This window comes from Oncorhynchus tshawytscha, linkage group LG14 (assembly GCF_018296145.1).
Source record: "Oncorhynchus tshawytscha isolate Ot180627B linkage group LG14, Otsh_v2.0, whole genome shotgun sequence".
Taxonomy (NCBI): Eukaryota; Metazoa; Chordata; class Actinopteri; order Salmoniformes; family Salmonidae; genus Oncorhynchus; species Oncorhynchus tshawytscha.
Window position 1 is genome coordinate 15,250,639 of NC_056442.1, and position 576,716 is coordinate 15,827,354.

Consider the following 576,716-nt stretch of genomic DNA (forward strand, 5'->3'; position numbering starts at 1 on the left):
CCGGAGGTTATCTTAAGAGCGGGTGAGGTGGCAATGATGGGACTGGAATCCACTCTCACATCACCAAAACAGCTGATATAGCCTAGAGGATTTAGGGAGAAGGGGGCAAGGGATGAAGTGAAGAAGAGAGACTGTTGTTGTATGTGTGTGGTCTCACCTGGTGTCCACACTAAGTGGCTACAGAGTACTTTATGCTGAAAAACAGACACTTGAGGACAAACAATAGAAGATAACGTCAATAGAAGATACTGTACGTGACGCAGACACCTATCGAAGTGTACCTGAAACATTTACATATAGAGGGCTATGTGTCTCATCACTTGATTATTGCAAGGCTAACCCCCAGGGAAATCATGCAACAGATAGTGTAACGGGTCCTGTGTGTTGCTGGTGAGAGAGTCAGGCGCAGGACAGCAGATACGAGTAAAAACAAAAGTGCTTTACTCAAAAAAGACAAATATACAAAGTAACATCTTGAGCACACACAGACGGACCGAAATTACAATAAACAATCACTCACAAAAACCATGTGGGGGACAGAAGGTTAAATATTGAACAAGTGATTGTGGGATTGACAACAGGTGTGTGAAACAAAGACAAAACAAATGGAAAATGAAAAGTGGATCGGCAGTAGCTAGAAAGCCGACCGCCGAATGCCGGACAAACAAGGAGAGGGACCGACTTCGGCGGATGTCGTGACAGATAGTCCAGTTAAAATTGTTGTGCTTATTTTTTTATATTTTTTATTTGACCTATATTTAACTTGGCAAGTCACTTCACTAAGAACAAATTGTTATTTTCAATGACGGCCTAGGAACAGTGGGTTAACTGCTTTGTTCAGGGGCAGAGTGACAGTTTTTTACCTAGTCAGCTCGGAGATTCGATCTTGCAACTGTTATTTGGTGTAAATCAGAAAATTAGCAGCTGACATCTTAAGGTTTTTTAAATTAATGCATGTGAGACAGGTTCGATGTACAACAAGACAGGTAGAGATGGAGAAAAATAACACAGAACAGTTTAATTACCTCTGGTTCTAGACACTTTTGACAGCAATAAAGCTTCTACGACCTGTTCCTAGGACAGTGAACATACATCTGGCATTATCTACATTTTTGTCCCCTTGATCAGCTCGCACTCAGAAAATAAAGAAATTAGCTTATTTTTTTGGAGATAAGAAAACAATAACTGAGATATGACCGTTCAATCTAAAGCAGCAGAAATCATTTTCAGGATACATCAATACAGCACAGAAAGCAATCTTAGAAGGTTTGATGAGAAAGATGTCAAGGGTGTTTATATAGAAAGTAACTCCTCACAAGATGTTACAATATGCATAATAAAAGTAATACTTTTTTTCATTCTACTATATCAATACAGTGGCTTGAGAAAGTATTCACTCCCTTGGCATTTCCCCTATTTTGTTGCCTTACAACCTGGAATTAATATAGATTTTTTTTTTGGGGGGTTATCATTTGATTTACACAACATGCCTACCACTTTGAAGATAGACACTATTTTTTCAACAAATAAGACAAAAAAACAGAACTTGAGCGTGCATAACTATACACCTCCCCAAAGTCAATACTTTGTAGAGCCACCTTTTGCAGCAATTACAGCTGCAAGTCTCTTGTCTTTATAAGCTTGGCACATCTAGCCACTGGGATTTTTGCCCATTCTTCAAGGCAAAGCTGCTCCAGCTCCTTCAAGTTGGATGGGTTCCGCTGGTGTACAGCAATCTTTACATCATTCCACAGATTCTCAATTGGATTGAGGTCTGGGCTTTGACTAGGCCATTCCAAGACATTTAAATGTTTCCCCTTAAACCACTCGAGTGTTGCTTCAGCAGTATGTCCTGCTTGAAGGTGAACCTTTTTATTTATTTATTTTTATTTTACCTTTATTTAACCAGGTAGGCAAGTTGAGAACAAGTTCTCATTTACAATTGCGACCTGGCCAAGATAAAGCAAAGCAGTTCGACAGATACAACGACACAGAGTTACACATGGAGTAAAACAAACATACAGTCAATAATACAGTATAAACAAGTCTATATACAATGTGAGCAAATGAGGTGAGAAGGGAGGTAAAGGCAAAAAAGGCCATGGTGGCAAAGTAAATACAATATAGCAAGTAAAACACTGGAATGGTAGTTTTGCAATGGAAGAATGTGCAAAGTAGAAATAAAAATAATGGGGTGCAAAGGAGCAAAATAAATAAATTAATTAAAATGAAATACAGTTGGGAAAGAGGTAGTTGTTTGGGCTAAATTATAGGTGGGCTATGTACAGGTGCAGTAATCTGTGAGCTGCTCTGACAGTTGGTGCTTAAAGCTAGTGAGGGAGATAAGTGTCTCCAGTTTCAGAGATTTTTGTAGTTCGTTCCAGTCATTGGCAGCAGAGAACTGGAAGGAGAGGCGGCCAAAGAAAGAATTGGTTTTGGGGGTGACTAGAGAGATATACCTGCTGGAGCGTGTGCTACAGGTGGGAGATGCTATGGTGACCAGCGAGCTGAGATAAGGGGGGACTTTACCTAGCAGGGTCTTGTAGAAGACATGGAGCCAGTGGGTTTGGCGACGAGTATGAAGCGAGGGCCAGCCAACGAGAGCGTACAGGTCGCAATGGTGGGTAGTATATGGGGCTTTGGTGACAAAACGGATTGCACTGTGATAGACTGCATCCAATTTGTTGAGTAGGGTATTGGCTATTTTGTAAATGACATCGCCAAAGTCGAGGATTGGTAGGATGGTCAGTTTTACAAGGGTATGTTTGGCAGCATGAGTGAAGGATGCTTTGTTGCGAAATACGAAGCCAATTCTAGATTTAATTTTGGATTGGAGATGTTTGATATGGGTCTGGAAGGAGAGTTTACAGTCTAACCAGACACCTAAGTATTTGTAGTTGTCCACGTATTCTAAGTCAGAGCCGTCCAGAGTAGTGATGTTGGACAGGCGGGTAGGTGCAGGTAGCGATCGGTTGAAGAGCATGCATTTAGTTTTACTTGTATTTAAGAGCAATTGGAGGCCACGGAAGGAGAGTTGTATGGCATTGAAGCTTGCCTGGAGGGTTGTTAACACAGTGTCCAAAGAAGGGCTGGAAGTATACAGAATGGTGTCGTCTGCGTAGAGGTGGATCAGAGACTCACCAGCAGCAAGACCGACCTCATTGATGTATACAGAGAAGAGAGTCGGTCCAAGAATTGAACCCTGTGGCACCCCCATAGAGACTGCCAGAGGTCCGGACAGCAGACCCTCCGATTTGACACACTGAACTCTATCAGAGAAGTAGTTGGTGAACCAGGCGAGGCAATCATTTGAGAAACCAAGGCTGTCGAGTCTGCCGATGAGGATGTGGTGATTGACAGAGTCGAAAGCCTTGGCCAGATCAATGAATACGGCTGCACAGTAATGTTTCTTATCTATGGCGGTTAAGATATCGTTTAGGACCTTGAGCGTGGCTGAGGTGCACCCATGACCAGCTCTGAAACCAGATTGCATAGCAGAGAAGGTATGGTGAGATTCGAAATGGTTGGTAATCTGTTTGTTGACTTGGCTTTCGAAGACCTTAGAAAGGCACGGTAGGATAGATATAGGTCTGTAGCAGTTTGGGTCAAGAGTGTCCCCCCCTTTGAAGAGGGGGATGACCGCAGCTGCTTTCCAATCTTTGGGAATCTCAGACGACACGAAAGAGAATTTGTCCAATTCTCAAATCTCTGGAAGACTGAAACAGGTTTCCTTCAAGAATTTCCCTGTATTTTTTTGCCATCCATCATTCCTTCAATTCTGACCAGTTTCCCAGTCCCTGGAGATGAAAAACATCCCCACAGCATGATGCTGCCACCACCATGCTTCCCTGTGGGGATGGTGTTCTCATCTGAGATTGCTGGTGTTGTCAAGGACAGCACTGTGACCGGGGTCAACATCCCACAGCTGTTTGGACTGGAGGATGGTACAGTGCTGGTGGAAAGCTATGGTTGGCAACAAGACCTGACTCCATACTTCAGGCCACAGCCACAGATCAAGCAGTACCAGCACTTTAGGGGAATATCATTTTCATTGCATTGAATGAGGTTATTCTTCTTATCTAATCTTGGGAGGTGAATTGATGTTGTGCAAGGTTGTAAAGTTTTCAATTTGTTTTGGTTATTTCCTGTTTTACAGCTTTGATGCTCTGGAGCCTGGTGTTGTTGTCGCCAAGGACCGTTCGGACTCAGTCGGTTTCAGCTGCTGCGCAACGCTGACATCCTTCCTCCCGTAGATGGTTTGTCTGTACAAGCACCACCTGGATTGGACACAGCTAGACAAACTTATCTTTTTGAGAAGATCAGGGAGTTTTGCGACGAAGAGGTTATGCACATCACATGCCCTGCACCAAAGTCAAGGACAGGACAGAAACAGGCTCTCTGAATACGGACCAGTCATCAGCACTATCTGCAGTGCCACTATTCACATTACTCTCTCCCAACAGAGAGAGTTGGGAGAGAGTTGCTGCTACCTTTTTTTATCCCGCTGCCTTTACCCCTGATTGTATGCATATAACTACCTCATATATCACTGATATTGTTACTGATATTGTTCTTGTAAAAACTGTATATTATTTTATTTATATTGACAACTATTCCTGATATTGCTACTATGGCTGTACTGTTTACCACTTCTGTAGAGACTCATCCAATTAGCAAAATGTGGCTAGCTTCTTATGGCTGCAGGGGCCGTATTGATGGTCACGCACATTTCACATGATGGAGATCTGCGTTCCATGGCTTTTCTATAGACAATTCTCCGGTTGGAACGTTATTGAAGATTTATGATAACAACATCCTAAAGATTGATTCTATACTTAGTTTTAAATGTTTCTAAGACCTGTAATATAACTTTTTGAAGTTTTCGTCCGACGTTCAGCTGGACCTGCATGAGCGTTTGGATTTGTGTACTAAACTCCCTAACAAAAGTCACTACTTGGACATAAATAATGAACATTATCGAACAAATCAAACATTTATTGTGGAACTAGGATTCCTGGGAATGCATTAGGATGAAGATCATCAAAGGTAAGGGAATATTTATAAGGTTATTTCGGATTTAAAAAAAAAATTTGAGCACCGTCTCAGATTATTGCACGGTTTGCTTTTTCCGTAAAGTTTTTTTGAAATCTGACACAGCGGTTGCATTAAGGAGAGGTATATTTATATTTCCATGTCTAACAATTGTATTTTCATCTACATTTATAATGAGTATTTCTGTAAAATGATGTGGCTCTCTGCAATATCACTGGATGTTTTTGGAACTAGTGAACGTAATGCGCCAATGTATACTGCGATTTTTTTAATATAAATTTGAACTTTATCAAACAAAACATACATGTATTGTGTAACAATGAAGTCTTATGAGTGTCATCTGATTAAGATCATCAAAGGTTAGTGATTAATTTTATCTCTATTTGTGCTTTTTGTGACTCCTCTCTTTGGCTGGAAAAATGGCTGGGTTTTTCTGTGAGTTGGTGGTGACCTAACATAATCGTTTGTGGTGCTTTCGCTGTAAAGCCTATTTGAAATCGGACACTGTGGTGGGATTAACAACAAGATTCTTTTTAAAACGGTATAAGATGTATGTTTGAGGAATTTTAATTATGAGATTTCTGTTGTTTTGAATTTGGCGCCCTGCACTTTCACTGGCTGTTGTCATATCGATCCCATTAACGGGATTGCAGCCCTAAGAAGCTAGCCTTTCACATGACCCATCAATTTACACAAGTGTGTTTTGGTAAGCATCATCTAATATTTATAAAATATTTTTTATCTGGACGCTGTCACGAGTCCGACCGAGGGTGGTTCCCCTTCCCGGGCGGGTGGCGATCGGCGGTCGTCGTCACCGGCCTATTAGCTGCCACTGATTGTCTTTCCTCCCCCTCCTTGTATGTTTATTGGTTGTTTATTGGTTGCCTGTTTATGTTTAATTAGTTTGTCTTTATTAGACACCCGGCCCGCCTGGTTGTTGTGCGGGATTATTTCAGTGTAACCTTCGGCTCTGTTGTAGAGGTACGTGTTAGTGCCTGGTCGTGATTTTTTCCGTTGTACATTTTGATTCCCTGTGTTTGGGAACGTAACTATTGTGAGCACCCTGTGGTACGTTGGTGCTATTAAAGACGCACAGCATTTCACTCTCTGTCTCCTGCATTTGACTCCACGCCCACGACACCCGGAGCATTACAGACGCACTGTTTACCTGTAATTTTTCCTAATTATAGGCTACTACTTTTACTACTTTTAGTTGAAATCTTTACTACACTACTCACTGTTTAGCACATGACCTCACATGTGCATCCTTAAAGAGAGGGGGGTTGGCTTGTGAACAGTGCTAAATGGGTGTAGACAAAGGAGAGCTCTCTCCTAGTAGTATCAAAACATTCAAATGCCATTTTCTCAAAATTGAGGTTACAAGTTTATCAACTTTGAAAGCAGAATTACTTTCCCATTGTTCCTCAAATGCAGTGAATGATATACAATTGTGTAGCTCTGTGTCTCTGCTTTTATCCAATGTAAAAAAAACACAATATCACATGTGCTGTTATATTCGGTAATGTCAGATGCAAATGAATCATTGTGTGATCTTGCGAGACATTGATTCAGCTTTGATCTAACTTTACAAAACGAGCACCATTTGTGAGAAGTGATAATCTTCTATTCGTAATAATAATACTAAGTGATGAGTAGGACTATTATGCGCAGGCAACAGACATACAGATCTTGATGTGGGTTATTTTAAGCGATTTGAGCACCCTTTGAATCAGGGTGGACAGCACTGTTTATTCTTAAATTGTAAAAGTGAGGGAGCGCCACTCCCCCGCACTATGGCAGCACAACATCCCTGATCCCTGGGCAAGAAAAGGTGGAAGACCCCTGGTCTAGCGAGTTATCTAAACTTGCAGTAATCATGGCCGATTACCACCCGGGCATGCAGGGCACGTGCCCAGGGGCCCTAACTTTCAGCTGGCCCCCATTGATGTTTTTTTCACTCAGATTTTATTAACATGGCATTCATTGCAGAAAATGTGTTATAAAATTGCTAACATGTCTCTCTGCCTCTAATGTGTAGAATGTGTAGAACTGCAGAACTTGCTTTAAAAAGGCAAACATTTCTTTACACCCTGCCAACCATGGCAAAATGTGTAGATTTGCAGGAAATACATTCAAATATATATATATATATATATTTCTCCGCTGTTTTCCACATGGTGGGGGGGCCCCCAACCAAATCTCGCGTAGGGCTCCCAAAAGGCTGGAGCCGGCCCTGAAAGTAGCAGACTAAAAAGTAATTTACTTCCTTCAGAAATTACTTTTAGAGTACAGCCTACAGAGAGTAACTTGAAAAGAAGGCCTACTAGTTCCTCCAAAAATTCAAAGGTTAGCGGCTGTAACCGCTGGAACACACAGGCACTAAGGCAACCATTCATTTATTCTGCCTATTACTTGCCTTGAAGATAGTATTGTAACGTATACGCTAGGAAGCAGGTGCAGAACATGAGTTTAATAATGAGAATAAGCAGATTAACAAAACAGGGAAAGCATACTGAAGTGAACAAAACCAATTCTGCCTGAAGACTGAGGCTACTGAGGGCTAAATAAAGGGGAAGTAATCAAGGTAATGATGAAATCCCGGTGTGCATAATGATGGGGGGCAGGTGTGCGTAATGTGGGTTGCCAAGACCAGTGGAAAGTAGACCAGCAACGTTAAGCACCGGAGAGAGGGAACGTAAGTAGGCGTGACAATAATAAAACGATTGATGAAAAAAAAAGATTTTCCCTCATGAAAAATACATCTACCCCTAAAAATGTCAATTTATTATAATCCACATAATACTTCACATACACATAGCCTACATAGGCTACTTAGGAACTGACGTCTAGTGGACCTGCAGTCTAAGTGATTGTACAGCATACAAACACCGCTTCCAGTGGCCCTCTAGCAGCGATTCTAAATATAAGTCATTCAAATCCTCCTGCTGCAGGATTATTTTCCTCCTAATATGGTCAAATTAAGATCCAACATCTGTATCTGTGCTTGGAGTTCAAAACAGTTAATCGAAAGTAAGCTAGCAGAGTTTTAAAAAATCCCAGTGACAGTTTAAGAATATTAAACCCGAGGGTCGAATGTGAATTAATTGCTAATGACATGAAATAAATAACAATCTTCATAAATGACTGTCAAAGCAACACAGAACTCGGGCTTTACAATGAGCATGAAAACTTGGGTAAATTATGGAGTTAAGTGAGTTCAAATCTTCCTAGAAGTCAAACAAACATGATGTGGGACATGCCAAAATTGGGATTTTCAGAGAAAACAACTAATTAATTAATTTGAATGAAAACGCACTACAAGAGTGTTAGAGTGTAGATGTAAGTGATCCAACTGTGTTACATGATGTGTTTTATCAAATGTCTAATTAAAAAGAATCGGCTGACTCAAACCCAGAGAAAATTATTTAGTGTAGAGGTGCTAACTAACAGAGAATAAAATGTAAGCTACTGTATAAAAACAAAGAGAGTCGCACACTCCATATGTATAACCTAGTAATTTAATGTCACAAGGACATAAAAGGCCCTATTCAGGGAACAAGCCAATAGCTCTCTCCAACAAACAGCTCTTGACTAGTTCACGTCTATTCAATAAGCTTTCTAAAACAATTAAGAGAATGTTTCTTAACCATTCAGAGCAAAGATTATGGCATGGCTATTATCACAAGAAGCCCCGTAGCCTACCTGCAATTCCACAAAATGTGGTAAGAGGTTCACACAACCACTCATTGTATTATTATTATGGTTTCAAATCTCTTTCTTCTTTGTTCAACACGGTCCTGGCCATGGGTATTTTCAAAGTTCTTGTAATTCAACTTTTTTCTTTGTTACGAGCAGTTCTCAAGTATATGCTGCATGTGGTGTGTGTGTGTGTGTGTGTGTGTGTGTGTGCATTCACAGAATCCTGATCATTCAGTGGGGCCTAAAACCAATAACAGCTAACTTGATTTCGCTGTCTGTTGAGTGGTCTATTCTGTTCCCATCACACCCCAAGGTGACCGTAGCGCCATAATACACTCTGATGTGGAGAGAGAGAAAGAGAGAGAGAGAAAGAGGGACAATGAATAGAGAGTGAACTGAGAGAGTGGGGGAAGAAGATGAGGTAGAGGAGAGGGGGACTGTACAGAGGGTAAGTCCTGACTGTGTCTTCTCGGTCTTCTGTTCACACACTATAGTGCTCTCCCCACAATGTGCTATTAGGCCCCCTTTAATCATATTTATCCAGTAGGGGCCAAGCTGAGGGCTCCTATCTGGACTAACTTAATATAGTTTTGGGGTGAGCTGCCCGAGACCCCGTTGGAGCGCCATGCCGAAATAACAGTGATCAATTCTGACAGGAGCGTTTGAGTGGAGACCACTCTCATTTGGCACAGCGCTCAAATGTTATTTCACCATCAGGGGTCCGCTAAAGGTGACATAACTCATCTCTTTGGTAAGGGACAGGATGGCCGCTGGCCAAAGAACACATGCTGTGCTGGCGAAGGCTGTAGTGGGAATAGACGAGGCAAAGGCAGTGGAAAGTGGAGAGGACACATGCATTTCTAAACAGATGAGGCAATACAAAAGGAAGCTTGTGACTGATCAGAGTAATCCCGTATTACCAGCATATTCAACAGCGTTTAAGAAGTATATTACCTTCAACAGTGTTATCTTGTCATCAAGCCATCAATGTTTTGTGATTGTTGGTGTGTTAGCTGACGGGTTAGCAATTAGCATGTTTGGCATTTCAGTGGAAATACTACTGCTATCAGCTTTTTTATTAGCAGTTAAGCAAAAAACGTACATACGCAAAAAACTTACATATTACTACTATAGTTGGCTAGACAGCACAAACTGATATGGGACCAGGCTAACCTGGCATTGGTGCTGCTACTGATCTGTAACCCCTCGGTGGTCCTGAGAGGAAAGTGGACGGACTTCGGTATCAGAAGCGATTGACCCATGGGAGACCCTGTGGTAAGGATTAGCCAAGAGCATTCCGGTGATATTCCCCAGGCCCCTCATCCCTATGCCCATTTCCCCATCCCATCCCAGACACAGGCCTCCTCCCTGTCGTCCCAAACGCCATGGGTGCATCCTAAGTGGCACCCTATTCTCTACATAGTGCACTATTTTTGACCAGAACCCATTGGGCCCAGGGTCAAAAGAAGTGCACTACCTAAGGAATAGGGTGCCATTTGAGATGCAGCCCTAGCCTAACAGGATTGCCACTCCCCTCACTCTGTGTTAAGTCCTTATCAATGTGGGTTTAACACTGTTGAGATGCCGGGTACTAATCCACTTACTGGGACTCTATTGGGATGAAACCGAACCATGTTTTCATTTTCGACAGGAGACCCAGGGCTTTGGTTGGATTGGATGTTGACCCAGCATGCCATGATCTCATTGGTTCTGGCCTCAGGAAGAACTCCAGTGATTGGTAAATTGGGGTGACTCTGCATGGTGGGCATGGTGATGGCTTCCTTGATAGTTACCCCATACATTAAGACATATCATAGCATTTCTTCTTATTCTAAGATAAATTGATACATATTCCCATGTTTAACCTCAAAATGATTCATTCTCCATACCAAGATGGTGATTGACGCTGTAGACTAGACGAAAACCAATAAGAAAAGGGACACAATATCCCGAAATATAGGATGAATAAAGATCGATTCTATTCAATATCAATCATCATTTAGGGAACGTCATTTGTGGACATTGCATTAATGTCCCTTATTTGATGGGAGCTCAACCATTCAGGCTAAGGACAGAGAAATTGAAGGACAATCCTCTTTGTGGTCCCTTATCCATCAAGTGATGAATCCCATTGACACATCATTATCTCAATCCATAACTTTCTGACTCAGTATCCTTCTGTGGCTGTACCCTTAGCCAATTGGTAGAAAACCTGTTGGTCATTTTTTATCCAATATCCAATTAGTGTGACCTTTACCACTGTGACAATTAATATGAGGGAGATTCTGTGTAGTCACATGCTCTTTGTTGTGGAACCAATTAATGTTTAATTAGTTTGACCTATATAAACCTACAAAAGCACACATTATTGTATCAACATGATTGAAATTGTACCTGTGCCTGGATAAATGCATGTGCAAACAAATTCCTACAGGCCAACACTACAATCAGACACTCAACATAACACCTTTGGATCTATCTATCTATCTATCTATCTATCTATCTATCTATCTATCTATCTATCTATCTATCTATCTATCTATCTATCTATCTATCTATCTATCTATCTATCTTATCTATCTTATCTATCTTATCTATCTTATCTATCTTATCTATCTTATCTATCTATCCTGACTGAAGGTGCCTATTCCCTTTATAGTGCACTGCTTTTGACCTGGCCATATATAGGGAATATGCTGCCATTTGGGATGCAGCATGAGTGTTCAACTTTTGGGTGTCAGAGAAAATGTATGAGGAAAAGGGTATATTATTTTATTTAAGAATGTAGAGAAGTAAAAGTAAAAGTTGTCAAAAATATAAATAGTAAAGTACAGATAGCACAAAAAACGACTTAAGTATTTTTACTCTGTACAGTATATTCAATACCCATGTCAGTTACAGCATGGACAGTTACAAGCAGTAAAAAAATGACATGTCTATTTTCTGTGGGGGACCAATGTTTATTTTATTTTAGACTTTTTTATTTGGGGGTTACAGATACAATGGTAACAAATATTCGTACAATATTCAAACAAGAACACAAAAAAGAAGTGGGCCTCCACCCCCAACCTCCCATTCCATTTCCCAAACCCCACCCAAGTCAACATGTCTTCATCCAACCACTCACCTCCCCACCCCCTCTCCCTAACACACGGTATAGCAACGTTATAGCAAGAGTAGGAACTACGCTGTGTAGTGGACTCAGATGTGTTCATCTTCCCTGTTTTCAGTTGTGTTTGATGAGCTCATGCATATTAATTTGGTGTGAATTTGCTAATGTCTTATCCACAATAAGGTTATTATCCATAAATGACAGCCTGTAATGAATTAATCCTGTCTCCTCTCTCTCCCTGGATCATTAGAAAAGCTGAGCCTGGCTTATTGTCTTCACGTTCCAATTCCAAATATTATGGCTGTATTTCGGCTCTTTTGGCAGACTTCACCGGACTTCATTAATAGTTTGGTACTGAGTCGCCAGAGCGCCAGCTCGCTCCTCACTCACGCAGTGTCTTGTGATTTTGGGTTTAAAACGCAGCCTCGACCCCCAAAACGCTACCATGTTGTGGTGCCGAAGTGGCATTGTCGCCGGTAATGACAGGACACAAGCACTGTGCTCACCGTCCCTGAGTCCTCGCAGAGTCAAACAAATGCATTCATAGATGGGCAGTCAAGTTGACTCTCGCTCGAACTGGAATCACCTTCAACACTAATTACAATCCAATAAGACAATTAGGCGGGTAATTGTGTGGTGTTTAGGAAATAGATTTTTTTAAAGCTACCCCAGAGGCACTTCTATTACTGTTGGTTTGCATTTTAATAAAAATCCAATATGAATTTGCACAAGCCGAGAGTGGAGAAGCTTGGGCACATTCTACTAATGGAAGTGAATTCCACTGTCCATAACAATGAAGTCTAATGGTTTAATGTTATCCCCCTCTCACTCAGTTGGCTGCTCATCAAGATATATATTGAGTTACAAGTGATTCAAGGGACTCACTGCTATAACAATTGTCATAGGATTTAAAGGGGGAATCTGGGATTGGTACCTCCATTTTTTTAACATTTGAAATTCATGAAAGATAGCCATTTATTAATTTTAACATGGTTGTTGTTTGAATCCCAGATTGCCCCTTTAATCATTGGAAGCAGTTACACTTACAAAAAGTATGCTAAATATGTCATAGCTTTTTAATGGTTTGTTGACTTCACATCCAGTCCCATCCCAATCTGTGGAATAGGATAAGCGAATTAAAACTATGCTAATATTATACTATTTAAATGTAAAAGAAACAAGGTATCTAATAATATATTTTCTACTTGTAAAGTATGTCAATGAAATGTAGTAAAAATAACATAATCAAGAGGACATTTCTAAAATATAGAGGGCTGTAATAACGTTAGCTCGAACATCAGTCTAGATTACTTGATTCTGTGACTGAGAAAATATTAACAGTCTGAACAAATCCATCAGCAAGTTTTTGGATACTTTATGCATGGCAATACTCATTTCCGCAGGCATTGACAATAACCAATTTAAATGCTGTGAGTGGGTGGCCTGACCCCGTTCTGAGCTAAAACAAATCTAAAAGAGAGAGCGGGAGAGAGTAAAGGGGGAAAAACTCAGCACATTCAGTACTGAAGCTGTCCTTCCCCTGAGATATTGTAGCATGTTGAAGATGGCACACTTCTAAGATGTAATGCCTCGGCTGTGAGAAAGTCTAAAGAAATAATGGGACAAGTGAAAGCTTTCACATACACACAAGATGTTTCCATAGTGTGCTCACTTCCTATACATAAGTAAGTAACTAGGGGGGCTTGGCAATCCCAGGGTGCGATGCATGCATGCCACATTGGACAGACTCACAGGCTCATACATGTATTAGCTTTGTACATTGTTGTGCCTTTGGCTTTGCCGGATTAAGTGATATGACATGCTATCCTATAAAATCCTTTCTCTGTAATTAATATTACCTGAATGAGCTAATCATGTAAATGTAATTAACTAGAAGGTCGGGGAACCACAAAATAATATTTATAGAACGGGGAGAAGGGTGTGTTTCATAGTTTATAACCCATGTTTCTTCACAGGGACCTAACCTTATGAAACCTCAAATCTCTAATTTGGAAGCTAAAATGGCATTTAATCTTTTCACAAATAATTGTACATTTAAACATTTGAATTGCACAACAATTCCATGTGAATCTGATAACTATAATGTGTAGACTTTCCCAGATACAGTTTAGGTCATCCTGTCGTCAGTCATAATGTCTCAGATGACAACCGAACTCATATTCGTTAAGTACCAATGTATATTTTCAACTGGTTCTATTACCGAAATATGGTTCATTTCCCTCCACTTGTTTGATGTTCCCAGACTCTCTATGTTTAACTTCTTTTGGATAGGGGGCAGCATTTTCACTTTTGGATGAATAGCATGCCCAGAGTGAACTGCCTCCTACTCAGTCCCAGATGCTAATATATGCATATTATTATTAGTATTGGAAAACACTCTGAAGTTTCTAAAACTGTTTGAATGATGTCTGTGAGTATAACAGAACTCATATAGCAGGCAAAAACCTGAGAAAAAAATCCAAACAGGAAGACTTAGTTTGACAAGTTTCTTCGACCTGTAATATAACTTTTTGAAATTTTCGTCCGACTGGACCTGAACGTGCTTTTGGATTTGTTTACCAAACGCCAAACAAAAGAAGCTATTTGGACATAAATGGACATAAATGATGGACATTATCGAACAAAACAAGCATTTATTGTGGAACTGCGATTCCTGGAGGGCATTCTGATGAAGATCATCAAAGGTAAGTGAATATTTATAATGCTATTTATGACTAATGTTGACTGCGCAATATGGCGGATATTTCTTTTGGCTGGCTTGGGCTCTGAGCGCCGTTCTCAGATTATGCTTTTTCCGTAAAGTTTTTTAAAAATCTGACACAGCAGTTGCATTAAGGAAAAGTGTATCTAAAGTTCCATGCATAAGACTTGAATTTTCATCAACATTTATAATGAGTATAAATTAATGTGGCTCTATGCAATATCACTACATGTTTTGGAACTACTGAACATAACACGCCAATGTAAAATATGATTTTTGGATATAAATATGAACTTTACCGAACAAAACATACATGTATTGTGTAACATGAAGTCCTATGAGTGTAATCTGATGAAGATCATCAAAGGTTAGTGATTATTTTGATCTCTATTTGTGCTTTTGTGACTCCTCTCTTTGGCTGGAAAAATGGCTGGGTTTTTCTGTGAGTTGGTCATGACCTAACATAATAATTTGTGGAGCTTTCACTGTAAAGCATTTTTGAAATCAGACACTGTGGCTGGAATAACGAGAATTGTATCTTTAAAATGGTGCCTAATACTTGTTTGTTTGAGAAATTAGATTTATGAGATTTCTGTTGATTTGTATTTGGCGCCCTGCAATTTCATTGGCTGTTTGCGAGGGGTTCCGCTAGCCAGTCCTAGACAGGTTAACAAAGGCTATTCAAAAGTCCCTCTGTAGAGTCAAGAGAGAGGGAAGGGAGAAAGGTATTTATGGGGGGGGGGTCATAAACCTTACCCACAGGCCAACGTCATGACTGCCCCCCCCCCATGGTGGGTTCAATCTTGTTATTAACCTGCATGTTGAAAACCATAAAAATGACCGTGGGTTGTCCTGGTTGTGGAACATCGTTGTGGTCCCCATCTGGTGGTTGACCCGGGTAGTGTTTATGTGAATGAAGTCCGCGCCAAGGCTGGGCAGCATATGTCCAGTTGGTAATCGCTGTTGCAGTCCCCCCTCTGTTGGTCGACCAAGTTAGGGTGTCTGCAAATGAAGAAGTCCGCCCCAAGGCTGGGCAGCAGATGTCCAGTTGGTGATCGCTGTTGCAGTCCCCCCTCTGGTGGTCGACCCGGGTAGGATGTCTGCAAATGAAGAAGTCCGCTCCAAGGCTGGGCAGCGAATGTCCGGATATAGTTATGCCACCTTAATCATCTAATTGGACTGTATTCTGTATACGTCCATGGTCTTGGCAAAATGACTCTATCATGGCATTGTCTAATGCCATTTCTAGGGCTTTCCTAATTTGAGGGGTGTTCGTTAGGGTACTATCCTAAGTTGATAACTATATGATAGGTCTACAGCTGTAAGGCACTAGTTTTGGGCAGTCTACAGGGATGACCAATGGACTTCTGAGAAGACAACTGGTGAGTGAGCTGTAGAGTTAAAGGCCTCAAAATAAATGTTCAACTTTACTAAGGCTTAAGTGATCCTAGCATAAATCCTAATTGGATGTTCCGTGCATGTGCGTTTATGCTTATGCAAGCGCACATGTCAAGGGAAGGAAACCAAGTATCCTGGCAGATTACAACTTGTTAGAATGAGTTGGACGTAGTCAGGTCATTTTCAGGTCAATGCCTGGAGGTCAGTCAGAATTGGTGTCGAGGGAGTCTGTACTGATTTTACTACCAGTCACTGTCTTCCACTATTTTAGTGGCAGTAGAAGAAGACTAAGAAGTCTACTTCATAGCTATGTTATCCACGGAGGGGCTAACCTCATGACGGAAGTTCTCTAAGTATTGCACACCAGTCATACGTGGTGTGATCATGGTTCATGACTTCCTTTTTTTTTTTTTTTTACCTTTATTTTACTAGGCAAGTCAGTTAAGAACAAATTCTTATTTTCAATGACAGCCTAGGAACAGTGGGTTAACTGCCTGTTCAGGGGCAGAACGACAGATTTGTACCTTGTCAGCTCTGGGATTTTGAACTTGCAACCTTCCGGTTACTAGTCCAACGCTCTAACTACTAGGCTACTCTGCCGCCTTTCTCCTGAACGGAGGGTTCTATTTATTAGTAGCGTGTTTTAACCATTGGTAGAGTGCAATGGATATTCCCTGCCCCGCGTTGCACTCCGAGTGACTCCTATGACGCTATTATCAATTGCAATTTAACTTCTGAAGCTACTAATACTTTTACTGAGTGTTGCTGGACTGACTGTGGTATTGGTACTGAAGGGGACCAGTTGTCCTACTGATTTATTCTGAAATGTTATCCTACAGGAATACATGATTAGATAATTTTACTAGTTGTCTTGTAGTGGCTACTTCACATGACAAGGAATGATTATTGTTGCCATTTGTTTTGGAGGTGGACACATCCACTGGACTTCCTTTACGACCAGTGTGGTACACCTCAGTACTATCTTAGATGTGTTCTAAGATAATCCCCGTCTAGGGGCCTGTCTGCTCCTCACTGTTCTCATAGGGGAGTTTATAACTAGATTTGATTTATGCTCTGGTGGCCTCGTACGGTGTTGTCCATAGTCTCGACCCCCCCACCGGCCTCGATAAGGCTCATCATGGGTCTGGGCTACTATTCCCCCCCTTTGTGTCTTGGGACAGGATGCTTTTTTGCCTCAAAAGCTGTGCTTGCAAGCTCTCTGTTGTAAGATAGGCAAGCCATCGTGGGCTGCAGGGACCAAGTAGGTAATGAAGGTGGGATACATGTTTGACAAAAAACATTTCTTTAAATGGTAACAGGTATTCCATTCCTGTTTCAGTAAGTAGGCCAAAGTAAGCTAAACGAAGCCTTTGATAGTAAGCTTGTGGGGGTTCATTCCGAGCTTGTTTGACCGTGTTAGCCAGTGAGCTATCGTGTTTGCGAGTCGCAGAACCACTGAATTCTACTTTCAAAGCTGTTACAAGTTTAGCATAGTCATTTAGCACTTGTTGCTGTTGTAGACGAATGAACCTTGTCACGTGTCTATTCGACGTTCGCTTCAACAGGTAAACCCTGTCAGAACCCGTAGCCTTCGGGTGGCCACCCAACGCATCCTCTATGTCAGCTAGGAACATCTCAATATCGTTTGGCTGACCTGGAACGGGGTCAAAGGTGGGGAAATTCTTGACGAGTCTGTCAAGGTATTCCGCGTCAAGCGGGCGGAGAGGGTTGGCTTCATCCCGTGGGGAAGTTGGGTCCGAAAGGCCAAGAGACTCCATATTACTCAGTGCCGAATGGCCAAGAGGAGAAGACTGAGGGACACATGATGGAGGCAAAGTCTGAAACCTATCGTCTTCACTCCTTTGAGTACCGGACTCCGGATTCTTGGATGGATAGTCATGCTGTAGAGCGTGACCATTCTGGACTTCCTCCAGATGGTCCCTAAGGGTGGTTATCTGCTGCATTGCAGAGTCCACTTGAGCGCTTAGAGTACTGATTTTGAACACGTGAGTGTCCTACTTGCTCCTTTTGGTCTCAAACTTATCTGTCATGGTTTCCAGATAGAGGTCTTGAGTACGGAGCGAGAGATTCAGTGATGAGATTTCCTCCGCCTGTTTAGAAATCAATATTTCCATCTTCATCACCTGAGTTCTCTCATCATTCATTTGGTCAGCGACTTCAATGAGTTCTGCTGATTTGTCATCCAACTTTGTCATTGTGTTCATTAACTGATCGTCTTTATTCTGCAGCATTTTGAGTAGAACCATGTTACTTTGAGTAACGTTCAACAAAACTGCCTGCATGTTATCAAATTGCGTGCTCCTGTTTGTAGATAACTCAACAGATTTATCTAGTTTGGAGTGGACTGCATCGTATTTAGTTTTGGCTAAATCGAGTTGTTCCTGGAGACAACGATTTTGTTGAAGAGTTTGTGCTCGTTCATAGTCATAAGTATTTGCCTAGCAGAGTAGTCTTCGACTAGCAGAATGTTTTCATTTCTTGCTCTGTTCTCTCCACCTGTGTCCTCATGTTAGCCATGTCTTGCACGTGCTTCAGCTGTGCACTGTGGTATTGGACCGATGCTAACCTTTGATGGCGATACATGAGTGCTAAAGTGGAGAGAACCGTCACAAAGCCTGTGTTTGATGGTTGATTTTGGAGAGCATTCGCAATTTCAGCTGTTTTTTTGCTAATGGCATAATTAGGGTTGGTATCAGAGATCAATCCTTTTATGGGTGGGGGTTCACTAATTAGCAGAGGAGGGGTGACCACCTCCTTTGATAGCTTGCACATTATTAGAACAATTTAGAGGAAAAATGTTCCTAACATTTTTTTTCAAAGTTTGGGTTTGGAATTCGTTGGACGCTGCAAAGAAAAGTTTCATCTATTTATCGATGTTGACGAACCAACAGTACCGTACCAGTAATGTGGAAGTTGGACGTGAATGAATTTGCAAAAGCAAATTTGAATTAATTCATCAATGCCAATGATTAATCATACCTGGGTAAGCTATCTAGGTATCAAACTTTAATTAACCTGAGAGGTTGCTTCATCCAGGTTAATATGAGAAGTTTAAAAGTGTCTCATTTGATTGGAAGAACATTAAGGTATGTTCAACAATTTAACTTATTAAATTGAATGAGACGATAATCCATGCAATCTCCATTGATTGGATATCATAAGTGTAAACAGTAGATCAAATGTTGGGAACATTCACCACTATGGTACACTTATGGATTACTGAATTTTACTGATTGATCAATTTAATGATAAATCAAACCTGTATAGGCTATTTGGGAAATAAACTTGCTTCAACTAGGTTAGTTTGGAAAAAGTTTACAATGTCTTATTTAGAAAACTCATCCATTTGGATATTATTTAAAAGATCCATTTGATAATGTAAATCTGGCAATTTCTCTTATTAGTTCAATTGAATAAGACATTGACATCCGTCTGGATATCATAAGTAATGACTTGAGTGTGACCTGAATAATTCTTGAAGGAATGTACAGTCACACACTTCAGCCGTCACTGATTGCACACGCTGAAATCAAACGGAAGTACCCGGGCGGGACTTCCGTTTTGCAAGGCGGAGGAATTACAATGTGGCACAAGAAAACAAAATGGCTATTTTCCCTTTGTTAGCTTAGCATCTTGTGCAAGCTAATCCTACTTTATGCATGAAAAATGCACAATATAGGATTCTCTTGGCAAGGGAAAGGTTTTACTCATAACATATTATGTTCAAACCCTTTTCGCCGTTATTTGACAATGTTTTAACTGGAACTCGCGGCAAACAACGAAATGCACCGTGGTCTACTAGCGTGTAAACGCGAGAGAGACAGAGAGATAATTATCGCTGGTCAAGCTAATGTCTCCTGAATTTCAATCGGCTGGCTCTTTGTCCTCGCTCAAGAAATTAATAATGACCAAGCCTACACGCGTCTGAAATGCGCGAGGCAGAAATAGCCCTTCGTTTGGCCAAACGATTGAGCTAATCATGTAAATGTAATTAACTAGAAAGTTGGGGCACCACAAAATAATATTTATAGAGCTGTTATCTTCCGAATAAACACTTAAAGACCTAGTAATATTTTACATCAATAGCAGTCAATATCTCATCTGAAAGTTGTAAAATCTTGGTTAACTTCACGAACCCTGGCTAACAAGTTGAATCAGCAATACAAAATTGGGTTTCATTATTTATTTACTAAATACCTAACTAATCACACAAAATTACATATACACAGAATTAATCATACATTGATTACAAATTATGTCATAAAGGAAAACCTCCCAAGTGGACAGATATGGTTACACAAAGAACGGGGGTTGGGCTTGAGTGAAAGAGCGGGAAGACTTGAGGAACAAAGGGAGAAGCCATACTATTGTAAATACAGTATCTTATGCATTCTAAATGACCACCCATTTGGAAAAGGAAAATGCAATAAATATTTACTCTGAGCTGCGCTTCAATAAGTTGGTGGTAGATGGAAGGCCGTGTTGCCCAACAGAGTCCTTTGTCCTTTGACGAGTGTTTCTGGGATACGGGATACGTTGTAGTGTCATCGTTGTGTGGTAGATGGGATACTCTGTCCGTCCTTTCCTAGCCCACGTTTACAGTGGCCGCTGCTAACTCAACTGCTAGGAGGTATCACTTCTGTAGTGAATAAGAGTTCAAAGTTCATACCATTCGCAACCAAAGCTCACGCTGAGGTTGGCTTAGTTCTGTAGTTGACATGCTAGTCCTTTTCAATGTATGGACCGTCATCCTATCGTCCTCGGAACATTTTCATCAAGGGCTTATATAGCGGAGGGAGAAAGCTATTTATTGGGGGGTCATAAACCTTACCCACAGGCCAACGTCATGACAACATGCTTCAAATTATGTTATGACATCAAAAACAGTCTACTCAAACAGTGCAATGTTAACACCTCTTCTTATAGAGTTAGGGAATAATACTGAATAATCACACACATAGGAACTCTGGATCCAAGTTCCACCAACATGTCTTTGACAGATAAACAGATTTGCTTTTGTTTGTCACTTTTTATTTTATTTTCCCTCGTAGGATTACCATGCTCTAAAATTAAAAGTGCTTGTGTCTCACTGAGGGCCCAAATAAAGGCAGGGCTTCGGCTGCAGTCAAGATGGTCTCCCCGGTGCTACACTCCTGCAGCCGGGCACGCCTGCAGCCAGGCGTGAGCTGCAAGATGCAGCCAGAGGAACGGAACATACCTCCCCCTCTATAATTAGGAAGTGGTTATCTGCACGTGTCCCTCCAGGGCCACTGACCTCCCCCTCCTCCTTCTCTCCCTCCTCTCCCGTTATCAGAGGTAATGCGAGCCTCAGGATAACCCCCGCAGCATTGTGGGAGATTCTGAAATCATGGAGATTAAGGAGGGGAGCACCTGCCAACAGGCTTACAGGATTTGCTCATGTGGCGTAGAGTTTGGGGAGGCCTCTCCACACTTCAGGAATTTCTGACTTTGTTGTGTGTGTGTGCGTTTGTGAACCTGTGTGTGTAAGTGTGTGTCTACGTGTACATGCTTGGTTGTGTATTTGTAACTGTGTATGCCTGCGTGTGTGTGTGGGGTAAGTCTATGCAACAGTGACATTAACTATTCCCTTGCAAACTTCCCAGAGTTCTCTCATTGTGCGGATTAAAGTGCTGTCAGCATCATGGGAGATTCTGGAAACAGGGAGATTAGGGGGAAATGTACCTGGCTGAAAGCTCGCCGAGACATCTGTTCATGCAGAGGAGGACATGAGACAGAGGAAGCGGGCGTGTGTGTGTGTGAAAGATAGAGAGAGTGGGGGGGGGTGGAGAGAAAAGAGAGAGTCTGTGTATATTATTGTGTTCACTTATGACATGCATAAAACAGCAGTTTTTCCTTTATAGCCTAGCCATAGGTACCGTGTCATGCACTCGGAACACAGAGACCTTCCTCGCTGTCGTTGGCCCAACTGAACACACCCAGTAATTGACATATGGTCATAGAGCACAACTCCCTGCAGCCCCAAGACCATCTGCTGTCTTTCATTGCTTCCCAATGGCATAGCCATTATTCTTTATCAGGGCCCTGCACTTTGTAGGGAATAGGGTGTCATTTGGGAATCAACCTATCACTCACTCACCTACTCACTCACTCACACAAAGAGTACACTGAGCATACCAAAGAATTGGATCACCTTCCTAAAATTGAATTGCACCCTCTACCGACAATCTACAAGGTGTAGAAAGCGTTCCCACAGGGATGCTGGCTCATACTGGCTCATGTGATTGGGAGTCCCATAGGGCGGCACAAAATTGGCCCAGCGTCATCCCGGTTTGGCCGTCATTGTAACTAAGAACTTGTTCTTAACCTCTTGCGACGAGCAAACCCGTATCCGGGAGCATATTCATAGCCTCAAACGCATTAGCATAACGCAACTTTTCCTATTCATGATAATCGCAAATTAAATGAAATAAATATATTCAAAAACAAGCTTAGCCTTTTGTTAACTTCTTGGATATAGGGGGCGCTATTTTAATTTTTGGATGAAAAACGTCATCTCAGATTTTCAAAATATACGTTACAGCCAACGCTAGACAAGCATTTATGTAAGTTTATCATGGCATAATGCTCTGCTAGGCTCTGCTGGCAGCAGGCAACATTTTCACGAAAATAAGAAAAGCAACCAAATTAAATAATTTACCTTTGAAGAACTTCAGATGCTTTCACTCAGGAGACTCCCAGTTAGATAGCAAATGTTCCTTTTTTCCAAAAATATTATTTTTGTAGGCGAAATAGCTCCCGTTTCTTCATCATGCTTGGCTGAGAAATCGACCGACAAATGCTACAACTATAACGGCAAACTTTTTTCAAAATTTGCTCCATAATATCGACAGAAACACGGCAAACGTTGTTTAGGATCCATCCTCAAGGTGTTTTTAACATATATATTCGATAATATATCCGTTGAGGCAATTGGTTTCTCATAAGAAGCGATTGGAAAAATGGCTACCTCAGTATTTTACGCAAGATTTTCTCCGGGAGACACCATTGTGACCACTCGCTAAATATGGTCCCTTACAGCTATTCTCCAATGGAAATGCCTAAAAAGACATCACAATGCTGTAGACACCTTGGGGAATGCGTGGAAAACGTAAGCCCATTCGTAGCTCATTCACAGCCATATAAGGAGTCATTGGCATGAGGCGGTTTCAAAAAATGCGGCATTTCCTGATTGGATTTTTTATCTGGTTTTCGCCTGTAACATCAGTTCTGTGGCACTCACAGACAATATCTTTGCAGTTTTGGAAACGTCGGGGTGTTTTCTTTCAAAAAGAATTAATAGCGCCCCCTAATGCATAACTGGTTAACCTGTTGAATCTAGGGGGCATTTTTTATTTTTTTTTAAATAACATTCCCAAAGTAAACAGGCTATTTTTCAGGACCAGAAAATAGAATATGAATATAATTGACAGCTTAGGTTTGAAAACACTCCAAAGTTTCCAAAACTGTAAAGATATTGTCTGTGAGTATAACAGAACTGATATTGCAGGCAAAAGAATGAGAAAAATCCAATCAGGAACGCAGCGGTTTCTAAATAAGAGTCCCTTCCTATGCTTCCCTATTGAGCAGTGAATAGGATATCAACGAGATTCCTTTTTCTATGGCTTCCTTAATGTGTCTAGTATCACAAGACATAGTTTCAGGCTTTTATTTTGAAAAATGAGCCTGAGCGACAACATTGCGTCAGTGTCCACCTGATGGCTCTTTGTGTATTTCTCGCGCAAAAGACAGAGGTAGCCATTTTTCCACCCGGTCTTACTGTCCCGGTTGATATATTATCGAATAGATATTTGAAAAACACCTTGAGGGTTGATTATAAACGTTTGCCATGTTTCTGACGATATTATGGAGCTAATTTGGAATATTTTTCGGCATTGTCGTGACTGTAATTTCCGGTCGTTTTGTCAGCCAAACGTGAAGAACTAAAACGGCTATTTTTGGCTACAAAAATTATTTTTCTGGAAAAAAGGAACATTTGCTATCTAACTGGGAGTCTCATGAGTGAAAACATCCAAAGCTCATCAAAGGTAAACAATTTAATTTGATTGATTTTCTGATTTTCGTGACCAGTTTGACTGCTGCTAGCTAGGTATAATGCTATGCTAGGCTATCAATAAACTTACATAAATGCTTGTCTTGCTTTGGCTGTATTTTCAAAATCTGAGATGACAGGGTGATTAATAAAAGGCTAAGCTGTGTTTGAATATATTTCACTTGTAATTTCATGAATATGAATATTTTATAGTAAGATTTTTTTGTCAGTTGCGTTATGCTACTTTTAGTGTCAGTTGATGACAATTCTCCCGGATCCGGGATGGGTAGTTACAAGAATGAACCTCTAGTGTCGAGCAATCCCGTATCCGGGAGCGTAATTATAGCCTCAAGCTCATTACCATAACGCAACGTTAACTATTCATGAAAATCGCAAATGAAATGAAAGAAATACATTCACTCACAAGCTTAAGCCTTTTGTTAACAACACTGTCATCTCAGATTTTCAAAATATGCTTTTCAACCATAGCTACACAAGCATTTGTGTAAGAGTATTGATAGCTAGCATAGCATTAAGCCTAGCATTCAGCAGGCAACATTTTCACAAAAACAAGAAAAGCATTCAAATAAAATCATTTACCATTGAAGAACTTCGGATGTTTTCAATGAGGAGACTCTCAGTTAGATAGCAAATGTTAATTTTTTCCAAAATGATGATTTGTGTAGGAGAAATCGCTCTGTTTTGTTCATCACGTTTGACTAAGAAAAAAATCTGAAAATGCAGTCTCTACAACGCCGAACTTTTTACCAAATTAACTCCATAATATCGACAGAAACATGGCAAACGTTGTTTAGAATCAATTCTCAAGGTGTTTTTCACATATGTATTCGATGATAAATCATTCGTGGCAGCTGTGTTTCTCCTCGAAGCAAACGAAAAATACACGCAGCTGGAGATTATGCAATAATTGCAACGGAGGACACCAAGCGGCCACCTGGTAGATGTAGTCTCTTAAGGTCACTCTTCCAATGATTTGCCTACAAATACGTCACAATGCTGTCGACACCTTGGGGAAATGACAGAAAGTCTAAGCTCATTCGTGACCCATACACAGCCATATAAGGAGACATTGGAACACAGCGCATTCAAAATCTGGGGCACTTCCTGTATGAAATTTCATCTTGGTTTCGCCTGTAGCATTAGTTCTGTGGCACTCACAGACAATATCTTTGCAGTTTTGGAAACGTCAGAGTGTTTTCTTTCCAAAGCTGTCAATTATATGCATAGTCGAGCATCTTTTCGTGACAAAATATCTTGTTTAAAACGGGAACGGTTTTTTATCCATAAATTAAAAGACCGCCCCCTATATCCAAGAAGCTAACTGACTTGCCTAGTTAAATAAAAAAATAAAAAATTGCAGTTCTTGACACAAATCGGTGCGCCTGGCACCTACTACAATAAGCCATTCAAAGGTACTTAAATCTTTTGTCTTGCCCATTCACCTTCTGAATGGCACACATACTGTAACGAGGGAGAAGGTGAGGACCAAGGTGCAGCATGGTAAGTGTTCATCATTTTAATGGTAAAACTGAACACTATCAAACAAGCAACAAAAGAACAACCGAAACAGCTGCGTCAGGTGCAAAACACACTAAACAGAAAATAACTACCCACAAAACCCATGTGGGCAAGAGCTACCTTTGTATGGTTCTCAATCAGAAACAATAGACAGCTGCCTCTGATTGGGAAGAATACCAGGCCAAACACAGAAATACAAAACATAGAACAAAACATAGAATACCCCCCAACTCACGCCCTGGCCAAACCAAATTAGAGATATAAAAAAGGAACTAAGGTCAGGACGTGAGAGTACCCCCCCTCCCCAAAAGGTGCGGGCTCCGGCTACAAAACCTGAACCTATAGGGGAGGATCTGGGTGGACATTTCACCGCGGTGGTGGCTCTGGTGCAGGACGTGGACCCCACTCCACCTTAGTCTTGGTCCACTTAGGTGGCGCCTCTGGAGTGGCGACCCTCGCCGCCGACCCTGAACTGGGGACCCTTACAGCCGGCCCCGAATAGGAAGGAGACTCTGGCGGTGCCAGACAGGTGGGAGACTCTGGCGGCTCCGGAGTAATGGGTGGCTCTGGCTGCTCCGGACAGATGGGCGGCTCTGGCGGCCGTCTTTTCCAACAGTTTGAATTGAATTGATGAATTCAGTAATTCACATAGAAGTAGCCCATTTCACTGTTGCGGACAATTTGTGTTTGAGGCTTTACTGAGCCGGACAAACTTCTCTCTATGAGAGCCCAAGCACTTCCCCAGTGTTTCTGCAGATCAAGTATGCGGACATTTGCGCAATCAAGCACAAACTTTCGTTCTATTGGCCAATGTGCAATCATTGGAGGAAAAAGAACGATGACCGCCGATCAAGATTATCCTACCAACAGGAAAATAAACTGTAATATCTTATGTTTCACCAAGGCGTGGCTGAACAACAACATGGATAATATAGAGCTAGCGGGATTTTCCATGCACCGGCAGGACAGAGAAGCTAAGTCTGGTAAGACGAGGGGTGGGGATGTGTCTATTTGTCAATGACAGCTGGTGCACGATATCTAATATTATAGAAGTCTCGAGGTATTGCTCGCCTGAGGTAGAGTTCCTATTCCTCACTAATTGCTGTTTTGATGTCCAGAAGTTCACTCAACGTCAACAAAACAAAGGGATTGTGGACTTCAGGAAACAGCAGAGGGAGCACGCCCCTATCCACATCAATGGGACAGCAGTGGAGAAGGGATACGTTTTAAGTTCCTCGGCGTACACATCACGGACAAACTGAAATGGTCCACCTACACAGACAGTGTTGTTAAAAAGGCGCAACGGCGCCTCTTCAACCTCAGGAGGTTGAGGAAATTTTGCTTGTCACCTAAAACCCTCAAATTTTTACAGATGCACAATTGAGAGAATCCTGTCGGGCTGTATCACCGCCTGGTACAACAACTGCACCGCCCACAACCGCAGGGCTCTCCAGAGGGTGGCGCGGTCTGCACAACACATCACTGGGGGCAAACTACCTACCCACCAGAACACCTACAGCACCCGATTGTCACAGGAAGGCCAAAAAGATTATGAAGGACAACAACCACCCAAGCCACTGCCTGTTCACCTCGCTACCATCCAGAAGGCAAGGTTAGTACAGGTGCATCAAAGCTGGGACCGAGAAACTGAAAAACAGCTTTGATCTCAAGGCCATCAGACTGTTAAAACCTGTTGACGGGATAGGGTTCCCTTTTGGGAACGACCCCTCCCACGTTCAGCTGGAACGGTGGCGCACGGAATGCAAAAATATTCTTAGAAATATTTAACCTCCACACATTAACAAGTCCAATAGCTCAAATGAAAGATAAACACCTTGTTCATCTAGCCAGCAAGTCAGATTTCTAAAATGTTTTACGACGAAAACATAGCACATATTTATGTCAAACCACCACCAAAGACACAGATAATTTGAATAGCCAAGTTGAACAAAATATGCAATCAACAACCGCAGGATTAAAAGAAAAATAATTCACTAACCTTTTGAAAATCTTCATCAGATGACAGTAATAGGACATGTTACACAGTACATTTGTTTTTTTTCAATAATATGCAATTTATATCCATAAATCTCTGTTTACAATGACGCCATGTTCAGAAATTGTCATTATTTCTCCTCTATCTCGGAGTCCACAGAAACCCATAACTAACACATAAATATTCCCTTACCTTTGATGTTCTTCGATCAGAAGACGTGGAAGGAGTTATACTTACCAAAAACTGCGTTTGGTTTTCAAGTCTGTGTCTTTAGGTTATCAAACACGACAAATTCCGGTTGAAATGCAGCCAAAATTCTAGTGGATGCGCATCTAAACTTCAAAATTACATATTATATGTCGACTAAACTGGTCAAACTAAGTGCAGAATCAAACTTTAGCATGTTCTAAACGTGCAAAACAATCCTTAGCTCGAACAGACAAACCTACATTGTTTGGTGAATCTTGGAACAAAGGGAGCTCAAGACCCGACGCGCGCATGAAAGTACATGTATTTTCGCGTGACCCGGAGGTTTCAGCCCGCCAAAACTCGAGGGAGCACACGATTCTCACAATGAGAGGCCCCACTGAAAGGGGACATCGCGCTAAAGAGATAGGAACTGTTCCCAGATCCGTAGCTGGATGGGAAGGGTGGGGGCGATGATGTCAAAGTTGGGCCAACTTTCATGATGGAAAGAGAGAGTTTGGGAGAATGGCTGCCCTGAGAGTTCTGCTTTACATACAGACATAATTTGAACGGTTTTAGAAGCTTTAGAGTGTTTTCTATTCAATAATAATTATTATATGCATATATTAGCAATTTTTGACAGATTTTTTTTCTGTTTACTATGGGCACGTAATTCCTCCAAAGGGGGCAGTAGTCAGCCCTATCTTTAACAGTTAAACAGCCATCACTTACACTGAGAGGCTGCTGCCTACATGCAGACTTGAAATCATTGGCCACTTCCATAAATGGATCACTAGTCACTTTAATAATGCCACTTTAATAATGTTTACATATCTTGCATTACTCATCCCATATGTATATTTTGTATTTTATATAATCTATTACATCTGGCCCTTGCCGCTCGCTCTTGCTCATCCATACATTTATATGTATATATTCTTATTCTTTTTATTTAACCATTATTTAACTAGGCAAGTCAGTTTAGAACACATTCTTATTTATAATGACGGCCTGTGTTAACTGCCTTGTTCATGGGCAGAATGACAGATTTTTACCATGTCAGCTTGGGGATTCGAGGCTACCTGCAATCACTTTACTTAGATTTGTGGGTATTAGGTAGTTATTGTGGAATTGTTAGATTACTTGTTAGATATTGCTGCACTATCAGAACTAGAAGCACAAGCATTTCGCTACGTTCGCAATAACATCTGCTAACAATGTGTATGTGAACAATAAAATTTGATTTGACCTTATGAAAAGCTGTAGACCACACTATCTACCAAGAGAGTTCTCCTCTATATTACTCGTAGCCGTCTATTTACCACTACAAAACGAAACTGGCACTAAGACGGCACTCAACCAACTCTATAAGGCCATAAACAAACAGGAAAATGCTAATCTAGAAGCAGTGCTCCTAGTGGCCGTGGACGTTAATGCAGGCAAACTTAAAATCCATTTGACCTAATTTCTACCAGCATGACACATGTGCAACAAGAGGAAAAAAAACTCTAGACCACTTTTGCTCCACACGCAGAGATGCATACAAAACTCTCCCCCACCCTCCATTTGGCAAATCTGACCATGATTCTATCCTCCTGGTGCCTGCTTACAAGCAAAATCTAAAGCAGGAAGTACCAGTGACTCGCTCAATACAGAAGTGGTCAGATGACGCGGTTGCTATGCTACAGGATGCGGTTGCTACGCTACAGGACTGTTTTGCTAACACAGACTGGAATATGTTCCGGGATTCATCCAATGGCATTGAGGATTATACCACCTCAGTCATCGGCTTCATCAATAAGTGCATCGACGACATCGTCCCCACAGTGAACGTTCGTACATATCCCAACCAGAAACCATGGATTACAGGGAACATCCGCATCGAGGTAAAGGCTAGAGCTACCACTTTCAAGGAGTGGGAAAATAATCCAGACACTTATTAGTCCCACTATAACCTCAGACGAACCACCAAACAAGCAAAGCATCAATACAGGATTAAGATAGAATCCTATTACACTGGCTCTGACGCTCGTCGGATGTGGTAGGGCATGAAAACTATTACGGACTACAAAGGGAAACCCAGATGCGAGCAACCCAGTGACGCAAGCCTACCAGATGACCTTTTATGCTCGCTTCGAGGCAAGCAACACTGAAGCATGCATGAGAGAATCATCTGTTCTGTGTGATAACTCTCTCGGTAGCCGAAGTGAGCAAGACCTTTAAACAGGTCAACATTCACAAGGCTGCGGGGCCAGACAGATTACCAGGACATGTACTCAAAGTATGCGCAGACCAACTGGCAAGTGTATTCACTGACATTTTCAACCTCTCCCTGACCGAGTCTGTAATACCTACATGTTTCAAGCAGACCACCATGGTCCCTGTGCGTAGCACTCACACCGGTAGCCATGAAGTGCTTTGAAAGGCTGGTCATGGCTCACATCAACAGCATGCTCCCGGATACCCTATACCCACTCCAAATCGCACATCACCCCAACAGATCCACAGATGACACAAGCTCAATCGCTCTCCACACTGCCCTTTCCCACCTGGACAAAGGGAACACCTATGTGAAAATGCTGTTCATTGACTAAAGCTCATCGTTCAACATCATAGTGCCCACGAAGCTCATCACTAAGCTAAGGACCCTGGGACTAAACACCTCCCTCTGCAACTGGATCCTGGACTTCCTGACAGGCTGCCCCTAGGTGGTAAGGGTAGGCAACTACACATCTTTCACGCTTATCCTCAACATGTGCCCTCAGGGGTGTGTACTTTGTCCCCTCTGGTACTCCCTGGAGGCGGGCCGAACATGCCCCCATTAACATCGACAGGGCTGGAGTGGAGCGGATCGAGAGTTTTATATTCCTTGGTCTCCACATCACCAACGAACTATCATGGTTCAAACACATCAAGATTTGGCATGGGTCCCCAGATCTTCAAGAAGTTCTACAGCTGCACCATTGAGAGCATCCTGATGGGTTGCATCACCGCCTGGTATGGCAACTGCTCGGCATGTGACCGGAAGGTGCTACATAAGGTAGTGCGTACAGCCCAGTACATACCGTGGCCAACCTCACTGCCATCCAGGACCTATATACTAGGCAGTGTCAGAGGTAATCCCAAAAAACTGTCAGAGACCCCAGCCACCCAAGTCATACACTGTTTTCTCTGCTCCTGCACGGCTAAGTCTAGGACCAAAAGGCTCCTTAACAGCTTCTACCCCCAAGCCATAAGACTGCTGAACAATTAATTAAATGGCCACCGGACTACTTTACATTGACTCCCCCCAATTTGTTTTGTACACTGCTGCTACTCACTGTTTATTATCTATGCATAGTCACTTCACCCCTACCTACATGTACAAATTATCTCGACAAACCTTTACCCCCGCCCATTGACTCGGTACCGGTACCCCCTGTATATAGCCTGGTTGTTGTTATTTTATTGTGTTATTTTTTTTAAACTTTAGTTTATTTGGTAAATATTTTCTTAACTCTTTCTTGAACAGCACCGTTAGTTAAGGAATAACAGTAAGTAAGCATTTCAAGATAAGGTCTACAATTGTTGTATTCGGCGCATGGGACAAATAAAGATTGATTTGATTTACAATAGGCCAGCATAGACTAAATATTGATCAACATGAACACTCAAGAATAATAAAGGTACAAAATAATGGTGAGACATCATTTGACATAAAAAAAATAATTCGAACCATAAGCCTAATATAGCCTGTAATGTTTTTGAAAAGGGAAATGTTTGTTAAATGGTTAGTGAATTTGATTTCCTTTAATTTACTGTTCAGTTATGACCCTATCAATATGTTGATGTAGTGATCGACTCATTCTATGAATTAATAACTATGACATACAGTATGTTGGGTCTGTCTTCACACGCTTCACAGCATTCAATCTGTGGTGGTTGCCTGGGAAGCTGTGCTGTGACGACCCTCCCACTCTGTCTCTTTGCTCTTGTTTTCCTTAATAGGATGTCGGCAGGCGGAGCCGGGAGGGTCGTCAGCGAAATGGGACACACCTGGGCTCTGGTGTGTCCCAGGATAAATACACCTCTTCCCCATTCATTGGGGAGACTCTATCCATACAGACACACTTGCAGATTTTCGTTGTGGCATTTTTGTGGCCAGTTGTTTACTTTGGCACCTTTTCACAGCCCTCATTATCACATTTATGCATGCAAACACTCACACTACTGATTACTGACTACACACACCATTGTTAATTGTATTTAGTTTACTTCAGTTAATAAATATATTTTGTTATTCCTTATTTCCAAGTTGTCTCCTTTTTGTTATGTGCAGACAGAGTAGATGTTGAATTTTCTAAAATGTCTATCATTACAGTTTGGTGATAGTGGAAGGACAAAACGAGATGGCAAAATATGATTTTCAGAGGTAATTTACAAATACTATACACACCGCAACTCCTTTTGGGGACTACATTCCTTCATGCCAGCTGTGTGCTGGCAGTTCTAAGACTCAATGTAGGGACTTAGGGATGGAAGAACAAAAACTATATAGTGACTATCAGGTACAGTGAGGGAAAAAAGTATTTGATCCCCTGCTGATTTTGTACGTTTGCCCACTGACAAAGAAATGATCAGTCTATAATTTTAATGGTAGGTTTATTTGAACAGTGAGAGACAGAATAACAACAAAAAAATCCAGAAAAACACATGTCAAGAATGTTATAAATTGATTTGCATTTTAATGAGGGAAATAGGTATTTGACCCCTTCTCAATCAGAAAGATTTCTGGCTCCCAGGTGTCTTTTATACAGGTGACTTACTGAGATTAGGAGCACTCCCTTTAAGAGTGTGCTCCTAATCTCAGCTCGTTACCTGTATAAAATACATCTGTCCACAGAAGCAATCAATCAATCAGATTCCAAACTCTCCACCATGGCCAAGACAAAAGAGCTCTCCAAGGATGTCAGGGACAAGATTGTAGACCTACACAAGGCTGGAATGGGCTACAAGACCAGCGCCAAGCAGCTTGGTGAGAAGGTGACAACAGTTGGTGCGATTATTCGCAAATGGAAGAAACACAAAAGAACTGTCAATCTCCCTCGGCCTGGGGCTCCATGCAAGATCTCACCTCGTGGAGTTGCAATGATCATGAGAATGGTGAGGAATCAGCCCAGAACTACATGGGAGGATCTTGTCAATGATCTCAAGGCAGCTGGGACCATAGTCACCAAGAAAACAATTGGTAACACTACGCCGTGAAGGACTGAAATCCTTCAGCGCCCGCAAGGTCCCCCTGCTCAAGAAAGCACATATACATGCATGTCTGAAGTTCGCCAATGAACATCTGAATGATTCAGAGGACAACTGGGTGAAAGTGTTGTGGTCAGATGAGACCAAAATGGAGCTCTTTGGCATCAACACAACTCGCCATGTTTGGAGGAGGATGAATGTTGCCTATGACCCCAAGAACACCATCCCCACTGTCAAACATGGTGGAAACATTATGCTTTGGGGGTGTTTTTCTGCTAAGGGGACAGGACAACTTCACCGCACCAAAAATGGACGATGGACGGGCCATGTACTGTCAAATCTTGGGTGAGAACCTCCTTCCCTCAGCCAGGGCATTGAAAATGGGTCGTGGATGGGTATTCCAGCATGACAATGACCCAAAACACACGGCCAAGGCAACAAAGGAGTGGCTCAAGAAGAAGCACATTAAGGCCCTGGAGTGGCCTAGCCAGTCTCCGGACCTTAATCCCATAGAAAATCTGTGGAGGGAGCTGAAGGTTCGAGTTGCCAAACGCCAGCCCCGAAACCTTAATGACTTGGAGAAGATCTGCAAAGAGGAGTGGGACAAAATCCCTCCTGAGATGTGTGCAAACCTGGTGCCCAACTACAAGAAACATCTGACCTCTGTGATTGCCAACAAGGGTTTTACCACCAAGTACTAAGTCATGTTTTGCAGAGGGGTCAAATACTTATTTCCCTCATTAAAATGCAAATCAATTTATAACATTTTTGACATGCGTTTTTCCTGATTTTTTGTTGTTGTTATTCTGTCTCTCACTGTTCAAATAAACCTATATTAAAAATATAGACTGATCATTTCTTTGTCAGTGGGCAAACGTACAAAATCAGCAGGGGATCAAATACTTTTTTCCCTCACTGTATGTTACAGAAAATACACCGTTCACAAGTCAAAGCATCTACAGCCACAGTTGCATTATCTAACTTTTAATGTTGGCTAACATGTCAGACTCCTCAAACGCTGATACTTACATTATGGTCAGCGCTTGCGAGATCCACTGCCAATAATGGTACAGCATCAGTCTTCAGGATTAGCTTCCTGGCAAGACCTATCGTATGTTCTCTCCAACTGATAAAGAATTTCACTCAAAATGTACACTGCACATGCCTGACCACATCGTAATTTTCTGTGCAGCCTTTCCACCCAAAATGCAAAGCAGCCACTGATTTCGGGATGTCTTCATTCTTCGGGAAATAGTGTAAGGTTATTTTTACACTACGGCATCCAGTCACAACACAGTGTGCTTTTTTCCGGCATGCTGGTAAGTATCTTTCTAGCTAAGTCAAACCCCAGATGAAACGTTACCAGTATCTTTGGTAGTACGTTCTGCTTGAGATTTACGGTTTAAAAACGAGGCCAAAGCAAGGTAAAGGTGCACAAATGATAACGGTACATATTTAAATTATTTAAGATGATAAGAGGCTACTATTGGTGTATAACGTTTCTGTCTTTATTGCATAAAGCCGGAAGTAAATCCATGTTAATGCCTGCCTCCTGAATCCAATTGTTTGACACAGGGGGAGGGGAGCAGTAACCTTCTGATCAAACTTGATCAATGTACCAGTTAGTCATTTTTCATATTTGGGTCACCCTACTTTGAACTGGTTTCAGACAAATACCATCCAATTTGGTGAAAAGTCCATTGACATCGAGCAATAACAGAGAGAAGCCCTCAAAGCCAAATCAAACCATCAGTGAACAGTGCCCTCTCATAGTGAAAACAGAGCAGCGAGCAGTGCGAGTACATGTTATCTATAAACTTCAAATGAGGTTTGAAGAGGGGGCAACTTAGTTAGAAAACACTTCAGTTCTCGTTGTCTCTCATTTTGAACCAATTGGAGCCCTTTGAGCAGAGCTCTAAGTTTTTTTTGTGTAAAATATCATTAATAAAGCACTTTGTCTCTTGAAATAGAATCGAGTTTAATATCCGAGGCTGACTGATATGGTTTGGAAGCAACCTTGGTGCGATTGAGATTTATTTACAAATATGCACTTACGTGCTTTGCTTAAAGTGGAAAAGCATGCTGATAAATGGTGTCTTTGGAATATTCTCAGTTAAAGTACTATTTATTGTATTTCAATTACTTTCACATACATTTCGAAGTGAGTATTTGAAGATTTTCTCTTTGAAAATACAAGTAGTTGAATAATGGAATGTATCTGGAAATACACTTGTAAAATATTGGCATGTATTTGAAAATACTCCAATACAAAGAAAATAAATATTTAAAATACAAATGCTTAAATACAAATGTATTTGAACCCAGGTCTGACATTGAATCAATTCCCATTCAAGTTTTGTGTTGCACCACTACACCCGGTGCCCTGTATGAGGATATCTATGTCCCAAATGACACCCTATTCCCTATATAGTGCACTTCAGTATACCATTGGGGACATCCCCAGTTATTATTTTTTTCTCCTCACGTGGGTCACCAAATGTAGTAAAACCAAAACCAAGATAAAAGACAAGATAAATCCTCCTGAATGGCCGACTCCCACATACATCATCTTTTACCAGGACATGTTTATTTACAGATGATAAAATGACAGGAGGTTTGTTACAGGGTGTTCAACAGGTTACGGCCACGTCGACAGTTTCCACTACCTGCGTAAGCACACTCAGTCCAGAAGGGGACAAGAGGGGGGGGGGACACAATCCACGAAGCTAGAAACACACCAGTACTGTCTATGGAGACAGAGACGGAGTCCGAGGGGGAGAGATTTGGGAGGAGGGAATGGGGAAAAAGACTCATATTCAGATATAAAATAACATGTACAAATCTCATGGCCATCAGGCACTGTGCTCCCTATTTACAGTTGTCTTAACAGGCTACAGAGAAACTCCAAGATTGCAGGTACAGTTTACACATCGTGCTTTGGGGGAGAAAACAAAGTCAGTTCTATAGGGTAAAACCAATGGAGCAAAAAGGGGTAGAGGGGATTCTCAGACACACATGCAGAGCGCTCCACCCAGAGAATTGATGACAGCGATATACATGATAATCCGTTTTTTAATTCAGTGTAAGACACACACAGCACACGCACACAGCACATATGGACTTATACTTACATGTACAGGCACGCACACACACATTTCAGTGCTCAAATACTATATGCTGCCTGTGCTAAAACCCTAGTTACCCTAGCAGAGCTAACTGTCAGAGTCCACCTAGCTCTCAAGCAGTGGCGAATACTACATTCCCCAGCATTCACAGCACCACTGTATAATTAACGACAGGGTAATTACAAACTAATGGGCAGCACGTCGGTATCCGTCACGTCGACTCTGCAAGGAACAGTCCAGTCTCCAAAGATCATGTGCGCCGCTCCCTCGGCTAATGGCAAACAAGCCTATTAAATTTTTATTTAATGGTTTACACTGTTGCCACTGCAGCAAGGGACCAGGGGGACAATGGGCCGTGGGAAAACCAAGGCATGCTATTATCTTTATTACAGCCTCCATTGAAATGATGTGAAATGGCCTAAGGGCCCACTGTGTGTGTGGTTTCTTGAGGGTAAAGTGATGAATAGTAAAGACCACTGTCACGTCGTCACTGAACTGTCGGACCAGAACTAAAATAAGTGTTTTTTTTCAGCTGTAGAGCGTTCACACAAGAAAGCCTGTTTTTGCTTTTGAAAAAAGACTAATATTTTCTGGGTCTATTTACACGAGCTTTGTAAAATATCTTTTTTTTCTTTACCTATTTACATGACAACATCAGATACAGGAAATGAACAGAAAAAAGTTATTGGTTTTTGATCATTAATATTGGCATGAAACTAAAATCAGCTATAATGTAAGTGTGTCTAAATAGCATGACTGAAATACTTTATGCCCGTGTGTTGGAGTCTAGTCTTTAGCAGTTGAGAACAGAACAATTCGACATTCATTGGTTTTTGCCTTTAGCCAATAGAATGGTGGCACAACTTTCAAATGAAACAAACAATATCGGGCATGACCGTCTTTTCCTTTTTATAGACTCATTTTTTCCCAATAACTACTCACAGAACTGCATGACAACCACATTATTTTCACATTTCAATTTCATGTCAACATCAATTGTTTTTTTTTCTTGTCTTTGAGAAAAAAATGGCAAAAAAAATGTTTTACTGCAAAAAATGAATTAAAATAACATTCAATGTAAAGCAGAGTAACCATGAAATAACACAAAATGGTCTCTGTTGTTTATTGTTGTGTGAGATAACAAGCGCTGTAGCCTGGTTACGGATACACCATGAAGACGGTTAACATATACACAGGAAACATTACCTATAACTCTAAGGGCTCGGTACAGATGAATTTTCTGCCAAAAAACAGCAGTACTCTGTTTTTGACATTATTGGTCATGGCATCACATCAAAACCAGTGCTAAAACACAGCCTTGCACAATCCCCTACAATGAAGCCAGCTCATTGGTCAACAGTGGCAGGTGTAACGATGTTCATATTCTGTTCAAAATATTTAAAATTTCCTGGCTTACTTCCTGACCACACAGACCATGTGTACTGACCATGTAGTCCTCCCAGATGTAACCACCTAGAACCATAATGGATCTTGGGGGATTCTTTCCGACTGGCTATATAGCTGTTATCATCAGAGATTTTTTTTCCTGTCATACTGTCACCTTATGGAAATACATGGTACACTAGTAAAATAATGGAGACAGACGGTCTGCATAGTTAACGCAAACGATTTTGATCAAATATGCTGAATATATTTACACAAAAATAGCTCTCACACTTATAACAGCAGACACACGCTTCAGCGGAAGCTCTCATTCAGACACACCAAGACGAATATCACTACAATGTGCAAAGGTACCTTTACAGTACCTGTCTATTTTTTCATCTTCTTTTAAAAGAAAAACAAAACAAAATGGTGGCATAACCGATGAGCAAGCTCAACTTTCTCTGAGCCGGAAGCTCAAAGAGGAGTGGGCATACTCAGGCATACAGGGGCGAATGTAGCGTAGTACACAGGCATTAGACAGGACAGCCCAGACATCACATCTTAGACCGCAATAGAATACAGACGAGACTGCTGCAGTGAGGGTAGGGTAGCTTACTCTGTAAATGCTACTGTTGGAGATCTTTTTACCAGGCACAGCAGACTTGAGTGGGAGTTGATAGTGGCGGTACTTATCCGTGTGACAGAGAGCTTTGGTGTGTATTGTGTGTATGTGTTTATGCATGTGTTTAGGAGCGGGTGTTTTCGCAAATGGGGATTGAATAAGAGGGGGAAGGAAAATAAATAAAAGCAACGGATAAGCAACGGCAAAGGCGTAAAAAACAACAACAAAACCAGAGTCAGAGGAAAAAAAAGAAACAATATTACAATCACTGATCAACACAAACTGTCCTTGACTGGAGCCATCTTGGATAGAAACAATATAATTGATTAGTCACATATAAACGCTTGTTGTTGGGGTCTTCCTCTCTCTTTCTCTCTGGCTTGCTCTCTCTTATTTGTATTTACACACACTTTTCTTTTTCTCTGGGCCCTTATGGACATATATTTTTTTATGTGTTGTGTTATTTTCTGTATTTTGATCTCAAGATGCTCCGAAATGTTCTCGTTTGCAGCGAGGGGCAAAAGGGCACACACGTTTTATGCTTTACTGTCGTCCCGCTTTGTGTGGATGCTGTTGTCGCTGTGCACTTTGATCTCGATCATGTCGGGCTTGAGCGTCTCCTTCCCGTTCTCCTCCTTCAGCGGTAGCTTCCTGTGGGAGAGAGACAAAGGAGACAGACATGTCTGAGTGAGAGACCTCAGATGAAAGGGTTCATTATAACTACATATTTCACTCAACCCAAGTCTCACTCATGACCATGAGTTCATTGTTAATTACGGTAACAGTTCAGAGAAGACACTCATAAACAATCAATACGTAGAAATGTGGAATGTGAAAGGACTTTATCACCCTGTGAAATGTATACATTTTGATATGACATTTAGCTAAATAATTTACATACACACATACAGAGCATGCATGCTTATTGGCAAACTATAAGAGGTGGGATGAGTGGTAGTTTCCATGGCAGCATAGAGTGAGCACGATGGAGAATGATGCATCCATAACATAAGTAGTGGTACCTTACTGCTACTCAATGCATGTAATACATTCAAAGTTATCACTGTCCAATTAATACATTTACTTGATCAATATATTAACATGGTGGTTTATAATGTCAACAGTTTCAACAGCCCTCAAATTAATTACTGAACCTACACTACCATTCAAAAGCTTTTGGTCAGTTAGAAATGCCCTTGTTTTTCAAAGAAAAGCTAATTTTTTTGTCCATTAAAATAACATCAAATCGATTAGAAATAAAGTGTAGATATTGTTAATGTTGTAAATGACTATTGTAGCTGGAAACGGCTGATATTTAATGGGATATCTACGTAGGTGTACAAAGGCCCATTATCAGCAACTATCACTGTTGTGTTCCAAAGGCACATTGTGTTAGGTAATCTAAGTTTATCATTTTAAAAGGCTAATTGATCATTAGAAAACCCTTTTGCAATAATGTTAGCACAACTGAAAACTGTTGTTTCTGTGTTATTTTGCCCATCTTAATCTTCTATTTTTATTGGCCAGTCTGAGATATGGCTTTTTCTTTGCAACTCTGCCTAGAAGGCCAGCATCCGTAGTCGCCTCTTCACTGTTGCCGTTGAGACTGGTGTTTTGCGGGGCGTTTGTTTCTCAAACTAGACACTCTAATGTACTTGTCCTCTTGCTCAGTTGTGCACCGGGGCCTCCCACTCCTCTTTCTATTCTGGTTAGTCAGCTTGCACTGTTTGTGAAGGGAATAATACACAGCATTGTACGAGATCTTCAGTTTCTTGGCAATTTCTCAATGGAAATTCTCAGAACAAGAGTAGACTGACAAGTATCAGAAGAAAGTTATTTGATTCTTGCCATTTTGAGCCTGTAATCGAACCCACAAATGCTGATGCTCCAGATAATCAACTAGTCTGATGAAGGCCAGTTGTATTGCTTCTTTAATTAGAACAACAGTTTTCAGCTGTGCTAACAAAATTGAAAAATTGGTTTCTAATGATCAATTAGCCTTTTAAAATTATAAACTTGGATTAGCTAACACAACATGCCATTGGAAGACAGGAGTGATGGTTGCTGATAATGGGCCTCTGTACCACTATGTAGATATTCCTTAAAAATCTGCCGTTTCTAGTACTCATACAAGCTCAGTCGATTAAAGACAACACTACAACTATCAAATCCAGTAGCGTTCAATGATCCCATCGGCAAGGTACACCCTTGTGTTGAAGAGGCCTGTTATAAGATGGAATAAACCTTGACTTTGGCCCCTGGCTGTTGAACCATATATTATAGAAGGCTCTTCACTGACAGGACACGGTTGTGGCCTGAATTGACCATACTCTTTCATACTAAAGCACATTTCCACCACTATATGTCTAGTCCACTACTACAACCTATAACCATGTCCATAAATTATATCAGTTAAGTGAGTGCAAGGGCAACACCATTAGCCAAGACCTAGAAAACACACTAAAACACCAACTTGCTTCTTGTCAACTTCAACTAAAGTGCCCTTTTCTACTAATATGGCTGCATATTTGGGTTAGGGTGGGGTTACATTATGCTGCATTTAGACGAGGAACGCAAAAAACATCATACCAGTAAGCATAGCCGGACATGAACTCAAGTAAGAGGGGGATGGCAAAAGCAAGCCAGCACGCTCGTATGCGTTGCTATAGGGATTTCAGTAAACAATCACTGTAAATCAACATCCGGTAGAAAACAACGCTACGGTAAAAGTTTAAATATTTGAACTGGGGGCAAGTCCCTTCTACAGTCGCAACTGACGGCATTCACCGCCTGCCTCAATGGCATTTACCGTCGTGCTGTCATTGAAAACAATGACATCCGGATTGTCGTCTACCTCGTACCATCTAAATACAGCATTAGGGTGGACAGGGCCTTAGAATCCTAGTGGTTCTGGTTCCTTACTCTGGCTCTGTGAGAGGTGTAGTCTCGTTGGGTTCGTGCACTGGGCTCCCATCGTGGTTAGTTATTCTCTCCTCTTCCGTTCTCATCTCAACGATAGGATCCTTGGACCCATCGCCCCTACGCACAAACACACACACACACACAGGCATGAGCATGCACATGCGTGCACACACAGTTACACACAAACTTCAGCAAATCCATTTGTTACACAAAGCAGACAGAAGCAGCGCTTTCCTGTTCTCATCTCTCCTCTTCTATGATATCTCCAGCGGCCATGTCTCCATGCAACCTTGTATACTTAACCCTCACACAGAATGCTGAGGCAATATCTCAGTGTGCCTGCCTATAATCTAACAGAGCCTCCAAGTGACACCAAAGCACAGTGGGGAAGCCTCTCTCGTTCCCTCGCTTGCTCTTTCCTACGACAATGTTAATCGCGCCAATAAGGCTATCCACACCAGTGCTTTGGGGCTTGCTGACAATCCAAAGGGATTGAATTGGGTTGAGTCGGGGGAACCTGAGTCGGGGGAACCTGGTTGGCCCTGGGTTCAACCACTTCCTATCTCAGAGGTTTTCGATGTTAAGCTCCACAGTATGTCAGTAGTGACTCTGAGGGGGCCGATGTCCTATAATAAGCCCGAAAAATCCATAATGCCGGGCATACACTGCTCAATATTCTGCCACAAATTCGCCACGTTTTTGCCGTCCCAGACAAATTTCCATGATCGGGGTGAAATCCTATGAATTAGGGCTAGGATTAGTATGTTGGGACTCACGAAGTTTGAGCGTGTCAAGGACACACCGATGATGGCTGTTCCGTTCTCCAGACCCCTGTCGGTTGTCTGAGAATTTTCTGACATTTTGGTCGTACATCTTGTAGTATGTGCAGTACTACGATGCAATTGGGCAAGGACTGCTGACAATAGCCAATGAGTACTCAGCATGTGAGACCAACAATGATGGCGAAGAAGAAAGCAACAGCAACACACACATGGATAGAGATAGATAGAGACCAAGATAGATTGGTGGAGCTGTGGAGAGAACGCAATGCCTTTCAATGGCAAGTTCATTTTACATGGCCTGGTGACCCGGATGAGCGGAGTTTGCTCATTTTAGACCATTCCATTGGTTCTTAAGTGAAATCTCCACCCACCAGGGGCACCAATATTACATCTGCATCCTACCGTGTTAGAAACCAAAAAGATAATTTCATATTATAATTTTTATTTCATATTAAATCCATAATCTGCTCCTCTGTCTCTTTTTTAAAATGTTTCTGCACATAATAATGTGCACACTAATAAACCAGCTTACTGTTTATGTGTCAGAATTGTTTTCCTATGACAACCGAGAAACTCAGGGCAAGATCAACTAGGGAATCATTGTGTAATGTGAGCAACCTGGGGTTGAGGAGGGACAGAATGTAATATTTGGGACAAGGAAATTGGCGCACGTCCAAGTTGTTAAGATTTTAGAAGTGTGTAGTGTATGCCTAGTATAAGCTTCATTCCTCAAGCAGTCTGAGAAGGCAGAATATAAACATCTAAAGACAATTGACAAGTACCATCCACATTAAAGCAGCTTGCCTTTGGCCCCACTTGTAGTTTGAGACCCCTGCTTTAAATACAAGGGAAAATGAGTCTAAGTCCTCTAAACAGCATGTAGGAAGCACATATAAACCATACTTTTTACGAAGCAAAAGTGCAGTGCTCAAGTCCCACCAGACCTTACATATCCAATTATAACCTAAAAACATAAGACAACACTCCTAAACCAAAGATGACTCAATTACTATTTCCTCCAAGATGCAGAACTAGTCTTACAAACCTAAAAAAAACCTGGTCAGTTACTTTGCCACTATATTTCCCACTTAGTGAAAAGTGTACAGTGCTTTAAATGCTAAACAATAATTAAGTATAGGAGATTACTTCTACATTTGTCTCTGTAGAAGACATAAATGGGTTAATCAATCATGTTGAGTGTTCATAGTTATTCATAGTAGTATTAGGTCCCTAAATGCATTTCTCTCTATTTTAACATGTGTTCATTTGTTTTTATAACGCTGTGCTTGTTTATTTAGTTTTTTAAGCACTTTGAGATTATTTCTTTGTACTGAAAAGCACTATACAGTATAAGCTAAATAAATTATTCTAATTATGACTTATCTCTGTTTGTATAGAAACACAATGTGAATATATTAAAAAGGACAAACTGTTTATTACCACCTTTTCCACATAAGCACGTCCTTGCTCAATACAATATTAATTATGTCAGGCAAAAACACATCAAATATGCAACTAAATAATTATACATTGCTAATTTACATTTGTATGCATAGTCACCTAAAAATGCTGAAAGCATGCATTCCTGAAATCAATGAATAGTTAATTAGCCAGTGAATTAAAGTTATTTTAATTTAATCAAATTGTTTAGTGATAATGTGATTCTTTGGGAAAAATAAAGTGGGCCGCTATTGTGCGGGAAGGAGAGGGTAATAATGTCCCTTTCCCTCTGCCCTTGTTCAACCATCCTGCAGATCTGAGACAATTGAGTTGGTGTAAGCAGTAGCTCTAGCTATTTTCTTCTATTTTGCTTATACTGATATTAATCAGATCTAGCGAGGCTGCAAAAAAGGGAACAACTTTTTGGAATGAGATGTTGCCCAAAGCAAACTGGTAAAACACGCTGTATGCTTCCCGTCATAGACATGACCAGCACAACCATACACGAATTACGAATCACAACCCTACCCAAGTCAACTCCATAAGAATCTAATGTTACTATACATACGGTATCATCTCTTTCCATTCACCACTTACTGTCATGAGTAGGTGGACCATTTACATGTAAGTGTCTTACATAACTTATACAATCCTACAAAACATTCAACACATCTCTAAGACTTAGAATCCCATCTTAGCACCACTTAAGCACCGTGGTGGATCTGAATTAGCATCTTAAACTTAAAGCATCTCCTACTTTCCATTAATCCAAATCCCTCAGATGTGTTGAAAGGCGTAAGTCAGAGGCAGTCTGCAGTCTCAGCAGGAAGATATAGTGGCTTGCAAAAGTATCCCTCCCCCCTTGGCATTTGTCCTATTTTGTTGCCTTTACAACCTGGAATTAAAATAGATTTTTGGGGGATTTGTATCATTTGAGTTACACAACATGCCTAACACTTTGAAGATGCAAAATATTTTTTCTTGTGAAACAAAGCATGCATAACTATTCACCCCCTCAAAGTCAATACTTTGTAGAGTCACCTTCTGCAGCAATTACTGCTGCAAGTTTCTTGGGGTATGTATCTATAAGCTTGGCACATCTAGCCACTGGGATTTTCATCCATTATTCAAGGCAAAACTGCTCTGCTGGTGTACAGCAATCTCTAAATCATACCACAGATTCTAAATTGTATTGATGAATGGACTTTGACTAGGCCATTCCAAGACATTTAAATGTCTCCCCTTAAACCACTCAAGTGTTGCTTTAGCAGTATGCTTAGGGTCATTGTCCTCCAGTCTCAAATCTCTGAAAGACTGAAACAAGTTTCCCTTAAGAATTTCTCTATGTTTAGCGCCATCCATCATTCCTTCAATTATGACCAGTTTCCCAGTCCCTGCCGATGAAAAACATCTGCACCGCATGATGCTGCCACTACAATGCTTCCCTGTGGGGATGGTGTTCTTGGGGTGATGAAAGGTATTTTTCCTTGATGGCCAAAAAGCTCAATTTTAGCCTCATCAGTGCAGAGTACCTTCTTCCAAATGTTTGGGGAGTCTCCCACATGCCTTTTGGCAAACACCAAACGTGTATGCTTATTTTTGTCTTGAAGCAATGGTTTCTTTCTGGCCACTCTTCCGTAACGTCCAGCTCTGTGGAGTGTACAGCTTAAAGTGGTCCTATGGACAGATACTCCAATTTCCACTGTGGAGCTTTGCACCTCCTTCAGGGTTATCTTTGGTCTCTTTGTTGCCTCTCTGATTAATGCCCACCTTGGCTCTTACAGGTTTGCTGGGGTGCCATATTCTTTCCATTTAAAAAAATAATAATTACCCCCCTTTTTCGTGGTATACCAATTGTTAGTAGTTACTATCTTGTCTCATCGCTACAACTCCCGTACGGGCTCGGGAGAGACGAAGATTGAAAGCCATGCGTTCTCCGAAAAACAACCCAACCAAGCCAAGCGCACTGCTTCTTCACACAGCGCGCATCCAACCCGGAATCCAACCGCACCAATATCGGAGGAAACACAGTGCAGCTGGCGACCTGGTTAGCATGCACTGCTCCTGGACTGCCACAGGAGTCGCTAGTGCGCGATGAGACAAGGATAACACTACCGGCCAAACCCTCCCTAACTCAGACGACGCTAGGCCAATTGTGCGTCGCCCCATGCTGCGACAGAGCCTGGGCTCGAACCCAGAGTCTCTGGTGGCACAGCTAGCACTGCGATGCAGTGCCTTAGACCACTGCACCACCCAGGAGGCACCATTCTTTCCATTTTTTAATAAAGGATTTAATGGTGCTCTGTGGGATGTTCAAAGTTTTGGATATTTTTTTATAACCCAACCCTAATCTGTACTTCTTCACAACTTTGTCCCTGACATGTTTGGAGAGCTCCTTGGTCTTCATGGTGCCACTTGTTTGATGGTGCCCCTTGCTTAGTGGTGTTGCAGACTCTGGGGCTTCTCTATCCAATTGAGAATTTGTGGTATGACTTAAAGGTTGCTGTACACCAGCGGAACCCATCCAACTTGAAGGAGCTGGAGCAGTTTTGCCTTGAAGAATAGGCAAAGATCCCATTGGCTAGATCTGCCAAGCTTATAGAAACATACCCCAAGAACTTGCAGCTGTAATTGCTGCAAAAGGTGACTCTACAAAGTATGGACTTTGGGGGGTAAATAGTTATGCACGCTCAAGTTTACAGTTTTTTTGTCTTATTTCTTGTTTGTTTCACATGAAAAAGTACTTTGCATCTTCAAAGTGGTAGGCATTTTGTGTAAATCAAATGATACAAACCCCCACAAAATATATTTTAATTCCAGGTTGTAAGGCAACAAAATAGGAAAAATGCAAGGGGGAGAATACTTTCGCAAGTCACTGTATATACTGAGATCATGTGACACTTAGTTTGCACACAGGTGGACTTTATTTAACTAATTAAGTGAATTCTGACGGTAGTTGGTTGATCCAGGTCTTATTTAGAGGCTTCATTGCAAAGGGGGTGAATACAAATGTACCCACCAGTTATCCGTTTTACATTTTTATTTATTTTTTAAACAAGTTATTTTTTTCATTTCACTTCACCAATTTGGACTATTTTGTGTATGTCCATTACATGAAATCACCAAAAAAATCCATTTAAATTACAGGTTGTAATACAACAAAATAGGCAAAACGCCAAGGGGGATGAATCCTTTTTTTCTTTTTTTTCTCCCCAATTTCGTGGTATCCAATTGTTAGTAGCTACTATCTTGTCTCATCGCTACAACTCCCGTACGGGCTCGGGAGAGACGAAGGTCGAAAGTCATGCGTCCTCCGATAAACAGCCCAACCAAGCCGCACTGCTTCTTAACACAGCGCGCATCCAACCCGGAAGCCAGCCGCACCAATGTGTCAGAGGAAACACCGTGCACCTGGCGACCTTGGTTAGTGTGCACTGCGCCCGGCCCGCCACAGGAGTCGCTGGTGCGCGATGAGACAAGGATATCCCTACCGGCCAAGCCCTCCCTAACCCGGACGATGCTAGGCCAATTGTGCGTCGCCCCACGGACCTCCCGGTCGCAGCCTGGGCTCGAACCCAGAGTCTCTGGTGGCACAGCTGACACTGCAGTGCAGCGCGAGGATGAATACTTTGAAAAGTTCTGTATCACCTACCCACCCACACGCAAGCACACACACACACAAAAACACTGTAGACTCCATTACACCTCCTTGTAAATCAGCACAATGTTAGTTTAGCTACACGCTGTCTTGTTAGCATCTTTGCTTCCTTTGCCTTGGCTGAGAGACAGCACGTACGCACACTGACAACTCTCCCACTCTATCCATCTTTCTCCCTCTGTTCCTCTCTCCTCTTTCACTCTCTTTATCTCTTGCTCTCCCTAACCTCTCTCTCTCTTTCCATCTTTCCCAAGCTCTATCACTCTTTCCATCCATTCTGCTGTGCTAGAGTCAGTCCTATCTTGCATTTATTAATTATTCATGCTGTTTCAATTTAAACTCCAGTTCCATGGAATGAGAGTGGAGGTAAATAGTAATAGCTGTGGTTTTGTAATGGCATGCTCAGTGAATCCTGAACACAGATAAGCATACACTGTAACCTAGATTTAGACACCCCGAACAAACACATAGCCTTGTATTTCCCCTCTTTCACATATACAGATTTTTTCACGTACACATGTATGTGCACACACGCCACAAACGTTGCTTTACAAGCAAGCTTACAAGCAAAAATTATAGCAGGAAGCACCAGTGACTAGATCAATAACAAAGTGGTCAGATGAAGCAGATGCTAAGCTACAGGACTATTTTGCTAGCACAGACTGGAATATGTTCCAGGATTCCTCCGATGGCATTGAGGAGTAACCCACATCAGTCATTGGCTTCATCATTACGTGCATCGGTGACGTCATCCCCACAGTAACTGTACGTATATACCCCAACCAGAAGGATTGGAATACAGGCAGCATCCGCACTGAGCTAAAGGCTAGAGCTGCCGCTTTCAAGGACCGGGACTCTAACCCGGAAGCTTATAAGAAATCCCGCTATGCCATCCGACGAACAATGAAACAGGCAAAGAGTCAATACAGGAGTAAGATTGAATTGTACTACACCGGCTCTGACGCTCGTCGGATGTGGCAGGGCTTGCAAACCATTACAGACTAGGAAAGAAGTACAGCCGAGAGCTGCCCAGTGACACAAACCTACCAGACAAGCTAAACTACTTCTATGCTCGCCATGAGGCAAATAACACTGAAACATGCATGAGAGCACCAGCTATTCCAGTAAACAGTGTGATCACGCTCTCCGCAGCAAATGTGAGTAAGACCTTTAGACAGGTCAACATTCACAAGGCCGCAGGGCCAGACAGATTACCAGGACATGTACTGCGAGCATGCACTGACCAACTGGCAAGTGTCTTCATTGTCAACCTCTCCTTGTCCGAGTCTGTAATATCAACATGTTTTAAGCAGACCACCATCGTGCCTGTGCCCCAAAACACTAAGGTAACCTGCCTAAATGACTACCGACCTGTATCACTCATGTCTGTAGCCATGAAGTGCTTTGAAAGGCTGGTCATGGCTCGCATCAACACCATTATCCCAGAAACCTTAGACCCACTCCAATTTGCATACCGCAACAGATCCACAGATGATGCAATCTCTATTGCTCTATTGCTCTCTCACTGCCCTTTCCCACCTGGACAAAAGGATCACTTAGTATGTGAGAATACTAGTCATTGACTACAGCTCAGAGGTCAATGTCATAGCGCCCACAAAGCTCATCAATAAGCTAAGGACCCTGGGACTAAACACCTCCCTCTGCAACCGGATCCTGGACTTCCTGACGGGCCGCCCCCAGGTGGTAAGGGTAGGTAATAACTCATCTGTTACGCTGATCCTCAACATAGGGGCCCCTCAGGGGTGTTCGCTCAGTCCCCTCTTGTGTCCTCCCTGTTCACTCATGACTGCACGACCAGGCATGACTCCAACACCATCATTAAATTTGACGATAACACAACAGTGGTAGGCCAGATCACCAACATGGACGAGACAGCTTATAGGGAGGAGGTCAGAGACCTGGCCGTGTGGTGCCAGGACAACAACCTCTCCCTCAATGTGATCAAGACAAAGGAGATGATTGTGGACTACAGAAAAAAGAGGACCGAGCACACCCCCATTCTCATCGACGGGGCTGCAGTGGAGCAGGTTGAGAGCTTCAAGTTCCTTGGTGTCCACATCACCAACAAACTAACATGATCCAAGCACACCAGGACAGCCGTGAAGAGGGCACGACAAAACGCAATCCCTCTCAGGAGACTGAAATGATTTGGCATGGGTCCTCAGATCCTCAAAAGGTTCTACAGATGCACAATTGAGAGTATCCTGAATTGTTGCATCACTGCCTGGTATGGCGACTGCTTGGCCTCTGACCGCAAGGCACTACAGATGGTAGTGTGAACGGTCCAGTACATCACTGGGGCCAAGCTTCCTGCCATCCAGGACCTCTATACCAGGTGGTGTCAGAGGACAGCCCTTAAAATTGTCAAAGACTCCAGCCACCCTAGTCATAGACTGTTCTCTCTGCTACTGCACGGCAAGCGGTACCGGAGCGCCAAGTCTAGGTCCAAGAGAATTCTTAACAGCTTCTACTCCCAAGCCATAAGACTCATGAACATCTAGTCAAGTGGCTACCCAGACTATTTACATTGCTCCCCCCCTTCTTTACACACCTGCTACTCTCTGGTTGTCATCTATGTATAGTCACTTTAATAACTATCTACATGTACATACTACCTCAACTAACCTGTGCCTCCGCATGTTGACTCTGTATCAGTACTCCCCTGTATATAGTCTCACTGTTGTTATTTTACTGCTGCTCTTTAATTACTTGTTACTTTTATGTCTTATTGTTATCCGTATATTTTTTTAACTACATTGTTGGTTAGGTATGTGAGCATTTCACTGTAAGGTCAACCAATACCTGTTGTATTCGGCGCATGTGACTAATACAATTGGATTTGATTTGACACACATGCACGAACGTGCAAACACCAACACGAGCGTGCATACACACCAAACATACCACATACAAGTTCATATGAAAAAACAAACTGTGCCAAGTATATTTCTGCGTAATGAAGAGTGAGCATTAAATGATTGAATGAGTGATTTACATATTTTGACAGTGGGGAGTGTCCGGGTGAGATATAAACTGCCTTTGTGTGTGTCTAAATAGTCTAAATTGGCTTACTTTCCATCATCTGCAATTATATGTAAAGTTTGGACAGGTGAAAATAAATACAGTGCCTTGCGAAAGTATTCGGCCCCCTTGAACTTTGCGACCTTTTGCCACATTTCAGGCTTCAAACATAAAGATATAAAACTGTATTTTTTTTGTGAAGAATCAACAACAAGTGGGACACAATCATGAAGTGGAACGACATTTATTGGATATTTCAAACTTTTTTAACAAATCAAAAACTGAAAAATTGGGCGTGCAAAATTATTCAGCCCCCTTAATTTAATACTTTGTAGCGCCACCTTTTGCTGCGATTACAGCTGTAAGTCGCTTGGGGTATGTCTCTATCAGTTTTGCACATCGAGAGACTGACAATTTTTCCCATTCCTCCTTGCAAAACAGCTCGAGCTCAGTGAGGTTGGATGGAGAGCATTTGTGAACAGCAGTTTTCAGTTCTTTCCACAGATTCTCGATTGGATTCAGGTCTGGACTTTGACTTGGCCATTCTAACACCTGGATATGTTTATTTTTGAACCATTCCATTGTAGATTTTGCTTTATGTTTTGGATCATTGTCTTGTTGGAAGACAAATCTCCGTCCCAGTGTCAGGTCTTTTGCAGACTCCATCAGGTTTTCTTCCAGAATGGTCCTGTATTTGGCTCCATCCATCTTCCCATCAATTTTAACCATCTTCCCTGTCCCTGCTGAAGAAAAGCAGGCCCAAACCATGATGCTGCCACCACCATGTTTGACAGTGAGGATGGTGTGTTCAGGGTGATGAAGAATGGCTTTCTTCTTGCCACTCTTCCATAAAGGCCAGATTTGTGCAATATACGACTGATTGTTGTCCTATGGACAGAGTCTCCCACCTCAGCTGTAGATCTCTGCAGTTCATCCAGAGTGATCATGGGCCTCTTGGCTGCATCTCTGATCAGTCTTCTCCTTGTATGAGCTGAAAGTTTAGAGGGACGGCCAGGTCTTGGTAGATTTGCAGTGGTCTGATACTCCTTCCATTTCAATATTGTCGCTTGCACAGTGCTCCTTGGGATGTTTAAAGCTTGGGAAATCTTTTTGTATCCAAATCCGGCTTTAAACTTCTTCACAACAGTATCTCGGACCTGCCTGGTGTGTTCCTTGTTCTTCATGATGCTCTCTGCGCTTTTAACGGACCTCTGAGACTATCACAGTGCAGGTGCATTTATACGGAGACTTGATTACACACAGGTGGATTGTATTTATCATCATTAGTCATTTAGGTCAACATTGGATCATTCAGAGATCCTCACTGAACTTCTGGAGAGTTTGCTGCAACTGAAAGTAAAGGGGCTGAATAATTTTGCACGCCCAATTTTTCAGTTTTTGATTTGTTAAAAAAGTTTGAAATATCCAATAAATGTCGTTCCACTTCATGATTGTGTCCCACTTGTTGTTGATTCTTCACAAAAAAATACAGTTTTATATCTTTATGTTTGAAACCTGAAATGTGGCAAAAGGTCGCAAAGTTCAAGGGGGCCGAATACTTTCGCAAGGCACTATATGTCAGAAACAAAATGGAGGATTAACTTTCACCTATCCAATTCTTCCAGATCAGAAGGGTAATGAGGGAAAAGGGAGTAGAAAGAATTGAGATACACTCTGAGTGAGTGAGGGAGCGAGGGAGTGAGTGAGTAAGCAAATGACTGAGTGAGCAGGTGAACAATCACTTGCGAATAACTGCCTGACTGACTGACAATGTCACATCACACATACTATGACAAAAGGTCAGTCTTCACAATTCAAAGGTCCACTCACAGGTAGGCGGCCTTGCCCTCCTCCATCTCCTTGCTCTTGCCGCTGGTGGTCGTCTTCTTGCTGCAGAGCTTGCGAGTGATACACATGAGCAGGCCACACTGGCGCAGGAAGTAGCAGCTGACGTCCACCACTACGAGGACCAGGAGGAAGCCGACCAGGCCCAGGCCCACCACAGGCCCCAACCCTAGGCCGCTGAACAGGGAGTCTGCTGGATGGAGGCCGGACAGAGAGAGAGAGTACTGTCACTCAATGAGTTACAGAGAAAGAGTAAGTGACACACATCTTATTAACATAACCCTGGCCACCCACAGGCCTGAGTCCAAGGCCCCTGAACAGGGAGTCTGCTGGATGGAGGCCAGACAGGGAGAGTATTGTCACTCAACAAGTTATATACCGAGTCACCACTGCCCCCAGGCCCAAGCTGCGGAACAGCGAGTCTGCTTAGATGGGAGAAACAGAGAGAGCCCTGTGGGAAGCTGCTATAGACCACCAAGTGCTAACAGTCAGTATGTGACATCAACAGTGGTATATTTTCTGGATGATTTAAATATTGACTGGTTTTCATCAAGCTGCCAACTCAAGAAAAAGCTTCAAACTGTAACCAATGCCTGCAACCTGGTTCAGGTTATCAGTCAAACGGTAGTTACAAACAGCACAGTAATTATATAATCAACATGTATTGATCACACCTTTACAGATGCTGCAGAATTGTGCTTTAAAGCAGTATACAAATCCATCAGATGTGGTGATCACAATACAGTAGCCATATCTAGGAAAACCAAAGTTCCAAAGGTTGGGCCTAATAGAGTGTGTGATAGGTAATACAATACGTTTTGTATTGATTCCTATGTTGTTGATGTAAAAAATATTTGTTGGTCTGTGATGTGTAATTAGGAGCAACCAGACACCTCACGTGACACCTTTACGAAATTGCTTATTCCAGGTACAAATACTCATGCAGCTATTAAGAAAATCACTGTAAAAAATGTTAACCTTTTCGTACGTGAGTTCCAAATATCTCTAACAGTCGCGCCAGCGTGAGTTGTTTTATGCACTTGACGTCAGAATGCACTCACTGTTCCAAATGTATTTACAGTTTTGTTCACGTTTTAAAGTACTGGTGACAAATAATGCATTCTGGTTATTGCATAGATTGTAATGGACACCTATTATGTATGTAAAATACTTTTTAGAAGGTTGCACTGATTATGATGAGCTAAGCTAATTCCAGCTATGTGTGGAGCTATGTTTGTTGACATACAATGCATTTTGAGTTTCACATAATCGTCTGTCGGACCAAAAATGTTATAACAAACCGAGGTGAGTAAGGGTTACTTCAGGAAGTGAATGGTGGGATGTGAACGATGGTAGATGACACACCCCCTTCAACATGGATACTATAAACAGATCAAACTCATCTTGTCTCGTCTTATTATCTTTGGTTTATGCGGGGAAAAAAACATGGCGGGGCGCACAAACTACCTATCATCGGATTACTTTTGATAAATGGTGAGCTCACCTGTGATGTAATTAATCATACATAGTAATTGCTATTAGCTAATTCATATTGTAGTTTATGTCAGCCAAGAGTTAGAAAAGATGACTGCTTGTGTTATGTCAATCTTTACTCAGTTAGTGCTAGGACAAATGTAGCCTACATTTTTCCGGTTTGGATGATTGTGTTATGCTGTAGCTACTTCTGTGAATGTCTGAACATTGCATCCAAAAATAAACTTCTCACATTCTGGACATAACTTTGTAAGGACTGTGTTTGTGTAAATAGTTTCTGAAAAAAGTGTGGCGTCATTCGAAACTGGCCTGTTCTAAATAAGCATTCTAAATAAGAGATTATGAATATGAATATGTTAACAAAGAGGTGCAGCTGGTTTCGGAAAAAGCATTGTATTTGGGACAAATCATTCACTAAACCATGAACCTCAACTAAATTTGGTAATGAATAATGTGTAAATTGAGCAAGTTGAGGTGACTAAACTGCTTGGAGTAACCCTGGATTGTAAACTGACATGGTCAAAACATGTTGACATAAAGCGCTGCTCTGCCTTCTTAACAACATTATCAACAAGGCAGTCCTACAGGCCCTTGTTTTGTCAGTAGTCCAGGTGTGGTCAGGTGCCACAAAGAAGGACTTTACAATTGGCTCAGAACAGGGCAGTATGGCTGGCCCTTTAATGTACATGGGGGGCTAACATTAATAGTATGCATGTCAATCTCTCATGGCTCAAAGTGAAGAGATTGACTTCATCACTACTTGTTTTTTAAAGAAGTGTTGACAAGATGAATGCACCGAGCTGTCTGTTTAAACTACTAGCACACAGCTCGGACACCCCTGCATACCCCACAAGACTTGCCACCAGAGGTCTCTTCACAATTCCCAAGTCCAGAACAGACTATGGCAGGCACACAGTACTACATAGAGCCATGACTACATGGAACTCTATTCCACATCAGGTAACTGATGCAAGATGTAGAATCAGATAAATACATCAGATAAAAAGACACCTTATGGTGTGGACTGTGAAGAGACACACACAGGTACACACACACATATACACACACAAACGCTAGCACTCTACACACACATCATTTGAAATAACGTTGGATGATGGTATTATACATTTTTTGTATTGTAAGATACAGTGCATTCTGAAAGTATTCAGACCCCTTGACCTTTTCCCCCAAAAATGTACGTTACAACCTTATTCTAAAATTGAATTTTTTTTCCCCCTCATTAATCAACACACAATACCCCATAACGACAAAGCAAAAATGGATTCTTAGAAATGTTTGCAAATGTATAAAAAAAATATCCCCGGAAATAACATATATACCTAAGTATTCAGACGCTTTACTCAGTACTTTGTTGAAGCACCTTTGGCACCGATTACAGCCATGAGTCTTCTTGGGTATGACACTAGCTCGACACACCTGTATTCAGGGAGTTTCTCCCATTCTTCTCTGCAGATCCTCTCAAGCTCTGTCAGGTTGGATGGGGAGTGTCGCCTCTTTCAGGTCTCTCCAGAGATGTTTGATCGGCTTCAATTCCGGGCTCTAGCTGGGCTACTCAAGGATATTCAGAAACTTGTCCTAAAGCCACTCCTGTGTTGTCTTGGCTGTGTGCTTAGGGTTGTTGTCCTGTTGGAAGGTGAACCTTTGCCCCAGTCTGAGGTCCTGAGCACTCTGGAGCAGGTTTTCATCAAGGATCTCTCTGTACTTTGCTCTGTTAATCTTTTCCTCGATCCTAACTAGTCTCCCAGTCCCTGCCACTGAAAAACATCCCCACAGCATGATGCTGCCATCACCATGCTTTACAATAGGGATGGTGCCAGGTTTCCTCCAGACGTGACGCTTGGCATTCAGGCCCAAGTGTTTAATCTTGGTTTCATCAGACCAGAAAATCTTGTTTCTCATGATCTGAGAATCATTTAGGTGCCGTTTGGCAAACTCCAAGCAGGCTGTCATGTGCCTTTTACTGAGGAGTGGCTTCCGCCTGGCCACTCGACAATAAAGGCCTGATTTGTGGAGTGCTGCAGAGATTGTTGTCCTCCTGGAAGGTTCTCCCATCTCCACAGAGGATCTCTGGACCTCCCTGACCAAGGCCCTTCTCCCGATTGCTCAATTTTTGGCCAGGCGGCCAGCTCAAGGAAGAGTCTTGGTGGTTTCAAACTTCTTCCATTTAAGAATGATGGTGTTCATTGTGTTCTTGGGGATCTTCAATGCTACAGTTAACCCACTGTTTCGAGGCCGTCATTGTAAATAAGAATTTGTTCTTAACTGACTTGCCTAGTTAAATAAAGGTTAAATAAATAAAAAATATTTTAAAAAAATAAAAAAATGTTCCGGGTAGCCTCAGAGAATAATATCAATTTATACGCTGATTCGGTGAGTGAGTTTATAAGGAACTGCATAGGAGATGATGATGTGAATATCATTAATGTGTTGACTGTTATTTTATCAAATCAATGAACTATGTTTAATTATTACGTGATTAAATTAATCATGTAACAATTAACTCATTAGCAATGTTGGGGCACTACAGGAAAAGTTATTTAACAAGTTACTATCTCCCAACTTAAACTCTAAAGATACAAATCTCTTACATCAATCACAGTCAATTATTAATCATTACCTCATCAGTCTCATTCTGAACGTCGCACAATTCTTGGATATCTGCACGAACCCTAACCTAACGTATAAATCAGCAATACACAAAATGGCTTAATTATGTATTTACATACTCACTAAATAATCACACAGAAATACATAAACACACAGTATAGGCTGAATTGATTATTAACATAATGAAATGAAAAGTCCCTAGTGGACTAACCCGATATGGCGTATAGTTACACAATGGAGAGGGGGTGGGGACAGATAAAGGTTGGGAAAGACAGAAGGGGACCCATTATACATACAGTTGAAAAACTATGATCATGGGAATGTGAATACTTCGCACAAGAATGACCACTCATTCGAAAAGAAATGCAATGTACACTACCGTTCAAAAGTTTGGGGTCACTTAGAAATGTCCTTGTTTTTGAAAGAAAAGCTATTTTTTGTCCTTTAAATAACATAAAATGGTCAGAAATACAGTGTAGACATTGTTAATATTGTAAATGACTACTGTAACTGGAAATGGCAGATATTTTATGGAATATCTACATATGAGTACAGAGGCCCAATATAAAAAAAACTATCGGCCTATATCGAATCTCCCATTCCTCTCAAAGATTTTTAGAAAAAGCTGTCACTGCCTTCCTGAAGACAAACAATGTATACGAAACGCTTCAGTCTGGTTTTAGACCCCCTCATAGCACTGAGACTGCACTTGTGTAGGTGGTAAATGACCTTTTAATGGCATCTGTCCTCATGCTCCTACACCTTAGTGCTGTTTTGATACCATCTATCACTATATTCTTTTGGAGAGATTGGAAATCCAAATTGGTCTACACGGACAAGTTCTGGCCTGGTTTAGATCTTATCTGTCGGAAAGATATCAGTTTGTCTCTGTGGATGGTTTGTCAAATCAACTGTAAATTTCGGTGTTCCTCAAGGTTCTGTTTTGGGACCACTATTGTTTTCACTATATATTTTACCTCTTGGTGATGTCATTCGGAAACATAATGTTAACTTTCACTGCTATGCGGATGACACACAGCTGTACATTTCAATGAAACATGGTGAAGCCCCAAAATTGCCCTCGCTGGAAGCCTGTGTTTCAGACTTAAGGAAGTGAATGGCTGCAAACGTTCTACTTTTAAACTCAAACAAAACAGAGATGCTTGTTCTAGGTCCCAAGAAACAAAGATATCTTCTGTTGAATCTGACAATTAATCTTAATGGTTGTACCGTTGTCTCAAATGAAACTGTGAAGGACCTCGGCATTACTCTGGACCCTGATCTCTCTTTTGACTAACATATCAAGACCATTTCAAGGACAGCTTTTTTCCATCTACGTAACATTGCAAAAATCAGAAACTTTCTGTCACTTCTAGGTTAGACTACTGCAATGCTCTACTTTCCGGCTACCCGGATAAATCACTACATAAATTTCAGTTAGTGCTAAACACAGCTGCTAGAATCCTGACTAGAACCAAAAAATGTGATCATATTACTCCAGTGCTAGCCTCTCAACAGTAGCTTCCTGTTAAGGCAAGGGCTGATTTCAAGGTTTTACTGCTAACCTACAAAGCATTACATGGGCTTGCTCCTACCTATCTTTCCGATTTGGTCCTGCAGTACAGACCTACACGTACACTACGTTCACAAGATGCAGGCCTCCTTATTGTCCCTAGAATACCTAAGCAAACAGCTGGAGGCAGGGTTCTCTCCTATAGAGCTCCATTTTTATGGAATGGTCTGCCTACCCATGTGAGAGACGCAGACTCGGACTCAACCTTTAAGTCTTTATTGAAGATCTATTCAGTAGGTCCTATGATTGAGTGTAGTCTGACCCAGGAGTGGGAAGGTGAATGGAAAGGCACTGGAACAATGAATCGCCCTTGCTGTCTCTGATAGGATACCTGTCTCTGATAAGATAGGTAGGAGCAAGCCCATGTAATGCTTTGTAGGTTAGCTGTAAACCCTCTCTCCACTGGGATTCTCTGCCTCTAACCCTATTATGGGGGCTGAGTCACTGGCTTACTGGTGCTCTTCCATGCCGTCCCTAGGAGGGGTGCATCACTTGAGTGGGTTGAGTCACAACCCCCTTGGGTTGTGCGGTGGCGGAGAACTTTGTGGGCTATACTCGGCCTTGTCTCAGGATGGTAAAGTTGGTGGTTGAAGATAGTGGTGTGGGGGCTGTGCTTTGGCAAAGTGGGTGGGGTTATATCCTGCCTGTTTGGCCCTGTCCGAGGGCCTCGTCGGATGGGGCCACAGTGTCTCCTAAGCCCTCCCGTCTCAGCCTCCAGAATTTATGCTGCAGTAGTTTATGTGTCGGGGGGCTAGGGTCAGTCTGTTATATCTGGAGTATTTCTCTCTCTCTCTAAGGACCTGAGACCTAGGACCATGCCTCAGGACTACATGGCCTGATGACTCCTTGCTGTCCCCAGTCCACCTGGCCGTGCTGCTGCTCCAGTTTCAACTGTTCTGCCTGTGGCTATGGAACCTTGACCTGTTCACCGGACGTGCTACCTGTCCCAGACCTGCTGTTTTCAACTCTCTAGAGACTGCAGTAGAGATACTCAGAATGTGATCGGCTACGAAAAGCCAACTGACCTTTACTCCTGAGGTGCTGACCTGTTGCACCCTCGACAACCACTGTGATTATTATTATTTGACCCTGTTGGTTATCTATGAACCTTTGAACATCTTGGCCATGTTCTGTTATAATCACCACCAGGCACAGCCAGAAGAGGACTGGCCACCCATCATAGCCTGGTTCCTCTCTAGGTTTCTTCCTTGGTTCTGGCCTTTCTAGGGAATTTTTCTTAGCCACTGTGCTTCTACACCTGCATTGCTTGCTGTTTGGGGTTTTAGGCTGGGTTTATATACAGCACTTTGAGATATCAGCTGATGTAAGAAGAATTTTTGATTGGATTATAAGCAACCATCACTCCTTTGGCACGTTGAGTTAGCTAATCCAAGTTAATCATTTTAAAAGGCTAATTGATCATTACAAAACCATTTAGCAAAGCTGAAAACCGTTTTCCTAATTAAAGAAGAAATAAAACTGGCCTTCTATAGACTAGTTGAGTATCTGGAGCATCAGAATTTGTGGGTTCGTTTACAGGCTCTAAGTGGCCAGAAACAAAGACTTTCTTCTGAAGCTCATTAGTCTATTCTGTTTCTGAGAAATTAAGGCTATTTCATGTGATAAATTGCCAAGAAACTGAAGATCTTGTACAACTATGTATACTACTCCCTTCACAGAACAGCACAAACTGTCTCTAACCAGAATAGAAATAGGAGTGGGAGGCCCCGGTGCACAACTGAGCAAGAGGACAAGTACATTAGAGTGTCTAGTTTGAGAAACAGATGCCCCACAAGTCCTCAACTGGCAGGTTCATTAAATAGTACCCGCAAAACACCAGTCTCAATGGCGAAGAGGCGACTCCGAGATGCTGGCCTTCTAGGCAGAGTTAAAAAGAATAAGCCACATCCCAGACTGGCCAGTAAAAATGTAAGATTAAGATGGGCAAAAGAACACAGACACAAGACAGAGGAAGATTGGAAAAAAATGTTATGGACAGATGAATCTAGGTGCTCACAAAGGTGCTCACAAAGAAGAACATTCGTGATACGCACAAAAAATAAAAAGATGCTGGAGGATTGCTTGACGCCATCTGTCAAGCATGGTGGAGGCAATGTGATGGTCTGGGGGTGCTCTGGTGGTGGTAAAGTGGGAGATTTGTACAGGGTAAAAGGGATCTTGAAGAAGGAAGGCTGTCACTCCTTTTTGCAAAGCCATGCCATACCCTGTGGACGGCACTTAATTGGAGACAATTTCCTCCTACAACAGGACAATGACCCAAAGCACAGCTCTAAACTATGCAATAACTATTTAGGGAAGAAGCAGTCAGCTGCTATTCTGTCTATAATGGAGTGGCCAGCACAGTCACCGGATCTCAACCTTATTGAGCTGTTGCTCCAGTTTCAACTGACCTGAGCCCTAGGACCATGCCCCAGGACTACCTGACATGATGACTCCTTGCTGTCCCCAGTCCACCTGGCCGTGCTGCTGCTCCAGTTTCAACTGTTCTGCCTTATTATTATTTGACCTTGCTGGTCATTTATGAACATTTGAACATCTTGGCCATGTTCTGTTATAATCTCCACCTGGCACAGCCAGAAGAGGACTGGCCACCCCACATAGCCTGGTTCCTCTCTAGGTTTCTTCCTAGGTTTTGGCCTTTCTAGGGAGTTTTTCCTAGACACAGTGCTTCTACACCTGCATTGCTTGCTGTTTGGGGTTTTAGGCTGGGTTTCTGTACAGCACTTTGAAATATCAGCTGATGTACGAAGGGCTATATAAATACATTTCATTTGATTTGTGGGAGCAGCTAGACCGTATGTCACGTAAGAAGTGCCCATCAAGCCAATCCAACTTGTGGGAGGTGGTTCAGGAAGCATGGGGTGAAATCTCTTCAGATTACCTCAACAAATTGACAACTAGAGTGCCAAATTTCTGCAAGGCTGTAATTGCTGCAAATTGAGGATTTTTGAAGTTTGAAGGACAATTATTATTTCAATTAAAAATCATTATTTACGTCTTGACTATATTTCCTATTCATTTTGCAACTAATTTCATGTATCTTTTCATGGAAAACAAGGACATTTCTGAGTGACGCCAAACTTTTGAAAGGTAGTGAATATATTTACGCTTGTATGTCTTTGTCGTCTCTGTCTGTTGAAACCACTCGATCCGTCAATGGTGAGTTCGATGCAAGTCTCTGGTTGTCCACCAGAAGTCACAATATCCTTACAAGTTGTAGTAAGCTTCTTTGTCTCTGAGTGTTCGTTAGACTGGTTCCTTCAGCAGTACCCACGCGATTGTCCTCGGTCAAGTTTACAAGGCTACCGGTAATTTAAACAGTTGCAGACGGAATATTGCGATATAGTCCCTATCCTCTTCGCTTGAGAGTTCCAGAGGGTCACACTATTTTCTGGTTTTGTAGTGTTAAACCATTTTTTATGTATTCAGCTCGCGCTGCACGTAGACTGGTCTCAATGGTTGATTATTCGGGTTAGAACTAGGACCACTTTACATACCGGCAGCAACCCGGCATGTTTTGGTCTGATATGTTAATTCTTCAGCGAGTCATTTTAAGCACTCACCTTGGAGGGCGGTTTCATCACGTTGCCACAATTTCGGCGCTCACGTGGGCGTGGTTACTGACTTGGCAAAAGATTATATGAAAAACAATTATATCAGTTAGATGGCTAAAATCACATTTCATCTTCACAAAAATATTCTCAATCACATAAGTTTTACAACATTTGGATGCAACCCTGGTAAGTCGTACGTGTCTACTTTCAGAGTACATTTATCTTGTTATACTGTCCTTAACCACTTGGTGATTGGGGGGCAGTATTGAGTAGCTTGCATGAATATTCAATTTTACAATAAATCTGTAAGATAACAAAATGTGGAAAAAGTCAAGGGGTCTGAATACTTCCTGAATGCACTGTATGTAGTGGTGTAATAATGTTATAGCATGTACTGTTTTATCTTGTGTTTTATGTGTAATGTAAGTGCATTAATGTGTTCGGACCCCAGGAAGAAAGGAAAGGGAAAGGGGGATATCTAGTCAGATGTTCAACTGAATGCCTTCATCTGAAATGTGTCTTCCTCTTTTAACCCAACCCCTCTGAGAAGCTGCTGCCAATAACCCGGACAGGCATAGTACAAATCATACAGTAAAACACCCCAGTTCCACAACAGAGACTGTTAAGGCAGGATAAGAGGGACAGAGAGAACACTGTCACTCACGAAGCCAGATATGCATAGTCTGAGATGCTTCACGCCCAGGATCCTGCACAGCGAGCCAATAACCAACCCAGACAGACACACACTTCATAGTCATATACCCCAGGCACAGGCTGTTGGAGATAAATGCAGGCCCAGGTAGGACAAGAGGACATAGAGAGCACCATCACTAAGCTAGACAGACATACAAACAGACAGACACACACACACTGTGAGCCATAACCTACGCCGGTAACCTGGACAAAGGTGGTCATAACCAAACTCATACGATACCCCTCACTGAAAGCTACCCCAGCTATTTCCACATAGATTTTTTTTTTTTTTACCCCAGCAAAAATATCTATTTCATACATATTATGCGAATACACACTCAAGCATTTAGCTCAGATTCCTCTCCTCTCCTCATCTGGGCTGTGTCCCACTACTGTAGTGCTATTCGGGACACACCCCTGCTGTTTTCTAATTGTGAGCACTGGTAAGCACCGGTAACCTTGTTGTTGATCAAATAGAGCCTGTGGTATAGGGTCAGATCCGAACACCTACAGACACACCTGAACGAGAACGAACGACGCTGGCGGCGAGAGCAATCAGTGGCAAGCACCGTTAGAGCTAACGAGCAGCTTAGCGCAAGGAAGAGAGGGAATAGAGACAGAAGGAGAGAGGAAGATTGAGTGAATGAGAGAAAGAGAGAGGGAAAGCCTTGTAAGCTAGGAATTTAAATTAAAGTAGTGGGTTTTTAGTGTTGCATCATGGGACGTGAGGCAGCGGCAAACCTCTTTGATTGGATCAATATTTCTCCTCCGCAACGGGGCTCGCTCTGTCGGCAAAATGTATCTGAATTAATTTGAAGGTAGATGAGCCAAAGCTTAGTAGGTGGTAACTACTTTCCTGTCTCCCATTAAGAATGTTAGCTTGCATCCCAAATGGCACCCTATTCCCTTTATCGCGCACTACTTTTGACCAGGTAAGCGGTAGTGCAGTATATAGAGAATTGGGTGCCATTTGAAATGCCTGCTTTGCAAGTAATCCTCAAGGGTAAACAGAACAATGATAAAACATGTTTACCTTATTGACATTTTCTCATCAAAACTGCGCAATGTCGTATTGAACTATTTTGCTCTCAGAGTGCATTAAATCTCAGTTCAATTGTCTGTTTAAATATTTTGATGCAACACTCGTTTGTGTATAAAATCATATGTGTTCAGATTACTGATAACTGCTCCGAGTGTGAATCTTAAGGTTGGTCAGGGCAAATCTTTGTGAAAGATTCAATAGATTTAGACAATAGTAATAATAATAATAGACAGCCTAATGTGGAGCTGTTTTCCTTTGGCGGTAGAGGTGAGGCCTTGAAGACCTTGTCAATGAATGCAATCAATTCAGCATTGGTTAACAGTTAAACAAACAGGATGAATTTAACTAAATCAATTAAAATCAATTGAATAAAATAATCACACAAAAGCCATTGTGTTATGAAAAGAGAAAACTATGGAATACGCATACAAAAACAAAACAGAACAATAATGGATGATTGCTAAAAAAACATCCTGAACAAAGGATATGGAGAAAATAATAATTTAAGGACATAGAAGAGACACAATTGACTTTGATTTACTCCAAGTTACCGTCTAAATAGCACATTATGAGAATTTGGTCATAGCCATAGAAGGGTATTATACTGTTGTGCTGAGTCACATTCTGCACACATCCTGGTTCCTGTCCAATCCACTCCTTTGGTTTGGAGGCTGGTGGCTCTGGCCCTCTACGGCTTTAAACTTCTTGTATTCATAGTAATAAAACTTTCCTATTCAATTATAGACTCTTGAAGGACAGGGCAGATCCTTGTCGATCAAGACAATTACAGGAAGAAAAAGAGAGACAAAAGATAGTGTAATTGCATCACTTTAATGTCGTAGAGTTTGGGGGTTATAATTAAGGACACTTTTACCTGGTTTTAATCTGACATCTCTATGCTATGCTTTATCTTGGCCAGGTCGCAGCTGCAAATGAGAACTTGTTCTCAACTAGCCTACCTGGTTAAATAAAGGTGAAATAAAAATCAAATCAAATCAAATATAACTAGAAACCAGTTTACAAAATTTGCCGACTGGTTATGATGGTTCACTGACCTCGGTTCAAATAGTGGAAAGGACATTGTCAAAGCATATATTGTAAATTGGAAATGGTTAGTGATTGAAAATGGGGCATTACAAGGGAGAGAACCCATTAACAGTGTCTTTTTCCTTACAGTGGCACATACTCATTAAACCGTATCAATCTTTCCTGAGCTACTAGCTCAGCAGTCGTTTGCCTTGCATTCCATTGCGAGCCTGGTTTGATCTCTTTATTATTGGAGGGAATCAATGGACGTGAAGCAACACATTTCAAATAAGCGGGACCAAGGAAGGAAGGAAGCCAGGGGGAAATACATAACACTTTTTTACTTTTCGCACCTCCGATTTCCAATTTGCTGAGCAATAAGGTGAAATGAAAAAGAATCCTCGCCAAGTGAATGTAATTCAAATCTTGACAGAGACAAATGTCTATTAGGTGCCTTGCAATGTTCAAACGATGACAGCTGGGGTGTCTCAAGGTCTCGTGGTAGCTAGATCTCTCGACTGAAGACAATGAAAATAAAGAAAAAAGGAGGGAAAACGGAAAAGGGGAACAAGGAAAAGTCTTGTTCTGCTGTCAAGTGCCTCTGGGGTTAGCTGCTCTAGCTGCCTACCTTGTGTGTGTTCGAAATTCATTCCAATCTATTCCGCCAAATATATTACCTGGGTTCGGCTTCAAAACACAACTCCTACTATTACTTCCTTTCGGAGTGCTGAATTATGTCTGAGGTCGTTGAAAATAACAGCGACCACATCAGTTTCAGAGCCCCAGTGAGAGGATAGAACTCTAAACCTTATAGCTTTTGATCTTACCCTCATAATCCAAGCAGTGACAAATCAGCTCATAGTAGCTGAAAAGACCGGAAATGACAAAGTTTGTTAAAATTCGCTAATTGTGCTTCTTTCTGGTCTTCTACTCTATATCCTATCAAACCGATGGCGATGTATATCAATTTCCCTGTCTGCTTATTCCATGTGATTAATCTTGAAAGCACGTCCTATTGGCTCTTGATTTATTAGCCCATTAGCGGCTCAATTTGATAGTCTGTTAATGCTAGTCATCCTGCATCTCTCTCAGAGTGGGAGCCATCCGTATACAGCTACGTCTCTGACATCAACTCATTAGGCCCGAGCACTCATTGAGTTGGACTTGATTAGATCTGAGAGGTAGTCGGTCAATTAACGATGACAAAACGGGAGCCATTGATTGGGCGGAAACTTGCGGGTGCTAGTGGTTTTTAGGGATAAACATCACTGTGAGTGGGTGTGTGTGTGACGCCATCATAGCTAGACTTGAGCGTCCAATTTGTGCTCTATGCCATGGGGAAGTATTGCTACTCCATTAGAGAAAGCCTTGGAAGAGAATCAGCACACCCACACCAGATCCTCTTATTTAAGAGATAAGAGGAATGATGAGTCTCCACCATTACTAAGGCTGAATTAAAGAGCCTTAACATAGCTGAAGTACACTTCAATAATCAGGAAATGGAAAAACCATCAAAGACTATTATAATGTTGTTTAAAACTAGAGTGTTGTCCGGAGCAACATAGACTATGTTGTAAATCATTCTTCTCATGCCATTTCAAGCAAACTAAGAAGTGTATAACTTTGCACTTTAATGCTTGAATTGCATGTAATATTATAATATCTACTCTATAATGTCATTTTAAAACATTCTCCATGCAGTTACGAGACATAATTGCCTTGACCAAAAGTTCACACTTTATCCCAGTGCATTTACAATGTTCCGTTTATACGGTATACTACATCTCTTCCACATCCAAGACCAAAGGTCACAGAAACATTAGACACAGACGTTCAGGCACTTTCTCTCCTTAATTAACCACTCTCCAACAATTCGTCAAGAATGATGACTCATGAAAAGGCCCTAGATCTAGCCTGCACGCAACTCCAAAATGGCGAGCCCAAAGAAGCGTTACCGCCGAACACACTTTTAAAGAGCAAAGTACCCTCATTGCCGCTAGGGTTGTGGAACGAAATGGGGCCGGTTAGTTGGGCTCGATGGTGTGGTGATTGCTGTAAAGCACAGACAAAAGTGTTCCTGGGAAGGGAGAGTGATAGGGCCTAGAATCAGCCACTTGTTAAATCACAAAGCTCAAATGGCTCAAAATGGCCGCCTAAATGGGACGCCTGACAACCAAACGACTGTAATCATAGTGACTTGACATGGTCTGTCCTTTCGGAGAGTTTCTGTCATATTCAGAGGCTCCAGCAGGGATTATTGCCTAGAAATGTTAGAGAAAGTATGGAGCCCCTTGGGGGTCATGGCGGAGAAGAAATTAAACAGCCAGGTTAATCTGTTCCCTCTTTCTTTTTTATCTGTTCCCTTTGATTTTGTATTTGTCCCCTCTTCTATTTATGTAGGCTATCATGACGGTCCCACGTGGCCAACAACATATTGCAGCCTAAATGCTTCAAATGGTGGTGATCAATGACCATTCAATAGCTTATTTTCATTTGCCTCCAAATCATAAGGGCATATAAGTAAACGGGCATTTAAAACAACTCAAGGTGCAAATATGGTACAATGATGCACTCTCATCCCTAGGCAGGAATTCTGTCTGGCTCTGCTTTATGACCTTAGCTGTTCTATATCTATATTCTATATTATGTTCTTTCACAACCTACTCTAGCCTGGCAATTAGCTCATTTCCAGGTGAATGTATTGTCATTGCATCAAAGCAAATAGCCTACAGTTTTAGTTATGAACAAAGAGTTTGATGCAAAATAAATTTGCATGCCTTTCCTTTCTGCCTTCAGATGAGTCATATGCACAATTGTAAACAACATAAACACATCCAGGTGCTTGGATGCACCATGTTTTACTGGACTTATATATGGCCCTAACTTTATGCATGAGGGGTAAGCACACAAAATTGACAACTGTTCATGTTGTCCAAGTTGCATAAATACGAGTTTGCACAAAGTGTAAACATACAGTACCAGTCAAAAGTTTGGACACAACCACTAATTCAGGTCAGATTTTCTACATCGTAGAATAATAGTGAAGGCATCAAAACTATGAAGAAACAAATATGGAATCATGTAGTAACCAACATTTTTTAAACAAATCAAAATATGTTTTATATTTCAGATTCTTCAAAGTAGCCACCCTTTGCCTTGATGACAGCTTTGCACACTCTTGGCATTCTCTCAACCAGCTTCACCTGGAATGCTTTTCCAACAGTCTTGAAGGAGTTCCCACATATGCTGAGCACTTGTTGACTGCTTTTCCTTCACTCTGCTGTCCAACTCATCCCAAACCATCTCAATTGGGTTGAGGTCGGATGATTGTGGAGGCCAGGTCATCTGATGCAGCACTCCATCACCCTCCTTCTTGGTCAAATAGCCCTTACACAGCCTGGAGGTGTGTTGGGTCATTGTCCTGTTGAAAAACAAATGATAGCCCCACTAAGCACAAACCAGATGGGATTGCGTATCGCTGCAGAATGCTGTGGTAGCCATGCTGGTTAAGTGTGCCTTGAATTTTTTATTAATCACAGACACCAGTAAGGCACCCCCACATCACACCTCCTCTTCCATGCTTCACTGTGGGAATCACACATGCAGAGATCATCTGTTCACCTACTCTGCTTGTCACAAAGACACAGCGGTTAGAACCAAAAATCTCAAAGTTGGAATCAACCTGACCAAAGGACAGATTTGCACGGGTCTTATGTCCATTGCTCGTATTTCTTGGCCCAAGCAAGTATCTTCTTCTTATTGGTGTCCTTTAGCAGTGGTTTCTTTGTAACAATTCGACCATGAAGGCCTGAAGTCTCCACAGAACAGTTGATGTTGAGATGTGTCTGTTACTTGAATTCTGTGAAGCATTTATTTGGGCTGTAATATCTGAGGCTGCCAACTCTAATAACTTATCCTCTGCAGTAGAGGTAACTCTGGGTCTTACTTTCCTGTGGTGGTCCTCATGAGAGCCAGTTTCATTATAGTGCTTGATGGTTTTTGCACTTGAAGAAGCGCTCAAAGTTCTTGAAATTGACTTACTTTCATGTCTTAATTAAAGTAATGATGAACTGTCTTTTCTATTTGCTTATTTGAGCTGTTCTTGTCATAATATGAACTTGGTCTGTTACCAAATAGGGCTATCTTCTGTATGCCACCCCATACCTTGTCACAACACAAGTGATTGGCTGAAACGCATTAAGAAGGAAAGAAATTCCACTACTGAACTTTTAAAAAGGCACACCTGTTAATTGAAATGCATTCCAGGTGACTACCTCATGAAGCTGGTTGAGAGAATGCCAAGTGTGCAATGCTGTCATCAGGGCAAAGAGTGACTACTTTGAAGAATCTCATATATATATATATATTTACACTTTCTTGGCTACTACATGATACCATATGTGCTATTTCATAGTTTTGATGTCTTCACTATGATCCTACAATGTAGAAAATAGTAAAAATAAAGAAAAACCCTTGAATGAGAAGGTGTGTCCAAACTTTTGACTGGTACTGTCCATCATTCAGTTATGACTGAAATTACTTTGGTTAATTGAGGGGGTTTTCACACCCGTTACCTATTATTTGCCCTTATGATTTGGAGGCATATGAAATCACTGAAACTGGAAATAAGCTATTAAATGTTAAGTAATCATCACCATTTGAAACATGTAATTTACTAAATATAATGATATATATGTATATATGCTATATATATATATATATATATATATATATATATGCTGCCATATGTTTTCGGCAAGTAGGAACAACATATTAGTCGACACAAGGAGAACATGGAACAAATAAAACATCTGAGGGAATGGATAAAAAAAAACTAGGGAACGGATTTGCCTGCCAGTCTTTTTTTTCTCCACCATGATCCCTAAGTGGCTCCGTAAGAAAGTAAACATTTTCACAGCATTTCTAGGCTGCTTCCCCATCATAGTTAATTTCCAAACTGAAATTACTCTTGATGAAAAAATGTATTGCAACAGTGTTGAGTGTTTTGTATGTACATGCTTGTGAGTTTTTTTGGGGTGGGGGGGGGGGGGCGTGTTCAAGATAATTGGCTGTACATCACCTTGTCTTGTTTTCCCCTGAAAAAAGAAACAGAATTCATGAGAGCTGCAGTTGCATTAACGGGCATCATTATTATTTTGATAGCAACAGTAGTGTTGTACTACAATAGTTTAAGCATGCATATGTTGTATTCTTCCAAAATCAAGGGGAATATTTTAGAAGTTTACATTACCAGTGAAGAGTGGTTCAACTTACAACTTTAATGATCCTTTAAAGGTGTTATAAGGAGCACATAGTTTGCGGGCATTTCTGTTATATTATTTCCATTGTATTTAAACCAGCACCACTGGTGTGTGTTAGAAGTGAGTACTATATGATATTGTACAGGAGCTTTAAACATATCATTCAACATACAAAATGTTCCGTTCCATTCACATCCATCAGGTCATATGGTAAACACATATGAAGGCATAAAACCAAGATGGATGCCAAAAATCCTACAGAAGGTAGATCATTCAAAAAGAAACAGCTGGGAAGAGACAGGATTTAGGAGGGAAATAGGGAAGACTCTATAGTGATTCAGGAGGTCTAAAGTGAGTGGTGCTATGATTTAAGAAGGATAGAGGGAAAGGAACCAAGGGTAGAGTGGCAATCAATGACATTTTTCAAAGGGGAGTTCATGGATGGAAAAAAAGTACGGGAGAGGGGAGGTGTAGTGGCAGTTCATTGCAAGACAATCTAGGAGAGAGAAAGAAAGGGAGGGGCGGAAAAAAGAAAAGCAACCATTTCAGACCCAGGGAATGCATAATGCATAAAGAGGGAGAATTGAATAGAGATTGTTTAGAAAATAAACACAGAGAGGCATATAGTAGATCCTTGGAGGTTATACAGCATATCAGATACACTGCAGGTAGGCATCTTCATGGTGTCACTACCATATCAAAAGTTAAACAATTTGGATGTGTTCAGTGGAGGGAACTAATTCAGAAGGTTGCAGTAATAAATATAATGAATAGAGCTGTCACGAATCCCTATTCAACAGACAACCATATCTATTCTACATAATACATTTATCTTATTTTTCTTTAACATTTCAACCTCCTGAATAGACCCCACAGATGGCGATTAATGACGAATACTGACAGGTGACAGGACTCCATTGTCATTGGTCAATTTTGGCCACTCCTTTCCCTCTCATTGGACCATTCAACAGGAAATAAACTGGGATTAAAAGAAAACTATTTGTTATTGTTTTTTTGCCCCCGGTCTCTCTCACCCTCTGTTTGCTATCGAGAGGGGACAGCCAATCGAAGTGACTCGGCTTAAGCACTGTGTTCGCAGCCTTGTTTTCCATTTAAGGAGCACACACACACACACACACACACACAGCCAGTTTAGCCACTCCAGTAATGAGAGAGGCAAACATTCGCTCCTTCATGAGCAGCAGCAGAAATGACCTAAACAACAAAAAGAATCAGGCTCCACAGGGGGGCATATATATGGAAGTGGTGATTCACTGTAAACTGTTCCCTTTGTGATGGTTTGTGTATGTGTGTGTGGTCTTACATAAAACTCTGGGGACTGTTTGATAATGATAAGCATCCTACAGTCGGCCTCTTCTCTCCCAGGAACATTGAGAGGCCCAGACAGATATGCTTATCAAACAGCATGGCCTAATCAAACCAACGCTCTCTGCGTTTGATCCTGCTCCCTTTGCCCACACATAACCCCAATAGAAGGTGATTTGAGTGTGTGCTCATAACTCTACAGTGGGTTTACCTGGGTGACTAGGTGCAGTACAGTGCCTTCAGAAAGTATTCGGACCCCTTTTCCACATTTTGTTGCGTTATAGCCTTATTCTACAATTGATTCAGTATTTTTTCCCCTCCTCAGTCTACACACAATACCCCATAATGATAAAGCAAAAACAGGTTTTAGAATGTTTTTCCCATTTATAAAAAATGAAAAACTGATATCACATTTACATAGGTATTCAGACCCTTTTCTCAGTACTTTGTTGAAGCACCTTTGGCAGCGATTACAGCATTGAGTCTGTCAGGTTTGATGGGGAGTGTTGCTGCGCATCTATTTTGAGGTCTCTCCAGAGATGTTCGATCGAGTTCAAGTCCGGGATCTGGCTAGAGAGGACATTAAGAGACCTTTCCTGAAGCCACTCCTGCGTTGTCTTGGCTGTGTCATTAGGGTCATTATCCTGTTGGAAGGTGAAACTTCGCCCCAGTCTGAGGTCCTGAGCGCTCTGGAGCAGGTTTTCATCAAGGATCTCTCTGTACTTTGCTCTGTTCATATTTGCCTCGATCCTGACTAGTCTCAGAGTCCCTACAGCTGAAAAACATCCCCACAGCATGAGTCATTGAGCTGACCAACCAGTGCTCCCGCACATTGGCTAACCGGGCTATCTGCATTGTGTCCCGCCACCCACCAACCGGTAACCCCTCTTTTACGCTACTGCTACTATCTGTTCATCATATATGCATAGTTACTTTAACCATATCTACATGTACATACTACCTCAATCAGCCTGACTAACCGGTGTCTGTATGTAGCCTTGCTACTTTTATAGCCTAGCGACTGTATATAGCCTGTCTTTTTACTGTTGTTTTATTTCTTTACTTACCTATTGTTCACCTAATACATTTTTTTGCACTATTGGTTAGAGCCTGTAAGTAAGCATTTCACTGTAAGGTCTACAACTTTGATTTGCTGCCACCACCATGCTTCACCAATGGGATGGTGCCAGGTTTCCTCCAGACGTGACGCTTGGCATTCTGGCCAAAGAGTTTAATCTTAGTTTCATCAGACCAGAGAATCTTGTTTCTCATGGTCTGAGATTCTTAGTTGCTGTTTGGCAAACTCCAAGCAGGCTGTCATGTGCCTTTTACTGAGCAGTGGCTTCTGTCTGGCCACTCTACCATAAAGGCCTGATTGGTGGAGTGCTGCAGAGATGGTGGTCCTCCTGGAAGGTTCTCCCATCTCCACAGAGGAGCTCTAGATCTCTGACAGAGTGACCACCAGGTTCTTGGTCACCTCCCTGACCAAGGCCCTTCTCCGCCAATTGCTATGTACAGTGTGTGCAAATGTAGAAGAGTAGAGAGATAGGCAATAAATAAGCCATAGAGGCAATTGCTCAGTTTGGCTGGGCGGCCAGTATTAGGAAGAGTCTTGGTGGTTCCAAACATCTTCCATTTAAGAATGAACTGTGTTCATGGGGACCTTCAATGCTTCAATTAATTTTTTTGGTACCCTTGCCCTGATCTGTGCCTCGACACAATCCTGTCTTGGAGCTCTACGGACAATTCCTTTGACCTCATGGCTTGGTAGTTGCTCTGACATGCAATGTCAAATGTGGGACCTTATATAGACAGGTTTGTACCTTTCCAAATCATGATCAATCAATTGAATTTACCACAGGTGTACTCTAATCAACTTGTAGAAACATCTCAAGGATAGGATGATTAATGGAAACAGGAGGCACCTTGGCCCAATTGCGGGTCTCATAGCAAAGGAGCTGAATACTTATGTAAACAAGGTATTTCTGTTTTTATTTTTAATACATTTGCAAACATTTCTAAAAACCTGTTTTCGCATTCTCATTATGGGGTATTGTGTGTAGTTTGCTGAGAATTGTTAAAATATATTTTTAATCCATTTTAGAATAAGGCTGTAACATACTTTTTTTTTTTAAGTCAAGGGGTCTGAATACTTTCCGAAGGCACTGTATGTGTTTGTGCCCAGCAGTGTGTGTCACAGGAGGCTGGTAAGGGGAGGACAGCTCATAATAATGAATGGAATGGAGTAAATGGAATGGTATTAAACACATGGAAACCAGCTGTGTAATGTGTTTGAGACCATTCCATTAATTCCATTCCAGACATTACTATGAGCCCATCCTGCCCATTTAAAGTGTCACCAGCCACCACTAGTATGTGTGTGTGTGTGCGTGCGGGCATCTGTGAGTGTCAGTGAATATAAACACAACTTTGTGTCTGTCTGTGTGCAGAATTGTCTTTGTGTTTGTCTAAGGATTTTTGTCAGTATGTGTGCACATGATGGTCTGTGTATGCATGCTTGAACATGCAGGTCTCACAACTGTGTGTACCTATGATGTCGGGTTTCTGGGGCATGAAGAACTGGTAGAAGGTGGGCTCCGAAAGGCCCTTGACGTTGCGAGCTGTGATCTCCACCTCGTAGCGCATGTTCCACTGCAGCGGCTGCAGCAGGGCAAAGTCATGCTGCCCCGACACCAGCTTCGTCATCCACTGCTCCTCCTTGTCCTATGGAGAAGGGGAGGAGGGTGGACAGAGCAGAGGGAGAGAAGCAAAGAGAGAGAAAGGGGGAGGAGAATATGGAAGGGAGAGAGATAGAGGGTTAGATGGGGAACGGGGTATTGAGGGAGGGAGGGGGAAAGAAGAAAGGATGAGAGAGAGAGAGAGAGTTAAAGACAGTATGAGAACAAGTATGCTCAATAAGTTACAGCCTTTGTATACACTTCATCTTTATGTTCAAATTCAAATCAAATATAGATCAAAGTACACTACATGGCCAAAAGTAGCTGCACACCCCTTAAAATGTGTGGATTCAGCTATTTCAGCTACAACCGTTGCTGACAGGTATTTTAAACTTGAGCATGCGATCTCCATAGACAAACACTGACAGTAGAATGGCCTTACTGTGACTTTCAACGTTGCACCGTCATAGGATGCCACCTTTCCAACAAGTCAGTTTGTCAAAGTTCTGCCCTGGTCAACTGTAAGTGCTGTTATTGTGAAGTGGAAACATCTAGGAGCAACAACGGCTCAGCCGCGAAGTGGTAGGCCACACAAGCTCATCACTACCAAGTTCCAAACTGCCTCTGTAAGCAACGTCAGCACAATAACTGTTTGTCGGGTGCTTCATGAAATTATTTTCCATGGCTGAGTAGCCGCACACAAGACATCGGCCGGAGTGGTGTAAAACTTGCCGCCTTTGGACTCTGGAGCAGTGGAAACACGTTCCCTGGAGTGATGAATCACACTTCACCATCTAGCAGTCCAACAGACACAACTGGGTTTTGCAGATGCCAAGAGATTGCTGCATAGCGCCAAATGTAAAGTTTGGTGGAAGGAGAATAATGGTCTGGGGCTCTTTCTCATTGTTCGGGCTAATCCCCTTAGTTCCAGTGAAGGGAAATCTTAACGCTACAGCATACAATTACATTCCAAACAATTCTGTGCTTACAACTTTATGGCAACAGTTAGGGGGAAGGCCCTTTCCTATATCTGCATGACAATGCCCCCGTGCAAAAAGTGAGGTCCATACAGAAATGGTTGGTTGAGATCAGTGTGGAAGAACTTGACTGACCTGCACAGAGCCCTGGACTGAACCCCATGAAACACCTTTTGGCTGAATTGGTACACCGACTGCGAGCCTCACTAATGCTCTTGTGGCTGAATGGAAGCAAGTCCCCTCAGCAATGTTCCAGCATCTAGTGGAAAGCCATTCCAGAAGAGTGGAGGCTGGCAAAGGGGGGACCAACTCCATATTAATGCCCATGATTTTGGAATGAGATGTTCGACGAGCAGATGTCCACATACTTTTGGCCATGGCCATAACGTAATTACATTGTGAGTGTTCCTAACCTTTATGTTTGTCTGAAAAATCGGAGAAAATATTATTTGGAACCAGAGTCAAGAACATCGTTGTAATAGATCCAAATCAAATCCAAATCAAATCCAGTTTTATTTGTCACATGCTTAATAAACAACAGGTTTAGACTAACAGTGGTATGCTTTGTTTCTTACTTCCGAGCAAAGCAGAGAGAAAAATGTGTGAGGAGCATGTGTGATGAGTCAAAAGAGTTAGTGCAAGAAGTGTCAATGCTAGTCCAGGTAGCAATTTGGTTAACTATTTAGCAGTCTTATGGCTTGGGGGTAGAAGCTGTTCAGAGTCGTGTTGGTTCCAAACTTAGTGCATCAATGCCACTTCCTATGCGGTAGCACAGTCTATGACTTCGGTGGCTGGAGTCTTTGACAATTTTTAGGGCCTTCCTCTGATACCGCATAGTATAGAGTTCCTGCATGGCAGGAAGCTCGGCCCCAGTGATGTACTGGGCCGTAATTACTAGCCTCTGTAGAGCCTTGCAGTCGGATGCCAAGTAGTTTCCATACCAACTGGTGATGCAGCCAGTCAAAATGCTCTCATTGGTGCAGTTGTAGATCTGAGGGCCCATGCCAAATCTTTTCAGCCTCCTGAGGGTGGGGAAGAGGCATTGTAGTGCCTTCTTCACAATGTGTTGGTGTGTGTGGACCATGATAGATCCTTAGTGATGTGGACACCGAGGAACATGAAGCTCTCGACCCGCTTCACTACAGCCCCATCAATTTGAATGGGGGTGTGCTCATCCCTCCGTTTCCTGTAGTCCACAATCAGCTCCTTTGTCTTGCTGACATTGAGAGAGAGCTTGTTGTCATGGCACCACAATGCCAGGTCTCTGACCTCCTCCCTATAGGCTGTCTTATTGTCGTCGGGGATCAGGCCTACCACCGTCATGTCATCTACAAACTTAATGATGGTGTTGGAGTCGTGCGCAGCCACGCAGTCGTGGATGAATAGGCAGTACAAGAGCGGGTAAATGGATACAAAGAGTGGAATCATGCCATATTTGGACTAAATGCTCAACAAGGTTGGAAAGTTGTTATATCATTTCAACAAAAGACAATAATTTGTCAATTGGACAAATAAAAGTAAACATCTGCTAATTGCACTGTGGATATATTAGACTTCAGAATTGCCTGGGGGGCATACCTATATTTCACTGTACAGCCTTACCTATGGATCAATGAAATAGATTATCAGTCTACTTAGCGACACCCACAGATCACAACTGTGAAGAGTTTACATAAATATTAGTGTCACAGCTCTTATAGAGGGAATTTGACGACCCTATTTCATTGATCCACAATCCAAAGGTAAGGCTGTACAATGCAATATGAATGTCCAATAGGATACACATAGTAGGTTGACTGATAAGCTTACTATGGCTCATTTCACAGTGGTTTCAGAGTCCTGCAATATGAGATACAACGCTAAAAGTTGTGTTCTGTGGGTGTCACTGAGTAGACCGCACATGAGCTTGGCAAATGGGGGCATGATTTGTTGACATGTTTTGAAAGGGATTAGTTGGCTTATAGGGCCAGTTGATCTTGAATTTTTTTATTTTATTTTTTTAAAGAAGATCTTTTCCTTTTTTCAGCACAACATGAAGGAATGCACAGGAAATGGCTTAGTGATGCCCTACTAAGAATGCAGGTAAAAACACATTTGCAATTCTCATAGCAACCTGAGGGCCCAGGAAAAATATTTTCAGCCTCCTGAGGGGGGAAAAGCCATTGTCGTGCCTTCTTCAAGACTGTTTTGGTGTTTGTGGACCATGTTAACTCCTTAGTGATGTGGACACCAAGGAACCTGAAGCTCTCGACCCACTCCTCTACAGCTCTGTCAATGAGGATGGGGGCATACTTGGCCCTACATGTCTTGTAGTCCACGATCAGCCCTTTCGTCTTGCTGACATTGAGGGAGAGGTTGTTGTTCTGGAAACACACTGCCAGGTCACTGACCTCTTCCCTATAGGCTGTCTCATCGTCTTAAGTGATCAGGCCTACACCCGTCATGTCGTCAGCAAACTTAATGATGGTGTTGGAGTCGTGCACGGCCATGCAGTCGTGGGTGAAGAGGGATTACAGGAGGAGACTAAGCACGGACCCCTGAGGGGCCCCCGTGTATGAGGATCAGCGTGGCAGATGTGTTTTTGCCTACCCTCATCGCCTGGGAGCAGCCCGTCAGGAAGTCCAGGATCCAGTTGCAGAAGGAGGTGTTCGGTCCCTGGATCATGAGCTTAGTGATGAGCTTAGAGGGCACTATTGTGTTGAACACTGAGCTATAATCAATGAACAGCATTCTTACATAAGTGTTCCTCTTGTCCAGGTGGGAGAGGGCAGCGTGAAGTGCAATAGCAATTGCGCCATCTGTGAATCTGTTGGGGCAGTATGCATATAGAGTGGGTCTAGGGTTTCTGGGATGGTGGTGTTGATGTGAGCCATGACCAGCCTTTCAAAGCACTTCATGGCTACAGATGGGTGTTACGGGTCAGTAGTCATTTAGGCAGGTTATCTTAGGGTTCTTGGGCACAGGCACTATGGTGGTCTACTTAAAACATGTTGGTATTACAGACTCGGACAGGGAGAGACTGAAAATGTCAGTGAAAACACTTGCCAGTTGATCAGCGCATGCTCGCAGTACACGTCCTGGTAATCTGTCTGGCCCTGCGGCTTTGTGAATGTTGACCTGGGGTAGGTCTTACTCACATCGGCTGCGAAGAGCGCAATGACACAGTCTTCCAGAACATCTAGTGCTCTCATTCAGTGTTATTTGCCTCATGGCGAGCATATAAGTAGTTTAGCTCGTCTAGTAGGCTTGTGTCACTGGGCAGCTCTCGGCTGTGCTTCCCTTTGTAGTCTGTAATGGTTGCAAGCTCTGCCACATCCGATGAGCATCAGAGCCGGTGTAGTACAATTCAATCTTAGTCCTGTATTGACGCTTTGCCTGTTTGATGGTTCGTCGGTGGGCATAGCGGGATTTCTTATAAGCTTCCGGGTTAGAGTCCCGGTCCTTGAAAGCGGCAGCTCTAGCATTTAGCTCAGTGCGGATGCTGCCTGTAATCCATGGCTTCTGGTTGGGGTATGTACGTACGGTCACTGTGGGGACGACATCATGAATGCACTTATTGGTGAAGCCAATGACTGTACTCCTCAATGCCATCGGAGGAATCCCATAACATATTCCAGTCTGTGCTAGAAAAACAGGCATGTAGCTTAGCATCTGCTTCCTCTGACAACTTTTTTATTGATCTAGTCACTAGTGCTTCCTGCATTAATTTTTGCTTGTAAACAGGAATCAGGAGGATAGAATTATGGTCAGATTTGAAAAATGGAGGGCAAGGGAGAGCTTTGCATGTGTCTCTGTTTGTGGAGTTTAGGTGGTACGGGGTTCTTTGTCCTCTGGTTGCACATTGCACATGCTGATAAAAATTTGGTAAAACGGATGTAAGTTTCCCTGCATTAAAGTCCCTGGCTACTAGGAGCGCCACCTCTGGGTGAGCGTTTTCTTGTTTGCTTATGGTGGAATACAGCTCATTCAGTGCTGTCTTAGTGCCAGCCTCTGACTGTGGTGGTATGTAAACAGCTATGAAGAATACAAATGAAAACTCTCTCAATAGGTAGTGTGGTCTCCAGCTTATCATGAGATATTCTACCTCAGGCGAGCAATAGCTTGAGACTTCCTTAGATATCATGCACCAGCTGTTATTTACAAAAATACACAGTCCACTGCCCCTTATCTTAACAGATGCCGCTGTTCTATCCTGCCGGTACATCGTATAATCAGCCAGCTGTATGTTGATATTGTCGTCGTTCAGCCACGACTCTGTGAAGCATAAGATGTTACCTGTTTTTAATGTCCTGTTGGTAGTTTAATCCTCCTCGTAACTCGTCGATTTTATTCTCCAAGGACTACACGTTTGCTAGCAGAATGGAGGAAAGTGGGGGTTTATTGAAGTGCCTACAAATTCTCAGAAGGAAGCCCACCCTTTGGCCCCTCTTTCTCCACCTTTTCTTCACGCAGATCCCCGGGATCGGAGCCTGTTCCTGAGGAAGCAGTATATCCTTTGCGTCGGGCTCGTCAGAGTTGTGAAAGGAAAAAAGGAATTCTGCTAGTCCATGGAGAGTAATTGCAGTCCTGATGTCTCCAAGTTATTTTCGATCATAAGACACGGTAGCGGCAACATTATGTACAAAGTAAGTAAAAAAACAAGTTACAAACAATGCAAATAAACAAACAAAAAAACACAATTGGCTCGGGGTACGTAAAACGTATGTCTTCTTCTCTGGCGCCATAAGCCCACAATCTGGTTTGACCTATCTCTGTCCCATGAGGTGTTCCACCATTCATGTGGATCTCTCTTCTCCTGTAGCTCCAAGGCATAGTGATTGGTCTCCTCCATTATGTTTCGCACCAGCTCCTCTGTAAGAAACAGCTTGAAGCACTCCGCCTCGGAGGGAGAGGGCAAGCCGGCTTTGCACTCCAGACTGGGACATATCAAAGCCAACTGCAGGGCCAGGAGGGGTGAAATGGCTGGCGGCCTTCCAATTACCACAGAGTTCCAGCACCACCAGCATCAGAGGGGGGGCCTTGGACTTCGTCAGTGGGCAAGGAGTCCTCAGATTCAGGGTTCAACAACCAGAAGGTTGGGGGGCGGGCAGCTCCTCACTGTCACTGTCAGAGTATGATTCCTCACTTTCATACACAGACTCATTGTAAGAATTCACCAAAATCTCCAGAACTTCTGCATTTGTGAGTTGGCTCCTTTTGAAGGACATTGCTAATGCCACAGCTTAGCCTACTAGCTACATACATAAACAACAACACTGAATGGCTCTAAGTGCGTGTCAGTGGTGATGTGATTGGCTGTCGGTGTGGTGATACTGATGATTTGTCTCCACAGATAGTTTGTTTACAAAGTAGGTCAGGTGAATTAGCATGGCAGGTTAGGGCAGGGGTGAGCAACTCCAGTCCTCAAGGGCCTGATTGGTGTCACACTTTTTCTCCATCCCTAGCAAACACAGCTGATTAAATCAAATTGCATTCTAATCTGAAGATCATGATTAGGTGAGCATTGGAGTCAGGTGTGTTAGCTGGAGCTGGGGCAAAACTGACACCAATCAGGCCCTTGAGGACTGGAATTTCCCACCCCTGGGTTAGGGGAACTAACGCATCAGGTTAGGTGAATTTAAGTAGGAGTATAAGAGAATAATGTTAAGGTTAACGAAAAAGGTTAGGCTTAGGCTTAGTTACAATGCTAACTGTTGTCCCCGATGTGACCACTAGATTGAGCTGCTGTAGGCCTAGCTACTCCATCTAGTCGCAACTGTAGAAATGCAAGCAAACCATCTGTGACGACAAATCATCAGTATCATAACACCGGCAAGCCCAACTTCGTTTGTGGAAAATTGGTTGTCTGGCGATAATTCAGTAATTTTTATTCACACATTTTCAAGTACTGGTGACAAATCATGCATTCCGATTCTTGCATAGATTGAAATGGACACATACAGTGCATTCGGAAAGTATTCAAGCCCCTTGACATTTTCCTTTTGTTTTTTGTTTTTACAATACAGCCTTATTCTAAAATTGATTTTTTTAAAGTTATCAATCTACACACAATACCCCATAATGACAGAGTAAAAACAGGTTTTTAGATTTTTTGGCAAATATATAAAAATAAAAACTGAAAAAACGTATTTACATAAGTATACAGACCCTTTGCTATGAGACTTGAAATTGATCTCAGGTGCATCCTGTTTCCATTGATTATCCTTGAGATGTTTCTGCAACTTGATTGGAGTCCACCTGTAGTAAATTCAATTGATTGGACATGATTTGGAAAGGCACACACATGTCTATATAAGGTCCCACAGTTGACATTGCATGTCAGAGAAGAAACCAAGGCCTGAGGTTAAAGGAATTGTCTGTAGAGCTTGGAGACAGGATTGTGTCGAGGCACAGAACTGGGGAAGGGTACCAAAACATTTCTGCAGCATTGAAGGTCCCCAAGACCACTTTGGCTTGCATCATTCTTAAAGGGAAGAAATTTGGAACCACTAAGACTCTTCCTAGAGCTGGCTGGTTGGCCAAACTGTAAATGAGAATTTGTTCTCAACTGGCCTACCTGGTATAAAAATCAGGGGTGAAGGGCTTTGTTCAGGATTGTGACCAAGAACCCAATGGTCACTGACAGAGCTCCAGAGTTCCTCTGTGGAGATTGGATAACTTTCCAGAAGGACAAACATCTCTGCAGCACTCCACCAATTAATGTTTTTATTTATTTAACTAGGAAAGTCAGTTAAGAAAACATTTATAATTTACAATGATGGCCTACCCTGGCCAACGCTGGGCCAATTGTGCACACCCCTATGGGACTCCCAAACACATCTGGATGTGATGCAGTCTGGATTTGAACCAGGTACTAGAGTGATGCCTCTTGCACTGGATTGCAGTATCTTAGTCCACTGCACCACTCAAGGAGCCTAATCTGGCATTTATGGTAGAGTGGCCAGACCGAAGCCACTCCTCAGTAAAAGGCACATTACAGCCTGCTTGGAGTTTTCCAAATGGCACCTAAAGGACTCTCAGACCATGAGAAACAAGATACTCTGGTTTGATGAAACTAAGATTGAGTTCTCTGGCAAGAATGCAAAGTGTCACATCTGGAGGAAACCTGGCACCATTCCTAAGGTGAAGCATAGTGGTAGCAGCATCATGCTGTGGGGATGTTTTTCAGTGGCAGGTACTGGGAGACTAGTCAGGATCGAGGGAAAGATAAACGAAGCAAAGAACAGAGAGATCTTTGATGAAAACCTGCTCCAGAGCGCTCAGGACCTCAGACTGGGGTGAAGATTCACCTTCCAACAGGACAATGACACTAAGCACACAGCCAAGACAATGCAGGAGTAGCTTCGGGACAAGTCTCTGAATGTCCCTGAGTGCCCCAGCCAGAGTCCGGATTTGAACCAGATTGAAAATCGAGAGAGAGAGACATGAAAATAACTGTGCAGCAAAAAAATAGTTTTTTCTTTGTCATTATAGGGTATTTTGTGTAGATTGATGAGGAGAAAATACAATTGAATCCATTTTAGAGTAAGGCTGAAACAACAAAATGTGAATAGTTTCCGAATGCACTGTACGATGTGTGTAAAATACTTTTTTAGAAAGTTGTACTGATTATGATGAGCTAATGCTATGTTATTTTTTGTTGTCACCATCCAATGCATTCTGGGTGTCACGTAAATGTTTGTCAGACCAAAGATGTTAGCGCAAAATGAAGTGAAGGGATGGTTCACTCGTCATTTGAGTAAACACCCGGAAGTAGTATTATGCATACTGGATGGACTGGTTACCATATTCTATGCTCCAAACTTTCTATCCATGAGTCTGGGAGAGAACATATGCAATGCTGTTGGTTCATTGATTGTGCAGGGCGGCTTAAATGAAGTCCCTGGATCATTAGCCTTCAAATATAGTGATTTTATATTTGATTTTGAATAGCCTAGTAGAAGGGCATTTTTTTATATTTTCATAATTAAAAGGTTGACATGATCTTTAGCTACAGAATGTCTCACCACCGTGTGTTTCATCTCCTCTGTCTCCTTCATTCCTTTCTTGAGCTTGTAGAGAGAGGGGTGGTCGACAGTTTGATAAAATACGTTTTGTTGTGAAAACGTTACTTTCGATTTTTTTCACTTGGTTTCCAAATTAAGCACGGGATAGCTGCAGGAACAGGGTTGGAGAGAAAATAGCTTTCAGAGTTTGGGTGGAATATCACCTGTCGCGCAGGAAAGGCTACATGCTCCTCAAACATTGGTTGATGAGTGGAGTGAAATAAGTGTTCTTATCAACCCAGACATTTCTATATGCAAACCGTTGTGAAAGCAGAGTTTTGATGGTTGCCACTAAAAAGAAGAGGATCCCTGCCTTCTACTGCTACTATATTTATTTCTCAGCTGCTAATATTAAGCACTGTGCCACTATAAAACCAGAGTAGGCTACTCCCCATGATTGAAAAACAAACCAAGGGAAAGCGGCCTCCATTTGCTCTTTGAGTGCATACAGATGACATGTATTTTTTCCCCTGCCCCTGTTCCTGCCCATTTGATAATGGGCCCTTCTAAATCGAAACTAATTTGAGATATTAGTCAAGATTAAACTGAGAATAGCCTGATGGGTGAAAATATGAACACTTGATGAGAGAACAACATGTGCAGCCTGAGGCAAGGAACAGAGCACAAGCTTTTTTTGCAACTTTTTCAAATAATCAATAGCCTATAGTCGCATCATGCAAACCATATACGTTTTAATTTCTAAGACATTGTAACGTTTGTATTATTCACAACTAAAGTTGCCAAATAACTATAAATCTAGCTCATAAGACCTGTTACAAATTCTAACTTTTATGTTCGACATAGCCACTTCATATGCACACTCACTCTGGAATCATTTTAATCACATAATATAAAATAATGCCACAGGATTTCTAAGCATATATTGTCTACTAAATGAGCTAACCTATGGCATGGTGCATAGCCAGATAACATACTGAAATACATTTTCTTCAAATCATGTTTCTTTAGACCTGCCTAAAATAAATAATTTATTGTGATGGTGTATATTAAATGGGTTTATTACACTTTTTAAAAAGGTTTCCTCAGCGGTTTGTATGCGTGGAGGCCTGGATATGCTAAATGTGATTACGTTAATTAATGGTCGATTTTATTTAACCTTTATTTAACTAGGCAAGTCTGAACAAATTCTTATTTACAATGATGGCCTACCGTGAGTCCGGCAGTCATTTGCATGACAATTATCCAGTGGATAAATTTCATGACCGCCACAGCCATAGGTGAGCTCACCTGTCATGTGATAAATTGTAAATAGTAATTGCTGTTAGCTAATTCATATTATGGTTTCTGTCAGCCGAAAGTTAGCTAAATATGACTGCTTGTGTTAGCTCACTCTTTCCTCAGTTAGTGCTAGGACTGATGTAGCCTATATTTTCCCATTTGGATGAGAATTGTGTTATGCTTTTGCTACTTCTGTGAATGTCTGAACATTGCATCTGAAAATAAACTGCTCACAATGGGGACATAAAGTTGTAAAGACTGTGTTTGTACAAAATGTTTCTGTGAAAAAACAGTGGCCAGCTCAAATGCTGACTGTTGCGTGAATCATAACTAATGTCATACTTTCCAGGTCCATACCCAAACAATTCGAACTACTAATTTTAAAAAAAACTCTCTCCAGAAATAAGTCTCTCACTGTTGCCACCTGCTACCGACCCCCCTCAGCTCCCAGCTGTGCCCTGGACACCATTTGTAAATTGAGCGCCCCCCATCTAGCTTCAGAGTTTGTTCTGTTAGGTGACCTAAACTGGGATATGCTTAACAACCCGGCAGTCCTACAATCTAAGCTAGATGCCCTCACTCTCACACAAATCATCAAGGAACCCACCAGGTACAACCCTAAATCTGTAAACAAGGGCACCCTCATAGACGTCATTCTGACCAACTGGCCCTCCAAATACACCTTCGCTGTCTTCAACCAGGATCTCAGCAATCACTGCCTCATTGCCTGTATCCGCTACGGATCCGCAGTCAAACGACCACCCCTCATCACTGTCAAACACTCCCTAAAACACTTCTGTGAGCAGGCCTTTCTAATCGACCTGGCCCGGGTATCCTGGAAGGATATTGACCTCATCCTGTGAGTTGAGGATGCCTGGTCATTCTTTAAAAGTAACTTCCTCACCATTTTAGATAAGCATGCTCCATTCAAAAAATGCAGAACTAAGAACAGATATAGCCCTTGATTCACTCCAGACCTGACTGCCCTCGACCAGCACAAAAACATCCTGTGGCGGACTGCAATAGCATCGAATAGTCCCTGTGATATGCAACTGTTCAGGGAAGTCAGGAACCAATACACGCAGTCAGTCAGGAAAGCAAAGGCCAGCTTCTTCAGGCAGAAATTTGCATCCTGTAGCTCTAACTCCAAAAAGTTCTGGGACACTGTGAAGTCCATGGAGAACAAGAGCACCTCCTCCCAGCTGCCCACTGCACTGAGGCTAGGTAACACGGTCACCACCGATAAATCCATGAATTTTTTAGTTTTTGTTGAATTTGACCCCTTTTTCTCCCCAATTTCATGGTATCCAATTGTTGTAGTAGCTACTATCTTGTCTCATCGCTACAACTCCCGTACGGGCTCGGGAGAGACGAAGGTTGCAAGTCATGCGTCCTCCGATACACAACCCAACCAGCCGTACTGCTTCTTAACACAGCGCGCATCCAACCCGGAAGCCAGCCGCACCAATGTGTCGGCGGGTACACCGTGCACCTGGCAACCTTGGTTAGCGCGCACTGCGCCCGGCCCGCCACAGGAGTCGCTGGTGCGCGATGAGACAAGGACATCCCTACCGACCAAATGACTCAAATGACTTGCCAGGTTACATAAATAAAAAAATTATTATTTAGCATAGCTCTGTTCTGCCCTGCCCCCTTGTGGAGCTCAAAAGTTACTGTTTCTTACTGTTATAACTCAAATTTGTGATTTTGTCAATGCAATAAACTGTATTTTTTATAGCAGTGTTTATGTTACTTCTTTGTGATATTGTTTTATTGCTATATCCTATTTACTAATAATTCCTCTTTATTCTGTACTTTCAGAAACCACAAACAGTATTTGCCAATATCATAATTGGAACTGAGGCTGGACATCTTTGGAGCTGAAGATTGAGGCCAGTTTTTGTATGCTATAGCGGACACTCCTTAACAGTTTTACTGGATGAAAACACAGCAAGAAAACACACAGGCCAATATGTAATAGATGTCTATTTTATTGCAGTATTGGTGGCGGTTGGTTGAAAAACAACAGCAAAAACTTGTTTTACTAGGGGGTGGGGGGCGGAATATGCATAACCCATGGCAGGTCACCTGCCAGGTCAATCAGTCAGTAATTGCTGTAGATGTGCTCAATGGGGCTTGAGCATATGATACTCTCCAAAGCATGGTGAAATACATAGAGGTGTAACACAAGCTAAACACATGTATTTTGTCAACTTCCTCTGCTTCCTTCTCCTGGTGCCAGACAGGCAGACTTTGCAGTGCCTCCGTGTGCGACTACCTTAAGCAGCAGTTTGAGGGACTTTGCAGGAGAAATACCGTTAGTGAGGTGTAGGGGATTGTCTGCAGCAGGACGACCCCAAGTGGATGGGCACTGAGGGGTGTGGTGCTCCTCCAGCAGCTCTCAGGTTTTCTCTGTACTTTTGGTCGGTAATTACTTTACCTATGAGGGAGTGGGGAGGATGATGGAAGGGAGAGGATGATGAGGCAGTGGGTAGGTGGGTGAGATATTGTCACTATAATTGCATAATTATGTGTATGTGAACTGTACATCCAAATAAAACCTTGTTCATTAATCATCTCACCTGTTAGTTGGCAGTGAACTATGTGGCCATTGGGCAGCAGTGTCGATCAGATGGAAAAATATCTTCTTATACCACTTGGTTGTTTTCTGAGTGCATTCCACAAAGCTGTTTATCATGTCTGCCTTATCTACTGCCCCGATTTTGAGGTTATAGTCAAGCACACAGTCTGGTTTGATGTTTCTCTCTCCTGTCAGGTGGTCCACCTTCCCTGTGGCCGACATGGTTACTGTATGGACGTCTCGTTTGTCATGCCACTTTACTGCCATCTGTTGACCGTTCTCCTTGAACTCCACCTCCTCTCTCCGCATCTTCCTGCATCCGAATGCCGGCATCCCCTTCCTGGTCGACCTGACTGTGCCACAGGCCCCTGTGCTGTTGGAGAGCAGATGCTGGAAGAGTGTGGGACTGCTGTACCAATTGTCCACATACAAAGTGTGTCCCTTGCCGAGATGAGGAGCGACGGACCCGGACACCCCAAGCCTCTCATATGGTTGGATGTCAGTGGTGGACCCTGTGTAAATTATAATGTCTTACACAAATCCTGTTTTCACGTCGTACATGACAAAGAACTTGACCCCAAACCTGTGCCTTTTGGAGGGAATATATTGACGTAACGCCAGCCTACCTTTCCATAACATCAGCGACTCATCAATGCATAGGTCCTTGTATGGCACAAAGACCCAACCAAATGCTGATATCAGGCTGGTATGAACATTTCTTATTTTGTATAACGGGTCATTTAGGTTGGCAGTAGCATTGTTGACGAAATGCAGGCATGCAGCAGAACTAGGAAGAGGTCTTGGGAAAAAAGGGAATTGTAAACATAGGATCTGTGCTCCAGTATTCTCTTCGGGAGTTCTTCTTTACTATTCCCATGAGAAAGACTGTCACCAGGAAGGTATACATTTCACAAATTATGGTTGTCACCCATTTAGCGAGTTTCCCCATCACTCCTGGCTCTCTTTTCTCCTGTAGCTCCAAGGCATAGCGATTGGTCTCTGCTATGTCTCCCACCAGCTCCTCTGTCAGAAACAACTTGAAGCACTCTGCCTCAGATGAAAATGCCAAGGGGCTTTGCACTCCAGACTGGGACTCAACAAAGCCAAACAACAGGGCCAGGAGGGGTGAAATGGTTGGCGGCCTTCCAGCTACCACAGAACTCCTGAATTTCCGCGTTTGTGGGTTGTCTCCTTTTGAAAGACATTGCTAATGCTACAGCTTAGCTCACTAGCTACATACATAAACAACACTGAATGGCTCAGAGTGGGAGTGAGAGGTTACGTGATTGACTGCCGGCACGCGCCATTTGTATCAATAAATCACCATCAGAAAATGTTTTGTTTGGTAATTATTCGTGTATTTGCTGTTTTATTCACGTTTTCAAGTACTGTGACAATACATGCATTCCAATTCTTACATTAGATTGTAATGAACACATTATGTGTGTAAAATATCTTTCTGAAGTTTGTACTGATTATGATGAGCAAAGCTAATTCCAGCCTTGTGTGGACACATGTTTGTTGACATACAATGCATTTTAGGGTTCACATCGTCTGTCGGACTAAAGATATTATAACAAAACGAGGTGAGTAAGGGTTCACTCATTTTTCGAGAACCTCCGGAAGTAAATGGTGGGATGTGAAGATGGTAGACGACACACCCCCTTCAACATGCATACTATAAAGAGACCAAACTCATCTTGTCTTCTCTTATTATCTTTGGTTTCTGTGAAAAACAAAGTAGGATTACTTTCACTCAATTACTTCGATAAATGTTGAGCTCACCCATGGTGTGATTAATTATAACTAGTAATTGCTATTAGCTAATTCATATTGTAAGTTTCTGTCAGCTGAGAGTAATACAAATATGACCGCTTGTGTTATGTCAATCTTTCCTCAGTTGGCGCTAGGACAAATGTAGCCTACATTTTTCCGGTTTGGATGATTGTGTTATGCTATAGATAATTCTGTGAATATCTGAACATTGCATCCAAAAATAAACTGCTCGCATTCTGGACATAACTTTGTAAGGACTGTGTTTGTGTAAATAGTTTCTGAAAAAAGTGTGGCCAGCTCAAGTGCTGATTGTTGTGTCATTTGAAAATGGAAGTTCTAAATAAGCTTCTAAATAAGTGTTCTAATCACACCGGTTTGATTATATGCTACAGGGACCACACTACTGTAGAATGATCACAGAAATGTTTTGGTATGTGTGAAAAAGTTAAATAGGCTACACGCCTACGCACTGGAAGGTTCTGTATTTATTTTCTTAGTCAACCTTGTGTTCTGTTTCGTTGTGTTCTTGAATGTTCCCTGTTTCTTTGTGTTCTTGAACATAGCCCTGTCTTTCATTTTTGTTCATTGTTTTCACCTGCGTTAGTTACTCACCTGGTCTCATCAGCTCCTTATTTAGTTCAGTTCATTCTGTTTGTTCGTTTTGACTCTACAAAGCCTTTTCCTAGCTCGTTTGTGAGAAGAATTTATAGCCTTCAGTCCTAGTTCTGATTCACCTGCCTGTTTGCCTTCCTGTGTATGACCATTGCCTGCCTGTGACCACAATTCCTGCCTTCTGGAAGGGGAAATAAACACCTGCTGCGCTCTGCGCATGAATCTAAACCTTTTTCTCCCTGAGTATTCATTACACGCACATTTCCACAATGACAGAGAAGGAGAAATTCACTTTTTGTGTGTTAAAAACAACTGTTCAGATCACCACTGCCACATTGCTTCTTTTCTTTATCCTATTATTTCAATTTCCCTTCCCTCTCCTTTTCTCTCCTCTCCGTACCCCTCCCAGTTATTTTTTTCCCTTTTCCACTCATTTGCTTTCTTTTCCTTTCTTAAATAAACTTTTTATCTCATCATAGGAGAACAGAGTGAAGTGTCACAGTGTGAGGCCTTTGCTTTGACAGCATGCCAAATGCATATGCAACCATTTAGCCTCCTTGGATTCTTCCACAAAATGTCAAAATAGAAGAGAGAGAGATAATAGTGTGGAATGGGCTTTAGGAAATGGGCCATGGTTTTATTTTTCAGAGTCATGGAAGGTGGAATAAAGCTAAGGCCAGCCAAGCATTGGAAAGCAGTTTGATACGGGTGACTGTGTGTGTTAATACAAATATGTGTGTGTGTGTTGCGTGTGTGCATACTGTATGTGTGTGTGTGTAAGAGTGCATATTCACTACCGTTAAAAAGATTGAGGTCACTTAGAAATGTCTTATTTTTGAAAGAAAAACATTTTTTTGTCCATTAAATTAACATCAATTTGATCAGAATTACAGTGTAGACATTGTTAATGTTGTAAATCACTATTGTCGCTGGAAACTGCAGATTTTTTATGGAATATGTACATTTATCAGCAACCATCACTCCTGTTACAATGGCACATTGTGGCTAATTGGCTAATTCAAATGTATAATTTAAAAGGATAATTGATCATTAGAAAACACTTTTGAAATTATGTTAGCACAGCTGAAAACTGTTGTTATCATTAAAGAAGCAATAAAACTGGCCTTCTTTGAGTTGAGTATCTGGAGCATCAGCATTTGTGGGTTCGATTATAGGCTCAAAATGGCCAGAAATAAAGCACTTTCTTCTGAAACTCATCGGTCTATTCTTGTTCTGAGAAATGAAGGCTATTCCATGTGAGAAATTGCTGAGAAACGGAATATCTTGTACACCGCTGTGTACTACTCCCTTCACAGAACAGTGCAAACTGGCCCTAACCAGAATAGAAAGAGGGGTGGGAGGCCCTGGTGCACAACTGAGTGCTTGGTTTCTGGCCATTTTGAGCCTGTAATCGAACCCACAAATGCTGATGCTACAGATACTCAACTAGTCCAAAGAAGGCCAGTTTTATAGCTTCTTTAATTAGAACAATATCTACATGTACACCTATGTAGATATTCCATTAAAAAAAACAGTGATTTACAACATTAATCATGCCACCACTGTATTTCTGATCAATTTGATGTTATTTTAATGGACAAAACAATGTGCTTTTCTTTCAAAAACAAGGACATTTCTAAGTGACCCCAAACTTGTGAACGGTAGTGTATGTGCACACACACATCTGTGTATGCACTCCAGCCTGTGTGTGCATGCACTCCAGCCTGTGTGTGCTTGCCTGAGTCAGGGTCACAGTGTGAGACAGAGGAGGATGGATGGTGTGATTACTGGGGTGTGGAGGATTGTCCTATTCCTCCCCTCGTTCCCCTGCCTTTGGCCTTCAAAGGGCCTGCTGGAGAGTCCCTGACCTTCTCTCCACACACACACTTTCATCTGCTTTAGTATAACTACACATCGCTGGCAGCCTCCCAATGAGACAGAGACACACCTGTATGGACATGTTAGATTTGGTTACATCAAATCCCACAGATCAATGTGTGTGTGTGTGTGTGTGTGTGGGGGGGGGGGGGGGGTGTATGTGTGAGAGAGAGAGAGAGAGAGATAGAGAGTGTGTCTATGTGTGAGAGAGAGAGATTGTGTGTGAGAGAGGGGGAGAGAGACTGTGTGTGAGAGAGAGAGAGAGAGGGAGAGGCGGAAAAGGAGAGACTAGGTTAATATGAATGTGTTTGTTTGTGGATGAGTATGTACATTTGTATGAATAGTGTATCTGCAAGCATGTCTATTAGTATGTAGGATCTGAGACATAGTGAATGGCCGTGTCCGAATAGTTGTACTAGCATTCTAAATAGTAGGTATTTTGGGTATGCAAATGTTATAGTATGTGACAGGAAATTGACTATGCTTTAAATGCCAGGATGTCATAATTTTGGCTTCCAGTAAAATTCACACTATTGAGGAAGAGAAGTGTCTCTACCTAAATGAACAAATGGCGTGATTCAACACAATTGTGCATAAGATGACACCTTCGCAATATGGATGAGCCTATTATATTGATATTTGCTTGTATTTTATATTTGCTTATACAAAATTAAAAAAAATAAAAAAAATTCTCCCTGATTTCGTGATATCCAATTGCTATCCAACTACAATCTTGTCTCATCGATGCAACGCCCCAACGGGCTCGGGAGAGGCTAAGGTCGAGTCATGCGTCCTCCAAAACATGACCTGCCAAACCACACTTCTTAACACCCACCCGAAACAATGTGTTGGAGGAAACACCGCTCAACTGACGACCGGGGTCAGCCTGCAGGCTACCGGCCCGCCATAAGGAGTCGCTAGAGTGCAATGAGCCATATAAAGCCCCCCAGGCCAAACCATCCCCTGGGCCAATTGTGCACCGCCCTATGGGACTCCTGGTCACGCCCGGTTGTGACGCAGCCTGGGATCAAACTCGGGTCTGTAGTGACACCTTAAGCACTGCAATGTAGCGCCACTCGGGAGGCTAAATAGTGCATTCTGATTAGTGTTTAGTACGATTAGTTCACAGTGTGTAGTTTAAGTAAGTAATAGGCAAGCCAGATTTTGGACACGGCCTTAGTCCATACTAGTCTCTCCACAGAATAATATACAGTATTTACCCCCATAGTTTCACTGCCAAAAACACTTCAAAGCAGACATAAACAAAGGGGGTGTACCTATTATTTTTAGGCATTGAGTGTGTGTGTGTGTGCATGTCAGCATGAGGACAGAAAAATAGAGCATAAGCCTTGTGCGCACACACAGTCAAAGTAATGCGATTGACACTGCTATTTGCTATTACCTTAAGTGGAGGTATGCAACATTATCTACTACCATTAAACTAGAACAAAAACTACTTGTGGTCCGGTGATTGTGTTTTACGAGAGTGCTTTAGAGTAGAAGTGGCCATCTTGACTCGGTGGTAATTGTGTGGTTGAAAATGCTTGGACCAAATTGGCCTTGTTCAGGAGCACTGGCAGTCTGTAAATACTGTGGTTCTTAGCCATGGCCATGGACTCTACAAGGTGTGGAAAGCGTTCCACAGGGATACTGGCCCATGTTGACTCCAATGCTTTCCACAGTGGCTGGAGGTCCTTTGGGTGGTGGACCATTCTTGATACACACGGGAAACTGATGAGCATGAAAAACCCAGCAGCGTTGCAGTTCTTGACACTTACATTTTTTGTCTTGCCCATTCGCCTTCTGAATGGCACAACATACACAATCCATGTCTCAATTGTCTTTAACCTGTCTCCTCCCCTTCATCAACACTGATTGAAATGGATTTAACAAGTGGTATTAATCCAAGCTTTCACTTGGAATCACCTGGTCAGTCTATGTCATGGAAAGAGCAGGTGTTCTTAATGTTTTGTACACTCAGTGCATGTAATGTATTGCCATAAAACATATGCAAATAAAGCTAGCTGAACAGTTCATGGATGGTTCTAAGAACAACCCTTAAAATATAAAAAGGTTCTTGGAAGAACCCTTCATAGAAGGTTCTAGGTAGAACCTTCTGCAAAGGGTTCTACCTAGCACCAAAAAAGGTTCCCCAATTGGGACTAATTGAAAAACCTTATGGTTCTACTAAGCACCTTTTTTTTTCTAAGAATGTATGGTTGTATTTAATGGAAATCCTGACATCCAGCTACTCACTGTCTTGTACTTGACAATGTACTCCACAATGGGCATGCCCCCGTCGTCTTGCTTGACAAGGCCCAGCCGGTAGGTCTTTCCCATCCCTCTCTGGCCATGCACTGCCGGAGGGCTGGGCTCACGTATGGGTAAAGTCTGGAAGGACTCCGTGTGACTGAACTCCCCCTGGCCCTTCCCATTGACTGCAGCCACTCGCACTTCGTAGGTGGTGTTGGGCTCTAGGCCTGTCAGCAGTACTATCGCTGTAGGAGGAGAACCAGGGAGAGTGTTAGTTAGCACATTATCATGTTGTTAGCTTGTTCACAGACAGACAGTCAGACAGACAGACAGAGTTAGAGCGAGAGAGATAGAGACATACAGACAGACAGAGAGACAGACATACAGACAGAGAGAAGAGAAAAGACAGACAGACAGAATAAGAGATAGATTCAGAGAAAAATAGAGAAATACAAAGAAATGTAGAAAGTCAGAGGGATACAGACAGACACAGATTTTTGTGGAGTGACAGCGAAATGGAGGATAGCTGCGAGACTGAAACCTCTCACGCTGTGTGTGTATGTATGTGAGAGACGCCTACCACCTCCCACTCCTCTCTGTTGAATCCCACTAATCCACCCCAGCTCCTCTTTGTTCCACCTGGTAAACAAGCTGGCTTAACACGCTAACAGTATAGGTTAACAGTGCCACAAACACCACTATCAGTCAATGGGAGGGGCGGGGTCGCCAGCTACTCTAAAGCTAATCGCTAACAGAGCTACTAACACCACTATGTGTCAAAGGGGGGACCGCAGCATATGGTAAAACTAATGCTAGTGCCACAAATCCCCTGTTCCTATCAGGTCCACTCTCTTGTCAATACAGGGGGTGGGACGTACCATAGTGGAGTGACACAGGGGGATCTGTGTACCTAGCTGTGTTGGGTGATTATTCCACTGCAGCTGGAGCTAGCCAGCATTCTTCCTCCCTGCCACCTTCCATTCATGGCCAGAGAGATAGTATAGAAGGTAAAGCTGTAAGGGCTCAATGCCAATATGTGGGAGCGCTGTTTGTGTGGAAACAGTATGAAAACAGTAGTACTCCATTGTTGATTCTCTGGGATCAGTAGATAGTAAAGCTTCAGCATCAATGTTCGGAGTAGGACAGCATGTCTTTGGAACTCTTAAACTCTACTGAAATACTATGTGACAACTTCACAGTGTGCAGTGAAATGATACGCATCTGTCAATAACATCTTGAACATTTTAAAATGTAATGATATTGAATATCAGCCTAAAATATTGGCCATCGGCTCCTCAAAAAAACGGTATCGACATCGACCCTACAAAATCCATATTGGTCGTTCTCTAACAAAGCCATTAGATCATACAACCACTCCTAAAATACCAATATATTAATCAGTAGAGCTTAATAACATTTTCTCAGCAGTCAGCTCAAAATCATAGATTTCTATGTAAATTCTACAATAAAGTAATTTACATAGTTCATCATGCGGAAATTACAAAAGGACATTCATGCCGAGTTAGGTATCCAAGATGGAGTAGCAGTGCAGACGTGGTTTGTCATCCTCTCGTGTACTTTTTATTGTTAGTCTTTTTTTGTATATATTTCAATTCATTTTCAATCTCTTTAACATCTTTTTAAATTAAATATACCTTCCGGTAGCCTGCCTCACCCAATGCGACACGGATCCGCTATTTTTTAGACGTTATAGCCAAGAACCTCCATCAGAAGCTAGCCAGCTAATTAGCTACTAGCTATTTAGCCATTGTTAGCCACTGCTAGCGGCCTTTCCTTCTGTACAGACACCAGCCGTTTTTTTTTGCCTGGATAATACTTGCCAGCATCGAACTGTTTTCTCCACTACAACGCCGGATTCCTGCCGTAAACCCTGGACAATTACTCCTGATCATCACAGCTAGCTAGCTGCCACCGAGTGACCCAGCCCCGAAGCTAGCCCTGAGCCAGGCCCACCTACCGGCCAACTCTGTGATCACAGACGCAGGCGCATCTCCTGGCTAGCAAACTAAATTACTACAACTACAATTACCTCTTTCGCCATCTGGTCTGGACCCTTTGTCGACACGGCGCCCAGCCATGCCACCACGACTGGTTAGCCAACTTAACTCCATCCGCTGTGCCCTCAATCGGCCTTCGCCGAATGTCGGAGCAGACGCATCTACGTACCCTGGCCTGCTAAATTTAAACGCTGTGTCTCCCGTGTGCTAGCGTAGTAACGACTACCCCGCGGCTTCCCTGTTCCATCTATTGCTGTTCACTGGACGTTATGATCACTTGGCTACATAGCTGATGCCTGCTGGACTGTTCATTAATCACGGTACTCCATTTTGTTTATCTGTCGGCCCCAACTCAGGCCCTGTGTGTAGTTAACCGACCCTCTCTGCCCATTCATCGCCATTTTACCTGTTGCAGTTGTCTTAGCGGAATAGCTGTTGTCTTACCCGTTGTTGACTTAGCTAGCTCTCCCAATCAACACCTGTGATTGCTTTATGCCTCGCTTTATGTCTCTCTCAAATGTCAATATGCCTTGCACACTGTTGTTTAGGATAGTTATTATTGTCTTAGTTTACTGCGGAGCCCCTAGTCCCACTCAACATGCCTCAAATACCTCCTTTGTCCCACCTACCACACACATGATAACCTCACCCAGCATAACTAGCCCATCCAGAGATGCAACCTCTCTTATCATCACTCAGTGCCTGGATTTACCTCCACTGTACACGCACCCCACCATACCCTGTCTGTACTTTATGCCCTGAATCTATTCTACCATGCCCAGAAATCTGCTCCTTTTATTCTCTGTCCCCAACGCACTAGACAACCAGTTTTGGCCTATTTATTGCCTTGCCTCCTCACGCCATTTGCACACACTGTATATAGACTTTATTTTTTTCTATTGTGTTATTGACTAAGCTTGTTTATTCCATGTGTAACTCTGTGTTGTTGTTTGAGTCACACTGCTTTGCTTTATCTTGGCCAGGTTGCAGTTGTAAATGAGAACATGTTCTCAACTAGCTTACCTGGTGAAATAAAAAAATTAAATAGGGATTCGCTGAACATGGGTGAAGGTTGTTGTTTTGCAACTTGCGCTGCTGTAAAAGTGCGCTAAGGATAATGGCTGCTTTGCAATTGAATAATGGGGGATCTAAATGCAAAATGAGCTAATTGCTAACATTTTGGCTCTACCAGGGGTTTGACGAGACCTTTAGTGAGCGCCAGTGGCATTCAGATGAACAAATTATGACAACTCAGAGCTTATATTAAATTATACACAGAGCTGTTTTATAGTGTAAAGTGCATCACTACTATTAAGTCCCTGAAGTGGCTCCAAATAATATTTGCAACTGGTAATTAGTTGATTTGGCTATCTCCGTTAACGTGCTCACCTCGAGACAAGGGAGGTGGTGGAACACAAGAACTAACACCATTTAAGAATTCATACAATATACTTCACAACCTTGATTTCTTACTCACTGTACATCTCTCTCTCCCAAATCTCTCTCTTTCTCTCTAAAATCTTATCTTTTTTTTTTTTTTCTCTCCATCTTCTTCATATTTTCTCTTTCATTCTATCCTCTTTAACTCTGTCGGTCTTTCTTTCTGTTCACATTGCCTGTATATGTCACTTTGTTCTCTCTCTATTCCTCAATGCTTCCATGCTTCTCAGCATTCTCGGCGTTCCATCTCACTATTGTAATAGACTCCAAAATGAGGGATATTAGCGATAAGCCCTTCAGGTTTGTCAGACCTGCTTATCGTCTGAGAATTCGTCCTCTGAGGTGATCTTTTTTTGAAGTCCTCCACATTACTCACACCCACTCCCCTGAGTGCCTCTAAAATCAATTTTGAGTCGTGGAGCCAGAGTGGAAAGGGAAAGACAGTTGCTTTTCAGACCTGCTGGTTAGCTGCCCCCCCTCTCTCTCTCCCTCCCTTTCACAGGCTTTATGACCAGAGCGTAGGAGGCCTCCTGATCTTGTGGAGGCTTGCCGCAGAGAGACGGTTCGCAGCGCAAATCAAGTAGCGACGGCTTCCTGTTCACGCTCGTTTGTCTGGTTCACTGGTTCGACATGTTTGTGTGAGGACGGGGACTAATGTGTGGAAACAAAGGTTCATCAAGGATGAGGGGTCTTAGTCTGGCTTAGGTGAGCAGGACAATGCAGTGAAAGACCTAACTTTACAGCAGCTTTTTGTAAAGCATGTACAGTGGGGCAAAAAGTATGTAGTCAGCCACCAATTGTGCAAGTTCTACCGCTTAAAAAGATGAGAGAGGTCTGTAATTTTCATCATAGGTACACTTCAACTATGACAGACAAAATGAGAGAAAAAAAATCCAGAAAAACACATTGTAGGATTTTTTATGAATTTATTTGCAAATTATGGTGGAAAATAAGTAATTGGTCAATAACAAAAGTTTATCTCAATACTTTGTTATATACCCTTTGTTGGCAATGACAGAGGTCAAACGTTTTCTGTAAGTTTTCACACACTGTTGCTGGTATTTTGGCCCATTCCTCCATGCAGATATCCTCTAGAGCAGTTATGTTTTGGGGCTGTTGCTGGGCAACACAGACTTTCAACTCCCTCCAAAGATTTTCTATGGGGTTGAGATCTGGAGACTGGCTAGGCCACTCCAGGACCTTGAAATACTTCTTACGAAGCCACTCCTTCGTTGCCCGGGCGGTGTGTTTGGGATCATTGTCATGCTGAAAGACCCAGCCACGTTTCATCTTCAATGCCCTTGCTGATGGAAGGAGGTTTTCACTGAAAATCTCACAATACATGGCCCCATTCATTCTTTCCTTTACACGGATCAGTCGTCCTGGTCCCTTTGCAGAAAAACAACCCCAAAGCATGATGTTTCCACCCCCATGCTTCACAGTAGGTATGGTGTTCTTTGGATGCAACTCAGCATTCTTTGTCCTCCAAACGCAACGAGTTGAGTTTTTACCAAAAAGTTATATTTTGGTTTCATCTGACCATATGACATCATCCAAATGCTCTCTAGCAAACTTCAGACGGGCCTGGACATATACTGGCTTAAGCAGGGGGACACGTCTGGCACTGCAGGATTTGAGTCCCTGGCGGCGTAGTTTGTTACTGATGGTAGGCTTTGTTACTTTGGTCCCAGCTCTCTGCAGGTCATTCACTAGGTCCCCCCGTGTGGTTCTGGGATTTTTGCTCACCGTTCTTGTGATCGTTTTGACCCCACGGGGTGAGATCTTGCGTGGAGCCCCAGATCGAGGAAGATTATCAGTGGTCTTGTATGTCTTCCATTTCCTAATAATTGCTCCCAGAGTTGATTTCTTCAAACCAAGCTGCTTACCTATTGCAGATTCAGTCTTCCCAGCCTGGTGCAGGTCTACAATGTTGTTTCTGGTGTCCTTTGATAGCTCTTTGGTCTTGGCCATAGTGGAGTTTGGAGTGTGACTGTTTGAGGTTGTGGACAGGTGTCTTTTATACTGATAACAAGTTCAAACAGGTGCCATTAATACAGGTAACGAGTGGAGGACAGAGGAGCCTCTTAAAGAAGAAGTTACAGGTCTGTGAGAGCCAGAAATCATGCTTGTTTGTAGGTGACCAAATACTTATTTTCCACCATAATTTGCAAATAAATTCATTAAAAATCCTACAATGTGATTTTCTGGATTTTATTTTTCATTTTGTCTGTCATAGTTGAAGTGTACCTATGATGAAAATTACAGGCCTCTCTCATCTTTTTAAGTGGGAGAACTTGCACAATTGGTGGCTGACTAAATACTTTTTTGCCCCACTGTAAATGTGAGAAAACATGAGATATGTCGCTATAATGGAGATGGTCATCTAGAATTGCCGTACCATTGTTGATGATGATTGTACATTTTTATGACGATAATGACGATGATGATGATGATGAAAATGATGTCCATTTTGATGTAGATGATGATGATGGCAATGAAAATAACAATGATGATGACATAATGACAGCGACAATGATCAGAATAGGGATAATGAAGATCAAAACAGAGGAAATAGGGGAACATGCTCACTCTGGACGCCATGTGACTTGACGTCTCTCCAGTCCTGCGAGCCCACTTCTTTGTAGTTGACCAGGTAGTGGCCAATGGGTACACCGCCATGGGAGTCGGGTTTCATGAATGTCACCGTGGCGATGCGCTGTGACACGGCCGACAAGCGCACCGAGTACGGGTTCGAGGGCACGTCTACAAAAAAGCAGAGAAACAAGTGTCACACTCATAACCATCCCCCACCGAAACAACACACATCCAAACATCAGTTCCGCTAACCCTTCAGAAACATTACATTGATGTCTCTATTTGTTTGGAAACAAAATATCGTTGGTGTGTCGTTATTGGCAAATCAAAACTCTCACAAGTGATACAAAGATGTCGCTATGGCAACTCAGCCTTATTGGGTTTTACAACGCAGAATGCTTTGTGTTAACCCACATACAGTGTTCAGGCGTAAAAAAAAGCCAAGGCCATTATATTTATCAGCGGTTGACTCAATCCCGTTATCACACAAACACTTCCCTTTTATCTGGTGGAGCCACAGGGCTTTGAGCAAATCAAAAGAAACCGTTGCTGTCCTACAGAGCCTCTCTTTTATAAGACCAGGAATACATTAAGTAGAGAGAGGCCTTTCAGCATGGTTGTGGGGCTACACACAATCGGGCACACACATGCACACATGTACAAACACCAGCATAAGCACACACACGTACACACTGATATGCAGCCTGCACGCACACTAGTATAAATGCACACACACACACACACACACACACACACACACAGACACACACACACACACACACACACACACGGCCATGTGCGCACACACACACACACTCAAAGGGAAGCATCAACCATATGGATAAAAGCAAAGATTGAGCTATGAATGTGTATGTACGAAGCCTGATTCAACAATTGATTCTGAGAACCCAGCACATACCTTCTAAATAAGTCATACACGTTGCAAAAGTTGCATAGTTACAATGTGTATCTAACGTCAAGTTATTATTTACACATAAACTGTATTTCTTTCCATTTCTGTTGCTATATGACACAAAGTTAGAGTGGGAAGGGAGACAAATCAAACTATCTTTGCTAACACTGTGGGTATAGGCAGTTCAAGCCATCAGAGTCAATCCTTAACAGTCTTATAATACTGCATTTTTAACTTGGCACAACCCCATGGTATCTTGAGTAATACATCAAAGACCATATTCACGATGCATCTCAAAGTAGGAGTACTGATCTGATTTAACCTTTTAAGTCATAATGAATAACAGGGTGGACCTGATCCTACAGTAGTTCAGTACTCTTACTCTGAAAGGCTTTGTGAATTCAGGCCCAAAACTTCTTAACATCAGGGATAATGCATGACTTTTCAACTATGATCTGCCATTTACTTGCATCAGTAACATTCATAATATCATTCAAGTTACATAAGGAGTTGCATAAGCGGGTTAGTGCTGCGACACGGTTTCCATAGGAATGAACTGATCATGAATCAAGTGTTAGCATTTAGCGGGGTAGTTGGCTCACAGTCTTCTATCTAGAGTTGTTACACTAGACTTTCCTCTCTCTTTAATGATCAGACTTTGAAGCCGAATCCAACTGATGGGCGGGAGAGTGTGTATGAAGGACCCATTGTTTCACTTCATGGATCCCCAAACCGCTGTTTTAGTCTTTTGGTTTTTTAATCACAATGTGGCGACACTCCATTCATTGCGATAAAGGGAAAGAGATCTGAATCTTAATTGAGCGAAGACTTGTTCACTTTCCTTTAGTGATTGTGTCTGTGTGTGACAGAGAGAGAGTTTGTAAAGGTGTCTCTGTGTGTTTGAAATGTGTATTCCGACATGTGTGTGTGCATGTATGCGAAAAATGCATACCTATATGGGTGTGTGTGTGGAAGAAAATCTCTTAAAACTACATCGTAAGTCCATTTTCTCAGAATTCTACTTCTAAGAGGCCCTGCGTTTGAAGTAATTGAATCTGGACTAAAGTGAATTGGACTGTTTTATTTTATATTAGCCTGCTCTATGCACCATAAATTAGGGGGTACTTTAGTAAATAGAGGGAACTACGTTAAATCAGCGAGCACTATTTGAGATTAGGTTAGGCTAAATAGAGGTTGGGGGGTGGTTGTGGGGGGGTTAGTGGATTTACTGCCATGGAAATGGCAAATAAGTAGGTTATCAACAACAAAACAGAGCGAGAGGGGTGCAAAACAGTTGGAAGACACTATCTGGGCAAGCATAAATGCACACACGTACACACAGCAATGCACGTACACACTGATATGCAGCATACACACAAACACACGAGTATAAATGCGCGCGCACACACACACACACACACACACACACACACACACACACACAAAGGGAAGTTTGAGCTATGAACGTCTGTGCACAAAATCAGATTCAACAATTGATTCTCAAACCTTCCAAATAAGTCGTCCAAGTCGCTAAAGTTGAATAGTTAGAATGTGTATTATCTCAACATAAACCGTACTTAGGCGGTACTTTAGTAAATAGGGGGAGCTACAGTATGTTAAATCAGTGAGAACCATATGAGATTAGGTTAGGCTAAATAGAGGTTGGGGGGTGGTTATGGGATTTACTGCCATGGTAACAGCAAAAAAGGAGGTCATCAACAACAAGAGAGAGAGAGAGAGAGAGGGGTGCAAAACAGTTGGAAGATACTATATGAAGTGGCACTTTGTTGCTTTGGTCAGCACTAGATATTTCATTGAATGATTGGGGCGATATTTGGTCAATCATGCCACATGGATGATACACAGTTGGAACGATTTGATTGATGAATGAACTTTGATATGTTGAGGTGCATGGTTTACCCGATTCCATATGTATGATATCAAAAAAGTCCAATGTGCTATAATGAGGGAGGATTGGTTACTTTATGGAGGTCAGCACTTACCTGCCTGGGCCAAGATGAACTCCTGGTATTTCACTCCGATGTTGTTCCGGGCCGTGCAGTTGTAGCGTCCGAAATCCCTGTCGGACACTGGGGTGACCTAGGGACAAACATTTGAGTGAGCACAGAGACCAGAGCTAAGTCAATACAATGACACTGGCATTACACTGAGTGAAGACTTCGGGTCACACTAGTTTAGCCATTATAAAGAATTGTTTCTTTCATTCAACCCTTATTTTACCAGATAAGTTGGCAGTGACCTAGGGAAGAGATGCAGAGGAGAGGAAAGGAGTTGAATAGACCACTTGGAAGCTGGGGATGATTTTTATTTCTGAAGTTAGATTGTTGCTTCCTATACCCACCTCTAGCAGGGACTTGCCATCGGTCGTGTGGATGCGTGTGTTGGCAGTGCCCTCGGCTGAGATGGTGAGGCGTTCTCTCCTCCACAGCATGGTGGCGGGCGGGTTGGACTTGACGTCACAGCTGATGTTTACCGGGTTGCCCTCCCACGAGTAAAAGATGGTTTGGTTGGTCTGGAACTTGGGCATGTCTATCCAAGGCACAACATGATTGGTCGGTTAGCTTCCAAGTCATGCTTAACCAGGCAAATAAGAAACAGCCAGAAAATCTGAGATGAAAAATCCAAAAGATGGGTTGTTGGGTGAGTGAAAAGGGTGTCTCATGAATGTCTCAAAAAACTTTTGCTAAAGTTAAAAGGAAGCTTAAACTTAATTGAGACAAATCATGCTGGACGAGAGATTTCCATTACGATACTCTTTCCGTGTGTGTGTCGTTGTGTGTGTGTGTGTGTGTGTGTGTGTGTATGAATCTGGGGTGACGAGCTGGATGGGCTCTAATGAACAATCCCCCCACTGCATTGGGGGGCCGCTTGCCATCACTGCTCGACGCTGCATTCATCCAGTAGTCAGTAGAGTGGAATTATGGTCTGTTTTATGCTTGCCGCTTTGTCACAAAGGAGGATGTGCCTCTACCTCCTCTCGTCCCGCCACAGACTAAATAAATGAGCTAATTAGCTCTGCGGTGACAGTTGCCTTAGCTCCCGCCGCAACTACGCTCAGTCACACACCTCTTGGGCCCATTTTGTCCATCTACTTTCTGACTGTCATGTGTTGAGGGAGGGCTTGATGGGTGACTGCTCTGAGGGTGTAGCACTGCCAAGGGTGGCGTGGGAAAAGTGAGGGCAGTGTTGTCATGCATGCTCACCTCAAAGGGTGCCACTTATAGCAAGTTTGTTAGAAAAGACAGACACCTGGGTCTATATAGTTGCTTATTGCAATTGCATCTCTACTTGAGGTGCAGTTATTACATGTGTGTTTCATGCCATTAGCCTTTCACGCGAGTTCCAAATATCTCAAATGGTCGCTCCAACGTGAGTTTTTTATGTGTGTGATGTCAGAATCCACTCACTGTTCCAAAATGTGGTTGTTATGCAACAAGACAGTTAACCTACGCTGCCCTCAAACCAAGGCATGCTGCCTGCTAATTATCTATAGGCTGTTTCAACTTGTCAACTTTTTAGTATTTTCTAACAAGTTTTATTTTCTAACAACAGATTGAATGGAGGTGTACTACGCCTCATCATTACTTCACATAAGAAGTAGCCCATGTCACTGTTGGTGACAATTTATGTTTGAGACTGAGCCGGACAAACCCAAGCACTTCCCCAGTTTTTCCCCAGATCAAGTATGAAGACATTGCACATCTCTAGGCAGAACAGGTCTTGCACAAACTTTTCCCACCTGGCACAGTTTCTGGCTGGCGCCCGCATTGCCTTCATTGCTGTTCATTCACAGCTAATAACTTTGGACGTGTGCGTTCCTATCAAAGTAAGTTCCTTATTTTCTGTATATTGTGTTGTCGTTCCTGCTGTAGCATATAATATGTATGTAATGTAATGTATTTACTGTTTTATTCACGTTTTGAAGTACTAGTGACAAATCATGCATTTACAACTCTTGCATAGATTTAATGGACACATATTATGTGTACTGATTATGATGAGCTAATGCTAAGCTATTTGCCAGCTATGTGTGCCGCCATGTTTGTTGATATCATACAATGCATTCTGGTTGTCACGTAAGCGTCTGTCAGACCAAAGATGTTGTAAAAAAAAATGAAGTGAGGGCATAGTTCACTCGACTGACTTATGGTGTTTTCAAGATAACTGGGAACTGGGAAAAATACGAGATCAAATCAGGACATTAGTGATTTTCAGGTCAGAAAGTTGGAGCTTTATAAAGAGGCCCAATTTCCCAAGCTGGACGACTGTTCAAAACTAGTTTTCCCAAGTCGGAGATTTCTGAGTTCCCAGTTGTTTTGAATGCGGCATCAGATTGTAACTACGGTAACTCATGGTTGCCAGCTCAGACCCCCTTTCAAGGGGTTTTGTTTTTATTTAGCGTATAAACTTCTCCTGTGTTTGCTCCCCATTTATTGATAAATCCCCCATTATAGTAGTATTTCCTGCATCATATCTCCACACAATACCTCCCCCATTTCTACAGCCCATGGACTTGAAAACCCCTCTAAAATAGTTTCATCCCTGTCTAGTTTCGCGCTACGGCTAGGCTAGGCAGTAGGCTTGTATTTGGGGTGATCATCTGTGTCCTTTGTGATTTGTTAAAAACGGTAAACAACTTGTCAAGTCATGTGCTTCTATTTTTTTCAGGCAATGGGCGCAGCCTTCTTTGACTATGTTTGTTTGGGTCTTATAATGAATGGCATTCTGGGATTACGGACTTTTCGCTTGTCAAACAAACAAACATGGCTACCATCATAAAGTATTTAGCTGCTGTTAGCTTAGCTGACACACAGCTATTTTCTAAACAGTATTACATTTCTCCCTTGTGCTCACCAGAGATGTGGTACATTGTAAACAAATCTAACTTTTAGGTCGCTAACTTATGTTTTGTTTTTTGTTAGCGTAACCTGTTATTTAGACTAGTTTATGGAATGAGTTTGGCTGTCGATGTGTTTCGTGTGATGTTTGGATGATGAAGATCGCATTCATCTTTTACAATAAAAAGTGAAATTGAGAAATAAAGTTGAAGACATCAGTACAAAACATTTTTTAGATGCTTTCAGACAAATGTTTAGACACGTTTGTTGCATCAGATGTTCTGTTGCTACTGTTTACAATCACATATTTGCAATGGTACACTGCAGGGGCCACTCAACAATGATCACAAATATGTGATTGTATGCATCAAAGGTTTAAAGCACCATTGGATTGAATTGAACTGTGTTCTGGAATATTACAAGTCAGCAGATTTGTGTGTGTGGTTTTGATGCTTTGCTTGTGCAAACAAGTTGTATTGGTTTTAGATGTAATAATGAAGAAGCTTTTTTAAATTAAATTCCATTGTCCTCCAATAGAGAATCTTATCTCTACTTCAGTTTGAGCCTCTATTCATGCACCTTGGTTAAAAAGCGAGGTAGCGGCTGTGCACCATTCCCTTTGTTTGTATACTGTGCAGATGTGCAAACTTGTGTGTATACTGTATCTGTGTAGGCATGTGTGTTTTTGTTCTCAAACTGTACTTACACTCGATATCGAGGAACATGCTCTTTTGGTGGCCCCCGATCCTGCTGAGGGCCTCACAGTCAAAACGGCCTAAGTCAGTTAGCTTCACCCCACTGATGGTCAACATGGACTTGCCATGGCGGCCCCGCACGTCCACACGCCCATCCTGGCTCTGTGCAGGCACACATGCATGCGCACACGCACAAACACAGAAACACACACACACACACACACATGGATCGTGAATGTATTGCATACTGTACATCTCATGTGAATAATTTGCTTTATCCACTTCATCCACACACATACACTTTTTTCTGTTGACTTTTTACTCCATAACAAACTCACACACCTTCAAAACTGTTAAACCCCCCTGACACTCAGTCAAACCAAGTATCTGATGTAAAGTCAGTTTTACGCCTCAGGCTAGGATTAATGTGATTGACTATCAATTGATTTGCAATAATTAGATAGAGAACTGTGAAGACAGATGGTCTCAATTTGATGCCAAGGGTCAATTAGATTGGGAGCAGCAATCATTCCTTGTAATCATCAGTGATACTTAACAAAGACAAACTGGCTCAGCGTGATCACTTAGAAAGGAGATATTTTGGGTTCTTCGAATACTTTGAGAGTTTGATCAAGCCTGTCTGGTGTGCAAGATGGGCGGGCTTTGCACTTTTGGGACTAGTCCATTGGTGATTTTAATATTTGAAAGAAAACAAATACTATTTGAACTCAGCTGTGCTAGCTGTGTTGACTCCGTAAGCAGATAGTAACTGCAATTGATTAATCAAGTCCTAGGGTTAGAAACCAGCAGGACTGGGCCCAGTATTCGTAACCCCTGGAGTTCCCATGCCAATTTGGCCCATAGATATCTCTCCACCCTCTGGGACCCATCTCTGTGTCATTTTCCTCCCTTCTCCTTTAGTTTTGAGCCTTGGTGTCTCCTGAGAGCTCGCCCCTGCAGTGTGCAGATGTGGCAGACTCACACTGATTCCGACGCCCACTCTATAGATCTCCCTAAACAATCAATGCATATCCAGCTCCAGCTGTTAATGCCGATTATAAAATGCCTCAGTCGTATTAGCCCTGACTGTGAGGTCTCTTGCAGTCATTTCAGCTCACACAGTCTCTCGCTACTGCCAGGTTAAAGAGGCCTCCCTTTAAGGAGTGGTAAAGGGTATAATACAGTTGGTTTGATCTCGCGTGAATCGTCACTTGTGTAGATTAAAGTGGGTTTGATCCTATTTTACCTTGAATGTAATTATTTTTAATATAATTGTGGTTGGCTATGAAAGTGGTGCATTCAGTAGGATGGTCACAGTGTGCTACTGCACATATACAGCAGGTGCCCTCCACAGTCCATTTGAACAATTCAGGAGTGGAACTGGACATTGCATTTGGAGTGAATAGAAACACTGTCAAATAAACAGCAAATCTGCCAGAGGAAGAGAATGCTGACTCTGGGCTTTATGCATTCTCTATCTCTCTTGCTCTCTCTCCTAGATGTGGGTTATTTATTCCCAGGTTCCACTGGCTGAGGAAGGGATGCTCTCTCTAGGGAGAAGGAGGGATGTGATGGGGGGAGAAAAGGGAGGAGGGAGAGAGAGAGAGAGGGAGGGAGGGAGGGACTGAGACACTAGCCTGTTTGATATGCAGTGCAGAGGAGCTGACATGGACAGGAGGCACTGCAGGAGCACACACTCAGACACAGACAGACAGAAGGAGGGAGAAAGAGAGAGAGAATGAGACATCAAGCCCACATAGCAAGAGGAAAAGGGGAGAGATCGGTAGAGAGAGAGAGGTAAAGGTAGGTGGAAGATGAAAGATGGCGAGCAGAGCAGATCAGTGGAAGCCCTCTCCATCTGATGTGAGGACACTGGACATGCCCTGCTACACCCTGCAATGATCACACACGATCTTAAATAAGATATCTACAAAGCTGAACTCTAAGTAACCCAATGCAAAGTTCTCCGATGGTATTAGTGCTGGCTCTGGATCAGTTAAAACAAGATGCATAATTTTTCCTTTCCTCTTCATTCAGTTAAGATACAGTGGCTGTGGCTGTTGACCTTGGGAGTGTCGTCTCACTGTAAGACCTTATTAAGCTGTCGTGAATGGGGAGCTGCAGTGGCTCGCTGCTAGTGCTAGCATAACCTCGCCAGTGGCATTGAGAAGAGAAAACAGGTAAACAGAAACCCACAATGCTGTGTTACTATGTATCATTGACTTTCAGTCAGCGTACACTGTTTCTCAGCTAGTTTGCTTGGTTTGTATTTGCTTTAATGAGAAGCAAATACGCAAGTTGGCTAGCGACATGGCAAAAAGGAGACAAAACAAGACCGACATAAAAGTAGTGGAGTTACGTTTTATGGTACTGGATAAGAGAATAGAGAGCAGCACGCTGGCTGTGTCTGGATATAAAGATTGAAAGAAGCGGCGACTAGCTTTTCACCTAAATGAACATGGCCATCCATCAAGGAAGCAGTATACACAAAGCCCAAGTTTGTTCTTTCCCATACATTCAGGTGTGTTGCTTGACACTCACATTTCCATAATTTCATTTGCCTCAACGTGCAAAGAAGTATTTACTCTCATTCGGTGCCTTGATTTATCAAGTTGAGCGGATTACGCCAACGCACACATTCATTTATCTCAGCCATTGACCTTTTTTCCCGGGGAAAGCAGAAGCCATCTTTGCTAATGCAGCGCCTCTCGAAAAGCATTAGTGCTCGGCGGCTACTGAGACAATGACAGAAAAACACATGGTAGCTGTCTGTTTACTCTTAGCCATGATTAGAGCATTTCTTTAACCTTTGTATGTTGAGGCACTATGTTTCACAATGTATGCTCCGAGAATCTCAGAGATTAATGGTCTTCATTGAAAACATCCTAGTCGTATACAACATGGTTTTGTTTCAAATGAGTCACCAATGGCATCCAACCATGATACACTGTTGAGTATAACTAATCTTTGGATGAGGTAGCTTACCCTATGGCCTACCTTTCTCTCTTTGTTCAGTAACACAATTAACAATCTTTTACTTCACATATACCTTATTGCATGGTGGATATCACGTGGTGCCTCTAAAGAGCTCTAGGAAGGAGATGTTGGAATTACTGGGCCCACAAAACGTATACTCAAAAAATTTCTCGGTACTGAGAATTACTCTATGATCCAGTCACATCCATCCTCAAAGGTGAGCATTCTCCTCAGACGTGCTCTTTGTTAATACCGGCCATCTGGTCTGAGCAAGAAATAAAGGGTGAGAGAGGGTTGAGGACGGTACTTTGTGTGACTGTAGGCAGAATGCAGTAAGTGGAAGGTGGACAGTAAAAGCAGGGACAACGGGGTTACCTTGTCTGTGTGTGTGTGTGTGTGTGTGTGTGTGTGTGTGTGTGTGTGTGTGTGTGTGTGTGTGTGTGTGTGTGTGTGTGTGTGTGTGTATTTGCATGCTTGCTTGCGTGGGACTGTATGTGTCTAGAAAGGGTGATACGGGTACCAGTAGTGTGCAACAGTAGGCAACATACAATGAAAAGGAGGGCGGAAGTAAGAGCAGGTGACAGCCCAGGGTTACCTTGTCTCCATCGGCGAAGCTCTGACCGTCACTGGCTCTCCTCCAGGAGATCTCAGGGAGCGGCTCCCCCTCAGCCACGCAGGAGATCATGGCGGCGCTGCCCTCTACCGCCGTCACGTTACGCAGCTGGGTGATGTGTGGCTGGACTGGAGGGACAGAGAGAGAGAAAGAGAGAAATTTAAAAAGAGGGAGGGAGAAGGGGGGAGCGTCCAAGATAGATAAAAGAGAGAGAAATAGAGAGAGCAGGAGAGGGACCAAGAGAGATAGAGGGAATGAGAGGGGGGATGAAAGAGAGAGAGAGAGAGAGAGATAGGGAGTCAGAGTGAAATTAAGAAAGTGAGATGAGGAGAAAGAGAACGACAATAATTTTAGACAGACGCCTAGTGCTAACACCATGTATTGGAGGATAGACGACTTTGGGCTTGACTATTGAGGCCCTATGATCTAAATCTTCTGCTCAGAATCATACTTTTCCACTTCTGAAAGAAGGGGTGTGCATCACAGTTTATAGCCTCGAGAAAAAGTAGTCCTTTGTACAGTCGAGTCCCCTGTCCACACCGTGCCAAGACTGACAACCAGACAGACAACCAGGACTTTGAGTTACGTCTCCCTACTCCCTTACAACCTCTTTCTCACAACTCCTATACTCCTCCTTTTCTCTTCAAAATAGTTTTTTTCCAGACAAACCATTTTTTAAATGCTGAGCGCCCCCGATAAACAGCATTAAGGAGTGGGGAATTGTGGCTGTGGTGTAGAGATCCGCTCACCGTTAAGTCACTCTCTCAGACATGGCCGTCTAAGCTAGCGCCCGAACGTCACGTGTGTCATGGGCAAATAGTGTGCAATATAAAAAAGAAATGACAACCTGTACAAGTAAAGTAAAGTAGCAAGGGCTGTAAAACTGTGAAGAAATGGAAGTTAATGGAGAAATAGGCCTAAAGTGTGTCTGGTTTTTAAAGCTATCTTGGCGAGATCAAGAAGTTGTTTGTCATTTCAAAAAGAGTGAACCTTAGGGTGGATGAGCCATCTAAGGGGATTTAGAGCTTGTCACGTAACAGGGTCATACACACACATATGCTTATATGCACTAACACACTAACGCACATGCACATGTACGTACAAAAAAACAATTTCAAGGTAAGCTAAATACTTTCAAACACGGCCCTGAGACCTGATTCAAGTACTACAACACATTTTTATTTACACCCAGAGGCCCTAGTGGGAACCAAGCAGCGATACACAGATGAGGCCTATGATTCACTCCAGGGTGGGAAAGTTGCTGTAAAGGATGAACAATATCTTACCCCCTTCAAATTAAATATGATAGTATTTATCAATATGATATGGGAATGGGCTTAAGCTTCTGAACAACAGGTATAAGAGATGGTAAATTCTGTGCAAGTGTGTCTTCTCCTTTATAGACGAATAACTGCTCAGTGGAGCAACCTGAAGATGAAAAGATATTAAGCGACTCTTGGTAGCACAATGGAATGCATTTAGCCAATAGCTTCATCAAGGTCTTCTCTTATACACATTATTGTGTAAAATAAGCTTTTGCTTCAAGTTTTGTTAACATGAAGATTAGATTCCCATTTCAATATTGCCTACAGTGGGTCCTCCTTTAAAAGTTGTGAGCTTACACCCCGGGACTTAGAGGTACCCAACGCTATGGCTTCATTGCTCCAGACCACCACAAGGGGGAGTTAGAGCACTCATTGTGCATTTTGGGTCCCAAGGTTTATATTTGACCAATCATATTGAGTGGTTCCAAAGACTAATTCGACACGAGCCACCCGTCGCTGGTGACTTTCTTCAGCAAAGATGGCTGACAAAACATTACGGTGGAAGCAAATATGTAAGTAATAATGTCACAACGAGTCAAGCAAAAAAAAAGTATAATTCAGAGGAATATGTTAGTAGAGACAAATAAATGATTGTGCATATTTTTTTGTCATAAAATTAATTTACGAAAATCGCTATTTAGCCAGTTTTTTTCCGGTCATATCCAATATCAGGTGATTCAAACTGCTGTGCAGTGTCTGCATGTATGTATTACAATTATACACTTCAACAGTGTTTACCACACCTGCTCCTGGGACATCAATGATTACACAGTGTAACTATGTAATAGACTAGAAACATGATTTAAGTAAAGGCTGATTTGTAATTCATATATACAGAAGGAAAAAAAAGGTACACTACACTTCCTATGCATATCTAACTCCCTTCATCTGCATTAATCTGAAGAGGTTCCCCCAGCCATGTGGACGACTGAAAACAGGGCAGAAAAGTTTGTTTGTCACCAGAGCGGTTAAGAGCATATTACTATTTGCCTGTGAATAACCAGACCTTCATACAAACTTGCTATGCTGAATACTTGACGCATAACCGAAGGTGCTGCCATATCCTGCCAGCACGCCGACAAGCGAGCCACTTCAGGGGGAGAATGATGCGTGGAATAGGGAGAGGAACGAGATGGGAGTAACAATCCAGGCTATTTGCTCTGAGACCTGCATAATAATGTCATGAAATAAGCAGTGAGCATTTGTCTGACCATGATTGGAAGTGCTATAGAGCAGCGCACAATTGGCCAAGTGTCATCCAGGTTTGGCCGCGGGTGGAGCAGCGGTCTAAGACACTGCATCTCGGTGCAAGCGGCTTTACTACAGTCCCTGGATCGAAAACAGGCTGTATCACATCTGACCATGATTGGAAGCGCCATAGAGAAGGCCAGTGTCATCCAGGTTTGGCTATGGTAGGCCGTCATTGTAAATAAGAATTTGTTCTTACCCGACTTGCCTAGTTAAATAAAGGTTACATTTAAAAAAACAACTGGCAACCGCAGCACAATCAATAGGAGGTGAACAGTGGCTGGTGCTGAAAATATAACTAACTTATGTAAATGTTGCACACCAACAGATGGAGAAGAGCTACAGCAGTCAAACAATTCATTTCAACCATAATCTTCATTTTAATTTGACTTTACAAACAACAAGAGGGTTTAATTGGAGTCTATTTCTTTGGCGCCTAGACCTATATAAAATAACTTTCCTGGCTGAGGTAGGCCATGAGGCTTAACAGCCTTCTAGTAGTAGGGTTTTCTTTATTAGGCCTACATACAATTGCAACTGGTCAAAAATGTAGCATCCTACATAAAAGCAATCATTTAAAGAAAAAAGTCTAAAACAATGTAACTAATAATGAAAAGCAAACATTTGTAAATAGCAAACTCTAAAAGTAATTGAAAAGGTAGTTAGAAATGACAAATTATACAAATTATTTTGTATCTTTATTGTGGTTACAATAAAGAATGTAAACAAGATGCTGTGTTTTTATTTACTGTAGTGATGGACAACTGGAGGCATTTTGAAAACAGGTTTTCTAACACTTGTTTTCCACAAGTGTACTTTAGTACTGTAGCAGGTGTAGCCCATCATGCAAATGTTTCCTATTAGCAGGACAATATACTTTTTATAGCCCGGCTACTATTGTGAAAATCCCTCAACTTGCAATGTATTTGATGCTTAAGTACTCTAAACTGTTACATTTCTAACTCAAAACAGCAGTACAGTATTTCTTCATCAACATCTTTATGCTTTCGTTAATAAAATAACGAGAAAAAATACATTCAAATGCAGATGTTAGTCGCACTTCCACCCAGCTCCATGACCACGGGTGAGATGATTGATGAGATGATCAGTGTATTTGTTGCATTGTTGTATGGTCAATTTCTCTAGCCAAAACATCTTGATGGCCTTGACCAGTTAATCTTTCCATGTCGTCTTGGCAGTTACGGATTAATGTTTTCAGTTGATGCCAAACAAGTTCGATCAGGTTTAAGTTAGGAGACCTACATGTAGAGAAAGAAAGAAATACAGTTGCATACAGTTGCCACTAAAGAAATATATTTATTTATTTTTTATTTATTTCACCTTTATTTAACTACATGAAGTTCTACTTACTCTTACTCGCTGGCGTCTTGACCCAGTTTATGCCCTCATTTGTAATGCAAACCCGGGCGGCAATGCGTTTTGGGCCATTGTCTGCATTTGGAGAAGATTTTTTATTTATTTAGCCTAACAGCCAACATTAGGTACAATAATAGAAATATACATGTAAATAGGCCTAAATATAACAAAATATTAGTATAATCCTACCTTGAAAGAAACGATGTGGTCCCAGAAACACCACTCTGACATAGGGTCCAGCATATCTCTTGATGATTTGTTCCTCAAAGAAATCACGAGCCACGATACCTGAAAAAGGAGGCAAGAGTGAATTATTATAGATAACTGTCCGTGAGGTGTAGGCTACAATATTTTATATACCTTTTGCTTTGTAAATAGCCAAACTTACCATCAAAAATCAAATATGGGCCTGGTCCCTGGCGAGAAATTGTTTGAGCGGATACTTGGGACTTGGCTTGCTTCATCTTCTTCCTTATTTTCTGTAGCAATTTTGAGCACATTGCTCACGGGCCACGGTTGGTTGGACTGTGAAGATGACGTCATTGAATGTCCCGCCAGCTATGATCCATGCCTGGGCCTGCAGGACGCGAGGGTCTTTGTTCGTCAGATGAATCATTGGGGCGAAACTACAGAACATTATGGCTATTAGCAGGGCTATATTTTGTCCTTTATAAATATTATTTTGGCCTTTATACAGATTACAATTGCTCACTGTCGTTTTTCTGAAAACAAAATCTCCAAAATATTGTTATAAATAGCCTTCCCACTGTTGACATCTATTTCAGCACCGTTTCGCGCTGCTCTGAGACAAGCATGGAGAAACGAAAATGTTCAATTAATATTCCATGATATTCTTAAGATATATGTGTTGACTGAATATAAGCAAGTGATGTCTGCTAAATAATCAAATTAGGTTTCTCCAGAAATAAGTAATTATAAATAACAAACTGGCTTTAGTGAGAATGTCTCACCCCATGTTCAAGAAGGGCCTTTTTCTTACTCACTCCAGGTTAAATGAAAACGAAATCTTCAAAATATTGTTTATTATTATTATTAATTTATTTTGAAATATATAAAAGCCCCTTAGATATTCTCAGATATTCTCACAGATCCTAATGGAAAATGACCTTTAGATATTAATTTAGAATCCTCCAAATGTAATTATTGGCGGCTTTATATACAAATGAGTGAGAATGTCTCACCCCATGTTCAAGAATTGCCTTTTTCTCGCTCACTCTAGGTTAAATAAAATCTCCAAAGTATCGTTACTTTTTAAACAAAGCAATTATTATTATTAATAAATTAAAAATTATATAAAAGACCCTTATATAAATTGATGTTTCATGGTAGACCAGATGTCAGCCAGTGCAGCGCTCTGCGGGCTCTCTTCTCTTCATCCCCTGCTCTCTCAACTGTCAGGGGTAATAAAACTACCTTACAACTGTGTTTCACGCCGCACTTTGCGAAACAAAACTCAAGCCCTCTGCTAACTTGTTCATTTAAAATGTGCATTTTGAAGAACAACCGGATCCTTGGCCTTGAAAGGATCTTGATGACTACTAGAGCACAAATCCCCATATATTTTCTTAAAGAGGAAAGAGCTCCATCAGAATAATCAGGGAGGAAATATGCTGGCAGTTTTATGAAAATCTAAATGTAAACGTTTATGAACAGGTTGTCACCGACTGCACAATAAATCTGGAATTGTATTAGATTAATGTTGTTGGATGATTGGTTGAGGTAGTGGCAACTGTACGCAACTGTATGCATAGTCATATATGCATAGTCGCTTTAACCATATCTACATGTACATACTACCTCAATCAGCCCGGCTACTTTTATAGCCTCGCTACTGTTACTTTTCACTGTCTTTTTACTGTTGTTTTTATTTCTTTACTTACCTATTGTTCACCTAATACCTTTTTTGCACTATTGGTTAGAGCCTGTAAGTAAGCATTTCACTGTAAGGTCTACACCTGTAAGGTCTACACCTGTAAGGTCTACACCTGTTGCATTCAGCGCACGTGACAAATACACTTTGATTCGATTTGTATGGTGAATGTTTTCCTCTGAAATAATAGTTTTCCTTGGTGAATAGGAATTGGCTGTTTGTTGCGCTCAAGACGAAACACCTTATATTCAAATCAATATGTATTCATAATAACACAGATAGAACAATTAGCCAGATATTTCACCAGATGTATAATTGTGAAGCATCTGGTTGCCGTTTCCACTCAATGACAAATATGGTGATAGGAAGAAGCCCAGTGGCCGGCAGATGGAACAAAATGGATTTTGGCCGACATTATGCAAATGTTCTCATCGATTAAACATTTGATCACAATATAGTTTTCTGTTCCCAAAACTAGAATCTTTTACGAACAGAGTGGACAAAATTTAGTCGATTTTACCTTTTGCAAAAGTTTAAAAAAGGGTGGATATAGTTATTACACACGTGCACTTCACAGAGTATGTGTTCACCCTAATGGAAATATGGAAATGCATTCTAGGTAAGGGCTCTACAACCCTGTTCCTGGAAAGCCACCCTCCTGTGGGTTTTTCGCTGTAACTCCAGTTGTAACTAACCCATCAACCAGCTAATAATTAGAATCAGGTGCGCTAGAATAAGGTTGGAGCGAAAACCTACAGGACGATATCTCTCCAGGAACAGGTTTGGGGAGCCCTGTTCTAGAATGCTCGTGCTTGGTTCTGCCCCCCTCCATGCTTGTTCTGCCCACTATGACTTATTTCTTCTCATTGGAAACAACAGGCTGTGGTCTATCTTAGGTTATTTATAAAAAATCTTTGGTAATACTCAGGAATATGTAGCTTATGTTGGAATATGTTGCTTATAATGCACAGGAAACATGTAGATTATTATAGTGCCTACTGCCTATGGCGGAATTTGCAGTTTGTAACTCTCAAGATGCAGCATCTTTCATTCCAATCCATTATTCATAGAGAGACGTGCTTAAGGTCCAAGACTTTACACTTCCGAGGAACATCAAGGAATACACAGTAAACATGTTAAAAGCGTTCTATAGTGCCTAATACCTATAGAAATCTAAAGAAAAACTTTAGATTTCTATAGGCAAAAGTAAATGGGTATGCTAAAATGACATCAACTATAGGTCCAATTCTGGTTCTGGTCGAATCAAATAACCAGATAAAATCCAGGTACAGTAGCAGGATGACATTAAGATGGCTGAGAAGGACATTATATGTTGGTTGTAATTATTAAATGTGACGCGAGACCATTTGACATGTTTACTTCAATTTGAGAGTGTCATAACATAAGTATGGATGCCCACGAAGAACATGCTGCTACACTCACCGAACACTTTGAGGAAGAGCTCCCTCTCCTCTGCCCCGGCCTTGTTGGTGGCTCGGCAGGTATAGTCGCCCCCGTCCCCCTGGATGATGTTGCGGATGGTCAGGGTACTCCTGCCTGCCTCCATGGTGTTGAGGACATATTGCTCTGACCTCTCCAACTGCTGGCCCTTCCTGTGTGCAGAGAGACAGTACAGGTAGAGATGATTAATTCGTACAATACACATAAAAACATCTAGGCTAGAGGTGCACAACCAATTCAACTACACACACATGCAAACATAGAGATAAAACATGTATATCTCTATGCATGCACACAGACACAAACACCCCCCCACCACCACCAAAACCACCTGATACGATAAGCATAAAATAGCTTTACTGCATTTCACAATAAATTGTTTGTCACACGCACACATCCCCCACACACGTTATAATGATGTTAAAACTACGTCTCTCAAGGAAAGAGAGAGCGAGAGAGAGGGAGGATAATTGAAAGTGGACTGGGAGAAACACTGAGGTATAGTAATAAGGCTGGAGGGAGCCAGGGAGGAAATGAAGAACTGTGTGTGTGTTCGTACAAGCTGGTCTGTGGAGCGGGCAGCACGCTAGGCACAGGAAATTACACTGGCCGTATCAGAGTCTATGACTGACTGAAAGCAGGCACAACCAGCCAGCCAGGAGGAAACTCCACCCACCACAACAGGAAATGTAACTGAGGGAGGAGGGGAAGGAGAGTGTATGAGAGAAAGAAGATGAGAAAGAAAGAGGTGTCCTCTAGCTCCTTAATACCATTAATACCAGAATCGTTATGAGTGCAGTCTTGAAAACCAGTGTGAGGGGGAGGGAGGGGGGTATGGTTATGGTTATGGTGGCACAGTGGTCAGATTGCAGTTGTCATGATGACGAAAACACAATGGACATAGTTGAGTTGTGGTCAGTGATGACCTGTGGTTAGCGTGTGGAGCGATGATCAAAGTGTTAGGGTGAAGCAGCAGTCAGGATGGAGTTACGGTCAGGGTTGAGTTGTGGTCAGTGTGGAGTAGTGTTCAAGGTGGAACAAAGAGGGCAGTACACTCTAAGGGTTATTCGGCTGTTCCCATAGGAGAAACCATTTTGGTTCCTGTTAGGACCATCTTTGGTTTCAGGTAGAACCATTTTTGGTTCCATGCACAACCCTGAGTTTTACTTCAGAAAGGGTTTTACCTGCAACCAAAAGGGTTCTACCGGCAACCAAAAAGGGTCCTTCAAAGGGGGATCAACTCTTGAAAGCATATTTTTTTCTAAAAGTGTACGATGATGTGGTCACATGCGGCCACAGTACAGAGTCAAGCTTGGTTGAAAAAAAACAGAGCTTTCTAAACCATTTATTTGAACTCAATACAGTGTGTGTGACAGTCTACATGGAGCAATTAGGCAAGCCAGTGGTGCAAGGCGAGGCACATCGAGATATAATTTTCACAGGATAAACCTAGACTTAACATTTCAATTGCTTTCCGTAATTACATGGCCAATTAAAACTCCATCTCTCCCATTGATAGAAAAGCTATTACAAGAGTGAATTTGAGGCGGGGGAACAAAAAAAATTGTCAGTCAAAATCCTTCCCAGAGCCAATACAAAAACGGTTATATTTGGAGCCACTCCAAAGGTTATATGCACAGTTCAGACTTTTCTTCTGAAAGTTGAAAATGACCTTTGACATGCACACAACATTTATGAATTCCTCCCACACAACTGTATTAGCATTTGATAGAGCAGCATATACATGACTGCACATTTGGGAGACCCTCTAAAGTTTCATTTCTCTCCTCAAGTATTTCTAGCCACTCCACTTATTACATCTATTCCAGCACTAGCACACATGATTGAACTAATCAAAGGCTTGATGATTAGTTGACCAGAAGAATCCGGTGTGCTAGCACTGGAATATACAAAATAACGGGAAAGGCTGGGGGTCTTTTGCGAAAGAAGGAAGGGAAACACAGATCTAGAAAGAGAAAAGGGGGTTGTTGTCTTGCTGTGAAGAGGGCAGAACAAGCCATTAACTCACGAAAGTTACCAAAAAGTTACAGGTGTAGGATCTGCTGCAGATGAGTTTTATGATTTACATAAATTCATTGAAAACATTCACTCACACAGTAACAGTATTGCACTTTTCACTTTTGTCCACCTAATCGCCTAGTCACCGGACAAGCAACATTACGGACTAAACACTCAAATCCCGTTGCTGCAGGATTATTTTGCTACGACAATACTGGTCAAATTAAGATCCTACATCTGTAATAGGATAACAGTGTTGTGTTCATTAGGGCATACAATGAAAAGTGTTTTCAAGTGTTTTGCAATGGAGGAAACATTTGCATTTCTCATTGGACAAGCCCAAGTGGTTCCTCCTTGTTTCAGACTGTTTTCTTCCATTTGGTGCCTAATGAACACAATCCTTTTATTATAGCTTCTAACACCATGCTAATGTCTGTGTCACTCAGGTTCAGGATATATGCAACAGCTGTTGTATGAATGAATGAGTGTGTTAGATGTAACATGTAAACTGATGCAGGTATGACTAATGTGACACATGGTACAGATGGCGGCACATTCTAGAAGGACATGTCACAGTGTCAACGCGATGTCATCGTTTACAGTGTCTGTCGACAGCACTGGCTTGTGAAGAGTGTGTGTGTGCGTGTGTCATTTAGAACATTGGGACATTGAAGAAAGCACTAGTCTGTAACAGTGATATACAGTTGAAGTCGGGAAGTTTACATACACTTAGGTTGGAGTCATTAAAACTTGTTTTTCAACCACTCCACAAATGTCTTGTTAACAAACTACAGTTTTGGCAAGTCGGAGGTGTGTACCTGTGGATGTATTTCAAGGCCTGACTTCTTGGGAAAATCAAAAGAAATCAGCCAAGACCTCAGAAAGACATTTGTGGACCTCCACAAGTCTGGTTCATCCTTGGGAGCAATTTTCAAATGCCTGAAGGTACCACGTTCATCTATACAAACAATAGTACACAAGTATAAACACCATGGGACCACGCAGCCGTCATACCGCTCAGGAAGGAGACACGTTCTGTCTCCTAGAGATGAACGTACATTGGTGCGAAAAGTGCAAATCTATCCCAGAACAACAGCAATGGACCTTGGGAAGATGCTGGAGGAAACAGGTACCAAAGTATCTATATCCACAGTAAAACGAGTCCTATATCGACACAACATGAAAGGCCGCACAGCAAAGAAGAAGCCACTGCTCCAAAACCGCCATAAAAAAAGCCAGACTACGGTTTGCAATTGCACATGGGGACAAAGATCGTACTTTTTGCTGGATGACCATCGTTATGTTTGGAGGAAAAAGGGGGAAGCTTGCAAGCCGAAGAACACCATCCCAACCGGGAGTGGTAGCATCATGTTGTGGGGGTGCTTTGCTGCAGGACGGACTGATGCACTTCACAAAATAGATGGCATCATGAGAGAGGGAAATTATATGGATATATTGAAGCAAAATCTCAAGACATCAGTCAGGAAGTTAAAGCCTGGCCGGAAATTGGTCTTCCAAATGTACAATCCAAAGCATACTTCCAACGTTGTGGCAAAATGGCTTAAGGACAACAAAGTCAAGGTATTGGAGTGGCCATCACAAAGCACTGACCTCAATCCAATAGATAATTTGTGCAGAACTGAAAAAGCGTGTGCGTGCAAGAAAGCCTACAAACCTGAATCAGTTACACCAGCTCTGTCAGGAGGAATGGGCCAAAATTCACCCAACTTATTGTTGGAAGGGTGTGGAAGGCTACCTGAAACACTTGACCCAAGTTAAACAATGTAAAGGCAATGCTACCAAATACTAATTGAGTGTATGTAAACTTCTGACCCACTGGGAATGTGACGTAATAAATAAAAGCTGAAATAAATCACTCTCTATAGTATTATTTGACATTTCACATTCTTAAAATAAAGTGGTGATCCTAACGGACATAAAACAGGGAATTTGTACTTATTAAATGTCAGGAATTGTGAACAACTGAGTTTAAATATATTTGGCTAAGGTGTATGTAAACTTCCGACTTCAACTGTATAAACCAGACTACACTTGGTGACATCGCCATAATATGAATCAACACATACCCCAAATGTGGTTGAGCTAGTGGTCTGGTTGGCTAATAGTTTTGTCAACGAATGGGTGGATTGCATTTGGTTTGCCAAGCCACAAGCGTAGGAAGAAGTTTAGATGTATGAATAGAACACATTAATCATGTATATTAGGTCACAAGGTTGCAAATCGTTTTGCAATGTAAAACGAAATCAAGGGCTTCTTATTGAAGTTCAGGTAATGCATACTCTGTGTTCTTCCATTTTGTGCTTAATGAACACAACTCTGACGTAGTGTGTAGGGGGCTAACTGTACCTGTGCCAGGTGACCTCGGGGTTGGGGGATCCTGATGTGATGCAGGTGAAAGTCACTGACTCCTGGTAATCTGCTGTGGCATTGAATGACTGCTGTAGTACCGACAGCACAGGAGGAACTATAGGAACAAGACAAAGATGACAGTTATAGTGGTGAGAACTTCATCAAATTACACATGCGAGAGCAAAACAGTGGCAGTGAAACAATATGCACACAGGCAACTAGCATTTTCACCTTCCCCACCCCATCTTCAAATTAAGATGAATGAAGTCATTGTTGTGACTTAAGAACAAGACAGATCAACACGAATGTCGGCCGTGCACAGTGGTTGTGCAGAGAGTGGTCGTGCTATTGCCTCTGACCATAGAATATCAGCCATTTTTTTCAAATTTCCAAATGATTCTACATCTTAATTCGCCACCGTTCATCAACACCAAGTGATTTACTGTGCACGTTCAATGCTCGTGTTGGACTGTCTTGTCCTTAGAGGGGCAATGGGACATTGTAATGTCACTCTGCAGTCTTCCAAGGGACAGGTAGACAGGTAATCATGCTAGCAATGGTAGTTAGCATTTAGCCTGTCATCCCAGCTAGTTAACCAGGCTAACATTGAGCTAGAATTTAGCCTGTCCCTAGCTGGTTAGCCAGGCTAATAGTGTTAGCCAGCATGTAGCAAGTCAACCAAGCCTAGCTAGCTAACCAGGCTAACAGTGGTAGATTGCATTTACCCTGTTATCCTAGACCTAGCTGGTTAGCCTATATGAAAGCAGTAGGTGTATTCTTGTTATTATTGTTAAACAAAATCTTGTTCTCTAAGCATTTGTATTATATATATATAAAATAGCATAACTTCTTTGGGGTAGGGGGCAGTATTTTCACTTCCGGATGAAAAGCATGCCCAGAGTAAACGCCCTGCTACAAAGCCATAAAAGCTAGAATATGAATATTATTAGTTTGGGTAGAAAACACTGAAGTTTCTAAAACTGTTTGAATGATGTCTGTGAGTATAACAGAACTCATATGGCAGGCAAAACGCTGAGAAGAAATCCAACCAGGAAGTGGGAAATCTAAGGTTGGTCGATTTTCAACTCAGCTCCTATTGAAGATACAGTGGGTATTGGTAACGTTGCACTTCCTAAGGCTTCCACTAGATGTCAACAGTCTTTAGAAACTTGTCTGATGCTTCTACTGTGAAGTGGGGACGAAGGACAAGGGAATGAGTAAGGTATGCCATGAACTGAACATGCTCTGACCATGCGCATTCACATGAGAGGGAGCTCTGTTCCATCACACTTCTAAAGACAATGGAATTCTCCGGTCCTAAAGATTGATTCAAGACATCGTTTGACACGTTTCTACTGACTGTTACGGAACTTTTTGACATTTCGTCTGCTTTTAGTGACGTGCTTCATGACTTTGGATTTGTTTACCAAATGCGCTAACAAAAGTAACTATTTGGACATAAATGATGGACATTACCGAACAAAACAAACATTTATTGTGGAAGTGGGAATCCTGGGAGTGCATTCCGACGAAGATCAGCAAAGGTAGGTGAAGATTTATACTGCTATTTATGACTTTTGTTGACTGCATAATATGGCGGATATATTTGCGTCTTGATTGGGCTCTGAGCGCCGACTCAGATTATGGCATGGTTTGCTTTTTCCGTAAAGCTTTTTTGAAATCTGACACAGCGGTTGCATTAAGGAGAAGTGCATCTAAAATCCATGCATGACAGTTGTATCTTTTAGCAATGTGTATTATGAGTCAATTGATGTAGCTCTCTGCAAAATCAAAGGATGTTTTGGATCTTCTGAAAGTAAGGCGCCAATGTAAACTCAGATTTTTGGATATAAATATGAACTTTACCAAACAAAACATATATGTATTGTGTAACATGAAGTTCTATGAGTGTCATCTGATGAAGATCATCAAAGGTTAGTGATTAATTTTATCTATATGTCTGCTTTTTGTGAATCCTCTCTTTGGCTGGAAAAATGGCTGTGAATAGGCACTCAGCTAACATAATCGTTTGGTTTGCTTTCGTCGTAAAGCCTTTTTGAAACACTGTGGCTGGATTTACAAGAAGTGTACAAGAATCTTTAAAATGGTGTAAAATACAGTGAGGCAAAAAAGTATTTAGTCAGCCACCAATTGTGCATGTTCTCCCACTTAAAAAGATGAGGCCTGTCATTTTCATCATAGGTACAGTTCAACTATGACAGACAAAATGAGAAGAAAAAAATCCAGAAAATCACATTGTAGGATTTTTTATGAATTTATTTGCAAATTATAGTGGAAAATAAGTATTTGGTCAATAACAAAAGATTATCTCAATACTTTGTTATATACCCTTTGTTGGCAATGACAGAGGTCAAACGTTTTCTGTAAGTCTTCACGAGGTTTTCACACACTGTTGCTGGTATTTTGGCCCATTCCTCCATGCAGATCTCCTCTAGAGCAGTGATGTTTTGGGGCTGTTGCTGGGCAACACAGACTTTCAACTCCCTGCAAAGATTTTCTATGGGGTTAAGATCTGGAGACTGGCTAGGCCACTCCAGGACCTTGAAATGCTTCTTACCAAGCCACTCCTTCGCTGCCCGAGCGGTGTGTTTGGGATCATTGTCATGCTGAAAGACCCAGCCACGTTTCATCTTCAATGCCTTTGCTTTCACTCAAAATCTCACGATACATGGCCCCATTCATTCTTTCCTTTACACGGCTCAGTCGTCCTGGTCCCTTTGCAGAAAAACAGCCCCAAAGCATGATGTTTTCACCCCCATGCTTCACAGTAGGTATGGTGTTCTTTGGATGCAACTCAGCATTCTTTGTCCTCCAAACACGACGAGTTGAGTTTTTACCAAAAAGTTATATTTTGGTTTCATCTGACGATATGACATTCTCCCAATCTTCTTCTGGATCATCCAAATGCTCTCTAGCAAACTTCAGACGGGCCTGGACATGTACTGGCTTAAGCAGGGGGACACGTCTGGCACTGCAGGATTTGAGTCCCTGGCGGCGTAGTGTGTTACTGATGGTAGGCTTTGTTACTTTGGTCCCAGCTCTCTGCAGGTCATTCACTAGGTCCCCCCGTGTAGTTCTGGGATTTTTGCTCACCGTTCTTGTGATCATTTTGACCCCACGGGGTGAGATCTTGCGTGGAGCCCCAGATCGAGGGAGATTATCAGTGGTCTTGTATGTCTTCCATTTCCTAATAATTGCTCCCACAGTTGATTTCTTCAAACCAAGCTGCTTACCTATTGCAGATTAAGTCTTCCCAGCCTGGTGCAGGTCTACAATGTTGTTTCTGGTGTCCTTTGACAGCTCTTTGGTCTTGGCCATAGTGGAGTTTGGAGTGTGACTGTTTGAGGTTGTGGACAGGTGTCTTTTATACTGATAACAAGTTCAAACAGGTGCCATTAATCCAGGTGGAGGACAGAGGAGCCTCTTAAAGAAGAAGTTACAGGTCTGTGAGAGCCAGAAATCTTGCTTGTTTGTAGGTGACAAATACTTATTTTCCACCATAATTTGCAAATAAATTCATAAAAAATCCTACAATGTGATTTTCTGGATTTTGTTCTCATTTTGTCTGTCATAGTTGAAGTGTACCTATGATGAAAATTACAGGCCTCTCTCATCTTTTTAAGTGGGAGAACTTGCACAATTGGTGGCTGACTAAATACTTTTTTGCCCCACTGTACATTTATGTTTGAGGAATTTTAATTATGGGATTTCTGTTGTTTTGAATTTGGCGCCCTGCAGTTTCACTGGCTGTTGAAGAGGTGGGACGCTACCATCTCACGTACACTAGGGAGGATAACTAAGTATTTTAATTATTTTATATAGTCATTATTGCTCATCTTTATCAAGGCAACCCCACTGTATATGAATATTAAAACTTTCCAAGCTTCAGGCTATTGAAACGGCCAAGTAATATCAATTGCATGTGTTTTATTCAGTACTACTGTGCCACAGGTTGAGCTGAGACAGAATTTCTCTATCTCGCTCTCAGACAAGATTACCATTGATTTGCTTGCCAATCGAACACCATTCTCTCAAGTCCCTGTTCCAATACAGTCCATTCCCACATCAGTGAGCCTCATTGAAAACAGCTCAGTTAATGGGAGACCCATACTAGGCACAGAGACAGCAACATGCTAAGTAGCAGAGATAATAAATGTTTAATCTCCTTTATCATTTCAATTTCAAAGACTTGGAGAAGAAGAGAGGTTGAGAGATATATGGGGGAAACACATGCTCCCTTGTGCACACAAACATATGGTAATAGACAAGAATGCCCAGAAACACACACACCTATGCATGCACACACGCACATATAATTGCACTAATTCATTTTTTGATCATACAGTGTAGTTGACTGTAATCAATCGCAAAAAAATGTGGGGGAAAAATCTACCTAAATCAGACTTATTTCTGAAGGTCATCTGAACAATGATCACTTTGAAAAGGCTACAGCTCCAGTTTGTATTTAAAAGTTGTTTCAATTGGAAAGGGTGAGGAAAAAGCTGGTGTAGCCGATGGGTATCATCCTCCTGGCGACCTTTTCTTTTCAGCAGGCCAATCAGAAGAGGAGTAGGACACTCTGCTGAGTTGACCCTCTATCCACCAGCCAATCAGCGAGAGGCCAGCCCTTTAATGATAACGCCGGAGCCTGAGAGGGAAGGGTACGCTAGGCTAGCCACACTGTCTGCATGATAATATCAATGCAAATACTATTCAAAAACATCTGAGCCATATCGCGGTTTACTCCATTATAGACCAACTCTGTACTGACTGACACACTGACTGATGTAATTATTCCCCCCTCAACTAAACTTATAAATATGTTTTTACACAACTATTTGGTTGACTCTATAGTTTCATATATAATTCTGAGGCTTGAGGAAAATTATACCCGCTGTGTTACAGAGTGAGTAAAAACACACAAATGGCTACACATATTTATGTTACTTTGGGCCTTACTTTGGGTGTTTCTTTTTTTAGTGTTTCACTTATGGTCTCCTAAGGTCTAGTTCACTTAAGGCATGTGTTACTATACTTCAAATGCCATTAGGGCCACATATAGTATCTTCTTTAGAGGGCCTTACTTTGGGCTATTTAGAGAGGTTTTCTTCCCTCCTTTCTACTTAGTGTTCCCCTCCTTAGGACTCTTAGGTTAGTCTTTCCCTATTTCCTCCCCTTTAGAAAGTTCCCACTGGGCACACTACGTCATTTCAAATTGGATCATTTTTTACATTGTATTTTTTATTTAACCTTTATTTAACTGGACAAGTCAGTTAAGATCAAATTCTTATTCACAATGATGGCCTACCAAAAGGCCTCCTGCGGAGACGGGGGCCTGGGATTAAAAATTCCAAATAAATACAATATAAATATAGGACAAAACACACATCATAACAAGAGAGACAACACTACATAAAGAGAGACCTAAGACAACAACATAACAAGGCAGCAACACATGACAACACAGCATGGTAGCAACACAACAACGACAACATGGAAGCAACACAAAACATGGTACAAACATTATTGGGCACAGACAACAGCACAAAGGGCAAGAAGGTAAAGACAACAATACATCACACAAAGCAGCCACAACTGTCAGTAACAGTGTCCATGATTGAGTATTTTCTTTGAATGAAGAGATTGAGATAAAACTGTCCAGTTTGAGTGTTTGTTGCAGCTCGTTCCAGTCGCTAGATGCAGAGAACTAAAAAGAGGAGCGACCCAGGGATGTGTGCGCTTTGGGGACCTTTAACAGAATGTGACTGGCAGAATGGGTGTTGTATGTGAAGGATGAGAGCTGCAGTAGATATCTCAGATGGGGGGAGTGAGGCCTAAGAGTGTTTTATAAATAAGCATCAATCAGTGGGTGTTGCACCGGGTATACAGAAATGACCAGTTTATACTCCTCTGTAGAGTTCAGTGATGTGTCGAATAAGGTGCATTGGTGGCAAATCTGATGGCTGAATGGTAAAGAACATCTAGCCGCTCGAGAGCACCCTTACCTGCCAATCTAAAAAGTATGTCTCTTGCATGATGGTCATCTGAATCAGGGTTAATTCGGCTGCTGGTGTGAAAGAGGAGCAATTATGATAGAGGAAACCAAGTCTGGATTTAACTTCAGCCTGCAGCTCAGATATGTGCTGAGAGAATGACAGTGCACCGTCTAGCCATACTCCCAAGTACCTGTATGATGCGACAACCTCAAACTCTAAACCCTCAGAGGTAGTAATAACACCTGTGGGGGAAGAGGGGCATTCCTCAACCCAAACCACATGACCTTCGTTTTTGAGGTGTTTAGAACAAGGCTAAGGGTAGAGAAATCTTGTTGGACACTAAGAAAGCTTTTTTTAGCATTGAAGTGCAAACAAATATTTAAAAAATGCGTAGTTTCATTCCATGTGTAAATGCCATTATACATTTTTTTTACCTCTTCCATCACTTCGTATTGGTCATATTGATTACAAAGAACCACAGTGGCCTAAGACACTGGCCTCCTAAGCCATGGATTGTGAGATCTAGTCTTTTCTGAAGTGGCTGAAAGCAGAGTTGTGCAGCGGATGCGTGCTGGGCCCATAACCCAGAGGTTGATGGATCAGAAACATTTTCTGCATTTAACACAACATCCGGGGAGGGGCCAGCTGAATATAAGACTGTATCATCTGCATATAGACGGATGAGAGATTCCTCTGCCTGAGCTATGTTGTTGATGTAAATTGATAAGAGCATGGGGCCTAGGATCGAGCCTTGGGGTACGCACTTGGTGACATGCAATTATAGAGACAGCAGATGTTTTTACTTTATACAAAGCACTCTTTGAGAGAGGTAGTTAGCAAACCAGCCCAAAGACCCCTCAGAGACACCAATACTCTTTAGCTGGCGAACAAGAATGGAATGGTCTAACGTATCAAAAGCTTTGGCCAAGTCAATAAAATAAGTTTGCCAGTTCTTTCTGTGAGATGTTACCCCACTGTTCCACCAAGGCACCTGCAAGTTCCCGGACATTTCTGGGGGGAAATGGCCCTAGCCCTCATCCTCCGATCCAACAGGACCCAGATGTGCTCAATGGGATTGAGATCCGAGCTCTTCACTGGCCATGGCAGAACACGCACAGAACAGGCAATATGGCTGATGGCATTGTCGTGCTGGAGGGTCATGTCAGGATGAGCCTGTAGGAAGGGTACCACATGAGGGAGGAGGATGTCTTCCCTGTAACGCATAGCATTGAGATTGCCTGCAATGACAACTAGCTCAGTCCGTGATGCTGTGACACACGTCCCCAGACCATGACGGACCCTCCACCTCCAAATTGATCCCGCTCCAGAGTACAGTCCTCGGTGTAACACTCATTCCTCTGACGATAAACGCGAATCCGACCATCACCCCTGGTGAGACAAAACCGCGACTCGTCAGTGAAGAGCACTTTTTGCCAGTCCTGTCTGGTCCAGCAATGGTGGGTTTGTGCCCATAGGCGACTTTGTTACCGGTGATGTCTGGTGAGGACCTGCCTTACAGCAGGCCTATAAGCCCTCAGCCCAGCCTCTCACAGCCTAATGCGGACAGTCTTGTCACTGATGGAGGCATTGTGCGTTCCTGGTGTAACTCGGGCAGTTGTTGTTGCCATCCTGTACCTGTCCCACAGGTGTGATGTTCAGATGTACCGATCCTGTGCAGGTGTTGTTATGCGTGGTCTGCCACTGCACGGATCAACAGCTGTCCGTCCTGTCTCCCTGTAGCGTTGTCTTAGGCGTCTCACAGTACGGACATTGCAAATTATTGCCCTGGCCACATCTGCAGTCCTCATGCCTCCTTGCAGCATGCCTAAGGCACGTTCACGCAGATGAGCAGGGACCCTGGGCATCTTTATTTTGGTGTTTTTTCAGAGTCCGTAGAAAGGCCTCTTTAGTGTCCTAAGTTTTTATAACTGTGACCTTAATTGCCTACCTGCAATTAAGCTGTTAGTGTCTTAACGACCGTTCCACAGGTGCATGTTCATTAACTGTTTATGGTTCATTGAACAAGCATGGGAAACAGAGTTTAACCCCTTTACAATGAAGATCTGTGAAGTTATTTGGATTTTTGTGAATTATCTTTGAAAGACAGGGTCGTGAAAAAGGGACATTTCTTTTTTTGCTGAGTTTAAAACAATTTACAATTTAGTCATATTTCATGATCAAATGCTTTGCATAAATCTAAAAAGATACCAAGAGCATATTATTGTTGTTAAGGGCTTTAACGATTTTATCCACAAGTTGCAGAAAGAGGCATATCTGTGGAGTACTTTTATGAAAACCATATTGGTGCTCATATGGAATATAGAATACCGTATTGATTTAAAATGTTTCAACATTCTCTTACACACCAATTTTGTAGGATTTTAGAAAAACATGGTAGTACGAATAATGGGCGAAAATGTGTAAAATATCTTGGATCCACAGATTTATAGAGGGGGATAACTTTGACAATTTTCTTATCTTTAGGAACAATACCAGTTTGCATAGATTGGGTCTAGATATATGTTACAGGCTCAGTAAACGAGGAAGACACTGATTTCACCAAAGAGACACCAATCTCATCATGACCTGCTGCTGATATCTACCAATTATCTCCATCGCCTCCATTACATCAGAAGGATCAAACTGAACCAGAGAAAGGAAATGTCCCTTAAATGTAATCCAAGGGATTTCCATCAGTTCTCTCTTTTTTGGGGGAATGAGAGGAACCCACATTCACAAGAAAGTTATTTAATTGACATTAAATAACATCAGGATCACTATAGGTCGTATTTACAACATTACATTGAGATGGAATAGTTACAGATCTTTTTATCTTATTCAACAGCTCGATTGATAATTTTATAGGATTTAAGGATTTTTTGGTAAAATATAATTTTGGGGATATCTTAAGTAGGTGAGTAAATTAGTTCTTATACTTTTTGTAATTTGCAGAATTCAGGTGAGAGGGATTTGTGAGAAACTTTTTATACAAATTGTTATTTTGTTTTTTTAGGATTTTTTTGAGAACGGTTGTAAACCAAGGTTTCCAGAATCATTCTGCTGCTCTCCTTCGCGGTTTAACTAAGGGAATGCAGTGGTAAAAAACGGAGTTGAAAGATGATTGATTATTAAAAAAAAATCCCATGAAAAATAATCAATTACCATCTTAAAGTGCTCACAATTGCTTTAGTTAAATACACTACATTTGTGAGCGACCAGTTCAAATCAGTCTTAGGTAGCAACATTTAAATATTTTTTTTTACATTGGATAAAAGTAGAAACTCAGAGCTACAAAATGGCATATCATATACTACAGTTAAAGAACAATGGGAAAGTAATTATGCTTTGAAAGTTGAAAAACTTGAGAAAATTCCCTTTTAATGTTTTGGTACTACTACTGGAGAACCCTTATTTGTCTACACCCATTCAGCATCGTTCACACCTTCTTAAGCTTTGGCCTCACCCATCTCTTTAAGGTAGATCCAAGTATTCTGTACTAATAGCAGTCAAACACCCAAGCTAACTTTCCTAGCTACTTCCAGACACAAATTAGAGAACAGCTCACTAAACATTACTCGCCCTAGCAGAGCTGGTTAGGCTGTTATGTTATCCATAGCTTTGGTGACTGCAACTGTGCTGTCAGATTCTCTGTTCGTAAACTCCGAGCGTTTTGTATCTCGGAGCATTCAGAATGCACACTGGACGCTCTGACCGATGAGTAGGGTTGATCCGAATGTTCACAACGGCAGTCAAGTACCCAAGCTAACTGGCTAACATTGGCTAGCTTGCTAGATACTTCCAGACAAATGAGAGAACACCCCACGCTGACCATTTTAATCGACCTAGCAGAGCTGTTTAGGCTGTTTTCATGTCATCCAGAGCATTGGTGACTGTAACTGTGCTGCTGGTAACAATTTAATTACGCTTTTTGCAGATGTTTACTGACACCGGCCATATTCAACGGGTGTTGAGTGTTCGTAAATTCATCAGTTCTTCTGCGCTATGGCACACTCAGACAAGAGTGCTGTGAAATCGGAGTAGATGGCCAGACTGAATTTACGAATGCACTCGAAATAGTTACTTGATTAGTGGAGTTAAGACGTTACTTGTAAACAACTAACCATAATCCCAACTCATGACGTTACTAACCTGCATAAATCTGCAGGTAGCTAACCAATCTGGTTCAATGTTAGCTAGCTAACATTAGGCTATAGCTAGCCAAGCAAATGGCTCGGAGATACGAATAATAAGATCATACACATAACGTTAGCTAGCGAGCCGGCTAGCTAGCTAACAGCATGCTTTATTTTGAAATGAAACCACTTTCTGTCAAAGTTAGAAATGTGTAATATCTGAAAATGTACCTAGCTGGACTATACATCATTCATGGATGGATGTATGTCAGATGAAATGGCTGCCCTTAGTTTGAAAATGTATGTTTTCTCCATCTCCTTAGCTATCATACTCTAATTCCACTGATTTCAAAACTCGGAGCAACACTTATGCAGTTTTACAACACAATATATTTTAAAAAAGCTGCATTAAAACAGGATACTGACATACTGAGCAGCTCAAATTTACAGAAGCATGTTATATGGCAGACCAATCGAAACTCATCTCTCGGCATGTCCAGCCCACTCATTATCTCAGCCATTCATGGGTGGTGGGAAGGTTGCTGCATTTTTCTGTGGCTAAACCAACTAGGTTCGTAATTTAACAATTTTATTCATATTTACAGATGGCATACAAGTTTATTATTAAGGCACATGTTTGAGAAGGTATTTCTACCAAAAAACGCATTTTGATTTTAAAAAAGTGAAGTAGTGACCTGCGACATATGCCTAGTTTCCTGAATTAATGCTACTAATCATTCTCAACAGTTCATTTTCAGCTGCCAATGAAAAGTGGAAAATTGGAAAGTGATCAGAAATGTCAGTATAAATTATACCCGTATTATCCACGTTATTCAAAGCATTTGTAAAAACATTATCAATAATGGTGGCAGATGAACTGGTCACTCTTTTGGGCTTATAGATGAGGGAATACAGATAGCTGGAGTATAAAGTATTTTTTATTTTTTTTATCAGATGTCAGTGAGTGGTTCTCACTTTTAAATAAATGTACTGTATGTTGTAATCACCCAATAGAAAACAAATGTTATCTTCATTATTAATCAAATCCAAGGATACCAATGCCATAATCAGGTGGCCGATAGATGCATCAAATTACCACTTTCTTACCACCTAAAAATTAACAGGAAGAAATTTCTACGAAAAGAGATCCAACATCAATGTTATCAGATGTAAGTGCGAGGTCCTCTCTTACAGAGAATTGAAAACTTTTATGAACACAAATGGACACTTCTCCTTCCACTCTTGATGTTCTACGGTGGTGAATATTATTATAAGGAGACATGTCATAAAGCATGGTTGTCTCTTCAGCCAACCATGTTTCTGAAAGGGCAACAATGGAAAATTCATGACTGAGTAAAGACATAATGAACAAGATGGTCATGACTTTTAGGAAGACTGCAAATGTTCAACTAATAAGATCATCTTGGAATTAGATAAACTGCTAAACAAGTTGTTAAATTGCTTAACATTATAGTAATCACAAGTGATAGACTTATTTCTGGTAAATTTCAAGAAATTTGAATCTGAATCAACACAATCATGATATTTATAATTTGCCTCATTAATATCTAATGAGGTAAAGACCATGTTATCATGGTTGATATCCTGCCCAACTAAGAGAGATAGACAGTCAGATTCATCCACAGAGTGGAACGGAAAGATAGAATTGCATGCCTCACATGTCCAATACAACCACACATTTGTGTTAGTTTTATCAATATGGGTCCACTTCCTATGCAATACACATTGACACAGTCCACATAATACCACTGAAGACTTCAGAGGGTTATGACATTTAGAGCAATGTGTGTTTTTGGTAATGAGGTTAGATGACACACATGAACAAAGTAGATTCAATATGTTTATCTACAGTATATGTGGGTGTGTGTGTGTCAAATCAGTGGACGATAGTGGAGTCACTTGCCATAGTTCTACGAGAGGGGGGTTGAACGACCAGCTGATCATACTTCAGGTATGCGATGTTGCCAGTTTTTTGTTCTTCAATTAGTCGTGACAGCAGTTCCTTTCTTTTGAGGCGTAACTGTTTGGAGAAGTCTTCATTGATTTTGGTTCCATTCAGGCACTTGTCTCTCCACCTTGTCTTTGAACCTGAGTACTTTCACCACTACAGACCTGGGCCGTCCATCGGGAAGAAAGTGCCATTCCTATGCGCTCTCTCCATCTCGATGAGTTTTGGGTCCAGTTTGACTTGATCTGCCAGGAGTGTCTTGTCCTTGACTTCTGTGTCATGCCAAGTTTCAGTCTTTACGTCCTCAATTCCATCGATTAAAATTTTATTGTGCCTCGATTGGTTTTCGAGGTAGTCTCCTTTGTAAGAGTTCTTATCAAGTGTTTTTGGGAAAATTGCAGCATTTTTCTATCTAGTATTAGCCAGGCTACAAGTTTGCTGTGAGCTAAAATGAGTTCGTACTCAAATCCACACTCCCAAAAACAAGCTCTGCCAGTGAAATAGCAAGCACACACAAGCAACACAGACTTGACCACACATGTACCAGTATGATAAACAGAGAGAAGGCAGAGGACTTACTCACTGCATGGAGCCTGGCTTCACTTTACTAAACGAGCAGGAGATCACCAACTTGCAAGTTAGTGCTGTGGATACAAGTATTATCCTGGGCAGTAAGCCAAAATACCGGTTGAAGATGCTTGGGAGAGATAGTGGTAGGAGCATTCGCTTACCCACGGAATGAGCAGTGTGATCGTGCTGTTGTTGGAGATCTGATCCCCTAGTCGTCTTGACTACTTTCTTACCAAAAGTTAAGAGTGTTGATAGGGGACAGAAATAATAGGTCAGACCATCAAATAATTAGTATACACATAACTCTTACAGAATTTCCGTGAAGAAGTTACAGGTCTGTGAGAGCCAGAAATCTTGCTTGTTTGTAGGTGACCAAATACTTATTTTCCACCATCATTTGCAAATAAATTCATTAAAAATCCTACAATGTGATTTTTCTGGATTTTTTTCTAATTTTGTCTGTCATAGTTGAAGTGTACCTATGATGAAAATTACAGGCCTCTCTCATCTTTTTAAGTGGGAGAACTTGCACAATTGGTGGCTGACTAAATATTTTTTTGCCCCACTGTATATAAATATCCAGTCCGCCTAAACAACTGGAGACCCCTTACACTTATGTTGTGATGCCAAATTCTTAGCAAAATGCATAGCGCATAGAATTAAAAAGATATTGTTGGATATTATTCATCCTAATCAGACAGTTCTTTACATGTACGGTACATTGGTGATAATATAAGTACTGGAAACAATAGAACACTATGAAAAACCAAGCCTGGTATTTATAGCTGCCTTTGATCAAGTTTGACTGGAATTTATATATAAATGCCTGGACTATTTTAATATCAGAGAATCTCTTATACAATGTGATAAAGTTATATATAGTTAACCTAGGAGTAAAATGGTAAATAATGACTACTTCTTTGAAAGGATTAAATTGTCAAGAGGAGAAAAACAAGATTGTATGTCCACTATCAGCATATCTATTTATTATGGCCATCGAAATGCTAGCTATTAAAATCAGATCCAACAATAATATCAAGGGGCTTGTATTTTAAATCTCCAATATGGATCTCTGCACAGCCTGATCTACGAGGATCTAGATAATTTTTTATAGTTTTTTCCCAGTTTACCTATATACTTATGGATCAACCTACACTAATGACTTGTTTTTGAAATTCTATGAGCAAAAAAATATTCCACTTTATTTGGAATGACAAGCCAGACAAAATTTTAGGGGCCTATTCATATAATGAATATGAATTCGGAGGGGGAAAATGATTAAATATTAAAGCATTGGACCTCTCACTAAAGGCTTCAATCACACAAAACCTATACTTAAATCCGAACTGGTTCTCTAGTAGATTAGTAAGAATGGCTCACCTCATGTCCAGGAATCACCTTCGGGAATCACCTTTTTCTCCAAAATATCGCTATTTTCAAAACAAGCCATATAAAGCTGATTGCAATTTCAATTTAATGCAACAGAAAAGACAGAACAAATATTATGTTTAAACTCAATATACTAACACTTTTTATTTTTACAAAAAAAAGTGTAATTTTTGTAAATATCATAAATAGGACTGGTGGAGTTATGTCACACATGTAGTTACAAAATGGATGAAGCAAGTGGAAAGGGAAGGATGTAAGGCAAATGTCTGTCAGCCCTACATTAAAGACCAAAATTGGCAAAAAATAACATTTGTGATAAATAAGATAGTATATCATTTACAGCTACGTTATACTGTTTGCAAAATAGTTGGGAGGAGATTCCATGGCACATGGCACATGGTTTATGAACTGATGTACAAAATGATGCCGGATTAAAAACTTTTATAAAAATTATTATACAAAATTCTTGCAACCAATAGAATGTTATCTATATGGGGGATACAACCATCTCAGCTTTGCATTTAGATCCCTTGTTTTGGTACTGCCCATGTGTAGCTTGTTTTTGGTCTCAGATTCAGGAACGGCTGAAAAATTGCAACATTTCCTTGGAGCAAATAGCACTGCTGGGTGATTTGAAAAGTCATAGCCAATCATTCAATATTATAATAATACTCTTATCAAAGGTGTTTATCTTTAATATATAATCTGTAGAAACTATGAAAATAGAAAGGTTCAGAACTTCTTTGAAACATCACAGCACAGTAGAAACATATATGGCAGCTAGAAATCAAAACTGGTTTGGTCTTCAGCGATAGATGGGAGGATTTGAGGGTAGCTGAAGGCTGGGACAAAAAACAAACAAAAGATAACTCATGTAAAATATACTGTCCATTTTGCTCATACAGAAAAATATTGAAAAAAATAGAAAAAAACTCAAACAGGATGTACCCGTGAAAATAAATATTCAACGCTGGTCTGACCAATCGGAATCCACACCTCAAGATTGTTAAGAACACCCAGACTGGGAAATGTTCTGGGCAGCCTAAGAAAATAACATACCCTTGAAAGTTGATATATATTAAAAAAAAAAGAGTTCTTAACAGGGCGTGTTTTTTTTACCCTCGATTCGGTAAGTGAGTTTATAAGGAAGTGCATTGGAGATGTTGTACACACTGTGACTATTGTTGGAATCGGCTAAACCTTGAACATTGAGATATTAAATAAATGATAGAGACAAAGCCTTGAATAGAAAGAGTTTGTAAAAAGCCAGAAGGCTTTGGCATGTGTTTGATGGAGGAGAGGAGAGTGATGTGTTGATATAGGGAAGACAGATGGATATCTGCGGATTAGGTGAAGAAGGGGTTGAGGTCATTAGGTGAGGAGTGAGGTCAGTTCCTCTTAAGGGAGTAATCAGGGTTGTATCTGGTTACCTTCTTTCCTGTGGAGCCATAAACTGTAAAGTGGAGGAGTGTATTAAGTACGATGCATATAAACTGTGATGTCTGAAATGTTTAATGATGATTAAACTTGGTTAAAGCTTCTCTAGTGTCCTTGAGTTATTTACTCTGAAGAATAAGAACCTAACACTATTAAAACCTACCCTAACCAGGTAACAGTGGATAGATGGTGGCATTCGCACAAAACTGAAAGCGCGAACCACCGCATTTAACCATGGAAGGTGACTGGTAATATGGTGGAATATAAACAGTGTAGTTATTCCCTCCGCAAGGCAATCAAACAAGCGAAATGTCGGTATAGGGACAAAGTGGAGTCGCAATTCAACGACTCAGACATGAGACGCATGTGGCAGGGTCTACGGGCAATTACGGACTACAAAAGGAAACCAGCCAAGTCACGGACACTGACGTCTTGCTTCCAGACAAACTAAACACATTATTTTTCCGCTTTAAGGATAACACAGTGCCACCGAAGTGGCCCACTACCAAGGACTGCGGGCCACCCCTCTCCTTCTCCGTGGCTAACCTGTGTAATACATTTAAACGTGTTAACCCTTGCAAGGCTACCGGTCCAGACGGCATCCCTAGCTGCGTCCTCAGAGCATGAGGACATATTCAATCTCTCTCTTTCCCAGTCTGCTGTCCCCACATGCTTCAAGATGTCCACCATTGTTCCGGTACCCAAGAAGGCAAAGATAACTAACTAAATCAAATCAAATCAAATCAAATTTTATTTGTCACATACACATGGTTAGCAGATGTTAATGCGAGTGTAGCGAAATGCTTGTGCTTCTAGTTCCGACAATGCAGTAATAACGAGCAAGTAATCTAACTAACAATTCCAAAAAAAACTACTGTCTTATACACAGTGTAAGGGGATAAAGAATATGTACATAAGGATATATGAATGAGTGATGGTACAGAGCAGCATAGGCAAGATACAGTAGATGATATCGAGTACAGTATATACATATGAGATAAGTATGTAAACCAAGTGGCATAGTTAAAGTGGCTAGTGATACATGTATTACATAAGGATGCAGTCGATGATATAGAGTACAGTATCAACGTATGCATATGAGATGAACAATGTAGGGTAAGTAACATTATATAAGGTAGCATTGTTTAAAGTGGCTAGTGATATATTTACATCATTTCCCATCAATTCCCATGATTAAAGTGGCTGGAGTAGAGTCAGTGTCATTGACAGTGTGTTGGCAGTAGCCACTCAATGTTAGTGGTGGCTGTTTAACAGTCTGATGGCCTTGAGATAGAAGCTGTTTTTCAGTCTCTCGGTCCCAGCTTTGATGCACCTGTACTGACCTCGCCTTCTGGATGACAGCGGGGTGAACAGGCAGTGGCTCGGGTGGTTGATGTCCTTGATGATCTTTATGGCCTTCCTGTAGCATCGGGTGGTGTAGGTGTCCTGGAGGGCAGGTAGTTTGCCCCGGTGATGCGTTGTGCAGACCTCACTACCCTCTGGAGAGCCTTACGGTTGAGGGCGGTGCAGTTGCTAAATGACTATCGCCCCGAAGCACTCACTTATGTCATAATGAAGTGCTTTGAGAGAATAGTCAAGCATCAGATCACCTCCACCTTACCTTCCACCCTAGACCCACTTCAATTTGCATACTGCCCCAATAGGTCCACAGACGATGCAATCGTCATCACACTGTACACTGCCCTATCCCATCTGGACAAGAGGAATACTGAGGAGAGGAATAAGCTGTTCATTGACTACAGCTCAGCATTCAACACCATAGTCCCTTCCAAGCTCATCATAAAGCTTGAGGCCCTGGGTCTCAACCCTGCCCTGTGCAATTGGGTTGTGGACTTTGACGGGCCGCCCGCAGGTGGTGAAGGTAGGAAACAGCATCTCCACTTCACTGAGCCTCAACACTGGGGCCCCACAAGGGTGGGTGCTCAGCCCCCTCCTGTACTCCCTGTTCACCCATGACTGCATTGCCATGCACGACTCCAACTCAATCATCAAGTTTGCAGAAGACTTAACAGTAGTGGGCTTGATTACCAAAAATGAAGAGACAGCTTTCAGGGAGGTGAGGGCACTTGGATTGTGGTGTCAGGAAAACAACCTCTCACTCAACGTCAACAAAACAAAGGAGATGATCGTGGACAGCAGAGGGAGCACTCCCCGGAAACAGCAGAGGGAGCACTCCCCTATCCACATCGACGGGACAGCAGTGGAGAAGGAGGAAAGTTTTAAGTTCCTTGGCGTACACATCACGGACAAACTGAAATGGTCCACCCACACAGACAGTGTGGTGAAGAAGGCGCAAAAGCGCCTCTTCAACCTCTAAAGGCTGAAGAAATTTGGCTTGCCACCTAAAACCCTCACAAACCTTTACAGATGCACAATTGAAAGCATCCTGTCGGCCTGTATCACCGCCTGGTACAGCAAATGCACTACCCACAACCACAAGGCTCTCCAGAGGGTGGTGCAGTATGCACAACGCATCACCGGGGGCATACTACCTGCCCTCCAGGACACCTACAGCACCCAATGTCACAAAAAGATCATCATGAACAACCACCTGAGCCACTGCCTGTGCACACCGCTACCATCCAGAAGGCGAGGTCAGTACAGGTGCACCAAAGCTGGGACCGAGAGACTGAAAAACAGCTTCTATCTAAAGGCCATCAGACTGTAAAAAAGCCAGAACTAACACACAGAGGCTGCTGCCGACATACAGACTCAAAATCATTGGCCACATTAATAAATGGATCACTAGACACTTTAATAATGCCACTTTAAAATGTTTACATATCTTATGTTACACATATGTATATAATGCATTGTATACCATCTATTGTATCTTGCCTATGCCCATCAGTCATCACTCTTCCATATACAGTATTTACAGTGCCTTGCGAAAGTATTCGGCCCCCTTGAACTTTGCGACCTTTTGCCATATTTCAGGCTTCAAACATAAAGATATAAAACTGTATTTTTTGTGAAGAATCAACAAGTGGGACACAATCATGAAGTGGAACGACATTTATTGGATATTTCAAACTTTTTTAACAAATCAAAAACTGAAAAATTGGGCGTGCAAAATTATTCAGCCCCATTAAGTTAATACTTTGTAGCGCCACCTTTTGCTGCGATTACAGCTGTAAGTCGCTTGGGGTATGTCTCTATCAGTTTTGCACATCGAGAGACTGACATTTTTTCCCATTCCTCCTTGCAAAACAGCTCGAGCTCAGTGAGGTTGGATGGAGAGCATTTGTGAACAGCAGTTTTCAGTTCTTTCCACAGATTCTCGATTGGATTCAGGTCTGGACTTTGACTTGGCCATTCTAACACCTGGATATGTTTATTTTTGAACCATTCCATTGTAGATGTTGCTTTATGTTTTGGATCATTGTCTTGTTGGAAGACAAATCTCCATCCCAGTCTCAGGTCTTTTGCAGACTCCGTCAGGTTTTCTTCCAGAATGGTCCTGTATTTGGCTCCATCCATCTTCCCATCAATTTTAACCAACTTCCCTGTCCCTGCTGAAGAAAATCAGGCCCAAACCATGATGCTGCCACCACCATGTTTGACAGTGGGGATGGTGTGTTCAGGGTGATGAGCTGTGTTGCTTTTACGCCAAACATAACGTTTTGCATTGTTGCCAAAAAGTTCAATTTTGGTTTCATCTGACCAGAGCACCTTCTTCCACATGTTTGGTGTGTCTCCCAGGTGGCTTGTGGCAAACATTAAACAACACTTTTTATGGATATCTTTAAGAAATGGCTTTCTTCTTGCCACTCTTCCATAAAGGCCAGATTTGTGCAATATACGACTGATTGTTGTCCTATGGACAGAGTCTCCCACCTAAGCTGTAGATCTCTGCAGTTCATCCAGAGTGATCATGGGCCTCTTGGCTGCATCTCTGATCAGTCTTCTCCTTGTATGAGCTGAAAGTTTAGAGGGACGGCCAGGTCTTGGTAGATTTACAGTGGTCTGATACTCCTTCCATTTCAATATTATCGCTTGCACAGTGCTCCTTGGGATGTTTAAAGCTTGGGAAATCTTTTTGTATCCAAATCCAGCTTTAAACTTCTTCACAACAGTATCTCGGACCTGCCTGGTGTGTTCCTTGTTCTTCATGATGCTCTCTGCGCTTTTAACGGACCTCTGAGACTATCACAGTGCAGGTGCATTTATACGGAGACTTGATTACACACAGGTGGATTGTATTTATCATCATTAGTCATTTAGGTCAACATTGGATCATTCAGAGATCCTCACTGAACTTCTGGAGAGAGTTTGCTGCACTGAAAGTAAAGGGGCTGAATAATTTTGCACGCCCAATTTTTCAGTTTTTGATTTGTTAAAAAAGTTTGAAATATCCAATAAATGTCATTCCACTTCATGATTGTGTCCCACTTGTTGTTGATTCTTCACAAAAAATACAGTTTTATATCTTTATGTTTGAAGCCTGAAAAGTGGCAAAAGGTCGCAAAGTTCAAGGGGTCCGAATACTTTCGCAAGGCACTGTATATGTACATATTCTTATTCCATCCCTTTAGAGTTGTGTGTATTCACTAGTTGTTGTGGAATTGTTAGATTACTTGTTAGATCTTACTGCACTGTCAGACCTAGAAACACAAGTATTTCAGTACACTCACATTAACATCTGCTAACCATGTGTATGTGACCAATACCATTTGATTTGATTTGTATGTTTAAGCTGGAAGTGGAATCCTAAGTATTGTTGTCCATTAGTTTACTCCAATTCGCGTGGTACAGTTAGGGAAAAAATAACAAAAAAGGAAAATATATTTAATTATTTTACTCCAATTAGGGGATGGGTGGCAGGGTTAGGGGGAAAAAATAAAAGGAAAATATATATATAATATATACAGTACCATTCAAAAGTGTGGTAGTCCCACGGGATGCATTTCATTTAACAAGTGTGGCTTGTTAAAATTTAATTTGTTGAATATCTTTCCTTCTTAATGCGTTCGAGTCAATCAGTTGTGTTGTGACAAGATAGGGTGGTATATAGAAGATGGTCTTTTACCAAAAAGGGCTAAGTCCATATTTTGGCAAGAACAGCTCAAATGAGCAAAGAGAAACAACAGTCCATCATTACTTTAAGACATGAAGGTCAGTCAATGTGGAACATTTCAAGAACTTTGAAAGTTTCTTCAAGTGCAGTTGCAAAAACCATCAAGTGCTATGATGAAACTGGCTCTAATGAGGACCGCCACAGGAAAGGAAGACCCAGAGTTACCTCTGCTGCAGAGGATAAGTTCATTAGAGTTACCAGCCTCAAAAATTGCAGTCCAAACAAATGCTTCACAGAGTTCAAGCAACAGACACATCTCAACATCAACTGTTCAGAGGAGACTGCATGAATCAGGCCTTCATGGTCAAATTGCTGCAGAGAAACCATTCCTAAATTACTTCAATATTAAGAAGAAACTTGCTTTGGCCAAGAAACAATGGACATTAGAGCAATGGACATTAGTCCGGTGGAAATCAGTCCCTTGGTCTGATGAGTCCAAATTTGAAATTTGGACTCACCGCCATGTCTTTGTGAGAAGCAGAGTAGGTAAACGGATGATCTCCGCATGTGTGGTTCCAACCATGAAGCATGGAGTGGGTGGTGTGATGTGTGGGGGTGCTTTTATTTAGAATTTATTTAGAATGATAGAATTTATTTAGAATTAAAGGCACACTTAACCAGCATGGCTACCACAGCATTCTGCAGCGATACGCAATCCCATCTGCTTTTGCGCTTAGTGCGACTAACATTTATTTTTCAACAGGACAATGACCCAAGACATGTCCAGGCTGTGTAAGAGCTATTTTACCAAGGAGCGGGATAGAGTGCTGCATCAGATGATCTGGTCTCCACAATCACCCGACCTCAACCCAATTGAGATGGTTTGGGATGAGTTGGACGACAGAGTGAAGGAAAAGCAGCCAACAAGTGCTTAGCATATGTGGAAACTCCTTCAAGACTATTGGAAAACATTCCAGTTGAAGCTGGTTGAGAGAATGCCAAGATTGTGCAAAGTTGTCATCAAGGCAAAGGATGGCTACTTTGAAGAATCTCAAATATAAAATATATTTTGAGTTGTTGAACACTTTTTTGGCTACTGCATGATTCCATGTGGTATTTCATAGTTTTGATGTCTACAACATTATTCTACAATGCAGAAAATAGTAAAAATAAAGAAAAACCCTTGAATGAGTAGGTGTGTCCAAATGTTTGACTGGTATATGGGGGATTGAAAATTATGCAGACAATTACACTGATAGAATCCACAATGTAACTGCAATATTAAAGCTGACCTCCCCTACAAAAATAAATAAATAAAAATATATCATTGATGACTCTTTTCAAATCCAATGTATTTTCCACATCAGAATAATTTGAAAAATTACATTCGAACAATGTTGATTCAACCAGTTTGTGCCCAGTGGGTTACTTCTGAGTTTTTCCTTATCTCAGTCGGACACACTCTATAGTGATGGCTGCGGTGGAATGTCCCATCTCCGTAGCCGTTTGGCGGGTGCCATGTTGCCGGGTGGATAATAGGACTCGCCTCATTGAGCAAGCTTATTGGATCTTCCTCACAACTATAAGTGGTGCTCTAAATTGAACACAATCCGTGTTTTTTTTTTCACCGAGTGCGTTTATTACATTAGGTGGGAAGAGCAAGATAGCCGAGACAATATTGTGGGCGCTCATGCATAACCGGTGCTTATAGCTCGCGAGAGATCACATTTCAATCACTCCCGAAACACTCTCAGGTGGCTTGCATTCCTGGCTTCACTTGGGGCCTTCCTGAAGACAAATTATAGAATTAAAATGACAACCTTTCACTTTTTGGGCTACAAAGCCCCGAGCTGGCACTAATTGAAATCTTCAATCACAGAAACAGTGCGAATATAGAAGAAATCAAAGGAGCGGTGGCAGCTGCTCCTTTGATCATTAAGTAGCTCTATAATGAGCCTGTCTAGATCGGTGAGTCTGTTCTTTGTCTCAAACTAAGCCGATCTGAGGTGAATGCTCAGTTCATATGTTCAACACAGCACAATTTAGTGACTCTACAGTTCTAACTGCTGGAGTCACTGCCTTTGTAGCGGTGGTGGTTCAAAACTACACTTGCGTGATGAGTAACCTTGCTTGAGACCTGATGGACAGGTTCAAACCCCTGTCCATCACACTTCCACCTACACCACAGGATGCTGCTGAGGGGAAAATGGCTCATAATAATGTCCGGAACAGAGCAAAGGGAATGGCATCAAACACAAGGAAACCATGTGTTTGATGTATTTGACACCATTGCACTAATTCTGCTCAAGCCATTACCACGAGCCCATTCTCCCCAATTAAGGTTCCCTCAACCTCCTGTGACCTACACAATTAACCAGATTAATTCTGAATCAATGACTCGATTCTTACACACCAGGTATGATTATTTTCGTATCAATAACTCAAAAGAGAACCTGAATTGAATCATATCAGAGAAAAATAAATGTTCCACCACGATTGACAATCTCTACCAACGGAGACAGAAGTTCCTTCTTTGTATGAGACCAAGTGTCTCTGGACCGATAAGCGTTTCATTTTGCCTGTGGTCCTGGGGTGCGATTGTTTGGGACCTGGCAACCCTGTACCTGTGTCAGTGCTGTGACTGTGGAGTGTAGGAGGGGAGAATGATTCTGTCTCACTAGGTGACTCTATTCTCACCCTGAGAGGAGCAACAATTCTGTATGCCACCGATCGATACACCCCAGTGCCTGGCCTAAGAGAGTCTTTACACTGTGGCTCCGTAAGGGGCTTCTCATCCTTAACATCACTGCTGTATGGCTGCTATTGTAGAAGGGACCATTGTATATGGTTGGATAGGCTTTTGATATGTATAAAACGAGAGCAGGTAGCCGTATTGTATGCTACACTAGTCTTCATAAGTCTGCTCTGAGATCAGGCCCAGCTGCTACAGTGAGAGGAAAAATATGTCTGGGTAGGGTTTTAATGATTCTGATTTGTTGAGCTTTGTTCCTTCAGAGAACCAAGGTTACATATATAACTGAACATTTATGATAGTCAAGGGGAGATATGATATGATATGCTAGCTAGATGGCTAACTCTTCGTTCACCACTGCATATGAATGGATAGGTATTAGCTATAGTGGACTCTATAGCTTCTCACCATTCACCACCACCTCGATGTCGACAAAGTCGATCTCGCCGCGGGCCTCCACTCGCGCCTCGCAGCGGTACACGCCCTCGTCTGCCTTGGTCACCTTGTGGATCTGCAGGTTGTTATTGGGCAGCACCTGGAACCTGCCTTCGGGGGGGGGGTATAGAGAGAGCGATACAGAGTGACAAAGGGAGTGATAGAGAGGGATAGACAGAGAAAAGGGGGCAAGAATAGAGAGAGGGATAGAGCATAAGAAAGAAAGAAAGAAAGAAAGAAAGAAAGAAAGAAAGAAAGAAAGAAAGAAAGAAAGAAAGAAAGAAAGAAAGAAAGAAAGAAAGAAAGAAAGAAAGAAAGAAAGAAAGAAAGAAAGAAAGAAAGAGAGGGGTAGAGAGAGAGTTAGAAAGAAATGTGTAATAAGGAAAGAAAGATACAAGGAAAATGATAGAAAGGAAAAATAGTGAAAGGAAGTACCATGACTCCAATCAAACACTTGCTATCAAATAATATTTTCAGAAACCTTTATCACTTTTAGCTTTTTAAAATAAAGTTAGCTAAGCGAAGTGAGATAAATACTTTAGCAATTAGGTCTGCAGTTTACAAAAAGTTTCCCATCCTTCTTAATTGTTGTCACTGGCAGATAAGTGATAACCCTATCTCTCTCTGTCGAGCGCAAAGATATTTAAAACCTTGTCCCGTAATTAGCGTGGATTTTTTTTAAAGCACCCCTATCTCTACCTTTAATCATTACTGCACGGTAAGGGGAGATAGTGCGTCGAAGGGAAGGGCCTTTGAATTTCAATTAAAAAACCTGACTACTTTCAAAGGATTCAAACAAATCATTTACCTAATCAGGAAGTCTGTCTATGTGATGGGTGAATGAGAGGGAAGGTGTAGGAGGAAAAGTAATGATGGGGTGACAGGGTATTGGTAAACAAGTCTGAACCTGCAAATTAACTTCTGTCCATCATGCAAGAGCCATGAATGTTTTCCCAATAGTCGAAGATACATTTTATTCCTTCTCCTTTCTTTCTCAGCCCCAAGATGTGTTCCAATAATCGAAGATACTTTCCCTTCTCCTTTCCTTCTAAGCCATAGGATGTGTTTCAATCTAAGACACTGTTCTTTCCTTATCCTTTCCTCCTTTGTTACAGGATGTGGTTCCAATAGTATACAACACCTTTGTTTCCTTTCCTTTTAGGAGCAATGATCTGAAATAACTCATTTAATGAAAAAAAATAAAAGTCGATAAATATGGTGGAATTATTTCCTGTGCTGTCACTTACAGTATCAGTGTTCAAGACAGACGGAATATCCCCTTCATATCCCCACATACTGTATCTCAACAACATAAGCACACAAAAAATAATTGAAGAGATAATACAAAATAAAGAAAGAAAAGATAATTAAGGTGGAATAATATCCTGTACTGTGACTTTTCAGCAGCCATGAGGGAAGGAAGTAGAAAGATCTTCTTTCCACAGATCTCAACAACATGGGAACAAAAAAAATAGTATATAAAAAGTAGAAAGACATAATGGAGGAATAATATTCTGTTCTTTCAACTATTCAGTAGACATGAAGGAAGGAAGATATACAGTGGGGCAAAAAAGTATTTAGTCAGCCACCAATTGTGCAAATCATCCCACTTAAAAAGATGAGAGAGGCCTGTAATATTCCTCATAGGTACACTTCAACTATGACAGACAAAATGAGAAACAAAATCCAGAAAATCACATTGTAGGATTTTTAATGAATTTATTTGCAAATTATGGTGGAAAATAAGTATTTGGTCACCTACAAACAAGCAAGATTTCTGGCTCTCACAGACCTGTAACTTCTTCTTTAAGAGGCTCTTCTGTCCTCTACTTGTTACCTGTATTAATGGCACCTGTTTGAACTTGTTATCAGTATAAAAGACACCTGTTCATAACCTCAAACAGTCACACTCCAAACTCCACTATGGCCAAGACCAAAGAGCTGTCAAAGGACACCAGAAACAAAATTGTAGACCTGCACCAGGCTGGGAAGACTTAATCTGCAATAGGTAAACAGCTTGGTTTAAAGAAATCAACTGTGGGAGCAATTATTAGGAAATGGAAGACATACAAGACCACTGATAATCTCCCTCGATCTGGGGCTCCACGCAAGATCTCACCCCGTGGGGTCAAAATGATCACAAGAACGGTGAGCAAAAATCCCAGAACCACACGGGGGGACCTAGTGAATGACCTGCAGAGAGCTGAGACCAAAGTAACAAAGCCTACCATCAGTAACACACTACGCCGCCAGGGACTCAAATCCTGCAGTGCCAGACGTGTCCCCCTGCTTAAGCCAGTACATGTCCAGGCCCGTCTGAAGTGTGCTAGAGAGCATTTGGGTGATCCAGAAGAAGATTGGGAGAATGTCATATGGTCAGATGAAACCAAAATATAACTTTTTGGTAAAAAAGAATGCTGAGTTGCATCCAAAGAACACCATGCCTACTGTGAAGCATGGGGGTGGAACATCATGCTTTGGGGCTGTTTTTCTGCAAAGGGACCAGGACGACTGATCCGTGTAAAGGAAAGAATGAATGTGGGCATGTATCGTGAGATTTTGAGTGAAAACCTCCTTCCATCAGCAAGGGCATTGAAGATGAAACGTGGCTGGGTCTTTCAGCAGATCTCAACCCCATGGAAAATCTTTGGAGGGAGTTGAAAGTCCGTGTTGCCCAGCAACAGCCCCAAAACATCACTGCTCTAGAGGAGATCTACATGGAGGAATGGGCCAAAATACCAGCAACAGTGTGTGAAAACCTTGTGAAGACTTACAGAAAACGTTTGACCTCTGTCATTGCCAACAAAGGGTATATAACAAAGTATTGAGATAAACTTTTGTTATTGACCAAATACATAATTTGCAAATACATTCATCAAAAATCCTACAATGTGATTTTCTGATTTTTTTTTTTTCATTTTGTCTGTCATAGTTGAAGTGTACCTATGATGAAAATTACAGGCCTCTCTCATCTTTTTAAGTGGGAGAACTTGCACAATTGGTGGCTGACTAAATATTTTTTGCCCCACTGTAAGAGGAAGAAGGAAGAAAGCATGGAAGCGAGCATCGGACCACCAAAAGACATTTGCATCCTCTACTCTAAATCGTCTAGGCAGGCTTGTTAACATGCTTTATTGTCCAACAATATGTTTAATGAAATCACATGCTTTGGCTTTTATTGCTAGAACTTACTATTTATAGTGTCAAACCCCTGACAGAATCTGGGGAGTACATTTTTCATAACAGTGGTTTGTTTAAATAGGTTACATCCCAAATGACACCCTTGTCACTATACAGTGCACTGCATATGAACAGGGCCCATAGGGCTACATAGGGAATAGGGTGCAATTTGGGACACACCCATGTTCTACAGTAAGCACATTTATTAAACTGAAAATGGTCTCAAAATGGTGTGTGAAGCAATCTGACATGTAAACTGAATTGATTAGATGTTACATTTTTTGATGCGCTAGCAAACCTGTTAATTGTCTTCTGATATCAATGATAATGTAATTATCAGCTGCTTCATTAAAAGCAGACTGTAAATTAACATCAAGGAGTGGGCCCATAAAAAAAAATCCAATGACATTTTCACATGAAAATATTACTTGATTTCAATATGGCCTGTACTGCTCAAAGATTACTTTTCATGAGTCAAGTTATGTTGCTATTATGGTAGCTACAGTAAGCATGTTACAAAGTTAGGCATTTTAACAAGCAAATAAGGTTTACCAACACATCAGCAGAGGCAGCATGTATCAAATGACCATAAGCAGACTTACTGTAGTGCTCCTCTGTGATCTCCATGCTCCTGAAGCCCTTTTGGTAGAACCAAGTGACCGCGGGTGCCGGGGAGGCGATGACATCACACACGACCTCTGCCGCCTCGTCGTGACGGAACTCCTGGGGGGACCTCACGTTGCGGAACGTCAGCTTCTCTGTCACATAGGAAATGAGGTAACAGGAACTGAAGACACATTAGAGATGTCTTTCCAAGAGAGTTTATGTTACAATATTCACGCAAGTATACCATTTAGAATGCATGGCCAATACATCACCTCATTCTAAGTAGTATACGAGTGTGGACTTTGGAACAGAGCCCAAGTAACGTGTATTGATTGAGGGAAACCCTGCAGTGGAGTAGAGCGTAAACTCCATTCTATAGAACAAACTGTTTTTACATATTGTTTATAATTCTACAGCACTGAGACAACTCGGATTCTCTGTGCTCTAAAATAGTCCCATCAACTTTCCCACAACATATTGAATGAATCCTCCCACCCTAAAAGTTCTGTTTGTAAATCAAATGATTGATTCAACTTGTGTTGGTCTAAAGCTGTGGCACCTGTCTGACAAGCCCTGGCAGATGGTTGATAGGTTACACCTGGGGAAAGCTGACTTGGGACCTGCATTTCTCTTCTCTTAAAAAACACTCCACCACCCTCTCAGAACCCGTAGTGCTGGCTAGTGTCGTCAACTTATCACACGGCGTGTGTGTATGTTGTATGGAGAGAAAAAAAGAGTGTGCATGCGTGTGTATTTGGCACGTGGAGTTTGGCACATGGTTATCCACTGTGTGTGGCAAAATGAAAGTGTGCATTAATCACATGCATGGCCTTATTTATTTCAGTCCCATCCACTAGATCACTCTGCAACCTAGCACATTAGCATTTTTCAAAGTGATTTATGTCAGGCGGCTCTTCAAAACATACTTTTTTCTCTTCGCTGCTCTTTAAAGTGCCTTGCATCCTCCTGACTCTGAATGTGAGATTCAACCCTCCTCATCTGCCCGGTTTCAATCCATGTTTTAAAGCTGTTATTGTAAACATTGTTTTTCATTTTCTCAATCCGTCGCTTGGTCTCTCTCCTCTCTCTCTGTGTCTCATTCCCTCACCCCCTCTCTTGTGCTATGCCATTCCCTTTAATTCCCTTACCCCCTCTCTCTCATTCTCTCCCTCTCCTTCTCTCACTAAATCTCAAATTCCCCCACCCCTCTCTCTCCATTTTTCTCTCTCTTTCGTGCTCTATTTAATTCCCTCACTCCCGCTTTCTCTCTTCCCCTCACTCCCTCTCATTCCCTCTCCTTCCCCCAGTTCTCTCCCTGGGATTCAAACACGTTGTTTTCCCTTGTTCTCCCGCTACTTATTTTCCATTTCCTGTCTCCTTTGTCGTTACCCTGCTCGACAAGAAAATCAGTAAGAAAAACAAATCCTCTCGTGTAACAGTCTACCGCTCACTTGACACCGTCAAATTGGTAACACAGTGAGAATTTCTCTTCCGTCATTTTGCCCACATAGCTGCAAGGGCAACTGTCAAAGTGGGGTGACATGACAATTTTCTTGGAGCTCCCTCAGGTGGGGCATCGACTGCCTCCAATGTCTCCTGTCTGAAATGGTTCTCCGTTGGCCGTTGCTCAAAGATAGACACTGGAAACTATACTTGTCAACTACTCAGCAGTGCGGAAAATTATAGTCTTTCGTCCGTGAGCTATAAAAAAGTTATAATATGAGTTTGAATATGGATAGATTTTGTCAGGTTGTGAGATGTGATGCATGAACACATATGATAATGTCAAGACGTGTGCACGTGTGTGTGGGTGTGTGTTGACGTCTTCTGGAAATGTCAACACTCACAAATGGTAATGTGCAGCACATTTCAAGTGGCTGTCCAATTTTCGTAACATGTGGTGTTTATGTTTATCACAAGAAATCACGTTCGGTGTAGCCTCAGATGGGTGCTGGCTACTACTGGCCTGCTCAAGCCCTTTAGGTGACTATCTTCCTGTTACTGCTCATACATACTGAACACACAGTGCTGAACGGTGGCTGACTGATGTTGTCATGGATACAGCTGCCAAGCTGTGGTGCCGCTGTAACGAGGTGTGTGAGAGAGGAGGTAGGGGAGAGGGAGAGAAAGGTAAGCACCTTCCAGAGGGGGGTGTGCGTACGTGTGTGTGCGTGCATATGTACATACAGTTGAAGTCGGAAGTTTACATACACCTTAGCCAAATACATTTAAACTCAGTTTTTCACAATTCCTGACATTAAATCCTAGTAAAAATTCCCTGGCTTAGGTCAGTTATAGGATCACCACTTTATATTAAGAATGTGACATTTCTGAAGAATAGTAGAGAGAATGATTTATTTCAGCTTTTCTTTCATCACATTCCTACTGGGTCAAAAGTTTACGTACACTCAATTAGTATTTGGTAGCATCACCTTTAAATTGTTTAACTTGGGTCAAACGTTTCAAACGTTGGGGTAGCCTTCCACGAGCTTCCCTAAATAAGGGGTGAATTTTGGCCTATTCCTCCTGACAGAGCTGGCGTAACTGAGTCAGGTTTGTAGGCCTCCTTGCTCACACGCCTTTGCAGTTGTAAAGGACAGCGCTATAGGTCAGCGCTTTGTGATGGCCACTCCAATACCTTGACTTTGTTGTCCATTAGCCATTTTGACACAACTTTAGAAGTATGCTTGGGATCATTGTCCATTTGGAAGACCAATTTGCAACCAAGCTTTAACTTCCTGACTGATGTCTTGAGATGTTGCTTCAATATATCCACACAATTAGATTATTGAGATTATTGTATCTCATGAAGCTATCAATTTTGTGAAGTGCACCAGTCCCTCCTGCAGCAAAGCACCCCCACAACATGATGCTGCCACCCCCGTGCTTCACGGTTGGGATGGGGGTTCTTCGGCTTGCAGCCTCCCCCTTTTTCCTCCAAACAGTTCTATTTATGTTTCATCAGACCAGAGGACATTTCTCCAAAAAGTACGATCTTTGTTCCCATGTACAGTTGCAAACTATAGTCTGGCCTTTTTAAGGCAGGTTTTGGAGCGGTGCCTTCTTCCTTGCTGAGCGGCCTTTCAGGTTATGTCGATATAGGACTCGCTTTACTGTGGATATAGTTACTTTTGTACATGTTTCCTCCAGCATCTTCACAAGGTCCTTTGCTGTTGTTCTGAGTTTGATTTGCCCTTTTCGAACCAAAGTTCGTTCATCTCTAGGAGACAGAAAACCTCTCCTTCCTGAGCGGAATGAAGGCTGCGTGGTCCCATGGTGTTTATACTTGCATACTATTGTTTGTACAGATGAATGTGGTACCTTCAGGTGTTTGGAAATTGCTCCCAAGGATGAACCAGACTTGTGGAGGTCCATAATTGTTTTTCTGAGGTCTTGGCTGATATATTTTAATTTCCCATGATGTCAAGCAAAGAGGCACTGAGTTTGAAGGTTGGCCTTGAAATACATCCACAGGTACACCTCCAATTGACTCAAATGAGCCAATTCGCCTATCACTTTCTGGAATTTTCCAAGCTGTTTAAGGGCACAGTGTATGTAAACTCTGACCCACTGGAATTGTGATACAGTGAATTATAAGTTAAATAATCTGTCTGTCAACAATTGCTGGAAAAATTACTTGTCATGCAGAAGGTAGATGTCCTAACCGACCGACTAACTGACTATAGTTTGTTAACAAGACATTTGTGGAGTGATTGTACAATTATTTTTAATGACTCCAACATAAGTGTATGAAAGCTTTCGACTTCAACTGTACACACACAGTACACACACCACACCGGTAATTCAAATCAAGCGTCTGCCAGATGGCTACCAGCCGCAAAACTCCTCCGTGTGTCACGTCCCATTAACGGCCACAGAAGATTCCCTCTCCCATACGATTAGAGCCTGCCTCCTTCGCCTGCACACATTCAACACAATTCATCACACACACCACCAGACCCAGCGAACATTCACTACACTCTTTAATGGGCAAGTTATTACGGAGGTGCAATGGAATGTAAATATGGTGTATCTTTATGATCTAACATGGGAGACAGCGATGTATTCAACTCATGTCTTTGTATGTCTGAAGGACCCCTACAGAGGCTGGAATGGATACAGAGGTAATGGAGAGAGTGTGGTGTGTGTGTTCTCCTCTGTTACATATGCATGTAAGTGACACTCACGGTACATCTCCAGCACCATGGTGGCCTCCTGTGTCTGTCCCTGGGCGTCGGTGGCCTGGCAGCGGTAGATGCCCGCGTCCTCCACCTCAGCATTATAGATGGTCAGCCTGGAGCTGTCCTCCCCGGTGTGCAGGGCCACACGCTGGGACGACACGATGCGCTCCCCCTGGGGGTTAAACCACTCCAGGTTGACCGGCTCTCCGATCACTGGTGGGACAGAGAAAACTTATAGGTAACATTAAGAAACTCTAAAAAGAACCAAGCCAAGCCTTAGACTTTAGAGCAGTATTTCCCAAACCTCCCCTTGAGTACCCCTTATATATTCATAAGCACACCTGAAATAAATGGTAAATAAATCAGCCCTTGTTCAACATGGGAAAGTTATGCCTCTTTGAAATTTGATAAACTTGTTATCCCACTTTGGAGACGAGTAGGAGAAAAATGCAGTTGAATGATTTTCACACTTTCGAGAGCATTGGTGCCCAGGACGTCGATCGCAAACTTCTTTCTAGGAGACCGCAAAAAAGTTTTCAAAATGTATGCACTAAAAATATATGTTTGGCAATTCACAGCGTTACCATCGAGTCTGCTTAAAAATAACTATAGTTGCTACATTTGTTTCCCAAACTGTAGCTACCATAGCAACCGTCTGCAGTTAGCACGTTTCCAATTCTTGCGAGACCTGCAACAGAATATTCTTTGATGTTCCAGACTTTTTTTTTTCTATGAAGTTGCGGTTACGTATTTAATATGAGTGCTGGACCAAGCAGCAAGAAAACGAATATCTACCACTTTCACCGTGAGTGGGAAGATCTGCCATTCAAACATAGCTCTTGGTAAGAAGGGAAATGTCAAGAGGCATTTCAAAACCGTTCACAATAAATATGAAAGTGACTTTCCAGGTAAAAGTGAACTACGTAAGAGAAAAGTAAAAGAGTTGAAGTCTCATCTAGCTGCCCAACAATCGATCTTTACAAGGCCCGGCTCAAAATCAAAGGCAACCACGATTGCATCATTCCGGGTGAGTCGCATACTAGCAAAGAAACTGTTCCAGGATGGAGAAATGGTAAAAGAGGCCTTTTTTTAGAGGCAACAGAATGATTGTTTGATGATTTCAAAAATAAATCCGAAATCATTTCCGCTATTAAGGATGTTCAGCTGTCCAGGAATAGGTTTTCGTTTCAGCCTCCTCCATCTACCTCTAACCGAAGCTAGTTTTATGGATTTGTTTCCTATTAAACATGTAAAATTAACAGCCATACAGAAAGACTCATGTGAAGGTGAAATTACAGAGGAGGAACTTCTTGATGCAGGGAAAACTCCAGGGCTGGATGGCAAACCTTTTTTGATATACTCAAAGCATTAGCATGTTTTAACCACTCCTTTGTAGCATCCCGGAGTCGCCTCTTCACTGTTGACAGTGAGACTGGTGTTTTGCGGGTACTATTTATTGAAGCTGCCAGTTGAGGACTTGTGAGGCGTTCAAGAATGGCCTTTTTCTCACTCACCTTCGGTTATTTGAAAATGAAATCTCCAAAATATCGTCATTTTTTAAACATAGCAATTATTATTATTAATTCATTTAGAATGATATAAAAGCCCCTTAGATATTCTCACAGATCAGATTTGCCGTAAAGAAAAATGCCCCTTAGATATCAACTTCCGGTTGAGCAATGTAAGAAAGAACTCGCACGAGGTCTAATCTCCGACAACTTTTGTAAATAATCCTCAATTGAGCCTAAATTCATACTTCTCAATACCTAAAAAGTATTTTTAATTACCCAGTAATAGTGCACCTAAATTAGAATGAGCAAACCAGTCACACGCTTTGGAAAATCGACGGAAAGAACTTCACATTCCACCAAATCAAATTCAGCTAAAATGGCTACCACCCCACCTCCATTGAAGGCTTCAATAGCCACTCCGGGTGATACGGCTAACCCGATAACACTGGAGATCCTTGTCTGGGAGCTGGCAAAATCGTGTGAGAGTTTGGTAGCAGAACTCACCGAATGGCTGAATAACTCACGGGCGGCTACACTGGCTGCAATTCAGGCAACCGTGGAAACCATTCGGGGTTCTGTGGCATCTCACACTACCACACTGGCCGAAGTTGAGGCCTTGTGACTGGAAACCAGTCTTTAAATGTTTTTATTTAGTTATTTATATATATTTTTTTATTACAAAAAAAACACAAGGAAGGGGTCAAATTAAAGTATTAGAACATGAAGGACAATCAATACAACATCAAGACACTATCAAACATGTATCAGTCTTTCCGCAACAGAGCCATCCTTATGTGTGAGGGAACGTGTGCATGATAGTGATATAAAATATATGTCGTAGTTTCCTTTTTCATGATCACAATCTTGTGAAACCCGAACCCTCCAAGATCCCCCGTCCGTTCCCCAATATCTGTCCCTCAAGTATCCGAGACCCCTCCCACAGTCCCCCACCAGAAGAAAAAAAATATATATACAATGAATTCCATTCCCCACCCCCAAGAACCCCCCAATGCACCGACAACCAAGAGAATGAACGAAAGAGAAAAAAGGAAAGGACAGAAGAAAACAGAAAACAACAAAGCAAAAAAATCTAACAAAATAATACATTTAAAACAAAGGACATCAAGGACAACTGAAATAACAGCAGTGCCAACTGAATATGTTTGTGTGCATGTCTGCCACTATTACATGTACGTGTGTGTTCTTGTATGTGTTTATTTGAATGAGAGTGTGTGTATATGCATGTGTACAAACATCTGCACAGCATGAGCCTCAGGCAAACCGGCATTAGTTGTAAGAACACTGCCACTTAGTGTCCTTCAAATGTCCTTTTATTATGTTTTATTTAGACTTTTTCACCCTTTATCTTTTGACCATCATTCTCTCTCTCACACAACAACTCCACTCCCACTTGTCTCCAATTCCACATACCAACCGTCAGCTTCCCTCAGCCCATCCCATCTATCGCTGCTGGCCACCCACTTCATGTTTCTACGCAACACATATCTTTCAACTATGCTATGACGTTTAACGTACAATTTCAATCTATCTAATCAAATAGAATCTACAGATTACGTGTTGAAGATAAATACTTTTACTAAGAGTATTAGTATATTTGTAATTGACTGACCTGGTCTCTCCAGATCTCCTAACAGTACTATTTCTAGGGTCAATTTTAGATCAATGCTATGCATTTTCAGCCATTCCTGAACCTGAGAGCAGAAACAGGCTACCTGAGGGCAATACCTAAATAAATGGTCTATTGATTCAGTATACTTACAACAAAATCTGCAGAGCTTCGATGATTTTAGGCCCCAAATATTCAACATTTTGTTGGTGGCAAGAATTCTATATAATAATTTCAGCTGAAAAGCACAAAGTCTTGAATCTTGCGTTGTTTTATATATCAACTCATACACCCTGTACCATGGAATCGGTACATCAAAAATCTCTTCCCAATTATTTTGCAATCTGTATGGCACAGTTGTCAACATCCTGGTCCTCAAATGAAACTGGTATACTTTCCTATTGATTTTTATGCTTTTTATGCTATTTTTTAGTTTTGATCCTTTAGATTGGGAAGACAGACCAGTTCCCTACCTCCTCCTGCTTCCACCAGCCTCCTCCATTTATAGGGCAATGCTGTAATCAATTGGTTGTACTCTTGGATTGAGCAGACGTTCCCTTACAACTCCACGAAGGACATAACTCTACCATTACAATTTACAATATCATTTAAGAACAAAATACCCTTTTCAAACATCTTTCCCATAAATACAGGTATTTTATCAACCAGCACATTTGAGTTCAGCAGTAATATTTGTTCTTTTCAGGGGGATGAAATTGAAATTGTAGCCAGCTCTGCAATGCTTGTTTGAAAAAGACAGATACTTTGAAAAAAGTATCATTTTCAATTAATCGAAAATGAGACATGGCAATCTGCACAAAGGCAAAAAGGCAATTTTTAAACAATGGGTGAGCTTTTCTTATTAATCTGCTTGAGAACCATTTAGGGTTCAAATAAAACTTCTGAATGAGTGGAGCTTCTAGAGAGAGGTTTAGTGCTTTTATATTTAATAATCTCAACCCATCCAATTCATATTCATTATATAGATAGGCTCGTTTTATTTTGTCTGGTTTAGCATCTCAGATAAAGCTAAATATTTTTTGCTCATATGATTTGAAAAACGAATAGGCAGCACCATAAGTAAGTGAGTAAACTGAGATATGACCAAGGAGTTAATCAGGGCAATTTTTCCATAAATAGACAGGTATTTACCTATCCATTGTTGCAGGATCTTGTCTATTTATACAAGTTTTCTATCTAAATTCATTGTGGAGAGCTTATTTATATCTTTTGTGATATGAATACCGAGTATGTCTACTTCACCATTAGACCATTTTATAGGTAAGCTGCATGGTCATGTAAAAGTTGTATTTTTTAAGGATCCAAAACATAATATTGTACACTTATCATAATTAGGTTTTAGTCCAGAGAGTACAGAAAAGTTATCTAGATCTTTAATGAGACATTGCAGGGATCTAGCTTGCGGACTCATGTTTCATGATGTTCTATTATTTCTAGTAGTTGTCGTATATTATCTCCAATGTATCGTCCATGTAAAAAAACCTGTCTGATCAGGATGAACAGTACCTGGTAAAACCCTTTTAATTCTGAGTGCTATGCATTTTGCTAGTATTTTTGCATCACAACATTGAAGTGTAAAGGGGCCTCCTGTTTTTTAGATAGACTGGGTCTTTATATTTGCCATCTGGGTCTTGTTTTATAATAGAGAAATCAGACCTTCCTGCTGAGTACCTGACAGACTACCTTTTTGTAGGTTTTATCCCCTTTTTATCCCCTTTTCTCCCCAAATTCATGGTATCCAATTGTTAGTAGTTACTATCTTGTCTCATCGCTACAACTCCCGTACGGGCTTGGGAGAGACGAAGGTCGAAAGCCATGAGTCCTCCGAAACACAACCCAACAAAGTCGCACAGCTTCTTAACATAGCACAACCGCACCAATGTGTCGGAGGAAACACCGTGCATCTGGCGACCTGGTTAGCCCGGCCCGCCACAGGAGTCGCTGGTGCACGATGAGACAAGGAAATCCCCACCGGCCACATACTATACAGACTCACGGCTCTTTAAACGTCCATTTGATATTTTTTTGTTTCTTAATCAAAGACAATTACTGGTAAAAGCACAGCATTTTGATTTCATCATTTTACTACAAACAAACCCTGTTTGCTTAATTGTACATATCTGGATGCTGAGTAAGAGAGAATTCCTGCTGCTCTTCTCGAGTTTTTCCTTTTTCTTTTGTCTTTGAAGGGTGTTGTACTATCATTTTTATTTTTGTGGGAATGTTGAGGGTGGTGGGGGGAGGGGTTACGTTGGCATTATCCAAAGATTTTTGTGCTTTGCTTTTTTTAGAGGATTTAAATAAATACAAAATTCAGATGTTTTGCTCATGCTGCTCCTCTCTCATTCTTTCTTTTCCTCTTTCTTTTTCATTTGACTTCTCCTCTTTAATAAGGATTCATGTATAGTTTAACAACAAGTCAGGGTGGTACTTTAGGGTTTCATTTGCGGTTGTGGGGGGCAAATTAAGCGCTCCAGAGTATTTTCACATCTGAAGAGCCTGAATACTGATATCGCATTTCTTCAAGAAATGCACCAAAGTGTTAATGACTAGATTGCATAAAGCATGGGTTGGACAGGTTTTTCATTCTAACTTTAACGGCAAAGCCAGGGGAACAGCAATAGTGATTCACGAACTAGTACATTTTTCACCCTCATATATAATTTCAGATACTGGAGGACGTTATATAATAGCTAGTGGCACCCTCTTCCAAACCCCTGTAGTACTTGCAAATGTTTACGCCCCTAACTGGAATGTTTACGCCCCTATCACTAGATTTCTGACATCTATTTTAGCCTCTCTCCCTAATCTTGACACCCACCGCCTCATCTTCGGGCAGAGACCTTAACTCTGTTATTGAACCAAGACTTGACCAGTCTAATCCCAGTACACTTACTCCTTCCGGGATGGCAAAAGCTCTTTCTATATTCATGACGCACATGGGTTGTGTTGATCAATGGCGCTACCTCCATCCGGTCACAAAATACTTCTCCTATTCATCAAACCTACTCACGCATAGACAACTTTTTTTAGATAGAGCCCTTCTCCCCTCAGTTAAAATGACAGAATATTCTGCAAGAGGGATTTCGGACCATTCCCACCACATTCTGGATTTAGCAATTACTCCGAATGCAAAATAAAATGAATTGGAGAGTTAACACGGCCCTATTGTCTAACAAATAATTATGTGACTTTATCTCAACCAAAATAGATGTGTTCATTCAAACAAATAAAAATGATGCCACCTCCCCTTATCTTCTTTGGGAGACTTTCAAAGCTGTTTTACAGGGAAAGATAATTTCTTACAATGCTCATTATGTCAAACAAAGAAAACGGAAACATCAGGAACTGCTGGACTCAATCCTGGCAATACACCATCCCCTGAATTATATGCAGAGTCTGAAACTTCAAAGTCAAATTAATCTGCTTTCCACTGATAAAGCAGAGTTTCTGTTGCAAAGAACAAAGGGGACGTACTACGAATATGGTGACAAGGCCAGCTGCCTTTTGGCACACCAACTTAAATGCCAGTCAGCATCTCATCTTATCTCTCAGGTATGCCTAATCTCGTAATCTTACAAGAGATCCATCTAATATTAATTTAACCTTCGTGTCACCTTATTCTAACCTCTACAAATCCGATCCACCCATCAGATAATACGGCTATGGACAACTTTTTAGATAACTTGGATATCCCATCCATTGATATGGACATGAGTAAAGTTCTGGACAACCCTCTGCATCTTTATGAGATAACAAAGGGTCTAAAGTTAATGCAAAGTGGCAAGGCCCCAAGCTCTGATGGCTTCCCCATCGATTTACAAAAAATGCTCATATCAACTCGCCCCATTACTATTAGATATGTTCACCGACTCGTTATCACAGGGCTCTCTCCCCCCGACGCTAACTCAAGCCTCCATCTCACTTATACTTAAGAAAGATAAAGATCTGGTGGAATGTGGTGGACATCGGCCCATTTCATTTTTGAACGCGGATGTTAAATTATTAGCTCAGGTTCTAGCATACCAGTTGGAACCCTGCCTTCAGGATGTCATATCTGATGATCAAACGGGTTACATCAAAGAGCGACAACTGTTTTCCAATGTACGGCGGCTTTTGAACAATATACTATCTCTCGATGCGAAGAAGGCTTTCGCCTGGGTGGAATGGGGTTATTTACTTAAGAGTTGGGGAAAATTTGGTTTTAGGTCCAATTTCATCTCATCGTTTTTCTTCAAATCAATCCCAAACATACTTAGTAAAAAAATCTAGGACAAAAAAATGCTTCTTAAACCTGTTTGAGATAGGGGTCAGTATTTCCACGTCCGGATGAAAAGCATGCCCAAAGTAAAGGGTGAAGTACTTTTAAGGCATATGAATGTTCACATGTTCAAGAAGGCATATATTTTTGTCCTAGACTTTTTTACTAAGTATGTTTGCATAACTAATAATATTTGACCTGATCTGTGCAATCGGACTGACTGGTTTTGTACTGTATTTCCATCAATCTTTCTGGATATCTACCCAACTGTAATTTTGTTAATTTGAAGTGTAAACTGTCAAGCGCATAGATATCCAGGAAAAGATAACAGTTTAGTAAATAATTCTAAAACCATTCCAAAAGTACAATAATAAATACTACACTCAGCAAAAAAAATAAATGTCCTTTTTTCAGGACCCAGTCTTTCAAATGTAATTCGTAAAAATCCAAATAACTTCAGCGCATCTTTATTGGAAAGGGTTTAAAACCTCTTATGGCTGCGATCCCCGTACAGGGATCAACATCAGAGTGACAACTAAAAATACAACGTCGTAACATTAAACATTCTGTAAATGCAAGTGTCTTACATCCTTCAAAAGATTAGAATCTTGGTAATTAAACTACGTTTTCCGATTTAAAATATCTATTACAGAGAACAAATATCAAGCTTTTGTTTGACAAGAGCAATCAACAACAGAAACATTTTCTGCCACGGCAGTTTTTACACATTCACATCTGAAGGTAAAATTATGACTTGAATTCTGATATCTTGCTCTTATTTCTCTTCTTGAGGGTCCCAGTGATCAAATAAACTGCCGTTTCCTTTGATAAAATCCATTTTATAGCCTAAATCGAAATTTTGTAAACCATTTGTGCCGTGAACTCCATCTCTATCAATTTTTTATGGAGCATTCGACGTAATTACACACGGTAAACCATCGCTTATCTAGTCATGGTTGGTTTCAGTGCATTCCTCTGGATGTTTGCAACACAGCCAAACTTTTTTTGCGGGGAGTATTGACCGAAGTGAACTGATTTGAAGACAACGAACAATGACTACCTTGCGCACCAATAATTTTAGCGAAGCTTCATTGATTGACTGTATTTCTGCCCGATGACCAATGATCTTCTTGAAATCTAGCTGGGTAGATAGCCAATGAGCTGAGGTAAACGCCAGTATGTAATGGTTTTGGGTTGGACCACCATTCCTTGTTTGTAAATGCACGCGTAAAGAACTCCCTTCTCGCCTTGACTATCAGAGGAGTTGCTGTGAGGCTTGTTACGCGCAACAGTATTTCAGAATTTCAATGATTTCATTGAAGATATCATGGCGAATAAATCAGGAAAAGTGAAGTCAGTCTAAAGTGAAAGTGAAAGAGTGAAAGTGAGACAGATTTTGTGTTTGAGGAATCTTTGAGTGTTATGATTCAAACAGGAACTGAGGAGCTGTTTCTGCAAGGGCAGGACGTACTTCTGAATTGGTGCTAATGCCGTTTTATAAAATCTAAATATATATATATATTTTTGCAAAAAAAATATATATATGTTTTGCAATTTGCAATGAAATGTGTGGTTTGTTTGTGTGTGTGTGTGTGTGTTGGTTTGTTTGGATGTGTGTGTGTGTATATCCATATATACAGTGGGGCAAAAAAGTATTTAGTCAGCCATCAATTGTGCAAGTTCTCCCACTTAAAAAGATGAGAGAGGCCTGTAATTTTCATCATAGGTACACTTCAACTATGACAGACAAAACGAGAAAAAAAATCCAGAAAAACACATTGTAGGATTTTTAATGAATTTATTTGCAAATTATGGTGAAAAAAAGTATTTGGTCAATAACAAAGGTGAATACCTTGATTATTTGTGTTTTGTGTGGATGTGTGTCCCTTTGTGTGTACATGTGTGCCTGTGTGTTTATATGCTCCCATATTTTGGTTAAATGGAATATCTATAAATCAGTAACCATAAAGCATATCCCATACATGTTTACTGTGTATCTCTATCATCTTTCAACCCTCACATATACAATATATGTCTATGACACGATTAGACCATTAGAACTGTTCCTGCCCTTTCACGGTCGGTGACACAGTGGAGTCTTGAAGTTTTTCCCAGAATACCTCAGTGTCTGGGTGTCAGCGGGGCACACCAGACACACATTCAGGGACTATTTCGCATACATCACACAAGGTTGGGGGCACCTTAAATGGGGAGAAAGGGCTCGTGGTAATGGCTGATGCGGAATTAGTGGAATGGTATCAAATACATCAAACAATTGGTTTCTATGTGTTTGATGCCATTTCATTGCTTCCGTTCCAGCCATTATTATGAGCCGTCCTCCCCTCCACTGACACATGCATGCAGGTACATGCACATACTCTTAGAGAATACTTCAGGACACTCTGGGAGTCATCCAAAGAGTCAACAAACATGAGACAATTACTGCTCCTTCAGTGGTTCTCTTTCTCTCTCTCTCTGCCTAACTAACTTCTTCTCGCTCTCACTCTGTGTGTGTGAGTGCGTGCGTGTTTATGTATGCTTGTGTGCTTGTACACTGTATCCGTGCAGGTGTGTGTATGTATGAACTGCTTTGGCTGTGAAAGGAGAACTGAGAGGTCACTGCACACCCTGGCAATAAATAGATCCTCAGTCATTGAGGCCAGTGGAGGAGGGATATGCGATAGAGCTTCCATTCTCCAGCATCCTCCATATTGTCTGCAGAAGGATCTGTTGAGCTAACATGATGTGCAGGGATTGTTTGAAGGCTGGGACACCGGTAAAACTATTGTATGTCTCTGGGAGAGGTATATTTTGACATGTCTTGCCAACCACCATGTGGTTAAAGTGTAACTCGAGACTGGGTGGAGCACTGAGAGGCACCACTTAGCAATGACATCTGATTAAACACTGACATAACTCTATAAAACTATTTTTAATAATGAAAAATGGCAAGTAGATAAACCATGCAGTTTGCCAGAGGTCCTGACAAGAATAATAAACGGAAATGTTTTGACCAACTGGGGACATTTTGTTAATCCCCACACAAGGTAAAATTATATTTCTAGGGGGTTTAGGGTTAAGGTTATAATTAGTGTTAGGGTTATAATTAGGTTTAGGGATAGGTTTAGGGAAAATAGGATTTGGAATGGGACTGAATTGTGTCCCCCCCACAAGGTTAGTTATAGAAGACTGTGCGTGTGTGTGTGTGTGTGTGTGTGTGTGTGTGTGTGTGTGTGTGTGTGTGTGTGTGTGTGTGTGTGTGTGTGTGTGTGTGTGTGTGTGTGTGTGTGTGTGTGTGTGTGTGAGTGTTTTAGGGTTAAGGTTAGGATTTGGGGTTAAGGTTAGGCAAAATAGGATTTTGAATTGGACTGAAAATGTGTTCCCACATGGTTAGTTATTGTAGACTGTGTGTGTGTGTGCGCCTCTCTCTCTCCCATCCCTCTTCTCTCCTCTCACCCATTTCTCCCCCACTTTCACCCCATTATTCTCCACCTACCCATCTCCCACCCTTCTCCCTGCCCCTCTCCTCTTCCTTCCTCTACTCTCCGCACTCTACATCTCCCTCAACCAACCACCCTCTGTCCCTGTACCTCTCTTCTCTGTCCATCAGCTCTCTTCACCATCTCCACCCCTCACTCCCCTCACCACCCTCAGCCATTCCTTCTCCCTGCCCCTTTCCTTCCTATTCCTCTGCTGTTAGCTCCATGTTGTGATGTGCTGGCAGAAGAAGACAGGGACACAGCAGGGGTGGAACTGTGGAACAAAGCACTGCCAGCCCACACTGCCACCCTACAGAGCTGCAGGTACTTGGCTTGGGGCCCATGGCACATAGACCCCCCAAACAGGGGTGGATAGGACAGGATCTGCAACAGGGTGGGATGGGCAAGGGGTTAGCTGAAGGCTGAGGGATTGGGGAGAGGGTTGATACTGTTGGTTTGGAAGGATGATTATGTGTGGGATGGGGGGCAACCATGTCGCCCAACAACCCCACCACCTCCATCCAACCCATCGCCCATCTCACCACACACTCAGGATGACATATCCACATTTACATTTGATTTAACACACAGACAATCATGTTCTCTTTGCCATAGGCATCTTACCTGTGCATTTGAAGAACTTGGACTCTCCCACACTTAGCTCCACCTTGTTCAAGGATATGGATACCTGCAGAACAGCTGCGAGGAGAGAGAGAAAGAGAAAAAAGATGAGTATATACACACACAAAAACTCACTAAGATAACATAGGAGGGGTGGGGGGGTGACTGGTTTTAAAAAGTTGGCGCTGTACAACGTGACCGGTCGGGAGTAGGATATTAAGTGACTGCGAGTGAAGAGCAAAATAATCAGAATATTGATTTATCAAGACCAGTTCCCATGTGTGTCTAAGGGCAGTGCAAAACTGTGCTGAAATAGTTGACCACACGTGGGTATGCTGTTGCTTAAAATCCTATTATAACAATTGGATGACTTTTGGTGTTCCAGTATGCAACAATGTGTTGCCTTCACTAGTCTACTTTATTCTTAAAAGAACTCCAGCACAGAGAAGAGAAAGGAGCCTAAAATAATACAACAATAAAGCGATTCATAAACGCATTTGGCTGTTTTTAATATTGGCCATCAACCAAAAACACATCATCTACCATGGTTTTCCATTTCTAGCAAGATGATTCAAGCCATCGACTCACTGATGACAGTTTAAGAAACTTGAGTGGACTTATGGAAAGGCTCTGTAAGACATTTAATATATATACACTATCGTTCAAAAGTTTGGGGTCACTTAGAAATGTCCTTGTTTTGAAAGAAAAGTACATTTTTTGTCCATAACAATAACATCAAATTGATCAGAAATGCAGTGTAGACATTGTTATCAACTGAAAACATTCATCCGTGACTATGCCAAGCCTACAAGCAAAGATTAACTGGTGAACGCCATCAAGACGTTTTGGCTTGAGAAATTGACGATACAACGATGCAACAAATGCATTGGTTATCTCAGCAAGGTTTTACCCGTGGTCGTGGAGATGTGGGGGAAGTGCAACTAAAATGTACTGAACTAATACATTGCAAATTGGTGGGATTTTCACACATATAGTAAGCGGGCTATTAAATTACCATTTTGTAATTAACTCGATGTATGAAGAGTCTAATGTCCTACTAATAGCCCATCATGGAAACATTGTTTGCATATGATGGTCTACACCTGCTAGAGTACACTTGTGAAAAACAAGTGTTTGTAAACATGTTTTCAAAATGCCTCCAGCTCTTCATCACCACTTTAAATAAAAACACAGCGTCAAAATAAAAATGCACATAACGTTTGATTACATTCTTCATCGTAACCACAATGTCACAAATAATCAAACACACACACAACATGAGCAGATTAACTTGGGTCAAAACAGCCAAAGCATTTTTCGTTAGGGCAAATCTGGTCTGTGAGAATATCCAATGGGCTTTTATATAATTATAATGTAGGGTTAATTATAATAATAATAATAATAATAATAATTGTTGGATAACAGATCGGCTCTCAGAACTCATTAAGACGTGGCTTCTATATTCAATATGATAATTCATTCAGAAGGTTAAACCCATATGTTTTAGGCCTGCAGTAGGTTATAATGAACTGAAAATGGTGTGTCAATTCATAAAGCATGTGCCATGGAATCAGTACATCAAAAAAACTATTTTGCAATCTGTATGTCACAGCTGTCAATTTTATGGTCCTTAAATGAAACTGGTCTTTAATGCAGGGCCGGTAGACAAGTGACTTACTTTTTTATTTTTCCTCTACGGGAACGGTCCCAACCCCCCCACCCCGCGGAGCTAATGTGCACTAATGTGAAAAGCATGACATTGTAATTAAGAAAGAACATTTGCCAGGACATAGGCATGTCTTATATGGGCAGAAAGCTTAAATTATTGATAATCTAACTACACTGCCCAATTTACAGAAGTTAATACAGTGAACAAATGCAATGCTATTGTTTGAGGAGAGTGCACAACAACTAAAAACTTTTAACAGTGTATTTTCTGTAGGAAAGCTAATTATCCATTATTTTTGACACTCCTGGGAGTGTCTAAACTTAAATGCTTTATTACCATATCATTTTTGTATGTTCTGTATAGTTATGTACTTGCAAATATATCAATTGACCAATTCGGCACATTTTGGCAGACTTGATAACACATTTTTAACAGTAATACAATGGCTCATTGGATGAGTCTAAAACTTTGCATGTACACTGCTAAATTGCACCTAGACTCGTAAGTCATATGCATTTTCAGAAAGGCAATTATGTTTTTTTTCTTTGTATTATCTTCTACCAGATCTAATGTGTTATATTCTCCTACATGAATTTCACATTTCCACAAAGGTATTTCACAAAGTGAAAAAGTGAACACATATTGTTTCCTTTCAAATGGTATCAAGAATATGCTTATACCTGCTTCAGATCCTGAGCTACAGGCAGTTAGATTTGAGTATGTAATGTTAGGCGAAAATTGAAAAAAATAGGGTCTGATCCTTTTAACTGAAATTGCAACCAACTTTTTTGTAATCTGAATAAAGAGAAAAGGGCCCTTCTTGAAAATGGGGTGAGACATTCCAACTAATTTCTAAATAAAGCCAGTTTGTTATTTAGAATGATTTATTTCTGTTTGTAGAGGGAGAGAAAAAAAGCGCCCACCGTGTATATTTTTTTCCGAAAATTGTCAGTCCACATGTCAAGTGAAATTCCCCCATTGTATTTACCCAGGTTCTCTCTTAATTAACTCCAGGACCACCGACAGTTGTTGTTGATGCCTGATGCAAGACTCCAGTGCCAGAGGAGAGACTCTCAGACTGAAAACGCCTCCATTAATTGCCACAGTTTAGACTACCGCTAGATCGGCGTTCTAACTGCCCTTTGTGATAGTGTGGTGCAATGACAGAATACCACCATCTACCATTAACGGTCGCGGCATAAGCTTGTAACTTTTAAAGGAGGAACCACTGGACTATTCTATGAAGCTTAAATACTTCAAATTATGCATCACAAGAGGCTTACTTCAATGGCAGTTTCAAAAGTACAAAGCAATGAGCCTTTCCCCTTTGCTCGGAGACTGCTACTACTACACAATAGGGTATCATGCGGCGATTCACATAGGATGAAGGACTAGGTAATGAGTGGTGTTGCGACACTTCACTTTACCATATAAAAGCTTGAAATCACCCACACAATTCGAATGTAGATGTTCAGCTGCACCTCATTGCAAGTTGTACTTAAGTGTCTTGCTTGCTGCTTACCCCTTCCCGAGCCAAGTGTGCATCCCAAATGGAACCCTATTCTCTATATAGTGCACTTCTTTTGACCATAGGCCTGTGAGCTGGTCGTATGGGCCCTGGTCAAAGGTAGTGCACTAAATAGGGAATATGGTGTCATTTGGGACACAGGGCAGCCAGAGAAGTATAGCGTGAATCTAGTTAGGGGCGACACCAAAGGCAGTGGAGGAGAAAGCACCTTTGATCTTTTCTCTCTCTCTCTCTCTCTCCATCTGGCTATCCTTTGATTATCCCTTCTTTGAATCTCTTATTTTATTTTGCTACAGTTTGTTCTGTAGATGCACACACACACACACACACACACACATTTTCTGTGTCAGAGAGCTGCCTATAGATAGCAGTAGGTGGACATTACTGTAATGTCAATACCTTGCTTCATGCCTGGTAATACACATCTACATCACAATGATTTATTGTGATTTATCCATACTGAACAAAACTATAAACACAGTTACAGTTCATTTAAGGAAATCAGTCAATTGAAATAAATAAATTAGGCACTAATCGCCAGATGTGGAGGTCCTGGGCTGGAGTGGTTACACGGGGTCTGCTGTTGTGAGGCTGGTTGGACGTAATGCCAAATTCTCTAAAATGATGTTGGAGGCAGCTTATGGTAGAGAAATGAACGTTCAATTCTCTGGCAACAGCTCTGGTGGACATTCCTGCAGTCAGCATGCAAATTGCACGCTCCCTCAAAACATGAGACATCTGTGGCATTGTGTTGTGTGACAGAACTGCACATTTTAAAGTGGCCTTTGAAACTCTTGATATGCCACACCTGTCAGGTGGATGGATTATATTGGAAAATGAGAAATGCTCACTAATATGGATATAAACAAATTTGTGCACAAAGCTTGAGAGAAATAAGCTTTTTGTGTGCAGGGAATATATTATTTCAGCTCATGAAACATATGACCAAAATGTACATGTTGCGTTTATGTTTTTGTTCAGTCTATGGGCTCCCGAGTGGCACAGTGGTCTATAAGGCACTGTATCTCAGTGCAAGAAAAATCACTACAGTCCCTGGTTCAAATCCAGGCTGTATCACATCCGGCCGTGATTGGAAGTCCCATAGGGCGGCGCCCAGCATCGTCCGGGGTATGTATGTAAATAAGAATTTGTTCTTAACTGACTTACCTACTTAAATAAAGGTTCAATTAAAAAAATATATATTTATCCTCCAACTTTCCATTCTCCCTTTTCGCACGCACACAGACAACCCCCTGGCAACACCCCCCACAAACACAACACACTGCCCCATCCCCAGGGTAGCACTATATTACAGTTGCCAGTTCTGTCCTCTCAGCTCTGCCCCACTTCCTCCTCTTCCCTGTGACATGGAGCTCCAGCTGTGCCTGGTGCCCCTAATCTCAGAGGTAACAAGTAGGCTGTCTGCAATACCTTACAGTTGCTCCAACTGGCTGATTAACGAGCAGAGGACTCATATGCACGTACGCAGATACACAGACACACACACAGACTCTGGCCCGATGCACACATACACACTCCACCCCTCCCTCCATCACCACTGCAGCCAATTCCTGCTTACAAGCAAAAACAAAAACAAAAAAACTCAAATACGGAAGTGGTCCGATGAAGAGGATGCTACGCTACAGGATTGTTTACCACATCAGTTACCAGCTTTATTAACCCTTTGACGCGTATGAACACATATTTCTGATCATTGTTGAGTGGTCCCTGCAGCGTACCATCGCAAATATGTGATTGGAACAGTAGCAACAGAACACATGATGCAACAAGCATATCTAAAACTTCATTGTTGTCTGAAAAGCATCTAAACAATGTTTTGTATTGATGGAATATATAGCTCTTAACTTTGTTCCTCAATTTCACCTTTTCTTGTAAAAGAAAAATGAAAACTTCATCATCCAAGCATCACACGGAACACATCCAGGGCCAAAATACTTCTATAAACCAGTCTAGGGTTGCGCTGACAAAAAACAAAACATAAGTTGGCGACCTAAAAGCTAGACTTGTTTACAATGTAATATCTCTGGTGAGCACAAGGGAGAAATTGAATATTGTTAAGAAAGGAGATATGTGTCAGCTAAGCTAAATTCTTTATGACGGCAGCTTGTTTATGTTTGACAAGGAAAAACTCCCTAATCCCAGAATGCCATTCACTATAAAACGCAAATAAACAAAGTCAAAGATGGCTGCGCCCATTGCCTGAATAAAATCAACTTAGTTTGGCCACAGAATATTACAAATCTTCGATGTGCTTGTTACAGTGTATACAAGAACCGGAGCTCATGACTTGACAAGTTTACATTTTTTGACGAATCACAAAGCAAATAAAATGTTATCACCTCAAATACTAGTTTACTGCCTAGCCGTAGCACGAAACCTAAAGTGTTGCCAGATTTGGGTGAAACCATTATAGGGGGATTTGTAGTTCGTGATACTTGAAGTTTATACAAATGTAACCACATTTTAGGAGATCAATAGCTGGAGATCAATAATCCTGTCTAGCTCCATAGTTTATGATAACCCATATATACAACCTCACCTCACTCATGCCACGGTCTCTGCACACAATATACTGTAGCTGATAACACGCACACACCATTCAATCTGATCATCCACACAAACGACCTCACTTTCTTGCTTACATGACTTGGATCCACCCTGTTCTCACTCTCTCTCCTCTGTCCCGACCAGGCTAAAGCCTATCCATGCCATAATACTCACCACATTTGATGACTGCGAAATATCTCCTTCGCTTGGCGACGACGCAGGCATTTGTAGGCTACATGTCCAGTGGTGATAACATGTTGATATGAACAAAAAGTATTTACAAAGCCAGCGTTTACCTTCGCCATGGTTGGCATGTGTCAAATATGCTGATACCCCGCTCTCACTTTGTTTCTTCGCAACTATTGTGTCAAACACACCGGACTTAGCACCTCAGGTGTTCCGCCCTGTCTTACAAGAGCAGACCCTCCGACAGGCTAATACCAAAGCCTCTTTCAGATAATAATACATGTAACAGAGATGACTATAATAATTATATATATATATCAGTAATACTATAGATACTCGCTGCTACTTCTATAAATAGAAAGGATAAGAGATTGAGTGGTTTAAAAACTAATGAGGCAGAAAATGCGATCTTGATGCAGTGGATAATGGCAGCATAGAATTCTGGTACCGTGTGCAAAAATAACTCACGTTGTAAGGGTCGTTATTAATATTTAGTGACCGTACGTACATCCCAACCAGAAGCCATGGATTACAGGCAACATCCACATTGGGCTAAAGGCTAAAGCTGTCGCTTTCAATGAGCGGGACACTAATCCGGAAGCTTATAAGAAATCCAAGCTACACCTCCGACGAACCACCAAACAGGCAAAGCATCAATACAGTACCAAGATCAAATCCTACTACACCGGCTCTGACTCTCGTTGCATGTGGCAGGGCTGGCAAACTAGCACAGATTACAAAGGGAAACCCCGCCGCGAACTGTCCAGTGACGTAAGCCTACCAGATGAGCTAAATACCTTCTATGCACGCTTCGAGGCTAGCAACACTGAACTACGCATGAGAGCACCAGCTGTAAGGGTAAAGGGTCCGGAGACTGTGTTATCACTCTCTCCATAGCCAATGTGAGTAATACATTTACTCTTTTACCGCTGTGGGCTAAATCAGGGTCAAACAGAGTGTTTCTTGGTAGTCTTAAACAAATCTACTTTACAACAAAAGTATATATCTCACACACATAGTTATGGGCTTCAAAAAAAGAGGACACCTGTACCATGTCAGATATAGAGTTGAAATGTGTTACATTTTGAGTTTGCATTCCAATATTACACTTTATATACATCACAGAAGACTGAAATATAACAAAACTGTTTGTCATAGAAACACCACATTTTCGGCGGGTTTTTTAAATAATGTTTATTCATTATAAAATTATGAAAAATATGAATAACATTCCACCCATGAGACCACTAGGTAATTTGACTGCAGGAAAGGGCTACACAGGTTAACATTCAGAAGGCTGCAGGGCCAGACGGATTATCAGGACACATACTCAGATCATGTGCTTACCAGCTGGAAAGTGTCTTCACTGACATTTTCAACCTCTCCCTGACCACCATAGTCCCCCTGTCCAAGAATAAGGTAACCTGCATAAATGACTATTGCCCTATAGCACTCATAATTGTAGCCATGAAATGCTTTGAAAAGCTGGTCATGGCTCACATCAACACCATCATCCTAGACACCCTGGACCCACTCCAATTTGCATACCGCCGCAACAGATCCACAGATTACGCAATCTTGATTGCACTCCACACTGCCCTTTCCCACCTGGACAAAAGGAACATCTACGCGATAATGCTGTTCATTGACTACAGCTCAGCGTTCAACGCCATTGTGCCCTCCAAGCTCATCACTAAATTAAGGGCCCTGGGATTAAACACCTCCTCTGCAATTGGATCCTGGACATCCTGATGGCCACCCTCAGGTGGTGAGGATAGGCAGCAACACATCCGCAACGCTTATCCTCAGGGGTATGTGCTTAGACCCCTTCTGTAATCCCTGTTCAAGCACGACTGTGTGGCCGTGCACGACTCCAACAACATCATTACGTTTACAGACGACATACGGTGGTAGGCCTGATCACCGACAACGATGAGACAGCCTACAGGGAGGAGGTCAGAGACCTGGCAGTGTGGTGCCATGACAATAACCTCTCATCAGCAAGACAAAGGAGCTGATCGTGGACTACAGAAGATGGAGGGCAGAGCATGCCCCCATCCACAACGATGGGGCTGTGGTGGAACAGGTCGAGAGCTTCAAGTTCCTTGGTGGACACATAACTAAGGAACTATCATGGTCCACACACAACACAGTCATGAAGAGGGCATGACAACACCGCTGAAAAGATTTGGCATGGGCCCTCAGATCCTCAAAAAGTTATACAGCTGCACCATCGAGAGCATCTTTAATGCCTGCATCACAGCTTGGTTTGGCAACTGTTTGGCATCCGAATGCAAGGCGCTACAGAGGGTACCGCCCAGTACATCACTGGAGCCGAGCTTCCTGCCATCCAGAACCTCTATACCATAACCTCTATATAGTCAGAGGAAGGCCCAAAAAATTGTCAAACACTCCAGCCGCTCTCTGCTACCGCATGGCAAGTGGTACCGGTGCACAAGGTCTCGAACCAACAGGATCCTGAACAGCTTCAACCCCTAAGCTTTAAGACTGATACATAGGTAATTAAATAGTTAACCAATAGCTACTCGGAATATCTGCATTGACCCTTTTTGCAATTATCTCTTTTGACTCATAACATACGCTGCTGTTACTGTTTATTATCTATCCCGTTGCCTAGTCACTTTATCCCAACCTATGTATCTACCTCAATTACCTCATACCCCTGCACATCTACTCGGTACTGGTACCCCATGTATATAGCCAAGTTATCATTACTCATTGTGTATTTATTCCTTGTGTTATTATTTTATATTTATTTTCTATCTGCATTGTTGGGAAGGGCCCGTAAGCATTTTACTGTTAATCTACACTAGTTGTTCATGACAAAACAAATTGATTTGATAGGAAGTGTCACATAGCAGAGACAAACACTGCAAAGTGCCGCTATAGCAATCGCAATGGATCAAATGGGGAAACAAATGAGTCATTACACAATTGATGACAACAATGGTGGGTGTTGATCGAACATTCAATACATATATTTTTTCTCTACCATTGACTTTTATTTAAATTATGTCAGTCAAGCTATATTGATTTGTAACCATTTAAGATACTTCAGAATGTTATGAAAACTGACATTGTCTGGCAGTGTCACTTTTGCAATCATCTTCTACTATCATCCCAAATGATAATTGTTGCCATATCCTCCACAACAAGAGACTGTGCAATCATCACACAATGGAATGTGAACACATACTAGTACTAATTCATTAATTAGAAGGCCCAATCAACAGGCCAATATAAAATATTTCAAGCTGCTATGTCAATCACATACTCCCCCACTCCTCTCTCCCTTTTTCCTCAAATGATAGAATAACCCAGATCCCCCACTTCCCCCAAGTCATAACCCCTTGAGGTTTCCTTCCTCAACACACCATTGTGTTTGCATGTCACCTCACAGCCTGTGGTCACGTAGTTGAGGAAATTACCCAGAATGCATTTTACTTTCCTTTTCCTCTGTTGCTGTACAGTAGCTCTGTGTCGAGGGGGCTGCCTGGTGTGTGTGTGTGTGTGTGTGTGTGTGTGTGTGTGTATTGTACACCAGCTATGTGATGTCAAGAGGGGCGCCTGGAACGCCTTCAAGTCCTCTGTGAAATCACAGGGAATTACAGATGAGCAGTTTCTTTCAGTCTCGCCTCAGGGCACATCTGCACTGTGTGCTCAATTACTGCTAATACACACGCTCTACGCAGGGGTGTTTGTTTAGAATGCCAAGCAATGGAAGTAACAGAGCCTGTTACATAATGGGACTACTGTAGGACTATAATGCACAACAAATCCTATGCAATATATTGGGCACTCTGGTCAATCAATCAATGAACTGGTAGGGAAGAAAGAGAGCATTTGACTGATGCTTGGACATATCTGTCTGTCCATCCATCCGTCTCACTCCTCGTCCTGTCACTATGGCATCCAATCCTCTGGACACGACAGTGGTGACTCTTGTCACCAAACCATGTCCAATCGTCCTGTCATATCAGCTCATGTATGGTCCCTGGCAGAACTAGCTCTCTTCCCTCTCTCAATGTATCCCTCGATACATTGCGTACCCACTGCTTTTCCAATTTCCCTCTCCTTTCTTTAAAGCCTCTCATATCGCAAGCTGGCCTCGTGGAGATGTGGAGAGAGACCACCCTCTATTTTCTTGGACTGATGGATGGAATCATGCCCACACACACACACACACACACACACACGTGTGCACGCATAGATCCACAGACACGCACACACACACAAACACACAGGGCTGTTTCTAGCCTTTTAGGGGCCATGAACACTTTGCCATTGAATCAGTCAATCTTGATGAACAATAGATGTGCAACATGCCAAGTACATGTCATGGTTCCACCTGTCACCAGAGGGCGGCAGAGACCGTCCTAGAGATATTAATGACACTCAGGTGTATCCTGTTTACTCGTAAAGAGTTCCCTGTTAAAATAAACATTTTCTGTTGTCCTTTGCAGAAGCTTGGATTGTTTACCGCGTGCATTTGTTTCCTGAGGGAGTTTGAGACTTAGTGTTTATTGTTTTTTAAATGTACTGTGATCCTGCGGCTACCGTTTCTCAGTAAAGTATGATGTTTATCCTTAACCACTGATTCCTCGTCTGGTCTCTTCTCTGCACCTGGGTCCAACCTCACCACATCACAGCAAGCTTCTGCCTAAACATGGACCCAGCAGAGATCAACCAGATCCAGAATTCTATAACCCACCAAGGAGCACTGCCGGGCTGGCAGCAAGAACAACTCTACCAAATATCAGAGACCCTCCGGGCACTTACCGATTCCCTCCAACCACGTCCCAACCTCAACCCAGGAGGAGCCAATGCCCAAGTCTCATCGCCTAGTGGTACAGGCTTCACCGTAGTGCCTCCAGGGAACCTGCACCGTGAACCCAAGATCCCAACCCCGGAGTGGTATGACGGCCACCCGGGAGGATGCAAGGTGTTCCTCACTCAGTATTCTCTGTTGTTTGAGCTACAGTCCTCCTCGTTCCACACCGATCGGGCCATGATCACCTACATCATCTCTCTACTCTCGGGCAAGGCCCTGGTGTGGGCAACGGCTGTGTGGGAACAGCAGCCACCATCCTGCAGCTCCATATTAGCCTTCACTGCCAAGCTGCGACGAGTCTTCAACCACCCTATCGGCGAATGAGAAAAAGCAAGCTGACTGTTCAACCTCCACCAAGGGGCCAGACCAGTGTCTGACTTTGCCGTTGAGTTCCGCACCCTCACCACCGAGAGTGGGTGGAAAACCAAGGCACTGGTCACCGCTTTCTACCAAGGTCTGTCTAACTCCATCAAGGATGAACTGGCCGCTCGGGAACTGGGAGAGGACCCCGAGTCCCGGATAATGCTGGCCATCAGGAATGACAACCACATCCGAGAACGTGGGAGACAGCACCTTTTTGACACCACCCCTGTATCCCACTTTCCGGAGCACCCTAAGCCTCCCAAGCCCAGCATTGAGGAGCCTAGGCAGCTGGGATGCACACGTCAGAGCACAGGAACATGACAGGCGCATGTGTGACGGCTGCTGCCTCTACTGCGGAGGTATTGGACATCTCTGTGCTACACGACAAGGGGAGACCCTGACGAGCTGTGCAGTTATACTCCAGCTACCGTGTCACCATCTGACACTACCCACAACCCTCAATTGGGACAACCGTCAGCACCACATTCAAGCCTCCATGGACTCCGGAGCCACGGATAATTCACCAGCGAATTACAAATCCCCTGCGTGAAATGTCCCATCCCTCTGCAGATTCAAGCCCTCGATGGAAGCCCCATCGGCTCCAGCCAAGTGGAATATCAGACCAAGCCCATTCTACTGCAGGTTGGGGTGAACCACTCAGTGACTCTTAGTTTTCTTTTGATCACTGCTCCTGAGAATCCCCTTATCCTAGGGTACCCCTGACTAATGTTACATAACCCACTATTATCCTAGTCCACAGGATACTTACTAGAACAGGGTAAGAACTGCCAGACTAAATGCCAAAGACCCCCACCAAGAGCCTCGCCATGTTTCCCGGCATCCATTGAAGACCAAGACTCTTCCACTCTCCCGCCTGAGTACTTCGACCTCCAGAACCATCCTCGTCCATCCTGATCCTACCTGTACCTTTGTGTTAAAGGTGGACGCCTCAGACACCTTTCACAGCGAAAAAAGAAACTGCACCCATGTGCCTTTCTCTCCAAGCGGTTCTCACCAGCAGAATGCAACTACAATGTAGGCAACCGAGAGATTTTGGCAGGTAAGTAGACCCTTGAGGGGTGGAGACACTGGTTGGAGGGAGCACCTCATCCTTTCGTGATCAGGCGGACCACAATAACTTGGTCTCCATTCAAGAAGCCAAGAGGTTGAACGCTCGCCAGGCTAGGTGGCCTCTGTTCTTTGACAGGTTCAACTTCACACTAACCTTTTGCCCGGGATCCAAGAATCAGAAAGCAGACGCCCTGGCCCGCCAACACGTGTCTCTAATGAGGAGAAGGACTCTGAGTCCATCATCACCAGCTTCCGCATTGTGGCCCTGTGATATTGAGTATTGAGACCACAGTCTGGTGAGTCCAGACCCGAGAACCTGACCCCGGTGGGGGTCCCACTAACAGACTTTATGTTCAGCGATCAGCCCCTCCCGAATACTACAATGGGGACATTCCTCTAAATTAATTGGGCGTCCAGGGGTTAATCAGGCAGAAATGCTGGTGGCCCAACATGATTGAGGATGTGAGATCCTTCATTCAGGCCTGCTCCACCTGTGCCCAAAGCATGTCCGCACGACAGCAACTGGCGAGGTTGCTCCAACCTCTGCACATTCCCAGCTGGCCCTGGTCCCACCTGTCCATAGACTTTATCACAGGGTTACCCCCATCCCAAGGGCTTACCACTATCCTGGTGGTCGTTGATCAGTTTTCCAAGGCAGCCCATTTCATCACCTTACCCAAGTTGCCCTCAGCGAAGGAGACCGCTGATCTCATGATTACCCATGTCTTTCGACTACACAGACTTCCCCAGGACATTTTCTCGGATCATGGGCCTCTGTTTGTTGCATGGTATTGGAAAGCCTTCTGCTCCCTGTTGGAGAACGTGTCGGTGAGTCTCTCCTCGGCGTTCCACCCCCAGAGGGAGCAGGCCAACAAGGAGCTGGAGAAGTTCCCCCACTCAGGCCAGCAACTGGAGCAAGTTCCTTATCTGGGCTGATTAAAGCTGATTAAACACTGTGGCCATTACACAGGTGCCACAGATGTCTCAAGTTGAGGGAGCATGCAATTGAAATGCCGACTGCAGGAATGTTCACCAGAGCTGTTGCCAGAGAATGTAATGTTAATTTCTCTACCATGAGCTGCCATTCAATGCCCACCCATGGCTGCACGCCTGCCCAGTCATGTGAAATCCATAGATTAGGCCCTAATTAATTTATTTCAATTGACTGATTTCCTTACACGAACTGTAACTTAGTAAAAAAAAATTGAAAATGTTGCGTTTATATATATTTTTTAAGTCTATCGTATTATTGTGTCCCAATATACCCTTTTCCGAAAGGGTGCACTCTGTAGAAATACTGATGTTACACAGGAAATGGAAATAACTTACTTGATGCACTGTAGCTGATTGACATGTTCAGTAAAGTTTGCTGAAAGTTCGAAACACACTCCCAGATTGGTGTACCAAAAATAGCAGAAACTCCAGCCCAATACACACTTATAGGGTGAAAGTATACCAAGAATTGGAGCACAGCAATTTTAACACACAATTGCTGTCTCATCGCACAAGCTATATAAACACCATAGTCTGGTAGAGCTGTGGAAAATAAAATAAGGAAATAATAAAAGCAATAGCACCTATTAGCAGGATGTCCATTTGGGTTTTTCAATTACTTCCTTGCAATCACGACTTTCAGACGGCCCAGCGTCTGTCTGTCGTCAAAATGGTTTTATATTCACCTAGGATGATGGGGTGATGGGGGGAACACGGGAATTGAGAGACACATTCACGATTGTGACCATTGTGACATCTACAGAGTTGTCGGTGCTCCCAACCACTCCCCATTCACAAGCCAAACTGTGGAGTCACAATGCGATAGAGCAAATTGAGAGTAATCGCATTGGTTCCAGTATTGTCCTATGTATTTATAGAAACGCATTAGCTAAAATGCGGGACATGCCCCGGTAAACATTGGTAGGAGATAACGTCCTTAAAATTGTCTCTTTTCAAAATATAAATGAGATTAGGATTGGAAAATACAGTTGGGAATCATAATAATGCACTCTGTTTTATTTTCTCTGTCTACCCCTCTTTCTCCATTTTGCTCTCTATCTCCTCGCACTCATTATATTTTCCTCTGTTGTTCTCTTTCTAAGACTATCAGTAATTCTCTAACCTACTGTATCTATTTTCCTCTTCCTCTCTCGTTGGCTCTCTCTTGCTGACAATTTCTCTCTCGCTCTCTCTCACTGATTTTCCCTCTCTCTCGTTAACTAGGACAGTATTTCTTGGCCTCTCTTTCACTCTTCCTCTCTCCTATTTCTCGGTCTGTCATCCTTATCTCTCTCGTTCTCCTTTCTCTCCCTCTCTCCCTTGGTTAATTAAATCAGGAGCTGCCACATGTTTCTGTGTATGACTACATCAGCCCTTCAGGCGCGCTGGGCTTAGTCAAGCAGATCACAGAGATTCTGCAACTAAAAATACAGGTAACGCTGCTCAGAGATGTCCCTCCTGTCGTTACCTCCCGCATCCCTATATCTCTGCCTTACATTCGGAATCATCTTCTCTCTCTCTCTCTCCCGTCTCCCATCCATCTCTCTCTTACACTTAGCCTCTGCTCCTCTCCCTCTCTACCTTCCTCCCTCTAACTCCCCATCCTTCTCTTACACTCAGACTCTCAATTTCTCTTTCTAACTCTCACTCTTTTAGTCTTTCTCTGTCTGTCTCTCACTCCCACTCCCTTCCCTACTTTTTCATTGTTATCTCTCTCCATATCTGTGTTTGCAGTCTCTCTCTCCATCACTATTTAGCTCCCTCTGTCTCTCTCCTCTTTAATGGTGATTTCACAGTGATTATCACCCACTCTTTAGAGCGCTAACCCCAGAGCCCTTGAGCTGGTGAGACATTCTCTTTCTCTCTCTGAAGGAACTGAACAAAACAAAAACAAAACAGCATTTCCAGGAAGCATGCTGATGATGCTTCAGGGGAAATGATGAAATTACATTCTTTCTAGCTCCATATCCCAGTAAAAGCCCGTGACAACACCGCTACAATCGTTTCACTTTACTCTTATCTTACTTTACTAGGATTATTTGAATGGGAAATTGCTAAAAATGTCAACAATTCTGGAAACAACATTTCAGGAAACGATAGCGGTAAGGGACACAACTAGCTGATTTGCCATGTTACACAAGCATAGTAGCGGTAGAGAAGTTTCTAGAGACTTTCACACGATAAGATCGTCAGAGCAAGGTGGATGAGGAGTAGTCATCAAACTTCTGTATAATTATAATCAGCTATGTAGTTCAGCTCAAGGAGCCTGACTTAAGTTGGAGTGAAAGCACTAAGCATAAGCATAGCCTGATGCTGCCTGTTGACTACTCTTGAGCAGTTTTCTGCCAGGTCACTGAGCAGATGAGTGTGTGCGTGCGTGTGTCTGTGCATGTCCATGAAAATATAAATTAAACACACCTGCCCGACCAGATCTCAATGAATGACACTTTTTTGATCAAAATCTGTTAAATACAAATTCCTTTTAAACACAAACTAATCAGAGCACACTGAACCCATCCCAGCTATCTGTTCCAAGCAGGCTCTGCCACAGTGTGATAGCCTCCTGGGGAGACTAAATCCCAGTCATTTCCCTAAACGACTCCACACTGGCTCATGCTACAGCACTGGCTCATACTATAGGCTCACAGTAGCGACAGCAGTTAAACACCACTTATCCAGTGACACTGCATTCCCCACACAGCCCTCCAGCCCTGTCAAACACAGCTCTTAGCCTGGGACTCAACTTCCTCCATGCTGTGTCAATTAAAAGCACGGTTTTAGCTCTGACTTCATAACATACTAATTCAGCTGCTAATAGTGTGACTACCAATCAATCCAAACCTTATACAGACACTGCATGTATGCCAATCATGTTATTACCATTCCACACAGGGTAAAATTGCTATACCTGCAGTAGGTACATCAAAGTAACTACTCTCTGCAAAGTATCAATGAGATTTACCTGTAATAAAAAATATAAAAAATAATAGACAAAAAAAAAAAATGATTAAGCATCCCCGTTTTGACCATGAATTATGTGACTCACCATAACTCTGTCTCTTCTTAGTCCAGCAGCTACATTAGGCTAATAACTAATAACTATTCTAAGAGTGGAGGTGAGGTAAAGTGTGTAATTGATAAGTAGCTAGCTTGCACTGTTAGCCGTCCGTGTCCTGTAACACTTTGAATGCGTACCAAATGACACCCTGTTCCCTACCCTATTCTTTACTCCATCTCAAATAACACCTTATTTCCTTTGTAGTGCTCTACTTTTGACCAGGGCTCTGGTGAAACGTAGTGCACTTTATAGGGGATAGGATGCCATTTGGGAAGCAAGCCCTTCACTCTGCATTAATCAGCTACTCCATCAGTGGGGAAAAGGTCCCCTGTCACATGATTAGGGCAATCAGTGCATTATAAATGGCCGCCCACTCTCTCAGAGCTGGACGTCTAACCAACTGATTTAATGTGTCCCCTTTTCAAAATGAAGACATTTTGAAGAGAGTCGAAGGAAAACATTTCCACAGTGCCGTAGGGTTCAGAATAATAAACAGGTACATGTTTGAGAATAATCAGTTCTGAGATACAGTGCCACTGAATTCCAAATCTATCCAGTTTTAAATTGACATTTTGTTCATTTAGCATACACTTATCCAGAGTGACACAGTGAGTGCATTAAACTGAGGTAGGTAAGACAAACACATATCATAGCCATTGCAAGTCAAACTTCCCTCAATAAAGCAACTATCAGTTTAATTAAATCAGTGCTTGTAAGAAAAGCCCCCTTGCTCCTACGCACTATGGGCTTTACTCCAGTAGACCTGTGACAATTGGATAGATATAAGCATTATAGTAAGAGCTTCATATTGCCTTCTGATTGGCTGGGTGGAATTTGTAGACATTTGTGGAAATTGCATTCACATCGTCTTTTTAATTAGCCTACAGTACCTTTCATGTGCCATCTCCCATAGCTTAAGCACCAATTAGAAAAAGGCAATCTGAATCTGAGCAATCTGAGTAATTCAATTGGCAATTGCATCACGTGCAACACAGTTTCACACTGACTAGACCGAGACCTAGATATGTAAGAAATGCCGATTGAAATCACAGTACCATCATTTTAATAATCTCTCGCTGAAATCACACTAGTGATGGGTGGAGATCTGTGATTTTTCAGTTTATAATATCGCCCTGTCGATTGAACGGCAAACAATCAGAGCAGGAGAGTAATGGAGCTCCAACAGCCGCAGAGCTCTGTATATGATCTTAATTTGTATGAATGGCGCCTTCATGCCCCATTTGCCCCCGATAACGCTCGATTAGTGCACCTGCTGTGTGATGAGGCTCACTACCGAGATACAGCGAGAAGACTGTCATCCATTTCACTGAGAGACCCTATCAGATCGCTCACTCGTCAAAATGACCCGTCTTTAGTCTACAGCCTGCCTCTCAGGGCCAGTATGTCAGACACCGATTTAGCCTAGTCCTGGAGTAAAAAGCTAATTCCGTGTAGATTCTTCATTGAGCATGCTGTTTAGTCCAGGATTTAAAATAGAAAAGCTGACAGGTGAAGACCTGCACCAAGCACTAAACAACCGTGCAACTGTACAACAAAGAGTTTCAGAGTTATGTTATTTTCTGTGTATGCACTGTACTGGTTATGAACATGCATGTCTATTTCTTATGATCTCAATGGGACTACCTGGTTAAATAAAGGTTAAATAAACAATGAAGAGAGGAAGGCTATCTAGTGCATGTCTATGGTCTAAAGGGAAGGAGTAGTGCCATTATGTTCATCATACCTTTCTTCAGCGCATTATGTAGTAATGTGCGGACAGCAGATATATGGGGCAGTAACGCGGTTCAGTAGGGGATCTTAATTGTAGTACAGACCATGTTACAGTATTATATTATACAGTATATTGTTACATTATATGTATGCTGATAAGTTGGTGAGTAAACCCAGAGGTTAGAGAAGCAGACCAGTAGCCCGGAAGGTTGCTGCATCGAATTCTAGGCCTGGGGAAAAAACATGTTTTGTGTAAAATCCCCTACTTGGCAAAAAGGCTGAACTTCTCTATCATACACCACATGCTCAGTTGAGACCTGACATTACAACGAAAGGGGAGTGCCTTTATAAATGATTGTCCTAAAACATTGCCAAACTGAAAGTTTAAAAAGAGCAAATAACCCCACTCTCAACAGGCTGGTATGAAACCCTTGAGTCTATCTAGAGAACTGAACCCATGCCGTGAAGAAATCATTATTTTTTAAAAACATTTCCCATAAAAACTGCACTCTACAACAATCTGCAGTCTAGTGCACCGAGGACGAGACCTTCTTCGTCTCTGTACATTTGGCTTCTTCACTCTGCTCTACTCCGCTAGACTCCAGTTGCACCCACGTCGTGGCCCTCGAGGTCTCGGGTTCTTGGGTTGTGTTGAATATTCAGTGTCGACTCGAATAATGCGATGAGGGTTCGGGACCTGCTGAGTGGAACTGGAGCTCTGAGAGGCATATGTTCTTTTTAAGGCCTCTCCCTAATCCCTTCTTCGATAGATATCCGGACCTCTCTGCCACTTGTGGGGTAATTAGACCCTAGCCTAAGTGCCAGCATCCCAAATGGCACCCTATTCCCCACAAAGTGCATTACTTTTGACCAGAGCCTTATCGTTCCTGGTCAAAAAGTGCACTACATAGGAAATATGGTGCCAGTTGGAACTCAGTTGAAAACTCTTAGAAGCTAGCAGGAGAGGAAGAGAGTGTTCTCTTTGGCTCATTTCTATATAGACTAGGCTTGCATTTATTAAGCACCAAACAGAATAAAGCTGATAAGAATAAAGTCCGATAAGAAACACTTGATTTCGTTTTCCGTTGCAATTGTTTTGCTATGTTTGCTACAATATACGCTAATATGACCCTGGTTGAACCATAGTATTTTTTAGACTGGCTTCTTGATGCGAATGTGAGGACCTTTGAGAACCGCCTGGCTGCAATATAATCTAGGAGAAACACTGTTGTGCTCTGTCATTTCTCTGAGAATGGAATTCATTATGGAACCCATTATGTCTCTATAAATCAATGAGTCTATGATGTCTGCAGACTGAACCGCACCCACACACACACACACAAAATTTGCCAGTCCTTCATTCTCCCCAATGCATGATAGAGTAATACCATGATGGAGTATTTCTCTCTCTTGTAACCCAGTGCCCCTTCTTACAGTATACAACCGTTTTACGCGTCAGGACATGAACAACTATTAAATTCAAATCCTACTGAACCGGCTTCTTCTCATCTCACAAAATTGAATTTGTTAGTGTATGGATTGGAGGCTTGGAGTGTCGTTGAATGGGATACTATTGACAAAATCCAAAAGAAGGAAGTGAAACAAGCAATTTTTTTCTGTTCGGGAGCAAATGTGTCAGATTCCAATCGGACCTAATTGCTCTGTAGAAAAGATTGTTTTGCTGAGAAACAAATAACTGAGCCCTGTTTTACTTAAAGACATAAAGCACTATCAGGCCTCTCAGCACTATCCACAGTTCCTTTGATCTTCTGCATCTCTATACAACAATGAATAATTCAGGGACAAAAAAAGCCTCTTGTAAAGCAAAAAAAAGCAAAGCAAGAAGATAACAGCCAGCCATCCTAGTCAGCCTGATTTGCCATAAGTGTCGGAATCTTAACTCTTCTTTTCAACAAGCTGCACCGTCAATGCCTAAACAACTGAATCACTGACATGATTTGGTTCTGTGAAGAAATAGAGAAACGGCCATTGTCATCATTGTCGCGTTGACAGCGTTATTACGTGTTCTCACTTGTCTCTCCGCCTCGTGCCTGAGACAAGGGCATTATCCTAGATGCTAGGGAATTAATTTCACCTGTGAGAAGGGGTCACTATGCTTTAGCACTGCTAAGCAGGGTGGAGGGATCGGGGGAGGAACGGGGGATTTTCGGGGTCTATGGGAGAGGAGATGGGGGTCTCATGAGACATTAATAGACATCAAAAGGTAAATTGATTGTAATAGAGGGTTGATACAAGGTCAAGTGCCTGTGTCCTCCTCTGATTGGTGAAGCTGTTGTCATGGAAACTGACAATATTACAATGTAATCTGAATTAAGTGTGTAAAATGTTCTCATTCTATTCAGGTATTAAAATATCAACTGGATTTCAACAGTATGGAGTATGGATTCAATTGTAATCCAGATTACATTAAATCCGAAATGTATAATTCATGGGATTACATAGAGAGAAAGGTAAGGGGAGGGGACGATTTTACACATTGAATACTCATAAACGTCCCTTTTTCAGAACCCTGTCTTTCAAAGATAATTCGTAAAAATCCAAATAACTTCACAGATATCAATGTAAAGGGTTTAAACTCCGTTTCCCATGCTTGTTCAATGAACCATAAACAATTAATGAACATGCACCTGTGGAACGGTCGTTAAGACACTAACAGCTTACAGACGGTAGGCAATTAAGGTCACAGTTATGAAAACTTAGGACACTAAAGAGGCCTTTCTACGGACTCAGAAAAAAACACCAAAAGAACGATGCCCAGAGTCCCTGCTCATCTGCGTGAACGTGCCTTAGGCATGCTGCAAGGAGGCATGAGGACTGCAGATGTGGCCAGGGCAATACATTGCAATATCCGTATTGTGAAATGCCTAAGACAGCGCTACAGGGAGACAGGACGGACAGCTGATTGTCCTCCCAGTGGCAGATCACGTGTTACAACTCCTGCACAGGATCGGTATATTCGAACATCACACCTGCCGGACAGGTACAGGATGGCAACAACAACTGCCCGAGTTACAGCAGGTACGCACAATCCCTCCATCAGTGCTCAGATTGTCCGCAATAGGCTGAGAGAGGCTGGACTGAGGGCTTGTAGGCCTGTTGTAAGGCAGGTCCTCACCAGACATCACCGGCAACAACGTAGCCTATGGGCACAAACCCACCGTCGCTGGACCAGACAGGACTGGCAAAAAGTGTTCTTCACTGACGAGTCGCGGTTTTGTCTCACCAGGGGTGATGGTCGGATTCACGTTAATCGTCGAATGGAATGAGCATTACACAGAGTCCTGTACTCTGGAGCGGGATTGATTTGGAGGTGGAGGGTCTGTCATGGTCTGGGGCGGTGTGTCACAGTATCATCGAACTGAGCTTGTTGTCATTGCAGGCAATCTCAATGCTGTGCGTTACAGGGAAGGCATCCTCCTCTCTCATGTGTTACCCTTCCTGCAGGCTCATCCTGACATAACCCTCCAGCATGACAATGCCACCAGCCATACTGCTTGTTCTGTGCATGTCTTCCTGCAAGACAGTAATGTCAGTGTTCTGCCATGGCCAGTAAAGAGCCCGAATCTCAATCTCATTGAGCACATCTGGGACCTGATATGGGGCAGTCCAATAGGAGGATATGCACTGCAGTACTTAATGCAGCTGGTGGCCACACTAGATACTGACTATTACTTTTGATTTTGACACCCCCCACCCTTTGTTCAGGGACACATTATTTTATTTCTGTTAGTCACAAGTCTGTGGAACTTGTTCAGTTTATGTCTCTGTTGTTGAATCTTATGTTCATACAAATAATTACACATGATTAAGTTTGCTGAAAATAAACGTAGGTGACAGTGAGAGGATGTTTTTTTTTTGCTGAGTTTATAAAATCACATTATTTAAGTCAATTTAGAATCCATTGTGTTCTACAAAAAATATTTAATTCAATTTGCCCATGGGATAATTATGAACATACTGAAGGCTTTAAATCACATTATCACTATCAACAAGGGACCAATGCAATGGTATAAAATCTGTTGAATAAATAACAAATGGTCTCTCTCTTTTCATGTCCTCACCTCCATTAACGTCTCCTCCCACATCCTTCTTCCTTTATTTTCTCCCTCTCTCCTAATGGTCTTTCCCTCGTCTCCCTGCCTCATATTTCCCTTTTCTCACTCTATGTCAAAAGTCACCTAATAACTGATGTATTTGTCTGTTATGTCTCAGCCTCCTTATCTCTAATTTTCTCTCTTTCTCCTTCTCCACTTCTCTCTCCTTTCCTCTCTTCCCCTCTCTCTCTCGTTGCCTCTCCATCTCTCTCTGTCTCTCTCTTGTTCCTTGTCTCTCTCTGCCAGATTCGTGGTTTGACTGGTGCTGTAACTGTCAGGGGCTGCCACTCACTGTCAGGTTGTCAGCTCAAGCCTTGAGAAGGAGATCCTATCATACCAGGGCAGGGTGGCACCATCGTGACATAATGCCCAGATACAGTGTATTTGGGAAAATATTCAGACCCCAATACTTTTTCCACATTTTGTAATGTTACAGCCTTATTCTAAAATGTATTAAAATGCTTTTTTCCCCTCATCAATATACACACAAAACCCAATACAAGCTTTTGAAATGTTTGCACATTTATTACAAATAAAAAATGGAACATTTAAATTTACATAGGTATTCAGACACTTTACTCGGTCAGTACTTTGTTGAAGAACCTTTGGCAGGATTCTTAGGTACGACGCTACAAGATTAGCACACCTTTATTTGGGGAAATTCTCCCATTCTTCTCTGTAGATCCTCTCAAGCTCTGACCGGATGAATGGGGAGCGTTGCTGCACAGCTATTTTCAGGTCTCTCCAGAGATGTTAGATCAGATTCAAGTCCGGGCTCCGGGCTGGGTCATTCAGAGACTTGTCCCGAAGTCACTCCTGCATTCTCGTGGCTGTCTGCTTAGGGTCATTGTCCTCTTGGAATGTGAACCTTCGCCCCAGTCTGAGGTCCTGAGCGCTCTGGAGCAGGTTTTCATCAAGGATCTCTCCTTACTTTGCTCCGTTCATATTTCCCTTGATCCTAACTAGTCTCCCATCACTGCCACTGAAAAACATCCCCACAGCATGATGCTGCCACCACCATGCTTCACTGTAGGGATGGTGGCAGGTTTCCTCCAGACATGACGCTTGGCATTCAGGCCAAAGAGTTCAATCTGTGTTTCATCAGACTAGAGAATCTTGTTTCTCTAGTGTCCTTTAGGTGTTTTTTGGCAAACCCCAAGTGGGCTGTCATGTGCATGTTAGTGAGGAGTGGCTTCCATGGCCACTCTACCATAAGGACCTGATTGATGGAGTGCTGCAGAGATGGTTGTCCTTCTGGAAGGTTCTTCCAGCTCCACAGAGGAACTCTGGATGGTCACTCTGTCAGAGTGACCATTGGATTCTTGGTCACCTCCCTGACCAAGGCCCTTCTTCCCTCATTGCTCAGTTTGGCCAGCTCTAGGTAGAGTCTTGGTGTTTCCAAAAGTCTTCCATTTAAGCATGATGGAGGCCACTGTGTTCTTGGGGACCTTCAGTGCTGCAGAATTTATTAGTTTACCCTTCCCCAGATCTGTGCCTCGACACAATCCTGTCTCTGAGCTGTATGGACAAGTCCTTTGATTGCATGGCTTGGTTTTTGCTCTGACATGTACTGTCAACTGTGGGACCTTATATAGACAGGTGAGTGTGTTTCAAAATCATGTCCAATAAATTGAATTTACCACAGGTGGACTCCAATCAAGTTGTTGAAAGAGCTCAAAGACAATCAATGGAAACAGGATGCACCTGAGCTCAATTTCGAGTCTCATAGGGTGTGAATACTTATGTAATAAGGTATCTGTTTTTTTATACATTTGCAACAAATGTGTAAACACCTGTTTTTGCTTTGTCTTTATGGGGTATTGTGTGTAGATTGATGATGGGGGAAAAAAAAGTAATACATTTTAGAATAAGGCTGTAACATAACAAAATGTGGAAAAAGGGAAGTGGTCTGAATATCTGACCAGATCCCACTATCTCCCACACTGAAACATGTATCCTCTCATTCCACTCCTAATTTTCCTCCTCCCCTCTCCTCACCCTTGCTCTCTCCTCCCTCTTATATGTTCATCACCACTCCTCTCTCTCTTGCTCTCCCCTCCATTCTCGCTCTCTCTACCCCACCATCTATCTCTTTCTCTCTATTTCCACAGCACTAAAGTGGAGTTGTTTTGTATGCTGTAAGTACACAGACTGACAACAGCAGTGTAGGGGGACAAGACAATACAAAAAGAGCTAGTTGCTGTCATCACTTCCAGGCCCGTTGCTTCAATCAAATATATTATTGTATGATTGCAAATATAGGCTCAGGGCTCGACATTAACAATTGTCCGAATGGACAAGTAACTAAAAATCACAATATAAAGCAATTAGGCTACCCGATCATAATTGGATCAAAGTGTCCTCCGGATGTGATGTTTGGCTCACTGTCATCCCAATCTCTGCAGAGCGCATAATTATAATTATTGTATAGAATTATTGTAGGCCTGCATTGACGTCACAAGTGGTCTTTCAATCATGCAGACGTGAGCTGCGTTTTTGAGATCAAAGCGAGCCTAGTCACGTTTGTACATTTGTTGATAATAATTGTTAGTGAGTTATTTGCCCAGTCATTTTTGGTCAACAATTAAAATCCTGGGAAATTCATGGCGGTTGCATCGAATGCGTAGGTGCCAGTGGGCCATTGCCAGAGAATAGCGAGAGAAAGCAAGAAACAGAGAGAGATATTTGCGTAGCAGGTAACTACAAAAATATACAAAACATTAAGAACACCTTCCTAATATTGAGTTGCACCCTTTTGCCATCAGAACACCCTAAATTCGTTATGGCATGGTCTCTACGAGGTGTCGAAAGCATTCCACAGCGATGCTGGCCCATGTTAACTCCAATGCTTCTCACAGTTCTGTCAAGTTGGCTGGATAGACCATTCTAGATACACACAGGAAAACTGTTGAGTGTGAAAAACCCGGCAGCATTGCAGATCCCTCCATCTACACTGATTGAAGTCGATTTAAAAAGTGACTTCAATGAGGGATCATAGCTTTCACATGGATTCACCTGGTCAGTATATGTCAAGGAAAGATACATGTTTTGTACCCTCAGGGTAGAGAGCCAATTCAAAAATGTTTCTTGTTTGGGTGGTTCTCACCAGTTAACTATTTAGCATGCATTAATGTCATGTCCGATGTCCTAAAATAACTTTCCACCAGCACTCGTGTATAACCGCACATTTCCAACACGCAGGTGATATGGATGCACAGTTGATGAAACCAATGCTGCATATTCTGGTTGTAAAACAGTCTCTCAAGCTCTCAAAATAGCCTAGGATTCTCCTCTAGTCAATACTGGCCATGTCATTCTGACAAAGTAAAAATATATATGTTCTTAGAATAGCTTAATTGACAAGTAACTCCTATGCTGTCAAGATTTCCCTGAGATGTATTTTGTGAAGTGGTTCCTTGCATCATACAACACGTCCTTTTGTAAAGGTCATTGTGTGCATGTATGATGGTGACACATCCTTTGAGAAAATATTACAATGGGGATTTCTATTCTCAGGTTGTATTTATTTTCATCTATGCTCTACCAAGAGATACAGTTATAGTTGTAGCATCAATAAGAATGAGAAACATGTTTTTCTTGGGATTTTCTAACGGGGTGATTTTTACCTACAAAAAAAAAAAAATCATACTCTTTGTGACCACTCTGGACATACAGTATTTAGCCTGTCTCTGGTCAGGTTTAAGACCACAGGAAAGTACAATCTTATCCATGTAACCATAGCAGAGTCCTTTGTGTTTCCTCAGTCTTTGTGCCAGGGGCTTCCTCTAGGCTACTAAAGTCTGACAGGTGGGGAAAAGAGGAGAGGGTAGGGGAGAGGAGGGGACGGGGCAGGGGAGAAGAGGAGGAGAGGGGTGGGAAGAGGAGGGGACGGGGCAGGGGAGAAGAGGAGGAGAGGAGGGGACGGGGCAGGGGGAGAAGAGGAGGAGAGGGGCGGGGAGAGGAGGGGACAGGGCAGGGGAGAAGAGGAGGAGAGGGGTGGGGAGAGGAGGGGACGGGGCAGGGGAGAAGAGGAGGGGAGGGGTGGGGAGAGGAGGGGACGGGGCAGGTAAGCGGAGGAAAGGGTAGGGGAGAGGTGGGGACAGGGCAGGGGAGAAGAGGAGGAGAGGGGTGGGGAGAGGTGGGGACAGGGCAGGGGAGAAGAGGAGGAGAGGGGTGGGGAGAGGTGGGGATGGGGCAGGGGAGAAGAGGAGGAGAGGGGTGGGGACAGGGCAGGGGAGGGGAGGGGAGAAGAGAAGGAGAGGGGTGGGGAGAGGTGGGGACAGGGCAGGGGAGAAGAGGAGGAGAGGGGGGGGGGAGAGGTGGGGATAGGGCAGGGGAGAAGAGGAGGAGAGAGGGGTGGGGACAGGGCAGGGGAGAAGAGGAGGAGAGGGGTGGGGACAGGGCAGGGTAGAAGAGGAGGAGAGGGGTGGGGAGTGGATGAGAAGGGACAGAAAGGGCTGGGACAGGAGGAAAGGAGACATTTAATTTTGCAAAGGCAAATCATAAGGACTACAAATGAACAATTGGTCATATGTTATGTACAGTATTTACAGTATTGATTTTTTAAACAATTTGCCAAAATTTGCCAATTTGCCTGAATTTTAAATGGATTAAATATATATGTTTTTGTCACTGACCTGCCTACACACAATATCCTATAATGTCAAAGTGGAATTGCATTTTTTTTTAAATAAAAATGAAAAGTTAAAAAGTATTGAGTCAATAAATATTCAATCAACCCTTTTGTTATGGCAAGTCTAAATATGTTCACGAGTAAAAATGTGCTTAATTAACAAGTCACATAATAGGTTGCATGGGCTCACTCTTTGTGCAACAATAGTGTTTAACATGATTTTTGGAATGACTACCTCATCTCTGTACACCACACATACAATTACGTCCCTTCGGGCAGTGAATTTGAAACACAGATTCAACTACAAAGACCAGGGAGGTTCTCCAATGCTTTGCAAAAAACAGCACCTACAGTATTGGTAGATGATTTAAATCCAGGTGTGCAAAGCTCTGACAGAATTAAACAGAAAGACTTATAGCTGTAATTGCTGCCAAAGGAAATTCTAACATGTATTGACTTAGGGGGTTGACTACTTAGTCAAGATATTAAGCTCTATTTTTTATTTATTTTTTACTTTACCCCTTTTTCTCCCCAATTTCGTGGTATCCAATTGTTAGTAGCTACTAACTTGTCTCATCGCTACAACTCCCGTACGGGCTCGGGAGAGACGAAGGATGAAAGTCATGCGTCCTCCGATACACAACCCAACCAAGCAGCACTGCTTCTTAACACAGCGTGCATCCAACCCGGAAGCCAGCCGCCACAATGTGTCAGAGGAAACACCGTGCACCTGGCAACCTTGGTTAGCGTGCACTGCGCCCGGCCCGCCACAACACACCACAGGAGTCGCTGGTGCGCGATGAGACAAGGATATCCCTACCGGCCAAACCTTCCCTAACCCGGACGACGCTAGGCCAATTGTGCGTCGCCCCACATACCTCCCGGTCGCGGCCGGTTACGACAGAGTCTGGGCGCGAAACCAGAGTCTCTGGTCGCACAGCTGGCGCTGCAGTACAGCACCCTTAACCACTGCGCCACCCGGGAGGCCCAAGCTCTATTTTTAAAACATTTTTTAAATGTTTTCTCCACTTTGACAGAGTATTTTGTGTAGATCGTTGACAAAAAATGACAATTCAATCCATTTTAATCTCACTTTGTAACAACACAATGTGGAACAACTAAAGGGTTGTGTATACTTTCTGAAGGCACTGTATATTATGATTTATGTGTGAATGATTCTTTGACTCCCTTAATATTTTTCACATTTTCATTTGTTACATTTGAGTGTAAATCAATTACATTAGAAGGGAATATCAATGTGATGATCTCTCCGTTTTGATATATGGAAAACTGTTGCCATGGGAAACCATCTCCATCGTCTGCCTAAATGCCATGTCTTTGGGAGGGTGATGCCGCCACTTTGAAATTGGCAAGAAATGCCAGAGCTGTCAACATTTTCTTTAGCTATCCAAATGTCACAGAGAAATGCTTTTTTTCAAATGGTTGTGTGTGTATGAGCGGAGAGAGAGAGAGAATGTGTGTGTGAGCATGCATACTTGGATATGTGCTGTATATGGATGTGTTCAGGCTATATTATCGGAAAGCATTCTATGTACACTACCGTTCAAAACTATGGGATCACTTAGAAAGGTCATTGTTTTCCATGAAAACATACATGAAACGAGTTGCAAAATGAATAGGAAATATAGCCAATGAGGTTGACAAAGTTATAAATAATTATTTTTTTAAATTGAAATAATAATTGTGTCCTTCAAACTTTGCTTTCGTCAAAGAATCCTCAATTTGCAGCAATTACAGCCTTGCGAACCTTTGGCATTGTAGCTGTACATTTGTTGAGGTAATCTTAAGAGATTTAACCATATGCTTCCTGAAACACCTCCCACAAGTTAGATTGGCTTGATGGGCACTTTTTACCATACGGTCAAGCTTCTCCCACAACAGCTCAATAGGTTTGAGATCTGGTGACTGTGCTGGCCACTCCATTATAGACAGAATACCAGCTGACTGCGTCTTCCCTAAATAGGTATTGTGTAGTTTGGAGCTGTGCTTTGGGTCATTGTCCTGTTGTAGTAGGAAATTGGCTCCAATTAAGCACCGTCCACAGGGTATGGCATGGCTTTGCAAAAAGGAGTGACAGTCTTCCTTCTTCAAGATCCCTTTTACCCTGTACAAATATCCCACTTTACCACCACCAAAGCACCCCCAGACCATCACATTGCCTCCATCATGCTTGACAGATGGCGTCAAGCACTCCTCCAGCATATTTTAATTTTTTTTTTTGCATCTCACGAATGTTCTTCTTTGTGATCCGAACAACAAAACTTAGATCTATCTGTCCATATTTTTTTTTCTCCAATTTTCCAATGTCCAGTGTCTGTGTTGTTTTGCCCATCTTAATCTTTTATTTTATTGGCCAGTCTGAGATATGGCTTTTTCTTTGCAACTCTGCCTAGAAAGCCATCATCCCAGAGTCGCCTCTTCACTGTTTAATGAACAGTTAAGGACTTGTGAGGCGTCTGTTTCTCAAACTAGACACTCTATTGTACTTGTCCTCTTGCTCAGTTGTGCACTGGGGATTCCCACTCCTTTTTCTATTCTGGTTATAGCCCGTTTGCGCTGTTCTGTGAAGGGAGTAGTACACAGCTTTGTATGAGATCTTCGGTTTCTTGGCAATTTCTCGCATGGAATAGCCTTAATTTCTCAAGAAAGTTATTTTGTTTCTGGCCATTTAGAACCTGTAATCGAACCCACAAATGCTGATGCTCCAGATCCTCAACTAGTCTACAGAAGGCCAATTTTATTGGTTCTTTAATCAGAACAACAGTTTTCAGCTGTGCTGACATAATTACAAAAGGGTTTTCTAATGATCAATTAGCCTTTTAAAATGATAAACTTGGATTAGCTAACACAACGTGCCATTGGAACACAGGAGTGATGGTTGCTGATAATGGGCCTCTGTATGCCTATGTAAATATTCCATAAAAAATCTGTTGTTTCCAGCTACAATAGTCATTTACAACGTTAACAATGTCTACACTGTATTTCTGATCAATTTAATGTTATTGTAATGGAAAAAATGTTGCTTTTCTTTAAAAAACAAGGACATTTCTAAGCAATGCCAAACTTTTGAATGGTAGTGTAAGTCGAGTATATGTGTTTCCATCGGAATGTATTCAGATCAGATGCACATCATTATTCTTCAATGTGTGCGTGTGTGCATGCATATGCCCAGTGTATTGAATGCAGTGGCTCAGTGGAGTGTGTGTATGATGTGTGAGCGGCTGCTGCTGGTGCTCTGGTAGGCACATTAGATAGGAGTCTGAGTGCACGGACGAGTGCCTCATCCCTCCTTCCTATCTCTCTCTCTTCTCCTCCACTATCTCTGATGGATTGGAGGAACGGGTGCATCTGCATACATAGACTAAACACAGCATGGCTTTCAATTACCACTGTCAAAGAAATACATACTCCAGGATCCTATTTGAGATAAAGGTATGCAAACACATGCATATGGATGCGAGCGCACACACACACATATAAATACACACACACACACACACACACACACACACACACACACACACACACACACACACACACACACACACACACACACACACACACACACTCTCAACCATGGAATTATGTTCACATACACATATGCGCATACACACCAGTGAGCACATACAAATGCATGCATGTATGCACACACGTGCACATACATACACACACACGCGCACACACACAGTACAATATTTCTCTTGGTACCAATGACTTAGATAATTGTCACCACCGACACTCAAAAGACAACATATCCTCCAGTTTAAGCATTAGCATATTCATGATGGTAACTGGAAAACTGTCTAATTTGCAAATTAAATGTGTATTATATTGTTTGTTTGAATTTAATTAAAGTGAATCTGGGGAATATACCAAAGAAGGAAATTAAAATACATTCATAGGAAAATAGAAGGTGAAAACGGAAGAAAGTTTCAGGCAGAAACTAGGCTAAACACTCAAATCTGCTACAATAAATAGGCCTACCTATTACTGTTATCATTTTGCTATGGGATACCTACTCACGAACTATACCGAACAAAAATATAAACGCAACATGTAAAGTTTTGGTTCCATGTTTCATGAGCTGAATTAAAAGATCCAAGAAATGTTCCATATGCACAAAATGTTTTTCTTTCAAATGTTTATTTCTCTCAAATGCCAAGACAATCCATTTACCTGCCAGGTGTGGCATATCAAGAAGCTGATTAAACAGCATGACCATTACACAGGTGCACCTTGTGCTGGAGACAATAAAAGGGGGGACAATAAAAGTTGTCACACAACACAATTCCACAGCCGTCGGAAGTTTTGAGGGAGCGTGCAATTGGCATGCTGACTGCAGGAATGTCCACCAGAGCTATTGCCAGATAATTTAATGTTAATTTCTCTACCATAAGGGGGGGGGGGGATATTCCCTCCCAATGGATGCGCTCCTGCCCAGTCATGTGGAATCTATCGATTAGGGCATCATTAATTTATTTCAAATGACTGATTTAATGATATGAACTGTAACTCAGTAAAATCGCTAAAATTGTTGCGTTTATATTTTTGTTCAGAATACTTAGCAATGGTTGTGTACCTACAGCCTGGCATATTGTAGAGCAGAAAAACAAAGCACATGTCAAGATATCGAAGAAAAACATTTACTATGAATACCTACTGACTAGCTACTATACAATGGTGTTCTATAGTAATCAGTAGTCAGTTGTGAAACAAAGGACAATAGCACACGTTGGAATATAGACCAAATACATTTACCCATCATGCATTGCCAAGTCATCAAAAAAACAGGCGAGGGATTAGAATAAAAGCAAAGCTCAACTCCGGCACAGGTATTTCAATTTAATGAACTGCTGTAGGAGCTGACTGACTAAATCAGTCTGTCACTAAATCAGTGGGGAAGGGGTCTCATGAAAGTGTCCCCCTTCACGTACCTTACTCCTCTCCTCCTCTTGGCTCATTCAAGTTAATGACACACACTCTCCCGCCATATATCAGTATCCTGTTTGATCCAGCTACCGGTCATTAAAGTTTGATGGGCCACCTACTCTTCCACTACCCCTGGCTGGGTGTGTCAGGAGGCGTAGGGGTAATGCACTATATTGCGTCCCTGTCGGATAAGTTGCAGGTGGAAATGTTCTGAGTCATGCTCGGGAAGATAGATAACTGGGCATATGTGAATCACTGTGCGAAGACTTTGACAGATTTGACCCCAATAAAAACTCCCTGCGAAAAAGTTTGCTACCAATTGAATGGATTCAGGTCTCAAGGGAAGGGAGGGGAGGATGTTTTGGTATATGAAGTGTATCATACAGAGCCTTTGATGAATAGCAGTAGAACATAATGGAGCAAACAAGAGCATTGCTTTGTCACACTAGCTTGGGTTTGGAAAGTGTGTCAATATACTCAAGTCTTCATAATAGACATACTGAGCGTAAGCAAGTTTCCAACCTATTCCCATCTGATCTACGGATGAGACTTGCCATGACAAAGTCATTTTGTTGTCATTTATTTGTCCTTTTCCCTCTCTTTATTCAGTCAGTTATCCTGTATACAAAATGGTGGTTGGATGGCTTACGGCCTAGCATTATCTGGCTGTTGTCTAACCATTGTGCTATACTCAGAAGAGGCGTTCTTCCTACAATGAGTGACTGGCAAGCTTTACCATGCTAACGTGCTAACATATGTGAGAGAATACCTGGCCCCTGCTGGCTTTGCGCGATGCTCAAATGTGTCCCCTCCCTTTATCTCCTCTGTCTTTTGTTGGCTGTTTCCAGTTGCTGCTGTAGTTTGTGTATCGTTATTTGTTTTTTCGGCAGAGTGGGAGATGGTGCTGGCTCCCGCCACTGCACCATGGATGCCCGAAGACAATGGGCGTTATGGGTGGCTCTGACGGCGAGCGATAATTGTGTTATGAAGAGCTGAGAGGAGGCAGAGCACTGCTCTCAGAACTGGATGGATCTCTTAATTTCTGATTACCATTTGAAATGAGCTACTCCACCAGGACACATGAAACGTTTGAGCCTCGGAAGTTGGAAAGACATTTACATGCATCGTTTGTTGGATGGAGCGTGTGTGTCTGTATGTATGTGTGTGTGTGTGTGTGCGCGCATGTACGTACATTCTAGTATTTGTGTGTGTTTGTTCGCATTTTTGAGTGTGGATACATTTTTTTTACTCTTTGGATCATTTCACTGACACAAACACAATAGTCGCAGCGGACAATGATCACTGACCACTAATTCTAACTTATTTATTGTAGAACCCATTAAAATAGAGCCTACAATAGTTGCTAGGCAGCTGAATATTTTCCCGTCTTTAGGGAACAACATGCTGACAAAAAAAACAAAAAAAAATCAAAGTGAAGTTTTCCTCTCCTTTGCAGTTTGTCCCTCGTCGTTAACTTCTTGGATATAGGGGGCGCTCTTTTAATTTATGGATTAAAAAACGTGCCCGTTTTAAGCGCAATATTTTGTCACGAAAAGATGCTCGACTATGCATATAATTGGCAGCTTTGGAAAGAAAACTGCAAAGATATTATCTGTGAGTGCCAAAGAACTCATGCTACAGGCGAAACCAAGATGAAACTTCAACCAGGAAATGGGCAGAATTTTTGAGGCTCTGCTTTCCATTGTCTCCTTATATGGCTGTGAATGAGCCGGGAATGAGCCTGCCCTTTCTATCGTTTCTCCAAGGTGTCTGCAGCATTGTGACGTATTTGTAGGCATATCATTGGAAGATTGGCCATAAGAGACTACATTTACCAGGGGTCCGCCCGGTGTCCTTTGTCTAAATTGGTGCGTAATCTACAAGCTGCACGCAGTCATCCAGTGATTGAGAGGAGAGAGGAGGCTTTCAACGAATGATATATCATGAAGAGATATGTGAAAAACACCTTGAGGATTGTTCCTAAACAACGTTTACCATGTTTCAGTCGATATTATGGAGTTAATTTGGAAAAAAAGTTCTGCGTTTTGATGACTGATTTTTCGTTTTTTTTTTGGTAGCCAAACGTGACGCACCAAACGGAGTGATTTCTCCTAAACAAATAATCTTTCAGGAAAAACTGATCATTTGCTATCTAACTGAGTCTCCTCATCGAAAACATCTGAAGTTCTTCAAAGGTAAATTATTTTATTTGAATGATTTTCTGGTTTTTGTGAAAATGTTGCCTGCTGATGCTAACGCTAAATGCTACGCTAGCTGCGCTAGCTGTTACACAAATGCTTGTTTTGCTATGGTTGAGAAACATATTTTGAAAATCTAAGATGACAGTGTTGTTAACAAAAGGCTAAGCTTGAGAGCTAGCATATTAATTTCATTTAATTTGCGATTTTCATGAATAGTTAACGTTGTGTTATGCTAATGAGCTGCGGGGATAATTACACTCCTGGATACAGGTTTTTTTTCGTAGCTAAACGTGACGCACCAAACGGAGCGATTTCTCCTAAACAAATAATCTTTCAGGAAAAACTGAGCATTTGCTATCTAACTGAGAGTCTCCTCATTGAAAACATCTGAAGTTCTTCAAAGGTAAATGATTTTATTTGAATGATTTTCTGTTTTTTGTGAAAATGTTGCCTGCTGATGCTAACGCTAAATGCTACGCTAGCTGCGCTAGCTGTTACACAAATGCTTGTTTTGCTATGGTTGAGAAACATATTTTGAAAATCTAAGATGACAGTGTTGTTAACAAAAGGCTAAGCTTGAGAGCTAGCATATTAATTTCATTTCATTTGCGATTTTCATGAATAGTTAACGTTGCGTTATGGTAATGAGCTTGAGGCTGTATTCACGATCCCGGATCCGGGATGGCTAGAATCAAGAGCTCTGTTCTCTGTCGCCATTATCACTTGATGGCCTCCTCTATTATTCATGGTGGCCTTTTTCTCACGCTATTGTCGCGGGGAATCCATCTCAACTGCTGTGGGTTTCTCACTCTTCTGAGAGAGAAATTACTGTGTTTGCATGCAGCCAAGGCATCAGTGAGGGAACCCCAGCGAATGACAGAACAAAGGATGCTTGGCTCAGGGTTCGTACAAACAGTGGCAAGTCAAATTCACAGAGTTTAACCCTTTCACACGTACCATCACATGGGTGTGATCATTCTACAGTGGTCACAGAAGCGTACGATCACACCGGTGTGATTAGAACGCTTATATATTCACAGAAGTATCTATAGCATAACACAATCATCCAAACCAGAAAAATGTAGCCTACATTTGTTCTAGGGCTAATGAAGGAAAGATTGACGCAACACAAGCGGTCATATTTTCTAACTCTCGGCTGACATAAACTACAACATGAATTAGCTAAGTAATCTGATGATGATGAGTTTCAGCGTGCAGCCATGCTTTTTTTACTTACAGAAACCAAAGATAATAAGAGAAGACAAGATGAGTTTGGTCTCTTTATAGTATGCATGTTGAAGGGGTGTGTCGTCTACCATCGTTCACATCCCACCATTCACTTCCTGAAGTTCTCAAAAAATGAGTGAACCCTTACTCACCTCATTTTGTTATAGCATCTTTGGTCCGACAGACAATTACGTGAAACCCAGAATGCATTGTATGTCAACAAACATTGCTCCACACATACAGTAGCTGGAATAAGCTTAGATCATCATAATCAGTACAACCTTCCAAAAAGTATTTTACACACATACTATGCGCCCATTACAATGCATGATGTATCACTGGTAATTGAAAAACATGTGAATAAAACAGTAAATATATCAATAATTACCGCACAAAACATTTTCTGATAGTGATTTATTGATTCAAATGGTTGCATGCTGCCAGTCAATCACGTAACCTCTCACTCCCTTTCTGAGCCATTCAGTGTTGTTGTTTATGTATGTAGCTAGTGAGCTAAGCTGTAGCATTAGCAATGTCTTTCAAAAGGAGACACCTCACAAATGCGGACATTCTGGAGATTTAAAAAAAATATGACAATGAGTCTGAAAGTCAGGAATCAGATTCTGACAGTGAGGAGCTGTTCCCCAGCCATTGAGAACCCTGAATCTGAGGACCCCTTGTCCACTGATAAAGTCCCAGATCCCTTTGAAGATGCTGGTGGTGATGAAGGCAGACCGACAGTGGATGAAGTACAGGAGTTCTGTGGTAGCTGGAAGGCCGTCAGCCATTTCACCCCTCCTGGCCTTGCTGTTTGCTTTGATGAGTCCCAGTCTGGAGTGCAACACCCCTTGCCATTTCCATCTGAGGCAGAGTGCTTCAAATTGTTTCTGACAGAGGAGCTGGTGGGCGACATAGCAGAGACCAATCATTTTGCCTTGGAGCTACAGGAGAAGAGAGAGCCAGGAGTGGGGGGGACAACCACAATTAGTGAAATGTATACCTTCCTGGTGACAGTCCTTCTCATGGGGATAGTAAAGAAGAACTCCCTAAGATAATTCTGGAGCACAGATCCTATGTTTGCAACTCCCTTCTTTGTCACCCTCTTTTCCCAAGATTGCTTCCTAGTTCTGCTGCGATGACTGCATTTCATCAACAATGTTACTGCCATCCTAAATGACCCGTTATACAATATAAAAATGTTAACAGCTGGCAGTAAAGTGGCCTGACAAACTAAACATCCATGTCCTCTCCACTGTCCACACAGTAACCATGTCGGCCACAGGGAGGGTGGACCACCTGACAGGAGAGAGAAACACCAAACCAGACAGAGAAACATCAAACCAGACTGTGTGCTTGACTATAACCTCAAAATGGGGGCAGACATGATAAACAGCTTTGTGGGATGAACTCGGAAAACAACCAAGTGGTATAAGAATATATTTTTCCAGGGTAGCTTCAAAATACAACAAGCCAATACTTCTCTGATGCAATTAGCATTGTTTTACAGAGCTAATAGAGGAATGTAACTAGCTACATAAGCACGATTGAATATAACACCATAAAGGTTATGAAATGAGTAACGTTACCCCGCGTGTCCGCGATAATAAGGAATATACACAAAAATATTATGCTCCAGTAAAAACGACATAACACGACATGCAAAAACGATTATAAAGTAATAAGGCACTTACTTTGAAACACACACATTTATAAAGTTATTATTGGTAACGAAAACAACTTTGACTGCGATGCAGGCAACAGACGACAAATATGAACACGTGTGTGCAGGATGGGAGATGAGCAAATGTCTGCAGTCTTGAACTGCACAAACAATTGGGAAGTGTTTGGGGAATTTTGTCCGGGTCAGAAATGTCCAAAAAATGAATTGGTCCGCAAAAGTTCAAATGACTACTTTTCTGTGAATGAATGAGGTGGAACACACCTCAATTCAAACTGGTCTTAGAAAAAAAAAACTTGTTAGAAAATAATTTGAAGTTGAAAACAGCCTATAAATTAAAACAGCAGATTAAAATGTACTGTTACGTAACAATTACTTTCTGGAATGGAGAGAATGTTCTAACATCAAGTGCATTAAAAAAAACTCACGCTGGGGCGACCGTTAGAGATATTTGGAACTCACACATGAAAAGGTTAAAGTACTTTTTCAAGCAAGTAATATTTATTTTCAAGGACCATCAATTTGTAATAGTTCCTATTGTGCAATTGTTTGTAGTCGCCACCAGGTGTTCTGTGGTGGCGACTACTGACTATTCATCACTCCCTTACAAGCTCTACTCAACAATCAAAGTTTTACAACCGATTTACTACATACATAAGTGGTAAGTCAGTACTTGATGATGTTCAGTACATATTTCCTAATATGAACTGTAACTAAAATCTTAGAAATTGTTGCATGCTGCATTTATATTTTTGTTCAGTGTAAATGATAATATTAAAATTGTCTTTACATTTCACCACAGGCTGTCCCAACACAGAATGACATGAAAGTGAATGCTGACAGTGTATAAGGCCCTTAGCTGAAATCTACTCCCATTTGAAGAGAAACAAGTAATTCATGTGTTTGATAAGATTTAAGATTCTCTCAGGTTACATTTAAGGGGACCCCACATGGATCCCAGACCCCAAGTTTGGGAACCACTGTATACTACTAACCTCTCTCTTTGCCTCCATTGCAGCCTGATTCCCCACTGTCTGTCTCACTACTTTCTGAAAATAAATGCATTTTGTTATGACAACTTATAGTAGCCCATATTTTGATTATAGCTAGGTTAATTTCAGTTAACTGCACCCGCTGACGTCAAGCTCCATTCACTCATTAGCTTCTAACTTCATCCTTCTATCCAGCTCGTATAGCTAGCTATCTGGCTAACAGCCAAAGCCCTTGAGCTACCTAGCTAGCTAGGTTGACATCTGACTGAAATGTCTGCAACTATTTACCAGTTGTAAACTCATTCTCCGAGAGTGAGGGGGGCTTTGTTTAGGTAATGTGTGTTGACATGGCAAGAGTCGAGGTATGTCACAAATGAAAAGGTGCGTGAAAGGCATTTACCCTCCACTACATCCTTGGTTGGGTCTGGCAAAACACATTCATAAACATCAATATCCTGCCAGGCAGGATTAAATCTACAACAGCCCGGCATTTTAGCTATTGATGTGGCATTTTCCAGCGCCTCATCAGTCAGTTCTGTGCCTGCCTGGCTGAGTGCCAGTTTTGGCTGGAATGAGCGAGCTCGCCTGGCAACCAGAGCGCAAAATATGTTAGGAAATACAATTTGGTAGTCTGCCTGGAAATTAATTTGCAAGACCAACACATTTTTCAAATACATATTTTATCAATTTATCTCACCTTTCAAATACCAATTTGAGAAAATGTCAGATTTTCAAGGCATTCCAGTACTTTAAGCACCTTAAGCACCAAATCCCGGGAAAGATGAACAACAAGAAGATTCAACTCATCTTTAGCTGTGACTGCATTCGCCTGTCGAATCTGATCTATTCTCATATGTGAACATATAAGTGTCATTCGACAAATATCACTCAGTCTGTTTAAGGATGAAAGGAGATTGAGCAGTGTTAGCAGATAGAGACTTTGGGGATACAGTGTTCAGAAGGGTTGATTAAAAAATAACATAGCTATGAAGGAGTCCTAGATTCTTTGGATTTCAGACGCCAACTTTTAAAAAATAAGAATCTTATTTTATGATTTGCCCATCTCTGCTAACATTCTGATACACCGTCTCTTCCCCCCCTACCTTATCATCCTCCTACCCATCTCCTTTGAATTTCATTTGTTTCCATGGAAACCCGAACCTGGCCCGTGCAGCGTTCTCTAGTGGCTGTCTTGTCACTGCATGGCAGGTCGGCTCCATTTCAACAGTACATGCTCCCTTGACAGGTACCATTCTGAGGGGCATGCATATCCTAACCTCGAGCCGAAAAACTATACATAATCCATATTGGAATCATATTAGTGGATCTATCAATCCTCCATTTTCTTTTTAAATAGAGAGGCAATTTGTTTTCACACATTTTACATTTACATTTTAATCATTTAGAAGGTGCTCTTATCCAGAGCGACTCACAGGAACAATTAGGGTTAAGTGCCTTGCTCACCTAGTCGGCCCAACACTCTTAACTGCTATGCTACCTGCCACCCTTTTCAGCACTTATATTATTGAATATTGAAGATATCAATACTATTAAATAACACATATGGAATCATGTAGTAACCAAAAAAGTGTTAAACAAATCAAAATATATTTATATTTGAGATTCTTCAAAGTAGCCACCCTTTGCTTTGATGACAGCTTTGTACACTCTTGGCATTCTCTCAACTTGCTTCGAGAGGTAGTCACCTGGAATGCATTTCAATTAACAGGTGTCAAACTTTAATTTGTGTTATTTCTTTCCTTCTTAATGCTTTGAGCCAATCATTTGTGTTATGACAAGGTAGGGGTGGTATACAGAAGATTTGGTCCATAGTCCATATTATGGCAAGAACAGCTCAAACACGCAAAGAAAAATTACAGTCCATCATTACTTTAATACATAAAGGTCAGTCAATCCGTAAAATTTCAAGAATTTTTTAAAGTTTTTCAAGTGCAGTCGCAAAAACCATCAAGCGATATGTTGAAATTTGCTCTCATGAGGACCACCACAAGAAAGGAAGAACCAGAGTTACCTCTGCTGCAGAAGATAAGGTCATTAGAGTTAACTGCACCTCAGATTGCATCCCAAATAAATGCTTCACAGAGTTCAAGAAACAGACACATCTCAACATCAATTGTTCAGAGGAGACTGTGTGAATCAGGTCTTCATGGTTGAATTGCTGCAAAGAAACAACTACTAAAGGACACCAATAAGAAGAAGAGACTTGCTTGGGCCAAGAAACATGAGCAATGGCCGTTAGACCGGTGGAAATCTGTCCTTTGGTCTGATGAGTCCAAACACTGAGTCTTTGTGAGATGCAGAGTAGGTGAACAGATTATCTCCGCATGTGTGGTTCCGACTGTGAAGCATGGAGAAGGGTGTGAGATGGTGTGGGGTTACTTTGTTGGTGACACTGTCAGTGATGTATTTAGAATTCAAGGCACACTTATCCAGCATGGCTCCCACAAAATTCTGCAGCGATACGCCAGCCCATATGTTGTTTTGCTTAATAGGAATATCATTTGTTTTTCAACAGGACAATGACCCAACACACCTCCAGGCTGTGTAAGGGCTATTGACCAAGAAGGAGAGTGATGGAGTGCTGCATCAGATGACCTTGGCCTCCACAATCACCTGACCTCAACCCAATTGAGATGGTTTGGGATGAGTTGGACCGCAGAGTGAAGGAAAAGCAGACAACAAGTGCTCAGCATATGTGGGAACTCCTTCGACTGTTGGAAAATAATTCCAGGTGAAGCTGGTTGAGAGAATACCAAGCGTGTGCAAAGCTTTAATCAAGGCTACTTTAACACTTTTTTGGGTTACTACATTATTCCATATGTGGAATATCATCATTTTGATGTCTTCACTATTACTAGAAAATAGTAAAACAAAGAAAAACCCTTGAATGAGTAGGTGTGTCCAAACTTTTGACTGGTACTGTAGAATCTTGAGAATCACAATACATATCATATCGGCACCTAAGTATCATGGTAATATTGTATTGTGAGGTCCCTGGCAATTTCCAACCCTAGTACCTCCCAGTAAATTGGAATTACAAAGCAAACTAGATTAAAATATACAACATTCAAAACAGAAGTCCTACATGTAAGCAGCTCGACAAAAGATTTGACCTGTCGACCTACATAACTGTTAGATCCCTGAACACAGGATATAACTAGTAGCACAACAACAACAAGCAAAGGAAACTTCCCACGAAATGGATAGGTAACCTCATGAGAAAAAAAAGACATCAAACATTATACGATTTTTGGTCGGTCCCATCCGAGCATCGCCCGAAAATATTTTGGGTATGTCAGATTGTTCTGGCACTTCTCACATACAAACTTAATTGGGAGGAAGTATTTTTGACCTGCTTTTTTACATTTGATTCACAAGACATTTTTTGTTGTTGTTGGTGAAAGTGGCAATTTTAGGCCCGTTTTATACAGTATATTTGGAAAGTATTCAGACCCATTGACTTGTTCGAGATTGTGTTAAATACAGTGTTGTGTTAATATGGATTAAATTTTAAAATAAAATCCTCATCAACTTACACACAATACCCCATAATGACAAAGCCAAAACAGATTTTTGGGAATGTTTGCTAATTTAATAAACATCAAAAACAGAAATACCTTATTTACATAAGTATTCTGACCCTTTGCTATGAGACTCAAAATTGAGCTCAGGTGCATCCTGTTTCCATTGATCATCCTTGAGATGCTTCTATACATTGACGTCCACCTGTGGTAAATTAAATTGATTGGACATGATTTGGAAAGGCACACACCTGTCTATGTACTGTAAGATCCCCCAAGCCATGAAGTCAAAGTAATTGTCCGTAGAGCTCAGAGACAGGATTGTGACTAGGCATAGATCTGGGGAAGGGTACCAAAACATTTCTACAGCATTGAAGGTCCCCAGGAACACAGTGGCCTCCATCATTCTTAAATGGAAGAAGTTTGGAACCACCAAGACTATTCCAAGAGCTAGTCACCTGGCCAAACTGAGCAATCAAGGGAAAAGGGCCTTGGTCAGGGAGGTGACGAAGAACCCGATGGTCACTCCAAGTGGACTGTCATGGGCCTTTTACTGAGGAGTGGCTATAGAGCTCCTCTGTGGGTATGGGAAGACCTTCTAGAAGGACAAACATCTCTACAGCACTCCACCAATTAGGCAATTATACTAGAGTGGACAGAAGGAAGCCACTCCTAAGTAAAAGGCCTGAATGCCAAGCGTCAAGTCTGGAGGAATCCTGGCACCATCCCTATGGTGAAGCATGGTGGCAGCATCAAGCTGTGGGGATGTTGGTCAGCGGCAAGGACTGGGAGGCTAGTCAGGATCAAGGGAAAGATGAATGGGGCAAAATACAGAGATGCTTGATGAAAACCTGCTCCAGAGCGCTCAGCACCTCTGACTGGGGTAATGTTTCATCTTCCAACAGGACATTAACCCCAAGCACACAACCAAGACAACATTGCCAAAGGTGCTTCAACAAAGTACTGAGTAAAGGGTCTGAATACTTTAGTTAATGTGATATCATTTTTTTTTTAAATAGCAAAAATGTAAACAAAAAACGTTTTTTAATTTGTCATTATGGGGTAGATTGATGAGGGGAAAAAAACAATTTAATACATTTTAGAATAAGGCTGTAACGTCCTAAATGGAAAAAGTCAAAGGGTCTGAATACTTTCCGAAGTAAGACCCTATGATCCGTGATCCTTGAACCGTACATGATACAGACAACATCTTGGTGTCATTATACTCCTTATACTGTACTGTGCTCTAAAATATGGAGTATGTCTAGATTCTGAAATAGAATTTTACAATTTATTCAACATTCAAAATATTAATATGAATATCTCAAAAGTACACTTTTTAGATTAGCTTATTTTGTAGGGGTGGGGGAATAATATACTTCTGTCAAATTTAAAACGATAAGAAAAATGTATGAAATGCCATGTGAATTCACAATGCAGCTGCGGTGCTGCCAGAAACAGTTTGGCTCTTACAGTGCATCCCTTTCAGATGGTAATACATTGCACCTGTACTACCATTACCGTACCTCAATTCCACCTTGCAAAGTTTGCATTTTCTTCACATTTAACTTCTCAAAGTATTGCAATAAAGGACTTTGCTGCTGTTCCAACTATTAACAACATTGATGTTGTGGCGGATAGTCGACTCCAAAATAATTGGCACATCGTCCTCTGGGTTTGGCCGGTGTGTAGGCCATCATTGTAAATAAGAATTTGTTCTTAACTGACTTGCCAAGTTAAATAAAGGTTAAATAAAAAAATATATTAAAAACTTTTTAAACGACAAAACTTTCCCCTGGCCTTTATGGCCTATAGTCTAGTTAGGCTATAAGACAGAAAATCATATGTTTTGTGATAACTGCACTGTGATTTTCATTTTGTGAAAAAAAGAAAAATGATTTGTGGGTTAGGGATTTTTCTTAATGTTAAGCATCCCAATTTGATTTTCATTTTATAAGGTTTACACCCTTAATCTAGACATACTCCATATTTTTGCGCACATTATAAGGAGTATAATGGCACCAAGATGATGTCTGTATCATGTATAGGTATAAGCTCTTTTTAAGTCATGGTATTTTTTTTAAAGCTGAATACAAAAAAACATATCAAACATCCTTCCTCCCAATTAAGTTTCTATGTAAGAGTTTCCAGAACAATCTGATATACCAAAAACATTTTCGGACCACGCTTGGATGGAATCACCCTTTATACTTTCGAGGTTAGCATGAATATTAAGAGTCATGGCAATGATGAGTCATCCATCCTACATTAAAATATATCTAATGAACATACAGTATTGAAGGGCCCGTCAAAAAGCCTGCAGTAGCGTGTGAACTCTACAGCCCCATTTAAAGTATTAAAGTACGGCACAAACTAAAGTACGGCGCAAACTGGCCCTGAATCAGCCAATCGTCTGTCTCTTCCAGTGTCCAACTTTTCTTATGTGGGAGAATGCGAGTACTAGGGATGACCCGACCATGCATAGAGTGGTGTTACTGGTTCAAGCTTTTGAAACAGCATCTACACTTGTGACAATGGGGTTCATGTGGCCGGTCGGTCTGTGCGTGGGCACTGGACGTTCAGGCCGAGGCCTTAATAATGTGTGAAAGCTCAATGACCCAGTTCAACTGACTGGTCGGAGCCTGTGTTGAGACACAGCTGGATGGGCCGGTGTCACGTGGCGAAGGTAATGCAGCCTGAGAGACCGCTGACCCGCGGTCACTGCCGAGACGGGTTGCCGGGTGACATACACTCATTGTGGAATTGCTAACGATAGCGGGGTGCAGGTGAGGCTGATGCTGTGGGACATTGAGACAGGGTAGGGAATTTGCTCTGAAAAAAAAGTCTGACCCCATAAATGTAGTGGAGAAGAGTGACTGTGCATTGCAGTCACAAAAGACAATATCGGAAATCATTGCCATTGTACACAAGCTAAATTAGATTGCACAGTGACTGTTTGAGATTAAAGTGGCTGGACATGGCAAAAAAAAGAAAGGTTAACCGGCCAAAGACGACATGGAGAAGGACCAATGCAGATAAAATCACCTGGAGTCAAAACAAACTGCCCAGAATAGGATTCAGTAGAGATGCATTGTTGAGTCCCTTCGCTCTTCAAGAAGCTACGGGAAATAATTTGAAGTACGTCTATGAACCTGGACATTATAAAGTTCAAAGGCATATTTCCATTTCAATTATTGTAAATGGGCCATCAAGTTGTGGATTTCATTTAGCTGATGTGCCTAATGTGGTCATGTTCCCATGCTCTATTTACCCTTTGATTCTCATTCACTAATATTCATCCACCCACTGACCCAGTCCCTGACATGGATTTGAACTCCTCTGACGGTTTTATTCTGTTCTTCCACTCACACCCAGGGGGCTCCTAAGAGGAGGAGGATGGTGGAAGAGGAGGGTGTGAGAGGATGAGGAGGTGGGTGTGAGGAGGAGGAGGGTTTAAACTATCTACTAACCCTAACCTTCATCCTAACCCTAAACTTAACCCTTACACCATCCCTTATTCTAAACCTAACACTAACTGTAACCATAGCAAGCAGTTGTTTGTCAACAGATGGTTTGATAGTATGATCATCTGTAGAGCAGGACTATCTGGACTATCCAAATGAAGTGTAACCCTTCAAATACTTGACATAGCTTGGTGTTTTTGTTTTTGGGACTATTCTATTTTACCACTGGCTATCAAAATGTAGTGCATCTCAAGTATTTGAAAATACTGTATATGCATTTGACCCAAGTCAGATATGGATTGAGACAGCATAGCAATGATGGTGACAATTCTATTTTTATTCACTGAACCTTTGAAGGCATTTATACAATCATTCACTAGTCATTCATTATGTCTGCTCTTTTCCACTCGCACCACTTCAAAAGAGTCAAGACAGAGAAAGACAGGACCTTTTTTGCCTCTTGTTATCCTATCCAGATATTGGCTTAAACTCATCGTGGGAATGTAGTAATTTTTTCTTCACCTCACACAGTAAGTGAATTAAGTCAGTTTAACATGTTTTAAAATTTTTTTTTATACATCCATTGAAATTATAAATAGTTCCTCACAGTATTTGAAAAAACATTCCATCACTATCCCCCTCGACAATCAGTGTTGCTGATAAATAGGCTATGTTGCGTGTATTTGTTTCCATTTGAATGATTGTCAATAACATTTTCATACTACAGCATTGCTGTCATTCTTTATACTTTCCTTGTCATTTTATGATCGTATAGCCTACTTTCAGAAAACCTAAGGTAGGATTAGTTTTTGTTTTATATGTTTAAACTATCATGGTCCAAACACACCAAGACAGTTGTGAAGAGGGCACGACAACACTTTTTCCCACTCAGGAGAAAAGATTTGGCATGGGTCTCCATGCCGTCCTACAGCTGCAACATCGAGAGCATCCTGACCGGTTGCATCACCACTGGGGCCAAGCTTCCTGCCATCCAGGATCTATATACTAGGTGAGGTCAGAGAAATGGCCAAAAAATGGTCAAATACCCCAATCACCTAATACTGTTCTCTCCGCTACCACACGACAAGCAGTGCCGTAGCGCCAAGTCTAGGTTCAAAAGGCTCCTTAATTCTTGTAACTACCCATCCTGGATCCGGGAGCGTTGTCATCAACTACAGTAATTAACATAACGCAACGGACAAAAAACAGACAAAAAATATTTTCGAGAAAATATTCATATTCATGAAATATAGTGAAACACAGCTTAGCCTTTTGTTAATCACCCTGTCATCTCGGATTTTGAAATTATGCTTTACAGCCAAAGCAAGACAAGCATTTGTGTAAGTTTATCGACAGCCTAGCATAGCATTATGCCTAGCTAGCAGCAGGCAACCTGGTCACGAAAATCAGAAAAGCAATCAAATTAAATCGTTTACCTTTGATGAGATTCGGATGTTTTCACTCACGAGACTCCCAGTTAGATAGCAAATGTTCCTTTTTTTCCCAAAATATTATTTTTGTAGCCGAAATAACTCCGTTAGTTCTTCACTTTTGGCTGAGAATTTGTGTGTTTTCTATCCTAAGCTGTCAATTATATGCATATTCTAGCATCTTGTCCTGACAAAATAGCCCGTTTACTTTGGGAACGTTATTTTTCAAAAAATGAAAATAGTACCCCCTAGATTCAACATTAACAGCTTCTACCCCCAAGCCATAAGACTGCTGAACAATTAATCAAATGCCATCCTGGACTATTTACATTGTCACCCACCCGCCCCTTTGTTTTTACACTGCTGCTACTCACTGTTTATTTTCCATGCATTGTCACTTTGCCCCTACCTGCATATACAAATTACCTTGACTAACCTGTACACATTGATTCGGTACTGGTATCCCCTGTATATAGCATCGTTAATGTTATTTTATTGTGTTACTATAGTTTTTTTTGGTTTTGTTTATTTAGTAAATATTTTCTTAACTGTATTTCTTGAACTGCATCGTAAGTAAGCATTTCACGGTAAGGTTGTATTCTGCGCATGTGACAAATAACATTTGATTTGATTTGATTTAAAAGGAGAAGTTTCTGCTTGTGTCTGACATTTGCTGGTGGCTTTGATTGACGGGTGCTTTTATACGGGGTTGTGCGTGTGTGAGTTTGCTGATTTTCTCTATCGGCCTATATGTCCATAGAAAGTTTCCTAAAGTACCCAGTCTGGATTCCATCTCTTCAATAAAAATATAACGCTCCTGTCATTATTTAATCTGGTAAAATGCCTATTTTCAAAAGCTTAGGCTACATTATTTATCTTATTATGGCGTCCTCTCTTTGAAAAACATATGCCAATACCAAAATATACCAGCAGCATGGTTTGTGACATTATGCAAATATTTTGGGAAAAGTGGGAGAAAATCCACCGGACTTTGTTTGAATGGTTTGGTGCGTTCAAATACGACTTGTATTTATTACATTCTTCTGCAGAAAAGCCAAGAGACAAGGTAGGCATATATATCTTTCTTTAGACTCCGTTAATATTGTGTCAATAAAAAAAATTGACAGATTCTCTACAACCTGGAATTTCTTCATTTGTTGATTGATATTTATAAGTAACAACCGAAATAATAATAACACTTAGGATAGACAGCTGAATGTATGGGGTCACCCCCTGAACGGTTGTCACGGATGTGTGGAGAGACGGACCAAGGCGCAGCGTGCTCTGTGTTCCACATATTTTATTTAGTGAAACTTTGAACACAACAAAACATAAGTGGTGCAACTAGCACACACACAAACAATATCCCACAAAACACAGTGATAGCGCACATCATGCATTCACCATATTAGTTACATTGACATCATCTTTGAATTAGACCATTTTCAAGTACGAAACCCATTTTTACCAGTATTCCTGACCTCTCTCCTCTGGACTTCTTAAAGCAAAGGTCATACGCTCCATATGGTGTATTTCTTTTACAATATCTATCCATTGCGTCATGGTTGGAGCGTCTTTTTGTAGCCATTTCCTAGTGATAGCCTTTTTACTGGCTGCCAGTAGGACCTTCAACCGATACTGTTCTCTATTGTGTAAGTTATCAGGTATTTCACCCAAGTACAAAGAAATTCATGTTTGTTCTATGTCAAATCCCATTATTTTTCCAATGTTAGATCTCATTTCTCCCCAGTAAGTTTCGATTGCAGGGCAGGTCCAAAAGATTTGAGAGTGATCCACCCTCGACAGACCGCATTCTCTCCAACAAGGGTGTAGGGAGCCAGTCTGTCTTGATTTCAGCTTAGGTGTTATGAAGAAACATAAAACATTATTTCAACAGAATTCTCTCCATGATCTTGAGTTGGTGGGGCTTTGTTGAATCTCAAATATGTTCAACCATTTTTCATCAGTTATTTCAATGTTAAGTACCTCCTCCCATTTCTGTTTAATATAGTTTGTAGGATGTTTCTTTTATCTCTCATAGTTTTGTATAAACTCTGGATAAATAGAGTAAAAGGGTAGAGTCTGGACAAATTGTGAGTTTGATGGCCAATTGAGAGACTGACTTAAGTCTTACAGAGTCGGGGGAATAAAAGGCCCAAAAAGTATGCTATACTGTTGATCTGGCTTAACTGTTTTGAGTGCTAGTTGTCCCACAACCACTCAGACTACACTGCCTTCATTGAATCATAGAGAGACAGATGGCTGATCCAATACCACCTCCTAAACTCCACACTCCCTGTTCTTTATCCCTATGCCCCCCACTCCTCAATGTGGAGTGATCCATACACGCACACACATGTGCACGCTCAAGCACACACACACACACGGATGAAAGCATGGGTATTACTCCATTAGCCGCCCGGCCTGCCCTTGAGTCATCCTCCATGTGTTTACCTGGCAGCCCCCAGAGCCAACACCATCTCCTAAAACAAACATTCACGCAGTACCACACCTCAGCTCTTAGCTACCAGCGTTAAAAAACACACACGTAGACACACACACACACGTAGACACACACACGTAGACACACACACACACACGTAGACACACATACACACATGTAGACACACACACACACACACGTAGACACACACACACACACACACACGTAGACACACACACACACACGTAGACACACACACACACACGTAGACACACACACACACACACACGTAGACACACACACGTAGACACACACACGTAGACACACACACACGTAGACACACACACACACACGTAGACACACACACACACACGTAGACACACACACACACACGTAGACACACACACGTAGACACACACACACGTAGACACACACACACACACGTAGACACACACACACACACGTAGACACACACGTAGACACACACACAGACACACACGTAGACACACACACAGACACACACGTAGACACACACACACACACATATACCTGTCAGCATTAAACACACACAATTTATATACCCACACATCACCCCATGGACAAGGTGCCTGGACCGGGCATGGAATAACAATGTGAATACCACTCTAAGCTCTCTGGTAAAGAGACAAACCTCAATGCCCACTGCTCATTAGCATGGTACTAATTGGTGCCATGTTGGAGTGCATTCCTACTATGCTGGCGGGAAACGCTGGGCTGCTCTCCGCATGGTTCTGTCAGTCTACGTCTTTTTACCTCTTGTGTCTGAGCCTAGCTCTAAAGGAAGGCTCTGGCCTCAGGTTAAAACAGACAATTTATGTGTGTGTGTGTGTGTGTGTGTCAGTTCCATTCACTGCTTTGACAGCCTATCGGCAGGACGACACCCACAATGCTCTGCATCCACAATGCAAAGAGACTCAGTGCTTTAAATATCCCTCAATTCACACCCCCACATGAAAAAAACATTAGTTTACAATAGAATACAATAGTACTTACTATATCATTCTGTAGTAAATTTTTGTATACTGTAGAATAATATACTACACACTGTAGTATCCCTCGATGATGTGTAGTACTTGCTATAGAATTGTGTAGTATACTGTAAAATACAATAGTAAATGCTACAGTATTATATTAAATATAAATACTACAGTAATGTCTGAAAAACAGTGTAGTTTTTAGAACCATAGTAATAATACAGTATTTAATGTACACATGTCCTGCCCATTCCCCTGACCCATATCTCAATTTGTGACACCCATAGGTGTCCATGATCCCTTATTGATGTCACCTGTTAAATCCACTTAAATCAGTGTAGATGAAGGGGAGGAGACATGTTAAAGGAGGATTTTTAAACCTTGAGACAATTGAAACATGGATTGTGCTATACAGAGGGTGAATGGGCAAGACAAAATATTTAAGTGCCTTTGAACATGGTATGGTAGTAGACGCCAAGCACACCGGTTTGAATTAATCAAGAACTGCAACGCTGCTGGGGTTTTCACGCTCAACAGTTTCCCGTGTGCATCAAGAATGGTCCACCACTCAAAGGACATCCAGCCAACTTGACATAACTGTGGGAAGCATTGGAGACAACATGGGCCAGCATCCCTTTGAAATGCTTTCAACACCTTGTAGAGTCCATGCCCCGACTAATTGAACCGGTTATGAAGGCAAAAGGGGGTACAACTCAATATTAGGAAGGTAGTGTACATACCAAGTACAGACCATATATTGTGTTCCCTACAGGTTATAAAAAAGAGCAGAAGCTCTGACCTATCCATTCAGACCCCAGCCCTACCTACTTACAGGTTATGTAAAATGTGCTAATTTAGTATTTCTCCAGTAGGTTTCCTCAAAGAGAAAGCCCCCCACTTCTATATACTACAATAATGTCCACAAAAAACACGACAGTAAATACTACAGTCCGCAAAACCACTGCAGTAAATACTATGGTACTACAGTAAATTCTATATACTACCATTTTCTTTTACTACAGTATTTATACTATAGTAAACTGTAAATACTACACTACACAATAGTATACTTCAGTGAATAATACAGTGTAAAGTCCGCAAAAACAAATCATTAAATAATATAGTATTTTTTTCCCTGTGGGCAAAGACAATAGTGTGTCCCAAATTGCACCATATTCTTCATATAATGCACTACTTTTGACCAGAGCCATATGGGCCCTTGTGAAAAGTATTGCGCTATATGAGGAATAGGGGACCATTTTGGATGCAGACAAGGAGACCCTGAGAAAAAGCCAGGTTGAAATGTTTGATTGGTCTGTATAGAATTAAAATGAATGTGGCTATCTACTTTTCTCTTTTTCAAAGAGCAATTGTTGTAATTATAATGTTGTAGAATAATTTAATAGAGTGGTACATCACTAACACTCAAAGAGGCATGCAAGCAAACACATGCCTGCACACACACACACACACACACCCTTGACAATAACCCATTGCTGCTAGCCATGCCTGTGCCGGTGGGAATATCTACTATTGATCTGTTCCATTCTGGGCTAAAGTAAATGTACTATTCACAATCTGCCTTGGACTCTAATTCATATTTGAGCGATAGTCCAATATTATTGGAGCTTTGCCTGGAGCGGGATCTGTTCCAAGTCTAGAGAGAGTGACTCTATTGTCTCCTGTTTTATATAGCCTGTTGGGTGTGCCAGAAAAGTGGCCTGATGTTGGAGTACAGTACTGTACTTTAACGGATGAGATATTGTTGGCTGATATTGACCTGAATATGTGTGCAGTTCTGGCTGTCCTCAGTTGACATCAGGGCTACATGTGACATTGGAAATGATGGAGAGCGGTAGTAATGAGTCATACGAGTCACACTACTTTTCAACAATTTCTTTCTCTGGTCTAAAATGAATATGTGTAGGTGAAACGGATCATGAATGGGTGAATACTGAGAGCGTGTTTTTGCTTGTGTGTGAGTATTGGAGTGTATGTGTAGGTGGTCTTTCTGTTTGCGAATGTGTGGGCATGGACTGGAGAGAGTGGGTGAGTATGTTTGTAGGATGAAATGTATGAATGAAGAAAGGAGGAAGGAAGGACAAAATTAAAAGGAGGAAGAAGCAGAGAAGGAAGGCATGAAGGAAGGGAGGAAGGCATGAAGGAAGGGAGGAAGGCATGAAGGAAGGGAGGAAGGCATGAAGGGAGGGAGGAAGGCATGAAGGAAGGGAGGAAGGAAGGAAGGAAATAAGGAAATTATCAAAGTAGCAAGAAGCAAAGGAATGGAATAATACAAGGAAGGAAGGAACAAAGGAAGGATGGAAAGAAGGATATCAGGCTGGAGACACGGTGCCATCCCTTGTGCCAGCCCTACTCTGTTCCAACCTGTTTACTATGTCCCCTGTCTAACCAGCTGCCTGTCTGGCTTTGCGAGGACCCCAGTCTGCTGATAGCTGTCTGAGCGTGTGTCCATCCTGTCTAAACGGGTCCCAGGGCTTGAGTGGCTGCTCTGGCTGTGTGTGGTTTAATGAGTTAGAGCAGGAAAACACACTGCTAATGAAATGCAAAAGACAGACAACCCCGTGCTCCCCATCCATCTGAATGGGGGCAGAGCCGAGCAGGCAACAGATGGTCAGTCAGCATTATGAGTTGACGGGTAAGACCACACACACATATGCACACAAAGCCATGCACATGCATGGACAGGCACAGAAAAGATGCATGTGGACTCCACAGGTTACACAGATTACACACGCCAATGAAAAGCAGGAGTAAACATTGTGTAATGTCAAGGCCATTCTGCAGGCTCCTTGTTAGAACAGCAATGTGTGTGCCAGTGCATTTAAAGTGTGTCTTTCCACAAAACAGAGAGAGAGATGGGGTAACCACACAGACACCATCTCAATAAGATCCCCCTCCGGAGTGCGGGAGCCAATCGTCAATAACAGCCATCGCAGCAGGAAACCAACCTGGGGGAGGAGTGGAGGGCTGGAGGAAGTCTCCCAGTACTCTCGCAGCTTTGTGGTCTGGTGGAATCTCAGTCACGCGTTCTACATTACATGAATTACACCGGGACACCAGAAAACTTTGGGACTCCGCGACGCCGGGCAAGCTCATAAATCAAACACGGCGGACTGGGTTCAGATCATTTTTAATAAGCTCTCAGACCTGGACATTGACCTTATTTCACTGAGCGAACACACACACACACAATATCCATTAACTCTGTCTGGCTGTAATCTGGGTGCAATCGTATAAAATTATGAATTAATGTGATTGCTATTGTTTCTTGTCTTACTTGACGTACTGTCAGAGCAACTCGGTCAATATGGCTAACTTACAGTTCAAATGAACGCCTTGTGGATGAAAATTTGGGTATTGAAGACTTCAGGATTGGGATTTTGTTGACTAATAGGTGTGTGTGTGTGTGTGTGTGTGTGTGTGTGTGTGTGTGTGTGTGTGTGTAAGTGAATGTGAGCAAATGTGTTTGTTTTAAGTGTTGGAGTGTGCATGTGTGTGTCTGTCCGTGATTGACAAACAGAAAGACCACATACACTCCATTACTCACACACACGTAAACACACACTCAAACTCATGTGCAATGTGCGGCCATGGACTGGAGAGTGGGTGAGTATGTTTGTTTGTGCTTACACTGAGTGGGCTGAAGTGTGTGGGTGTGTGTTTGTCTAACAATACATTCATATCTGGACCCGGGGCTGCACTGCTTAACTATACACATTAGTCACCCAGACAGGCTGTGCAGAGATACAGCCACGGTGGACCCCTGTACACACACACACACACACATACATACACACACACACACACGCTCGCTAGTCTCTCATCCCTATACAGAAAATCCCATTATTACTCAGTAAGAGGCTACCGTCCCTGGCCGGTGACCCACACACACACACAGCAGTACTCAGCAGCACAGGGAGATTACCAATAATATGATTTTAGTTATTTAGCAGATGCTTTTATCCAGAGCGACTTACAGTAAGTGTAGTCACGCAAATGCCACCCTGCTTCTAGGCTCACCTCAACGTCACATATGCTACGGGCCCAGTTGTGCTGGGATAGTAGAGGATATAACTAAAGTACCAAGAAAATACTGCTGATAGACAGTAGTGAGAACCAGCCTGGTACCAAGCAAGAGATGTCAATTTCGGACATTTAAAAAGGTCCCGAAGACGTCAATATATGCCTTCGTCGGCACTCACTCATAAAAATGGCACAGCACTGGGATCAAACTCGTGAGGCTCAGAGCACTACTTAGACCACTGCGCCAAAACAGTTCACAATTCTCTAACAAGCAGTGAGAGTACTTGATGATACTAAGCCTTCCCCAAACTACAGTTCTAACCTTAAGCACTCTAAATTAATACTTAAACGTAACCCTTTGAGTTGCTTCTGTTTTAACCATGTAACCATGTGGAATTAATAAAAAGTAAAAGAAAATCTATATTCATCCAATTTTGGCAAATTTGAAGTGAAAGTTGGAAAACACACATCAGGTTGGAAACACATACAGTACACAGTCACATATTCACACACACTAATGAGCACTCTCTCAAACACATACATGCACACACATCTCCCCTACATCACACACAAACACATTCCCCTTACATAAACAACCACCATCCACCGTCCCGCGCACACACACGCCACCACCAGAGTGATGTTGACATCTGAAGAGGCAGTATGTCAGTTCACCATTTGCACCCAGTGTGTGTGTAATGACCAGCTAAACACAAACACACACACACACAGCAGCTGACTAGTCGTGTTCACCAGACAGACATTAACATGTGATTGTCTCATTAATGTCTCACAAATGTCTAATTCATTTCTCATCAGCATAGATCATGAGCCAACACAAAGCATTCCCGATCCAGATATCTGCCTGTCAGTCAGTGTGAGGTGGTGGAGGGGGAGACGGTTTGTGTGAGTCTGTGTATCTGTGTGTGTTTGTGTTAGTTCTGCTGTCCATCAGTGATAAGACACAGAAACATATTGGTGTGCTGAGATTAGAAAGACAGAGGCCTCAAAGCATCCAAACTGGTCCAAGTCAACACACTCCAACTGTGAGAGAGTGAGGGCCAAAGCATTACCATGCATGCAAGTCCAAGTTGACTGGCTCAATGGCACGTGAAGTCCGAGCCGTTTGGATGATCAGTGCCATGAGGTCCAATGCAATTGGCCAGACTAACCACCAGACTTGAGCGCCAGCAGAAGGCTGCAATAGCGGCACTCCACACTCACATCTCTCAGACACACACTCACACTTTCTCCATCTACACAGGGAGTGAGTCCAAGGACAGTCTTGGCAGCATTTCCATTCTGCGTGCAAGGTCACTCTGGCCTCATGTGGAACGGTTGAGCCGTTTGACCACGTCACTGTTCATGCTGATTGACAGTCATGTGTGACTGTTACATATGCAGGCCATCTCTGGCAGCCATGGACCTAGAGCGCTAGTACCTCTGCCATTACCATTTAGAGTGGGGAGCAATCCAACTCGCTTAATACATGGTTCATCTGCAGTGTGGAAATCAACAGAGACCCAACTCTGTCTTCCTGTGTCCCAGCTCACCATCCTTCCCCACGTCCAGAAGCTATTAGCTTGAGCCCGATCCATCATTGTTTCTCTCTCCTCCAACCAACTGGTTCTCTCGCTCTTCCTCCCTCCCTACAGAAAATACACACTATACAGTTTAAGACCACTATTAACCATTTGGTTAATAAGGTCTCCAGCATAGACAACAGAACCTACAGTACAGTAAAGGTAATACACAATGCAGTGCTGATAATAAAAGTGTTCAACCCACTGTGTGTTCCTGTCAGGTCAGTAGCAGAGCAGCAGCATACATTATGGGGGGCAGACTGCCTAGCTGCCCTTATCGGTCCAACCTGCCCTGGAGCTGGGAATGAGGGCCAGTCATGGTTCTTTGGTCTGCCAGGAGATGGGTCATTATCATGTGTGTCTGCGGCCCTATCTCCTCTGGAAATCTCTTTTATATGCTCGGCAGCCTTTCAGACACATTCACCCTTTTCTCAGGGTCCAATGTGAAAGGATGTCCATAGTGAGCATTGGAGATGGAAATATGTAGCTATAGTACATTGAAAAGGTGTGTTAAGATGTGTTTCACTCAATCCATGGAGTCTGCATCCCAAATGACACCATATTCCCTTTAAGTTATACTACAGTGCCTTGCGAAAGTATTCAGCCCCCTTGAACTTTGCGACCTTTTGCCACATTTCAGGCTTCAAAAACTGAAAAATTGGGCGTGCAAAATTATTCAGCCCCCTTAAGTTAATACTTTGTAGCGCCACCTTTTGCTGCGATTACAGCTGTAAGTCGCTTGGAAATGAAATCTTTTCCCATTCCTCCTTGCAAAACAGCTCGAGCTCAGTGAGGTTGGATGGAGAGCATTTGTGAACAGCAGTTTTCAGTTCTTTCCACAGATTCTCGATTGGATTCAGGTCTGGACTTTGACTTGGCCATTCTAACACCTGGATATGTTTATTTTTGAACCATTCCATTGTAGATTTTGCTTTATGTTTTGGATCATTGTCTTGTTGGAAGACAAATCTCTGTCCCAACTCAGGTCTTTTGCAGACTCCATCAGGTTTTCTTCCAGAATGGTCCTGTATTTGGCTCCATCCATCTTCCCATCAATTTTAACCATCTTCCCTGTCCCTGCTGAAGAAAAGCAGGCCCAAACCATGATGCTGCCACCACCATGTTTGACAGTGGGGATGGGGTGTGTTCAGGGTGATGAGCTGTGTTGCTTTTACGCCAAACATAACATTTTGCATTGTTGCCAAAAAGTTCAATTTTGGTTTCATCTGACCAGAGCACCTTCTTCCACATGTTTGGTGTGTCTCCCAGGTGGCTTGTGGCAAACTTTAAACAACACTTTTTATGGAGATCTTTAAGAAATGGCTTTCTTCTTGCCACTCTTCCATAAAGGCCAGATTTGTGCAATATACGACTGATTGTTGTCCTATGGACAGAGTCTCCCACCTCAGCTGTAGATCTCTGCAGTTCATCCAGAGTGATCATTGGCCTCTTGGCTGCATCTCTGATCAGTCTTCTCCTTGTATGAGCTGAAAGTTTAGAGGGACGGCCAGGTCTTGGTAGATTTGCAGTGGTCTGATACTCCTTCCATTTCAATATTATCGCTTGCACAGTGCTCCTTGGGATGTTTAAAGCTTGGGAAATCTTTTTGTATCCAAATGTGGCTTTAAACTTCTTCACAACAGTATCTCGGACCTGCCTGGTGTGTTCCTTGTTCTTCATGATGCTCTCTGCGCTTTTAACGGACCTCTGAGACTATCACAGTGCAGGTGCATTTATACGGAGACTTGATTACACACAGGTGGATTGTATTTATCATCATTAGTCATTTAGGTCAACATTGGATCATTCAGAGATCCTCACTGAACTTCTGGAGAGAGTTTGCTGCACTGAAAGTAAAGGGGCTGAATAATTCTGCACGCCCAATTTTTCAGTTTTTGATTTGTTAAAAAAGTTTTAAATATCCAATAAATGTCGTTCCACTTCATGATTGTGTCCCACTTGTTGTTGATTCTTCACAAAAAAATACAGTTTTATATCTTTATGTTTGAAGCCTGAAATGTGGCAAAAGGTCGCAAAGTTCAAGGGGGCCGAATACTTTCGCAAGGCACTGTACTTTTGACCAGAGCTCAATGGGCCTTTGCCAAAAGGAGTGCACATTATCGTGAATAGGGTGTAATTTGGGACGTAAGAGGGAATGTTTGGTAATTGAATGACACAGTCTGGGGAATCAGCGTTCTCTAACTGGCTCATTCATGCCCTCTCCTCTGCAACTATTTCCCAGCTAGTTGCAGTATTTGAAAGTGTGTTCTCAGACAATTTGTAAGATAAAAGGTTAAATAAATCAATATTATTTGTGCCATGACAATACCTTCATAATTGCCAACAACTGAGGGGAGGTAGAAATGTATTTAATTGTAGAAAGTAAATTGGTGACCATATGTTTTCGGTCAGTACTCAATGGGGGACGACAACGAAACTCGAAAATTGGGAAATTGGAATTGTCACCAGTATAAAGATACATACAGGGAAAATAAAGACACATGAATAATGCTTAAAGATGACATTGTTTGTTTTTGTGAAATTGTTATCATTTTCATTACTGAAAATCTGTCAATTAATCCTGTATAGATTATGTATCACTAAGAATGACTTGACACAAACATTTAAACATGATTCCTTCTTTCCTTCATTAATTCATCCATTACATTTTTTTTCGTTCAGTCCTTCCAAAATGTGGCATTTATTGTTGTCAGTGTACAAATGATGTGCCCTCTCTTTTTGTGAACAAATGAAACAGTTGCCTAGAAGAGTTCCAGCCAGACCTCTAAACATATTGACATTACATTTTATCCACCTGAATCCTCTTCAGACAGACTGAGTAACATTGTGAAAATGTAATGATGAAACTGGCCGACATGTTTGATCATGGTAGGGAATCCAAAAAAACAAGATCAAAGCATATAACATATTTAGCCTTTAGGTGTATCACAGCAACAACCCAGAGTGCATTTACATTCATGTAGATCTGAACAAACAAACAAACAGGATTACCGGAGCTGGTCTGGTTCTCGATGCAGGATGCAGACATTCAGTAAACACTCCTCCAGACACACACACACACACACACACACCCCTCCCCATACACACGGCAACATCCAGCCATAGAAGAAGAAAAAAAACGTCATTATCATGATTGGCACAGAGTTTTGTTGTCCTCGTGGTCAGCCTCCGCGATTTGATAATTAACAAAACCTTATCCGTTAAGCGGCGCTATTGAATGCCAAGACGGAGGTCGTGAATACCAAATGTCAGTTAGTCATGATACTCTCGCCCGGCTCATGTCTCCACCCGCCGTCATATTATTTGTTTCTGTAATCACCCCTCTCTTTCCAAAAGTCTGGTTTATTAATGTAATGCTAATCGCTGTGCCCTGGCGTGAAATAAGCCGGGGTGGATGAGGGCCAGATTCGCGCTCCGTTTTGTGTGTGTGTGTGTATTGTTTGTTTTCTGTATCACATTTGATTTCCATAAAATGTGTTTTCCTCCCACGCGATTCAGATTCAGCATTGCCATAGATATTCTGGTGGGAGACGACGAGCGTTGTTCTCCATCACTAGGTTAAAAACCTACTTTAGACAGTGTGAGAAAGAGAGCAGCATGCAGATGAATGAGGGATTATGATCTGTGCATTAAGAGGTAAATGATGTGGTGGGTGTTAGGTGGAGAGACACAGCCGATCGCAGCCTCCGGGGCGTGCTTTGTTTTTCTCTCTGCTATTCCTATGCTGTAGAGAAAGAAGTCACAACAGCACACAGAGGAGACGTTCATAAAAACAAAATTGTATACGCAAATGCATGTCTGCGGGTATATACACAGACACAAATCAGCACACACACACACACATTCCTCCACCCCACCCACACACTGCATTGCTAATCTGAATTAGCGGGATCATTGTTCAGTAAAATCCAGCAGTAAAATCTGCATTAGCAATGTGCTACTGTACTTACTGAGCAGATACAAGCAGACATCCCAGCTAGCATATTTGGTTCCTTGGAAGTTGTGGGAACGTATGTTTTTGGTGTCATTGGTTGTGGGAATGAAGGCATATGTTTCTTGATCGGTACAACTGGACTTTTTTTTAAAGTTCTGAGAACGTAAAGTGACATTTTTGCCTATTCTGGGAACATTTATTTTTAGGTTGCAGGGAGGTTTAGATAATGTTTTACTCCGGTTCCTTGAAAGTGTTCCTGGGAGGTTTTAGTAACGCTCTGAAAATGGAAAGTATAGGTTATTTTGATGTTTTTGAATAACTTCCTTAAAACTTTCACTGACTATTTCAATAACACTGCTAGCTTATTTTGGGTTACCTTTTTTTGTTTTACTCCAAGCACAGATAGGACATATGCTTTTTTTTAGGCATTAATCATGAAAATAAATTTCTTTCATTTTTGTGAAACGGCATCAGTGAGATTCAAATCTATAACCTTGTGTTCTCTATCCAAGGTATTAGTCCACTGCGCCACCAGGATGGAGGTGGCATGCTATATTTTCTTAAGCAAACAAAGCTGTTCATTTTAGTCTATTCAACCAGACCCCATTTCAAAGGAAACAATCACATATTAAGAGCAGGTGTGGTCAATTAGAGGGCACAGCACCACTCCTGAATACACTTAACAAGATAGAGGTTAGAGAGAGTTTTGTTGATGCTGAAAATGGAATGTAAGAATGTTTTTAAATAACATTCTTAGAAAGTTCTCTAAATGTTACTAGTTTTCTTGTCGTTTTTATGGTACAATTTCTTAACCTTCTCTGAACAATTAGAGAACATTTCCATTGTCAAACCAGTTGGAGAACATTCCTAGAACATTACCAACATTTTTATTAAATGTTCGAACTTTAGGGAAACGTTCTGTTAAAGTAATGAAATATGAAGAAAATTGTGTTTTTTGTCAAGTTCCTTTTTGTCAAGCACTTCTGCACAATTCCCAGAAAGTTATGGTAAGGTTGTTCGCAAAATAACCATAGGACAACCAAGCTCTAAGAAACATATGGTTCTCAGAACGTTTAGGTGCTAGCTGGGATAGGAATAAGAACCACCCGAGACATTATACCAGTTATCTGATACAATAGCATCATAAAGGGTTCAGATAGGATGAAGGTGACAATTATAATTATCCCTAGCAAACAAATCATCCTTTTCTGCCCTGGTAATCTCAACACATAACAGAACCATTAACTGAGATATGGAAGTAATATGAGCAGTGAGAGTACGGCGGTAGCGGAACACGTGCAAGTGCGTGCGAATATGTGCATCAATACTTGTGTGTATGTTTTTTTGAAGTGTGGACAAGAGAGCAAGAGCCCCCTCAGGACACAAACCATTAAGATCAAACACGGAGGGTTAGTAAACAATCAAGGCGCAATCTGCACACAAAAAGTCACTAATGAGCTAGCAAGCTAGCAGGAGAGCTAGCGAGAGAGACAAAAGTCATATGGGTGGTGGGAAGTGGTGTCATCCCCCCCTAAGAGGAAAGAGAGCAGGGCAGAGGGGAAAAAGGAGGAGAAATGTTTCGCCTCTGGGTCTCTACTTGTGGCATGACGTTACGTTTCAATTAAGACAGTCGTTACACACACTCGCACCCACCCATGCCATTCTGTGACACAAGTGGGTTCCCTATTGCTTTACTGTGGGGGAGGACTGGTGCCAATGTGCTTGGACGGATGACTTGAGCACTGTGCCCAGGCAGTTTCTGAAGTTATGATTATGACTGCTGGTTGTGAGTGAGCGAGAGTGGGTAACTTGCTTACTGTGTTGGGTGATTAACCTTTTGAGAGGGTACTATTAACTCTCTTTCTCTCCTCTCTCTCTGTGCTAACAGGGGAGGTAACGAGGGATGGGTGTCACTAGGTACGTGGTGGTCATGAAATTGTCAGCCGGTGACTGTCAAGCAAATAACTGCCAGACTCACGGTAACTGACCATTAATTAACAGAACTTTGGAACATCTAAATGTAAAAAATGTCTAATAAATCCATGTAATATAGCCTACACCATCACAATAAATCCATTATTTATTTTAGACAGGTTTAAAGAAACATGATATGAAGAAAATATAGTTTATTTCAGAAGAACAGAATAGCATAGTTCATAGTTCATAGTTCTCTAGCATAGTTCTCAGTTCTCCTCGTGTAAATGCCCTGATTCGGCTATGCCATATGGCTGTGGGCTACGCTAGTTCATCTAGCAGACAATATTTGCTTAGAATTCCATGGATATTTTCTCCAAATGTTTGAGGGAGTGCGGACATGAGTCTATTCTGTGTTGAGCAGTTATCAATGAAACAGGCACTCCTATATGCGTAATCTATAGTTATTTATGTAACTTTAGTTGTGATACAAATGTTGGGCTATATTTTTTCATTTTTTTAATACATTCTAAGGCTGCATGATGCAACTCTCATTCACAATTTGACAAGCACTTAATAATGTCTCAAATTTCCTGGCTGCATCCCATTTGTGTGGCTGTAATGCCCCCTAAAGAAATCCATGCCTTTTGTGGCCAGTCACTATTGTACCCTTGGGCTGAATATAATAATTACAATTCCCTTCTCCCGGCTGCGTGCCGAAGCACATCTCACTCACATGGCTCTCCGTCACGTGATTGGGTCTTTCTCACAGGCTACAAGTGAAGATAGACACTTCGGGGATGAAACTGTGCACGTCCTTATACAATTCCGAGGTGCATATTGAAGATATTGTCCACATTTACTTTTCGTCAGAAAACAAGATGAGTAGGCCTAATGAACAGAAAAAACACTAGCCTATGTCAATCTACTATCCCCTGTCATGACCTTCCCTCTTAAGTGAGGATCAAAAGTGTCGGAACAGCTAGGCCAATAGCTGACAGATAGCCAAACTCTCTTTCTCTCCTGGGTGAGGATCAATGATAACAGACCCCCCCTCCCCACACACACACACCAGAGAGAAAGGGGGAGGGGGTCGGGACGGTTTTATGACTTTAAACAAACTTTTCCCATGGTGCCCCAAGGTACTAATGAGTTAATTGTTATATGATTAATTTAATCACGTAATAATTAAACACTGTTCATTGATTCGATAAAATAAATCACATTAATGGTAGTCACGTCAAGACACCCCCATAGTACAAAAATGGACCTATTCTATTCTGTGCAAGAAACACATATTCCAAACATAGTCTGGGACAGTTGTGGGATGTGATAGATCCCAAATTAATAAAACCACTAGCATCAAAAAACCTGATATAAGCAATGGGCCTGATGCAACAGATGAGAACATTTAGCAAAAAAAATGTTGATAAACCTTCAGGCTATTTCTTCACATTATGAGTGCACCAATGTGCACACGGCAGTAGGCTATAAGCGTAAATGTTCCAAGAGCAGGAAAACACCATTCTCAAAAGTGACCACAAATATGATTATGCGTGTAATGCTTTTATTATGAAAAGGTGCATTTTTGTGGTGAAAATGATCTTCCCCAAACTTTAAACTCAGGCACTGCTTATTTATTCCAGTTAGGCTCTACACCCGTTGTAAAGAGGATTCATGTACTTCACTTTAAGAAGTTATTTGGCCACTTTAGTTGTGATACACACCTTATAAAAACATATAGGCCTAATGGGCTTGCCTACATGAGGTGTGCAACTGTTTAATAAAGCATGCACTGTTTTCCTGGGCATCATTCACAAGTGATAATACTGTACATCATTCACAATTGATAGGCTAATATTGTCATCCATCACACCATTCTTGATTTAATATTGTCTTTACATATACAAAATAATATACAGACCAGTCAAAAGTTTGGCCATACCTACTCATTCCAGGGATTTTCTTTATTTTTTACATTTCTCATGGGCTCTTGAGGTATTTGATTAGAATTTTGATTACATTTGCATTGATGTCAGAGCGATTCCAGGGATAATAGAGTGTGGGGTACCAGACAGTTAGCAAGTTTGGTACTAATGACCATCAGCAGCATCAGAGCTTGGAGAAGCCTAATTATCATGACTAAAAGGTCACGTGGAATCATGACTCGTGACAGCCAGTGTGGCGGTAATACGGTCACCGTAACAGCCCGAAGTGTCACTTTCTTCCTCTGCTATTCTCTCACATCTCTGGGGCTGTGAGTTCTGCTACAAGGCCTCGAAAAGGTCCAAACCACCAAACAGGCGCTTGTTTCAACCCTCCACTGATCTGCCATACAGCACCACCAAAGTTACCTTTTCTACTACCAATCCACACACAATCACACACACAAGCATGTATGCATGCACGCACACACACACAAACAACGTGCAAACCAACACCAGCACACAGTACAAAGACACACATACGTTTTCATTCAGCTACGTCCTCTGCAAACTGCCTTTGGGTGTGTTGTGATTTCTTTCTCTACAATCTCAATCTGATTACTTTCCAGGCAGATGTTGAAACAAGGTTATCCTTCAATTAACCCCCCCAAAAAATGGATTTTCTTCATGCTTTTTAAATGTTAATCTACAGATTTCTGTCAGTTTATCAATGCTCCCCATGGAAAAACAAACAACCAAACATATAGAGATTAATCAAGAAGTTGCCTAGTTATCATGAAGTTTGAGATTTGTGTATCTCATGATCTTTCTGCAAAGCGAGGACAACTTTCAAAGGCCTTGGATATAGGATAACCTTGAGGATAGTTGTGTATACAGTACATGGCAAAAGGTTTGTAGACATTCCAAAAAGCATACTGTGCAAATGTTTTGGGCAGTGTCAGCTCTGTTTGAAGTGTATAACTTCCCCAAGTGACTAATTTGACAGGCACATCGCTGAAACGATTAAATTGAAAGAAATCAATCACATGACTCATAGACATCTATCTTTTTTAATTACAAGAATGTTTCCAACAATTGATTACAGACATATTATTTCACTTATAATTCACTGTATCACTATTCTAGTGGGTCAGAAGTTGACTGTGCCTTTAAACAGCTTGTAAAATTCCAGAAAATGATGTCAAGGCTTTAGAAGCTTCTGATAGGCTAATTGAAATAATTTGAGTCAATTGGTGGTGTACCTGTGGACGTATTTCAAGGCCTACCTTCAAACTCAGTGCCTCTGTTTGACATCATGGGAAAATCAAACGAAATCAGCCAAGACCTCAGAAAAATTATTGTAGACCTCCACAAGTCTGGTACATTCTTGGGAGCAATTTCCAAACGCCTGAAGGTACCACCTTCATTTGTACAAACAATAGTACGCAAGTATAAACACCATGGGACCACGCAGCCGTCATACCGCTCAGGAAGGAGACGTGTTCTGTCTCCTAGAGATGAACGTACCTTGGTGTGAAGCTGCTGGAGGAAACAGGTAAAAAAGTATCTATATCCAGTCCTATATCGACATAACCTGAAAGGCCACTAAGTAAGGAAGACGCCACTGCTTCAAAACCGCCATAAAAAAAAGCCAGACCACGGTTTCCAACTGCACATGGGGACAAATATCATACTTTTTGGAGAAATGTCCTCTGGTCTGATGAAACAAAAATAGAACTGTTTGGCCATAATGACCATTGTTATGTTTGGAGGAAAAAGGGGGAGGCTTGCAAGCTGAAGAACACCATCCCAACCGTGAAGAACGGGGGTGGCAGCATCATGTTGTGGGGTGCTTTGCTGCAGGAGGGACTGGTGCACTTCACAAAATAGATGGCATCATGAAGTAGAAAAATGATGGGGATAAATTGAAGCAACATCTCAAGACATCAGTCAGGAAGTTAAAGCTTGGTCACAAATGGGTCTTTCAAATGGATAATAACCCCAAGCATACTTCCAAAGTTGTGGCAAAATGGCTTACGGACAACAAAGTCAAGGTATTGGAATGGCCATCACAAAGCCCTAACCTCAATCATATAGAACATTTGTGAAAAAGCATGTGAGACCAAGGAAGCCTACAAACCTAACTCCGTTACACCAGCTCTGTCAGGAGGAATGGGCCAAAAATCACCCAACTTATTATGGGAAGCTTGTGGAAGGTTACCCGAAACATTTGACACAAGTTAAAACTTGTGATAGGAAAGGAGAGAAAGGGGAGAGAGAGAGATCTATCTCATCTTGGAATATCCAAGGCCTGAGGTCATCTGCCTTTGGCCTAAAGAAGCAGTAACCTGAAATCGGAAATACAGACATTGTCATCCTACAAGAAACATGGTATAGAGCAGATAGACCCACTGGTTGCCCTCTAGGTTACATAGAACTGGTAGTCCCATTCACCAAACTACCAGGTGTGAAACAAGGAAGGGACTCAGGGAGTATGCTAATTTGGTATAGAGCAGGCCTAACTCACTCCATTCAATTAATCAAAACAGGAACATTTTACATTTGGCTAGAATTTCAAAAGGAAATGATCTTAACAAAGAAAAATGTCCTCCTGTGTGCTACCTATATCCCCCTACTAGAACCCCAATACTTTAATGAAGACAGCTTCTTCATCATGGAGGGGGAAATCCAGGCCCAGGGACATGTACTAGTCTGTGGCAACCTAAATGCCAAAACCGTACAAGAACCTGACACCTTCAGCACACAGGGGGACAAACACCTGCCTGGAGGTAACAACATTCCCTCCCCCATATGCCCCCCTAGGCACAACTATGAAAACATAACCAACAAAAACGGGTCACAATTCTTGCAGCTCTGTCACACGCTGTGTATGTACATAGTCTATGGTAGGCTTCGAGGGAACTCCTACGGTAGGTACACCTATAGCTCATCTCTTGGCAGTAGTACTGTAGACTATTTTATCAAGACCTGTGGTGGCATTGTCTCTGCGTATTTTAGAGTGGCCTTTAATTGTCCCCAGCCCAAGGTGCACTTGTGTAATGATCATGCTGCTTAATCAACTTCATGATATGCCACACCTGTCAGGTGTATGGATTGATTGAGGAGAAAGGAGTAAAGGAGAAATGCTCACTAACAGGGATGTAAAACAAGTTTGTGCCAACAATTGAGAGAAATAAGCTTTTTGTGTGTTTGTAACATTTCTGGGATCTTTTTTATTTCAGCTAATGAAACACAGGACCAAAACTTTACATGTTGCGTTCATATTTTTGTTCAGTGTAAATCAGCTAGTTAGCTATGATTTGGAAGCAATCTGACTAGTCCTTACCTATGATTTGAGTTTTTTTCTGCTGCTGACATCTGCCTCTTGACCAACTAACAAATAGTCGAATTGAAGGCTTCCCTGTTCCTGATTGTACACTACCATTGCCAGGGGCGATCCTGGCCGTTTTGTTGCCCTAGGCGAGACAAAATTGCAGCCCTCTGCAAAACTAGAATAGACCCAGTAAGCAAAAAGACATCTAAAATATGTTGAAATTAGGTTCAATTGAGGTTCTGAATGAAAAGTCATTTATTTGGATCAAATCAAAGCTGGTCCAGACCAGACAAAATCTTAACCAAACACAGCCATCTAGGATTGGTTCAGATTTGGTTTGAACCTGAACCAAAAATCAATGTCCGTGGATGTTGAAATCAAGACGGGTCCGTACCACACCAAATCTGAACCAGACATAGACATCTATGATTGGTAGAGACTTGATCCGGACCAAAAACCCATTGTCTGTGGAAATCAAGGCCGATCTGGACTGCAACAAAAAAAGACGTCCAGTCTGACAGGACCAAAAAAAGACGCCCAACAGGCGTCAGCGTCGGCCCGTGCTTACTGAGGTATAGCCTACAGTGTTGTCTGAAATTGAATTTTTAGGCTATTTGATCAGAGAAACCTGCATGATGAAAAAGATTGCCAGTATCTCAAGCCTGTAGTCTACAGAAAAGGCAACATACTCTTCCTACCATATGCTATATCTGTTACATGATTTATGTTAGATAATTTTTTGAACGTAACGTTGGTGGAGCACCACAGCGATGCGTCTCTCCAACAGCACCCTGGAGAGGAGCACTGGGAATGGACAAGATAGAAGTGGGCACTGCTTATCACAGGGTGGCATCAGCGCTCACATAAAAAGCTCATATGCCACTGGTTGAGAGATATTGTCATTGTTTTTGGGCAGAACTATGTGAGGATTTATGTGTTGTTGGAGGTTCGTATGGGTCAGTTTAGCTCATAAAATGCTATCCTCGTCAATCTACCGACATAGGTGGATGCCTAATCCTTCCTAATGAGCGGGCCCGTCTCTGACCGCTAGGTGCCAGTAGCTTCTGCCTTCAGGATGAGTGCTGTCAGTTTGTGCTTGCATGGGGGGGAGGAGATTTTCAAATATAAATATATTTTTTTAATTAGCCAGTTTGATGGTTAATTCATTAAAATTATAAAAGAGAAAATAGACTCAAATGAAATAAAATGCAATAATTAACACTAAGCCACAAATCTGAAAAGGGCATTTTTCTCACAAGAGGTTAAAAAGGCAGCTGCTCAGGCACCCTTAAATATCCATCTGTGCACGTGCCTGGTTGTAGTTTTTCTAGTTTTATTTTGTAGTGGTTCACAACAAGCTCCAGATTCTGCATCCCGTGTTTTGCTGCTTTGGCTTTCCCAGAATGCATTTGGTTTACTCCCAGTCCAGTCCTGGGGGGCATCTTTATGTTTTAACACAACACTTGACTTGAGTAAAGTCTGCCTGACCTACACCAGATGCAGTTGGAGAGAGACAGATAAAGAGAGAGAGGGGGGGGACAAAGAGAGAGAGAGAGAGAAAAGACAAGAGGTGGTGAGGTCATGTGAAAAGATGTAGTTGAGGAGAGAGAGAAAGAGAGTAAGAGAGTGAAAGAGAGTGAGAAAGAAGAGGGGAGGTGGGGGGTGTCACTCTTTCTCTCTCCTCCTTGCTGTAAAAAAGCCACTGCCTGCATTCCTACTATCTCCTGCTGTCTGCTAATGGACTCCTAGGGACTAGAACTCGGTTTTCCACTGATCTGCAGTGAAACATTTATGAAAGGACCAATATACTGCATAAGTCCTCTCAGAAGAGAGGAAAATATATGCAGATATAATGGTTTGCAGCATAGGTGGAGGGTAAACTCAATAAACAGAGAAAGGGGAGAGAATGTGCCCTGTGCTTGCTCACTCAAATAACAATCTCAACTTTAATATAGTAAACAAAGGTCATTTGAGCTATTCTATAGATTACTTTGTTGTCCAATGTACAGTACTTGGAGAGGTTGGAGCCGAGGACAACCATCCTACGGAGCTATTATATGAGCTATTACACAGAAGAGGACCAAGTGGATGGTGAGGAGAGACGTGATGATTCAAAGTGTCTTTGACCACTAGAGGACCAGGTGTTGACAAGGTGAAAAAGTGACAACCTCCTACACACAAAGGGCTGCTATAACAATAGAGTAGGACACAAATGGGCAGAATTGGGAGATGGGGGGAATGACTAATGATAGATAACTAAAGTGGCCTTACTTTATTTCGTTGAGAGATTGGCTTTGTGAGGAAGGACACTCTTATTAGACCTTATGACTGTGCTTATCAGAGAGCTTGCTGCTGAACAGCGGCATAATGTGAATGCACTATACTGAGTTTAGAAAGTTTTGGATATTTAACAGTTACAGTGAGGCACCATGACCTGGCTGGTTTTTGACAGGAAGAGAAAGACAAAGACAGTGAATCAATGATCTAGGTGAAGATAATATACAGTGGGAGATGTAGTGGGAGATATACAGTACCAGTCACAAGTTTGGATAGGGTTTGTCTTAATTTTTACTATTTTCTACATTGTAGAATAATAGTGAAGACACCAAAACTATGAAATAACATATATAATCATGTAGTAACAAAAAAAGTGTTAAACAAATCAACATATATTTTATATTCTTCAAAGTAGCTACCCTTTGCCTTTTACTATTTTGCACACTCTTAGCATTCTTTCAACCAGCTTCATGAGGAATGCTTTTCCAACAGTCTCAAAGGAGTTCCCACATATGCTGAGCACTTGTTGGCTGCTTTTCCTTCACTCTGCGGTCGAACATATCCCAAACTATCTCAACTGGGTTGAGGTAGGGTGATTGTGGAGGCCATGTCATCTGACACAGCACTCCATCACTCTCCTTGGTCAAATAGTCCTTACACAGCCTGGAGGTGTGTTTTGGGTCATTGTCCTGAAAAACAAATGATAGTCCCACTAAGCGCAAACCAGATGGGATGGCGTATCGCTGCAGAATGTTGTGGTAGCCATGCTGGTTAAGTGTGCTTTGAATTCTAAATTCATCACCGACAGTGTCACAAGCAAAGCACCCCATCACAATGTACACCTCCTCCTCCATGCTTCATGGTGGGAACCACACATGCGGAGATCATCCGTTCACCTATTCTGTGTCTCACAAAGACACAGTGGTTGGAACCAAAAGTCTAAAATTTGGACTCATCAGACCAAAGGACAGATTTCCACCGGTCTAATGTGTTTCTTGGTCCAAGCAAGTCTATTCTTATTATTGGTGTAATTTAGTAGTGGTTTCTTAGTAGCAATTTGACCATGAAGGCCTGATTCACGCAGTCTTCTCTGAACAATTGATGTTGAGATGTTGAGATGTGACTGTTACTTCATCTCTGAAGCATTTATTTGGGATGCAATTTATGAGGTTGGTTACTCTAATGAACTTAGAGGTATGAGCAGAGATAACTCTGGTTTTAACTCTGGTTCTTCCTTTCCTGTGGAGGTCCTCATGAAAGCCAGTTTTATCACAGTGCCTGATGTTATTTTGTGACTGCACTTAAAGAAACCTTCAAGTTCTTTAAATTTTCTGGATTGACTGAGCTTGATGTCTAGACTGCCGTTTATCTTTGGTTAATTGAGCTGTTGTTGCCTTGATATGGACTTGGTATTCTATGTTCTGTATACCACCACTACCTTGTCACAACACAACTGATTGGCTCAAATGCATTAACCTCACTAGGTTAAGGGGCACTATTTTCACCTCTGGATGAAAAGCGTGCCCATGGTAAAATGCCTGCTACTCAGGGCCAGAAGCTAGGATATGCATATAATTAGTAGGTTTGGATAGAAAACACTTCAACGTTTCTAAAACTGTTAATATAATGTATGTGAGTATAACAGAACTGAAATGGCAGGCAAAAACCTGAGAAAAATCCATCCAGGAAGTGGGAATTGTTTATGTTTGCAGTTTTCCATTGACTGCCTATACAGATTCCATTGATTTAGGACTCAAATTGCACTTCCTATGGCTTCCACTAGATATCAACAGTCTTTAGAAATTGTTTCAGGCTTGTATTCTGAAAAATTAGGGAGTAAGACCACTCTGAATGAGTGGACACTGCAGTGTCCCAGAGGTTTTTCATGTGCGCGACCGAGAGAGAACCTTTCTTGTTTTCCTTTTATATTGACAAAGCTTTTGTCCGGTTGAAATATTATTGATTATTATGACTAAAAACAACCTGAGGATTGATTATAAACATCGTTTGACATGTTTCTACGAACTTTACTGATACTTTTCGGATTTTTTCGTCTGCCTGTTGTGACTGCCTTTGAGCCTGTGGATTACTGAACAAAACGCGCAAACAAAACAGAGGTTTTTGTATATAAAGAGGGACTTTATCGAACAAAACTAACATTTACTGAGTAAATGGGAGTCTTGTGAGTGCAACCATATGAAGATCATCAAAGGTAAGAAATACATTTAATCACTATTTCTGACTTGTGTAACTCCTCTACTTGGCTGGTAAGTGTATGTAATGATTTGTCTGCTGGGTGCTGTTCTCAGATCATTGCATGGTATGCTTTCACCGTAAAGCCATTTTGAAATCTGACACCGTGGTTGGATTCACAAGAAGTTCATCTTTAAACCAATGTGTAACACTTGTATGTTTTATGCATTTTTATGAGTATTTCTGTTTTTGAATTTGGCGCTCTGCAATTTCACTGGATGTTGGCCAGGTGGGACGCTACCGTCCCACACCCCCAAGAGAGGTTAATAAGGAAATAAATTCCACAAAATAACTCTTGGCTGAATAAGGTGCCCAGAGTAAACTGCCTACTATTCATTCCCAGTTGCTAATATATTCATAATAGATGCTAATATATGCATATTATTAGTATATTTGGATAGAAAACACTCTGAAGTTTCTAAAAGTGTTTGAATGATGTCTGTGAGTATAACAGAACTCATATGGCAGGCAAAAACCTGAGAAAATATCAAACCAGGAAGTGGGAAATCTGAGGTTGGTCGTTTTTTTAACTCGTTCGCTATTGAAGATACAGTGGGATATTGGTCATGTTGCACTTCCTAAGGCTTCCACTAGATGTCAACAGTCTTTACAACCTAGTTTGATGCTTCTAATGTAAAGTGGGGGCGAATGAGAGGGGAATGAGTCAGAGGTCTGGCAGAATGCTTTGAGCTCGTGACGCTCGTTCACGTGAGAGCGAGCTCTGTTCCATCGCAATTCTACAGACAAAGGAATTCTCCAGTTGGAACATTATTAAAGATTTATGTTAAAATATCTTAAAGATTGATTCTATACATTGTTTGACCTGTTTCTACGGACTGTAACGGAACTTTTTGACATTTAGTCTGCTGCTAGTGAACGCGCTTCGTGACTTTGGATTTGTGACTCCTCTCTTTGGCTGGAATAATGGCTGTGTTTTTCTGTGACTTGGCTCTGACCTAACATAATCATTTGTGGTGCTTTCGCCGTAAAGCCTATTTGAAATCAGACACTGGTGGGATTAACAAGAAGTGTATCTTTAAAATGGTGTGAAATACTTCTATGTTTGAGGAATTGTAATTATGGGAATTCTGTTGTTTTGAATTTGGCTCCCTGCACTTTCACTGGCTGTCATATCGATCCCGTTAGCGGGATCTCAGCCCTAAGAAGTTTTTAACAAGGCACACCCGTTAATTGAAATGTATTCCAGGTGACTACATCATGAAGCTGGTTGAGGGAATGCCAAGAGTGTGCAAAGCTGTCATGAAGAATTTAAAATATAAAATATATTGTGATTTGTTTTACACTTTTTTGGTTACTACATGGTTCCATATTTGTTCTTTCATAGCGTCCATGTCTTCACTACTATTCTACATTGAAGAAAATATTAAAAATAAAAGAAAAAACCTTGAATGAGTAGGTCTGTCCAAACTTATGACTGGTGTTGTATATTTTTGCTGCTACTTAATACCTGGGCATCATAGCATGTAAATAAAAAGGATGCTTCATAACGTCATATTGACTGCAATTGTCATCCTCCCTCGGATACACTTTTGAAGTTTAACTGGAATGGGAGTCGATTGAGGTTTGGTGAAAGAGCACGTGGTCTCCTACTGCAGTGGCCCCCGAAATAGCTCTATCCTTGAGTCCCTTCCCTGCCAGCCTGTGTGCGTGCGGGTCCTGTCGGCTCAGCCATTCTACAGTTTCATGGATCACTTCCCTCAGCATTTCCTTATTATGCCGACATCATCAACAGGGTGGAAGAAGGAAAGGAAAAGGCAGCAGTGCCACACAGGACAGATGGCTCACTTTGATGATGCGTCTTTGATGTGCCTTAGCATTGGCACCGTTTCAGACATCCCGGCTAATTTGACAGCCCACTTCGGCATCCGTTGAAGTTGCAATGCAGGCGTCAGGGGAAAAAACACCAAAAGTAGCAATCAAACATGAGGTTTACAAGCCTGACGATATGGACCAAAATGCATATCGATAAAAATGGGATGAATTGATGCGATAACGATAAATAGAACGATAAGTTTAGAAGATTAATGTGCACCACAGTTTTTTTATCCTTTAAAACTACTACTACTAGTTATCATAATGAACGATATCAGCAAAATGTTTGCGATAAGTGTTCGGTATGGTCGGTGTCGATACTTTTCAGTTTATCGTCCCAACTCTAAATCACGCTGTTAATGGGTTTAAGATTAAGCGATTGGTCTCTTCGTCTCTCTGTGATCTGCCTTGATAGATCATATTGACATAGCTATAGAGGCTGGGGATATAGGTACTTGATCCGGGTTGCATCTGTGATCCATGTTAAATAAAAATACAAAGGATTTCATCTAAGATATTTATTCCCACTGTAATTCCTTCTCATTCAGGTTCTGGTGGCAATTTGTGATTGGCTTCATGGTTGACATCACACCACTGCCCTGTGGCCCGCTTGAATATGAGAGTGAGATGGCGTCCCGGAAAGTGTTGAACTGCCGTCACAAAGTTGGTGTATTGAATTAGTTATGAAAAAAACAAATTGTGACAAAACCAACAAACCCATTGAACTTGTATTTTTTATTCGGTAAATGGGAATTCATCCGCAAAAGTTATTTTTATGTGCACTACGTCATCACACATAGTCTTTTATCCGCAACAAGTCAATTTGATGGTAACATCTCTGGCGTGAAAATGTGCATATTGTTTTTATGCAGATTTCAGAATATTATGATTGGATGGAAACCTACTTTAGACTGTACATTTCCTCATACCCCATCATCTCTCCAGAAGGCATTACATCACTTTGATTGCGTTCCAGATCGTCTTGTTTGCAGTGAAGATGCACATCTCCAACGATTGCATTGACATATTCATGTGGTTCCTGATATAATTAACCCAGTGTGACTGCAATAAAGTCATCCTGCAATGCGGTCCTTCTGAGAGAGAACCCAAAGTCAACATTTTAAGATAAAGGGAGAATGTGGATACAGCAGGAAGAGCGACGTCAACAGTAATAATTAATCCAAAACAGATGCTAAAGGAAGGAGAGGAAGAACTCCTTATGGGTCATTAGATGGATTATTGGCTACAGTTGGAACAATTAAATGAAGGTGGCTCAGTGAGATGAATTGAAGTCTGCTAAAGGCCCGGGCCGTGTACTCCCACGCCTCAGTGCCGTAATGGAAGCCCGGCTCTAGCCCAAAGCATTCATCACCGTCAAATCTAATACCCTTTCGATAATGTTGCCACACGAAGGACGTATTAGTCAGACATTCTCCTCCAAAATTACAACACTGCATTATTTGAAGGTTTTGGAGGGTTATTTTGGCAACAGGCACTAGATTTGTGACTCATATGATGAAATCTAACCTATTTAGGCATATAATGAGGGACTGGGACAGAAATATACAGGACTGTCAATGTAGTGCAGAGATATTGCACCAGGAGGTTGATTAACAAAATAGTTTTGATAAGGTACTCAAGTTGTCATATGAGACAAGTGTGCTTAGATGATGGCAAGCATCCATGCTGCCTACAAACAAAGGGTCCAGGTCACAAAATTGCAGACTGTTGAGGACTAATAAAAGGACTGAGGAAACAGTTTGACTAAGAGAAGTAACTTTTTCCATTTCACTATATATTCATAATTGTCTTAGTCATTGCATGGTTGTTGTTTACGCATATTGTGACTTACTGATACCGTCTGTGTGAAAGAAAAGGCATTTTAAAAAAGGGCCAATTTGTGTTGAGTACATACACACAATTTTGCATCTTCATACAGCTGCCAAAAGTTGATAAAAAACCCTTTTCAACTTCAAAGTCCTTGTGTGAACCTTCTAAGAAAAGCAATTTGTTCAAGAGTGAACAGTAATTTGCCCCGGGACAACAGCTTTGAAAAATCAGCTGTTTTTGTGAACAGACCATTTTGTTGTTACTGGGAAAAAAACGCATGCTTTTGCACAAAATATTGCACCCATATGCTGTGTGATACAAGTAATGTATTCCACTGCCGTGGGATGAGCTAACCTGAGGGAATACCACCAATGTCATTTTCTCAATTAAACAGTGTTCATCTCTGAATAATTATGCATGTCATTAGTCATTAAAGCTGCAATAGCTACAACCTGTAAGGGTATAAATAATAATATATGATGTTTTCATTTAATTCTCCTTGGGGGTTTCAAAACAGTGCAACTAACCTACTGAAACCAAACCTTTATAGCAACAACATTTCACTATGTACTGGTAACTAGTTCAGTTAAGTCGGACTATGCAAAGTAAGAAGAGAAACAGAGCAAGTTGCATAGCACAGCCCTTTTTAAACATCATAGTTTGTAGATCCCACTGTAGAATTCAAATCAAACTCACACTGCAGAAACCCACCCAGCAAACTGACAGCATGTTTAATTTCATACTGGGTTCTTGGCTCCGACAATCTATATTAAGAGAGGTCAATGAAGTCCCCTCAGAGGAGTTGTAACGGTATGTATTGAGGTAAGGAAGAAAACATTTCACCTCATTCGTAGGGGTTAATGCCAAGGGCGGTCACATGTCAAACTGGGTCATGGAGAACAGCTGTAGCTGTCTGGATATGAAACGGTGCGTGTGTGCACATTGCATTGTGCATTCTAGAATGGGGAACGGTGGGCACGTTCATTACTGGAACACTGAAGTACATGCAACTATATTACAAAGAGTTGATAACGAGTATTTGCCAAAAGAAAAAAAGACAAGTGTACAAAGAAGAGCAGAACAATACCACAGACAATGCCGAATAAAAACACTACACCTTCATTCAGCTGTTAAAAAAAAAACATGAGTCATCATCGACCAAGCTTTTGAAATCCATACTTTAACACAAATCCCAATCTTTAGAGACATTACAAAATGAATATTCCCCTTGAAGAGAGAGAGAGACATATTGACATGTCTGCCAGACATTTTTGCTACGTTTGAACAGTGGAGTTTGAGTGAAATGTTGATTGGCACATGTCAACTGAAGGACAGTTAAGGTGCCACATCTCAAACTGAATACTGCAATGCAGTGTTCACATTTCCTTCGTGACACCTGTGACTGAAACCAATATAAAACACTCAACAAGCCAACTGGATAACCACAATGTAGCAAAATCAACATAAAAACAGTGTGCAGTTGCTTGCTATGTGACTATGGGTGAACTTTCCTTGATCAGAGATTAGTCAGAATTACCCTTCAATGGACGATCGAACATTGTCATCATCTTCATAATTTATCTGAGACCACTACTGGGCCTCTAAAAACAGTCATCACTTAGATTTTTTTCCCTTTTGCTCATCTCTAACCCCATGACTGTAATTAACACCAATTAGTACATTTCATAATCTACCTTAATTGACAACGTGGGGTTGCCTGACAATGAACGATAGGGTTGATCTCCCTAGCTGAGCACAGCTCGGTCATCACTCATTAATTGTGCAGCCTACCATCCACCCATAACAATATTCCTAAAGATGTCATTACATCTATGGAATATAATTACTAGCCTGTATTCAATCTAATCAATCCTCCCAACTGGCCTCTATATTCTGTGATATCTATTGGCAGCTATTGGATCGGAAGCCATGAATTAGCCAGAATGCCCTCATGACCATATTGCTGCAGTAAAGATAGATTTAGGCTCTGCCTTAAATGGCACCCTATTCCCTGTATAGTGCACTGCTTTGGACCAGAACCCTATGGACACTGGTCAAAAGTAGTGCACTATATAGGGAATGTGATGACATTTGGGACCTATCCTTAGTGATGCACATCTGTCAACCACTCCTTGTAGATAAACCGGAAAGATCAATCTACCTGGGGCATAAATGGATTCTTAAGCAATTTCAAACTGCTAACAGATTGGTGGTGACTGATATCCAATTGTGTCAGAGTTACACCTTTGTGAGTTAAACCTTTGTAATTTTGGCTGCATAGTGTTTGATTTTTGTACTCGGCAATAGCCAAATGGGGTCAATTGAGGCAACCTATTTCACTAGGCACCGGGAGTCTAAGAAACCAAGGAAAGAAAGAGAAAGAATGGAGTGGGAAAAGAGACAGAGAAAGAGACATCCAGAGGTCCAAATTAATGTCAGAATAAGAAAGAAAGAAATAAAGAAAGAAAGAGAAATAATAAGGTAAGAAAGAGTTTCATTGAATATTGACTGATGAGGTGGGGAAACCAAACCGTTAATACCAAGTGAAAGAGAACATAAAATGTAGACAGACAGACAGACAAAAATGCCATTAAGCTAGGGAACAGAGAGACATAAATCCAAGAGAGAGAATGTGAAAGCAATAGAGCGGGAAGGAGGGAGCGAGAGAGAGAGAGAGAGGAGGGAGAGAGGATAGGAGGGGGGCAAGTGCGCGGGCCTAATGTCAGACTGACAGGTGATAAAGATTAGGTTGTCAAAGTACAGGAGGGGCTGTCAGCGTGATGGTGTGCAAGCTTCACTTCCCTCTGACAGATACAAGAGTGGCATTGTGCATGCCAGGAAAAAAGAACACTGCAATTTTCTCCCCCCCCCCCATCGCATTTCTCAGCAATTAGCAGGTGTGTGAATATGGCCAACTGCAGTTTATCCATTTCTGTTACATTTAGTGGGAGGGATTTTCAACGTTTTCTCCCTACTGCGGTCTACACTCACAGTCAATAGGCTACAGCTATGCTATGAAGATCAATACGATTTGATTTGATGTTAAGAGACTACATAACACGTACATTACCATGAATATAAATCAATAAAGAATAGTTCTGCACATTTGTATCCTCTGTTATGCTTGTCTCTACAGTTTATTGTACATTGCTGTTGCGATGTCCACTTAATTTGAGTGTTGAGAAAAGACTCAATAAAGGTGTAGTACTTGCCTTCTCCAGATAATGTAATACTTGAAGACAGTTTACTCTATCAAATCTTGTGTATGGCTAATCTATAGGATCATTGTGGATATTTGACCGACTGGGTTAAAACCTCAGTTCTATGATAGCAAGTTGAGCTAAAGCATATGAAATAAATCTAAAGCTAAAATAAGACCAGTCTAGCGCGAACTACTAAGTATTTCTATGCAACCTGTATGGACACTACATAGTCGGATAAGATGCAACCTCCGTGTAAAGAATATTCTACTGAGGTATCCGTCACTATAGTTTGTATGTTGTGAGTTATAACAACGGTCTTTCATACTTGGTTCCAGATTGATTCTGGCTAGCCTGTGTTGGCCTGGGAGCGTAGTGGTCTGTTTATGATCATATTGATCCAGCCTGATAAACATTGGTCATCCAGTCATCCAGGGTGGCAGAGAAGCCTAGTGGTTAGAGCGTCGGACTAGTAACCGAAAGGTTGAAAGTTTAAATCCCCGAGCTGACAAGGTAGAAATCTGTCATTCTGCCCCTGAACAGGCAGTTAACCCACTGTTCCTAGGCCGTCATTGAAAATAAGAATTTGTTCTTAGCTGGCTTGCCTAGTTAAATAAAGGTAATAATGTTTTTTTTTAACCCAGCCCATCAGAAGAGAAAGGTCACTAACATCCATCAGCGCATCTCAAGGCATGACTGATATACACTTACATGACCAAAGGTATGTGGACACCTGATCATCGAACATCTCATTCCAAGATCATGGGCATTAATATGGAGTTGGTTCCCCCTTTGCTACTATAACAGCCTCCACTCTTCTGGGAAGGCTTTCCACGAGATGGAACACTGCTGCGGTGACTTTCTTCCATTACACCACAAGAGCATTAGTGATGTTGGGCGATTAGGCCTCGCAATTGGCATTCCAATTCATCCCACAGGTGTTCGATGGGGTTGAGGTCGAGGCTCTGTGCAGGCCAATCAAGTTCTTCAACACCGATCTCAACAAACCATTTCTGTATGTAACTTGCTTAGTGCACAGGGGCATCCTCATGCATTCTCATGCTGAAACAGGAAAGGGCCTTCACCAAACTGTTACCCCAACGATGGAAGAACAGAATTTGTCATTGTATGCTGTAGTGTTAAGATGTCCCTTAACTGAAACTAAGGGGCCTAGACGAACCATGAAAAGCAGCCCCAGACCGTTATTCCTCCTCCACCAAACTTTGGCACTATGCATTGGGGCAGGTAGCATTCTCCTGGCATCCGCCAAACCCAGATTCGTCTGTCGACTGCTAGATCGTGAAGCGTGATTCATCACTCAAGAGAATGCGTCTCCACTACACCAGAGTCCAATGGCGACGAATTTTACACCACTCCAGCCGACACTTGGCATTGTGCATGGTGATCTTAGGCTTGCGTGAGGCTGCTCGGTCATGGAAAGCCATTTCATGAAGGACCCAACAAACAGTTATTGTGCTGACGTTGCTTCCAGAGGCAGTTTGGAACTCGGTAGTGAGTGTTGCAACCGAGGACAGACTATTTTTTCAGCACTCGGCAGTCCCATTCTTTGAACTTGTGTGGCATACCACTTCGCAGCTGAGTCGTTGTTGCTCCTAGACATTTCCACTTCACAATAACAGCACTTACAGTTGACAGGAGAAGCTCTACAAGGGCAGAAATTTGATGAAGTGACATGTTGGAAAGGTGGCATCCTATGACGGTGCCACATTGAAAGTCACTGAGCTCTTCAGTAAGGCCATTCTACTGTCATTGTTTGAATATGGAGATTGCATGGCTGTGTGCTCGATTTTATACACCTGTCAGCAACGGGTGTGGTTAAAATAGTCGAATCCACTAATTTGAAGGGGTGTACACATACTTTCGTATATATAGTTTATCAGTGTATTATTAGACATGCCTCACACATATCTCACTGTCTGTACATACAGATGGAAAACAATGTGATACATTGGCTGACACAGTCCAGTGTAGTGTTTTAGTACTCTAAATAAGTGCCCTCTTTCTACTGTAATCTGAAAACAATGATAATTGGACAAGGAGAGCGAAAGTACAGTTGACGTAGAAAACTACAAAGACCAAAACTACCACTCTTGTTCAAGAGACGAAACACTACAGCACTCACATGGCAGTAGCACCATATTCCAAAAGGCCCCGTGCTTATACTCTTGACCAAGCATTCCTGTCTTCCTCTCAACGCTCAGGTGGAGAGCATATGATGAAGCCAAGGTCAGATTCAAGAGCAAACCTATCCGGCACGGGAGGGGAGGTAGGGCGTTCTAAAAGACGGAGGGGAAGTTAGAAATGTATTATTGTACGCTTAATTAATACAATCCCTTTGCCTCCAGGCTGCGATGGAGGAAATTTGAGTGCATTCTACAAAAAAAAGTGAGGACACAATTAATAAAATTCTTCAAAAGTGGGTGTCGAAAATCAGAGTGAAATGGAGGTCTTTTGATATACAAGGAAATGAAAGACCTCGGGTTGGGGAGAGGAGGGGAAGGAGGGATAATTGTTTGACTTTGAGGGCAGGGAAATGGCCTTATACTCAACTAAGTGACTTGGTTGAGGGGAAGGCCGTAACGGTTAAAATATGATCTGAAGAATCAGGGCGCAGTCATTGAGTATTAACTAAAGAAGAGGGAAGGTCAGGGTCATATATACAGTACCAGTATAACGTTTGGACACACCTACTCATTGAAGGGTTTTTCTTTATTTTTCCAATTTTCTACATTGTAGAATAATAGTGAAGACTTTAAAACTATGAAATAACACATATGGAATCATGTAGTATCCAAAAAAGTGTTACTACGATTCTTTAAAGTAGCCAACCTTTGCCTTGATGACAGCTTTGCACACTCTTTGCATTCTATCAACCAGCTTCACCTGGAATGCTTTTCCATCAGTCTTGAAGGAGTTCCCACAAATGCTGAGCACTTGAATTCTTTTCCTTCATTCTGCGGTCCAACTCATCCAAAACCATCACAACTGGATTGAGGTTGGGTGATTTTGGGGGCCAGGTCATCTGATGCAGCACTTCATCTTCTCGTGCTTGGTCAAATAGCCCTTACACAGCCTGGAGGTGTGTTGGTTATTTTCATGTTGAAAAACAAATGGATAGTCCCACTAACATACTGACTACAGTCGTGGCCAAATGTTTTGAGAAAGACACAAATATACATTTCCACAAAGTTTGCTGCTTCAGTGTCTTCAGATATTTTTGTTAGATGTTACTATGGAAAACGGACATATAATTACAAGTATTTCATCATTGTCAAAGGCTTTTATTGACAATTACATGAAGTTGATGCAAAAAGTCAAATTTTCAAGACCTCTGCAATCCGCCCTGGCATGCTGTCAATTTACTTCTGGGCCACACTGATGGCAGCCCATTCTTGCATAATCAATGTTTGGAGTTTGTCAGGATTTGTGGGTTATTGTTTGTCCACCTGTCTCTTGAGGATTGACCACAAGTTCTCAATGGGATTAAGTTCTGGGGGGTTTCCTGGACATGGACCCAAAGTATCGATGTTTTGTTCCCCGAGCCACTTAGTTGTAACTTTTGCCTTGTGGCAAGGTGCTCCATCATTGTTCGTCACCAAACTGTTCCTGGATGGTTGGGAGAAGTTACTCTAATGAATGTATCCTCTGCAGCAGAGATAGCTCTGGGTCTTCCTTTCCTTAGGTGGTCCTCATGAAAGCCAGTTTCATAATAGCACTTCATTGTTTTTGCGACTGCACTTGAAGAAACTTCATGAAATGTTACGGATTGACTGACCTTCATGTCTTAATTATGGACTGTCATTTCTCTTTGCTTATTTGAGCTGTTCTTGCCATAATATGAACTTGGTCTTTAACCAAATAGGGCTATGTTCTGTATACCACCCCTACCTCGTAACAACACAACTGATTTGCTCAAACGCATTACGAAGGAAAGAAATTCCACAAATTAACTTTTAACAATGCCCAGCTGTTAATTGAAATGAATTCCAGGTGACTACCTTATGAAGCTGGTTGAGAAAATGCCAAGAGTGTGCAAAGCTGTCATCAAGGCAAAAGGTGGCTACTTTGAAAAATCTAAAATGTAGAATATATTTTGATTTGTTTAACACTTTTCTGGTTACTACGTGATTCCATATATGTTATTTCATAGTTTTAATGTCTTCACTATTATTCTACAATGTAGAAAATAGTAAAAATAAAGAAAAATCCTTGAATCAGATTGTGTGTCAAAACATTTGACTGGTACTGTATATGTGTGCGTGTGCTTTCTACCTATGGGCCTCCTTTAAATGACACTCACTCCCATAAATTCAATATTGTTTCAATTATGCACACACAAATACAGTGATAGGTGATACAAATGGAGTGAATTGGATTTGAAATTATCAGTATGCCTTTATAGGAGGTCTGCGGTCTATAGGCTCATACCTTCCTACCGCATACCGGGACCAGATGCACAGTCCTATCTCACATGCAATACCTCTGCTAGCATATCACCTACACTATTATATTGTAACAAAGCAACATTTCCATTAAAATGTTGTGATTTAGCAGACACTTTGCAGTCAGTGAATATAACTAACGTAGGTAAGACAACCACATATCACATTTCACAGTCATTGCATGTAAAACTTTTACGTTTACTAACGAGACAGAATTATTCGAAAGAAATTGGACATCACCAAAGATTTCCATTGAACAAAAATATAAACGCAACATGCAATAATGTCAAATAATTAACGAAGTTACAATTCATATAAATTGAAATAAACTCATTAGGCCTTCATCTATTGATTTCACATGACTGGGTCTATGCCCTCACAATCAGAATTATTTCCCCCCACAGTAGGGCTTTATTAAAACTGATTGAATATGTCCGTAATTATTGAACTAACTGACTAAGCGCTGGGACAATCCCTTCTTTAGATAGGGAGCAGCACAGCAAGAATAAGCCCTCTAATGGCTACAGTTTGTCTCAGTTAAGGCATGCACTATGTGTGTGCACACAGGCTTCAGTGTGTGTGTGTGTGTGTGTGTTTCCCCTACATATTACCCTTCATTCTCTCAAATTACCCCTGTGTTGGTCAATCAACTCCTGCTCTCCTCTGTGATAAAAAAAATACATATATTTAACCAGGCGAGTCAGTTAAGAACAAATTCTTATTTACAATGACGGCCTAGGAACAGTGGGTTAACTGCCTTGTTCAGGGGCAGAACGACAGAGTTTTACCTTGTCAGCTCGGGGATTCGAGCTGGCAACCTTTTGGTTACTGGCCCAATGCTCTAACCATTAGGCTACCCTGCCCCCCCAGGTGATCCTTTGTTTCTCCACTTGTCTGTTTGTTTTCCCATTAAGTACAGATATAGAGTTTAATTTCCTTAGGTTGAAAATAAACCCATAGAAACACATTAGGCTTATTTGGACAGATTTTGGCAGGAGCGAAACCTCTCACTTTGCCTCTTCTTCTCTGCTTATGGTGAATGACTTGAAAGAGAGGCTTGTAGAATTAGGACACTTCCGAGTTTTCAGTTCATCGTTCGCTGATAGGGGGTCCTGAGTGCTCTGAGCATTGCTGACTCAAATGAACGAAATGAGTAGAAAGATTTGTTATTTTGACTGAACAACCCATCACTATCTGTCATTGCTTGGTGAAGACTGAGCTTGGACTGTGCTTTTATACTCGTCCCAGTCCCACCTACCTATTGGACAGATGCCCTGAGGAGATCAAAGGTCAAAGGTGGTGATGGGCAATCAAATGTCCCAATCAGAGGTCACTGGGTGTGGTACGTAACTGGAGAGCTCCAGAGGTGCAAACAGACTAGCCTGTAAACAATGGGGACCCATCCCCCACATCTCGCAGGGTGAGGGAGTCAGGCAGAGCTGAGTGCAGGTAGTCTACTTGTTTCAAAGGTTAGAAATGGCTTTGAGTTAGTGTTCAGGAGAGGGACTGTAAGGGTTTTCCATACACAAACACACACACACCGAAGTACAGCAGGATCGAAGTGCCTACAAAAGCTGTTCTTGTTACCTTTTGTAAAACTGCACAGATCAATGCTTCTCCAGTCATTTAGATTTGGATAATGCACTCAGTGTGTATCCCACATGGCACCCGATTCCCTATACAGAGCACTACTTTTGACCAGGACTCTACGAGCTGGTCGTATGGGCCATGGTCGTAGAGTAGTGCACTACATAGAGAATGGGGGATTTAGCCAGACACAGACACAGGTGCTTCAGAATTGTTCAGTGTCTCTCCATTCCAGTGTCATCTGGCCATTCAAGCACCTCAGTGGAAAAAGGGTGCGGCGATCCAAGCAAAACACTCTCAGAGGTACAAAAGAGGAGAGGAGAAAGGGATGGAATGCAGAAGAGTGGCAGTCTAAGAGAGAGATAGAATAGTGAGACGAGACGTGGACAGATACGAAGGAGAATGAGTATTTTTTTATGTTACTTACAATGCATGATGTTAGGAATGGGATGAACAGGCTCTGTTAGCTGCTTTGATAATAAATCAAATCAAATTTTATTTGTCACATACACATGGTTAGCAGATGTTAATGCGAGTGTAGCGAAATGCTTGTGCTTCTAGTTCCGACAATGCAGTAAAAACCAACAAGTAATCTAACTAACAATTCCAAAACTACTGTCTTATACACAGTGTAAGGGGATAAAGAATATGTACATAAGGATATATGAATGAGTGATGGTACAGAGCAGCATAGGCAAGATTCAGTAGCTGATATTGAGTACAGTATATACATATGAGATGAGTATGTAAACAAAGTGGCATAGTTAAAGTGGCTAGTGATACATGTATTATATAAGGATGCAGTCGATGATATAGAGTACAGTATATACGTATGCATGAGATGAATAATGTAGGGTATGTAAACACTATATAAGGTAGCATTGTTTAAAGTGGCTTGTGATATATTTACATAATTTCCCATCAATTCCCATTATTAAAATGGCTGGAGTTGAGTCAGTGTCAGTGTCAGTGTGTTGGCAGCAGCCACTCAATGTTAGTGGTGGCTGTTTAACAGTCTGATGGCCTTGAGATAGAAGCTGTTTTTCAGTCTCTCGGTCCCAGCTTTGATGCACCTGTACTGACCTCGCCTTCTGGATGATAGCGGGGTGAACAGGCAGTGGCTCGGGTGGTTGATGTCCTTGATGATCTTTATGGCCTTCCTGTAACATCGGGTGGTGTAGGTGTCCTGGAGGGCAGGTAGTTTGCCCCCGGTGATGCGTTGTGCAGACCTCACTACCCTCTGGAGAGCCTTACGGTTGAGGGCGGAGCAGTTGCCGTACCAGGCGGTGATACAGCCCGCCAGGATGCTCTCGATTGTGCATCTGTAGAAGTTTGTGAGTGCTTTTGGTGACAAGCCAAATTTCTTCAGCCTCCTGAGGTTGAAGAGGCGCTGCTGCGCCTTCTTCACGATGCTGTCTGTGTGAGTGAACCAATTCAGTTTGTCTGTGATGTGTATGCCGAGGAACTTAAAACTTGCTACCCTCTCCACTACTGTTCCATCGATGTGGATAGGGGGGTGTTCCCTCTGCTGTTTCCTGAAGTCCACAATCATCTCCTTAGTTTTGTTGACGTTGAGTGTGAGGTTATTTTCCTGACAGCACACTCCGAGGGCCCTCACCTCCTCCCTGTAGGCCGTCTCGTCGTTGTTGGTAATCAAGCCTACCACTGTTGTGTCGTCCGCAAACTTGATGATTGAGTTGGAGGCGTGCGTGGCCATGCAGTCGTGGGTGAACAGGGAGTACAGGAGAGGGCTCAGAACGCACCCTTGTGGGGCCCCAGTGTTGAGGATCAGCGGGGAGGAGGTGTTGTTGCCTACCCTCACCACCTGGGGGCGGCCCGTCAGGAAGTCCAGTACCCAGTTGCACAGGGCGGGGTCGAGACCCAGGGTCTCGAGCTTGATGACGAGCTTGGAGGGTACTATGGTGTTGAATGCCGAGCTGTAGTCGATGAACAGCATTCTCACATAGGTATTCCTCTTGTCCAGATGGGTTAGGGCAGTGTGCAGTGTGGTTGAGATTGCATCGTCTGTGGACCTATTTGGGCGGTAAGCAAATTGGAGTGGGTCTAGGGTGTCAGGTAGGGTGGAGGTGATATGGTCCTTGACTAGTCTCTCAAAGCACTTCATGATGACGGATGTGAGTGCTACGGGGCGGTAGTCGTTTAGCTCAGTTACCTTAGCTTTCTTGGGAACAGGAACAATGGCGGCCCTCTTGAAGCATGTGGGAACAGCAGACTGGTATAGGGATTGATTGAATATGTCCGTAAACACACCGGCCAGCTGGTCTGCGCATGCTCTGAGGGCGCGGCTGGGGATGCCGTCTGGGCCTGCAGCCTTGCGAGGGTTAACACGTTTAAATGTCTTACTCACCTCGGCTGCAGTGAAGGAGAGACCGCATGTTTTCATTGCAGGCCGTGTCAGTGGCACTGTATTGTCCTCAAAGCGGGCAAAAAGTTATTTAGTCTGCCTGGGAGCAAGACATCCTGGTCCGTGACTGGGCTGGATTTCTTCATGTAGTCCGTGATTGACTGTAGACCCTGCCACATGCCTCTTGTGTCTGAGCCGAATTGAGATTCTACTTTGTCTCTGTACTGACGCTTAGCTTGTTTAATAGCCTTGCGGAGGGAATAGCTGCACTGTTTGTATTCAGTCATGTTACCAGACACCTTGCCCTGATTAAAAGCAGTGGTTCGCGCTTTCAGTTTCACACGAATGCTGCCATCAATCCATGGTTTCTGGTTAGGGAATGTTTTAATCGTTGCTATGGGAACGACATCTTCAACGCACGTTCCAATGAACTCGCACACCGAATCAGCGTATTCGTCAATGTTGTTATCTGACGCAATACGAAACATCTCCCAGTCCAGGTGATGGAAGCAGTCTTGGAGTGTGGAGTCAGCTTGGTCAGACCAGCGTTGAACAGACCTCAGCGTGGGAGCCTCTTGTTTTAGTTTCTGTCTGTAGGCAGGGATCAACAAAATGGAGTCGTGGTCAGCTTTTCCGAAAGGGGGCGGGGCAGGGCCTTATATGCGTCGCGGAAGTTAGAGTAACAATGATCCAAGGTCTTTCCACCCCTGGTTGCGCAATCGATATGCTGATCAAATTTAGGGAGTCTTGTTTTCAGATTAGCCTTGTTAAAATCCCCAGCTACAATGAATGCAGCCTCCGGATAAATCGTTTCCAGTTTGCAGAGAGTTAAATAAAGTTTGTTCAGAGCCATCGATGTGTCTGCTTGGGGGGATATATACGGCTGTGATTATAATCGAAGAGAATTCTCTTGGTAGATAATGCGGTCTACATTTGATTGTGAGTAGTTCTAAATCAGGTGAACAGAAGGATTTGAGTTCCTGTATGTTTCTTTCATCACACCATGCCACGTTAGTCATAAGGCATACGCCCCCGCCCCTCTTCTTACCAGAAAGATGTTTGTTTCTGTCGGCGCGATGCGTGGAGAAACCTGTTGGCTGCACCGCCTCGGATAGCGTCTCTCCAGTGAGCCATGTTTCCGTGAAACAAAGAACGTTAGTCTCTGATGTCCCTCTGGAATGCTACCCTTGCTCGGATTTCATCAACCTTGTTGTCAAGAGACTGGACATTGGCAAGAAGAATGCTAGGGAGTGGTGCACGGTGTGCCCGTCTCCGGAGTCTGACCAGAAGACCGCCTCGTTTCCCTCTTTTTCGGAGTCGTTTTTTTGGGTCGCTGCATGGAAGAACACAGGATCCGCGTCGCGAAAAACATATTCTTGGCCGTACTGATGGTGAGTTGACGCTGATCTTATATTCAGTAGTTCTTCTCGACTGTATGTAATGAAACCTAAGATGACCTGGGGTACTAGTGTAAGAAATAACACGTAAAAAAACAAAAAACTGCATAGTTTCCTAGGAAAGCATAGTTTCCTAGGAACGCGAAGCGAGGCGGCCATCTCTGGTTCACCTATTGGTTTTCCTTCAAAAACATAAAACAAAAAAAATGTGAAACAAGTATCTGAAGGATATCAAAGAGCCTATGTATTTGACCCACATCTGCTAGCTACAAAGTAGTGTGTCCCTTTCCCCATTCTAGCATAAGGAGGCCTTGAGACTTGAACATCATGCTCAAATCTGTTTACTTGACCCCTAACCCCAATCAATATTATCAAAAACCTTTTACCACTGAGGTCTGGACTGCCCAATATCGACCCCTGTGCACTTTGAAGACCACTTAATCGACAAGGGCTGATTGATCCATCCCTCTATGGGTGGGTATCTGCTAATCAAACATCTTGTGTGTGTGTGTGTATACTCATTCACAGTGCAGTTAATTAATCGATGCAGAACAACCTTAGCGCAAAGTTACACACAGTTACAGGCATGCCACAGAAATACCTAAATAGTGGCGGTCACTGGATCCCTGTGCAGAATAAGTTACATATGATATGAAGCATTGTTAGTGGGTGGCAGATAGACCATTATTGTATACAGCAAGAAAGAGAGGTGTCCCAGTGAGACCCAGATAAAAGGAAAAAAAGAGGGAGAGGGAAAGAGAGGGGGATGAGAGAGAGAAAGAGATATAATAGTCTGTGGAAAATACACAAAGCAGGTAGAGGGGATTCAAGAGTGAAAGAGAGAGATCTAGAGACTGATAAAAAAAGAGAGTGAAAGAATAATCACAGTGGGAGATAGACACAAAGGAGGTGAAGAGGATATTAGAGAGAAATCAATGTAGAAGAGAAACATTGTGAATGGGGGTCGGCATACAGAGCCCAGACAAAGACTCTGCGTCAGATGTGAAAACACTCTCAGAGACAACTACATGACAACAACATGATTAGTGTGGGTGGAAGAACAGCAATTTGCTCTGAAGGAATTCATGTGCTGTGTTGGTGATCATCTATCTGCTATGTGTGTGTGTGTGTGGTTGCGGGTGTGTGTGCATACCTGTGTGTGTGCATGCATGTGTGTACATTATGGTTCTCAATTAGGGACAACGATAAACAGCTGCCTCTGATTGAGAACCATACCAGGCCAAACACAGAAATCCCCAAAAATAGAAAAGGGAACATAGACAACCTACCCAACTCACGCCCTGACCATACTAAAACAAAGACATAATAAAATAACTAATGTCAGAACGTGAGAGTACCCCCCCTCCCCAAAGGTGCGGACTCCGGCCGCAAAACCTAAACCTATAGGGGAGGGTCTGGGTGGGTGTCTGTCTGCGGTGGCACCTCTGGCGCGGGACGTGGACCCCACTCCACCATAGTCCTTCTCCGCCTCTTTACCCTCCTCTGTGGCCTCGCGAAACTCGCAGCCGGCCTGGCCACGGGTCCCGAATGGACGGGAGATTCCGGCAGCACCGGACAGGCGGGAGACTCCGGCAGCTCCTGGCTGACTGGCGGCTCCGGCAGCTCCTGGCTGACTGGCGGCTCCGGCAGCTCCTGGCTGACTGGCGGCTCCGGCAGCTCCTGGCTGACTGGCGACTCCGGCAGTTCAGGACAGACGGGCGACTCCGGCAGTTCAGGACAGACGGGCGACTCCGGCAGTTCAGGACAGACGGGCGACTCCGGCAGTTCAGGACAGACGGGCGACTCCGGCAGTTCAGGACAGACGGGCGACTCCGGCAGTTCAGGACAGACGGGCGACTCCGGCAGTTCAGGACAGACGGGCGACTCTGGCAGCTCAGGACAGACGGGCGACTCTGGCAGCTCAGGACAGACGGGCGTCTCTGGCAGCGCTGTGCAGGAGGAAGACGCTGAGCAGGCGGGAGCACCTGTATGAAGGAGACGGAGAGACAGCCTGGTGCGGGGGGGGGCTGCCACCGGAGGGCCGGTGCGTGGGGGTGGCACCGGATAGACCTGACCGTGAAGGCGCACTGGAGCTCTCGAGCACAGAGTCTGCCCAATCTTACCTGGTTGAATACTTCCCGTAGCAAGTCCAGTGCGGTGAGGTGTAATAGCCCGTACTGGGCTGTGCTGGCGAACCGGGGACACCATACGTAAGGCTGGTGCCATGTACCCCAGCCCGAGGAGACACACTGGAGACCAGATGCGCTGAGCCGGCTTCATGGCACCTGGCTCGATGCCCACTCTAGCCCGGCCGATACGAGGCGCTGCTATGTGTCGTACCGGGCTATATCTGCACACCGGGGACACCGTGCACCTCACGGCATAACACGGTGCCTGCCCGGTCCCTCTCTCTGCACGGTAAGCACGGGGAGTTGGCTCAGGTCTCCTACCTGACTTCTCCCAATACATTTTTGGGGCTGCCTCTCGGGCTTCCAACCGTGCTGCCTCCTCATACCGCCACCTCTCCGCTTTCACTGCCTACAGCTCAGCATTGGGGCTGCGATATTCGCCAGCCTGTGCCGTCCAGAATCTCCTGCGATCGCTGCTGCTGCTGCCCGATACCAAGCTGCTTGGTGCTTTGGTGGTGGTTGATTCTGTAACGGTCGTCGTATGAAGGAGAAGAGGAGTACCAAGGTGCAGCGTGGTATGTGTCCATATTTATTAAATGAACACAGAAATAACAAAACTAACAAAGAGAACGACCGAAAACAGTTCTGGCTGGTGCAGACACACAACAGAAAACAAAAAATAATCACCCACAACTCAAAAGTGAAACCAGGCTACCTAAATATGGTTCTCAATCAGGGACAACAATAAACAGCTGCCTCTGATTGAGAACCATACCAGGCCAAACACAGAAATCCCAAAACATAGACAAAGGAACATAGACAACCCACCCAACTCATGCCCTGACCATACTAAAACAAAGACATACTAAAATAACTAAGGTCAGAATGTGACAAAACCCCTTACACTGTTCCCATATAATGCACAGATGCTTTAATACCACTCTGACATAACCTTAACCATTATCACAAACGCTGACGTAAAATGACAATTTACAATAAACAACAAAGTGCAAATCCTACAATCCCTCTCGGCGGCTCCAGTGGTGTTCCCCAAAAGCTCATGCATACAGTAGAACACATTACTGGGTAATCCATACCATGCCCTGACACATAGCTATCAGAAAGTGTGGGACAAGGAGGAGGGGAAGAGGAGAGAAAAAAAGAGGGGACGAGAAAGAAAGAGGACGATGCGGTTTGTAATCCTGTTAAAGGGTTAAGAGATGGAGTATCTACAGACACAAGGGTTGCGTCACAAATGGCACCCTTTTCCCTATATAAGTGCACTCTTTTTGACTAGGGGCCATAAGGATCTGGTTAAAGGTAGTGCACTATGTATTAAATAGGTTGCCATTTGGGACGCAGGCCCCAAAGAGAGACTACTGTGGCCTCCTGAATGTAATATTACTCAACTCTACAATACCGTTGAAACAGCGTTAAGACAATGGGACTGATGACCCTTCGATACTTTTATGTTAATCTTATAACTATTACACACAGTATTGCCTATGTGATATGCAATGTTCTGTATGTGGGTCTTTATATAAACTAAGATACCAGTGAGGGTTTCCTACACTGGACAACTTGTTACAGCAGTTTCATGTCATTACATTAAGATAAGATAAAGGCTTGACTATATATGACTATATTCAATTTAAAAAATGGTATCCTTCATCATGGTTGGTGTCTTGAAGGATGTGTCCAAAATCATGTGAAATAAAATATTTATTTTCTTTCCTTTGGGTAGTGTAAGTTGTCATATCATATATTAAGCATTAATCAGTTAAAATTAGACATTGAACGTAAACCCTGTAAGAATCCTGAATCTACCTGTCTGACAGTTTTTTGTATAGAGATCTCAGAAATTAAGTGCAATTACATAGCATTTTGTGTCTCCTGTTACCGGGTGAAAACAGTTTTCATGGGCAAACCGAAAGTCACCTTACCTTGATACTTAAAACCTAAATCTATACTGTCATTAAAGGGATACTTTGGGATTTTGGCAATGAGGCCCTTTCTCTACTTCCCCAGAGTCAGATGAACTCGTGAATACCATTTTTGTGTTATGCTAGCAGATACGCATAGACTTCCAGGTATGGTGCTCAAGCTAGTTAACATTGGCTCACAAAACTACCTCTAGCTTCCTTCATACTGGACAAAGAGACATTAAAAAGTCATCCACAACTTCATCTGACTCTGGTTAAGTAAATACCACAATTCCAAAGTTTCCCTTTGACTTGGTTCTTCAATAATTATGCATAATACTTGTTGGATGCGCATTTGGTGTCCAGTTGATTAGCTACGTCATGATATTGTCATACATCATCATCTGATCTAGTAAGGAATTTTGTCAATGACAGTCAAGTGACGATCAGCTGTTGTGATAGAGCCTGCAATACAATAACAACCCAAGTGCTGGAAAAAAAGTTGTTCGCGAGGAATGTCCAGAATAATTTGGAGTCTTATTCGCTACGCCGGTGAAGGCACTTGTGCCTGGATACACATTGGATCTAAAATTCCTAGCGAATTGATGTTGATCATCTGTTGTTGTCTGCTTGATTTACAGCAGGGTCTCGTTAGTCTTAACAGAGAAAGCATCAAGGTAATGTGTTAATGTTTTCATGCCTCAGATTGGACACCAAGTCTACTGTGTGCAATTGTGTAGGATGGACTACTGCGCAACACCCAACGCTATTCCAATGAATTATTATGGATATAATGACAACAAATCATATTGCCTATTGGGCAAATCAAATAACATGAAAAAATATGTTTTATTTTCCATGTTACACCTGCAATTTTTAACCATACAAGGGTCTTGAACTTGAATTTGGATCTCAGAAATTCAAGTACTCCAAAATGCCTACCTTGAAATCTGGCATTCCCTCAATTTGGTGCTTGTAATTATTGTTACCTTATAATTAGTGATTTCATTTTTTATTCATTTTTGTGATAGATGTGGCCACATTTGTTTGTTTCCCAATTGAAGGGTGTTGCCCTCTGTTGTGGCAAAACCACATGTGGTTATTATGAGGACGACAGCATCTAACGCTGGCTTCGACTTGGCTTTCTATACAATCAATCCATTACAAAAGTAACCTACCTGGTTGTTGGTTACTTCCTCATTATAAAAACAGTCCCTGAAAGTGCTTAAATGTGTCTTGACAATGTCTGTATGAACCCTTCTTATTAAAGGATGTATATTCCCCTAGGTCTTTGTTGTTGTTGTATAGGTGGAGTTATGGGTCAATTTACATATATTTTATTTCCTCTAAGCACACATGTGGAACTGCATTAAAATCATTTTCATTTTTGTTTCAAAACATTTTAGATATGTTTATCTCAATGTCAACACAATAGGTCCATTATTATAGCAAGACTCATGTATGCACGTATGTGCACACACCCACCCACCGGAAAAAAGCCTGCAATTACCTTTGAAAATATTATATTTGCTACAGTGTGCCATTTAGTATACCTTTTTCGTACGTACGTAGGAATGGATCAATCTGTGCTTCAGCCCTCTGTCCTATAAGTAAAGCAAGCTTAGCATCTCCTGCTGAGACCACACACACACACACACACTCCAGGGTTGATAAGCAATTGAAACCGACAGGGGGAGGTCTAAATCTTTCTCAAAGATTGCTAGAGAAGGATCAAAGACAGGCACATGCACACACACACACACCTTGGGGCACTTTGATTGACAGCTTTGTGTTGCTACCCCAGGGCCACTACTTTAATGCTTTGCCTTTTTTGATCCGTCTGCCATGGGCTAAATTGATTGCATGTTGTTCAGAATGCCACAAACTAAAGGCCTATACAATCTCTACTTAATCCTGGGTCTTGCTCTCTATTGAAGCATAAAGTCAATATAAAGGCTGTAAGACTCTCCCCTGCCCAATCAGAGGCTTGACAGGCTATTCAGGCCTGTAGGGTGATATACACAAAAGGATCCTAAAGGACCTAAGAGGTGAGTATTTGGGCACATTTCAGGTCATCTTGACGATTGTGGTGTCATGTTAATGTGTGTTGTGAGATCTGGTGCAGCAAAGACCTGGAGCAGGACTACTAAATGTTATATTCACAATGGGTCCATCTTTCCAGTAAGCACAGGATTCAAACATCCAATATAAGGACTCAAAACAGATTTGAATCCAAATATGTCTCATCAAGTCACACAGAAAGCTAGACTGGCGGTTCAAAATGCCAGAGAGATAGAAAAAACACAATCTCATTCATAGCATGAAGCAAAATACCAGTCAGTCTGGTATCAGCAGTCTGTTCAGCCACATTGAAAATTGCATTTCAGTCCTGATTTTAACATATAAATCATTTCTTAGCTGGGTAGTCAGTGAGGAGGAGGGAAGGGTTGCCATTGGACAGGAGAAAGGATTCCAAGTAAGACAGGATGACAGAGAGAGAAAGAAGAAAAATACATTCTCACCTTGCTCACACCTCATGAATTCTTAAGAAATTAGGTGTTTTCTAACATCCTTAACGATGTGATATCATTACACCATTCACAAAAGGGGTGTAAATTGGGTATGGCAGAGTCTGGAAGTCACTATACCCTAGTTCAACACCAATAATTTAAAATAGGCTACTATGTGCCTAGGACATTAGGTAATTGCTGTTCGACTTCGTGAAACTAAACTGAACACAAATATAAACAGAATATGTAAAGTGTTTGGTCCCATATTTCATGAGCTGAAGAAAAATGTCCCAGAAATGTTACCTGTCGGACAAAATGCTTATTTCTCTTACATTTTGTGCACAGATTTGTTGACATACTTGACAGTAAGCATTCCTCCTTTGCCAAGATAAAAATCCATCCACCTAACAGGGGTGGCACATCAAGAAGCTGATTAAACAATATTGTCATTACACAGGTGCACCTTGTGCTGAGGACAATAAAAGGCCACTCTAAAATTTACAGTTTTGTCACCTATCACAATGCCACGGATGTCTCAAGCTTTGAGGGAGCGTGCAATTGGCATGCTGACTGCAAGAATGTCCACTAATGCTGTTGTCAGAGAATTTCATGTTAATTTCTCTACCATAAGCCTCCTCCAAAGTTGTTTTAGAGAATTTAGCAGTATGTCCAACCGGCCTAACAAACTGCAGACCACGTGTAGCCACGCCAGCCCAAGACCTCCACATCTTGCTCCATCACCTGCGACCAACTACCCGGACAACTGATGAAACTGAGGAGAATTTCTGTCTGTACAAAAGCTCTTTTGTGGGGAAAAACTCATTCTGATTGGCTAGGCTTGGCTCCCCATTGGGTGGGCCCATGCCATCCCAGGTCCACCCATGGCTGCACTCCTGCCCAGTCATGTGAAATCCATAGATTAGGGCCTAATGAATTTATTAAAATTGACAGATTTCCTAATATGTGACCCAATTCAGAAAACTAGGCGTATGTCGCAGGTCACGACTTCACAGGAGAGCCGTTTAAACGTGAAACATATTTTATCAAAATGCCTATTCGAACATGTGGACTTTCATTTGCCTTAAAAACAAACTTGTATGCCATCTGTAAATACGAATAAAATTGTTAAATTCTGAGCCTAGTTGGTTAAGCCACAGAAAAAGACAGAAAACTTCCCACTAGCCATGATTGGTTGAGATAATGAGTGGGCTGGACATGCTGAGAGAGGTGTTTGGATTGGTCTGCCATATAAAAGGCTTCTGTCTATTTGAGCTGGTTAGACTGTTGGTAATCCTGTCAAACTCAGATTCAAAACAAATGTCTTGTGCGGTGGAGCTGCATACATGTTGCTGTCCACTTTCTGGAGGATCAAGTTTTGAAATCAATGTAATTAGAACATGATAGCTAAAGAGATAGCGAAAACACCTGTCTCCGGATTACATCTTCAAACTAAGGGCAACTGTGGCATAGCATTCGTGACAGGGACACGCATCCATCATGCATGATGATATATACAGGTAAGACAGTCTAGAGTTAGCTAGTTACATTTTCAGATATTACACATTTCTAATTTTGACAGAAAGTGGTTTCATTTCAAGCTAAAGTGTACTGTTAGCTAACGTTAGCTGGCTGGCTCCATAGCTGACATTATTATTTGTATCCCAGAGCCGTTTTCTTGTTAGAGCCTAATGTTAGCTAGTTAACATTGAACCTGCTTGGTTAGCTCCCAGCATATTCATGCAAGGTAGTAATGACATGATTTGGCACTGTGTTCATTGTTGTTTAACTAGCTAATGTTAGCTGGCTGGCTCGTTAGCCAACATTACGTGATGTGCGTGATCTTACACGTTGTTTACCTAGCTAGGTTAATTGTTTACCTAGCTAGCTAGTTACATGTCTTAAGCTAAAACTAAAGTGTACAACACCCATTGTACAGTAGATGTCAGCAAAAAAGTGCAATGAAACTGATGCCAGCAGAGCTGGTTAGGCTATTTTCATGTTATCCATAGGTAAACAAATCATCGGCCAGAGCCTCAAGTCTGCGTTCTGAACGCTCCTAGAGCTAAACGAGATGGGTGGGGCTAAAGCTTAACTTCTTGGTGACGGGGGCAGTATTTTCACGTCCGGATGAAATGCATGCCCAGAACAACTCAACTGCCTGCTACTCATCCCCAGAACATAAGATATGCATATTATTAGTAAATTTGGATAGAAAACACTCTGAAGTTTCTAAAATTGTTTGAATCATGTCTGTGAGTATAACATAACTTATTTAGCAGGCGAAACCCAGAGGACAAACCATTCAGTTTTTTTTTTTTTTTTTTTGAGGTCCCTCTCTTTTCAATGGGTTTTCATTGGGAATCCAGATTTCTAAGGGATCTTCTTGCAGTTCCTATCGCTTCCACAAAATGTCAACAGTCTTTAGAAATTGGTTGATGCTTTTCCTTTGTGTAATGAAGAAGTATGGCCATCTTGAACGAGGGTAACTTGAAGTGTACTGTTAGATAGAGCCACGTGACCAGAAAGCTAGCTACAGTTTGTTTTCCTCCTGTATTGAACACAGATCATCCCGTCTTCAATTTCATTGATTATTTGTGTAAAAAAATACCGAAAGTTGTATTACAAAGTAGTTTGAAATGTTTTGGCAAAGTTTACAGGTAACTCTTGAGATATTTTGTAATCACATTGCGCAAGTTGGAACCGGTATTTTTCTGGATCAAACAAGCCAAATAAATGGACATTTTGGATATATATCGATGGAATTAATCGAACAAAAGGACCATTTGTGATGTTTATGGGACATATTGGAGTGCCATCAAAAGAAGCTCGTCAAAGGTAAGGCATGAATTATATTTTTTATTTCTGCGTTTTGTGTCGCGCATGCAGGGTTGAAATATGCTTCTCTCTTTTTGATTACTATGGTGCTATCCTCAGATAATAGCATTGTTTGCTTTCGCCAAAAGCCTTTTGAAATCTGACATGTTGGCTGGATTCACAACAAGTGTAGCTTTAATTTGCTATCTTGCATGTGTGATTTCATGAAAGTTAGATTTTTATAGTAATTTATTATTTTATTATTTGAAGTGCTAGCATCCCACATATCCCAGAGAGGTTAAGAGGGTGTGAATGATGCTGAATGAGTGTCGATAAAGAAGATTCATGAGATACCAAAACATTCAAAGGCCATTTTTCTCAAAAGTGAGTTTACAAGTTTATCAAAATTCAAAGCAGAATTACTTTCCCATTTTTCCTCAAAAATGCAGTGTATGATATACCATGTTGTAGCTTAGTCTCTACTTGTATCCAATGTAAAAAACACAATATCAAATTTTGCTACATAAGACCGCATCCAGGTGGCGAGTCACATATGAACTGTAACTTAGTAAAACATTTCAGTAGTGTTTAATCCTGGTGCTGAGCAAGGGCGTAGCAGATGATTGTATGGTGTGTTTGAGGTGAACGAAGCTGCAGCAGCTAAGTTATTAAATTGTGTACAAATGCAGTATATGAGCATGAACTTAAAAAAACAATCTGTGGATACCCTAGGTTTAGCTGAAATTACACCCCTGATTCACACTGCACTTCCCCATACACTTCACCCAAATGTAAGATGCAGCTGTAAGTGTCACCGTAGCCTATATGTTATTATTGTCCTTTGAGGTGATTTTGGTTTGTTGTCTGTTTTCTGTGTCTTCTTAATTAACTGTGTCTTCTTTTCTGTATCTTCCCGAATTCTGGGAGCTGCTACACCTGAGCCCGATGAGCTTAACAATCCATGTGAAACATAACTAAAGGAGCTCCCAGCACATCGACCACGACTGAAGCCGCCACTGCCATGCTGCCACCTGGAAGGGATGGAGGACAGAACTGAATGATGAGTGCTACAACACACAACGCCCGCTATTGACCAGATAAGAAGGGTCGGTCAATTTCCTGAACTGAGTGAGTGACTGTGTGTATCTGAGAGAATGCTCTCCCCTGACCCCATGCTCTGTTCTTTCTCCCTGTGCCAGTGGCAAGGCAGCATTTGCCAATGATGGACCGACGAGATGGGAAACCTACAGATGGGCAACTTACTTGCTCACCTCACCTAATTGGGACCTAATTTTGGGACTGTCTTTTGTCTTGTTGGTCTCGTGTGTTTGCTTTGAACTTTGTAAACCCCAAGCCTTACTAGTAAAAATAGTAAAGGTGCCAGCTAATTTTCACACAATAAACTTAATTATGTTGCTCAACATTTCTCTGGCTACCTAACGGAGAATTTGATCTAGCTAGCAAGATACTTAACAATACTAACAATACTTGTTCCACCACACTTTCTCCCTCACTTCAAACTTTCCAAATGCCCGTTGTTTTTCAGTTACAGCTCATGAAGTACGCTTCATCACCTTCTCTTCCTTCCTGACGTCATTTCCGGTCACAACTTGCAGACTTGTTTTCGAGTTGCTGTGTGTTTTGTTGCCAACCTATTTTGCTACCTGACAACTTTACGGTTTTTACATTTTAATTACCATTTCTATTTTTGTTTTTTTTCCCTCAACTTTTTCACTCCGGACGCTTTATATGGACACGATTCGTCAGGACCTCCAACAGCCGAAGCTAAGTAGTAACATTAACATGATGCCTTCTAATTGCAGTCGCTGTACTCGCCTTACGGCGAGGATAGCTGTGCTACAAGCCCAGCTTCAGACGCAATCGTTAGGCAAGGGTAATTTCAGTGTAGGAAAGGATGAAACAGCGTCTGTGCTACCAGTAAGTACAGATAGTAGTATAAATCCCCTGGCACAGTCCCCGCAGCCGGACAACTTTCCCACGGTTTCTGGAAGGAAATGCTGTAGGAACGCTCAACCGGTGTGGCTCATTCAGCCGACAGAAACTTTCAACCGGTTTTCCCCATTAAGCAGCGAGTCGGAGTCAGAGGCCGAGTCTTCTCTGGTCTCTACTCCTCCCGTTGCGGGGTCTGAGACGCCAAAGCTTCCCACCATTAGCCCTGACAAATTGAAAACTCTAGTCATTGGCGACTCCATTACCTGCAGTATTAGACTTAAAACAAATCATCCAGCGATCATACACTGTTTACCAGGGGGCAGGGCTACCGACGTTAAGGCTAATCTGAAGATGGTGCTGGCTAAAGCTAAAACTGGCGAGTGTAGAGAGTATAGAGATATTGTTATCCACGTCGGCACCAACGATGTTAGGATGAAACAGTCAGAGATCACCAAGCGCAACATAGCTTCTGCGTGTAAATCAGCTAGAAAGATGTGTCGGCATCGAGTAATTGTCTCTGGCCCCCTCCCAGTTAGGGGGAGTGATGAGCTCTACAGCAGAGTCTCACAACTCAATAGCTGGTTGAAAACTGTTTTCTACCCCTCCCAAAATATATAATTTGTAGATAATTGGGCCTCTTTCTGGGACTCACCCACAAACAGGACTAAGCCTAACCTGCTGAGGAGTGACGGACTCCATCCTAGCTGGAGGGGTGCTCTCATCTTATCTACCAACATAGACAAGGCTCTAACTCCTCTAGCTCCACAATGAAATAGGGTGCAGGCCAGGCAGCAGGCTGTTAGCCAGCCTGCCAGCATAGTAGAGTCTGCCATTAGCACAGTCAGTGTAGTCAGCTCAGCTATCACCATTGAGACCGTGTCTGTGCCTCGACCTAGGTTAGGCAAAACTAAACATGGCGGTGTTCGCCTTAGCAATCTCACTAGGATAAAGACCACCTCCATTCCTGTCATTATTGAAAGAGATCATGATACCTCACATCTCAAAATAGGGCTACTTAATGTAGATCCCTTACTTCAACGGCAATTGTAGTCAATGAACTAATCACTGATCATAATCTCTGCCTTCCTGAAGACAAACAATGTATACGAAATGCTTCAGTCTGGATTTAGACCCCATCATAGCACTGAGACGGCACTTGTGAAGGTGGTAAATTACATTTTAATGGCATCGGACCGAGGCTCTGCATCTGTCCTCGTGCTCTTAGACCTTAGTGCTGCTTTTGATACCATCGATCAGCACATTCTTTTGGAGAGAATGGAAACCCAAATTGGTCTACACGGACAAGTTCCGGCCTGGTTTAGATCTGATCTGTCGGAAAGATATCAGTTTGTCTCTGTGAATGGTTTGTCCTCTGACAAATCAACTGTAAATTTCGGTGTTCCTCAAGGTTCCGTTTTGGGACCACTATTGTTTTCACTATATATTTTACCTCTTGGGGATGTTATTCGAAAACATAATGTTAACTTTCACTGCTATGCGGATGACACACAGCTGTACATTTCAATGAAACATGGTGAAGCCCCAAAATTGTACTTGCTAGAAGCATGTGTTTCAGACATAAGGAAGTGGATGGCTGCAAACTTTCTACTTTTAAACTCGGACAAAACAGAGATGCTTGTTCTAGGTCCCAAGAAACAAAGATATCTTCTGTTGAATCTGACAATTAATCTTAATGGTTGTACAGTCGTCTCAAATAAAACTGTGAAGGACCTCGGCGTTACTCTGGACCCTGATCTCTCTTTTGAAGAACATATCAAGACCATTTCAAGGACAGCTTTTTTCCATCTACGTAACATTGCAAAAATCAGAAACTTTCTGTCCAAAAATGATGCAGAAAAATTAATCCATGCTTTTGTCACTTCTAGGTTAGACTACTGCAATGCTCTACTTTCCGGCTACCCGGATAAAGCACTAAATAAACCTCAGTTAGTGCTAAATACGGCTGCTAGAATCCTGACTAGAACCAAAAAATGTGATCATATTACTCCAGTGCTAGCCTCTCTACACTGGCTTCCTGTCAAAGCAAGGGCTGATTTCAAGGTTTTACTGCTAACCTACAAAGCATTACATGGGCTTGCTCCTACCTATCTCTCTGATTTGGTCCTGCCGTACATACCTACACGTACGCTACGGTCACAAGACGCAGGCCTCCTAATTGTCTCTAGAATTTCTAAGCAAACAGCTGGAGGCAGGGCTTTCTCCTATAGAGCTCCATTTTTATGCAACGGTCTGCCTACCCATGTCAGAGACGCAAACTCGGTCTCAACCTTTAAGTCTTTACTGAAGACTCATCTCTTCAGTGGGTCATATGATTGAGTGTAGTCTGGCCCAGGAGTGGGAAGGTGAACGGAAAGGCTCTGGAGCAACGAACCGCCCTTGCTGTCTCTGCCTGGCCGGTTTCCCTCTTTCCACTGGGATTCTCTGCCTCTAACCCTATTACAGGGGCTGAGTCACTGGCTTACTGGGGCTCTCTCATGCCGTCCCTGGAAGGGGTGCGTCACCTGAGTGGGTTAATTCACTGATGTGGTCATCCTGTCTGGGTTGGCGCCCCCCTATGGGTTGTGCCATGGCGGAGATCTTTGTGGGCTATACTCAGCCTTGTCTCAGGATGGTAAGTTGGTGGTTGAAGATATCCCTCTAGTGGTGTGGGGGTTGTGCTTTGGCAAAGTGGGTGGGGTTATATCCTTCCTTTTTGGCCCTGTCCGGGGGTGTCCTCGGATGGGGCCACAGTGTCTCCTGACCCCTCCTGTCTCAGCCTCCAGTATTTATGCTGCAGTAGTTTATGTGTCGGGGTCCTAGGGTCAGTTTGTTATATCTGGAGTACCTCTCCTGTCCTATTCGGTGTCCTGTGTGAATCTAAGTGTGTGTTCTCTAATTCTCTCCTTCTCTCTTTCTTTCTCTCTCTCGGAGGACCTGAGCCCTAGGACCATGCCCCAGGACTACCTGACATGATGACTCCTTGCTGTCCCCAGTCCACCTGGCCGTGCTGCTGCTCCAGTTTCAACTGTTCTGCCTTATTATTATACGACCATGCTGGTCATTTATGAACATTTGAACATCTTGGCCATGTTCTGTTATAATCTCCACCCGGCACAGCCAGAAGAGGACTGGCCACCCCACATAGCCTGGTTCCTCTCTAGGTTTCTTCCTAGGTTTTGGCCTTTCTAGGGAGTTTTTCCTAGCCACCATGCTTCTACACCTGCATTGCTTGCTGTTTGGGGTTTTAGGCTGGGTTTCTGTACAGCACTTTGAGATATCAGCTGATGTACGAAGGGCTATATAAATAAATTTGATTTGATTTGATTCTCACCCCGTCTCCATGGTCTTCTCACCTACACTTTATCGTGCTTGTAACTGGCAAACTGCCTTTCCACTCGCTGCTGTCTTTCCAGAGCGCACACTCATTCTGTAACTAGCAAATTGGTTTTGGTTGTCACTTCTCTCTTCAGTCGCGTGCTGCATTTTGTTACGTGAATGATTGGCTGAGCCTTGGATACAGCCAGTATTGCTCCAAACGCCCATCACTTGTTCACTTACAAACGCGCATCACTTGTTCGCTTACAGCCAGTAGTGATCCAATCCCCTCCCCCAAATGTTCTCATCGGATCTTTCACGTAGGTCACCTATTTTGGAAAGGTGTCTAGTTCGCATCCTTGTAAAGAGCTACTGTCGACAATATCAAACTCTAACGTGTACACCGTTTTGGAAGTAGATGACAGAAATATCAGTGCTCAATCGTTGCCAAATATGCATTATTTAAAGATAAAATAATGGTTAAAATCCTGGACAAAAGACTCGCTGGCACAAAAATAGGCATGCATGATCAGTTCTCGAAGGAAATTGCAGAACGGCACAAAGTTCTCTACCCACTCTTTAAGGTGAATAGATTAAAAGGGAAACGTGTAGCTCTCGTAGTCAATAAACTGTATATTGATAACTAACTGTTCTGAGACATCAAGACGACTCCATGGCTATTGTAAATATTACAAAAGTTTCCATAGATAAGTCAAATAACGGAACACACAAAACTATCCATGTTAGGGAATGTAAAACAAAAATGAAATCAGGAAAACAATAAAATACAACTACCGATAAAGAAATAAACTACAAATACAGTATAACTTTCAACATAGGGAATGTTGTAAAATAGCTATTATTCAACTTTCTATATATAGTATTTATAAATAGCTAATAGACAGCATTAGAATAAAGGACCGTTATTAAAAATAATACATCTTCAAATATAAGGAACTGGAACACAAAAGTCCTCACAAGCCTGAAATAAGGTAGGAATCAACAAGGTAGGGATAAAAACACAGCAAACAGAGGACATAATAATTGCGAGTTAAGTGACTGAAAATGGAGAATGGTTCCAAAATGCCAGAGCCAATGTGTGTCTGCAAGCAGGAGTTGTGACAGAGAGCTTTCAATTTGGTACAGGTATGGGATATACATTTTAAAGAAATTATAAATACAGTTTATTTATTGTCCTATCATGATGGAACAGTCCCCAACCCTATACACCCACCTGAGTGACACATACACAAAGGAGAAGTCTGCAATACAACCCCCTCAAGATTCTAAGCCTGCCTGGCAGGGTTGGTCTTCCAAAGCCCCCGGATGGGTGAGCATAATATACAAGGAATTTCACAAAGCTGCTAATGACAACCTTGACGACCTCGTACCTACTAGCCTGTGGGAATTCCGGTGGGGTGCACGCACCCAGTTAGTGGCAGTGCTGGCAACACTAGCTGCAGTAACCCATGGGGAGGGGGTCACACTTGGACAATCAATCAAAATGATTGTGGCCCTGGTGGCACAAAATTACTGCACAGAGATGCTTGGGTAAATATAATTGAGGTGAGGGTGTTGGAAATGCTTTTGGTAGTTGATCTGCTTCTGTTCTGTGGGTGGCACTGTGTACTCTTTTTAATGGGTGGGTCCCAATCTTTCAAAGGCCCTATGATCCAGGGGGACAGGGGTAGTCTGCCAGTCACTGGGACGATAACCCAACTTGGGACGAGGGTCGGTTTAAGAGGGTGGAATATTGGAGAACAAATTGGAGGTTTACTTAGTAGCAAATAAAATATTATGGTACAGCTACAATATGTGGACACTCAATCATCATGGGACTTTTTAAAGTTTACAAACATACACTACCGGTCAAAAGTTTTACAACACCTACTCATTCAAGGGTTTTTCTTTATTTTGACCATTTTCAACACTGTAGAATAATAGTGAAGACACTAAAACCATTAAATAACACATATGGAATCATGTAGTAACCAAAAAAGTGTTACTACATGATTATATTTTAGATTCTTCAAAGTAGCCACCTTTTGCCTTGAAAACAGCTTAGCACACTCTTGGCATTCTCTCAACGAGCTTCACCTGGTATGCTTTTCCAACAGTCTTGAAGGAGTTCCCACATATGCTGAGCACTTGTTGGCTGCTTTTCCTTCACTCTGCTGTCCGACTCATCCAAACCATCCCAAACCATCTCAATTTGGTTGAGGTTGAGGGGTTGTGGAGGTCAGGTCATCTGATGCTGCACTCAATCACTCTCCTTCTTGGTGAAATAGGGGGAGGGTCAAAATATAGTTCTCCCATGGGCAAAGAAACTCAAAAGGGGTGATATTAATTAGAGGTTGACTGATTATTCGGAGTGGCCGATTAGGGCCGATTTCAAGTTTTCCTTTTAATCGGTAACCGATTGTGGACGGTTTTTTTTTACCTTTATTTAAATTCTTTGGGACAGGGGGGCAGTATTGAGTAGCTTGGATAATAAGGTACCCAGAGTAAACTGCATGCTACTCAGGCCCAAAAACTAGAATATGCATATAATTAATAGATTTGGATAGAAAACACTCTGACGTTTCTAAAACTGTTTGAATGATGTCTGTATAACAGAACTCATTTAGCAGGCAAAAACCTGAGGAAAATTCCAACCAGGAAGTGGGAAATCTGAGGTTTGTAGTTTTTCAAGTCATTGCCGATCGAATATACAGTGTATATGAGGTCATATTGAAAAATTATTGAAGATTTATGATAAAAACATCCTAAAGATTGATTCTATACATCATTTGACATGTTTCTACGAACTGTAATTTAACTTTTTTTAACTTTTCATCGGAACTAAGCGTATTGAGCATTTGGATTACTGGGCTAAACGCGCAAACAAAAATGAGTTATTTGGACATAAATGATGGACTTTATCGAACAAAACAAACATTGATTGTGGAACTGGGATTCCTGGGAGCGCATTCCGATCAAGGTCATCAAAGGTAAGTGAATATTTATAATGCTATTTCTGACACCTGTCCTTTGGAAAATGGCTGTATGTTTTTCTGTGGCTAGGTGCTGACCTAACAAAATCGCAAGGTGTGCTTTCGCCATAAAGCCTTTTTGAAATCTGACACAACGGTTGCATTAAGGAGCAGTTTAGCTATAATTCCATACATAACACTTGTATCTTTTATCAATGTTTATTATGAGATTTCTGTAATTTGATGTGGCTCTCTGCACTTTCACTTTCACCGGATGTTTGTTTGAGACAATGCATGCGATGGGTAACGATGCTTCGAGAGTGGCTGTTGTCCATGTGTTCCTGGTTCGAGCCCAGGTAGGGGCGAGGAGAGGGACGGAAGCTATACTGTTACACTGGCAATACTAAAGTTCCTATAAGAACATCCAATAGTCAAAGGTACATGAAATACAAATGGCATAGAGAGAAATAGTCCTATAATTCCTATAACTACAACCTAAAACTTCTCACCATGGAATGTTAAAAGGAACCACCAGCTTTCATATGTTCTCATGTTCTCAGCAAGGAACTTAAACGTGAGCTTTTTTACATGGCACATATTGCACTTTTACTTTCTTCTCCAATACTTTGTTTTTGCATTATTTAAACCAAATTGAACATGTTTCATTAATTAATAGATTTTATTGATGTATTATATTAAGTTAAAATAAGTGTTCATTCAGTATTGTTGTAATTGTCATTATTACCAATAAAAATCGATATCGGCTTTTTTGGTCCTCCAATAATAGGTATCGGCGTTGAAAAATCATAATTGGTCGACCTCTAATCTGGACTGTTATCCCAGAAGTAGTGAGCAGAATCAACATAGGGTTAATTAATAGACTTGTGTAAGCAGAATAAAGGCTGAGACCAGGTGAATGAACAGAGTTGGATCAACATAGAGTTAATCGCTAGAAATGCAACAAAAATGTATGCCTGTGCTGTTATAGGCCTGAGGGAAGTCATTACCTTGTCCTGTGAATAACATTGAGACATGCAATTGCATTATGTATGTATGCCTATGCTGTTGTAGGCCTGAGGGAATCATTGCCTGGTCCTGTGACTGGCTTTAGGACATGTAGTTGTATTGTATATGTATGTCTGTGCCATTACAGGCTTGGGGAGAGCCATTGTGTAGTCCAATGAGTACCATTGCACAGTGTACGTTATGTGTGTGTCTTATTTTTGTATCATTGCTATGGATACGCCACCAATAGAATTGTAAGCAAGTAGGAATTGAGACAGAAAGATGATGGTGGCGGGAGGCCAAGGGGTGTTAATCATCTACATAAAGGGGAGTGACCATGTGTGTAATCTGAAGGTGGAAACCTGAGGTCTCTGGCAAGATAATTTAGTTGTTCCATGGAATTGCTCGGATTTGTTACTTTTTGTAATAAAGTCTATTTGAATTCACAAGCTCCGGTATCTGAGAAATATTTGATTCAATATTTCCACGACATCCACACCTGTCAGATGGATGGATTATCTTGACAAAGGAGAAATGCTCATTAACCTCTCTGGGATATGTGGGACGCGTCCCACCTGGCCAAAAGCTAGAGAAAATGCAGAGCGCCAAATTCAAATAAATTACTATAAAAATCTAACTTTCATGAAATCACACATGTAAGACACCAAATTAAAGCTACACGTGTTGTGAATCGAGCCAACGTAAGATTTCAAAAAGGATTTTCCACGAAAGCAAACAATGCTATTATCTGAGGATGGCACCTCCGTAAACAAAAGAGAGAAAACATGTTTCAACCCTGCAGGCGCGACACCAAACACAAAAAATAAAAATATAAATCATGCCTTACCTTTGAAAAGCTTCTTTTGTTGGCACTCCAATATGTCCCATAAACATCACAAATCGTCATTTTGCTCGATTAATTCCGTCAATATATATCCAAAATGTTCATTTATTTGGCACGTTTGATCCAGAAAAACACTGGTTCCAACTTGCGCATCGTGACTACAAAATATCTCAAAAGTTACCTGTAAACTTTGCCAAAACATTTCAAACTACTTTTGTAATTACAACTTTAGGTATTTCTTAAAGTAAAGAATCGATAAAATTGAAGACAGGATGATCTGTGTACAATACAGGAAGAAAACAATATCACGCTACCTTTCCGGTCACGAGCATCTAACAGTACACTTGAAGTTGGAAAAAACCTCACCCAATTTCTAAAGACTGGTGACATCCAATGGAAGCGGTAGGAACTGCAAGAAGGTCCCTTAGAAATCTGGATTACCAAGGAAAGCTCATTGAAAAGAGAGTGACCTCAAAAAAAAATTCTGAATGGTTTTTCCTCGGGGTTTCGCCTGCTACATTTGTTCTGTTATACTCACAGACATGATTCAAACATTTTTAGAAACTTCTGAGTGTTTTCTATCCAAATCTACTAATAATATGCATATATTATCTTCTGGGGATGAGTAGCAGGCAGCTGAATTTGGGCATGCATTTCATCCGGACGTGAAAATACTGCCCCGTCATCAAGAAGTTAACAGGGATGTAAAAAAAGTGTGCACAGAATGAGAGAAATACACTTTACAAATACACGTAATGAATATTTCAGCTCATGAAACATGTGTCCAACACTTTATATGTTGTGTTTTTATTCAGTATAACAGGGGAGATTATAATTAGATACGATGCAGAGGCATAGAATACAGTAACTAGTATATTTTAATGCATGTACACCGGTATACAGAAACTAATTGGTGCTCTAAGGCATTACATGTTACAGAGAGAAGTCCTTTAATAACAGCTTGAGGGGAATACACGCACCACCAGCATCCTTCATGACCGCCCGCATGCATGTCACACCTAATTTACAAGGCATGCTATCCCACTCCCAGCCTCTGTCCAGGCGTATTAGCACAAGCCATAGCCACTCAGACCATCAACATGATTTTTATCTTAGAAAACTCCTTGAGACTACTTGCGAGTAGAGGCTCTTCCTGGATGGCTGGGTTCTTTACTTTCCTACTAGCTGGATGGGGAGGACATGGTTATGTTCTAATAAAATCTGTCTGTCTGGATGGACTTGCCAGTGACAGAGGAGAAAGGAGAGAGAGAGGGACAAAGGATAAAGAGAGACAGAGGATAGAGAGCCATTAACTGCCTGATTCTTCACCCTGCTGCCTTGCAGCCCTGCCAGAGACCTGAAGGACAGGGGGAGAGAGATGGAGGTGATGTGTGTGGGTGGGGGGAGGGAGAGAGATAGAGACAGAGGTGTGTGTGTGTTTGAGGGACATCTGAGGTGAGAGACAGATCAGACCACTTTTCAGACAAACCTATTTTATCAGGTAATTTTGATGTCTGAGACTAGGCAGTTAGTCTCAATGTTGAAACAATAAATGTACTGTAAAACTTCCATTGATCATAAAGTCTCCTGCAAGAGATAGACTCTTGCAATAGTCAACACAAACTAGGCTATATCAACTAGGGCTAACATAAGGCAGGCTACAACAAACAAGTGCCATTTTACAGTGGAAGTAAATAAACAGACAGCAAATGGGATTAGTGTACTGTATTATTGGAGAAAGGGTATGGAAGGAATAAATTGAAGAGAGGGACAGTGAAGGGTTAAACTCTCAAATGAAAAGGTCAGAGAGTAACGGATATGGATGATGGTATGTCATGTTATACTCCATGGCAGTGCTCCACTGTCAGTGTATGCACGCTCATGTCGGCCTGTCTGCTTGCCTCTGTCTGTATGCATATGTGTGTGTGTGTGTGTGTGTGTGTGTGTCTATATATACACACACACTGAGTGTACAAAACATTAAGAATGCCTTCCTAATATTGAGTTAAAATAATTTTTAATTAATATATCTTTTTAGGGCTAGGGTCGTCTTTTTCAGAATTTCCGCCTGACTGACGTGCCCAAAGTTAACTGCCTGTTACTCAGGCCCAGAAGCCAGGATTTGCACTTTGAAGTTTGTAGAAATGTTAAAATAATGTATGAGACTATAACACAATTAATATGGTAGCCGAAACTCCAAAGAAAAACCCATGCTATTTCAATGTAAAGCTATGGGTCCTATGCAATTCCAGCTCCCAGATTGCAATTCATATGGCTTCCACTAGATGTCACCAGTCTTTGTTCAAGGTTTCAGAATTGTTTCTTCCAAAACGAGGAAGAATTTGAGTTTTGGTACAAGGAGTCACAGTTGGAAATCAGTCAGTGGGATGCGCGACGAAGAGGGAGCGCACTTTCTAATTTTACTTTTCTATTGAACTTTTTTCCGTATGAAATATTTTAGTTTAATTACATTTTAGGGTACCTGAGGATTGTATAGAAACGTAGTTTGACTTGTTTGAACAAAGTTTAGCGGTAGCTTTTTGGAATCCTTTGTCTGCGTGTTGAACGAGTCGATTACTGAAATCGATGGCGCCAACAAATTGACTTTTTGGGATTAAAGAAGGGTTTTATCTAACAGAATGACCATGCATGTTGTAGCTGGGACCCTTGGGATTGCAAACAGAATTTCAAAAAGTAAGTGATTATTTAATCACTATTTGTGATGTTATGAAGCCTGTGCTGATTGAAAAATATGTTGATGTTGGGCTCCGTCCTCAAACAATCGCATAGTATGCTTTCACTGTAAAGTCTATTGTAAATCGGACAATGCTGTTAGATTAACAAGAATTTAAGCTTTTAACCGATATAAGATACTTGCTCAATATTACAAATATTTATTTGAATTGCGAGCCCTCCAATTTCACCGGATGTTGTCGACAGGTGTCCCGCTGACGGGGAAGTTGCCTCCCTTCATTTACACTGATTTGAAGTTAAATTAATAAGGGATCATAGCTTACACCTGGTCAGTCTTTGTCATGGAAATAGTTATTTAAAAAAAATCTATTACCATTTTGTGGTATCCAATTGGTAGTAGTTACAGTCTTGTCTCATCGCTGCAAATCCCGTAAGGACTCGGTGAGAGAAGAAGGTCGAGAGTGGTGCGTCCTCCGAAACACAACCCAACCAAGCCGTACTGCTTCTTGACACAATGCATATCCAACCCGGAAGCCAGCCAATAAGTCAGAGGAAACACCATATACCTGGCAACCTGGTCAGCGTGCACTGCGCCCGGCCCGCCACAGGAGTTGCTAGTGCGCGATGAGACAAGGATATCCCTGCCGGCCTAACCCTCCCTAACCCAGACGACGCTGAGCCAAATTATGCACCGCTCATAGGCCTCCCGGTGGCGACAGAGCCTGGGCTCAAACCCAGAATCTCTGGTGGCACAGCTAGCACTGCGATGCAGTGCCTTAGGTCACAGCGCCACCCGGGAGGCTATGGAAAGAGTTATTAATGTTTTGTACACCCCATGTATATCATATGTGTGTGTGTGAGTGCAAGTGCAAGTGTGTGTGTATCAGTGTGCAACTCTGTCCTTACAGTGACTGGTGTAAGACCTGTGATTCAGTGTAGGTTCAATTTTATTTATTTATTTTATTTCACCTTTATTTAACCAGGTAGGTAAGTTAAGAACAAGTTCTCATTTACAACTGGCCTGGCCAAGATAAAGCATAGCAGTGTGAACAGACAACAACACAGAGTTACACATGGAGTAAACAATAAACAAGTCAATAACACAGTAGAAAAAAAGAAAAAAAGAGTCTATATACATTGTGTGCAAAAGGCATGAGGTAGGCAAATAATTACAATTTAGCAGATTAACACTGGAGTGATAAATGATCAGATGGTCATGTGCAGGTAGAGATACTGGTGTGCAAAAGAGCAGAAGAGTAAATAAATAAAAACAGTATGGGGATGAGGTAGGTAAATTGGGTGGGCTATTTACCGATGGACTATGTACAGCTGCAGCGATCGGTTAGCTGCTCAGATAGCAGATGTTTAAAGTTGGTGAGGGAGATAAAAGTCTCCAACTTCAGCTATTTTTGCAATTCTTTCCAGTCACAGGCAGCAGAGAACTGGAAGGAAAGGCGGCCAAATGAAGTGTTGGCTTTAGGGATGATCAGTGAGATACACCTGCTGGAGCGCATGCTACGGGTGTGTGTTGCCATCGTGACCAGTGAACTGAGATAAGGCGGAGCTTTACCTAGCATGGACTTGTAGATGACATGGAGCCAGTGGGTCTGGCGACGAATATGTACAGTGCCTTGCGAAAGTATTCGGCCCCCTTGAACTTTGCGACCTATTGCCACATTTCAGGCTTCAAACATAAAGATATAAAACTGTATTTTTTTGTGAAGAATCAACAACAAGTGGGACACAATCATGAAGTGGAACGACATTTATTGGATATTTCAAACTTTTTTAACAAATCAAAAACTGAAAAACTGGGCGTGCAAAATTATTCAGCCCCTTTACTTTCAGTGCAGCAAACTCTCTCCAGAAGTTCAGTGAAGATCTCTGAATGATCCAATGTTGACCTAAATGACTAATGATGATAAATACAATCCACCTGTGTGTAATCCAAGTCTCCGTATAAATGCACCTGCACTGTGATAGTCTCAGAGGTCCGTTAAAAGCGCAGAGAGCATCATGAAGAACAAGGTACACACCAGGCAGGTCCGAGATACTGTTGTGAAGAAGTTTAAAGACGGATTTGGATACAAAAAGATTTCCCAAGCTTTAAACATCCCAAGGAGCACTGTGCAAGCGATAATATTGAAATGGAAGGAGTATCAGACCACTGCAAATCTACCAAGACCTGGCCGTCCCTCTAAACTTTCAGCTCATACAAGGAGAAGACTGATCAGAGATGCAGCCAAGAGGCCAATGATCACTCTGGATGAACTGCAGAGATCTACAGCTGAGGTGGGAGACTCTGTCCATAGGACAACAATCAGTCGTATATTGCACAAATCTGGCCTTTATGGAAGAGTGGCAAGAAGAAAGCCATTTCTTAAAGATATCCATAAAAAGTGTTGTTTAAAGTTTGCCACAAGCCACCTGGGAGACACACCAAACATGTGGAAGAAGGTGCTCTGGTCAGATGAAACCAAAATTGAACTTTTTGGCAACAATGCAAAACGTTATGTTTGGCGTAAAAGCAACACAGCTCATCACCCTGAACACACCATCCCCACTGTCAAACATGGTGGTGGCAGCATCATGGTTTGGGCCTGCTTTTCTTCAGCAGGGACAGGGAAGATGGTTAAAATTGATGGGAAGATGGATGGAGCCAAATACAGGACCATTCTGGAAGAAAACCTGATGGAGTCTGCAAAAGACCTGAGACTGGGATGGAGATTTGTCTTCCAACAAGACAATGATCCAAAACATAAAGCAAAATCTACAATGGAATGGTTCAAAAATAAACATATCCAGGTGTTAGAATGGCCAAGTCAAAGTCCTGACCTGAATCCAATCGAGAATCTGTGGAAAGAACTGAAAACTGCTGTTCACAAATGCTCTCCATCCAACCTCACTGAGCTCGAGCTGTTTTGCAAGGAGGAATGGGAAAAAACTTCAGTCTCTCGATGTGCAAAACTGATAGAGACATACCCCAAGCGACTTACAGCTGTAATCGCAGCAAAAGGTGGCGCTACAAAGTATTAACTTAAGGGGGCTGAATAATTTCACACGCCCAATTTTTCAGTTTTGATTTGTTAAAAAAGTTTGAAATATCCAATAAATGTCATTCCACTTCATGATTGTGTCCCACTTGTTGTTGATTCTTCACAAAAAAAAGACAGTTTTATATCTTTATGTTTGAAGCCTGAAATGTCGCAAAGTTCAAGGGGGGCGAATACTTTCGCAAGGCACTGTAGCGAAGACCAGCCGACTAGAGCATACAGGTCGCAGTGGTGGGTGGTATAAGGTGCTTTAGTGACAAAACGGATGGCACTGTGATAAACTGCATCCAGTTTGCTGAGTAGAGTATTGGATATTATTTTGTAGATGACATTGCCGAAGTCGAGGATCGGTAGGATAGTCAGTTTTACTAGGGTAAGTTTGGCGGCGTGAGTGAAGGAGGCTTTGTTGCGGAATAGAAAGCCGACTCTGGAGATGTTTGATATGAGTCTGGAAGGAGAGTTTACAGTCTAACCAGACACCTAGATACTTATAGATGTCCACATATTCTAGGTCGGAACCATCCAGGGTGGTGATGCTAGTCGGGCGTGCGGGTGCAGGCAGTGAACGGTTGAAAATAATGCATTTGGCTTCACTAGCGTTTAAGAGCAGTTGGAGGCCACAGAAGGAGTGTTGTATGGCATTGAAGCTCGTTTGGAGGTTAGATAGCACAGTGTCCAAGGAAGGGCCAGAAGTATGCAGAATGGTGTCGTCTGCGTAGAGGTGGATCAAGGAATCGCCCGCAGCAAGAGCAACATCATTGATATATACAGAGAAAAGAGTCGGCCCGAGAATTGAACCCTGTGGCACCCCCATAGAGACTGCCAGAGGACCGGACAACATGCCCTCCGATTTGACACACTGAACTCTGTCTGCAAAGTAGTTGGTGAACCAGGCAAGGCAGTCATTAGAAAAACCGAGGATACTGAGTTTGCCGATAAGAATATGGTGATTGACAGAGTCGAAAGCCTTGGCCAGGTCGATGAAGACGGCTGCACAGTACTGTCTTTTATCGATGGCGGCTATGATATCGTTTAGTACCTTGAGCGTGGCTGAGGTGCACCCGTGACCGGCTCGGAAACCAGATTGCACAGCGGAGAAGGTACGGTGGGATTCGAGATGGTCAGTGATCTGTTTGTTGACTAGGCTTTCGAAGACCTTACATAGGCAGGGCAGGATGGATATAGGTCTGTAACAGTTTGGGTCCAGGGTGTCACCCCCTTTGAAGAGGGGAATGACTGCGGCAGCTTTCCAATCCTTGGGGATCTCAGACGATATGAAAGAGAGGTTGAACAGGCTGGTATTAGGGGTTGCGACAATGGCGGCGGATAGTTTCAGAAATAGAGGGTCCAGATTGTCAAGGCCAGCTGATTTGTTCGGGTCCAGGTTGTGCAGCCCTTTCAGAACATCTGCTATCTGGATTTGGGTCAAGGAGAAGCTGGGGAGGCTTGGGCGAGTAGCTGTGGGGGGAGCGGAGCTGTTGGCCGAGATTGGAGTAGCCAGGAGGAAGGCATGGCCAGCCGTTGAGAAATGCTTGTTGAAGTTTTCGATTATCATGGATTTATCAGTGGTGACCGTGTTACCTAGCCTCAGTGCAGTGGGCAGCTGGGAGGAGGTGCTCTTGTTCTCCATGGACTTTACAGTGTCCCAGAACTTTCAGGAGTTAGAGCTACAGGATGCAAATTTCTGCTTGAAAAAGCTGGCCTTTGCTTTCCTGACTGACTTTGTGTATTGGTTCCTGACTTCCCTGAACAGTTGCGTATCGCGGGGACTATTTGATGCTATTGCGCTGGTCGAGGGCAGTCAGGTCTGGAGTGAACCAAGGGCTATATCTGTTCTTAGTTCTGCATTTTTTTAACGGAGCATTCTTATCTAAGATGGTGAGGAAGTTACTTTTAAAGAATGACCAGGCATCCTCAACTGATGGGATGAGGTCAATATCCTTCCAGGATACCCGGGCCAGGTCAATTAGAAGGCCTGCTCGCCTTCTAATTGATCCTGATTGAAGACAGCAGAGGTGTATTTGGAGGGCCAGTTGGCCAGTAGGATAATGTCTATGAGGGTGCCCTTGTTTACAGATTTAGGGTTGTACCTGGTGGGTTCCTTGATGATTTGTGTGAGATTGAGGGCATCTAGCTTAGATTGTAGGACTGCCGGGGTTAGCATATCCCAGTTTAGGTCACCTAACAGAACAAACTCTGAAGCTAGATGGGGGGCGATCAATTCACAAATGGTGTCCAGGGCACAGCTGGGAGCTGAGGGGGGTCGGTAGCAGGCATCAACAGTGAGAGACTTATTTCTGGAGAGTCATTTTTTAAATTAGTAATTTGAACTGTTTGGGTATGGACCTGGAAAGTATGACATTACTTTGCAGGCTATCTCTGCAGTAGACTGCAACTCCGCCCCCTTTGGCAGTTCTATCTTGACGGAAAATGTTATAGTTGGGTATGGAAATCTCAGAATTTTTGGTGGCCTTCCTAAGCCAGGATTCAGACACGGCAAGGGCATCAGGGTTGGCAGAGTGTGCTAAAGCAGTGAGTAAAACCAACTTAGGGAGGACACTTCTGATGTTGACATGCATGAAACCAAGGCTTTTTCGATCACAGAAGTCAACAAATGAGGGTGCCTGGGGACATGCACTACGCTAGCACTCGGGCGACACGGCGCTTAAAGTTAGTAGCCCTCCGACGGAGGCCGGTTGAAGGCACAGCGGATGGAGTCATTCGTCGGCAGACCAGTCGTGGTTGTGCAGCGGGGGCCATGTCGACAGAGAATCCAAGCCAGATGGCGAAAGAGGTATTGTAGAATTTAGTTTGCTAGCCGGGAGATGCGCCTGGCTCACGGCTAACTGGTGCTAGCTTCGTGGCAGTGGCATTAGCCACTATAGCCAATCGGTAGCAGCGGTGAACCGGTGCCAAGGTCCAGAGTTTACAGCAAGGACCCGGTGGAGTATTGGGCTCTAGCCGTGTATGAGTGGGGTTCGGGTGAACAGCTGAGTAGGCCGGGAGGTGGGCCTCAGGGATAGCTTCGGTACTGGGTGCCACGGTGAGTGCAAGCTAGCTGTGAGCTAGCTAGCTGCAGGCTGTGAGCTAGCTAGCTGTAAGCTAGCTGTGAAGATCAGAAGTAGTGGTCCAGGGATTACGGCAGGAATCCGACGTTGTTGTGGAGAGACAGTCCGATACTGGTAGACTGGCGAGTATTATCCAGGCTAAGAACAGGGCTGGTATCTGTGCAGAAGGTAAAAGCCGCTAGCAGTGGCTAACAATGACTAAATAGCTTGTAGCTAATTAGCTGGTTAGCTTCTGGAGGTGTTCTAAGATTTAACATTTTAAAATAATAGCGATACCGTATCAAATTGGGTGAGGCAGGTTACCGGAAGGTATAATCAAATTAAAAATCGAAAAGAGATTGAAAATAAAGTTGAAATATATATATATACAAAAAATACGAAGAATACAAAAGTACACGAGACACGAACAAAACACGTTTTCACTGCTACGCCATCTTGGAGAAAAAAGAAAAAAATGACAATGGTAACAATGACAATGGTAACACTTTTGGAAAGCATTAGTGATTGATTCTCAGTCATGTTTCAGATATCCTCTGATCCAATCCCTTTATAGTTCACTACCTTTGGTCCAAAATAGTGCACTATAAAGGGAATAGGGTGCCATTTGAAATGCAAACTTAGTCCCCCATAATGCTCTGCTAGCCTTAGAGTAGCTAAGTCTGATCCTTCCAATAGCAATTCAGGGTTATATCAGCTTAATACAAAATTATATAATACAAATGTGAGTTTGTGGTCCAATTATTGCATAGTAAATACATTTGTGCATGAGGAAATCAAATATGTAAACAGAGTATCAACCTGAATGCTTAAAACTATGATGTGGGATGTGGGTTAGAGATACTGTATGTGTGATGATACGGGGAGATTGGGGATGTACATGTAACTTCCAAAATAATGGAAACCCTTGGGTAAATGAGGGATACAAAAGCAGGTGTGGTGCCTTAGTTAATTAACATCCCAACATGCTTAGGGTCATGTATAAAATACTGGGCAGGCCATTATTTTGGCTACCATGGCTATGCCCCAATAGGATGACAATTCCCACATCCACAGGGAACGAATGGTCACTGAATGGATTGATGAGCATGAAAACTATGTAAACCATATGCCATTGCCATCCCAGTCACCAGATCTCAACTCAATTGAAAACTTATGCGAGATTCTGGAATGGAGCCTGAGACAGCGTTTTCCACCACCATCAATAAAACACCAAATGATGTAAGTTCTCATGGAAGAATGGTATCGCATCCTGCCAATAGAGTTACAGACACTTGTAGAATCTATGCCAAAGTGCATTGAAGCTGTTCTGGCGGTTTCTAGTGGCCCAACGCCCTATTAAGACACTTTATATTTGTGTTTCCTTTATTTTGGCAGTTACTTGTAGGCGTGTGTGTGTGTTAGAGAAAGAGAGAAAGGGGGATAAGACACAGGTCAGTAAGCAGCACCATTTATCTTCCTGCATCATTAGCCCCGGCGATGTAGCCCAGGATCCTGAACCACCATGGAGTGCGCTCTGACTCTTTGTCTCTGTCCCTCACTTCATCTCCCTTTCTCTCCCTCTTTCCCTCTCCATCTCTCTACTCCAATATATCTCTTTCCCATCTCTCCCTCCCTCCCTCCCTTGCTCTAGCCCCATCCTTCACTCTCTAACACTGGCCATGAATGTCAAGGAGGTTTGGCTTGGCATCCAGCCTGGCCAGCTCTCTGCCCACCACCAAACCCCTGCCACGCTGCAAGGTCATACCAGACCCTGCAGGTACAACCCCCAAATGTTCTCCCAGTGAAAACTTCCAGTACATAAATCTACTAAGAGAGAGCGAGCGTAAGAGAGATGGAGAGACGTCCTGTTATCTATTATATCTGATTGAGTCCATCTGGTCCAATGTGTTATGGTCGAGCTACAGGAAGATGATACCGTTTCAGATTTCGGTAAGGTGTGTGTGTGTGTGTGTGTGTGTGTGTGTGTGTGTGTGTGTGTGTGACCACATGACAGCCATTTTGTAGGGGTTTAAACGAGACCTGTCCTTCAACCGGTTCTCAACCCGTTCGCCAAATACCTTTTCCAGTACTATTCTATCACCCCCTAAATGACTACATTTTATTCATTTACATTAATCCCCACGAGGAACAACTCAGTGCGACATAATCTCCATATTTTACACACTAAATTGCACTTCATCGCAATTTGGGGGATTGGGAACAGGTGTTGTAGCACTACCTTCTATTTGATTCCATAGTAACTATATTTTCTAGTCAACGAGGTGTCACTTGGCTGCTTAACCATGTGTTAAAACACATACAATCTTCATATTCATAAAAGGGGGGAATGAATCCACATCTGTGTGGATGTTCAAATCACTACCTAGCGCCGGTGAAAATTGTAGAGCCGTAAATGGAGCAAAAGTGAGACACTCCGAAAGCTGGATGTTCCTTTTTAGCACAGCGAAGAATTCAGAGTTTGCTCGTTTCACGATGAGATGAGGAGCTCTTGACATTAGACTAGGACGGTGACAGAGGACTCGGTAAGGACATTTGTAGTGTGACTGATACCCATTAGACACTAACTTTGACTGACTCACATGAAGGCTGGTGGCGGTCGCATTGCAACTCGTGGACTGGGGCTTCCAGCCTAAACCTTATGACATGTTTGCAAATACTGTCTTAGGCATAAAATTTTATTGTATTTTTATATTTAAAAAAATAATTGAATTGTATTAATCACATGCATTGAATACAACGTGTAGACCTTACCATGAAATGCTTACTTATAAGCACTTACCCAATAATGCAGAGTTTTAAATAAATGAATAAGAAAAATCTTTGCAATAAATAAACTACAGGAAAAATAGTAACACAATTAAATACCTGACAAGGCCATATAAAAGGGGTATGGGTTAGTCGAGGTAATTGAGGTATTTGTAAATGTAGGTAGAGGAGGGGTAAACTACAGGTGACCCTATGTAGGTGACTACATAGAAATTAAAACCGAGTAGCAGCAGCATATGTGTAGAGTGTGAAGGAATGTGAATGTACTCTATGTGTTTGTGTGTGTGTGTCCCATGCCAACTCTTTTCAGCCTCCTGAGCGGGAATAGGTGTTGTCGTGCCCTTTTCACAACTGTCTTGGTCTGTTTGGACCATGATAGGTCCTTAGTGATGTGGACACCAAGGAACTTGAAGCTCTCGACCCTGCTCCATGTGGTGGCGTGCTCGGCCCTCCTTTTCATGTAGTCCACAATCCGCTCCTTTGTCTTGATCACGTTGAGGGAGAGGTTGTTGTCCTGGCACCACATTGCAAGGTCTCTGACCTCCTCCCTATAGGCTGTCTCATCGTCGTCAGTGATCAGTCCTACCACCGTTGTGTCATCTGCAACCTTAAAGATGGTGTTGAAATCGTGCCTGGCCACACAGTTGTGGGTGAACAGGGAGTACAGGGGGGGACTAAGAACGCACCCTTGAGGGGCCCCCGTGTTAATGGTCAGCGTGGTGGATGTGTTGTTGCCTACCCTCACCACCTGAAGGTGGCCCATCAGGAAGTTCAAGATCCAGTTGCAAAGGGAGGTGTTCAGTCCCAGGGACCTTAGCTTAGTGATGAGCTTGGAGTGCACTATGGTGTTGAACGCTGAGCAGTAGTCAATGAACAGCACTCTCAGATAGGTGTTCCTTTTGTCCAGGTGGGAAAGGGCAGTGTGGAGTGCAATAGTGATTGCGTCCTCTGTGGATCTGTTGGAAGGGTATGCGCATTGAAGTGAGTCCAGGGATTCTGGAATGATGATGTTGATGTGAGCCATGACCAGCCTTTCAAAGCATTTCATGGCTACAGATGTTAGTGCTACAAGGCGGCAGTCAATTAGGCTAGTTAAAAATTTTTTTTAACAATTCCAAAAAATATATAATAATTAGCACAAATGGTCAGGAGTCCGTTAAACGGCGACAATTTTCCATCAGGTTTATCCTTAAAGCGTCGTCCGGGTTTGGCCGGTGTAGGCCATCATGAAAATAAGAATTTGTTCTTAACTGACTTGTCTAGTTAAATAAAAGGTTAAATAAAAAATAAGAAAATAAGAAAGGGACAGCCAGGACCACGCTTACCATATGCTCAGGCCCAGCTAAGGTAGAACTTACAATTATGGCCAGGAATTTTGACTGGTTAGGTCATGTGATGAGAAAAAACAATGTGGGAGTTTTTCCAGACCATGTACCCCCTGACCAAACTTTTGGCCCACATTCTCAATATGGACATGGTTTACTGATCCTCCCCTAGGTTCTTATCTCCCTCTAAGAAAGAAAGTCTCTCTCTCCCTCTCTCTTTTTGGGTGGACAGATAGAGTGGGTAGTTATTCTGTCAGCACGAGATGGAGAGTGTATTTATCTTGTCGTTGAAGACAGACAGCATATTTATTTAGGAGTTTAGGATGGAGCACTGTTTATTTAGAGAAGAGCAGTGCTGGCTGGTCCCATATTGCGGCGACTAGTGTTCAGGGAGTATCACTACACGTCCGGGTGAGGGAGTGATTTTCCATCAGTGGGACGGCACATGCAAACAACACACACACACACACACACACACACACACACACACAGACACAAAGAGAGAGAGACGGAATGTTCTGACTATGAATGTGGGTTGCCAGACAGGAGACAAGAAGCATATTGCCTTTCACCTGCCCTTGGGGTGCAACAGGAACAAACAAACACAAAGACGTAAACAGTGTTGTGAGCACCATAATAAACTACAGGTCCCGTAACAAACTACAAGTACCAACATGCAATTATATAGGCACAGAATTAAATTTAAAAAATAATTTGATCATGTATCTCTATTAGAGCCCGACCGATTCTAATTTTAGTGTGGAAATATTCACCGATATATCTTCCAATATTTGTATTATCATAGCTGGAATCAGGGGTGCAACTTTCATTGGGGAAATGTCCCCCACACATTCTGAAATTGCATGTTTGTCCCTCCCAGTTATATCATTGGAATGTGATACAAAACAAGGCAATGTGATTTAGGACCATGAGGACACCTCCGAGTGGTCGGGTAGGCTGTATGTTGATCTGACTGGATAAAAAAATATATATAATTGCACCCCTGTCTGGCCGGTGTAGACCGTCATTGTAAATAAGAATTTGTTCCTAACGGACTTGCCTAGTTAAACGAAGGTAAAAATAAAATAAAAAATAGAAAATATATATCCATGCAAACAGCGCAAAAAAGTTACATTCTATGAAGTGCTTTTTTGCAGAGCGTTTTCTCAGCATCTAATATCGGTCCTTTTCAATGGATTAAACGCTGATACAAATACATTTGTAAAAGGCTAATATCGGCAGATAATATCAGTCAACTGATAAATCCGTCGGGCTCTAATTTCTATGGATATAGCATTGATGTAGTAGCGATATCCTCATAAGGAGCCATCTAAGAGCAATCTAAATTAACCTTCAAATTAATAACTCTACTTTATCTAGGGGAGAAATCAGCATCACTCTATCCACTTGAGGTGTTTCACTGTATTTAGCATAGAAGCTAATGTGATGTACTGTCTAGTACTTAATGCAATACTCATTCACATATCAATGCTATACTGTAAGCCTCTGCCGCATACCCCATGTGTGTAACTTATACCGTTCAGCTTCCAGACTGCCTAAGGAAAACAGATCTGTTGGAATGCATCAGGTAAACACATAGGGTACCACTTTCCACCCAGTTGCCTCCCAGCTCATTATCCACAGGGCAACTGTGTTGGCAAACGGGTCAAGCCTCTATGGTAAAAGAGCCGTAATGGAGGAAGCTGGAGGGGGTTCACAAGCTCCTCAGACTTGGTAACAGGCCACGGAGGCCAAATGTTCCATGTGTTCCACAGCGTTCCTCACCACTACACCACCTCAAACGGTGTCAAAGGAAACGCCCACTCAGACAGATGACTGCTGGGTTTCAAATCATACAATCCACAGAGGATCGTCTTCCCTGGAAAGACAGTGAAACATCAGCAGGTCGCTGGGAGACTGCAGAGATAATGTCGGAGCTAGCATTTCTCGCAGTGGGAGTCTGGGCAAAAGATAACCTCCATTATACAGCCCGTAAGGAATCAGACGTCTAATTGTAGCTGTGAACAAGTCCATAACTACAACGGAGGGGAAGAAACAACAACAAATGCAATTGATTGCAGTGCTTAAAAATGGTGATTTATGTAGTGGGGTTTATAACAAGGGATATTTGCACTAGAAGTGCTTCATACAGCAAATACATATTGAGCTACTGCGCCAATCTAATACTGAACTACTTAGTATTAAACAGTAAGTAAGATGATTAGCAATGTACATCGGAATGTATATAAATTAGTTTTATAAGGACAATTTGACAGAAACAAAACAGTCCATACCTTCCAGATGAGTAGAATTTTTTTTTTTCAAGATTAATCAAACAAACAAATACTGAATGGGAGGGTGACTTTGGAGCTCAACTGTAGTTTCAAAGATAGTAAGGGGGCATAGGGGGCAGGGCAGACAGGCGGGCTATTTTTGGCCCTTGTCCAATCACCATCACTCACTATGTGCTGTGGGTGTGACCCTTCTATTTCCCAGGCCTGCTGGGGTATTGATCGGCATTGCCTCTCCAGGTGCCTTGCCCCTCATCAATCGGGCCATTTGAGAGGTGGAGAGGGGGAGAGAGAGAGATAAATCCGTAAAGAAAAACTTAAATGGCCTTTTCTGTCTCAGCGAGAGGGCCCCTCTGACTTTGACATTTTGAGTTGATGTTACAGGAGGTTGGTGGCACCTTAATTGGGAGCAATGAAGTGGTGAGACATGGTACTGTACTAAACCTCAAATTGCCTCTAAGTCCCGCAGAATAATCGCAAAACTTTCAGTGGAGCAACCACTAACCACAAAGAGTTCAATTGCTCATTTCGAATGGGTGTCGAAGGATCCATATGCTCATTTTTTTGACTGAAACAGGTAGGGACTACCTTGACTCGTCCAATGAGAAACACTCATTTTTGTTTTCCCTTACAAAAAACATTTAGCTACAGAGTGCACTAATAAACATGACCCAGTCTTCTGTTCCCAGCTAGTCCCAAGAGTCCATGTGCTATGGGGAGCATGGGCTGGGACTGCTGATACAAAGTAGCTGAAGTGTTACACAAGTAATTACTGGACAAACTGCGAGACATCTATCTGGATGGTGATTGATAAGATGCGCCCATTGACTAGGCCTTCAATATCTATTTGCTGTCACTGACTTTACTGCCCGGGCCATTATTGACCTGACAAAGAATTTCTGGTCAGGAGATACAGTGCCTTCAGAAAGTATTCAGACCCCTTGACTTATTCCACATTTTGTTACGTTACAGCCTTATTCAAAAAAGTATTGAATTGTTTTTTTCCCTCATCAACCTTCACAGAGTAACCAATAATGACAAAGCAAAAACACATTTTTAGAAATGTTTGCCTATATATATATATATATATATAGATATATATACAGTGCCTTGCGAAAGTATTCGGCCCCCTTGAACTTTGCGACCTTTTGCCACATTTCAGGCTTCAAACATAAAGATATAAAACTGTATTTTTTTGTGAAGAATCAACAACAAGTGGGACACAATCATGAAGTGGAACGACATTTATTGGATATTTCAAACTTTTTTAACAAATCAAAAACTTTGGCCCAATACAACAAGCTATGGACTAGACACAAAATGGAATTTGGAAGTTGAAAAGCCAGGCCGACATAATGTCCTTAGAGTACAATAGCCATCTTCACACCACTGTCTGTGTTCCATCTTTCTCCACAGTAGCAATAATGGTATGTCAGGATGGCCTTTAGAACTATTAGCTGTGATTCTAAATGACATGGTGTATGTCCCAAATGGCACCTTATTATGTATCAATCTGGTTTCCGAGCCGGTCACGGGTGCACCTCAGCCATGCTCAAGGTAATAAACGATATCAGAACCGCCATCGATAAAAGACAGTACTGTGCAGCCGTCTTCATCGACCTGGCCAAGGCGTTCAACTCTGTCAATCACCATATTCTTATCGGCAGACTCAGTAGCCTCGGGTTTTCTAATGACTGCCTTGCCTGGTTCACCAACTACTTTGCAGACAGAGTTCAGTGTGTCAAATCGGAGGGCATGTTGTCCGGTCCTCTGGCAGTCTCTATGGGTGTGCCACAGGTTTAAATTCTCGGGCCGACTCTTTTCTCTGTTTATATCAATGATGTTGCACTTGCTGCGGGCGATTCCCTGATCCACCTCTACGCAGACGACACCATTCTGCATACTTCTGGCCCTTCCTTGGACACTGTGCTATCTAACCTCCAAACGAGCTTCAATGCCATACAACACTCCTTCCGTGGCCTCCAACTGCTCTTAAACACTAGTGAAACCAAATGCATGCTTTTCAACCGTTCACTGCCTGCACCCACACGCCCGACTAGCATCACCACCCTGGATGGTTCCGACCTAGAATATGTGGACATCTATAAGTACCTAGGTGTCTGGCTAGACTGTAAACTCTCCTTCCAGACTCATATCAAACATCTCCAATCGAAAATCAAATCTAGAGTCGGCTTTCTATTCCGCAACAAAGCCTCCTTCACACACGTCGCCAAACTTACCCTAGTAAAACTGACTATCCTACCGATCCTCGACTTCAGCGATGTCATCTACAAAATAATATCCAATACTCTTCTCAGCAAACTGGATTCAGTTTATCACAGTGCCATCCGTTTTGTTACTAAAGCACCTTATACCACCCACCACTGCGACCTGTATGCTCTAGTCGGCTGGTCTTCGCTACATATTCGTCGCCAGACCCACTGGCTCCAGGTCATCTACAAGTCCATGCTAGGTAAAGCTCCACCTTATCTCAGTTCACTGGTCACGATGGCAACACCCACCCGTAGCACGCGCTCCAGCAGGTGTATCTCACTGATCATCCCTAAAGCCAACACCTCATTTGGCCGCCTTTCCTTCCAGTTCTCTGCTGCCTGTGACTGGAACGAATTGCAAAAATCGCTGAAGTTGGAGACTTTTATCTCCCTCACCAACTTTAAACATCTGCTATCTGAGCAGCTAACTGATCGCTGCAGCTGTAAATAGTCCATCGGTAAATAGCCCACCCAATTTACCTACCTCATCTCCATACTGTTTTTATTTACTTTTCAGCTCTTTTGCACACCAGTATCTCTACCTGCACATGACCATTTGATCATTTCACTCCAGTGTTAATCTGCTAAATTGCAATTATTCACCTACCTCCTCATGCCTTTTGCACACAATGTATATAGACTCTTTTTTCTTGTTCTACTGTGTTATCGACTTGTTTATTGTTTACTCCATGTGTAACTCTGTGTTGTTGTCTGTTCACACTGCTATGCTTTATCTTGGTCAGGTCGCAGTTGTAAATGAGAACTTGTTCTCAACTAGCCTACCTGGTTAAATAAAGGTGAAATAAAATAAAATAAAAATGTATATAGGTGTACAACTTTTGACCTGGGCCTGTAACCACAATGCTTCTTGGAGTAGGAGTGCTGATCTAAGATCAGTTTTACCTTTAGATCAGTGAGTAAGATTATATGGACAGATCCTAGATCAGCACTCCTACTCTGAGATGCTTTGTGGATATGGGCCCAGGTCCCATAGAACTCTGGTCAAAAGTAGTGCACTATATACATAATAGGGTGCCATTTGGGATATACACCACATCATTTTGAATCAAAGCTAATAGTTCTCAAGGCCATCCTGACATACCATTTTTGCTACTGTGGAGAAAGATGGAACACAGACAGTGGTGTGAAGATGGCTATTGTACTTTAAGGACATTATGTCTGCATGGCTTTTCAACTTCCAAATTCCATTTTGTGTCTAGTCCATAGCTTATTGTATTGGGCCATCTTGTGTAGAGAAAAAATGAAGAAAAAGTACCAATTAATGAATGAAATGAGGCTATTCTCAATTGTTCTTAGGAAGGCATTTTATAGTTATGTTAGGGAATCAAGGTAGGAAGGATGCATTTTAAAACTATTCAAGAGCCCCATTCTCCACTATGTAGGGAAAAGGGTGCCATTTGGGATGCATCCACAGTGTGTCAGACAATGGAGTGTATTTCCCACTTTACAAGCCCTGACTGGTAAAAAGATAGCAAATATAAGAAAGCGGGAGAACGTCAGCTGCAATCATGGAGAACACAGTCCTACTACCCACGTGAGTGTGTGTGTGTGTGTGTGTACACTGACAATAACTGTTCTGTAAGTAGAACACTTCCACCCACGCCCTGCTTGTGGAATGAATAGAACATCTGCAGGCAATTGCAAGAGAGGGAGAGAGGTAAAGAGAAGAAAAGAGAATGAGAAATGGTGAGAGGGAAGAGAGTGGAGATATATAGATAAAGAGTCAACGAGAGAGCGAGAGAGGCTGAGTGAAAGAGAGGTAGAGAAAGGAGAGAGAGCGAGAGAGAGAGAGACTTGGCTCTCAAGAGAAGACAGGCTATGTGCACACTGCCCACAAATGTAGGTGGAAACTGAGCTGCACTTCCTAACCTCCTGCCAAATGTATGACCATATAAGAGACACATATTTCCCCCAGATTACACTGACCCACGAAGAATTCAAAAACAAATCAAATTTTGATCAACTCCCATATCTATTGGGTGAAATACCAGTGTGCAGTCACATCATCAATATTTGTGACCAGTGGCCAGAAGAAAGGGGCAACTAATGAAGAACAAACACCATTGTAAATACAACCCATATTTAAATTAATTTATTTTGTACTTTGTGTATTTTAACTATTTGCACATCGTTGCAACACTGGATTTTGACATGCCATTTAAAATGTCTTTATTATTTTGTAACTTTTGTGAGTGTAATGTTTATTGTTAATAAATCCCCTTAAAAAAAGGAGAGCGAGATATTCTACCTCAAAGCCTCTTCATGCCTCGTGCCAACACCATATAGTTATCCCTCTAGGGTGGAGGAGAGAGGGAGAGAACTCATCCCTTTGTTCCTTCTCTCTCTCTGTGTTCCGGGGTGTCCGGAACTCTAAAGGACCTGGGTCCGATCCAGAGGTGTGCGATGCAGCATGAGAAAAAGAGGAGAGGTGATGACAGACGGCCCTGTCTCGCACCCAATACGGCCTGTCTTCAGAGAGCTTGGCTCTGAAGAGCTCTCACCATGGTGAGAGCAGGAGCTCTCCTCTGCTCCCTCTTTCTGAGTTTCGGTCTCCCAATTTCTGCTTCTCGTTCTCTCTTTCTCTCCCTCTCGATCTCTCTTTCTGTTTCTCTTTCTCTCCTTGTCTTCCCTTTTTTAATCTTACCCGCTTATTGTTGCTTGCCAGCTGTAAAGCCAGTGTGGGGTTGAGAGAGAGCCCGGTGGCTGAGGTTGCTGCTGAGCCCCTCTCTCTTTGTTTAATCCGTGGCACTGGGAGAGTAGGAAGAACACAATGATAGTGTGTTTGGCTACTGATATCTCACTAATACTGCCACAATCCCCTACTAGTCCCAGTGGACACAGGCTCCATGCCTCGTCCAAATCCCTCTAAACCCTGGTCTTTTCTATACATTTGCATTGGATGAAAAATACTCCTTCCTTTGAAATATGAATGGTGTCACTTGTAGATGATTCATTGACCCTGGACCTTCTAGTGATATGCGTTGCTAGCACAAAATAATGAATGAGATGTTGTGTGCCTTCTTCCCCAAATGAAATTAGAGGGTTTTATGCAAATCCAAGATATTCACAGGAACTGGACAAAATTAAGATACAATATGAAGGGAAAAGAGGAATGTCTGCTTTGCTGTTTTCAAAGTTAAAGGTTTTCAATTCCATTATCTCAAATGCGTTTCAATTTCAGGACTCTTGATTTACTAATAGTAAATCAAATAGTAAATCAAGAGTAATAGACTAATAGTGTACTCCAGCTGTGCCCTTGACTCATTGAGTGCTTCCCAATAATATCTCCATACTCCTGAAGTGTATACTCATTCACTAATTTCCACAAATCTAAAAGCATTTTCTAACGTTTCTTACATCAGTAATTTCCTTCAAGTGAACAATGCACAGTTTGGGACTGAGGACAGATCAATTGCATAAAGCCATTGGTTCTCGTAAGGGAAGAAGGAAAAGCAAGATGGCTCCGACAGAGATGGTCGCCTCACTTCACGTCATTAGGAAACTATGCAGTAATTCGTTTTTTTATGTATTATTTGTTATGTTGTTAGCCCAGAAGACCTTAAGACCTAAGTGTGCGTTCTCTAATTCTCTCCTTCTCTCTTTCTTTCTCTCTCTCGGAGGACCTGAGCCCTAGGACCATGCCCCAGGACTACCTGACATGATGACTCCTTGCTGTCCCCAGTCCATCTGACCGTGCTGCTGCTCCAGTTTCAACTGTTCTGCCTTATTATTATACGACCATGCTGGTCATTTATGAACATTTGAACATCTTGGCCATGTTCTGTTATAATCTCCACCCGGCACAGCCAGAAGAGGACTGGCCACCCCACATAGCCTGGTTCCTCTCTAGGTTTCTTCCTAGGTTTTGGCCTTTCTAGGGAGTTTTTCCTAGCCACCGTGCTTCTACACCTGCATTGCTTGCTGTTTGGGGTTTTAGGCTGGGTTTCTGTACAGCACTTTGAGATATCAGCTGATGTACGAAGGGCTATATAAATAAATTTGATTTGATTTGATTTATTACATACAGCCGGGAAGAACTATTGGATATAAGAGCAACATCAACTTACCAACATTACGACCAGGAATACGACTTTCCCGAAACGGATCCTTTGTTCGGACCTCCACCCTGGACATTCGTTCTAATCCCAGAGAACGACCCAAAACAACGTCGTTGCCACAGGAGAGACAGACCGAGCGGCCCCCTGATCAGAATTAGAAGCCGAGCACACCATCCACAGTTTCCAAGCATATTACTCGCAAATGTCCAGTCTCTAGACAACTCTTGGCACGAGTTGCTTTCCAGAGAGACGACAGAGATTGTAACATTCTCTGTTTCACGGAAACATGGCTCACTCGGGATATGTTGCAAGAGTCGGTACAGCCACCAGATTACTTCATGCGTCGCGCCGACAGAAACAAACATCTCTCTGGTAAGAAGGGCTAGGGCGTATGCCTCATCATTAACAACTCATGGTGTAATCATAACAACATAGAGGAACTCAATACCTTTTGTTCACCTGACCTAGAATTCCTCACAATCAAATGCCGACCGCATTATCTTCCAAAATAATCATCTTCTATTATAGTCACAGCCGTGAATATACCCACCAAGCAGATACCTTGACGGCCCTGAAGGAACTTCACTGGACTATATAAACTGGAAACCATATATCCCGAGGCTGCATTTACTGTAGCTGGGGATTTCAACAAAGCTAATTTGAGAACAAGGTTACCTAAATTCTACCAGCACATTGTTGTTGTACCCCTTCAAGCAAAACATTTGACGACTGCAACTCTAACTTCCGCGATGCATACAAGGTCCTCCCCGGCCCTCCCTTCGACAAATCTGACCATGACTCCATCTTGTTGCTACCCTCCTATAGGCACTAATTAAAAAACATGTCATGCCCGTGTTTAGATCTATCCAATGCTGGTCTGACCAATCGGAATCCACGCTTCAAGATTGCTTCGATCACGTGGACTGGGACATGTTCCAGGTAGCCTCAGACAATAACATCGACGTACACGCTGACTCGGTGAGTGAGTTTATTAGGAAGTGTATTGGAGATGTTGTACCCACTGTGACTATTAAAACCTACCCTAACCAGAAACCGTGGATTGATGGCAGCATTCGCTCAAAACTGAAAGCACAATCAATTAACCGCATTTAATCATGTCAAGGTGACAGGAAACATGACTGAATACAAACAGTGTAGCTATTCCCTCCGCAAGGCAATCATACTAGCAAAGTGTCAGTATAGAGACAAAGTAGAGCCACAATCAACGGCTCAAACATGAGACGTACGTGACAGGGTCTACAGACAATCACGGATTACAAAAAGAAAACCAGCCCCTTTGCAGACATCGATGTCTCGCTCCCAGTCAAATTAAACAACTTCTTTGTGCGCATTGAGGACAATACAGTGCCACCAACATGGCCCGCTACCAAAGACTATGGGTTCTCCTTCAACGTGGCTGACGTGAGTAAAACATTTAAATGTGTTAACCCAAGCAAGGCTGCCGGCCCAGATGGCATACCTAGCTGCGTCCTCAGAGCATGCGCAGACCAGCTGGCTGGTGTGTTTACGGACATATTCAATCAATTCCTATCCCAGATATAGCACTCACTTCTGTCATCAAAGTGCTTTGAGAAACTAATCAAGGATCATATCACCTCCACCCTACTTGATACCCTAGACACACTCCAATTTGCTTACCACCCAAACAGACGATGCAATCACCAACACACTGCACACTGCCCTATCCCATCTGGACAAGTGGAATACCTATGTAAGAATGCTGTTCATTGACTAAAGCTCAGCATTCAACACCATAGTACCCTCCAAACTCATCATTAAGCTTGAGACCCCGGGTCACGACTTCGCCCTGTGCAACTGGGTCCTGGTCTTTGAGGGGCCGCCCCCAGAGGGTGAAGGTAGGAAACAACATCTCCACCCCGCTGATCCTCAACTCTGGGGCCCCGCCAGTGTGCATTCTCAGTCCCCTCCTGTACTCCCTGGCCATGCACACCTCCAACTCAATCATCAACTTTGCAGATGACACAGTGGTAAGCTTGATTAACAACAACGACGAGACAGCCTACAGGGAGGAGGTTAGGGCACTTGGATTGTGTTGTCAGGAATATAATCTTGCACCCCTCTATCCACATCGACGGGACAGCAGTATAGAAGGTGGAAAGTTTTAAGTTCCACGGCTTACACATGGACAAACTGAAATGGTCCACCCACACAACAGCGCTCTTCCACCTTTCTCTACACCTGCATTAACATCTGCTAACCATGTGTATGAGACTAGGGTTGCACATTTTGGGGGATATTCAGAGGTGGAAACTTTCTGTGGGAATTAACAGAAACGTATATAAATGTAGATATTTTTAGCACTGGATACATTTACCATATCATATGGAGACAGAAACATAAATATAAAACTTCTACCTTATCATAAGTATACATAAATGCAAATGATTACATCCTTCCAATAGTTTTTTTTTCTATTTAGTTACGAATTGAACTTTAATTAAATGAGTTGACTCTTCACATGGGATGATTTCACTGAACAACAAAGGATAGGGAATATTGAATGATCCCCAATGATCCTTTGCATCTCCCAAAAAAGTTTTCAACATACATCTGTAAAATGATAGTGTCGTGTCTTTACTATCATTAACTGAAGACTTTAAGATTTTAAATAACTCTGTAATTATTATTACGCGATTAAACTGATTAATCATGTAACTGTAATTAACTAGGAAGTCGGGGCACCAAGGACAATATTCAGAATACAAAGTTATAATTTTCCTAATACAACTTTTCAGATATTTTAATATCTGATCAATTAATGAATTATTCTTTACCTCACGTTAGTCTCATTCCAAACGTCGTAAATTGTTGGTGATCTGCACGAATCCAGTCTTCACTAGGAGTCATCCATACATCAATTGTCTTAAATAATGTATTTATTAACTACCTAAACAATCACAGAAGTGCACACACAAACAAACAAAGTAAATATGGTTACAAGAAATGATAGGGGAATGTGCCCTAGCGGGCTAAACCGGCATGGCGGCTTGTTAGACAAAAGGGGAGTGGGGGTCAGCTGAGAAGTCACTACAGAGTAGATAATTATAACATTTGAAATGCTAATCCTTTGCACATGAATGCTCACTCAATTGGAAACAATTGCAATGAATATATATATATTTACGCTCAGTGTGTCGTCTTGATAGCTGTTGAAAAGTTGGTTTATTTTGTAAATCTCTCTCTCTGTCGTGGTCAGAATGAATACTTCAGAGTAACATTCAGCAATGTTGTTGTAGATGGATGTTTCAGCGGTTGTCGGTCTTCGCGTTCAATAATACCGAATTCCTAGCTGCAGACTAGTAATTAGCATCAAAGATTTGTTCTTATTCTGTCTGTATCAATGCGTGTGGAGGCAAACTGGTCTGGTTTCAAACCTTGGCCCCCTCGTGGTGAGGTAAGCTGGTCTCAACCTTAGTCGTCTCGTAATTGAGAGAAACATGGTCTGGTGATAGAAAACCCCCCGGGTGGGGGGTTTATTCAGAAGAGCAGAAAAAGGCTGTCTCATGACGCCAGGTCCTAACTGTGCTCATGGGGGCGTACCAGTGACTTAAGTGAAACTTTACACAGAAATACAATTCTCTCACATTCCATAGCATCCCATAATTTCACAAATAGTTAAATCTTTCCTCATTCATCCTGTACAGCAATTAGATGCAAGCCTCATAACTGAGGCTATTATATAAACAGCGTTATGGTAATGTAGCCATATTGTCTCCCATGAGTTTCACAAAATTGTACCAAACGGACCAGTTCGTAGCTGGATTCTTCACCAATCTTTTATACCTTCTCCAGAACATGAATGTTGTTCGAACCTCAAGTTCTGTGAGGTGGAAGAAATTCCTTTGTTCTATCTATGAAAACTCACTCTGTCTCTATACTGTGGCCATGAGGAGATAATCTCCTCCAGGAATTTACGACCCGAGGTCGCAGCAGCCTGAGTGTAGGAGACAGAGAGAGGGGGGATGGGGCTTGCTGTACTCAAAGAGGGCAACGTCATGACAATAGCCTAGAAACTAAAGCTTTGGTTGTCTTCCTTTCAGCCTTCATGTCTTCTCACTGGATCTCATCAAAGTCCACTTCTTGAACCTCAGACTCTTCACTGTCCAACCTTGCTGAGGATTGCTCATTGTCAGGCTCAAAAAGCCACAAATTTGCCTGGATGGCCACCAATTTGTCAACCCTTGTATTGGTCAGCCTGTTGCATGCTTTGGTGTGTGCTCCCAAACAAGGTCCAGTTGCGCTCTGAGGCAGATGATGTTGGTGGGATTTGGAGGATGATGGAGGCAACAGGGGAAAGAGCCTCAGATCCACAAAGTCGCTTCCACCAGGTGGCTGATGAGATATGTTGGCACAACTGCCATATTGCATCACCGTCCCAAAGCCCTTGCTTGGAAGTGTACTTCGCCAGACTGCCAAGAACCTTGCCCTCATCCAGGCTGTGGTGGCGAGACACTGTAGTGATGACACCATTAGGCCTTGTTGATCTCAGCACAAGACAGGATGCTCTTGCCAGCATACTTGGGGTCCAACATGTACGCTGCGGCATGTATGGGCTTCACACAGAAGTCTTCATGCTTTTTGTTGTATTTCAGAACTGCAGTTTCCTCTGCTTGGAGCAACAGTGAAGTGGGCAGGGCAGTACGTATTTCTTCTCTTACATCTGCAAGCAGTCTGAACATCAGACAGGATGGTATTGTCTCCCTCAATCCGTGCAATGGCTACTGCTATAGGTTTCAGGAGTTTCAGGCTGCTTACCACTCTCTCATGAAATACATCATCCAGAAGGATCCTCTTGATGGGGCTGTCCATATTGGCAGACTGTGATATGGCCATTTCTTGGAGACACCTTCCTCTCCAAGAGACTGTCCAACAGGATGACAACACCACCCCAACGGGTATTGCTGGACAGCTTCAATGTGGTGCTCTTATTCTTCTCACTTTGCTTGGTGAGGTAGATTGCTGCTATAACCTCATCACCCTTCACATACCTAACAATTTCCTTGGCTCTCCTGTAGAGTGCATCCATTGTTTTCAGTGCCATGATGTCATTGAGGAGCAGATGCAATGCATGATTTAAACACACTTTTCTGTAGGCTACTATTTACTAGTTAACAGAAAATCATGTTTGTCATAAAATATATTCATCCCACCCAGTATTGTAATCAAAACTTACCAGAAAGCATGCAGTCCTTGGCTCAGACAGTGTAGTAGTATGGGCTCAATAGCATCTCATTAGTGTGCAAGATCTTGAGAATCAGCTGTACATGTGATGGAAGAGTGCACAGCCGTAACAGGAACCCCCAACAGAAGCTATCCAGCTGACTAGCTACTAGCTAGTAGTCAGCTAGCCACTGCTAGCGGTCATCAGCTAACCTTTAGCCTGGACAACTCCTGCCAGTCTGCACAGTGTGAATCAACCCAGAGCATACTGGACTCGTTTCCCCCACATCTCCAGATTCCTACCGCAAGCTCTGAACATTTTCACATGGATCATCGCAGCTAGCTAGCTGCTATACGAGTGGCTACTCCTGGCTAACATCTCTGTCCCAAAGCAAGCACCAATTAGCCTGGAGCTAGCCTATGCTACACCCATCTAGGGGCTAGCTGAAGAGGTCCATCAGTCACTTCTTGGGCTACAATGCCGATTTTGCCAATTGGCCTGGACCCCTTTTACTGCCGATACAGAGCCCCGCCGATCCTTCACGACTGGTCTACCAACGTAATCGTGACTTCCCCTGAATGCCCATCTGCTAGCCTGCGGCCCGCTAGATGTCTAGAGCATATCGGACTGTTAGCTGAAGAGGTCAATCAGCCAATTATCTTGGGCCACTATACCTATTTTGCCAATTGGCCTGGACCCTTTTACTACGCGGAGCCCTGCCGATCCATCACGACTAGTCTGCCGGCGTAACCGCCCGAGGGGGCTACAACTGACTCTTCCGTCGCGACGACCCCCTAAGGCCCTTCTGCTAGCCTGCCAGCCCCGGCCCACTAGCTGTCTGACTCACCGTGTCTCCAGCCCACATAGCTACTCATTGGCCGCATGCCTCTCCCTAATGTCAACATGCCTTGTCCATTGCTGTTTTGGTTGGTGATTATTGACTTATTTCACTGTACAGCCTCCAGCCCTGCTCAATATGCCTTAGCTAACCCTTTTGTTCCAACTCCAACACATGCGGTGACCTCACCTGGTTTAAATGGTATATCTAGAGACAATACCTCTCTCATCATCACTCAAAGCCTAGGTTTACCTCCACTGTATTCACATCCTACCATACCCGTGTTTGTACCTTATGCATTGAATCTATTCTTCCGTGCCCAGAGGCCTGCTCCTTTTACTCTCTGTTCTGAACGCACTAGACAGCCAGTTCTTATAGAATTTAGCCGTACCCTTATCCTACTACTCCTCTGGTGATGTAGAGGTTAATCCAGGCCTTGCAGTACCTAGCTCCACTCACATTCCCCAGGTGCTCTCATTTGTTGACTTTCTTTAACCGTAAAAGCCTTGGTTTCATGCATGTTAACCTTTTTGGGATAGGGGGCAGCATTTTCACTTTTGGATAAATAGCGTGCCCAGAGTGAACTGCCTCCTACTCAGTCCCAGAGGCTAATATATACATATTATTATTAGTACTGGATAGAAACCACTATGAAGTTTCTAAAACTGTTTGAATGATGTGATGTGAGTATAACAGAACTCATATGCAGGTGAAAATCTGAGAAAAATCCAACCAGGAAGTGGGAAATCTGAGGTTTGTAGTTTTTCAACTCAGCTCCCAAGGCTTCCACTAGACGTCAACTGTATTTAGAACCTGTTTTGAGGATTCTACTCTAAATGAGGGGCTCATAAGGGCTCTTTGAGTGAGTGATCTGGCAGAGTGCCACAGCCTCGGTCTGGGGCGCTCACGTGAAAGGTAGCTACGTTCCACTTCATTTGTACAGGCAAAGGAATTGTCCGGTTGGAACATTAATTAAGTTTTATGTGAAAAACATCCTAAAGATTGATTCCATACTTAGGTTGACATGTTTCTACGGGCTGTATCGGAACTTTTTGAACTTTTTGTCTGACATTCACCGTGACTTGAACGTGCTTTTGGATTTGTTTACCAAACGCCCTAACAAAAGAAGATATTTGGACATAACTGATGGACATTATCGAACAAATCAAAACATTTATGGTGGCACTGGGATTCCTGGGAGTGCATTCTGATGAAGACCATCAAGGGTAAGTGAATATTTAAAATGCTATTTCTGAGTAATGTTGACTACCTAATATGGCGGGGATCTTTTTGGCTGCTTTGTTGTCTAAAGGCTGTACTCAGATTATTGCATGGTTTGCTTACTCCGTAAAAATAAATTGAAATCTGACACAGCGGTTGCATTAAGGAGAAGTTTCATGTATAATAGTCGTATCTTTATCAATGTTTATTATGAGTATTTCTGTAAATTGATGTGGCTCTCTGCAATATCACCGCATGTTTTAGAACTACTGAACGTAACGCGCCAATGTAAAGATTTTTTGAAAAATATGTAAAAAACATACATGTGTAATATGAAGTCCTATGAGTGTCATCTGATGGAGATCCTCAAAGGTTAGTGATTCATTTTATCTCTATTTCTGCTTTTTGTGACTCCACTCTTTGGCTGGAAACAGTGGCTGTTTTTCTGTGGCTTGGTGGTGACCTAACATAATTGTTCAGACACTGTGGCTGGATTAATGAGAATTGTATCTTTAAAATGGTGTAAAATACTTGTATGTTAGTTAGATTACTTGTTGGTTATTACTGCATTGTCGGAACTAGAAGCACAAGCATTTCGCTACACTCGCATTAACATCTGCTAACCATGTGTATGTGACAAATAAAATTTGATTTGATTTGAAATACTTGTATGCTTGAGGGATTTTTATTATGAGATTTTTGTTGTTTTGAATTTGGCGCCCTGCACTTTCACTGGCTGTTGCGGGGGGCTTCCGCAGTCCTAGACAGGTTAACATCAGAAGCCTCCTCCCGAAGTTTGTTTCATAAACTGCTTTTTAGCACTCTCTCCCAACCCGGATGTCCTAGCCATGTCTGAATCCTGGCTTAGGAAGGCCACCAAAAACCCTGAAATGTCCATCACTAACTACAACATTTTACGACAAGATAGAACTGCCAAATGGGGTGGAGTTACAATCTACTGCAGAGATAGCCTGCAGAGTTCTGTCATACTATCCAGGTCTGTGCCCAAACAACTTGAGCTTCAACTTTTAAAAATACACCTTTCCAGAAACAAGTCTCTCACCGTTGCCGCTTGCTATAGACTACCTTCTGCCCCCAGCTCTGCCCTGGACAACATATGTGAATTGATTGCCCACATCTATCGTCAGAGCTCGTACTGTTAGGTGACATAAACTGGGACATGGTTAACACCTCGGTCGTCCTACAATGTAAACTAGATGCCCTCAATCTCACACAAATTATCAATGAACCTACCAGGTTACAACCCCAAATCCATAAACACGGGTACCCTCAAAGATATCATCCTAACTAACCTGCCCTCCAAATACACCTCTGCTGTCTTCAACCAGGATAACAGTGATCACTGCCTCATTGCCTGAGTCTGAAATGGGTCTGCGGTCAAACGACCACCACTCATCACTGTCAAACGCTCCTTAAAACACTTCAGCGAGCAGGCTGTTCTATTCGACCTGGCCCAGGTATCCTGGAAGGAAATTGACCTCATTCCATCAGTAGAGGATGCCTGGTTATTCAACAAGGAACAGATATAGCTTATGGTTCACTCCAGACCTGACTGCCCTTGACAAGCACAAAACATCCTGTGGAGTACTGCATTAGCATCGAATAGCCCCTGCTTTATGCAACTTTTCATTGAAGTTAGGGACTAATATAGTTAGGGACTAATACTAATATACATAGGCAGTTAGGAAAGCAAATGTTAGCTTTTTCAAACAGAAATTTGCAAACTGTAGCACAAACTCCCAAAAGTTTTGGGACACTGTAAAGTCCATGGAGCACCTCCTCCCAGCTGCCCACTGCACTGAGGCTAGGAAACACTGTCACCACCGATAAATCCACAATAATTGAGAATTTTAATAAGCATTTTTCTACAATTGGCCATGCTTTCTACCTGGCTACCCCTACCCCGGTCAACAGCCATGCACCCCCCCTCAGCAACTTGCCCAAGCCTCCCCATTTCTCCTTCACCCAAATCCAGATAGCCAATGTTCTGAAAGAGCTGCAAAATCTGGACCCCTACAAATCAGCTGGGATAGACAATCTGGACCCTCTCTTTCTAAAATGATCCGATGCAATTGTTGCAACCCCTCTAGCCTGTTCAACCTCTCTTTCGTATTGTCTGAGATCCCCAAAGATTGGAAAGCTGTCGCGGTCATCCCCCTCTTCAAAGGGGGAGACACTCTAGGCCGGAACTGTTACAGACCTATATCTATCCTAACCTGCCTTTTTAAGGTCTTCGAAATCCAAGTTAACAAACAGATCACCGACCATTTCGAATCCCACCGTTCCTTCTCTGGTCTCTGGGTGCACCTCAGCCACGCTCAAGGTCCTAAACGATATCATAACCGCCATCGATAAGAGACCATACCATGCAGCTGTATTCATCGACCTTTCCAAGGCTTTCGACTCTGTCAATCACCACATTCTAATCGGCAGACTCAACAGCCTTGGTTTCTCAAATGACTGCCTCGCCTGGTTCACCAACTACTTCTCTGATTGAGTTTTGTGTGTCAAATCGGAGGGGCTGTTGTCCAGACCTCTGGCCGTCTCTATGGGGGTGCCACATGGCCGACTCTTTTCTCTCTATACATCAATGATGTCGCTCTTGCTGCTGATGATTCTCTGATCCACCTCTACGCAGACGACACCATTCTGTATACTTCTGGCTCTTCTTTGGACACTGTGTTAACTAACCTCCAGACAAGCTTCAATGCCATACAACTCTCCTTCTGTGGCCTCCAACTGCTCTTAAATGCAAGTAAAAATGTATGCTCTTCAACCGATCGTTGCCACGCACCTGCCCGCCGTCCAGCATCACTACTCTGGACGGTTCTGACTTAGAATATGTGGACATCTATAAATACCTAGGTGTCTAAATCTAGAAATGGCTTCCTATTTCGCAAAACAAAGCATCCTTCACTCATGCTGCCAAACATACCCTCGCAAAACTGACTTCCTACCGATCCTTGACTTCGGCGATGTCATTTATAAAATAGCCACCAACACTCTACTCAGCCAATTGGATGCAGTCTATCACAGTGCCATCTGTTTTGTCACCAAAGCCCCATACACTACCCACCATTGCGACCTGTATGCTCTTGTTGGCTGGCCATCGCTTCATATTCGTCGCCAAACCCACTGGCTCCAGGTCATCTTTCAGTCTTTGCTAGGTAAAGCCCCGCCTTATCTCAGCTCACAGGTTACTATAGCAGCACCCACCCGTAGCATGCACTCCAGCAGGTATATTTCCATGGGCACCCCAAAAGCCAGTTCCTCCTTTTGGCCGTTCTCTGCTGCCAGAGACTCGAACGAATTGCAAAATCGCTGAAGCTGGAGACTTATATCTCCCTCTCTAACTTTTAGCAGCTCACAGATCACTGCACCTGTACACAGCCCATCTGTAAATAGCCCATCCAACTACCTCAGCCCCATACTGTTATTTATTTATTTGCTCCTTTGCACCCCAGTATCTCTACTTGCACATTCATCTTCTGAACAACTATCACTCCAGTGTTAATTGGTAAATTGTAATTATTTGGCCACTATGGCCTATTTATTGCCTTACCTCCCTTATCTTACCTCATTTGCACACACAATATATAGAGTTTTATATTGTGTTATTGACTGTATGGTTGTTTATTCCATGTGGAACTCTGTGTTGTTTGTGTTGCACTGCTTTGCTTTATCTTGGCCAGGTCGCAGTTGTAAATGAGAACTTGTTCTCAACTGGCCTACCTGGTTAAATAAAGGTTAAAAAAACATGATTGAAGAACACTGCACTGTGCATGCAGAGGGTTGCAATTCCACTGAATTGGGGATAGATTAACCAAAATATGCCACAGAACGTAGAATTGTCTTATGTGTATCCCACAAAAAAAGGTTCACTGTTATAAGCTAACTGTTTTGATGAATTTAAGCAAAATTCCCAGACTTAACTTCCATTGGAAAATTTCCCTGAAAGTTTTCAACCCTTTGCTACCCTATATGTGACCAATAAAACTGGATTTGATTTGACTCACTGACACGTTCTTTACCTCACCTTGTCGTGTACATTACTTATACAGCTTTTATGGTGTTGTGCATTACAAGCCCAGCTAGCACAAAAGACGACCGTAATTTCTGGACTATTAAGCGCACCTGAATATAAACCGCACCCACTGAATTTATAAAATATATGTATTTTGTACATAAATAAGCCGCACATGTCTATAAGCCGCAGGTGCCTACCGGTACATTGAAACAAATGAACTTTACACAGCCTTTAAACGAAACACGGCATGTAACAACAATAAATAGGCTTTTAAACGAAACACGGCTTGTAACAAAAATAAATAGGCTTTTAAACGAAACACGGCTTGTAACAAAAATGTTAAAAATAGTAGTAAACAGTAGCCTACCAAGAAAGTCATTGGTCACTATCTTCCTCCTGTGCACTGAAACCACTGAAGTCATCTCCTTCGGTGTCGGAGTTGAATAGCCTCAGAATTGCTTCATCCGATGTTGGATCGCTGCCCTCTTCAACACGCAGCAGTCCAGCCTTTCGAAACCCGTTGATGATAGTGTCTTTTTTGACAATTCTCCACGCTGTCACCAGCTCTATTTCCTTTTCCAACAGCCAGATCGATCGCCTTCAACTTGAAAGCTGCATCATATGCATTTCTCCATGTCTTTGCCATGATGAGGGTGACAAAATGACTACCGTAATCAGAATGATGGGAAGTTTGAGCGCGCTCGATTTACGTCACATTATGTGACGGTGCTCAGTTTTTTGGCGACATGAATCTTGTGAAAGTGGGAAAAATCCATAAATTAGCCGTGTCATTGTATTAATGCCGCGAGGTTCAAGGCGTGAGAAAAAAGTAGCGGCTTAAAGTCCGGAAATTACGGTAAATACACATTTTCTGATGCTTTTCAAACCCATGACCTCAGAATGCAACACTACTAATTGCGGATTTTCTATAGCGTTCTTCACCCCTTTCTGTACATGAAACATCAAGCTAACACAAGACTGAATGTTCTGTTCTCTTCTCGTCTTCTCAAAACCATGACATCTGATGTACTACTAATAATGTGTATAATGTGTCCTGCACTTACTTAATCATCAAACTAAATTGCAAATGTAATTATACGTGAGTGTGCAGGCAACCATAAAGGAGACAGTGATAAAAGAAGGCTTCTTCTTCAAAAAAAAAAAAACTGTGTGTGTAGAAAATAATTGGACGGTGAAAGTGCAATGAAAGCATGCCACACATACACACACAGTTTATAGGGTGCCAATTAGCTGCTGATCAGATGAAAGCAAAGTAATGAAAGGATATATTTCCACGGAGAGAAATGAGAGAAACGAGAGAAGCTCGGGGGAGGTGGGGGTCTGTAGGGAATGGCACCCTCCGCTTCACCTCACCCAACACTAATAATAACAGCAAAGTGAGGTTGAACACACACACACACGCCTGTAACTTTCATCATAGGTACACTTCAACTATGACAGAAAAAATGAGAAGAAAAAAAATCCAGAAAATCACATTGTAGGATTTTTTTATGAATTCATTTCCAAATTACACCACCAATCAGGCCTTTATGGTAGTGGCCAGACAGATGCCACTCCTGCTTGGATTTTGCCAAAAGTTATCCAAAGACTCTGATCATGAGAAACAAAATTCTCTGGTCTGATGAAACCATGATTGAACTCTTTGGCCTGAAATTCCAAGCATTAAATCTTGAGGAAACCTGTCACCATTTTTCCATAGAAGCGTGGTGTCAGCATCATGCTGTGGGGATGTTTTTCAGCAGCAGGGACTGGGAGACTAGTCAGGATTGAGGGAAGAATGAATGGAGCAAAGTACAGAGAGATCCTTGATTTAAAAACCTGCTCCAGAGCACTCAGGACCTCAGACTGGGGCAAAGGTTCACCTTCCAACAGGACAATTCTCAACCCAGATACTCTTGAAGAGCGGTAAATGTTTGTCTCGACCTCAATCAATCCACCTTATTGTGTGACAGGTAAAGAAGGTCATGAAATGCAGCACAGCATTCAAGACCAAACAAATATAACGTTCCGCTTTTATGAGATTGTGTCGCACTGAAAAAACCCAGCTATAAGGAAAATATACAGTAAGACAATCAAGTTTGGGCATCGCAAGGGAGGAAAGCACTCTTTCACAACCTTGCAATACTGAGTTTGACATTCGGATTTACATTCTTGGAACAGCTCTAACTTCAATAAGTATATTATGCCACTAGCATAAGTGCATGGTGAGTATGTTTATGTGCATCTTCCAGTTGAGAAACCCCTTTGGGACTGGGGTTGTAAGCTTGCCTTGGAACCAGATAGGACATTTGAATCCCAAGTTCAACTGCTCCCACAGGTCACTGCAGTATATCCAATGCTGAATTCATCCCTTCCGTTGTTTCTACACTTATCTTACAAGGCTAACACAAATTAAGTGTTTAGACAACTCTACCCATGCTGACTAGTGACAAAGTGACAGGCCAAACACAGAACATTTAATTAGAACACTCAGCAGGCCTCCACGCACCTCGTTAAGACAATTAAAATGCCTGTAAATGACATCACCTACGAGGCTCATTGCTAGCCAGAGAACTTCACTCCCTACTATTAACTGCAAATGCTGTGCTTGAAAGTTCCAACGGCACCAAGAATAATCTGCAAGAACACACGATGCATTTACTGCATTTGATGTAACAAAACAGTTCAAATTGGTGTGTGTTCTTCAAATATTGTACATTCCCCACAATCTGAACACTACACTGTTTGAGAAAAATGTTTGCTACAGTTTTTGCTATAAATCTTCTTAACCGAAGAAAGTGACTGTGGGGTCATTCCATGTCATTTCAGCACAACACGACACCCACCATCTCAAAGTTTTCGGAAATTGTTTGTGTAGTTAGAATCAGGTAAGACTAGTATTCCTGCACCATTATTTTTGATGAAATATAATTTAATCTCTGAGAAATTAAGCTAACAAATCCAGATAGCAGATGTTCTGAAAGAGCTGCAAAACCTGGACCCGTACAAATCAGCTGGGCTTGACAATCTGGACACTCTATTTCTGAAACTATCCGCCGCCATTGTCGCGACCCCTATTACCAGCCTGTTCAACCTCTCTTTCATATCGTCTGAGATCCCCAAGGATTGGAAAGCTGCCGCAGTCATCCCCCTCTTCAAAGGTGGAGACACCCTGGACCCAAACTGTTACAGACCTATATCCATCCTGCCCTGCCTATCTAAGGTCTTCGAAAGCCAAGTCAACAAACAGGTCACTGACCATCTCGAATCCCACCGTACCTTCTCCGCTGTGCAATCTGGTTTCCGAGCCGGTCACGGGTGCACCTCAGCCACGCTCAAGGTACTAAATGATATCATAACCGCCATCGATAAAAGACAGTACTGTGCAGCAGTCTTCATCGACCTTGCCAAGGCTTTCGACTCTGTCAATCACCATATTCTTATTGGCAGACTCAGTAGCCTCGGTTTTTCTGATGACTGCCTTGCCTGGTTCACCAACTACTTTGCAGACAGAGTTCAGTGTGTCAAATCGGAGAGCATGCTGTCCGGTCCTCTGGCAGTCTCTATGGGGGTGCCACAGGGTTCAATTCTCGGGCCGACTCTTTTCTCTGTATATATCAATGATGTTGCTCTTGCTGCGGGCGATTCCCTGATCCACCTCTACGCAGACGAAACAATTCTATATACTTCCGGCCCGTCCTTGGACACTGTGCTATCTAACCTCCAAACGAGCTTCAATGCCATACAACACTCCTTCTGTGGCCTCCACTGTAAACTCTCCTTCCAGACTCATATCAAACATCTCCAATCGAAAATCAAATCTAGAGTCGGCTTTCTATTCCGCAACAAAGCCTCCTTCACTCACACCGCCAAACTTACCCTAGTAAAACTGACTATCCTACCGATCCTCGACTTCGGCGATGTCATCTACAAAATTGCTTCCAACACTCTACTCAGCAAACTGGATGCAGTTTATCACAGTGCCATCCATTTTGTCACTAAAGCAACTTATACCACCCACCACTGCGACCTGTATGCTCTAGTCGGCTGGCCCTCGCTACATATTCGTCGCCAGACCCACTGGCTCCAGGTCATCTACAAGTCCATGCTAGGTAAAAGCTCCGCCTTATCTCAGTTCACTGGTCACGATGGCAACACCCACCCGTAACACGCACTCCAGCAGGTGTATCTCACTGATCATCCCTAAAGCCAACACCTCATTTGGCCGCCTTTCGTTCCAGTTCTCTGCTGCCTGTGACTGGAACGAATTGCAAAAATCGCTGAAGTTGGAGACGTTTATCTCCCTCACCAACTTCAAACATCTGCTATCTGAGCAGCTAACCGATCGCTGCCGCTAGTCTATCGGTAAATAGCCCACCCATTTTTACCTACCTCATCCCCATACTGTTTTTATTTATTTTATTTTATGCTCTTTTGCACACCAATATCTCTACCTGTACATGACCATCTGATCATTTATCACTCCAGTGTTAATCTGCAAAATTGTAATTATTCGCCTACCTCCTCATGCCTTTTGCACACAATGTATATAGACTCTCCTTTTTTCTACTGTATTATTGACTTGTTAATTGTTTACTCCATGTGTAAGTAACTCTGTGTTGTCTGTTCACACTGCTATGCTTTATCTTGGCCAGGTCGCAGTTGCAAATGAGAACTTGTTCTCATCTAGCCTACCTGGTTAAATAAAGCTGAAATAAAAAAAATAAAAACTTATTGCACCCATTTTAAATGAGATTCAGATTCAGATTCATATAATTTTCAATAAATATAGTACATAACATCCAATTTGGATTTAATTTTTTTTTAAACTATGAGTAAGACATGAGGAATCCAATCCAATCAAATGCCACCCACGGACTCCCAACACCCCACCTCCAACCCAGCAACAAGTATACAATATCAGTTATGGAGTTGCGGCTCGAAGTATAGTTTCTTCATCCTATGTAATGTATTCTCAGTGAATTTGGCAATATATATATATATTTTCTATTCAGAGAAATGACTCATTGAAGTTGTTAGGTTTATGTTCCATCCTACATGCTGATATTACCAGGTTCTGACTAATAGATGGTGCTGTTCCAGATTATATTTTTATATTTTTTAAGAATCCCCCCTCAAAAGGTAAAGGAATAGTGCATCCACATTACAAAATGACAAGTTGGTTTCCTTACCCTGTAAGCAGTCTTTGGACAAGGTATGACAAAACCAAAGCACGGATTGCCAAAAGTATGTGGATTCGGCTATTTCAGCCACACCCGTTGCTGACAGGTGTATACAATTGAGCGCACATCCATGCAATCTCCATAGACAAACATTGGCAGAAGAATGGCCTGACTGAAGAGCTTAGTGACATTCAACGTGGCACCGTCATAGGATGCCATCTTTCCAACATGTCACTTCGTCAAATTTCTGCCATGCTAAAGCTTCCCCGGTCAACTGTAAGTGCTGTTATTGTGAAGTGGAAACATCTAGGAGCAACAACACCCAACCTCACTAATGCTCATCACAGAATGGAAGCAAGTCCCCGGTGCAATGTTCCAACATCAAGTGGAAAGCCTTCCCAGAAGAGTGGAGGCTGTTATAGCTGAAAATGGGGTGACCAACTCCATTTTAATGGCCGTGATTTTGGAATGAGATGTTCAACGGACATGTAGTGTACCTATTTAAGCAATTTTGCGCTTCGTATGCAAATCATCTGTAAGTAACATCATCACAATACACTTTAAGATACTTTTGAATGATTTGGACATGAGGTGTGAAAATTTAAATATACAACTGAATTCATACACATACACTGAGTTTGGAGTCATTAAAACTCATTTTTCAACCACTCCACAAATGTCTTGTTAACAAACTATATTTTTGGAAAATCGGTGAGGACATCTACTAATGTGCATTTTTCCAACAATTGTTTACAGACAGATTATTTCACTTATCATTCACTGTATCACAAATCCAGTGGATCAGAAGTCTACATACACTAAGTTGACTGTGCTTTTAAACAGCTTGGAAAATTCCAGAAAAATATGTCAAAATTATTGTAGACCTCCACAAGTCTGGTTCATCCCTGGGAGCAATTTTCAAATGCCTGAAGGTATTACATTCATCTGTACAAACAATAGTACGCAAGTATAAAGAACACGGGACCACACAGCCGTCATACAGCTCAGGAAGGAGACACGTTCTGTCTCCTAGAGATGAATGTAATTTGGTGCGGGAAGTGCAAATCAATCCTAGAACAACAGCAAGGGACCTTGTGAAGATGCTGGAGGAAACAGGTACAAAAGTATCTACAACGAGTCCAATATCGACATAACTAGAGGTCAACCGATTAATCAGTGCCGATTTCAAGTTTTTATAATCGGAAATCTGTATTTTTGGATGCCAATTCGTATTGATTTTTTTACACCTTTATTTAACTAGGCAAGTCAGTTAAGAACACATTATTACTTTCAATGACGGCCAAGGAACGGTGGGTTAACTGCCTTGTTCAGGGGCAGAATGACAGATTTGTACCTTGTCAGCTCGGGGATTCAATCTAGCAACCTTTCGGTTACTAGTCCAATGCTCTAACCACCTGCCTCACGAGGAGCCTGCCTGTTACGCGAATGCAGTAAGAAGCCAAGGTAAGTTGCTAGCTTGAATTAAGCTTATCTCATAAAAAACAATCAATCAATCATAATCACTAGTTAACTACACATGGTTGATGATATTACTAGTTTATCTAGAGTGTCCTGCGTTGCATATAATCGATGCGGTGTGCATTCGCAAAAAAGGACTGTCGTTGCTCCAACGTGTACCTAACCATAAACATCAATGCCTTTCTTAAAATCAAAACACAGAAGTATATATTTCTAAACCTTCAAATTTAGCTAAAAGAAATCCAGGTTAGCAGGCAATATTAACCAGGTGAAATTGTGTAACTTCTCTTGCGTTCATTGCACGCAGAGTCAGGGCATACGCAACAGCTTGGGCCTCCTGGCTCATTGCGAACTAATTTGCCAGAATTTTATGTAATTATGACATAACATTGAAGGTTGTGCAATGTAACAGCAATATTTAGACTAGGGATGCCATCCGTTAGATAAAATACGGAACGGTTCCGTATTTCACTGAAAGAATAAACATTTTTTTCCCTGAAATGATAGTTTCCGGATTCTACCATTTTACTGACCTAAGGCTCGTTTCTGTGTGTTATTATGTTATAATTACGTTCATGATTTGATAGAGCAGTCTGACTGAGCGATGGTAGGCAGCAGCAGGCTCGTAAGCATTCATTCAAACAGCACTTTAGTGCATTTTGCCAGCAGCTCTTCGCTGTGCTTCAAGCATTGCGCTGTTTATGACTTCAAGCTTATCAACTCCTGAGATTAGGCTTGTGTAATTGATGTGAAAAGGCTAGCTAAAAAGCGTTTCAAATGTCACTCGCTCTGAGACTTGGAGTAGGTGTTCCCCTTACTCTGCATGGGTAACGCTGCTTTGAGGGTCGATGTGTTCCTGGTTCGAGCCCAGGTAGGGGAGAAGGAGAGGGACGGAAGCTATACTGTTACACTGGCAATAGTAAAGTGCCTATAAGTACATCCAATAGTCAAAAGTATATGAAATACAAATCGTATAGAGAGAAATAGTCCTATAATTCCTATAAAAACTACAACCTAAAAATTCTTACCTGGGAATATTGACTCACGTTGAAAGGAACCACCAGCTTTCATATGTTCTCAGCAAGGAACTTAAACATTAGCTTTCTTACATGGCACATATTGCACTTTTACTGTCTTCTCCAACACAGTGTTTTTGCATTATTTAAACCAAATTGAACATGTTTCATTATTTATTTGAGGCTAAATTGATTTTATTGATGTATTATATTAAGTTAAATAAGTGTTCATTCAGTATTGTTGTAATTGTCACTATTACAAATAAATAATGCCGATTAACAAAACACTTTTGGTCCTCCAATAATCGGTATCGGTATTGGCGTTGAAAAATCATAATCGGTCGACCTCTAGACATAACATGAAATGCCGCTCAGCAAGGAAGACGCCACTGCTCCAAAACCGCCATAAAAAAGCCAGACTACAGTTTCCAACTGCACATGGGGACAAAGATCATACTTTTTGGAGAAATGTACTCTGGTTTGATGATAAAAAAATAGAACTGTTTGGCCATAATCACCGTCTTTATGTTTGGAGGAAAAAGGGGGAGGCTTGCAAGCCGAAGAACACCATACCAAACGTGAAGCACGGGGTGACAGCATCATGTTGTGGGGGTGCTTTGCTGCAGGAGGGACTGGTGCACTTCACAAAATAGATGACATCATGAGGGAGGAAAAATATGTGGATATATTGAAGCAACATCTCAAGACATCAGTCAGGAATTTAAAGCTTGGTCGCAAATGGGTCTTCCAAATGGACATTGACCCCAAGCACACTTCCAAAGTTGTGGCAAAATGGCTTAAGGACAACAAAGTCACGTTATTGAAGTGGCCAACACAAAGCCCTGACCTCAATCCTATAGAACATTTGTGGGAAAAACTGAAAAAGTGGGTACTAGCAAGGAGGCCTACAAACCATTTTACATTCTTAAAATAAAGTGGTGATCCTAACTGACCTAAGACAGTGACTTTTTACTAGGATTAAATGTCAGGAATTGTGAAAAACGGAGTTTAAATGTATTTGGCTAAGGTGTATGTAAACTTCTGACTTCAACTGTAGGTACCATTGACTTGCATTGGATTTGTGCTAAAATGTTAGCATTTGAAACAATAGACAACAAAACCAAAGCATGAATTTCTGTCATTCCTTCCTTATAGACTGCTTACAGGGTAAGGAAACCAATGTAATTTGTAATTTAGGTGACACAAATTTCTTGTGCTTTTTGAGGTGGAAACACCTTGTGTTTTTCTTTGAAACCAAAATGACTTGAGCAGATATTGGAGAGAGGTCTGTAATTGAGTAGTATAAATTATTACTATTGAGGTAGAGTAAGCAGAACAAATTGCCACCAAAAGAGTAATTTTACCCCACAAAGCAAATGTGATTATTTCTCCATAAGCATTGTTCAAACCCCACCATTTACTAGGCTTTAAAATTGTGTTTTCCTTCACTAAAATGCCATCTAACAATTTTACCAGGTAATTTACCACTCTCATCCACTGTTCGATTACTTCAGCCTGTCATACGGAGTTAAAATAGAGTAGAAAGGAGAGTGAGTGAGTATTCCATTGCTTTAAGAGACATGGCACCCGCACACACCTCCATTCGAAACAACAATTACCCTTGTTCAAAGTCACACCACCAAGGACAATGCTCAGTAAGTGCACAGCGTGTGCCCATTGAGCAGAGAGTGAAGTGACCTGAAAATGGTGCCGGAAGAAATGGCAGCAGTTTTACGGGCGCCCAACGAATTGTGCTAATATGTGGGGGTTTTTCATGTTATTTGTAACTTATTTTGTACATAATGTTTCTGCAACCGTATCTTATGGCAAAAAAGAGCTTCTGGATAACAGAACAGCGATCACTCACCTCAGATTAGACAACGTTTTTTTCTTCAACAAGCAAGACGCACAGGACATTCTCCAAACACCCGACAGGGCCAACATCCCCGTTATTTGCAAGAGGGAGAAACGCAGTCACAGAGAAGGGATGCCTTGTGAGGTCCGGCAGAAGGCGAGTGGGAAAGCTGCTGTTACCGTCAATATTACTCGCCAACGTGCAATCATTGGACAATAAATTAGACGAGGTACGATCACGAATATCCTACCAACGGGACATAAAAACCGTAATATCCTATGTTTCACATAATCGTGGCTGAATGACGACATGGATATTCAGCTATCAGGATATTTGACCTAAAAGTCAGGCCACATATAAAGCAAGCATTGTGAAAGGCGGTCATCAATGGATCCAGAGAAAGGGACTCGTGTGAACACACACAATGTTACAGTGTTGAAAGCCGCTAACCATTGTGTGTCCATCTGTTTGCGTTGCCCATGCAGTGAACGCCACAGAAGTAGCTCCCTTCGAAAGCAATGGCTCTATGGAGGGTTTTTGGCTTTTAGCTCATATATTTTTGTATGACAGTGTAGCATTGTGATTTACGATAATTGAAACATTGAAAAGAACATCAGAGGCATGCTTAGTCCAGTTACCCAGCATTCTGTGGGAGATAGCGCCCCAGTAGTGGTGCCCAATTTCTGGCAGGCATGTGAAGGCAGACCAGGGCTGCACCTCAATAGTTGAAGTAGCTTCCTGTCCTCCTGTCCTTGTGTTAATCGGCACAAAAAAGGGGAAAAGGGAAGGGGAAAGGACAGGCGCTTGCAGGAGGTTTGGGAAACACTCATCCAGTTCCATCAGATTGGTGAAAATGAAGGAAAGGATACAAGGACAGGAAGCCACATTTTGATTACCAATATGTATCCCAGGTCTGATTGTTGTCTCAAGGAATTGGCCAGGATTCATTAGACTGGTCAGACTAGCTAATTACCTCCAGTGACCCAAAGCCTCTCTCCCTGACTGAGGGACCAGATTGAGCTAATGTACAGATGTAGGTTCTGAACCAGATTCACTATTCTGCATTAACATAATAATGTACCTGTTAATCCACTTTGTTTAGATGTTCAGATGATTCATAGATCAACACCGATGTTGAAGCCTACCTTGATGAAGGAGCACCAAGTATTTTGCCTCTCCTCTCCGTTAAGCTATTTACCAGGGGAAGTAAAGTATCCATGGTGACTCAATTGTTGTTTCAGAGAATCAGATCGGGTTTGTCCTTTTGTAATGTGCTTTTGCACAGGTGTTCCCAAACTTTCACTCGGGGCCCCTCTTCCAGCATTGGGGAACATCCTGCGCTAAGCCCCCCCCCGCACCACATCGATTTCTGTGGGCACAAGAACTGTTCATGACGCAAACTGTTTTACACCCTTCATTGGTAGAAGGAGAAAATTTAGCAGGTTTAAATCTTATTTCCTGCAATTCTACATATTTTGTCAAGGGATGCAAATAACAGTTGTAAAGCTAATTCCCTTGCAATTCTATACATTTTGTCATGTCTAATGTGTATTCATGTGATATGAGTGACAAAAAAATTACAACAATATCTTTTGGCTAATAAACGTTTGCTGACATGGGCTAGTTGATCTGAACATTTCAGATAACTTACAAATAGCTCTCTAAGATATCCAATGACTAACATGACAAGATGAACTGAGACCCACCCACAGTTTGGGAACCACTGTTTTGTTACTAAAGCACCTTATACCACCCACCACTGCGACCTGTATGCTCTAGTCGGCTGGCCCTCGCTACATGTTCGTCGCCAGACCCACTGGCTCCAGGTCATCTACAAGTCTATGCTAGGTAAAGCTCCGCCTTATCTCAGTTCACTGGTCACGATGGCAACACCCACCCGTAGCACGCACTCCAGCAGGTGTATCTCACTGATCATCCCTAAAGCCAAAACCTAATTTGGCTGCCTTTCATTCCAGTTCTCTGCTGCCTGCGACTGGAACGAATTGCAAAAATCTCTGAAGTTGGAGACTTTTATCTCCCTCACCAACTTTAAACATCTGCTATCTGAGCAGCTAACCGATCGCTGCACCTGTACATAGTCCATCGGTATATAGCCCACCCAATTTACCTACCTCAGCCCCATACTGTTTTTATTTTATTTACTTTTCTGCTCTTTTGCACACCAGTATCTCTACCTGCACATGTTCATCTGATCACTCCAGTGTTAATCTGCTAAATTGTAATTATTCACTCCTATGGCCGATTTATTGCCTACCTCCTCATGCCTTTTGCACACAATGTATATAGCTAATTTTTTTTCTACTATGTTATTGACTTGTTTATTGTTTATTGTTTACTCCATGTGTAACTCTGTGTTGTTGTCTAGTCACACTGCTATGCTTTATCTTGGCCAGGTCGCAGTTGCAAATGAGAACTTGTTCTCAACTAGCCTACCTGGTTAAATAATGGTGAAATAAAATAGAAATAAATAAAAAACATGCAAAAGGCACACCTATCTTGGTCACTGAGACTTTCAGGGTAAAGAAATAGCTGTTCAAATGTCAATGCATGATCATAGTCATACCCAAAGGCATTGGGTATAACCATGTGTTTTGAATTCAATCAATTGAGGTTGGTCAACATAATTGAGACAGAATGGTAAAGCTAACAGATTGAATGACAGCTATTTAACCTCATGTGATTTAGCATTAGCTACACTAGCAGTAGCTACATTGGCTCATGGGTTCCCCAGGGTCTGTGATGATGACAGTGGTTAGCACATTATCACAGTGATGTTGTTTAGTGGCCTCTAATCTACATACTGTCATCATGTGTCAGCTGTGAAGCCAGCTGCCAACAGACCAACCAGAAGCAGATGCAGTTGTAAAACATACTGTGGGTAAACGCAGAACGCAGGTGAAGATAGTTGGTGGCGAGTAGCATAGGGCGCTCATGCTAACAATGCTAATTTGGTGTAATATGTATGCAAATGCTATTCACCAAACCAAAAATTGTGTGAAAGGCAATTATATGCATTTACCCTTGACTACATCCCTGCAATCAAATGTCTTTTTTGTTGTTGTCTTAAGCAGCTGAAGCATTTAGACCGTCTTATGAGAATGATGATCCTATTCAGCTTTCTGCTCAGGTAAGACCATTGACAGTGATCTAGTTTTGAGGTAGGTCAGGTATAGAGGAACGTGTCTCGGAATACCAAGCAGCTCATCCAACACACCTCTCACATCCACAAGAGTGAGGTTCGAGAACGCTGTTGAACTTTCCACTTTATCTTTCTCAGGTGGAGATCAAAAGATGGAGGGGGCTTGAAGTGTCCTGAAGAGAAGCTGTTTCTAGCCCATCAAAGCGACAGTGGATCTCAGCAACTCAGTGAGATGACTTTATTTAGTACACGACCCCCCTGACCCCATCTCCAGGGTCATATTGAGTCATCGCCACTGAAACCTTTTGGCCAATTAACTGATAAAGGTTGGGCAGCGGAGAGCCGAGCCATGAGACACTGAGACATCTTTGTTGACGGATCAATCATCTATATCTGGGCAGGTTTCTCCCTCCCTCCTTCCATACTCTCCCTCCTACACTCTGGCTACTGTAGACAAGTGAAAAGACCCATGTGAGAGCAAGCCCTTCATCCCCCTCCCCCAGCGTCCCATCCCTCTCTCTAGTTACAAATGTCCCGGCTGATTAAGATGGAGTGGCATATACACGCCACGGTGGCCCCCGGAGCCTCTGTTTTTTCCCCCAACACATTCATCCCCTGTGCTAGCTGCCACAATCCCCATCCCCTCCTTACCTATACCTTCTTCCACCTTATACATTATAGATCACATATAAGTCCTGTCACAACGCTACCTGGCCCTCTTGCTTAGCAAAACTCCAGGCACCAAGCGTGTGTGTGTGACAGGAAGAAATACGCCTATCGCTTGTAGCGCGTGCATCTCAGCCCCGTCTTCTACACCCCTTTAAAAATAATGATTTGATGGGCGGGGGGGTGTTTTTGGGCTTTTATGTTATGCCGTCGGTGTCAAAAATACTCCAACGCAAACGTGTAGTGTATGCAAATACACGTTTATAAACTCAGACCTGAGTCAAACATGTACATCAAGTACATTAACCTATTTAAGGTGAACTTTTGGCACTTTTCCATTGGCTCCACTGCACAGGAGAAACTGAATCAAGAGTATCTAAAATATTTGAAATATGTACAGTTGATGTCGGAAGTTTACATACATTTAGGTTGAAGTCATTAAAACTCATTTTTCAACCACTCCACAAATGTCTTGTTAACAAACTATAGTTTGGGCAAGTTGGTTAGGACATCTACTTTGTGCATGACACAAGTAATTTTCCCAGCATTTGTTTACAGACAGATTATTTCACTTATCATTCACTCTATCACAATTCCAGTGGGTCAGAAGGTTACACACACTAAGTTGACTGTGCCTTTAAACAGCTTGGAAAATTCTTCTGATAGGCTAATTGACATAATTTGAGACAATCGGAGGTGTACCTGTAGATGTATTTCAAGGCCTACCTTCAAACTCAGTGCCTCTTTGCTTGACATAATGGGAAAATCAAAATAAATCAGCCAAGACCTCAGAAAATAAATTGTAGACCTCCACAAGACTGGTTCATCCTTGGGAGTAATTTCCAAACGCCTGAAGATACCACATTCATCTCTACAAACAATAGTACGCAAGTATAAACACCAAGGGACCATGAGGCCATCATACCGCTCAGGAAAGAGACGCGTTCTGTCTCCTAGAGATGAATGTACTTTGGTGCGAAAAGTGCAAATCAATCCTAGAACAATAGCAAAGGACTGTGTGAAGATGCTGGAGGAAACAGGTACAAAAGTATCTATATCGATAGTAAAACAAGTCCTTTATCGACATAACCTGAAAGTCCGCTCAGCAAGGAAGGAGCCACTGCTCCAAAACCACCATAAAAAAGCCAGACTACGGTTTACAACTGCATATGGGGACAAAGACTGTACTTTTTGGAGAAATGTCCTCTGGTCTGATGAAACAAAAATGGAACTGTTTGGCCATGATGACCATCATTATGTTTGGAGGAAAAAGGGGGAGGCTTGCAAGCCGAAGAACACCATCCCAACCGTGAAGCACGGGGTGGCAGCATCATATTGTGGGGATGCTTTGCTGCAGGAGGGACTGGTGCACTTCACAAAATAGATGTATTTTGTGAAGTGCACCAGTCCCTCCTGCAGCAAAGCATCCCCACAATATGATGCTGCCACCCCGTGCTTCACGTCATGAGGGAGGGAAATATGTGAATATATTGAAGCAACATCTCAAGACATCAGCCAGGAAGTTAAAGCTTGGTCACAAATGGGTATTCCAAATGGACAATGACCCCAAGCATACATCCAAAATTTTGGCAAAATGGCTTAAGGACAACAAAGTCAAGGTATTGGAGTGGCCAACACAAAGCCCTGACCTCAATCCTATAGAACATTTGTTGGGAGAACTGAAAAAGCGTGTGCGAGCAAGGAGGCCTACAAACCTGACTCAGTTACACCAGCTCTGTCAGGAGGAATGGGCTAAAATTCACCCAACTTATAGTGGGAAGCTTGTGGAAGGCTTCCCGAAACGCTTGACCCAAGTTAAACAATTGAATTGCAATGCTACCAAATACTAATTGAGTGTATGTAAACTTCTGACCCACTGGGAATGTAATGAAATAAATAAAAGCTTAAATAAATCTCTCTCTCTACTATTATTCAGAAATGTCACATTCTTAAAATAAAATGGTGATCCTAACTGACCTCAAACAGGGAATTTTTACTAGAATTAAATGTCAGGAACTGTGAAAAATTGAGTTTAAATGTATTTCGCTAAGGTGTATGTAAACTTCCGACTTCAACTGTAGCTATTTGACCAAGGTAGGCAGGCAGATTATATAGCTAGAAGTTAGACAAACACACTCAAAGACACAGACATAGAGTAGCCACATTCAATGGTAAATAACTTATTTCAGGATGAACAGTGGCACTATAGTTATAGCTAACACACTCAATCTCCATTGTTAATTGCAGTTTGTCATAGCATACCCTGAATATAATGTTTGACGACCACTGAATAAGCGGGAAAAAAAAGTTGAAAAAGAGCAATTAAAATAGCCACCACACTAAATCCTACAAAGCAAGCCGCTCTCTCCCAGTGAATGGTCCAATTACTCGCTAACATGGGGTGAAACTTTTCCTAATGCCCTGTGGATCACCGTCCACCAGCTAATTATCCACGTTCAGCATGTACCAATCTTGCAACTCATCATTAGTTTACTTATTTGGACAATTGCCCCTGACTCCAAATCCAATGATAAAAAAAACTGCACCATGACCAAAGATGAGATAAAAACACAATAATGCTAATAACAGTAATATGAACAAAACTAACTTTAATGGCACCCTGTCACTATACTGAATAGTGATAGAACTATGGATATCTTGTCTAGTCATGAGGTGATTTGCCTGCTCGAGGATGGTGGGAATGGGACACTTGTTGGATGCTGCTGGGATGGGTTTGTTAGAACATACCGGAATACAGGTCACATATTGGAAGTCAAGTACAGTTTGCTTCAATAAAAAAGTCCTATCTATGTTATCATTCCCACTGTACTATAAATCATGTGTATGTCTTGTCACAAGGGGTTAGGTGAAAGCAATTGAGAGTTTACATGTTTATGTTGAAAGTGCACACCTTCAACAAATTCAAAGTGGATCAAGAAAAGCACTCAGCAGCTTAAACTTGTATCTTCTCCTACTTAAGTTTGATTTAAAAAAGCATTATCAAAATACAAAAAAAAGATAAGCGCAACATCTCTGCTATTGAATCTAATCTTCCAAGAATAGCTGAATATTTTAAACAAAGCATAGTGACTTGAAGCTCAAAATGTATGTTGAATAAAATGGCCAATTCAAAAAGGTTAATTCACAATCACACTGGATTCGAGAGGAACCCATTACCTATATTACCCATTTAATATAATATTTTTTTTACTATGGAAATATCTCAGGGATTATATCTGCATCCAGTGGTGTAGTGAAGGGTATGCACACTTTTTTTCAGTGGGCATTGCATATAGTTCTTATGCCCAATGATGCGTATCAAAGAAGTGGAGGTATATACTGTATCAATAATGTATTATAATAGAGAAATCATGCACCCTCTGGCTAATTTCAATACAACTTCCTCCATTTGAACATCCACACAATGATACACCTTCTGTCATTCCACATGGACCATGCAGATAATACATTTTCTCCATTAAAACTGAGCAATTGGCAACATGAAAAACTGACAACTGAAAAATGGCTTCTCGTTTTTGGATATATACCAAAAAATAATTTCATGTTACGATTTTCACATGTAGGTGGGTTTAAATGTGGAATAGAAAATATAGAAAACACTCTGAAGGAAAATCCATACGGAATTTTATTTTTTGAGGTCACCACCCATTGAAAATGCTTGTTCTATGGGAAATTCAAAGGAAATCCTCCCAGATTGCAGTTCCTATGGCTTCCGCTAGATGTCAACAGTCTTTAGAAAGGGCTTCAGGCTTGTTTTTTGAAAAACGAGCTAGAATTTGTAGTTTTTCAAGGTGGCTCTCATTTTGACTGTAATCTTGTGGAGCATGCACTTCATTATTTATCTCCGGAACAGGTGGATTACTGAATCAAGTGTGCCAGCTAAACTGACTTTTTGGGGATTTAAAGAAGGACTTTATCAAACAAAACAACCATTTGTTGTGTAGCTGGGACCCTTGTGATTGCAAACAGTGGAAGATCTTCAAAGGTAAGTGATTTATTTTATCGCCATTTCTGACTTTTGTGAAGCCTCTGCTGCTTTTGTATGCTGGGCGCTGTCCTCAGATAATCGCATGGTATGCTTTCACCGTGAAGCCTTTTTGAAATCTGATAAAGCGTCTGGATTAACAAGAAGTTAAGCTTTTAAATGATGTAGGACACTTGTATTTTCATGAATGTTTAATATTACGATATTTTATATTTTGAATTTCTCGCCCCACCTTTCCCAAACAGGTTTTAAATAAACATTTCTGTGACTCCCCAGATTACTACTTAATTAATTGTTATGTGATTAATTGCGTAATAATTGAACATGTTATGTAATTATTCGATGAATAGCCGTCATCGCATTAAAACCTCTTGAGGATAGGGAGACGCTAGCGTCTCAACTGGCCAATTGCCTGGGGAAATGCAGAGTGCCAGATTCAAATAAAATGCTATAAAATTCAAACGTTCATTAAAGCTACACTCGTTGTGAATCCAGCCAACATGTCAGATTTTAAAAATGCTTTTCAGCGAAAGCATAAGAAGCTATTATCTGATAGCATGCACCCATCTGAACCAGTAGTAAACAAAAGAGATAGCGTAGCAGGCGCTACACAAAAAGTTGAAATAAAATATAAAATATGCATTACCTTTGACGAGCTTCTTTTGTTGGCACTCCAATATGTCCCATAAACATCACAATTGGTCCTTTTTTTAGATTAATTCCGTCCATGTATCCCCAAAATGTCAATATATAATAAGCACGTTTGATCCAGAAAAAAACAGCTTACCAAAACACAACGTCACTACAAAACATTTCAAAAGTTGCCTATAAACTTTGCCAAAATACTTCAAGCTACTTGTAATACAACTTTAGGTATTTTTAAACGTTAATAATCAATCAAATTGTAGACAGGGCAATCTGTATTCAATACAGCAAATAAACAAACCATGCTCCTTTTTCAGTCTTGCGCAACTCTCAACAGTGTAACCTTGTTCCAGGATGTGCTTCTTCTTTGTTGCACAAATGATTAACCTCAACCAAATTCCAAAGACTGGTGACATCCAGTTGAAGTCGTAGGAACTGTAAAATGGTCCCTATCAAATATCCCTTGGCAAAGACAACCGAGGGAATGGTCAGAGGCAAAAAAGAAGAAAGAAATCTGAACAGTTAGTCCTCGGGGTTTTGCCTGCTACATAAGTTCTGTTATAGTCACATACATGATTCAAACAGTTTTAGAAACTTCAGAGTGTTTTCTATCCACACCTACTAATCATATGCATATCATATATTCCTGGCATGAGCAGCAGGAAGTTGAATTTGGGCACACTATTTATCCAAAAGTGTAAATGCTGCCCCCTATGAGGGTAGTCATTAAAAAATATTGTTAACCACTATTATTGAACACAGAATGAATTCATGCAACTTATCATGTTAAGCACATTTTTACTCCTGAACTTGTTTAGCCTTGCCATGACAAAGGGGTTGAATACTTATTGACTCAAACATTTCAGCTTTTCATTTTTTATGCATTTCTAAAACTTTCTACAAGATAAATTCCACTTTGACATTATGGGGTATTGTGTGTAGATCAGTGACACAACATCTCAAATGCAGGCTGTAACACAACATGTGGAAAAGGGTGTGTATACTTTCTGAAGGCACTGTATAAAAGATACAGTTTGTGCTGACCTGACTGAAATACCAATATGGGATTGATCATTTTAGGTACAGATTTGAGTATACCCACTTCACCAGGTACCAATAAACCACTGTCTGCATCAGGTTAACATGGGTTACCAAGTCTGTCACAACTATTGAAACAGAAACACATTTTTAAAAAGGATACATCCACCCTTCATTCGACAAGGCTTTTCATACGGCATCCCATAATTAACCACTCATTGTAGGACTAAAATACCATTGCTGTTTCTATAGCAACCAGTTACTATTAACATTCCGAGAGTGGGAGGGCGAGGAGAGGTGAAGAGCGAAAGAACAAAAGAAGACTGCAGCTGAGATAGAAATGGATAAGATACTGTAAGATTAGATAGTTTTATCAAAGCAATCGACATTTATTAAAGTAACAAAACCATCGTGTGGATTGCTGCTTACCTTGTCCATAGGCTACTGTCAAGGTAAGGGAGCAAATATAGATCTGTAATTTGACTGAACTATCCCTTGAAGACAACATTCAATGCAACATCAACACAATATCTTAGGTCTTATCCTGACATAAATAGCAACCACAATAACAAAGAGACACAGTTCGCTTACCTACAGCAACAAGATATCATAGTACAGTATCAAACCAACAATTCATATTCCAATAACGGGAGTCGATTTTGACTTCCTTCACCAAACCAACTCTGTCTCAGTTCATCAAAACTACATTTTCCATGGGATTCCAATGGCGTTGTTCTGATTTGTTGCCTAATTCTGGAACATTCCAGAGAAATATTCCTAGTTTTCGCCCCTGACAGGAATGGTAGGGCTTTCTAATATAATTAGTTAAAAAAACAAACATTAAAGCATTACATGAAAGACTCAATTAGAAAAATCCGTCTTTCCAATTGAGCCTGATTAGAGGGCCTCCAGAGGCCTTGTGGGGGGTGAGTGGAAGCGTGTGGAGGGAGGGGAATGAAGGAAGGAGGGAAGACTTCTGTTTTCCTCTTTGTAAACGAGTGAAACCAGGCCATGAGGGCTAATTAGACAGCAAGGTGTGTTTCTTTTCTTTCCAAATACCTCTCTTTCTCTTGTTCCATCTCTCTCTCTGAGAAATCGTCCTCGTAAATAGACTTTCAATCCTTCTCTTCCACTCTCTCTCCTGCTCAGACACTCACTATGTCTCTTACCCTCTGTCTTTCTCTTTTTCTCTCTCCTGCTCAGACTCTCTCTTTCTTGCAATCTCCTTCTCTCATCTCCTCTCCTTCCTTTCTCCTGCCTTTCACTTTCCCCCAGCAGGAAGAAAAGGCAGGATGGAAGTTTAACTGGGTTCCTGTAATGGGAGCAATAGGAGATGGGCCTAATAGCGCAACAGGAGACTTCGGAGAAAGTTCAGACTCTGCATGCATCTCAAGTCATGCTGCTCTGGTCTAACAACTTAAAAGTCTATTGAACTGAGGGCATCTCACTGGGTAATTTTTTTACACCTCAAAATGAGTCCACTGTAATAAGTTATTATACGAGTTATTTAACTGTGAACAATGTTGCAAAATAGCTAAGGGTAATAAAATACAAGCATTTTGCTACACCCGCAATAACATCTGCTAAATATGTGTACGTATGTGACATATACAATTTGATTAGATTATTTTATGTGTTCCTCAATTCTCAGTGTATTCTTGTTATGAACTTAAATTCTAAGTATACTATCAAATCATTCTTGGTAGCGACAGTGCAAGTCCTTTGTTGGCCAATACCATCATAACTTTTTTCCTGTGCCATTAGAGAGTAATGTGCCTAAGAAAAAGTAATATCAAGTACGGTAACAGCTCAACAGCAAAGCTTGTGAGTGTTTGATTCCATTGTTGGTCTCAATAAAAGTTAATGTATTTCAATGGCCGCTGACTGACTTTGTTATGAAGAATGGAAAAATAAAGGATGGAAAAATACAGGGGTAACATCCCAAATGGCACCCTATTCCTTACATGTTGCACTACTTTTGACCAGAGGCCTATGGGCCCTGTTCAAAAGTACTGCACTATATAGGGAATATGGTGCCATTTGGGACACAAACAGGCTCTTTAAAGGTCTGTCACACAGAGAGTAGAATTACTCTTTGATTGGATCTAAATCAGCCAATCACTCAAATCACTCCTTTCACTTAATGACAATGGCTGAGACGATGCTCTTTGAGTGTTTGTGGGTGTGTGTGTTCGTGTGACAGCATGTCTCCATACGTTTTTTGTTGTTGCTCTGAATCTTTTTAAATGCACACAATTACAAAGCCATTAAAAGTAATGAAATAAACCCAGGAAGAACTCATTAGTCTAAGAGCTAGTGATTGAGGAGAACTTGGAGTGGAAAACCACCCCCCTAAGTTTAAATCAAGGAGCAGATTAAGACACAGAGACCATGTCTGCATCTCAAATGACACACTATAGGCCATGAGAGAAACCCTAATGCACTATAAGGAATAGGGTGCCATGTGGGACACATCCCAATTCTGTCATTAAACTGGACTGACTTTGTTTCGTGTGGAAGCAGTAAAAAATACAGTACAGGGCACCTTGGCTGCCAATGTCATGGACCAAGCCAGGAGCCAAGGGCTGGGAAGACGTGGCTTGGGCCCAATAAAAACCAACCGACAAGCAAATAATTAATTCATACACTCATAAAAAAAAGGTCAATAAAGGCACCATATATTGTGCCATGCTGCCATTGTTTCATGGTAAACATAACATCACAATATAAAGTAAAATAAGATTCAATCAAAAACAGATTATTTTTTATATTTGTGCAAAGCCTATGACAATAGGCCTACATAGGCTAGGGAATTAATCTATTTTCCTTGGGATCAATCAAGTGCTACTACTAATGTCAGAGAAACTAAAATTCATTCAAAAAGTATGTCTGCTCATGTAAATCTTTCATTGAATGACAACCCACAGACCCAAGATTGGCACAGACAGAGAGCACAGGCACAGACAGAAACACAGGCACAGACATAATACACAGGCACAGAAAGAAGACACAGGCAGAACAAGAGTCTGCAGAGAAATCACAGAGAAACAGACAGAGAGACACAGACACACACACAGGCACAGACAGAGAGACACAGGCACAGACAGAGAGACACAGGCAGAGACAGAGAGACACAGAGAGACACAGAGAGACACAGAGAGACACAGAGAGACACACAGAGACACAGAGAGACACACAGAGACACACAGAGACACACAGAGACACACAGAGACACACAGAGACAGACAGACAGACAGACAGACAGACAGACAGACAGACAGACAGACAGACAGACAGACAGACAGACAGACAGACAGACAGACAGACAGACAGACAGACAGACAGACAGACAGACAGACAGACAGACAGACAGACAGACAGACAGACAGACAGACGGACAGACGGACAGACAGGGTGGCTGCTCCCCCGCATATTTCCACTGAGACTGGTGAAGTACTCACTGTACTGTTCCTCCTCCGGTAGAGGGATGAGCAGGATGACAGGAGAGGGAGAGGGGGGAGACTAAAAAATAGAATGAGGAAGTGAGAGGAAAGTGAAATGGAGAAAGTGGGACAGAATGTAAAGACAATGATGATAGGTATCATGATAATTATATTGCATGTAGAGTATACTCTCAAGTATCCACATTTACTGCCGTTTTGTACTATAACACTCACTCCACATCAGCTATCACTGAATTAGTGAAGACACATTTTGCCAAATTGAACGTGGGGAGGATTAAATGGCTACGATACTGTGAGGGCCAGATTGGGGAATATAGTCAGAACACCGAAGTTCACAACCTTGATCTTCCCCAAAATCCCATGGCTTCCACAAAAAGCCAGGACTTTGGTTAAACATCCATTCTGAAAAACAACCGTTTTGCTAGGAAGAAGACTAGCCAATTTAATTCTGAGGAGAAAAATGGAAGACTCTGCTGTCGGGCCTATAGATAAAGTACCCCAAAACCTACATTCCCTGAATGAAGACACTATATCATATCTAGATATAGATAATGTATGAAGTGGCTCACCTCTTGAACTCCGAGATATACTACATCAGGGAAGTGATAGTTACAAATGTCCCATCTCCCAGACCATCCGCAAGTCTCCTCTTCTGATATATTTATATTTCATCAACAGCCAATATAAATCATATAGCCTGCTAGAGAAGCTATGGGGTAAACAAAACATAGGTTATATGAATGTTTCCAGAACGTTATATTAGGATCTGGTAAAGGTACAAATGAGAGAGACTACCCAGCAAACCAAAAATAGATTATGTTAATGTTCTCAGAACGTTCCATTAGGTTGAGGCGCCAGAGACACAAGGCTAACCACCGTTTGCTGCTTCACCATTAGAGGGGATAGCTAGCAAACCAAAATATGTGAGGTGAATGTTACCAGTACATTCCATTTGGTTGTCGGAAATAGGCTTACCACTATTTTACGCATTCACTATTGCCATGTACCGCTATTCACTACAGGTTGACAGTATTTCAAGCCGAAGTAAAAACACGGCAGCCGATCAAACGTGCCGCTTCAGTTAACGTTAATTACGAAAGATCAAAAGGCATGTTCCATGCGCAAGTTACGTCGAAAGACGGGATTCTTATTGGAGATGAAAATAGATAAAAGGTCAGAGTCTTCCCCCGAGTGACAGCACAGGAAGCATCTGTCACTGGTAATAATCGATTCACCTGCGCATGAAGAAGATAACTTGAAGTAGACAGAAAATCTGAATTAAACACTTCGCTCAAGGACAAAGGGACGAATTTATGACGTTTTTTTTGTAGCATCCCTAGGGAATTTAAACAAGGTTGAACAACAGGGGCGAAATAAGGGTAACAGTATGGGAAGGAATGAGGTATCAGTAAGACACGGGGGAGATCAATGGTGTTTCATGCAGTACTACAAGAAATAAATAAGGAGTAAACTTTTGGTGTAACAAAAACAAGTCAAACTGTGTGTATGGGCTTAAGTCTGTGCAAGCATGGGTGTAAGCATCCAAAATCATTGACGACGGCCTGCCTTCCTCCATAGCAACACTACACACACATGCACGCACACACTCCCCCCTTAAAGCTCACTCTGCAATCAACCTTTCGTACCTCTGTTGGATGGCTGAACTCTACTCTGGTTCCATTCTAACCCTGCAACCAGGCTGAAGCCAAGACTTTTTGTTTTTCCCTTATCACTCCCCTCCTATCACTTAAATGTGATGGGAGACGGCATTAAGACTAATTAGACATGAAGGCAAAATGAGTTTTAATCCAGCTGGTGAGAGGTGGTCTGGACCTGGACGGTAATGTGGGGGGACAGGAGCGGGGACGGGTGTATGCTACCAGCAGGGGGTGCCACCTTCTATGGGTGGATATGAGGTGGACGGGGGTATGAGGAGGTATCGGACACAGGGATGGGTTAGGGAGCAAGCGGAGGAGAGAAATAAGGACAAAGCCTGTGAGGCAGGGTTCGATGCAGTCTCTCTCTACCGCTCTCTCTTTTCCACTCTCTCTTTCACTCTCTCTTTCACTCTCTTGTGCTCTTTTTTTCTCCTGCTCAGACTCAATTTCGTTCTCTTTTTCTCTCTCTGATAAAGTAAATTTGTTTTCCTTCCGTTCGCTCTGTTGTATTCTGCTTCCTCCGATAGCACATGACTTTTCCCTCTCTTCCTGCAGAGTTGTCCCATTTTAATTCAGTCTCTTCTTTTATTTTGTTCATTTCCTTTGTCATCCTATTCCCATTACTCCTTGTATGCAATCTCCTTTGAGCCATTGGAGCCATCAAGTTTTATGCCCATCATTGGATCTCCTCTGATTTCCTGTGTGACTGACTGGCTTGAAGCTTCCTGTAGTAGCTAAATAATAAGGAGTAGAGGGAAGCTGATCGTGGTTCAGTTTGGAATTTCCCCCACTAATGATTAAGGTTAGGATTTGGGGAGGGGAATCTGATCCTAGATCTGTACATAGGGGAGACTTCATACTGAACCTATATGATAAGGAGGGAAACAACATAGCATGGGGAACACAACATGTTGAGACTCAGTAAGATGGTAACATGCTGCGCCAGGAGACCATTCTTACGGTCACACTGTCTGCAGCTTCACACCATGCTGCAGTCTGGAGCGGCCGAGTGCAATCACACATCTCTGACATAGCCCATCGTTAACACTCCTTTCACACCAGGCTGGGGATGTTGTTACAGTAACAGAAGAGAGGAGATAACTTACACATAAATCTGCTTTATTACAGTATCTAAATCAACCACGAGCCACTACCAGCTAAGCTCTCCTGTAGATCTGAAATTATTGGAAAGGCTAAGCAATATGGTAATATTCCCACCCAGTTTTAAACATAGTATACGCACATCCAATAACTTGCATTTGCTGGGTACCAAAAGATAAAGTGAATCAAGAAAAGATACCGGGACAATGATGAATTATCCAGTCATTCATCAGTGCACAGGTATCTATTCTTTATTTCAATATTTCCATCAAGCCAATCAGAATACAATGTGAAGCTATTATCATTACGCACACTGTATATCTATCCTAGGGGTGAAAATGGGCAGAATTCAGAATTAGTCAGCTGCACCAGCATCCCATAGGAAGAGACTACTATTAACTGGATCAATGATTTGAGAGCTTGTCACTGAAGCCATACCAACAACATGACTCAGTTAAATCTGTCCGTACCATAAGTAATTAGTAATTAGTAATGGCACTGACGAGAAAAAAACACAGACAGAGACAGAGAGAGAGAGAGAGAGAGAGAGAGAGAGAGAGAGAGAGACACACACACACCAACGAGGACACATGCAGTGACTTACAAAAACATTTGTTGAGTTCAAAGAACTTGACCAAACTCTGGCCATATCAACTATGGTAGCTGAAAATGCACACACAATAACTACAGTGAGGGCTAAAACGCAAGCATAACAACATACACACACAAAGATAAGCAAAAACACATGCACAAGAGACATGTTTGGGGCTCTGCATAAAAGCATGTTTTTTTCCAGAATTTCTCCACCTTTCTCAGGAAACTAAATTGCAAATGATATTGTTCTAAAGAGTAAAAAAAAAAAATGGTAGAAATTGAGGGGAAAATAGCGATAAAGTACATGCGTACAGTGAAAACACGTGTTTGTGTGCATCTGGGACTCTGTTGGCCACCTGAGCCACCTGTCTCTATCTGCCGAATGCCAGCTGTGGACGGGCTGCACGGCTGCACTGGGCTACGGAACACACACACACGGACACACACGGAGACACACACACGGAGACACACACACACACACACACAGTCCTGTAGGCCATGTTCCTCCATTAGTGGTGACACACACACCCCAGGTCCTGATGTCAGACGTTACATGGAGTTCTGCCGCCCAGACAGGTGTTGCCATTGATCACCAGAGGGCTCTTTATGACAGCCATAATTATAAAGCATGGAGTGTGTGTGTGCGTGTGCGTATGCGTGTGTGTGTGTGTGTGTGTGAATGCTTGTCTGCACTTGTGTGTGTTTTTTTTTGCATTTATTTTGAGGGCAGACAAAAACTAAAAAGATGACTATCCCTCTTTGTTATTGCATATAATCAATCATCTGCTGTCAGTGACCTCATCCAAAATGGCACCCTAATCCCTACATGAGCCCTGGTCAATAGAAGTGCACTATGTACGGAATAGGCTGCCATTAAGGACGTACCCATTGTTATGTCTTTCTATTAGATTTAGTCATAGTCCCCTACCCCTCTGCTCAGGTTAGTGACACTGTAGCACCATTTGTACTTGCCTTAATACACTTCAAGAGCACCCCTTTTCCAGGCAAGTTAAAAAAAGCAATTGGTTATTTTTTTCTCTCTCGTTTTGCTTTTACAGCTTTGTGCTCAGAGAACAGCGAACAATTACAGGCAGGCCCTATGAAAATGTCAATGAGATTTGGCTTCCCTTGAGTGAGTGAGTGAGTGAGTGAGAGGTGTGTATGTATATGTGAGTGGTAGCTGGCAAGAAAGAGATTGAGAGAAAGAGATGGAGAGATAGCGAGACAAAGAGTGAGTGGAAGAGAGAGAGCGAGAGTAGGATGGCCATGCCGGTTTGGACGAGGGTGGATTTGAACATCTCTTTCATACTCCTTTCACATTGAGTGGCCTGATTCATCTCTCTGCGTTCACTTTATCATCCTTTATTTCTACTCTTCCCCTCCAACAGATACATCACTGCGTGAAGGATCTGTTGATCTGGCCTGGTCTGAGCACAGCAGTGTGCCATAGGGCTGGCTGTAGGTTCAGAACCTGGATCACTGATTATCCCTCTGTGCCCTGTGCCTGTGCAAAAATATATATATTTATATATATAAAAGAGGGAGGGACAGAGAGACAGAAGAGAGAGAGAGATGTAGACAGAGAGACACAGACACACACTCCCTCCTCCCTATCATGGGTCGTAATTCAAATTGTATCCAATACCGCAGCAATTAGCAAAATGGAGGAGGACCGAGGTCTCTGTCCACACACACGACACACCCGCTTCATCCCACTAATCACAATAGGGAGAGTGTGTGTATATATATATATGTTTGTGAGTGTGTGTGATTTAGACTCTGCGTCCACAGAGAGGGCCCAATTAGTTCAGTGGGGAAAGTCCGTAGCGTGCACATACACTTGCTAGATAGTCCTGGGGGAGACAGGATACTGTATATAACCACCGAGGTAAAACACACGGGTGCATCCCAGATGACACCCTATTCCCTATATAGTGCACTACTTTTGACCAGAGTACTGCACAACATAGGGAATAGAGTGCAATTTGGGAGACATGCCATGTTTACTTCTGTCAAATGTGTCTCACTGATCAACTCTGTCTATCAACGCAGCCGATATCCCCCTTATAGCACGAAAGCACCTTGCCTGCTCCACTTAGCCTCCACTGGGATTCTGGACTGCATCATGTTTAAATCCCCACTCATGCTGCACAGAAGTTAACACACTTGAATAATGTAGGTATGTTGAAACAGTTAATTACTGTTCGCAAAACAATGTCAATACAAGCTAGAACACTTTACAATGAAGATAGCTTCCGGTAAATACCGGTAGCTTCCAGCTTTGTAGGCTAGATTTTCTTGCTAGCTTATAGCTGAAGTTATCAAATCACTACCCTCTGGTACTTTGTAATAATATGCAAATCATGATGCAAAATTGCTGATTTCAAAGCAACCAAAACTTTATTTAATCACTTAATCAATCTCTCTCTCCCAAAAAGTATCTATTGCCTCCCTCTTGCCTTGTGAATTACAGTATGTCATTACTGGTTAAAGTAAGCTACTTCTATGCAAATGTTGTTGATCAGTATAATAAAATAATTCCAAAATGGAAGTCATCTGCAGCCCCATGAAATCAGCCAAAACACAATAACTCAATGCATGCACACACTCCTATTGAATACGCATTCACCTGTATTGTGAATAGGCCTAGGCAATCTCTTGATTAACCCAGTTTATCAGCAGAGATTTACCATTCAAATACATTATTACCATTATGCAGTTATGATGAAGTTAGATTGGTAAAAACAAAGTAAAATTGATTGTATGAGGTATAATTGATTCATTAATGCATTTATGGCTGTATCTGAAAAATGTCGAATGTAATGATATTGAACTCAAAAGATGCCCAACGACTGAACAGAGCAGGAACTGAGTTTCTGTCTAGATCAAGTGCCATTCTGTGCCTATGTTAATATGGCTTATTCTTTTGCAGTGGTATTGTTTTGGTAGTACGTATGGTGATGGTATTGAAAATTGTGACACTAAACCTGGTACGGAAGTCTACATTTGGGTATCGTGACAACACTAATGGCCACGCATGCAAAAATACACACACACACACACACACACACACACACACAAACACACTAGAAGTGTGCTACTTTGGCTGGCGCACACAATGAAGCATCCTTTGGGATCATGGTAGTGTGAAAACAATGCACACCACAGCCTTAATGATGTGTGATGTTGGTCTCCAGCTCCAGCATTATAAGCAAGGTTTTTGTTGAGTGGAATTTCCGTGACTTAGGCTGCATCCCAAATGTGTCACCCTATTCCATATGCAGTGCCCTGCTTTTTTCCAAGGCCCATAGGGCTCAGGCCAAAATGTGGGCACTATGTAGGGAATAAGGTGCCATTTGGGACACATTTTCAGCCTGCAGCGACAGATGGTGGATGCGCTGCTTGGGCCCAGGGAGTCAAGCCTGCAGGATGAGTGGGAGTGTAACTTTTAAAACGCCGTAATTCTTCCAAGTACAAACACACACAAAATTACACATCTGTTACACATCTGCTACACAGCTGGGTATGCATTACAGACACATATGTTGCACGCACCCTCACACACACATCAAAACCCAGCACTGTTTGTGTGTGTGGGCGTGTCGAAAACGTGTGCTGACTGCTTGTCGTGGGAATGCTGATATGTGCTAACCACAGCCTGCACTACTCTATCCCTTCTCTAATGATTCTCTCACTTCCAATCACAGGACAAATAATTAAATGCCGCCCGTGGCAAGGAAACACTGTTTACATCACCGGGTGTCATCAGGGGCTCTGGCCAGTCAGGTGGTGTTTACAGGAACCTAAGGAATAAGGGAATGGGGAATGGCGTTTGACTTGAATGGAGGTAATAAGTTGCAGTGACAGTGCTAAAGACTCAACACTAGTGGAGACAAAAGCCTCCCACTACCTGAGACTAACTGTCCAATCCAGTAAAGTCTTAAGTACGTTCCTAGTTCATCTGTGCACCGTTCTCAGCGCTAGGTTCCCAACACTGGTACAGACTAACACCTCTCACTACAGGCTACGTGAATAGCAGGTTCACCTTAGGCAGATTTTATTGAAATGAGAAGTTGTTGAGGATGCAAGGTGATGTACAGCAGTAATTCTACCCGGCACTTTTCGTAGGCCAAACCCCTTAAAACGCAAAGTTTATCCCTCATATCAAGTGATTCAGGATCAACTTCAGTACCTAACCATGGATCGCATTTGAGATCGACTACATTGCAGTCTGACTGCGCAGAATCAGTGATTTCACAAAACACCTTGCACCCCAAATAACTATTCATAATGTGATCCAGATGAAAAATGATGTGCCTCGCCCTGCTCAAACTGATCCCCTGAAACACGTTGACGGTCTCTAGGTAAACCCAATACTGATTCTGGGTGGGAGTGGAGTGGGAGAGATTCAGCAGTTGTGCTCGGGTAGAACAGCACCACTTGAACCCCTCCAATTGACTCAGGTGTAAATGAATGCAAAATGAAAGCAGACAACAAAAGTGCTCGCTAATTATCCATAATAGCAGGAATTTAATTCAAACCGGAGATGATAGCTCCCAACCAATGTAGCTATCTGAACATTTGTTTGTGGCTGAATGAGTCGCAGAACAGAAAAAAAGAGCATAATTAAAAGTAAACAGTCCGAACTCCCTCTTTTCTCTCTCTCTTTCTCCGAGACACACACACACACACACACACACACACACCTGCGGCGAGTATCAGTGCAGCAGCTGGCATAGCCCTAGGCAGTGGGACTCCTCTCTGGCTCGCAGCGCTGTATTTAAGACTCATCGCCTGGGGGGCCTGCCAGGAGCTGTCTATCACTGGGACTAGACACACACATACACACACATACACACACACACACACACACACACACACACACACACACACCAGAGTTTCTATTTCTGTTAGCTGGTAATAGCCAGCTTTTGGCCTATAAAAAAATGAAAAGTCGTGACAATTAGCAACCAAACTAAAACAAATCCCATTGCAAAATAATGGATTTTATCCTATTCATTGATTGAAATACCAGTCGATGTAGCACGAGAGGTGATACAGCTCAAACAGCTGTTTGTTGCTGCTAGAGTGAAATATGCTTTAAAAGCCTAATCATTGATTAACAATTGTACAGGCAATCACGTGTAAAAACAACTATGGCCACGATTAAAAATATAAACTATTTTTATTTCTCTGTTCTTGAAGCGCGGTTCCCATTCAAGTAAAACTAGGCAACTAGGCAGGCTTAGTTGCAATGAGCTGGAAGTAGTATGCATTTTGAAAACAAATACTGCATTCTTTGAAACCTGAATGTTGTACTACAGTCCATCTAATTTTTATTACATTTTTATTTCACCTTTATTTAACCAGGTAGGCCAGTTGAGAACAAGTTCTCATTTACAGCCAACGAGAGCATGCAGGTCGCAGTGGTGGGTAGAATATGGGGCTTTGGTGACAAAACGGATGGCACTGTGATAGACTACATCCAATTTGCTGAGTAGAGTGTTGGAGGATATTTTGTAAATGACATCGCCGAAGTCAAGGATTGGTAAAATAGTTGAGTGAAGGAGGCTTTGTTGCGAAATAGGACGGCGATTCTAGATTTAATTTTGGATTGGAGATGCTAGAGGTTAAAACCACTTGAAGCTAGGGGCATTATTTTTATGTTTGGAAAAATAACGTTCCCAAAGTAAACGGCCTATTTCTCAGGATCAGATGCTAGAATATGCATATAATTGACAGATTAGGATAGAAAACACTCTAAAGTTTCCAAAACGGTCAAAATATTGTCTGTGAGTATAACAGAACTGATATTGCAGGCGAAACCCTGAGAAAAATCAAACCAGGAAGTGGCTTCTATTTTGAAAACTCCATGTTCCATAGCCTCCCATTGCTCCATTTAAAGGGATATCAACCAGATTCCTTTTCCTATCGCTTCCTCAAGGTGTCAACAGTCTTCAGACATAGTTTCAGGCTTTTATTTTGAAAAATGAGCCAGAAAGATAACATCGCGTCAGGTGGTCACATGAGTTTTGCTCGCGCAACAGAGTTCGGACAGCCATTTCCATTCCCTCTCAAACTGAACAAGACCGTTGCGGTTGATATATTATCGATTATATATTTTAAAAACAACCTGAGGATTGATTATAAAAAACGTTTGACATGTTTCTGTGGATATTACGGATATTATTTGGAATTTTTCTAAATTGTCGGGACCGCTCTTTCCTGTGGATTTCTGAACATAATGCGCCAAATAAACTGAGGTATTTTGGATATAAAAATAACCTTTATGGAACAAAAGGAACATTTGTTGTGTAACTGGGAGTCTTGTGGGTAAAAACATCCGTAGATCAAAGGTAAAAATTTATTTGATTGCTTTTCTGATTTCCGTGACCAAGCTACCTGATGCTAAGTGTACTTAATGGTTTGTCATGCGATCGATAAACTTACACAAATGCTTGGATTGCTTTCGCTGTAAAGCATCATTTCAAAATCTGAGACGACAAGTGGATTAACAAAAGGCTAAGCTGTGTTTTGCAATATTGCACTTGTGATTTCATGAATATGAATATTTTTAGTAATATTATTTGACTGTGGCGCTATGCTATTCAGCGGTTGCTGATGACAATTATCCCGCTTAAGGGATGGGTAGCGTCAAGAAGTCAATGTGAGACTGGAGGGTGAGTTTACGGTCTAACCAGACCCTTAGGTATTTGTAGTTGTCCACATAAGTCAGAACCGTCCAGAGTAGTGATGCTAGTCGGGTGGGCGGGTGCGGGCTGTAATCGGTTCAAGGGCATGTACTTAGTTTTACGAGCATTTAAAAGCAGTTTGAGGCCACGGGAGGAGTGTGGTTTGGCATTGAAGCTAGTTTGGAGATTTGTTAACAGTGTCCAAAGAAGGGCCAGATGTATACAGAATGGTTTTGTCTGCGTAGAGGTGGATCAGAGAATCACCAGCAGCAAGAGCGACATCATTGATCTATATAGAGAAAAGAGACAGCCTGAGAACTGAACCCTGTGGGACCCCCATAGAGACTGCCAGAGTTCCAGACAACAGGCCCTCCGATTTGACACACATTACATCTATCTGGGAAGTAGTTGGTGAACCAGGAGAGGTAGTCATTTGAGAAACCAAGGCTGTTGAGTCTGCCGATAAGAATGTGGTGATTGACAGAGTCAAAAGCCTTGGCCAGGTTGATGAAGATGGCTGAACAGGACTGTATTTTATCGATGGCAGTAATGATATCGTTTAGGACCTTGAGCATGGCTGATTTGCACCCATGACCAGCTCGGAAACCAGATTGCATAGCGAGAAGGTACAGTGGGATTCGAAATGGTCGGTGATCTGTTTGTTATCTTGGCTTTCGAAGACTTTAGAAAGACTGGGTGGAATAGATATAGGTCTGTAACAGTTAGGGTCTAAAGAGTCTCCCCCTTTGAAGAGGGGGATGACCGCGACAGCTTTCCAATCTGTAGGCTTGGGCAAGTTGCTGTGGGGGGTACAGAGCTGTTGACCGGGATAGGGGTAGCCAATACGGACGCAGGCAATGAGGTAGTGATCGCTGAGATCCTGGTTGAAGACAGCAGAGGTGTATTTACAGGGCAGGTTGGTCAGAATGATATCTATGAGGGTGCCCGTGTTTTACGGATTTAGGGTTGTACCTGGTAGGTTCCTTGATAATTTATGTGCGATTAAGTGTATCTAGCTAAGATTGTAGGACGGCCAGCGTGTTAAGCATATCCCAGTTTAGGTCACCAAACAGTACAAACTCTGAAGATAAATGGAGGGCAATTAATTCACATATGGTGTCCAGGGCACAGCTGGGGGCTGAGGGGGGTCTATAATATGCAGCAACAGTGAGAGACATATTTCTGGAACGGGGGATTTTTAAAATTAGAAGATAGAACTGTTTGGGCACAGACCTGGATAGCATGACAGAAATCTGCAGGCTAAATCCACCCCCTTTAGCAGTTCTATCTTGGCAGAAAATGTTGTAATTGGGGATGGAAATTTCAGAATTTATGGTGGCCTTCCGAAACCAGGATTCAGACACGGCTAGGGCGTCAGGGTTGGAGGAGTGTGCAAAAGCAGTGAATAAAACAAACTTAGGGAGGAGGATTCTGATGTTAACCTCTGTGCACAGAACCCGTTAGCGGGATGAAATTCGACAACATACGGTGATATAAACATTCATGAAAATACAAGTGTCTCACATGTTTCGAAAGCCTAGAATCTTGCTAATCCAACTGCGGTGTCAAATTTAAAAAAGGATTTACTGCGAAATAATACGATACGATTATCTGAGGATAGAGCCCCATAAAAAAAAAACTATTTCAACCAGCACAGGTGTAACAAAATCACAAACGGCAATAAAATAAATTGTTTACCTTTGACGATCTTCCTCTGTTTGCAATCCCAATGCTCATTGTTACACAATGAACGGTCTTTTGTTTGATAAAATCCATTTTTATAGCCTAACACGAAATATTTTGTGAACCGCTTGTGTCGTGAATTCCGTCTCATTACATTTGACGACACATTCGATGTAAATACACACACGAAACGTGACTTTTCCAGTCATGTTTGGTTTCATTGCAATCAACTGGTTTGTTTGTAACACAACCAAACCTGGGTCATTTCGCGGGACTTATTGACTGAAAGAAACCGATTTGAAGACAACAAGTAATGACATCATTGTGCACCAATGATATGACCGCTGTGTCGTTGATTGACTGTATTTTAACCCAATGACAACTGATTGTCTTGAAATCTAGCTAGGTAGATAGCCAATGAGCCGAGGTCAACGGCAATATGTAATGTTTATGTGTTGGAAAACTGTCAGGACCCGGTAACGAAGCCGGGTCTCCAGAGTGAGAAACAGTCACTTAACCAACTGAACCACGAATAGTCGGCACCCAGAACCCAGAAGATAAGGCAGACACAGCAGTACTTGGAGTATTTAATAAAGTAAAAAAGGAAAGTCCTTCAGGCAAACATATAACTCCACAACATCAAAAGTAATTCCACAAGAACAAAGGTAATCCTCCAAGACAAAAAGGTAAATCCACAGGGTGGTAGGTATAGCATGAAAAAACCTCAAAGGATACTCAAAAATGTATAAACAAGAACAAGAACAAAAACAGAATTCCACAAGAGAGTCCAACGGGAGCAACAAAAGTTCACAGCATACTAGGGCTGGGTGCTAACATACAAACACAGAGCAAAAAACTGAGGAAAACTAAGGGTTTAAATACAATCAGGGGAAACGAGGCACAGGTGCAAATAATAACAGGGAACAGGGGAAAACAAAAGGGTCAAAAAGCACAATGGGGGCATCTAGTGACCAAAGACCGGAACGACCCTGGCCAAATCCTGACAGAAAACCAACCCATGTAGTAAACTCCAGCGTAAAGAGGGTCATTCGCCATTGAATTTTCATACCGGAAGGAGCAACGCTTGTTACGCACAGCGTTGTTTTGGTAAAGCGCGTCTTCAGCTGTTTATATATTAATCAGTATGGCGACTAAGTCAGGGAAAGCTAAATCTAAGTCTAGATATACAGATGTACACACAATTTTAAAAGAAATTGATCGGGAAAATGAGACAGAGATGGTTGGAGGACGATTCATTTAGTAATTCCCAAATGGAGGAATATTTTTGGAACGGAGAGGACATCGTTTTGGACTGGTAAGTTTTTCTCATGCCAATGCTGTTGTTTGAAATTAATAATATAAAATATTATTTATGAAATAGCCTATTTGAGGCTGTTGAGGGGAGGGCAAGCCCACAACAATGGCCAAAGTTAAATGGAGACAGTAGATACAGCTGGTCTGTTGTAATATTTTTTTTAACCTTTATTTAACTATGCAAGTCAGTTAAGAACAAATTCTTATTTTCAATTACAGCCTAGGAACAGTGGGTTAACTGCCTCTTCAGGGGGAGAACGACAGATTTGTACCTTGTCAGCTTGGGGCTTTGAACTTGCAACCTTGCGCTTACTAGTCCAATGCTCTAACCACTAGGCTACCCTGCCGCCCCTATATAATAAAGACAGTAAATCTAACTGATCTGTCATAATATAATAGAGACAGTAGATCTAGCTGAAATGTCATAACATAAAATAGACAGTAGATCTAGCTGGTCTGTCATAATATAAATGAGACAGTAGATCTAGCAGGTCTATAATAATACACTGCTCAAAAAAATTAAGGGAACACTAAAATAACACATCCTAGATCTGAATGAATGAAATATTCTTATTAAATACTTGTTTCTTTACATAGTTGAATGTTCTGACAATAAAATCATACAGAAATTATCAATGGAAATCAAATTGATCAACCCATGGAGGTCTGGATTTGGAGTCACACAAAATTAAAGTGGAAAACCACACTACAGGCTGATCCAACTTTATGTAATGTCTTAAAACAAGTCAAAATGAGGCTCAGTAGTGTGTGTGGCCTCCACGTGCCTGTATGACCTCCCTACAATGCCTGGGCATGCTCCTGATGAGGTGGTGGATGGTCTCCTGAGGGATCTCCTCCCAAACCTGGACTAAAGCATCCGCCAACTCCTGGACAGTCTGTGGTGCAAACATGATGTCCCAGGTGTGCTCAATTGGATTCAGGTCTGGGGAACGGGCGGGCCAGTCCACAGCATCAATGCCTTCCTCTTGCAGGAACTGCTGACACATTCCAGTCACATGAGGTCTAGCATTGTCTTGCATTAGGAGGAACCCAGGGCCAACCGCACCAGCATATGGTCTCACAAGGGGTCTGAGGATCTCATCTCGGTACCTAATGGCAGTCAGGCTACCTCTGGCGAGCACGTGGAGGGCTGTGCGGCCCCCCCAAAGAAATGCCACCCCACACCATGAGTGACCCACCGCCAAACCGGTCATGCTGGAGGATGTTGCAGGCAGCAGAACGTTCTCCACGGCGTCTCCAGACTCTGTCACGTCTGTCACATATGCTCAGTGTGAACCTGCTTTCATCTGTGAAGAGCACAGGGCGCCAGTGGCGAATTTGCCAATCTTGGTGTTCTCTGGCAAATGCCAAACGTCCTGCACGGTGTTGGGCTGTAAGCACAACCCCGACCTGTGGACGTCGGGCCCTCATACCACCCTCATGGAGTCTGTTTCTGACCGTTTGAGCAGACACATGCACATTTGTGGCCTGCTGGAGGTCATTTTGCAGGGCTCTGGCAGTGCTCCTCCTGCTCCTCCTTGCACAAAGGCGGAGGGAGCGGTCCTGCTGCTGGGTTGTTGCCCTCCTACGGCCTCCTCCACGTCTCCTGATGTACTGGCCTGTCTCCTGGTAGCGCCTCCATGCTCTGGACACTACGCTGACAGACACAGCAAACCTTCTTGCCACAGCTCGCATTGATGTGCCATCCTGGATGAGCTGCACTACCTGAGCCACTCGTGTGGGTTGTAGACTCCGTCTCATGCTACCACTAGAGTGAAACCACCGCCAGCATTCAAAAGTGACCAAAACATCAGCCAGGAAGCATAGGAACTGAGAAGTGGTCTGTGGTCACCACCTGCAGAACCACTCCTTTATTGGGGGTGTCTTTCTAATTGCCTATAATTTCCACCTGTTGTATTCCATTTGCACAACAGCATGTGAAATGTATTGTTAATCAGTGTTGCTTCCTAAGTGGACAGTTTGATTTCACAGAAGTGTGATTGACTTGGAGTTACATTGTGTTGTTTAAGTGTTCCCTTTATTTTTTTGAGCAGTGTATATTCCACCTTATGTTCCCTGTACTCTATATATATCTGTTTATTATACCTGTTAATACAGGGCTCATATGTGAAACTATAAACTGAACATTTTCTTTCACAGTGACACTGACTCCGAATGGGAGCCCCCAGTGCCAAGGTGTCCATCCCCCACTGAAGCTAGTTCATCCAGCTCCTGCCACAAGTGGTGTTCATCTGCCCAAATGTATTTCTGCAGGCATGGGTGTGCCTCAGGGCCAAAAGGGCACAGCATGGAGGCGTCACTGTGTTCTTTAAAAAATGAAGTCCCCCATCACCTGCACCACATGCTTGGTGACCCTCTGCTTTACACCAGAAAGAGACTGCTATGGCACCTGCCATCAGCAGCACAATATTGTGTAGAGGACGGAGGGTCTTCCAAATATTGAAAGTGTTATTTTGTAAATGTATATATTTTTTTTTCATGTTTTTTCTACATTTTTGGGGGGGGGGGTGTGTTAGAATACCATTTTGGTATTTTGTATATAGTTATTCCATTCAAAATGTATAACATCACCAATTTGGCCACTTGGGTACATTTGGGCTACTTGTGTGGGACACCTGGGTGACTTCATGATAAAGGTCATGTAGCACACTCATTTTGGAGGTATCATTCTGAAACTTTGCACAAGTACTGTTGCCCTCTTATGTGTTTCACTGAAATTGTCCCCATCATCCTATCTGAATGTTTGTTTTGTCTTGTTCATTTTAAAGATACAACAATAAAAATGAAAAAAATGTAGGGTTTTTTCATTGTATTATATTCTCCTACATTCAATTCACATTTACACAAACTTCAGAGTGTTTTCTTTCAAATTAAATAAAGAATATGCATATCCCTGGTTCTGAGCCTGAGCTACAGGCAGTTAGATTTGGGTATGTCTTCAGGCGGAAATTGAAAAATGTAGGGGGGTTAACATGCATGAAACCAAGGCTTTTACAGTTACAGAAGTCAACAAATGAGAGGGCCTGGGGAATAGGAATAGAACTGGGGAGGCTATAGGGCCTGGGTTAACCTCTACATCACCAGAGGACCAGAGGAGTAGGATAAGTGCATAAGAGCCCAAATTCTAAAGCATAAAGAGCCAAAATACAACCTAACGTGCAGGCAATTCTTTTATAAAGATTTCCATATGCCATTGAACCCAGTAGCCTTTTTTTCTCATGTTCTATTGGGTTTCAAATCAACTTTATTTCATAATCCAGTAGCCAAAGGCACAACCCTAGTCATGTTATCAATCCATGACTCTCATTTCATGAGAAACAAATTCTCTGGTCTGATGAAACCAAGATTGAACTCTTTGGCCTGAATGCCAAGCGTCACGTCTGGAGGAAACCTGGCACCATCCCTACAGTGAAGCATGGTGGTGGCAGCATCATACTGTGGGGATGTTTTTCAGCGGTAGGGACTTGGAGACGAGTGAGGATCGAGGGGAAGATGAACGGAGTACAGGGACATCGTTGATGAAAACCTGCTCCAGAGCGCTAGGGACCTCAGACTGGGTCGATGGTTCACCTTCAACAGGACAAAGACCCTATGCACACAGCCAAGAAAATGCAGGAGTGTCTTCGGGGCAAGTCTCTTAATGTCCTTGAGTGAGGAGGAGGAGAAGGTCAGACCTGGCCGTGCGGTGCCAGGACAACAACCTCTCCCTCAACGTGATCAAGACAAAGGAGATGATTATGGACTACAGGAAAAAGAAGACCGAGCATGCATGTAGTAAGATTAGGGAGGTAATGCAATAAATAGGGCATAGTGGCAAAATAATTACAATATAGCACTAACACTGGAGTGATAGATGTGCAGATGATGATGTAGAGATAACTGGGGTGCAAAAGAGCAAAAATAAATAACAATATGGGGATGAGGTAGTTGTTTAGGCTATTTACAGATGGACTGTGTACAGGTGCAGTGATCGGTGAGCTGCTCTGACAGCCGATGCTTAAAGTTAGTTAGGGAGATATAAGTCTCCAGCTTCAGTGATTTTTGCAATTCGTTCCAGTCATAGGCAGCAGAGTACTGGAAGGAAAGGCAGCCAAAAGGATGAGTTGGCTGCACCATCGAGAGCATCCTGACTGGTTGCATCACTGCCTGGTATGGCAACTGCTTGGCCTCCGACCGCAAGGCACTACAGAGGGTAGTGCGTACGGCCCAGTACATTACCAGGGTCAACCTTTCTGCCATCCAGGACCTCTATACCAGGCAGTGTCAGAGGAAGGCCCTAAATATTGTCAAAGACTCCAGCCACCCTAGTCATAGAATGTTCTCTCTGCTACCACATGGCAAGCGGTACCAGAGCGCCAAGTCTAGCTCCAAGAGGCTTCTAAACAGCTTCTACCCCCAAGCCATAATACTCCTAAACATCTAATCAAATGGCTACCCAGACTATTTGCATTGCCCCCCTCTTTTAGACCGCTGCTACTCTCTGTTACCATCTATTCATTGTCACTTTTCTAAATCTACCTACATGTACATATTACCTCAACTAACCAGTGCCCCTACACATTGACTCTGTACCGGTACCCCCTGAATAGTCCCGCTATTGTTATTTTACTGCTGCACTTTAATTACTTGTTACTTTTATTTCTTATTCTTATCTGTACACCTGTTGTATTCTGCACGTGACTAACATTTTATTTGATTTTTGGTTTGATCTTTGCTACATGGCACATTCCAAGGTCAAGTGATGCTCTCCTGCTTATACCGCCAGTGACCTTGTGTTGCTTGTTGAAGGGAGGAATGTTTGTACTCTGAAAAACAGCACCTTCTGTTTGTGTCAAAGGATTCATGTTCTGTTGTTAGCATTTGGCTGTGCGTGCGTGCGCTTGCGTGTTTGTGTGTGTGTAAGAGTTGACTACTACCTCCCGTCAGATCGTTGGGGTGCATTTAAATAACTACTGTGTCTGGTAATGCGTTCCAAGGCTTTGAATACATCTATCCATCTGTCCATGTCAAAGCATCCAGTCTCACCAAAATGAATAATTCAACTCGTAACATTGTTATTTTCTTATGTTGTACATGTTTTGTTATGGATCTATTCCGAAGGTGCTTGGGTTGATCTTTGAGAAGGCATGCATCGGGACTCATGCTCATTCAATGCCACCCACATACAATAGAATAAGACTTTTTGTTGTGACACTGGAGGAATTGAGATTTCCCTTTCAACGGATAATAGAAAAAAAAGTATTCACACAAACATCTCAATTCAACCCGAGCGTAGGCCTATATCATATTCATCCCCGTATTGTTAGCAACAAAGTGATGTCAACGCCCAAGGCAGGGTGAGACAAAATAAGAGAAGGGATGAACAAAACTATTCGGTTGAAATTATGATAGGAACATGCATACACCCCCCCCAAACATCTACATATTGTTGCCTACAAAAAGGCCCAAAGCAGGGTTAAACAGTCAGAGTGAAAGGATGAACAGAATGAGTGAAACGAGGAGAGAAAGCTACAGGGTGCAAGGCCTAGCTGAGAGTAAACTGAAGGCGGGCAATGGAGGGAGTGCTCACTCAGGGACATCCTGTCATCTCCAAGATTAACAAAATGGGTGAAAGGATGAGAGAAAGGTATACAGGTGGATGCCCTAGCTTGGCATCTTCGTTTCCCTCTAACCAGCAGTCAGGCTGTCAACCGGTCATATACACTAAATAGCGGCCAACAAATAGTTACAAACAGTAGCTTGGCTCACTGCCTTATCACTGCGGGTATCCTGGACTTGAGTGGATACACATGTGAACATTTGGACCACTGAAGGAATAGGATGGAGAGGGGGAGAGAAACATGTTTTTGGGCTTCATAAATGTTTGAGGCAAATTTACTAAGTGTTTGCGTCTTTTGCATTGGTCAATGCTATTTTACCCCAGAGGGAATTAAACATTGAAGGAATAAAACCATCCAACCATGTTGGTCAAAATATAGAAACATTGTTTGAAATACATTCTCTAGTATCTAAAGCTCTTTAAAATAGGTACAATACTGTTAAAAAGATTGGAGTCACATAGAAATGTTCGTTTCCATGAAAGAATATAAATGAAATGAGTTGCAAAATGAATAGGAAATGTAGTCAAGATGATGACAAGGTTATAAATAATGATTTTGTGTGTGTATGTATGTATGTATGTGTGAGAGTGAGAGAGATTTGTTGCAACAAATCATATTCTTTAGGTTGTATACAAGTGGTAAGAAAGTATGGTATGCACATTGTCAACAGGAGTACCGGACATTTGTACCGGACATTTGCGAGATTTACCGTGGACCCATATGCATTGGGTGCATAGCCAATTAGCGCGTACACCCACGATGATCAGAATGACATAAATCACATTTAGATGATGGTAATGCATCTTCATAGAACATGCAACTCACATAATGAAGCAGCCAATTAAAAACATCATTTTCAAACATCTGCCAAAATGCAATTTGTGGGAAAACACCATTCTAAACAGCATACCTGAAAGTGTTTCCATATGTGACAGAGATGAGGAATTTCTCTTAGAACTTAAAAAGAGGGGGAATCTAAAGATGCAACAACTAGGATGGGTTGCTAATATGACCAGGTTTGTGCCTTTGGCTTCTGAACAATGAAAAAAAGTTAATATAAAAATCAATAGAACAGGAAATAAATGACATAGCAGCATGGGTGGCAATAGGCCTAACTGATTGAGCTGCAGCAGTCAGTGAAAAGCTTCTAAAAAATGTGTGAAGATGTGTCTTCAGTGTAATTTAAAATGCTGACAAGAAGAAAGGAAGGGGTGTGTGGCGAAGATATAGGCGAGGCTCTCTCCAGAATGGCTCAGCTGTCTCCCGCCAATTCTTGTGCATTCATTGTTTCATTGTCTGAATTGTTTGCCCTTTGATTAAAAAATATATATAAATTCCGCATTACATACACTACAATACAAACATATCTGGATACCTGCTCGTGGAACATCTCATTCCAAAATAAATGTCATTGCGCATGGTGATCTTAGGCTTGTGTGCGGCTGCTCGGGCCATGGAAACCCATTTCATGAAGCTCCGACGAACAGTGATTGTGCTGAAATCAGTCAATTGAAATGTATTAGGCACTAATCTATGGATTTCACATGACTGGGCAGGAGCTAAGCTCTGCCAATCAGAATGAGTTTTTCCCCACAAAATGTCTTTATTACAGACAGAAATACTCTGTTTCATCAGCTGTCCGGGTGGCTGGTCCCAGACGATTCCACAGGTGAAGAACGCGGATATGGAAGTCCTGGGCTGGCATGGTTACACGTTTTCTGCGGTTGTGAGGCCGGTTGGACGTACTGCCAAATTCTCTAAAATGACATTGGAGGCGGCTTATGGTAGAGAAATAAACATTAAATTCTCTGGCAACAGCCCAGGTGGACATTCTTGCAGTCAGCATGACAATTGCATGCTCCAAAAAACTTGAGACTTCTTTGGCATTGTGTTGTGTTACAAAACTGCACATTCTAGAGTGGCCTTTTATTGTCCTCAGCACAAGGTGCACCTGTATAATGATCATGCTGTTTAATCAGCTTCTTGATATGCTACACCTGTGGATGGATTATCCACACCGGTGGATGGATGTTTAATCAGCTTCTTGATATGCCACACCTGTGGATGGATTATCCACACCGGTGGATGGATTATCTTGGCAAAGGAGAAATGCTCAGTAACAAGAATGTAAACAAATTAGTGCACAAAATTTGAGAGAAATAAGCTTTTAATGCGTATGGAACATTTCTGGAATCTTTTATTTCAGCTCATGAAATACTTTACATTACATTTAAACTTTTGTTCAGTGTATATTAAAACTATAATTTGAAATATCTCGCTCTCTCTCTCGTCGGAGTGCATGCTGGGAGTGCATGCTGGGAGTGAGTCGTCAAGCAGGAGTGATTGTGAGTGCGAATGGAATTTCTTTTCACTCTATTGGGTTTTGGTATGTATATATATATATATATACAGTGCCTTGCGAAAGTATTCGGCCCCCTTGAACTTTGCGACCTTTTGCCACATTTCAGGCTTCAAACATAAAGATATAAAACTGTATTTTTTTGTGAAGAATCAACAACAAGTGGGACACAATCATGACGTGGAACGACATTTATTGGATATTTCAAACTTTTTTAACAAATCAAAAACTGAAAAAATTGGGCGTGCAAAATTATTCAGCCCCTTTACTTTCAGTGCAGCAAACTCTCTCCAGAAGTTCAGTGAGGATCTCTGAATGATCCAATGTTGACCTAAATGACTAATGATGATAAATACAATCCACCTGTGTGTAATCAAGTCTCCGTATAAATGCACCTGCACTGTAATAGTCTCAGAGGTCCGTTAAAAGCGCAGAGAGCATCATGAAGAACAAGGAACACACCAGGCAGGTCCGAGATACTGTTGTGAAGAAGTTTAAAGCCGGATTTGGATACAAAAAGATTTCCCAAGCTTTAAACATCCCAAGGAGCACTGTGCAAGCGATAATATTGAAATGGAAGGAGTATCAGACCACTGCAAATCTACCAAGACCTGGCCGTCCCTCTAAACTTTCAGCTCATACAAGGAGAAGACTGATCAGAGATGCAGCCAAGAGGCCCATGATCACTCTGGATGAACTGCAGAGATCTACAGCTGAGGTGGGAGACTCTGTCCATAGGACAACAATCAGTCGTATATTGCACAAATCTGGCCTTTATGGAAGTGTGGCAAGAAGAAAGCCATTTCTTAAAGATATCCATAAAAAGTGTTGTTTAAAGTTTGCCACAAGCCACCTGGGAGACACACCAAACATGTGGAAGAAGGTGCTCCGGTCAGATGAAACCAAAATTGAACTTTTTGGCAACAATGCAAAACGTTATGTTTGGCGTAAAAGCAACACAGCTCATCACCCTGAACACACCATCCCCACTGTCAAACATGGTGGTGGCAGCATCATGGTTTGGGCCTGCTTTTCTTCAGCAGGGACAGGGAAGATGGTTAAAATTGATGGGAAGATGGATGGAGCCAAATACAGGACCATTCTGGAAGAAAACCTGATGGAATCTGCAAAAGACCTGAGACTGGGACGGAGATTTGTCTTCCAACAAGACAATGATCCAAAACATAAAGCAAAATCTACAATGGAATGGTTCAAAAATAAACATATCCAGGTGTTAGAATGGCCAAGTCAAAGTCCAGACCTGAATCCAATCGAGAATCTGTGGAAAGAACTGAAAACTGCTGTTCACAAATGCTCTCCATCCAACCTCACTGTGCTCGAGCTGTTTTGCAAGGAGGAATGGGAAAAAATTTCAGTCTCTCGATGTGCAAAACTGATAGAGACATACCCCAAGCGACTTACAGCTGTAATCGTAGCAAAAGGTGGCGCTACAAAGTATTAACTTAAGGGGGCTGAATAATTTTGCACGCCCAATTTTTCAGTTTTTGATTTGTTAAAAAAGTTTGAAATATCCAATAAATGTCGTTCCACTTCATGATTGTGTCCCACTTGTTGATTCTTCACAAAAAAATACAGTTTTATATCTTTATGTTTGAAGCCTGAAATGTGGCAAAAGGTCGCAAAGTTCAAGGGGGCCGAATACTTTCGCAAGGCACTGTATATTGATTAGTTTAGTTGTTTTAAGGGTATCTTGTTTAAACTATCACTAAGCACATATAGGGGTGGTGGGATCTTTGAGGTTGGTTTTTCGCGAGGGCACAACCAGCGGGTGGGGCTGGTTGCTATGGCCACTCGCGGAAATGAAGAGTTTGAAAAACTTAGTCGGAGGCATGGAGTAAAGATTCCTGCTGCGGCCGGGTGTTCAGTGGAAGAATGTAGCTTGGCTGTGGGTGCTATCATTGGGTATGATAGCATCAAATCAGCCTCAAGGATGAATAGCGCTGTAGTGATATTTTTAGATTCAATTGAAAAGGTGAATAAGATAGTTGAGAGAGGTGTTGTGTTGCGGGAGACACAGACACTGGTATTTCCGCTTATGAATCCGGCGAAGAAAGTTATGCTTTCTAACGTGCCACCATTTGTTAGAGATGAAGTGTTAGAGCGAGAGTTATCTCGCCATGGTCAAATTGTATCTACAATAAAGAAGGTTCTTTTTGGATGCAAATCTCTGTTGTTGAAACATGTCGTGTCTCATAGGAGACAAGTGCATATGATTTTAAAAAAGGAAGGAGATGAACTGAATTTAGCGTTTAGCTTTAAGATTGATGGATTTGATTATGTCTTCTATGCATCTACTGAATCAATGAAATGTTTTGGATGTGGAAGAGAGGGGCATTTGGTGCGTAGTTGTCCCGAGAATGAGCGAGCTGAGCCTGGTAGTAAGCTTTAGTGCGGGTGCAATTAACGCATCACCGCGAAGGGATGAAAATACTACGGGTGCAGGGGAAGAGAGAAGGTGGGCAGATGTGGTTGGAAAAGTAGGAGAGGAAGGCAGTGTGAATACGGGGGCAATTGTGGTAGATCAGAACAAAGAGGGAGGGGAAACAGTAGGTGAGATTGCGACTGCCGTCGCTGAGGTGGTGCTGGAAAATGAAATTGGAAGTCAAGAGGAGATTGAAATAACGGAAAAGGAAGCGGATGTTTTCAAAATACCGAGGAGTAAAAGGAAGAATTAAAGGGGTGGTGAAGGGTCTAATTCTAAGAGAAAGGTAGAGAGTGATAAATCAGTTGAAGATGAACAAGTTGTAGAGATGGTGGAGTATTCTTCTGGGGAGGATAGCGAGAGTGAGTCATCTGACGCGTCACAACAATATAGTGAGATAAATGGGGTGGAAGGGAGGTATGGGATCGAGAGGATACGTCAATTTCTGAAGTTGACAAAAGGGAAGAAATATATGCAGGATTACAATGTAACTGATTTTTTCCCTGAACGTGAATTGTTTATTGAATCAGCAAAGTTTCTGATGTCAAAAATTACAGGGGGAAGTTTGAAAAGCCCTGAAATTGCTAGACTCAAGAAAGTGGTCACGAGAGTGATAAGTGATGTAAATTCTAAAGAAAATGAAAGAGTTCAGTTGCAGTTTTAACTCTGTAAAGAGATGTGGTGGCTGTATCTTCCTCTGTATGTTTTTTTTATCCATGAGCAGTTTTAAGATCTCTTCTTTAAACGTAAATGAGGCAAGAGATGTTAAAAAAAGAGCCATGGTGTATGAGTTAATTAGGGGAAAGGGAAGTGACATAATTTTTCTACAAGAAACGCATAGTAATTTGGAAAATGAAGTTATGTGGCAACAGGAGTGGGGGGGGGACAGTGGTGTGTAGTCATAAAAACTCAAAAAGTGGGGGTGTGGTTATCTTGTTCTCAAAAGGGTTTTTGCCGTTGTCATATGAGGTTGAAGAGGTAATGGAGGGGAGGTTATTAAAAGTTAGAGCAAGGTATGAAAACATCACTATGTGTCTGATAAATGTATATGCCCCAGTGGTGACAGTTGAGAGGGTATGTTTTTTAGAGACATTATCAAATACCATTGAGAAATGTAACAAAGAAGATTATTTGTTTATTGCTGGGGATTTTAACTGCACAGTTATCGATTTAGATAGAAATCATCAAGAACCTCATATAGCCTCAAGGACGTTTTTAAAACGCCTTATTGTAACAAATGAACTGTGTGATATGGAGTCAACATGGAGGAACAAGGCAGTACACCTGGGCGCATGTGAGAGAGAACATCATCTCTATGGCCAGGTTAGATAGGTTTTATGCTTTTGAGCATCAATCTCAGGTCTGTAAATCAAGTGTGATAACTCCAAGTGGGATTTTCTGATCATTGTTTAATAACAGAGGTGGTGTTCATTAACGATGTAAAACCCAAAAGTGCATACTGGCATTTTAATATAACTTTATTGAGTGATGCTCACTTCAGGAACTGTTTCAGTTTTTTTGGGAGAGGTGGAGGTCTCAAAAGGCCAGTTTTGTATCCCTTCAACAATGGTGGGATATAGGGAAAATCCAGATTCAACAATTTTGTAATCAATACACGAGGAATGTCACCAAGGATATCACCAGATCAATGAAAGCCCTAGAGATTGAAATAGTGGAATAACCTGACGTTGGTTGAGACCACAGGAGATCGAGGCCATACTAAGGCCCTCAAGAGGAGAAAAGCTGCATTGGCAGACCTGCTGGGTATCAGAGCACAGGGGGCACTGGTGAGAAGTAAGTTTCAGGGAGTATCTGAAATGGATGCCTCATCCAAATTTTTCTTTGGTTTAGAGAAAAAGAATGGACAAAGAAAAATGATTCATTGTCTCAAATCAGCTGTTGGACAAGAGCTCACTAGCCCTAGTGAAATTAGAAAGAGGGCAGTAAGTAGAGTTCTATGCTGAGCTCTACAAGTGTGAGTACAAAGAGGACAAAACAGTGACACAGCAGTTCTTTGATGGGCTCCCAAAGGTGGCTGCAGAAGCTCAGGTTGAGCTTGAGCAACCATTGTCTTTGCAGGATTTATACACTGCATTAAAAGGCATGGAAAATGGAAGGGCACCAGGCATTGATGGGCTTCCCGTTGACTTTTTAAGTCTTTTTGGGCTATGTTGGGAGAGGATTGGTTAGAAGTAGCTAATGATAGTTTAACCAGAGGGTTACTACCAATAAGCTGCAGAAGGGCTGTCCTCACCCTACTGCCCAAAAAGGGTGACCCGAGGGAGGTGAAGAACTGGAGGCCGGTGGCTTTATTGTGAACTGATTATAAGATATTGTCAAAGGCTTTGTCCAACAGGCTGAGGGAGGTGATGGGGCAAATCATACATACGGATCAGTCCTACTGTGTTCCTGGCAGGCAGATAGGGGATAACATTTCTCTGATTCATGATTTTTTGGACGTCTCTAGGGCTATTGGGTTGGATGCTGGTCTAATTTCAATTGATCAGGAAAAGGCATTTGACCGAGTTGAACATCAATATTTATGGCACACGTTTGAGGCGTTTGGGTTCAGCTCTGGTTTTATTGCCATGATAAAGGTGATATATGGTGACATTGAAAGTGTATTGAAAGTTAACGGTGGTTTGAGTGCTCCTTTTAAAGTGTGTAGAGGTATTAGGCAGGGATGTTCTATGTCAGGGATGTTATATGCCATTGCTATAGAGCCACTACTAAATAGCATTAGAAGTCGCATTGCAGGGGTGTGCCTTTCAGAGGATATTCCTCCTATTCGTCTCTCAGCCTATGCTGATGATGTAGTTGTGCTAGTGAAAAATCAAGCGGAGGTGGATAGCTTGAGTCTAATGGTTGATCGTTTTAGGGGAATATCCTCTGCAAAGGTAAATTGGGAAAAGAGTTGTGCTTTACAGATTGGAGAATGGTCTGGAGGGATCATGGCTTTGCCAGGGGGGCTAGAATGGTGTAAGGGAGGTTTTAAGTATCTTGGAGTGTACCTAGGAGATGAGGGGACTATGGAAAAAAATTGAAATGGTGGAAGGGAGGATGAGGAGATGGCGGTGGTTATTATCTCGTATGTCATATAGGGGGTGCACTATTATAGTTAACAATGTGATTGCCTCTGCACTGTGGCATCGGTTGTCAGTTTTAGAACCACCATCTGGCCTTCTGGCTAAGATACAGGCAATTATTGTGGATTTCCTTTGGGATAAATATCACTGGGTTCCACAAAGTGTTTTGTATTTGTCAAAAGAGGAGGGGGGGACAAGGTCTTGTACATCTTGCTAGTAGGGCTGCTGCTTTCCGGTTTCAGTTTATTCAAAGGTTGCTTTATGGACCGGAAAATGTGGTGTGGAGAGGGGTGGCAGGTCTTATATTACAGCGGGTTGGAGGATTAGGTTTAAAGAAGGCTTTTTTTTCTGGTTGATAGTAGCCAGATTTCTAGGGAGGGAGTACCTCCGTTTTACAGAGGCCTTCTCAGAGTGTGGAGCATAATGAAGGTGTCCAGACGAACCTCAGCGGAGTCAGTGCATTGGCTGTTGGAGGAACCTCTGGTGTATGGGGCAAGACTGGATTGTACAACTGCAGCAGTTCCACATTTCTCCAAGATTCTGGTGAAGGGGAAAATCATCACCTTAAGACAGTTAAGGGCCATGGCTGTAGGAAGGCTCTGTCAGCGGAAGAATGGGGTATGCTTAGTAGCCACAAGAAGAAGGTGCAAGATGAAGATGCTTCATTTCCAAAACTAGGGATTACACCAAATATCCCAGAGTCAGAAAGAAAGGCGTTATTGCTGAATTTGAGAGGGTTGGAGGAGGTGGGTTTGGATGAGGTGAATGGGAAGGACTTGTATAGGGGGTGTGTCAAGGTGTTGAATAAAGATAAATTGAAAAGACACTCCATGGAGGGTAAAATTGGGCATTGATGACAAGGTAAAGCCAGCATGGAGAGCACTGTACAAGCCACCGTTACAAAAGTCTCTCTCTCTCTCTCGGTCTCTCTCTCTCTCTCTCTCAGCAATGGAAGTTATTGGCCTATGAGTTCCATATGGCAGAGGTTGGTGATATCGCAATAGTTTTTTAACTTTTTGATTTCCATCATTTTAATTCAGACCACATGACAATGAATGAGAAACTAAACTGTTCCATGAAATTGCGCATATGAAATCATAACTGGCATGCAGAACAGTAGAAATTATAAGATAAATTGCAAGCTTCCCCAAACTTCAAACTCACACCGCATATGAAGTCTTTATAAAATAATTGCCTCATGTTTGTCTATAGGCTACTCTGAAGAACGGTACAACATGCCTCATGAAATAAAACATTCAGATTTCAAACAACTACATTTTCGGTCCTCCCGAGTGGCGCAGAGGTCACTACAGACGCGGGTTCGATCCCAGGCTGTGTCGCAGCTTGCCGCAACAAGGAGACCCATGAGGCAGCGCACAATTGGTCCAGCGTTGTCCGGGTCAGGGGAGGGGTTGGCCAGCCGGGATGTCCTTGTCCCATCACGCTCTAGCGACTCCTTGTGGCGGGCCGGGCCGGGCGCATGCAAGCTGACTTCGGACACTAGTTATAAAGTGTTTCCTCCAAATCATTGAGCGGTTGGCTTCTTGGTTAAGTGAGCAGTGTGTCAAGAAGCAGTGCAGCTTGGCAGGGTCGTGTTTTGGAGGACGCATGGCTCTCGACCTTCGCCTCTCCCGAGTCCATATAGGAGTTGCAGCGATGGGACAAGACTGTAACTACCAATTGGGGAGAAAAAGGGGTAAATAAATAAATAAGAGAGGGGAAAAAATGTAGCAGCTCACATTGTAAAGTGATGGGTGAGGTGCTAATAGCGTGTTGCCTGCACTTGAATGGTTTGAGAAATAAAAACAGATATTTTTAATAATATATATATATAAAAGCTCATGTTTTAGTCCAGCAGCAAACAGCTGAGGAGCCGCAGAAGAAATCCCATTCAAAATAGGCTCTGTATGCTGTGCGGGTGTGATAGTTGTGTTGGATAAATAAGGTAACAGGATGACTAACCAAAATACAAACAGGCCAATTTAATTTCATTATGCAAATGAACCTATAGACCGACAAGCATGATGGTCAAAAGTATTTCCATCATCTGGTATTTCCATCAATGAATAAAAAGCATTTTGGCCGGCAACAGTTTTATTTATCGGTAAAAAAAAAAAAAAGTGGGGTCAAAAGCAGGCAATTGCCGGCTAATGGAAACCCTGATTGTATTTCTTGACAATGTCAAACAAATCCATATTCTGCAGCATACAGAGTGCTAAAAGAGTGAATTGCCAAGAGATACAACGTTGGAACAAATCATATTGCTGTGACCCGAATGCTGTATTTGAGTAGAGAGAAAATATATGGTCTTGAGATTGATGATTCTTTAGGGGGGAAAAAAACTAGATAAAATGTGTGTGTGTGAAAACAAGATTACATTTGGGTGTGAGCTGTGTGGGAAATATAAGTAGATACTGTATGTTTATGTGTGTGTGTGTGTGTGCTGTAGTACTGATGAAATGGGGATTCAGCCACGGCAGCAGCAGTAGCAGCAGGTCCCCTGTCCTGTGATGAGGCGAGGGCTGATCCTATCACTGCTCCTGTGAAGGGCCATCAATAACCCGGCCATAAGCAGCCAGGGGGAGGGAGAGGGAGCACATGCCCTTCACTCTGGGTGTGTGTGCATGTGATTGTGTGTGTGTGTGCATGTATGTGTGTGCCTGCGTGAGTGTGTGGTGACAGAGACAGCCAACCAGTAAGCATAAACTGATGGCCCAAGAATGGCAAGAAACAACAATATGTATGATATATTATTTGTGAAGGAAAGAATAGCCGTTTCCATATCTTTTTTTCCCAACATAACAATGCAAATTCATTCAAAATATTTAATCAGTATTGTAAAGGAGAAGCTATTTATTACACAATCTACCTCCCGAGATGCCTGAACCACCAGAGCCAAGATGGAGGGGGAAAAGCAGGGAGAAAGAAGGTGCATCCCATATGGCACCATATTCCCAACATAGTGAACTACTTTTATCATAGGGTGCTGGTCAAATGTAGAGCACTTTATAGTGAACAGGGTGTCATTTGGGATACACCCAGAGGATAGCATTATGCCTAAGGACCCTGGATGATGGGAGAAAAAGGAGACCACATAAGACCGATCAAAGCTGCTTGCCCGCTGGGGTAATTCTCTTCACATCTCCTTCCTATGACCTCTTCTCTCCCTCCCTTTGCACTCATTCCCTCTCTTTTTCATCCCTTTGAGCCCTCTTTTCTTCTCTCATTTTCTTGTCAGTCTGGGTGGGTGGGTGGCTAGCATGACGGACGGACGGACAGACGGAGAGACGGAGAGAATGAGGGAGAGAGGAATCCCACTGCAGATGAGTTAACATAGTCTGGAAGTGTGACTAGCTGCATAATATCTCCTATTCCCTTTCAAAGACAGCCTCCTTGCTCCTCTGAGAGAAATTGAGAGAGAGAGAGAAAAGTGAAAGAGAGCAAGAGAAAACACATCACTGCTACGATAGAAGTCCTCCGAGCAAGGGTGTCCACAGATCTGAGAACAACCAAGCTGAGAAGGAAGGCAAAAAAAAGCGAGCTAGAGCGCTTCGAAGCTCGTTCGACAGTGCAAGTCCGTTAAGCCATTACCATTAGCCTCCGGGGAGAGTCGGCACCAGAGGGACCGGCTAACTGGTTGGCTGAAGTACTATCCATTATTTATGATATAATGGCCATTTACAGCTTTGTGAAGTTTAGCAGCCGAAAACAGAGTTTGCCGTATTGCCTTTGTTTTCCAAGCCTGTGGCAAAGCTTAGCTGTGTTAGTTGTGCTGTAGTAGGGTAGCAGCCATTATAGCTTTTCTACCCAGTGTATTCACAGGTCAGAGGTAAGCTGGTGTCAGACTTTTGAAGTCCTAAATTTGCCTTTACATTTTTTTTAACACGTTTGAAACAGGCTTAATTACTGTCATCCTTTAACGACGCAAAAGTACAATATGTCTTAAACAAATAATGATATGTTACAAAAACCCAGATGATTGGAGAAGTTGTTCAGGGTGGCACCCTTGAACTTTGTCATAGTCTCTAATCAAAAATCATGACTAACATGGAAAGCTATTTGTTTTATTGCTGAATATAATAATAGACCTTCAAAATGGAACACAGCTCTAAATTAACTTAGAGTTTCACATTGCCTATATTTCTTTGTTGGCATAGATTTCCCATCCATTACATTTACAACTCCACCTGACACCACCATTGCTATCAAATAAAAATGTATCAATTGATTGATATGGACCTGTCAGGGAAAATAAATTTAGCTTGATGTGGATGATGGCTAATTTGATCTAGGCTCCAATTGCAGTGTTGGTAGCCAAGGGAATGAGGTGAGTCCTCTCTTACGGTCTAAGGGAAGTTACTGTGGAGAGACAATGTCGCTTTTGTCCGGCTAGAACAGCGACGACTTTGGGCAGACGGGTGACTTTGTGGCGTCGTCGTCCACAGCTGTCGGAAACGACAACAGCTTATCTGGGCCTGTCCGTCAGCTTATCTACCACTCACCTGCACATTGATAGCAGATCAATAAGTAGCCTTCAATGGCGCTGTCAATGCAACACCTACCCACTGCTCTCACACCCCGTAACCCCTCCCCCCCAATGTGACTGTCTCCAACAGCCCACATATGGATCGAATCACCCGCAATCCACTATCTTCCACTTCCCCCCACAATGTGCCTTTGTGGCTATTTCATGGTACATTTCTCAACCTTCTCTTTTTTGCAATTCTTAGACCAATATGGGTAGTGTGAACAGCTGGTAAAATCTTTACCCTTTGATTCACAATCTTTACCCTGCTGTTTGCTGTAGAGAATATGAGCAAAGTTATCTTTCTTTTTGAAGTGTCAGACTCACCGACCTTCACAGAGCTGGAGAAAACCATACAGAGAATAGCACGGGAGAGGATGACACTCCAACCGAGTAGTCAATCAATAATGTACCTGGGGAACGAGGAACAGGGGAGCAGCAAACGGCTTCCTGCTGTGTGTGTGTGTGTGTGTGTGTGTGTGTGTGTGTGTGTGTGTGTGTGGCCTTTAAAGCAGATGCACCGTAGCTTGTCAGTAACCTTCATCTCATAATGAGAAAGCATGAGGCCATTTATGGATACACTGTACTAGTGGATCCTCTGGGACCCTGAATTGTGATTACATTTTTTTGTCATAGGCTACCAGGTTAAAAACAGTGATTCCCAGTAGGCAAAACGTATCATGGGTCATCATGAAGACGTCGTTTTTTGGTTGGTATAATCATTTTCTGGTTATACGCTGATTTTCAGGTGGAAGAAAAGACACTGGGCTGTGTGTACTTGGTTGATTCTATATCCAGGCACAACAACAATCACTCACACTCATCATTGATTCATAGAACGACTGCTGGTTTTGATCATGGCTACATTTGGTCTCATCACTGATTCATAAACAGTGGGATCAGACCGGCTGCTTCTCCAGACACTAGTGTTGCTTTATTTTCTCCCTCTTCTTTGGTTTGCTTCCCAAATGGCTCAATCACACAGAGCCAGCTTCTGCTGAAAATGAACAGGGATGTGTCCCAAATGGCACCATATTCCATTTAATTGTACTACTTTTGATCAGAGCCGTATAGGTCCTGGTCAAAAGTAGTGCACTAGATAGGGAATAGGCTGCCATTTGGGACACACACTGTTCATTTCCAGCAGAAGCTGGCTCTGTGATTGAGCCAGTGCTGTCATCGCATAATCAAGGCATACAAGGATACTCTGGAATCTTCCACCCTCTGTCTGCCAACATCTTTATCAGTACGAGATGAATATGAGACGAGAGCCAAGATGAGCTTCAATCTAAAGAGAGGAACGACTGCCAAACCACCGACGTCAAACACCAGATTCCATTCCTTCGTAATATTGGACATCAAAAGGTGCAATAAGCACTCTTTACGAGAGCATATTGCCGTTTAATGCATTCACAAAAACATGATAAAGACACTAAAAAGATGAGACGAGACACGAGTGTTGGGAAAAAATACATGGGATAAAATACTGACAGATGTGTGGAGAGAGAAAGGAGAGGGAGTTACGGACGCATCCTTAAACACCCTACTACATAGAAAAAGGCTTTTAATATATCGGGGGGCAGGTTTAAGCTTGGGCAATGGCGGGGAGGCTGTAAAAAAAGCACTTAGCGTGGTAATGTGCGATCTTTGGGTGTAAAAGGTAACCTTTCGATCTCCCGGAGAAAAGCATTACACTGGAAAGGTATAAATTCTAAAGGCTGGTGAGAGACTTGGGGGGGATGCGTCCCACATGGCACCCTATTCCCCATATGGATCTCCCTATTGGCCTGGTCAAAAGTAGTGCACTCTGAAGGGAATAGGGTACCATTTACAGCTCAGCCTGGTTTGCAGGTGCCATTAGGGTGGCTGCGTTTAAACAAGGTATTAAAAGAGACTGATGGAGAAGGATGTCATGGATGACTGACTACAGTAGAGGCATTGTATTGTAGCCCATCTCTAATAGACAGGTACTTAAACCTGTCTAGAAAGTAACCAGTAGAATCAGAATGTCCTCTCAGTGAGTTCATAATGGCTTCTGGATCTAATTAAGTACAGTGCCGTGAAAAAGTATTTGCCCCCCTTCTGATTTTCTCTATTTTTGCATATTTTGACAGTGAATGTTATCAGATCTTCAACTAAAACCTAATATTAGATAAAGGGAACCTAAGTTGATACTTATTTGATTTATTTAACAAAAATGATGCAACACCCAATTCCCCTGTGTGAAAAAGTTAATTGCTCCCTTACACTCAACTATTTGTGGCAACTTTAGCTGCAACAACTGCAAACAAATGCTTCCTGTAGTTGATTTATCAGTCTCTCACAACCGCGTTTGAGGAATTTTAGCCAATTCGCAGAACTGATTTAACTCAGCGACACTTGTAGGTTTTCAAGCATAAACTCCTCTTTTTAAGTCCTGCAACAACATTAGGTCTAGACTTTGACTAGGCTATTCCAAAACGTGAAATGTGTTGCTTTTTAGCCATTTTCATATAAACTTGATTGTGTGTTTTGGATCATTGTCTTGCTGCATCACCCAGCTGCACTTCAGCTTCATCTCGCAGACAGACGGACTGACATTCTCCTGTAGAATTCTCTGATAAAAAGATAATTCATGGCTCCTGCTATTAAGGCATGTCGTCTAGGTCCTGAGGCAGCAAACTATCCCTAATCCCTCACATTACCACTACCATGCTGGACCGTTGTTTTTAAGAGGTTCTTACTGTGGAATGCAGGGTTTGGTTTTCGCCAGGCATAATGGGACATGTGCCGTACAAAAAGTTTTAATTTTGAATCATCTGTCTATAGAACATTCTTCCAAGAGTCTTGATGATCATCCAGGTACTTTTTGGATTTCATCTGGTAACCGACAACAAACGGTTTTGGAACAGCCAAGCATATTATGGCCCAATGAGAGAGGCTGGTGCTGCAAGTGCTGTCGGTGCTGAGCTAACTGATTGGTGGTATTAGCAGGGTAAGTTCCACACTGCACTGTTGAAGAAGGAATGAAATTTTCCCATGGCCACATAGCAGACAACATTACCCTGTGTATGAAAGGAAAAATAACCAATGTGCTTCTAAGACTAATGATAGCCTTGAAATGGTAGCCAGAGTGAGAGAATGCGAGACCTAACTGGTGCTCGGCCTAGTTCCAAGGAACATTTCATGAGATGAGGGGGGAAAGACGGAAGTTTCTCTCCTAAAAAACACACTTCTTGAATGATCACCCCAAGCCCAGGCCTAAGGGGTTAATGAACCCAGTGTACAATATAATCTACAGCTCAGGGGCATTAAAAAGTTAAGCTGTACTACAGCGAAGTAAAAAACACAATGGAGGCCGTAACATTGTACTACCTTCTAACATGTACTACTTTCTAACACACATGCAGGAAAGCCATTGTAGAGCAGTTGATGTCGAATCTCTCAACACGCTTTTCTAATGCGAGCGATAGCGTGAAGAAGCACACACCCATACACATGAACACACGCACATACACATTATGGACACACTCATGTGCACTGTACACACACATATATGCACACAGATACAGCTCATACATACATAAATAAATGTGCACCCACAGAAGCATAGACACACACACACTCGTATGCAGTGCACACACACAAATCACTTCTACGTATGGAATCTCTTTCACATGCACAGCCAACAGCATCCGCTGTCTCTCTAAGTGATACATGGTTTTCTCCATGCATTCTAAATACACCACACACTCTCCTGCGGCAGTGCAAACACAATCTGTCAGATTTAATATGCAACAACAAATCTCCTCTTTGTTATGAGCCATATGTTGCTCTCACTTGGCAGTGAGGTGTAACACTGCAGGTAGGTCCATTCATCTGAGTGCAAAATAGATACTAATGCTATTACTGGTGTGTGTGTAGACATGGGTACTGGGGTGATCATAGAGCCAATAATTGCTAGCGGCAAAGCTTTTGTACGTGTAGGCAAAAAAATAATCATGGTTGACTTACCTACGTAGACAGATCCATGAACATCAGCAAGCATGATGGAGGGAGGAAAAAGATAAATATATCAATTAGTTCAATGTTAAATTGATCCAGGTAGCGTGAAAATCAAAGGGATGCTATGATGTATCTTGTATCTGGCAGAACTTTTTTTTTCATTATAGAAAGAAACAAACACTAATATTGCCATGACTTCATATTCATATGTTTTATTTGAGCTGGATCTTCACCGACTCATTTGAATATGTCGAGCAAAACTTTCCACCCCCAGACGCACTGGTGTACATCAAGCAAGCAACAGCAACCAGCAACGCCCCTCCCTCTGAAAACCTGAGTTCCCCCCTGGGCTCCTACAGTTCTCCTTAATGATTTCCTTCTCCAGTCGAGAACTAATTAGCATCTCTGCTAACGTTCTCGTAATCAGGCTTCTGCACACTGACACTGCTCATCAGGGTGCTACTGGGAATCGCAAAGATGGCGGGGTTAAAAAAGAAGCGAGCGAAAAAGTTTACTCCGGCGGGAGACGGAGAGTCTGATCGATAGATGGCTGGAGGGAAAGGGGGTGGAAGAAAAGAGATGGGGGAGAGACGGAGATCACTAGGGTCCCAAGGATAAGGCGAGGTGCTGTAATTAGTTAAAGGAGGAGAAACTTTAACGGAACCGGGTGGGGGGAGGGGCTTAGTGATTGCCGATATGCCTTTGATGTCCTTCTTTTCCGGCTGCTCTGAAAGATGCTTAGAGGGAGAGGTGATAAGCAGGGGAAGTGAAGGTGTGTAGGGGGGGGGATATCCCTTGGCAGATCAAACCGTGTGAGCCCCTAGACCAAGATCCATACAAGACCCGATGAGAGCATATGTGGCTATGAGAGAGTGTAGTAGACAAATGACACCAACCAAATATCTCAGGAAACAGTGTGTGTCTTGTAGATGAGCAATGGCTGGGTTTCACAATGCTTTTATGTCCACCTTTTGCATTGAGGGAATCTCTCTCTCTATATATATATATATAGGCCCAAGCTGTTCTCGATTATCAACGACTTTACCTGGGAGAGGAAAAACAATTAGTTGGTGCATATATGCTTGTGTGTGCCTGTCTACACGGGTGTACGCGCATATGCGTCAGAATATTGTACAATGTCAAGTACATGGCCATAAAATTCAATAGTATCTAAAAATTTACAAGAATATACCTTAACAAGACCTGAAGTGATAAAATACCATCAGCATAGACAAATCAATGACAGTCGCTTCAAACACAGCACCACACTCTACACACCAGAAGATGCAGCCATATTCCATCATCGCTCAATCCAAAAGCCCCTCAATCTCCCTTGTTGAATCACGAAAATGCTAATCGTTCTCCCTCAGTACTCCACATATTAAGGAGTACAAAAGTACTCCCCATTCTGACTCTTCTATTACCGCAGTTAGAGAAGGTTTATATTTGTGATAATGTTAACGCCCGCCCGGGGCCACTGGTGGCCTTTCTCAATGGAACCAGGCTTTCATTGTGTTGTACACCGAGGCAATTTAGCATTCTGAATAGGATCCCGTCATAGTCAGAGACTGTCAGGGTCTGTGAGTCCATACTAACTGAGGGTGTGTCTCAAATGGAGCTCGAGATCATATAGAGCAGGGGTGGGCAACTCCGGTCCTCAAGGGCCTGATTGGTTTCATACTTTTTCTCCATCCCTCGCAAACACTGCTGATGAATCAAATTGCATTCTAAACTAAAGATCATGATTATTGGAGTCAGGTATGTTAGCTGGAGCAAAACTGTGACACCAAATCAGGCCCTCGCAGACTGGAATTGCCCACCCCTGCTATAGAGTGTACTACTTTTTACCAGGGCCCATATGGCTCTGGTCAAAAGTAGTGCCCCTAGTAGGGAATAGGGTGCCATTTGGAACGCAACCTGAGAGTCAGAGAGACCATGAGTCAATGCTCCTAAGGCAGAGTCACCGATAATGTGATATCGGGTGAACGTGGGAGGGAAGACGATAAGCAATGGTACAATGTGTTCAGAGAGTCCGATTGAAATGGGAGAACGTTGGAAGGGAATTTAAGAAATTAAATCAGTGACTTGAGTAAAGAAATAAAAAGGTTGGCACCTAATAGAAAGAGAGAGAGGGGAGGAGAGATTAACGTGGTTGAAGAGGAGGGATGGGGGGAATATAGAGTGAGCTAAAGAAAAAGAGAAGGTGAGAGAAAGTGAAAGAGAGAGATTGAGAGAGAGAAAGTGAAAGAGAGAGATTGAGAGAGAAAAAGCGAGAGATCGAGAGAGATGTGCCAGTTGGCTGAAGGAAAGAGAAACAATGATGGATCGGGCTCAAGCTTATAGCTTTTGGATGTGGGGAAGAAACAGTGAGAATTCAAATGAGAGATGGGAGAGAATTCGAATGACTGTCCTTCTTTACAGCTTTGCAGTCGACAGACAACCAGCCGAGGCCATGCCGACCCAAAAGCAGTGAGGACAGTTACTTTAAGTATTAACACATGGCCAATGTTGCACGTGAAGACTTCTCCCCGGGTCTCTATGTCTCACATGCAAATTCCATTCGAGCACAACTGCTGCTATGCAAATGTAAAATATTTGTATGCAAATGGTGTGTTTTGTCCATGTATTACTAAATGATGGTCTCTCCGCCCCGCCAAGCCTGCATGTGGTGGGTACTGGGTAGGACTGACGTTGATCCAACGCTATTTCAACGTTGTGTTCAGACCCGGGGCCCGTTGCCCTACTGTCAGGGTGGTAATATACAGTAGTTCAACAGGGCTCTGCACCCAGTCTTTGGCCTCTCGCTGGTGATTGTGCTTGGCGTGCATGTGCGCAGCTTGGTGTGTTGGTCACTGTTGAATATGTATAGAGGCAGAGACGGGTGAACGTGCCAATCTTTCCCTGCATACATATGCACAAACACACACAGCCTCGATACACACCCCCACTCATCTCTGCATCTTCGTTGTTTTGAAAGCCCTGTGCAGAAATTGCTTGTAATTGTATTCTCTATCGCCCCTCTCTCCAGTCTCTATCGACTGCATACTAGCTCAAACTCCCTCAGTTTTACTCAAGCAAAAGGTAGAGTTGTAAATGTGTCCGCATCATAAATAGCACCCTATTTCTTACATAGTGGCAATGGTCAAAAGTAGTGCACTATGGGGTGCCATTTGGGATGCAACATGTGCATTTCTATTGTTTTGTAGGGAACACAGGGTTAGATAATAATTCAGTTGGGTGCAGAATAGAGTTAGCCAGTTACTGGCCCTGGATCTGTGTTAGATGTTCATGGCCCAGACAACTCTTGTCTGCAAGTTCACTACCCTGATCAAGGAAGCAGTATTCTATCTACTAGAGGTCATGAGTTAGCCGGGAGACCCAAGGACCCAGTAATCCATGTATAGTGGTCTTCAGTGTTGGGACCTCCTTTGTCTGTGTCTATGGGCTGAATCCTAATTGTTCATGTGGATGTTTCTTACCTTGCCATGCAACAAAATGTTTTCTGGAAATTCTATCGTAGCTACCAACAGGTATCTCAGATTGTGTGTGAATAATCCATTGGGTTCAATGAAACATTCACACACACATCTCAAGCATCTTTAGTTGCTAAATTATTTGGGGAGAAAGGGAAGATGGAGAGGGGTGGGGGACAGGGGGGTTTGTAAAAGTTTTCAAACTAGAATGCCTCATATTCCTTGTTTCCAGGGAAACAGAAATCCTACTCTGGTGGTGACAGATTCCAAACAGGCGTAGGGTTTGTATCTATACTGTTATTTTTCATTCTCTGTATGTAGTAAAAAAAAAATGCTAATTACACCACCTCCTCTTCTACACTCCATTCCCTCTCTCGTTTTTCCGCTTAGATGAGCCGTGGCTTTGCTAGCGATCTGGCTAATTACGCTAACAAGACAATTTCTCCTTTGCACCTGAATGGCTTGTTTCAATGGAAGACATCTCACATAATCTAATTAGCCACATTGTGGCTGCGCTCGTCCCGTGTCCCATATTCTTTTTTACAACTAGAGCAAGCTATCAAAATGAATGGTGGCAGCGACCACCTGTAACCAACACTGGAGGACACTTTATTGTCCGAGTCCCTTACACACCGTTTGTAAATGTTCAACTACAAACTGTTCGACTGACCTATATTACAATTACATTTTGATATTTTTGCAGAAGCTCTTATTCAGAACGACTTATCGTCTGTGCATTCAACTAAGGTAAGACAACCACAAATTCCATCTGTTGCTCCAGACTTAGGGGGAAAAAAATATTTTAGTTTTGTCGCACCCCCGCTGCTGAGGAATGTGGTTGTTTTTCTTGTGTGTATGTATATGAGTCTTTTGTCAATTGTATGTAATTGTAAAATGCAGGATAGAGACCTTTGTCTCAACGGGACTCCATGTTGAAATAAAGTTAAAATAAAATATCACAGTCAAGTAAACTTTCCTCAATGAAACAGCTATCAGGGAAATCCCTGCTAGTAAGAAAAGACAAGTGAGCGTGTTAGTGCAAGAAAGACAAGTACCGGACTATCCACTAACCCAGGGGTGGGCAATACATTTTTGCCCGAGGGCAAAATTCAGTGGAGGGGGACACAGATTTTTTGGGGACCAATTTGTTTGTCCAAGGCAATTTGCGGGCCAGAAAAATTGCAGTTATTTGAAAAAGTCCATTATAATGTCAACATACTTTGTATCTAGTTTTAGATGTTCAAGAATGGCATGGAGTGTATGTTGTTTTGTTTTTTAACTTAAATCTCATGCGGGCCAGATTGAATGGCCGTTTGTTGCCTAGGCCTGCACGAACATTTACCCAGTGTCTTGACCGTGCTTGCCTATTTAAGAGTAAAATATTTAGTGTTGCTGCTGTTATTCACATGTCTCAGGTCTTTCTAACTTCAGTCCTGTTAACCTTTTCACATGTGAGTCCCAAATATCTCTAACGGTCGCCCCAGCGTGAGTTGTTTTATGCACGTAATGTCAGAATGCACTCACTGTTCCAAAATGTGATTGTTACGCAGCAGGACAGTTAGCACGCGCTGCCTGCTAATTATCTGTAGGCTGTTTCAACTTGTCAATTTCTAATTATTTTCGAACAAGTTGTATTTTCTAACAGTTTGAATTGAGGTGTTCCACCTCCTCATTAATTCACATAGAACTAGCCCATTTCTGCGTAGGGGACAATTTATGTTTGAGGCTTTACTGAGCCAGATACACTTCTCTCTTCGATAGCCAATCGCACTTCACTTATGTTTGCACATATTAAGTATGCATATATTTGCGCAGTCTTGCAAGAATTGTAACATTTTCTTGCTGGCGCTCGCTTTGCCTTCTTTGTTGTTTTCCTTACACATAGGAACGCACACGTCCAAAGTTATTAACATAATAAGTTCCTTATTTTCTGTATATCGTGTTGTCATTTCTACTGTAGGCGCATACAGTTTGTATGTATGGAGCATAAAGCATTTACAGTTTTATTGACATGTTTTCAATTACTGGTGACAAATAATGCATTCCGATTGTTGCATATATTGTAATGGACAACGATGATGTGTGTAAAATACTTTTTTTTTAAGGTTGTACTGATTTGTATCTAGTTTGAGATGTTCAAGAATGACATGGAGTGTACCTGACGGGGCAGCAGGTGGTTACAGAGTTGCTAGATCGAATCCCAGAGCTCGCTAGGTAAAAATCTGTCATTCTGCCCCTGAACAAGGCAGTTAACCCACTGTTCCTAGGCTGTCATTGTAAATAAGAATTTGTTCTTAACTGACTTGCCTAGATAAATAAAATAAATAATGAGCTAAGCTATTTGCCAGCTATGTGTGGCGCCATGTTTGTTGACATTATACAATGTTTCCTGGGTGTCACGTAATCTGTCAGACCAAAGATGTTATAATGAGGTGAAGGAATGGTTCACTCATCTTTCGGGTAAACTTATGGAAGTGAATGAAAGGAAGGTATTGGATGTGGAAGTGGATGATAGTAGAAGACACAACCCCTTCAACATGCATACTATAAACAGACCAAACTTATCTTGTCTCTTATTATCGGTGCGCACAAACTACCCATCGTAAGATTACTTTCGATTTCTAGAAAGTGTTTTACTCAGTTATTTTGATCAATGGTGAGCTCACCCATGATGTGATTCATTTTAATTAGCTAATTCATATTGTAGTTTCTGTCAGCCGAGAGTTATAAACATTGACCACTTGTGTTACGTCAATCTTTCCTCAGTTAGCGCTAGGATGAATGTGGCCTACATTTTTCAGGTTTGGATGATTGTGTTATGCTGTAGCTACTTCTGAACATCGCATCCAAAAATAAACAGCTCACATTCTGGACATAACTTTGTAAGGACTGTGTTTGTGCAAAATGTTTCTGAAAAAAACATTATGACCAGCTCAAATGCTGATTGTTGTGTCATTCAAAACTGGACGTTCTAATCACAGCGGCTTGATCGTACGCTACAGGGACAACTGTAGAATGATCACACCTGTGTTTTGGTACGTGAGAAAAGGTTAACAGAGTATGGAATCATCATTTAGTGCCGCTTGCCAACCACTTCAATGCATCCTGCTAATGTATGAAGACACAGCGTCATCAAACAAGGGGAGAGAAGATGAAATGGAAAGTTTTCAAAAGTGTAAATAATAGTGTGTCGACAACAGACAAGCACAGACCAAGCACACACACATGCAAAACACGCACGGACACACACGCAAACACACACACACACAGTGGAAGGCAGGAAGAGCTCTAACTGGATTTCTGATTAGTAGTCTCAGACAACAGTCTAGCACTACCTTTGATCCTAAAATGACTGCCGTCTCATCCTCACAACTCAGAAAGAAAAAAGAGAAACAGAAAACTGAGTCTCAATAATAGCAGCTAGCAAAGAAACGAGAATCCATATTACACCACTAGTGATGCAGCTAGTGCATTCTATTCTCTAATGTGCAATCTTGGCACAGCAGAGAAACTCCACTTCATCCATAACACGGGTCTGCAATCAAGCTAAAGCTAAAACATTTGAGATCATAGTGTCGTTTTGAAGATACCTGAAGTGTAAATAGACATAGTACAAAGTGGCAATACCTCAAATTTCAGTGTTACAGACCATATGTAACTGGTGACTGTTAGTGAGAGGCGTCCTTTCTCTTCCTCCGTCGTCCCTCCTCGGTCTTCATCTACCTTTGTTTCTTCTCTCCCCTCCCCCAACTCTGTGTAACTCTACCCCCTCTCTCTCCTTCCTTCCTTCCTTCCTTCCTTCCTTCCATCCCATAAATTGTTTACTGTTTCAAGGCCATTAGACTGTGTCCCTCTATCTATCTCCCTTCCTCCCTTACCTCTCTCTCCCGCTCTTCCTCCCTCCCTCCCTCCCTCCCTCCCTCCCCAAGACTCTTGGTACAGTGACTATCATTGATCGATTTTATCGGATGATTCATCTTCATTAATGCTGACCAGCCCTGATCCGGTCCCTGTGGTGCGGACGATGCGGGGCAGAGTGGAGGAGATTGGAAAAGGTAGTGAAATGGCCTGGGATACACTAAACCAAGCAGTGCATTCACAGCACAGGAGTGTTGTGGAGATATTGAACCCTCCAGTCAATGGATGTAATTTAATAACATCTCTATGGGAAGTGATTCCCTGTGATTTCAATATAGGGCGAACAAGCCCGGGATAAACTAAATGACACTACACCCAGCAGTGCATTTACAGTTCAGGAGTGAAGATATTGGATCCACCAGTCAAAAATGATTCCCATGATTCCAACATGGAATGAACAGGCATGGGATACACTAAATTACACCTAGCAGTGCTTTTTACAGCACAGGGGTGTAATGCAAATATTGGACCCCTCACAGTCAATGGATGCCGTCCCCCATGATTCCAACATAGATCAATGGAACTAATACCATATGCTAAATTGTTGTTTCCAAAAGGTAGAAGTTTCCGAAATTTGCTATGAAATCTACGTTGACACATGTCAAGATGGTTTATGTAATATTGTTGTTGATGCACTTTAAATTACCTTGTCTTAAATTACACAAACGCTGCAACAGATAATCTAATCAGTTGTAACTTTCTGATCGACAACAAGGAAAGCCATGTCTACTCCTGCAGAACAAGTCAGAACTTATTTGCCCTAACCTGACACAACTGGTTATGACAGTGTGGACGTTTGTGATGGCGTATCAAATGCTTTTTAATGAAATCTTTTACTCACGTTAAACACCTTTTGTCTCTTTCCATCGTGTGTCTGTGTGTGTGTGTGTGTATGTGTGTGTGTACCTGACCTGTCCCGACCCGTCTTGTCAGCCAAGCAGGCACTAGCTAGGGCTCTACTCGTCGCTAGCTGTCACTTCTTATCACGCTAATAGACTGTCAGTTTGTCAGAGGACCGCAGACACACACACACACACACACACACACACACACACACACACACACACACACACACACACACACACACACACATAGCATGCATGGGTCTCCCTACCAGAACACATTAGCTCACTTTCTCAGTGGGGAAAACATAGCAACAGCAGGAGTAAGAAAAATAAAGAGGGAGAGAGATTTATTTTGTTTATTAAATGAGGAAAGGCGGGGGGGGGTATTTATTTTGGTGCTACTCAATGACAGCTTTAGTTAGCAGCTCTGGTGGGTTGGTGGTTGACATGGGCATGTGTGAGATGGAGGGTGGGAAGATGTTGAGTTGGGAGGGGGGTAGTTCAGATTGAGTTCAGTAACAGTGTCAGGGGTGACATCTCCCTCTCTCCAGCTCTCTCTCAATTTCAATCTCTCTTTAAATCTGTCTCTGTTTAGCTCACTCTCTTATCCCTCTCTATTCGTCTTGCCTTCCAGCAGGCTGGTGTTTCTGCCTTGTTGCAGAGGGAGCCCAACTCAATGCATCTGAATCATTCACACTTGTCATGTCTCATATGCAGTGTGCAGGTGTGGAAGCAAACCACGACAGCCACAGAGAGAGGTAGAGAGCGAGAGAGAGGGAGAAAGAGAGAGAAGAAGATTATAGGTCATAGAGAGGAGTAAATGAGAACAGAAAAAACAAGGGTGCGAGTGTGTGCGAGCATGCATCTGCTTGTCATGATACAACTTGTAAGTATAAATTTAGAAATAAGAGCCTCTTTCTCTCTAACCATCATCCATTAGTCCCATGTTTGTTAGGACCTGGAGAAATATGACCACCCACTAAAACTCTAATCAGAACATCCCTGTTCACCTCTTATGCAACGAGACCATTTGTATAGGTGTACTTCTCTGTGTCATCACACCGCTGATGGAGCACTCTGTGCCTCTGCGCCGTAACATTATACAGGTATCATCTATTGCTCTGTTAGATGCACTCATCCACTCTGGCCTTAAAAGGTTTAGGTTAGCTTAGCTCAGATATGCTAAAATTGCTTGTGCGGATCCTCTCCTCCCATGTCCAGCTACTGTTGTTAGCTGTACTGCAGGGCTATTCAACTCAAGACCTGGAGGAGTGCTATACTAATGCTTTCATTCTCTACCTCTAATCAAGTAGTGGCCCGAGTGCCAATCAGTGATGTTAAATCACTATTTACCAGAGAGAGAAGGGTCTTACTGTACTGTAGTAGTCATACAACCTTGTTAAGAACATTAAGAACACTGACAACCACTATACAGCTAGTTGAAACAACAACCACAATATTATATTAAACCAGAAGCTCCCAACATTTTTTATTTATTTATTCCTTAGTTTACCAGGGGAGTTGACCATCAAGATGGCCGCCAGCCCATGTATAGTTTAGTATGCCCAATTGACATATTGAATGACCATTGTAGTAGTCGCTGCTGTACTAACTATGCTGAAGTAATATCACCTGTATTACAATGCTCTTCCTACTCAAGATGACATTGGTTGTATATGGGTGGGAAAACTCTTCTATCCTACTGTTCTATCCTATCATATCCTGTGAGTGGAGGACACTACTTTAAACCTGGAGTTTATGTCTGTGTTTGTAGAAATCTGTTTGTTTGTGTGTTCACACACTTGAGAGTCTGTGTGTGTGTACATGCATCCCTGCATGTTTGTGTCTGTGTGACTGTGCATGTCTAAGAGGGACATTGACAAAAACAAAGCACTTATGGGTCACAAGAGAGCCGCTTATAAACGGTCCTGTTATCAAAGCCTCTCCCTCAGGGCCCATTCTAATGACTTGGCCACGCACACTAAAGAAGCCCACATTCCACACATACTATGCCAAACCCAACCACAAACAAACAGCGTGTAGAGTCCGTGTACAATACATTTCACATGATGTTGTGCAAATGGAATATACAACAGGTGGAAATTATAGGCAATTAGCAAGACACCCCCAATAAAGGAGTGGTTCTGCAGGTGGTGACCACAGACCACTTAGTTCCTATGCTTCCTGGCTGATGTTTTGGTCACTTTTGAATGCTGGCGGTGCTTTCACTCTAGTGGTAGCATGAGACTGAGTCTACAACCCACACAAGTGGCTCAGGTAGTGCAGCTCATCCAGGATGGCACATCAATGCGAGCTGTGGCAAGGTTTGCTGTGTCTGTCAGCGTAGTGTACAGAGCATGGAGGCGCTACCTGGAGACAGGCCAGTACATCAGGAGACGAGGAGGAGGCCGTAGGAGGGCAACAACCCAGCAACAGGACCGCTACCTCCGCCTTTGTGCAAGGAGGAGCAGGAGGAGCACTGCCAGAGCCCTGCAAAATTACATCCAGCAGGCCACAAATGTGCATGTGTCTGCTCAAACGGTCAGAAACAGACTCCATGAGGGTGGCATGAGGGACCGACGTCCACAGGTGGGGGTTGTGCTTACAGCCCAACACCGTACAGGATGTTTGGCATTTGCCAGAGAACACCAAGATTGGCAAATTCGCCACTGGCACCCTGTGCTCTTCACAGATGAAAGCAGGTTCACACTGATCACATGTGACAGACATGACAGAGTCTGGAGACGCCGTGGAGAACGTTCTGCTGCCTGCAACATCCTCCAGTATGACTTTGGCGGTGGGTCAGTCATGGTGTGGGGTGGCATTTCTTTGGGGGGCCGCACAGCCCTCCATGTGCTCGCCAGAGGTAGCCTGACTGCCATTAGGTACCGAGATGAGATCCTCAGACCCCTCGTGAGACCATATGCTGGTGCGGTTGGCCCTGGGTTCCTCCTAATGCAAGACAACGCTAGACCTTATGTGGCTGGAGTGTGTCAGCAGTTCCTGCAAGAGGAAGGCATTGATGCTATGGACTGGCCCGCCCGTTCCCCAGACCTGAATCCAATTGAGCACATCTGGGACATCATGTCTCGCTCCATCCACCAACGCCACGTTGCACCACAGACTGTCCAGGAGTTAGTGGATGCTTTAGTCCAGGTCTGGGAGGAGATCCCTCAGGAGACCATCCGCCACCTCATCAGGAGCATGCCCAGGCGTTGTAGGGAGGTCATACAGGCACGTGGAGGCCACACACACTACTGAGCCTCATTTGGACTTGTTTTAAGGACATCAAAGTTGGATTAGCCTGTAGTGTGGTTTTCCACTTTAATTTTGAGTGTGACTCCAAATCCAGACCTCCATGGGTTGATAAATTTGATTTCCATTGAGAATTTGTGTGATTTTGTTGTCAGCACATTCAACTATGTAAAGAACAAAGTATTTAATAAGAATATTTCATTCATTCAGATCTAGGATGTGTTATTTTAGTGTTCCCTTTATTTTTTTGAGCAGTATATATATATATATATATATATATATATATATATATATATATATATATATGTGTGTGTGTGTGTGTGTGTGTGTGTGTGTGCGCATGTGTGTTCGAGATTGTGTGAGTGTGTCATGAGCTGAAACCCAGTTTGTAGCATTTGCCCAGAGCTCTGTGTATAATGTTTTATATGTATGAGCCTATTGCTGTAGCAGCACTGCTATGAATATGCATCTGACCCAGATGGCAGGAAGTAGAGCATTACTAAGATATATTTACTTATATTTAACTATCCAAGGTGGGGTAAAATTTCCTCTCAAAGGTTGTGTTTGTGTGGCTGTGTGCCCGTACGTGTGTGTCTGTGTGTGCGAGAGAGAGAGAAAGAGATCTCTCACCCCAACTTCCCACTCCGACCACTGTGATCTCTTAGATCCCCATCATTGTCACCATCAACCGTTAAAAGGGCAATCAGCAGTAGAAACAATAACAAAAACCGACTTCCGGCCCCTGGTTGGTAAAAAGCTGAGGTGTGGGGCTGGAGACATGTAACCACTCTCGAATTCATAGACAGAGCTATGGATGCAAAGACTGATTATAGCTTCAACCATGTTTTGGGGCTGGATAGTGTTTGTATACATTTTCTTTGTTTACAAAGGTTGGAGTAAAACAAGTTTATATTTTGGGTTCTGGTGGGGTACAACAGTTGAACTAAGCTCATGAGGCATTTCTAAGTTGTAATCTTCAAGAACCAATGGGTACATATCTTTAATGTATAAGTCCAACACATGGTTGTAGCAACTGTTGATTGCCCCTTTAAAAAGGTACTTGTCAGTGACACCCACACAACACACTTCCCCTGTCACACAGCCATTGCTTTACAGTGCAACTTTCACACTGTTATATTCACGTGAGTGGTCTCTACACAGTCTATCCCATATGGACATTAGACCCATCTGGTTATGTTTAACAAACATTCAACAACTCAGATTGGACAATAATGGTTGTATTGTATTGATGGATTCTGGGTACTAACTCCTAAACTTGGGATAGGGTTAATTATCAGGTATCCTATTGAAATACTGAGTGCTTAGGTTTAGAGGCTCTACACCAGAAGTTACTGGTCATCTGTAGGAGGATAACCAGAGTGTGCAAAACGTGTTAACCCTCGATATATAGAGTGTGCAATTAAGTTTGGAATGTGCTGAGTGCAGGGAAAGCAATCACGTGGCAGGCATTGATAAGGGGAGAGAGCCATGGATTAGTGATGAAGGGGTCGAGGTAAGGTCAGGTCACGTTACGTTAAGGGAGAAAGAAAAGTTTATGGCCGTATTACTTAGTTTCCTGCTTAGCAGTAAAGATACAATGTTTGTTCAGATGTGTAGGAGAAGACTCAGCCAAGAGGATAGGGTTAAATATCAGTGTTTGTGTGAACAATGTCTTTGTCTAATGCAGCCTTATTGATTCTCTGGGAAGAATAAACTTAGTTTAAGCTTTCATTAGTGTCTATCAAGTTTTTACTCTGAGAAATTGGGTTCTAACAGTATGCACTGTACATCTACTCACATTGGCCTTGATTGACAAACCCATAGGTCTGCATTTGGGTCATATCCTGAGTCGTGATACTTATAGAGTTCACTAGTGAAAAAACCCACTTCAAATAGATCCATCTTCCATCTATTCAATGTACTGTATTTTTGGGTACTATACATCTACTCACATTGTCCCTAACATGACCCACAGTACAAATGCATCCATTCAAGCCTGCACTGGCAGTACCCTTGATTAACCTGAACACATACATGTGAGACTCTATTCATGCCTCCATTCTTTTGTAACCTGTATCTCTAAGCAGGCTGAATCAAGGCCTGTATGGCATACTCAATGAATGACTAGCGGGCTGGAAAGGCCTCCTGTAGGTGCATAAAGCAGGTGTCCTCACTTTTAGGCTGGTTCTACCTATTAACTCTAACCCCTCCATCTGTCTTTTGCTCGCTCCCTCTCTCCACAGGTGTTGCCTTTCATTAGTTCTACTTACCTCCGTACCCATCACGCTCTCCCTCCCTACCTCTTACTCCACATCTTGTTCCCCCTCTCTCCCTTCCTGCCTCTTTCCCCCTCTCTATTTTAACCATCTCTCTATCCCCCCTCCCTCCACATGTGCCGTCTCTCAAACCTTTCACATGCAGCCAACACCATTGAAGCAAGCTTGAATGGCAGCTCCTTCCATATTTCCTTCCCTGAAACAAAGAAAGAAAGAAAGTAAAAGAGAAGAGAGAAAGAAAAAGAGAAAGAGAGAAAGACAAACAGAAAGAAAGAAAGTAAAAGAGAAAAAGAGAGAAAGAAAAAGAGAAAGAGAGAAAGACAAAGACAAAGAGAAAGAGAAAAAGAGAAACAAAGAGAAACAAAGAAAAAGACAAAGAAAAAGAGAAAGAAAGAAAGAGAAAAAGAAAGAGAAAAAGAAAGACAAAGAAAAAGAGAAACAAAGAAAGAAAGAAAGAAAGAAAGAGAGAAAGAAAGAAAGAAAAAGAGAAAGAAAGAAAGAAAGAAAAAGAGAAAGAAAGAAAGAAAGAAAAGGAGAGCTGAGCCTCTCTTAATGCCTCCTCCTCCTCTTGACCTGGGTGAAAAGGAAAAAGCCTTGGTTCTTAATGCCACCTCACTGGGCACACACTGGTTGAATCAATGTTGTTCACGTCAATGAAATAAATAAAAAATTACGCTGAACCGAAGTGGAGTAGACGTTGAATTGACGTCTGTGTCTAGTGGACCAGTAACAGCACTAACCCCTGCAGTTGCTAACAAGTGGATAGATATACTGCCTGTTGTGACAGTTGAAGTCTCTGTCCCTTGCTTGTGTTATTATCCAGGTGGAGCCAGAATATTTATTTCACATGTCTACTGGGCTCGGCTTAGCGCTCAGTACTGTTGGATCTAGGGATGAGACAAATGGACAATTTTGCTAAAACGATAAGAACATTTTTTAAATTCCACACCAAATTAGTTAACATCTAGTTCCGGCGCCGACAGAGATGGCCGCCTCGCTTCGCGTTCCTAGGAAACTATGCAGTTTTTTGTTTTTTTTACGTGTTATTTCTTACACTAGTACCCCAGGTCATCTTAGGTTTCATTACATACAGCCGAGAAGAACTACTGAATATAAGATCAGCGTCAACTCACCATCAGTACGACCAAGAATATGTTTTTCGCGATGCGGATCCTGTGTTCTGCCTTACAACCAGTGTAACGGAGTGGATTACATGCAGCGACCCAAAAAAACGACTCAAAAAAAGAGGGAAACGAAGCGGTCTTCTGGTCAGACTCCGGAGACGGGCACACCGTGCACCACTCCCTAGCATTCTTCTCGCCAATGTCCAGTCTCTTGACAACAAGGTTGATGAAATCCGAGCAAGGGTAGCATTCCAGAGGGACATCAGAGACTGCAACGCTCTCTGCTTCATGGAAACATGGCTAACCGGAGAGACGCTATCCGAAGCGGTGCAGCCAGCGGGTTTCTCCACGCATCGCGCCGACAGAAACGAACATCTTTCTGGTAAGAAGAGGGGCGGGGGCGTATGCCTTATGACTAACGTGACATGGTGTGATGACAGAAACATACAGCAACTCAAATCCTTCTGTTCACCTGATTTAGAATTCCTCACAATCAAATGTAGACCGCATTATCTACCAAGAGAATTCTCTTCGATTATAATCACAGCCGTATATATCCCCCCCCAAGCAGACACATCGATGGCTCTGAACGAACTTTATTTAACTCTCTGCAAACTGGAAACGATTTATCCGGAGGCTGCATTCATTGTAGCTGGGGATTTTAACAAGGCTAATCTGAAAACAAGACTCCCTAAATTTTATCAGCATATCGATTGCGCAACCAGGGGTGGAAAGACCCTGGATCATTGTTACTCTAACTTCCGCGACGCATATAAGGCCCTGCCCCGCCCCCCTTTCGGAAAAGCGGACCACGACTCCATTTTGTTGATCCCTGCCTACAGACAGAAACTAAAACAAGAGGCTCCCACGCTGAGGTCTGTCCAACGCTGGTCCGACCAAGCTGACTCCACACTCCAAGACTGCTTCCATCACATGGACTGGGAGATGTTTCGTATTGCGTCAGACAACAACATTGACGAATACGCTGATTCGGTGTGCGAGTTCATTAGAACGTGCGTTGAAGATGTCGTTCCCATAGCAACGATTAAAACATTCCCTAACCAGAAACCTTGGATTGATGGCAGCATTCGTGTGAAACTGAAGGCACGAACCACTGCTTTTAATCAGGGCAAGGTGTCTGGTAACATGACTGAATACAAACAGTGCAGCTATTCCCTCCGCAAGGCTATCAAACAAGCTAAGCGCCAGTACAGAGACAAAGTAGAATCTCAATTCAACGGCTCAGACACAAGAGGCATGTGGCAGGGTCTACAGTCAATCACGGACTACAGGAAGAAACCCAGCCCAGTCACGGACCAGGATGTCTTGCTCCCAGGCAGACTAAATAACTTTTTTGCCCGCTTTGAGGACAATTACAGTGCCACTGACACGGCCTGCAACGAAAACATGCGGTCTCTCCTTCACTGCAGCCGAAGTGAGTAAGACATTTAAACGTGTTAACCCTCGCAAGGCTGCAGGCCCAGACGGCATCCCCAGCCGCGCCCTCAGAGCATGCGCAGACCAGCTGGCCGGTGTGTTTACGGACATATTCAATCAATCCCTATACCAGTCTGCTGTTCCCACATGCTTCAAGAGGGCCACCATTGTTCCTGTTCCCAAGAAAGCTAAGGTAACTGAGCTAAACGACTACCGCCCCGTAGCACTCACATCCGTCATCATGAAGTGCTTTGAGAGACTAGTCAAGGACCATATCACCTCCACCCTACCTGACACCCTTGACCCACTCCAATTTGCTTACCGCCCAAATAGGTCCACAGACGATGCAATCTCAACCACACTGCACACTGCCCTAACCCATCTGGACAAGAGGAATACCTATGTGAGAATGCTGTTCATCGACTACAGCTCGGCATTCAACACCATAGTACCCTCCAAGCTCGTCATCAAGCTCGAGACCCTGGGTCTCGACCCCGCCCTGTGCAACTGGGTACTGGACTTCCTGACGGGCCGCCCCCAGGTGGTGAGGGTAGGCAACAACATCTCCTCCCCGCTGATCCTCAACACTGGGGCCCCACAAGGGTGCGTTCTGAGCCCTCTCCTGTACTCCCTGTTCACCCACGACTGCGTGGCCATGCACGCCTCCAACTCAATCATCAAGTTTGCGGACGACACAACAGTGGTAGGCTTGATTACCAACAACGACGAGACGGCCTACAGGGAGGAGGTGAGGGCCCTCGGAGTGTGGTGTCAGGAAAATAACCTCACACTCAACGTCAACAAAACTAAGGAGATGATTGTGGACTTCAGGAAACAGCAGGGGAACACCCCCATCCACATCGATGGAACAGTAGTGGAGAGGGTAGCAAGTTTTAAGTTCCTCGGCATACACATCACAGACAAACTGAATTGGTCCACTCACACAGACAGCATCGTGAGGAAGGCGCAGCAGCGCCTCTTCAACCTCAGGAGGCTGAAGAAATTCGGCTTGTCACCAAAAGCACTCACAAACTTCTACAGATGCACAATCGAGAGCATCCTGGCGGGCTGTATCACCGCCTGGTATGGCAACTGCACCGCCCTCAACCGTAAGGCTCTCCAGAGGGTAGTGAGGTCTGCACAACGCATCACCGGGGCAAACTACCTGCCCTCCAGGACACCTACACCACCCGATGCTACAGGAAGGCCATAAAGATCATCAAGGACATCAACCACCCGAGCCACTGCCTGTTCACCCCGCTGCCATCCAGAAGGCGAGGTCAGTACAGGTGCATCAAAGCTGGGACCGAGAGACTGAAAAACAGCTTCTATCTCAAGGCCATCAGACTGTTAAACAGCCACCACTAACATTGAGTGGCTACTGCCAACACACTGTCAATGACACTGACACTACTCCAGCCACTTTAATCATGGGAATCGATGGGAAATGATGTAAATATATCACTAGCCACTTTAAACAATGCTACCTTATATAATGTTACTTACCCTACATTGTTCATCTCATATGCATACGTTGATACTGTACTCTATATCATCGACTGCATCCTTATGTAATACATGTATCACTAGCCACTTTAACTATGCCACTTGGTTTACATACTTATCTCATATGTATATACTGTACTCGATATCATCTACTGTATCTTGCCTATGCTGCTCTGTACCATCACTCATTCATATATCCTTATGTACATATTCTTTATCCCCTTACACTGTGTATGACAGTAGTTTTTTTTTGGAATTGTTAGTTAGATTACTTGCTCGTTATTACTGCATTGTCGGAACTAGAAGCACAAGCATTTCGCTACACTCGCATTAACATCTGCTAACCATGTGTATGTGACAAATAAAATTTGATTTGATTTGATTTGATTTCTTCCTAACAATGACAGCCAACTTCGCCAAACTGGGGATGATTTAATAAAAGTGCATTTGCGAGAAAAAAAGCACAATCGTTACACGCATGTACCTAACCATAAATATCAATGCATTTCTTATATCAATGCATTTCCTATATCAATACACAGAAGTATATTTTGAAACCTGCATATTTAGTTAAAAGAAATCCAGGTTAGCAGGCATTATTGAACTAGTAAAATTGTGTCACTTCCCTTGCGTTCATTGCACGCAGAGTCAGGGTATATGCTACAGTTTGGGCCGCCTGGCTTGTTGCGAACTAATTTGCCAGAACTTTACGTAATTATGACATAACATTGAAGGTTGTGCAATGTAACAGGAATATTTATATTTATGGATGCCAACCATTAGATAAAATACGGAACGGTTCCGTATTTCACTGAAAGAATAAACATTTTGTCTTCGAAATTATAGTTTTCGGATTTGATCATATTAATGACCTAAGGCTCGTATTTCTGTGTGTTATCATGTTATAATTAAGTCTATGATTTGATATTTGATAGAGCAGTCTGACTGAGCGGCGGTAGGCAGCAGCAGGCTCGTAAGCATTCATTCAAACAGCACTTTTGTGCGTTTGCCAGCAGCTCTTCGCTGTGCTTCAAGCATTGAGCTGTTTATGACTTCAAGCCTATCAACTCCCGAGATTAGGCTGGTGTAACCGATGTGAAATGGCTAGCTAGTTAGCGGGATGCTCGCTAATAGTGTTTCAATTGGTGACGTCACTTACTCTGAGACCGTGAAGTAGTTGTTTCCCTTGCTCTGCAAGGGCCACGGCTTTTGTGGAGCGATGGGTAACGATGCTTCGAGGGTGGCTTGTTGTCGATGTGGTCCTTGTTCGAGCCCAGGTAGGGGCGAGGAGAGGGACGGAAGCTATACTGTTACAATGGCAATACTAAAGTGCCTATAAGAACATCCAATAGTCAATGGTATATGAAATACAAATGGTATAGAGAGATATAGTCCTATAATTCATATAACTACAACCTAAAACTTCCTACCATAGAATATTGAAAACTCATGTTAAAAGGAACCACCAGCTTTCATATGTTCTCGCGTTCTGAGCAAGGAACTTAAACGTTAGCTTTTTTACATGGCACATATTGCACTTGTTTTTCTCTCCTCTAACACTTTGTTTTTGCATTATTTAAACCAAATTGAACATATTTCATTATTTCTTTGGCTAAATTGATGTATTAAAAGTGTTCATTAAGTATTGTTGTAATTCTCATTATTACAATTTTTATTTTATGTAATAAACGGCGTTGAAAAATCATAATCGGTCGACCTCTAGTACGTACATACCCCAACCAGAAGCCATGGATTACAGGCAACATTCGCACTGAGCTAAAGGGTGAGCTGCCGCTTTCAAGGTGCGGCACTCTAACCCGGAAGCTGACAAGAAATCCTGCTGCGCCCTGCGACGAACCATAAAACAGGCAAAGCGTCAATACAGGGCTAAGATGCATGAAAGCATCAGCTGTTCCGGACGACTGTGTGAACACGCTCTCCGCAGCCGAAGTGAGTAAGACCTTTAAACAGGTCAACATACACAAGGCTGCAGGGCCAGACGGATTACCAGGACGTGCGCTCCAGGCATGTGCTGACCAACTGGCAGGTGTCTTCACTGACATTTTCAACATGTCCCTGAATAAGTCTGTAATAACAAAATGTTTCAAGCAGACCACCATAGTCCCTGTGCCCAAGAACACAAAGGCAACCTGCCTAAATGACTACAGACCTGTAGCACTCACGTCCATAGCCATGAAGTGCTTTGAAAGGTTGGTAATGGCTCACATCAACACCATTATCCCAGAAACCCTAAACCCACTCCAATTTGCATACTGCCCAAACAGATCCACAAATGCACTCTCTATTGCACTCCACACTGCCCTTTCCCACCAGGACAAAAGGAACACTTGTGTGAGAATGCTATTCATTGACTACAGCTCAGCGTTCAACATGATAGTACCCTCAAAGCTCATCACTAAGCTAAGGATCCTGGGACGAAACACATCCCTCTGCAACTGGTCCGGGACTTCCTGATGGGCCGGCCCCATCTTTCATCGTAACAAAGGAGATGATTGTGGACTACAGGAAAAAGAGGGCCGAGCACGCCCCCATTCTCATCGATGGGGCTGTAGTGGAGCAGGTTGAGAGCTTCAAGTTCCTTGGTGTCCGCAATTCAACGGCTCAGACACAAGAGGTATGTGGCAGGGTCTACAGTCAATCACGGATTACAAAAAGAAAACCAGCCCCGTCACGGACCAGGATGTCTTGCTCCCAGGCAGACAAAATAACTTTTTGCCCGCTTTGAGGACAATACAGTGCCATTGACACAGCCCACAACCAAAACATGCGGACTCTACTTCACTGCAGCCGACGTGAGTAAAACATTTAAAGTGTTAACCCTCGCAAGGCTGCAGGCCCAGACGGCATCCCCAGCTGCGCCCTCAAAGCATGCGCAGACCAGCTGGCTGGTGTGTTTACGGACATATTCAATCAATCCTTATCCCAGTCTGCTGTTCCCACATGCTTCAAGAGGCCATCATTGTTCCTGTTCCCAAGAAAGCTAAGGTAACTGAGCTAAACGACCACCGCCCCGTAGCACTCACTTCCGTCATCATGAAGTGCTTTGAGAGACTGGACCATATCACCTCCACCCTACCTGACACCCTAGACCCACTCCAATTTGCTTACCGCCCAAATAGGTCCACAGACTATGCAATCTCAACCACACTGCACACTGCCCTAACCCATCTGGACAAGAGGAATACCTATGTGAGAATGCTGTTCATCGACTACAGCTCAGCATTTAACACCATAGTACCCTCCAAACTCGTCATCAATGTTCACCCACGACTGCGTGGCCATGCACGCCTCCAACGCAATCATCAAGTTTGCGGACGACACTACAGTGGTAGGCTTGATTACCAACAATGACGAGACGGCCTACAGGGAGGAGGTGAGGGCCCTCGGAGTGTGGTGTCAGGAAAATAACCTCACACTCAACGTCAATAAAACTAAGGAGATGATTGTGGACTTCAGGAAACAGCAGAGGGAGCACCCCCTATCCACATCGATGGGACAGTAGTGGAGAGGGTAGTAAGTTTTAAGTTCCTCGGCGTACACGTCACAGACAAACTGAATTGGTCCACGCACACAGACAGCATCGTGAAGAAGGCGCAGCAGTGCCTCTTCAACCTCAGGAGGCTGAAGAAATTCGGCTTGTCACCAAAAGCACACAAACTTCTACAGATGCACAATCAAGAGAATCCTGTCGGGCTGTATCACCCACCGCCTGGTATGCAACTGCTCCACCCACAACTGTAAGGGGGTAGTGAGGTCTGCACAACACATCACTGGGGGCAAACTACCTGCCCTCCAGGACACCTACACCATCCGATGTCACAGGAAGGCCATAAAGATCATCAAGGACATCAACCACCCGAGCCACTGCCTGTTCACCCCGCTGCCATCCAGAAGGCGAGGTCAGTACAGGTGCATCAAAGCTGGGACCGAGAGACTGAAAAACAGCTTCTATCTCAAGGCCATCAAACTGTTAAACAGCCAGCACAAACATTGAGTGGCTGCTGCCAACATACTGACTCAACTCCAGCCACTTTAATAATGGGAATTGATGGAAATTGATGTAAAATATATCACTAGCCACTTTAAAAAATGCTACTTAATATAATGTTTACATACACTACATTACTCATCTCATATGTATATGTATATACTGTACTCTATATCATCTACTGCATCTTTATGTAATACATGTATCACTATCCACTTTAAACTATGCCACTTTGTTTACATACCCTACATTACCCATCTCAAATGTATATACTGTACTCGATACCATCTACTGCATCTTGCCCATGTCGTTCTGTACCATCACTCATTCATATCTTTATGTATATATTCTTTATCCCTTTACACTTGTGTGTATAAGGTAGTAGTTTTGGAATTGTTAGGTTAGATTACTCGTTGGTTATTACTGCATTGTCGGAACTAGAAGCACAAGCATTTCACTCCACTCGCATTAACATCTGCTAACCATGTGTATGTGACAAATAAATTTGATTTGATTTGACATCAACAACCAACTTGAATGGTCCAAACACACCAAGACAGTTGTGAAGAGGGCACGACAAAGCCTATTCCCCCTCAGGAAACTAAAAAGATTTGGCATGGGTCCTGAGATCCTCAAAAGGTTCTACAGCTGCAATATCGAGAGACTGGTTGCATCACTGCCGGTACGGCAATTGCCTGGCCTCTGACCGAAAGGCACTACAGAGGGTAGTGCGTACGGCCCAGTACATCACTGGGGTTAAGCTGCATGCCATCCAGGACCTCTACACCAGGCGGTGTCATAGGAAGGCCCTAAAGATTTTCAAAGGCCCCAGCCATAGACTGTTCTCTCTACTACCGCATGGCAAGCGGTACCGGAGTGCCAAGTGTAGGACAAAAAGGCTTCTCAACAGACATATGACTCATGAACAAGTAATCAAATGGCTACCCGGACTATTTGCATTGTGTGTGTGTCCCCCCCAACCCCTCTTTTTAAGCTGCTGCTACTCTCTGTTTATCATATATTCATAGTCACTTTAAGTGTACATACTACCTCAATTGGGCTGACCAACCAGTGCTCACGCACATTGGCTAACCGGGCTATCTGCGTTGTGTCCCAACCACCACCTGCCAACCCCTCTTTTACACTACTACTACTCTCTGTTCTTCATATCTGCATAGTCACTTTAACCTTATCTACATATTCATACTACCTCAATCAGCCTGACTGTGTGTCTGTATGTAGCCTTGTTACTTTTATAGACTTTTTTTTTTTTATAGTCTTTTTACTGTTGTTTTATTTATTTACCTAACCATTGTTCACTTAATACCTTTTTTGCACTATTGGTTAGAGCCTGTAAGTAAGCATTTCACTGTAAGGTCTACTACACTTGTTGTATTCGGTGCACGTGACAAATAAACTTTGATTTGATATGATTTTATTTCTGTTCTTTATTTTTAATAAATGTGCAAACATTTCTGAAAACCTGTTTTTGCTTTGTCATTATGGGATATTGTGTATAGATTGATGAGGGAAAACAGCAATTTCTTACATTTTAATCAAATGTGGAAAAAGTCAAGGCGGTCTGAATACTTTCCGAATGCACTCTATATTTAAGCAGTAAGGCACAAGGGGTGTGGTATATGGCCAATATAACACGGCTAAGGGCTGTTCTTATGCACGATGTATCGCGGAGTGCCTGGTCACAATCCTTAGCCGTGGTATGTTGGCCATATACCACAGACCCCAGAGGTGCCTTATTGCGATTATAAACTGGTTACCAACGTAGTTAGAGGAGTAAAAATAAATGTTTTGTCATACCCGTGGTGTCAGCATCCAGGGCTGGAACCGCACAGTTTATAAATACACACTATATAGAAATCAAAAAGTTTTACCTGCATGTGACTCCAAAGGAGGATTTGATGATGCTCCTTTCACTGCCTTTGTCAATTTCAAGCTTCTCCCCTCTCTAAATGTACAATTTGCCAACTGATAATATTGTCACTCATCAGACTGTGAATAGATTTTTGTCTTTAGTTTTGGCTAACTCTTATTATGTGGGAAATTATTTTCGGTATAGTTTCAATGGTCAGCTGCGCAGGCTGACTGGCATCGTTTGCATCCCCTTGCTCATCAACTAGGAGAGAGTCAAGGATATATTTTGCATTATTCTAAAGGCCTACTGCAACACGTAGCATGTTTCCATTTACAATACATTTGATAAGTAATACAATTATAGTAAATAAAACAGTCCTGTAAAAATGCTTCTTTTTACAAAGTAAAATGTGAAAGAGAATGATTTCAACCCGCAAGGCGCTCTGTCAATGTATTTGCTATAAACATGAGCGCCAATGCTGATAAATAGGCATAACAAACTTATCATTACACTATTATTTTCTAAATTAAATCAACCTCTTCACCCTTTCAATAGTGAAGTAACGTGCACAATAATCACCCATTCATCATTCATTCAGTAAGGAGAGAGAAAGACACATTAGCGCCTGGCTGGGTACCAACGTCCTACAGCACATTGTCTTGTCTGGTTAAGTTGTGAATAGGTACACTATATGACCATAAGTATGCTCGTCGAACATCTCATTCCAAAATCATGGGCAGTAATAGTTGGACCGCCTTTGCTGCTATAACAGCCTCCACTCTTCTGGGAAGGCTTTCCACTAGATGTTGGAACATTGCTACAAGGACTTGCTTTCCACTTCACAATAACAGCACTTCCAGTTGACCGGGGCAGCTCTAGCAGGGCAGAAATTTGACAAACTGACTTGTTGGAAAGGCGGCATCCTATGACCGTGCCACGTCGAAAGTCACTGAGCTCTTTAGTGATGCCAATCTACTACCAAATGTTTGCTCGATTTTATACACCTGTCAGCAACAGGTACGGCTGAAATGGCCAAATCCACTAATTTGAAGGAGTTCCCACATACACGATATATATATATAAAAGTCTGAAAAGAACTGAATAAAAGGCTTTAAACAGTAGGAATCGTCCGCTAGGAATCAACTCCTAAGATTCAGTATTTTTGGAACGGAGGAGGCTGATTAGTTGCCAAACTTCCAAGAACACAAACACTTGGATTCTTCATAGTGAGCTAGGGAAGGACAAAGCGAGAGGGGAGGGGCACAGTATAGGCAGGACAGAGTCATAACTGTACACTAGGCATATCTGCAATCAAAAGCTGAATCTCGCAATGGAATGCTGTATTTCATCATTTTCTTGCCTTGAAATGTCTCACAACTTCAATAAAGCAGGGCCCATCACCAATGAATAGGCTAGGATATTCTACACACAAAAGATCAAAGACTGAACACACACTCACGTCACAAGCAATGAGAAAGTACAGGCGAGCCAACTGCATTGTGTTTTCAACTCTCTAGATACAGCAGGAGCGGTAGAGATACTCTGAATGATCGGCTGTGAAAAGCCAACTGACATTTACTCCTGAGGTGCTGACCTGTTGCACCCTCTACAACCACTGTGATTATTATTATTTGACACTGCTGGTCGTCTATGAACATTTGAACATCTTGGCCATGTTCTATTATAATCTCAAACATGCACAGCCAGAAGAGTACTGGCCACCCCTCATAGCCTGGTTCCTCTAAGTTTCTTCCTAGGTTCTGGCCTTTCTAGGGAGTTTTTCCTAGCCACCGTGCTTCTACACCTGCATTGCTTGCTGTTTGGGGTTTTAGGCTGGGTTTCTGTACAGCACTTTGTGACATCAGCTGATGTAAGAAGGGCTTTATAAATACATTTGATTGATACATATTTATGGGTACATCTAAGTTAATTTATATCCTTGATGCTATACGCATATGCTAATGAAGGCTCCTGAGAGCGCAGAGATTCCCGGTTTCCCTTGCAACCACATGCAGGTGTTTAAAATCCGCTGAATGTGAATGTGTGCTCTTGAACAGGCCAAGTTTGGCCAAGGTTGTTTAACATCCACAGCAGTGGTCCATTTACACGCACACACCTATGCATAAAGGAACACACAATGCTTGATAAACACACACACACATGCTTGAACAGAGAAAGAGAGAGGATGCCAACATCAGAATAAAGGTTTCTATGTAAATGAAGACCTGCTTTGCTACAGCAGGTCCTACAATCAGCAAGTCACTCTGATTTGGTTAACAGCTGATCAGATATTCAAAAGAACTCTGTCTGTTCCCAATCAGTGCCAAGCAAGGGTGACAGAGCGGGGCAAAAGATTATTGTGAGAACAGGGAGGTCTCATTTTCAGAGGATCAGTTGTCACTCACTGGAGTCCAAGGCAAAAGGAAAGAAAGAACCTTGTGTTCTGCGTCTTCTATTTAAATCTCAGAAAGTAGACCTATATTCAGACATCATGGAGTGCCGAACCAATTATCTAAACATACACTTAATTTAAAACTGTACTATGGAAAGGAATAAACTGGAAGATGGACAGTACCACGTATATGTTACGGTTCTCTTCTATCTCCTCCTCTGACGAAGAAGTGGAACAAGGATCGGACCAAAATGCAGCGTGTAGATTGCGATCCATGTTTAATCAACAAAACGTAAACACGAATCAATACAAACACTACAAAACAAATAAACGTAACGAAAACCGAAACAGCCTATACTTGTGTCAACTAACACAGCGACAGGAACGAAGACACTAAGGACAATCACCCACGACAAACTCAAAGAATATGGCTGCCTAAATATGGTTCCCAATCAGAGACAACGATAAACACCTGCCTCTGATTGAGAACCACTCCAGACAGCCATAGACTTTGCTAGATACCCCACTAAGCTACAATCCCAATACCAACACCAAAACCCCAAGACAAAACACACCACAATACAAAAACCCCATGCCACACCCTGGCCTGACCCAATACATGAAGATAAACACAAAATACTTCGACCAGGGCGTGACAGAACCCCCCCCCCCTAAGGTGCGGACTCCCGAACGCACCTCAAAACAATAGGGAGGGTCCGGGTGGGCGTCTGTCCATGGTGGCGGCTCCGGCGCGGGACGTGGACCCTACTCAGTCAATGTCTTAGTCCCCTCTCCTCGCGTCCCTGGATAGTCCACCCTCGCCGCCGACCATGGCCTAGTAGTCCTCACCCAGAACCCCACTGGACTGAGGAGCAGATCGGGACTGAAGGACAACTCGGGACTGAGGGGAGCTCGGGAGCTCGGGAGTGAGAGAAAGCTCGGGAGTGAGAGAAAGCTCGGGAGTGAGAGAAAGCTCGGGAGTGAGAGAAAGCTCGGGAGTGAGAGGAAGCTCGGGAGTGAGAGGAAGCTCGGGAGTGAGAGGAAGCTCGGGAGTGAGAGGAAGCTCGGGAGTGAGAGGAAGCTCGGGAGTGAGAGGAAGCTCAGGCAGGTAGATAGATCTACCAGATCCTGGCTGGCTGGTGGTCTCAGCAGATCCTGGCTGACTGGCAGATCCTGGCGGATCCTGGCCGACTGGCAGGTCCTGGCCGACTGGCAGATCCTGGCCGACTGGCAGATCCTGGCAGAGTCTGGTTGACTAGCAGATCTGGAAGAGTCTGGTTGACTGGCGGATCTGGAAGAGTCTGGCTGACTGGCGGATCTGGAAGAGTCTGGCTGACTGGCGGATCTGGAAGAGTCTGGCTGACTGGCGGATCTGGAAGAGTCTGGCTGACTGGCGGATCTGGAAGAGTCTGGCTGACTGGCAGATCTGGAAGAGTCTGGCTGACTGGCGGATCCTGGCAGACTGAAAGATCTGGCTGCTCCATCCTGACTGGCGGCTCTGGCTGCTCCACGCTGACTGGCGGCTCTGGCTGCTCCATGTAGGCTGACAGCTCTGGCGGCTTCTTACAGACTGGCAGCTCTGGCGGCTCCTTGCAGACTGGCGGCTCCTTACAGACTAGCAGCTCCTTGCAGGCTGACAGCTCCTTGCAGACTGACAGCTCCTTGCAGACTGGCAGCTCCTTGCAGACTGGCAGCTCCTTGCAGACTGGCAGCTCCTTGCAGACTGACATCTCTGGCTGCTTCATGCAGACTGACAACTCTGGCTGCTCCATGCAGACTGACATCTCTGGCTGCTCCATGCAGACTGACAGCTCTGGCTGCTCCATGCAGACTGACAGCTCTGGCTGCTCCATGCAGACTGACAGCTCTGGCTGCTCCATGCAGACTGACAGCTCTGGTTGCTCCATGCAGACTGACATCTCTGGCTGCTCCATGCAGACTGACAGCACTGGCTGCTCCATGCAGACTGACAGCTCTGGCTGCTCCATGCAGACTGACAGCTCTGGCTGCTCCATGCAGAGCTCCATGAGGCTGAGCTCTGGCTGCTCCATGCAGACTGGAGCTCTGGCTGCTCCATGTAGAGGAGAAAGCTCTGGCTGCTCCAGATGCAGCGCTGTAGAGAGAAAGCTCTGGCTGCTCCATGCAGGCTGGCAGCTCCATGCAGGCTGAGAAAGCTCTGGCTGCGCTGAACAGGCGGGAGACTCCAGCAGCGCTGTAGAGGAGAAAGGCTCCGGCAGAGCTGAACAGACGGGAGACTCCGGCAGCGCAGGAGAGAGGAGAAAGGCTCCGGCAGCGCTGGAGAGGCGAGGCGCACTGTAGGCCTGATGCGTGGTGCTGGTACTGGTGGTACTGAACCGAGAACACGCACAGGAAGCCTGGTGCGGGGAGCTGCTACCGGAGGGCTGGAGTGTGGAGGTGGCACTGGATGGGCTAGACCGTGAAGGCGTACTGGAGATCTTGAGAGCAGTGCTGGCACAGGACGTGCAAGACTAGGGATGTGCACAGGAGGCCTGGTGCGTGAGGCTGGAACTAACTTCACCAGCCGACTAACACGCACCTCAGGACGAGTATGGAGCGCTAACCCAGGTGCCATCAAATCCCCGACACGTTCCGTCGGGCGAATTCCATGCAAAAAGCACCAACACAGCAACTCCCTCATTTCTCTCTCCTCCAATTTCCCCATTAACTCCTTCACAGTCTCTGTTTCGCTCACCTCCAACACCGGCTCTGGTTCTGGTCACCTCCTTGGCTCCTCACGATAAACAGGGAGAGTTGGCTCAGGTCTGACTCCTGACTCTGCCACACTCTCCCTGAGCCCCCCCCCCCAAGAAATTTTTGGGGCTGATTCTCAGGCTTCCTTCCGAGTCGCCGTGCTGCCTCCTCATACCGGCGCCTCTCCGCTTTCGCCGCCTCCAGTTCTTCTTTGGGGCGGCGATATTCTCCAGGCTGAGCCCAGGGTCCTTCTCCGTTTAGGATTTCCTCCCATGTCCAGAAATCCTTATAGCGCATCTCCTCTTTGGGCTGCTCCTGCCTGTTGACACGCTGCTTGGTCCGTTGTTGGTGGGTGATTCTGTTACGGTTCTCGTCTATCTCCTCCTCTGACGAAGAGGTGGAACAAGGATCGGACCAAAATGCAGCGTGTAGATTGCGATCCATGTTTAATCAACAAAACGTAAACACGAATCAATACAAACACTACAAAACAAATAAACGTAACGAAAACCGAAACAGCCTATACTTGTGTCAACTAACACAGCGACAGGAACGAAGACACTAAGGACAATCACCCACGACAAACTCAAAGAATATGGCTGCCTAAATATGGTTCCCAATCAGAGACAACAATAAACACCTGCCTCTGATTGAGAACCACTCCAGACAGCCATAGACTTTGCTAGATACCCCACTAAGCTACAACCCCAAGACAAAACACACCACAATACAAAAACCCCATGCCACACCCTGGCCTGACCCAATACATGAAGATAAACACAAAATACTTCGACCAGGGCGTGACAGTATAATACAATACGAAAATGATTAGATATACACTGAGTATATCTGAGTGCCCCTTTGCCCTCAGAACAGCCTGAATTTGTCTGGGCATTTCCAAAACCTTCCACAGGGATGCTGGCCCATGTTGACTCCAATACTTCCCACAGCTGTGTCAAGTTGTCTTTATGTCCTTTGGGGGGTGGACCATTCTTGAAACACACGGGAAACTGAGCATGAAAAACCCAACAGGGTTGCTGTTCTTGACACAAACCGGTGTGCCTGTCACACATACTACCATACCCTGTTCAAAGGCACTTAAAACTTTGGCTTGCCCATTTACTCTCTGAATAGCATACATACACAATCCATGTCTCAATTGTCTCAAGGCTTAGAAATCCTTCTTTAATCTGTCTGCTCCCCTTTCTCTACACTGATTGAAGTGGATTTAACAAGTGACATCAATAAGGTTCATAGCGTTCACTTGAATTCACCTGGTCAGTTTATGTCATGGAAAGAGCAGGTGTTCTTAATGTTTTGTATCCTCAGAGCACAGTACCAAGCAAGTACAATCAAAAAAAGATTACTTCCTCACGGTTTCAGTATTCTGGAATAGATTGCCTACACATAACAAGCCTGTCTAGCAAAAAAGGCCATCAATATTATTTTTGTTTATATTTCCAATGATTTCCTCGCTGTCTCAACTTCTTTGTCTGGCCTTCATCAGAGACTGAGCACGCAGACACAACTTGAGCTGCGTCATCATTTGTTTCCTTTCCAAAGGTGCTTTTGAGAAGATAATCAACAGGGGGAAAACAAAGAGTGTTTGTTGTGTTAAAGTAGTTAATTGCTATTGTCATGCCACCACCGCCACCATTTGCAATCACAAAATGTTGCTAAAACTAGTTAAAGGTCAGACAAAATTAGGAAACGCATATAAAATATTTAGAGAAATACTGAAAATGCAAACAAACAATAACAAATCAACAATGTGCAGGGTTAGAATTTGAACTTTGTACTGTTTTTATAAAGCCTCCTAGTCCCCTCAAAAGTCCTCAAAGGCTTGAAATGTCAGTATAACAACGGGAGATTGATTAAAATCCTAGTTTGTTGTTTTAATTATGATTATGCTGATGATGATAATGATGATGATGATAATGAGATGTATGAGGGCATATTCCATATTAGCGGCCACTTCTGTTTTTTTGTTGTTGTTTATGAATGAATATTTCCTACGACTTTTGAAGGACACTTTTGTGTTCATCTTCTCTGGCCAGGTGGGAGGGAGGAAGAGGGAAAACTACACACACACACACAACATCCACACAACATCCAACCGAACAACAAGAGAGATCGCTCTGTTCCTTTACGATATGACCAGATTAATAATCTTTTATTTTATAGGTTTTATTTAAAGTCGGCATCGGAGTGTTATAGCGAGATACCCAGTCATTGCCGGCGGTAGTGACGTTTATTACATCTGTTTAAAGTGGCATTCGATAAAATAAAACAGCTTTTTACATTGTTCCTCTGACGCACACATCGGCACAGAGTGCTAGATGAACATTGTGAAAGTTAAGAGCTCGGGAAATCACTGAGGCTTATAATTAAACGTTCAAACAGGATATTTAATATTTATGAACTCTCAACTCGTGTCATCCTTCTCTCTGTTCTCCCTCTCCATCATCTACCCTCCTCTCTTCTACCTTCATCTCGCTCTTGCTTCTCTTATTCCTCACCCCTCCTCTCCTGCCCTTCATTTCTTACTCTACCTCACCCCCACTCTCTTTATCAAAACAGTCTCCATATTAGCTATTTCTTCCCAATCTCTGTCCCTGACTAGTTTCTCCTTATTTCTTGATTGAACTCAACATGATAGAAAAAGATTAGCCCACTAGAGGCAACGTGGGGGATGCCATGACCCCAAACTATGTATGGGCAACCTCTCCCAAAGGGACAATGATTATTGGAAAAGGTGTGTGTGTGTGTGTTCGTATGTGTGCATTTGTATATGTGTATGCGTGCATGCTTACAAGCCTACATGCATGAGCGTGTGCGCTTACATTACATGCATACGACTGTGTGTTACACAAACTCCCATTTGGGCATAACGGAAGTTACACAGATCAGCAATAACAATTATCCATGGATTACTTCCGCTGAGTCTCGGATAGCTTCTCAAATGGCACCCTATTCCTTTTTTAGTGCCCTACTTTTGACCAGTGTCATTATGGTTCTGGGTGGAAGTAGTGCCCTTTATAGGGAATATAGTGCTATTTAAAACACAAATACAGTTTGTAAGAAGAAGCAGAGAAGCAGCCATAACTATGATAAAACAGCCTAATCTCAGCTGCGTTTGATCTTGATTAAACGTCTTATCAAATTAGTGTCGTTAAATTAAGCTCGATGGTACATCTCCTAGCGACATTATGTCGAGTAAAAAGTCCAATTCCACACTATAATCAGCATCAAATAGAGCAAGACGATTATTTGAATCCAACATTCCTTGAAGACTAGCCTAGCACACATTCTAATTGGGGGTTCAGGTCCTGTATTCATAAAGAGTGCTAGGATCTATGATAAGGTCCACCCTCTGCATTCATTGAAATTTAAAATGCAAAACTGATCTTAGATCAGTAATCTACTGTGAGATGCTTTACGAATACGGGCAACAGAACAAAGTCACACCCTTTAAAAACTTGTTATGGCTGGGGGCATTATTGAGTAACTGGGATGAATAAGGTGCCCAGAGTAAACTGTCTGCTACTCAGGCCCAGTTGCTAATATATGCATAGTATTAGTAGGTTTGAAAGGAAAACACTATGAAGTTTCTAAAACTGTTTGAATGATGTCTGTGAGTATAACAGATCTCATATGGTAGGCACCTGAGAAAAAATCTAACCAGGGAGTGGGAAATCTGAGGTTTGTAGTTTTTCAACTCTTTGCCAATCGAATACACAGTGTCTATGGGGACAAATTACACTTCCTAAGGCTTCTACTCGATGTCAGTCTTTAGAACTTTGTTTGATGCTTCTACTGTGAAGAGGGGGCGAATGAGAGGGGAATGAGTCAGAGGTCTGCCAGAGAGCCACGAGCGTTCACGTGAGAGTTAGCTTGAGTTCCATTGCATTTCTACAGAAAAAGGAATTCTCCGGTTGGAACATTATTGAAGATTTATGTTAAAAACATCCTAAAGATTGATTCTATACATCATTTGACATGTTTCTACGGACTGTAACATAACTTTTTGACTTTTCGTCTAGTGATCGCGTGTCATGGATTTGGATTACTGGGCTAAACGCGCAAACAAAAAGGAGTTATTTGGACAGAAATGATGGACATTATCGAACAAAACAAACATTTATTGTAGAACTGGGATTCCTGGGAGTGCATTCTGATGAAGATTATCAAAGGTAAGTGAATATTTCAAATGCTATTTCTGACTTCTGTTGACTACACAACATGGCGGATATCGGTTTGTGTTGTTTTGGTCTCTGAGCGCTGTACTCAGATTATAGCATGGTGTGCTTTTTCAGGTAAAGCTTTTTTTAAATCTGACACAGCGGTTGCATTAAGGAGAAGTGTATCAAAAATTCCACGCAAAATAGTTGCATCTTTTATCAATGTTTATTATGAGTATTTCTGTAAATTGATGTGGCTCTCTGCAAAATCACCGGATGTTTTGGAACTACTGAACCGAATGCGCCAATGTATACTGAGATTTCTTGATATAAATATGATCTTTATCGAACAAAACATACATGTATTCTGATGAAGTGTCATCTGATGAAGATCAAAGGTTAGTGATTAATTTATCTCTATTTGTGCTTTTTGTGACTCCTCTCTTTGGCTGGAAAAATGGCTGTGTTTTTCTGTGACTTGGCTCTGAATCGGACACTGTGGTGGGATTAACAAGAAGTGCATCTTTAAAATGGTGTGAAATACTTGTATGTTTGAAGAATTTTAATTATGGGATTTCTGTTGTTTTGAATTTGGCGCCCTGCAGTTTCACTGGCTGTTGTCATATCGATCCCGTTAGCGGGATCTCAACCCAGAGGTTGTTAACAACCTAGGCTAGAATCGGAACTAGAGCCCTTTGAGTACATTTATATGAAATATAACACACAACAGCAGCCCCGCCACTGGGTTTTTATCAATCACTAATGTACAGTGGGGCAAAAAAGTATTTAGTCAGCCACCAATTGTGCAAGTTCTCCCACTTAAAAAGATGTGAGTGGCCTGTAATTTTCATCATAGGTACACTTCAACTATGACAGAAAAAAAATCCAGAAAATCACATTGTAGGATTTTTAATGAATTTATTTGCAAATTATGATGGAAAATAAGTATTTGGTCAATAACAAAAGTTTATCTCAATACTTTGTTATTTACCCTTTGTTGGCAATGACAGAGGTCAAACGTTTTCTGTAAGTCTTCACAAGGTTTTCACACACTGTTGCTGGTATTTTGGCCCATTCCTCCATGCAGATTTCCTCTAGAGCAGTGATGTTTTGGGGCTGTTGCTGGGCAACACGGACTTTCAACTCCCTCCAAAGATTTTCTATGGGGTTGAGATCTGGAGACTGGCTAGGCCACTCTAGGACCTTGAAATGCTTCTTACGATGCCACTCCTTCGTTGCCCAGGCGGTGTGTTTGGGATCATTGTCATGCTGAAAGACCCAGCCACGTTTCATCTTTAATGCCCTTGCTGATGGAAGGAGGTTTTCACTCAAAATCTCACGATTTTCACAAAATCTCACGAAAATCTCACAGCCATGTAGGCTGGAAAAATGGCTGTGTTTTTCTGTGACTTGGCGCTGACCCCAGTCATGGGTTTGGCCCCATTCATTCTTTCCTTTACACGGATCAGTCGTCCTGGTCCCTTTGCAGAAAAACAGCCCCAAAGCATGATGTTTCCACCCCCATGCTTCACAGTAGGTATGATGTTCTTTGGATGCAACTCAGCATTCTTTGTCCTCCAAACACGACGAGTTGAAAAAAAAGTTATATTTTGGTTTCATCTGACCATTTGACTTTCTCCCAATCTTCTTCTGGATCATCCAAATACTCTCTAGCAAACTTCAGACGGGCCTGGACATGTACTGGCTTAAGCAGGGGGACACGTCTGGCACTGCAGGATTTGAGTCCCTGGCGGCTCAGTGTGTTACTGATGGTAGGCTTTGTTACTTTGGTCCCAGCTCTCTGCAGGTCATTCACTAGGTCCCCCCGTGTGGTTCTGGGATTTTTGCTCACCGTTCTTGTGATCATTTTGACCCCACGGGGTGAGATCTTGCGTGGAGCCCCAGATCGAGGGAGATTATCAGTGGTCTTGTATGTCTTCCATTTCCTAATAATTGCTCCCACAGTTGATTTATTCAAACCAAGCTGCTTACCTATTGCAGATCCAGTCTTCCCAGCTGGGTGCAGGTCTACAATTTTGTTTCTGGTGTCCTTTGACAGCTCTTTGGTCTTGGCCATAGTGGAGTTTGGAGTGTGAGGTTTGAGGTTGTGGACAGGTGTCTTTTATACTGATAACAAGTTCAAACAGGTGCCATTAATACAGATAACGAGTGGAGGACAGAGGAGCCTCTTAAAGAAGAAGTTACAGGTCTGTGAGACCCAGAAATCTTGCTTGTTTGTAGGTGACCAAATACTTATTTTCCACCATAATATTGCAAATAAATTCATTAAAAATCCTACAATGTGATTTTCTGGATTTTCTTTCTCATTTTGTCTGTCATAGTTGAAGTGTACCTATGATGAAAATTACAGGCCTCTCTCATCTTTTTAAGTGGGAGAACATGCACAATTGGTGGCTGACTAAATACTTTTTTGCTCCACTGTATGTATGGTGTATATATGATCCATTTAAATTATCAAAACAGCAGTAAATAGCACATATTGGGTCTTAAGGGGAATGACGGAAACTAGAGAACAGAAAACAGAAAGTCTCTGACTTTATTACATCACAGTGTTAAATCGCTCTATGGAGGTAGAGGATATATCATTGCTGTATTTCCCACAGTGGGGAGATGTTGCTGTATGAGCCTATTGAGAACCGAGGCACGCCTGCTCTGTAGAGCATGTCTTTGAAACACAGTCACACACACACATACAGAGACTCAGAGACACAGGCTCGCACGTGCAAACACATGCACACACACAGAGAAACACGCTCCTACACACACAAAAAACATTTGAGACTCAGACACACAGTTCACTTCTCATTTGACATTCTCACAACACTGATTCCCCTCCCTACAGTCTTCATGATTTCCCTCTATAGTCTAGATAAATCCTTTTGAGAGAGCAATCCCCAGAGATGAGCTTCTGGTCCTCTTAGAGTGAGAGATGTGTTTACAGGAATGCTTAAAGGCCCAGTGCAGTCAAAAACCAAATTTTCGTGTGTTTTAAATATTTTTCCACAATATGAGGTTGGAATAATACAGAGAAAATTATGATAATGCCCTTTTAGTGTAAGAGCAGAAATTCTGTCTGTTTTGGTGGGATGCAGTAAATTAGTTAATAGACCGATAAGAAAGTTCCAAACCTCATTGCCAATAACAACTAGATATTAGATTTCCGTTCCCCACTACCAGACAATCCTGGCAACAAAAAATAAATACAAAATAAATCACAGAAAGGTGCTTAATTGTTAACCAGAAACAATTTGATATTGAGATTTTAAAAAACGGCTGCATTTGTCCTTTAAGTGACACATACTATATGTACTTATACACTCCCTAAAGTAGGTTTGTTGTTGCAAAGCCTGGCTTGTATTTTCGTTCATGACCTCTCTGAAGCTCTCTCGCTTGCTTCCTCTGTCTCCCTGTCTCTCTTGCGCTCATTTACACATCCTCTCATTCTCTATATTTATAGATCTCTCTCTCTCCTTATCTAAAACACCCACCTGCAAATATGTCCCTACTAATCAATCACATCAACATCCCTATTAAAATGTGAACGTCTTAACCTACTTACAATGGGAGACACAGGATCCATTGCTAAAATAGCCAGCAGCACATACGAGGCTAGTTATCCTTGCTAACTGTACTCAGCACCAGGGCCAGCACTAGAGTGGCACTAGTGCTGGACAGCTCCCAGCTCCCTCTTAGCTCTCCCAGGGTGGTGAGAGGTAGCTGGGGATGCGTATCTACTGTAATCACACACCAGGGGCCACACACCAGGGGCAGGGCTAGGGACAGGACCCGGCCAGAGAGTATGACAGAAAAAGAGAGAGTGAATGCAGTGACAGAAAGCTAGAGGCAAAAGTACACAGAAACACACACACACAGAGAAAGGAGGGACACAGATTTGGGACACTTATGGAGACACCTGTGAGTAAGAATGACTTGGGAGTGTGTGTGCTGGCCTGGTGACTGCATTATGGTAGCCATTTGCTGTAATATCCCAGTGGTTGGGAAACGACTGCAGTTTGACAGCTTTAAGATAGCATGAAGACATGCTATCGTAACTCTACACTGATCTCTATGGCTGGTGTGTTTGCGGATATATTCAATATCTTCCTATCCCAGTCTGCTGAACCCCACATGCTTCAAGATGGTCACCATTGTTCCTGTACAGAAGAAGGCAAAGGTAACTGTACTTAATGACTATCACCCCGTAGCACTCACCTCAGTCATCATGAAGTGCTTGAGAGACTAATCAAGGATCATATCACTTCTACCTTACCTGCCATCCTAGACCCACTTCAATTTGCTTACCGCCCCAATAGAACCACAGACGATGCAATCACCATCACTCTACACACTGCCCTATCCCATCTGGACAAGAGGAACACCTATGTAAGAATGCTGTTCATTGACTATAGCTCAGCATTCAACACCATAGTACCCCCCAAGCTTATCATTAAGCTCGAGGCCCTGGGTCCTGGACTTCCTGACGGGCCGCCCCCAGGTGGTGAAGGTAGGAAACAATACCTCCACTCCGCTGATCCTCAACATGGGGGCCCCACAAGGGTGTGTGCTCAGCCCCCTCCTGTACTCCCTGCAGACAACACAACAGTAGTAGGGTTGATTACCAACAATGACGAGACAACCTACAGGTAGGTGAGGGCTCTGGGAGTGTGGTGCCTGGAAAACAACCTCTCACTCAACATCAACAAAACAAAGATGATGATTGAGGACTTCATGAAACAGCAGAGGGTCCACCCCTATATCTACATCGTCAGGACCGCAGTGAAGAAGGTGGAATGCTTCAAGTTCCTTGGCGTACACATCACTGACAAGCTGAAATGGACCACCCACACAGACAGTGTGGTGAAGAAGGCGCAACAGTGCATCCTCAACCTCAGGAAGCTAATGAAATTTGGCTTATCACCTAAAACCCTTAAAAACTTTTACAGATGCACACTTGAAAGCAACCTGTCGGGCTCTATCACCACCTGGTACGGCAACTGCACCACCCAGAACCGCAAGGCTCTCTAGAGGGTGGTGCGGTCTGCCCAATGCATCACCAGGGGCAAACCCACCCACCCTCCAGGACACCTACATCACCCGATGTCACAGGAAAGCCAAAAAGATCATCAAGGACATCTACCACCTGAGCCTGTTCACCCCGCTATCATCCAGAAGGCGAGGTCAGAACAGGTGCATCAAAGCTGGGACCAAGAGACTGAAAAACAGCTTTTATCTCAAGGCCATCAGTCTGTTAACCAGCCATCACTAGCACAATAGAGGCTGCTGCCATTAGGCATAGACTAGAACTCACTGGCCACTTTAAGGAATGGAACACTAGTCACTAATAATGTTTACATATCTGGCATTACTCATCTCATATGTATATACAGTAGAATAGTATAGAATACAGTATCTTAGTCCGTTCCGCTCTTGACATCACTCGTCCATATATACAGTGGGGAGAACAAGTATTTGATACACTGCCGATTTTGCAGGTTTTCGTACTTACAAAGCATGTAGAGGTCTGTAATTTTATCATAGGTACACTTCAACTGTGAGAGACGGAATCTAAAACAAAAATCCAGACAACCACATTGTATGATTTTTAAGTAGTTAATTTGCATATGTTGTGTAATTTGTCAGATCTAACTGCACTGTCGGAGCTAGAAGCACAGGCATTTCGCTACACCCGCAATAACATCTGCTAATCACGTGTATGTGACCAATAAAATGTGATGTGTCATACAACCCCCCACCACCACCAAAACACTCACACATAGGCTCACAAAGATGCAGCAGCAAGCAGACACAAACACACACAGAGGTGGGTAGTAAAGGCGCTACAAGTAATACAAGTACATTTTTGGACAAGCAAGTCATTTTCTAGTTACTCTCTGTGGGCTGTACTTGTACTCTTATTCAATGAATTTCTGAAGAAAGTAACTTAATTTTTACTCAGTTACATTTGAGCAAATCCCTTCAGTTGCATAGATCTTATATCATAGCTCTTACTCCAAAACATGCATTTTTTTCAGGAATCGATACTATTGGTTCCCCTTTACGTCTGTAAAATGTTTCACGGCCCATTGACCAATAAAATGTATTCTAAATAGCTTGTCATCAAAACTCTTAAGTCCATTGCCTCTCAAACCCTGTATCTCATTCAAGGCACTTGAAATGAAGTGCACATCTTCACTCGAGGAGACTTTTTGTTCGTGGGCTCTTAGCCAGATGCGATCAAAGGTACAGCGCATTCTAAAAGTATTCAGACCCCTTGACTTTTCCACATTTTGTGAGTTACATTACATAGTTTTTTGTTCCCTCGTCAATCTACCACAATGCCCCATAATGACAAAGCAAAAACTGGTTTTGACATTTTTGCAAATGTATACATTTTTTTCTATGAAATATGACATTTACATAAGTATTCAGACCCTTAACTCAGTACTTTGTTGAAGCACCTATGGCAGCAATTACAGCCTCGAGTCTTCTTGAGTATGACGCTACAAGCTTGGCATAGCTGTAGTTGGGGAGTTTCTATCATTCTATTATTCATTCAAGGACATTCATACACTTGCCCCGTAACCACTGAATAATTACAGAATATTTCCATATTTTTATTTTTAAGGAATGTGCAAACATTTCTGAAAACTTTTTTTTGCCTCATCATTATGGGGTATTGTGTGTAAATTGATGAGGAAAACATTTTATTTAATCCATTTTAGAATATGGCTGCAACATAAAATATGGAAAGTCAAGGGGTCTGAATACTTTCTGAATTCACTGTAAAATGCACTGTAAATTGCCCTTTAATAACCTTGCACTTTAACTTCTTGGATATAGGGGGCGCTCTTTTAATTTATGGATAAAAAAACGTGATATTTTGTCACAAAAAGATGCTCGACTATGCATATAATTGACAGCTTTGGAAAGAAAACACTCTGACGTTTCCAAAACTGCAAAGATATCTGTGAGTGCCACAGAACTGATGCTACAGGCGAAACCGAGATGAAACTTCAAACAGGAAATGAGCAGAATTTTTGAGGCTCTGTTTTCCATTGTCTCCTTATATGGCTGTGAATGCGCCAGGAATGAGCCTGCCCTTTCTGTCGTTTCCCCAAGTTGTCTGCAGCATTGTGACGTATTTGTAGGCATATCATTGGAAGATTGGCCATAAGAGACTACATTTACCAGGGGTCCGCCCGGTGTCTAAATTGGTGCGTAATCTTCAACTGGAGGCATTTTCCCATGAGATTCAGAAGAGAACACACACTTCCACGAACGATATATCATCAAAGAGATATGTGAAAAACACCTTGAGGATTGATTCTAAACAACGTTTACCATGTTTCAGTCGATATTATGGAGTTCATTTGGAAAAAAGTTTGCCGTTTTGATGACTGAATTTTCATTTTTTTTTGGTAGCCAAACGTGACGCACCAAACGGAGCGATTTCTCCTAAACAAATAATCTTTCAGGAAAAACTGAACATTTGCTATCTAACTGAGAGTCTCCTCATTGAAAACATCCAAAGTTCTTCAAAGGTAAATTATTTTATTTGAATGATTTTTTGGTTTTTGTGAAAATGTTGCCTGCTGATGCTAACGCTAAATGCTACACTAGCTATCAATACTGTTACACAAATGCTTGTTTTGCTATGGTTGAAAAGCACATTTTGAAAATCTGAGATGACAGTGTTGTTAACAAAAGGCTAAGCTTGAGAGCTAGCACATTTATTTCATTTCATTTGCGATTTTCATGAATAGTTAACGTTGCGTTATGTTAATGAGCTTGAGGCTGTATTCACGATCCCGGATCCGGGATGGCTAGAATCAAGAGGTTTAATGACAGAGTATATATTTCTGCTGTTGAAATTATGTTTTGAGGGAGAGTCCAAAGGAAAATGGCTAGGTAGCTAACTAGCTTGTTCGCTTTGGCTAACCCAGAATCTGGCAGAAAGTTGAATCTCCTGTTTTTAGCTCCCGGTGTGATCTCTAAATGTTAGTTAACTAGCTAGCCACCTTATCATTGGCTTAAAGAGTGAACAGATAGTCATATGTGTGTGACGATAGCCAACTAGAGCTGAAATTAATTGTGATTAATGATATTGAAATTGTGAAATTATTCCACATGTCGAGTACCATTTACCGTGGTACTGGAATTGGAATTGAGCACATTAGCTACAGGTTTCAATTGGTTTCAATCCAATTGGTGACAGATGTTCATGTGAATATTCTCAAATCCGCATAAGGAAAAAAAAAGCATTTACTACCCACCAGTTGTACGTTTTCACCAAACTGACTTGTTGCAGATAAAATGTAGCGCGTGAGGACGTAGTGCACGCTTTTCCGCCTTCATGTACCGAATACAAATCTAATGTTCAATGTGTTTCAACCGCATTTACTTCGGTCTTGGCACGTGCGCTCTAGCCAACAACTCGCAGATACAGTGTGGGATGGCTCTGCGGGGATGCTAGTCAATATGATGAGATAAAAGACAACAGTGAGAATATTTATTTGTCAAAGCGTCAGTCAAGCATCGTTCATCATGTCACCAGAATAAGGCCCTCGACATTTATTGGAAAGAAGCATCAAGCTTAAACCATGCACTTTTAACACCCTGTGAAGTTCATAATATATTTAATCTGTTACCTAATAAACTGCATGGTTTCCCCGAGTTGTAGTGGGAGGACCACACACCATGTGATCACGTGACTCCAATTTTGTTTCGATATGGTTATTAAATCAATATTTGCGCATAAAAAGGCATTTCCACCACCATTTCTCAGCTGTCGTGATTTTTTTTTAATATGGTATGATTTTACTGGCATGAAAACTGGGGATGGAAACGTGGTTTCTGATAGTTATTAAGTCAACTTTGACTGTAATTGAAACAGTACAGCCTACAGACTGATGTCAGTCTTCATTGGAGACTACCTGTGTTGGAGGACATCTGAAAGGATGATGCTGGCAGGCTTAATTAATAAACTCATGTAAAATTATTATTATTTTTGTTTACGGTCACAGTTAACAATAAGGTGTAAACAATAAGGTGTAAAAAATTACCAATCTAAATTTGTAACTACTACTTCGGTAGTTTTCTGATCCGATAATTATTTTACTTTAGTTTCTTAAGAGGGCTAACTTTACTTAAGTAAACTGTACTGTTACTTACATTATAATTTGCACAAGTACAGATTTGCAGTACTCTACCCACCTCTGCGCGCGCACACACACACAAAAAGAAAGTGCATTAACCAAAGTCACAGAATGGCGCTTGATTCAGACAGGAAAAACTCAGCTAATGCGCTGTTCAATTGTTGGCTATCTTTTAAATACAATACCATTAAATTGTGAAAATGTTAATGTATTTTTTTCTGAGACAGCAATATATGCATTAATTAATCAATTATACCATGTGTCAAACTCTTTCCACGGAGGGCTGAGTGTCTGCAAGTTCTCTCCTCCCTTGTACTTGATTGATGAATTAAGGTCACTGGTTAATAAGGAACCCCACTGATCTGGTTGTCTAGGTTTTAATTGAAAGGAAAATACCAAAACCAGCTGACACTAGGCCCTTCATGGAATGAGTTGTACACCCCTTAATTATACAATCATACAATGAATTTGACTTTGGTTTTTGAAACCTAACTATACTGAACAAAAATAAACCATTTCAACGTTTTTACTGAGTTACAGTTCATATATGGACATCAGTCAATTGAAATAAATTCATTAGGCCCTAATCTATGGATTTCACATGACTGGACAGGGGCGCAGCCATGGGTACCTGGGAGGGCATAGGCCCACCCGCCGAGGAGCCAGGCCCAGCCAATCAGAATGAGTTTTCCCCCCCAAAAAGGGCATTAATTACAGACAAAAAAATACATCTCAGTTTCATCAGCTGTCCGGGTGGCTGGTCTCAGACGATCCCACAGATGAAGAAGCCGGGTGTGGAGGTCCTGGGCTGGCGTGGTTAAACGTGGTCTGCGGTTGTGAGGCCAGTTGTACGACTTGCCAAATGATCATTCTGTTTAATCAGCTTCTTGATATGCCACCCTGTCAAGTGGATGGGTTATCTTGGCAAAAGAGAAATTCTCACTAACAAAAATGTAAACAAATTTGTACACAAAATTTGAGAGATATAATGCTTTTAGTGAGTATGGAACATTTCTGGGATATTCATGAAACATGGGACTAACACTTACATGTTGCGTTAATATATTTTTGTTCAGTATACATAAGGCTAATCATATTTGAATGGTAACTATGATAAACTGGGTAAATAAACATATACTGTAGCTTATGCCAATTCACAATACAGGTGAATGCATATTCAATAGGAGTGTGTGCATGCATTAAGTTATTGTGCTTGTTTTGGCTGTTTTCAGTGGAGTCTATGGGGGCTACAGTTAACAATTTGTTATTATTGTACAGATAAACATAATTTGCATATAGAAGTCGCAGTCTCTTATTTTATAAACTTGCTTCATTTCTTTAAGACCCAGTCATTCACGAGGCACACGCAGTCTGTTCATGTGACAAAGAGACGTGAGGGAGAGACTATTTATAAAATGAAATGGAAGTTCTTGTAGAGGAGGTTGAAGCAACAAAAAATATATTGTTTGGTGGACACAGTGTGGGGATTACAAATGCCAAAAAGCCGTTAGAGTGGCAGCTTGTGGCAGACGCTGTGAATGCTGCTGGCTCAGAAGGTCGGACCCTCTCAGAAATAAAAAAGCCGTGGTACTACATAAAAGTGGAGGCCAAAAGGCGCATAGCCTTACACAGACAAAGCCTTTGTGACATGGGCGGGGAAAAGCGGACACCGGAACTCAACCCCTTTGTTGAGGGACTTGCCAGTATTATAGGGGAATCCCTCCTGAGTGGAGTAGTGACGGAGGTGGAGGGTGACACGGACATGCAAGACGCACCGGATGATCCAGGTATGTAATTGTAACAGGTCTTATATGTACCACAGGAGAACCAAGAAATGAAGAGCGACACCACTGCTGTAATTTAGGCTTTTATGTTGATCTGCAATAGTATTGTGAAAAGACAGGACAGGAACACATCAGTCGCCAATGCACCATCTGACAAGTTGTTCTTTCTCTCTGTGTTCTCTCAGACTCACATTCATGCATAAAGCCATATTGTATAGTATAAAATAATAACCAGCCCTTAATACATCAAATGTATCATCTTAATTCTTAGACAATAGAACCATACCTGCAATAGTATTGTGAAAAGACAGGACAGGAACACATCAGTAGTCTCCAATGCACCATCTGACAAGTTGTTCTATATGGGAGCATGAAGAAAGGTAAAACATATATCCTGTCTCACATCCCCAATACATTGCTTGTTGATTTCAGTGTTGACAGTACCAAAAATACAACAACTCATGTACAAAACCACTGCCACACAAACAAGTTACAACGTGAAATCGCCTCTATCACATTCAGACCTTAGAGGGCAAAAACGACATCTCCCATAATGCAACGCCATCACCAGTCGGGCAGCTCAGCTAACCGCCTGCATCACAGAAAGGCATGCTAGCTATAGCAACAGCAGCACTTTTAGCACTCTGTAAACTATATCAATAACAATAAAACTCTGAAAGTTACATGTTTCAATAGTCTCACACTCCCTTATAACAATATCTACAGCATTAACCTTGGGATGTTTTATTTATTTCACGTTATGGTCTTCTACAAAGGAGTAATCTGCAACACAACTTTCTCTGTGTTTTCTAGGATTGAGGATAAACGGGAGCTACTGGTGGTACCAGGGTGTTAGTAGGTGACGCAAGCACCCAGATGAAATAAAATACATTTAATGAAACACAACCCGATGATGTTAATATCATTCAGCTCTGTAGCTGCCTACCTAACATCAACAGGCAGCACCAGTTGGGTAACAATTAAAAATAGACACCAAAAGTGCCTGGCATCATCGCGATCTGACTCCCCCTTCTGTCTGAACATGGAATATTCCTGTTCGCGGGCTTTGGCCACTGACCCTCAACCTGGTTCTTCTGTTCTGCGTTGTGTACTATTCTAATAATTTGAAGTTTGATGAAATAACCATTTGAACTCTACTACATAATTAGTATTCCCTCGTTTGAAAAGAGTAAACCAAATACATTGAAGTTGCGTTTGAAACATTTATTTACACAATTGTGACAATTTGTATTGATTTTAGTCGCTGCGTGCTCCAGTGGGGTTGGTGCATGCTGCAGTTGAGCGGGAACTGAGTGCGCGGCGACTCCACTGCACCTCACAACCCACCAGACGCCGTGTCCTCCCAGATGCAGTCCTGCAAACGCAAAGAGACACCATCGACGCTATTAACGAGGTTGCCAAGGAGTTGAAGTGGGACAGGCTTGGTTTCTGCGGATGCTTCTCTGTAAAGCTGGGCCCACTACAGCACAGAGATCCAAGAGAACAGCTCTTGGTAATCAGAACCGGTTCATAAACCACTCATCATCATTGGCCAGTAAATCTTTCTCGTCTCTGAAAATTCGCTCTCCGAATTCTTCCATTCGCCAAACCATTATCACAATGACAGTTATGCGCAACGAACACGTGATAACGATATGAAACTGTGCACTTGTATCTGCCCGACATCGAAAACGGCATCAGTTTAAACATAATTTGTCTTACTGTTCACATTATTTATGAGAATAATTTCACAACATACAAGTATTGTTTAATAATTACAGATCCAATTAAATATGATTCCCGAATAGATATGAGGGGTTATTTTGCAAAAACAGATCTCAGTTTGTATTTATTATCCTACATCATGTTTTTTTGTGTGTGTGCACTCCAGCGATTCATTTTGCAATTGTATCAATTTCAAAGAGTTTCTCGAGTTTCATCCTTTGCCATCCGAGTCGCAGTTTCTCATTTCTCCAAGTCATGTGCGTACTTGGGGTGTCCGTGTAGGACCGCACATTCTCCCGTCAAGTTAGTTTTTTATAAATCCCCAAGTTTGCTTAGAAAGGGGCGTAAGCCTTCTTTTGTGCCCAAGCAACGTTTATAAAATGAGGCCCCATGCCTGGTACTGGCCGTTCTGACGGTCTAGACAAAAACTGCCACCCTCTGGTCCCCGCAAAACTAGTGTCGACATGCAATGCAATGTTATGGATGCCAATCCATGTGGTAGGTCTACCAATTGTAAAATATATATAAAAAGGCATTTGCATTGGCTTTATTAGTCTTGATTCCTGTCTAAGGTTTAACACGAACCATTTTGATTATTTAAGATCTGAATATCAGCTTTGTCAGAGATGTCTTGATTCTCATTGCAAATAGGCTCAACATAGCGGGAAATGCAGAATTATTTGAATCTTTGCTATGGTCAGCTTGTCAAAAATGGACAAATACAAACTTGAAATCATTGATTATCATGACACTTTAACCCATGGAGTGAAACTCTCCAAAGGCAGTCCTGAGTGGTAATTTCATCCCATATTGTCATTTGTATTTGGACCTGTCCTGTTTTTAGGATATGGTGTCTTAACATGTCATATTTTCATCAAACCACATTTTTATATGATAGGGCACCATTTGAGCTATTTGATTGGAGGTGCGTAACAGTGTCTGTCTCATGACATTGTAATACATTTGGAATCCAAAACAGACACGATGTAGCCTAAAGAACATAAGCCAGTGCAGCTGGTAACTTCCATTGTCAACTAAGTAAAAATACATAAAGCCGACAAATAAAATGAAAAAAAATTGCATATAGAAAATATCCTGATGGAAATAAATATCCTATTACCAACCTAAATCACATTGGCTATGCATGTAAACTTCTGACCCACTGGGAATTTGATGAAATAAATAAAATAATCACTCTCTCTACAATTATTCTGACATTTTACATTCTTAAAATAAAGTGGTGATCCTAACCAACTGACCTAAGACAGGACATTTTTACTAGGATTAAATGTCAGGAATTGTGAAAAACTGAGTTGAAATGTATTTGGCTGTATGTAAACCTCTGACCAATTTTGGGTCCAATACTGTTCAGTTTATCTAATATATATCCATCTTACCCCTTGGCAGCGTTATCAAACAGCGCAACATTGATTTTCACTACTACGCAGACGATACACATATCTTTGCATTTGTGTCACCAGAGAAGATTTTAGCTCCACAGACTAATTATTAGACTGTATTAGTGATTTAAAATACTTGGATGGCTCACAACTTCCTCCAGTTAAATCAAGACAAGACCGAGGTACGTATTATTGGAGCCAAAGCACAGAGAGAGAATCTGGCCGCACATTTTAATTCACAGACAATAAAGAAAAAAAACACCAGGTATAACACCTAGGTGTCCTTTTAGATGTACTCAATTTCGAATCACACATTAGGAATGTGACCAAAATAGCTTTTACCACCTGAAAAACATTACCAAGGTGTGGCCGTTTCTATCTCAGGCTGATAGAGAATCTCATCCTTTTATTAAAGCTTGACTACTCAGCTTGACTAATGCTCTCGAGTCTGGTCTACCCATGAATGCCATTGCCCAACTGCAAAACATACAGAATGCATCAGCAATGGCACTGTCCAAGACCTGCCGGAGAGCACACAATACACCTGTTTTAAGGTCTCTGCACTGGATGCCTGTGAGTTTTAGTATTCCTTTTAAGATTATTCTATTAGTTTTCAAATCAATCCACGATTGTGCAACCCGAAACATATCCCACATGCTTTTAAGTTATGTACCCTGTAGGTCCCTCAGGTCCTCTGGCATGGGCCTTTTTAACTATCCCAAAGCCTAGGACCAATAGACAGGCAGCTTTTAATGATTATTGGCCTCTGCCTCTGGAATAGCCTGCCAGAGATCCTGAGGGGTGCTGAACCTGTGGACATATTTAAAAGCACATTTTTATCCTTGCTTTTCCTTAGGGGGATTTTTTTAGTCTTTCCGTTTTAAAATTGTTATTCTTACATTTTTTTATCTTCAGGTTTTTTGTGTAGTAAATATTTCAGTTTTTATTTTCATGGTTTATTTTTTTCCTGTAAAGTGCACTGTTGCATTCATGTCTGAAATGTGCTAAATAAATGAAACTTGATTTGATACCGGTCGTGTTGCATTATTCAAGTATGTTAACTTTTGTGCAGCATGAGTGTGGAGCTAACATGATGCAGCCCAGACTCCCAGAGGTTCCGCAGGACTGACTAGCTAGCAATGAGTAAGTGGAGCAGGCAAGAAGCATGAACGGTGTGCCAATGGAACAATGGCTGCACTGATAGACCGACTTGATCCTCTCCATCAGTATACGACGTGACACACATTTGACCAAAGAACGGTATACTGTGCAACACTAATGAAATCAAAACCGAGTTGTCAAAAAAACACACCCCACAGAGTTCTGTTCATCATAAAGAGATGCTCTTTCCATGACAGACTGGCCAGGTGAATGCTCTGATACCTTATTGATGTCACTTGTTAAATCCACTTCAAAATCAGTGTAGATGAACAGGAGGAGACAGGTTAAATAAGGATTTTTAAGCTTTGAGACATGGATTATGTATGTGTTCCATTCAGAGGGTGAATGGGCAAGGGAAAAGGTCTAAGTGCCTGAACGGGGTATGGTAGTAGGTGCCAAACGCACTGGTTTGTGACAAGAACTGCAATGCTGCTGAGGTTCACTCTCAACAAATCTGTGTGTATCAAGAATGGTCTACTACCCAAAGGACATCCAGCCAACTTGACACAACTGTGTGAAGCATTGGTGTCAACATGGGCCAGCATCCCTGTGGAATGCTTTCGACAATTTGTGGAATCCATGGCCCGACAAATTGAGGCTGTTCTGAGGGCAAAAGGGGGGTGGGTTTACCTCAATATTAGGAAGGCGTTCCTAATGTTTGCTATACTCAGTGTACAGCACCATAACAAACCAAAGAACAAACTCCTAAAGTAACAATGACAAATTGCATTGAATGAAAGGAGTGAGATAGATCAACAGAGGAGAGAGAGAGAGAGAAAATAAAGAGAAAAATAAATGATAGAGGGATCGAGAGAGAGAAAGAATGAGACAGAGGTACAGAGAGACTCTTGGAGCGATGCTGATGTGTAATCAAAGGCATGTAGACGGAGGGAGTCCTTGCATGTTTTGATGGGATCAGACAGGTAGTTCTCACAGACATTCCGATGCATTAGGATCAGTACTCCGCCACCACCTGTTTCCTCTGTCTAAGTTCACAACTACACCGACTCCAGGGCTCTCCCTATACACACAGACATAAGTGCTTCAAGACAAGTAGGCACACACACACCAGGAGAACTCATATATACTGAACAAAAAATATAAAAACTCAACAATTTCAAAGACTTTGCTGAGTGACAGTTAAAAGATAAAAGGAAATCTGTTTGTTGAAATACATGAATTAGTTCCTTATCTATGAATTTCACGACTGGGCAGGAGAGCAGCCCTGGTTGGGCCTGGGAGGGCATAGACCCACCCGCTTGGGAGTCAGGCCGACCCACTGAGGAGCCAGGCCCAGCCAATCATGAGTTTATCCCCCACAAAACATCTTTGTTACAAACAGAAATACTCCTCCGACAAGTGCTGAAGCGTGTAGCATGTACAAATCGTCTGTCCTCGGTTGCAGCCTTCACTATAGAGTTCCAAATTGCCTCTGGAAGCAACGTCAGCACAATAACTGTTCGCCAGGAGCTTCATGAAATGGGTTTCCATGGCAGAGCCGCCGCACACAAGCCTAAGATCACCATGCTCAATGCCAAGTGTTGGCTGGAGTGGTGTACAGCTCGCCGCCATTGGACTCTGGAGCAGTGGAAAGACGAATCACGCTTCACCATCTGGCAGTCTGACAGACTAACCTGGGTTTGTCAGATGCCAGGAGAACGCTACCTGCCCGAATGCATAGTGTCAACTGTAAAGTTTGGTGGAGGAGGAATAATGATCTGGGGCTGTTTTTCATGGTTCAGGCTAGGCCCCTTAGTTCCATTGAAGGGAAATCTTAACTCTACAGCATACAATGAAATTCTAGACGATCCTGTGCTTCCAACTATATGGCACCAGTTTTGAGAAGGCCCTTTCCTGTTTCAGCATGACAATACCCCTGTGTACAAAAGTGAGGTCCATGCAGAAATGGTTTGTCGAGATCGATGTGGAAGAACTTGACTGGCCTGCACAGAGCCCTGACCTCAACCCCATCGAACACCTTTGGGAGTCCAATTCACAGACATAAGTGCGTGAAGTCCAATGGCGGGATGAATTGGAATGGCGATTGCGAGCCAGGCCTAATCGTCCAACATCGGTAGCCGACCACACTAATGCTCTTGTGGCTGAATGTAAACAGGTCCCTGCAGCACCGTGCCAACATCTAGTTGAAAGCCTTCCCAGAAGATTGGAGGCTGTTGTAGCAGCAAAGAGAGGACCAGCTCCATATTAATGTCCATGATTTGGGACTGAGATGTTTGACGAGTATGTGTCCACACAATTTTGGCCATGTAGTATATGTCAAGTCTAATGGTCAATTATCTGATGAATAGACAGATCATTTAAGTTGGAGCTCATTATGGAAGGCGTTCATTTGCTGCTGTCAACATGCTCCCGCACCACAAGCTTCCATTAATTCAAATGGCAATCACGTTCTCCCACCACAAGCGTGACAGTTTGTCTGGCGAGAGAGAGAGAGCGATAGAGAGCAGATGGGTAAATAATGCTAGAATGGTGTGAAAGAAAAAAACAAGTAGATTTGTTTTTGTCAAAGCTGAGAGCGAGTGGAGAACCATGTATGGTAGTTAACTTCATTAGCAGGAGGCAGTCCTCCTCCTTCCCACCATACACTTCACAGCGAGCACCACTGACATCCCGCGGGCTTACTGTCACACACACATCCTCAGTGTCTAAACGCTATCGAGTGGCCGCGGTGCATGAAGCAGAAAAGACAGGCGGTATTGGATTCTAACGCTTTAGATTAAACTGATCAATAAGGCCCATTTGAGTTCTGGTGAAGAGAGAGAGCGCTAGGGGAGAAAGCGAAAGAGAGCTCTGGGGTGGTTTGAGTGATGAGAAGAGAGATAAGAGAAGGAGAGAAGGACAGGCGTTCAGAAGGAGCGAGGGAAAAAGTGTGTGTGTTGGTAGAATGCTGTGCAGCTGCAGGGGTTGTGGGAGGGAACAGGTAGTAGGTGGGGGGCAAGGGAGTGTGTGTTTCATAGTACAGTGTGAACGTCAGTCAGTCAGTGAGTGAGCGAGGAGAGCTGCAGCAGGGTCCAGAACAGCAGGAAAAGAAAATCACTTCCAGCCTCTGATTTCCCCAGAGAGAAGGGAGAGAGAGAGGGGGATGAGGAGCAGTAGCGGAGAATGGACATTTGGCCTTGGCTATCAGTAGAGAGATACAACTAGTCTCATCTGCACCACTCCAATCCTGTTACTAACCTTACTGCATCCCTTTCTACAAGTCACTCAATCTCTTATATCTAATGTGTCTCTGAGGCTAGTTTTTAAACATAGGCTATTATAAGTATGAAATCATGATTAGAGACGTGGAACAGACATTTCCTGAAGGAACAAACCCAGTTAACAATGTAAATAGAGGGAGATTAAGCCCGAAGGCCTTATACCTTGTGACCAGAGTTTTACAGGCACAGTAAAATTAGACCACTGTCTGCAAGGGAATCAATGTAAGCTGTGTGTCTGTGTCCTGCTGTATTCCAAACGATTACATATTGCATTACCCCAAATCTACAAAACACTGGGTCAAAGCCATGGGAGCAAACAAAACCAAACAGGGTGTGCATATGAGCAATCCGACTCTCCAATCCATCTAGAACCAGACACAAAAGCACATGCAAGATGGCAACACAAACACACAAACTCACGATAACATACACAAGAAGCTACACATTAGAAGGTAAGCACACACAATCACAGGGCTCTGGCACAGCCCAGCCGCGGTGCAGGCTGATAGTATTAGTGCCTTATCTATGTAACCCTTGTGTAGTCTTAACATTCTGTATAGTCCCGTTGTTCTTAGGGTAAAAAATGACCCGCCTACACTGAACCTCTAAAATAAAGCCGCTTAAATTAACTTTAAACCCCAAATCTATTTTGCATGAAGAAACAACCTGTCATTCATCACAAACTTTGTGAATATCAGGGACTTCCCTCTTCACAATGCAGAAAGACTGCATTTAATTAGTGGACACCACTCATTTTTATTACAACACACCTGTCATCATTGTTTTCTGTAGTAAAGTAGGTTTATTATTATTAAAAGGTACTGCATAGGTGTAAATATTCATTTTTTTAGCAAGAGACAGCACTTGTATAGCCTAAGAAACTAGCAGAAATGTGCAGAAAGTAGTTTTGAATGCATTTTATTTAAGAGAAACAATAACAGTTATGAACTTTTTTGGCACATTTTTGGCACATTCCAAGTAATTTTACAAGTCTGTTTATATGAAACCATGTTTTAAAGAATGAATCAGCTGTGTTTCTAATGGTTGTTCAGAACAATATCTTTGTTTTGTGATAGTTATTTATTCTTTATTCATTCATTCATTCATTATTTATTCAAAAATATTCTTATATTACTGTACAATGAGGAACTACAAAATACTAGTCTTCTCCCATTTGTTGAACCATTGCCCCAACCCACAAGGTGTATAAACAACAATGAGACAAAACAAAATACGTGAAGAACATAAATCAATTAACTCTAATTAGCATGTAGGACAGTATGCAAGTGTGTGTGTGCATGGACTTTGCAAATGCATTTCTCACATGTGCAGCACATAGTATTTGTTTTACAGTTCTTCTTTGTGGGGCAGAATTGGCATCTCCTCCTCTTGCCCCAGCTGTAGCCTCAGGTGGAACAGAACAAGATTCAGCCCCCTGAGCAGCTTTCACAGGTGCTGCTGTGCGGGGGAGGCGGTCCCTTCTTTGAATGTGTGGGGTTACAAGTGCCTTTCCCAGCTGCTCCAGGAACACCCTCCTCTTGTTCCGCTTGTCAGGCATCCAGGTAGGGTTGATCTTGTTCCATATCACAAAGGCATTGTATGAGGACACATCAATGAAGTTATGGAAGATGACCAGGGGCCAGTCATCCACCTGTAAGTTACAATCACCTTGTCCAGGTTGTCCATGCCTCCTTTGTTGTGGTTGTTGTCCAGGATGATAGCTGGCTTCCTGTCCTCACGATCAATGATCTCAGGTGTTTTGTGCAGTGTTCTCAAGAGGACCACATTACTGTTCCTATTTGGGAGTAAAGAAACTAGAGTGAAGGTGAAAGCAAACTTTGATGAGAAGGCTTCTCTCTCCCTTGTTGCGAGGAGTGCAGGGGGGAGCTCAGGCTTATTCTTTCTAACTGTGCCAACCATGGTGATCTTCCTCTTCAGGAGCTGCTGGCTGAGTTCAATCAGTAGTACACAATCTCAATTTGTCATTATGTGTGTATATATATGCACGCATGCACAGCTTAGATAGAGAAACCAACACACATAGAGAAAACAGTGTTCCAGATGAAGGGGATTAGGGAACATAGCAAAACGGTTGGAGCTAATGAACACTCTGTTTTTGTTCCGGACGTTGAGTTCCATGTGCGCCATTACAATCTTCTCCCTCCAAGAGTGTAGATACAAATTGACATGATATAGTTTGTCGTTAAAGTAGGACAAAAATAGCCAAATGACCCAGATTAGAAAAAGTCCAACGTTCACTCGTGTGAGTGTAAAACTGACAACCAGTCCCCTATACAACACACTACTTTTCATTGCCCTAGAATCTGGATGTTGATAATCTAGACAGAAATTGAATGCTATTCAAATTGACATATTATCCAAATTATATCCCAGCTACAGGCACACAAGCAGACTAGAGTCCAGTGCAGATTTAAATCCACACTATTCATGGGTTGCACATTGTCACAATATTGTTTTGAACATTCATTTTAGGACTGAATCCCGACGGAGTATTCTGAGCATTGTAAATGAGCATTGACGAAGATTATCAAAAGTGCAGAACAGTGGCTTGGAAATACAATGACATTTTTCAAAAGGAGGCAAATATTTAGTATGAAATCTTCTGTCATAATTTTGATGTTGCAGATTTACTTTATATGCAGTATAACATTAGCTAGCTAGCTAAGATTGAGGGGAGACCATCGGATTTTAGCTAGCTGACGATAGCACTGCTAGCTATTTGACTAAATTTTCTAACTAATGAAAACATTCCTATCTGTATAAAGTACATTTTATGACATAATAATGAGAGCAACGTTGTTTCCTACGAAATATTTGCCTAATTTAGCAACGTCATCGTATTTCCAGGCAACTAGTGTAATTTAGACGAAACAGTCATGAGCCTCTGTTCAGAATGACTGGGTTTATCACAAATTTTGGGCACCACTATGGCGGAAGACGACTTGAGAACGTTCATAACAGTGACGGAGATGCACCCTACGAATACAGTGTATTTGTCTAGTCTCGCATTCACATGGATCAAATACGGACAGTTGCCCCAGCAAACATCCCATTCTCGCAGGAAATGCCATCCCTGTTGTATCACTCCTTCATGGCTGAATCCATGTAACACTGTCACAGTACTTCCATGCCTGACAAGTTCATAATCTCTCCAACACTACTGGGCTAGGAGACAACCAACCCTGGTGATATTCTAACTGTTAAGATACAGTTGTCGGGTGCTGTAAGAAAACGAGAAAATAGAAGGTCCCTGGTACGTCGAGAGCTGTCGTGGTAACACACACAGACTTCACAACAGAGAATAGATACCCCTGGTACATCAGGCTTCTGTGGTGACACACAGTTCTCTAAAAGCACAGTTGGGGCTGGCACAGATGGCATTTAACAGGCAACTTTACAATTGTGCCCGCCATGTGCCACCCTCTGGGAGACACAGACAACATTAACGAGGCAGTGAAAGTCTGTTGTGCTGGGGGGTGCGTGTGAGAGAGACCGAGAGAAAGAGCATGAGAGAAAAGCAAAAGTAAATGCCTGCGGATGAGGTGTGAGTTTTGCATGCATGTAACTAGGCCTACCTCTTTCTTCCCATTTTGTTTGTAATCCCTTTCCCCCTCTCCTTCAGTCTCCCCCCCTACCCATTTTCCTCTCTCTCATCCATCCATTGATCCAGGATTAATTTATTCTCCCTCTGATAGACACACCATCTGCATCCCGTTACAGTACCTTCAAATCATCTTAGAAGAATAAAACAAGCTCACCCCTTGAGCAAGATCAGTGTGCTCAGCACTGCTCACTGATAAAACAGGTGTGGATCAGATGAAAACCGCATGCAAAATAGGGCTGGGAATTGCGATACTTTGATGCCAATATACAGTGCATCAGAAAGTATTCAAACTAGAGTTGAAGTTGGAAGTTTACAAGCACCTTAGCCAGATACATTTAAACTCAGTTTTTCACAATTCCTGACATTCCGGCCGATACGCAACAATAACCTGTCTTAGGTCAGTTAGTATCAACAGTTTATTTTAAGAATGTGAAACGTCAGAATAATAGAAGAGAGAAGTAACGTTCTTCGTCGGGCGAAAAGAGGAGGATCAAAATGCAGCGTGATGATTATCCATTTTAATAGAATTCTTTAATGAACAAAAAACAATAAACCGACAAAATGAACGAAGACGAAACAGTCCCATAACGTGAACACACACACACACACCCACACACGAACACAGGAAACAGGAACAATCACCCACAACTCATAATACAAAACAGGCTACCTAAATATGATTATGACAACGTCTAACACCTGCCTCTGATTGAGAGCTATATCAGGCCAAACACATCGAAACAGACAAACTAGACATACAACATAGAATGCCCACTCATATCACACCCTGACCAAACAAAACATAGAAACAATACAACGCAAACTGTGCTGGCAAACCGGAGACACCATGCGTAGGGCTGGTGCCATGTACACCGGCCCGAGGAGACGCACTGGAGACCAGATGCGCTGAGCTGGCTTCATGGCACCTGGCTCGATGCCCACTCTATCCCGGCCTATACGAAGCTCTGCAATGTACCGCATCGGCTATGTACACGTACCGGGGACACCGTGCGCCTCACGGCATAACACGGTGTCTGCCCGGTCCCTCTCCGGTAAGCATGGGAAGATGGCGCAGGTCTCCCACCTGACTTTGACACACTCACCGTGTGACCCCCCCCCCAAAGAGATTTTTGGTGTTGCCTCTCGGGCTTCCAGCCGTGCTGCCGTGCTGCCTCCACATACATCTCCGCTTTCGCTGCCTCCAGCTCTGCTTTGGGGCGGCGATATTCCCCAGCCTGAGCCCAGGGTCCTTTGCCATCCAGAATCTCCTCCCAAGTCCAGTTTTCCAAGTATCGCTCGTCACCACGCTGCTTGGTCCTTGGTCAGCTTTTATTTCTTTCATCACATTCCCAGTGGGTCAGAAGTTTACATAAACAATTTAAAAGACAATGCTACCAAATAGTGTAACTTGGGTAAAACATTTCGTGTAGCCTTCCACAAGCTTCCCACAATAAGTTGGGTGAATTTCGGCCCAATCCTCCTGACAGAGCTGGTGTAACTGAGTCAGGTTTGAAGGCCTCCTTGCTTGCACACGCTTTTTCAGTTCTGCCCACAAATTTTCTATAGGATTCAGGTCAGGGCTTTGTGATGGCCACTCCAATACCTTGACTTTGTTGTCCTTAAGCCATTTTGCCACAACTTTGTAAGTATGCTTGAGGTCATTGCCCATTTGGAAGATCCATTTGCGACCAAGCTTTAACTTCCTGACTGATGTCTTGAGATGTTGCTTCAATATATCCACATAATTTTCTTGCCCCCATGAGGCCATCTATTTTGTGCACCAGTCACTCCTGCAGCAAAGCACCCCCACAACATGATGCTGCCACCCCCGTGCCTCACGGTTGGGATGGTGTTCTCCCAAACATAACAATAGTCAGTGGCCAAACAGTTCTATTTTTGTGTCATCAGACCAGAGGACATTTCTCCAAAAATAGATTTTGTCCCCATGTGCAGTTTCAAACCATAGTCTGGCTTTATTATGGCGGTTTTGTAGCAGTGGCTTCTTCCTTGCTGAGCCGCCTTTCAGGTTATGTTGATATAGGACTTGTTTTACTGTGGATATAGATACTTGTGTACCTATTTTCTCCAGCATCTCCACAAGGTCCTTTGTCGTTGTTCTGGGATTGATTTGCACTTTTCGAACCAAAGAAAGTTCATCTCTAGGAGACAGAACGCAGTCTCCTTCCTGAGCGGTATGATGAGCGGTATGATGGCTGCATGGTCCCATAGGTGTTTATACTTGAGTACTATTGTTCGTACAGATGAACGTGGTACCTTCAGGCTTTTGGAAATGGCTCCCAAGGATGAACCAGACTTGTGGCGGTCTACAATTTGTTTTCTGAGGTCTTGGCTGATTTCTTTTGATTTTCCCATGATGTCAAGCAAAGAGGCACTGAGTTTCAAGGTAAGCCTTGAAATACATCCACAGGTACACCTCCAATTGACTCAAATTATGTATATTAGCCTGTCAGAAGCTTCTAAAGCCAGGACATCATTTTCTGGAATTTTCCAAGCTGTTTAAAGACACAGTCAGCTTAGTTTATGTAAACATCTGACCCACTGGAATTGTGATTCAGTGAGCGATAAGTGAAATAATCTGTCTGTAAACAATTGTTGAAAAAATTACTTTTGTCATGCACAAAGTAGATGTCCTATCGGACTTGCCAAAGCTATAAAATGTTAACAAGACATTTGTGGAGTGGTTGTAAAACAAGTTTTAATGTCTCCAACCTAAGTGTATGTAAACTTCCGACTTCAACTGTATGTACTGTGTTTTCAACTTGGCTAAGTTTATCAGAGATAGAGAGAGTCTCACCCACCCACCCACTTGGTTGATGTAAGCACAATGCATACACTCGGTTTGCTAACAGAAGAGCTTGCGGCTGGCTGATGCTCAATTATGCTGTGCCAGTCAGAATTGAGAAATTTTACATGCTGAAGCAGGAACACACAAACACAGTGAAGACAACAGCCAGATATGCATGAGCATCCATTTACAGTCAAACAAACCAAGAAATACACACATAACAACATGTACCCCCCCCAACCACACACACACGCAAACAATCTACACACACACACACACACACACACACACACACACACACACAGGTCAATTTAAACACAGTGAAGGATTAGTTAATAATTGATGGTGTTTTTCCTGGACTGTCAGCTGCACTAGGAGAGTGGAGACTGCAGTGTGGGTGTGTGTGTGTTGTTCTCTCCTGTCATGCTGAACGCTCCCAGGCAAGGCCAGTGGCAGCAGCACTGACGTCAAACAGAGGTACAAGCCAACTCTGGCACAAGCCAGAGTCAGAGATATCCACCATCACTACAGCTCAGCAAACTGCACTAAGGTGCAATGACAGGGAATGGGTGCCCACTCCTGTATAATATTTGTACCTCCCCTAGATACCCACAAAGCAGCATCTATCAAGACTCACTGCTGTCTACTCTTTTTACTGTCCTTTCTTTTCATTCTCTTCCCTCTGTTGTATGTCATGCACCAACACCACATTTAACCAGGCAAGTCAGTTAAGAACAAATTCTTATTTACAATGACAGCCTACTCCGGATGACGCTGGGCCAGTTGTGCGCCGCCTTATGGGACTCCCAATCACAGCCAGATGTGATGCACACCTGGATTCGAACCAGGGACTGCAGTGAAATGTCTTGCACTGAGATGCAGTGCCTTAGATAGCTGTGTCACTTGGGAGCCTCCTTTGTTTCTTACCTCTCTCGTTCTTCCCTTCACCCCTGCCTCCATCAACCCCTTCCTCCCCAGATACCATTCACCCCCTCCCATAGAGCTCGTACTCTATGGGGTGGAAAGGCTTAATCTCCTCTCAGGTTGACAGGCCACTGCTCTTTGCATATCAGTGGAAAAAAATCAATTGTGTGGATAACTGGAAATCAATAGGTGGGAGCATGCACTTGCACATGCAACTCACACTCACACAAACACATAGACAGACACACACAGCCATACACAAACACACACACTGCCCCACCATATATCTGCTCCCTCACTTGTCCTCTATAATTGCTGCAGTGCCTGGGGATGCAGGGGTAACTATAGGTCATCACTGAGATAGTGATCTTACTGGGGCCAGGGCACATACACACGCACAGACTGACACACACAAATACATGCACAAACACAGTGACACACACAGACTGGGAGTGCCACACACACACACACACACACACCACACACACTACACCCCAGTGGCTCCCTGTAGAGCCACTAGCTCACAGCACAATCCCACTACTGGCAGATTAGCCGTGATAGCATCACTGGCCCAGCAGTACAAACAAAAGCTCCCCTCTCTGTGCTCTGCCACGGGGCACTGCGCATGACTCACATACACTCGTAAGAGCCCACGTAAGAAAACACATATAGGTACACAGACACACAAGCATGAATGTAAATACACACTCTCGGTCATACACACACATCTTTACAGACAAGATGAATTCAATCTGTAAGTCAGTGAATGTGTTAATGGTGTGTAGAAGTTAGTGGTGGTAGAAGACAATTATCTACGCAGACACCATTATTTACTTCACAGTAGGGTTCTTCATAAATTATTAACTCAGTTTGGCACTGTTCACACTTAAAACGTTCACAAGACCTTGAAGCTTAAATTTAGGTTGTATACCAGGTCATATTCTGGATTTAAAACAGATTTTGTGGTTTGTAGAGATGAACAAATCTTCTCAATTAGGTTGTATTTATACATATCCCATTGGCACCAATGCATGTTTTATGCAAAAGTCTGAGTTGCACAAATCAAGTTAGGATGTAGCCCTCTGATCATACACTACATGGACAAAGGTATGTGGACACTATTTCAGCCACACCCAATGCTGACACGTGCATAAAAATCGAGCACACAGCCATGCAATCTCCACAGACAAAACACTGGCAGTAGAATGGCCAGTATTGAAGAGCTCAGAACTTGACTGGCCTGCAAAGAGCCCAGACCTCAAACCCATCGAACACCTTTGGGATGAATTGGAACGCCGACGGACAGCCAGGCCTAATCGCCCAACATCAGTGCCCGATCTCACTAATGCTCGTGGCTGAGTGAAAGCAAGTCCCTGCAGCAATGTTTCAGTGGAAAGCCTTCCCAGAAGAGCGGAGGCTGTTATAGCAGCAAAGGTGGGACCAACTCCATATTAAATGCCCTTGATTTTGGAATGAGATGGTTGACAACCAGGTGTCCACATACCTTTGGCCATGTAGTGTATATTATATACACTATGCTCGTGTGTACTGGTATGTCTGCTGGTACTAAGGCTATATGCTGTGTGTGGTGGTGGTATATCTAGCTGAACAACACAGAGCAGAACAGCTAATGACTAGTGACGGAGTGGGATCCAGGAACAGAAGATGTCAGTGTGAAAGTGTGTGGACTGTTTTGCATGCCGTTTTGCTGATGCCGTAAGATGCAAGAGCAGCATCGTGAGTCAATACTCCGGGACACCAGCCATAGAGGAGCAATCTGACACATTGAGAACCAGAGAGTAAGCAAAATTCACAGATAAACACACAAATGTAAACATCTCGCACCCACACACACACCTTGGTTTTCACCCTAACACTAATATCAACTCTCTCCCTTGTACTGTCTCCCTTCATCTCATGTTCCACCTTATGGATGAAATTTGGATAGCCATCAAATTTGATTTACACGGAAACGGTGTTAAAACTTCACAGTATGACGGCCCAAGCGGTGTATTCAGTATAACCAATCATTTCAGCAGCACTCATATTCACACGACAGCCTGCTTAGCGTAGGTAGGCCCATCTGTGCATCTCAGTGCTCAGGGGATGTATATATCAGTCATCTCAAAATAAGAGTGCTGATCTAGGTACCATGTAATCGTATTCATTGGGATCTACAAGACAAAACCGATCCTAAATAAGCACTCTTACTCTCAGATGCTTGAAACATTGGGCCCCAGGTGCTACAGTACAGTAGCAGAGTGTGAACTGTTTGGAGTCCTTCCAATCTATTACAGGTAAACTGGTTCGTTCAGCAGCAGGGAGACAAAGCATCCACCAACGGGTGATGCCTCACCCGGCTTAACACGATACACTTCATCACGGCACACATTTCTGGTCTCATCACCTCTCATCTTACAGAACACTTGCACCCCCAAACAAATGGACCTCTCATGAGGTGCAATTGCACACTGACAGTGACAAAAGGGAGTTTTGCTTGTTTTTCCTCATCCTCGCTTGTTGGAAGAGTGTTAAAGAACTAAACTGTTTTTCTGGAGTTCTCAAAGTAAATTGCTTCTCAGAAGTTAGACAAACCGTTGCTTTGGAGTTCGAAAAGTAAAGTGTTTCCTTGTAAAGTGTTGTAAGCAGTAGGGCGGTAGAACTAGGACGAAGTTAGGTAGGCCCGCCTATAGAAGAGGGGGAAATTCTAGACTCTGGAGGAAGATGCTAGAAACCCTGTCATCAGCGGCACGCTGTTAGGTAAGAGTTTAAAAATAAGCATTCTCCATCAACCAACATATTGCAGACTGTGTGTTATGCACACAGAAGCAGTGGGCCAATGGGGATCCTAATAAATACAATATATATTAAAGAAGTGTTATGATGTCTGCTGAAAGACATTGTGATGACAGTAAAAATATATGCAGCTGTAAATGCAATGCATGATGCCAAACAATAATACATTTAAAAAAAAGGTAGCAATAACCATTATCCCCAAAATATTTGTTTGTTGTATTTTTAAACATAAGGACAATCATTCAATTCCAAAGCATGAAACAGTAGTCCTAACAATAGAATTCTCCATTGAACTAAAACTATTATTTTTGCTAAAGGCCAAGTCTACAATGACAGGCAGAGGTCATGTGCGTTCAGAAGCCGACAAAAGAAACCATTCATATCTTATAAAAGTGTAAGGGTGTCGAGCTCAGAAATGGCTATAGAAAAGCATAGGTATTCACTCTGCTGCCCATGTTCACTCAAATAGCACAAATTAGTAAGTTGTGATCGCTCCTTTGCATGAGGGAGAGGTGTGGTAGAGCTTTCTGTACAGTTTTATGAGTCATTCTGTTAATCCTTCCTTTCCACAATTGTGTGTGTGTGTGTAACAGACAGAAAAAGAATGAGCAAGAGAGAAAGAGAGAACAAGAGAGTAAGTCTAATATGCATGTAGTCTGGCGAGCATTGACAGCGTGGCAAACAGCACACACTATCAGCCCTACTAGTCTTCATAGTGACCCCAGGAGGTGCAGTAGGAGAGTGAAATGTAGAGAAAAAAGGAGAAAGAGAGATTGAGTCAGACCAGGCATCACACCCCTCGGGGGGGAGAGGGACAATATAGCAATGATGTTGCTCTTACTGCTGGTGATTCTCAGATCCACCTCTACGCAGATGACACAATTCTGTATGCATCCGGCCCTTCTTTGGACACTGTGCAAACAAACCTCCAAACGAGCTTCAATGCCATAGAACACTCCTTCCGAGTAAAACTAAGAACAATCAACCGATTGCCGCCCACACCCTCCAGCCTGACTAGCATCACTACTCTGGACGGTTCTGACTTAGAATATGTGGACAACTACAAATACCTAGGTGTCTGGCTAGACTGTAAACTCTCCTTCCAGACTCACATTAAGCATCTTCAATCCAAAAATAAATCTAGAATAGGCTTCCTATTTCACAACAAAGCATCCTTCACTCATTCTGCCAAAAACATAAAACTGACTATCCTACCGATCCTTGACTTTGGTGATGTCATTTACAAAATAGCCTTCAACAACACTCTACTCAATAAATTGGATGCAGTCTATCACAGTGCCACCCATTTAGTCACCAAAGCCCCATATACTACCCACCACTGCAACCTGTATGCTCTCGTTGGCTGGCCCTCACTACATATCCGTCGCCAAACCCACTGGCTCCAGGTCATCTATAAGTCTATGCTAGGTAAAGTCCCACCTTATCTCAGCTCACTGGTCACCATAGCAACACCCACCTGTAGCAAGAGCTCCAGCAAGTATATTTCACTGGTCATCCCCAAAGCCAAAACTTCCTTTGGCCGCCTTTCCTTCCAGTTCTCTGATGCCAATGACTGGAACGAATTGCAAAAAATATAAAAATAAATTAAAATTAAAAATAAAATCACTGAAGCTGGAGTCTTATATCTCCCTCACTAACCTTAAGCATCAGCTGTCAGAGCAGCTTTCCGATCACTGTGCACAGCCAATCTGTAAATAGCACACCCATCTACCTCATCCCCATATTGTTACTTATCCTGCTCTTTTGCACCCCAGTATCGCTACTTGCACATCATCATCTGCACATCTGTCATTCCAGTGTTAATGCTAAATTGTAATTATTTCACCTCCATGGCCAGTTTATTGCCTTTACCTCCCTATTCTTCTACATTTGCACACACTGTACATCAATTTTTCTATTGTATTATTGACTGTACATTTGTTTATCCCATGTGTAACTCTGTTGTTTTTGACGCACTGCTTTGCTTTATCTTGGCCAGGTCGCAGTTGTAAATGAGAACTTGTTCTTAAATGGCCTACCTGGTTAAATAAAAGGTGAAATAAAAAATAAAATAAAAAGGAGAATGGGTGGGTGGCCATGTGTGCGCACGCACGCACGCACACACACACACACACACACACACACAAGTATCACCCAGGTAATTCCATTCCAGGGCTGCCAGTGAAGTCTAAGGCCTACTCTGAAAGTCTAACCATTTCTACTTGGGTTTTATGTTGCGTGACTGTTTCAAATGAAACTTCCCTATCGTCCAGGAAACTCTATTAATGTGGCTCTGACCACCAGCACCTCTAAGGCTGTGTCCAAACTTGCAACAAACTTGCAAGCCCTATGGGTCTTAGTCAAAAGTACTATACTATATAGGGAATATGGTGCCAATTGGGAAGCAGCCTCAAGGGCGCTCTAGCTGCCTACATCCTCCCCTTGGCAGTCTGGTTGTATGTGGACATTGTTCTTATTGACTCGAGAGTGGAGCTGCAGAGAATTGTTTTTCCTCCATTTGTTGCTCTGTTTTCAGCCCGGAGTCTAGAAATGTCTCATTCCCCATGTCGCTTACCACTGCCATGTGGATAAGGAGCAGAGAGAAAGCTTAAAATACATAGCAAAAAAAAAGAAACGTCAACGAACCATAAACAATTAATAAAAATGCACCTGTGGAACTGTCGTTAACTTCTTTGCGATAGGGGGCAGCATTTTCACTTTTGGATGAATAGCGTGCCCAGAGTAAACTGCCTCCTACTCAGTTCCAGATGCTAATATATGCATAGTACTATTAGTATTGGATAGAAAACACTCTGAAGTTTCTACAACGGTTTGAATGATGTCTGTGAGTATAACAGAACTCATATGGCAGGCAAAAACCTGAGAAAAATCCAGAATCCAAATTCCAAATAGGAAGTGGGAAATCTGAGGTTTGAAGTTTTTGAACTCAGCCCCTATCAGAGGGATGTGGGTTATGTTGCACTTCCTAAGGCTTCCACTAGATCGCAACCATCTTTAGAACATTGTTTCAGGCTTCTACTGTGAAGTGGGACCAGATGAGAGCTCTTTGAGTCAGTGGTCTGACAGAGAGCCACGCGCTGGTCAAATGCATTTCATATAAGAGCGACATGCGTTCCATTGCTTTTCTACAGACAATGGAATCCTCCGGTTGGAACATTATTCAACATTTATGATAAAAACATCCTAAAGATTGATTCTATACTTAGTTTGACAAGTTCCTGTAATATAACTTTTTAAACTTTTCGTCCGACAGGACCTGAACACGCTTTTGGATTTGTTTACCAAACGCCCTAACAAAAGAAGCTATTTGGACATAAATGGACATTATCGAACAAAACAAACATTTATTGTGGAACTGTGATTCCTGGGAGTGCATTCTGATGAAGATCATGAAAGGTAAGTGAATATTTATAATGCTTTTTTGACTAATGTTGACTGCGCAAACATGGCGGATATTTCTTTAGGCTGGTTTGGGCTCTGGGCGCCATATTCAGATTATGCTTTTTCCGTAAATTTTTTTGAAATCTGACACAGCGGTTGCATTAAGGAGAAGTGTATCTAAAGTTCCATGCATAACACTTTAATTTTAATCAACATTTCTAATAAGTATTTCTGTGAATTCATGTGGCTCTCTGCACAATCACCACATGTTTTAGAATTACTGGGCCAATGTAAAATGAGATTTCTTTTACATAAATATGCACTTTATCGAACAAAACATACATGTATTGTGTAACATGAAGTCCTATAAGTGTCATCTGATGAAGATAATCAAAGGTTAGTGATTAATTAATCTATATTTTTGCTTTTTGTGACTCCTCTCTTTGGCTTGAAAAATGGCTGGGTTTTTCTGTGGCTTGGTGGTGACCTAACATTATCATTTATGGAGCTTTCGCAGTAAAGCATTTTTGAAATCAGACACTGTGGCTGGATTAATGACAAGTGTATCTTTACAATGGTGCCTAATACTTGTATGTTTGAGAAAATGTGATTTATGAGATTTCTGTTGATTTGTATTTGGCGCCCTGCAATTTCATTGGCTGTTGGTGAGGGGTTCCGCCAGTCCTAGACAGGTTAAGACACTAACAGCTTACAGATGGTCGGCAATTAAGGTCACAGTTATGAAAACTTAGGACACAAAAGAGGCCTTTCTACTGACTCTGAAAAACACCAAAAGAAAGATGCCCAGGGTCCCTGCTCATCTGCCTTAGGCATGCTGCAAGGAGGCATGAGGACTCCAGATGTGGCCAGCAATGTCCGTACTGTGAGACACCTAAGACAGCGCTACAGGGAGACAGGACGGACAGCTGATCATCCTCGCAGTGGCAGACCACATGTAACTACACCTGCACAGAATCGGTGCAACAGAACATCACATCTGCGGGACAGGTACAGGTTGGCAACAACAACTGCCCGAGTTACACCAGGAACGCACAATCCCTCCATCAGTGCTCAGACTGTCCGCAAAAGGCTGAGAGAGGCTGGACAGAGGGCTTGTAGGCCTGTTGTAAGGCAGGTCCTCACCAGACATCACCGGCAACAACGTCACCTATGGGCACAAACCCACCATTGCTGGACCAGACAGGACTGGCAAAAAGTGCTCTTCACTGACGAGTCACAGTTTTGTCTCACCAGGGGTGATGGTTGGAATCGCGTTTATCGTGATGAGAGTTACTCCCAGGCCTGTACTCTGCAGTGGGATCGATTTGGAAGTGGAGGGTCCGTCATGGTCTGGGGCAGTGTGTCACAGCATCATCGGACTGAGCTTGTTGTCATTGCAGTCAATCTCAACGCTGTGCGTTACAGGGAAGACATCCTCCTCCATCATGTGGTATCCTTCCTGCAGGCTCATCCTGACATGACCCTCCAGCATGACAATGCCACCAGCCATACTGCTCATTCTGTGTGTGATTTCCTGCAAGACAGGAATGTCAGTGTTCTGCCATGGCCAGCGAAGACCCCGGATCTCAATCCCATTAAGCACGTCTGGGATCTGTTGGGTCAGAGGGTGAGGGCTAGGGCCAAACCCCGCAGAAATGTCCGGGAACTTGCAGGTGCCTTGGTGGAAGAGTGGGGTAACATCTCACAGAAAGAACTGGCAAATCTGGTGCAGTCCATGAAGAGGAGATGCACTTGCAGTACTTAATGCAGCTGGTGGCCACACTAGATATTGACTTACTTTTGATTTCGACCCCCCTTTGTTCAGGGACACATTATTCAATTTCTGTTGGTCACATATCTGTGGAACTTGTTCAGTTTATGTCGTCTCATTTGTTGAATCTTGTTATGTTCATACAAATATTTACACGTTAAGTTTGCTGAAAATAAACGCAGTTGACAGTGAGGACGTTTCTTTTTTTGCTGAGTTTATTTCCTTAAAAGCCACAGAAATGAAGGACTAGGGTCTAAATGCTAGTGCTGATCTAGGATCCATCTTATTATGATTTAAATTACACCTACTGAGACCCAGATGATTACATGGACAGTGCTCTATCCATGTCACTTTGTTGGTGAACTGCACCTCACAAGTACCAATTGGACTGATCCTGTTATTTTGTCCAGATCAAGTTACAACTGCCAGTCTTGGATATTCGACTGATCCTCCATTTTGGCTTTGTGTGTGTTTGTTGTGTTTGCTCAGTTGCTAAGCTGGCCCAGGTCGCTGTGGGGTTCTTTATACCAGTGCGCCAGTACAACAGCCATCAACAAGGGGCTTATGTGCAGGAGAGAGGTGTGGGCATGCACGGTATCCAAGACCCTTTGAAAGGCTTTTCTCTCTCTCTGTCTCACTCTCCATCCCTTCCTCCAACATTTGAAAGTCAAATCATTTCAAACCTGCTTTAGTGGCTTGCACGTACACTTTATTGGCAAGACCACAAACATAAAAGTATCAGACAAATTAACATCAACTGGATACAGAAATAATTCAGTGGGCAGGATTCCAATCTGTTCTTTCTACCTTCTGGTTCTTAACTCCTGAGAATAGTCCTTAGATGCACGTGTGCACAGACACACATAAACGCATATGCACACACACTCCTTCCCTGTGTGTGATAGTGTGTCATCTGAGGTAGTGTGTGTGCAAGTGCGTTTTTACAGATCCACAGATGATGCAATCTCTATTGCACGCCACACAGCCCTTTCCCACCAGGACAAAAGGAACAACTATATGAGAATGCGATTCATTCATTACAGCTCAGTGTTCAACACCATAGTGCCCTCAAAGCTCATCAATAAGCTAAGGACCCTGGGACTAAACACATCCCTCTGCAACTGAATCCTGGACTTCCTGATGGGCTGCCCCAGGTGGTAAGGGTAGGTAACAACACATCCTCTAACATTGATCCTCAACACATGGGCCCCTCAGGGGTGCGTGCTCAGTACCCTCCTATTCAGTCATGACTGCATGGCCAGGCACGACTCCAACACCATCATTAAGTTCTGATGACACAACAGTGATCACCGACAAGACAGCCTATAGGGAGGAGGTCAGAGACCTGGGTGTGTGGTGCCAGGACAACAACCTATCCCTCAATGTGATCAAGACAAAGGAGATGATTGTGGACTACAAGAAAGAGAGGACTGAGCACACCCAATTCTCATCAACAGGGCTGCAGTGGAGCAGGTTGAGAGCTTCAAGTTCCTTGGTGTCCACATCACCAACAAACTAACATGGACCAAGCACACCAAGACAGTCATGAAGAGGGCACGACAAAACCTATTCCCCCTCGGGAGACTGAAAAGATTTGGCATAGGTCCTCAGATCCTCAAAAGGTTCCACAGCTGCACCATCGAGAGCATCCTGCGTCACTGCCTGGTATGCAACTGCTCGGTCTCCGACCGCAAGGCACTACATAGGGTAGTGAGAATGGCCCAGTACTTCACTGGGGCCAAGCATCCTGCCATGCAAGACCTCTATACCAGGCGGTGTCAGAGGAAGGCCCTAAAAATTGTCAAAGACTCTAGCTACCCTAGTCATAGACTGTTCTCTCTGCTACCGCACAGCAAGCGGTACCGGAGCGCCAAGTCTAGGTCCAAGAGGCTTCTAAAACAGCTTCTACCCCCAAGCCATAAGACTCCTGAACCCCTAATCAAATGGCTACCCAGATTATTTGCATTGCTCCCCCTTTTACACCGCTGCTACTCTCTGTTATCATCTATGCTTATACCTCAACTAACATATTATCTCAACTAACCGGTGCCCCTGAACATTGACTCTGTACCGGTACCCCCCTGAATAGTCTCGCTATTGTTATTTTACTGCTGCTCTTTAATTACTTGTTACTTTTATTTCTTATTCTTACCCGTATTTCTTTCCACTGCATTGTTGGTTAGGGGCTCGTAAGTAAGCATTTCACTGTAAGGTTGTATCCTGTTGTATTCGGCACATATTATTACCAACATATTCAAATAATAATTGACATTTTCATTATGTTATTTTTATTTATTTATTCATACCATTTCATCCTTCCACAAGATATAGTCCCGAAACAAATCTAGGGTTGCTACCCAAGCCGGCTGGTCATTCGGTTGCCAGAGACGCGACCCAGTCGTTCAGTCTTTTTGTTCTGTATCTATAGACGCAACCCAGTCATTCTGGATGGCAATGTTCTTATCCCTTGCTTGCTAGCTAGCCCTCAACGGCTAACTTACAGTCACGTCAATAACAGCTAAGTAGCTGCATTTGCTTAAGCTGTTTTCTAGTTACATTTATTTGGATACATCCATAGCAATGATGCACTATTTTGCCTGGCATAGGAAATGTGCTCTCATCAGGACACTGTTTTTCAGAAGAGCTAGCCAACAACACAACTAACACAATCACTTCAAACTGAAGCTGGAAAGACAGCAACCTAGCTGCACTTCATTTGACCTGTTTTCTATTCTACTTTTAAAGATGCACAATCGAGAGCATCCTGTCGGGCTGTATCACCGCCTGGTACGGCAACTGCTCCGCCCACAACCGTAAGGCTCTCCAGAGGGTAGTACGGTCTGCACAATGCATCTCCAGGGGCAAACTACCTGCCCTCCAGAACACCTACACCACCCAATGTCACAGGAATGCCAAAAAGATCATCAAGGACAACAACCACCCGAGCCACTGCCTGTTCACACTGCTACCATGAAGAACGCGAGGTCAGTACAGGTGCATCAAAGCTGGGACCAAGAGACTGAAAAACAGCTTCTATCTCAAGGCCATCAGACTGTTAAACAGCCATCACTAACATTGAGTAGCTGCTGCCAACATACAGACCCAAATCTCTAGCCACTTTAATAATTAAATGTATCACTAGTCACTTTAAACAATGCCACTTTATATAATGTTGACATACCCTACATTACTCATTTCATGTGTATCTTGCCTATGCCGCACAACCATCGCTCATCAATATAATTATACTGTTTTTTTATTTTACCTTTATTTAACCAGTTAGGCAAGTTGAGAGCAAGTTCTCATTTACAATTGCGACCTGGCCAAGATAAAGCAAAGCAGTTCGACACATACAACAACACAGAGTTACACATGGAGTAAAACAAACATACAGTCAATAATACAGTAGAAAAATAAGTTTATATACACGATGTGAGCAAATGAGGTGAGATAAGGGAGGTAAAGGAAACAACAACAAAAAAGGCCATGGTGGCGAAGTAAATACAATATAGCAAGTAAAACACTGGAATGGTAGATTTGCAGTGGAAGAATGTGCAAAGTAGAAATAGAAATAATGGTGTGCAAAGGAGCAAAATAAATAAATACAGTAGGGGAAGAGGTAGTTGTTTGGGTTAAATTATAGATGGCTATGTACAGGTGCAGTAATCTGAGCAGCTCTGACAGCTGGTGCTTAAAGCTAGTGAGGGAGATAAGTGTTTCCAGTTTCAGAGATATTTGTCCTTCGTTCCAATCATTGCCATCAGAGAACTGGAAGAAGAGGCGACCAAAGGAAGAATTGGTTTTGGGGGTGACCAGAGAGATATACCTGCTGGAGCTCGTGCTACAGGTGGGTGCTGCTATGGTGACCAGCGAGATGAGATAAGGGGGGACTTTACCTAGCAGAGTCTTGTCGATGACCTGGAGCCAGTGGGTTTGGCGACGAGTATGAAGCGAGGGCCAGCCAACGAGAGCGTACAGGTCGCAGTGGTGGGTAGTATATGGGGCTTTGGTGACAAAACAGATGGCACTGTGATAGACTGCATCCAATTTATTGAGTAGGGTATTAGAGGCTATTTTGTAAATGACATCGCCAAAGTCGAGAAGGTAGGATGGTCAGTTTTGTATATATTTATATGTACTAGAGGTCAACCGATTCAATCGACATTAGGGCCGATTTCAAGATTTCATAACAATCGGTAATCGGTATTTTTTGGATGCCGAATACATTTGCAATCCACGAGAAGACTGAATGGCAGGCTGACCACCTGTTACGTGAGTGCAGCAAGGAGCCATGATAAGTTCCTAGCTAGCATTAAACTTATCTTATACTAGGAATAGATTGTCCACCATCTATGCGTTATCCAGACAGAAAAGAGATACAGACAAAAGAACATTTAGATTTAGAACAATACAGAAATTGAATAAATTAACTGAGCAAATTAGAAACCTTTCAATATATAAATGTAAACATGATTTTAAAACAATTTAAATATAGTATATAGAAATGTTGTGGGACTATATGAAGAAGTAGATGAAGAATCAATATTTTTTAGATTGAGTATTTATTGGGTCATTATGCTAGTATATTATGTTTGTAATAGTGTGTTATATGTGAAAGTGTGTTTGTATTATAAATTGCATTTTAATGTTTAAGGACTCTTGGAAGATTAGCCCAAATGGGGACTAAAAGAGATCCAAATCAAATCAATCAATCTTGTAAAAAACAATCAATCTTAACATAATCACTAGTTATCTACACATGGTTGATGATATTGCTAGGTTAACTAGCTTGTCCTGCGTTGCATATAATCAATGCGTTGCCTGTTAATTTGTCATCGAATCACAGCCTACTTCAACTTTGCCAAATGGGTGATAATTTAACAAAAGTGCACAATCATTGCACCAATGTACCCAACCTTAAACATCAATGCATTTCTTAAAATCAATACACAAGTATATTTTTTAAAACCAGCATATTTAGTTAAGAAATTCATGTTAGCAGGCAATATTAACTAGGGAAATTTTACATAATTATGACATAACAATGAAGGTTGTGCAATGTCACAGCAATATTTAGACTTAGGGTTGCCACCCGTTTCACTGAAAGAATAAACGTTTTGTTATCGAAATGATAGTTTCCAGATTTGACCATATTAATGACCTAAGGCTCGTATTTCTGTGTGTTTATTATATTATAATTAAGTCAATGATTTGATAGAGCAGTCTGACTGAGCAGTGGTAGGCAGCAGCAGGCTCGTAACCATTCGTTCAAACAGCACTTTCTGTCACGCCCTGGTCAAAGTATTTTGTGTTTATCTTTATGTATTTGGTCAGGCCAGGGTGTGGCATGGGGTTTTTGTAATTGTGGTGTGTTTGTCTTGGGGTTTTGGTGGTGGTATTGGGATTGTAGCTTAGTGGGTTGTCTAGCAAGGTCTATGGCTGTCTGGAGTGGTTCTCAATCAGAGGCAGGTGCTTATCGTTGTCTCTGATTGGGAACCATATTTAGGCAGCCATATTCTTTGAGTTTGTCGTGGGTGATTGTCCTTAGTGTCCTATGTGTACTCTCTGTTAGTTTGCACCAGATAGGCTGTTTCGGTTTCGTTTATTGTTTTGTGTAGTGTTCGTGTTTTCTTTGTTGTATTAAACATGGATCGCAATCGACAGGCTGCAGTTTGGTCCGACTCTCCTTCATCACCACTAGAAAACCGTTACACTTTCCTGCATTTGCCAGCATCTCTTCGCAATGCTTGAAGCACAGCGCTGTTTATGACTTCAAGCCTAACTCCCGAGATTAGGCTGGCAATACTATAGTGCCTATAAGAACATCCAACAGTCAAAGGTATATGAAATACAAATGGTATAGAGAGAAAGAGTCCTATAATTCTTATAATAACTACAACCTAAAACTTCTTAACCGTTAATATTGAAGACTCATATTAAAAAGGAACCACCAGCTTTCATATGTTCTCATGTTCTGAGCAAGGAAATTGAACGTTAGCTTTTTTACATGGCACATATTGCACTTTTACTTTCTTCTCCAACACTGTGTATTTGCATTATTTAAACCAAATTGAACATGTTTCATTATTTATTTGAGACTCAATTGATTTTATTTATGTATTATATTAAGTTCAAATAAAAGTGTTTATTCAGTATTGTTGTAATTGTCATTATATATATATATATATATATATATATATATATACTGCTCAAAAAAATAAAGGGAACACTTAAACAACACAATGTAACTCCAGGTCAATCACTTCTGTGAAATCAAACTGACCACTTAGGAAGCAACACTGAATGACAATAAATGTCACATGCTGTTGTGCAAATGGAATAGACAACAGGTGGAAATTATAGGCAATTAGCAATTGTGCATTCCTTACTCTCCACATATCAGAAAGCTCAAACTCAGTTAATAGGCCAGACAGGCAAGTGGCTGACCGCAGGTGAGGTTCTGCAGCGGTGCGATCAACAGTAAAATCCACTGTACAGTTCCAGTCACCCCCTAAAACCATACACCCCTCTTGATCACACTGTCTTAAGGTTTCCTTTATTTGATCAAATATAGCAATACGCTCTGTACCCTCATTAGGAGCATAAACATTTTTTTTTAAACACACAAAAAAAGACATAACATCCACCTTGACCAATAAAACCCGACCCTTGACAATCTCTGTTGTAGATAGTCACCCCAGCACTGAAATTAGTACCATGACTGCCAATTTGACAGATTTCCCAAAAGTCTGTTCCAGAAACGTATTTATCTCCTCTAGATCATAAACTGAGTCCTCACCAGCAGCTATCATATCAAAAGAGATATCCATATCCTTCTCCTGATCCTCAGCTGAGACCACAGACAACTGACTCCCCTCTACCACATCCCTTTCAACACTCCCCACTTGCACCTCATCACTCGTACCAGGCATCTCCTCCACTACCTGGGAGACTAGCCCCACCTGAACGCCAGCACTCATAGTGGGCATCTCCTCCACTACCTGGGAGCCTAGCTCCACATGAAAACCCTCCTGTACCTCATTACTCGTAGAATTGAATTGAAAATTGAGAGACAGACAGACAGACAGACAGACAGAGACAGAGACAGAGACAGAGAGAGAGAGACAGACCGAGAGAGAGAGAGAGACAGAGACAGACCGAGAGAGAGAGAGAGAGAGAGAGAGAGAGAGACAGAGACAGACCGAGAGAGAGAGAGAGAGAGAGAGAGAGAGAGACAGAGACAGACCGAGAGAGAGAGAGAGAGAGAGAGAGAGAGAGAGAGAGACAGACCAGACCGAGAGAGAGAGACAGACCGAGAGAGAGAGAGAGAGAGAGAGACAGAGACAGACCGAGAGAGAGAGAGAGAGAGACAGAGACAGACCGAGAGACAGAGACAGACCGAGAGAGAGAGAGAGAGAGAGAGAGAGAGAGACAAACAGAGAGACAGGAGAGAGAGAGAGAGACAGAGACAAACAGAGAGACAGGAGAGAGAGGGAGAGACAGAGACAAACAGAGAGACAGGAGAGAGAGGGAGACAGACAGATGTGGAATGTATATGTGAGTGGTAGCAGGCAAGAGAGAGAGAAACCAACACCTGGGGAGAAGCTGTTATTCCATCTGGAGCAGCAACATGTCCATAAACAGGGCTTGTACACACACAGAGCTAAGTAAACACCGGCTGAGAATTCATGAATTGTATTCCCATGAAAGAGGTGCATGCAGCACCGTCCAGGTTACGCAGCCACGCATCGTGGGCGGAAAGACGAACGCGATCCCAGTGGTGCCCCCGCAACGGGAGCAGGGGAAAAGATTTATTCCGGAGAATAACGGAGGAGAGGAAGAAAAAAAAAGAAAAGAGATGCCTGTCAAAGATAAGATGTAATTAAAAAAATAAAACGCCCACTGTCTGCCCGACACACTTGGCGAGGACGCCCCGTTGGATTGTGGGAAGATTATCGAGAGAAGTCGAGTAAACACTAAGCAGTGAGAGAACGTTGCCCCCGGATTCACATGGAAGATGTGGGTATGATCCCAGAGGCATTGTGGGGGAAAAAAGAGAAAATGTTTTTAAAAAGTCCAACGAAATCCTTATCTACATTATTAATATGTGTAATGAGTCTCAGCAATAACAAACATCATTAACTTCCTCTGTGAAAACAAACAGGCTCTGCTTTAGAAACCGGTCAAATAGGGAGAATGGAGATATCTCTTCTCTGCAGACCTTGAGAACTGAGACGAGAGTAGCAGGACCAAGAAGAGCACAGCCTTGCCCACATGTACAGGGTGATTTTGTTTAAAGCCCCTGCATAGTGGCAGAAGGTACTGGACTTCTGAGAAGCCATCAAACAGACACAGGGATTTATCCATACCCCGGATACACCCGGCCCTATTATATATCACCAGGACTGAGTAGGGTTCATTAGGCACCAAGCAGAAGAAAACGGACTGAAACAGAGATGGACTACCTGGAATTGTCCAATGAGAAACACTAGCTTTCAATTTCTGTAGCAAAATGTTTTAAATGAGCGTCTGTTGCGTGCCCTAATGAACACAACCCAGCTGTTAGGCCTATGCAATGAGAAACTCTCACTTTCCATTGCAAAACGTTTTAAATAATCATATTTTGCATGCCATAATGAACACAAACCAGCTGTAGGCAGCCTATGTCTCTGTCTCTGCAGACTGGGGCCGTGTTCCCGGGCAGGTCAACAGCGGACGGCCCACGGCACTCGCTGGAGAGCCCATCAATCACAGTTTGGGATAATTAACCAGCAGGAGACAAGCCAGGAGCTCCTTGTTCTGCTCCCCCACTCTAAGGGAGGGAGGGGGGTAAAGAGAGGAGGGAAGGAGATTAGATTGGGATAGGCAAGAGAGAGGGAGACTGAAGAGACAGAAAGGGAAAAAGAGGGAGAGAGATATACAGAGAGACAGAAAGAGTGCATACATTAACCCCATACTCATAGCCGAGGCCAAATATCCCTTCAACACTACAGTTACTCATCAGGAAGACATAGAGAAAGCATTTTCACATTAACCTGAAAACAAGAGAGTTGAAAACAATATTCTACCCAGTGATTATCAAACCAATACAAAGAACATGAATCCTAACACACACACAAAAATGATTCCCTTAATGATTGGGAGAGAAACCACATTGTGCTGTGTTGGCAAGCCAACATGTGGCTTCCTGCCACAAGCAAAGGGACAGTGACAGGAACAACAATAGGTATAAATAAATGTATGCAGTTATTTCTGTTTTGTTATTGCGCTCATTACTGTGAAGTTAATTAGGATAATTGTCATTTGTAGTACAGCATGATTATATTTTACCCCTGTGTAAGTTACTTTATCATGACAATAAAGAAAATTTAATTTGAGAAGGGGAGAGCGCGAGAGAGACAACAGGAGAAAGAGATCAATGTTTTAAATGTATGTGTGTGTATGTGTGTGTGTGTGTCTGCTTGTCTATCTGCATGCATGTGACTTTGCTATATCATGCACGTGCAATACGACCCTTCGTTATGATGTGTAGTGTGTGTGTAGTGAGGCTGCCAGGGTCTGGGTCACTGAGTAAGGGGGGAAAAAAATCAATGCAGAATCTTGCGCCAGCTCTTTAGTGTCTGCTAGCCCAACACTGCCATCATTAGCATTAGTCCCATCCTCCATCTCCCTGATTGACCGTCCAATAACAAGCACTTTATTTGCTTAAGCCACACTTTTTCACTGGATATACTGGATAAGTTCTAGCATCAGCTCTACAAGGCAGGATGGTATGGTTTCTCTTTGCCAGTCAATATACACTTCCCAACTATCTTACAGTACTGTAGACTATAATCTCTCTGCCACTATCTCAATCTATCTGCCCTGGCAGGTTGTCAGTGTCTGAGGTTGTCAGTCTTTTTGGCCATCCATCTGTCAATTAGTTTTACCAATCTGCTGTCGATACGGCTGTTTGGTTTGGGAGGAATCTTTTTTAGAAGCTGGCAGAACTTCAGTGTGATGCTTTTTTCTTGTCAAGACAAAACTTGCTTTGAAGTGAATCGACAACGCTTGTTTTACGCTCGTCTGTCTAGTGACACTCAGTCTCTGTCTCAGTGTGTGTCCACAGTCCCCGTCTTTCCACCTCTCTGGGAAAGCAATTTTTTTTTGCAGAGTTTTAGGCGTGTCCATTGCCAGTGTCCAGTGGATGCACCAAAAACCTTTCAGCCAATTGCAATATTTTTTTTAAGTGTACAATAAACTTTAGCTTATATATTTTTATTTTCCAAAATGGATAGAGGGCACATACCCCATCAGTTTCAATGGGCATGACCCCTCTGCCCCGACAATGGTCCAGTGTGGCTCCTCTAATCACAGTTATTAATAATATCTAACTGGGTCATCCCTACACAGTCCCATTGTGAAGCTGCACTGCCATCCTCATCACACTCAATGCTTCATTTAATCATGCCCGCCGGTGCCATGCCCCATGCCCCGGCCTACAACACAGTGGACCCCAAGAGAGGGACAAGAGAGATGTAGGCCTAAAGGCTTTGGAATGATGGCCGGTGTGTGTATGCCCAAGTCTGTGAGTTAGTCCATTCCATCTTCCTCTGTGCCTCTGTCAGGGGGAACTAGTCCCCCCCCCCTGTCTATAATAAGGAGCCCGGGGTATGACCCTGCTGCCTCTGTGCTCTTTGGTGCCCATTAGACTGCCTGACTATAAGACAAAGCCAGACCCAAGGACCCCTGTTGAGGACACAGATCATTCTAATGTGGGAACACGGGAACACGTCAGAACGTAACATCCAGCTGCCTCTTCTAATCACGTCAGTCTGTCCTAATTCAATTCTGTCCCAGCAGGATTCAATTACTTGTTATTAATTTTGGCACAGCCAGACTCCATAGAGCGGGATTCAATTCTGCCGAATACAATTTGACTAGATGCAATTGGATTCACTTCAATTGAATGAATCTAAACTTAATATCCATCTTCTCTCCCCCTCACTCTTAGCCCCCCTCTTGCTTTTTTTTACCCCTGCTTTCCTGTTCCTATTTCTATTTTACACACACACACACACACACACACACACACGCTTTACTTGTTACTGAACTCACATGCAGTTTGCTGTATATAACATGTCTATAATCTAACTCATAAAAGCAAGCAATCTACAACATCCCAATGTAATGTTCAAACAAACACAGCCAACACACACTACATGACCAAATGTATGTGGACACCTGCACGTCGAATATCTCATTCCAAAATCAGGGGTTTTAATATGGATTTGGTCCCCCCTTCACTGCTATAACAGCCTCCACTCTTCTGGGAAGGCTTTCCACTAGATGTTGGAACATTGCTGCAGGGACTTTCTTCCATTCAGCCACAAGCGCATTAGTGAGGTTGGGCACTGATGTTGGGCGATTAAGCCTGGCTCGCAGTCAGCGTTCCAATTCATTCCAAAGGTCTTCATTGGGGTTGAGGTCAGGGCTCTGAGCAGGCCGGTCAAGTTCTTCCACACTGATCTCGTCAAACCATTTCTGTATGGACCTCGCTTTGTGCATGGGGGCATTGTCATGCTGAAACAGGAAAGGGCCTTCCCCAAACTGGTACCATAAAGTTGGAAGCACAGAATCCTCTAGGATGTCATTGTATTCTGAATTGACTTTTTCGAAAGGTGCCTATGACTGTGCCACGTTGAAAGTCACTGAGCTCTTCAATACGGGCCATTCTACTGCCAACGTTTGTCTATAGAGATTACATTGCTGTGTGCTGGATTTGACACACTTGTCAGCAACGGGTGTGGCTGAAATAGCCAAATCCACAAATTATAAGGCGTGTCCACATACTCTTGTATGTGTTAAATCTGTGTGTCAATGTATTGAACCCTGGTAGAATGACTCAGTCGTCGCATAGCATGTGGATCAAAGAGACAGATTTACTAAGCATTAACATAAGTATAACGTTTGAAGCTGTCCATTATCAATGTCGAATCCAACAACAACAACAAAAACTCAAACCATTCTGGTACCTTTATGTTCTCCCTGTAATGCTACACTGCCACATATTCCCAACATGTGCAACCTTCACTATAGTACCAATGCTTTATAGGTCTTCCACATGTATACCCACACATACTGTTTCTCAAGAGAGTGCCGATGAACTGTGTGCAGTGTTTTTTTTTTTTTATCTATGCAAAAAATCCACCCCTCGATTTTAAAACATTATGGGATTGACTGCTAAAGGGCATGTAAGAAAAATCAAAAAGCAGCAAAAAAAGGGTGAAATAAATAACATATACATAACATTGAGATTGGCCTTTGGACGATTTCAGAGGCCCTGCCGACTCCAGTCGTTCCTTAAATTGATTTTTCATATGAGAGTCCCCTCCGGGGGCCATTCCATTTTCATATGTGCATCTGTATATGTGTTCCCCCCTTCCCACTCTATTAATCAAATAATGTAATCAGTTCCTGTGTGCACCCAGCGAAGACATGGGCCATTCCTTATGTGAACAGCATTTGCATGTCTTTAATTGGACATTCTGAGTGGTGTTACATAATGTAAAAGGACTGTGTACTCAACTACTCCCGGAAAATGTTAGCCTAATAGGTTCATGCAGAAATTAGAATGATGTGATTTTTTTTCTAGGAGAGCATTGGAAAAGGTGTTGGATTCAGCTTGAAGTTCTGACGACGAGACTGAGAGGGTCATTTAAATACTGTGTGTGTGTGTGTGTGTGTGTGTGTGTATATGTCTGTATATTATATGTCTGTATATGTGCATGCACCACCGCCCAGGTTACGCATCGTGGGTGGACAAACCATTAGGAACACCTTCCAAATATTGAGTTGCATCCCCTTTGCCCTCAGAACAGTCTTAATTCATCAGGCATGGACTCTAAAAGGTGTCAAAAGCGTTCCACAGGGATGCTGGCCCATGTTGACTCCAATGCTTCCCACAGCTGTGTCAAGTTGGCTGGATGTCCTTTGGGTGGTATAGGACATTCCTGACACACACGAGAAACTGTTGAGCATTAAAATCCCAGCAGCGTTGCAGTTCTTGACACCGGTGCACCTGGCACCTACTACCATACCCCGTTCACAGGCACTTAAACCGTTTGTCTTGCCCATTCACCCTCTGAATGGCACACATACAAAATCCATGTCTCGATTGCCTCAAGGCTTAAAAATCCCTCATTAACCTGTATCCTCCCCTTCATCTACACTCATTGAAGAGGATTTAGCAAGTGACATTAACAATGCATCATATCTTTCACCTGGAATCACTTGGTCAGTGTATGTCATTGTGTTCCTAATGTATGTTTGTACACTCAGTGTATACACATGCTCCTGTATCTGTGTGCTGTGCGTGCGTGTGCGCACGTGCATTACGCCTGTGTGTGTGTGTGGTGTGTGTGTGTTTGGATATATATGTGTGTCTGTGCACACGTCTCCACTGTGGAAAGAGTGCACAGGGGCATACATCTTTTACATCCTCCTCGACTGACACTTCTCCCAGTGGATCAGAGAAATATCTTAATTATGCCACTTAACATCTCACTGGATGGTCTTTGGGCGAGCACTGGGGAACATACAATTAATTTCACTGAGCACCAGAAAAACTCAAAACACATAAATAACCGATGACCTGCTGAGAGGAAGCCTCGCTGGGATTTCTAGTGCTAATGTTGCTCTAACTGAGAGAACACACTTCCCAGGCAAAAAAATAAAAATAGTCAAATGGCATTGCGAACAAATAGCTAAATTAATTCTTGAAAGGTTGCAAAAAGCAAAAAGTGAATTGTAAGGTGGGTTGGATATACTGTTGAGACACTGAGCCAATGTGAGAAGGTTGTGTCAATGTCAGAGGTGCAAGGGAATGGGAGTTTTACTTGTCAACTGTAATGTATGTTTAAACGTAACTATAAAATTTTGTTCAGAGTCAGAAGAAAACCAACTGAAATAATAATTCTGTACAGCAGGGATCATCAACGAGATTCAGCTGCGGGCCGATATTTGTAGACTGCAAATTGACCGCAATAAGCCCAAACAGATCAAATATTTCATTAAAACAATTTCGAACCTTGCTTACATTTGTATTACAATTACACGTGTCATTTACACGTCGGAATATTTGGCAATAGATTTCCAAAATTTGAAATAATTCACATTTTTACAATATGTTGTGTCCAACTAAGATTTACATTTTTTACATGTCTTCTGATGTTGAGGCTATTGTAAATCGGCTCTAAAAGAAAACAAGTGGCTTCAGAGTTAAAAATTACATTTTTTGGGGGGGGGATCCAAGGTTCCTTGAAGGATTTTATTTCTTTAGCCCCTACTCTTGCAATTTAGTCAGGGGGGCATCACAGATTATCTTTGGGGCCACCCTGGATTTAGCCTCAAATCCAATATAGCTACCATAATACCATTTGATGGAGGTCAAATCATATGTACACTTGAAGCCGTTAAAACTCATTTTTCAACCACTCCACAAATTTCTTGTGAAAACAAACTATAGTTTTGGCAAGTTGGTTAGGACATCTACTTTATGCATGACAAGTAATTTTTCCAACAATTGTTTACAGACAGATTATTTCACTTATAACTCACTATCACAATTCCTGTGGGTCAGAAGTTTACATACACTAGGCTGACTGTGCCTCTAAATAGCTTGGAAAATCCCAGAAAATGATATCAGAAGCTTCTAAAGCCATGACAGGCTAATTGACATCATTTGAGTAAATTGGCATCATTTGAGTCAATTGGAGGTGTACCTGTGGATGTATTTCAAGGCCTAACTTCAAACTCAGTGCCTCTTTGCTTGACATCATGGTAAAATCAAAAGAAATCAGCCAAGACCTCAGAAAACAAATTGTAGACCTCCACAAGACTGGTTCATCCTTGGGAGTAATTTCCAAACGCCTGAAGGTACCACGTTCATCTGTACAAACAATGGTACGCAAGTATAAACAAGACGCGTTCTGTCTCCTAGAGATGAACGTACTTTGGTGTGAAAGCGCAAATCAATCCCAGAACAACAGCAAAGGACCTTGTGAAGATGCTGGAGGAAACAGGTACAAAAGTATCTATATCCACAGTAAAATGAGTCCCATATTGACATAACCTGAAAGGCTGCTCAGCAAGGAAGATGCCACTGCTCCAAAACCGCCATAATAAAGCCAGACTACGGTTTGCCACAGCACATGGGGACACAGAACGTACTTTTGGAGAAATGTCCTATGTTCTGAATGAATGAAACTGCCATGATGACCAGCGTTATGTTTGGAGGAAAAAGAGGGAGGCTTGCAAGCCGAAGAAACCATCCCAACCGTGAAGCACGGGGGTGGCGCATCATGTTGTGGGGGTGCTTTGCTGCAGGAGGGGACTGCTGCACTTCACAAAATAGATGGCATCATGAGGCAAGAAAATTTGGTGGATATATTGTTGCAACATCTCAAGATATCAGTCAGGAAGTTAAAGCTTGGTCGCAAATGGATCTTCCAAATGTACAATGACCCCAAGCATACTTCCAAAGTTGTGGTAAAATGGCTTAAGGACAACAAAGTCAAGGTATTGGAGTGGCCATCACAAAGCCCTGACCTGAATCCCATTGAAAATTTGTGGGCAGAACTGAAAAAGCACATGCGAGCAAGGAGGCCTTACAAACCTGACTCAGTTACACCAACTCTGTCAGGAGGAATGGGCCGAAATTCACTCAACTTATTGTGGGAAGCTTGTGGAAGGCTGCCCGAAACGTTTGGCCCAAGTTAAACAATTTAAAGGCAATGCTACCAAATACCAATTGAGTGTATGTAGACTTCTGACCCACTGGGAATGTGATGAAAGAAATAAAAGCTGAAATAAATCACTCTACTATTATTTGGATATTTCACATTCTTAAAATAAAGTGGTGATCCTAATTGACCTAAAACAGGGAATTTTTACTAGGATTAAACGTCAGGAATTGTGAAAATGTATTTGGCTGAGATGTATGTAAACTTCCGACTTCAACTGTAAATATGCATTTTGTATACAAGGCTTTTTTCCAGAATTGTGTCCACTCATGGCCAGAGAGACTTTTTTTGTAAATCATTCTTATTCTGAATCCAATATGGCCGACATAATTACTTACCTGGATATAAATTTCCCTAGTTTATTTTGTATTGTCTTATTCTGTCTTTATTAAAAAGGGTTTCATACAACTCTTGGCATAACAAGCACTATGAGAGGCTCTACCATGCCTCATGTTTGAATAGCTGAAGCCAACTAGCTTTTCAATGTGTGTTCATGTTTTTTACAACACCAGCAAATAGTAGCGTCACCAAGTTACAGGAAAGCAACCTGTAATACAACAGTCAGCCACTCTAGTAGCGTATATGTAGAGCTAACATTTCCCCTTTTTCCCCCACTGAAACTAAGTCTGCAAGGTTAATTCTAAGTATTTGAGGTGACAGGACATGAGTGTGTCCTAACAGGGTGAGATAGCCAGGGTGAAGTAGCCAGTAGTGGTTGTCGTTCTGGGGCCTGACCAGGTTGCACAGCTACCTGGTCTTTCTGGGCAAGCTGCAGCCACAAGGGCAGTATCCTTCCTGTATGACTGGCAGGGTATTCAGGGCTGGGTGGGTGAATAGTTTCCATTTTTACAACAGTTTGGTGCAGGCACTCAGCAGATGCAGTTTGCATGCTAACAAGACCCATTGACTAACTGGAATGTTCTCTCAGCCTGAATAATGCTGGGGATTCTCAAGTAGGTGAATGGTTGGTTGTTTTTTATGTTGAATGTGGCAAAAAAGTATTGCAGGTCACGACCTACATATTCATTCGGAAGTCGGGTCGAATTAATATTTGGACGATATTTACTGTGGGTAAATGGCCACTAGCCTAATTTTACAATCATACATCGCAATCATACATCTTCTGACTGAATATTAATTTGCAGCGCTCTACCCCCACCTGCCGTTCCACCTAAAAAACGAATGCGGCCAAACAAGTCATCCCCTTTCACTTTCTAGTGCTTGACTGCCCGCAATTGACTGCTAACTTCAGAGGTACCTTTAGACACTAAAAAAAACAAGCACGATAATGAAACCGGGTTTACTCTGTGTCCATTGCTGCGCCAGTGACATGAAATCCCTCTCAGGGGTGAGCAATCCTTCCCACCATTCATATATGTCCACCTGCGCAATTTTGGGGTTACATTTTCACCCTAAACTAAACTAGCTACAGCTCGTCTATACCTACTCAGTTCTTTCTTGTTTAATCATCGATACACTGTCACCGAAGAATGTAAATTCTGCGCCGTGTCCCGTTCACCCATTCGAAAGCCTAGGATAAAAAATGAATGAAATTTAAACGCTAAACACCTGAGGGTAATGATGCCTTTGAATTGTTCCACAAAAGCTTAGTTATTTATCAAACAAAGAATAAACCGTTTGAATTTAAATACCTGGCCCTGAGGTTGTTGTGTTATGATATGCGCTGTGTGTTAACAAAATAAAGCCAAATAATCAGGGCAGTGCCAACTGCATGCCACGGACACCTTCTGTTTTCCCTAGGCAATCACCCACATCATAACATTGTTTTTTGTGATTTGTTGTTCTCCTTGAGAAACAAAAAAACTAAACAAAGCACAGCCTATTGTTGTCGTTCCACAGCCACATGCATCTATCCACAATTATTTCTCTCGTGCTGATGAAGAAAAAAAATGACCAGATATAGCCACTCTCTACCAATCGATGGATGTCACATTCAATGTCGGAATAACACCAGAACAGTTCAATGATGTCAACGGGGTCTTGATAATCCCCTTTTCAAAAAGCAAGCATTCCAATCAGACGTGCTCAAACTACAAAACACCAGCGGTCAAACAATCCGCCCCTCTCTCTCTCTTGCTCGCGCTCTACGGTCTCCTTCTCCCAAATCTCCCTAACACAATTGTTCCCGCCGATAGGGATATATGGACAAGAGCGGGCGAATAGGGCAATTTATCCATCCACGAAGTCCACAACGCCAAGAGACATGTCTCCCTACCTTGACTGCCGCAGACAAGAAACCATAGGAGTTGGATAATCATTTTGAGCAGGTTTGGCTGATGGACCGCTTCCAGCGTTCGCTGTTAGTGGAGGTTTTTAGTAGCTGTTATTATAGCAGGAACCGCGACGCTCCTTTCGCCCTCGGTCTTGAGGTCCGCTGGCGTTCTCTCGCTCCCTCTCTGGCGCGCGCTCCCCCGCTCGCTCCCAGCTCGCACTTACTTTTTACTCCTTCGTTGCCTGACTCCACTGAGCAGTCCGCATTTTTACATCACTCACTATACCCCCCGAGAGAAAAAGGACTTTCGTTTAAAGGTCCAAATCACTCCAATTATTGTTTATCAAAAGTATAGTTTATAATAGTTCAATAATTTGTTCGGAAGTCGAACTAACAGATGATGGATGCAGGACTGTGCAATTTGCAGTGTTACATTCTATCGAAGAAATCCGTGTGACATGAACTGTTTCATTATTTACAGGTTATGGAGAGCACTGTTCGGACTGCAGGTCTCTTCTCCCTATCCTCTCGCTCTCTGTCACGCGCGCGCACACACGAGAACAGCGAATGGCTTTGCTGTATGTTTGTACAAATGATATGCATATTCAGCTGGAAAAAAAGCTTCTTCTTTATTTTATTTTTTTGCATTTTGTTTCTTGGCACACACCGAGTAACTCACTTGCGGTATGCTATCCAAACTAAATCTGCATGATACATCCAACATCTCATTCCAAAATCATGGGCATTAATATACAGTTGGTCCCCCCTTTGCTGCTATAACAGCCTCCACTCTTCTTAGACAGCTTTCCTAGATGTTGGAATATGTTGGAATATTGCTGCAGTCACATTCAGCCACAAGAGCATTAGTGAGGTCGGCACTGATGTTGGGTGATTAGGCCTGGCTCGCAGTCTGCGTCCAATTCATCCCAAAGGATTTCAATGGGGTTGAGATCAGGGCTCTCAGTCAAGTTCTTCCACACCAATCTCGACAAACCATTTCTGTATGGACCTCACTTTGTGCACTTGGGCATTGTCATGCTGAAACAGGAAAGGGCCTTCCCCAAACTGCTGCCACAAAGTTGGAAGCACACAATCATCTAAAATGTCATTGCACGCTGTAGCGTTAAGGTTTCCATTCTCTCAAACTAAGGGACTTGCCCGAACCATGAAAAACAGCCCCAGACCATTATTCCTCTTCCACCAAACTTCACAGTTGGCACTAAATTTGACACATTGACTTGTGGGAAAGGTGGCGTTCTATGATGGTGCCACATTGAAAGTCACTGAGCTCTTCAGTAAAGCTATTCTACTGCCAATGTTTGTCTATGGCGATTGCATGGCTATGTGCAACAGGTGTGGCTGAAACAGCTAAATCCACTCATTTGAAGGCGTGTCCACATACTTTTGTATATGTAGTATATGTGGATACGATTGACATTGGAGTCTGAAATTCATAGGATAGTGATCCCACATGCCTCGTGCCCCCTCCTACACCACAAACACTCTCTCTCTCTCTCCCACACGCACAGTGATCTATTAATTTGTGTATTCTTCACCAGTCTATTGTAGTTCTTTCGTCTGGCAGTGCACGCTAACAACCCAAGACACGTCCAACGGTAATATAAGCACAAATGTAACTGAGGAAAGGTGTGAAAGTGACATGTAAGTCACCAGATTCCTCACTTCATTTAGGCGGTATCAATATGCTATTTGAGATGTGTGACAATAACAATATCAAAGCATTTGACACACTTCACCATTCTCCTCAGAACAAGTGGTTGTGGTTTCTGCCTCGAAAATGAGAGGTATGTGACTTAACCACTGCCACTATCATGGTGTTTAAGGCTAAATCACTCTTTAAAAGGTTGGTAATTGTGTTGCTCCTTTTCCCCATTGAGCTGTTAAAGTTCAAAACCATTCAGCCCAGAATAATATAAAATCTATCTCTGCCCTCTAACAATATGATGTAGAAAAGAGACACGAAACACAGGCATTCAGCCTCTTGTCTCAAAGGAATAGCCGTGACATCCATTAACTCCACTGACATTTATGCACCAGGATCGCACTGTGAAAACATTCTTTTATTGTCTTTGTACTCTGGGAAAGAGGCCATTTTTAAGTTCATGTTGTCTCTCTAAATGTCTGGGTTGGAACATGCTTTCAAGGAAATGTAGCAGAAGTTGAGCAAGAATAGCAACTTTGTCATGCTAGCTTTATGCTGTGCCTGAGCCGTTTTCTTCTAGATACTTTTATTTTACTTTTTTATTTCACCTTTATTTAACCAGGTAGGCAAGTTGAGACCAAGTTCTCATTTACAACTGAGACCTGGCCAAGATAAAGCAAAGCAGTTCGACACATACGACAACACAGAGTTACACATGGAGTAAAACAAACATACAGTCAATAATACAATAGAAAAATAAGTCTATATACAATGTGAGCAAATGAGGTGAGATAAGGGAGGTAAAGGCAAAAAAAAGGCCATGGTGGCGAAGTAAATACCCTATAGCAAGTAAAACACTGGAATGGTAGATTTGCAGTGGAAGAATGTGCAAAGTAGAAATATAAATAATGGTGTGCAAAGGAGCAAAATCAATAAATACAGTAGGAGAAGAGGTAGTTGTTTGGGGTAAATTATAGATGGGCTATATGGCTACTTTATCATACTGTAATATAATATGGAGAACTGGGGTCTGTCTGGTGGTGGGGGTCACGAGGCGGGGAGATTATATAAAAATTGACTCCTCTGACACCTTGTGCCACTATTAGGGACACGAGTGTGACTGAAGAGCATCCATTTCAGCACCATAGACAGCTCCACTCACTACAGTATGGCTGGTCTATGCCACTGCAGCAGCAACGCTCATTCAGCAACACACCCTTGCAGCATCACTACTCAAAACACCTAAGCCATTCTGGTTTATGTCTAATCAATCCAGTAGCTTAAGAGAGGAACCTGATGGTCCCAACACACTGCCAGAGCAAAGTCATTCAGATGGTGCACACTGGCATAAGCATGTTGTGTCAGCCAAAGGTAGCATATGCAAAAAGTAGATCTGATCACTACTCTTCATGATGATTGGATCAAATATATCCATAAATTAAACTGTGCAATCACATTATCACCCTTGTTTTAGTCTAGCGATGACAACCGAGGGGATGTCAATCAGACAGTAAACATGTGCCCTAAAAAACACTCAGAATGGGGTCAAGAAAACCGCCCAGAACAGAGTTCTCTGGGGATGCACCGTTGAGGCCCTTTGCTCCATTAGGAGCTGAAAGGAACAAGCCAAATCAAGTCTAAAATTCAGTATGCCTGACACATCCTCAAATATATAATCCACCACAGCTTCAAGCTTTTGGAAAATAAACACCTCCTTTATTTACCTGACATCTAGTTCTATTAGCCCACACTATTGCTGGGCTGCCCCTCCTGTTCGCTCCAATTAGATTCACTCAATGAGTGTCTCCTAAGTATTTCCTATTTTGTGCACTACTTTCGACCAGGGCCCCATGGTCTCCGGTCAAACGTAGTGCACTATCAAGGGTGCCATTTGGGAAGCAGACAATGTGTTTTGGTGACCAAACACATACGCTCATGGGGATCTGCCTTGGAAGAAGTCGAAGCAGTGCCTTGATGTTTTCTAGAGCGACTGGAAGGACGATAGTATGGTAACCAGATCTCCACAGCCACCATCATCACAAGGGACCTGTTCACTGGCTCATCAACAGTGTCCCTCCAGAAACTCGGTAGTTGCCCCGGCAACCCGTTTTGTGATACTGTGTGTGTGTGTGTGTGTGTGTGTGTGTGTGTGTGTGTGTGTGTGTGTGTGTATATGGAAGCTTGTGTAGGGTGAAACTCTGTGTGTTACGCGTGTGTGAGTATGTGTGTTTGTGTGTGTTCATTTGCATGCATGTGTGTGGTGCCAGAAAATTCACAACACACTAATATAACACCTTGTTGCGAATAGTGATTAACAAGAGAACATTTGGTGATGATGACATATTGTATAGTGGCACAGGTCAACTACACAAGCGATACATGAAGACTGCTGTTACAATGGCCGCCCGGAGTCAGAGACCAGGTTCTCCGTGGTAACACATCACAACAGCTGTTCCCTATTGCTCTCAGTGTCATGTGGCCCACTTCAGCAGTGCCATTGAGGTTATAACTTTCAGGCGTGGGCTAAATGAAAAGAGCAATATACACACCAAGGCCCTTCAGTGCCTGGGGTATTTATGTCATGAACTGCAAGAATAAAGAACAGTATTTACAAAGATGGTTTAATATGAAAATATGTAGAAACTACTTCTCTAATAGAAATCCCCGATCATGCTTGTAGGCGATGTCATGCTAATGTTGGCTAGCTAAGCTCATGCGTAGAAACACTTAAATCGGGTCAAAGGGTTGTCTCACGCCGAACTGCGCATGTGCAGGCCGTCAGTCAAAGGCACTCCTTTAACATAAAGTTGTATTCGACTAAAATGAAAACGTGTACGTTTGTCACTTAGACGAGGTTGGAGTAATAACATGTCTAGCTACTTAAGACATTGGCTCGAATCTAGGTTGCGCCTTTAGACTTCGAGAAAAATAACAACTTAAAGAATAATTTTACTTGTATCATTGACTTCTCAAACCACAAACCCCCGGTCTAGTCTGCTTTGCAAGCATTGAAGGAAGTCTCGCAATATTGGGCCTCGCGATGTTAGAAACTCTGTGGTATTTATCTCCACTTGGGTGAGTGTATGTATCTTCAAGGCATTCTTAGAATCAACAATGTTATTTATTTGGATCCCTATTAGCTTTTTCAGAAGCAGCAGCTACTATTCCTGGGGTCCACAAAAATAGGCTAGTGGCCAATCTTCAAAAAGGGCTTTAGTCTTTGAGATACCCCTACCCGAGGTATAACAAAGCACAACCATGTTTTAACATATGTCTAAGGTCTCCCATATATGAAATTGATCGTTGTATACAAATATTTTACTGCAAACGTGGTTAAATTGATATTGTGACACACCCCCTTAACTCACAATATTTAACCGAAAAAAGCCAAGTCAGGAGGCCATACACTGTTGAACTCTGCTTTGTACCTTCTGACAGTTTGACCAATATTGATTGAGAAATGATTTGCACCCACTGGGCACAGATGTCAATTCAACGTCTATTTCACTTTGGTTCAATGTCATTTAATTGAAATAACTTGGAAACAACATGGATTCAACCAGTGTGTACCCAGTGGGGAGCTTTGAAGGATCAACTGAGACTGGTCTCTATCGCAAAATAGATTTTCTATGTTAATGAGAATGATCTGTATAAACAAACTTCAGCTGGTCAAACAAAAGGCTTCTTTTATACTTCCAACACCTGGTATTTAACCTCTGGCATGCAGGAATGACTAAACACAAAGATAATTCTTCAGTTTACGCACGCAGCCCAGTCCTTTGACTGTGACATTCAACCCCAGTACTGACAGTGACAGCTTGCAGAAGCGTCATGCACCTACATTTTTGAAGGACCAAAAGTGAGGGAGAGACTCAATGAACATGACACCCTCGTTAGCCATGTTGGGAAGGACATTCCTTTCACTGATTTCCCAGAACGTTTGCGTCAACGAGAGGCGATGGTCCATGGATCCACTCCCGAGTCCCGATCCCCTTCGCTATAGGTAAGAGAAGGATCTGTGTCTGCCTCCGGCCTGCCATCCAAATGGAGCTCAGTTTGAGGGCCATCGACATGTTATTAGAAAAACATGGGGTCTTCAACATCAGTCTTCTGGGATGACTGAAAAGACATGAGAGATTGGAGAATTTAGGTTGGAGACAGGTCATTCAGGATATGTGAGGCTGGATGGGGATAGGGCTGGGGATGTTTGTGCTCTATGTGTGTTGACATGGAGTCTTTGAGGAACTCATTATGCTACTTACTGAGATTGAGCAGATTGTTGGACTGACTGTTTAAACCACAAGGGCATTTTCCATTTACAGTTATGAACGATTGTCCTGTGTGGCTCAATTGGCATTGGCACTAACAATAACAATGAGGGTTCATTCATGCGGGAATCACATCAAATATGTATACCGTAAATTGCTGGGCTTAAAGCATCTACCAAAGTGGCACATGTGATATTATATTATGCTGTGTATCACAAACAATACATTTATCGATGGGAACTTACAGTAAAGAACAGAAAGTGGGATAAAAAGTAATTTTTAAAAAAATGAAAACGGTTGATATTAATTGAATAATAGAGAGAAAGGTGTTGTTTGTGTGTATCACACCAATTAAGATGACAAGTACTTTAGAGAAAGCCTGTGTCGTTATACATGTGATAAACTCCAATTCATTAATTATTATATTTTCTTATTTGAATTAAAGTTGCTTTTCTTTCTTAATAAATGCCTGCACTTCAATGCCAGTGTAGGTGTACGTAGATCTCATTGCTATATTTGTCATCTGTAATGTTTGGTGAGGATCAGAAAACAGGGCCTACCTGTGATTGAATTACCACACAGAGTACTGAGTCAGCAAGCAATGTGGGCAGGATTCGAAGGAATCACTGAGGCCCTCTATAATTAAACACATACAGTACACAGACAGACACGGACACCTGTACATGCAATCACATAAACACACACACACACACACACACACTCAAAACGCACTCATAAACTGCCAGGCACAAATATGAACACACACATACACGCAAACACTCAAATTCACACACACATACCAGATATTTCCATTTATTTTCAGGAATGGCTGTGAGCAAACCGTTGTCTCTAAGAAAACCTTCACCAGTCACCACAAATATTACTAATTTGACCTTGCTCTGGTTACTCTAGACCTTGGAATTGTCTTGTGTTCAAGAGTATACTAAACTCTTTCTCTTACATTTAATGTCTGAGAGGGCCCCCAGCCATATTTACATTGTAAAGAGCTAATTGGCTGATATTGAAGAGAGGATGTCTGTAGCAGATCCATTGACTGCACTATGAATGCTGATGCTTGGTTATTATTTATCTATTACTGACCTTGATACTGTCCCTTTACGGTATATACTGTAGTTGTTGAAAAGTTATTGCTTTGACTCACACATTCAAACCAGTAACCTTAATCGTTGCGGTACACAACTTCTATTATTTTCCCTTGTCAACAGATATAATGAATGCGTCAGAAAGAAACCCTTACAACGGATAATCAACAACCCTATCCATTTTCAGAATATTATGTACAATATCTCAAAGAGAAACTTGAAGATGGCAATTGTCTAAGCTACCATTAGACATAAAGTTATATGCTCACTGTTCCCTGAGTTTATGCCTAGACTTTAGCTCAACAGGCTAACAACCCTAAAACCCGGATGGTCACATATATCCCTGTTAGATACCAGGCCCTAGTATATGTACTGTAAATCGGCAGATGCTGTCTATATGAGCTGCAACCTTCCTGATCCAATTCTAGGTTTCCACAGGAGCCTCACAGGAAGTAATACCCCGTGACACGGAGAGGCGCGTAGATCCATAGAGTCGGCTCAGTGGAGACATTATGGTCAAAGCCCCCGTCGGCTTTCGTTGGTTCTCTCATTTTAAACTCCATTTTCCTTTTCTCGCTCCCTCATACTGGGTTTGGGTCGAGGGGTCAACCAGATTATCTCCGAATCCCGTTAATCCATCCTCGCATCAGTCTAGGATTACGGGCCGTTGTAATTGAAGGAGCCACCGCCTCAATAAAAAAAGACAGGAAGGCTGATGGTTGAGGAAATGCTGTGAAATGAGGAGAGGGAGAAATTATGGTACATTATCATGGTGTGTGTAGGGGGGTGGGAGTGTTTGAAGGGGATCAGTGCCCTCCTCATGCTGAGATGCCAGTCATATTTCATTAAGGTGAAAGAAGAGAAGATGGCTTGCCCCCTGCCTGCGGCCTGGAGTAATCTCTCACAGTAACATTGACTCTCCCTTAATACATAAAAGCAGACGATATATGGACAAAGACTGACAGATAGTTGGACAGATGGATGGACAATGTGTGTGTGTGTGTGTGTATGTATGTATGTGTGTCTGTGTATGACTTTCCAAATTTTAGTTTCTGTGTGTGTATGCGTCTGTGTATCAATGTGAGTTGTCAAGTCTGTATATGTGTGTCGGTGTGTGTACACAGACTTGAAAACTCACAATGATACAGAGAGACACACACACAGATTAACATGTGCAAAATCATTTCACGTGTGAGTGTGTGTGTATGGCTCCCATATGCAGCTTCCATTTGCCCTCTCATATGTCGGCTGTTAGTGTTAGGGGTCAGTGCCTTCTGATGGGTGGACATTTTGTTGATAAAACATCTATTAGTAAGTACTCTGTCAGATTAGTGATTTAGAGGTCTGCGGTCATGCAGGGTCATCGAGCAGCAGGCCTCTCTACTGGATCCCTGAAAAGTTTGACTCTAAGAGACTCCTATAATCTCCAAACATTAGCTCAAGTTCCCTTTCCGCTTGGGAAATGAAGGTCTTGGTAGAACTTCATCCTCTGCAATCTATGAGATGTATGCTGTACTTAGATGGAAATGGTACATTTTCAAAAAAATACTTGTGCAGTACTATTGTTTTCCATGAAATTAGTGCAATTCATAATTCAATCAAAGATGAATTTAGATAGAAGAGAGGCAGAAAAGAAAGATTGACAATGATTGAATGAATCATGGGGGGGTTACATTTGTGTGTGTGTGTGTGTGTGTGTGTGTATGTGTGCACTTGTGCTTATGTGTGTACATGCATGTGTGTTTGCACACACACGTGTATGTGTGTGTGCCCGAATCGACCCAATTAATCGGTGTCATTCACCTGAATGGATCATCCCCTCAATCTCTCTGACCTTCAAAGCTTCCCCCTGCAAGTCTGAAGGGTGGCCTGTGTGACCTTTCATTTTTGCGCCACGTTCCCCCTTTTATTCTTATCTTTGTGTGCCGATAATGCCTCTTTTCCCCTTCACTCCTCCTGATGTAATTTAAACAGGATTTTCTTCATATCAGGATCTGGGGATAAGAAAGATAGAAGCGCTAGGATGGAGGGAGAAAGGGAGAGAGAGGAGGGGGAAGGTGAGAGTGAGATGACAGAAATGTCTGGACTAGGCTGAGATTTGGATGGTGACCCTGTGGTATCTGTGGCCCTGTTGTGAAGAATAAACATCTCACAGCATCTTCATAATGTTCTAAAGGATGAATGTGTTAATTATGATTGAGTACTTTAATATGTGTGTGTGCGTGTGTGTGTGTGTGTGTCAGTACACGTGCCTGCGCACAAGTCACGACCACAGTATGTGTCACAGCTCCACCGTGTAACATTCCCACAACAATCTTGACATTTATTTAAGATTTTCATCGATCACCCTCCCACAATTTCCCACAGCTTAGACTTAGGCCTCCTGGGTTCTGTGTTAAAGAGGGATGCAGAGAGAGAGAGATGCGAAGCGATATGCAGAAACAGAGAGAGAAAGATGATGTGGAGGCAGTTTTATACTTCGCTGATACATCCCTCCCTACATTGCTGCTGCCCCAAACAAGAAACACAATTGGACAGGGATGAAATACTGAACCATGGGGCTTGGCCCCTTCGTAACCTTTTAAAGCCATCTATCTCACTCCACTGCCTCAGCAGTGGCCAATGGATCTCCCTGATTGAATTCCCCCTGTCCTTAACTGATCCGGGGGTGTTAGCTTGCAACAGGCTGGCCATAAATTCCTCAGGCTAGATGGTTGGTAAGGCGTATTTGCTGATAGTTTTATGACATCTTTCATAGATACTAGTTTGTTAAAAAAAATTGTCAGGAAGAATTGGTTACCTTGTTACCAACAATACCAGCTTTTCATGTGTGTATTCAGACACACACATGTAAAGACATCAGACTTACACTAAAACATACTGGCCAAACTCGTGATATTTCTGACATATCTCTCCCAGCAATTCTACCAGGCATTCAGCGCTCTTTTGACAGCATACTCACACTGACTAGTCTGGCAAAGGGTCTTTCTCCTCTCTTGCCTCTCTCCTTAGTGGTTGGCTCTCTTTGTGTGTGTGTGTGTGTGTGTGTGTGTGTGTCCAACCCTCTCCCTGGCAGCCAGTACTCCTGCTCCCTGCCCAACCCTGATTTATTTAACACTAAAACACTTGTTATGCAACGCACTTATTAAACCTGCAAAGGGGTAGATCAATAAAGCATTCTTTATGGCTACTGCTTAAGAAAATGTGGTGTGGGAGAGACAATGGGCAGGATCTCGTGTGATATACCGCCTCCCAGGGTCAAAATTAATATACTGATGCGGACATGAGAAACACCAGAACCCGATAAAATGGCAGGATGGGCGATTATGAATCAGACTGCGATGCTGCCAGTAACCATACATTTAAAACATATCATTAAAGGCTTAAAGAGGGATACATTAATTCTAATGATTATTGGCTTGGGAGATATACAAGACTACGGGGATGCAGGGAGAGGAGAAGGAGAGGCCTATAATGACAGGGAGGAATGTGTGTGTGTGTGTGAGAGAAAGAGTGTGTGTGTGTTTGGACCTGTCCATGTGCATGTGTGTCTGCATTTGTGTTTCTGTTTTACATGCCCACAAACTCCCATATGTAACAGTTCTGCAATAGATTTGAACAACCTCAATCACAGATATCTGTGCATGCTTTGATTGTAAAATCATATAAAATAAAATAAATATCAAATGATGAATACTCTGCTGTAGGAGCAGGGGTAGTGGTGAGGGAATGAAGAAAAGTCACTAACTATCATATATCCCTGCAGAGTACAATGATTCAGTTGGAGTGATAATTGGATCCATTATGAACTCCAATTTCATCAAGTGCCAATATAGGCTTTTAATGGTGAAGTGCTTTGCTCAAAATGAATTGTGCCATTTTTACAGCTACCTGTTATTATTGCCTCCAGAGATATTGTTATTCAAGCTTTTTGTGTTTTATTTTAGAAATGGGATTGTGGGTCTTGGAGTTGGTGGTGGTTGAGGGTGGGGGAGGCATTGAAAGATTTGAGAACATTTTAGATCGAAAATGTGCCTTTCAAACTGCCATGGCAAAGTTCTATTGCTATCGTATTGCCATATTGACATATACTGTATATGACATATGCTATCCTGACCCTTTTTTATGTTCCAAATGTCACACATGACATTTTCATCATGCCAAAGTGCACAGTTCTGTTAAACTCATCATAGTCCGCAGCTTCTGAGTTTAGTCAAGTTTCAGTATTTGGAACGCTCATTGGACAGTATGTCTTCCAGTTATTTGAAATGTTATGGTTATTTTGGTCACTGCTCACAAAATATGCAAAATGTCACACATACTGTTTTGAATGAGTACAGGTTTATCGTTCTTCAGTTCTCATAAGAGTGGTTAAACTTAGGTTAGGTTAGGATAGTTTAACTAAGTGCTATAGGTGCTGTAAGTGCCTATTAGAAGAGCATGAATGAATAACTGCAAATTCATCCATGGCATTTAAATGACTTGGGCCACCAAAAGACTAAAGTACCAACAAATCAAATCAAATTTATTTATATAGCCCTTCTTAAATCAGCTGATATCTCAAAGTGCTGTACAGAAACCCAGCCTAAAACCCCAAACAGCAAGCAATGCCAAAACCTAGGAAGAAACCTAGAGAGGAACCAGGCTATGAGGGGTGGCCAATCCTCTTCTGGCTGTGCCGGGTGGAGATTATAACAGAGCATGGCCAAGATGTTCAAATGTTCATAAATTACCGGATCGGTGGCGGCTAGTAGGCCGGTGACAACGACCTCCGAGCACCACCCGAACAGGCGAGGGAGCCAACTTCGGCGGGAGTCGTGACAAGTACATTTAATCTGCGCTGCCCTCTAACCAAAGCACGCAGCCTGTTTTTATTTATAGGCTGTTTTCAATTTGTCAATTTCAAATGATTTTCAAACAAGTTTTTTATTTTCTAAGAACAATTTGAATTGAGGTGTGTTCCGCCTCATTCACATAAAAGTAGTAATTTTAACTTTAGCGGACCAATTAATTTTTTTGACATTTCTGACATGTACAAAATTCCCCAAACACTTCCCAATTGTTTGTGCAGTTCAAGTCTGCAGACATTTGCTCATCTCCCATCCTTCACACACACATTTTTCATCTGTTGCCTGCATTGCAGTCAAAGTTGTTTTCGTTACCAATAATAACTTTGGAAATGTGTGTGTTTCTATCAAAGTAAGTGACTTATTACGTTATAATAGTTTCTGCATGTCGTGTTATGTCACTTCTACTGTAGCATAATATTTTTGTGTATATTCCTTATAACCGCGGATACGCACGGTAAATTTACTCATTTCATAACCTTTATGGTGTTATACTCAACACTTAGGTAGCTAGTTACATTCTTCTATTATCTCTGGAAAACAATGCTAATTGCGTCAGAGAAGTATTAGCATGTGTTGTATTTTGAAGCTACCCTGGCCATATGACTCCCAATTGGCGCAGCTGTCTAAGGCACAGCGTCTCATTGCTAGAGGCGTCACTACAGACACCCATGTTCAAATCCAGACTGTGTTTCTATTTCTAAATCTCCAGAATTTCCACATTTGTGAGTTGTCTCCTTTTGAAAGACATTGCTAATGCTACAGCTTAGCTCACTAGCTACATACATAAACAACAACACTGAATGGCTCAGAGAGGGAGTGAGAGGTTACGTGATTGACTGCCTGCAAGCGCCATTTGTATCAATAAATCACTATCAGAAAATATTTTGTTTGGTAGTTGTTGATATATTTACTGGTTTATTCATGTTTTCAGTTACCAGTGATAAATCATGCATTCCGATTCCTGCATAGATTGTAATGGGCACATAGTATGTGTAAAATACTTTTTTGAAGGTTGCACTGATTATGATGAGCTGAGCTAATTCCAGCTATGTGTGTGGAGTCATGTTTGTTGACATACAATGCATTCTGGGTTTCACGTAATTGTCTGTCGGACCAAGGATGCTATAACAAAAGGAGGTGAGTAATGGTTCACTCATTTTTTGAGAACTTCAGGAAGTGAATTATGGGATGTGAACAATGGTAGACAACACACCCCCTTCAACATGCATACTATAAACAGACCAAACTCATCTTCTCTTATTATCTTTGGTTTCTTTGAGGAAAGAAAACTTGGCTGCGCGCGGAAACTAATCGTCGGATTACTTTCGATTTCTAGAAAGTGTTTTATTCAATTATTTAGATAAATGGTGAGCTCACCCGTGATGTGATTAATTATACATAGGAATTGCTATTAGCTAATTCATATTGTAGTTTATGTCAGCCGAGAGTTAGAAAATATGACCGCTTGTGTTGCGTAAATCGTTCCTCAGTTAGCGCTAGTTCAAATGTAGTCTATATTTTTATGGTTTGGATGATTGTGTTATGCTATAGATAATTATGTGAATATCTGAATATTGCATCCAAAAATAAACTGCTCACATTCTGGACATAACTTTTTAAGGACTGTGTTTGTGTAAATATTTTCGGAAAAAAGTGTGGCCAGCTCAAATGCTGCTTGTTGCATCATTCGAAACTGGCCGTTGTAAATAAGCGTTGTAAATAAGCGTTCTAATCCCACGGATGTGATCATATGCTTCAGGGACCACTGTAGAACGATCACACCCATGTGATGGTACGTGTGAAAGGGTTAATGGCATCAAAAGGAGATGAAAGATTCCGGTGAAAACATCTGAATATTAATGTGTTCCTAATGGAGCAGTAGGGGGGCAAGTTTTTTTAAAATCCACTCTTTGAAAAATGGGTTCTAACCAGAACCATAAAGAGCTCTTTGCCTTGTCCCTGTGGGAGAAAGGGTCCATCGGCTTGTCCCTTTATGGTTCTAGTAAGGTGTCTTCAACCTTTTCTTGACACGGCAAACCAGGGACCCTATATGTTGATACTAGTCACTTTTTCTTTTATGACTTTACCCAGATGAGCACCATATTCCATAGAGTGCCAGCATACTTAAAGCCCTATCATATGTTCAATAAATAAAATAAACCTTTATTTGAACCTTACCCTTGATCAAATAACCCTTTTGAACCCCTTTTTCAAATGTGTGAGAGAGACATGAATGTATTTTTCCAAACAGGCTACTTTGTAAAAACAAGGATTCCTATGACACAATAACTTGTGACCTTTTCATGTTTGCCTCAGTTAAATAATGCAACGAGCCAAACAAACAAACGTTTGTAGAGCATCACCATAAAGATGTGACAATATACTAGGTCTGTGTGTTTTCCTGAATGTATGTGTAACCGACGGAGTTCGAACACGTGTCTCCTGAGCGGCGGAAGAGTAAAAAGGTTAAAGATCTAAATGGTTGTGTTTTCCTAAATGCATTGTGAAATGGAATACTTTGTTTTCTCTCTTACAGTATGTACAGGCAGCAAACTGGGAACTTTCCCAGAACATTAGCTAAGATTCCCTGTCACACCCTGACCGGTACTGTTTCCCCACCTCTGGTTTACTGACCCCTGCCTGCCTTGACCTGTCTATTGCCTGCCCCTGTTGGAACATTAAACTATTGTTTATTCAATGTGGTCTACATCTGGGTTTTACTTTCACACCTGATAGTACAAAAGGGGCCATGACTAATCCAGCAGACCCGGACCAGCTGCGCAGCACCATCTCCTCCCAAGGAGCCTCCATTGGTAGGCACGAGGAATTGCTTCGTGGGTTGATGGAGGGGGTCCAAACATTGGCTGAGCACCATGACCGGGTGTTGGACATGCTGCAGGAGCAATCTCGCGGGTCATCCTTTTGGCAACCTGCCACGGTGGTAACCCCACCGCCCCTCAGTAACTCGGCGGTTAGCAGCAGAGTGGCCGCCCAACTGGCCACTCCACCTCCCCAGGAGCCTCAGTTACCTCCTCCAGAACGCTTTAATGTAGAGCTGAGCACCTAGCTCAGTGTGTCCTCATTTTCGAGTTTCAGTCCTCCCCCTCGGATTGCTCCAAAATAGCCTACCTCATCATGCTGATGTCTGGAAAAGCTCTCACCTGGGCTACCGCCGTACGGGAAAAGCAGCCGGCCACATGCACGAGCCTGGAGGGGTTAATGGGCGAGGTGAGGAATGTCTTTGATGCCCCGTTCTCCGGGAGAGAGGCTGCCCAGAAGCTAATCCAGCTCTAGCAGGATGCCCGCACTGTGGCTGACTATGCGCTGGATTTCCGTACGTTGGCAACGGAGAGTGCGTGGTACTCGGAAGCAATGTTCGACATGTTCCTGCACAGCGTCTCAGAGAAGGTTAAGGACTAGCTTGCGACTCGGGAGTTACCCATAGATTTTGACTCCCTCATCACTTTGACCATCCACATCGATGGCCGATTGTGGGAACGACGATTTCACTCGCACGTCCAGGGATTCCACCTCGCCCCCGCGTCATCCCGGGTGGCCCTGGTTGTCCCATGGCCGAGAGAACCTGAGATTTCCCAACCTTCCTGGAGAGTCACGAGGCACTGTTTCCCGAACCCATGCAACTAGGCAGGGCTGGGCTGTCGTCAGCGGAATGCCAAAACCGGATCAGCACAAGGAGCTGTCTGTATTGCGGGAGTTTGTCATTTTGTGTCCTCTTACCCGGTAAAATTGAACCAAGATGGCATAGCAGTAGGATGTGTGTATTTGTCTTTGTCTTATCCCATGTCTCATCCTGTGTAAATAGCCAGTCTTTTTCATTTATATCTTAATCTCACGTTCTATCTATGAACTAAATGTACTTTCTTGCAACCTGCCTCACCCAATGTGGTATGGAGCTGCTATTTTTATTCCTTATACTGGAACTTCCATCAGGAGCTAGCCAGCCAGCCAGCTAAATAGCTACTAGTCTTAGTTAGTCACAGCTAGCGGTCTTCACATTTTTCTTGGTCACCAGCCAGCTTTAGCTCAGACTATACCCGCCAGTCTGCACAGTGCAATATCAACCCAGAGCATATCGGACTGCTTCCCTCTACCATATAACCGGATCCATGCCGCTCTGGATCATTTCACCAGATCAGAGCAGCTAGCTAGCTGCAAATGAGTGGCTACTGTTAGCTAATGCCGCTGTCCCGAAACAAGCACCAGCTAGCCTTGAGCTAGGCCCATAAATCAGCTAATTCTAGGGCTACAATATCTCCTTTGCCAATTGGCCTGGACCCTTTATTGTCGACATGGAGCCCCGCCGATCCATCACGACTGGACTACTGACGTGATTGCCCGATGTGGTCTCAACAGGCTATTCTGTTACGATGTCGCCGAAAAACCATCTACTAGCCTCGGCCCGCTAGCTTTTCTGAACGCTGTGTCCCCTGCTCGCCTAGCATAATAGTGACTACTGAACTGCACCCTGACTCACCTATTGCTGCTCTTTTGACCATATGATCACTCGGCTACACAGCTGATGCCCCCTGGACTGTTTCAATAACACAATACCTCATTTTGTTTACCTGTCGGCCCCAGCCTCAATCTCAGGTACTGTATGTAACAAACTGACCCAGTCTGCTCATTCATCACCATTTACCCAATGTTGTCTTAGCTCTCCTGATCAACACCTGTGATTGCTTTATGCCTCTCTCTAATGTCAACATGCCTTGTCTACTGCTGTCTTGGCTAGTTCTTATTGTTTTATTTCACTGTTTTATTTCACTGTCTGTCCTGCTCAAAATGCCTTAGATAGCTCTTTTGTCCCACCCTACACACATGCGGAGACCTCACCTGGCTTAACTGGTGCCTCCAGAGACAAAACCTCTATCATCATCACTCAACGCCTAGGTTTACCTCCATTGTACTCACATCCTACCATACCATTGCCTGTACACTAAGCCCTGAATCTATCTACCACACCCAGAAACCTGCTCCTTTTATTCTCTGTTCCCAACGCACCAGATGACCAGTTCTTATAGCCTTCAGCTGTACCCTTATCCTACTCCTCCTCTGTTCCTCTGGTGATGTAGAGGTTAACTCAGGCCCCGTAGCCCCCACTTATAGCCCCTCCTATTCCTCAGGCGCTATCATTTGTTGACTCCTGTAACTGTAAAAGCCTTGGTTTCATGCATGTTAACATCAGAAGCCTCCTCTCTAAGGTTGTTTTATTCACTGCTTTGGGACACTCTGACAACCCTGATGTCCTAGCGATGTCTGAATCCTGGCTTAGGAAGGCAACCAAACATTCTGAAATTTCCATCCCCAACTACAACATTTTCCAAGATCGAGCTGCCAAAGTGGTGGAATTAGCCTGCAGAGTTCTGTCATTCTATCCAGGTCTGTGCCCACACAGTTCAAGCTTCTACTTTAAAAAATCCAACGTTCCAGAAATAAGTCTCTCACTGTTGCCACTTGTATTGGACCCCCCTCAACCCCAGCTGTGCCCTGGACACCATATGTGAATGAATTGCCCCCCCATTTATCTTCATAGTTTATACTGTTAGGTGACTTAAACTGGGATATGCTTAACCGTCCTACAATCTAAACTAGATGTCCTCAATCTCACACAAATTACCATGTACAAACCTAAATCCGTAAAACGTGGGCACCCTCATAGATTTCAACCTGACCAATCTGCCCTCCAAATACACCTCTGCTGTCTTCAACTAGGATCTCAGCGATCACTGCCTCATTGCCTGCCTACGTAATGGGTCCGCGGTCAATCAAACCACCCTTCATCACTGTCAAACGCTCCCTAAAACACTTCAGTGAGCAAGATTTATAATCGACCTGGCCCGGGTATTCTGGGAGGATATTGGCCTCATTCCGTCAGTAGAGGATGTTCAAAAAATGTAGAACTAAGAACAAATATAGCCCTTAGTTCACTCCAGACTTGACCCCCCTTGACCAGCACAAAAACATCCTGTGGCGTATTGCATTAGCATCGAATAGCCCCCGCGATATGCAACTTTTCAGGGAAGTTAGGAACGAACACACAGGCAGTTATGAAAGCAAAGGCTAGCCTTTTCAAACAGAAATGTTCACCCTGTAGCACAAACTCCAACTAAATCTGTGACACTGTAAAGTCCATGGAGAATAAGAGCACCTCCTCCCGGCTGCCCACTGCACTGAGGCTAGGAAACACTGTCACCACCGATAAATCTATAATAATCAAGATTTTTCAATAAGCATTTTTCTACGGCTGGCCATGCTATCCACCTGGCTACCCCTACCCCGGTCAACAACTCTGCACCCCCCACAGCTACTTCAAATCAAATCAAATTTTATTTGTCACATACACATGGTTAGCAGATGTTAATGCGAGTGTAGCGAAAGGCTTGTGCTTCTAGTTCCGACAATGCAGTAATAACCAACAAGTAATCTAACTAACAATTCCAAAACTACTGTCTTATACACAGTGTAAGGGGATAAAGAATATGTACATAAGGATATATGAATGAGTGATGGTACAGAGCAGCATAGGCAAGATACAGTAGATGATAGAGTACAGTATATACATATGAGATGAGTATGTAAACAAAGTGGCATAGTTAAAGTGGCTAGTGATACATGTATTACATAAGAATGCAGTCGATGATATAGAGTACAGTATATACGTATGCATATGAGATGAATAATGTAGGGTATGTAAACATTATATAAGGTAGCATTGTTTAAAGTGGCTAGTGATATATTTACATCATTTCCCATCAATTCCCATTATTAAAGTGGCTGGAGTTGAGTCAGTGTCAGTGTCAGTGTGTTGGCAGCAGCCACTCAATGTTAGTGGTGGCTGTTTAACAGTCTGATGGCCTTGAGATAGAAGCTGTTTTTCAGTCTCTCGGTCCCAGCTTTGATGCACCTGTACTGACCTCGCCTTCTGGATGATAGCGGGGTGAACAGGCAGTGGCTCGGGTGGTTGATGTCCTTGATGATCTTTATGGCCTTCCTGTAACATCGGGTGGTGTAGGTGTCCTGGAGGGCAGGTAGTTTGCCCCCGGTGATGCGTTGTGCAGACCTCACTACCCTCTGGAGAGCCTTACGGTTGAGGGCGGAGCAGTTGCCGTACCAGGCGGTGATACAGCCCGCCAGGATGCTCTCGATTGTGCATCTGTAGAAGTTTGTGAGTGCTTTTGGTGACAAGCCGAATTTCTTCAGCCTCCTGAGGTTGAAGAGGCGCTGCTGCGCCTTCTTCACGATGCTGTCTGTGTGAGTGGACCAATTCAGTTTGTCTGTGATGTGTATGCCCAAGTCTCCCCCATGTATCCTACACCCAAATCCAGATAGCTGATGTTCTGAAAGAGCTGCAAAATCCGAACCCCTACAAATCAGCTGGGCAAGACAATATGGACCCTCTCTTTCTAAAATTACTGTTACAGACATATATCTATCTTACCCTGCCTTTCTAAAGTCTTCGAAATCGAAGTTAACGAACAGATCACCGACCATTTCGAATTCCAGAGTACCTTCTCCTCTATGCAATCTGGTTTTCGAGCTGGTCATGGGTGCACCACAACCACGCTCAAGGTCCTAAACAATATCATAACCACCGTCGACAAAAGACTGTGCAGCCGTTTTCATCGACCTGGCCAAGAGTTTCGACTCTGTCAATCACCGTATACTTATCGGCAGACTCAACAGCCTTGGTTTCTCAGATGACTGCCTCGCCTGGTTCAATTACTACTTCTCAGATGGAGTTCAGGGTGTCAAATCAGAGGGTAAGTTGTCCTGTCTCTGGCAGTCTCTATGGGGGTTAAAATCTCTGGCCGACTCTTTTCTCTGCATACATCAATGATGCTGCTCTTGCTGCTGGTGATTCTCTGATCTACCTCTACACAGACGACACCATTCTGTATTGTTTTGTTCATCACGTTTGGCTAAGAAAAAACGCTGAAAATTCAGTCATCAAAACGCCGAACTTTTTTCCAAATTAACTCCATAATATCGACAGAAACATGGCAAACGTTGTTTAGAATCAATCCTCAAGGTGTTTTTCACATATCTATTCGATGATAAGTCATTCGTGGCAGTTTGGTTTCTCCTCTGAATCACATGGAAAAATACATGCAGCTGGAGATTACGCACCAATTTCGACGGAGGACACCAGGCGGACACCTGGTAAATGTAGTCTCTTATGGTCAATCTTCCAATGATATGCCTACAAATACGTCACATCGTTGCAGACACCTTGGGGAAACGACAGAAAGTGTAGGCTCGTTCCTGGCGCATTCACAGCCATATAAGGAGACATTGGAACACCTGGAACACACCATTGGAACGCGCCTCAAAAATCTGGCTCACTTCCAGTTTGAAGTTTCATCTTGGTTTCGCCTGTAGCATTAGTTCTGTGGCACTCACAGACAATATCTTTGCCGTTTTGGAAACGTCAGAGTGTTTTCTTTCCAAAGCTGTCAATTATATGCATAGTCAAGCATCTTTTCGTGACAAAATATCTTGTTTAAAACGGGAACCTTTTTCATCCAAAAATGAAATACTGCCCCCAGAGGTTCAAGAGGTTAATACTCTACTCAGCAAGTTGGATGCAGTCTATCACAGTGCCACCTGTTTTGTCACCAAAGCCCCATATACTACCCACCACTGTGACCTGTATGCCCTCGTTGGCTGGCCCTCGCTTCTTTTTCGTCGCCACACCCACTGGCTCCAGGTCATCTATAAGTCTTTGCTAGGTAAAGTCCCGCCTTATCTCAGCTCACTGGTCACCATAGCAAAGCCCACCTGTAGCATGCGCTCCAGCAGGTATATTTCACTGGTCATCCCCAAAGCCAACTCCTCCTTTTTCCTTCCAGTTCTCTGCTGCCAATGACTGGAATGAATTGCAAAAATCACTGAAGCTGGAGTCTTATATCTCCCTCACTAACTTTAAGCATCAGCTGTCAGAACAGCTGATCAACTGATCATTACACCTGTACATAGCCCATCTGTAAATAGCCCACCCAACTACCTCATCCCCATATTGTTATTTATTTTTTTGCTCCTTTGCACTCGTGTCTACTTGCACATTCATCTTCTGCACATCTATCACTCCAGTGTTTATTTGCTAAATTATAATTATTTCGCCACTATGGCCTTTTTATTGCCTTACCTCCATATTCTTACTACATTATCACACACTGTAAACATATTTTTCTATTGTGTTATTGACTGTACGTTTGTTTATCCCATGTGTAACTCTGTGTTGTTTGTGTCGCACTGCTTTGCCTTATCTTGGCCAGGTCGCAGCTGTAAATGAGAACAATTTCTCAACTGGCCTACCTGGTAAAAAAATTATAATAATAAAAGACCAAGCTTACCGGTAGGAGCGAGTACTCTATTGGGCCATATGGGGGAACTTTTTTGCTTCCTTTACTCGCACACCTTTTCATGTCATTCTGCTATGGGGAAACCAGTCCAAATCTCCTTGGGTCCTCATTGACTCTGGGGCCGATGAGAGCTTTTTGGATGCCACACTGGCTTCCGAACTGAACATCCCCACTCAGCCCCTCTCCATTCCTGTGGTTGTTAGAGCATTGGATGGGCGCTCTATACGTCGTGTTACCCATAACATCACTCCCATCAACCTACAGGTGTCAGGCCATCACAGAGAGACTAATCAGTTCCTGCTCATCAAGTCCTCCCAGATCCCCGTGGTGTTGGGATTCTCCTGGCTCCACTCATCAACTGGTCTACGGATGCCATCATGGGCTGGAGTTTGTTCTGAAGTCGGTGCAACCTGCACGTCTTCCTGGGTCCTCAGAGGTGGTTCTGGATCTCTCTGCCATTCCCACAGATTCCCGAGCCACTTCTCTTCTGCCGCACCACCCCTATAAGTGCGGGATTGACCTTCTCCTTAGCACCACGCCGCCCCAGAGAGTCTGTACTCTCTGTTGGGACATGAAACCAAGGCTATGGAGGACTACATTGGGGACTCCCTAGCTACTGGATTTATCCATCCCTCTGCCTTTCCAGCTGGCGCAGGTTTCTTCGTCGTGGAGAAGATGGACAAGACCCTGACCCTGTGCATTGACTACCGGGGACTCAGTGACATCACTGTTAAGAAATGTCATCCACAATCACTCATTTCTTCTGCCTTCGAGCCGCTCCAGGGGGCGACTGTGTTCTCCAAGCTGGATCTATGTAACGCCTAACACCTGCTGAGGATACGAGAGGGGGACGAGTGGAAGACCGCCTTCAACACAGCCAGCGGCCTCAACGAATATCTGGTCATGCCCTTTAACCTCACCAACGCCCCTGCCGTGTTCCAGGCTTGGGTGAATGACGTTCTCCATGATGTGTTGAACCAGTTCATCTTCATCAACATTGATGACATCCTCATCTTCTCCCGCTCCCCCTAAAAGAACACGTGCTCCATGTCCGGCAGGTTCTCCAGCGCTTTCTGGAGAACCAGTTGTTTGTTAAGGTGGAAAAGTGTGAGTTCCATCACTCCACCATTCCCTTTCTGTGCTACATCACCTCTGCTGGGAGCGTCAAGATGGATCCCGAGAAGGTGAAAGCAGTGGTGGATTGGCCTGAGGCTACGTCCAGGGTGCAGCTGCAACGCTCCCTGGGGTTTGCCAACTTTTATTGCTGCTTTATCCGGGGTTACAGCATCCTGGCCCCCCCTGTCTGCCCTCACCTCTACCAAGGTTCTGTTCACGTGGTCCATGGCCACAGACCGGGCGTTCTGGGACCTTAAACACCGCTTCACCACGGCTCCAATCCGGACCCTTCCCGTCAGTTTGTGGTGGAGGCCATTGCTCCGGATGTTCGAGTGGGGGCTGTTCTGTCCCCAATGTTCTACCCTGGACCTTAAGCTGCATCCCTGCGCCTTCTTCTCCCACTGCCTCACCGCCACGGAGAGGAATTACGATGTGGGGAATCGGGAGCTTCTCGCGGTGAAGATGGCATTGGAGAAAAGGAGGCACTGGCTCGAAAGGTTAAACATCCATTCATTGTATGGACGACCAGAAAAATCTGGAGTATCTCTGCACCACCAAGCGCCTCAACTCCAGGCAGGCGAGATGGGCCCTGCTGTTTCCCCGGTTCAACTTCTCTCTCCTACCGGCCGGGGTCCAATAACATCAAGCTGGGTGCCTTGTCTCACCAATATATAACCCCACTGCTACCACCCGGAGCCTGAGACCATTCTTTCCACCTCATGCCTGGCGACGGCACTAAGCTGATCTGCCCCTCTGGGTGGAATCCCACAAACTCTCCCCCCGGTTTATCGTCCCGTTCCCCATCTCCAAGATCATTAGCCCCTCGGCTGTTCATCTTCTGTTGCCCCGTACCCTTCGTATACATCCCACCTTTCATGTGTCCAGAGTCAAACCCATGTCTCACAGCCCTTTGTCTCCCGTTTCCATGATAACATCCCAAAAACATTAAAAGAAAGACATTGTTGTAAACGAAATATGAATATATATTTTTAGAATATACACTAAGTGTACAAAACATTAAGAACACCTGCCTAATATTGAGTTGCGGCTCCCCTTTTGCCCTCAGAACAGCCTCAATTTGTTGGTATCGAAAGCGTTCCACAGGGATGCTGGCCCATGTTCACTCCAATGCTTCCCACAGTTGTATTAAGTTGGCTGCATGTCATTTCGGTGGTGGACCATTCTTGATACACACGGCAAACTGTTGAGCATGAAAAATCCAGCAGTGTTGCAGTTCTCGATCCCGTTCAAAGGCACTTCAATCTTTTGTCTTGCACATTCCCTCTCTGAATGGCATACATACACAATCCATGTCTCAATTGTCTCAATGCTTAAAAATCCTTATTTAACCTGTCTCCTCCCCTTCATCTACGCTGATTAGTGGATTTAACAAGTAACATCAATACGGGATCATAGCTTTCACCGAGATTCACCTGGTCAGTCTGTCATGGAAAGAGCAGTTCATAACATTTTGTACACTCAGTGTATAATTTATATTATATACCATTTATATATAATATATGATTTATATTGTCACGCCCTGGTCGAAGTATTTTGTGTTTATCTTCATGTATTGGGTCAGGCCAGGGTGTGGCATGGGTTTTTGTATGTGGTGTGTATATATTGGGATTGTAGCTAGTGGGGTGATCTAGCAAAGTCTATGGCTGTCTGGAGTGGTTCTCAATCAGAGGCAGGTGTTTATCATTGTCTCTGATTGGGAACCATATTTAGGCAGCCATATTCTTTGAGTTTGTTGTGGGTGATTGTCCTTAGTGTCTTTGTTCCTGTCTCTGTGTTTTCACCAGATAGGGCTGTTTCGGTTTTCGTTACGTTTCCACGTTTGTTGTTGTTGTAGTTTTTGTATTTATTCGTGTTTTACGTTTGTTTCATTAAAAATGGATCGCAATCTACACGCTGCATTTTGGTCCGACTCTCCTTCACACCTAGAAAACCGTTACATATATTACATCTCCTAACATACAGTGTCTCCTAACATTCACTAAAATGTTGTGCACACCATCTGTAACTACCACCACAGAACATTGCCCAAAGGTTCCTATTAGGTTTCCAGCTAAAGAACACAGAAAGACAACACAGAAAGGTGACATGCCCTCTGCAACTGGATTGAGTTGTCCTCACAAACCGATAAATAGGTCCCTACAAACACCGTCGTCGCAAACCACAACAGAAAATCAGCTTTCCTCATTAACTTGTTGCAGAAACTGCATAACCTGAATGTTTATTTCAAAGATCTTTGCTTTTCCCTGCAAGCCTACTAAACGTTGAAAAACCACAGGCGTTCGGCCAGACTGCCATATTTCTCTCCCCCAAATGGTAATAAAGAGATGGAAATGGTATTCATGGGCCACTGTGCCTAAGCCACTGTTCCTTAAAGGAGGCATTGAAATGACTGGCAAGGAGGAGAGTGGAATAGATTGTCCTGTATGATTAAGTTCCTTCTCGGCGAGGCATGTCAACAGACATGCTCTCCTTATCTACATGCGGATAGCAGTTATCCCTCTGCACACTTTTATGTTGAGGTCCTGCCTTTCAAAGGCATCCAGGCTGAGACAAAAATCACTCAATCTGAATAGGGATATGTCATTTCCTGATCTCTCTCTCTTTCTTTCTTTAATGTGACTTGTGAATAGACAATGGTGAATGATGATCTAGGTGAAAAGATGGAACCTCAACCTGTTTTTTTTAGGAATTAGTTAAGGGTGTGGACATTTGTAAATGAATATAGTTTTTTCAGAATTTTTGTATTAATTGCATCTGTACCCAGCACTAATAATATTTAGTACAGGTCAAAGGTTTCAATATGCCTCAGCATGTTGCTCAGTCAATACACAGCAATTTATAGACCTAAGAGTTAATCATCAATATAGTAGCATTTGCTGGAAAGGAAGGGTCTCCAATTAAGTCTCCATATTACTTTTGGTTGTTGTTAACTAAACAGAGGTGGTAGCAGAAGGCTTATATTTGTTTGGAACAGAAAGTAACTTCTGTATTCATGTTTTTCAAAGCGTATCATGTCAAGGTACACCTGATAAAGTTGTGTGTAGCTAATTGATTGGACTTGTACATCACTATCATAATTAAAAGCAGGCAAATAGGATTGTTAAGTGTGGCTCATAAAAAAATGGCCACCTGTGTGCCTTTGTTTACTTTGGTTTGTTGCTTGGGCAGAGAGGGACGTGATACTAGGGGGATTACAGTAACAGTTTACCGGAAGGGTACCCACATAATGAGTTTATATTACATTCATAACAATGCATGCGGGGCGGCAGAAAACCTAGTGGTTAGAGCGTTTGGCAAGTAACTGAAAAGTTGCTAGATCGAATCCCTGAGCTGACAAGGTAAAAAGCTGTCATTCTACCCCTGAACAAGGCAGTTAACCCACTGTTCCTAGGCCGTCATTGTAAATAAGAATTTGTTCTTAACTGACTTACCGAGTTACATAAAAAAATAAAGAAATGTGGTGTTCATAAGCTGTTGTCATGATGTGCCCTGGAGGGAGGATCATAGCCCTCCCCCTCTCTCTCCACAGTTTTATGACTTTACAATAAATACCTGGTAGAAACTGCCATGCAGTATTGAGGAAGAGTCTCTACCAGAACAAAGAGCTTCTCTTAGTTCAAAACTCCTAATCCCCGAATTGGGAGAACTAAACAATATTTCTACTTTTGAGAATGTGGGAATGGTCCATGGACACTTAAGGGACAGTCATGTCGATTGTGTTTCATTTGGTGATCTCATGAAGGACAGGAAACACACATAACTGTATCTCTTAAAGTGTACATTTCCCAGCTGTCAGGTTTACATCTAAATATGAAACGTGATTATTCTTGATTATATATGAAGCTATTTGGGAAAAGACATAATGTGATGTTAACCACCTAAATGAGAGTATGGATTTTCATATAAAGATTAACTAGTCAGTGGCCACGCCCACGTGAGCATAGACATTATGTCGGCATCATGGAACCGGCCATTACTACTCCAGAGTATAAAACCACCCGTGACGAAATTGACATTTTATGCCAAAGAGACCTATGGTTAGCCGGACGTGTCGAATGGTTAAGAAGTCAGAGAACGCCGGGACAGAGTCACCATGTTGGAATGGCTACAATTATATAGGCCGTGGAGACCATACAGCTGTAGTTTTGGCTACATGGCTGGAAATTGTTAAACTCTGAGACTATTGATCGGTACAGAATAAGAACATTTTAGATGTATAGTTACTAGTCTGCAGCTAGAAATTATGTAAGTCTAGAACGAGAATACAGACAACCACCGAAGCACATATTCTATGAGAACATTTCCGAAATGGTACTCTGGAGTATCCATTCTAACCACCTACAACCACGAAAGACATTGTGACTTCTGGGAAAGTTAACCAGAGACTCTGATGAACTCTACAGGACGATTGAGGATTCAAACAGATAAGACAACAACGACATACAGGCGTAAATATATGTATTGCAATTATTCTCGAATGAGTGGCCGTTCATGTGCAAAGGATTCGCGTTTCAATTAATAAGATTATAGACTGTGTCGTGAATCCATTCTTGTCTTTCCTGCTCTTTCTTAGTCCCCTCCAATTTCCTTTGTCTACCAAGCCGTCATATCAGCTTAGCCCACTAGGGTACTTTTCTATCATTGTTAGTAACCAATAACTACTGTTTGTTTGTTATGTAATTCTGCGTAATTATTTAGTTAGTTAGTAAATATATAATTAAGCCAATTTGTATATCGCTGATTCTTGATTTTGTCTAGGGTTCGTACCGATATCCAAGGGTTTGCGACTTTCAGTAATGAGAACTGATGGGGCAATTAGTAATTCATTAATATAAGACTAATTGATCAGATATTAAAATACCTGAAGAGTTATATTCGGAAAAGTATTACTTTGTAATGCCAACATTTTCCTTGGTGCAATGACTTCCTAGTTAATTTATGTTTACATGATTTGTTTAATTACGTAGTAATTAAACCCAGAGAACTGATTTGATATAAATAAGTCTTCACATTTAATGATAGGTCAGACACGACACAGTACCTAATCAGTTTGTGAATGTTTATGTCAGCTTATATCCAGAATATCCAAATTATGTATCAAATCATGAGACGCCAATGTACTGGTTAGGAATGTAGCATGTATTGGTTATGAATGTGTTATAAAGTGTTACCGGGTATTACATGGCCAACGTTTAAACCCAACAACAATTATTGACGCTAGCAGCAAATAGTGGATGGAGGGATTTTTTAGAGGCTAAATAAAGAGGTGGCATTTAGGGTAGGTTAGCTCCCAAGGAAACCTTAGGGTCGATACATTTATGAGAAAAAAAAGTCCACTAGTGAGCAATGGCAATACAATGTGAGTGGAAGAAGCAGACAAATATGAAGAAGTAAAGGGAAAGAAATTAGAATAGATACAAACATGACTGTACTCAAAAGTGATCAGACAACCCTGATTCGATACCTTTCTAGGTCCATGAATATTTAGTAGCAATTTGTTAAATTAATGTTTAAGTGTTTATTGGATCGGTAATGATATGAGCTGATTTGAGGTTAAAGTTGAGTGGGTCAGCAGTGTTCGTGAGAGTAATTTTATGTGTTGGGTTGTTTTTTTTAATGATATGTGGTTAGTAAACACATCTGATTTTACACGCATTGTAGATATGAGCTTCATATCATGTAGACCTTGTTTTTATTGCAAACACTAATGCATTCTCCTAACCGGCCATATTGGGCTTATTTGCATTTTGCAATCCCTTTTTACCATCCCTAATACTTTTCCCCTCACTGTGTTTGCTCTAATAGCATTTCCACACCCTGCGGTGTGGGTTGGAGTCCATATATATAGTTTTATTGCAAAAATAGAAAAAAAGTGTAGATCTCTTTTGCAAGCAGTTGACACATTAGGTAGAAATCCAGCAAAATCCCACGTTAGCTCATGTGGGACATTAACACATTGAAGCTTTTCGAAGGGCAACAATTGAATCTCTCCTTCAATTTCCATCAATGGTTTTCATCATCATAAAACCGCATTTGGTTCCCGTTTCAAGGAAATGTCATTTGTATCAGATATGAGTTTTGATGAATCATAAAATCAAAGGACAATGTTTATGAATGGGAAAGAACATCTGCATTGGTTGCTGAGAGTGAAATTAGCTCAGTGTGTATATAATCGAAAGGTCATGCAAGTTCATATACAGAAACATGCTGCTACCTGAGTGGGTGGCTGTTGGTGAGTGTGTGTGTGCCCACATATGTGCACCTGTTTACTTTCAATATGCCAGTCAAGGTTGTGTCAATCTGGATGCCCTTGGTCATGTTTGTCGCCTAGCTGACCAGGGGTTCCTTTGGATTGCCCATGGGAGATGCTTCGATGTCAGATGCAGAGCTGTAATTGGCCAGTGAGCCTGAGGACATGCCTGTGGGTTCCTGAAGCTAGATGGGAGACCGTACAGTTTGATGAAGTGCCTGGCTCCAACATCCTGGGTTAGGTTCAGTAGGTATGAAATTGAATATATATATTTTTTAAACAGAGAAATGGGGACATTTGTCCAATAATAAAAGCACATTTTCTGTTTTTAAAACTATCTAAAACGTTTTGTTACAATGTGCCCTAATGAACACAAGTAACTTTATTGGACCTTTTTTGCATTGTATATACTGTTTTTGGAAATCAACTCAACCAAATAGCTGAATGACCAAACAATGCTAGAGCTGGCCTGCCCAGATGGTCAACACTACTGGTCCAAGGTCAGAAGCTGGAGGAGGTGGCCTGCCTACATTGGGGCACAACAACTGTCTGCTTACTCTTACCCATTTGTACATACAGTTGAAGTCGGAAGTTTACATATAAATAAAAGCTCAAATAATTCTCTACAATTATTCTGACATTTCACATTCTTAAAATAAAGTGGTGATCCTAACTGACCTAAAATAGGTAATTTTACCAGGATTAAATGTCAGGAATTGTGAAAAACAGAGTTTAAATGTATTTGGCTAAGGTATATGTAATCTTACGACTTCAACTGTATATCATGTTATGAACCTGTTAAGCAGGCCTAGGACACTAGACAAAGTGAGTGTAGGCTTTTCAGTAGTCTGGCTAACTGGTAGTGATTTTAGTCCTGTTTGGTCTTGTGATGGCCTGGTTTCCCAAAAGCATCTTAAGGCTACCTTCGTAGGACCTTTGTTAAATCGCCGAGCTGTTTACCAAAACCATTGTTACTAAAGTGGCACTTGAAAATGCTTGTTATTTACCGACTGCCTCAGACCACTCAGAGCAGCTAAGTGCGTTGTTAAGTGCTTCAAATGAACCGAGATGACTGAATTAAAAGATAAATACAGTAGGCTACATAGGCACAGGTAAATTACAAATTAATGTAAACACTTGAGTAAATGAGGGATACAAAGTATATTTGTCACAGTCGCCATAACGAGGAGACCAAGGCGCAGGGTGATATGAACACATTCTTTTTTTATTTAAACGAAGACCATTAAACAACCGCGCCGCTATAAAACAAGTGCTGCCATGCAACTACACATAGCCAACAACACACAAAACCAAAATGGAAATGGCAACCTAAATAGGATCCCCAATCAGAGACAACGATAAACAGCTGTCTCTGATTGGGAACCAATTCAGGCCACCATAGACCTATATATACCTAGACATAAAAAAAACCCATAGATATACAAAAAACCCTAGACAGGAAAACACCTAGACAATACAAAAACTAAACCAACCACCCTTGTCACACCCTGACCTAGCCAAAATAATAAAGAAAACAAAGATAACTACGGTCAGGGTGTGACAATATTGAAAGCAGGTGCTTCCACACAGGTGTGGGTTCTGAGTTAATTAAACAATTAACATCCCATCCTGCTTAGGGTCATGTATAAAAATGCTGGGCAGTCCATTATTTTGGCTACCATGGTTATGCCCCCATAAGATGACGATGCCCCCATCCACATTGCACGAGTGGTTCCTCAATGGATTGATGAGCATGAAAACAATGCAAACCAAATGCCATGGCCGTTTCAGTCCCCAGATCTCAACCCAATTGAACACTTATGGGAGATTCTGGAACGACGCCAGAGAAAACGTTTTCTACCACCCTCAACAAATCACTAAATGATGGAATTTCTCATGGAAGAAGGGTGTCACATCCCTCCAATAGAGGTCCAGACACTTCTAGAATCCATGCCATGGTGCATTGAAGCTGTTCTGGCTCATCGTGGCCAACACCCTGTTAGGATGCTTCCTTTAATTTTGGCAGTTATGGTGCCTATAGAAAGTCTACACGCCTCTCGGATTTCTTCACATTTTACTGTGTTACAAATTGGGATTAAAATAGATGAAAATAAAATAAAAACGATCTATACAAAATTATCTAATGTCAAAGTGGAAGATCAATTCAAACATCTTTTAAAGATGAATGAAAAATAAAACACATATATCTTGATTAATTAAATAAGACTTTACCCCCGAGTCAATACATGTTAGAAACACCTTTGACAGCGATTACAGCTGTGAGTCTTCTTGGGTAAGTCTCATAAGAACTTTGCATACCTGTATTGTGCAAAATTTGCCCATTATTCTTTTCAAAAATCCTCAATTTAAAATGTGGATTGACCAGATTGTTGACTTTCTTCCTCTTGAAAAGCTCACTTATGACCTCCACAAGAGACAGCCCAAGTTTGATAGACTCTGGTCTCCACTATTCAACTATATTTCAAACTGGACAGAGTGAACGGGGTGACTAGGGAAATGCGCAGATACATGTTGTAAGGTACAGTAAAACCTAAAAACGAATTATTGGCCCGTCGTCTCAGCGAATGCTTGAAATAGCTGATAAGAACCTTGATAGTGCTTCTGCGAGTGTTATGTTTTTTTGTGTGTTTTTATTTTAATTTAGTTTTTGAGTACGTGTATGTATGTATGTATGTATGTATGTATGTATGTATGTATGTATGTATGTACGTATGTATGTACGTATGTATGTACGTATGTATGTACGTATGTATGTACGTATGTATGTATGTGCACCAAGGAAAATAAATAGATTAAGAAAAATAAATGCTTTTATTTGACTTTATCATTCATTTTAATTGTATTTTTAATTTTTCAAATGTATTATTATTTTTTTACTTTTTCTTTTTTTAAAGCCTGTCACATCTGTGAATGTGGAATGTGTTTTGTTGGTTGATTGAAAAAAAAAATCCTCAAGCTCTGTCAAGGTATTGAGGTTGGCTGGACAGCTATTTTAAGTCTTGCCACAGATTTTCAAGCAGATTTAAGTCAAAACTGTAACTTGGTCACTCACTCTTCTTGGTAAGCAACTCCAATGTCTATTTGTCTATTTGGCTTTGTGCTGTAGGTTATTGTACTGCTGAAAGGTGAATTCCTCTTCCAGTGTCTGGTGTAAAGCTGAAGCAGGTTTTCCTCTAGGATTTTGCCTGTGCTTTGCTCCATCCCATTTATTTTCATCCTGAAATACTCCCCAGTCTTTGCTGATGTCAAGCATAACCATACCATGATGCAGCCACCAACAAAATAAGAAGGCAGTTACTGGATGATGTGTTGTGTTGGATTTGCCCCAAACATAAAGCTTTAGGCCAAAAGGTGTATTGCTAGGCCAAGTTTTTTATTCAGTATTACTTTAGTGCCTTGTTGCAAACCTATGGACGTTTTGGAATATTTTTATTCTGTATATTTTTATAATTCTAGTAGCTATTTTGTTGACTTGACGTTAGCTAACATGGTTCCAAAAACGTAGGTTGTGTGTAACGGTTAGGGTTTATGATGGTTTGACTTGGAAACAGCTGATGTGTTGTGCACTGAAGTCCACAAGCGAAGGGTTAAAGTGAGAGGAGGAGAGCGCGTAGATGTGAGAAGGAATTAAACCAAGATCTGGCTGCTTTGAAAGTGAACTGCTTTTGCGTGTGATCAGTGCTGTATTCATTCAATGTTTCTTAAACGAAAGCAAATTAAACAAAACTGGGATAAACATCTGAATTTGTCCAATTGGAACCCTTATTTGCAACTGTTGGACTAATGATTACATCCTAGATCAGCTAGATACAGGCAAGACTGTGCAAGGCGATATTGAATGTGTCAATGTCTGTCACGTTCATTACTCAAATTTCTGTTGACCTGTGCACCTACATTGTAAACTTTCCTTAAAAGGCTAGGTTGAAGCAACCTCATGATGGGTATAGGGAACATTTGAATATCATGTAGTAAGTAGACTAATCGTATCCATGTTACATTGAGCTGGGTAAATGGAATATGAATGACTGCATGCAATATGCTGTAATAGACATAAGGCCATGCCCCCCCCCCAAAAAAAATGGGTCCTCCCTCACCTTAAACGGCTCTGACTGCCACTGATGTACACACAGTACATTCATCAAAAAATGTGACAGGGATAACACAATAGAGTCAAAGACTTAATTCCATGCATGAAGAAAAACAAACAACACAATAAAATAAAGATTGAGGAGATGTTAGAAATATTATGAATAAATGAATAAACAATATTTCCATTTTAAATAGAACTGTAACTAAGTAAACTTATACTCAGTTTTATTATACCTGATTAACAATGAGTTCATAAGAAGGGATTGTGTGACACGGACAAGGAGTAATTAAAGTTAATGAACACCATTCCAACTAGGAAGAAAGGAATGGTTTGTGGATTAAGTAAACAGATAAAGTAGTTAACCTATGGTTGAACCGACGAAACTGAGCTCTGGGGTGTTTTAGATAAGGCTGTGAGTGCCTTCCTAGGTTTTCTGTTAATTAGAACTGTCAGCTAAGTGGTGATCGATAATGGTGAGGAGTCAAAAGTTAATTCAGCTGTGTTGTGTGTCCTGTGTATGTGCTGGTGGGTCAGAATGAACTTTTAAAGTTCCTTTTGACCCGGTCGAGAGGGGGAGAATTCATTTTAGGAGCAATGAAATGACGTCATGTTATTGTATATAAACTGTTGCTCGTGGTAAAGTGGCAGCGCGCTCCCAGAATAAATTCTGTTACCTATTATTGATAAGACTGGTCTTCGTCTATTTTATGCAAACAAGAATCTTGCAAATTCTCATGAAATAGATTAAGGGAATTCAATTAATGAAAACACATTGGTATATTTCAATTACAGTAACAGGAGATGAAGATTAAATGTCTCTAATTGGCTTCAGAAGATGAAAAGGCTGAGAGTTGGGGCAGTTTGAATTGCAAATCTAGTATATCTTCAATGGAGTGGGCATCGATGATACAGCCAGAGAGAAAGAAAGACAATCTGACAAACAGGACTGTAGCTTCATCAGTTCACCACACCTGCTTCTCCGACAGTCAGTTCCTTTATAGGAGCCGCTTCTCCTCCATTGCCGAACATGTAACACCTGCCTGGGTGATGCCATGGCTGCTGAAAAGCGCACAAAAAATACACTACATCCTGGCAGTGATTAAGATCAGTCCCTGAGCCTCTGCCATCTCTGGACACAGCATGTAGTCCTTGATTGTTATTCTTCCCGACAGATGAAACAAAAAAGCCAGGGCTGCATTATTAAAATTCAAACAGCCAGATAGCTAGCTATCTGCATATAGTATTGATGTGGCATATATGTGGCATATATTATTATGATAGTGTAACACAGAGAGAAGTTAAACATGGTTAAACATGCTTCACAATCTTGGACAAACATTTATTTTGAATGTGACTCACAGTATGGACACAAAGAGAACAAACTAGATTAACAGTGTGGGTTTACATATTAGACGTGACACGGGTTGAGTGATAAGACAGGCTGAACAGTGCCTCCCAGCAGGGAACACACAGGTTGACTGTGCTTTCCACCCTGTGCAGTCAGAACTAGACTCCTGGTGCATGTCAGGACGGTGAGTCACTGGAATAATTCCTGTGTGCTATAGAGAATGATTAGTCCTCTGTGCCATCTCTCTCTCTCTCTCAGCCAGAGGGACGAGAGGGTCACAACTGACTGCAGTCAACAGACGCTCGTATTTTACCTTCTCATTGGCAGTAAAGGAGGATGTGATAATTACTCTGCCAGAGTGGCAGAACCCTGCTCTGATGTAAAAGCTTACAAATGATGATGTGTATTTTACAACCGCTAAACTGTGGACAGTGCGCTTGGGAAACACCGTAAGTGTGAAGCTGTGTGTGTGTACAGTATGTGGGTACGAGGGAGGAGTGTAGGGGTGTGTGTCAGGTGTGTGTGGGTTTGTGTGTGTGGAGGCCCGCGGGTGGTTTAATTCCATTATTTCTTTTCATTGTTGGACGTAAAAGACTGTAAAAACACCAGTAAATCAGTGATTTTAATGTTATAAATCTGTTCAAAAGTAATCCCACACAGAATAGAGAGACGTGATTGTATACAAATGTAAGCAAAGTTTGAAATGTTTATGTTTTAGCCAAACATATCTGTTTGGACTTCTTGCGGTCAATTTGAAGTTTAAAAATTATTTGTAATTATGTTCCGGCCCTCTGTGTAATGAACATGATGGGAGACAGAGAGCTGGTTTCAAAGTGCAGGGCGTAGCAGGTGTTTATTTGTAGAGGACCACAGGAGGAGGCAGGGAGCTGGGTCCAGGGGCAGGCAGAAGGTCATACAGAGGGGATATCCAAACAGGCAACAGGCAGGGAAAAGACTAGTAACGTTATCCTGGAGATCAGGCAATAGGTTGATAACTGGAAATCCTGAAGTACAGGCAGGGAATACGTGTCATTAGTGAGGCAGACACAGGGGGATTAAATCCCAGGGCAAACCCAGCCCTCCACATAGAAATGTATCACAAAACAAACAATACCTCACAATGATGGGGTGCAAAGAACTGAACTATATATTGTGTGATAACGACATACATGTGTGTGTACAAGTGATCAGAATTCAGGTGATTGGGATCTGGAGAGTGAGCTGCGTTCAGGGAATCTACCTGTTTGAGAGTGTGAATTGGAAGCAGAAGTTACACTTTGACCATCCGCTCAGCAAAAAAATTGTCCCGCGGCTGAAAAAAGTTGATAACGTTGAATTAACACATGCCTACATGTGTATAGGGCGATATTTTTCTGTCACTGGCCGTGTCCGAAATCTGTCTTGCCTACTACTTACTTAAACTACATACTGTGTACTAATCATACTACATACTATTTAGAACGCATTGTTTAGTGGACCTATCAACCTATTAGACTCACCCATACTGAGAATGCCTCATCTAATGTGCAATTCCATTGCTTTCCACCATTCGCTCATTTTGCTACAACGCCTCCTCTTCTCTGATTATCAGCTGATTGTAAAGCTGTTGTCAAACACACATCGGTCGGAAAAGCCAATTTTCTTTCTCAATAGCATGCTGCGAATTCTACTACATGTAAAGCTGAAATGAGTATGCCATCCTGGCCAACCCAGATGTCTTAGCCGTGTCTGAATCCTGGCTTAGGAAAATCACCAAAAACCCTGAAATCTCCATTGCTAACGATAATGTTTTCCACCAAGATAGATCTGCCAAAGGGGGCGGTGTTGTAATCTACTGCAAAGATAACCTGCAGAGTTCTGTATTACGTTCTAAGTCTGTACCCAAACAATTTTGAGCTTCTACTTCTAAAAATTCACCTTTCCAGAAACAAGTCTCTCACTGTTGCCGCTTGCTATAGACCTCCCTCTGCCCCCAGCTGTGCCCTCGATACTATATGTGAACTGATTGCCCCCCATCTATCTTCTGAGCTCGTGCTACTAGGCGACCTAAACTGGGACATGCTTAACACCCCGGCCATCCTACAAACTAAGTTTGATGCCCTCAATCTCACACAAATTATCAATGAACCTACCAGGTACAACCCCAAATCAGTAAACACAGGCACCCTCATAGATGTCATCCTAACTAATTGACCCTCCAAATACACCTCTGCTGTTTTCAATCAAGATCTCAGCGATCACTGCCTCATTGCCTGCATCCGTAATGGGTCTGCGACCAAACCTCATCACTGTCAACCGCTCCCTGAAACACTTCTGTGAGCAGGCCTTTCTAATCAACCTGGCCGGGGTATCCTGAAATGACCTTGACCTCATCCCATCAGTAGATGATGCCTGGCTATTCTTTAAAAGTGCCTTCCTCACCATCTTAAATAAGCATGCCCCTCTCAAAAAGAACTAGAACTAGGAATAGATAAAGTCCTTGGTTCACGCCAGACCTGTCTGCCCTTGACCAGCACAAAAACCTCCTGTGGCGTTCTGCATTAGCATCGAATAGCCCCAGTGATATACAACTTTTCAGGGAAGTTAGGAACAAATATACACAGGCAGTTAGAAAAGCTAAGGCAAGCTTTTTCAAACAGAAATTTGCATCCTGTAGTACTAACTCAAAAAAGTTCTGGGACACTGTAAAGTCCATGGAGAATAAGAGCACCTCCTCCCAGCTGCCCACTGCTCATTGTCACCACCGATAAATCCACTATAATTGAGAATTTCAGTAAGCATTTCTCTACAGCTGGGCATGCTTTCCACATGGCTACCCCTACCCCAGTCAACGGCCCGGCACCCTCCACAGCAACCCGCCAAAGCCCCCACCATTCATCCTTTACCCAAATCCAGGTAGCCGATGTTCTGAAAGAGTTGCAAAATCTGGACCAACAAATCAGCCGGGCTAGACAATCTGGACCCTCTCTTTCTAAAATTATCTGCCGAAATTGTTTGCAATCCCTATTACTAGCCTGTTCAACCTCTTTCGTATCGTCTGAGATTCCCAAAGATTGGAAAGCTGCCGCGGTCATCCCCCTCTTCAATGGGGGTGACACTCTAGACCCAAACTGCTACCCTGTCTTTCTAAGGTTTTCGAAAACCAAGTTAACAAACAGATTACTGACCATTTTGAATCCCACCATACAGTGCCTTGCGAAAGTATTCGGCCCCCTTGAACTTTGCGACCTTTTGCCACATTTCAGGCTTCAAACATAAAGATATAAACTATTTTTTTGTGAAGAATCAACAACAAGTGGGACACAATCATGAAGTGGAACGACATTTATTGGATATTTCAAACTTTTTTAACAAATCAAAAACTGAAAAATTGGGCGTGCAAAATTATTCAGCCCCCTTAAGTTAATACTTTGTAGCGCCACCTTTTGCTGCGATTACAGCTGTAAGTCGCTTGGGGTATGTCTATCAGTTTTGCACATCGAGAGACTGACATTTTTTCCCATTCCTCCTTGCAAAACAGCTCGAGCTCAGTGAGGTTGGATGGAGAGCATTTGTGAACAGCAGTTTTCAGTTCTTTCCACAGATTCTCGATTGGATTCAGGTCTGGACTTTGACTTGGCCATTCTAACACCTGGATATGTTTATTTTTGAACCATTCCATTGTAGATTTTGCTTTATGTTTTGGATCATTGTCTTGTTGGAAGACAAATCTCCGTCCCAGTCTCAGGTCTTTTGCAGACTCCATCAGGTTTTCTTCCAGAATGGTCCTGTATTTGGCTCCATCCATCTTCCCATCAATTTTAACCATCTTCCCTGTCCCTGCTGAAGAAAAGCAGGCCCAAACCATGATGCTGCCACCACCATGTTTGACAGTGGGGATGGTGTGGTCAGGGTGATGAGCTGTGTTGCTTTTATGCCAAAACATAACGTTTTGCATTGTTGCCAAAAAGTTCAATTTTGGTTTCATCTGACCTTCTTCCACATGTTTGGTGTGTCTCCCAGGTGGCTTGTGGCAAACTTTAAACAACACTTTTTATGGATATCTTTAAGAAATGGCTTTCTTCTTGCCACTCTTCCATAAAGGCCAGATTTGTGCAATATACGACTGATTGTTGTCCTATGGACAGAGTCTCCCACCTCAGCTGTAGATCTCTGCAGTTCATCCTGAGTGATCATGGGCCTCTTGGCTGCATCTCTGATCAGTCTTCTCCTTGTATGAGCTGAAAGTTTAGAGGGACGGCCAGGTCTTGGTAGATTTGCAGTGGTCTGATACTCCTTCCATTTCAATATTATCTCTTGCACAGTGCTCCTTGGGATGTTTAAAGCTTGGGAAATCTTTTTGTATCCAAATCCGGCTTTAAACTTCTTCACAACAGTATCTCGGACCTGCCTGGTGTGTTCCTTGTTCTTCATGATGCTCTCTGCGCTTTTAACCGACCTCTGAGACTATCACAGTGCAGGTGCATTTATACGGAGACTTAATTACACACAGGTGGATTGTATTTATCATCATTAGTCATTTAGGTCAACATTGGATCATTCAGAGATCCTCACTGAACTTCTGGAGAGAGTTTGCTGCACTGACAGTAAAGGGGCTGAATAATTTTGCACGCCCAATTTTTCAGTTTTTGATTTGTTAAAAAAGTTTGAAATATCCAATAAATGTCGTTCCACTTCATGATTGTGTCCCACTTGTTGTTGATTCTTCAAAAAAAAATACAGTTTTATATCTTTATGTTTGAATCCTGAAATGTGGCAAAAGGTCGCAAAGTTCAAGGGGGCCTGTAACGGTTTTCTAGGTGTGAAGGAGAGTCGGACCAAAATGCAGCGTGTAGATTGCGATCCATAATTTAATAAACAAACGTAACACGAATCTAAATACAAACACTACAAAAACAATAAACGTAACGAAAACCGAAACAGTTTTCACAAGTATAGGCTAACACATAGACAGGAACAAGGACACTAAGGACAATCACCCACGACAAACTCAAAGAATATGGCTGCCTAAATATGGTTCCCAATCAGAGACAACGATAAACACCTGCCTCTGATTGAGAACCACTCCAGACAGCCATAGACCTTGCTAGATCACCCCACTAGCTACAATCCCAATATATACACACCACATACAAAAACCCATGCCACACCCTGGCCTGACCCAATACATGAAGATAAACACAAAATACTTTGACCAGGGCGTGACAGGGCCGAATACTTTCGCAAGGCACTGTACCTTCTCCGCTATGCAATCTGGTTTCAGAGCTGGCTGAGGTGCACCTCAGCCACGCTCAAGGTTCTAAACGACATCATAACCGTCATCGATACATTACTGTGCAGCCGTAGTCATCGACCTGGCCAAGGCCTTCGACTCTGTCAATCACAACAATCTTTTTGGCAGACTCGACAGCCTTTGTTTCTCAAATGATTGCCTCGCCTGGTTTACCAACTACTTCTCTGATAGAGTTCAGTGTGTCAAATCGGAGGGCCTGTTGTCTGGACCTCTGACAGTCTCTATGGGTATGCCTCAGGGTTCAATTCTCGGGCCGACTCTCTTTTCTGTATACATCAATGATGTTGCTCTTGCTGCTGGTGATTCTCTGATCCACCTCTACGCAGACGACACCATTCTGTATACTTCTGGTCCCTCCTTGGACACTGTGTTAACTAACCGCCAGATGAGCTTCAATGCCATACAACTCTCCTTCCGTGGCCTCCAACTGCTCTTAAACGCAAGTAAAACTAAATGCATGCTTTTCAATCGATCGCTGCCCACACCTGCTCGCCCGTCCAGCATCACTACTCTGGACGGCTCTGACTTAGAATACGTGGACAACTACAAATACCTGGGTGTCTAGTTAGACTGTAAACTCTCCTTCCAGACTCACATTAAGCATCTCCAATCCAAAATTAAATCTAGAATCGGCTTCCTATATCGCAACAAAGCATCCTTCACTCATGCTGCCAAACATACCCTTGTAAAACTGACCATCCTACCGATCCTCGACTTCGGTGATGTCATCTATATAATAGCCTCCAACACTCTACTCAACAAACTGGATGCAGTCTATCACAGTGCCATCCATTTTGTCACCAAAGCCCGATACACTACCCATCATTGCGACCTGTACGCTCTCGTTGGTTGGCCCTCGCTTCATACTCGTCGCCAAACCCACTGGCTACAGGTTATCTACAAGTCTCTGCTAGGTAAAGCCCCGCCTTTTCTCAGCTCACTGGTCACCATAGCAGCACCCACTCGTAGCACACGCTCCAGCAGGTATATCTCACTGGTCACCCCCAATTCCTCCTTTGGTCATCTTTCCTTCCATAGCTAAAAATCTCTGAAGCTGAAGACTCATTTCCCCACTAGTTTAACTTCTTAAATCCCGAGGGAGCGTAATTGCCTCAAGCTCAGTTAACTATTCATGAAAATCGCAAATGAAATGAAAAATATATTGGCATTAGCCTTTTGTTAATTAACAACACTGTCATCTCAGCAAAATCCAGCTACACAAGCATTTGTGTAGGCTAACATTTTCCAGCAAAAACAAGAAAAGCATTCAAATAAAATCATTTACCTTTGAAGAACTTCGGATGTTTTCAATGAGGAGACTCTCAGTTAGATAGCAAATGTTCAGTTTTTCCAAAAAGATTATTTGTGTAGGAGAAATCGCTCCGTTTTGTTCATCGCGTTTGGCTAAGAAAAACCCCCGAAAATTCAGTCATTACAACGCCAAACTTTTTTCCGAATTAACTCCATAATATCGATAGAAACATGGCAAACGTTGTTTAGAATCAATCCTCAAGGTGTTTTTCACATATCTATTCGATGATAAATCATTCGTGGCAGTTTGGTTTCTCCTCTGAACCAAATGGAAAAATGCACGCAGCTGGAGATTACGCAATAATTTCGACGGAGGACACCAAGCGGGCACCTGGTAAATGTAGTCTCTTATGGTCAATCTTCCAATGATATGCCTACAAATACGTCACAATGCTGCAGACACCTTGGGGAAACGACAGAAAGTGTAGGCTCATTCCTGGCGCATTCACAGCCATATAAGGAGACATTGGAACACAGCGCATTCAAAATCTGGGGCACTTCCTGTATGTAATTTCATCTTGGTTTCGCCTGTAGCATTAGTTCTGTGGCACTCACAGACAATATCTTTGCAGTTTTGGAAACGTCAGAGTGTTTTCTTTCCAAAGCTGTCAATTATATGCATAGTCGAGCATCTTTTCGTGACAAAATATCTTGTTTAAAACGGGAACGTTTTTTTATCCAAAAATTAAAAGAGCGCCCCCTATATCGAAGAAGTTAAGCACCAGCTGTCAGAGCAGTTTACAGATCACTGCACCTGTACTTAGCCTATCTGTAAACAGCCCATCTATCCACCTACCTCATCCCCATACTGGTATTTATTTATTTATTGTGCTCCTTTGCACCCCAGTATCTCTCCCTGCACATTAATCTTCTGCCGATCTACCATTCCAGTGTTTAATTGCTATATTGTAATTACTTCGCCACCATGGCCTATTTATTTCCTTAACTTACTTCATTTGCACTCACTGTATATAGACTTTTTGTTTTCTTTTGTTCTACTGTATTATTGACTGTATGTTTTGTTTATTCCATGTGTAACTCTGTTGTTGCATGTGTCGAATTGCTACGCTTTATCTTGGCCAGGTCGCAGTTGCAAATGAGAACTTGTTTTCAACTAGCCTACCTGGTTAAATAAAGGTGAAATAAAATAAATATAAATAAAATGTAAAGCATACAATCAGAAAGCCTGCTATTTATAACCCAGACATGGCCTATATGTTTACCAGTCCCATACACACCAAAAGGGGAGATAAATAATGATCAAACATCTGCCTTCATAGAGCACATCAATGGATCTGCAGACATCTTCTCTTCGACATCAGCCAATTAGCTCTGTACAGCCTCCCAAAGTAAATATAGCTTGGATCCCTGGATTCAGATATTATCTGCTTCCCAAATTGCACCCAATTCAATTTACAGTTCATTACTTTTGACCAGAGCCCTATGGGTAGGTCCTGGGCCTTGGTCAAAAGTAGTGCACTAAAGAGGAAAGAATGTGCCATTTGAGATGCAACCATGCTATCTCAGACATCAAATATAGGGGAAGGAGTGATTTAAACCCAGCAACGTTCTGTACTTCCTCACACAACCACCACAGACATAATCTATTTTAGGTCTGATATGGCATCCTGTAGCGCTAAGCGTTAGCATTTAACCACATTTTATGTTAACCCAACACAAAGAATTGTCTGCATGTTTCCCCCCAGTGTTAGTAATGCATTATGGAGAATAAACAGCATTTAGCCTATCACTCAGTAGCAGTAGAACATTTGGCACTATTGCTCCCTGATAATATATCTGAGATGTATCCTGTGTATAGCGAGCAATCATTACATACCAAAAAGAGCAAATGTCACCAGCTAAATGTCACATGCTAATGCAACGTTATGTAGTTCTAGCGTTTGTGTGTGTTTGTGTGGGTGATAGAGAGAAAGACAGAGGGAAAAGGAGAGTGATGGTGTGAGAGAGTGAAAGGGAAAGAGAGAGAGAGGTACAGGAAATGGAGAGGGATAGAGAGAGTGAAGTAGAGCAAACGGGAGAGGAGAGAAAGAGTGAGAGATCGAAAATGATAGGGAAATAGAGGGGGCGGAGAGAGAGAGATGGGGATGTTAGAACACTTGTCTGTCTGTTAATCATCTCTGTCTTCCTGCTAGTCTTTAAGGAACGATCCTCTGACAGCTAAATAATGTGTGTTTGTTCTCCGTGGCTTAATTATACATATTCCAATAAGAGCAGCCTGCCAAGAAGCCGAATGGGAGAGATATTTTATCCTCCACAGTTATTCCGCAGTCACTTTACAGACAGAATAGCAGAAGTAAAAAAACTCTAGCTAGTCCTGCAGGTCCTCACAGAAAGCCACAGGGAGGACACAGGAAGTGTCACATTTGATGTCTTCCTGACACCTTGTCACCGCTTAGGAAGGGTTGTCACTAATTACCACAGCAGTAAAAATTAATGAAAAAAAATGTATTTAAGGTTAGGGTTAGGCATAAGGTTAGCAGTGTGGTTAAGGTCAGGGTTAGGGTTAAAATCTGATTTTAAGAAGTTAAATTGCAAAAATAGGTGCGGTTTAGCCATTTGTGGCTGTAATAACTAGTGACGAGCTGTAGGCAGGAGAACTTTCAACATGGCACACAATCTCACTTACATTATCATTATCATTATTAATGGGACTTGACATACAGTGGGGCAAAAAAGTATTTAGTCACCCACCAATTGTGCAAGATCTCCACTTAAAAAGATGAGGCCTGTAATTGTCATCATAGGTACACTTCAACTATGACAGACAAAATGAGAAAAAAAATCCAGAAAATCACATTGTAGATTTTATGAATTTATTTGCAAATATTTTTTATTTTTTTTAGGTAAATCTGTTTTCCATTCGGTTTCTATGGGAAGCCCTTTTTAATAGGAATCTGCTTGCAGTTCCTATGGCTTCCACTAGATGTCAGTCTTTAGAAATTGGTTGATGTTTTTCTTTAGAGAATTGAAGAAGTAGTCCTGTTCTTTCCATGTGTCACTCAGATGGACTCAAGTCTTTTTTGTGTGAGTGACCTGGAACACGATTCACGTTGTTTTAATCCGGGATTGAACACAGTATTTCCCGTCTTAAATTTGATCCATTATTTACCTTTTTAGGGTACCTAAGGTTGGATTAGGAACATTGTTTGAAATGTTTGGACCAAGTTTACAGGTAACTTATTAGATACTTTGTAGGCATGTTGGGCGAGTTGAAACCGGTGTATTTCTGAATCACATTTTTGGGACCTAAAGAAGGACATTATCGAACAAAAGGACCATTTGTGATGTTTCTTGGACATTTTGGAGTGTCAACAGAAGAAGATCTTAAAAGGTAAGGCATATATTATATCGCTATTTCTGACTTTTGTCGTTCACCTGCCTGGTTGAAATCTGATTTTCATGTGTTTGTATGCGGGGTGATGTCCTCAGATAATCGCATGGTTTGTTTCGCTGTAAAGCCTTTTTGAAATCTGACACAGTGGCTGGATTAACAAGAAGTTATGCTGTATTTTGATGTATCACACTTGTGATTTTATGAAAGTTAAATATTTATAGTAATTAAAATTGAATTTGGCACACTGCAATTTCACCGGATGTTGTCAAATCGATCCCGCTAAAGGGATTTGATCCCTAAGAAGGGCATGTAAGTAAGCATTTCACGGTAAGGTCTACACCTGGTGCTCTATGATATGGGTGAAGGTGTCCTTCAGTTGGTCATAGTTTGTCGCCAGTGTTGACAATTCTGGAAGTGAAATTCCAACGTGTTGGTGCGTTCAAGCAACATCACCCGCTTGGTCGACTTGCAAAAGTGGTGAAGCCGCCCAGTGTCGAAAGAAATCCTTAACTTGGGGAATTATCTTTGTGCTCTTACGCAGAACTAAATTGAGCCAGTGTGCATAGCAATGCACAAACGTGGCACTCCAAGCTACTTCTCTTACTTTTGGCTGCAGACCATTTAAGTCAGAAGCCATCACAGCAGCACCATCATAGGTTTGGGCAACACATTTCTCCATGAAGTTAAACTCAGACATCTCAGAATTCAAAAAGTCAAACAGACTGCGCATCACGCCCACTTGACACATAAAGTAGCCCAAGAAACGTTCCTGAATAAAGCCCTGATCATCCACATACCTAACGATATCTGACAACTGTGAGCGAAAGCTGATGTCTGTGGTTTCATCCATTTGCCATGCGAAAAATGGCGCTGCATCCACCTCTCTTTTAGTCTCACTTTTAATGGATTACGCGATGGAAGCTATCAAATCATTCTGAATTGATATAGACATCCCATAAAAGACAGTAGAAAGTTCCATATGTTCAGCAAGTAACGCACCATAACATGCTATTAACTCTGCAAGATCCTTGTAGTTGCCCTTGTTAGTGGAATTGTCCCTCTCATCATGTCCTCTAAAAGCGAATTCTTGCATTCCCAAAAATGCAGTGGTGTCAATAAGCCACTTGAGTAAATCCCTGTTTCTTCTTACTTTCTTGTTGTGTTGCGCCGTCTGAATACGCAGACCTTCGTCCATTACATGATCGATTCGGCTTTTTCCCCAGAAGCTTGAATCTGATGCGGGCATTTATATGCTCCCTGCTTTTGTGATGTCATTTACCTGAACGATCGATGTTATTGTGGTCACAATACCACCTTTTGCCCAAGGCTCAGACTTTACAAAAAGCAGGCAAGGCCAGTAATACAGGCGGCTTGATGAAAGGCTCCCTGTTAACCAGCTATACCTTGGATACCAATATGTATTTCCTTCTTCATGAAACTAATCTCAGGCAGAGGTCGACCCTCGTTTTTAATTTGCACCTTTTCCCTGTACCCCAGAGAATGAAAGGGGTTCTTCAACAAAAAGTCCAACATTTTTGGTAGCGTTAGTCATTCTAGCGGAGAAAGCAGTTAACTAGCTAGCTAGCTTCTGCCACTTGCTACTGAAGATAGCAAGGCAAATTACAATAAATTGCACTAACTGAACACAAAACAACATTTCTAAAACCAAGAAAACAATTTATAATATACCTATTCCATCTCCTGTAATTTGAAAAAAATAATTTGAATTGAATAATATCACAAAAATGCTCAACTATCACTCTTCACTCTTAATCTTTACCCAACAATGTCACCAAGAGTCTCAACACATAGAACCCCCATAATGCTCTGTGGCACAGTCACAGTACAACACAGTAGGTTCATTCTCTGATCCTAATTTTATGATTGGATGGACAGCATGTCAGTTCATACTGCAAAAGCTTTGATTGGTTGGAGGACGTCCTCTGGAAGTGGTTACTGTGTATGTCTATGGAAGGGGTGAGGCCTACAAGCCTCCTAGGTTTGGTATTGAAGTCAATGTAGCCGCCAGAGGAGGACGGAAGCTAGCTGTCCTCCAGCTACACGATGGTGCTACTTCAGACAGTGCTGTTGAAGTTACTGTAGACCTTCATTGAAAAAGTGTATTTTAATCAATTATTTGATGACATATGAATATATTTAGTATATTCGTATCTATTTATATGAAATTTCACTGAGGAGGATGGTCCTCCCCTTCCTCCTCTGAAGAGCCTCCACTGATGTACAACATGTCAGCCATATCTCGGGTAAGTGAGAGGACAGTGGGGATGTCCATTCCATAATCGTCCTATTGTCTCACTTTCAGGGTGAGCCAGCACTGTCATAGGAGACTTTAAACCTCGGTTTGACGACAGCTTAATAACATTGTCCTCATTAACACTGTTGGCCGCCTGTGTGTGTGTGTGTGTGTGTGTGTGTGTGTGTGTGTGTGTGTGTGTGTGTAGTGCCTTCAGAAAGTATTCACACCCCTTTACTTTTTCCACATTTTGTTGTGTTACAAAGAGTAATTAAAATGGATTTCATTGACTTTTGTCAACAACCTACACAATGTATAGATTAATGTAATGTCAAAGTGGAAGGCAAATTCTAACATTTTGATTAGCTAAGTATTTAACCCCCTTTTAAAATGTTTCAAGCTCTGTCAATTTGATTGTTGATCATTGCTAGACAACCATTTAAGTCTTGCCATAGATTTTCAAGAAGATTTAAGTCAACACTGTAACTACTGTAGGCATCTCAGGATCATTCAATGTCTTGATAAGTAACTTCAGTGTATATTAGGCCTTGCGTTTTAGGTTATTGTCCTGCTGAAAGGTGGATTTGGCTCCCAGTGTGTCAGGGATTTCCTCCTCTTCTTCCGAAGAGGAGAGGTGAAAAGGATCAGAGGATCAATATGCGGCGTGGTAAGTGTCCATGGTTTTTTTAATACGTAAATGTGCACATGAACAACTGACTACAAAAACAAGAACGCGTGAAAACCTAAACAGTCCTATCTGGTGCAAACACAGAGACAGGAACAATCACCCACAAACACACAGTGACACCCAGGCTACCTAAGTATGATTCTCAATCAGAGACAACTAATGACACCTGCCTCTGATTGAGAACCATACTAGGCCGAAACATAGAAATACCCAAATCATAGAAAAACAAACATAGACTGCCCACCCCAACTCACGCCCTGACCATACTAAATAATGACAAAACAAAGGAAATAAAGGTCAGAACGTGACACAGTGTCTGTTGAAAAGCAGACTGAACAAGTTTTTCCTACAGGAATTTGCCTATGCTTAGCTCCATTACGTTTCTTTTCATCCTAAAAAACTCCCTAGTCCTTGCCGATGACAAGTTTTCTCCTATCATAGCCATCTAACTCGGTAACTGGTTTAAAATCACCATGGCATCATGGTGAAATCCATGAGCAGTTTCCATCCTCTTCATCAACTGAGTTAGGAAGGACACCTGTATATTTATAGTGACTGGGTGTGTTGATACATCATCCAAAGTTTAATGAATAACATCATCATGATCACAGGGATATTCAATGTCTGTTTTTTTTTACAAATACGTGCCCTTCTTTGTGAGGCATTGGAAAACCTCCCTAGTCTTTGTCGTTGAATCTGTGTTTGAAATACACTGCTCAACTGAGGGATCTTACAGATAATTGCATCTGTGGGGTACAGAGATGTGGTAGTCTTTCACAAATCACCATTATTGCACACAGAGTTAGTCCATGCAACTTATTATATGACTTTAATGACTTGTTAAGCATGTTTTTACTCCTGAAGTTATTTAGGCTTGGCATAACAAAGGGGTTGAATATTTATTGACTCAAGACATTTCAGTTTTTTAAATTCATTTGTAAAAATGTCTAAAAATAAAATTCCAATTTGACATTCTGGGGTATTGTGTGTAGATCTGTGACACAAAATCCAAATCTAATACATTTTAAACTCAGGCTGTAACACAAACTGTGTAAAAAGTTAAGGGGGGGAAATACTTTCTGAAGTCACTGTATATGTGTCTGTCTGTGTGTGTGTGTTTATTTGTGCATGGAGACATTTGATGGGACCTATAATGTTGAGCTGCATGGGATAGAGACTTAGATTGGAATAGTTTTGAAATCACTGTATAGTGTTCACACAGTTTTTTCTTTCTCGAGTAGGCTACAGTGTCTTTTTTGCGATGTTTTAATTTCATTTTTATTTAACTAGGCAAGTCAGTTAAGAACAAATTCTTATTTACAATTACGGCCTACCCTGGCCAAACCCTGACCTGGAAGATGCTGGGCAAATTGTGCACTGCCCTTTGGATGTAAACAGGACCCTTTCAAAATGCACGTTTCCATCACTGACCACTGTTGGCAGTTCTAAAAAAAAGGGGTTAGTCCTAAGTAGAACTAAGTAAAGCCTTACGCTAACTCCTTCAAACTGTTGCAGGGTCCAATTTACAATGGATGAACATTACAGTTTATTAAATGTGAAATTTGTACGTCACAAATTCACAGACACCTAGTAAGAGAGTAAAGTACAGTAGTACTTCATTGATCCCAAGTTTGGAAATAGTTTTATCATTCAGCATCACCAATAAATTACAAGGACAACATAAATATCAATGACAAACACATAATAAAACACAGATGAACCAACCATACCAACCAAATTTGCATAGAAAAGTAGGTTACAGAGCTGTCATTCTTATTGAAAGCAAGTCTAAGATGTCGTAGATCTGATCTACGTGTGCCATTTCGATGCTTCCCATTCTTAAGTTTAGCTTTTGTGTCTTTTACTTTAAGGTTTGGACACTAGCTTCAAACAGCTGAAAATACAATATTGTTTGTTATAGAAAATATATTTCACAGCGGTTTAGATGGTACAATGATTCTCTACACTATACTACTTGCTTTTTGTCACATAAACTGAAATTAGGCGAACTATTAGAATTTTAGCAACCAGGAAATGGTGGAGCGATTTCTGCATATTGCATCTCTATGACACTCCCAATTTCCCTCTTAATCTCATTAGTTCATAAATACTCCTTTAACTATGCAGAGGAGCTGTCCTTTCCCAGTTGGAAAATCCACAACAATACATCTCCCATTAATTAACACAGAGCTAGCATTACAAGCAATATGGAACTACAAATGGAGATGAACAGGATTGGCTGTCCATTGGCCATGATTATGTGTGTCTGATAGCTTTCAGCCTTTTTATGACCATAACGTCTATCCACTGGGCACAGACATCAATTCAATGTCTATTCCCACGTTGGTGCAACATAATTTAATTACAATAATGTGGAAACAACATTGATTCAACCAGTATGTGCCCTGTGGGTATTTTCTACCTGTGTGGTACATGTGTGAAGTTCTGACAAAAGCTGTCGCCTCCCTCTTCCTGTTCATAGAATAATGCATTCTGGGATCTAACGCTCCTCACAGTTTGGTTTGTATTAATACATTCAAACTGAATGGTCATTGGGCCATTGTGTTTAGAATTATTCACACTTAAAAGCAATTAAGCTTAATTTCTCTCCCTTCATTCCAGTTCGGACTCTGATAAAAAAATAAAACAGGGAAAAGAAGAGAGAGTCTAAAGCAGGCGAATTACTTCCCAGGGTTTGAACCTGTTGACTCCCATTAAAGCTCAGCCGGGGTGCAAATTGAGGTCGGGTATCAGAGAGAAGAAGGCGGCCGCCCTGTCACTTCACTCTATGGTGTTTATATGATGTCTGGTCGAGAGGGTTAGGCGGGTGAGGAGATGGTGGAGGTGGAAGGCCAGGAGTGGATGTAGAGGCTACTTTTGTCATTCCTACACTATAGATGTGACTTGTTTTTACATGCCATCTGTTCGAGAGGGTGAGGAGATGGTGGAGGTAGGTGGCATGGGAATTTTGGAAAGTTTCCTGAATTTTTAAACCCTACTTCTGAGTTAGTTGTGAGTCTGACAATAGAGTGTAAGCTTGTGTCTTGACAAAAAATGGGTTACACTTGTCCTCATGTACTTACAATAAGATAATGAAGTTAAACAAAACACAATATATCTTCACAATTTCTCTTTGTCCTTTTCTTTCTTGCTTTAAAGCGACAATATATGACTTTTTGAGATACCGACCAAATTTACATAGAAAAGTAAGTTTCTTATTGAAAGCAAGTCATATATCTGATATACTTGTGCTATTTCTATGCTTCCCATTCTTAAGTTTAGTTTTTAGTCTTTTACTTTCAGGTTTGGACACTAGCTTCATACAGTTGGAAATACAATATTGTTGGTTATGGAAAATATATTTCACAGCGGTTTAGATGGTACAATGATTCATTACACTATACTACCTGCTTTTTGTCACAAACTGAAATTAGGGAGACTATTAGAATTTTAGCAACCAGGAAATGGCGGAGCGATTTCTGCATTGTGCATCTCTATGACAATCCCAATTTCCCTCTTAATCTCATTAGTTCATAAATCCTCCTTTAACTATGCAGAGGAGCTGTCCTTTCCCATTTGACAAATCCTCAACAATCCATTTCCCATTAACACAGAGCTAGCATTACAAACAATATGGAACTACAAATGGAGATGAACAGGATTGGCTGTCCTCATAATGCATGTTCAATTAATGCACATGCAGAAGTGTGAATTGTTTTAATAGTGAATCATTCCTCTACCTGTGTTCTGGTGGAGTTGTAATGGAGGTGGTTCTGTAATAACTAGGCTTTAGCTCAGTGGACTAACACAGTCTTGTGGTGGGCACATTACCCAGATTCGACTCTGGCCAGTCACAGAGAAATGGTTAGGGGTCACTAAAAGCTAATGATTCCTACTTGAGTTTTCCATTCAGCCAATAGTTCCTATAGCACAAACAATTTGCCATAAAGCTCAAGCACCTTGGAATCTCTGAACCTGTGAATTGGTCTTATTGGTTACCACTTAATTGGGAATGATAGACAGGGTTTAAGGCTGGACTGGATGGATGAGAAAACACACTGCACCTGGCCTATGTATTATGCATAGTGATATCTCCCTGAAGCATGCTTTAGTCGCTCTACTAATTGCTCTGTGTAGTGAGGGAGCGAGGGAGGGGGAGAAAGAGAGGGATGGGGAGAAAGAAAAATATAATCGCCCATCTGTTGTCAAGGTCACTTGCAAACATTACAAACACATCCATCATGACTAAAAATCTGCTCACTCCAGGGTATGAATTGAATTGTTATATTTTTATCGACAAGGATTTCTTCACTGGTAATTATTGTAACGTCGTAGAAAATGCCTCGGAATTGTGACAATGTGACTTTACAAGTACAGTAGTTAGTAGTCAAATTAAAGCATTCAAGTGTATGCAATCCATTTTTGGCACAATGGAACCGTAACTTGAACATGGACTTTCCATTTCTGAAACCTTGAGTCGTATCTTACACGACACTTAACTAGTAAGCTACAAGTGTAGTAGCAATTGACAAATTGACTGTTGGCATAATGGTTGTGTTTTATAGTCACTTGAATATACAGTACTGTATGCAATTTCCATTTCTCAGACCTTGAGCCTTATTCAGTTATTACAACCGTCTTCCAAGCTTCTCACACAATACTTATACTTATTCTGTAAGGATGAGGATGTGAGGATGGATTCATATCATCAATGAAAAAATAGATTTAACTTCATATACGCTCAAATATTGTTGTTATAGTGGACAGGAAATCTTGTTGAAGTCTTTGGGCTACATATCTGAAAGAAAATAGCAATGAGCTCTGAGTACACTCACCATAAGGTAAATTCAGTACACTCCAACTCGTGATTGCATGCCACACATCGTGCAGTTTTAAAATAATGATCTCCTTCACATGCACATTGTTAAAGTGCTTTTTTGCATGAGAAAAATGTTGCTCTGAAGAAAGAATGGATGAAAACAAGGAAACATGGGTGCCCATGTATCACAGGCAGGCAACACAGAGAGACTGATTGGAAGCAATGATAGGTAATGACAGTTCACTGGGTGTCATCCTCTGCCAGCAGGCCGCCCAAGACAAAGTGACCTCCAATTTTCTCTGATTGTTTCGAGAAGAACAGATATCTGTAGACAAAGGTTTTACGCACACACATGCACATACACACAAAAACACAGGCACACAAATGCATGTGCACACACCCACACAAACAAATATAAAATCACACACACAGGCACACACGCAAGCGCATTCCATCTCTCTCTCACACACACACACACACACACACACACACACACACACACACACACACACACACACACACCTGAACGGAATGTACCCTGTTTCATTAACAACACTGCACGCTACTGGGCAGTGGCTACAACACGTGCAAGTATGATCAAAACCTGCTAACCTACGGTACACATTTGATGGCGCCGAAGAGGATGGCTGACGTTTTACATGCTTCTAACCAACTGTGCTATTTATTTTTATTTTTTTGCGTTGTTTGTAACTTATTTTTTAAACTTATTTTGTACATAATGTTGCTGCTCTCTTATGACCAGAAAAAAAATTAGACATCAGAACAGCGATCACTCGCCATGAAGCATTTTCCTTTAACGAGACAGATGAGAAGGATATACTTCTTCCCGGGAACAGGCCCAAATCCCCGTCATTTCCGTGAAGAAAAGAGCGAGTAAACTCCGATTGCCATCCAATCTACTTGCTAACATGCACATATGGGAAAATAAAATTGATGACCTAAGATTACGATTATCCTACCAACGGCACATTAAAAACCGAGTTGTGGCTGGACGACATGGATAATATATCTTTTTTTCCGAGTAAGACGAGGGTGGGGTTGTGTCTTTTTGTCAATAACAGCTGGTGCGCAATGTCTAATATTAAAGAAGTCTTGAGGTATTGCCCGCCTAAGGTAGAGTACTTTGTCACACCCTGATCTGTTTCACCTGTCCTGGTTATTGCCTCCACCACCCCCCCAGGTGTTGCTTGTTTTCCCCAGTGTATTTATCCCTGTGTTTCCTGTCTCTCTGTGCCAGTTTGTCTTGTATGTTTCCAAGTCAACCAGCGTTTTTCCTGTTCTCCTAGTTTCTATTCCTCTCGGTTTTGACCCTTGCCTGTTTCTGGACTGTACCCACCTGCCTGACCATTCTGCCTGCCTTGACCACGAGCCTGTCTGCCACTCTGTACCTCCTGGACTCTGATCTGGTTTTGACCTCTTTGCCTGTCCATGACCATTCTCTTCCCTACCCTTTTGATTAATAAACATTGTAAGACTCCAACCATCTGTCTCCTGTGTCTGCATCTGGGTCTCGCCTTGTGCCTTGATAACCTTATGATAAGCTGTAGACCACACTATCTACCAAGAGTGTTCTCATCTATATTAATCATAGCTGTCTATTTACCACCACAGACCGATGCTGGCACAAAGACCGCACTCAACCAACTCTATAAGGCAATAAGAAAACAAGAAAATGCTCATCCAGAAGCGGTGGACGATGACTTTAATGCAGGTGAACTTAAATCAGTTTTACCAAATTTTTACCACCATGTGCAACCAGAGGGGAAAAAACTCAAACTACCTTTACTCCACACACAGAAATGCATACAAAGCTCTCCCTCGCCCTCCATTTGGCAAATCTCACCATAATTCTATCCTCCTGATTCCTGCTTACAAGCAAAAACTAAAGCAGGAGGTACCAGTGACTCGCTCAATACGGAAGTGGTCCGATGATGCGGATGCTATGCTACAGGACTGTTTTGCTAGCATAGACTGGAATATGTTCCGGGATTCACCCAATAAGTGCATTGACGACGTCGTCCCCACAGTTATCATACATACATATCCCAACCAGTAGCCATGGATTACAGGCAACATCCGCATCATGCTAAAGGCTGGAGCTGCCACTTCAAGGAGCAGGACACTAACCCAGATGCTTATAAGAAATCCCGTTATGCCCTCAGACGAACCATCAAACAAGCAAAACATCAATACAGGATTAAGATAGAATCCTACTCCACCGGCTCTGACGCTCGTTGGATGTGGCAGGGCTTGAAAACTATTATGGACTACAAAGGGAAACCCAGACGCGAGCTGCCCAGTGACGTGAGCCTAAAAAGTGAGCGAAATGCCTTGTGTGCTCGCTTCGAGGCAAGCAACACTGAAGCATGCGCGAGAGCACCATCTGTTCTGGATGACTGTGCGATAACTCTCTCGGTAGCCGATGTGAGCATGACCTTTAACCTGTCTAGGACTTAGGTTCCGCTAGTGGAACTCGCCAACAGCCAATAAAATTGCAGGGTGCCAAATACAAATCAACAGAAATCTCATAAATAAAATTTCTCAAACATACAAGTATTAGGGAGATAATACAAGTATTATTAGGCAGATAAAATTCTCGTTAATCCAGCCACAGTGTCTGATTTTAAAAATGCTTTACAGAGAAAGCTCCACAAACGATTATGTTAGGTCACCGCCAACTCACAGAAAAACCCAGCCATTTTTCCAGCCAAAGAGAGGAGTCACAAAAAGTACAAATAGAGATAAGATGAATCACAATGCCCGGGGTGTAGTGGAGGAAGAAGTTAGGCGCAGGAAACAGAGAGTTCAGGGTAGCGATACTTTTAATACACCACACCGGTGAAAATGACGAAATTCCAAACAAATGCCCCAAAACACGGGGAACTAAACAGTTCAGCAAAACACACATACACGGACAACCGTGATTTACAGTCGTGCACAATCGTACACTGAAAATAATCCCGCACACCCAGCAGGCGGGCCGGCTGGATAATAAAGCCCAACCAATTAACCTAACTAAACACAGGTGTAACTCATAAACGGACAAGGGGGGGAAAAGGATTAGTGGCAGCTAGTAGGCGGGTGACGATGACCGCCGAGCGTCACCCAAACAGGATGGGCAGCCACCTTCGGTAGGAGTCGTGACAATGAACTTCATCAGATGACACTCATAGGACTTCATGTTACACAATACATGTATGTTTTGTTCGGTAAAGTCCATATTTATATCCCAAAATCGTATTTTACATTGGCGTGTTATGTTCAGTAGTTCTAAAACATGCAGTGACATTGCAGAGAGCCAGATGAATTCACAGATATACTCATTATAAATGTTGATGAAAATTCAAGTGTTATGCATGGAACTTTAGATAAACTTCTCCTTAATGCAACCGCTGTGTCAGTTTTCAAAAAAAATTATGTAAAAAGCATAATCTGAGAACGGCGCTCAGAGCCCAAACCAGCCAAAAGAAATATCCGCCATGTTGCGCAGTCAACATTAGTCATAAATAGCATTATAAATATTCACTTACCTTTGATGATCTTCATCAGATTGCACTCCCAGGAATCGCAGTTCCACAATAAATGCTTGTTTTGTTCGATAATGTCCATCATTTATGTCCATTTATGTCCAAATAGCTTCTTTTGTTAGGGCGTTTGGTAAACAAATCCAAAAGTGTGTTTATGTCCAGTTGGATGAAAGGTTCAAAAAGTTATATTACAGGTCGAAGAAACTTGTCAAACTAAGTATAGAATCAATCTTTAGGATGTTTTTATCATAAATGTTCAATAATGTTCCAACTGGAGAATTCCATTGTCTTTAGAAAAGCAATGGAACGAGAGATACCTCTCTCATGTGAAATGGGCGTGACTGAGAACGAGGCTGCTGGCAGACCCCTTACTCAAACTGCTCCCATCTGGCCCCCAGGAGAAGCCTGAAACAATGTTCTAACATCTAGTGGAAGCCTTAGGAAGTGCAACATAACCCATATCCTACTGTGAATTCGATAGGGGCTGTGTTCAAAAACTACAAACCTCAGATTTCCCACTTCCTATTTGGATTTTTTCTCAGGTTTTTGCCTGCCATATGAGTTATGTTATACTCACAGACATCATTCAAACAGCTTTAGAAACTTCAGAGTGGTTTCTATCCAATACTAAATATAATATGCATACGTATATTAGCCTCTGGGACTGAGTAGGAGGCAGTTGTCTCTGGGCACGCTATTCATCCAAAAGTGAAAATGCTGCCACCTATCCCAGAGAAAATAAACAGGTGAACATTCACAAAGCCGCGGGGCCAGATGGATTACCAGGATGTGTACTCAAAGCATGCGCCGACCAACTGGCAAGTGTCTTCACTGACATGGTCAATCTCTCCCTGACCGAGTCTGTAATACCTACATGTTTCAAGCAGACAACCATAGTCCCTGTGCCCAAGAAAGCGAAGGTAACCTGCCTAAATGATGACCGCCCGTAGCCATGAAGTGCTTTGAAAGGCTGGTCATGTCTCACATCAACACCATTATCCCAGAAACCCTAGTCCCACTCCAATTTGCATACCACCCCAACAGATCCACAGATGACTCAATCACATTCGCACTCCACACTGCCCTTTCCCAACTGGACAAAAGGAACACCTATGTGAGAATGCTATTCATTGACTACAGCTCAGCGTTCAATACCATCGTGCCCACGAAGCTCATCACTAAGCTAAGGGCCCTGGGACTAAACACCTCCCTCCCTCCCTGCAACTGGATCCTGGACTTCCTGACTGGCCGCACCCAGGTGGTAAGGGTAGGCAACAACACGTCTGCCACGCTGATCCTCAACACTGGTGCCCCTCAGGGGTGTGTACTTAGTCCCCTCCTGTACTCCCTGTTCACCCACGACTGCGTGGCCAAATACGACTCCAACACCATCATTAAGTTTGCTAACAACACAACAGTGGTAGGCCTGATCACAGACAATGATGAGACGGCCTATAGGGAGGAGGTCAGAGACCTGACCATATGGTGCAAGGACAACAACCTCTTCCTCAATGTGATCAAGACAAAGAAGCTGGTCGTGGACTACAGGAAAATGCGGGCAGAACAGGCGGGCTGTAGTGGAGCGGGTCGAGAGATTCAAGTTCCTTGGTGTCCACATCCCCAACGAACTATCATGGTCGAAGCACATCAAGACAGTCGTGAAGAGGGCACAAAAAACGTTTTCCCCCTCAGGAGACGGAAAAGATATAGCATGGGTCCCCAGATCCTCAAAATGTTTTACAGCTACACCATCAAGAGCATCCTGACATGTTGCATCACTGCCTGGTATGGCAACTGCTCAGCATCTGACCATAAGGCGCTACAGAGGGTAGTGTGTACGGCCCAGTACATCACTGGAGCCAAGCTTCCTGCCATCCAGGACCTACAATACCTTTCAAAAGTTTGTGGTCATTTAGAAATGTCCTTGTTTTTGAAAAAAAAAGCCATTTTTCTGTCCATTAAAATAACATCAAATTGATCAGAAATACAGCTCGAAATGGCAGATTTTTTATGGAATATCTGCATAGGCGTACAGATTGCCATTATCAGTAACCATCACTCCTGTGTTCCAATGGCACGTTGTGCTAGCTAATCCAAGTTTATAATTTTAAAAGGCTAATTGATGATTAGAAAACCCTTTTGTAATTATGTTAGCACAGCTGAAAGCGCAAACTGGCGCTAACCAGAATAGAAAGAGGAGTGGGAGGCCCCGGTGCACATCTGAGCAAGAGGACAAGTACATTAGAGTATCCAGTTCGAGAAACATACACCTCACAAGTCCTCAACTGGCAGCTTCATTAAATAGTACCCACAAAACACCAGTCTCAACGTCAACAGTGAAAAGTCATTTCCAGTGTCTGTGTTCTTTTGCCCATCTTAATCTTTTATTTTTATTGACCAGGCTGAGATATTACTTTTTATTTGCAACTCTGCCTAGAAGGCCAGCATCCCGGAATCGCCTCTTCACTGTTGATGTTGAGACTGGTGTTATGCGGGTAATTGATCAATTCTGAGGACTCAAATCTGTATGACAATCAGTGCAATTCACCAAATAAGACACAATTCAAAGGCACCAAAAGGGTAAACAGAGGTCAAAGTTTTAGGCTTGTTGTCATTAAATTGTAGCTAAACACTAACACACTGGCTAGATAGCTAGAATACTAGAGCCAGGTAGCAGTATCCTGCACAGGTGAACCAAAAAGTTATATTCTCTGACTCAACTAAAACACACATGTTTGAGTTGTGAGGTGATTTGCTGAAGGCAGTACTGCACACCGCACTTTGAAAACAGTTTATAGCATATCCTTTTGCCTGCCAGACTCGTCAGCTAAATTGTGAGACAATTCACTCACGTTGTTACTAGCTAACAAGCTATCTGCTGCCATCAAAACACACACAAACACACACACACACACACACATGCATCGACTTACAAAACCCACAACAATCTCAAAAAGCGGACAAACGCAATAAAAGAAACTAAAACAATATTTGGTTAAATCTATCTATTTAGTCAAATCTATCTATCTGAATATCTATCTTTTCCCACACAAGTTGTTTAGCTGCCAGATCACATTAGTCTCCCTCTGTCGCTCAAAACATTGCAGGGTGCTGCCACTACTGTCTTAAGGCTTAAAAATCCTTCTTTAACCTGTCTCCTCCCCTTCATCTTCACTGATCTATCTATCTATCGATTGATCGATCTGTCTATCTACAGTGCATTCAAGAAAGTATTCAGACCTCTGGACTTTTTCCACATTTTCTTACGTTACAGCCTTATTCCAAAATAGACCAAATTGTTATTTTTTTTCTCATCAATCTACACACAATACCTCATAATGACAAAGCAAAAACAGGTTTTTATATATTTTTCAAATGTATTAAAATACAAAATTGAAATATAACATTTACATAAGTATGTAAATGTGCACAGTACTTTGTCGAAGCACCTTTGGCAGCGATTTCAGCCTCGAGTCTAATCAAATCAAATTGTATTTGTCACATGCGGCGAATACAACAGGTGTAGACCTCACAGTGAAATGCTTAATTACAACCTTTAACCAACAATGCAGTTTTAAAAAAGTGTTAAGTAAAAAAGATGAGTAAAAAATAAAAATAACAAATAATTAAAGAGCAGCAGTAAAATAACAGTAGCGAGGCTATATACAGAGCATACTGGTTCAGAGTCAATGTGCAGGGGCACAGGTTAGTCGACGTAATTTAGGTAATATGTACATGTAGGTAGAGTTAAAGTGACTATGCATAACTAATAAACAGAGAGTAGCAGCAGCGTAAAATAGGGGGGGACACAATGCAAATAATCTGTGTAGCCATTTGACTAGCTGTTCAAGCATCTTATGGCCTGGGGGTAGAAGCTGTTTAAGAAGCCTTTTGAACCTTGTCTGTCTGCCTGCCTGCCTGCCTGCGTACCTTCCTACCTACCTACCTACCTACCACCACATTGTCACTTTCCTTCTCAGAAACCCATTCTGCGGTTGCCAAGCAACTACCTAACATGGCACTAGTTTACAGAGAGAGAAAAGTCCAACCACACAAAATATGATTTTCACAGAACACCTCAAAGAAAGGGGGGAAATAATTTAACATTATGCGAAGTGTGCTTTAAAATGTTAGTTCCCTGTAGCAGTGGCTTTGTAGTGGGTGCAAGAAAAAGGAAATCGACAATTAAACCAGTCACAGTCAAAATCCTTAGGCGAAGCCTCACTGGTTGTTTAAAAAAAAGGAATTCTACTAGATTAAGACACAGAGAGATTGAAGGCATAAATGAAGGATGAACTTGTAGATTGAACCCCAGTCTCTGGTGGGAAGCAGTATGTTCCCAGGGCCAGGAGTGTTACTGCTAGACCATGGGCTCTGCACTCAGCTGTTTCTAAACTCTTGTAGACAGCCTTACTTCAATTAAAAACAGGCAGGATAAATTGGGTACTATTTTTAACAGTGAGTTGTGCGTGGCGACATTTCACATGAAGCCCATAACATATTTTGTATTTTGTAGATACGTAACACCGTTGTTTGCGTCTATAAACTCAAATGTTCAAATGAAACATTGTTGCCAACTACACTGAACAAAAATATAAATGCAACATGCAACAATTTCAAAGATTTTACTGAGTTACAATTCATGTAAGGAAGTCAGACAATTGAAATGAAGGGTAGCCTAGTGGTTAGAGCATTGTACTAGTAACTGCAAGGTTGCAAGTTCAAACCCCCGAGCTGACAAGGTACAAATCTGTTGTTCTGCCCCTGAACAGGCAGTTAACCCACTGTTCCTAGGCCGTCATTGAAAATAAGAATTTGTTCTTCACTGACTTGCCTGGTTAAATAAAGGTTTAAAAAAAATGGCTATGTGAAGTTGCTGGATATTGGCGGGAACTGGAACAAGCTGTCATAAACGTCAATCCATAGCATCCCAAACATGCTCAATGAGTGACAGGTCTGGTGAATATGCAGGCCATGAAAGAACTGGGATATTTTCAGCTTCCAGGAATTGTGTACAGATCCATGCGACATGGAGCAGTGCAATATCATGCAGAAACTTGAGGAGATGGCTGCAGATGAATGGCAAGGGTCTCAGGATCTCATCACGGTATTTCTGTGCATTCAAATTGCCATTGATATAAAATGCAATTGTGTTCATTGTCTGTAGCTTATGCCTGCCAATACCATAACCCCACCACCACAATGGGACACTCTGTTCACAACGATAACATTATCAAACTTCTCGCCCACACGACACCATATCTACAGTCTGCCTGCCATTTGCCTGATTCATCCATGAAGAACACACTTCTCTAGTGTGCCAGTGGCCATCGAAGTCGGTTACGACACCAAACTGCAGTCAGGTCAAGACCCTGGTGAGGACGACGAGCATGCTGACGTTCTTCCCTGAGACGGTTTCTGACAGATTGTGCAGAAATTCTTTGGTTGAGTAAACCCACAGTTTCATCAGCTGTCCGGGAGGCTCGTATCAGACCATCCCACAGGTGAAGAAGCTGGATGTGGAGGTCTGCGAATAGTGAGGCCGGTTGGATGTACTGCCAAATTCAATAAAATAACATTGAAGGTGGCTTATGGTAGAGAAATTAACAGTACATTTTTCAGGCAACATTCCTGCAGTCAGCATGCCAATTGCACGATCCCTCAAAACTTGAGACATCTGTGGCTTTGTGTTGTGTTACAAAACTACACATTTTAGAGTGGGCTTTTATTGTCCCCAGCACAAGATGCACTTGTGTAATGTTCATTCTGTTTAAAACACCTGTCAGGTGGATGGATTATCTTCGCAAAGGAGAATTTATTTTACCTTTATTTAACTAGGCAAGTCAGTTAAGAACAAATTCTTATTTTTAATGACGGCCTCGGAACAGTGGGATAACTGCCTTGGTCAGGGGCAGAATTACAGATTTTTACCTTGTCAGCTCACGGATTCAATCTTGCAACCTTTCAGTTACTAGTCCAACGCTCTAACCACTAGGCTACCTGCCGCCCCATGCTCACTAACAGGGATCTGTGCACGAAATCTTTAAAAAATATGTTTTTTTTTGTGCATATGGAAAGGTCTGGTATCTTTTATTTCAGCTCATGAAACATGGGACCAAACCGTTGCAAGTTGAGTTAAACATTTTGTGCAGTACAGTATATTAACATTATAGACCACATCCCCCTTATCTCTCACCCAACAACAACCCAAAATGGTGATTCCTGCCAATAAACCAAGTTAATAATATGCAGCACTGGGGAAAAATAACTAAACATGTATAACACAGAATATGCTAAAGTCAAACTGTGATGGAATTATTCCTGGGTGCATACTTGTTTCAATTTCAGCAGTGAGCAGAGTATTCAGCAGCGTGCATAATCTATGCAACCAAGGGAAGAAAATGCAAGAACGGAGAGAACAAGCACACATAATAGATCTCATTCTCTTGTCTCCATGTTTCTCCGTGTTTTTTAGGCTTTTTTCAAAATAGCCTCCACTGTGTTCCACACCGGGGTTATACAAAATGTGTTCAATTACACAGAAGATTATGCAGAAAATCTATTCTCAACTGGTTAACCTCCACAAACAAGTTGACAGACATGAGAAGTACAATGTTTTTCCCACACCGAGCTGTTAAATCGTCAAGCATTTCAAGACTTGTCTTTTACAAGCTGAAAATCACAGCAAAACCTGCCTTGCTTTCACTACAATTGACAAGACAACAGTTTTTAAGAAAGATACTGAAACATGACACTTGGACTTGGAACCATTTGAATCACGACTCCAAAATGAGTGATATCTGCAAGCAACCTCCAAGGCAAATGGAGACATTTGCTACAACTGCAGGCAACAGAGATTACGAAGTGTGTTGGCCTTTTTAATTACGGAGTGTGGTGCCATCTGTAGATTATGAAGAGTTTTGCCGTTTTACTTATGGAGTGTTTTGCCATCGGTTAGTTGTCAGTCAACTGTGCAAAGGTGAAAGTGAAATGTAAGCGTACCCCCAGGAGCGCCACTTCGGTTTTAGAAGTGTGGGTGACATAACCCTACGGGGGTCTGAGGTTCCTCCCCCCCAGGATGTTTTGGGCATCTAAAGCTAATTTCCTACATTTAACAAAATCCAATATGCCATCTCTATTTAGAACATAAAGTAAGCAAAAATGCCCACAGTCATCAAGCTAGGTAAGAGATCATTATTAAATATGTTTAAGTGATTAATAAGACTGAACTAGATCAAAAGTAATTTAATAATAAATATTGTGTTGCACATTTAACCAATAGCCTTACAAATGAACAGCTCTTGAAAAATTACAAAGACTTTTGATTGTCTTAAACATGATCTATATCAAGTTTCAGCCAGACTGAGCCGCCTGCATGTCCAACCAAAAACTCAACTCTCTCCCAACAGAAGTTCCTTTTTAGTTATTTCTAAACCTTTATTTAGCTAGGCAAGTCAGTTAAAGAACAAATTCTTATTTACAATGATGGTTTAGGAACAGTGCGTTAACTGCCTTGTTCAGGAACATATTTTTACCTTGTCAGCTCAGGGATTCGATCTAGCAACCTTTCAGTTACTGGCCCAATGCTCTAACCACCTGCTGCTCCTTCCCAGTTAATACCTTTCATTTTTTAATTCCCAGGGGAAAGGTTTGGAAGCAATAAAACACACACAAAAACACATGCACATCAAATATACATTAACACACAGAAAGAGCAAATCCTCCATAGAATAATCTCATAGGCCTAGTAGTACTGCAGAGCTCTTTTTACTTGCACACAATATAACTGGGTCGCCCCGTCCTGTCCCTAGGGTTCCACCAACCTGCAGAGCCCCAACCCAACACACCCCACTCAGCTTTAGGATCTTGGTGAGACATTCATTTTTGGTTTCAGATGTGTTAGGCCAAGGCCAGAGTGACAACCCACCTAGGGCCAGGACTGAGCAGCCAAGCAGCTAGGGATTGCCTAAATAGGTATCTCCTCTGACGTGGGCATGTTTTCAATACAGACTCCTTTAGTCGTACTGTATTCCAGCCATACCTTATGAAAGTTGCCCAGTATACCCTTAATATTGTAATAAATCAAAGCTAGTGATACATAACTTGAGATTGTGGGAGGATAACCAACCTTTCAATTAATGGCAAAGCATTTCTTAGGTACTATAAATGCCTGGTTACACAGTTTTTTCAGATAACAGTCTCGAGTGTCAACATTTCCAAGCAAACAAAAACAGGGAAGGAAGAAGGGAGAATCTGTAGACATGCTGAGATAATAGAACATACTCTTTGCCAGAATTCAGCCAGCCTTCACAAGACCTTAACATATGCAAATATGTCCCCTTCTGTGTGTTACAAATCCAGCAGAGGACTGACATTTCTGATTGCATGTCATTTAATTTCACTGGCATATAGTACATTCTATGGATGGCCTAAATCTGCATTCATTTATGTCTGAAATGATATGAACATGACTGGACATTCAAACATATCTGTATCCATTCATCATCATGAATATCTTCTACCAGGTCTTCCTCACATTTTTGTTTGACATGTTTTGTGTCATCTGGAAAAGCCTCCATCAACCCTTAATACAGTTCAATACAGACTCCTTTAGTCGTACTGTATTCCAGCCATACCTTATGAAAGTTGCCCAGTATACCCTTAATATTGTAATAAATCAAAGCTAGTGATACATAACTTGAGATTGTGGGAGGATAACCAACCTTTCAATTAATGGCAAAGCATTTCTTAGGTACTATAAATGCCTGGTTACACAGTTTTTTCAGATAACAGTCTCGAGTGTCAACATTTCCAAGCAAACAAAAACAGGGAAGGAAGAAGGGAGAATCTGTAGACATGCTGAGATAATAGAACATACTCTTTGGAAAGAAGTGGAGGGTGCTCAACCAACATGATTCGATGTGCAATCCAAAAATGTAATCATCATTGAAAAGGACCAGCCTTGAGCCTTTTCATTATCAATAAGTATTTATTACCCATTTATTTGTCTCGGCTGCAAATCATTCACCTAAAATGTAAGCTATATCCTATAGGCCTATGCAAAACGTATTGATTGATATTTCCTCTAGGGGCGGCAGGTAGTCTAGTGGTTAGAGAAAGGTTGCTGGATTGAATCGCCAAGCTGACAACAAAACAATCTGTTGTTCTGCCCCTGAACAAGGCAGTTAACCCACTGTTCTCCGGTAGGCCGTCATTGTAAATAATAATTTGTTCTTAAAACCTCTTAAAGCGCTCCCCTACTTTGTGCAATATCAGCCTGAAGACATACCCAAATCTATCAGCCTGTAGCTCAGGCATAGAACCAAGGATATGCATATTCTTTGTACCATTTGAAAGAAAACACTCTGAAGTTTGTGTACATTTGAATTGAATGTAGGAGAATATAACACAATAGATCTGGTTTAGATAAAATAATGAAAAAAAACATACGTTTTTTATTTTTGTATCATCTTTAAAATGAACAAGATAAAAAAAAACATTCAGATAGGATGATGGGGACAATTCCAGTGAAACATATAAGAGGGCAACAGTACTTGTGCAAAGTTTCAGAATGATAACTTCCAAAATGAGTGTGCTACATGACATTTATCATGAAGTCACCCAGGTGTCCCACACAAGTAGCCAAATGTACCCAAGTGGCCAAATTGGTGAAGGTATACATTTTGAAACAAATAACTATATACAAAATACCAAAATGGTTTTCTATCACACCCCCCCCAAAAATCTTTTTAGAAAAATAAATGAAACAGAATAATTGAAAAAATAATAGTTATTGATTAAAAAATATACAAAAAAAAAAATATATATATATATATATATATATACATTTACAAAATAACATGGGTAACTATTTACACACTTTCAATATTTAGAAGACCCTCAGTCCTCTATCAAATCAAATCAATTTATATAGCCCCAGCCTAAAACCCCAAACAGCAAGCAATGCAGGTGTAGAATCACGGTGGCTAGGAAAAACTCCCTAGAAAGGCAAAAACCTAGGAAGAAACCTAGAGAGGAACCAGGCTATGAGGGGTGGTCAGTCCTCTTCTGGCTGTGCCGGGTGGAGATCACAGTGGTTGTAGAGGGTGCAACAGGACAGCACCTCAAGAGTAAAAATGAACCGTTTAGGGTTCCATAGCCGCAGGCAGAACAGTTGAAACTGGAACAGCGGCAAGGCCAGGTGGACTGGGGACAGCAAGGAGTCATCATGCCAGGTAGTCCTGACGCATGGTCCTAGGGCTCAGGTCCTCCGAGAGAGAGAAAGAGAGAATTAGAGAGAGCATACTTAAATTCACACAGGACACCGGATAAGACTCCCATTCGGAGTCAGTGTCACTGTGAAAGAAAATGTTCAGTTAGAATAGTTTCACATATGAGCCCTGTCACGACTTCAGCCGAAGTTGGCTCTCCTGCCTGTTCGGGCGGTGCTCGGCGGTCGTCGTCACCGTCCTACTAGCCACCACCGATCCCTTTTTCGTTTGTCTGTTGGTTTTGTCTTATTAGTTTCACCTGTGTGTATTTTAGTTTAATTAACGTCCTCATATGCATTAGGTTGTCCCGCCCTTGTTTTGTGCGGGATTGTTTGTATTTCATGTATTTTGGTGGAGTACGTGTGTGTTATTTCTCCAGTCTATTTTTGATCCTGTGTTGGATTATTCACCCTGTATGTTGGGTTGACCGTGTTGTTTTGATTGCCGGAGAATTAAACTGTTGAATCACTTAACCTGCTCTCTGCGCTTGATTCCACCCACCTTGAGACTACGTGACAGAATCCCGCACCCGAACATGGAATCAGCAGGATCAGCTGCGTCTCCTCTCCCATCGATGGAAGAGAGGGTCCTCCATCACACCAGCGTGCTTCATCGGATTGGTTCTGCCATGGACCAAATGATGGAGAGGATGGATCGATGGGAGAGGAGTGGCCTTCCCACATCATCAATAGCACCCCCTTCTCCAGCACCTCCTGTTCCTGCGACCACATCTGGCTCCGGGGCTCTTCGGCTGACACTCCCACGGGAGTATGATGGAATGGCGGCAGGGTTTCCTCCTTCAACTGGAACTATACCTGGCTACCGTGTGTCCTACTCCCTCCAGAGAGGAGAGCGTGAGCGCCCTCGTCTCCTGCTTGACTGGGCGAGCCCTCGAGTGGGCCAACGCAGTGTGGAATGGTCCGGACTCGGCGAGGGATAATTACCCAGAGTTCACCCGCCGATTCCGAGCTGATTTTGACCATCCACCAGAGGGTTGGGCGGCGGGTGAACGGCTGTTCCACCTGTGTCAGGAGACGAGGAGCGTACAGGACTTTGCTCTGGAGTTCAGGACCTTGGCCGCAGGAGCAGGATGGAACGACAGGGCCTTGATCGATCATTTTCGATGCAGTCTCAGGGAGGACGTCCGCAGGGAGCTGGCATGTCGGGACACCACATGCACATTGGATGAGCTCATTGACTTGGCTATCCGTTCGGATCAGGCCCTGTCGTTCCCACTTCCCAGCCCTCCTGCCCCTATCCCTATGGAATTAGGAGGGGCAGCTTCGAGGGGGACCGGAGGAGGAGTGTCCTCCTGTACCAGTTGTGGTCGATGAGGGCACACGTCAGACCGGTGCTGGAGGAACTCGTCTGGGAGTCGGGAGGACAGGCGGAGCACTGCTCGATCACCCCAGGTGAGTAAGCAGCAGACTCACCCAGAGCTTCCTGTCGGTCATGTGTATGTATTGACTTCTTTCCCTGGGTTTTTCCCCTCTCTACAGCATAAGGCGCTAGTCGATTCAGGCGCAGCTGGGAATTTCATGGATCGTGGGCTTGCGTTAAGGCTAGGGATTCCCCTGGTGTCGTTAGACCTACCTTTCCCCGTGCACTCCTTAGATAGCCGACCATTAGGGTCAGGAGTAATTAGGGAGGCTACGGTGGACATGGTAACGCGGGGGGATCATAAGGAGCAGATTAGTCTGTTCCTTATAGAGTCACCTGCGTTTCCAGTGGTGTTGGGGGTTCTCTGGTTAGCTCAACACAACCCGGTGATTTCCAGGCGACAGGGGGCTCTTAAGGGGTGGTCAGAGGAGTGTTCAGGTAGGTGTATAGGAGTTGCCGTTGGTGCGACTACGGTGGAGAGTCCAGACCAAGTTTCCACCGTACGCATTCCCTCTGAATATGCCGATTTGGCTATCGCCTTCAGTAAAAAGAAGGCGACCCAATTACCACCTCATCATCGAGAGGACTGCGTGATAAACCTTCTGGAGAACGCTGCACTTCCTAGGAGTCACGTGTATCCATTGTCCCAGGAGGAGACGGTAGCGATGGAAACATATGTTGCTGAATCGCTGGGACAGGGGTACATTCGGCCCTCCGCATCACCCGTCTCCTCAAGCTTCTTTTTTGTGAAGAAGAAGGATGGAAGTCTGCGTCCGTGCATTGATTATAGAGGTCTAAATTCCATCACAGTGGGGTTTAGTTACCCACTACCTCTCATCGCTACGGCGGTGGAATCATTTCACGGGGCGCGCTTCTTCACAAAACTGGACCTGAGGAGCGCGTATAATCTGGTGCGTATCCGGGAGGAGATGAGTGGAAAACCGCATTTAGTACTACATCTGGTCATTATGAGTACCGCGTCATGCCATACGGGTTGAAGAATGCTCCAGCCATCTTCCAATCCTTCGTAGATGAGATTCTCCGAGACCTGCTTGGGCAGGTACGTGTGTGTTATTTCTCCGGTCTATTTTTGATCCTGTGTTGGATTATTCACCCTGTATGTTGGGTTGACCGTGTTGTTTTGATTGCCGGAGAATTACACTGTCGAATCACTTAACCTGCTGTCTGCGCCTGATTCCACCCACCTTGAGACTACGTGACAAGCCCTGTATCAACAGGTATAATAAACAGATATATATAGAGTTGAATGTTGAATATATTAGGTTGAATATATTATTATATTATTATTACCTGCTAGATCTACTGTCTCTTTAATATAATGACATTTCAGCTAGATCTACTGTATCTATTATATTATGACAGACCAGCTAGATCTACTGTCTCCATTTCACTTTGGCCATTGATGTGGTCCTGCCCTCTCCTCAACAGCCTCAAAAAGGCTATTTCTTGTGGGTTGGGGTGGGGCGGCAGACAGGCATCTCACATTTCATGACATTACATTATTATTATTATCACAATACATTTACCATTCATTTCTATTGGGCACAACAATCTGAAAACACAACCAAAACAAACCGCAAAAAACCGCAAAAGCATCCAAGAAGTTTGTCGTCACTCGTAGTCATTGCATGCTAGGAATGCGACCAAATACTACAATTTGGTTTACTTTAATACTACAAGTGAATTTGTCAATATTTAATATTTAAAACAAAAAAAGCCCAGACTAATTTGATACAATTCATCACAATACAAATCACAATACATTCACCATTCATTTCTATTGGGCACAACAATCTGAAAACACAACCAAAACAAACCGCAAAAGCATCCAAGAAGTTTGTCGTCACTTGTAGTCATTGCATGCTAGGAATGCGACCAAATACTACAATTTGGTTTACTTTAATACTACAAGTGAATTTGTCAATATATAATATTTTAAACAAAAAAAGCCCAGACTAATTTGATACAATTCATATCTCTTTATTGCTTCTAAAATGTAAATAAAAATCACAAATAATATTTTAGATTATTAATTTCAAACAAGGGCATTAGCATGATAAGAATTTACCAGTCCAAAACGATGTCCTCTCCCGTTCAAAAAATATTCCTCCACAATCGCTAAATGAATCGACTTACAACAATCTCTGTCTCTCCTTCCCAATCAATTTATTCTAAATTGTCTGTACATCTGTATATCTAGACTTAGATTTAGCTTTCCCTGACTTAGTCGCCATAATGATTGATATATAAACAGCTGAATCTGCGCATTCACCAAACAATGCAGTGCGAAATATTTGTTTCTCCTTCTGGTATGAAACTTCAATAGCGAATGACACTCGTTACGCTGGAGCTTACTACATGGGTTGGTCTTGCAACACATAAACATGGCGTATTGCCGTTTAGCTCAGCTCATTGGCTATCTACCCAGCTAGATTTCAAGACGATCAGTGGTCATTGGGTTAAAAGACAGTCAATCAACGAAACAGCGGGCAAATCATTGGTGCACAATGATGTCATGACTTGTTGTCTTCAAATTGGTTTCTTTCAGTCAATACGTCCTGCGAAATGGCCCATCACATTTGATTGTGTTACAAACAAACCAGTTGATTGCAGTGAAACCAAACATGATGGGAAAAGTCACGTTCTGTGTGGGTTATTTACCTGGAATGTGTCGTCGAAAATGGAATGAGACGGAATTCACGACACAAGCGGTTAACAAAATGTTTCGTGTTAGGCTATAAAAACGGATTTTATCAAACAAAAGATAATTCATTGTGTAACAATGAGCATTGGAATTGCAAACAGACGAAGATCGTCAAAGGTAAACAATTTATTTTAATGCAGTTTTTGAATATGTTACTCCTGTGCTGGTTAAAATAGTTGTTTTTTATGGGGCTCTATGCTCAGATAATTGCATCGTATTCTTTCGCAGTAAATCCTTTTTTAAATCTGACAACGCAGTTTGATTAGCAAGATTCTAGGCTTTCGATACATGTGAGACACTTGTATTTTCATGTTTAATATGACTATTTATGTAGCGATCACCATATGTTGTGGAATTTTGTTGTGAAATGTTGTGAAACTGTTTGAATTATGTCTGTGAGTATAACAGAACTCATAGGGCAGGCAATCTACCAAACATGAAGTGAAATTCTGAATGTGGGTCAAATTTGAAGTCATTGCCCCTTCCTTTCCATTCAAGATATGGATCTGGTAGCACATCCTACGCCTTCCACTAGATGTCCTCATTCAGTAGAACGTGGAATGGAGCTTCTGGTGTGAACTTTGACCGAATGGGAGGGGAAATAGTCACGGTCTTGGCAGAATGCAATTTCACTGTGGCGCAGTTCTCTGTGGGTGCCACCGTCATTCCATTTGGCTGCAGATGAAAAGGTATGATCCGGTTGGAACGTTATTGGATATATATGAAAATAACATCCTGAAGATTGATTCTCTACTTAGTTTGACCAGTTTATTCGACCTGGAATATATCTTTTTGAAGTTTTCGTGCGAGTTGTCCTTGACCAGCGTCAGCTTTTGGGCACGTGAGCTGAAAGTGCTAGCAAATGCAGCTAATTGGACACTAGTATTGGACATTATGGAACAAAACAATGATTTATTGTGGAACTAGGACTCTTTACACTGTATTCTGATGAAAGATAATCAAAGGTAAGGGAATATTTATGATGTAATTTCGTATTTCTGTTGACCCCAACATGGCGGAGAAATACTTTTACGTCTGAGCACTGTCTCAGATTATTGCATGGTAGGCTTTTTTCGTAACGTTTAAAAAAAATCTGACACAGCGGTTGCATTAAGAACCAGTGTATCTTTAATTATATGTTGAACATGTATCTTTAGTCAAAGTTTATGATGAGTATTTCTGTTATCTGGAGGAGCTTTCTATAATTCCTCCGGATATTTTGGAGGTATTTCTGGACATGGCGTCAATGTAAACCGAGATTTGTGGATATAAATATGCATATTATCGAACAAAACATAAATGTATTGTGTAACATGTCATATGAGTGTCATCTGATGAAGATTTTCAAAAGGTTAGTGATTCATTTTATCTCTAATCCTGCTTTTGTGACTCTATCTTTGGCTGGAAAAAATGGCTGTGTTTTTCCTTTGATTTGGTGGTGGTCTAACATAAATATATGTTGTGTTTTCGCTGTAAAACATTTTAAAACTCGGACATGATGGGTAGATGAACAAGATGTTTATCTTTCATTTGCTGTATTGGACTTGTTAATGTGTGAAAGTTAAATATTTCTAAAGAATATTTTTGAATTCCCTGCACCACCTTTTCAGCTGAATGGGGGGGTGGAGTTCCCCTCGGGGATCGCCTTGCCGTAACAGGTGTTAACTGTCTTGCCTAGTTAAATAAAGGTGAAATTTAAAAAATAATACACATACACATTGAACTATGCTCAACTCTCCCATGCTTGTCCAGCCAGCCTTCCAAAATGTTTGGAAGGCTGGCTGGACAGCAAAGTCTCACAACTCAATCGCTGGTTGAAAACTGTTTTCTGCCCCTCCCAAAAGATAGAATTTGTAGATAATTGGCCCTCTTACTGGTACTCACCCCCAAACAGGACCAAGCCTGACCTGCTGAGGAGTGACGTACTCCATCCTCGCTGGAGAGGTGCTCTCATCTTATCTACCAACATAGACAGGGCTCTAACTCCTCTAGCTCCACAATCAAATAGGGTGCAGGTAATGCAGCAGGCTCGACCTAGGTTGGGCAAAACTAAACATGGCGGTGTTCGCCTTAGCAATCTCACTAGGATAAAGACCTCCTCCATTCCTGTCATTATTAAAAGAGATCATGATACCTCACATCTCAAAATAGGGCTACTTAATGTTAGATCCCTTACTTCAAAGGCAATTATAGTCAATGAACTAATCACTGATCATAATCTTGATGTGATTGGCCTGACTGAAACATGGCTTAAGCCTGATGAATTTACTGTGTTAAATGAGGCCTCACCTCCTGGCTACACTAGTGACCATATCCCCCGTGCATCCCGCAAAGGCGGAGGTGTTGCTAACATTTACGATAGCAAATTTCAATTTACAAAAAAAAAAACGTTTTCGTCTTTTGAGCTTCTAGTCATGAAATCTATGCAGCCTACTCAATCACTTTTTATAGCTACTGTTTACAGGCCTCCCGGGCCATATACAGCGTTCCTCACTGAGTTCCCTGAATTCCTATCGGACCTTGTAGTCATAGCAGATAATATTCTAATCTATGGTGACTTTAATATTCATATGGAAAAGTCCACAGACCCACTCCAAAAGGCTTTCGGAGCCATCATCGACTCAGTGGGTTTTGTCCAACATGTCTCTGGACCTACTCACTGTCACAGTCATGCTCTGGACCTAGTTTTGTCCTGTGGATCTTAATGTTTTTCCTCATAATCCTGGACTATCGGACCATCATTCTATTACGTTTGCAATTGCAACAAATAATCTGCTCAGACCCCAACCAAGGAACATCAAAAGTCGTGCTATAAATTCACAGACAACACAAAGATTCCTTGATGTCCTTCCAGACTCCCTCTGTCTAACCAAGGACGCCAGAGGACAACAATCAGTTAACCACCTAACTGAGGAACTCAATTTAACCTTGCGCAATACCCTAGTTGCAGTTGCACCCCTAAAAACTAAAAACATTTCTCATAAGAAACTAGCTCCCTGGTATACAGAAAATACCCGAGCTCTGAAGCAAGCTTCCAGAAAATTGGAACGGAAATGGCGCCACACCAAACTGGAAGTCTTCCGACTAGCTTGGAAAGACAGTACCGTGCAGTATCGAAGAGCCCTTACTGCTGCTCGATCATCCTATATCATCCTAAAATACAATTTCTGAATGCGGGGGGGATGAGCCCCCCCCATCCCCAGTGAAAGTTGAGCCCCGGGTTACACCCTAGCTAGATGGTAACTTGCCCTCGCGTTGCCCCTAGTGGATGACTGGAAATTGCCATGGAAATAAAATTCCAAACCATTCTAATAATGGCCGAACAGCACATAATCCACTGGAGTTTGGGCTCAAAATCAGATATAATATGTGGAGAACTGTGTTTTTCATTCAGTGGAAATGTGTCTTTATTGAATTTGACTGAGAATGTGTTTCCTACCCATTTAAAAGCAACTGTAGTCAGATGAGAAAAGGGACAATTTGAAGGCACATCCTTAAAGGCATTCCTGTACTTTGTGCCATTACATCTAATCAGGTACTTGTTTGAGTTGAAGTTGTTGATTAAGATGTCACATTGATAAACCTGTGGAAAGGTAGCGAGGGACAAATCTTACAAAATGAGAGTGATGCAAGGAGAATAACCAAAACAGAAAAAAGGTAGAGGCAGAGAGTCCGTTTGAGAGAGAACTGTACAGTAAGACCAATGAAACAGGGTAGAGAGTTCGATGGCAGAGTGAAACCACATAATGGCTTCCCTCAGGCTCGGCTCCGAGGCTGATTGAGGAGGGATGGGAGAAGGAGGAAGTGGATAGTCAAACGAGGTGATATTTTTCATAGGTTGTTAAAGTAAGGTGTGCATTCAGGCTCTTTTCTGACCTGTTTGGATCTCAGGCCTGCAGACAGTGAGAGACAGAAGGAGAGTAAGGGATACCTGTGACTGAAATATTACTCTCCACATCTATCCTCTTCCCTCCCCTCATCTTTTTGGTATGAGTGATACTGCAGTGCAGGTATCTGGCAACCCTTAGCCAGACCACCACTGAGCTGTCTAGGATAACACTTTGAAATATCAGGCAACTCTAGACATACAACCACTGAGCAGGCTGGAAGGACACCTGGCTCTATCTTTTGGAGTTCCAGAGCAGGAGTATGTCTAAGTCATGTCCACGTATGCCATATAACTAGAATGACTAGAACAGGATTGAAACTTACAGACTTTGAGTTTGAGTCTATTCTTAAAAATAGAAAAGTGACTGAGCCAATAACAATGCATAGACAATTATAGGAACTACAGTACAATTTCCACACAATATTGTCATAGGATGACTCAAATACTGCATCGTTCCCTAAGTTCTAGACCGCAGCTGAATCTGGCAATGAACAAGTTGAGGAGACTGTATTACCAGAGATTGTAAACTGTTATGGTCAAAACGTATAGATTCAATGGTTGTAAAGATGGGCAGAGGTCTGTCCATAATAACGAGATGCTCTGCTTTTTTGACACCCCACTCCACAAAGGAAGTCCTGCAGGCCCTAGTTTATTGTATCTTGATTATTGTCCAGTCGTGTGGTCAAGTGCTGCAAAGAAAGACCTATTTAAGTTGCAGTTGGCCCAGAACAGAGCGGCAAATCTTGCTCTTCATTGTAATCAGAGGGCTAATTTGAATGATATGCATGGCATTCTTTCTTGGCAAAGAGTTGAGGAAAGACTGTCTGCGTCACTTTTTATAAGAAACGTTGTGTTGGAAATTCCAAATGATTTGCATAGTCAACTTACACACACACACACACCACCAAGGGTATTTTCACAGTCCCCAGGCCCAGAAAAAATTCAAGGTAACATTCAGTATTATACAGAGCCATGCGTGTATGGAGAACCCCCTTTACATCTCATTTATCCCAAGTGAGCAGCAAACCTGGTTTCAAAAAACAAATAAAGCAATGTCACACGACACAATGCCTCTCACCCATGTAACCTACTTGTTGTGTACTTACTGGCATGTATGTTTAATGGATAGATGCACACACACACTACAGTCAGTACATTTACATTTTTTATAATGTATGTAAATGGTAAAGAATTTTGTCTTTAATGTCTTTTTCTTTGTGTTGGACCCCAGTAAGACTAGCTGTCAGCTAATGAGGATCCTAATTAAACATTTGTAATAAAAAAATGAACAGCTGGGAATTTTCTCTGCACATTATTTTTAACATTGGTCCGTCGAGGCGTATTTAAAGTCCTGCCAGAATTAGCAACAAATAACCACTACTGAATATTGATCGCTATTCACTATTCAAGTGAATAGCGAAGGGGAGCATTAATCCACAGCCTTCATAACTTAATTTCTACATGTCAAACTGATGATACTTTAGTATTTGTCAAATATGTTTCGGTGTGAATTATTTATGTTTCTCTCCTCCGCCATATATCTCCCACAGGAGCTCTTTCAATACTTCATGATGCAACAGATCCATTCTGTCTCTCTCCTAGAAATGTCCAGCAACAATGACACGACGGCTACTGTTTGGCTACATGTTGGGACCGGCTTTGTCCCAAACGGCACCCTATTTCCTATGTAGTGCATGGCTTGGGCCCTGAGAGAACAGGGTGCTATTTGGGATGCAAATATAGTAATTACTTCTCAGAACAGGGAAGAAGTGATTTGAAGGGAAGGGAGGTATATAATGGATTAAATAGGCAACTCGTTCTCCATGTTTGCTGTTTCAGCTATGATGGAAATTGTTGACTGTCCCTCTTCCAAATTCCTTGAAGGGAAGAAAATATTAAAATAATTCAAAAGCTTAATGGGAGAAAGATATTGGAACAGTTTCAGTCTGGTAGGACTGCTAGCTACAAATAAGGGGTCACGGACCTCTTGTTTGTATCTTTATTGTTTTGAATAAAATGATGGTATCATCGCTTAAAACTAATGATAATTGCGTATAGGGATAGACTGAGAAGTCGAAGTTAATCATGTGGGTGAACGCTTGTGGTGTTTTGAAACTCTCTGTGCCAAAACAATTATGGATAATTAGCACAAGACAATTACAATTTTAGAGGATTTTAGAGGAGTTTAGAGGATCAATTCAAACATATGCTGTTGAAATATTCCATTGCTGCTGGGGTAATGTTCAAAATGGACTCCGTTCTTTAATTCAGGGGCTACCTGTTCTTTGAATGAGACAGGAACTTGCATACAGTGCCTACAGAAAGCATTCGTACCCCCTGACTTATTCCATATTTTGTTGTGTTACAGCCTGAACTCAAAATTGATTAAATATATGTTGTTTTCTAACCCATCTACACACAATACCCGATAATGAAAGTGAAAACATGTTTTGGGAAATGTTTGCAAATTTATTGAAATTGAGACAAATCCTTATTGAGCTCAGGTGCATCCACTTTCATTTTATCATCCTTGAGATATCACTACAACTTGGAGTCCACCTATGGCCAATTCATTTTTTGGACATGATTTTCGAAAGAAACACACCTGTCTATATACTGTAAGGTCCCACAGATGACAGTGCATGTCGGAACAGAAACTATACTATGAAGTCCGTAGATCTGAGATAGAATTGTGATGAGGCACATTTCTGGGGAAGAGTGTTGAAAGTTTCAAAGAGCACAGTGGTTTCCATGATTGGGAAATGAAAAAAAATCTGGAACTACCCAGACTGCTTAGAGCTGGTTGTCCTAACCCAAACTGAGAAACTGGGCAAAAGGACCTTGGTCAGGGAGGTGAACTAAGACCCTAATGACCACTCTGACAGAATTCCTTGGATGAGATGGGTCTACCTGCCAGAAGGACAATAGTCTCTGCAGCACTTCACAAATCTGGGCTTTATGTGAGTGGTCAGATAGAAACCACTCCTTAGAAAGAAAGCACATGACAGCATGACTCCAACCTAACTACTTCCGACTTCAACTGTATATTTTGAGGTTGGACTTTAGCACGTGGGGCGCACCAGTTGGTTTCACTGTGTTAGTCAGTATGTGTTACACCTGTGCTGGTGTGTCATAAAAGAACAATCCTTTATTTGATCCTTTTGGAGCTAGACTTGGCACTCCGGTAGTTCTCCTTTCTGTTTGAGCGAAAATGTTCAACTGTAATGGGCAGATGTCGTTGTGTGGGCGAGAGGTTTGTTGATGTCAACGTTGTGAACAGGGTGTCCCATGGTGGTGGTGGGGTTATAGTATGGGCAGGCATAAGCTATGGACAACGAACACAATTGCATTTTATCGATTGCAATTTGAATGCACAGAGATACCGTGACGAGATCCAAAGGGCTATTATCATGCCATTCCTCCACCGCCATCACCTCATTTTTCAGCATGATAATGCACGACCCCATGTCGTAAGGATCTGTACACAATTCCTGGAAGCTGTTCTTCCATGGCCTGCAAACTCACCAGACATGTCACCCATTGAACATGTTTGGGATGCTCTGGATCAATGTGTACAACAGCATGTTCCAGTTCCCGCCAGTATCCAGCAACTTCGTACAGCCATTGAAGACGATTGGGACAACATTCCACGGGCCAAAATCAAAAGCCTGATCAACTCTATGCGAAGGAGATGTGATGCAAATTATGGTCACACCAGATACTGCCTACATTTTTAAAGGTATCTGTGACCAACAGAGGCATATCTGTATTCCCAGTCATGTGAAATCCATAGATTAGTGCCTAATGAATGTATTTAATTGACTGATTTCCTTATGTGAACTGTAACTCATTAAAATCCTTGAAATTGTTGCATGTTGGGTTTTATACATTTTTTTTTAGTTAATAGATACAAGATGGCAACAAAGCGGTAACGGCAAGCCCCAAAGAACTCTATCCATCTTCTACAAGCCTATTTCTCAGAGAGGAACTGGGACCTTGGTAGACTTAGACTCTTGTGTCGAGCCTGGGAATGACACGGGTAGTGACTCAGCGGACATTCATGGAGAAGTACAATAAAGTCCATGACAGGTTGTTGTCTGTTTGCAGTGGGAGAGATGTCAGTTGATTCCAGTCCAGGGTCTTAAAATCTTAGTCTTAAAATCAGACCTTGGTGTAAGTACAGTAATACTGTGACACATATTGGAAATGGGAAGTACTGAATATCCTTCTTTGGTGGCTGGTGGGCGGAGATATCAGAGGGTGGGCTCACTGTGATTGCTTGAGGGAATAAATGGAACATCATCAAACACATGGAACCATTCCAATCAAGCCATTACAATGTGTATGTCCTCCCATACTTCCACCCACCAGCCTCCTCTGTTCTCCTTAAGTAGATTATACATATGAAAAGTTTCATTGCAAAATACGATATATCCATTTTCAGAAATGTTTGTACATTTATATTTACAAAAAAAATCCTTTGGGTGGTAGACCATTCTTGATACTCACAGGAAACTGTTGAGTGTGAAAAAAACAGCAGCGTTGCAGTTCTTGACGCACTCATACCGGTGCGCCTGGCACCTACTACCATACCCTGTTCAAAGGCACTTCAATATTTTGTCTTCCCTATTCACCCTCTGAATTGCACAAATACACTATCGATATCTCAATTATCTCAAGGCTTAAAAATCTTTCTTTAACCTGTCTCTTCCCCTTCATCTACACTGACTGAAGTGGATTTATTTACAAGTGACATCAATAAGGGATCATATCTTTCATCTGGATTCACCTGGTCAGTCTTATGTTTTGTATTTGGAACTACCAACAATATTACACTTACTCAGGGGAGAGCTATACCCAGAGTGACAGATGGCATTGAGGCAGCAGTCTGAATTGAAATATGCTGCAGCGCCACAACCGGCTATCCCATCCCATTCCGAGAGAGGGCTGGTCACGTGCTGATGATAAGCAACGGCTGTCCCAAATTCTTCCAAATTTCTCTAAACGACAACAGACCCATCTTGGAGTGCTGCAAGGCTCAGACGTGGTACCGACATTGTTCGCCGATGCCAAAAGGACAACCATCAATAACCACCACCCAGGAAGCTCCCTAATTGTAATGACTCTCTGCAACAAACGAGACGTCACGCCTCTTAATTTAATTTGAGTCAACTTTTATTGACATAATTGTTTGAGACAAGCCATTTTCCCAGCCTCGGACTGAGGATCTGACAGTGCCAATGATACGGCGACGAGTAATTAATGTGTTTCTTAATTGAACTCGAAGCGGGGAAGATTATGTGTGGATGGGTGGCGAGCTCAGAGTGGGACCCCAGCATACCAGCCCGCTCCGTTCAAGAATCGATTATGTCTTAATGTAGAATGCTGCGGCAGCCCGCAAAGTGTACCACGGTATTACGCAACTTTTAAAGGAGGAACTAGTAAAGGACGACTTCTTAGGCTGCTGCAGGTAAACAAATAGAATGCAGACCAGTGTTCAAATAGGTTTTTTTCACCTTTATTTAACCGGGTAGGCTAGTTGAGAACAAGTTCTCATTTGCAACTGCGACCTGGCCAAGATAAAGCAAAGCAGTGTGACACAGACAACAACACAGAGTTACACATGGAGTAAACAATAAACAAGCCAATAACACAAACAAGTCAATGACACAGTAGAGAAAAGAAAGTCTATATACAGTGTGTGCAAAAGGCATGAGGAGGTAGGCAATAAATTGGAGCGAATAATTACAATTTAGCAGATTAACCCTGGAGTGATAATTGAGCAGATGATGATGTGCAAGTAGAGATACTGTTGTGCAAGAGAGCAGAAAAGTAAATAAAATAAAAACAGTATGGGGATGAGGTTGGTAGATTGGGTGGGCTATTTACAGATGGACTATATACAGCTGCAGTGATCGGTTAGCTGCTCAGATAGTTGATGTTTAAAGTTGGTGAGGGAAATAAAAGTCTCTAACTTCAGCGATTTTTTTGCAATTCGTTCCAGTCACTGACAGCAGAGAACTGGAAGGAAAGGCGGCCAAATGAGGTGTTGGCTTTGGGGATCATCAGTGAGATATACCTGCTGGAACATGTGCTACGGTTGGGTGTTGTTATCGTGACCAGTGAACTGAGATAAGGCGGAGCTTTACCTAGCATAGACTTATAGATGACCTGGAGCCAGTGGGTCTGGCGACGAATATGTAGCGAGGGCCAGCCGACTAGAGCATACAGGTCGCAGTGGTGGGTGGTATAAGGTAATTTGGTAACAAAAAGGATGGCACTGTGATAGACTGCATTTAGTTTGCTGAGTAGAGTGTTGGAAGCTATTTTGTAGATGACATCGCCGAAGTCGAGGATCGGTAGGATAGTCAGTTTTACTACTTTGTTTAAGAGCTTTGCCCACCTGGATTGTACAATATTAGCACATTATCATATTTTAAATTCTTCAAGCTCTGTCAAGTTAGTTGATGATCATTGATAGACACCCATTTTCAAGTCTTGCCATGCATTTTCAAGCTGATTTAAGTCAAAACTGTAACTTAGCCACTCAGGAACATTCGATGTCATCTTGGTAAGCAATTCCAGTGTTTACTGAGAAAACGAAACATTAAGAACACCTACCCTTTCCATGACATAGACTGACCAGGTGAACGTTATGATCCCTTATTGATATTCACTCGTTCAGTCCACTTCAATCAGTGTAGATGAAGGTGAGGAGACAGGTTAAAGAAGGATTTTTAGGTGCAACTCAATATTAGGAAAGAGTTCCTAATGTTTGGTATACTCAGTGTAATGTTTGTTATATACAGGCAAAGATCCAATCAATCATGGATGAATGATAGTATACCTAGCTACACGTAGAAATGATGGTGTCCTTTGTTGGGTAAATCGGACATCAGTGTGTAGCCTACAATTTGCTTTCACACATACAGCTAGTGTAAGAAAAGTTACAGTTACTTTCAACTATTCAATGTTATTTAGGTAGTTTACGCAAATGAGTATGGAAGCTGATCAATGTCAAAAATGTAATGTGTTGACATGATAGCTCATTTGAAATTAACAAAGCTTGTTTCCAAAACTAAGCAGGGTACATAGGTACATGATGGTACAATCCTTCTCACGAAAGTTCATACTCCCTCATGTACCAGAAATTGTTGGATTATGACTTCATATTTTCTCAATATACAGTGCCTTGCAAAAGTATTTATCCCCCTTGGCGTTTTTCCTATTATGTTGCATTACAAACTGTAATTTAAATTTATGGACATACACAAAATAGTCCCTATTGGTGAAGTGAAATGAAAAAAATAACTTGATTCAAAAAATATATATGTAAAAAACAAAATGGAAAAGTGGTGTGTGCATACAGTGGGGCAAAAATGTATTTAGTCAGCCACCAATTGTGCAAGTTCTCCCACTTAAAAAGATGAGAGAACTGTAATTTTCATCATGGGTACACTTCAACTATGACATACAAAATGAGAAAAAAAATCCAGAAAATCACAATGTAGGATTTTTAATGAATGAATTTGCAAATTATGGTGGAAAATAAGTATTTGGTCACCTACAAACAAGCAAGATTTCTGGCTCTCACTCTCACCTGTAACTTCTTCTTTAAGAGGCTCCCCTGTACCCCACTCGTTACCTGTATTAATGGCACCTGTTTGAACTTGTTATCAGTATAAAAGACACCTGTCCACAACCTCAAACAGTGACACTCCAAACTCCACTATGGCCAAGACCAAAGAGCTGTCAAAGGACACCACAAACAAGATTGTAGACCTGCACCAGGCTGGGAAGTCTGAATCTGCAATAGGTAAGCAGCTTGGTTTTAAGAAATCAACTGTGGGAACAATTATTAGGAAATGGAAGACATACAAGACCACTGATAATCTCCCTCGATCTGGGGCTCCACACAAGATCTCACCCCGTGGGGTCAAAATGATCACAAGAACGGTGACCAAAAATCCCAGAACCACACGGGGGGACCTAGTGAATGATCTGCAGAGAGCTGGGACCAAAGTAACAAAGCCTACCACTCTTTTTATTTATTTAAATATGTTTTATATATATTGACTTTGGTCACTACGCCGCCAGGGACTCAAATCCTGCAGTGCCAGACGTGTCCCCCTGCTTAAGCCAGTACATGTCCAGGCCCGTCTGAAGTTTGCTAGAGAGCATTTGGATGATCCAGAAGAAGATTGGGAGAATGTCATATGGTCAGATGAAACCAAAAAAGAACTTTTTGGTAAAAACTCAACTCATCGTGTTTGGAGGACAAAGAATACTGAGTTGCATCCAAAGAACACCATACCTACAGCGAAGCATGGGGGTGGAAACATCATGCTTTGGGGCTGTTTTTCTGCAAAGGGACCAGGACGACTGATTCGTGTAAAGGAAAGAATGAATGGGGCCATGTATCGTGAGATTTTGAGTGAAAACCTCCTTCCATCAGCAAGGGCATTGAAGATGAAACGTGGCTGGGTCTTTCAGCATGACAATGATCGCAAACACACCGCCCGGGCAACAAAGGAGTGGCTTTGTAAGAAGCATTTCAAGGTCCTGGAGTGGCCTAGCCAGTCTCCAGATCTCAACCCCATAGAACATTTTTGGAGGGAGTTGAAAGTCCGTGTTACCCAGCAACAGACCCAAAACATCACTGCTCTAGAGGAGATCTGCATGGAGGAATGGGCCAAACCTTGTGTGTGAAAACCTTGTAAAGACTTATAGAAAACGTTTGACCTCTGTCATTGCCAACAAAGGGTATATAACAAAGTATTGAGAAACTTTTTTTGACCAAATACTTATTTTCCACCATAATTTGCAAATAAATTCATTAAAATCCTACAATGTGATTTTTCTGGATTTTTTTTCTCATTTTGTCTGTCATAGTTGAAGTGTACCTATGATGAAAATGTATAGGCCTCTCATCTTTTTAAGTGGGAGAACTTGCACAATTGGTGGCTGACTAAATACTTTTTTGCCCCACTGATTGTATTCACCCCCTATGCTATGAAGCCACTAAATAAGATTTGATGCAACCAATTACCTTCAGAAGTCACATAATTAGTTAAATAAAGTCCACCTGTGTGCAATCTAAGTGTCACATGATCTCAGTATATCTACACCTGTTCTGAAAGGCCCCAGAGTCTACAACACCACTAAGCAAGGGGCACCCCCAAGCAAACAAGGGGCACCACCAAGCTAGCAAGGGGCACCACCAAGCGGCACCACCAAGCAAGCAAGCAGCACCATGTAGACCAAGGTGCTCTCCAAACAGGTCAGGGACAAAGTTTTGGAGAAGTACAGCCAGGGTTGGGTTGTAAAAAAATATCTGAAACTTTGACCACGGAGCACCATTAAATCCGTTATTAAGAAATGGAAAGAATATGGCACCACAACAAACCTGCCAAGAGAGGGCCGCCCACCAAAGCTCACGGACCAGGCAAGGACAGCATTAATCAGAGAGGCAACAAAGAGACCAAAGATAACCCTGAAGGAGCTGCAAAGCTCCACAGCAAAGATTGGAGTATGTGTCCATAGGACCATTTAAGCCGTACACTCCACAGAGCTGGGTTTACAGAAGAGTCGCCAGAAAAAAGCCATTGCTTAAAGAAACAATAAGCAAAAGTGTTTGGTGTTCGCCAAAAGGCATGTGGGAGACTTGGTGAAGCATGGTGGTGGCAGCATCATTATTTGGGGATGTTTTACATCGGCAGGGACTGGGAAACTGGTCAGAATTGAAGGAATGATGGATGGTGCTAAATACAGGGAGATTCTTGAAGGAAACCTGATTCAGTCTTCCTGAGACTTGAGACTGGGACAGAGGTTCACCTTCCAGCAGGACAATGACCCTAAGCATACAGCTAAAGCGACACTTGAGTGGTTTAAGGGGAAACATTGCCTTGGAATGACCTAGTCAAAGCCCATTCCTTAATCCAATTGAGAATCTGTGGTATGACTTAAAGATTGCTGTACACCAGCGGAACCATCCATCTTGGAGGAGCTGTAGCAGTTTTGCCTTGAAGAATGGGCAAAAATCACAGCGGCTAGATGTGCCAATCTAATAGAGACATACCACAAGAGACTTGCAGCTGTAATTGCTGCAAAAGGTGACTCTATACAGTATTGACTTTAGGGGGATAGTTATGCATGCTGAAGTTTTCAGTTTTTTTGTTATATTTCTTGTTTATTTCACAAGAAAAAATATTTTGCATCTTCAAAGTGGTAGGCATGTTGTGTAAATAAAATCCTACAACCCCCCTCCCCCCCAAAAAAAACAATTTTAATTACAAATTGTAAGACAACAAAATAGGAAAAATTCCAAGCGGGGTAAATACTTTCGCAAGCCACTGTACCTCTTTGTTTAGATTGAAGGCATGATGTTGAAACAATGATGTTGATTCAAACATACCATTTTACTATCAACATCGAAACAAGGTCAAATAAAATGTCTAATAAAATCTATAAATTCAACATAATTTCAACCACCCAATTGAATATAGGATGCAAAATATATATATAGTTTCTGTGTGGAATCTTCAATGCTATTTCAATATATACATTGTTCTGATGATTATGTTGAAATTAGATGTAACAACCTGTTAGGTTAAGTCAATGTATTAAGTTGAAGTTTTACCTTAATTTTAATGTTTACAGCGCTGGTTGAAATGAGATGAAGGCAGTACTGGTTGACTTTTTTGTATTAATGTATTGTGACGTGATTCCACGTCACAATACGTTGAGAAATTATGTTGAAACCACGTTGATTCAATCAGTGGGTTCCTTGACAGTCAATAATGCTTAAATCCTGTAGTTTATTGTTTTATTTTTTATTTATTTAACCTTTTAAGTCAGTTAAGAACAGATTCATATTTACAATGACGGCCAAACCCTAACCTGATATTGGTATTTTATTAGGATCCCCATTAGCTGTTGTAAAAGCAGCCGCTACTCTTCCTGGGGTCCGCAAATCAATGATCAAACAACAGAATGAGAGACAATCCTCTGACTTTCTTTTAATAGTCATCATGCTGTTTTTTCACATCAAGCAAACATGACTCTAGATTGATAACAGCAGCCTATATTTACATTAATCAGAGATTCATGCTTGCAGAATACTGAAAACCTGCTCAGAAAATAGAAGGATACCGTTCATGAAAAGTGTTAACTCTTTAAACGCATATTCAAATGAACAGCTCCTCATTTTGGAGACTCCAACCCAAACACACTCCATCCCAAATGGTACCTTATTCCCTTTTGTAGTGCACTACTTTTGACCAGGGAACATAGGGGGCTATATAGGGGAATAGGGTACTATTTTGAATGCACCCACTAGAAGAGAAAACAGCAAGGCGCCTCGACAGGAAAATCTAAAGTACACACCTGTCCAAATAAGAGACCTCCCTCCGCATTCAGGAAATAATCTTTTTGTGGAAAGGGAATTATCATAAATTGCCTACTGTTCATGTTTTTCTCTTCATTTGGTACGGTAGTGTATAGATATAGGATCTTAATTCAATTACTCTTTTGTTGCTAAGAATTGTCCTGTAAATCTTGAAGTGTATTTTAGTTTTTAAAGGGTTCTAAAGATTGTAATTTCCACTTTGACATTTCAGACTTGATTTTCCCTAACGAAAAATGTATCATCCCCATCAAAAATGTCCATTATATGTGATACACATAATTCACGTTTGCTGTTTCTGCAGGATTATTTTCCTGCTGTATCAAACTGGCTCAAATTAAAATCCTACATCTGCTAGACGTCAGGTTTTGCGTGGACGTAGGTATGAATGAATTTTGCTGTGATATCAGATGTGCCAGATTTTCTCAGGCCAGAATAGTTTGGCCATTTTCCAGGCTGACTACGGTGCAGACACCAATCTCATGACAGCTGGATAAGTATTTAACATATCAGCTAACCACTTCATATGATATTCACAGTCGATGATGTGGTAAGCAAATAATTGGTTGAAGCAATGCAATTTCTGCAATGCAGTTGGCCTTGAACACAAACTTGGTTTTGGTTCAATCCACAACATTTGTGTTGCTTTCCTAAATGTTTCTAGACTAGATTTAATTATTTAGTAAGAATTAGGCATTTTTCAAGTCAATTTACATTGTCCTCTAAGAGTGGCTGAATCGTTTTCCTCTCCAATTTGCTCTTCTAGTCTATTGGAGAGTGAAGTATATAGGAAATGTTCTCTTTCCTAATTTGCACCATGTCACAGCTCACTCGATCTTTATCAGGCCTTCACATACTTTTGGTTGATGTGGCAGACATAGATGATACTTTTTAATGATGAATTCCACTCATTGATGGTATGGTTAATGCTGAGTGAAGCCGACCTCTCTGACAAGCGACCAATGATGTAGATAGCGTTTCTTCAGTTCCACTAGTTTGACCTAGCAACTCTCACAGTCTCATGTCAAAATTAGACATTCATCCAAGTTTCTCAAATGTCAAATTATGAAGTTGTTAGGCTTTAACTCCAAATGTTTAAGCTTAAGGGTTAAGTTCAGGCATTAACTCTAAATTATTACGGTTAGGCATTGACTCCAAATGGTTATGGTGAGGGTTAAGGTTTGGGATAGGCTTAAAACAAAAATAGCTTCATATCACTTGATTTGAACTTGCAACCTTTAGAATTAGATGCTTATGCCCAGGTTCCATCTCCATCCAAAACAACCTTGCAAAACCGAAACTTACTTAAAGGTAAAAACACTCACTGTTGCCCCCAGTGGACAGTTTCCACATCTCACGACATCCTCAGACATGGATGGACGTAGAATACTGACTTGTATCACGGGTGACCTGGCTGAGTTTGACATATAGATAGATTCAATGTTCTGGAGAGCACCTATGTCCCTGTACCTACATTCCTGATAACACCCTCCGTAATTCAATGTGATGGAATGCCCACATACAGTACATTCATATTATTCGATTAATGTGCTCTACCTGTGTTGGATGGGGCCCACTCATTGTATGTATGGTGTTGAAGATCTGGATGGTAGAACTCCTATGTAATGCATGGTGCTGCTAAGCATCCCAAATCCCACTTTATTCCCTATGTACTGCATTACTTTTGACCAGGGACCATAGGGCTTTGGTCAAAAGTAGTGCACCTAGTAGAGAATAGGGTTCTGCTGAGTGCTGACTGACCATTCTTCCAGGGTGAACACAGGTTATCTTCCTCTGAGGTAACGAGAGAGTGGGAAGAGCTGTGGTATAACGAGGCAGGGCGGCTAAGGAAAACCAAGATAACAAGGTGTTTGACGGACAGGGAGAACCAAGCAGGCAGCGAGCTGCTAAAGACCCCTCTCATTACCACCCCACTCGCTCGGTCTCACTCTCCAATCCCAAACAGGGCCAAATGTTTCCCCCACTGACTTAATCTAGAATGATATGTGACCATGTGGGACACACATCTGGCATATCCTTGACCAAGATTCAAGGGTGACATACAATTTCCCCTCATGCTAGTGCCTTGTCCTGGTGTTGATGTACATGCTTATTGACAAATTCACATCTGGCTAATGAAATTAATGTACTTTTATTTGGGTAAATAATCAATATTGGTCAATGTGGACTTTCAACATGAGAGAAGCTCCTTGGATTATATGCTCTGTAGACCTACCTGAAACATCTCTATATATACACACACACACACACACACACACACACACACACACACACACACACACACACACACACACACACACACACACACAATTCACCAGAGAGACACACAGGGAGGTGTTGTTGAGCATCACCTGTTATGTCACTCCTAGTTCGAGGCCTGTCATCACTGTGGCAAAATAACAGTTGGCATTCGAGGGACGGTATGTTTGTCAACAGACAGCATGGCAGATGCTAGCGGGCAGGAGGTACCAGGGAGAATACAGGCATTTATCTGCCAACGTTCTGTCACTCTGTTTCTAGGTTACCCCAAACCATCATATTGCACACATTGTTATAACAAATTGTCATATTTCTAGGTGTGTGTTTGAGCATTTGTGTGTGTGTGTGCGAGAGTTTTTGAATTAAACTCTAAAACTCTCAAATCTGTTTAATTGTGTACGAATATACATATTTATTTTCACTCACAAATATGTATTTTCAATATGCCTATTATCCAATAGCTTATTGGCCTACCGTTCAAAAGCTTCCTATCTGCATGAGGTATGGATCCAAGACCACTGTGGTGAAACCAACCTCTCTTGTACATGCTACAGCAATTCATTTTTGTAACTTTTTTATTTGCTAGCAATATTTATCTTTCAAAACAATAGTGTCATTGTATGCTGACGATTCATGTTTTCTTTTAAATCCACAATTTGGATTCCTCTGCAGCCTCATTGAGGATCTAGATAATTGCTCTGACCTCTGGATTACAGTGTAGTTTACCAATAAAATGGTCCAACGGTGAAGTGGACATACTCTGTATTCATATCCCGAAAGAAAGACATCATCTCACTATAATGAATGTTAATATTAAGTTAGCAAAAATAGATCAGATCTGGCTACAGTACCATGGAAAGGAATACATGTTTATTTGTGTAAAAATCAACCTGATTAAAACTCTTTAGCCATAACCCAGTTTACCTATTTCCTTATGGCCCTGCCTAAACCTAGCAATTTGTTTTTTTTAAATGATGTGAACAAAAAGTATATCATTTTATTTGGAACGGCAAAACATACAAAATCACATTTGCATATTTATATAATTAATATGAATTCAGAGGGGAGAAAATATTGCATTTTAAAGCATTAGACCTCTCAATAAAGGCTTCCGTCATAAAAAAACTATACTTAAATCCAAACTGGTTCTCTAACAGTTTAGTAAGAATTGCTCACTCCCCTTTATTCAGATTACAACCTCTCAGTTTAGGTTATTTAAAAAATAAAATAATCTCCAAAATGTGGCATTTTTTATAAGAAAGTTGGTTGCAATTTCAGTTTAATCCACCAGAATAGACAGAACAAATATTAAGTTAAAACTCAAATATACTAATTCATAAACGGTGTAATCTTTGTAAATTATATCATAAATAGCACTGGTGGAGCTTACAACAATATATAGAAATATCTGCTCTATACAAAATTATCACCAACTAATTGCAGCATTAATGCAAAAATGGAAGAGGCAAGTGGAAGGGGAGAAATTGGTTGAAGAAAAGTGTAATCAATAAAAAAAAGTACACCAGTTTAATTTTAGGACCATAACATGACAGCTGTGCCATACAGATTGCAAAATAGCTGAGAAGAGATTTCCGATGTATCGATTCCATGGTTTGATTCCATGGTTTATGAACTGAGACACAAAACGACGCCGGATTCAAAATGTAGAGTTTTTCCGTCCGTATGTAGCTTGTTTTTAGTCGCAGGGTCTGGAATGGCTCTAGAATGGCAACTTTTACCTGGAGCTAACTCTGCAAATACACTGCTAGGTGATTTGAAAAGTCATAGTCAATCGATCAATAGAATAATAAAACTCTTAAACATTTTTGCTATCTTTAATTTAAAATCTGTAGAAACTATGAGAATAGAAAGGTAGAACTGTTGTGAAACATCACAGCACAGTTAAAATATATTTTCACTAATTTCACGAAACTATCCTTATGTCACTACTTCACAGGAGCGCAATTTGAATGTAAACTTATTTTTTCAATATGTTTTTTTTGTTGTTTTCAGAAATGCCTTCTGGAACATGTGAACTTTCATATGCCTTAATAAGAACTTGTATGCCATCTGTAAATACAAATAACATTTAAAATTACGAACCTAGTTGGTTTAGCCATGGAAAAATAATGCAACCTTCCTGCTAGCCATGATTGGCTGAGATAATGAGTGGGCTGGACATGCCGAGAGATGAGTTCTGATTGGTCTGCCATGTAGTACGCTTCTGTCTATGATAGGTGCTGGTCAGTATGTTTAGCTAATCTTTTCCAATGCTTAAAAAAATATATATCACGTAGTAGAACTGCATACGTGTTGCTCTGCACTTTATGGAGGACCGAGTTTTGAATTGAGTGGAATTAGAGTATGATAGCTGAGGAGAGAAGAAAAATTCTGCCATTTCATTGCAAATATGAAGGCTGTTGTATAAACCACCTGTCTCCGGATTACATCTTCAAAGGGCAACCATGGCATCCGTAACAGAGGGAGAAGCGTCCATCCATGTACACGGGTAAGAGAGTCTAACTAGCTACATTTTTCAGATATTACATATTTCTAATTTTGTCAGAAAATCATTTTAATTTCAAGTTAAATTGTATTTTTAGCTGGTTGGCTAGATAGCTAACGTTAGCTGGCTGGCTAGTTAGCTAACATCAGCTGTCTGGCTAGTTAGCTAATGGTATGTGTATGATCTGTGTAGTTATATTATTTGTCTTGGTAGCTATTGCCTAATGTTAGCTACCTAATATTGAACCTGGTTTGTTAGCTACCTGCAGATTCATGCAGGGTAGTAACGCTATGAGTTGGGATTATGGTTAATTGTTTAACTAGCTATATGTCTAAACTAAAGACCTCACTATGCAAGTAACTATTTCAATACAATGTTTATGATGCCACTCTGACAACTGTTGATAGACGTAGCTGGTAAATTCGGCTTGGCTATCCTCTCCGATTTCAGAGCACTCTCTCTCTCGAGTGTGCCAGAGCGCAGAATAATTTATGAATTTACGAACATCCATTGAATATGGCCAGTGTCAGTAAACGTTGGTAAAAAGGCATAACTAAATTGTTGCCAGCCACGCAGTTGCAGTCACCAACGTTCTGGATAACATAAACACATCCCGACCAGTTCTGCTAGGGCAATAAACATGGTCAGTGAGCTGTACTCTCATGTCTGGAAGTTACTAGCAAGCTAGCCAATGTTAGCTTGGGTGCTTGACTGCAGTTGCTAGGTCTTAAAGCTCGGATCAATCATACTCCTCGGCCAGAGCATGTGTGTGCTCTGAACGAATTGAGAGTGAAATGCTCTCCATTTACGAATGGACAATCTGACAGCACAGTTGCAGTCACCAACGCTCTGAATAAGATAACAGCCTAACCAGCTCTGCTAGGGCGAGTAAAGTTCATTGAGCTGTTCTCTCATTTGTGTCTGGAAGTAGCTAGCAAGTTAGCGTGGGTGCTTGACCTCTGTTCTTACTACAGAGAACGCTCAGATCAACCCTTAACTTCTTCGAGATAGGGGGCACTCTTGTAATTTTTGGATAAAAAACGTTCCCGTTTTAAACAAGATATTTTGTCACGAAAAGATGCTCGACTATGCATGTAATTGACGTTTCCAAAACTGCAAAGATATTATCTGTGAGTGCCCCAGAACTAATGCTACAGGCGAAACCAAGATGAAATTTCATACAAGAAATGGTCCAGATTTTGAATGCCCTATGTTCCAATGTCTCCTTATATGGCTGTGAATGCGCCAGGAATGAGCCTGCACTTTCTGTCGTTTCCCCAAGGTGTCTGCAGCATTGTGATGTATTTGTAGGCATATCATTGGAAGATTGACCATAAGAGACTACATTTACCAGGTGTCCGCCCGGTGTCCTCCATCGAAATTATTGCGTAATCTCCAGGTCCATTTTCTTCAGAGGAGAAACCAAACTGCCACGAATGATTTATCATCGATAGATATGTGAGAAACACCTTGAGGATTGATTCTAAACAACGTTTGCCATGTTTCTGTCGATATTATGGAGTTAATTTGGAAAAAAGTTTGCATTGTAATGACTTAATTTTCATTTTTTTTCTTACCTAAACATGATGAACAAAACGGAGCGATTTGTCCTACACAAATAATATTTTCGGAAAAACTGAACATTTGCTATCTAACTGAGAGTCTCCTCATTGACAATATCTGAAGTTCTTCAAAGGTAAATTATTTTATTTGAATGCTTTTCTTGTTTTTGTGAAAATGTTCCATGCTGAATGCTAGGCTTAATGCTATGCTAGGCTATCAATACTCTTACACAAATGCTTGTTTAGCTATGGTTCAAAAGCATATTTTGAAAATCTGAGATGACAGTGTTGTTAACAAAAGGCTAAGCTTGAGAGCAAATATATTTATTTCATTTGCGATTTTCATGAATAGTTAACATTGCGTTATGGTAATGAGCTTGAGGCTATAAATAGGATCCCGGATACGGGATTGCTCGTCGCAACAGGTTAAAGAGATGGGTGGGTCTAAAGCTTAAGAGGGTGTGAACAATGCTGAATGAGTGGAGACAAAGAGGGGCTCTCCAGTAGTAGTCCAAAGCATTCAAAGTTGATCAACTTTCAAAGCAGAATGATTTTCCCATTGTTCCTCAACTGTAGTGTATGATATAACATTTTGTAGGAGACCTTTTAACATTTACATAAGTATTCAGTCACTTTACACAGTACTTTGTTGAAACAACTTTGGCAGCGATTACAGCCTCAAGTCTTCTTGGGCATGATGCTAAAAGTTTGCACAACTGTATTTCTCCCATTCCTCTCTGCAGATCCTCTCAAGCTCTGTCAGATTGGATGGGATGTGTGACTGGACAGAAATGTTCTGGTCTCTCTAGAAATGTTCAATCGGGTTCAAGTCCGGGCTCTGGCTGGGCCACTCAAGGACATTCAGAGACTTGTCCCGAAGCCACTCCTGTGTTGTCTTTGCTGTATGCTTAGGATCATTGTCCTGTTGGAAGGTGAACCTTTGCCCCAGTCTGAGGTCCTGAGCACTCTGGAGTTGGTTTTCATCAAGGATCTCTCTGTACTTTGCTTCGCTAATCTTTCCCTTGATCTTGACTAGTCTCCCAGTCCCTGCCGCTGAAAAACATCCCCACAGCGTGATGCTTCCACCACCGTAGGTATGGTGCCAGGTTTCTTCCAGATGTGACACTTGGCATTCAGGCCAAAGAGTTGAATCTTGGTTTCATCACACCGGAGAATCTTGTTTCTCATCGTCTGAGAATCCTTTAAGTGCCTTTTGGCAAACTCCAAGAGGGCTCTTATATGCCTTTTACTGAGGAGTGGCTTCCATCCCGCCACTCTACCATAAATACCTTATTGTTGGAGTGCTACAGAGATGGTTGTCCTTCTGGAAGGTTCTCCCATCTCTCCCCAAGATCTGTGCCTCGACACAATCCTGTCTCGGAGCTCTACAAACAATTCTCTTGACCCGATGGCTTGGTTTTTGCGCTCACATGCACAAATGTGGGACCTTAAATAGACAGGTGTGTGCCTTTCCAAATCATGTTCACAGGTGGACACCAATCAAGTTTTAAAAACATCTCAAAGATTATCAATGGAAACAGGTTGCACCTGAGCTTACGTTTGAGTCTCATAGGCTCTGAATACTTATGTAAATACAGTACCAGTCAAAAGTTTGGACACACCTACTCATTCCAGGGTTTTTCTTAAATATTTTCTACATTGTAGATTAATAGTGAAGACATCCCAACTATGAAATAACACATATGGAATCATGTAGTAACCAAAAAGTGTAAAACAAATAACAATATATGTTATAGTTGAGAGTCTTCAAAGTAGCAACACTTTGCCTTGATGACAGTTTTGCACACTATAAGAATAGCTCAAATAAGCAAAGAGAAATGATAGTCCATCATTACTTTAAGAAATGTCAGTCAATCTGGAAAATTTCAAGAACTTTGAAAGTTTCTTCCAGTGCAGTCGCAAATACCATGCTCTATGATGAAACTGGCTCTCATGAGGACGACCCAGAGTTACCTCTGTTGCAGAGGATACGTTCATTAGAGTTACCTGCACCTTAGATTGCAGCCCAAATAAATGCTTCACAGAGTTCAAGTAACAAACACATCTCAACATCAATTGTTCAGTGCAAAGCTGTCATAAAGGCAAAGGTTGGCTACTTTGAAGAATCTCAAATATATAAAATATATTTTGATTTGTTTAACACTTTGTTGGTTATGACATGATTCCATTTGTGTTATTTCATAGTTTTGATGTCTTTACTATTATCTACAATGTAGAAAATAGTACAAATAAAGAAGAACCCTTGAATGAGAAGCTTTGTCATTATGGGTTATTGTTTGTAGATTGATGGGGGGGGGACTTTCATACATTTTAGACTAAGCCTGTAACGTAACAAAATGTGGAAAAAGCCAATGGGTCTGAATACTTTCCGAATTTACTGTATATATGAACTCAGCAAAAAAGAAACGCCCTCTCACAGTCAACTGCGTTAATTTTCAGCAAACTTAACATGTGTAAATATTTGTATGAACATAACAAGATTCAACAACTGAGATATAAACTGAACAAGTTCCACAGACATGAGACTAACAGAAATGGAATAATGTGTCCCTGAACAAAGGGGGGGGGGGTCAAAATCAAAAGTAACAGTCAGTATCTGGTGTGGACACCAGCTGCATTAAGTACTGCGGTGCATATACTCCTAATGGACTGCACCAGCTTTGCCAGTTCTTGCTGTGAGATGTTACCCCACTCTTCAACCAAGGCATCTGCAAGTTCCAGGACATTTCTAGGGGGAATGGCCCTCACCCTCCGATCCAACAGGTCCCAGACGTGCTCAATGGGATTGAGATCCTGGCTCTTCTCTGGCCATGGCAGAACACTGACATTCCTGTCTTGCAGGAAATCACACACAGAACAAGCAGTATGGCTGGTGGCATTGTCAGGGTCATGGAGGGTCATGGAGAGTCAGGATGAGCCTGCAGGAAGGGTACCACATGAGGGAGGAGGATGTCTTCCCTGTAATGCACAGCGTTGAGATTGCCTAAAATGACGACAAACTTAGTCCGATGATGCTGTGACACACTGACCCAGACCATGACAGACCCTCCACCTCCAAATCGATCCCGCTCCAGAGTACAGGCCTCGGTTAAAACTTGTTAAGGATAGGGGGCAGTATGTCCCCTTTGGATGAATTGCGTGCCCATAGTGAACTGCATCAAAATCTGTCCTAAATTGCTAATATATGCATATTATAATTAATATGGGATAGAAAACACTGAAGTTTCTAAAACCGTTTGAATTATGTCTGTGAGTATAACAGAACTCACAGGGCAGGCAATCTTGCAAACTAGTTTTGAAATCCTGAAAGTTGGCAACTTTGACGTCATCGCCCCCTCCCTTCCCAACAAGTTATGGATCTGGAAACACTTCCCATGTCTTCCACTAGATTTCCTCATTCAGTAGAAAGTGTAATGGAGCATTTGCTGTGAACCTTGACCTAATGGGAAGGAAATTGCTAGAGTGTCGCAAAAGATTAATGTGCTTGAAGGCGCGTATGCGTTGGAGTGCTTCGTCTGTTCCAATCAGCCCCAGATGAACTAGGATGTCCCGGTTGGAATGCCATTCAATGTGTATGATTATAACATCCTGAAGATTGATTCTGCACTTAGTTTGACCGGTTTCGTCGACCTGTAATTTGGAAGTTTGATGCAAAATTATCCTGTACCAGAAGTAATTTTTGGGGCATTTGAGCTGAAAGTGGTAGCAGATTCTGCTACATGGACACTAGAATTGAACATTATGAAACAAAACGATTTATTGTTGAACCAGGACTCCTTGCACTACATTCTGATCGAAGATCATCAAAGGTAAGGGAATATTTATGTTGTAATTTTGTATTTCTGTTGACTACAACATAGCAGAGAAATATTGTTACGTCTGAGCGCTGTCTCAGATTATTGCAATGTTAGGCTTTTTCCGTAACGTTAAAAAAAAATGTGACAGCGGTTGCATTAAGAACCAGTGTATCTTTTTAGTTATATGTAGAACATGTATCTTTAGTCAAAGTTTATGATGAGTATTTCTGTTATCTGGCGTAGCTTTCTAGAATTCCTCCGGACATTTTGAAGAATTTTCTGAACATGGCGTCAATGTAAACCGAGATTTATGGATATAAAATGCATATTATCGAACAAAACATAAATGTACTGTGTAACATGTCATATGACTGTCATCTGATGAAGATTTTCAAGAGGTTAGTAATTTTTTTTTTTTTTATCCTGCTTTTGTCATTTTATATTTTGTGGTACAAAATGGCTACATTTTCTCTTTGTTTTGGTGGTGGTCTAACATAAATATATGCTGTGTTTTCGCCGTAAAACATTTAAAAAATCTGACATGTTGGGTAGATGAACAAGGTGTTTATCTTTCATTTAAGGTATTGGACTTGTTAATGTGTGGAGGTTAAATATTTCTAAGAATATTTTTGCATTCCCTGCGCCACCGTTTCAGCTGAACGGGGGGGTGTAGTTCCTATAGGGGAACCCATAGACTTAACAAACACTCATTCTTTCGATGATAAACGCGAATCCGACCATCCCCCTCTGGTAAGACAAAACAGCGACTCGTCCGTGAAGAGCACTTTTTTCCAGTCCTGTCTGGTCTAGCAACGGTGGGTTTGTGCCCACAGGCGTTGTTGTTGCCGGTGATGTCTGGTGAGGACCTGCCTTACAACAGGCCTACATGCCCTCAGTCCAGCCTCTCTCAGCCTTTTGTGGACAGTCTGAGCACTGATGGAGGGATTGTATATTCCTGGTGTAACTCGGGCAGTTGTTGTTGCCTTCCTGTACCTGTCGTGCAGGTGTTGTTACACGTGGTCGGTCACTGCGAGGACTATCAGCTGTCTGTCCTGTCTCCCTGTAGCGCTGTCTAAGGCATCTCACAGTACAGACATTGCAATTTATTTCCCTGGCCACATCTGCAGTCTCCTTGCAGCATTCCTAAGGCACGTTCATGCAAATGAGCAGGGACCCTGGGCATCTTTCTTTTTGTGTTTTTCAGAGTCAGAAAGGCCTCTTCAGTGTCCTAAGTTTTCATAACTGTGACCTTAATTGCCTACCATCTGTAAGCTGTTAATGTCTTAATGACAGTTCCACATGTGCATGTTCATTAATAGTTTATGGTTCATTGAACAAGCATGGGAAACAGTGTTTAAACCCTTTACAATGAAGATCTGTTATCTTTGAAAGACATGGTCCTGAAAAATGGACGATTCTTTTTTTGCTGAGTTTAGTAGTCCAACTTGACTGCAACAGAAAAATAGAGAGCATTGGCATCCTCAAGGTAAATAAAGCCTTCCTCTCAATAAGTTCAGTATGCACACTTAAGATCTACAGTGGCTTGTGAAAGTATTCACCCCCCTTGGCATTTTTCCTATTTTGTTGCCTTACAACATGGAATTTTGGGGGATATATATGATTTTATTTACACAACATGCCTACCACTTTGAAAATGCCATTTATTTTTTATTGTGAAACAAACAAATAAGACAAAAAAACAGAACTTGAGAGTGCATAACTATTCACGCCAACGTCAATCATTTGTGGAGCCACCTTTTGCAGCATTTACAGCTGCAAGTCTCTTGGAGTATGTCTCGATAAGCTTGGCACATCTAGCCACTGGGATTTTTGCCCATTCTTCAAGGCAAAACTGCTCCAGAGAAGTACAGATCCAACCCTGATCTGTACTTCTCCACAACTTTGTCCCTGACCTGTTTGGAGAGCTCCTTGGTCTTCATGGTGCCGCTTTCTTGGTGGTGCCCCTTTCTTAACGGTGTTGCAAACTTTGGGGCCTTTCAGAACAGGTGTGTGTGTATATATACTGAGATCATGTGACAGATCATGTGACCCTTAGATTATACACAGGTGGACTTTACATAACCTATTATGTGACTTTCTGAAGGTAATTGGTTGCATCAGATCTTATTTAGGGGCTTCATAGCAAAGGGTGAATACATATGCATGCACCACTTTTCCGTATATTTTTAAAATGATTTTTTGAAACAATTAATTGTTTTCATTTCACTTCACCAATTTGGACTATTTTGTGTATGTCCATTACATGAAATCCAAATAAAAATACATTTAAGTTACAGGTTGTAATGAAACAAATAAGGGAAAACACCAAGGGGGATGAATACTTTTGCAAGGCACTGTATAAGAGCTGAACTGGACAGACTGAGGCAACTCCTGCTGAGATGGCCTGTCCTAATATGGGCACCATAATTGTCACAAAGTCCCTTTGACACAGAAATATGAAGCATGTTTCATTCTGGTACCTATAAGTAAAATAGATTTGTTTCAGGGGGGAACATTTTCAAGGATGAACCTTTCCACTTCTTCTACAGATTGTGTGTAGAATGTAATTAGGGTCATAAGCACTTTCTGCCCTGTAAGTCAGGGGCTATGAAAGTGATATGATGTTACAAACCTTGTTCAATACATTTTCTCCACCATGGTAGAGGGCTAAAGGATTGTTGTCAAATTAAAGGGATTTGAAACGTGTAAAGTATTGCAATGACAGAGAGGTTTGATCGAAAAAGGGAGATTCTTAACAGGGGGGTCAATGAAAATAGACATGCATGTTCTTCTTTACACAAAAGACAGTATCGTTTGAAAATGTTTGGGTTTGCCCCCCAAAAATGTAATGTACCAACAAACATTGATAGATTAGTTATTTCTCGATAACAGGTTGTCCCTGCCTGTTTCATTCAGGTTTCTTCTGTTTAGTGCATAATGAACACGGCCCAAAGCTTCCTAAATGAAATGTCCTCTGGGTTCACTGCCCCGTCTCTAATTGACCTATCTGTCGCTGTGGCAAAGTTGAGGGGGTTAATGGACAATCACCCTGTCGACGGCCATCCTGTAACATGTCTCAGTGACAATGGCCCCTGTGGGAAATGTAGTCAGCAGGTTGAGCTCCTGCTAATTGCTGACACAGGGCTCCTGTTCCAATGTCCCTTGGGACACCTGACTCCAGGTCAGCTCTAAATCTCTTAACAGGAAGTTCAGCCGTTGTGCCACATCGGTCTGTAAAAGCATAGCAATGAAACTGGATCAGTATGCGACTACGGGAGCGGTAACTCTATAATTGAAAACCTGTGAGAGCCTACAATACTTTTTGATGACATATTCCTATGAAACAGATCTGACATCCTTCATCATTGACTACAGTAATTACGGTTGGCATGTCAGTGTTTTTAGCCTGTCAATCTGATGTCAGTTGCCAAGTGTGTCATGATCACTAAATAATGCTACAGGGCCAGGGGACCTCACATTGAAAGCCAGTGAGAGCAAACTAGAAATGTAAAGCCATTCATACTGACATATGGATGTTTGTGTCATATTACTTTAAACCAACATAGAAGTAGTTAAACAGGTAATAGTGCCGTAATTGTACCTAGGTTAGGTGGAGTCAGAAAGGAATGTTTGGGGGAAGGATGAGGGGAGGTCAAAATTATAAGTACGATGGCACGCAATGTGATGACACTCTTAAAATAACTCCACCTAAGCTGTAGCTATATTTAATACAATTAAGGCAGAGGGACATGCTAACACACCAGAGCACAATAAATTAATTTGTACAATGTGTTCCAATGACTAACTAGTTTTAGCAGCAAAACGAGACAAGCAGAGGATATACAATGACATAGGTAACGGGAATTAATTGGTTTTCATTAGCATGCGCCGGCGCCAGCATTTATCTTGGTAAGAATCTGGTGACATTTGTCCTTGTAGTACACAACGGTACACCGTCTTTAATTTCCGACATTACGGTGAAGGGCAGAGGAGGAGAAGGGCTCTAATCACTAAGGGGATTTAGTTATTAAAATCCAATTGTATTTAAACAGATGTAATGAGCGAGAGCAAGCTCACCTCGCCTGTGTGGAGAGATAAGGATCGGCCAAGGATATATAGGATGGACCCTATTCCCTACATAGTGCACTGTACATAATATGTCATTAATCTTTTTTGACCATAGTTACTTTTTTATTTTCTCTTATTCAACTAAATCAAATATATCAAATGATAAAAATCTCTATACACACAAGCAACAATCATTCAACAAAAGGGTGCATGGGCTACACATCAAATCAAATTGTAATGGTCACATACATATGGTTAGCAGATGTTAAAGTGAGTGTAGGGAAATGCTTGTGCTTCTAGTTCTGACCCTACAGTAATATCTAACAATTTCACAACAACTACCTTATACACAAGTGTAAAGGAATGAATAAGAAAATGTACATATAAATGTATGGATGAGTGATGGCCGAACGGCATAGGCAAAATGCAGTGGATGGTATAGAGTACAGTACAGAGTACAGATGTGTAATGTAGGGTATGTAAACATTATATTAAGTGGCATTGTTTGAAGTGACTAGTGATACATTTATTACATCCAATTTTATATTATTAAAGTGGCTAGAGATTTGAGTTAGTATGTTGGCAGCAGCCACTCAATCCTATAGAAAATGTGTGGGCAGAACTGAAAAACCACATGCGAGCAAGGAGGCCTACAAACCTGACTCAGTTACACCAGCTCTGTCAGGAGGAATGGGACAAAATTCACCCAACTTATTGTGGAAAGCTTGTTCAAGGCTACCCAAAACGTTTGACCCAAGTTGAACAATTTAACTGCAATGCTAGCAAATACTAATTGAGTGTATTTAAACTTTGGACGCATTGGGAATGTAATGGCAGGAATTGTGAAAAACTGAGTTTAAATGTATTTGGCTATGGTGTATATAAACTTCCGACTTCAACAGTACATCAATGTTGTTGTCTGAGGCTATCCGGGACATATCCCAGTCCACGTGATCGAAGCAATCTTGAAGAGTGGAATCAGATTGGTAAGACCAGCGTTAAACAGACCTGAGCATGAGCGTTTCCTGTTATAGTTTCTGTCTATAGGCTGGGAGCACAAAATGGAGTCGTGGTTAGATTTGCCGAAAGGAAGGCGAGGGAGGGCTTTGTATGCGTCACGGAAGTTAGAGTAGTAATGATCCAGAATTTTGCCAGCCCGGGTCGCGTGTTCGATATGCTGATACAATTTAGGGAGTTTTGTTTTTGTGTTTGTTAAAATCCCCAGCTACAATAAACGCAGCCTCAGGATATGTGGTTTCCAGTTTACATAGAGTCCAATGAAGTTCTATCAGGGCCGTTGAGATGTCTGCTTGGGGGTGGGGGGGGATATACACGGCTGTGATTATGATCGAAGATAATTCTCTTGGTAGATAATGCGTTCGGCATTTGATTGTAAGGAATTCTAGGTCAGATGAACAAAAGGACTTTAGTTCCTGTATGTTGTTATGATCACACCACAACTCGTTAATCATAAGGCATACGCCTCCGCCCTTCTTCTTACCAGAGAGATGTTTGTTTCTGTTAGCGCAATGCGCGAAGAAACCGGGTGGCTGTACCGACTCTAACGTATCCCGAGTGAGCCATGTTTCTGTGTAACAGAGAATGTTACAATCTCTGATGTCTCTCTGGAAGGCAACCCTTGCTCGAATTTCATCTACCTTGTCAAGAGACTGGACATTGGCGAATAGAATACTCGGGAGAGGTGAGCGATGTGCCCGTCTACGGAGCCTGACCAGAAGACCGCTCCGTTGTCCTGGGTGGTGGTCCAAACAGAGGATCCACTTCTGGAAAGTCGTATTCCTGGTCGTAATGTTGGTAAGTTGACATTGCTCTTTTTCCAATAGTTCTTCCCGGCTGTACGTAATAATACTTAAGATTTCCTGGGGTAACAGTGGAAGAAATTATACATAAAAAACGAAATGCTGCATAGTTTCCTAAGAACGCGAAGCGAGGCGACCATCTCAGTCGGCGCCATCCAAACATGGGATGGTAGAAGACAACAGGTTGTCAAACACTGAGCTAGCCTTGAGGTAGTCAAGCCACTCTGTTTGTCACTTTCCAAGACAGCATAGAGGCAGCCTACAAAAGCAACAAAAGCGGGAGAATATGCCAGCGTGTCTTGGGCCTGGTATTCCAAAAAGTCTGATTCTTCACCAATCCACTGACAAAGGTCTTCTTTGATTCATGGAGACTGTACTGAGAGACAAAAGGCGAGGTAAAAATGAGGGAAAGAAAGGAGAAAGAGGTCCCTTCTTGAGGTTGGTAATGTACAACAATCTAGATAACAACACAAGGGGCAAAACACAACAACATAGCTGGTAATGTTCTTCACCATCAGAGATGAAGATTGGAATGGCTTTATTGGCAAATCAAACAAAGGGTGCCTGGTAACACAGATACTTGAACTGGCAACCCTAGTGTAATTCTTTCCTTACTCAAACTACAGAGTCTTCAAATTCAACAGGTTTAACCTTTGAATTGCAGTGGGTTAAATCAGGGTCACACAGAATGATTCTTGGTAGTCTTATGACTGCAGGAAAGGGCTACACCTTAAAGATGATTCAATAATGCATGCTGTTTAACAGTCTAAGCATACTTTTCTCTGCAATGGCTGCGTTGTCATGCCCTGACCTTAGTTATCTTTTGTTTTCTTTATTATTTGGTTAGGTCAGGGTGTGACAAGGGCGGTTTGTTTAGTTTTTGAATGTATAGGGGTTTTTCTAGTCTATGGTTGCCTGGATTGGTTCTCAATCAGAGGCAGCTGTTTATCGTCGTCTCTGATTGGGAACCATATTTAGGTAGCCATATTCCTTGGTTATTTTGTGGGTTATTTTGTGGGTTGTTATTCTATGCTTAGTTGCCTGTTCTGCACTAGCCATATAGCTTCACGTTTTGTTGTTTTGTATAGTTTTGTTCAGTGTTCTCTCTTTCATTAGAGTTATGTACGCTTCCCACGCTGCGCCTTGATCTCCTCCATATGACGACCGTGACATGCGTCCTGATTCTTCACCCTTCTTACACTTTCTTACTTGTGTGATTGTGGTCCATTGTAATGGTTAGTAGTTGTGTGGTCAGTAGTTGTGTGGTTGTGGTTAGTAGTTGTGTGGTCAGTACTTGTGTGGTTGTGGTCGGTAGTAGTGTGGTTTTGGTCAGCATATGTGGTCACTAGTTATGGTCTGTAGTTGTGGTTGTTTTCAGTGTAATCAGTAGTTAGTTATGTGGTTGTGGTCAGTATACAAGCTCACTATTCTAGACCAGTCTCCACATTTTAAAGTTTGAATGGCGTTTCCAGCTGAAATGGTTGAAGACTAGAATTGACCAGAATTTTTCCCATTGCAGTCTATGGCATCTGAAACGCATTTGGATTCAAGCAAATATCGTTGCTTTGTTAAAAATAATAATTAAGCAACAGTACCAGTCTTCATATTTAAGTTGTTTTGGTGTTGGTAGCTTTAACAGTTCAAGAGAAGTGGCAAATCCAAATATTTCCCATTGATATATATGGAGTTTTTATTTACATTTAAAACTGTTACAGTTCAAAGAGTATAAATGGTATCAAATAGTTGTATACAAGCAACAAATGCCAGACCGGTCTGCATGTTTTATTGTTTGAATGGCGTTTCTAGCTTAAATGGTGGAAGACTAGTTAAGAACATAATTTTTTCCCATTCAAGTCTATGGCCATTTGGGATGTATACATATGTGGTTGTAGTATCAAAGTATTTTTTCAATCAACCTGACAAGTGGCGGTCTGGGTGTTTTAAAGTCGTTTTGTTGTTGATGGCCTTTACGGTTTTGGCGGTACAGGTGGCAGCGGAATAATAATACAAAGTATGAACAGTTTTTCTAAAGTTGTGCTTTGTTTTCAGCAAGCACATAATAAAACATCTAGGATAAGTCCCAGTCTATATCCCAGCTCCTCCTCACCAAATGGGAAATTTGATGGTGGCTGCACCCCGGGACTCCGGGATAACCACACTTGAGCCATATGAATGCATTGAAATAAATACAACATTTGAGTGCTTCCAAAACATCAAGAGCTAACATTACTTTCTCAGAGAAATAAAATAAAAAGCTATTTCTTTGAGCATTAGGTATTCCCATTCTTCTTTTCAATATGGCCTCTTATGTTAATAATTTCAGCCTCAATTTGTGAGCTCTGTTCACATTTGCTCTCTATTGCTTGGGTAGTCCAAGACCCTGTGAAAACATTTCCACTCCACCGCTCGCAAGTAGAAAATAAGGATAAAGCGACATAAAATAGAGAGGAGATTGAAATTAGCTTGTATTGTGCCCGGGAGAGTTTCATAGATGAACGATAATGGTAAAGGGGTCCTGTAGTAGCAAGGGGACTGTCTGTCCATTTTGCCAGAGTAAAAAGGAACAACGGTACAGCACTAATGAATGTATGATCTTTATCATACTTCACCACTGAACCCTTTTGCTCCCTGGCACTCACAACTCACCTTCCCGATGCAAACAGAGAGTTTCACCAAATTGGGACTTTCAGACTATCAGCAGCAGAAAAATGTAACGTTCAGAGTTTTTTCATTTTTTCAGGAGTACTGTAACTCTTCTCTGCTCAAATTGGTGCACACTGTCCTCCAATTTTTTTATTAAGCAGAATCCAGAGCTGTCTGATTACTTTTTAAAAAGTATGAACATTTACATATAAAACAGAGATCACATGAATTGTGTTTTTCTTCTGTACAAGGGCTATTTCTAAACCGTGACAAGGCGTTTGGAACTGGTTACAATGAAACAACATCCGGAGTAGTGTTTTTGTATTTTTTCCTAAAGTTGTCAGTATCATAGCTGATTTATTCTCACAGATAGTCGCCTAGGGAATTCCCCCTCAATTCAAATTGTCTGCCAAAGTGTAGCCACAGTGAGACAGGCGGTTCACAGGTAGAATCAATCACTCGCTTAATACCCAACATAATTCATTTGGAACACCCTGGTGTGAATGTTATGTGCTATTGGAAAAGGTGACAGTCATAGAATGGTACCTAGCACGTGAGGTTCAGGGGGACATTGTAATGCAGTAATGGCGGAACACTTGGCGACTGACATGCTGAAAACACAAGGCTGACTTATCAACAGTAATTACTGCAGTCAATCTTTTAGGATGTCAGATCTGATTCATCCACATGGTATTGTAGCTGCCCATTCAAAACTAGCACTTGCTTAGTTCATCAACATTTGACAAATAAACCCATAGAATAAATATATGAAGTGATAGAGCTTTGTGATACATCTTGCGAATTCCAATGGGTAAAAACATAATTCCGATTTACATTACTTTATGTTGAACAGTAACTAAGATGTTAAAAATGACACACATTTTGTCATGTGGCTGAGCGTTATGAAACAGATCATTTTTCTCTCTCCCACAGCAAAGTGTTGAAATCCAGGAAGTTTTCCACAAAAGTAGAGAACTGTACAATATTGTCAATTTCTGCATCCCATATGGCAGCCTATTCCCTATTTATTTTTTTCCTTTATTTCACTAGGCAAGTCAGTTAACAAATTCTTATTTTCAATGACTGCCTAGGAACAGTGGGTTAAGTGCCTTGTTCAGGGAAGAACGACAGATTTTTATCTTCTCGGCTTGAGGATTTGATCTTGCAACCTTTCGGTTACTAGTCCAATGCTCTAACCACCAGGCTACCTGCCGCCCCAGGTAATCTCCATAGGACTCTGGTCAAAAGTAGGGCAATATATGAGGAATACAGTGTCCTGCAAAAGTATTCATCCCCCATGGTAAATTTCCTATTTTGTTGCATTTACAATCTGTAATTTAAATGGATTTTTATTTGGATTTCAAGTAATGGACATACACAAAATAGTCAATTGGTGAAGTGAAATGGAAAAAATAGAAAAGTGATGTGTGCATATGTATTCACCACCTTTGCTATGAAGCCCACGGAGTACCATTAAAACCGCTATTAAAAAATGGAAAGAATATCGCACCAGAACAAACCTGCCAATAGAGGGCCGCTCATCAAAATTCACGGACCAGGCAAGGACGACATTAATCAGAGAGGCAAATCCTGATCACGGCAGTAGTGCCACTCGACATGGTGTTTCCCTCTCAGCCTTCTTACAATGACTGCATACTCCTCAAAGATACATTTGTTTCGCCATAGAAATAGAATGTCACTTAATATCGTCGGTCGGTCCATCCCTCACGGAACATTGTCTTGAATTGAAATGTCTGTTCTAGTCATTGCTGTGCACAAGAATAAACCACATTCAAGGGTTGGACCAGTCTAGGTTCACTGCTGGAGCAAATTCTATAAATAATAAGACCAATACACTAAAGATAATGCCAGTTTATATTAAAATAAGAATGAGATAATATGATTGATCAATAAACAATGTACAATGCGTGGAAGTGAGTACAATTAACATAGAAAATGGTAATAACCATGTTTTAACTATGGGTAAGTAACAACCTTATAGTAACCTTATATGTACAAGAACCTTTAGGCAGTCAATAGTATTTCTAGGCCATTATAATCTACTAGGTGCACCCTTTAAATCTAAACTTCATAGAATACAATGTACCAATACACTTGAGTACATAAAATCAGTTTTAGAAATGTATAAAAATACCAATAGTTCAATATAATCAATTCACCCATTCAATAATACAACATTCCCACAACATCAGTAAACGGCAGTCATTGACCATCAGAATATTCTTCAGGAATTCATCAAATTACAGTACGTGTCTACTTGGGGAGGAGTGAAGAGAGTTTTGTGCATATCATCCCACTGGGGAAAAAACAGCTTGAATCCATGTTTTCAACAAAAAAGTTAAATGTGGTGACATTGAATCAACATTGAAAACTGATTGGATTTGCAAAAAGTTATCAATGTAAGGGAATTTAGTCTTTTTTTAATCCAATTTCGTCTTTTAACCTAAATCTAATAATATGGTGACTTTTCTTGTTGATTTTACATTGAATTCACGTTAGTTGACAACACAACCAAATGTAAATCAAAACTAGACTTTAAACTGAAGTCTGTGCCTAGTGGGATGTTCCAGGAAAGGTTGATGGGAGGGCAGCCTTTCTCTGACCCCATCAGTAGAACCATTCGTACAGAGCAGGGCATTTGGTTACCTCCCTATACATTGACTATTACGGCTTACCTGCTTTTTCACACACAAAGCCAACATTTACAAAGGAAGATGGAGAAATGAATAAACTGAAAATTGAAGTTATTCAGTACAAAAAAAGTAACAGATGAGCACAAGGCAAAACCATAACCTCAGTGTGTAGAATGATGAACACATTGGAATGGGATGTAGGTGGGAAAAGCAGTAGCAGTTGAGCAAAGCAATGCCTCAGCCAAGGCAAAGCCTTGTACAGCCTCAGTACATTTTTGAGAGACATCGAGAAAACATTGAGAAAATTGAAAAAAAGAGATGGTGTTGTTCTTGGTAGTGTGGTAATGGTGTCCACACTGTACAGGAACAGCAATGTTACAAAATGAGACAATGAGCCTTGAGGTTGTGTGGGTCACATATTTCTGTTTCTGCACTGTATCATAGTGTAGTTAGACCATAAATGAAAAAGAAACAGCTAGACTGCTAGAGAATAGCTTCAGAATTACAATTGGATACAATTTTAGCTACTAATATACCGATCCTGGCCCAAATGGATGTTGTTCAACATTTTATGATTTTTAACATTTTCAAAACAATTATATTAAACATACTGCTCTATGAAAAAAGTATGTGAGTATGCCCCAGTGACTGAGTCCTAGCCTGAGCCTATTCCGCAAATCTATTTCCCTTTATCCTTCTACCCTGTCATGATGAGCTTACAACAATGTTATTCGTTTTATCTTAAATTAAGTTCCCAATATGTGCTCTGGAGGAAAATAGCAATTTCCCAGACACATTTTCTTGTTTGTCTTCTTTATGTGTCTGGTAGTTTTCACTTTGGGGTTTTCACATTCTTCCGTCTGACAGAAAATGGTGTAACAGCTGGAAATTCATTCAGCTTTTAACAATCAAACGCAAATGATGAAAATAGTCTGTTTTTGTATGTGGAGATCTGTGTTGAGATTAAATATAAACACTAAGTCTTTTCATCTAAGACAGAAAAAGCATCCCTTGAATTTTAGGAGGCCCATTTGCAGGCCCATTTGTTTTGTTTGTGCTTCTTCAAGGAAGGGTTGTTTTGATCTATAGGTGTTTGCTCCAATCAATGATCTGAGAACCCATCAAGCAAAGCAAAACTGGTTTTAATGATTTAGGCTGACGTCTTTTATGACGTCATGGTTTGTGTAAAGTTTTCCACTTTTTCTACAGTTTAGGCGACTAGGAAATTATGTCTTTACCTGACCAGACAACAAACAAAATATGTCTTTCCCAGACTGTCACGACATCCGCCGAAGTCGGCTCCTCTCCGTGTTCGGGCAGCGTTCGGTGGTCAACATCACTGGCTTTTTAGCCATCACCGCTCCATTTTTTATGTATCCATTTGTTTTGTCTTGTTCCGTGCACACCTGGTTTTCATTCCCCAATCAATTGATATGTATTTATTACTCTGTTCCCCATGTCTTTGTGTAGGATGTTTGTGTTATGTGTATTTTGATATTGTGTATTTTGTTACGCGCATTACTTTTTGTCTGTGTTCCGTGTTTTGGGCAAATTTGTTATTTTGTGCTGTCATTTTGACCGGAATAAAAAGTGCGCCTGTTCACTACACTCTGCTCTCCTGCACCTGACTTCGCCTCCAATACACACTCCTAACACAGACATCTTGATGTTTTCATTAACAAAAATATTTTATGATATGGTTAACATATCTATCCAGACAGAAAATCAGTTTACATGCTGCAAATGACACCATTATGACACCATTACAATGTAGTCAAATCAGTGGCTGTGATGTGCAGGAGACATAGAAACAATGAAATTTAACACTATATGGTAAAAACCTGATATTCCCACAGAATGTCATGAAAGGTGAAAAACACATTTTAAGACAACAGACAGATTGAACTATTCATCTCTTGCCAAATTCATTATTGCTAATAATGAAAATAAATTGTTTTTCTTGTTGGTTTTTATTAAGAACAGCCTATAAGTATTTATAGCTGCACCATATTTCTATATTCAAATTATTTTATTAAAACAGATAACATGCTGAAAATCCATTACGTGCGCAACACAAACACATAGCTATGCAAGTTGTTATTTGGGTCAAAGTGCAGAAAACGTCATTATTTTTTGCCGGATTGGCATTCACCGGGCGCACGGCAAGACACCAATACACTTTCATCTCAGTTCATCATTCAACTGATAACATCAGCAATCATGGAGTACATTTACATATAAATACAACACATTTGGCTAAATTAGATTGTGAATCCAACCCAGGGCCTAGGTTACCAGAAAAATTTGTTGACCAAAATAGCCAGGTGATTGCTTCAGTTTTCCACATTTTACATTTAGATGAATGGCGCTTGATGGCATATGCAGCTGCTCAATGGTAATTAACTTTCAAATGACTATTATTAAAGTAATTTAAAGTAAACTGACAATGGCATTAGTTGACAGGTGGTGTAGCATGCAATAAATTCTCTCACAAAATGACTGCTCCATTAGGCATTTAGTCATATTCGCAAACGTAGGCTCAATCTAAAAATCAATAAGTTATGGTAATAGAAAAACACAGCGGTGGGATAGAGTGACGTGATCAAATATACCTACCTAGTATGGTCAATGCTTTAGCGCAGGACAACACAAACTGGGGTATCATTATCAAACTAGGTGAGGAGTTTGGTCAGTTGAGTTATTGCTGGGTCGTATTTATTAGGAACCTAAAGGAAGCAAACGGACTGAAACAGGGAGGAACTCCCTGAACTTGTCTAATTAGAAACTAAGAATCTTAGAAAAAGTGGCAAAACGTTTTGCTTTGGACAGCGCTAATGAATACGACCCAGACGTGTTCGTGCAAAAAGTATGCCACATTTTCTGGCAGCCATGACAATGTTGTACTTTACTTCACAGTTGCCCCAAGTTATTACATTAACCCAAGACATGGTAGCCTCAAATCTGGACGTCTGTTAGACTAGGGGGCTTGTTAGGTTGCTTACCACAGACTCATTCATTAGCAGCAGGGTAACACACATACACACATGTGCACAAAAAGTTAGTCAGCCCGCACATGCTCCCTCTAGTGTTATATATTTTCTCTAAATCCTAATGAAATCATGAAAAAATGTTGACATACACATAAAATCACCCTTTAATGCAGCCATTTGTGTTCTTCCCAGAGCAATCCCACATTACCCACCTCCCCCTTGGATTTAATTTAATTCTGATGCGTTGCCCTTAGATTCCATCTTTCATTTGAAAAACAGAAAGAGAGCTTTGATGCCCCGCAACTCCTCCGCAAGCATCAAACGCAAGACACAAGAAAAGCCACAGCCGACATCCCGACTTGAACCTCGGTACATTGTGTTCTTGTCTAATTTCCTGATGTTTGATGAGCAATTCATTGGTGAGAAGTACTTACTCTTTGTACTCACTATTTGACAACTCATTTTTACAACTCATGTTTACACCTCTGGCAACCAAATCCACTTCAGACTGAAGCGTAGAGGACAGGGCTTTCAGAGAGTAGCTTTACCTGTCGATGTCTCTCCCTCTGCTTTCCGTCTGTTCGTCTCTTTGTTTTGGAAGGTGTTTGAGGCTGTCCCCAAGACTGTGTGAATGAGGGTGTTTGATGCCCACGGCGAGGGATGAATACTAATAATGTAGACTGGCAAAGCAGTGCAGAAGGGTGCTCTGCTGCCACCTTTTGGCAAACTTCAAAGCCTAATACTATAGATAGATATAGTGATTGAGAATTCAGCAACAGTCAGTACCTTTGCAATTCTCTCTCCCCTTCTCTCTCTGTTTCTTTTCAACCTCTACTCCCTTTCTTTACTGTGTCTCACTGGCAATCCACATCCTGTCTGTATTGTAAGTCCCCCTCTTTCTTGCTGTAGCACACGACTATACCTTTTTTCTCCTGTCTCATCTTCTGAGAGGTGTCATCATATCCTCTGCTGATTGTTCCCTTCTATCTACCTGTTACAGCATGCATCCCAAATGGCACCCTGTTCCCAATATAGTGCACTACTTTTGAACAGAATCCATGGGGCTCTGGTCAAAAGTAGTGTATTATGTAGAGAATAGGGTGACATTTGGCATGCTCCACAGTGATTGCTCGGCACATCTAATCAGCCAAGCCTCTTTCCTGTTCCCCATTATCCCTTATCCACCCAGGGATGACGTGATGAGACAATTAGTTGTAGGAAGCAGCGGCATTATGCCCATTGAAACTGAGAGTGACACATGCCCACTAAATTTCATCTAAAGTATATGTAGGATAAAAAATACAGAAGCAAGTTTGTCTTAAACATAATGAATTCAAATATTTTTAATTTGGCTGTTAGTGCCACTACAAAAATAATAGATACTGTACATGACATGCACCAACAGGTTCACTTCATTATGCAAACTCTGATGATCAACAAGCAGCCAGGTGGCCATTACTTACCTCAAAACTACAACAGCACTATGACAAGGCATTATGTCTCTCAAAGAAAAGGGACGCTAGGTTTGTCCAAAAGATCTAATATCATAATATCGGCATAGTTATAAGATTTACTCCCCAAAAATGTGGTGATGTTTGTATTGAATGTAGGAAGAGACATTCTGAATTCTGCCCACAGTGTGATTGGCAACATTGTCTCCACCTGGTGCTTTGTTGTTGACCCTAAGATAATCATAGAATTATCAGATGCTACAAGCACCCTTGTACGGTTCATATAAATGCAATTAAGTTGTTTTGGAATGGGTGCATAGTGAAGTGGACCGATAATGGCCGCCTAAAAGGGGCAATCTGAGATTCAAACAACAACAAGAATCAATGGCTATGTATCATTAATTTAAAAGTCAAAATATTGATTTACCAATCCCAGAATGTCCTTTTAACCACAGCTGTCTTTAATGCTGCCCCTCAGAGAGCGCCTCTCAATCTGGGTTTACTCATGATCAAATAAAACAGTTGCTTGATTATATAAAGCAAATAATGATCTGTTGATTGGATCACATTTCATGTGAACTGTCAAATGTTTCCCTGCTGTAAAATAACATGTAATGTGGACATACTCTAGATTCTGTTCATACATTTTGAATAACACACTAATAGATGTGTAATACATGTGGAGTGAATAACCTAGATATGACGTTTCATAGGGAGACAGCTCTACAGAAGTGTAATAACGTATCTTCCCTAAGAGTGGTTTGTATTTCATTGTGATTTGCGCCTCAGTTCCCGATGTTATAGAACCTTGCTTTTAAACTTCTCTCAGGTGATCTGTTTTCTCACAGAGGTCAGGAAAAGGAGAAATTAATGTACAAGAAAATTACATTTGCACTTTGTCCCCTGTCACTTCAGTGGAGGAAAATCGAGACGGCTGTGTAAAAACTGGGTGGTGTTCAGTAGGTAGGTAGCCTAGTGGTTAGAGCAAATCCCCGAGCTGACAAGGTAAAAATCTGTTGTTCTACCCCTGAACAAGGATGTTAACCCACTGTTCCTAGGCCGTCATTGAAAATAAGAATTTATTCTTACCTGACTTGCCTAGTTAAAACTTCTTATGGCTGCAATCCCGTTAACGGGATGATTTTCATAAAAAAACGCTGAATTGCATAGTCAAATAATATTACTACAAATATTTATATTCATTAAATCACAAGTTCAATATAGCAAAACACAGCTTAGCCTTTTGTTAATCCACCTGTCGTGTCAAATTTTGAAAATATGCTTTACAGTGAAAGCAATCCAAGCGTTTGTGTAACTTTATCGATCGCTCGACAAAACATTATGAACACCTAGCATCAAAGTAGCTTGGTCACGAAAATCTGAAAAGCAATCAAATTAATCCTTTACCCGTTTGGCCCGTTATGTTCAGAAATCCACAGGAAAGAGCGGTCACGACAACGCAGGCAAATTCCAAATAGTAACCGTAATGTCCACAGAAACATTTTTTATAAACAATCCTCAGGTTGTTTTTAAAATATATAATCGATAATATATCAACCGCAACTGTCTTTTTCAGTAGGAGAGGGAAAGGCAATGGCTGCCCAAACTCTGTTGCATATACAAAACGCTGCTGGCACCCAGCTATACAATGATGCAATGTTATCTTTCTCGCTCATTTTTCAAAATAAAAGCCTGAAACTATGTCTAAAGACTGTTGACACCTTGAGGAAGCGATAGGAAAAGGAATCTGGTTGATATCCCTTTAAATGGAGCAAAGGCAGGCTATGGAACATGGAGTGTTCAAAATATAAGCCACTTCCTGGTTTGATTTTCCTCAGGGTTTCGCCTGCAATATCAGTTCTGGAAACTTTAGTGTTTTCTATCCAATACTAATAATAATATGCATATATTAGCAACTGAGATTGAGGAGCAGGCCTTTTACTTTGGGCAACTTATTCATCCAAGCTACTCAATACTGCCCCCCAGGCATCATAAGTTAAATGAAGGTAAAAATTTAAATAAAAGGTACCAAAAAGGAATGGCACAGGGAGTTTTCTGTTTTAAAACATTTTGCGTTGTATTCTCTAATGAACACGACTGTGGGCCAGGAAGTTGTCAGAGAGAAGATATTAAGTAACAGACTTACTTGCCATGCCCTGAATTATAAGCCAATGATAACACAAGCTGTGTAGTCACGCAGGCAGGCAGAGACAGAGAGAGAGGGTAGCAGAAAAGTCACAACATGTATCTGCAAGAGTTCTTCGACATCACTGTGAAAGTCAAATTATGTTCTGAGTCAGGTCTCTAGCTACTGGTTTCATCCAATAGAAAGAGAGGAGAGGAATGGAGAAAGTGTGAGAGAGTGAGATGTATAGACATTCTTCTCATGGTCATCAATCAAAAGTCAATCTATAACATGTTTTCAGCTATTATGAACAGTCTTTGTACAAGAGCTAGCACCATTATAGTTTGCCTCTGTGGTTTGAGAAAGAGAAATATGTATAGACACTGTTGACATGGCCTTCAAAATGTCAATCAATATTCTACTGTACATTCAGTTCTCAAAGAAAAAGCATAGAAAGGCTTCAGTTGCTGAAGTCTATCTTTAACATTTCATTACACTTGGTGACCTTGACACATACTATACTATCCTCCAAACTCTTTTAGATGGAGTTCTATTTTATTTCATGAATAATTTGAATGGAGTCAACTTTGAAAGGGAAGGTCAAATTCGTGAAGGTTTCTGATTGTGGCAGTGATTTTGAAGAACCCATTCAGAAACCCTCACAAACTGACCTTACCTATCAAAATGTATTCCATTTAGATATTCACCTAATAAAATGGATGTTGCTCATATGCATCTCTGAGTCTGAACAATGTCTAAAAGAGTTCAGCGGAATAAGACAGAGGAAACTAAGTGCATCGAGGACATCGTCCCCACAGTGACTGTACGTACACACCCCAACCAGAAGCCATTGCTTACAGGTAACATCCGCACTGAGCTAAAGGCTAGAGCTGCCGCTTCCAAGGAGCAGGAATTTAACCCGGAAGCTTATAAGAAATCCTGCTATGCCCTCCGATGAACCATCAAACAGGCAAAGCGTCAAGACAGGGCTAAGATTGAATCGTACTACACCGGCTCTGACGCTCGTCGGATGTGGCAGGGCTTGCAAACTATTACAGACTACAAAGGGAAGCACAGCCAGTGACACGAGCCTACCAGATGAGCTAAATTACCTCTATGCTCGCTTCGAGGCAAGTAACACTGAAACATGCATGAGAGCATCAGCTGTTCTGGATGACTGTGTGATCACGCTCTCTGCAGCTGATGCGAGTAAGACCTTTAAACAGGTCAACATTCATAAGGCCGCAGGGCCAGACGGATTACCAGGATGTGTTTTCCAAGCATGCGCTGACTGAATGGCAAGTGTTTTCACTGACATTTTTAAACTGTCCATCCTATACTGAGTCTGTAATACCAACATATATCAAGCAGACCACCATAGTGCCTGTGCCCAAAGAACACTAAGGTAACCTGCCTAAATGACTACCAACTTTAGCTCTCACGTCTAAAGCCATGAGGTTCTCTGAAAACCTGGTCATGGCTCACATCAAAACCATTATACCAGAAACCCTAGACCCACTCCAAAATGCATACTGTCCCAACAGATCCACAGATGATGCAATCTCTATTGCACTCCACACTGTCCTTTCCCATCTGGACTAAAGAAACACTTATGTGAGAATGCTATTCATTGACTACAGCTCAGCGTTCAACACCATAGTGCCCTCAAAGGTCATCATCACTAAGCTAAGGACCCAGGGACTAAACACCTTCCTCTGTAACTGGATCCTGGAATTCCTGACAGGCCGCCCCCAGTTGGTAAGGGTAGGCAGCAACACATCCACCACGCTGATCCTCAAGATGGGGGCCCCTCAGGGGTGCGTGCTCAGTCCCCTCCTGTACTCCCTGTTCACTCATGACTGCATGACCAGGCACGACTCCAACACCATCATCAAGTTTGCCGATGACACAACAGCGGTAGGCCTGATCACCGTCAAAGATGAAGACAGCCTATAGGGAGGAGGTCAGAGACCTGGCCGTGTGGTGCTAGGACAACAACAAGAAGATGATTGTGGACTACAGGAAAAGGAGGACCGAGCATGCCCACATTCTAATCAACGGGCTGTAGTGGAGCAGGTTGAGAGCTTCAAGTTCCTTGGTGTCCACATCACCAACAATCTATCATGGTCCAAACACACTAAGACAGCCGTGAAGAGGGCACGGCAAAGCCTTTTCCCCTCAGGGGACTGAAAAAATAAGGCATGCTTCCTCAGATCCTCAAAAGTTTCTACAGCTGCACCATCGAGAACATCCTGATGGGTTGCATCACTGCCTGGTATGGCAACTGCGCAGTCTCCAACCGCAAGGCACTACAGAGGGTAGTGCAGATGACCTAGTACATCACTGGGGCCAAGCTTCCTGCCATCCAGGACCTCTATACCAAGCAATGTCAAAGGAAGGCCCTAAAAATTGTCAGACTCCAGCCACCCTAGTCATAGAATGTTCTCTCTGCTACTGCATGGCAAGCTGTACCAGAGCTCCAAGTCTAGGTCCAAGAGGCTTCTTAACAGCTTCTACCCCCATGACATAAGAGTCCTGAACAGCTAATCAACTGGCTACCCAGACCCCTCTTTTCCACTGCTGCTACTCTCTGTTTAATATCTTTGCATAGTCACTTTAACTCTATCTACATGTACATATTACCTCAACTAACTGGTGCCCCCACACATTGACTTTATACCGGTACCCCCTGTACATAGCTTCGCTATTGTTATTTTACTGCTGCTCTTTAATTATTTGTTACTTTTATTTTACATTTTTACTTAACAAATTTTTACTTATTTTTCTTAACTTTTTAAAGCATTGTTGGTGAAGGGCTTGCAAGTAGCATTTCACAGGTCTACACGTGTTGTATTCGTGCATGTAACAAATAAAATTTGAATTGATTTATATCAAGCAACTTGGTACTTTGTTGCTGTATCAGTGTGGACTGTTTGGACATTCCTTAAATACCAATCTATGAACTCCTTCAAGGTGCAACATATTCCACAAGAGAAGAGAAGAGAGAAGCAGGGAGCAGCAGACCTGGGATAAAATACTATTGGAAATCTTTCAAATGTGTGGTTTGCACATTTGGGACTTGTCTATGGCTTCATTGCAACAGGCAAGCTCAAAAAGAAACAAAGCAAAACAAAAAGATCATTATTCAAAGGGAGAAGCAGAGAGAAGAATAGAAGAGATAAACAGAGTATATAAACGGAGAGGAGCGGAGGAGAGATCAGTAATAGCATTGTTGTGATTCTGGCGATGCTCCCCCTGCCTGTCTCTATAATGAACCTGCCGCATATTAATCCCTATCACTAATGAGGCCATTCAGACTGATAAGCTTCCCCCACACCCGCTAATGAACACATGCTAATGCTGCTGCTCCCAATCCGCCAGGCCCCTATTCACTGAGCCTAAATCAGAAAGCAACACCTGCCCGGCTGCACCGCTGTCCAGACAGTGCATAGGCTTAGGTCCAAAATGCAGTGCATCTGTCTGTTGTTTAATCTATCTATGCATTCATTCATCAGTCCATTTATCTGTCGATTCATCCATCCATCCATCCTTCAATTCATTTTTGACGTCTGTCCGTCCTTCCATCCATCCATCCTTCCATTTTTGACACCAATCTGTCCATCCCTTCATATCTATCTAAGGGCACATTTCTTACTTATCTAATGATTTGTAAATCTCTCCAACATTCTGTCAGTTCAATAAGCTGACATGAATCTGAATTTCGTTACCATCCACTGATCGCAATCTGGAGTACATTCAAGCAGTGAGGAGATTGAACCCTCGCCAGGCTAGGTGGGTCATGTTTTTCACCCGTTTTGTTTTCACCCTTTCCTACAAACCAGGTTCCCAGAACGTTAAGGCAGACGCACTGTCCCGGCTGTATGATACAGAGGAGCGGTCCACGAATCCCACTCCCATAATTCCAGCTTCTCGCCTGGTGGCACCGGTGGTATGTGAGGTGGACGCGGACATCGAGCGGGCGTCACGTGCAGAGCCTACTCCCCCAGGGTGTCCAGCTGGGTATGTATGTTCCGTTTGATGTCCGCAATCGTTCGATCTGTTGGGCTCACACATCACCCTCCTCTGGTCACCATCATCGGTCGGACGTTGCCTTGCTGGGGAGTACTGGTGGCCCACTTTAGCTAAGGATGTGAGGGTTTATGTTTCCTCCTGTTCGGTATGCGCACAGTGCAAGGCACCTAGACACCTGCCCAGAGGGAAATTACATCCCCTTCCCGTTCCACAACGACCGTGGTCACACCTATCGGTGGATTTCGTGACGGATCTTCCCCCGTCACGGGGTAACACCACGATTCTGGTCGTTGTGGAACGGTTTTCTAAGTCCTGCCGCCTTCTTCCTTTGCCCGGTCTCCCTACGGCTCTACAAACTGCGGAGGCCCTGTTCACCCACGTATTCCGGCACTACGGGGTGCCTGAGGATATAGTTTCTGATCGGGGTCCCCCAATTCACATCTAGAGTCTGGAGGGCGTTTATGGAACATCTGGGGGTCTCGGTCAGCCTTACCTCAGGTTTTCACCCCGAGAGTAACGGGCAGGTGGAAAGAGTCAACCAGGATGTGGGTAGGTTTCTGCAGTCCTATTGCCAGGACCGGCCGGGGGAGTGGGTGGTTTACATCCCCTGGGCAGAGATGGCCCAAAACTCCCTCCGCCACTCTTCTACCAACCTATCACCATTTCAGTGTGTGCTGGGTTTTCAGCCAGTCCTGGCACCATGGCACCAGAGCCAGATCGAGGCTCCTGTGGTGGATGAATGGCTTAGGCACTCAGAGGAGACATGGAACTCTGCCCATGTGCGGCTACAAATGGCCGTCAGGAGGCAAAAGGCGAGTGCCGACCCCCACCGCAGTGAGGCCCCGGTGTATGCACTGGGGGATCGGGTCTGGCTCTCGACCCTTCACCTGCCCCTTCACCTGCCCTGCCGGAAGCTGGGTCCGCAGTTTGTGGAGCCATTTAAAGTCCTGAGGGTTTGTTTTGGTTTACAACTCCCCCCTGATTATCACATTAACCCCTCGTTCCATGTGTCTCTCCTCAGGCCGGTGGTGGCTGGTCCACTCCAGCAGTCTGATGTGCGGGAGGTTCCTCCGCCCCCTCTGGACATCGAGGGGGTCCTGGCATATACCGTACGAGTCATCATGGACTCAAGGCGTCGGGCGAGGGGCCTTCAGTACCTAGTGGAGTGGGACGTGTACGCCCCGGAGGAGAGATGCTGGGTACCGGTGGAGGACATCCTAGATCCTTCAATGCTACAGGAGTTTCACCGTCTCCACCCGGATCGCCCTGCGTCACGTCCTCCTGGTCGTCCCTGAGGCCGGTGTCGGCGCGCTGCTGGAGCCGCGCGTCAAGGGGGGAGGGTACTGTCACGACTTCCGCCGAAGTCGGCTCTTCTCCTTGTTCGGGTGGTGTTCGGCGCGACGTCACCGGCTTTCTAGTCACCATCGATCCATGTTTCAGTTTCGTCTTGTTTTGTCTGTATTACACACCTGGTTTCTATTACATTTCACGTTCCTTACTTAACCCTCTGGCATACATTCCTGTTCTGTCCGTGATTGTTTATGTCATTAGTGGTTGTGTTTTGTGCTAGTGTTTTTTGTATGTTCCTATTTGAAATTTTGCTTGATATTTTGAGTAAACTCTATAACTCTGCACCCAATCGCTGACAACTGATGAACCCCATGTGCCCCATTGACATTATTATTGTATGTAGATTGATGAGGAACAAAAACAATTTAATCCATTTTAAATTAAGGCTGTAACGTTACAGAATGTGGAAAAAGTCCAGGTGTGTGAATACTTACTTTTTTCATGGACGTACACTACCGTTCAAAAGTTTGGGGTCACTTGTCCTTGTTTCTGAAAGAAAAGCAATTATTTTGTCCATTAAAATAACATCAAATTGATCAGAAATGCAGTGTAAACATTGTTAAATCTTGTAAATGACTATTGTATTTGGAAATGGCTGATTTTTAATGGAATATCTACATAGGCGTACAGAGGCCCATTATTAGCAACCATCACTCCTGTGTTTCAATGGCACGTTGTGTTAACTAATCCAAGTTAATCATTTTAAAAGGCTAATCATTAGAAAACCCTTTTGCAATTATTTGCAACCATACACATGAATTATAATTGTACATTTTATTTCTCTCCTAGTAGATTATATGTTACAGCATGTGTCAGCTAAATAACTGTATCTCGAGTCATCAACATTTATCAGCACAAACCCTCAACCTTTGTTGTCAGCACCGTGTTTAAACCAAATGGACCATCTGGATGCAATCACACCACATGCACTCCTAATGTAACTAAGGAGAGGAGAGTGTGAGAGATGTGTGTGAGACCTTCCAGGAGTGCAGGAGAGTGAAGCCCGCGTTAACTCATGAGAAAATCATCCTGTTAGTGTCTCGTCATTAATACAATTATGGCTTATTAATGGTGGCTTATCTGTTTCTTTAAGAATTGATGGAATGAGGCTTTGGTATATCAATAAAAAATAGCTCAGCATACAGACATTCTTGTGCATTTGACAGATACAACTTGAAAATGAAACTATTTATGTTCCTCACTATAGAAGCTGAATATCAGGGTTGCCCTCTATGCAGGCCTTGGGAACACGCACACACGCACACACACACACACACACACACAGCTTTCCCTACACATTAATAGGAAATTACTTCCCACTGCAAAAACTCACATTAACCATCCATCAAGCCATCAAGTTTATTGTAATAAATCTATTCCCTGGGGGACATAGGGTCTTGATTAAAAGTTGTGAACTATATAGGGTTGTCACGATGTGGAACCGAACGGCCTGCTCCTCAAATACCTCTTAAAATATAAGCTTTCGTAATGACTTTAGTAAGAGGGATGTTAATTGTCGTCTGCTTACAAGAATTGCACTTCCTGATTAAGATACGGTTTCGTTTCAGAGGAGGAATGAGATGACGTCAAATACAGTACAACAATCGTTGATTGTGTTCAGTTTAATAATCATTGTATTGTAGTTGCTTGGTGTCTGGTTGCATCCTTTCAGCTTTTGTTACTTGCTTGGCTCGCAACATTAGTTCATATACATTTTCTATATAATGTTATTGAAGTACTTCAGGATAATATAACAATCATTAACTGTACTCTGTTTACAATCATAATTTCCTGGTATCTAGTTGAGTCTTTCCATCTATTCTAACTTGCATGGCTCACAACAGTCGTTGGTAAGATCAGATCCATTTTCTATATTGTGTTATTGAAGTTCTTAAGGATAAATGCCTTCAAAGACAGAAGAACTACATATGACAAATGAAAGGGAATTGTAATGTTGATGGCAATGAACTCTTTAGATCCAAGGTTCAACGAAAAAAGAGATGTGGTCTCTGCTTATTTTGTCCGGCAAGTTTCCATGTGTATGTGCGGTGGAGCTTTTTGTGATTTAGCTGTTGTATGTAACTCATTTAAACCCAAAGTGCAACTAAAGAAACACATGATTCGTTTTTGATAGAGGTCATAACAGGGTATGTGTGCCTGACTGGCATTGCTTGTGTGTCTGTATGTCTGTTGTGCACATGTGTGTGAGCAGTGTGCATATGTACACAACATGAATGTGCCTGCCCTGAGTTTTCAGATTTCCCTGTCATACTAGCGTTCCTCTGAATGGGAGCACAGTGGTTCCACCTCAGCCACCATGAACCTCCCGCTCCTGCTCCCGCTGTCACTCATCCGTGTCCCCTCGTTAATAAAGGTTGAATTTACCACATCCCGCCTCCCTCGTTCCCTGCCATGCGTAGTGACCCGGTCCCTGCCGATCACCTACACGAGCGCTGTGACATTTCCGCTAACCGGAGTGGGCTGCTGCTAATGACCCAGGTCAGGTCACACCATGGTGAATGCCAAACCCAACCCCATCACTGACATTTATCCCCACTGCCACATGTAATAACCTATCATGGTGTCCCGGAGAAATGCACTGGGTTCCTAGGTCGTCACCTACATTGTCAAACAGATAACCGACCGCTCCTTTTGTGGGTTTCCCAAATGGCATCCTATTCCCTGTATGGGCCCTAGTCAGAAGGCTCTTCAGACTAAATCAACCCACCCTCCACACATCCTGATGTTGATCATGTCACCATGATGTAGCGTGGGTGGGTAGATATAACTCGATATGATGGGCCTCATTTGGGACTGTGTCACTAGGTAGGTCTGATAATATGAACTCCCCGGAAGCTTTCAAATGGAGTTTTGGAGTTCCTCTATTGCTTTTTGACTGTGAAATCTTGGTCAAAAAACATTAACCAAAGGTAATGTTAGCCACGGCCATACAGAATCTTATGATCCACAAAACACTTACTCTCCTGCTGAAACTTGTAGCCTAAACAGTTCTTCCTCACATGAATACTTCAGTGCCTCAATGCCAATCATCAGCTAAATGTGTTTTTGCATTAAACTGTTAATGCATAGCAGAAAAAAAATCCATGAACAAGCAAACCTTTAGAGAGACTGATGGATCACACTGCATTAAGCCAGACGGACCATTATGGGAAAGCTTTGGATCATAAACAAATGACATAATGACTACGGGGTTGGTGAGGGAAAAGGGAGTGGGGGAAGTAGGGGCTATTCTATCTGGGTACACTAAATGCAGCCATTAAACTGTACAATGTAACTTCTAATAAATCAGGTGTACATCCAAGGCAGGTGTTGTGTGTACGAAATCTCTTTCATTTCCCCGCAATGAAAAACAAACTCTCTCCCTAGCTCCTTTTTCTCTCATTTTCTTTCCCCTTCTCTTCCCATTTCTCTTCTTCTCTTTCCCCTCATTATCCTCCCTCTCCTCCCTCTCTCTCTCCCTCTCCTCTCTCTCTCCCTCCCTCTCCTCCCTCTCTCTCCTGAATCCAGTGGAGCAATTCGGCCATTCAGGAGGTGCTCTGTGATCCATGTTGATATCACACCCTGATCTATTTCACCTGTACTTGTGATTTGTCTCAACCCCCTGCAGGTGTTGCTTGTTTCCCCCAGTGTATTTATCCCTGTATTTCCTGTCTCTCTGTATGTTTCCAAGTCAATCAGTGGTTTTCCCGTTCTCCTGCTTTTGCATTCTCCTTTTTCTAGTCCTCCTGTTTTTGACTCTTGCCTGTTTCTGTATATTGAAACCGCCTGCCTGAACATTCTGCCTGCTTTGACCACGAGCCTGTCTGCCACACTGTACGTCCTGGTTTTGACCTTTTTGCCTGTCAATGACCATTGTCTTGCCTACCCCTTTGGATTAATAAACATTGTAAGACTCAAACCATCTGCCTCCTGTGTCTGCATTTGGGTCTCACCTTGTGCCTTGATAGTTGATGACAGCGACTAGCGAGCTATAGGCAGGAATGGAGTACCCAAAAACTCAAGTTGGTCTGACCTTAGCCATGTCCTGGTCTCAAACGACTGACTCCAGAACAGGTTCCATCCTGTATATTCATCAGCCACTGCCTACTGATCTGTTGACTACAATCCCCATGCTGTGTAGTGGGTAGAGCAGTCCGATCTGAACACTAAGGCAGACAGGTAGTATTTTAATGGTGTTTAAATAGTATTGCTTTTAATTACTGTAATGGCTCATGAAATGGTTGTGGAGTAAAGGAATTGACGTAAAATAGAAAAGTAGTCATAGGGCCATGGATAGTAGTCATAGGAGTTATGGTCATTACCTGGTCCGGTCACATGGGCTGTGTCTGAAAATTACTGTCCATCCAATCCTTCCTTCCCCCTCCATTGATTCCTCAATTCCTCTCAAAGCTCATTGAAGGAGGAGTCCCAAGGGCGAGACGTCCATCCTCTCCTCCAATGTACTTTGAGAGGAATTGAGGAAACGATCTAGATCAACCAAGAATTTGAAGGCTTTTATCGCTTTCTGCACAGCCATGGACACTACCCACGGCCTAGAGTATTTCCTGGTCAGGTCACATGGCTAGGAACAACAAGGCCATATTCCTGATTACCCATCTTCCTGTAATGGTCCATGATGTGGTAACATAATAGTGCAGCCTAGCTGTCCTGTAACTTTATGCATGTTAGACATCCAAGGCCTCCTCTCTCTCCATGTCTGCTTGAAGAGGACTTGAAAGCAAATGGTCTCCGGGGTATGAAAGACACAAGTACTATTTTCCCCGTCCCACATTTCTTCCTTCCGGCTTTCTGTGGGGAATAGCATTCAGCGAGCATCAGTAGTCCTTCCAGACTTGACATGTCAATCAATCCCTCTATTCAATGCCTCAGGGAGCCAACTGAAAGGCTATGCCTCATTTCAAGGAGCTGAGGATAGGCGATAGATGCAGGAGAATAAGAACTCATTCCCCCCAAACCGGCAGATATGAGACTTCCTTCTGTTTTGGGGTGGGAGGACTCGAGGTGGACTTCAGGGGACTCGAAGAGACTCTGGAGAGCGAATGCCGATAGATTTCCGGTGACGAGTGGAGAGAAACGTTCAAGGCCTTGTATCAGTCCAGATCAGGCCACCACCGAGATACAGGCCGACTCAGTGAGTTGATCGATAGCAATGTTCTTAATTACAGCGACGTGTGCACTGCTAGGGTGTGCAAATGTATAGGACATTCAAGCCTAACAGCCAAAGGCTAAAAACACTCTCATTGACTGGAGGTCAAGGTCAGTTTTCATCAAACTTGAAATCAATGGATCCATTAGTGTCAAATTCCACCGTCCATGAAACATACAATACTGCCAGTGTTTCTCCCACAATTTGAATCCGATCTCATTACCAATTATAAGAAGCGTGTGATTACACGGATAATGCCCAAACTATCCGTCTGCGGCACAAAAGATAGTTATCCCATTACAGCCAAATAGAAGTGGAAGCTCAGCCATACAATGGAACATCATACAATCATCCTGAGTGCTTTTCTTTCAATTTGAGGCAGTTTGTTTGGCTTTCATGCAGCCATCAATATGCGGTCGTTTGAGCAGTTTGAATGATAAACTTTCTTTCTCTTTGAGTATCCGCATTGGTCTATCTGTCACTGTTTACAACATCAAGAGTTATGTATATATATTTTTGAAACGATACAGGAGTAGGACTATGTAGTAACTAGATGCAAGCACTTAGATATTACAATAGCAATGTAGCAATTTAAATAAAACTCAAGTCAATGTCCCTGCCTCCCACGGACATCTAATTAGCATAATAAAAAAATCCCCATAGAAATCTGTCAGTTTAAGCTAGAGATATGTGTTTTTGCATTGTAAGGTTTCTCAATCCGCCAATGTCGCACTTCCCTTTTTTGGTTCTAGGTAGAACCTTTTCACCAAAATAGGGTTCTCCTATAGGGACAGGCAAATAACCCTTTTTGAAAGCCTTATATATTTTAATCAAACAAGCTAGCTACTTTCAGTCCAGACAAACATTCATCCTGGCACTAAAGTTGTCCACAGCATAACGATGAGGTATAGGAACTGTGGTGATTGCTGCTCTTTTGCAAGTACCAGTCCATGGGCAACCTGAATAAACTGAAACAGGTTTACACTTTATTCATTCTCATTCTCTACTGGTTCCAGGCACAGCGCTATTGAATTCTTGGCTGGCAATATACCAAAGAACGCATTACAGCAATAAAGATGAGAGGATTGAGATGGGATAGTGGTAGAGTGGCTCTCCCTGGTGGAAACTGTGTGGGGACTGCAGTAATGGAACAGTCAGAGCACTGTGAGTAGGTGTTCACTTGTCTGAAATATCCCATAGCACCTTGGAGAAGACAGGGATACAAGGCCCAAAGGAAGACCAGGCTCTGTAGTCTGACTAGCCTGGTGATGGCTGGGACAGGTAAACCTGATAACTGTTAGGATGCACTATTCAGGGTTGTGGTTGGGTGTGTGTGCATTTGTGCATGCGTGCTTGGTAGACATGTCTGCCTGCCTGAGTGTGTGGGTGGGTTGCCAGGCTGTAGATAAGGATGCATGTCGGTATAATAGAGAATAAGATTTATCTCCCATAGTGTGCTGCATAAAACAGGTCGATACACTGCAAATACCCTCCATTACGTTTGATAATGAAAAGCCACAGTCTTGGCTTTATGCTGCAAAGTAACAATCATATTCTTTACATCCATGAAATGTAATTATCTATACAAACTGAAGTACCAATTTATTTTTTTAACTGACTTTTCTGAGAATGTATTTTTCCTTGGTATGCAATAGTTGTGACAGGCAAATATGTGGTACAATTACTGAGAAATTGACAAATGCTGCATATAAAAAAGTTAAATCCTTAGGGCATATCTCATTAGTAAAACATTTAAAACATGTTTGTATTTTTTCTCTCTTCCTCACTCCATCCCATAGCTGCATTTCCAGTGAATACTGACATTATCAGACAGCCATCGAGACCCATTGTCAGCCACTCAGCAGTCCACTTAAATCACTCCATGGTGAACGCTCTGAGGCCTTGACTGGAGCACTTGCACAAGTAGGGCCTGATAAATAGCCTACTGTACATGCTAGGAAGCATGTTGTGGCGCAGCATGAGCCATGCTAATCTCTCTAACCCTTACTGGGGGTGCACATACCGTTACATACTTTATAACACAACAGGGCTATGGAAACTTGAATGTGTTTTCTCACCTTGAAATGGGGTCCTTGATAATTGCATCTGATCATTAAAGCGTAACTTAAGGGAATAAACTACTTGTCTGATAGGCTGTTTTCTATGTGGCATCAGTATTAGTCTAAAACATTTATTCTGTTGTCAAAATTGACTACAAAGTGTAACTGTATAAATTTGGTCATAAAGTCAGTCTCGTCCAAAACTGAGTTTTGTTAGTTCATCATGACTTCCTTGAGGGTTTGGTTTCGACAGTGCTCACTCACATAGCTGCGTTATTTGCGCTTTATCCAATTCTACAGCAGAACACAGACAGTGAGACAGACCTGTCCTTTTCATTTTATTTGTCATTTGTAATTATTATTAAAGACCTGCCCTTTGTTTACATAAGACAACCCTGCACCAATCACCTTAGCTAGTTAAATTGCACGATTAAAACACAGTAGCCCAGTAAATAGAGGGATTGTGTGCCTGTCCAGCACTCTAACATCCATGGGCATGGAGAGGGGTTGAGTGGGGATGCCCAGCTCGGACGCTAGGGTAACGTCCATAAGACTCACATCTGCCCCACGAGTCAATGAGTACCTCGAGAAACTTGGACTGGTCGCCCCCACAGCAGGATTGCATGGAGAGGGGGGAGAGTAAGGGGAGAAGAAAATTTAACTTTAAGACCCACCAGAGTACTCACTCCAACGAATGAGCTAGGTCTCTTGAAGGGACAGGTAGACACAATAACCAACAGTATCTCAATACAGACAACACTGGGTGTCAATTTTGCATATGTGTTTGGGGTGGCAGGGTAGCCTAGTGCATTGGACTAGTAACCGAAAGGTTGCAAGTTCAAATCCCCGAGCTGACAAGGTACAAATCTGTTGTTCTGCCCCTGAAAAGGAAGTTATAACCCACTGTTTCTAGGCTGTCATTGAAAATAAGAATTTGTTCTTTAACTGACTTGCCTAGATAAATAAAGGTTATAATTTTTTTTAAATTTTTTAAAGACAGCCTAGCCCTGCCGAGCTGCATTGGCTCAGGAAGAGGTGAATCAGCAGTCTTCAGAGGACTTGGGTAAGCTCGGATCCTCTCAGGGACGTTCACCAGATGCAAGGCATCCTTTGGTGATTGGGACCACAATCAGATCTCATCTACCTCCGATGTTCCCGTAGCCGACGATTGATCTGGATGGTTAAAGCGATGAGTGAGTCGAGATCCGTCAGTAGTTCCCGGGCTGCAAGATCGTCCTTTATGTCCTCAGATAATCCGTGCAGGAACGTGTCGAACAGAGCTTCCTGGTTACATGCACCCTCCGCTGCTAGCGTGCCGAAATCCATCCCATAGTCTACCACACTGAGGGAGTCCTGCCAAAGCTGGAGTACCTTCCGGGCAGCCTCTCTCCCGGACACCTCAAAAACCTTTTTCACCGCCACAAATTCCTCCAGACTGAAGCATACGGCCGACCGTTGCTCCCAAATGGCCGTAGCCCAGGCGAGGGCCCTCGTGGACATCAGCGTGATGAGGTACCCCATCTTAGAGTGGTCCGAGGGGAAGGAGGAGGGCTGCAGTTCCATGACGAGGGAACACTGAGCAAGAAACCCCCGACAGGTGCCAGACTCTCCATCAAAGCGCTCCGGGGGAGGTGTCGTGGAAATTTCCTCTATTTACCAAATCATGGGAGCAAACCACACACAAGTCAGAGTTAGTTATCAAAGTCCATCTTTAATTATATCAGCTCTATCACAATCCTGTGACTCTCAGACAATTCAGTGTGTCTAACAATGAATTCTCTGAGAGCCCCTTCCACATTTCAAATGAGGTCCTTCATAGCAAAGACACACACAGGATAAGACAGCATCGGCATAATTCATCATTCAGCTTTGTCTCCTTACTCAAACCCCAGAACCATAAACCAATCCTCCATATCAACAGGCATATATCAAATTGTCATTTAGATACAACCAACTCTAAATACAACCAATCCTGGACAAACTCGCGGAGAGGATAGAATGATTCCAGACACTGCCATCCTCCTTTCCCCGATGGGAAAAGTAGGGAGTGAACTGGCACACACACAGTGGAGCAAAAGATATGTTTACACATGATGATACTTTGACCTCTCCCCTCTCTGCGGCCCATGAAACTTAGTCTTGACATAGAACAGATACTGCAACCCTGCCACAGTATTATACAAAAATAACATTCTTGATGAGAAGTAATTTACAAACATATGATGAATATAAAACATCTTACCTATGTTACCAATAAATTCTGATTATTTCCACAACAGAGGTAAGCGGGGTTCCCGGAAACCGGGGTGACGGCACTGCTACCAGTCTGGTTACTGAGGGGCTGGGAGGTTACCGTCGTGGTAGGCTGCCTAGTAGTCAACGCACAGAATTTCTCCCGCAATGTGTCCAATGCTAGGTCGTGACGTTCGGCCAAGGCCTGGAACACTTCCATCAGACCACAAAGCAACTCCTTGTGCCTACCAATAGTGGCTCCTTGGGAGGAGATGGCATTGTGGAGCTGGTCCAAGTCTGCAGTCATGGCCAGTTTGTACTATCATATATTAAAGTATGACCCAGATGCAGACAGTGTTGAAGAAACAAAAGTTTATTCCTCAAACAGGGGCAGGCAAATGACAGTTCAAGGCAGGCAGGGGTCAATAATCCAGAGAGGATGTAAGGTACAGGACAACAGGCAGGGTCAGGTCAGGCAGAGTTCGGGAATCTAGAGTAGTGGGGCAAAGGTACAGGACGACAGGCAGGGTCAGGGCACGCAGAACGGTCAGAACTGGGAAACTAGAAAACAGGAGCAAGGAACAGGCGGGAGCAGAGAAACAAAATGCTGGTAGGATCTATGAACAAAACAAACTGGCAACAGACAAACAGAGAACACAGGTATAACAGGGGATAATGGGAAGATGGGCAACACCTGGAGGGGGTGGAGACAAACACAAAGACAGGTGAAACAGATCAGGATGTGACAGTATTACATGTTACAGTAGACCAATACCCGTCCATTTCCATCCTTCCTGATGTCTAGCTGGTTATTTTGCTCAAGTTCAACAAAACTTTACATTGAACTGAAGTTGAACCAAGTTTACATGAAGGACCATTGCTGTCTCTTATTCCTAAACCCTCAAAATACAGTAGAGTTGAGTGAGGTGGTGAGTTTAGAGAAGTTGATAGCCCCACTCCTTTCCTCTGAATGACCTTTAATGTGTGTCTTCGACCCTGGGCCCTGGGGCCAAACTGGTCAGGAAAATGAAAACCTGTATGGGCACTGTCAGAGAAGGTGTTGGATGGAGAGGGAAGAGGAGATTGTTTGCCTGTTTGTTTGTTTATGTGTGTGTCCACACATCTGTGTCTGCATTTGTGAATGTGTTACATAAAATATTCCTATTTACTACAGACTGCCTATAGACTGGTTTTGCAGTATATGGGCATTTCATAAATCCCATTCTTTCATAGTTACATTCCCGTTATGAATTCATAGCGTGTGAGGAGTAGAACTGAACGCCTTCTTGCGGCAATGCATTAAACTGAGCCCTTCAGTGTTGTCCTGGCACCTTTTGTGTCGATTAAAATAGACTCTTAGGTTGCTGGCCCTCGGCGAACAATACAGCTTAATGGACTTTTTAAATGACTGGAGGTTTGGGAGGAAAACACAGACAGGATAAAAATGTTGTCATGTGATCAAGCTAAAGAAAAAAACGAATCAATTTACTTTCAAAATAGAGCATGAAGGTCAAATCCAATTACACTTCAAGCCTCTCTGCGAGTAAGGCTAGATTCCTGAATTTCTGCCTGTCTGACATGTCCAAAGTAAACTGCCTGTTACTCAGAAGCTAGGATATGCATATAATTGGTAGAATTGGATAGAAAACACACTGAAGTGTCTAAAACCGTTAAAATAATGTCTGTGAGTATAACAGAACTGATATAACAATCCGGTCATTTTTGTCTTTGAGCTTGGATTGACTTCCAATGCAATGCTATTGAAAGATCTTATTTCCTCCTCCCAGATTGCAGGTCCTATGGCTTCATACAAGGGTTTAGGCTTCTTTTTTTTTAAATGAACAAGTATTTGTTGTCGTTCCAAGTTGAGCGCCAGGGCAAAAGTAGTATTTTTGCGCGAGTGAACATGGGTGCGCTCTTCGTTCTTTTCCTTTGCTATTGAACATACTATTCTCCGTCTGAAATATTATTGTTTATTTAGATATTAGACCACTTGAGGATTAATAAAAAACATTGTTTGACTCGTTTGGACGAACTTTGCTGGTAACATTTTGGAATCCTTTGTATGCATGATGAAATACTGGATTATTGAATTCAATGGCGCCAACTAAACAGCGTTTCTGGGATATAAATAAGGGCTTTATCAAACAAAACAACCATTCATTGTGTACCTGGGACCCTTGGGATTGCAATATAGAACAGGCGGAAAGGGAAAAGTAATGTGCGTTCTAAGAGATTGTGTTCTCTTAAATTCTCTTAATCTAAGAGGCTAACCATTAAGGGTTTTGTTATATAGGGACCCCTTGTAGTTATCCCTCCAGGACACCTACACCACCCGATGCTACAGGAAGGCCATAAAGATCATCAAGGACATCAACCACCCGAGCCACTGCCTGTTCACCCCGCTGTCATCCAGAAGGCGAGGTCAGTACAGGTGCATCAAAGCTGGGACCGAGAGACTGAAAAACAGCTTCTATCTCAAGGCCATCAGACTGTTAAACAGCCACCACTAACATTGAGTGGCTACTGCCAACACACTGTCAATGACACTGACTCTACTCCAGCCACTTTAATCATGGGAATTGAGGGAAATTATGTAAATATATCACTAGCCACTTTAAACAATGCTACCTTATATAATGTTACTTACCCTACATTGTTCATCTCATATGCATACGTTGATACTGTACTCTATATCATCGACTGCATCCTTATGTAATACATGTATCACTAGCCACTTTAACTATGCCACTTGGTTTACATACTTATCTCATATGTATATACTGTACTCGATATCATCTACTGTATCTTGCCTATGCTGCTCTGTACCATCACTCATTCATATATCCTTATGTACATATTCTTTATCCCCTTACACTGTGTATAAGACAGTAGTTTTTTTTTGGAATTGTTAGTTAGATTACTTGCTCGTTATTACTGCATTGTCGGAACTAGAAGCACAAGCATTTCGCTACACTAACCATGTGTATGTGACAAATAAA

The 576,716-nt window shown here is 42.2% G+C and overlaps 1 protein-coding gene across 3 annotated transcripts; it reads right to left on the bottom strand.

The window, feature by feature from the left end:
* Positions 1-35,262: 35,262 nt before the first annotated feature.
* LOC112266605 (neural cell adhesion molecule 2) lies at positions 35,263-446,373 on the bottom strand. 3 transcript variants are annotated; one of them, XM_024444230.2, is made up of 17 exons: positions 445,910-446,373; positions 163,541-163,615; positions 152,024-152,230; positions 147,833-147,988; positions 144,024-144,161; positions 120,308-120,425; positions 115,904-116,073; positions 108,602-108,747; positions 105,042-105,192; positions 101,839-102,026; positions 101,480-101,576; positions 98,558-98,731; positions 92,514-92,755; positions 73,021-73,195; positions 51,839-52,043; positions 41,087-41,203; positions 35,264-38,815 (listed from the first exon to the last, which is right to left on the bottom strand). In XM_024444230.2, the coding sequence occupies exons 1-17, from the start codon at positions 445,950-445,952 to the stop codon at positions 38,701-38,703; spliced, it is 2,517 nt and encodes an 838-aa protein (XP_024299998.1). In that variant the 5' UTR covers positions 445,953-446,373; the 3' UTR covers positions 35,264-38,700. The 3 variants fall into 3 exon arrangements, with proteins under 3 accessions (XP_024299999.1, XP_024299998.1, XP_024299997.1); XM_024444229.2 differs by having other exon boundaries at positions 35,265-38,815; positions 51,839-52,046; XM_024444231.2 differs by lacking the exon at positions 41,087-41,203 and having other exon boundaries at positions 35,263-38,815; positions 51,839-52,046.
* Positions 446,374-576,716: the final 130,343 nt, after the last annotated feature.

Excerpts from the sequence above, each read along its gene's own strand:
- LOC112266605 (XM_024444229.2), bottom strand. The coding sequence starts at position 445,952 with ATGATTATCCAACTCCTATGGTTTCTTGTCTGCGGCAGTCAAG. Across the intron at positions 116,074-120,307 it reads CCCGAGGTCACCTGGCACAG|GAAGGGCCAGCAGTTGGAGA; the intron begins GTACAGTTAGCC and ends CTCTGCACACAG. Across the intron at positions 38,816-41,086 it reads ACACCTCTCACAGAGCCAGA|GAAGCTACCGCTGAAGGAGG; the intron begins GTAAGGAACCAG and ends TCTCTCCCACAG.